This window comes from Megalobrama amblycephala, linkage group LG6 (assembly GCF_018812025.1).
Source record: "Megalobrama amblycephala isolate DHTTF-2021 linkage group LG6, ASM1881202v1, whole genome shotgun sequence".
Taxonomy (NCBI): domain Eukaryota; kingdom Metazoa; phylum Chordata; class Actinopteri; order Cypriniformes; family Xenocyprididae; genus Megalobrama; species Megalobrama amblycephala.
Genome location: NC_063049.1, coordinates 23,851,680 through 24,286,956, shown reverse-complemented (window position 1 = coordinate 24,286,956; position 435,277 = coordinate 23,851,680). Strand labels below are relative to the sequence as shown.

At 36.8% G+C, this 435,277-nt stretch overlaps 1 protein-coding gene across 7 annotated transcripts; it reads right to left on the bottom strand.

Annotated features, from left to right (window-relative positions):
* Positions 1-73,726: 73,726 nt before the first annotated feature.
* lrp1bb (low density lipoprotein receptor-related protein 1Bb) lies at positions 73,727-425,230 on the bottom strand. Of its 7 annotated transcripts, XM_048193502.1 has the most exons (93): positions 424,038-425,226; positions 323,120-323,242; positions 284,471-284,608; positions 271,722-271,841; positions 268,367-268,495; positions 265,717-265,974; positions 261,925-262,087; positions 249,910-250,132; positions 246,345-246,531; positions 245,761-245,904; positions 242,772-243,008; positions 242,426-242,606; positions 235,191-235,410; positions 233,808-233,997; positions 231,045-231,167; positions 230,581-230,721; positions 226,889-227,014; positions 224,451-224,567; positions 207,981-208,061; positions 206,106-206,276; positions 201,870-202,049; positions 198,132-198,332; positions 195,682-195,927; positions 191,292-191,489; positions 188,906-189,110; positions 186,433-186,597; positions 185,817-186,061; positions 180,417-180,548; positions 180,078-180,305; positions 179,303-179,477; positions 178,975-179,069; positions 177,669-177,818; positions 164,791-164,931; positions 161,319-161,444; positions 161,014-161,145; positions 157,424-157,558; positions 155,918-156,047; positions 154,638-154,764; positions 154,374-154,525; positions 153,937-154,061; positions 153,434-153,805; positions 147,383-147,572; positions 146,089-146,293; positions 142,771-142,963; positions 141,100-141,225; positions 139,048-139,176; positions 138,662-138,781; positions 138,202-138,315; positions 136,849-136,998; positions 136,144-136,266; positions 134,180-134,299; positions 133,031-133,159; positions 132,577-132,699; positions 131,340-131,480; positions 130,724-130,911; positions 128,835-129,018; positions 128,647-128,732; positions 123,879-124,001; positions 119,980-120,161; positions 119,580-119,779; positions 119,147-119,335; positions 118,809-118,957; positions 118,618-118,711; positions 117,140-117,256; positions 116,504-116,623; positions 114,276-114,395; positions 111,103-111,219; positions 109,674-109,780; positions 109,270-109,402; positions 108,270-108,376; positions 105,584-105,716; positions 104,975-105,097; positions 104,515-104,637; positions 104,316-104,369; positions 104,061-104,201; positions 103,642-103,776; positions 102,372-102,491; positions 101,766-102,007; positions 101,035-101,258; positions 99,008-99,114; positions 98,019-98,135; positions 97,711-97,884; positions 95,278-95,403; positions 94,942-95,106; positions 89,354-89,515; positions 88,454-88,628; positions 86,771-86,875; positions 81,309-81,422; positions 77,647-77,723; positions 77,253-77,343; positions 76,980-77,130; positions 75,615-75,689; positions 73,727-75,083 (listed from the first exon to the last, which is right to left on the bottom strand). In XM_048193502.1, the coding sequence occupies exons 1-93, from the start codon at positions 424,129-424,131 to the stop codon at positions 74,943-74,945; spliced, it is 13,980 nt and encodes a 4,659-aa protein (XP_048049459.1). In that variant the 5' UTR covers positions 424,132-425,226; the 3' UTR covers positions 73,727-74,942. The 7 variants fall into 7 exon arrangements, 5 of the variants coding, with proteins under 5 accessions (XP_048049459.1, XP_048049462.1, XP_048049460.1 ...); XM_048193505.1 differs by lacking the exon at positions 81,309-81,422; XM_048193503.1 differs by lacking the exon at positions 104,316-104,369.
* Between the last annotated feature and the right edge of the window lie 10,047 nt (positions 425,231-435,277).

Here is a 435,277-nt window from a genome sequence, read left to right as displayed (position 1 = left end):
CAAATCTTAGTGTGGTACCTTGTAAACCCGATTAATAAAAGCTTGCCCTTTTTGACCCCAGAAATTCCATATCGGCCAGGCAATCTGATTGCCACTTGCAAAAGTGCTTTACTGTTATATGTGTAATGTGCATAAGATAGTCAGTGAATAGACTATGTGCAGAAGCTTTTTATCCAATGAGACTTACAGTATATCAGTCATGACAACATATAGGTGAAATGTTTAAATGTCTGGGGCCATCTGATTTATAGCATTCAGGGACAGTGTTGACCTCTTCTGTAGTGGACAGCGGTCACATAGCCATCAGCTGCCTTTTATTAATTTTCTCAGTAGGTCTTGGATGCAGTTGTTTATGGGGTTTTGCCTATACAAAGAACATAAATCATTCTCAATATAATTTGATTTCAATCGTCTCTTGCTTGTTTAGGTTTAGTATTTTGAATTAAAAGAGCTAGCAATCAAACGAAGTATGCTGGCTTTGAAACAAATAATGAATTCAGTGGTCAGACAGGGTAGGTGGATGTTTTTCTGAGTGCATGCGAGTTTGTTAAAGGCTAAGCTTGTTCACAGTCCTCTGTTCTATTAAGGATTTATGCTTCCCACCATGTTTGCAAACTCTTTAGACTGCTGCAGTGGCTGTACTGAGAGCACTTTAAGAGATGTGCTTGAAAACATGGCTTTTTTTAAAGGGCCTGGACAGTTCTTTGTGTCTCATTGGGCTGCAGGGCTTTTCATCGGCTGCTTCTTAGCTAATTCATGTCCCTCCTACTTTATTGTGCGTCAGCCAAGTGTTTGGTGCATAAACCATAGTGTGATATAGCCTAGAGCGCGGATTCATCTGCAAAGATCTGCTCATTGTCTGGCACAGGTAGGCGAGTTGTTTCATGAAAGGAGTTCCATTTTATAAAGTGCAGTAAGCACAAAATGCATGTCTGTTGTTGAGTGTTTTGTGAGCTATTTTTAAGTTAATAATATTATTAAATTATTAATAATTTACTATTATTAAACTATGTTAATTTATAATTAATTATAATAAAAATATATTATAATGCAATAAATATGTTTTTTTAAACCGTATTTAAAGGGCTTATAGGACTTTATACAAATATATATATTCACTTTAATTAAAAGAATAATTAGAAAAATTTCTGTCACTGTGTCAGAAGTGACTTTACTTTTCATAGGAGCCAAGTTCAAGTTGGCAAGTTCCACTCTCATGAAACATTCATAATTTGTTATTTTATGCTTGACAAGATTCATCAGGCATAACATATCCACCTGTTACATAAAACTGTGTTTATTTACTTATTTTATTAAAAGCCGTTGATAACATGGGGAGCAGTTTGAAATATTCCACTCATTTGAATTTTCACAGTTTCATATCCCACAGTTCATATCCCAATATATATATATATATATATATATATATATTGAGATGACACAGTCTTTGTCTGATAGAATGTTTGCATGTAAAATCACCATTTTCAAAATGTAATAAATGTCTTTCAATAATTTGCAACAGTAAACCATATTGAATATATCTGAAAATGGATGTGAGAATCTCATATTACAGTTGTCAATTGCAGAGCAGTTGCTCACTAATCTCTATTACTGCAGCACTGAAACATTGATAAGTCATTTTTACATTGCAGGTTGCTTTGAATGTAATGAAATCTTAATGTACACATTTCTCTGAAGTGTTCTATCTCCATCATATTTGTTCTTGCCTTGTAGTTTTAGTGGTTTCAGGCACACAAAAATATATAACTGCCATTGTGCTAATCGTCCATTAGCTAAATGTCCCTTGTTCAAAGTCTTAAACATCAATCTTTTTTTTATTTTTTTATCTGCAAGTCAGTTTAATTGAATTCCAAGAGGGGTGAGCTTTGCCAGAAGAAGACAATGGCTTGATGGCTTTACACATAGAAACAACAAATGGCTCAAGGCAGATTTGCTCTGAAGCCAAAAGTGATAATTTATGGCCAAACATCACTGATCAATCACCCAAACTGATTTTAATGTCATGTGACTGAACAGTGTGTGTGGCATGAAAAGCTTTGAGATAATTTGGCAATAGTTTCTGTGAGGTCATCTATGGGTTCAACAATTTTTATAATAATGAACAATTTGCATTGCAAAATAAGTAAGCTTCATAAGCTTCCAAAAGGGAAGGGCATATTCTGGTGCAAATTTACCTGTCACTGTAATATGGCTAATAAAATTCAGAATTTATCCCATAGCAGTATGTGCTCCATGTGTTACTGTAGGATGGTTAATAATTTTGTCTACTTGTATTATTGGGCCTGTACAGCTCATGGTAATATTGTAATATAATGGTCATATAATTTGTTTCAGCGTTTGTTTTCAAACAAGAAAGACTTTTTTGTGCAATATTGGTACTAATGTTGATGTCCAATGTAAAATCTGGGTCCTGAAACAAAGCCAGATGGAGAAATGCTGGAAAGCGATGGAAAAGGTAAAATTGCTATACTGGGAATTCTTGTTTTGGCATTAGCCTCCACCAAACACTTTCATTAGGCTCTGTGGACCTGTGTGCTGCCTGTGTCACTAGGATTGATAGATACTTGTTTGCAGTCCACTGCGCTCATAAATTAAATGACACGTCAGCATACTACAGTTTGGGTGTTTGTAATACTGTAAATGACATGGACTACAATAATGTGTTTGGGTCTGAATGTTGAATGTATATGTGTGTGTTTTATATATATATATATATATATATATATATATATATATATATATATATAAAATGTGTGTGTGTGTGTGTGTGTGTGTGTGTGTATTTACAATATCTTTACAATACTTATTGTAAAACGTAAAAGCCAAGTTTTGTGGCTTTAGACATTCTAATCTAATGTTTAGAAATGCCATTCTTCATAATATTCTCTAATAGTCAGTATAATCTGTTTAATAATCGATATGGCTGAAATACAGTCAAGATGATGGATAGTTTTAATGCAAATATCAACTATGCCAAGTGCACTATGAAGAAACAATGCCTCTCTGATCTGGGCACGATGCCAGACAGTATAAAATAACTAAAACTGAGTCATCAGCAAATCATTTATGGAAGCAGGCTACTGTATTCCCATTAAAGTCTGTTGTAAAATTTAGTTGGAAACTTGCAACTTATCATCATAAAACACCAGCCTGTGTAAGCTGCCAACATCCTATTACAGGAATGACACTGATTTACCCCATTGAAGAAAGATAGACATTTACAATAGTGACCCAAATCCATGTCATTGATTAAACCCCGAGAGGTTTCATCTGATAGAGTTTTACTGGACTGATGATTGACAGGAAACAAATATTATTATCTGGGTCACATGATACTGAAGCCGCTGTTCTAATATGCTTGAACTGCTTAGGCAGGTTTATTTATATTGCTCATCTGACCTCTTGGTAATATTGACTTTCCGCCTTGGTCTGTCGAAATGACATTTATTTGACAAGTAGACACACAATACTACTTACAACACTTTATTTAATCAGTGCTGACCTATTTATTTAATAAACCTTTTAGGATATTTGTTATTAATACAACCATGTTTCTTTTAAAAGATAAGAAAATGACTTTCTGTTTCACTGGGGAACATGAGTGTTTTCCTGTTGCCCTGTCTCTCGGCTCTGCTTGTGAAATCAATATAAACAGAACAGTATGAAAGTGTAGATAACATTGATCAGATTCAGATCAGATTATTTTAGTGTATAGAGTGACATGAGATTCAGTTCAGCCCAAACTCATTCTCTTTATAACTATGCTTAGAAGAAGAGAATGCTTGTAAATAATATATTTCCTGGGGCAAAGAGAACCCAAAGGACTTATGTATGCCTCAAGTAATTCTCTATCTAACTTGTTTTTGGTAAGTTTACAACTGGATTTTCTTTTGCTTTACAGGAATAGTTCACTGGAAAATTCTGTCATCATTTAATCACCCTCATGCATTGCAAATCCACTTTTTTTTTTTCATCCATGGAACACAAACGTTGAATATTTGAAGAACATCCTGGCCACTCTTTTCATTACAATCGAAGTGAATGAATTTTGAGGCAGTCAAGCTCCAAAATGACAAAAAAGTTAATGTGACTCACACACAAAATTTCAAGTTATATGATAGCTTTGTGTAAAATACAGACCAAAGTGTTTAGTGTTTAGTCAGTGATAATCTTACTCTCCTGCACTTTCATGAGACGTTCGATATGTGAACAAATATTTTTTTTTGTTTTGAGTTTGATCTTTTCAATGAATCGTCTAATGTAGTTCACAAGTCCGGTCTGAATAATTTGGTATTTAAATTCAACTGGCTTTAGTTGCAATGCAGTTTTAGGGTGAAATAATCCTTTAAACAAATAATAAATAAATATCCTTCTATTGTAATCAGGAGTTTAGTTCTCTTTCACTGAGCCACTTGAGCTTTTGCTGACATCCATTAGAGAATATCTTAAGTGTTGCATTTCCCTTTTCATATATTTCTGACCTTTTCTCACTTTGACTGTAAATATGTTATCAGGCTTTTATACGGGTTTTGACATTTAGCAGATGCTTTTTATGCAAAATGACTCGCAGTTCACTTAGTAAAGGGCCGGTCCTCCAGGAGCAGCCTGAGGTTAAGTAGCTTGCTCAAGGGAACAGTGGTGACAGTTTATGAATCGGCCTTTCTGGGACCCAGAGCTTTGATCACTAGGCAACTATCATCATAAAAGGCATTTGGCTCTCTGTTTTTTATTTTTATTTCTTTTCTCAAAATCATTGTCAAAGAGACACTGTCCATTGGCTGTATGGCCAAGGACAGAGCTAATATCCATTTGAGCGTACAATGATTTGAAAATCAGTGAAATGTAAAAAGCAGTGATAAATTAAAGGTAGGATAGGTAATTTTTTTAATAAACACTTTTTGTTATACTGGTTTAAACTCTCTTCATGTCTTGATAGCAATCAATAGTAGAAGTGGTCTAAATATTAAAATGTACATATATCTTCTGTGGAAGTCTCAGGACCAAAAATATTTGTCCAAACATTGCATTTGGTCATAGAAGCACCACATGCTGCGTTCACACCATGTCATAACCGTAATTATAACATGGTAACCTGTGACTTCCTACCCAGAGCTGTTCACATCCTCAGACTCGGATTTATGTGTTTCTATGTCAACACTATTAAAGGTGCCCTAGATTCAAAAATTGAATTTACCTCGGCATAGTTAAATAACAAGAGTTCAGTACATGGACAAGACATACAGTGAGTCTCAAACTCCATTGTTTCCTCCTTCTTATATAAATCTCATTTGTTTAAAAGACCTCCGAAGAACAGGCGAATCTCAACATAACACCGACTGTTACGTAACAGTCAGAGTGTACGCCCCCAATATTTGCATATGCCAGCCCATGTTCCCAACATTATGAAAGGCATTAGACAAGGGCAGGATGGATCTGTGCACAGCTGAATCATCAGACTAGGTAAGCAAGGAAGGACAACAGCGAAAAATGGCCGATGGAGCAATAATAACTGACATGATTCATGATAACGTGATATTTTTAGTGATATTTGTAAATTGTCTTTCTAAATGTTTCTTTAGCATGTTGCTAATGTACTGTTCACGGAGACATTATACAGACTTGCAGTCTGTATAATGCATAAACACAACTTCATTCTTTATAAATCTCTAAATCTATAAAAATCAATGTAAACATCAAAATAAACACTGTACGTACGCGATTAGACATGCTGCATGACGAACACTTTGTAAAGATCCATTTTGAGGGTTATATTAGCTGTTTGAACTTTTTTTATGTTGTTTAAGGCAAGCGCAAGCTCTTGGGGTGTGGAGCACAAGATTTAAAGGGCCACACACCCTGAATCGGCGCATTTCTAATTATGCCCCAAAATAGGCAGTTAAAAAAATTAATAAAAAAAAATCTATGGGGTATTTTGAGCTGAAACTTCACAGAGACATTCAGGGGACACCTTAGACTTATATTACATCTTTTAAAAAAAATTCTAGGGCACCTTTAATGGCAAAATGAATCTGCAGCTGTCAGGTGGTACAAGTAAGAACTTTGTAAGTTGTTTACGTTCATTGTTATTGTAATGTTATGTGCTTTGAACATGAGGTAATTTTAACGCTGTCTCTCGTCTCGTGATGCTTTACAGACTCTGCTGTGTGGATTCATGCGTTTTGAAGGGGGTGTGGCTTTAGACACACTCTGAAGGGAGGGTGGGATCTCATGCTTTCAAAGCTAGCATGCTATTGCTAGCCTCTCCAAAATCGCCTACCCTACCTTTAAGTGCCCTTTTCAATACCTGTACAGATCTCTGACAAAATTGTGACAATAGTAATTCGAGTCAAATTTAAAAAATCGTTTATTTCAAATTTAACAATTTAAGTTGAATTCTATTACGCTTTTCTCAAACCACTGATCATTTATTTTGCATTTGCTTTTATAATTAGTAATCCATTTAATGCTATTGCTATATTTAGTAATACTTGCACATTACAGTATGAACAATTACATTAGTTAATAAACAACATTGTAGTCACTTTGCTGTTTTTCAGTCACTAATTGCACACTTCTATTGTCACTGATATTTTAATAAATTAGATGCATAAGTAAATAACACAATAGAAACTATGAAGTGTTATTTCACCTAAAAGTGAAAGATGTTTGAGCAGAACTGGACTTTTATCCTGTAAATTCCGCTGTTTGTTTCTCGGGGGTGAAGATTTACATGGAGAAAAAGATTTGCATAGAAGGGACACTGGAGCAGAGAATATGGGCTGAAGAAGGCCTTGATATGGAATGGCAGTCTTTCTGATTGAAACCATTCCAAGTTCATGATGGTTTATCAAAGCATGAGGCCTGAGCCAGCCAAGCATTCTGTGGAATGAACCACCATTGTGAAATCTGCTGGCGGGTAATAAGAGATTTAACAATTTAATTCAAGGACACATTACAAAAATGAAGTTTATTGGCACTTGTGGACCATTAGAAGAGTCTAACATTATACAGGTTATCTAGATATGATTATAAAAAAGTCCATTTTTTTTATTTAAAATATGCAAAAATGTCAAGGTATCAGGGGAATGACAGGTTGTCAGGTTGGCCACATGGTCTCGAGAACTCTTTACCAGTCAAGTGAGGGCAGCATGTTTACTCTTCTAAAAGGTCAAGTCTGAATCTCACTTGGGTAAAAGTAAGTGGTTCTGTGACCCAGTGGAGGACAGACATCAGGAAGAATGTAACGGAAGAAGAGTTTGTCAGTTGTATTTCACTGTACGCCACATGGGAATCCAGTGTTATTTCAGGTGGTGCAAAGGAAGTCTTACTATGAGGTGATTAGTGATGCAATGAATGTGGAAGTTTCAAATTTCAATATTTTATTCAGAATACAACATAGATGGCATATCAAATGTTTAAACTGACAAAATGTATAATTTTAAGGGAAAAATAAGTTGATTTTAAATTTCATGGCATCAACACATCTCAAAAAAGTTGGGACAAGGCCATGTTTACCACTGTGTGGCATCCCCTCTTCTTTTTATAACAGTCTGCAAACGTCTGGGGACTGAGGAGACAAGTTGCTCAAGTTTAGGAATTGGAATGTTGTCCCATTCTTGTCTAATACAGGCTTCTAGTTGCTCAACTGTCTTAGGTCTTCTTTGTCGCATCTTCCTCTTTACGATGCGGCAAATGTTTTCTATGGGTGAAAGATCTGGACTGCAGGCTGGCCATTTCAGTACCCGGATCCTTCTTCTACGCAGCCATGACGTTGTAATTGATGCAGTATGTGGTCTGGCATTGTCATGTTGGCAAATGCAAGGTCTTCCCTGAAAGAGACAACATCTGGATGGGAGCATATGTTGTTCTAGAACTTGTATATACCTTTCAGCATTGATGGTGCCTTTCCAGATGTGTAAGCTGCCCATGCCACACACACTCATGCAACCCCATACCATCAGAGATGCAGGCTTCAGAACTGAGCGCTGATAACAACTTGGGTTGTCCTTGTCCTCTTTAGTCCGGATGACATGGCGTCCCAGTTTTCCAAAAAGAACTTCAAATTTTGATTCGTCTGACCACAGAACAGTTTTGCACTTTGCCACAGTCCATTTTAAATGAGCCTTGGCCCTTCTTTTTTGACCTATAGAGTTTTAGCCAGCAACGGCGAATGGCACGGTGGATTGTGTTCACCGACAATGTTTTCTGGAAGTATTCCTGAGCCCATGTTGTGATTTCCATTACAGTAGCATTCCTGTATGTGATGCAGTGCCGTCTAAGGGCCCGAAGATCACGGGCATCCAGTATGGTTTTCCGGCCTTGACCCTTATGCACAGAGATTGTTCCAGATTCTCTGAATCTTTGGATGATATTATGCACTGTAGATGATGATAACTTCAAACTCTTTGCTCTTTTCTGAAGCCTGCACTATTTTTCGCCGCAGCACTGGGGGAATTGGTGATCCTCTGCCCATCTTGACTTCTGAGAGACACTGCCACTCTGAGAGGCTCTTTTTATACCCAATCATGTTGCCAGTTGACCTAATAAGTTGCAAATTGGTCCTCCAGCTGTTCCTTATATGTACATTTAACTTTTCCAGCCTCTTATTGCTACCTGTCCCAACTTTTTTGGAATGTGTAGCTCTCATGAAATCCAAAATGAGCCAATATTTGGCATGACATTTCAAAATGTCTCACTTTCAACATTTGATATGTTATCTATATTCTATTTGAATAAAATTAAAAGTTTATGAGATTTGTAAATTATTGCATTCCTTTTTTAATTTGTACAGTGTCCCAACTTTTTTGGAATCGGGTTTGTATAAATTTATTATAAATAAATATATAAATGTAATTTAATCCTCTTATGGCTGAATTTTGATTTGGTGATTTGGTGCTCAAGAAATATTTATTATTATTATCAATATTGAGAATAGTTGTGCTGCTTAATATTTTTGTGGAAACCAAGATCCATTTCTTCAGAATTTTTTGACAACAGCATTGATTGTATTTGTTTTTTATTTTTGTAACAATGTAAAAGTCTTTGCTGTCACTTTTGATCAATTTAATGCATCCTTGCTGAATGCAAGTATTCATTTCTTCATTTCTTCAACTATAGTTTAGAAATATAGTAAACTGGTACTGTAATTTGGTAAATATGTAATTATGTAAAGTAAACTGATATAGCTTCATGTTAATTTTGAATCTATTGTTCCACTGCTTGATTGCACAACAAATTTGACTGAATTTGTGAGGTTTTCAACCCTTGCTCAGATGAGTCCTGCAGTTGAGCTGTGAAGCTGTCGAGATGATGTTGTTGAGAGAAGGACGGCTACGAAGAGTTATAAAAAGATTGGCAAGTCTTTGAACCTTCCTAGCAACATGAAACAAAATCGAAAATTCGTGACACAACCCAAGATCAGACCTTCCGGCCAAATTGAGTAACAGGACAAGGAGGGCAATTGTCAGAAAAGGGTCCAAGAGGCCAGCTATACAATACAACAATGAAATGAAAACTATCCAGACGTCAACAATCTCTTTGGAACCTTATAGATTGAGGCCCTTTGAGAGATTGGCTGGAAAAGAGCTATATTAAGTTGTGCCTAGAGTTTACTAAAGCCATCTTGAAGAAATATTGTTGTCTGATGAGACTAAAGTAGAGTTGTTTAGCTTAAAGGGTTAGTTCACCCAAAAATGAAAGTTTTGTTTTGTCTTCACAATTGGGCAGCCATTCACAACCATTGTAAACCTTGGAGGACTAAGGATATTTTTAAATATATCACAGATTTTATTCTTCTGAAAGAAGATAGTCATATACACCTAGGATGGCTTGAGGGTGAGTAAATCATGGAACAATACACATAATACTATGCTAAGCATAGTTTATAATTTGATATTAGGACAAATTAGCTCAACAGAGCTTAATACAGTTATTACAATTACAATATGATGTAAATATATATTGAAGAAACAAAATGTAGGGGGAGTAAATATTTTCTAAGGGCAGTTTTGGAGCAATGCAGAATGTTGTAACAAAGGGTATTCATCAACAAAGACTTTTAACAAGTCTCCTTATGTGCCATCTGCCTCATTAACCTTGCTATGCTCCTCGGTTGCAAAAATTGGCCAGCCTTAAAAAATCAATATGCTGGACTGAACGATAAAGAAAGTGGAATTTTTGAGAGCTTTGCTGCCGAACTGACAGCTACCATTTAGGAAATAGAGTAACTGCTCGACCCTTTGTCCTGAACTTCTTAATTACAGTAATCATGTGTAATTAGACAATGGTGTCTTAAATATTCATGCAGCATTTAACTTTGACATCATCCTGATATCTTGATGCTTTTAATCACTGGCATACATTCAAAAGATGCTGAGTAATTTGTTATATTTTAATTTGTGAGCAGTGTTCCTTTCTTTGAGCCTCCATTTCAAGATGCAGAAAATGCTGTAATTAAATAGATAATTTCATATTATAAGACTCTGCACTGATGCCCTAATTTTTAAGCCAACCTGGATGGATAATTCATAATGGGTTGTCTCTGGAATTTGTAATGAGTTTTTAGAGTAGTGGTTTATACTACATACAAGTTTGGGGTCAGTTTTAGGTCAGTATTTTTTTTTTAATTATCCAAATTCCAAAACAGCATATTAGAATGATTTCTGAAGGATCATGTGACACTGAAGACTGGAGTAATGATGCTGAAAATTCAGCTTTGCATGCGATGAAAGGGCCCTCACACCCGGGCTCACTGCCACTCATTGGCCTTAGGAAAACAGTGAACAATGGCCGACATGCGTGTAAGCGAGTGAATATAGGAGAATTCATTTCAAAATGCCACACTTCCTGATGCCAACAGGTGGCGCTTTGACTGTAACTGAATTTTGCCATGTAGATGTCTTCAGGCCAGGACTCTAATAAAACATGTGAAGTTTGAGGCAGATCAGACATTGTATGCCCGAGTTACAACAACTTCCTGTTTCCTGGCGAAACATCAAACTTCGTCAGGCCACCATGGACACGCCCTTCAGCGAAAACTCAAGATCTTCACGATTTAATGTTGCAAAGGTCTTTAGATTAGACTGACCAAATATGATGTTGATGTGATTAAAGCTGTAGGAGGAGTTTGTCAAAGTACAACGTCTGGAAATGGCAAAAACTGCAAAAAATGTGCAGAGAAAATTCAAAATATCTCACTTCCTGTTGGGTTTACAGATTTTGCACCCATGGACTTTTTTGTAGGTATAAGGCTGTTACATGTGTCTACCCAATTTCATACCTGTACGCGAAACGTAGCGCGAAGGACGCGTATTTGAACTTTTGTAGGTGGCGCTATCGAGCCATTTTGCCACACCTAATTCTGGAACCCATATCAGACATAAATTTTCACCACTTCTGACCACTTCATGAGTTTTTGAGCATGTTTAGGCCCTCAAAAATACGATTCATTTCGGAGAAGAAGAAGAATTGACTGAACAATTCCAATAGGGTCCTCACACCATCTGTGCTTGGGTCCTAATTATATTCAAATAGAAAAGTTACTTTAAATTGTAATGATCTTTCACAATATAATTTTTTATTATTAATATAATATAAAATATTATATTTTTAAACAAAAAAAATGCAGCCTTAGTGAGCATACAGTAAGAAACTTTCAGAGACTTCTTTCAAAAACAATACAAATATGCAAAAAAAACAAACAAACAAATAAAATTCCAGAAAAAAACTATGGCAAGAAAATGCAAATTCTCTTCTGTATTTTAGGACAACTCACTGAACAACTCTGTTGAAATAGTGCATTTATTTGAGAGGATGATGCAGTTTCAATTTCAGTAACAACAGGATTCGGGTCTGTTGTTGTTGACCAGACCTGCTGACTTCATTGAGCGAATTCATCTCTTTGATCACTGATCTGTGTGACCAGATGCTCAGGTTACGGGAGCGAGAACGGAACCCTTGAGAGATCAAAGACAGACAATTCCTACCTCATCTGAAGCTGTAAGCACAGAATTAAGCGACTGGATTAACTCATCTTCAGTTGAACGCTAGCCAGTCCCACAGCGAGTGATGTTTGACTGTCAGGGTCAATGTTTTACTACGCATATTGGAAGCAACAAAGAATTCTACTTTGAAAAGTAAATTTAGGCTTTGTTGTCTGACAGTATCCCTTGTATTTTCTTGGAATGAACTACATTGATGATATTGATAGTATTTATTAAATGATATTCCCCCAGTTGCACAGACAAGGCTTAAAAATAGTCACAGACTAAAATGTTTTAACTAAAAGCAATTTGACAAAACATTTTTTACAGCATACATTTATATCTCTTTTATCACTCTGCCAACTGTGAAATTGAATCTGAACCAAGAAACTAATAAGAGACACAAAGAGCTGCATGAAAACTTAAAATAGAGGAAGATGTATCATTACAGCTAATTATGTGAGCTAACTAGCACATAGAAAAAAAACTTGGATTGCAGATGATCTAAAATATAGAAATGAATGTAATATTGTTGCAGTATTTGATATTTGAGTATTTTTTCTTGGCAGAAGCTTTAAACTACAAGCTTAAATCCTTATTTCGTGTCCGCTTACTAATTTATTTGGTAGGCAGCTATGGATTAAGTAAGATAATATATAGTCAGTCAGCCATTGTCACAAAATAACCCCCTTCGGAGCGATACAATGACGATAATGACCTATAAGGACCGTACATTATCCTTTACGTTAAGCATTAGCCCAGTAAGAAACAGCTAACAAGATCTTTGCATAACCACACACTCTTTTTTATGAAACTGTTCCAGCTTTACAGGGGAAATTAGCGAACATATGCTCTTCCTCTCTGCTGACTTAGCGGGGTGACCCATGAGATCTGCGCTTTAGTTTTGTGTGCGTTGTATTATCTTAGCAAGGAGAACATATTTGTTGTCACCCAGCATTTGCAGGTCCAGGGTGGCATCTACGCTATTATGACATCTTGATAACTGTGACTTGTCTGGGCAATTCTCAACTTCATGGCTCACTAGTTTGATAGCAGGAACAGTTATGTGTCTGAGAGCCAAACAGTTTGATATGGTAAACCTGAGAGATTTGATGCCAATGTGTCAGACATTGAGTTTCTTTCTCTTTGCAAGCCTCATTGAGCTGAGGATCATGTGCCATGTCCTGGCATTCCTACACAGCTCTTAACTTATGCCCAGTCCGAGAGGAATTTGTTAATGGCGCTACCCCCTGATTGTGAAGCCATCTGTTCTGAAATAAGTTGTCAAGGGGAAAAAGTGAATTTGTAAATGCTGTAATTTTACATGCTTCTTTCAATCACTTCTGAGTTTGTACCAATCCAAAGTGATTTTAGCAGTTACATACAGCTCACAGTATGGTTTGGACTTCACACTGTGGAAAATGTAAGTGAACTTATGATTCACAACAGGTCGTTTTTATGAGACGTAGATGACCACATCATCCAAAAGACAATCTTGACGACAATGTTGTTTGCCTTTCCCCACTCAGCATCTGTTGTCCCTGGCTTTTATTTACCTCGCTTCTCCCTTGATGATAAAATAATGGGGCAATTTTCCACATCAGAGCATGACTTCCATGCCCAATTGTCATGTCTCAGGCGTCTACAGATCAGACATACAGGCAGAGCCACAAAAGACCCCTTATAGTTTCTCACTCAGCACTGCTTTAAAATGACACAAAATAAAATAGTTCACCCAAAAAATTCTGTCATCATTTACTATGAAAGTCATGGGATCTAATGTTGTTGGCCTGTCACGATTACTTATCAATCTTCCGACTGTGGTGATTGTATCTAATCACAATTATTTCAGATAACTGCGACAAATGTGCAGTTTCGGTTTTATTTCATTCACATTTTGTCATACAAATTAAAATAGTCAAAGGTCTTCCTTCATTCAAAATACAGGCCTGTGTGTTATATTATATTATATTATATTATATTATATTATATATATATTATATTATATTATATTATATATATATATTATATATATATATATATTATATTATATTATATTATATTATATTATATTATATTATATTATATTATATTATATTATATTATGTGACAGGCCTATTTTGGACCCTGCTGACATTATTGTATGTACAAAATAATATGAATAATCATTCCTTTTTTTTCATATTTTGCTGAACAATCCCTTTAAAATTTCATACCTTAATTGCCTACCCACATTACAAATGATTGTACATTTTTTGCTTATTGTTTTCTTTTTCTGTGCTGTGACATGAATGACAGCAAAATACATTTTCAGGGCTTAATGTGAAAGCATAATAAATGATTAAGAGCAAAATGTCTTCCCTGTTACTTTGACAGCGCAGGCCTCGCAGTATGCGGTCTGTCTCCTGTAGTGCAGTGGGGTTGGAGGCATCTTTTGGATTTTTCAAAGATATTTCTGGAATCATGAAAGCACAGTTCACCAGAGGGCAAGACTTGGCTGTCAGTGGTTATTATTCACCAGGGCTAAGCTTGCACTTTATGACTACACTGCAGCAGTATGCACACAGAACAGATGTTCGTCACAGCATCTAAAAGGCACATGGGAAAACCAATAAAGACTTTCAAAGGAGCCACTCTGCAGGGGTCCATGAACAGACAGCCTGGTGTTTGAATGAACGAAGGAGTGAGGAAAATTGCCAGCTGATCATAGTTAACTAGATTGTTACTGTTATCAGTGTGCTGTATCAAAATGAGATCAAACTACACCTTATTGCGGTGAATCACATCATAAAATCTGACTTTGTGTGACCTTGGAAGGAAAGTGGTGGAGCAGTTTTAATGAGATGGATTTCAACCAAGTACACCGATTTCATTTGAATTGATTAGTGACAAAATCTTTTCTGAAACTTCTCCATCAGTGTGAATGAGATCGTTTTAAAACCTTTAGCACATTATTTGGTGATTATTTGAAGTTTATGTTCTTGGAATAAAATGAAAGCACAAACACAGTTTAGTCTTAGCCTCAGATGGCCCACCCACAGACCACAGATGCACAAAGCCTGTTCACTGAGCATCTAATGCATATTGATTTGACACATTTTTACATTAAATTTAAACAACTTCCATGAGACACAAAGGGTTTTGTTTCAGTTCAAAAACAATTTATTCATATCATTTCTTGATGCATGCTGTCCAGCCATACTGTAGCCTATTAATTATCATTCTGAGTAATTTTATAGAATTATGATCGTTGAGATACTTTTATAGTTTTTATTAATATTTTGAATTAGATTTTAAGTTTATATTTTCAGTTTTCATTTCAATTGCAGTTTTCTAAGTAATTAATTATATATATATTGTATATTTTATTTTATTTCAGTTAAAGCTGCAGTCTGTAACTTTTTTTTTGGTTAAAATTGATCCAAAATCAACTTTTGAGCAAGTACATAATCAGCCAGTGTTCAAAACTACTTCCTTACCTTAGCCCGATTCAAGACGGTAAGCTTGTAATAATGTTTTCTAATTCGGGTGGTACAGGTGGGTTTCGGGAAATTCGAGCATGCAGCCGTTCGTCTTTGCGTCATTACGTCACGTCTGTTTACATGAAGAACGAGTCCCAGCTAGTAGGCTATATGGCATGTGGAGGATGAATTTGAATTTGAGAAAAAGTATTAACAATAACAATAATTTGCATGGTTTGACGTGATCCGAGCTAAGCGATCATTAGATTTAAAGTTACAATTTGTAAGATATTCGCAGTAAAATATTCAAAAACCACTAGGCTAGTGTTATATATTTTGTCCAGCTGATTACTAACAATATCTCTAATGTTTTCAACTACTTGTAAATCATGAGAAAATTCCCATTCTAAGTGCAGTCGCCTGTCAATGACGTCAGTTACCCTTTGTTACTGCCTTTACTGACGTAGAAACCACATGACAACAGTGTCGTGGACAAATGCGGAAGTAGTGTCTAGCGTCCAGCAAACCACTAGCTTGCTTCAAGCAGTTCCTTATTTACTTTTTGCACGTTTTATGGTAGATTGTGTTACTTATTTATGGAACATAATTACTGTTTACCATCTGCCGCTGGTTCTGTCGACAAGGACAGCTCCCGTAAACGTAAGCGTACGGGCCAACCAAACGACCCAAGAAGAGTTTGGGACAAAAGGAGAGAAATCGGTGTTGCAATATCGGTGTTGCATTTTCTAGATGGAGAGAGCTTCGCGACAAACTTCAGCCTAGAAAGAGATGCCGATCTTGCTTGTGTTTTACTCGACAGGTGAGTTGTTTTGATTCGTATCTTTACAGAAAACGTATGCCATTATAAAGATCAACACGATTAGTATTATGGGGCATACACGCCAAACGCGGGGCATCGCGTCTCTAGACCCGCGCGAGGACGCGTCTGATCCATAGTTTATACATTTACCTCATCCGTTAAATCCATGATTTATCTTTCCGTCTGATTGATGGCCGTCAGCGGTTGGGTAGAAGACAACAAATCCCATCATTCCACGCACTTCTTAGCGTCATCAAACCACGCGATTGTTATTGTTTTGGTAGTGCGCCCTCTAGTGGCAGGTCCTACAAATTGTACCTTTAATCACCATTGGCAGCAAGATTTATTATAATGCTTTTTTCTCAGTTGGTCAGAACAAAAGTGGAAGACATGTTACTTATTTGTTCACATGACATTTTCCAGTGAAAATTCTCATTTTGGTCATACTTCCAAGACTACAATCTGTGATTTCGATGTACAGTATCCACACTGATGTGGTGACTGAAAGCAACCATTAGATTCATCCGCACTGCGGAGCCGTGCCGATCCACAACCCACGTAAAGATGATAATTCCACAAATAACTGCAACTGCAGGTTTCAAAACTAAAGGACTGCAGTTTTACTGTGTATTTTATTTCAAGTAATGAAAAAGTTTTTCATGGTTTAAGTTTTAGTTTATAATAATAACCCTGATTCTACCGAATTCAATTATATGTTGTAAACAAATCAAATATTCAATTATTATTTGAATATAATAGGTATCCAAACAATATGCAAATAATAGCTACAATTCTTATTATCTTAATATACATTGTGGATGAAATTATTTGTGGATTGGTTAAAGTTTGCCAGGTTAGTACCATCAGATCTTTGGAAGATATTCAGTGTTTTGCTTGCCTCACTAACTATTTAACTAGATACTTTATGGTCACTTTACATGTCAGTCAGATGGTCCAGAAATTGCAGTGGTGTCTAGACCAAGGTCTGGCTATGCAAGGCTGATTCACAACCCTATTAAAATTAATTCAATCAAACACATTTGAACTTATCTGCTCAAAACACTATATTGTCAAATATTAATTTGTAAGACCATTTTTTCTGATATTTTTAAGAGTCTTTTCACAATTACATGCACTGAAGTGGTCACTGTTGCTACTTAAATTATTCTTTCTCATTTTTCTTCCATATTTTATGACATTAACCCAATTATTGGGCCTACTTTCCATGTGAAGCCTCAGGCTCTCTATTGGTTTAAATCTGAGCATAATAATAAGACCTGGATGGTAATTTATTGCAGTAAGGAATTCATTCTCATCACTTCTCAGCAGAGCAGATGTCACCTGCATTTAGTGGTAATATTTTAACTCATGCAGCTGGGTTTGGGCCAAGATGTTTTTCTATAAATCCTCCGCCTGGAAAGTGCAACATATTATTATACAGTTAATTTTAATGATATCAAGCAGCTTTCTGGAATACTTTTAACTGGTCAGTCGCACTATTCTATGATCGTAATACTGTTGTCTTGTTTGTCTTGTTGGGTTGATTGTTTTAGATTGTAATATGTTTTTTTTTTTTTTCTTAGCAAATCTTTTGGTTAATACAGTAAAATATAAAATCAATATCAAATATTGTATGTCCACATATTTATTAATTTGATGAGTACTTCTATTTATTTCATAAAATATTAATGCATAATCATATCTAATAGGTAAAAAAAAACATCTTATAATATTGGTTGGAATTCTCTTTAGTTAAATGCAAATAAAAATGGGCCTTTATTTATAACTTTTCCCCCAGCAAACACGAATGGTTTATGAAACTGTCTGACCTGATTTCTTATGTGAAATGGAATATGATGACAGGAATAGCACCCCAAATGGCCTTAAACTTCACCATGATAAAGTGTGTCTGCCTTCAAATCTACCCCAGTTGAGTCTCTCCCCATTTGCCCTTTAATAGCACAGGAAAATAAGGAACTGTGGGTATGAATTAGACCCCATAACCAAGATGAATGAATGAACTGCCATTTACCATTGCCAAGGCGTGAAGTTCTCATATTCCACATCAATTAAGCACAGTGGGGTGAAGAAGCAGGAAAAGAGTGGAAAGCGTTGCTACAGAGAAAGGCTAATTTTTTAATTTATTATTCATTAATCAGCTGACTCTGATAAATCAATTGGATAACAATACATTTTATCAGACAAAAAGATTCAAAAGCAGTGATACTGTACCAATAAATTTTGTTCTGTTACGGATGGTGTTATACAAACATCCTGTACATCTTCCTCTCAGACCGCAGTGAGAATAAAAGCCCTTGTACAGTATGTGATCAGTATGGCAGTGGACACTTTGGAGGAGCAAGGGGTAATGAGTGAGATCACAGGTGACCCGTAGAGCTGCTAATTCAATAGGGCTGCTGAATAATCAGCTGCTGATGCTCTTCGATAATGGAAACGCATTTTCTTGCGCCCTTGGCACCAACTAAAGCCCTGAGCAGAATACCACACCAGAAAATGGGCTTGATCCTATTTTTTAGCTGAATCACAGTGTAAGTCTTGCAATGAAATGCATCCTCCATGGCTTTTGTGGTCAGTGCCTGAGGTTAAAGCTGAGTCACTACCTGAAAGTCATTTGTTCTACACATATTTTCCTTGTTTTGTGCAGAAAGGCATTTCAATTCCCCCCATAATACTTGCTTGTAATGCGGGGCAATGAATACACTGACCAGTAATGCACTGGCATTAATGCAGCAGACTTGTGCATTTACAGTGTTGACATAATATTCCTCAAGCAGTACCATGAGGCGGCATTAAGTGGGTTTTATGTATTTGGGTCATGTTTGAGTTCCCCTAATTCCTAATAAATTACTATGACTCTCTCTCACTAGATCACATGATAAATGCCCTCTGCGGCATATACCTACAGGGATAAAGGCATGCTAGAGCAGTAGTTAACAGAATACATGGTGTAACATCTCAGTTTGTTTAGTAAGGCAACAATGCGGCTTAGTGGTTAAAGATTAGGACTGGCACAGATGAAGGTTTAAATAGACTAAACTACTACCATTTTGCCCTTGGGATGCCAGATTACTCTATGGTGACTCTGTTTGACATCATTATAGGGGTGGTTGATTACTTTTTACTTGTGTAATGTTGCTGTTAGAGCATAAACAATGTCTGCAAAGTTAAAACGCTCAAAGTTCAATGCAAAGGGAGATATTTTCTTTTAAAGAATTCTCTGTTTAAGGACTAGTAGGGACTACAACAAGCTTCTTCCCGAGTTATTGACATCACTAACCCTAAAATTTACATAAACCCTGCCCCTGAGAACATGCAACAAAGGGGGCGAAGCCGAGTTGTTGTAGTAGAGTGTTGTTATCATGCCGTCATTTTATGCCGGACTGCTTCATAAACGAGGGTCAATTCAACGCTGGATTTGCACAAAAGATTAACATGACGGCACATGCTAGTCAATGAGTTGAATCAACTCCACAACAACTACATAAATTTATCCACTAACCATTCAGAAAACTCCAGTTGCATTCTAAAAGTTGTAACTTCTTCCATCAGTGTCCGACTCCGGTTTGAACAATGTAAGGCTGAACACCGTTTCTGACAATCATCATTTTGGCTGCGTGAGATTCTCCAGCTTTGTTGTTGTTGAGCAACCAAAGCGCGAGCTGTTAAAGCTCCGCCCTCTTCTGGAAAGCGGGCTGGGAGCAGCAGCTCATTTGCATTTAAAGGGACACACACAAAACAGTGTGTTTTTGCTCACACCCAAATAGGGGCAAATTTGACAAGTTATAGTAAATGATCTGTGGGGTATTTTGAGCTGAAACTTCGTACAACACATTCTGGGGACACCAGAGACTTTAAAAAAAGGCATTAATGTAAGACATTAACAATGTCACAACCAGTTTGGAGTACACCACTGCCTTGTATTGTTTGAAATTGTGAATTGTTTATATCCAACGTGTCTGATAAATGTAGAAAGGAGAAAAAAAGGAATAGCTAAAACATTTGATCATCAATAAACCATGAACCTAAAATTGTAGTGCTTTCAAATATAAATCAATGACAAATTCAGATCAGACAGGTGTTTAAGATAATTCGTGTTGAACGGGGGTGGCATGCTTGAGAACTGACCTGCCGAATGCATGTCCTCCAAAGGCAGAATGAAATTATTACATCCCTAATGGTACAGCTTGAAACAGCATAAATGTGCCTGTGAGAAATCCCATCAGGAATATTGTTACATTTTTAGGAGCGACAACAGAGTTCTTAAGGAAGAGGAGGTAATGACAGTTGCTGCAGCTCTCAGTGGATTCATATTCCCTTGGAAACTAATTTGATTGTGTGCACATTTAAATGTGTCCCTAATGAAATCATCATGTTTGCCATTCGGTAGCAACCTTGGTGTGGCTTTTAGATTTTTCCCTTTATTGCTAGAGGGGACTCTATCCTCCTCAATTTTAGTAATTTCAAAAGTAAATTCAGACTTTCAATCAGGATCCCCCCCCCCCCCCCCCCCAAAACAAATCACCTAAATAGGCAGTATTATTTCTAGTAATGCATATCTTTTTATATTCTCTAGAAGTTAGATGATCTTTTGTCTTTATGACAGCAGTGACAAGGTGCTATTAACTTCATGTGTGCCTCGTCAATAGGGAGTTACACTTTAACTCTATGGCAACTCTGTTTGACATCACTGGTGATGTCACGACTGGTTTGATGTACACCACTGCCCCTTAATTTTTGAAACTGCGAGTTGCTTTATTCAACGTGTCTAATAAATGAAGAAAGGAGGAAAAAAGGAATAGCTAAACCATTTGATCATCTATAAACCATGAACCTAGTATTGTAGTGCTTTCAAATATAAATCAATGAAAAAAGATAAACTACTAAACTTCATGTGCGCCTTGTTGAAACACCATACCAGCATTTCCATGGAGAAGTATCATTAGGTTTAAAGTTGAACTTCATTCATTTCTTTAACAGTGTTGTGCTGTGATAATGACTAAATATGTGTTTATTATGAAGAATAAATCATTAGGCTGTTATTTTGGAGAACTAATCAACTCACTATGCAAAATGCAATTGTGCTATTGTCATTTATGCATCCGCAAATTACCTCCTAAACAGATGAACTGTAATTTCTGTAACCTCGTCTGCATGTTGAACAGCCTAGGATGTTTGCTACTGTCTTACATCATACACATTAAACATTTACCACAGGAAAAAAAAAAAACCCTTAAACCCTATGGAAACATGGAATAAACTAAGATCCACAATAAATTAGTGGTGAGAGGTAGAATAGTGAGAAACAAAAGGTTTTTCTAAAGAGACACGTTGATTTATTGTTGGCTTTAGAATGCAGCCCCTTGAGTTAAACTGTAGCAGAGGGGAGTATAAATCACAACACACCTGAAATATAACAGTCCATTTGGCCTCAAAAGTCACAAATGCAAGCCTTGGTCCTCACGCTACACTAAATCACTCTGGTCCTCAGCTGGCCAAGGAATTGTCGGTCATACGTTGGTCGAATGAACTTTGTGCTCTGTTGAAATGGACTCTACTTTGATGCAGTCCATCAAGCTGTGTATCCTTATGTTGCTCCATCACAGATAGATTCACTGAATATTGTTCAGTATACCACCTCACTTTGATAACTCACAACTGTTATGCCACAGTGAAATGAATTTACACCTTAAACTCGCTTATTAGCCAGATGTTAGCATGACTTTGAAGTTCAGTTTCTAATTGGTGTTTCCATTTGAAGTAACTGTCAGATGCAGATAGAATTGATGAAATAAAATGCTCACCTTGTATAAGCGAGGGTATATTTAATCTTCACAGTACCAGCTGTTTATCTAATCACTGCATAACTTCTAAAAGGCTCTTTTTAAATGTTTTTCCATGAAACTTTTACCCTCAGTCGCTAATCATGGCAACAAATAGCACAACAATTTGATACATTTTTCCAATCTGCCTCCTAATTAAAACATGTAAATCTTAGCTAGGCTAGCTAAAGATATCACATTTTATATCTCCTGCTGTTCCAGTGTGAAACACCGTGACCCAGTGTTGCCAAGTCCGTCGTTTTCCCACAGAATTGGGCTACTTTAACACTATAACACTACAGGTTGTTTTCATGTCCGTGGGTTGAAGCGACCCCAAATAACATGATATTTAGCCCCTGGAATGTGAATTTTACCAGGGGAACCCTGCCAAAAACGCTAATTTTTACCAGGTGACCCCCCTTAAAACGCAGTTGTGCTAGTTTTGAGTTGCAATTAGGCTGTTTTTTTTTTTTTTTTTTTTTATGAAAACCTGGCAACCCTGATGTGACCTGTGTTGAATAAGCTACATTGAAACTGTACACTGTAAAAAAAAAAAAAAAAAAAAAAAAAAAAAAAACCTGTTAAATTTACAGTACAGATGTGGTTGCCAGAAAATCACTGTAAAAATACTGTGACAATGTTTTAAGTTTTACAGAAAGCTTGTATATTTGACAACTTATAACACCATCAGGGTAACACACATGACACAATGCAATAAACATTAAATAAATAACATAAAACAAAACACACTAATATACAGTACATAACTGATAACAAAAATATAAAACCATTGATTGAGCCATTTACTTTTTTCACCATATATGGTAAGTTAACTCACTGTTAACCAATTAACATGTTTTATTGTAGCATTTTTACAGTATTTTCTGTAAAAATTACAAACATTTCTTTTACAGTGTAGCTACTAGAAGATGCTATAATTTAAAGTAGTTCAAGCAAACAGTCAACATTTTCAGATAATATTATTCAGTTAAAATGAGCTTTATTATCTGGCACAAAACCAATAAGGATACCAATTAAAATTCACAATGCTATTTGAGAGAGAGAACATGTCATCATTGTGTTCAGTTCATTTTGATCTTATTTAAATGGACGTTTGGACAATTTCTTTTTCTCATTTTCAAATATAGGGATTTTCTGTGCTTGTTCTGCTACAGAATAAGATGGAAAATATAGTATATAAAAATACTGTATAGACACACACTATACTGTATACAGTGCATATACAGTTGCCCATGCACCAGCAGAGGTGACCCTGCTTAAACCCGACTTCTGATCAATACTAATACAACTTAAAATTCTGAATATGATATTTTTAGTAAGAAGTATGGCTGCTTTTTCTTCAAGTCTTCCAGTAGGCTGCAAGAAGTAGAGCCCAACATAGAAGCTAGTTAGTTAGTGAGTTATCAGACAAGGGCAATTGTTTCTGGTCCACCTTCTCTAATTGGCGAGATGAGGTTGGAGCCGCTAGTGTGAGGGAGTGCAGGAGGTCTGTCAGCCTGGAGCAACGGAGTGAAAACAAAAGAAATTGGGGTGGTTTGTGGTAGTGGCCTTGTTTATTATTTCCTCTAGCTCTCTTTAATAAGTTTTTTTCTCTTTATTGCCTTGCTTATACAAATTACTAGAAAAAGAAAAGGTATTTAGCTTGATTGGTATTCTACATTAAACTGTATGCAATTAATTTCAATGGAGATGATGCAATCATCGAGGATTTGTCTATTAATGCATTAAAAGCAAACCTCCCTAGTTAAGGTGTTCAGTTCCAACATCATATTCCCAACACAATATGCAGCACCCTCTTAAAAAATGGACCTGTACTATTTTGACATCTCCAAAATCCCTTGCAGTGTCACAGCGAGTGCCAACATTAACTGTATTCTGGTGATGGGACATCCTATCAGGATTGTTTGAGGGCCCGAGGCTTCCCCATTGAGGATGATAAATTGAAGCGTGGCAGCTGCGGTCGAGCACAGCTACTGAATCTCCTGAGTGGTGGGGTGGTGGGAAGCTGATATGTCACCCTTCCAATCCTTCCTGCTCCTGCGGGAATGAGGAGGAGGGTGAGACCGGGCTTCAGGGAGGGAATTAGTGCCCACCGCAGAAGCTCTGATGGAAATGCACTCTTCTGTTCCACCAATGGGACTGAATATTAATTTCTATGTGGTTGGTTTCAAGTCATGGATCATCCAAACATATGGGAAGGCTGTGCATGAGTATATTTCACTTCAAGGCCTTTTTCAACTTTTTCCATTAATACAAACAACATCTTTGCCAAAATGCATTTTCTTTTTTTGTTCCTGTTCATGGGTTCTCAGGAGAGAAAAAAAAGAAGTATTTTTTTGGTTAATCTTGCAGTCAGAGCGAGTGCACACATATGCATTAATTCTCTTGGTATTCAGATGGTTGGAATTGTTGTACAAATTAAATAATACATTATTTTATATTGCTAAGCACAAACATATTTGGTCTCAGGGTATCTTGAATTAAACTTGTCTGAATAGGAATAACATTCTGCAAAATGAATCGTGTTCATACATACTGAGAGAAAAATCTAACATTTCTAACATCTAATCATCAATCTAACACTTGCAAGCATGATTCTACAAGATCTAATATAACAGCACACATCCAAAGCAATTTAACGGTAAACAGTAAAACACTATTTTCACAGTAACAACAATGTATATGCTACTGTTGCCAGTTGCTTTCAGTTGGAAATAGGGATGTGCACAAATAGTCGAATATTCGTTCTGTAATTAATATTCGAAAAATAAAAATACTATTCGAATTTTACTATTTTGCTTTGCTGGCCGTAAATGCAGTGAATCCATGATAAATCCTAAGCACTAAAACTCGCAGTTATAACTAAATGCACCGGGTGGGGCTGTGGAGCGTGTTTAACAAGTTTATTTTATTTGATCGGCACATAATGTTGTCGTCTGCCTCGCAAAGTTTGGAATTACTTAGATGAAAATTATCTTACAAAATGGAATTACTTTTGATCAAATTAATGAATGAAACCGAGTTATCATAATATCAACACCATAATGAGAAAGCACATGAAATCTAAATACCCATCGAGTGAGGAAAGACAGCTGTCCATCACTGCATTCACGACAGGTAAGCGCAACTGAAAGTTATCCCCGAGTGAGCCAAGATGATAACTTATCTGATAGCAAAATGATTTTGAGACATATGCTTCCTTTAAGTTTCGTCGAGGGAGATATATTTACGAACAGAAAATAAAGTGCTACTGTTAGAAACCTAGCTCAGCACACAGTTATGTATTATTATCTTTGTGTCTCTGCAACGTCTGTCAGCACGGCTCGTTTTCTCACCCGAGCATGTGGATATTATTGTTTTTCTCAACATGAACATATGAAACAATATAAACACGATAACCATGTACGTTTTGTACAATAACTGGCGCTGTCTGCTTTATTAGTATTTTTCCCGCTCGCGCTGCTTGATATTAAATGCTTTTGTTCTTAATATTTTCTGTTTACACATATTGTTTAATGCTTTGAACTAAAAGAAAACCTTAAGATATAATGCAAGCTTGTTGTGTATATTGCCTAATCGTAAGCTTGTTCAGAAATGGTTACAAAATATTGATGAATATAAAACAACAACGTCTTTCTCGTTTAACCTCATTTAAATAAACGAATATTCGAATATTCATTTTTTAAGAGCCCAAATATTCGAATACAATATTTTGGAAAAATGCCCATCCCTAGTTGGAAATGGCTAATAGCAACAAAATCGCTAAACTCGCAGCACTGGTACACGCATGATATTACTTTTATTCAGCAGTTCACCGGACTGTCACAAAAGACACTCTTGTGTTCTTGTGTGTGGAACTATTTTCTTACACCACAGATTCAAGATGTACCACTGCTTGACGGTTGTAAATGACAATAAAGACAGTCCCTTGTTTAGTTTCTAAATGAAATGGCTGTTTTGAACAAATCGTTTTAATAAGTGTTTCAGTAACGCACTTCCTGAATGAATCAGCATCACTTCACTGCCATTCACAAATCCTCCTCTGTGGCATAATGGAACAATAAAATCTTCAAAATCTCAACGGAAATAGTAGTTCAAGTTCAAGTTCGGTTTATTTATATAGCACTTATTAAAACGGCCACATGACTGACCAAAGTGCTGTTCAGAGGTTCAGAAGGAAAAGATGCACAATCAACACAATTAAAACACAATTAAAACAGGGTCTGACCCCAATTAATACAAAACTAAATTATTATGTTGTAAGGAACCCCCCACTGGCCCAAAAATGGAATCCGACGGCCTGGCCGAAGGTTAGCTTGTGTATGCCTTTTCAGCGCCTCTGTGAAGTTCGCTTAATTTCACTCATTTAATCTGACTCCAATTTCAAATAATTATTAGTCTTAGGTTGTGTTTCCAATTAGAAATTAATCATTGGTTATGTATTACTTTAGATATTTGATGATTCTGGGTATCCCATATTTCAATTATTCAATTATTCCTTCATCAGGGACCCGATGCCGCACAGAGATACTCGCCCCGGGATTTTGCGGTAAACTCAAGGACATAAACTCGCCAGTCTGATCTTTGTCAGAGGGTGTAATAAGTTGGCTAGTACCTTTAGTCGGTTGCCTACTGCTCACTCGAACAAAAGTGTATTTTAATTTAGCCACTTCCATACACCTTGCTAAAGGTCTTCAGATGAAGTGCCTTCTGCTCCTTCATTCATGCGCCTTCAGTTTGTTCTACCCTGGACACAGATTTACGGTAACATTAGCCTCCCATAATTTACAATTAGGCGTTGTCCTTTGCTATTTCTTTGAGATCTTCTTCTCCAGATGAGTTTTATTGCTTTATTGCAGGATGCTTGATCTCTGTTTTTGTCTAGCAGGAAAATCAAGTCTTACAATGTTAAAAACAAAGAAAACAAGGTATAGACACTTACATAAACATAAAAGCACGACAAGAACCATAAAAGAAAATTCATTATAAGCCATGGAAGACAAGTACGTTTTTAGTAGAGACTTAAAAGTAGTCAGGGAAGATGCTAACCTAATTTCTAAAGGCAAATTATTCCAACCACAGAAAACGCTCGATCCTCTCTACGTTTGAGTCTGGAATGTGGGACTAAGAGAAGGTTGTGGTCACTGGATCTCAAACTTCTGGAAGTAGTATATGGTTTTAACAATTCAGATAAATAGATGGGGGCTAGATCACATAGAGATTTATAGACAAATAAAAGGATTTTGAAGTCAATTCTGAATTTAATAATAATTTAAAAGTATTTCAACAAATCATTTGAATAAGTCAAATTACCCAGTTGATGTAACAAAGTAACATTTGTTTTATATCTTGAGAAAAACATTTAGTACGTACTACTGTATGTAACATGTCTGTTAAAGGGCACATCATCTGGAAAACGTTGTGTTCTAATTATTGTAAGCAACCACTAATTAACATTGTAAAAGAGCTGACTTAATCACAGATGCCAAGATTTACAGCTATAATTTGTTCCTGAAAATCCAAAGTGAACTTATACAGAATAGCATATTTTGCCACTATTAACGTGAACTGTGATATTTCCAGAATGTTCTTATTTTGTTTCATTCTTATTTCCTGCATGCATTTATTATGATAGCAATCCTGGTTGAAAGAAATGCAATTAGAAAATGAAGAATGTTGCCCAGAAGGTGCCATCTTATGCAGCAGTACTATTAGGGTAGGCTGACAATAATGAGAATACAAAATTATTGTGTTATTTAGATATACCAGAGACCTGAAGCCTGTCTAATGACCTAATTTTCTGTTAATAATAACACTAATATGTTTTCCCTACAAAAAAATAAATGTACCAAAATTTATTTGAAATATATTTATTTTATGCTAAGCATACTACAAATACATTTACATATTTATGTACTTAATATAAACACTTGCAACTGTACTTTTGGTGTACTAAATTGATATACTTAAAGGGTTAGTTCACCCAAAAATGAAAACTCTGTTATTAATTACTCACCCTCATGTCGTTCCACACCCGTAAGACCTTCATCAGTTCTACGTCAGACTATTTTAATGATGTCATATACCTCTCAGATTTCATCAAAAATATCTTAATTTGTGTTTTGAAGATGAATGAGGGTCTAAGGGTGTGGAGTGACATATGGGTGAGTAATTAATGACAGAATTTTTATTTTTTGGGTGAACTAACCCTTTAAAGTCTTAATACATGTTAGTTATCCAGAAGTAGTACTGAGGTCCAAATAAAGATATACTTAAAGGTGCCCTAGAATCAGAATTTGAATTTACCTCGGCATAGTTGAATAACAAGAGTTCAGTACATGGAAAAGACATACATTGAGTTTCAAACCCCATTGTTTCCTCCTTCTTATGTAAATCTCATTTGTTTAAAAGACTTCCGGAAAACACTCGGATCTCAACATAACACCGACTGTTACGTAACAGTCAGGATCATTAATATGTATGACCCCAATATTTGCATAATGCCAGCCCATTCGACGCATTAGACAAGGAAAGGCAGTATTAACGTCTGGATCTGTGCACAGACAGGGTAAGCAAGCAAGAACAACAGCGAAAAATGGCAGATGGAGCAATAATAACTGACATGATCCATGATATCATGATATTTTTAGTGATATTTGTAAATTGTCTTTCTAAATGTTTCATTAGCATGTTGCTAATATACTGTTAAATGTGGTTAAGTTACCATCGTTTCTTACTGTATTCACGGAGACGAGAGTCGTTGCTATTTTCATTTTTAAACACGTGCAGTCTGTATAATTCATAAACACAACTTCATTCTTTATAAATCTCTCCAACAGTGTGTAATGTTAGCTTTAGCCACAGAGCATAGCCTCAAACTCACACAGAATCAAATGTAACCATCTAAATAAATACTTTACTCACATAATTCGAAGCATGCATACAGCATGCATGACGAACATCTTGTAAAGATCCATTTGAGGGTTATATTAGCTGTGTGAACTTTGTAAATGCACTGTATTATAGTTGAGAGCTCGTGGGGCAGAGGGAGCGCATCTCTTAAAGGGGCCGTGCTGAAAAAAATCAGTGCATAGTTAATGATGCCCCAAAATAGGCAGTTAAAAAAATTATTTAAAAAAATCTATGGGGTATTTTGAGCTGAAACTTCACAGACACATTCAGGGGACACCTAGGACTTATATTACATCTTGTAAAAAAACAATCTAGGGCACCTTTAAGTATATTTGATTGTACTAAAATGAAACTATTGCAAGTATACTTTAGGTACACTTTAAAAAACTTGAATTTAAAGACTGATATTATAGTGAATGATCATAATATCCTTACTAATATTAATATTATAACACATTTTAGTAAAGAAGTGCTCCAAATAAAGTTTAATTGTAATATTTATATCAGTAAGTCTCATGTGATATGTCAGTAAATATGTTAATGGAATTGCACTATAATTAGTATGAAATAAATTTATTTTAAATACATTTTGATATAGTTTTGTTGTTGTTGTTGCCACTATAGGGCTGTCATAGATGATAATCAACAATTGAACAATAATACCACACATATTCAATCACACTTCTCTTTTTTATTTTGACTGAACAGCAATTTAACAGTCAATAGTGACCACTGTGAGGATGCATTACCAAATTCAGTTCATTTGATTTTGTGTTCATTGTTTTAGTGCAGTGAATGTTCAAGCAAGCTGTAGCTCAAAGACAGAGAAAAAAAAACACATTCAGAAATTCGATCCAAACACCCAGCTTGCCACAAGAAATTAGAAGAGCCATCCTTCTGAAGATCATGTCACCAAAGATTAATTGGATCTCTGCTCCTCTGAGTATTAGTGATTGGTTTTCAGAAAACACAGGTTTTATCGCACTGGCTCAGGCAGTGCTCCAGACGTTTCAAAGACTGCGGATTTACAATTATTCTCAACTCTGACTTATCTCAGAGTGGCCGAACAAAAAGGTTTGTCTTCCCATCCAGCACGTTCTATTCATAATGGGCACATACAACAGTTCAATAAACAAAACATTGTCATTCTAATTCTGAGAAACTTGCATTTTTTACACAATATCATCAGTTACTTTGGCTATTTTTGCTCTACTTTAAAAACAACTGAATTGATCATATACATAAGCTTAATTTCTGAATCAGTATTTTTGAATGAATCAATTGAATGAATGAATCAAATGACTCATAAAGGCTCGTAAAGACGATGGCTGAATCCCAAATGGCACCCTAAACCCTCACAGTCTTCTGCCCTGTCCAAATACCCACACTTGTGGTCTTTGCACTTGACCACTTGTCTACTTACATGCCGTATTCCTGTATTTGGCTTAAGTATTCAAGTAGGCATGAAGACTGCAAGTGTGTTTAGAACTTTTGATTACCCGATGGGACACACTTATAGTCTTGCAAAAAATGCAAGCATTTACAGAGCTTTTTTTATTATTATTATTTTCAATACTTTGCATTTTAAAATACACTTCTAAATGTCTGTTCAGTGGTCGCCAACTAACAGAAGACACAATTTTAAAATTGTGGTGCTTCTTTAAGTGATAAAAAAGCAGTTGCAAAAATACACATAGCCTACTCATCTTTGCATCAATAAAATGTACAACACTTTATATTATTTACCACCAAATTATATGTATTTTAACTTACAGTCATATGTTTTCCTTGACATCTCACGATTTCGGGGCATTGTGAGTTCCCAAACATAATGCATGATGGGATACTCTTAGCCTCGAATACTGCTCTGAAGCAGTATTCAAGATAGTGTGGGTTTAGTGTGCATTAAGGGCACTGCACTTGGGAATTTAAGACATGGGACAGTCGATGTAATCTGAAGAAAGCTCATATAGTGACCATCATCACTGGAAAAGTTTTCAAATATAACAATTTCATTCAATTGTGAAGAAAAAAAACAAAAATACAGTTTAAACAATTATTGATTATTATAGACAAATGTGATTAGTCCTGTTTTCCAGTGTTCTTAAAGATTTTCTTTTGTTAATAATAGTGGATGAATATCGTGTTATATACATTAAACAACTGTAGTTCTGTTATATGAAAGACATAGTAGCTTATTATAACTTCTCATTGTTCGCGTATATGTACAGGTGATCTGTGAGTTGTTTTTTCTTATTCTTTTCTCTTTTTCTTCTGAAACACATCGACCCATTTTTCATTTTTTTCTTTATTGTGGCATTTGTATTGCCCTTTTTCTATGTACATAATTTTTCCTTTATTACTGAAGCGGCAGGCGGTTGGGTGCCATTTTCTTTTTTGTATATATCTTTTCCTCTGTGTTTGGTACAGCTAGCCCTGTAAAACCCAAACATAGAAAAAAATGAACACATTTTTTTTTGACCTCTCAGATATTGTTTTAGGAGGCCTCTGATGTAGAAATTAAAGATTTTTCAAAATTTTTACATTTTAGTAAGTTTTTAGGGAAATGTTGTAATATTCATAGGTGTGATTGGCAAAGGACAAAAAAGCAGGAAACTATACGGTGCACTTACCATGATGCGGCGACAGCCCTGCATGATGATTTGGCCTGCATGATGTTGGCCATCATACTAAATGAATTTCGCGAATGGACAGCGACTCTTAAGTAGCACGTAGAATGCGTTCATGTCAAGTATATTTTTTCGGAAAAGCGCGTGGAATTGCGGCGAGCGTTTGTAACCTTGCATGTAGAGAGTGCTCTTTAGAGCTAAGATACATCGTTATCGGGAAACTCGACCCAGATCAGTTTTAAGCATTCATTAAAGTGAATCGGTTCAAAGGAGTCATTAGTTCGCAAATCGAACGTGTCATTATTGGACAGATATGCTCATATGCTCGGCACATATAACGTTACTCCCAAATATATTTTTAGGTCGCACAGATTAAATTTTTAGGAGCATACGCAACAAAAATGTTGGCAATTTCGAGCCTTGTAGAAGCTGCTAAGCTTTCTAGCTAGAAGTAAGCAATAATTCAATTCAATTCAATTCAAATTTATTTGTATAGCGCTTTTCACAATACATATCATTTCAAAGCAGCTTTACAGAAAATGGATGTCAACATTACAATTTAAAGAATGTAGTTAGCAAATAATATACTTTAGGTAATTAATTACAATCACTGTTAGCAGTTTAACCCTCTGGAGTCTGAGGCTGATTTGGGGCCTGGAGAAGTTTTGACATGCCCTGACATTTGTGCTTTTTTCAGTTGTTCATAAACATATTAATGACACAAGTGTCATTACACTGTATTCAGCACAAACTAGGCTACCATAATATGTGAGGAACATGTGTGTACATGTTTGTGTTTTTGAAGGAATAACGTGTATGCGTGGTTACTGAAAAAACAAAAAACTTAAGTCACTGATATAAGGCCAATAAAAGTATATTAAATCTGTGTTCACAAGACTTTTGGGTATTGAAGGTTGTAGACTAGAGTTTTTGCTTCAAAATTATGTAAAAATTATGCTGACTACTCTTTAATTTATAACAATATACTGATTTAGTTTTTGTAAGACACTTTTTGCCAAGAAACACGGTATGCGAGGAGGCGTGAATCTCCATGAATAATGGCTCATTCTCACCTGTGAAGACAAAAGAATTGAATAGTAATGACCTGAAAAGACTTGCATATTAATGAGGCATTTCAGTCAGGTAGGCTGTGAAAAAAAACTTCTGTGATGTCTCAAGCTCATCATGGTATATGAAACATACAGAAAAATGTTATTACAATATAAAATAATGGTTTTATATTATACTTTAAAATATAATGTATTTCTGTGATGCAAAGAGTCTGAATATAGGCTTTTAGTTTAAAAGCATGCACATTTGGAGAAATATAGGATTCTCATATGTTTATGTCAATTTTCTATACAGAGGAGTTATTTTTTATTTAATATTCATTGTTATCTCTATGAGCGCTGGTGTTTGCAATTCATACTGCAGCCGGAGGGCGCTCTGTGCATTTTAGTCCACAAATTCACCTAAGAAGAAGACGATATTCCATGAATGGTGTTTACCAATTCATACTACAGCCGGAGGGCGCTAAAGAAACAAAAACTCACCTAAAACTTATCAATAGAAGAAAACAAACAGGAATTTACTGCATGTCTTCCAGAGATCGCTAACCATGGCTTTTTCATCCAGATAAACAATTTTCAAGGCAATAAATACACGATTGAGATGATGAATGCATGTGTTGTCTCTGAATTTGCCTGTGAATAGCGCTGGCTCCGTGGGCGTGGCCGCATTAGTGGATAATGAGCTGAATCACGGACTTCTGACATGGCTCTCTTTTCATACAGATTACATAAACACAGAATGTTTGTTTTCGATTTGACTTGCACGATTTAAAACCTGACATTTCAACGTTTTGTTAGACATAAGTATGAATTTTTTGTGATTAGTATTCACTAAGTTACACTTCATTTTCTGAGAACTATCAGATTGGACTTCGTTCAGAGGGAGATGAGAGATCACGCATCATGTTAGTTTTCTTTATTTTACAAAAAGCACAACATTTTGTTTTTACTCTGAGTGTATACAAATAAAAGGAGATATTCTATAGTTTCAATTGATGTATTACTTATGTCTCTATGACAAAAAATGACAGAGTATTTTAAGTCTGTTTTGCTGCAATGTGAAAAAAAACCTGCAAAACGCGCCGGCGCGTTTTTAGACCTCAGAGTGTTAACTGAAGGTAGAAGCAAAGAGCTCCTGGAAAATGAATTACATTAACAATAAATTAGGATATAGAGATTGTGCAATGTGAATGTTGATCCAGATGATTGCGTCTTCTGAAGTCCTTGCAGGAGCTGGCGCCGTCTCTTCACAGGTGATGGTTGTCTGAGGTCTTCTTAAGAGGCTGGATCCAAAGTGAAGCTGAAGTCCTCTCTAGTCACCTCAGGGCGGGTGTCCCGAGGCAAAACAGAAAAGCAAAAGGAGAATAATTAGCGTAGCTGCTGTTCATAACTTTAAGCAAAGATAGTCATGTGCAGTTGATCTGGTATGTGATGCATTATGTGAATGCTTGGCTAAAGAGATGTGTCTTTAATCTAGATTTAAACTGGGTGAGCGAGTCTGAGCTCCTAACATTATCAGGAAGGCTATTCCAGAGTTTAGGAGCCAAATGTGAAAAAGCTCTCCCTCCTTTACTGGACTTAGCTATCCTAGGTACAACCAGAAGTCCAGAGTTTTGTGACCTTAGAGAGCGTGAAGGATTGTAGGGCGATAGAAGATCGGTTAAGTACACAGGAGCTAAACCATTTAGAGCCTTATAGGTCATTAGCAATACTTTATAATCAATACGGAACTTAATAGGTAACCAGTGTAGAGATGATAAAATTGGTGTTATATGATCATATTTTCTTGACCTGGTAAGAACTCTAGCAGCTGCATTTTGTACTAATTGTAGCTTGTTTATTGATGAAGCAGAACAACCAGCTAATAATGCATTACAGTAATCTAGTCGAGATGTCATGAAAGCATGAACTAACTTTTCTGCATCAGAAATAGATAACATATTCCGTATTTTAGCAATGTTTCTGAGGTGGAAGAAGGCCGTTTTTGTAACATATGAAATATGATTTTCAAAGGACAAGTTGCTGTCTAATATAACACCCAGGTCTTTAACTGTCGAGGATGGAGTAACAGTACATCCTTCTAAATGCAGATTGTAGTCTGAGAGATTCTGTGTACAGGTTTTTGGTCCAATAAGTAATACTTCAGTCTTATCTGAATTTAATAGAAGAAAATTACTAGTCATCCAATGTTTTACTTCTTTAACACACTCTGTCAGTTTGGATAATTTAGAGATTTCATCTGGTCGTGTTGAAATATATAACTGAGTATCATCGGCATAGCAGTGAAAACTAATACCATATTTTCTTATAATATTGCCGAGTGGCAGCATGTATATTGAAAATAGCAGAGGGCCTAACACTGATCCTTGCGGCACTCCATAGTTTACTATCGTGATCTTAGATTTTTCCCCGTTTATATAAACAAAATTGTGACGGTCTGATAGGTACGACTTAAACCACCGTAATGCCTGTCCTTGAATACCAGTGTAATATTGTAGTCGAACTAGGAGTATTTTATGATCTATAGTGTTGAACGCAGCACTGAGATCAAGTAACACTAGTATTGAGACACAGCCTTGGTCAGAAGCTAGAAGCAAGTCGTTTGTAATTTTAACGAGCGCAGTTTCTGTGCTATGATGAGACCTGAATCCTGACTGGAATTTTTCATAGATAGAGTTTTTTTGCAAGAAGGAGCACAATTGGACCGACACCACTTTTTCTAGTATTTTAGACATAAATGGAAGATTTGCTAATACGTTTGGATCTAATTGTGGTTTCTTAATGAGAGGCTTAATAACTGCTAGCTTGAACGGTCGTGGGACGTGACCTAGAGATAAAGACGAGTTGATAATATTGAGAAGAGGTTCTTCTGCTACAGGTAACAATTCTTTCAGTAGTTTAGTGGGTATTGGATCTAATAAACATGTTGTTGGTTTAGACGCAGTAATAAGACTATTTAGCTCTTCCTGTCCTATAGTTGTAAAGCACTGCAACTGTTCTTGAGGGGCGATAATTAAACTCTGTCAAAGGTTGTACATTTACAATTTTATTTCTGATACTTTCGATTTTTTCATTAAAGAAATTCATAAAGTCATCACTACTAAACTGTAATGAAACATTTTGTTCTGGTGAAGTCTGTTTATTTGTTAATCTAGCTACTGTACTAAATAAGAACCGTGGATTGCAATAACCAACATGCCGTTACTTTGCTAAATTAGCCCAGAATCGTTTAACATTAATGTTATGGAATCATGACAAAAATGATCAATAGATTGGTTAAATTTTACTAGACCTGGATATAAAAATGAAAGACAATATATTGGATTCAGGGCTTGACAGTAACTTTTTTGCTCACCAGCCACTGTCGCTAGTGGTTTTCTAAAGTTACTAGCCACTCAACATTTTCACTGGCCACAATTTTGCTGTTGGGAAAATTACATTTTATATGATTAAAGTTGACATTGGCATGCTTAAATTACTTGATTTTGAGTCATTTTACTTGATTTACAAGATTTAAAACCCTTTTAAACTTTCAAATAAAGATTGACCACCAAAATCAAGATAGTAGGCTATATCAACTGGTATGTAGAGTTATTTTTCTTTGGCTATATAAAAAGAACAAAGCAAATTACAAATAGTAATTTAAAAAATCTTTTTTCAGATACATAGGTTTATTTAACATGTATACATTTAATCACAAAAGATGTTAAATAACATTAATGACAGACAGGTATTTATTTGGGGGCTGCTGAATGCATGTACGTAATATACTGACACATACTCAGTTTTTTACCCACCTGTTTACGTCCACTTAAGTCATAACCGACTATATCCACGCAAGATACTCCACACGATGGGCATTTTGACATCTGTGTGTGCAGATATTTGACTATCCGGTTGTTAAGTCTGACGTCACGCGGCAGCGCTTCCGGGTCCAAACGCTCTATCTCATACCAGGGCCGGGTCTAGGGGGGGGCTAGGGGGGGCATTGCCCCCCCAGAATTTCCTTGTGCCCCCCAAAAATGAATAAGCCTACATAAACATTAAAAACGTCTTATCTATTGAATAAGGATCGGCCACTTTAATCACAGAAAAAAAAGTGAATATTATGCTTATAATGATATTTAATCTCACAAAAATGGACTTAAAATCCAAAAACATGCAAACTGGGAAGTAACGAACATTAATCAGAAAACACGTCGAAAACAAGTGTACACCTAATCTTCAAGCAAGTAGCCTAAAAAAAATATCACAATGAGGATCACATCTGCATCAGCCGAACATATTTTCTGCATGCTGAGATAGCTGTCAGCGAACATTTCCTCAGTAATTTCGTTAACAATGAATAGTTTGAACATTATATCCAGGGGCGGCGCTAGGGGTGGGCTAAGGGGGCTGGAACCCCAAATGTTTTTCCAAAAGCCCTGAATCTTTCAGGTTTGAGGTTTCTGTGCTGCGTGTTTTAAAGAGAAGTGTGCATCCGAAAATACAATGTAGACTGAGACTCTATATCACAACTAAAAAGATGTTTGAGCCCTCTTTCATGACCAGGTACAAGTCAATGCTGTTTCTTTGTTCCATTTGCACTCTGTACATGGGTTGAAGCTCTCAGTTTTGAGCTTCCAAAGTGCACCAGACTGATGCATTTAACCTTAAAATACACAAAAATTTCTTACCGGGGGGGCATGCCCCGGACCCCCCTAGATGATGATATATAATGTACATTTTATGAACTTTAACCAAGAATACTACAAAAAACGCTCCTTTCATGTCAGTAAATTAAAATGTCATTGGACAAATATAGATTTCGGTTAAGCCCTGAATGTTTACAATGTCTGGCTCCGCCCCTTATTATGTCCATAAATAATTCACATGGCCTACATAGCCAGTACAAATAAGGCTATAGCCTATAATTTGTTAGCCACAAGACGATTCTTGATGAATCAAAAAAACAAAAAGTTAGCTATGAATATTAGCCTAGAAAATGCTGCCCTACCAAAATTTGTGATTGCCCCCCCAGTCCAGCAAGCCTAGTACCGGGCCTGTCTCATACCACAAGAAAACAACAAATGGTGCTAATATACACACACGATGTGGTGTAATAGTACAAAAAATATATAATTATAACCTTTATCTCCATACCAAAATCCCAGATGGCCAGACAATGATTAATATTTTATAAATCGTTAAAATATTAATGTCTGTGACGCTGTGAGCACGGAGACTGTTGTGGAGACTGTAAGTATTTAAAATGTTTAACTTTTTAAAATGTTTGATGTTTATTATGAATAAATAGCACTCATAAACGGCCTCGATGGCATTCTCAAGTGAAACAAGTGCGCGCGACAGAGCGCTTCTGTTGCGTCATTCAGCGCAATTCCGCCTATCCGCCTTCACTGCAAGTTAATCGATAGAGAATTGTGATTGAATTGTAATTTTGTGATACGAAGAGCTTGGCTACCTTTCATTTGTCTGTAGGCTGAAATTATATTCAACCCGCCAAAGTGGCTAGTGGGAGTGGCTGTCTTACCCGCCACAGCTGAAATCTACCTGCATTTGGCGGGTTGACGGGTGTTAATGTCAAGCCCTGATTGTATTTGCTTACCTGAATCATCCGTGTTCACTGTCTTCGTCAGTCAACTGAAGCTGTTCACGTGAGTAGATGGTTGGGCGCGGTTGGGTGTGTGCGCATTCATAATGGTGCGCGTAGCTACGCTTTGAACTTCATTCGTGACAAATGATTGGACTACTTGCGGAGTGACATGACGACATGAATCAGAGACACAAAAAACGTTGACAGCGGTGAGCGGTCATTATGTTTACCAATACTCGACCCATAGCAACCGCCGCAACCCCGACACCCCACCCTTTTTTTTTTTTTTTTTTCATGATTTACAAGAGCATCATTTTCAGGTCGGAAATACCGGATTTCCGGATTTTTCCGGAAGAATCACACCCCTGAATATTGCAACGTTGGGCCTAGTTAGGAGCAGTGCCCAAGGAAATCGACCGGAAGTTGAAGTCGGCCGCGTGCCGCCATCTTGTAGCAGAACTTCACTTGCGTTAGCATCCCATTGACTCCCATTCATTTTGGCGTCACTTTGACAGTGAATAACTTTACATCTGAGGCGTTTAAAGACTCCATTTGTCCATTATTTATTTCTAAAGATACACGACAATGTATAAAGGGCTCCATAACCTTCAATGTTACATTATGGCCCCGTAGAAACAGTTTTTGTAAAAATAGGCTAACGATTGCGTCATAACCACTCGACTCTCTGTCGCACAGTAGAGAAATTACCGTACAGACAGGAGGAGAAGCTCGCAGGCAATAGTATGCATTAACTTAATATGGCGTACTGGCGTTACATTTTAAAATACTATACAAAATAATTAATCAGAATACTTACTCCTGCTCACTCACGCCAAAGAACTCCCCGCTCAAGCTCGCCGTCTCTGCAAGATTAACGATGGCAGTTTGCACGCACAGCTACTAGAAGATTTACATCTGTCAGACAGGTTGTTGACGTCATCAAGCTTAGTTTGAGTCTGCGCGTCAGAAACGGAAGTGCTAAAAATCGCTAAAAATGGGCTTCACTTGTCTCAATTGAGTTCCAATGGGGTCGCTGTGTCCATTTCTTTTACTGTCTATGGTTAGGAGCAGAATTTTGTCTGAACAGATATACAGAGCATTTAAAGGTGCTAAAGAGGATCTTTTCTTCGACTGAGAAACCAAAGACTGTTAGTGAGTTTTTGAAATGAGCGCATGCGTAAGAACAACCCCCCTCCTTCACAGCTCATTTCAAGGGAACGCCTCCCAAAAAATGTGCACGAGTATTGGAACACGAGTGTTTATCACCGGCATTAGCTGTGTCGTGTTAGTGGATTCATGATGTCGGACTCACCGCAGGTAACTCATAATCTGCAGTTGTTACTCCTGTCTCCTGACAAAAACATTGCATGCAGCGCCTGTGGAGTGTGGAAAGTTACTGGAGCGCGCAGCCGCGCTAATCTCTCACAATGAACGTCATGGCATTGATTGACAAGCCAGAGGGCCAATCGTTTACGCGATGATCGTGTAAACGATTGGCTGATGTTTTTAAGGCCCTACCTTGTGCACAGATGATGTATATTAATATTATTCCTTTCAGTGCACCTAATAAATAGTCTTTTATCAGTTAGTAAAGACAGTTTCAAGTAATATTGCAAAAATGTATAAAACAAAACATCCTCTTTAGCACCTTTAAGCATTAATTTGCAGAGTTGATTGCTTACTTAGCCCCATAACAGTACATATCATGAGTAGTAATCACACAACAATCATATTTTTTTATGAATAAGCATTTATTAATAAAAATATTGGAAAAAATTGTATTTATAACTTTTTCTTCTATCACTTTCAATGTGGTTTAAATGAAGTCTGTGTTTTGCAGTGATAGTCCCCAAGACAGTTCTTTTCATCTGAGAAGCACAGGCGAACATTGCACTTGCTACACAGTGTATTTGTGTATCCATTATTGCAGTGTCTGCAGCATCCATAAGTGAATAATACATATGGGTCTTATATTGTAGTAGATAAACTGAAAGAATAGACAGGGTGGTAGACCATGTGTCAAGCGTAGATCTATATTAATTAAAGTATTATATTTTTTAATGCAAATGCTAATCAAAATTCCACTACTATATTCAAACAATACTGTATGGCTGGCCTATTTTGTATGCCCCCCCCCCCCTCAGGATCATATAGAAGTTAAAAAACAAACAAAAAACTACAAAGATACAGGGAGTTTCAGATACTGCTCTAAATGAGGGAGTTTAAAATTCCACATACAATTTATTCCTGTGTTTAATTATGGTCTAAGCTAAACTAAGTACAAATTTAACAGAAAAGCACATTTAGAACTTAGTTACAATGAATCATCTAACAGTTTAAATTTCAATTTGTGACCATGTGAGAAGTGCAGTGTCCTTATGTAATGTGTAAGGAGCGCAGGCTATTTTGACTACCACTCTGGCCCAACGTTGTAGAATTACAGCATGGATTTAACAATCTCTAAATCAAATTTGATTAAGATTTTCCAAAATAACTAAATATGTATGTGTTCTAGACATTGGGTAACACTTTACTTGAAGGGGTGTGCATAAGACTGACATGACAAATAATTTTATAACAGCGTCATGACTATTTTTCATTTCATGTTTTTTTTGTTTTCGTTTTTTTGTTTTTTTAAGTTTCCTCCAACAGAAGGTCAGATAATAGACAATTTCAAATTTCGTAAAAAAGATGACACTGTTATAAAATAATGGTAACACTTTATTTTAGGGTCTTTTAACCAGTTGCTTATTACTATTAGCATTCATATGGCTAAAATATTGGCTGTTTATTAGTACTTATTAAGCACATATTAATGCCTTATTCTGCACGACCTTATTCTACATTCTTAATCCTACCCAATACCTAAACCTAACAATTAACTATAATAAGCAGAAAATTGAGTTTATTGAGGGAAAAGTCATAGTTAATCGTTTATATATGTGTTCCCTATACTGAAGTGTTACCAAAATAATGTAATGTAATGTTAACCCATAAAGCTAAGTAGTTTTTTAAGTTTGATAATTAAACTGCTATGTCATGTTTATGACAGGTTAAGATGTTTTGCTAATGTCAAGTTGTCATGACAAAGACACTGACAGGTTATGATGTGTTGGTTTATGTCAAGTTGTCGTAACAAAGACATCTCAAACAATGTCATCTTTGCATTAAAAATGACATAATTGAGCGAATGACACTTAATGACAGTTGTCATAAACATGCATGAAACCTCCTTCATATTCATGACACGTGTCATGTCAAGATTATGAAGGTGTCATGTCAGTCTTATGCACACCCCTTCAAGTAAAGTGTTACCAGACATTGTAATAAACACACAAAAAAATATGTAAGGAATTTTACTTACTTGAATCTTGACAAATCCAGTCATGTAAAAAAGGAGATGAGCTCAACGCGAAGTTTACAGGTAGAGGGAGTTCATGGCCAGATGACCGGACCTATAAACACTTCTTCTATCCAATAGCATTTTGAGGACAAACAATAGAACCCATTAACTATGTAAATGTGGTCTTGAGAAGAAAAATAGCCTTTTTTAAAAATTGTTGAAACTGATGTTGTAATTCTGCAACAGTGGGCTTTACAGGGTTAGGGAGTTAGGTAAGACCACTGTATTTTCTTTTCTTTTTTATAGGGTTTATTTAGTTGTAATTGGGTTTAGTAAGTGGCTGTTTTTGTTTATTGTTTTGGCCTAGCCCAACCCTGAAGACTTTGCTTCATTTTGTTTTTGGTGAAAATGAAAGAAAAACAAAAAATAAATAAAAATAAAGAACATTTTATTTTATGCTACCTCCCTGACCCTAGACGTAATAAAACAAATACCTTTTTAATTTTATGTCATATAAAAATGTGCATCCCAATCTCATACTAATGATTTGAAGGTAAAAGAACTGAGTAACAAAACTAACCCAAAACTCATTATCCTCAAGAGAATATTTTAAAAATTTCAAAAATATTTCACAAAGGTGAAGGTTTTCTTTTCACAAAGCCATCATGGTTGTTTACAAAACTACATGACAGAAGTTCAGATGTTTTACAGTAACTTTTGCAGTAACAAGCTTTTCTTTCTTTTTTCAACAAGCAGCTCAATTAATTTTTGGTGAATCGGTTTGTTTTGATTCTTGCAAATAATTTTGTACTGTAGTGTATCTACTGTAGCTAAACTTTCAGTAGAGCAGCTTCTGCACTTTAATACTTTAAATTATCAGTAGCTTGTACTTTAGGTTCGAAATCTACTTTGAAGCTGTAGCTTTCCTGGCTCTGGTATAAAAAAAATGCAGATGACACACAGATGTATTGCACATGACTGAAGATGTTCTTCTCAGATGTTAGAATAAGCATGTTTTGTGACATATATAGCTATGAAGCATGCATTACCACACTGTAACATGTGCATCAGATGTTTGTACAGAAACATGACACCTAAAATGAAATGCTTTACATATAATGTGCTATTTATACATACTCACTGAAGTACCTAAGCAACAGATTTAAAAATATGATAAATGAGGTAGCAACCATGTAAATGAGGTTATGTCACCAATCCACAGCCTAGATGTAACTCCAGTATTACCTCTAAAGCACAGCTATTGCTGTCATTACTACAGATGGAGAGCTTTCACAATGTTCCCCATGACTATAATGTCACTGTAATGAGACAACAATAAATCAAATTGTGCACATGCACTTCAGGAATGGAAGTCACTGTAATGTCAAACAGGGCACCAGGGCAATACATTTCAGTACCTTGTCCAACATTATTACTTGTTGCAATAGCGACTGGACAGAAGAATTATATTTTAGTAGTTTTTTTTTAATAGTTTTATTTCTACAATACCATAGATAACACTAATATTAAAGGGTTAGTTGACCCAAAAATGAAAATTATGCCATAATTTACTCACCATCAAGCCATCCATGTATGTGACTTTCTTTCTTCTTTCGGTCAAACACAATCAGAATTAGGTATATTAAAAAATATTCTTGCAGTTTTATAATGGGAGTGAATAGTAACCGAAAATTTGAAACCCAAAAAAACAAAACACATCCATCGCCTTCTGAAGCAAAGAGATCTATTTTTGTAAGAAAAATTTTTTATAACTTCAATCACTGACTTCTGTACTCGAGTCGATTCCGGCGGAAGAGGGAACTTTGACCTGTTGACGTATTGACGAACGCAGAAGCGGAGAGGATAGAGCAAAGGTGCGTTCACGCGGCCTCGTAATTCCTGTAGTTAGGAGATTCTAGCTTGTAAGAAGCGTTCACGTCCTCGTAGAGCTCGTAATTACAGCTTGTAAGCTGGGAGTTTTCTGAAAGCTCCCAAATGTACCACGTGGCCGCTGTAGATTCATTTAGGCGTTGATAGTGGTGCCATGGAAACGCATAATTCCCAGTCCAAGGACCAAAAGGACGTGAACAGCATCAGTCACCTAGCCGTAACGAGTACTTGTCATAAAAGTCGGTTTTAATAAAATAGAGAGGCATATTTAATCTTTAGTTTATAAAATAACATAAGCTAAAACTATATTAGAAATCATGTAAACTCACGTCTCAATTTTCACAGCTAACTAGTGACATCGCTAGCTAGTTTAGTCTGACTGACTCCGGTGACCAACTACTATCAATTATATAATGACCAAATACAACCAGAGTTTATTATAATGTCTATGCTTCTACTGGTCTTCACATGATGCGAATTCGCAGGTCAGAGTTCACCAAACTTGAACTTTGGAACGCAGCGAAATACACAAGCTTTTGTTTCCGGTCTGACGCATTCGCATGCGTTTGAATGGAAGTCAATGGAACGAGAGAGAGTACCTTAGACATAATTTCTATTAAATGGAATATGATACATAATCCTTTTTTACAGTGATGTACCAGAATAAGGTGTGATATGAGACAATAAATCCTGCAGGAATAGTTATTGATTCAAAGCACAATTTCAGTTAGACGTAGACTTTACATGTAATACTGTGACAGCAGACTGTGAGAGACAGTTCTTTTGTTAATGGACTTCTCTGAAGTGAATTGAATACATTCCTCTATTTGCCATTACACATAATAAAACTGTCAATAAGAATTTCAGAACAAAATAATAATAAAAAAAACCCCACTGTAATGCCCACATGCTTTTTGAAAGATATTGAAGTACAGTCAGTTAAAATGTGGACAGTTCAGAGAAATAGTTTGTGAACCATAAGCAATTTTATATCAAGACTACGTTAGTAAGGATGAATCATTTTTTGGACAGTTTTTTGAATTTATTGCCTTGAAAGCACAAATTACACAACATACTGACATGACATAAATTCAAATAGAGAGAGAGAGATGAAGTATGTCTCCTTTGAAAACTGTCCACCTTTTTTGCTACAACAAGGAATTGAGCACATGACTTCTTGCCAATGGCCAAAGAAAAGATGATGATACTTAGGTCAAGATTGGGTCTGCTGTCTTAAAACACATTCCAGATCTTACAGTACATAATTCATTTAGTGCATCATATTATTCCAAAGATATATCACTCCTATTATAATCTATGAAACTGCCACCACCACATACTTTTCCATATCTCTAAAATTAAAAGATTACATTTTAATTTCTTTTCATTATTTATCATGTTTGTATTTTTTTTGTTTACTATGGATTTTGTTTGTAAATTTCATTTAAATAACTTCTAACCATTAAAATTAGTGTTATTTTAGTATCATTTTATTTATATTTTGATTTATATTTATATATTTGTTTTTTTTTTTATATTTTCAGTTTTCATTTTCATTTTAGTTGTAATAATTTTGTCATTTTTTAAATTAATTTATTTTAGTTATAGTTATTTTAGTACATTAAGTTAAACTAAATTAAAATAGAACTGATTAAAAGAGAATTGTTGTATATATATATATATATATATATGCTCTGTTTTTCAACAAATTGCTTGAGTCAACGATTCAGTGATTAATTTATATAGACAGTCACTTGTTTCATTATAAGCAACATTTTTTTTACTAATTGAATGATATAAAAATCGACTGATGAATAATCTGTCTGATATTAACCAATCAGATTTGAACAACGTGTATAATAATATAGTCCAAATAATATTGATGAAGCAGGATTAGGGACAGGCAAAGGTTACAGCAAACGACTGCATGTAAAAGAGTAGAAAACACAAAAAAGACTGCTTACATAATGACTGAAGAAGGTTATGAAAAAGACAAAAGGTCAGAAAAGGTACCACTTGTACTAGAGCACAGAAACCTTTCTGAATGCATGTAACACTCTCAGTGAGCAAATGTAATGACGATTACTGCTACATGTTAAAGTACTCTTAGAGCTGAACAGGAGGAAAAAACCTTGGGATGAGAAAGTGTCCATGAGGCGTGCCAGCATTCAGAATCTGACACTTTTGCCAAAACGCTCTTGTGCATTTTTATCCCCACTGAAGAATGATTCATAGATGAAAGACTGTGTAAAATAGTTCATTTTATATAATACACATTATACATGTGGAATATTACATGTATTTTTTTTTTAGTTTTGATAAATGTTCCTGTGTGAAAAGACGGAGGTGTGAATTGGCAGAAGGCATAATTGCAGTCCTGACAGTAACAGGGGATACAGAATGTAATGAGGGGAATTTAAGCTTTCAAGAAATCAGGCTCATCCAAAATGTACTATTCAGAGTCTATACCTTATACATTGCATGTCATTAGGTATATTTCCCAAGACATGATTAATAGTTGCTTTTAAGGAAATCAAGCACAGAAATTCTTTAGTTTAATGCATTCCTTCACTTTCAATGCCTTTATTCTGATGGTGTAGTACTATTATGTGGCAATTTGAAGTCAAAAATAATCCATCTCCATTCAAATTGATTCTTTTGCCTCTCTCACTCACTCATAAAACACACTCAACCAATCCAGTTGAGGGAAACAATGCAGAAACTAAAAGAAAAGGATCTGACTTGTGTTGTTCTTTTTCTTTGTAATCTAATGAGTATTAGACATGAAAAAGTAGGTCTTGCCCCTAATGTGCAGGAGACAACCAGAGCTTTGTGCTGATGCACTAATTCTTCAATCTAATTACTTTAATTCACTCAAAAGACACCGCTATTGATTGTGGGATTCAGCTCAATAAGTGTTAGAGCTGTTATTTCACTTTTGGAAAAGTGATTTCCATATCTTGGATAAAACATTTTTATCTTAATTTAATTGACTGTTTTCTAACATATCAGATTTGCTGTAAACATCCGAATCGATTTAAACTTTACATCAATATAGTGTCCTGGAAGCCAACTTAAAAATCTATATGATTTAATTAATGTAGGATTTGCCACATCGCAGATTTAAAATGCAATTTGCACTGTGTATTTATATATACACGTGGTGTACAGTATATTTTGATAAATTGGAGTCTTGTTCATTTCAGACCAAACAAAAGAACAGGAAAATTGATTCTTGTTATGTGGCATAATTATGTATATGATTAGACATGCCGTTGCTTTTCAACATTGAGTACAGAGCTGGAATTACGGCCCAGAAAATGAAGGTAATCATACTGTGGAAGCAGCAACTAAACTCAATAATTGTAGAATATGAGTGCACAACCAACCCTGCTATGTGCTGATAATTTTACCCTATAAAACTGAATCAGAATCTCTGTTGTCTGAAAAAAAGCACCTGTACTGACATAAACACTTCCCATGCCATTAACACCCATTAGCATTTTGAAGGCATAACATATGCAAATTCTCAACTCTTTGTTTTCAAATAAATAAATATAAAAGTTTGGTCAGTGCAGTAGATTCATTTCAAAACCTTTGTGTTTTTACCGGTCTTCGTTTTGTTCTGTGTACTGTATACTATTAAATAAACAACAAACATGTTATATTAGTTGACAGCTTGACAAGTGCTTGTTGGAACTGAAGTTTTTGTTATCTTTTTTTATGTTTTGTGGCTTGAAGAATGATATTATGACACTGCAAAAATGCCACACAGATTGTAAACTTAAGTGACTGACAATTGAGACATTTTTCTTATGTTGTGTATGTATATATATATATATATATATATATATATATATATATATATATATATATATATATAGTTCAGTCATGAAACTCTAGATGACACAGGCTGATGGGTCCTTAACTAAGCTAATGATAATTACAGCATTAAAGGTGCTAAAGAGGATCTTTTCGTCGACTGAGAAACCAAAGACTTGTTACTGCGTTTTTGAAATGAGTGCATGCGTAAGAACAACCCCCCTCCTTCACAGCTCATTTCAAAGGAACGCCTCCCAAAACTCGTGCACGAGTATTGGAACATGAGTGTTTACTACCGGCATTCGCTGTGTTGTGTTCGTGGATTCATTATGTCGGACTCACCGCAGGTAACTCATAATCTGCAGTTGTTACTCCTGTCTCCTGACAAAAACATTGCATGCGGCGCCTGTGGAGTGTGGAAAGGTACTGGAGCGCGCAGCCGCGCACAAGGAACGTCATGGCAGTGATTGACAAGCCAGAGGGCCAATCCGCGCACGTCTTTCACAAGGAACGTAATGGCAGTGATTGACAAGCCAAAGGGCCAATTTTTACGCGATGATCGCGTAAACGATTGGCTGATGTTTTTAAGGCACTACCTCGTGCACAGATGATGTATATTATTATTCCTTTCAGTGCACCTAATAAATAGTCTTTTATCAGTTAGTAAAGACAGTTTCAAGTAATATTGCAAAAATGTATAAAACAAAACATCCTCTTTAGCACCTTTAACTACTTGGTACAAGCTGATTGGTCCATGTTACTTCTGCAGCCAATGAGCTTGCTGCTCACACATTTAAATGGATGGTTACATTCACTATAGCGGTTTGCAGCGTGCTTCAGAGTTCCTCTAAAACCCTCCACCTTCCCCAGCTACACCTGTAGAGATCTGCTATGGATTATGCTATTTGCACAGCAGCGTATCGGCCTATGTATTGGCAGTAGTTCCTGTACTTGCTCCACAGTAGCAGCGTAGCAAATCTATTCCACCAAAACCAAATACATTAACATTCTCATGTTCATTACAATGCTAAAAATCTTCAGAGAGTTGTCATGATTGTATATATTCTCACAAGAAAAGCATTCTAGGAGAAATAACGAAATAGCACAAGTGCTTTCTTATAAAAGCTCATTAATTTGCATTTTCATACACATAAACTTGATTTAGAACATGACTGTATGTCTGGCACATTTCTGATTTAAAATGTTTGAGGAAAATAAATTAAAATGACATTATTTCATGGCCAAGGATATTGTGTAAGGCCTATAGAAAGCATAACCACTTGGGAAGACTAGATCTGAAAACTTTGGTACTCTTGTTGTTGTTCTTTGTTTGTTCCCTTGTTGTTCCCTTCCAAAGATTGTGTATGTTTTTATTTAGTTATCATCACCAGACATATGTTTATGTTTCTAAGTGGCATAAACAAACTGTTCCAAGGACAAAAGCTCTGATTGTAGGTCATTTCCTCTAATGAGGATTGATGATTTTTGTCTGAAAATATACACTGAAGACCACTAAAATGTCCTATAGATAACAACACAAGAGATAACAGCCCACATATCGTTGGAGATAAGAGTGTCTGATTGCCCTGGAAGATAATTACTGTGCTTTCACCCTGCATTTCAAGTCGTACTCTCAGCTATGCATAAATATTAGCTCCTTGATGCAGTGAACATGAGAGGGTCTAGGATGTAAAACATTTCCTCAAAAACAGACAAATGAAGGATAAAAAGCACATAAAACTAGCTTTAGAAGGTTAGAAGAAGACCACTTCACTGTTTATAATAGAGGCACAATATGAAAGGCATAAATAATGTGCTGACATTGAAACCTAAAACATGGAGGACAAAAGTTTGCATTTGATACTGATTTAAAAGTGCATTGAAAGCTGGGTTGAATTTGGTTGGTACTTTGTAAATAGATTTATATTTTATCCCTGAGATTAACATTAGTGGATGTTGCTTGACATACAATCAATTTCAAAGTCAGTTCTGGGGTTGTAGCTTCAAAACCCAATAAGCAACATTATATATAATCCGAGACTGGATTTAATTAGTAAGTAAACCTTTATTTATATAGCACCTTTTAAAAACAGTCTTTACAAAGTGCTTTATAGAAAAGAAATTCACAGAAAAAAAGAAACATACAGAGAAATAAGATAAAATATGCATGTGCGCATTCACAGAAAAGAAAACATACGCCTTATTTAACTAATAACTAAAATAGAATGCATGGAAGAGTTTGAGAGCCTCGGTTTGTGCTTTACGCTACTAGCAAACCCTGGCCTGTCTTTCCACCCCTAATGGAGTGAAGCAGCCCATACACGCTGTTTGCCTCTGATGGATTCCAGTGTCTTTCCACCCCTAATGGAGTGAAGTAACCAAAAATACACATCTCCAGCGTCTTTTCACCCCTACTAGAGTGAAGGAGCTATACACTTATTCTTGCTCTGGTGTATTTTACACCAGTCCACCGCAGCGACCATGTTGTCTTTTCACACATCTGAGTGCACATCCTTATCATCACTCCCCTATTCTCTCAAACTCTTCCACCAGACAGCCCTAACTAAACACACATAATACTAAATTTTGGGACACCCCTATCTGCATGGAAGAGTTTGAGAGCCTCACTTAGGGATTTACACTAGCAGCAATCCCTGGCTTCCTAGTGTCTTTTCACCCCTAATGGAGTGAAGTAACCAATAATACACCAACTCCGATGTCTTTTCACCCCTACTTGAGCGAAGTAGCTATATTTTCTGAGTGTGCATCCTCGTCATCCTTCCCCTATTCTCTCAAACTCTTCCACCAGATAGCCCTGACTGGAGTTCTTGAACAGAACCATACCGCCAATCCGAACTGTATGCTAATTGTCAATCATCTTTGAGTATAGTGGTCCTGACAGAAATTGGGGCAGTACTATGAAGACATTTAAAAACTAATAAGAGGATCTTCAATTCTGAATGACACAGACAGCCAGTGAAGGGTGTTGGAAGAGCGTTGGAGTAATGTGATTTCTCATTTTAGAGCGAGTTAGTGCTGCTGCATTCTGGACTCTTAAGTGTTTAATAGAGCTCTTTGGTAACCCAGCAAAAACGCTATTGCAATAGTCAAGTCTAGATGTAACAAATGCATAAGTTTCTCATTGTCAGAAGGGGAGAGAATATCACATACTTCGGAAATGTTTCGGAGGTGTTTTTTAACAGCATATCATCACCTTATGTTTTTAAAAACTCACATTTTTCAAAACTCAATAATGCTGAGATCAACATGGTCCTGGGTCAAAATGTTTGTTGATCCTGGAACAACATTCAAATCAACCAATCAGATTTGAGGGACAAGTTTACAGATTATGTCAAGTTTAGGCTTAAAATCATGAATTGGTGCTTCTACATCAGTGTTATTCATCTATCATTTCCCTCTGATTTTTGGGATAAATTATGGGTAGGGTTAGGTTTAGGGGTAGAAATAGGGTTAAGACTAAATTTTCAGACAAAATATGTTGACCCAGGAATGCATCTAACTCAGCAATATCAGGACGTGCATGATTCCTGACCTGAACCAGTCTAAGAGAGGACCTGATAGATCGACCCAGTTCTGTAGTCGGTCGAGTAGAATCTCATGATGAACTGTGCCAAAAGCAGCACTTACATTATCAAGTTACCAGAGTCCAGAATAATTTGCAGATCATTTAAAACCTTCATCAAGTCTGTTTCTGTGCTGTGGTTTGCCTGGAAGCCAGACTGTAATGTTGCCTTATGTTTATTGGTGTTGAGATAGTTATTGAGCTGTAAGGATACTATTTTTTCAAAAATGAAATGGAAGATTAGATATTGGTTTTTAATTACTGATCACAGAAGAATCAAGATTACTTTTCTTCAGCAAGGGTCTAACAATTGCAGTTTTGAATTTTTTGGGGGGAAAATCTCCTGCCATAGGGACCGATTAACAATATTCATGATGTCTGGAAATAAACAGTTCATAATTGTTTTGAGATAGTGGGTGATGGATTGAGAGAGCAGCTAGAGGGATTCAGATGTGATATGACCTGTGTAAGTGGGCTGACAGCTGAGAAGGAGGACAGATTACATTGCAAAGGACTAGATGGGTAGTTGGAGACCTTACATTTCTAAAACCTTTTATTTTCTAAAAAAATTTTAATTTATATACTTTTTAACCACAAATGCTCGTGGTAAACAATTGCTCAGTACTTCCGCCTGCGTCACGTGTCACCTTGCGTGGCTCATAGCAGAGCTAGTGCAAGATAAATTTAAAATTTTTTTTTTTAGAAAATGACCGATTGTTTCGCAAGACAAGACCATTATTTCTTGTCTAGAGCCATTTGAAGCTGTTGAAACTGCAGTTTGGACCTATTGTACCCCAGTGAAGTCCACTATATGGAATGTTTTCCTCAAAAACCTTAAATTCTTTTCGACTGAAAAAAGAAAGACATAAACATCTTGGATGACATGGGGGTGAGTAAATTATCAGAATATTTTAATTCTGAAGTGAACTAAACCTTTAAAGGTGCAATATGTAAGAATTTTGCAGTAAAATATCCAAAAACCACTAGGCCAGTGTTATATATTTTATTCACTTGAGTACTTACAATATCCCAAATGTTTCCAACTATTTGTAAATCGTGAGAAAATTGCAATTTTAACCAAGGCTCCAGGACTTGTGAAGACTCGCCCGTCAATGTCGTCATACCCGTGTTACCCTCGGTTTCCAGTTTTATTTTGTAGAAACCATGGAAACACCAAAGATGCTTTAATATTTACATGTTTTAATAGATAAGGGAACAACTGTTTTGATATATTTATAGACAGAAAACTAATTATTGTTATATAGCTCAACACGTTTAGTCTTTTTTGAAACTTTGATTGTGTTTATAGTGTGCAATATAACGTGTTCATGTTTCGCGTGTAAAAAAACACAGTATTTTTCACATAATTTACTTATCTGTATACCGCTGTTTCCACTGTCATAAAAACGGGCTGATGACTTCCTTGTTCTATGAAGAAATACGTAACGAGTTCTGATTGTGCCAGCAGTTCCTGTGTTGTGATTCGACAGCAGTTTAGCGCATCTTGCCCGGAAAGGTCACGCCTCTTACCATAACGTGGAGATGCACGCGCTCAGTGTTACTGTAAACATGTCTTTAATTTTACCCTAACAATTTGAGCTGGAATCAGACCCGGTGATTGGACTGCGGGATGAAAATAACAGCGTTTCGACGACATGGCGACAAACACACTCTACAAACGCAACTCTTGTGTATTCCTGTGGGCGGAGGTTAGTCAAAAAACTGTTTTGGTGACGTCATTAAAGAAGGAAGCAGAGGGATGTAGTCCAAACTGGCCGTTCGATGTAGGCGACTTCTGTTAAATAAAATATCTCGCTTGGCATTGAACTTTGAGCTTTAAAATTTTACAGATTTTATTTATACTCTAACAACAACATTACACACTAACTACAGTTTGAAACATGGGATCACGAAGAACGGGACCTTTAATATATTCTAAAATTGATCTATCTTACTGCAGTTTGCAACAGTGTCTCACAGCAGCCGCCGAGCAAACGCACAGAGTCGCAATCGCTCCAGCGGCCTCGTTCAGCTCCCACAACACTCGGTCCTGCTCTGCTTCATACTACAGTAACGTTAATAATCTCATCCATGAACATGATTTCTTCCCGAGTCCTGTCCCAAATCTTTTCCACCGGCCATTGAGGTGAAGACCACATGTCCCAAGATTCCATGCTCAAACTTGGCATCATCAAGCTACGCCTTTGTTTTGAATAGGCCTCTAGCGACCTCTAGCGGACAGAAAATCTTACATAGTGCACCTTTAAGAGGTTGTGCTGTGACATGATTCTTTGTACGATGCACTCTGATTAGATTACTTCTATTTAAGAACCTCTTTTGTTTTTTTTTATGACCATGCCACCAAGTATTGCAAATGACTGGAATATTCTGAAAAGTAGCATGGTTACCTACATGTCAGACACACTTACTGTCAGGGACCCCTGTAAGCGTGATGGGAGAGGGAGAAGATCCTGGGGTACACTAATTGCTGAGCTTGTTTAGAAGCCCATGCATATCATTAATTTCTTCAGCCATATTTCTTAGTGTAGGCGGAGGGGTGACTGTGACAGTGGGGTCAGCTGCTTAATGTTGGTGGTGCAGATCATCCTGTAGCTGCTGCTGTTGTTGCTGTTGGTGTTGTTGATGAAAGCTGTCAAAGGTGGATGAGAGATGCTGCAGAGAAGGTTGGAAATGAACATTCAAGTCCCAGAGATGTTTGGATAAAACCTGTTCACAGTGAAAAGAGATCTTCGCTCCCAAAGCAAGTTGAAGATGTCCGTGAAGTTCATGCCTCGAGCATAGGTTGTGGAAGCTAGCCAAGTGTTTAGTCCCAACAGCCTACTGAAGCTACAGCATCCCCATCCGATTGTTGGAATGGGGCCTGATATATGCACGTTAATTGATGTGGTTGAAACAGTCCAGAAGGTCATGTCAATTTAGCAAACAGAATTGAAGACCATCTTGACCAAATAGCTGATTGAAACCAACATACAAAAATTACAATAGAGAAAATAGTTTCTTATAGATATAGTCCTTGCGTCAACTATAGCCCTGATGTCCCCTGCATTACTTCTAAATCAATATTGAATTTTCCCCCACATTTTTCTTGTGGGAATGTTCTACTTGCCAACTAAAGTGCTGGCTGTAAAAGACAGCAAACATGGGCTATTAATCCATGTGTGCAATCTTGCTATCACTTACAACCAACACCTTTGGCAGTGACAGTAAATCAAAGACCGCAACACTTCACTGCTGAATAGTACACAAACAGTAAGATGGATACAGTGTGTCCGCTGGGGGAACCTCAGCATTCGGCCAGCTTGTTATTGCTGATGAGCAGAGTCTGAGCCTGCTGTGTTTTGATTAAAGAAGTTCAATTGTCAACAGCCAAATGGGCAAGGTAATTATGGATGTTAGCTGATTTTCTCGCTCAGGCTCTTGACAGAAATGTTTCTCCCAGAGCACCAGGCCTGATTGTGACACAGATAATAGGTACATGTGCTGGGAGCTCAGACTCGAATCTCTCTACATGTATAAAATAGATGGATGTACTGAGTACTGCAGTGCTCAGATGTGCAGCCTTGGAGATTAGCAGCGCTTATTGAAATACTTTGTGTATTTTACATTCTGTGTAATTGCATTCCTATCTGCCTCAGAGCCAAATGTCATATCTTGGTGAAAATGTAATGATCAGAGTAAATACCTAAAATAGAGAACCTGATATACATTAACATGTGGTGGCAATAATGTCTGCTTAATGTGACATCTTGCCATGATTAGATTAAACCAGCTTTTGCTATTTGCAGTAAAACCACAAAACTATGTTCAACAAAACATATTTAAATGATTTATATCCACTTACACTCTCCAAAGATGAAATCGACCCTCTCGAATCCATATTAAATCATGTGGCCTTCCGAAGCAAAGCAATGCATTTGTGTAAGAAAAATATCCATATTTATAAAATAAAATATCTAGCTTCCGCCAGACTTCCGCCTTCTGTATTTAACTTACGAAGAAAGTGTAACACCTCCTGCAATTCAAAATGCTTACGCTAACCTACGCGACATCAGTTATGCTTTTTCTGTAAGTTAAAGGGGCTCTATGTAGGAACGACACCCAGTGTTCAAAATAGGTACTGCAGTCCAAATTCAAAATATATACCCAATAATGTTACACACAACATGGGTTCACTTTCTTAGCTATTTAACGATTCAAAACTGACTGTGTTTATCTGAATACTCGCAAAGATTGCCTGTGCCGCTGGTTTTGACAAACTTTTGTACGTATTTACAGTTTAAGCGCAGGAAGGTGCTTATTTTAGTACTTGTGACTCTGTTTGACTTCTGTCTCTGTTTGAGACTGAGCGTGGCTTGTACGCTTCACTTATATAGAACAGTAGTGTGCACGCTTTTGGTGTGACCACGAAACATGCGGGAATGACTAAAATTATGCGCAATACAAGCACTACTTAACCGGAGCGAATGAGACGAGAGAGAGGAGGCGCCTGCGCGGGTGTGTGTCACTTCACCGTGACAGAGAAGAGAGTGGGAACGTGCAGCTAACGTTATTGCCTGATTCTCTGACCCAGTTTGTTGTTGCTTTCCATGGCTACAATACACTGTGTTTTCCGCCAACTGGCAACCTGTGATGTCGAAATACTATTGGATAAACTGGCAGCACGAGGTTTCGCACAGACCAAAAAACAGACATTCCGACACGGAACGCACATTTTCAAAGTAGAATATCTGGCTGTAACATTGTTTTTCTGAGAAACAAGTAGGTGAACTTAGCATATTTCCTAAATATCTGCAAACATATCGGGGTATTTTTATGCTTTATTAAAGTAAAAATCTTACATAGAGCCCCTTTAAATACGGAAGGTGGTCTGGCGGAACCTAGATATTTTACTTTATAACGTGTTAAATATGGATATTTTTCTTACACAAATGCATCGCTTCACTTCTGAAGGCCTTTATTTACCCCCCTGGAGGTGTATAGTACATTTATGATGGATGGATGCACTTTCTTGAGCTTCATACTCGTTGATCCCGTTCACTGCTATTATAAAGCTTGGATGCTTCAGGATATTTATTAATGTAACTCTGATTGTGTTCATCAGAAAGAAGAACGTCAAATACACCTAGGATGGCTTGAGGGTGAGTAAATCTTGGGATAATTTTCATTTTAAAGTGAACTGATCCTTTAAAGGGATACTCCACCGTTTTTTCATATTAAACTATGTTATTCCCTTAACTAAGACGAGTTGATACATACCTCTCTCGTCTCAGTGCGTGCACTAAATCGCTCTGTCTTGCGGCGAAACTTTGTTAGCACTTAGCTTAGCCCAGTTCATTCAATAGGGGCCAAGCAGAGAAGCTACCAAACACCTCCACGTTTTCCCTATTTAAATACAGTTACTCGAGTAGTGTAACTCAACCTAGGACGGTGACACAAAACAAAACGTTGCGCTTTTCTAAGCGTGTAAAATGGATAACTATATTGTATGGCGGAATACCATAGCAATTGCTCGGGAGCACTTTGACTTGGCGCAGTAATATCTTCACTCGTGAAAAGTCCTCTCACCGGCCCCCGCTCCCTCTCCTCCTCCCTCTCATTTCCGTCAATAGAACCAACGTGACTTTTACCACCTGTGCTATTAGCAAACTGCAAGAGATCATTTGCAATGGCGGACTTTGTAGATGATTATGACTTGTTTGTAGCAGACCCAGAGCCATATCTGTTTGAACCCGAGTACACGGAGGAGGAATTAGCTCTTATGGACCGTGAGAGGGAAAAAAGATACGAACCAGAACAGACCGGAGCCGGCGAAAGAACACGGGCAAACAGCAATTGGTGGTGCAAGTGTGACTGTTGCGAACAGCAACGGTGTTTTTGGATTCTTGTTCAAAGCAGCTAACCAAGCTCTCCGCTGTATGTGGTGAGTTGGAATTCTGTGAAACATGACGGCACTATATACCTTCTCCTTGTTATCACAACCCTTTAAGATGCACGTTATAACCATGATTGTCCACAAACTATCTTCCTACAACCTGATACTTCATCAACTCTGCTCAAACTATTACTACTGGTGCAGGTTACGTTGGTTTTATTGACGGAAATGAGAGGGAGCGGGGGCCGGTGAGAAGACTTTTCACGAGTGAAGATATTACTGCGCCAAGTCAAAGTGCTCCCGAGCACTTGCTATGGTATTCCGCCATACAATATAGTTATCCATTTTACACGCTTAGAAAAGCGCAACGTTTTGTTTTGTGTCACCGTCCTAGGTCGAGTTACACTACTCGAGTAACTGTATTTAAATAGGGAAAACGTGGAGGTGTTTGGTAGCTTCTCTGCTTGGCCCCTATTGAATGAACTGGGCTAAGCTAAGTGCTAACAAAGTTTCGCCGCAAGACAGAGCGATTTAGTGCACGCACTGAGACGAGAGAGGTATGTATCAACTCGTCTTAGTTAAGGGAATAACATAGTTTAATATGAAAAAACGGTGGAGTATCCCTTTAAGAACTGTTTGCTGAAAGGTTCTTTTGGGAAGCCAAAATTATTGTTCTATGTCATCACTATGGCCCCATTTACACTGCACGGTTCAAGTGACCCAATTCCGATTTTTTCCTCCCATGTGGCACAGATCGGATATGAGTCACGACCGTGTAAGCAGGAAAAAAGCGCATGGATTCCGATTTTCACAGATCGGTTTCAGGCCTCATTCATATGTGGTTATAAATCAGAATCGGATACGTGCGTTTGCGCCTGCAGTGTAAGCGGACAGATCGGATATTCCCCTGTAAATGCGACTCCTGCGTCATTGAAAAGTGAGGGTTTTTTAACATTTCGCGGTACAGACATACTTATAACAAACGGAGCATCTCTAGTTGACTGGTAGATTATTAATTTCATTTGTTTGTGTTAAATAAAAGGCGATCTGACGTTGAAATGTGTTGCTCTTGAAATCACACTGAAGGCTTGTTGCCGCTGTTGTCAGTGACGACGGCTCGTGCACAGACGCGCGCTTCAGTCCCGTTGTGGAGACTCGAACTATTCGTTCCATTAAAACCACAAAATAAAAAGCACACAAACTTGCAACTGCCCTTGATATACAATCACTGATGAACGCGTTGGTTTTAATGACAAAAAAAAAAAACTAGTAAAGGATGGCGGATTCGAGCCCATGAAGCTGTGAATATCTACCCGTAAAGTTACCCGAGTATTATTCAACTCGCACGCTTCCAGCGGAGCTGCAAATGTCGTGAATAATTTGTATTATTTTTATATATGGAAGTAACTATTGCATTAAAAGGGTTTCTGTATGAATTCATGTCAATAAATTAAGCTCAATGTACCATTGAAATTGATTTGTAATGTCATATAGGCTATTTTTGGTACGTTTCACCAAGTGCAGTATAAAAAGGAGACATCCGATACAGGTCGCTTTTAAAAGAAATGTAAGCACGTCGTCCAAAAAAATCGGATATGGTCAAAAGATCGGATCTGTGCATTAAGACTTGCAGTGTAAATGCGGCCTATGAAAACCTCTGTGATGAGCGGGGTGGGGCCAGTGGAGTGATGGCTAATGATTGACACCTGTGAGTCACACCGGTCTCGAGCATAGACAGTAAAAGAAATGGACACAGCGACCCCATTGGAACTCAATTGAGACATGTGAAGCCCATTTTTAGCGATTTTTAGCACTTCCGTTTCTGACGCGCAGACTCAAACTAAGCTTGATGACGTCAGCAACCTGTCTGACAGATGTAAATCTTCTAGTAGCTGTGCGTGCAAACTGCCATCGTTAATCTTGCAGAGACGGCGAGCTTGAGCGGGGAGTTCTTTGGCGTGAGTGAGCAGGAGTAATTATTCTGATTAATTATTTTGAATAGTATTTTAAAATGTAACGGCAGTACGCCATATTAAGTTAATGCATACTATTGCCTGCGAGCTTCTCCTCTGTCTGTACGGTAATTTCTCTACTGTGCGACAGAGAGTCGAGTGGTTATGACGCAATCGTTAGCCTATTTTTACAAAAACTGTTTCTACGGGGCCATAATGTAACATAGAAGGTAATGGAGCCCTTTATACATTGTCGTGTATCTTTAGAAATAAATAATGGACAAATTGAGTCTTTAAACGCCTCAGATGTAAAGTTATTTGCTGTCAAAGTGACGCCAAAATGAATGGGAGTCAATGGGATGGCTAACGCAAGTGAAGTTCTGCTACAAGATGGCGGCACGCGGCCGACTTCAACTTCCGGTCGACTTCCTTGGGCACTGGTCTCGAGTCCCACTGAGGAGCTCTGGAAGGATATAAGGAGGAAGAATGACAGTGGAAGACGAGAGAGGACCAGGCACATTTAAATTATTGTTTCCTTTACGTTTATGTGGCAGTCGGTCGTGCTCATTCTATCTTATTTTGCAGCATATTATTTGCATTTTTGCAAGTTTCCTTAAACCTGCCTGAAAAATGTGTAATGGCTCATTTCCACCGAGCGGTACGGTTCAATACAGTACAGTACGGTATTCAATTTTTGCGGTTTAAATTGTCAGAAGTTCTGAATGGTACCCTAATTCTGAACTGTACCATACCACTTTTTTGGGACCCTTCAGTTGGGGTACCTTGCACAATAGTACCAGTATTACCGGTACCAAAAGGGTGGAGCTATACTGCAGAACGTTGATTGGTTGACAGAGAATCGTCACTTCCGTGTGCTACAAGGAGAATGACAACACAATACCAGCCTGCAGTCTTTGCTCAAACAAAGCTGCTGTATGTCCTCCATCGTTGTTTACTATCACTTTCTTCTTCACGCGCGAATGACGTTGATCGCTACTTTCCGGCATACACCACGCCTATCAAGTAAGGGTACTGTTGGCGGAGGAAATGCAAGCCGGATCAGGGTTTACTGTCCCGAATCGTACTGTACTGAACTGAACCGTACTGCTCGGTGGAAATGAGCCATTATATCCAGAATACAGCATACAGTGGTGACACATCTTACCCCACTCACTTCCTAATGTAATTCCTACAATGCGAATACATTTTCCACAAATGACTGTGTTAACCCCCCCCATAAGCCTTCTTTGTATAAATAATTAAAAAAATCCTTCTTCAAAGAACCTGTCATTAAAACATTAATCCTGTTAATTCATCCATGTTTGTACGGCATGAATACTCTGCAGCTGGTTTGTGCTGAACAGGGAAAGAAAGGGTGAGAAAGTGTACTGTCCAACATCATCAAACGCTGATGTACTTTGACAGTACAGCGTACAAATCAGACATGTAAAGAAACGGGCATGTTTACACACAGCTATCATCACCAGTCAAAATATGTGTAGCTGTTTACGGCACCTTTATGAACCTGTGAAAAAAATCCTCTTGGAAGCGATGTGATCAGTAACAGATGGTCTGAGTCCATAGCATCTCTCAGATTGTAGAGCAGAGCTCACAGTACGGTATTATTTGTAACAGGTGAGGAAACAAATGACATGAAGTGCTGATTACACAAGCATATTATTTGCATGTTGTTGTGAGTCAGGCCGCTGGAGTGTGAAGAGATGATGCCCCTCCAGCTGCAGTCTGTCAGATGGAAGCGATCTGTTAACTGAGTGTGAATCCCATACTAGCTGCTGTTGAATAAACATGGTATCACCCAAGACACAACTGGTCACATGTGTAAATCGTGTAAAACTGCTTGGCTTTTACTGTTACGTTAAGGTTGTCATCCAATATGAGGCACAAAAATATAAAATCTTATGTAAATGGCAATGTGCCAATGCACATTTCCTTAAATTAAAAGTAAAATTATAATAAAAATAAATAAATATATAATTATATAATTTAATATATGATTTTGTAAATATATAAATAATATGTGTGTATATATAAATAATATGTGTGTATATATATATATATATATATATATATATATATATATATATATATATATATATATATATATATATATATATATATATATATATATATATATATACAGTACAGTCCAAAAGTTTGGAACCACTAAGATTTTTAATGTTTTTAAAAGAAGTTTCGTCTGCTCACCAAAGCTACATTTATTTAATTAAAAATACAGTAAAAACAGTAATATTGTGAAATATTATTACAATTTAAAATAACTGTTTTCTATTTGAATATATTTCACAAAGTAATTTATTCCTGTGATGCAAAGCTGAATTTTCCAGTCTTCAGTGTCACATGATCCTTCAGAAATCATTCTAATATGCTGATCTGCTGCTCAAGAAACATTTAATGTGTACAATTGTACAAAATATTTGTGTACAATATTTTTTTTCAGGATTATTTGATGAATAGAAAGTTCAAAAGAACAGTGTTTATCTGAAATCTAATCTTTTGTAACATTATAAATGTCTTTAGTGCCACTTTTGATTGATTTAATGCATCCTTGCTGAATAAAAGTATTCATTTCTTTAATTTCTTTTCAAAAAAATAAAAATAAAAATTCTTACTGACCCCAAACTTTTGAACGGTAGTGTATAATGCTACAGAAGCTTTGTATTTCAGATAAATGCTGTTCTTTTGAACTTTCTATTCATCAAGGAATCCTGAAAAAAAAAGTACACAACTGTTTTCAACATTGAAAATAATCATAAATGTTTATTGAGCAGCAAATCAGCATATTAGAATGATTTCTGAAGGATCATGTGACACTGAAGACTGGAGTAACGATGCTGAAAATTCAGCTTTGCATCACAGGAATAAATTACTTTGTCAAATATATTTAAATAGTACACAGTTATTTTAAATTGTAATAATATTTCACAATATTACTGTTTTTACTGTATTTTTAATTAAATAAATGTAGCCTTGGTGAGCAGAAGAAACTTCTTTTAAAAACATTAAAAATCTTAGTGGTTCCAAACTTTGGACTGTACTGTACTGTGTATATATATATATATATATATATATATATATATATATATATATATATATATATATATATATATATATATATATATATATATATATATATATGAAAACCATGTTTTGGAAAATAACAATAAAAGCTCACAGGATTCATTGACTACAACGTAATCAGTTATTAATATTTAAGTGGTTCTCTAATGTTTTTGCACGTGTTCATAATTTCTTTTTTATGACATGTCCGCACAATTTAGCATATTTCCTTGCATTAACACAAATAAAAAATTAACTACAAGCACAACCACTCAATATGCTTACGAAATCTTTAACGCATTTTTAATAAAAAATTGGAATAAATGGTGAAGATGTCAATTTTCCTAGGCCGGACATAACTTTTGGCCACTACTGTAAATGGTTCTATCAGTTTTGGGTAAGTTACTCTAAAAAAGTAATTAATTACTAGCTACTAATTACATCTTCAAAAATGCAAAGCGATTTCTGTGCTAATTACTCTGTCTAAAAAGTATTGCATTACTTATTACTAATTACTTTCTAATTCCCAAATCAACCTCAACCACTTCAATAATACAAGGACAGACACATATTTAAAGAGAGACGGTTACATTAAAAACATACATTTTATCATTAGACATTAAATTTTGATGTTAAATCCACTACGGTTTTATATAGAATTGTTCAATAGTCATTATTTAAAGCTGCTGTCCGCGATTTTTGGCCCTCTAGCGGTTAATAAACAGAACTGCACGCGTCTTGCGGAAGAATATTGTAGCCGGAGCTACTTTTCTCCGTTGTGTCTATGGCGAGTCATGCAGTTACTGTGATACTCTGTGGCGAGTCCTACAGTCTGGTCTGAAATAGTCAGAATATAAACACTTATTATAAGTGTACCATAATGATTCAGGATAAGACAAAAACACGGTTTGGAAAATGGATTCATGTTGCATATTCTCATTATATCATTTTTGTACATTTTTAACACAAAAAAAAGTTGCGGACTGCAGCTTTAAAGGGTTAGTTTATCCAAAAATGAAATTTCTGTCATGAATTACTCACCCTCTTATCGTTCCAAACCCGCAAGACCTTTGTTCATCTTCGTAACACAAATTAAGATATTTTTGATGAAATTTTTGATGAGTTTTTTTTTTTTTATCTCCCATAGAAAACAATGAAATGACCACATTCAAGGTCCAGATAAGTAGTAAAGACATTGTTAAAATATGTAGTCAGCATGACTACAGTGGTTCAACCTTAATGTTGAAGAGACGAGAATACTTTTCGTGCGCAAAAACAAAACAAAAAGAATGACTTTATTCAATTTTTATATGACAAATTTTTTATAACAATATTTTTACTACTTATCTGGACCTTGAATGTGGTAATTTTGTTGCTTTCTATGCGAGATAAAAAACTATCGGATTTTATCAAAAATATCTGTGTTCTGAAGATGAACGAAGGTCTTACGGGTGCATGTGGAACGACATGAGGGTGAGTAATGATAGAAATTTCATTTTTGGGTGAACTAACCCTTTAATGCAATTAAATCAAAAGTATACTGTAATTAAATTATAGTAAAATGATTACTTAGCAATGCATTACACCCAACACTATGCATACATATACATTTTTATAATATAATGTTATTGTAGCTGGTTTAAACAAAAAGTGTCATATTTTTCTTTGGTCTAATCAAAACAGCAGCTTCGGTGTTCACCCCGTTTGTTTGATCATCTTAACAGGGTCTAATTGCTCTCTTCTAAACCCACGTTGGTGTCCCATTAGCTTGACGAAGAACATTCGCTCATTGTCAGAGGAGAATAGCAGTCTGAGCCCCCTCCAGGCTTTTCTTTCTGTCTTTCTTTTATTTTTTCACCTGGAAACAGCCATTTCACCTTGACAAGGATGAGTTGAGTCAGTTGAGCAGGGAAAGCTGCTGTTCTACACGGTTAGCATTTTCCTTCAGTGTGCTCAGGTCTCTGCTGATGGGAGCTCAAATCACTCATCCTCAGCTTGAACTTGGAAACCAGCAGGATTCCTTTGAATCTACCTCCCTTTCATGTTTTCTTCCTCCTTTTCTCTTTTTCTGTGAGCTGGATAATGACAGCTTTTCTGTTTGCTGGCAAGCTGTAATTTGTCATTAGTGAAGGTTTTTGCTTGTAATTCAAGATATTCGTGAATTGCTCTACAATTATTCATGTGGCTGTTTGGGTTCATTGTCATCTTTCATGAATAAATTATGAATTTTTCTGCATGTTTTGCTGGAAATAATTCATTTTCAGATGTGTCTTCTGTCCTTTGAGCAAATAGTGATTGTTTGAAACTGTTCTGAAGATTCAAGTGAATGATATTTGCTAATTGTCATATTGGCAAATAAATCACACATTTGTGAAATATAATTACTGAATTTATGCCGTGCTAGCTTCGACTTTGCAACGCAATGCAAATATGAACAGGTTTATTTTAATGAGGCTTCTAGATAATTTTTCGCTCCATTTCCTTTTTCTAGGAGTAATATAGACATTTCGGTCAGAACGCCCATCTCTTCAAGTGTTCAAAGTAAAGGCCTCGGTCTGCTTTTAAAGATTTCTTTGAAAGAAGACTACCGTTGTGTCTAAGGTGACTGTTTCCACCTCTCCCATCTGGGCCTCACGCTGACTACCTGCTCCACCGGACTGCTGGGGGAGAGGAAAATCCATCAAATTCAGTGGGAGGTGAAGCCACAGACAGGAAAAAGACAGATGAGTGTGCTAATCAGTGACATAGGCACATACAGTGTGTCCACTATTCCATAAGATTAATGATGGTTCCCCTTAAAGTCACTGCTGTCTTAATGTACAAGTGAAAGAAAGAAATGGCCAATAAAACTCAATTTTAAATCCAATTTAACTCAGAAAGGGAGGATTGTAATTCTGATATCCAAGCATGCAATGTTATATTGGAAGACTCAAATGGGTGTTAGATTAGGGTTGTCAGTAATGGATGCCATAGCGATATTACAACAGTTTTCAATAAGCAACTAAAGCACTCTTTTACTGAATGAGTAAAGTTTAATATTAATGTAAATATTAATAAACTAAATTAAAACAATGGCACATTAAAATATTTATCAATTAAGTAAGCTGTGTTTTACAAGCAATTATTCCAGTAAGCTGTCAGCATTGAAGAACAAACAAATTTTTTTTTTTTTCTCTTGCCAGTAATGTAGTTTGATATTAATGACATTATGGAAAGTGGCAGGTCAATTAAGCTTCAGCTATCAATGTTTAAGAATAGGATTTTATTAACCCATTATTTAATTTGTACCGTATATATGACAAGAAAATTAAATTATTGTTCTGAACAGTAATAATAATAATAATAATAAAGTTTTCATTGTTTTTTTTTTTTCCATTGCTGGAAATAGTTATTTAGAAAAGGCTATTTTTGAAGGATACAACAAACCTTATCTTTGTTCTGATCACACTGTTGATGGAGAGATGATATCTTTTGGATGTGTGTGTATGGAGTTTAGTGGAAACCTCCTTCGGAAATTGAAGAGGAAATTACTGTCAGTTGTGAAAAGGTCTTGTTATATTTATTGATACAAAGGAAGGTGAAATGTTTCATTCTATTCTGTCTGCAGGCATCAGTGGCAGAGAAAATAACCTGTGCATCAATTTCCAGGGAGTGTTACAAAGATCTGTTTTAGAATGAAGTGTGGTTCAGTAGTTTTACACTATTTGAAATAAATCTCCTAAAGGTTCTTGAAGACAACAGCTTATTTTGAGAAATGCTAGCATAACCTTTTTTTTTTTTTTTGGCAATGCCTTCCCCAAATCAAAACCACACATATTAAAAGGAATGACAATTATGAAATTATGAATAAACTGATGTAATTCTTGGATGGACTAAAAAAAATGTGTTAATTTGGAAAATGTGAAAAACCATTTTTTCTATGTAAACTCTGAAAATATATCTATCCAAAATGAATGTTTAAAGTCCCCCTGTGGTGAAAATTAAGTTTGTCTGTGTGGTGTTTTTAATATGCTTTAAGACAAACCATGTGCAAATTCATAAGTCAACACCATTGCTGAGTATTTCCTATTTAAAACTGTAGTGATTTAAAGACGGTCTGAAAAACTCGGTTTGAAATCGCTGGTGTTTCTGATGTCACAGACTACCTTGTAAACAATCACATCAGTGTGCCGGCGGGCTTTAGCATATCATTAACTATAATCACTCTGAAGCAGGGGAGTCTCGAGAGAAGCCAGGTTATCCCGGTATTTTTTAGTTGATATGAAAGATGGGGTAGATTTAGCAATATAGCAGGTGTATGATGTATATTACAATTTTATGATGAACTATGCTTTTCTCCACTGACGTTCTGAGGTGTTTAAAGCGTTTTGAAGGATATTGATTTTTAGAAGGCTGACTCAGAGACGGCGAAGAGGAAAATGGTTTGTGTAACATTAGCAACACATTAGTAGCTGTTTATTAACATAGTCAAGCAAAAGGGTAATCATATTAATTACCGTTATGTGTCTGATGCAGCGTTTACCTCAGTAAGTTGACCGAGTGGATGTCTGAACTAGCGTGAGTGACTGGAGGCGGGGCTAATTATCATATTCATAGAGATCCGCAGATACTAAATGAAGCAAGCTATTTTAAGGCATGAAGAAATTTTTGTTCACAGGGAAAAAAAATGTAATTTTATGTAATTTTAGTGATCAAAGATGAGTTTTAAGGGATACAATTAGGGGGACTTTAAAGGATTAGACTTTAAAGGATTAGTTCACTTTCAAATAAAATTTACTCACCTCCATGTCATCCAAGATGTTCATGTCTTTCTTTCTTCAGTCGAAAAGAAATGAAGGTTTTTGATGAAAACATTCCAGGATTATTCTCAAAATTACAGTTTCAGTGCAGCTCCAAAGGGCTTTAAACGATACCTTTCTCCTCCATTGACATCCATTCAAAAAACAAAACAAAAAAACATAACAAAACAAAACGGCCTCGTCTCCCCTGCTCACCGCAGCGTTAGCAGGCATTATGCTTTTTTCGGCTAAGGTTGCAGGTTCTGGCCACTTGTCTCTGATATGACTGTTTGTTTACGGGGCGGGATCATTTTCAGATCTCACTCTGTTCTTCATATAAAGATATTGCACGGCTTCAGAACTTGAAATGCATCACGAGTTGTGTTTTTGATCAGTTTTTTTGTAATAATAAATCTGTGACTGCACTTTGCCTGTAATGTGTATTATATTGTTGAGAAGTGGTGGGATTAGGTGCTTCAAAATATCTAAAGTATAAATATTTATAAAACCATTTCTACTTTTACAAATGCAAATAATTAAATGTTTCTTGATCTGATGCATGAGGCCAAAAAAGTGAAAACAATGGAGTAACCTGCATGTCGAAAAATGAAGTTAAAGGGCCTGTTTTGCAACATTATGTGTTAAAAAAAAAAGACTGAGCATAAGTAAAGCACGATTTAGTAAATAACATTTAAATTGGCAGTCTAGACTTGTGGCTTGTTTAATGACTTCAGTCTTTTCTTCAGAGAAGGCTATTGTATGTAGGTTTTGAATGACACAAGGGTTAGTATAAGATGACGGAATTTTCACTTGAACCACTGAGCTGCTGACAGCACCAGAGTGAGATTTTGGCTTAAAAGACCTCAAAAAAGATCCTTAAAAATGTCACAAAAACATTGAGGTTTCATGTAAAGCTGGTCCTGAATTTTAAGTCACATCAGTCTTTGAAGTGCTGATGTTCAGAATAAAGACGTTTGACTGTGTCTTGCCTATCATCTCCCCTGCTGTTTTATCTTACAGCCTGGAGAGAGGGAGATGACACAGCTCTTTACAGGAAGTCCCTTTCACACTTGCACACTATGTGGCATAGAATCATCACAACACTTCCCACCACTGCCAATAAGCTATGGTTCTGTCATATGTGTCTCATGCTGTGTTAAAAAGAATAATTTGCAGATCCAAATAATGTTTACAGCAATGAAAGCTAAATACATTTAAATCTGATGTGTGCATTAACAGCCATATATATATATTTTTAAATGCTAGAGTGGTTTGGCCAGTAAGTGCTATTGATGTTTGATTGTAGGGTTGGTGTTAGCATGGTGTTGGGCTACATTTAGCTTATGGCAAACTGCACATTTCAGTTCCTTTCAGACATGGGGCCACCTTATAACCCGTCTCCCACAGAGACACAATCTATGAAACACTGAAGAGGTGGCTGTTGTTTGCACACTTTCATTTCAGCCAAAGTGTTTTGACAACATGAAAGTCAGCTCTTTAGTCTCCACGAGCAAAGGTTTGACCCGATCAGCGGTGACCTTGTTGTGCGACCAAAGGTGGCTTTAAAATGAACTAAAATAGGTAGTGATAGTAGTTGCTCAACTGTCTGCAGTAAAATGGCCTTGAAGACTTGTATGAAAGGAATATTATACTGTACGTAGCAGTGGCGAGGCTACAGAAGGGCCAGGGCGGCACTGGCCCACCCAGATTGATGGCTGGCCCACCCAATCAAAGGTGCCTGAATATTTCGTTTTATTTCCAGACACTTCTTTGGTCTGGAAATAATCATATCTGTTGTAATATGTTTTTATTTCGCACCGATAAACTCAGCTTTCCAGAGTCGCGACAGCAGCTGTTTCCAGGGGCGTAAATTTCATCTGACAGTAGGGGGAGACAATAAACATTTCTTGAGAGCAATTTTTTGAAGGGCACACAAATAATACAGCTAAAATTTTACTTTACTTGAAGAATATGTAACACAGAAGAAAACCTTACTACTATTATGGAGACTGTGCCATTATGCTCATTGTTTCTCTTTGGCTCGATGAAAAAACTGACTAAATTGACCAAAATATTCTTCTTCAAAATTATTTATTTATTGGAATATTTTTGAAGTTGTTTCCAACCTTGTCACCAAAATACGATGAATACTCATTGAGCGAAACCCAACACACAACAGTAAATCTATTAGCCTTATTACAATTTACATATTCTTATCACAATGTTAATTGTTGTTGAATCAGCTCCCTAGTTCAGTAATCAGGGAATCGACCACATTCATTTACATGATATACTGATTCACGACCTAGGGAGCTAGGGAGCTGTTTGAGACGCAGGGATAGTATCCAACAAGCTATTGTAAACAAGCTAGCAAACAATCTAGGTAACATTATAATCGCTAAAATAGCGGACTCACAGAAAAAAATCATCAGTTATCATCTTTTTTTGTTGTTGTTATAACTAATTACTCGGCATCGTCAGTATTAAATAAAAAATAATCACTTAATCCAATGTTTTTGAATAAAATAGCATTGACAGCCTACTTACTGGAACTCCTCTCAACTACTGTCTGTAGAACTGCTCTCTCCCGTCGGCGCCTTCGGACTTCTACCAAAGACTATAGAATAACAAGAAGCGACAGTCAATGGAACGTTCCACTGAAACACCGGCGCCCAGCAGTAGCCCTGCGTTTCCGCCATTTTGTGGTTAAAGTGACACGGCGGTCCACTAGTTTCTATGGCAATATCAGCTGCTTTGTTAAAAAAAAAAAAAAAAGTAGGCCTACATTAAAGCTGAAATCCAACCTGAATGATGACAACACATAGGCTAATAAAATACTATAAAGTGATCATCAAATCTTTTTAAGAGTTTATTTTACACACTTTGTGTTTAAATCTTCCACTTTTTTCACAAAACCTTTGCTCTCTAGAAACCCAGTCAGTTTGGGTTAAAATTCTTTAAAAGGCTTATAAACACTGAATTAATACCAACATATGAATTTAAATTAAGGACATGCATCAGAAAAATTGTGAATGTTGGACGATAAATATATGAATATAACAGCTTGATTTTGCAGTGTTGTCTAATGTCATTTGTATACATTTATAATGTTACAAAATACATTCTAAAGGCCCCGCTCCGTCACATCAGTTCATTCTTCGATTTCGTTTGAAGTAAATCGAACAAACTGATGTGACGTCATTTCGAACAAAATCAGGCCAAAACGAAGTTTCTGTGTTCGTTTTGGGAGTTCGAAACGGCTTGCCAAAGCAAACTCTCAAGGCTCCGGTATACTTCAAACGAAATCGAAGAATGAACTGATGTGACGTCATTTCGAACAAAATCAGGCCAAAAAGAAGTTCGTTATGTGTTCTTTTTGGAAGTTCGAAACGGCTTGCCAAAGCGAACTTTCAGGAAAAGTTCGCTTCAGCTGCAAAACACCTTCGTACTACCGCTGAGGCTCCGCCTTCACTCGCGTGGGTCGCGTCTTTGAGTCATTTCGTGTGTTGAATTCATTGAGGTAAGAGCTCCGCGGGTGAAAACATGAAAACACTGGATAGCCGCTTTATAGTACAAAATGAAGTTGTGCTTGTAAAAAATGAGGCACTAACACTGTTTTTTTCATGTTTGATACTGTAAAGCTTCTTGATTTTAAGCAGTCTATTGAATAAAGTGCCATATGAAGTGACGTGACTGGAGTGCTACTTTGCAGAGCTCGTGCTAACATTCCCATGCTGTTATGATCAGACGTTTTTCTTATGCTTTCCATAATAAATGCTTGCTGTTTTCTCATTTTTGTTGTGTTTATTTTGTTACTGAGAAGAAAGTGCAGGGCACATATTTACATATTCATCTAACTGTCGCTCTCTGCGGTGTGGGCAGCGTCAGATGTTCGATTACAGTATATCGCTGGTCACGCATTTCGAACTTTGTTTTACCCCTAAACGAAGAACGAAAAAGAACTTCGTTTGAAGTATACCGGGGCCTTCAGGAAAAGTTCGCTCCAGCTGCAAAACACCTTCATACTACCATTGGTCAGTGACGATAACGTAATAGGAGGTGCGCTGAGGCTCCGCCTTCTTTCACATGGAAGTCTTCTCTGACTCATTTCATTACTCGAGTTCAGTGAGGTATGATCTCAGCAGGTGAAAACATGAGCACACTGGATAGCCGCTTTATAGTACAAAATGAAGTTGTGCTTGTGATGAAATAAGGCACTGAAACTGTTTTTCATGTTTGAGACTGTAAAGCTGCTTGCTTTTAAGCAATCTATTTAATAAAGTGCTATATAAATAAACGTAGCATGAGTGCCAGAGCTCGTGCATGTTATGATCAGACGCTTTTCTTATGCTTTCTGTAAAAAAAGCATGCTGTTTTCTCATTTTTGTTGTGTTTATTTTGTTGCTGAGAAGAAAGTGCACAGCACATATTTACATATTCATCTATCGTCGCTCTCAGCAGTGTGGGCGGTGTCAGATGTTCGATTACAGTATATCGCAGCTCACGTATTTTGAACTTCGTTTTACCCCTAAATCGAGGCTCATGAATCATGAAAAAAAAAAAAAAAAAAGTTTCACCGTTCTCAAATATAATATTTAGCAGCAGTTTTCAGTTGATAATAATAAGAATTGTTTCTTGAGCACCAAATCAGCATATTAGAATGATTTCTGAAGGATCATTTGACACTGAAGACTGTAATGGCTGCTAAAAATTCAGCTATATTAAATTGTAATAATATTTCACAATATTGACATTTTTACAATATTTTTGATTAAATAAATGCAGCCTTGGTGAGCATTAGAGACTTCTTTCAAAAACAATAAAAAGCTCAAACTTTTGAACATTAGTGCATACATTTACCTCATAATGCTAGACATTTTTCATTGTTTTTGAGGAAACTTTACATTTATTCAGACTCATATTCATGACTTCTAATGAAATATTCTCTTTGGCATAGGTTCCTGCTGTCAAAAACTTATGAAAAGGACATGAAAACCTTAAAACTTTGAAGTACCTGTCCTGTACAGTGAAATGTATGTAAGGCTTGGAAGTAGAAGTCAAATCTTTCTTCTGAAGTATGTCTTGCTGTCCTTAAAACTCTGTATATCTGTCATTTGTATCAGTGTGAAATAAAGAACGCAAGATAAAACTGAATAATACGGCAGACACATGCTCTTATTATGAATGTTCCTGATCCTTCTCTTCATTTCCCAAGATAACGTTCAGACGTTAACTGAATAATACATGCAAAAGCGTGCATGTCACAAAGATATTAACTAGTGCCTCTAAACAAAAGACATCACATTTCAGTCACCATCTCTAAAACATTTTCATCACACTTGCAATGCAAGTCAATCTTGTCTTCCGTATTGTTTAACTCAAGAATAACAATCCATGAAGTTGTCATGTGATTTACCTATTTCATTGTCTAGGACAATGAAAACGGAAATATCTATTTCCACTTCGCCTCTATCCAGATGAATTGCGTCTTAGTTATTTCAGATAAGCGCAACTGATGGATCCACCTGAATATAGCAGAGTTGTTAAATGAGAAACATAAATCTGTGTGCCAGCGTGCAGAATGCTGTTCATTGTTACCATGTCTTTTCCTCCCATTATTGATTGCTATAATGAATACTTGGATTCCGGCTTACTTTTATTACACTGATGCTGAATTTTGTCCAATGAATAAAACCAGCCAGCTCCATTAAGAAATCGATGGCAGGCTTCATTTGATATCGTCATTAGCAAGCTTTTATCATAACAGCGAGGAGATAAAAGTATGACACCATAGTTCTCTTTCATCAAGTTTAACAACATAAGAAACATTTCGTAGAAAATCAAGAAATTAATCATTTTATCATGAAACTAAATACCATGTGAGATGTGTTATACAAAGATGACATAGCATACACATCAGAGATATGATAAAGATGCTTTTTCAAATCTTCACTATATATCTCTAGCAACAGTTTGGACAGGACATTTTCGGCTTCAGCATATCAATCAATATCCATAAAGATTTACTGAGTCAAACCTGACTGGCCTTCACAAACACCAGACCTGAACACCTTTGGGATGAATTAGAACAGCCAGACCCCATAGGCCAACATTAGCGTCTGACTTCACTATGTGCATTTCAATGAGAGCAAATTTCTACAGCCATGTTCCAATATTTAGCGGGAAACCAGCTCTTAGGAAGGGCTGACTCACCATTTATGTCCTTGATTTAGATTAAATGTAGAAGAAGCAACAATATAATTGTCTATACTGGAAAGGGTGACCAAGACATTTTGAAAACTGAACTGATTTAATTTCATGTATAGTCCTTTATGTAATATGCAATAATAGAGTACATAGTCAGTAGAGCAATCAATACTGCCATTTTTAAAATTTCATATCTTCCTCTTTCTGAGTTACAGAAACTATAACCACCAAAATATGTATTCAAGGGAAGTACATTAAACCCATGGAAATAATCAGGAATGATCTCTGTTAATTCCAGAAATGCACACATGGGAAATAGGAAATGTGGGAGATTTGCGCTCAGCATGGAATCGTGCCTTCATTTGGAATTGGCTTTGTTACTTCATTAAAAGGATTTAAAGGATTTTACCCCGATAATGTCACCCTAGTTTAAGACTTATTGTCTTAAAGCACAATCCCATACAAAAAGATTTAGGAATTATTTACAGCAGCAATGCCACATGCTTGTGGGAATAAATTAGGCATGGAAAGGTTTTGTAATGGCCACCCAGAACTGCACTGGTACATGTATTCACTATATTCTTTGCATTCAGTTTTAAAATAGTTTTTTTTTCTTCTTCACAGTAGCAAAAGTGAATTTTATCCTTGCTGACTTCACTGCTACCGACAATGTGACTTGAACCCCCTCATTTCACATCTGAGACTTTCCAGCTTCTGACACTCCTGTCCAAGGACAAAGCACAATATGTCACTCAAACCAAAAGCTAGATTTTAATAAAGAAGTGAAGTACAGAGTGAAACAAAATACTGTTTGAAATGGAAATAAAATGTCTTTATTTTATATTGATTTGCTTTTTATATAAAAAGTACTTACATTTAATACATTTTTCTCCAAAATACAAGCAGCCAAACAACATATAAATCAAATACAAAATTATAAAATCTGTTGTATCTTAGTAGCTTCCCTTCTGAAAGTAACCGGTCACGTGATTTAATTCACAATCTCTAAAATTCCCATGTAACAGTAACTTTGATTCTCTCCGGCGTCCATGACATGTCAAGAACGATCCGTGACCTATACGTGATATCTTGTCCTAGGTCTTTTGTCTAACAGTGATGAAGTCAGCATTAATTTGCTTGATGAAGCCGGTGTACTGTAGCTGTATTGCTGAGCTCAAATATAGCTTTAAGCAGGCAAAGTAGCAGAAAAGTAGCATGTCTTACACACAACTACTAGATTGTAGTTTAATGACCATCAAACAGATATCAGTTTCGCAGAGATGTTTTCAAACCGTAGAGAGGACGGCACTTGGTCAATATTTCCATTCAGTGCTGAGCTATCCCAGCATGCCACATGGTTGGGTTTCATACACATGGTTCATAATTGCAGCATTTTTCTGGGTGGTGGAAATGAAAAAAACAAGACTGGAGAGATATAAACTCATTTCTTCAATAAGAACTGACTCAAGTCAAGTGGTTGACTTATGTAGCCCTATGTTGTGAAAGAAAGCGGTAGGAGGGAAATAAAGAATAAAATCTTACATGAATATAACAAAAACCCTTTAGATGGCACAAATATGGCATTTCTAGCATAATTAAATACGATAAATGAGGTTAATACTATACGGAAATGAAAACTTTCACAGTGTAATGTGAAGTAAACGCTAGAAAGAAAAAAGGCAAAAGCTGTCATGATGCCCCAAGGCAACATACTTCAAATTTAGGAAGAAATAAAACCAATTAAAAGAAAAAGATTTTGCTGTTGTAATTTCGGTAACTGTCCACAATGTGCAAATGAGCAGCTGTGTGTCACATGTGCAGTACAACAAAACAGTTTAAAAAATAGATGGACAAGTATGACTCCAAATATCGCAACAGACATAAAGGCGCAATGCTGATGTTGTCAAGAAACCAAATATAAACAAGATATCTGAACCTGATAGGAAATAGAAAATTTTTTTTGTTTTCCTTGTGTTTTATACATTTTGTACATTTAAGTAAAAAAAGAGTACAAAGTGTAGTCAGGCTATGCGGCGGTTTCTCGAATCGTCCCCTCAAGTTTCTTTGGGAGTAGCTCTCTCCTTTCGTCAATGTTGAGGACTGGCTTGCGACAGTTCTGACCATCGAGGTACATCTTCGCGTACATCGGATTGGAGTAGTTCACTGGCTGGTTGGAGAGATAATTGAAGAAAATTGACATTCAGTTGACATTCACACTCCCAGAACTCATTTTAAAGAAAAACGTATATGAATAATAATAATAATAAAAAAAATGAATGATAATTCATTAAATGACACATGTTAAACATACTACAAAAATGAAATAAATTTAAAACAAGTTGTGCAGGACTAAAGTTGGTTCAAGGAGTTGCTTCCACTGCAGCCGGAGTAAAAAGTGGATTCAGTAGCATCATTTGGTTTCGGTGCTTTGAAAGCATATTCAATCATGCTTATGGTGACATGCTGATGTCAGCAAAGGATGATAAATATATTATAAGCATCACTCACAACCCCATCAACCTCACCTCCCGCATAAATGAACCACTAAAAACGAGAAACATGAAAAACACAGCAGAAGTTGAGCCATAAAGCCATGCACTTACTATCACACGTCACACCACCACATGCATGCAAAAATGTCATTTAGAATGACTGTGATTCGCTACATAATTGAGACAAAGGAGCCCAAGGCGTTCACCTGTCCAGGTATTATTTCCTTAGGGACAGAATGAATATTCAGCGTGCAAGGGTCACTGGATTTTACACACCAGCCCTGGAACACACACAGTTGCCCCAGCATGCAGTCGACATTTAGAACGTCATTGTCACTAAACAACATCAATGTAACGCTGCTATTTAGACAGAAACATTTTCATAATACGCAAGAAAAACCGAGCGCGTATTGTTACTGCCATTTTTGCATTGCTTTTAAAAGGCATGAGTTTTTAGAAACAGATGTCAGAGTTATTTCTTTTCAAAGGGAAAAAATATAATGTTTGCAGCTTTAATGAGGCAAACTTGCGAGGTAGTGAAATCAGTGAATATTTTTCACTGGTATCTTGGGTGAGAGGATGCAGGCAAAAGATAACAGCCCTGGTGTAAAGCAACCGTTAAAGGGTTAGTTCATCCAAAAATGAAAATAATGTCATTAATTACTCACTCTCATGTCGTTCCACAACCGTAAGACCTTCGTTCATCTTCGGAACACAAATTAAGATATTTTTGATCAAATCCCATGGCTCAGTGAGGTTTGCATCGAGAGCAAGTTAATTTACACTTTCAAATGCTCGGAAAGCTACTAAAGACATATTTAATACAGTTCATGTGACGACCTTAATGTTATGAAGTGACGAGAAACACACAAAAAATAACTTTATTCAACAAAATCTAGTGATGGGCGATTTCAAAACACTGCTTCATGAAGCTTCGAAGCTTACAAATATTTTGTTTCGAATCGGTGGTTTGGTGCGTGTATCAAACTGCCAAAGTCACGTGAACCACTGAAATTTCGAAACTCTTATGACGTAACGAAGCCTCGTTTACTGAAATCATGTGACTTTGGCAGTTTGAGATTGTTTGATTGTTCAAATGTGAGCCACTGATTCGAAACAAAAGATTCCTAAAGCTTCGAAGCTTCATGAAGCAGTGTTTTGAAATCACCCTTTATGGTTCAACATTATGGTTGAACCACTGTAGTCACATGAACTGTTTTAATATATCTTTAGTACCTTTCTGGGCATGTGAAAGTGTAAATTAACTTGCTGTCAAGGCAGGCCTCACTGAGGATTTTATCAAAAATATATTAATTTGTGTTTTGAAGATGAACGGAGGTCTTATGGGTGTGGAACGACATGAGGGTGAGTAAGTAATGACTGAATTTTCATTTTTGGGAGAACTAACCATTTAATATTACTTATTTACACTTGCCAATTATTCAACAGATATTTTACAGGAGAGAACAGAAACATGTTCTTTCTTGATCTACCACATTGTTATTTATGGACATACATCATCAGCTTCTGAGATTTCTTGTGTTAGGAGTGTAAAATATTCCAACACAAACCTTGTGGGGATCGAGTGTGAAATTTGGTTTGAGAAGGCTTCCAGCATCTGCGTGGTTGTCATGGTCCACCTCATACATGTTGTAGGACGGATTGCCTATCTCCACATTAATGCCTCCATTAGTTATGGGCTGCCGTTGTACACGTTTCCCCCTGTGACAGAGTAGCACTTGAAATAGCTGCAGATGGCTGAAGGCTACATTGTTTATATGTACTGTGTATTTTTGAACATGTAGTCAAAAAGACAAAGTGAGGGCTGTCAAATCAAAAAGTACCTTTGTCGTCTTCTGCAGATGAAGACACCTGTAACCACTGTAGTAATCAGAACGACCAGCAGGACCAACGGCACAATGATAGCTATACTTCCTGTTTCACACAAGAAAAAAAGCCAGAAGCAAAAAGCCACTATTAAGCCTATTTCCCCAGGTGTCTATGCAGGTGGAACAGGAAATTATTAGATACTCCATCACAGCAAAATTAAATAAACACTACTGCAGCTGAAAAGATATTGAACCAATATTTAACAAGAAGCTCAGATGTATATTCAGATGTGTCATTTGACTGATGAAATAACAGTTCTTTTCATTTTAATAATTCAAGGACTGAATCCTTATTGAATTAGGAGAGGAGAGCTCTTTATAAAGCGTGAAAGCTCTCTGCATCGCTCACCTCCAGCTGTGTTATCGGAGCGGCTGCTCTTGGGGGCCGGCCTCTCGCACTGCGTCCCTGACCAATTAGCTGAGCATCTGATTTAAAACAACAGAGTCAAAACAAACAGAAGGCAAGTCAGAAAAGAGAAGAAACGGCTGACAGTTTTAAAATAAAACTCGGGCACTGCAGAGTGAATTTAAACAGACAATGGCCTAAAACATACTTAAAGGAATAGTTCACCCAAACTCACAGAAAGCCTGAATGGGATAGTTCACCCAAAAATGAAAATTTGATGTTTATCTGCTTACCCCCAGGGCATTCAAGATGTAGCTGTCTTTGTTTCTTCAGTAAAACACAAATGATGATTTTTAACTGCAACCGTTGCCGTCTGTCAGTCTTATAATGTGAGTCAATGGGAACTTCTTTTATAAGAGTAAATAAAACTTGCATAGACAAATCCAAATTAAACCCTGCGGCTCGTGACAACACATTGATGTCCTAAGACATGAAACGATCGGTTTGTGCGAGAAACCGAACAGTATTTATATCATTTTTTACCTCTAAAACACCACTATGTCCAACTGCCTCACGCTTCGGTTGGTATGATCTGAAAACGCTTTCTGATGAGGTAAAAAAGGTAAAAAAATTATATAAATACTGTTCGGTTTCTCGCACAAACCGATTATTTCATGTCTTAGGACATCAATGTGTCGTCAGCAGGGTTTAATTTGGATTTGCCTGTGCATGTTTTTTTGACTCTTATATATTGTGTTCCCATTGACATGCATTATTTGACTGACAGACGGCAACGGTTGGAGTTAAAAATCATCATTTGTGTTCTACTGAAGAAACAAAGTCACCTACATCTTGGATGCGCTGGGGGTAAGCAGATAAACATCAAATTTTCATTTTTGGGTGAACTATCCCTTTAAAGCTGCTGTAGGTAACTTTTGTAAAAAAATATTTTTTACATATTTGTTAAACCTGACATTATGTCCTGACAGTAGAATATGAGACAGATAATCTGTGAAAAAATCAAGCTCCTCTGGCTCCTCCCAGTGGTCCTATTGCCATTTGCAGAAATACACCGCTCCCGGTAAGAAACAACCAATCAGAGCCAGGAGGAGTGTCTTAGCAGTGTCAATCAATCAAGCTCGCGTGCGCGCTGATCACACTCCTCTCATGCACAGTGTACAGGCGTCAAATTCAAGATTACCGGTGTGCCGCAGCTTTGCTTATGGCGAAATAAAACGATGTTATATGCAAAGGACCACCCTGAAATCTACAAGAAACCATGCCATACATAATTTGTCAGTCCTGTTTTGAAATTATCTTAGTTGTGTAGTTCTTAAAAAATTAAACAAATCAAGCAGGGATACTTACTTGTCAAGCAGAAATGTGGCTGACTCTGCATCGGTTTTTAATCCGTTCAGGATACATAGCTCCCTCCACCTCGGAAAAGCCGCTCCGATATTTACCCTCGTTTTATTTCGGGCTCTATCTAATTCTTTCTTTTTGGCTTTTTTATCATCGTCATCTGTCTTTTTCCGTTTACCCGTCTTTATTTTATGAGCAGGTGCCACTCGAGGAATTGGCAGTTTGGATTGTTTTTCCGCCATAAGCAAAGCTGCACACCGGTAATCTTGAAGCCTGTATGCGCTGGCGCTGTGCATGGGAGGGGTGAGATCAGCGCGCACGCGAGCTTGATTGATTGACACTGCTAAGACACTCCTCCTGGCTCTGATTGGTTGTTTCTTACCGGGAGCGGTGTATTTCTGCAAATGGAAATAGGACCACTGGGAGGAGCTAGAGGAGCTTGATTTTTTCACAGATTATCTGTCTCATATTCTACTGTCAGGACATAATGTCAGGTTTAACAAATATGTAAAAAAAATTTTTTTACAAAAGTTACCTACAGCAGCTTTAAAACTAAACTAAACCAATAAACATTATACATACTCTACTGGTCAAAAGTTTGTTTTTGAAATAAGTCTCTTATGCTCACCAAAGGCTGCGTTTATTTAATGAAGATTACAGTAAAAAACAGTAATACTTGAAATATCATTACAATATAAAATAACTGTTTTCTATTTGAATAGATTTAAAAATGTAATTTATTCTTGTGATGGCAAAGCTGAATTTTCAGCAGCCATTACTTCAGTGTCACATGATCCTTCAGAAGCCATTCTTATAAGCTGATTTGGTGCTCAATTATTATTCATGCTCAATTATTAATATTGGTTATTATTATTATTAGTGTTAAAAATCGTTTTACTGTTTAATATTTTTGTGGAAACCACAGAACATTTTTTTTCAGGATTCTTTGATGAATAGAAAAGTATTTATTTGAAATAGAAATTCTGTAACATTATAAGTGTTTTACTGTCACTTTTGATTAATTTAATGCATTCTTGCTAAATAAAAGTATTAATTTCCTTTTTTTTTAAACCATACTTACCCCAAACCTTTGAATGTTGGTAGTCATGGTTTCCACAAAAAATATGAAGCATTTTCAACATTGATAATAATACAAAATTGTCCTTGAACACCAAATCAGCATATTAGAATGATTTCAGGTCTTTTAAATTGTAATAACATTTCACAATATTACACCGTGTCCTAACCAGACATGATGCGATAAGATCCCAGCGACGAGCAATTTGACAAAAACCACAGCCAATCAGAAGAGAGTGTGGGAAGGATCTCTCGGCAAGAGCACAGCAGATACAATGAAATAGGCAAGTACTTAGTACAATTCATAAATACACAATTTAAACATTATTTAAAGTACATATGGAGTGACTGAACCAATCTTTTGTCATAGAATACACTTGTCTGTTCGCATTGAGTTGACATTTTGAACGTTCTTGTGCCCATTTATTTATTTTCAAGATCTGAGGTGAATTAGCAAGTGTTGTTTTCATTACAGCTAAAGAGCTGGGAACACAGAACGATATTCAAACTCACGTTAGACGCTTTTAACGTTAAATAAACAGTACCTGAGATTATCATTGCCATACTTTGTGTTGCTGTTCCAGCCGCGACGTCGCGGAGTAATAGAAACCGTTTGTAAAATAAAATATTCGCTTATCGCCATAACGGCTGGTTAGGACACAGTGTTACTGTTTTTACTGTATTTTTTTATTAAATAAATGCAGCCTTGGTGAGCATAAGAGTCTCTTTATATGCTGTCATTTTCAGGACTATCATTTTAATAGTAGGCAAATGTGCAGTGCAACCAAACTAAAAACACTCATTAAATGGGGAGCAGTAAAGCGGAAAGAAAATCATGAATCATCTTATTTGTAAATGTAAGCAGTCCAGTGGGGGTCATGTTTATGATTAAACAGATGTTTGATGTTTGTTTATCAGAGGATGAAATGAGGGTGAAGACTGGATCTTGCACATTACAACTGTACACTGTATAACAAACTGAGTGTGGTCACATTTTAATTGTCTGACTATATTAATTCTTCCCTAAGCAGACACTGTACAGGATGATTGAAAAATAAAATAGGCAAAAAGCACACAGAGAGAATCCTGAAGGTAGAGAGCTGCACAGAATGGGATGTGTGTTCTGGAGGATGGTAGGATCATGGGAAGTGGTTAGGGTAAATCAACTGGATGGATGGAAGCTGGTGGAGATGAAATGTCTATATCAGGTGAACAGTTGGACCTACTTGCATCGAGGTTTGTTAAGGGCAGTTATTGTGCATATCCCTTCATTCTGACAGTAGTAATCGCAGGGATTGGCCAGCTCATCACAACGCTGGTTCTTGAACCCTGCCGTGCAACTGCAAGACATCGCAGTGAGGTGAGGACAGTAAGATGTGAACTAAGTGTGCAGAACTAAAAAAAGTGCATGATCTGTACAGTAGCAGTAAGTGTCTGGTCATGTCTTTCTTATAGTTTCAGGATCCTTCATGTTTTATATGCATTTCACTGCTGGGCTTCTAGAATTCAGCGTTCCTAGAATTTTCACCCATGAATTTCCATGACTTTTCAATGATTTTTCCTTTTGTTTACTGTAAAAGGTTAGTTTTTCTTAGAAATCATTTTACAGAAATGTTCTATAAAGATGCTTTGAAACTATACAAATAAACTTAAATTGAACTGAACTGAATTGAATTTAGGAGTTTCGAACCATGAGGCTTGCATTTTTTCTTTTTTTTTTTAAACAATCCAAACTGTATTTCAGAGTGTGTACAGTATATCACATTCAGTGATATACTGTGATATATTTGTGATTTCACTGGAACGGTGAATGATGAGCAATAGAGAGGTAAAGCCTGTGCCTGTGCCTGAGCCAGTCTCAGGTTGACAGATGAGTTAATCGCAGATATCTAGGGGGGACAGCGATGAAATTGTAAATGTGTTGTGAATTTCCAAGTTGGCAGCTACAATACCTTGTAAAAGAAAGAAATAAAGTCAAAATAGTCTCTCCAAGACTGCTGCTTTGTCCAGCATGTATATATATATATATATATATATATATATATATATATATATATATATATATATATTATACAAACCCGATTCCAAAAAAGTTGGGACACTGTACAAATTGTGAATAAAAAAGGAATGCAATAATATACTAAACTTATATAATTTATATATATAATAAACTTATATTTTATTCACAATAGAATATAGATAACATTGACATTTTGAAATGTCATGCTAAATATTGGCTCATTTTGGATTTCATGAGAGCTGCACATTCCAAAAAAGTTGGGAAAGGTAGCAATAAGAGGCCGGAAAAGTTAAATGTACATATAAGGAACAGCTGGAGGACCAATTTGCAACTTATTAGGTCAACTGGCAACATGATTGGGTATAAAAAGAGCCTCTCAGAGTGGCAGTGTCTCTCAGAAGTCAAGATGGGCAGAGGATCACCAATTCCCCTAATGCTGCGGCGAAAAATAGAGGAGCAATATCAGAAAGGAGTTTCTCAGAGAAAAATTGCAAAGAGTTTGAAGTTATCATCATCTACAGTGCATAAAATCATCCAAAGATTCGGAGAATCTGGAACAATCTCTGTGCGTAAGGGTTAAGGCCGGAAAACCATACTGGATGCCCGTGATCTTCGGGCCCTTAGACGGCACTGCATCACATACAGGAATGCTACTGTAATGGAAATCACAACATGGGCTCAGGAATACTTCCAGAAAACATTGTTGGTGAACACAATCCACCGTGCCATTCGCCTTTGCCGGCTAAAACTCTATAAGTCAAAAAAGAAGCCATATCTAAACAAGATCCAGAAGCGCAGGCGTTTTCTCTGGGAAAACTGGGACGCCATGTCATCTGGACTAAAGAGGACAAGGACAACCCAAGTTGTTATCAGCGCTCAGTTCAGAAGCCTGCATCTCTGATGGTATGGGGTTGAATGAGTGTGTGTGGCATGGGCAGCTTACACATCTGGAAAGGCACCATCAATGCTGAAAGGTATATCCAAGTTCTAGAACAACATATGCTCCCATCCTAACGTCGTCTCTTTTGGGAAGACCTTGCATTTTCCAACATGACAATACCAGACCACATACTGCATCAATTACAACATCATGGCTGCGTAGAAGAAGGATCCGGGTACTGAAATGGCCAGCCTGAAGTCCAGATCTTTCACCCATAGAAAACATTTGGCGCATCATAAAGAGGAAGATGCGACAAAGAAGACCTAAGACAGTTGAGCAACTAGAAGCCTGTATTAGACAAGAATGGGACAACATTCCTATTCCTAAACTTGAGCAACTTGTCTCCTCAGTCCCCATTTGCCCATATAATCTTTAGGGTATTAGGTTAGCTAATTTGGCTTGCTGTCCACTGAGGAGGGGCTCGATGAAGCAGCTTCAACTCGAGCTCTGATATACCCAAATTGAATAAAGTAATCAAATACAAAATAACACTTCATATAAACTTATTTGAATAATTAAAGTTTAAATATTATTGAAGTTACAATTTCATTGAAGTTACATTATTGAAGTTACATATTCAGTCAAGAGTGAATTCTTCGTCTTTTGTTGTTTGATTAACATTAAAACACATAGAGCAGGAATATTAGACTGCTGTTCCTTTAAGACATAATTCAAAGATCCAGTACACTGATACTGATACATGTGTTGTCGGTCTCGTTTTTCTCTTAGGACATAACCTGCTATATTTGTTAGGATACTTGCTAAGATGGGCATGTTGACATAATTTTTGTGTGAATTTAGGTACAAGACTTGCGTGAGAGTATTGCGCGTTCGATTTTTTTACATCCCACCCCTAATTTATATATTAGGGGTGGGATATATATATATCCCACCCCATATATATATATATATGGAATATATATATTCCATATATATATATATATATATGGAATAAAAAATTGGAAAAATGCTTTATGTTTCCTTCTTGTCAGGTTGTCTGAGCATCATGAGAGTAAACAACTTTGAAGTAAAACTCTTTGCCTTCCCAAATATATGACTCCTAGGCTTTGATAATGAATTCATTTAAATTATATTCATTTCAGGTCAACTATCATGACTTCTTGGCAGATCCATCGTTCCATACATTTCCTGTGACTCAGAGCCAGTGAATGAAATACATTATCGTGACCTCACAATAAAAAAAGAGAGAGATCATTTGCATAGAAATTGATTCCATTCTCTCGATTATGCCAGTCATTGCCACAAAAGCCATATAAACTGCACAGAGCATTTGACGATTTTCAAAACAACCATTTACAACCTGTTTAAGTTTGAGGACTGAATAAAACTGGTGATAATTTAATGCTTGCTAACCACCATGCTTCAAAGAGCATCCGTTATACATGCCTTCTGTCGCAATCTGTGTTTGCAGTTAATAAAATCTGATGGGAACAAAAAGAATGATAACTGTATATTCCTTGCATAGGAAAGGATGGGCAGGAGGTGCAAATAGTATGGGAAATAATTAACAAACATTTAGGTCTTTACACATACACACAATAGAATTATAACAAATGAAGACAATAGGACCTCATGATCAGCTGTGAGATTCTTCAAAGCAGGACTTTAGCATTTGTAATTAAAAGTGAAAGTGACGTGACGTGTAGCGCATATACACCCGCTGTGAACACACACCTGGAGCAGCCATTTTTGCTGTGGCACCCGGGGAGTGATTGAGGGTTAGGTGCCTTGCTCAAGGGCACCTCAGTTGTGGGTAATTAGAGTGGAAGACAGCGCTGTTCATTCACTCCCTCCACCTACATTTCCAGCCGGAACTGAGACTCGACCCCGTGACCTTCGGGTTACAAGTCCGACTCTCTAACCATTAGGCCACAACTGCCCAAATTAGGCCACAACTCCCCAATTAAAAAGTATTGTGGAAAATTATGAGTGCATATGTGCATGACATTGGACACTCAATTTGCATAAAGTTTTGCATTGAGCTGCACTGTTTCCAGTGTATATTTAGTGTAACCATATACACTAGATGCAAACACTGATTAACACTGAATTGTCGCATTTCTAAAATTTATTTGATTATTTATATAAATTAAAGTTATCAGATTGTTAGAATAGATTTTCTAAATTCAGCTTTTACCTTGTGATTATAGTCTAAATAAATAAATAAAATGTACTTAAAATGTTACTTACAAAATTTCAAATAATTTAATTGATTTAAATAATTTAATTTAATTTAAAATAAATAAAATAAAAAAATGTACATGTGGAGCCCTGCAAATAAAGGTGTTGAAACACTTTTCATTCCGTGAATACTTGCAGCACAAAAGTGAAATTCTTCAAATAAAAGTGTGAGGGACAAATATTTTTCACAGCTGAAAGCTTTGTGGCCTTTACTACCTCTGTTTTCAACATCCTAAACACATGGTGCTCTGCAAGCAGCCACTGCCTTCAACAGCTCCTGATCTCGCAATAGAAAAGCGAATTTATTCTCGACAAAACAAATTGTCAGGCTTTCTAAATGTATCCATTCCTGCCCGCCGAACCAAACAGAGCAGCACTCCAGCTGTTCTCAGGATGCCGTCCCAATATACACAAGTCCACAGGGTAGACATCCTGTCAGCAGCTCCTGCATTGTGTGAGCCTAACCTCATCTTTATCAACACAAAGCAACCCCCTCCCTCCAAAAAAAAACATCATGCCCAGTGATGACAGCTTAAAAGCCATGATTTTACAATACATTTTTAATAATTAAACAGTACTGTTTAATAAAAAGTGAGATTTCCCATACACAGAGGACCTTTCACATGATTTGTGCGAATGTTCCCTCTCTCTTTGTGCTGAAGCTCTGATACGAATCAAGTCAAAGGGACTTTATGCATTCAACAGTTTCAGCTATATATCTAATAGTCCAGATAATTTAATAAAAAAAAATTATACATATATCAAAAGTTTGGGCCAAGTAAGATTAAAAAAAAAAAATAAATTATTACTTTTGTTTAGAAAGGATTAAATTGATCAAAAGTGGCATTTATAATGTTTCATTTATGACTTTTATTTTACATTAATGCTGTTCTTTTATATACATCAAAGAATACTGAAAAAATTTATCAGTTTCCACAAAAATACTAGGCAGCACAACTGTTTTCAATGCTAACAATAATATGAAATGTTTTTTGAGCACCAAATTAGCATATTAGAATGATTTCTGAAGGATCATGTGACATTGACGACTATCACAGGAATAAATTACATTTGAAAATGCATTAAATATATTATTCAATTGCAATAATATATCATAATATTTCTGTTACTGATCAAATTAATGCAGCCTTGGTGAGCATAGGAGACCTACTATCAAAAATATTAAAACTTCTTACCGACCCCAAACTTTTGAATAGTACTATATTTGGTAGTTCTGATTATTCTTTCTCATGCTGGCTGTAATATGATTTTTAACCAAATTTAGGCTTTTAGGCATATAAGAGCTTGGCCTAATTATTCCTTTGTGCTTTTTAAGTCTGTCAAACTAAGTGTCAGTGTAGAGCCCCCCACCAAGGTAATTTTGGGCACTATTGTTGGGAAACTTAGTCTTTCAGATCTGTAGAAATTTTCTAAATTAATGGTAAGGCTTTCAAGGCTAAGCGCTGTGTGGGTCTAATAGCTGGGAATTGGAATGTGGACAAAAGGAGGCACTTAGTCATTCTTACTGGCAGAAGGGTAGGCTGGTGTCGGGGTCCAGATGACAGGTGCCTCCGTTATAGCAGTAGCCATCACACAACTGGCAGCTGGAGGCGATTCGACCGCTGGTACAGCTGGCAGAACGAGAACAATTTGAGCTAAAAATGTGATTGTTACATAGACCGAAGAATCATTTCAGTGGAAACTTACAGGTGTCCAATCCTGTGTCCTGCAGAGTTTAGCTCCAACCCCAATTAAACACACCTAAACAGCTAATCAAGGGCTGTGTCCGAAATCGCCCTCTATACCCTTAAATAGGGCACTATTTGTGGGGGCAGCCATTTGTAGTGGTGTCCGAAACCATAGTGGACGTTATAAAGTGCACTCATTCAATTCCACAATGCACCACAATAACGAGTGTACAACCATGTGTTCCATTCGACCGTAAGTAGACTTCACAGGGTATTCCGCCATCTTAAGTGAGATTACAATCCAAAGGGAGTGAACATGTTCAGTTCAAAAGGCACTGCGAATGGCATAGGGAATAAGGGAACATTGATACATCACTTCACAGGAAGTAGAGAGGGAAAATCACCCAACTTTCATTGCGAACCACGTCACCAGTCAGAACTAACGATGAAACGGAGCCATTGAAAGAGTTTTTAAATTTTTATGTTATATCATAATCTGCGTGACCCTGTCGTTGACTTTCTTTGATGTTTGCAGGCCGTTCCAAATAAGCAATTATTGTCAGCGAAGTCCAATTCAACTGATATGCCATTCTCAGGGAATAGGGAGCAGTGAACACTGTGTTGGGACCCTGTCGAATGGAACGTAGCTCCGATGTACGCTCAACATCTAGACAATACCCATAATGCACTGTGAGAGTCGCGCACTGAATGAATTCCTACATCTGAGCAGAAGATGGCGCCCGCAGCTGAATCATCCATCTATCCATTTTCCAAACCACTGGTCCAATGTGGGTACAGTGTAATATCATACAGGTATGAATTCCTTTTTAACTGGATATTAATTTTTTTAATTAAGGTTTATAGATAGTTTCCATGACAGAGCTCAAGATAAATCTTTTCATCTTACTACTGGAGCTGTCAGTTTGCTGAGTTTCAAATGATTTTTAAACAGCAAAAACAAACTATGCAAAAGCAGGCCTTCCAGCACACTTATCTGAATTCGCTCATTCATTTTCATTAACTTCCCTCAAATTAACTATATTTTTGGACTAATGTAGGGAATAGTGCATGAGGGCAATTTCGGACACAGCCAAGGCCTTACTAGGCAGAATAAAAACTTCCAGGAAGGTGTGTTGAGGCAAGTTGGAGCTAAACTCTGCAGGACATTGGCCCTCCAGGACTGAGTTTGGACACCCCTGGGCTAACCTATAAATAAATGACATAAATTAGGCTTTGTACTATTATGAGCTACATGAATGTTCACCACTGTTGGTGAAATGTACTATCATGGATACAATTATATTTTGCAGAATGAAAAGAATTAAAGGCACAACATCAATTCTGCACTTAATTTGCAAGATGAATATTGATTTTTAAAGATATAACAAGCAATTTCCTTGCCAATACTGTCAAAAAAATGACAGGTTTGAAATCTCCCTTTTGATACGTCTACAAGTAATCTTGCCTAAAAACACATTCAATATAATAGCAATATAAAAAAAAAAAAAACGGCCAACTAACTTGCAAGACACATCTCCTGTATCTCCATTAATGATACATGGGGCTCCGTGGCAACGCAGGCACTTGTCGACATCACACTTGATCCCTTCATAGCGAGCCGGGCACACACATTCAACGTGCCCTGATCCGGACAGCGTACATGCCTTGGAATTGACACAGTGGTGATGACAGATATCTGACATGGAAAAGAAACAGAAAAAACACAAGATATGCCCCTAATTAAGATACAAGTGCACATTTCTTTCATATTATGCTCAAGTTTAATTAGAATTTTACAAAGCTTTAATGAGACTTAATTATCCGCATCAAATGTCTACTGGTACTAAGATGAAAATGCATCACCCCTTGGGTGCAGTGCACTAAAAATGCATTACGGGTGCACAGATTAAATTGTTTTGCAACAAATTATAATAACAAAGACTTTATAACAGCAAATATTTTATCAGCAAAACACAGAAACACCTCAAGGTTGTTACAGCAGCATTTAGAAAACCTCTTTGGGCACAGATTGTTCAAATGCTGGCAAATGCCCTTTTGAGTCAAATACAATATTTACTTTTTTGGGGGAATTTTTTGTTGCTGTTGCTAGTTGTGGAGAGAAAATGTAACAATTGTTCCATTAACCACAATTTAGTGACTGGTCTTCTATGTTAAAATACAACAACTCAAGAGAAAATTCCACTCTGGATATCATATCATTTTCTCCACAGTTCTTTCATTCTGTTTCACTTGGTACTTGAATGATTTAAACAAGCAATATGGATTATGATGATGTTGAATTTAAAGGGCACAACTGTGGGTGTAATTAGCTGCCATGAGAATCAGTGACCTATTGAACTGAAATGTAGTTGCTGAACATTTCTGCTAGGTCCAGTACAAGCAATCTCTTACAATACTTACGATACAGACAGCGGTCACCCGTGTACTCCGCCAAGCAGCGGCACACTGGCTGGTTTCCAGGGCTTACATCACATGTTCCTCCATTCAGGCAGTAATGATCACAGACCCGCCTCTCACAGTTAGGACCGGTGAAGCCTGCCATGCAGCGGCAAGTAGGTTTCCCTATGAAACAATCAGTAGAAAGATGTGTCCACATTAAGAAGAAAAGGCCATAAAGTATTAATACAAGTAGCAGACGTGATCATTTTATTCTCAAGTTTTACCACCAAAACTTGCAGAGAATGTGAGCTGTTTGCTGGAGGCAATTTCAGCAGAGAGGCCATGAGAAAGGTTTTTTTTTTCAATAGGCAATTTATACTTAAAACTGTACTACAGTCCACAAGAACCATACACTGACTCCTGATGTGAAGCTGACTAAAAACAGCCTTAACAGCAACCAAATGAACCAAGCTCTGCCATGAAAATAACTTGCATCAAAAGATTTAGTGTAAAAATAAAAGAAAATGAAAAGTTATTAAGTTAATGGGGTCATATTAGGGGACATGATATACATGTGATCATGATCACATGTATATCATGTTTGGTATCTATGAGTTTTAATTTTGATTTTGGAATGATAATTTATATGTAGATACCTATGCAGCATATTAGTATTTTAAGAATTGTTAATAGTTTCAAAACACCATGCTCGAAGACAAAGAATCATAAACTTCCCCTCCAAAAGTTAAGATTACCATTGGCTCACTTACCCCCCTCCTTATGGTTTAAAAGATCACAAGATAATGCTGATTTTGAGAAATTCTGACATGAAGATGTTGAGCTAGAAGCCTTCTAAGGACCCCTAAGTTTGTGCCAAGCTGTGGCCTTGTCTTTCCATTCATCAAAGATCCTCTGACTCACACTGGCTCTCTCTCATCAAGACAGCTTCAGCAAAGATCAACTGGAGCTTTAACAAATTGCATCAGGGCACTTTTATTCAAATGGAGGAGACGTGCAAAAATCAAACTTAGTCTCATTATTTGATACATTAAGTATCCCCTACCCCTTTTAAAGGAGAGTGTGTTCCCAAGTATAAGGTGACGTTCTCAGGACCTTGTGCAACATTCCCTATAAGTTCTCTAAAGGTGATGAAGATTCCGAAAATTTACAGAACATTCGGGACATTCCTAAAACGTCCTCTTTTGGTAATGAAAGCGCTGCAGTTTAAGGTTCCTTATATGACTTTAGGGGGACGTTCCATTTTGGTTATTTTATGGTCAAAAAAGAATGTTACAAAGAGGACATTTGAGACATTAACAGAATGTTCCCACATGGTCCTCTGTTACTAGGATGACAGGTTATTATTATAAATTATTATTATTATTATATTAGAAATTTTACGTTCCCAGAACATTCTCAGAACGTCTCCACTGGTGTTAAGGACAGTGTCTAGTAACGTTCCCAGTACATTCAGAGATGGTCACGATGTGGAGTTCTTTTAAGGTTTGGAGGGCGTTATTTGGTGGACCTTCAGGGAACATTCAGGACGTTCTGGGAATGTTTAGGGGACTATTACTATAGGACGTTCTTATAACCTCCCAAATATCCACTTTGTAACATTCTCGCGCGACCATAAAATAACCCAAATAGAACGTCCCCCTAAACTCATATCGGGAACGTTATTAAATGACCAACAGAGGACCATGTGGGAACGTTCAGTTAATGTCCTAAATATCCTCTTTGTAACATTCTTATGTGACCATAAAATTAAGCAAAATGGAATGTCCCCCTAAAGTCATATAAGGAACCTTAAACTGCAGCACTTTCATTACCAAAAGAGGAAGTTTTAGAAACGTCCTGAATGTTCTGTAAAGGTTCAGAATTTTTGTCACCTTTAGAGAACTTATACAGGTTATTATACAGGTAATTTATACTTATACTGTAGGTAAAGTTGCGCAAGGTCATGAGAACGTCACCTTCTGCGTGGGTGTTTTATAAAAAATAATAAAGTTTGAAGTCACAGTTATGGAGGTTCTCTGGCTGCTTTAATTGTGTTTCCAAAACACGGATGTTATAGCAAAAAATGCAAGAAAAAGTCTGATCAGATGAATTCAGTTATTTAGTGATTGTGATTCACTGATCCTCTCCAGAGACTAAACTCTGAGTGTATTAACTGTTAGTTTTTTTTTCTTTTTTAAAGGTTTTATTTATTTTTAATTCATTATACAGAGAAGTGACTCACACAGACATCATGAATCAGCGTATGAACCTCAACAATGGTGACAATAAACAAAAATCTTTTCTGACTTTTAGTAGCTTGTTTTTATGAATTATCATAGAACTACAACAAAATGAAAGAAACACAACATTCAGAGATCAGTGAATAAGGCCACTGTACGATGATAAAATAATCAACGAGCAACCAAATCCATTTCATCAGATTTTTTTCTCACACTTTTTTTTTTGTAACAAATGTGCTTAAAAACACAGTTACAACAATTGGAGGAAAAGTAAAGTAAAAATGTCAAGGGTCAGGAGCCCAACTAAAGCAAGCGCTTACCTCCGTAACAGTGACATTTATACATTTTGATAAAACATCAACACCTCATTAAGATGATTTGTATGAAAGAAATAAAGTCAGAGTGGTTTGTTATAAGTGAAGATGCAGAGATCTAGAGAGATCTGTTAGTGTTTAATGTTTCTGTTATCTGAGTTTTGTGAGGTTACCATTGTGCTGGAGAGTAGAGCCTGTGCTTCAGTCAGTGATGAACCAGAAACACTGATGTTCTGCTGCATGTTGCTTTATTTAAAGACAATAACTGTGTAGTTGCTGATGCAGTGATACAGCAGTTACATGCATGTTGTCAGCTAATGACTTACTGCAAGAGATTTGCATTTTAAAGAAAAGGTTTCATAATATAAATCCAGAAATTACCTGTAAAGAACTTTTTTTTTGTAAGACATTTAAGAAAAAATAGTTTTTGTTTGAACAGCCACTTTTGTAGTCAATTTAGCTCTAATTTTCAATTCAATTTTTGATAAGGGCAGCAGAGACGTTCTGAGAACATTTCCAAATAAAATATGGTTCCCTAAACGTTCAGAGAACGTCATGAATATTCTGTGAAGGTCCACCAAATAATGTCCCCCAAACCTTAAAAGAACTCCACATCGTGACCATCTCTGAATGTACTAGGAATGTAAAATTTCTAGCAGGGTTAGAACTAAGAAACTGATGGTTTGCTCAAGGCTGTTGATCTGCTGAATTTCAAACTTTTTGCTTTCCTGTATTTTGCTTCTGCTCTCTTTCCATTGGTAAACTGTATGCATGTACTGTATCGTGTATGTTAGATAAGTCTTTAGTGTTTAGTCTAGTTAATTAAGTTATTTGTGGTTCATGCTCATGTACTGGAGTCCCTAATTATGCAGATTTTGGCTACAAGCTCTTAGTAGTATTGTATAGTAAGAAAGTTATTTCCTATACCCCAGAAATGAACATTTCACTGGATGAACAGGATAGTAGATTGTGTTATCTGCTACATAATTCTTACAGCTGATCTAAATTTATAATTAATTATAACTAGTTATAACTGAATAAGAAATCGTCTCCAGAAATGGAGATGATTAATACAGTAACATTCTATTCTATTCTTTTTTATATTATACTTCAGGGCTGTTGAATGCTCGAATCTGACTGAATTAATCAGTAAAACAGTTTAGTAACTTAAGATACATAACTCACCAGCGAGGTTATAACTGTGCAGTTCTTGAGATAAACTTATAGTTTCGCTATTAGTAGAGACGCTGCTGCCGTGAGAGACGCAGACTCAGGTAGGCTAATTCACATATGCTGCTTATTCTCTCTCTCTCTCTCTCTCTCTCTCTCTCTAACTGTGTTAATAACTGTATCAATGGTATTAGTCCGCTACCAATGGCTCAAGCCTTTGTTACTAGTTCTGAAATGATGTTTTGGAATTAGCAACGGAGGCTTGGGATGAGATGCATAAGAAATTAGTCCCACACACAAGAGTGTTTTAAGGACAAAAACCTGACAAATGTCTTGAAATCCAACATCGAAACAGTGTCTTGAGGTGTGGTAACCGTAGTATAAGCAGAATAATTGACTCCAGGCCATTGAATTCTTAGAAAATAATGCACACTCCGCTTTGCGTCGTGGCTGCGTTACCACCTCGGGTGTGAATTATTTTCTAAGAATTCAACGGCCCGTCTTCAATTATTCCTTACTTAAACATGTTCCTTCCTGGTCACTATATATAAAATACAATACTTTTAAATATATATAAAATTCTTGTTATGTGGCTGTGTAGTTTTATTTTAAAGACCCATAGGTGGCGTTGAGGTTCTGGATTGGTGAGAATAGCCAGGCAGGCGTTCTTTGTTTCTTTGGCTGTTTTTCCCTACCTGTTTGCTGTTAATTCTTTTGTTAATATTTTGTCTAACTTTGTTTGTAACATTATTTACAAATGGTTTATTTTTCTTTGTATTACAATTAAACGAGGGCGATTTATTGTCCTGAAAATTAACTACCGGTGTCTGTGGCTCTTGTATGTGTACGGTCCATGCCCTTATTGGAGTTATTTTATTTAACGAGCTGTTAACTCGGACAAGGGCCGTAACAAATCTAAAAAATGATTTAGTCCATTTTTCCCCTTTAAAACAAATGATGTGAGCTGCAGGTTTGATGTCAGGTCCTGTATATTTTTTTATCCATCTATCCTGTGACAGGCTCAAAAAACAATCTGTACTAAAATGTGTCTACACTGTTAAGATCAGACTAAACTGTCCACAGGCACCTGGTTAAAAATAAACTGTGTTGAGATCCTTCAGAAGGACATGCAGAGTGACAATTCCCAACCATGGTAGTGCATGTGCTGTAATGTTTTCACAATAGGTCAGAAAGCTGAGGTGGAATGAGCCGTTTTTCTGTTTAGATTCAATGAATGGTGTTGAGTTTTGAATTTACATGACCTCAACAAAATAAATATTTGTATTTATAGTTAGGCTATGAGCAAAGCAGTCAGTAACTATATTCTTTTTAATGATAATAACTGCATCTCACTTGGCCATTAACAATCACCAGAGAAAATTATGAAATGTATCAAATTTCAGAAGATTCTGATGTTGAGAATAATTGCTTTCTTGCATGCTTCATCAGTCATTTGATTGATTATGATAGAAGAAGCTGTAATATGACACTCTTGACTAATTTTAATTGAGGTTCAGACACAAACACTGCTGATTTTGTCATCAGCAATCTTTTAAAGTTTCTACTTTTAGGACCAAAGCGCTTGATTTTTAAAAAAATGAATACGTTATTAATACGTTATTAGCATACAAACCATAATGATGTCTTGAATAATTTTAGATAATAACCATTATTGCTAGCTCATACACTGCCACACATTTTTGGTGACCGATGTCTTCCTTAAAAATAATAAATAATTTAGAAAAACTCTCAATGAAATTGCTGGGTATGTATGAATAAAAGTAATGATAAGGCCATTTAAATACTTCATATCTCAAACTGAGGCAAATAATTCCGTCATGTATTGAAATGTACACAAAGCTACAAAGGTAAGAGAGTTTCTTACCGAGAGGTGAGCCAGTGCACGTGCCTCCGTTTAAGCAATAATCTGTACAGTGGTTGACTTCGCAGCGTTCCCCAGAGAAACTGGGCCAGCAGTAACAGCGCCAATCTCCTTTTTCATTGGCCATACAACGTCCTCCATTCTCACAGGCAGGTCGGCACAGCTCACCTTTATCACATTGAAATAAATTATATATATATATATATCTCTTTTTTTTCATTCAATTTTCATGTTCTTTTGGACTCCCAAAATGAAAAAACAAACAAACAAAAAAAAACCCAGCAGGCTTAGCGAAGAACAAAGCAGTGAACAGCCCTACAGTAAAGTGAGGCTTCAGACCTGAGACAATGGGGTCAATACAAGAGCCATTGACCAGGGTCTTCCCCTCTGGACAGGTGCAGCTGGCCCCGGTTGGATTGAGCAAGCACATAAATTCGCAGGTCATCCGTAGACAGGGATTGGCCACTGAATACAAAAAAGATAAAGCCTACATTTAGCTTGGAAGGTACAATAACATTTAGATAAATCATTGCTGAACTTCAGTTTAAAATCATTATAATTAAATAATTAAAAATAATTACTCCAAAAATAATTAGTTGCGTCACACATATTGCACTCAACCCTGTTACCACATCAATTTATCTATTACAATAATAATTAAAAAAAAAATAGTATTCCTATTACAAACCAACATATATATATATATATATATATATATATATATATATATATATATATATATATATATATAACCTAAAACCCCAAGAAATGTAAATATTTTAATATTTACTTATAATAATATTGAGGTTGATGATCAACATATTCTGAAGGCTAACCCTTACTTCACTGACTAATTACTGAAAAAACAAAACAAAACAAAACAAAACAAAAAAACATTTCAGGTCCTATTTTGTACTCTATTTGTAGAAAGTGTCATCTAAATTTTTTTCAGTTTATTTAATTTCTCAAAGCATCTCATCAAACTGGCAACTCAAAAGTCGCAGATTTGAAAGCCATTGCTCAAAGATGTCGGCAGTATAAGGGAACATCTGTATCAATCTTTAGTGTTTTGCTGAGGACATCAAACCTATACTTTTAGCTTTTGCTGCCAGTGCAGAAGTCTCTCCAGCAGGCTAGATCTCTGACTTTAATGAGTCAGTGGGGACTGGCTCAGCTGCCCCTCACTACAAACCCACCAGAACAGAAAGATCTTTTTGAGGTTGTGAGGTCATTAACACAACCAGATAACAAAGAGCAACCAAGACCGACAGCAGAGGCGGCCCGCTTCTGAGAAGACAGCATATTAGAAAGCTGACACATGTGGCGGTTACAAATGCAATGCATAGGGGAGACAAATTAAATGGGTGTTACATTACAGTAGTGAGCTGTACTAATTTTTGAAGAGTGTTATTTGTCTCAATGAGGTGCACAGAACACTAATGAGGAAATCATGAGCCAGATTTTCTAAACGGGGCAAATTAGCGTGAGAGCGCATTCCGCAAATGCGCCGATGGGACTGGCAAGTTTTGCGCATGATCTACTGCTGACATGCAAATTAAAGAACACAGACGCAGTCGAATCATTTTCATAATGATACATAATAATTTACATAATTAACATAAAGATCATCAGGTGCGGGTCGACACAGGCGCAAGTTGTTACATGTAATATACGGAAAACGTCTTACTGTGTGGCATTCCAAAGGACGTGCTCTCTGTTCTCTGCGGTTTCTCTTCCTAGCAGCAACAATTGCAGCCATGTCGCAAAATGGGTTAAGACATGCTTTTTTGGGTGTTAAATAACGGCACAAATACCAGTAAATTGACTAGCGCAAACATTAGTAAATCGCGTTGCGCGATTAATTTAAATACACTCCTCCCATAAATTTTGCGTCTGAAAGGGAAACTCCTACAAATGCATATGCAATTAGGTCAGCTCCTGTCATGATCATGAGTTGGAGTGCCCCGTTTAGCCACCAGAGGGCACTCCAACATGGACTATTGTTCACCTTAAACTTCATTTCCCATAACCCACTTCCCGGACTCATTATCACTTCATTGCACCCAGTTGTCTTGTATTATGTTATTAGTGTTCTGTCTATTTATACTGAGTTTGTTTCTGCTTTTGTTATGGAAGTTTCATTGTTTGTCACTGGATTCTCTGTTTGTTTTATTTATTTTGTATGGACTGTTTCTCTGGAGTTTGACCATTGCCTGTTTGGATTACGTTTTGGATTACCCTTTAATAAACAAAGCTGCACATGGATCTTACTCTCTTGTCTCTGTGCAATCCGTGACAGCTCCAAAAACAACTCAGTCCACGCCTTTTCAGTGCTAATTTTGCACTGTGTCTTTTGTAAATCCCGACAGTTATTTTTTTAACGCCAAAAGAGGGTTTGTGCTGGCGCAAGCTGTTAGTAAATCTGACCCCATGTGTTTGCCTCAGGTAAAAAAAAAAAAAAAGAAATCATGCATTTCTTTGTTTCAAAAAATTGTAGCTGTATAAACAAAAACTCTGGCAATTTACAGGACACTATAACAGTCTCAAAATACTATGCATGCAACTATTGAAGGATATCACTCTGACCTTCAAAACACTGCAAAAGAATTATCTTTCAAAAACCTGATAAAAGCGGCAAGTCTGAATCTATAAAAAATTCTTTTAGGATCCACAAAAATAACTCTTAAAACAGAACAATTTCATCACTCTCCAAGGTAATAAAAAGGAAAAAGCACTAAATAGAAAACATTTAAAGAAAATATGTTCTCTTACCATCCTGCTGCTTGAAACGATGAGAGATCAGGACATTTGTTGTTTTTTCAATACCCAGATTGAGAGGTTCAATGTTCTTTTTCCCATATTTGTGTATTCTGAAAACTTCATTTTTCAGTCCTGTTCCATAAATGTAATCCTCAAAAATATCTATTCTGTACGGTTGTGAAATTCCTGTGCAAGCATGAAGTGAAGCAAGGAGATTAGACAAATCAAATCTTTTAAAACCATTCAATGCTACAATTTCAGGGATATAAGATACATGAACAAAGCAAAATACTATCAGATTCCCTTTCAACTGTTCTTACCTTGCTTGCCATCGATTACCACCAATGGGTCTGAGCCATCGAAGCGGACACTGCCAATGACAGAGAGCTCGGCATCGGCCCAGTACACGCGCTGGCTGAAGTAATCAATCGCCAACCCTACAGATAAATGACGGGAAGAGTTATGGTACAGAATGTTAAGAAACTTTACATACTTAAACATGGACACATTACAAAAGCAACAGCTCACCAAAAAAAAAAAAAAAAAAAAAATCCAGTAAAAGAGAAGAGGTTACTACTGACCAATAAATAAATAAATAAATATCGACATATAAGAAGAGTTTCATTCATCTAGGTCATGAGACCGTAGAAAGACTTTTTTTTAAATAGCTTCAAATTATATATTGGTGTAAACAGAACCCCGCTGTTTAGGTCAATATGGTGCTAAATTGATCTTTTTATGTAATTAAATAACCTTTAAGAAATCCTTGCTTCATTGTGGACATATCCAGCACAAAAGCTTCAGATCTGTGTCCTTCTGCTCTTCCTGAAATAAACTCAGCAAAAGTTTGTCCCATATTTCTCTGAGTTTGCATTGCTTGACTCATTATATTTCCTCTTTTGATTAAAGACTCGGATGTTGCATTTTTGTTCCTTTTCTAGAGATGATGGATTCCTAAAGCTGCACTGGAGGCGTAATATTGGCCCCTATAAAGGAGGCCATGGTTAAATGTAGCGGTACTTAGTGTTTCCCTGAGGAACACGCCTGCAGGTTTACCAAGAGGCATTGCATCTAAAACATTCCCTCAAACTCGGAAATGAAGAAAGTGCTGTGATGTACCGAAACAGGATGTGAGACCAACACGCTTCTACACAAATGCATTCAGACCTTGACCTCGTCCCTTTAGAAAGAACCAAAACAACAACCTCTCATTTATCACACTCACACAAAAACAGCTGAGGACTCAAAGGAAGGAGTTAGTGTTGAAATACAGTACATGCTCGTCACATTGAGAATTACGGAAACATACCCGTGGGTCTCCGAAGATTCTTGTCCAAAAGTACTCTACGCATGGAGCCATCCATCGCACTCTCCTCTATATGTGAGTGGTCACCTATTACTGACCAATACATCATCCTGAAACAGGTCAAATCTTTATTTAATAAATATTTTAAAAATATATATTTTTATTTATTATTTTATGTTTTATAAAAAATATTTAAAAATATGCATTAGTATTATAAAAATGTACTACTTCAATATACAACAATATTAATATCCTTGTTTCATACAACTAAGCAATTGTAGAAGGTAATTTTACTTCTCATACATTATTTTTAAGCTTACAGGTTTTTTTTCCCTCAGTATTTCAGTTTATATACAGCAAGTCAGTGTAACAAATTTGCTTATTTGATAAGTGACCTAGAAGTAATTCAGGGGCATATTACAGAAAGATTCTAACGTTAGAACCCAATCTTATCTTTTTGGTGACCATGGTAATTTCAGTTAGAACCTCATTTAGGACAAAAGCTATTACAGAATGACATTTCTTAAATTGCTGGGGTCAAATTGACAGGGTATTACAGAAGCATCCTTACTCGACAAAAAATCCTAAAAACTTAAAAGTCCACCTGTGGTGAAAATCAAGTTTTTAATGATGTTTACATTACATCAAACCATGTGCAAATTCATAAGTTAATACCACTGTATTTACTCCTTTAAAATGTAGTGAACCAAAGACAGTCTCAAAAACGTGTTTTAAAATTGCTGGTGATTCTGACGTCACAAACTACCTTGTAACCAATCATGTCAATGTGTGATTGGTCAGCGAGTGGATCTCTGAACTGGTGTGAGTGAGTGGAGGTGGGGCTAATTTTAAATATTCAATGATCCGCGTATACTAAATGAGGTGAGGGTGTAGAGTTACATTCATACTATTTTAATGCATGAAGAATTTATTTATTTATTTTTATGTCATTTTGGTGATCAAAGATACAGGGGGACTTTAACTTTAAAGTCAACTTTAGGACAACCCCACTGGTGTCCTAACTTCAAAATTATTTGAAAGCCAACTGTAAAAATTGCATAACAATAGCCAACTGAGAATGGCGTCACGTTTGTTAAAGGTGATACAGAGGATCTTTTCGTCGACTGAGAAACCAAAGACTGTTAGTGAGTTTTTGAAATGAGCGCATGCGTAAGAACAACCCCTCTCCTTCACAGCTCATTTCGAGGGAACGCCTCCCAAAACTCGTGCACGAGTATTGGAACACGAGTGTTTACCACCAGCATTCGCTGTGTCGTGTTAGTGGATTCATTATGTCGGACTCACCGCAGGTAACTCATAATCTGCATTTGTTACTCCTGTCTCCTGACAAAAACATTGCATGCAGCGCCTGTGGAGTGTGGAAAGTTACTTCTCTCACAAGGAACGTCATGGCAGTGATTGACAAGCCAGAGGGCCAATCGTTTACGCGATGATCGTGTAAACGATTGGCTGATGTTTTTAAGGCCCTACCTCGTGCGCAGATGATGTATATTAATATTATTCCTTTCAGTGCACCTTATAAATAGTCTTTTATCAGTTAGTAAAGACAGTTTCAAGTAATATTGCAAAAATGTATAAAACAAAACATCCTCTTTAGCACCTTTAATTAAAAGCACACCTATTTTGTTTCTCCATTTTAATCTCTAGTGTTTACTTCACAGCAGCTGCTTGCGTGTCGTTAGTTACTTGGTATCAACACAGTGGTTTAAGATAAGATGAGATTTTGTAAGAATCCTGAATTAAGTTAAGATTTGCTTCTGTAATACAAATTTGTGCAAAATCCTAAATTAACTTGCCAGATCTTATCTCATGACTTAAGACACACATTTTCTATAATAGGTACCTGAATCCTAAATATTTTTTAAATGATAACATTTATTTGTTTTCAAATTATTAAACATCTTTAAACCTTTATTTCCACTGGGCCTTTTGAAACCCACTGCATATATTTAAAAAAATTAATAAACTGCAGAAAATGGAGCCCAAATAGTATTGAAACATGCTCCTACCCTTTGACTGGATTGACAGTAATGGCATAAGGCTCTCCTGCAATGTCAGTTATCAGACGGGTGCAGTTGGGTCCCTTGAGTTGCCCCACATTAATAGAGTATCTAAGCTTGGTCCAGTGAGCTGTGTAATAACTGAACCAGTGCATCCTAGAGTGGTCTGTCCAGTAGATATTTCCAGTCACCCAGTCAGCTGACACATCTCTGGGTCTGCGGAAGTCTGGGCACTGCAAAAGTCACCCAGATAAGAAGGTGATTCCCATGTGGGCCAAGACATCACAGAATATTTAAGATTATGAGTATGATAAGGTATGTTTAGGAAAAAGTTATTCATAAATAAACATGGTCAAAATTTCAGAATCTGCTTTTGATATTGGACAAAGTCATACTAGGTTTGGACGAAAATAAAATATGATTTTGTTTTGATATTTCATATAACCAAACTTACTAATCACAGGGAAGATCAAAATATAATATATGTCTTGTCTGAAATCTCTGTATTTATAAAACAGTGGTAAAATACATGTATTATGTAGTAGAACTGACTATTTCATTGAAATGAACATATACCAACATAGAAGCAGACTGTTTGCTGTTTGTCTGCAGTCATTATATTAAGGAGATGTGGAATTACTGTATTAATTAGAAGAAGAAAATTAAATTAATAACTAGATGGAAACGAGATTTCCTGAGAAAATATGATGTATGCTTCACACAAGACTCATGATACTTACTATGATGCCAACATTTGTTTTAGTTTGACTCCTGTTTAGGATATCTTTGTAAAAAAGTCCACCGGGATTAAACTGAGTAGCCCAGATAAACTTTTGTTGGTGATACAGAGCATCCATCCCAATGATGCGGGCATTTTCCTCGATGCGAGCATGTACTTTGTGTCCATGGCTCTGGTTAAATGGATACACAAAACTTCGGATTTCAGTGTCATTAGCTATGTAGAGCACTCGATCTTCTGGTCCTGCCCGTTGAGTTATTAATATGCAAAAAAAATGAAAAGTGGCTAAATTCCATTTAGGGTTTAAGACAACAGTTTGACAATTACAGATGCAGATAAATCATTCAACACAGCAATATGCATTTTAATCAATCAATAATCAGTAATTCATACTCAATACTTTACAGCAACAAGACAATATATAGTTGTATATATGGTACAAATGTACCACAGAAATAATACTTATGCTTTGAATGTTTTAAAATGTATATCTAGGCCCTGCATACTGAGCTAATGTTTGAAAAGATTTTATAAGTGTAAAAATAAGTCTAAATATAATGTCTCAGTGAAAGCAAAGGTCAAGTCAATAGAAAATATAGATCCTTACCTTTTGCTATGCAGCTACCATTCATATCCTTATAATTTTTGTCACATGCACATTTGTATGATCCTTTTGTGTTTGTGCAATAGTGAGAGCAAGCGCCAAAGTTAAGGCACTCATTGATTTCTGCAAAAAAAAAAAAGAGAAAGAACAAAAATCAGTTATCGAGGAACAGCGCTTTATGGAAGACTTCTTAGGCTGTGCAAACTGTGTGATGTTCACCATAAGGATTTTTTATTTAATTTTCCTTCCACATGCTGAGTGCTTGGAAATAAGACGTCAGATGTGGTCTGCTCACTACATCTCATTGATCTTTATTCCCAGCAAAAACACTATATGTGAGTGCACAATCCTTTTACTGGAAATGTTCTTTTAAATGCAAAACATTTTCCGTAGGTTAAGCATTTTCTGGAGCTTAAGCTTAACTTTAGCCTCTGGTTTAGTTTTACCACACAGAGAGGAAAACACGGATCATTGACAAATTATAGATCCCTGAAAAATGTTGAATCTCAAAATGTGTGAGAAAACCTCTAAATGATAAAGGGATTGACAGGACAGGATTCAAAGCTAAACCTTGGAACGTAAAAGTGTGCAATTTATGTACCACTAGCCAACAAAACTGCCACAGTAATGATTTCAAACAAATGTTTTCAAACAAACATTTCCCATCTGCCATGTTTGGACTAACAGGTACAAACTATGGGCATTGGTTTTAAACCAGTGTCAGATATTTGTTATATCTGCCCCCTGGATTGATTTTTATTAGGCATATTTACATGTTTTTCTGCAGTGACAGTGAGTAATATTTATATGTGAAATACATTAATCAATTAAATTAATTGATACATTTAAATAAAATATTGAATTATTAAAATAAATCCTCAGTCTAATTAATTACATAGACTGTTACCAATAAATTTAAACATCATATCATATTTTATGTGATAAAGTGCTTAAGTAGGTCTAACACAAAATACTGGGAAATATATCACGTTGATATATCAGATATATCAAAAATAGAGGAATTCATCATTACAGGGATTTTCCAGTTTTATTTTCTGGGGCATTTTGAACCCATTAATTTCTGACCCTGGTTCAGCTAATGTTGTTAAGCACAGAATCACTCAAACAAACAGATTGCAATTCTGTTTGGTGCTGCTGATGTCACAGAAACTGCATACTACACCTTTACAATAAATCCACATCCCCCCTCAGATAAAGCAGTGAATCATTTTTCTGAACGCTAACAGAATCAGGGAAGATAGTCTGACAGTACCTTCACACTTTCTGCTTCTGAGATTTCTCTGAAAGCCAGGTTTGCAGTGGCAAATTGCATTTGTGTTTGTATGATTGCACACTGCATCCTCTCCACAAGGATTCATCCTCTTTCCACATATGTCTCCATTTGAAGCTGGAATGAGAGACAACTTTGAAGTGACATACTTTATACTTGCACCCCACCATCCCAGTGCATGATGGGATTTTTTTGTGTTTTGATGCTTGGTCATTGGCAACAAATAAAATATGCACAAGAAAAAAAAAACTCATTTGGAAGATAAGCCTGAATGATTTTCAAATGACAATTCCAGATGTACAGCATGTGTCCATGTAATCCACCAAGACTGCCTTAAATCTGACAATATTGCTTGTTTTCCGACAGAGATTTGGTACAAGCCTTGCATATACAACACATACAAGCCTTGCAGTCCTGTTCATCTGATCCTCCATCTCCACAGTCATCAAACAGGTCGCACTGTAGCTGTGCAGGTATACATTTACGATTACTGCAGGTAAACTCTGCCTTCCCGCATGGCTTGGGCCTAGTTGATACAGTCTCTGGTTTGGGCCCCATAGGAAAGAAGGAAAAAAAACACATCCATTTCAAACCAAACTTCAGCTGACACATCTTATTCAGCACCACCCAAAGAGACTTCCATCAAATTTACTTACTAAGATCATTTGAGTGATTAATGAGTACTGTGTGTATCTGAAAGTCCTCAGAAACTGCCAGCAAAACAAAAAAAAAATCACTAAATTCTAGACTAGGCCATTTATTTGTTAATTAAAAAAAATGTATGACTCAAAAGATGGATTTCCTATTGTTCTGGTGAGGATAAAGGCATCATCAGAGACTTGTGAATAAGCCTACCGCATTCATCTTCATCTGAGTTGTCCCCACAGTTATCCACATTGTTACAGATTTGATCAAGCCGTAGACACACTCTGTCATTTCTGCAGCGATATGGCCTTGCTGGAGGACAAGGTAGTTTGGCTATAGAAATGAGAACAAAATGTTACAGTATGTGCCAATTTTCTGCATTGTAATGCTACTGACTATTTTTTACCGACTAGGATTTATATTAACATTATATTAACAAATTAAATTAGCAACTTTGGATGGAAACATAGCTACTGACCCATATGTTGCAACCTGGAATCAATAGTATCAATGATATACTTTTGCTCATGTAGTGTATTTAATTGGTAATGCAGTCAGTGACCCCTACATACAGACAGAGTTTAACATCAGAAAACTCAAATGAAAGTTCAGCAAGTGAGAAGCACTGCTGTAGGTCATATAATTCCACTGCGAGAGTTGAATATCCTACCACACATCTCGGGGTCTTCATCAGAATTGTCTCCGCAGTCATCCTCACCATCGCACACCCACACATGCAGCTTACACAGGGTGTTGTTGCAGATGAACTCATCGGGGCGACAGAAGAAAGCATCTGAATAAACAACATTAAACTGGTTTTTAAACAAGTGGATATTTTGCAGAAAAACAACCTGAACAAGCACATACATAAACACTTTGGTCATGTCCAAAACAATTAAATTATTTAATTTCTCAGAAAAGATGATATTTTAATTAAAAAAAAAAAAAAAATTATATGTTTGTAAATGTATTATAAATATGGTAACATTTTAGCTTGAGGTCCAATTCTCACTATTAACTAGATGCTTATTAGCTTATATATTACTAGCATATTGACTGTTTATTAGTACTTATAAAGCACATATTAATGCCTTATTCTGCATGACCATATTCTACATCCTTTGATCCTACCCCATACCTACACTTAACCACTACAACAACTACCTTACTAACTATTATAAGCAGTAAATTAGGAGTTTAATGAGGCCACAGTCATCGTTAATAGTGAATATGTGTCGCCCAAGCTAAAGTGTGACCATAAATATGTACATATTCATACCATGACCACAGTTTTCCTCATCGCTGTGGTCCACGCAATCAAACACGTCATCGCAGCGCCATCGTTTGGGGATGCAGTGAGCATGGTTTTTGCACAGAAACTCATCTTCTTTGCACTCCTTGACACAGTCCATCTGGTGTGAGCAGAACAACGAAAGCCTAAAATACTCACTTTCAAGAGGAAGAGTTTGCTGTACTTGTGAAAGTGCAGAAAGTCTCTGTTTCCATGGAGTCGAACATGAGTCAAATATACAAGATGATCAAAAAAATATATGTTTCCAATATGATGCACAATCTGCACATTTTTATCTTACAGTTAATTAAAACAATATGCCTTCATGTTATTAATTGCTTGTATGATACAAAAGGTCATCAAATATGAGCTTCTGAACTAATGTATTTTAATATTATATTAATGTACTAGTGTTCTATATATGTCTTTGGTTTTGAACCTTTGATTACTGATGTATCTGATTAACCTAATTAATAGTTTCACTGTGGAGTGTCACGTCAATTACACTGTCAATGTTTCATCTGTTCTTGATGAAAAATCCAGCTGAAATCAGCTTTAGTTGTAGCTAGTTTAGGTGATTTATTAAATGGAAGGGCTGAGGTCTGCTTGTGAGACCATCACTGTCAACCAGGTTAAAGCTGGTAGGTAGGGAACCAATGAAATCAAAATTTATTCTATTTACTTTCTTAAAGGGGTCATATGATGCTTTTTTAATGTTTTCCTCTTCCTTTAATGTATCTGTTTGTGCATGTATACAATCTGCAAAGTTACAAAGCTCATAGTCTCATCTGAAAGTGATTTTTTCTATCTAACAGAGAACACTGATCTAGACCTGCCTAAAACACCTTGTCGAAGTCTAGATATTACTTTCTCAAAGGTCCATGTGACAGTTTGAAATATTAGCATAATGCTCACCCAAAGTCATACGCAAAAAAAGGCGGCGAGGTTTTGGTGAATTGAAATGTTGTCGTCATGTTGCAGGAGACGCTGCGTTTGGAATGCGGAAGCAAAACTGCTTTTGCTTTCAAAGGTTAAACAGAGGTTAAGATTTATTTTTAAAGCTGTTCCTGAGCAGTACAACCCAAAGGTTTGCCTGTGTACAGTCATTTTACAGAGGACAGCTTCCTAAACCTTGAAGTACAATGCAGGCTATATACAAAGACTACTTTCCACTGTGAAATGTTCTGCTCAAGTCGTGCTAGCAAAGTTGGTTTCGATTGATCGGTTTGACCAGCCACATTTTCATAATCTGATTTGGGCTCGACCCGATCGGATAAAAGTGATGTCATTATAATTAACTGTGTGTTTACAAATGCTTTAGAAGCCTTGGAAGCTGAAGCTTCACTGTAAAAAATGACCGTGATTTTAACAGTAAAAGACTGTAAAAATGCTGCGGTGAAAAACTGTTGATTGGTTTACAGAAAGTTTCCGTACTATATACGGTGAATAACTGTAATAGATCTAATGGTACATTTAATGTAATTTTACGGTAAAATACCTTTAAATTCACAGTTTTTGGAAGTGAAAAATAACAATTCATTGTAAAATTTACAGTGAAAAACCGTATATTGACATTCCCACAATTCCCTGCGTAATACTTCACATTTGATATATTTTCGTTGAAATAACTCTGTTTCTTCTTAGTTTTTCTCATTTTTTTCTAATCAGTTATGTACATTAGGGTTTTATGTTACATCTAATGTTGTTAAATTAATGTTTATTGCATTTTTAAAATTTCATGCATGTTACCAATGATGGTGTTTAGTGTGTGTGTGAATGACACTGTGTGCACCTTCTATATATTAGTATTGTGCTTCTCAGCTTGTGGAAAATCTGCTTGTGATGAACTTTGATTCATCATGTGACTCTCATCACCACTGTGTTTGGTGACTGTCAGTGTATTATAAAGGTACAAAACAGATATTAGTACTTCATTAGGTTAGTAAATTAACATTATATCAGTTAATGAAATACGTTATTTTACCGTAAATTTAACAGATTTAAAATGTAAAATTCACATGTAACTCCATAAGTATGTTTACGGTTTGATGTCATTTTTACAGTATTGTTCTGGTAACCACAGCTGCCGGTATTTTTCCGTAGAAACAACGGGATTTTTTTTTTTTTTTACAGTGTTGTGATTATGTTAAGGGATGTTACATTTTTGACACATGCTATTTGGCCAATCACAATGCACTGGATCAGCGGACCAATCAGAGCAGAGAGGTTTTCAGAAGGAGTGGCTTTGTAGAAATCAGTGTTTCAGATAGATTGGGAATAAAGCCAATTATGCCAAAACAAAGAATCTGTCATATTCCTTCTTTAATAACTTGCCTTGCTTCTGAATGTACTTTCCTATTTAGCTGAATCCCTCTTGTTTTTCAACCATGATTCACTCAGAGATTTAGAAAGTAGAATGGATTTTAAAAGTTGTGTGTGTATATATATTTAGCTTGAACTGATTGACCTGCTTGTCCACTTTAACCTGCTGTGATCTGTTTGTTTTTTTCCACCAGAGAGTTTTTTATAGGGGATAGTAGTATCTTCCTCAAAGGTGTATCCAAAATATCTACTTGTATGTCCCTCTGTTTTTGCTTCACTATTGCACTTGTGCACAGTTTCTGAGAGAGGAGCGTTTAATGTAGAGGTGAGAGGGTCTTGCTAGAGGACTGACCTCATCAGAACTGTCCAGACAGTTGTCATGTCCATCACACCTCAGACTGGCAGACACACAACCTCCACTTGCGCATACATACTCATTTAGAGAGCAGGAGGGAAGCACTGCAAAACAGATTATGGGTAAAAAAAAAAAAAAAATAGAAAAAATAGATACATTCACAACTGACATGTACAGGAAGAGTGGGGTAAGATGTGACAGTGGGTAAACTGTCTCCCATTGATCCACTTAATCTACCACACTGTGCATAGTTTTTGTCATGTGACCATATAAAGTTGTTTTTACTAAAATCAGTTGCATGGCTTTAGTGAGCTTTACCTCAAAAATAGAAATACTATTATAAAATGTTGCATTTTTTTTTTTTAATTCAAATATTCTGATTAATGTGCAGAAAAATAAGATTTTGGAACTGGAATGGGATACTTCATAGTTTAATCCATTTCAAGTTTATTTGTATAGCACTTTCAAAGCAGCTTTACAGAAAATATGCACATAATAAAATATTGAGGCTTCTTATTAAGTTCTTAGGTTAAATTAAAATTTAACCAAGGAGTAAACACACTACAGAGCTAAGTCACTTGTGTTTATTATCCACAAACTTTTGAAAGACAAAAGTGAGCTACAGCATCAGAGCTTATCAGACAATGTAATCATAAAACATTTAAATCTGAAATGTTTAATGTTCTCAGTGTTTACATACTGCCTCCCATCCCATGTTAATGTGCAGAGACAACTATAAGCAAATAATATGTAGGTTTATTCAGACGAAAAGCAGACTTAAAAGTATGCTCTGTACAGCTACAGTATATGACAATATTGCTCTGTCTGTTTGAGCATCTCAAGCATTGGCTTAACCAATGGTGTGAGTTTGGGGTGGGACTATGTGTTTGACAGGGGAATATTTAGTGAAAGAATTGTGTTTGCAACTGTTGGTGATGCTAGTGGTGCAGAAACGATACATCTCAGCTGTTCAGACCCCAAAATGTGATAAAGTTACCTGTTCCGAGGCAATTTCTCTCGTCTTCCCCTGTCTTACAGTCTTCCTGGCCATCGCACAACCATTTACGTGAGATGCAGAGATTGTTGTGGCATTGAAACTGATCCTCTGCACAATGAGTCTCACAATCCTTCTGAAAAAGTACAAAGCAAGGATGCATTCAGTTCAGTGTCATCTCACACTTCTTTTTATTATTTTTGGGCTGTTTATTGATAATAATAAGGGAGAGAGAGTCTTTTGTAAATCAAATTTTAAAAATATGATGAAAAGCCATAAGAGTATGAGGACAAATGCTGCATGAAAATCGAGATTAAACAGCTTTGAAATGAATGGCTAGAAGGGAATGTTTGGGAATATAAGACAACTGCTGTGCAGTCCTTGAATGACATCTAGCATTCACTGACCTCATCTGAATTATCAGCGCAGTCATAGTCACCATCGCAACGGAAGCGTGCTGAGATACAGTCCCCATTGGCACAGGCAAAATCCTTATGATTACAGGTCACCGGCTCTGCAGAGATGAAGTCACAATAAGACAGCTAAAGATGTACAGCTACCCTGACTGTGCCCTCATCACCCACACCGAAAACTGAAGTACAACTTAGCAGAAGACAGCAGAGAGGCAACAAGAGCAAATCAAAACCGCCAAAGTGGCCTTGCACTTAGACATGAATTGGCATTGTACCATCTGTTTTCCAAGTTTGCCAAGAACCTAAAAGGAGCTATTTGCAGACTAATCAGCAATTAGAACGTATAAAAAGGCTGTTCTCGAAGAGAGTTCACAGGCTGTAATGGCTAGAAAAACATGTTGGGTGGTTAGAAAAACCTGTTAATATAAACTGTTTGAAATTGGTTGTTGATTTAACAACATAAAGTACGAAAAAGGGCCATCAAAGCGAAGGCGTCTTAGACATGACATTATACGTGCTCATTATTTATTCAAACACATGTTGTTAACCCCATATGCATGTATTTCTTAACAGTTATTTCAAAAGTAAGAAAAAAAAAATGCATCTACAAATTTTGGTAACACCTTATGTATGTATAATGCCTTATTCACAATGTACATTATAATGCATTATATCTTTTCATATATAATTGTAACCAAAGTAAAAATGCAGATTGCAGATTCCTTGTTACATTTGAAATTGCTTGTTTGTCATGTTTTTTTTTTTTTTAATGCATTAAAATTGTGTTCAATAAATGGATAAGTATTCATGAGACCATACAATGCATAATTAATGTATTAAAAATACTTTTATAATGCATTATATATAAAGGCTTTAAGTAAAGTGTTACCATCATTTTAAACTTCTAACTTTAAAAAAAAGTAAGTATTCTCCAGATAATATTTTAATAATTTGGTTCAGCAAATTTTGACGATAAAAACAGCCATTTCATTTTGGAAGCAAAAAAGTTATATGCATTTTTAGAGCACATTCACACTGTACATCTCATCCACACAACAGTTTCTAGTTACCATGTGCTGTCAAGTTGCATAGGCTGTTTTTGTCCTTTTTGAAGTTTGACAGCCCATGATAACAATAAACAGTAGTTGTATGGAAAGAACATATGGGGTTGAAACATAAGTAAACAAAATAACATGGCATAAAACACTTAAATAGCTGATCTTTCTTTGTGGCGATATGGGCAAGATCAGAACCAAACAGACAAATGGTAAACAAACAGACAGAAAGCAAGAAATCTTCAAATAGTCTGTGAAACTGGCCTCTGAAGATCCCACACAACGTTTTTTTGACAGTTAAAACAATTTAGTACAAACACAAGTGTGGAAAAAGCTTTATTGTGCTCAGAGAGATGAGAGCGACTCACTGCAATGCTCCTCATCGGAGTTGTCTCCACAGTCATTCTGGCTGTCACATCTCCAGTGGTCCGGGATGCAGTTGTTATTCTCACAGCGAAATTCATGAGGTCCGCAGGTCTTTTCATCTTTTTCATCAGACACAAACAAACACACAGATGAAAATGGCTTCAAAAGTGCATGAATATTAATGCAGTGTTACCACATTTCGACATGTAATCATAATTTCCTCAGGGTTCTTGGGCCCGGATCTGACACTAAGTTCAAAACATGCCCACACTCAAGAGGCTAACGTACCATAAGATGAGATACCTGACTGTGGTGCCGATACCTTCCATCCCTGAACAACCTGAACACTTGACACATAACATCAAACAGTTTGTCACCTGTGCATAATCTGCGATGAACATTTCTGAAAAAGCTCATTCCACCTTTTTCAGAGTATGTGTAGTGTTTATGTTATATAACCTAAGAACTTTTTTGAGGTGCTAGAGCCAAGAAGAACTGTTAAAGTCAGCATAACAGATTCTGCGATAGTCTTTTCTTCCCTACTGTGAAGTATATCCGAGTGAATGGCTTCTCAAACAAGAAAAAATGTAGGGTGGGACTTGATTGTGTCCATTAGGAATGGATTGTTGGACATATATATATATATATATATATATATACAGGGCTTGACATTAACTTTTTTGCTCACCAACCACTGTGGCTAGTGGTTTTCCAAAGTTACTAGCCACTGAGCATTTTCACTGGCCACAATTTTGAAGTTGGTAAATTACATTTTATATGATTAAAGTTGACTTTGTTATGCTTAAATTACTTTATTTTGAGTCATTTTACTTGATTTAGAAGATTTAAAACCCTTTCAAACTTTTAAATGCAGATTTGTCCCAAGAGGTGGACAATATGAGCATGGGCTAATATGAGAAATTGTATAAGTTATTTGTGTTAGGCTATATAAAAGAACAAAGAAGCAAATTACAAAAACAATAGTAAATTAAAAATAATCTTTTTTCAGATTATTTAACATCTTTTGTTGTTTGATTAACATTAATGACAGACAGGTATTTAATTGGGCTGCTGAATGCATGGACGTAGCTGACGCATATCCAGTTATTACCCACCTGTTTACGTCCACTTAAGCCATAACCGACTGTATTCACGTGAGATACTCCACACGGTGGACATTTAGACATCTGTGTGCACTGTTTAACTATTCAGGCGCGAGGAGAACTGATCGCGCGCGCGACAGAGCGCTTCTGTTGTGTGTCATTCAGCGCAATTCCGCCTATCCCTCATTCACTAACTGCACGTAGCCTAAATAACGAATTGTGTGATTGGATTGTAATTTTGTGCTACGACGATCTTCGACGATCATTTGGCTGTAAACTGAAATTATATTCAACCCGCCAAAGTGGCTAGTGGGAGTGGCTGTCTTACCCGCCACAGCCGAAATCTACCTGCATTTGGTGGCGGGTTGGCGGGTGTTAATGTCAAGCCCTGTATATATATATGTGTGTGTGTGTGTGTGTGTGTGAACAATAAATAATTTATAATAAATATCACAATAAAAATAATAACTGTGAATTTTGATTTGATGGTGACTTTAATGAACACACCGGAGGATCACATCATCAGATCAAAACTTTGGTTAAAGTAGATCGAGCTACATGTTTTTTTTTTCCAAGAACACAGGCAAAGAGAAGCCAAATGCAATACTTGCCGGTTTTCATTACTGTGAAATAATAAAGAAGAATCCTAGAATATCTCTCTTGACAGATTCTTCTGTTTAAATATTCTCTAATGTGGCACAGGCATGTTGCTTTTTATTATAACAATAGAAAGCTTCTAAAGGAATGCTAATTGTTTGACAGTATAGGAGATGTTTCTTAGTTACAACAACAGAATAATAATTGTCTTTCACAAACACTGATGAATGTCATACTGTAGAAGCCACTGCATATTCATGTAAAGGCAGAATTTACTCATTGATCTTTTAAATCTACATGCATTTCCACTTATTTCTGTAAGTTTGTTATTCCCACAGTTACAAAAAGTGAGCTGCTAAGTATCAATAAAGCTACCCTGTTATGTTAATGGTACCATTTGACATCAATTGCCAAGATTAAGATCTATAATTACTTGCAGTCCGATGTAGATAAAGTGTGTCACGTCTGGAAAATCAATGGAGACACCAGAGGAGCCGTCACACCTCAATTACAAAGTGACCCCTCCACTGTTCCACTGGTGTGTCACTCATTTGGGGGATTTTTCTCTGAGTTACAGATAATCCATAACAACATCAGATTCTTCAGCCAATGCAATAAAACCAATTTTCTCAATCAAATTCTGACAATGCAATTTTTCCCCCTGCAACAGCCAAGATATTGATTTATTTTCTTTTGTTGGCCAGTATGGGAAAGCCATGTTCACATCATCCCTGCTGGAAAGTGTCACAGTGTTATATATATACACCATAAATTAAGCAATTAATTACTTATAAAACATCTACTTAGAGGTCATATTCACAATGTAAAAAAAAATATTATCTACAATGATCTTGGAGTTTGATAGTTAGGCTTCTGATGAATCATTAATGAGGTCATTAATGAAGTCGCTGCAGCCTATGTAGAGTGTTCCAAATCTGTCATTTATGAGGTTACAATTCAATAAGGATTCTGTCATAGAAGGCAGTTGCCTATAGAGACATCTAGGTGAACCTCTGAAGTATATCTCAATATTTTCAGTATAGATCAAATGAGTGGTACTAAAACAATGAGGTACACAGCTCGCTTGTTCAATATAGAATATAGGAAATTATTCTGAGCAAATTACGTCCAGCGAACCCTCAGAAATTGTTTTGCTGGTGCATTGGCACTTTAAATGTCTGGAACGCATAGCCGAGGAAGAATGCAATATGTGAGGCCACCGCTGATGTGCCACTGTCAAACTAAATCAGGCATTCAGGCATTCAGGCAACAAAACAGGCCCAGGGGAATTGTTACAAGCCACAGCTAATAAAAGCAGAGTGGCTCATGATTAAAGTTGGCCTCACTTCATCAGAGAGAGAGAAGACTGCGGGAGCACACAGAATTGACATTAGCCCCAATCAGACTTTCAGACGGGTCTGTGCGTGTAGCTGACCGCGGCTCTGATTTGTGAATAATAACTGTGGCTCACTCACCACAATTGGCCTCGTCAGAGCCGTCAGCACAGTCCGGGTCCTCGTCGCACACCCAGAGCTTTGAGATGCAATGCATGGTGGCCTTGCACTGGAACTGGTCTGGAGAACATGTGCTCTCAGCTGGAACATTAAGACAGAGAAAAATATAGCAGGATATTTACAAGGCCAGTGAAAAGCTATTGTAAGAGTTTGAGGGGGAAAAAACATACAAAACTTTTTGTACTTGTAAAGGTCATTTATACATATGACTGTGATTCAATAAAAAGGAATAATGTAAGTGACATCTTCACTTTCTTTATGTATGACAAGGTCTTCTGCTATTACTGCCCAAGAATGGAGGAAATGACAGCCTAGAAATGTTAGTTAAGGCTGGGAGAAGAAAGGTCAATTGTGGAGTGATATATAGTATTTCTTCAAATGCATGTAATCTTATGTTGCAGAGGTTATTTTTTTTTTTACTATGACTAAAAGATTTTTTTTTTCTGTATGATGGTCAAATTAAAATCATTGTAAAATTAAAATCATTGTTTATCATGCATGCCATCATCATAGATTTTTGCTACTTTTCAAATGTCTTTAAAGGTGCCATCGAACATTTTTTTTACAAGATGTAATATAAGTCTAAGGTGTCCCCTGAATGTGTCTGTGAAGTTTCAGCTCAAAATACCCCATAGATTTTATTTAATAAATTTTTTTAACTGCCTATTTTGGGGCATAATTAGAAATGCGCCAATTCAGGCTGCAGCCCCTTTAAATCTCATGCTCTCCGCCCCCTCCGGAACTCTTGACTCTATCATTGCATAAACAAAGTTCACACAGCTAATATAACCCTCAAAATGGATCTTTACAAAGTGTTCGTCATGCATGCTGCATGCATACATCGGATTATGTGAGTATTGTATTTATTTGGATGTTTACATTTGATTCTGAATGAGTTTGAGGCTGTGCTCTGTGGCTAAAGCTAACATCACACACTGTTGGAGAGATTTATAAAGAATGAAGTTGTGTTTATGAATTATACAGACAACAAGTGTTTAATAATGAAAATAACGACGGCTCTTGTCTCTGTGAATACAGTAAGAAACGATGGTAACTTTAACCACATTTAACAGTACATTAGCAACATGCTAACAAAACATTTAGAAAGACAGTTTACAAATATCACTAAAAATATCATGTTATCATGGATCATGTCAGTTATTATTGCTCCATCTGCCATTTTTCGCTATTGTCCTTGCTTGCTTACCTTCAGCTGTGCACAGATCCAGACGTTAATACTGGCTGCCCTTGTGTAATGCCTTGAACATGAGCTGGCATATGCAAATATTGGGGGCGTACATATTAATGATCCCGACTGTTACGTAACAGTCGGTGTTATGTTGAGATTCACCTGTTCTTCAGAGGTCTTTTAAACAAATGAGATTTATATAAGAAGGAGGAAACAATGGAGTTTGAGACTCACTGTATGTCATTTCCATGTACTGAACTCTTGTTATTTAACTATGCCAAGGTAAATTCAATTTTTAATTCTAGGGCACCTTTAATAGACTTTTATTGTCATAGATGTTGGGCCGGATATCAATAGACTACAAAAAAAAAAAAAAAAATCTTACACATAAACCATTTCAATATTTATTATGTTAAAATGGTTATGGCTTAAATCAATTTTTACACAAATTACCTCTGTTCCCTTAGACTTTGACAAACAATTTTTACACTAATGGAACAACAAATTTGCTACTACTTTTTATCAAAAATGAGTGTATTTGGTTATCAAGCTGCCAAAAGTACACATATAAAGTTTAAAACTTTATTTCCACCACAGTAATTGCCAAATAAGATGTGGTGGAAATACCCTTGACTGTTCAGAAAGAAAATGACAAAATTTTGAGTTGAAAAAGCACTAAAGAAATTGATTTTCTAAAAGTTAATGCACATTTCCACCCCAGGTGACTTTCTCGCTGACTCGCTTGATACCTTTCCCAGGAAAGGGCCTTTTCTCTCCATATACCTAATAGCCTGGCTATCCTTTTAGCTCCCAAACAGCCAACTCATGTGGTGGGATAAAAGCCACATTTGAGATTTGTCAGTCTGGATCATTAAAGTCACAGGGGAAACGCCAAATTTGGCAGACAATTCTGTCACAACACCCTTTAGTTTATGAGAATGAGGCCCATTATTGTTAAATGTTTAATGAAGGGAGCAGAAAGTGTCATGGCGTTTCTTACGGCAGTCTGTCTCATCCTCGCCATCCCCACAGTCATCCTGTCCATTGCAACGAAGATTTAATGGTATACACTTCTGCTTTCTGGTGCACTTGAACTGTCCTGACAGACAGATGTATGTATCTGCAAATGGGGGAGACATTAAAGTGAGGAAAACTGTTAGATACATCATCATGCTGGATCAATGCAGCACAATCATCCATATTCTGGACAAATTTGGTTGCTTCAAAATGCAATAAGAATACAACTGCGATGAAAGAGGAACAATATAATTTGTATTAAATGCACTAAACGTCTTGAATCTTAAATCAATGTTGGTCCAATACATCCCGATTACCATCGTAAAATGACAAAACACCCTGTACTCTTTTCTAATACTTCTAAAGTGGATATTGATCGTTTGATTGCAGCAAGAGTCTGTATAATTGAACATTCAGAGACAGCTGTGCTAAAGAAGATTTGCTGCTGATGAAAATTCCAGGCAGATTTTTCTTGCTCGTGCATGCCACATACTTCACAGGAACCGAATTCTACAAGGGAGTCCCGATAGTCTCACACAGAGAGAAAAAGCAATGGATCTGTCGATAAGAACATGGCATTTAAGAACAGCTTTCGTACATTATGTATTATTCTGCTCACCACAGTTGGCCTCATCTGAGTTGTCCCCGCAGTCATTCTCTCCATCGCAGATGAAGGGAGGTAAGGCACAAAGGCCAGTGCCACACTGAAAACGCCCAGGCTGGCATTTGAATTCCGCTGCAAAAATGATGATTAACAGTGAACTCCGGAGGATTCAAAGCAATTTGAGCATAGGTGTGTGTTTTAAACCTGAGGTGCGTGAGGTTGCCTGAAATGGGTGAGTCAACCCACATTCCATTATTTCTCTAAAAGCACTTCTACGATATTTAATGCCCCCTGCCCTTTATCGAACAACAGAGGTTCCACCTATTAACAACAGCCATCGGCAGCCTGTCATTTTCTGTTTGTGTTGCTCAAGTAATTCACCAAGCCACAAAGTGAATCTAAAAACAAGCTCACTGAGAAACAAAAATTTAAGAACAAGTGTTCATCCTTTCGCACAACTTAAAGGTCAGGCGAGCGTGAAGCTGTGAAATACTTCATACTGTATAAAACAGCACTGGTGTGTGGTACACTCAGAGGCCATTATAACTGGTGGGGGTGCCAACATTTCTTCACTTGTTTTGGAAAATAACCATTGCATTTTGTTTTGTGATAGTGTCATCAACTGCCTAAAATAATGACTTTATAGTTGCAATGTAACGGAAGCGGCAACAAACATATGTGTGAAACAGACTATCGGAAAGAAAAAGTAGGGCAGGGACTTGGTTCTATCCATCGGTTGTTGATTAGATGGAAGTAGACCTGAATGTGAGAAAGGGGCGGGGTTTATGCTGACAAAATGATTAACCATTAAGAAGTCTGTTGTTTCACCAAAAGACTGAGGTATGACATTTTGACTAAAAATCACCGGGTCAAAAAAAAAGTAAATTAATAAACGTATGCATGGATGAATCGTTCACAATAAGATCAATAGCATGCATTTAGAAAACAGATAAGGTGAATATTACTATTTCATGCTGACTTTAAGACTAAGCTGAAGTCTCTGCCAAGAAGTTGTTTTGAATAAACATTCAAGCGATAAACTGTAATCCAACATGTCTTGAGCTCATCTTCCAGCTTTTGCCTTTCAGCAAATCACAAGATCACATAATGTAATAATTAATATTCATGACCCAAGTTAGAGCGCTGAGCAGCTTACAGGAAGTCATCTACCATGAACAACAGAAAAAAACAAAAAAAACAAAGTTGTGTGACAAAAACCTGTATTTTTATAATCATAGTTGTCACAAGTAGGTTTCTGTATGACAAAAACACAATAATGCTGACGTTTCTGGAAAGATTTGTTTTTAAGCTGGTCTCATATGAGTGTAACCGTGGCAACCGTGGAGACATACTTGAAAAGAGAGGCTGATGAGATTTATAATATGCCCCACGCACTTTTTGGATTGTTCTTAAACCCCTGGTTACGCCACCACATGAATATTACAGACTGTTCAAAACAAAAGGCTGGGTAACATTGGAAGCTAAACACTCACGACAATCCGCAGGCTCATCAGACCCATCACCGCAGTCGTCTACTGTATCGCATTTCCACCAGAATGGGATGCACTCATCCGTTCCACAGCGGAACTGCAAAAAACACAGTGAAAAAGGTTAATCAGTTATGGGTTGAACAATCCTTGCAGTTCCCACTAATGACATGGAATCATCATTTTGGCATACAGACCTGGCTGGCTGTGCAGTTGGACAGGCATGTCTTATTATCGGCGGCCAAGTAGAAGTTAGTTGGGCAGGCACACTTGTGACCTCCTCCAGGAGAGAGTAAACACAAGTGACTACAACCTCCATTGGCCACTTGACATTGGTGTTTGGGGACTATAAAAAGGGAATAGAAATATAATATAATAATATAATATAATATATTATAATAAGAAAGCTGAGGAATTGTAATGGTTGTAAATGGCAAGAACTGTGTAAGAGTGAGTAAATAATGATGAAAGGATTTTAATGTTTGGGAAAACCAAGTTTAAAATTAATATAATATTTATTTGAAACAGTCTCTACCTTCAGGCTGGCGCAGTGGGTGGTAGACAATGACAGACTTAATGGCTTGCCATGAATTTAGGAGCTCAACAGCATTAGCACCGGTGGTCTTATGAGCTCGGCGGAGAGATTTGGACTTCCCGTCGGTCCAATAAATGAAGTCCTCGAACAGTGTGAGCCCCATCACACCCTGGATGTGGTCATGAGGAACTGAGGTAGAGAGCATCATACCATGCACTATCATTAAAGATGCATTAAAGCATATATATATATGATTGAATTAAAATCGTTATCTAACAACTATCCAATTCGCGGTTCTCAAGTGAAATATACTTATATATACACAGGAGATTGTGGCCTTGCATTATTGAAGTTTCTTTTATTCAATTCTTCCTTGTTATTATCTAGTAATCCAACACATGAAAAATGAACAAAATTACAACTCAATTTGTACCCCGGTGCCTCTGAGAACCGTCCATGTTGGCAAAAAGGATGTGATTATCATCAGCCCAGTAGATTCTCTTGTTTGTGTAGTCAATGGTTAGAGCTGAGGGGCCGTAGATCTCTTTGTTCACAATAACGCTTTGGCCTTGGCCGTCCATGCCAACTCGACCGATGTGAGAGTTTTCACAGCAGTCAATCCAGAACACATACCTGAGGGACAGAGAGTGACCCTCATTCATGAACTTCATATAACACGAGACTCAATCTAATCACAGTTGTTTTAAACAGAGAATAGCTATTCCCGTTGTTCTGGGGGACTATGCATTCATTCTTTTTCTTGTGACAAAATCAAGTCTCCCTGGACTGATGGTGAAAAGTAGAAATGATTTTTGAAAAGGAAGCATTTGTACCCGGTTTGAGCATCCAGAGCCAGGTCTGTGGGGTTCTTCAGGCCAGAGCTCACTAAGATGGTGGGGTATAAACCGTTGGATTTGGACACTTCCAGCGTCTTTCTCTCCACGTCACACCAGTACAAATTCTTTCCAATCCAGTCGACAGCCAGTGCGCTTGGCACAGCTGTTCGGTGAACAATCTAATAAAGCAAGCAAGTGGTGTTCAGATCAGTCACTATAATCTTATCACATAATATCTCTGTAATGAGCAAGCAGTATTATGGGAGTGTTGGTGTTAAGAAAACAAGAAAAAAGGTCTTTAGAGTTAAATAAAATGATGTCATTATTTACTCAATCTAATGTTGTTTCCAACCTGTATGACTTTCTTTTGTTGGTGAAACACAAAAGTAGAAATTTTGAGTAATTGAGAACTGATTTTTCTTTTTCATGCAGTTACAATGAAGAGGGACTTTCATGATTTCAAACTTCAAAACAGAATGCAAATCACCATAAAAGTAGTCCATTCGATGCACTATATTTTAAGTCCTCTGAAGTCAGCTTTGTGTAAGTAAGAGATTGAAATGTATCAGTGAACTGAACTTGAGAACCAAATCAATCTGATTCATGAATGAATAATTATGACCAATCTAAACTGGACAATGATTCAAAGATGCCAATTAAAAGAATGATTTGTTCCAGATGGATGACTTGTATTGAACCTTTGTATCATTTATGGAATGTTTCGTTCTTAAATCATAATGATCTGGTTCCCAAAAGCCTCAGTCTTCATTCACTGTAATTGCATAGAAAAGAGCAGACAAGAACATTCTTCAAAATCCTCCTTTTGTGTTCCACAGAAGAAAGCAAGTTATTTGGGTTTAGAGTATTTGGGTTTGGTATAGCACATGATGCTATTATTCCATTGCATACTTATTAAACACAAACTTTGCTGTTAAAATGGAGAAGCTTGCAATCTGCCACTGGCAAGAAATGACATGCTTTGAGATCTTCTCTATCATCGTCATCTGACAGGGCATATGCAGTCATGCCAATTGACAAGACCGCCCCTTCAGCAGTAATTTCAGCAAAGCTGAGCTTGAAAAATTCTCTGAAATGTCAATGATTGAGGAACATTTCCCCAATCAGGAAAGTGCCTCCAGATGAGAGGATGAGAGGATGAGAGGAAACATTAATATTCCGAGTGGGAAAGAAAGAGCTTCTGGTATTCTAGTGATCTGGCCCAGCACTGATTTGAGAGATCGTCCTGTGTGGAAATGAAGGCTAACTTACTTAAAATGTCAACATTTGAATATATCAACATCGAATGCACAAAATGCCTTGATGAAAGATTCTCAGAATAGCTGCAATATATATAAGTCAAGTCAACTCAAGCTTTATTGTCATTCCGCTATATGTGTGGACATACAGTGGAACGAAATATCGTGCCTCGCAGGACCACGGTGCTACATAATTAAACATAAATATAAACATACAACAATGGAAGTAAGACATAATATTGAACCTATACATAGCTAACCTAACTGAGAGTGGGTAATCTAACTATAGATATACTATAAATATTTGACAATATATACATAATCTCAGACAAACTATACAAGTACTTTACATAAACACTGTTCATGATATTGTGCAAAAGAGGTATTTCAGGGCAAGCAGCAGAGAGTGCAAGATGATTTGTACTGCATGTGCAAGTAAACGTGTTATCTTATTGAGTTCTTTGTAGCAGTGAGCTCTGACAATGACAGTGATGATGGTAAAAAGTATCTGCTCAAACTGAACTCTTCCAAGTTCCAAAAGGTATCGGAATATGCTTTATTTTATGCTTTTGTAATTGTTATTAAAATATCAGCACAGTTTTATACTAGTTAGAGATCCTTCTGTGTTAGATATAGATCTGGGTCGCTAAAGAACCAAATATGCAAATGACTGGCAAAGCATTCATGCATTTAAGGGATATATATATGTGTGTGTGTGTGTGTGTGTGTGTATGCATGATAGCTAAAATCAAATTTTAGCCATTATTGAAGGGTTTTAGTTATGGCTTGTGTTCTAATTGGTGACTACCAACTTAGATATAGTATTCACATACACAGAGCCAAATGGATCACCTAAATAATTTAATGTTGCTTGTAGTGGTTCAGCATGCTAACAAATGAGGCCACATACAATATCATATCAACTTTGGCCCATTACATACAGTATTAATAGACAAATTCCCTTATTGAATTACACCAAAGGCACTGCCTGAAGCATTATGCCAAACGTGCTCCAGTGCAAGAGTTAATCATTGTGTTACAGTGGTCAAACCCATGATGCATTGTTCCTAGATTCAAAAAAAATTGCTAGCAGCTGTCTTATAACTTGCTCCTCACTTTCGTTTATCAATTTTGCAAAATAATGCATCCAAAGTCTGAAAAAAAAAAAAGATGATTATGTGGTAATAAATATGCATTAAGAGATAAAGATAAAGAGATAAATAACAATCTATAAATTTATATTGCAACATAATAGCAACATAAATGCAGGATGCATGTAAAAGTGTATACAGTGTACATAAATGTATATAATATGTTCAATTATTAAAGGGTTAGTTCACCCAAAAATGAAAATTATGTCATTATTTACTCACCCTCATGTCGTTCCAAACCCGCAAGACCTTCGTACTTCTTTGGAACACAAACTAAGATATTTTTGATGAAATCCGAGGGGTATCTGACTCCTCCACAGACAGCAATTTAACCACAACTTTCGAGGTTCAGAAAGGTACTGAAGACATTGTTAAAATGGTCGATGTAACTGCAGTTGTTCAAAAATATCTCAATTTGTGTTCCGAAGATGAACAAAGGTCTTACAGGTGTGGAACGACAGTAATTAAAGACAGAACTGTAATTTTTGGGTGAACTAACTCTTTAAATAGAAAGAGTACTCAAATGCAGCAAAAACATAGGAGGAATTCTCAAGGTAGAATGGTAAAAAGTGAAAAAAAAACAAAAAAAAAAAACAAGTGTTAATGGTAAGCGATCTGAGATGAGATATGACTAATTAGGATAATGAGTGTGCAGTGTGAATGAATCATAAATTTATGTGTCAGAAGTAACAGTGTCAATAAGCAGTCTTATGACATTGGAGTAGATGATGTTCTTCAATCTTGATGTGCATGTGCTGAAGAATCTGATTCGCTTTATGGATAGGTGAAAAATGATTGTGTGACTAGAGTCCTTCATAATGTTTCCAATTTCCCTGAGACTTTTCACTTTTATATTTTATAAGTCAAACTCAGTTTATTATCATGTGTCTCCAACATAGTGGGAGAAGAAAATAATACCGTGTCTCCATGTCATTAATTAATGTATTAATAAAATCATCAATTACATTGTTCTTTCGCAAAGGAGCTGCATCATTATATCCCCTGCAGCGAATGATGGGTAAAGGTCTCCTACACAATCTAAACACATTGTACCAGCGTGCATTGTCTCTATTTCCAAAATTCTGAAAATTACACCCACAAATGCTAATGAATTTCAAATGGCTTTAGCTTGTGCTGAGCAGGGGTGATAAATCAGGAGGGGGCAACACTGTGTAATGAAGCCAAATGAGGCTCTTGGCCCCTGCAATGAAGCTAATGAGATGGGGAAAAGTGTTGCTCAGCAGGTACACGGCAGAGATGTGCATCTAAGCACTAACCATGTGACCTTAATGAGTCCCTCAAATAATGCTAAAATGAGCATTTATATTTATGGCTGAATGACTACAGATGTCTAATATTCAGATGTTGACTTTAGACCTCTTCATCGCATCCCTGTTGCTAACATGCCATATAACAGCTTGTCCAGACCTATTAGCATTATTTCCAGTCCTAGGTGTCCCACCATAATTAAATGAGAAATCAGACATACCTTGAGGTCACTGCCGTTAAGGCGAATTCTGTTTATCCTCCGGCCGCTGGGTCTGCTGGAGTCAATCCAGTATATGAACTCCTTCTTGTAGTCAAAATCTAAGCTGATAATGTTGTTAAGGCCCTACAGAAGTCAGAAGGAAACACAACATAGAGGTAACAGAGGTGAATTAAGTAATGACACGAGATGGACTGCACAACAAATGTGACTGTTAGTGCAGTCAGCATGATCTATTAGCTGGGTAAAGGCCGCAGTCAGCAGGCGTAGATCAACTATGCGGAACAAAAAAAGAATGAGATGTTACGCATTTGTTCTGCTATTTAATTAGCTGGAGGGCTTAATTAGCCACTTCCACGTACGCTTATCTCGACAGGATCTGGCAAGAATATACTACAGACATGAAACATACAGAGAATACATTTCTTTTGATGTCTCTTCATCTTATTGATTTTGGAAGAGGACGCAGTGTGCGCTGGATGCACGTGAATGTTGTCTTCAGAATCCAGGGAAGCAGTTCAGAGAGCCCTCAGAGGGAATGCTGAGGGTACATTCGTTACTGTCATGTTCACATCAAGCTGCTGTCACTCAGTCTACCGCTCACTAGCCCCTCCTCCCTTTGCCCACTTCATCACGGCTGTTAAGATCGGGTGACGGGCATGATGGCAGATGAAGAAAAGCTCTGACTGCCCCATCAGATCATCAGCACTGTGAGACCCACAAAGACCTTTAGCCTTATCTTGTGGCCAAAACCTCCAGCGTTATCTTAAATCCACAACAAGATATGTTTTTATGTGACATCAGTGAAAACACAAATAAGAGATCCATACAGGTCAAATAGGTCTGGTTTATAGCAAGGCAGTAAGTCATAAAGGAAACACTATCTATAATTATGAATATTATATCAGACACAGGGTAATGCTCGCTCAGGCAATCTCTCTCTCTCTCTCTGTCTAATACTGTACAAAATTCAATGAGTTTCAATGGAGGGACTCAACATTCGTTCGTTACTAGTTCTAAAGTGACGTTTTAGATTTAGTAACGGAGGCTTGGTCAAACTGTCAACTTGAGATTTGAATCCGTGGAAGGAAGTAGTTCTGTAAAAAATAGGGGTTTAAAGACACTTCATCGCTGTTTGTATTTATTTACACACTCGTGCCGTAGAACTGTTGCATAAAAGGAATATCACACTCATAGCCGTGAAATATAGCTGTATATCAGCACGCTGTGATTACCTGTGCGGATATACAGCCAATATCGCACGGCTACTCGTGTGATATTGCTTATATATATTGCCTATATAAATATACTGTATATATTTTTTCAGTCTCTTATGCTCAGCAAGGCTGCATTTATCTGATTACAAATACAGGAAAAACAGTAAAGTTGTAAATTATTAGTACAACTTAAAATATCTGTTATTATTTAAAATGTAATTTATTCCTATCATGCCAAAGCTGAAATTCAGCAGCCATTACTCCAGTCTTCAGTATCACATGATCCTTTAGAAATCATTCTAATATGCTGATTCAGTGATAAAGAAACTATTATTTTCAATCTTGAAAACAGGTGTGCTAATTCTTTGATACAAATACAAAAGAACAGCATTTATTTGAAATAAAAATCTACTGTTACAAGTACGCAAAAGTCTTTATTATCACTTTTGATCAATTTAATGCATCCTTGCTGGATAAAAGTGTTCATTTATTTAAAAAAAATAATAATAAAGGAGCTGTAAAAGTGGAAAATATGTTAAATTATCACAAAATGTATCAGTTAACTAGTCCATTTAAAGTAATATGAACTGCAGATTATCAATATTCATGTTGTAATAAATATTGATAATTTATAAATGAATATCACAATATTGTTGCCAGTGTTTGTCTTGTTGCCAGGAGAGTTGCTTTCTATGATGTAATAACTATTTTTTCCTTAGTAGAAGTAAGATGATAAATAAGCAGGATGTATAGTCAGCCAGTCATTATTGCAAAATCAACCCATTCAGGGTGATAAAAGTGGGCTTCTAAAGACCAGGGGTCTCATTTATAAAGCGTGCGTACGCATAAAACGGGGCTGGAAACGTGTGTATGCCAGTTCCCACGCAAAGGTTGTGATCTATAAAAACAAACTTGACGGAAGAATGTGCGCACCTTTAAGCAAACTTTGAGCCGTGCGTACGCACATTCTGGAGACAAAAGTGATATGAATTGAGATAGTAGATGTGCTACTTTCGATCACTTTTCCAGTGACACGCTGTTTTAATGACAGCGAGGAGCGCTGGAAGCACAATAATTCCTCTTTAAACTAAACTGCAGATGTTATGACAAAATATTTTTTCCAGAATGACGATCAGTGATGCACACTTCGATATTATGGAAGACACTGCTGGATTTGGTGGTCGAACGGTTCGTTGTCCAGTTTGAATAGGTCCAATAATATCTTACTGTACAACCACAGCTGCAGGAGGTGTTGATGTCGTGTGAAGGATCTTCAAACAATTACCATTTGAAGGATATCATTTGAGGAAAACGGTAAGATTTGCATGTTTTCTTTTTAAAATACTTTGTCAGTGACGCGCCGAGTCAGACAATTGTATTTACACTGCAATAAATAAGTAGTCCGATCTGTTTCCACTAAAAATAGCCTATAAACATCCTAAAAGATATGTTCACCTTATCAGCAAAACTGCATAAATTTGATTTGAATTGTTTAAAACTATTAAAATACTATCTGGCCAGTGGAAATGAATGAATCAACTCTATTCTAAAACCTTTATCTGAAGTATTTTATACAATTTTGTTTTTATGGATATTTTGATATATTTATTCTAAAACATAAAGAGGATATTGGATGATCTTTATCAATATAATGTGTGGCACAAATTGCATTTATAGTCCATATCTAATATTTTCCAATGTCTTGTACCTTTGACGGTGTTAACCGTGGTGTCACGTGGATGGGTGACCATGGATGTACGGAAATGATATGCAGATGAGGTTATGCATAGTAAAACTAGGCATCGTAAAGCTCCATATATGGTGATTTCGGGGAGGAGACAGGGTGGAGATGCACGTACGCACAATTTTCCGCTGAGTGGGATTTATAAAGGGATTTGTGCACAGGTTCTGGCGTACGCATGGTTTTATAAATCTGATTTTTTTGTGCGTACGCAGAATCTAGCTTTTGCGCGTACGTACAATTTTAGTAGGGATCCTACGCACAGTTTTATAAATGAGACCCCAGGTGACTGTATATTATCTCTTACTTACTGCACAGGACATGCCTCAAACTGAAGGATACTTTAAATATGGATACTATATATCAGCTCGATAAATAGCTAACTAGCATTCCACAGAGCAAACGTGATCATGCATAATGCTAGTATGAGGTCAACAAAGGAAGGGAAGAGGCCACAGGGTCCACTCATATTCCACTCATATTTAAGTGCAAAAGCTTTCCTCCCTTCACTCTTATTAAACAAAATGGAATAAATGATTGCAGATGAGACTACTCCATAAAGGGGAGAGTTTTCTGAGAGCCCTATAGACATTCCCCTGGATGACAGCCTCAATTGGTATGAATAATGTAACGAGCGCAGAATTGAGGAAACTCACATTTCACTAAGAATCATCGTTTTGATGGTAATGACTATAGGCCTCTAATGACACCAGCTGTGGATAATAGCACAGGGAAACTCAACTTGCTACACCAGGCCAATCAGAAGTTACATATAAAGTCAAAATGACATTTCATAGAGCCATTCAATAATGTGTGCATTCAAATTACTGCCTGTGATGTAGAACCTCAAAGAAAAGGCTACAATATTTAATGGAGTTTGTTTGACAGGATTTCCACATTTTTATAGGCAATGATCAGGCTGATGATCAATATAATGCAGATGTACTGTATAAAAAATACTATTTAGTGAAAGCAAAATACATTGTGAAATCTGCTCAAATAAAAATATCACTTATTTTGAATTATTACAGAATTATGTTTGCGTTTTCTTTTTGATTATTTGTAACATGGATTTGAACTTTCTTTTCCTCATTTTGAATCCTATATTGGATATGAGGGATTTTTCATTATTAACAGCTGTAAGTACTCAAACTATTCTTAATGAGCTGTTACTTTTGCATGTGTTGTAAGCCTGAGGAAGGTCGACTGACCAAATAAAATTTTGTAATGATGCAAGTTTGAGTAATATACACGATTTATACATTTTTGAGTTTATATAATATTTAATCAAAACTCATTAACATTTTTGAAAACAGAAACTGTTTATTATCCATTGACTTGTCTGTAAGTGTTTTTATAAAATGTAATATTACAATCTCAAAATGGCAAATTATCAATCAGTTGGCCTGACTGATATAACAACTGATATTAAAAGTAAAAGTACTTTTAAGACTTTCAAGACTCAGTTTGAAGAGCAGCAATGGAGTGTTTTTCATTCTTTTATGTGATGTTCCACCAAGCCAAGGGACTAGTTAATGACTTCAATTAGTGTTTTCAAAGGGCATAGGAGACAATAGACACTGTGTTGTATTCACAGTTGTGTCACCACAGCTTAATTGGTCCTTCATTAGGCTTTTACAAACACAGCAGTTCTAGCTTATGATCTGGTCTCTGAAGTCCAGTAACAATTTCATGTAGCAATACAGCAGTCTCGGCTGGGCAGATTACATGGGCAACCTTTCAAGGTGTGATATAAAAATAAACAATAAATGGGAGTCATGTAATTACAAAAACAGTTGACGTAGAGCTTTACCTGTTTCAGGAGAGTGTAATTGGATCCATCAACACTTAATTTTCTGATTTCATGAAGATCAGCAAGTATAAGAAAGGGTTCTTCAGCTGTGAGAAATATAAAGGTGACTTGATGCAATGGAGCTGGACAATTGCCAAGTTAATTTCAGTTAAAACACATTCTGGGGGAATTCACCAAATGATACATACTTGAAAGAGACTTGCAGCTGTTGGGGTCTTTTCTGGACGCTTCATAGCCATCTACACACAAGCACTTAAAGGAACCGTAAGTGTTGGTGCAGTTCTGACTGCAGGGTAGGGTCGTGGAGCATTCGTCAATGTCAACGCATGTTCTCCCATCATTCTTCAGGTGAAATCCTGGCCAGCACTTACACTAGACACATTGGTAAAAAAAAAAAAAAAATTGAGAGGTTTTGATTCTAAAACTGCCATTAATAAAAAAGAAAGAAAGAAAAAAAAGAAACCTCTCGGCTGAGACCACCTCGGCAAAATTCCACTTTGTTTCAGTTCCATACTCATTTTACAAATTAATAGGTGTATAACCCTCAAAAATGAAAATTGTGCCATATTTGAGGTCATTTGCTTGTCGTTCCAAATCATTTGATTTAAAAAGTTGTAACAGAAAAACAACAAACTGCTGGCATTTTACTGATAAATATGATTCACAATGATTTCATGTTAAGCGTTTTCAAATTTTCCAAATCACTGTAGCTGGATTTAATTATTGATGCTTTTTGCTCAGTATGTAAACTCAATGGTTTCCTTATGATCCTTTCAGTTGTACCACAATGAATGAGGTCAGACTCTTTACCTACAGGATTTGACTCAATTCCAGTACCTACAGTATTTGTAATGTCTTTATCGATTTGGAGGGTGACTGGTTGGAAATGTGCCAGGAAATGACACTGCCTCCAAACACCTCTGATGATCACAGGTCATGTGAACATGGCACTCCTGACACCTAGTTTGCCCATCAGTAACACAGCAGAAGTGTCTGTATCTAGAGAGAATTAGCTCATAAATCGTGCTCCTTAAGGCATGCCTCCAGACAGCTCCCGAAGGTACAAGTCTTTGTTTAAACTTGATCTGAGTATGCCAATTAAGTACCAATGAAACAAAACTGGGACAAATCGTTGCTATAGCTTTTTCTTTGGTCTTTGAATGTTTGCCCAAGTAATTCAGTGAAAAGATGTTGCTTCTGCAAATCAATTCATCATAGTTACATTTGTGCAAAACTTGAAGTCACATAAAATAAGCCAAAAATGAAAAGAATTGCCAGATCTTTGAAACAGAAAAAGAGTAGTCTAGCAACTAGCTATTATTAGCAATATGTCAACTCTTTCTCACAAAGAAAAATAGTCAAATATTTTAAATCTCTTTTTTGTCCTTTCCATATAACATATATATGCACAAGAAAGATAGATGTGTATTTCTTCAGAACACTTAATAATACTGTATACAATCAATACAGTGTACATAACAAGGAATACACACATATATATTTCTTCAGAACACAATACTGCGCAAATATATAATGATACTCTACAAATATAATTGTTTTACGTATACATAAATATACTTTTAATAGAATAAACATATACAAACAAACAAATAAATAACTGAAATACTATAATTGATGCTGTTATCTGAACAATTAGATTTTGAGGAAATGCATAACTGCAATTCAATTATATGGAATTGTCAATGAAAAACTGAAAATTTAGAAGCTGAAGTTATAAATGTTGTTATATTCTGAAAGACATTAACTGAATGTTTCATAATAAGGTAGACAAGCTTTGGTTGGATAATTTTTTGAAAGTCCAGTGAAAACACATAAAGCTTAAATATGTAGTGGCATGCTTAAAATAAGATTTAATACAATACCCAAAAGTATATCAATTTATATGAAATGTATTCTAATTCAAATCACTCATATCTCTGTTAAAACATTCAAATGTATTATAAAGCGTATAGATAATATACAAATTATTTTAAATTGTCTTTAAAATTAACCCAACTAAAGTAATCAGTTAAAATGACAACCTTAAGTACAATATATATAGATATTATTGACCAACCTTGTATCCCACCGGTAAGTCTTGGCAATCCTGCGTACATCCGCTGACACGACGGTTCAGACATTCATTGACATTGCAGTTTTTCTCATCTGAACGATCTCCACAGTCATCTTTCAGGTCACATAAACTCTTCTCGGATATACAGCGGCCATTTGAGCACATGAAAAAGGAACTGTTGCATAAGCTCTCTAGAAATAAAGGGGGAAAGTAAAAACAAAGGAAACAAATTAAGGAAAAAGTACAAAGCAATACAAACAATACAGACTTGTTGTGTCGAAAACCAAACCGAAAATGTAAAAAGGCTTTTGGAAAAAACATGAATGATTGGATGGCTTAAGCTCTGCAAAGCTTGAGGGCATCAAAGTTGCAATCCAACAAAAGCCAAATGATATTTCTAGCTTCCTGCAACTGCCAGTAAGTGCAAGGCCTTTTTTTCTCTTTAAATGCTTGGTACGCTCAGCTGAAAACATGCCATCCCCGCAGGTCAAAGTTATCCACTTCAGCCCCCTGCTTTTATCCATGATGTTCCTTGGCCACTTGTATTCCCTCAGATGTTCAGTAAGCCCTACATCCATCAGTCAAACATATTTCAGGCACAGCTCTGTTGGGCCATTACCAGCAGCCAGGCATTTGAGGTTGAGGGGCAGCTCATCAGAGTGGTCAGGGCAGTCTGGGTAACCATCACACTCCCACTGGGCGCTGAGCAGGCATCGGCCATCAGCACAGCGGAACTCATCTGGCCCACATGAGCGGTACACTGCGGAAAGAGTGACGACTGTCAGCACAATGGCACACTCTGCTACCAAACGGAGATCTTAAAGGGACAGCTCACACAAAAATGAAAATTCTCTCAGCATTCATTTCAAATGTGATTAATTTTTCTTCTATGGAACATAAATGTAGATATTTAGTGGAATGTCAAAGCTGCTCTTTTTACAATGAAAGTGTTCAGCAATTCATATACATATAAGTACCACAAGAGTTGTTCACTTGACTCAAGAACATCTAAATGACTATGTGATCTTTACAGTCTTAAATATGATTCACTTTCATGGATACTGAGTTTTTCAATGGAAATAAAAATTATAGTATATATACACCATTATTTAAAAAAACAGCAAAAGCTATTAAACAACTTAAGGGTTAGTAAATGATGACTGATTTTTAATTTGGGGTGAACTTTGCAAGATGGATATTAAACAAAAAGTATGAAACAAAGTATGAGATGTTACTTTTTAGTAAAATAATCTGCATATTTCTTGTTTCTAGAAACTAATGAGATCTCTTTGAATCTCTTTTGTTATTAATAATATCCCAGACTTTCTATTTCATATTTTAACCTCAGTGCAATAAGTTCTAGTATAATAAATTATGAGGGCGTATGCACATGGATGATGTCCTGTGGAGAGGCTGTCCTTTCATGTTGTGAAGACCAGGGACCAAGTTCTCCATCAAAAAGCCCACAGATGTTTCAGTTTTAAGCACAAAAAAAGTTTTAAAACATTTTTTTTAAACACCTCAATAATTGAAGTACAATACTAACTATTCTTGAAATTGTTCTTCTTAATTAAGAATGTATAGTACAAATAATACGAGCACAGAGCAGCCTAAGGCTCACCGTAGAGCTTTAATTAACTGAGAAATGCCTGACTTTTTACATTAAAATACTGCACTTTACTATTTCAATGATATTCAGTTTACTGTATAAATAAAATTAGCTTTCACAAATTTCTTGAGGGAAAAGTAGTTAACTATAGTGACCAAAGACACAGATGTGGGAAAAAAAAGGGAAAAAAAAAAAAAAAAAAACCTCTGCTTATCAGACAGATTTGTTAATTCAGACAGATGCTTACCACATTCAACCGATTCATCCGAACCATCTCCACAGTCGTTGTCATGGTCACAAACAAAGCGTTTTGGAATGCAGCCTTTGTTAAGGCATCTGAAGGAATTCTCATCACATGTGTTATTCGGAGCTGCAGGGTAAACATCAGAACCTTGAGCTTAATTAATTCTCACTAAGACTTTTATTCACCTTGGGGTACTAGTCATATCAGTCAAACCCATTTATACCACAGTCTGGACTCTAACATGTTACAAAATGCATCACTAATGAAGTGCCTGTGGTTAAGAATATCTTATTCAATGGATGTCATTGAGTTTTTAAATCCTGACCTGAGCACGTATCAAGTAACCAATTATAATGAATGGCCAACATCGCTGCTAGAACAACACCTGAAGGGAGCTTTCATCGATAACACATCGACATGCAGAAGACATTTTAAACAGATCAATGGGAATATTTACCACAGCCAGCCGCAGAGAGCTCATCGCTGCCATCAGGACAGTCTCTCTCCCCGTCACATAACCAGCGCTTGGGGACACATGCGTACGAGCCTGGACAACTGAATAACCCCGGGGCACAGGTCACCGAGCCTGGACAATATTTCGTTAGTAATGCACCATTAATTGTTGTTCAGATCTAGAAATTATAAATGATGAATATCCAGAGGAATCACACAGTAACACTAGAAAGCTTTTTAGCAAATGCATATGTAACGGAGGCAAGCAGGTAAGAGCTGTGCATGTAAACCTCACTCCTCTGGCCTCAAGAGGTGCGCTAGCGACTGCGGCCTTTAGCGTCCTTCTTAGTGTGCCCGCCTCCCATGCCTGAGACGCCGGTTCGAATCCCACTCGGAGCGGGTCTAGCGAGACCGTAACATTTGGTGCCGTGACCCGGACGGGAGTGTGGTTTGGGGGGGGTTAGGTGTAACAGAGCTAAGCCAGTAAGAGCTGGGTGTGTAAGCCTCACTCCTCTGGCCCCAAGAGGTGTGCTAGCGACTGACGCTAGAAACTGTGGTCTTTAGCGCCCTTGTTAGTATGTCCTCCTCCTACGCCAGAGACACTGGTTCGAATCCCGCTGGAGCGGGTCAAGCGAGACTGTCACATTTGGTGCCGTGACCCGGATGGGAGCGAGGTATAGGTGGGTGATTGATATGGAGCTAAGCCAGTAAGAGCTGTGCATGTAAACCTCGCTCGTCTGGCCTCAAGAGGCATGCTAGAGACTTGCAGGCCTCCCATGCCCATCCCATGAATCTCGCTTTGAGTGGGTCAAGTAGGACCGGTTACACATAGCACACATTTAGAAGTTCAGTTTTGCTTATCAAGTTCTGAAAAGTATGTATTGTGTTTAATTGCATTTGCCATTATTAGGAATAGGGCAACATCATTAATATTTCACTGACATTTCATTACAATCCAATTAAACGATTGTTTACCACAAATATGTAGTAATATATTAAAACATGATTGCATTTTTATAATTGGCCAATTTATAATAGTTGCATCACATTTAGCCAGTGTATAAACTCAAATAATTCAAAACGCTGCCTTTGAGGCACAGAAAAAAGGAACATTTACAGTCACACAAAATGGAAGGAGAGGTCATATGCGTACCGCAGAGATCCACGCTCTCGTCCACCCCATCCCCACAGTCATCTTCGCCATCACAGAGCCACTGCTTCGCTATGCACTTGTTCTTTGAACAAGCAAACTGGTTCCACAGACAGGAGGAGTCTATCAACAAAATAGTTTATGAGTCACAAACAACAGTGCTTAGAAAAATGGCATCCACGATTTAGGACTCATCTCTAACTGAATACTTTTAGAGAAGGTTTCTTTATTTCTAAATTCAGCAGACTTTGTGGTAGACCTCTGGATTACACTTATATTACTTGTGCTCTCAAAACACAGCAATGATAAAACACCAGAAATACATCGGTCTTTCTCAAAGTGGCTTTTACATGAAAATGCAATAAAGCAGAATAATAGTGTTTTCTGCATTTTTGTTGTGTAATCACACTTTTATCCTGACATCCATCACAAACATATAGTACTTGCAGACACATCTATCTGTATGTTCTTTGTGTTGAGCAGCAGTTTTACCTTAGGAAACTTAAAATTGGAACATTATGGCTTTTAGTCCTTGTCTGTCTGTTTCAAGGATGTCTATTTGGTAGTGCAATTCTAAAAGATGACAACATAATATTTCAACTGATCTATGGATTTAAAATGTACAAAACTTCTTTTGTGACAAAACTGACCAAGTGAAAAGCAAAATAAAAGCTTGTGTACGGAAACAATTCCTATTTATTGTTCTTGTCAAGTCAGCCGATAACCACAGTTCTTTATGTGTTTGTATACTCTATTATTCAAAAGTTTGGGATTAGTACGTTTTTCTTAAAAGATATTTAATTTATGCAACGATGCATTAAATTCAAAAGTGACAGTAAAGACATTTGTTACAAAAGATTTCAAATAAATGCTGTTCTTTTAATCTTTCTATTCATCAAATATTCATGAAAAAAGTGTATTATGACTCCCACAAAAATATTAAGCAGCACAACTGTTTTCAACATTGAGCACCAAATCAGCATATAAGAATGATTTCTGAAGAATTATGTGAGATTGAAGACTAGAGTAAAGGCTGCTGAAAATTCAGCTTTGCCATCACAGGAATAAATTACAAAAAAAAAAAAAAAAAAAAAAAAGTTATTTTAAACTGTAATAATATTTCACTATATTACTGTTTATTCTGTATTCCTGATCATATAAATGCTTTGGGTAGCATATGAGAATTCTGAACGATAGACATGCCTAAAAAACTTCTGAACGATAGACATGCCTAAAAGAGACATTTTCATATCCTTTCATTATTAAAATATCTCACAGATCTGCAGGGATGTGAGTGTCAAAAAAATTATACACTACAACATGTCTATGCATGTGCAAATTGCGATACAAAATGCCAGTTTACATCTAAGCCAAGTATTTTTTCCCCCACCTTTCAGTTCTATTCTAGGCAGACTTTGCCTGCCAAAAGAGTTAGTTTGGTCCACTCCTGTGGTTAGACCATGGAGAATGAAATTAAGGGGCACAGCAGGATAGACTGGTCTCAAATTCCCATGATTCTCCTTGACTGCTTGATGGTCTCTTGCTATCTCCATTCAAAGTGCTGAGCTAAGATGTTATGTCATTTTATGGAGAAAAATATCCTTTGAAATCCAAGAAAAGGAGCATGTGCAAGTTAGATAATGTGCATAGGTGTTTGCTCGTTCGTTCCTTCCTTCATCGATATTCATATCTATCTATCTATCTATCTGAATTTCATACAACCTTTTTGTGAACTAAAAATGCTTTCAGGGATCCAGTTATATACATACACGCAAGCCTCCGAGGGCACAAGTACACACGAAGATTGGTTTTTATCACCTGAAAATGCTTCTCTTGACCTCAGTATTAGCAGCCGAATTGGTTTCTGCATTCAAAGCCCATCTCAAGAGGTGGGCCGTAATCTCTCGCTCCACATGAGAAATCAAGCCGAGTAAAAGCAATGGGAGGCTAATACCAGTCATGCTTACCACACTGGAACTCATCTGCACCATCTTCACAATCCTTCTGGCCATCACAAAGCCACACACTGGAGATGCAGTTCCCGCTGGGGCAGGCGAAGTGGCCTTCTGCACATTTCTGCCCATGGGAGACTGCGGCGGTCAGAGAAAATACGTGTTTGATTATGAAGAGCACAAATAAATCCAAGATTTGCTTAGTGTAGTGAGAATTTGGTTCAGTGGTTGTTTGGGTCATTATTTGCTCTCTAAAATCGCTTACAGGCAGATGAAATCTTTATGTGATGCAATTCTCTATGGAACTATAAGGGTGTAAAAGTGCTCTTGCCTCATTAAAAGTACATCTCTATTCAAACAGGTCTATTCCGATAAATTTCACATTTGCTTTCTATTTGAAAGCACTGACATGCTAATGAGTAATAAACCGAAACCTGCCAAGATTAATTTTCAAGCCACCTTTTCATCAGCGGTTTTGAAGGGATGAGATGCGCAAGTGTTTAAATGTCTGCTCTTCGCAAGTGTGACAATCACCAATAATTATTCATCAGCCTTCTGTACCTTTTGAGGCTCTTCAAGCAAGGAGAAAAAGACAGGGGCTTGTCTCTGCTTCATTACCTCTTTCATAAATAGTGTTGAGACAAAATTAATTCGATTTTAATGGAACCTGGCTTTATCAAGCTGCAAAGCTAACAAACGGAGAGTTATACTGAGTGTTACCCTGACAGTTCCTCTCGTCGGCGTAATCTCCGCAGTCGTTGGCTCCATCGCACAGCCAGGAATGGTGAACGCAGAGTGAGGTGGTGTTGCAGCTGATGAAGACCTTTTCTGCCACTCCCATCCTGTAAAAGTCTGCACAATCTGTGTGATCTGGGGGGAAAAAAAAGGAAGACCTTGTTATTTAGGTCACATGAGACGGCATAACAGGTCGATGCAAATGATTCCAACCCATATGATCATCCATGCAGACACACAATCCATAATCAAAATTAAAATGACAGTTCACTCCAAAATAAAAATTACTCTCATTATTGACACAATCACACATCGTTCTGCTCACATGACTCTCTTTCATGGAACACAAAAGATGATTTTCTTAATAATATCTAGGCTGCTCTTTGAAATATAATGAAAGTAAATGAAGCTGGGTCTCCAAAATGACAAAAAAATAAAAAAAATCACCATTAAAGCATTAAAGTGTCATTAAAATATAACTACACTACCATTCACAAGTTTGGGTTAGTACTTTTTTTGAGAAATTAATACTTTTATTTAGCAAGGATACATTAAATTTATCAAAAGTGACAACAAGGACATTTATAATGTTTCAAAAGATTTCTATTTCAAATAAATGTTGTTCCTTTGAACTTTCTATTCATCAAATAAATCATGAAAAAGAAAAATATATCATATATCATTATTAAGTTGATAATAAAATCAGCATATTAGAATGTGACGCTGAAAATTCTATATAATGAAACAGAGAACCATTATTTTACATTGCAATAATATTTCACAATATTTACTGTTTTTGATCAAATAAATGCCGCCTTGGTAAGCATAAGAGACTTCTTTCAAAAACATTTCAAAAAACCATACTGACCCCGAACGTTTGAATGGCAGTCAATGCTGTCATTTTGGATTTTAAAGCTACAGCAGAGAAGAATTTCAGTGAATAATGACTTAATTTTGTTCTTTGTAATTTTGCTATATGAAGCTACTGTATCATATGACATCAGAAGACCCACAGACTGCTTCTAGACTATAATACCTCTATGCTGCTTTTTGTCATTTTGTCCCCTTTCACTTTCATTATACGAGAAAGAGCCGGACAGGACAATCTTTAAAAATGTGCCTTGTCTCTTCCACTGAGGAAAAAAAATTCATACAGGTTTTGAACGACATGAGGGCAACTAAATGATGGCTGAATTTAGTTTATTGATTTATCTTCAGTTCAATCTAGGAGTGCATTACATTTGTAGTCTTTAATAATCTGATACGTCAAGGCAATGATTATTGTGGTAGGATAACGGGAACGTGGACTGCTTTGCAACATGGGCAACGCTGCCTTACTGCAGTTCTTTTCATCCGAGGCATCGGCGCAGTCGATGACCTGGTTGCACCAGGAGGATATTGGTATGCAAGTTCCATCTTGACAGGATGACTCAGATGCAGCACATGTGACATCTGGAACAGAGACACTTCATTTACACTGAGAGCAGAGAGACTAAAGCACCTGGACATACGCTTAAATGAATGAAATATTGTGTGCAGATATTTGTATGATATGCACTGCAATTCATTGATGATAACAGGGTCTTCCACACAGCTTCAAAGAAAATGACTTGTGAAATGCTTTCACAGCTTGAAAATTGGGTGTCATTTTTGTGGTCTAACATGGTGCGAAAATAAACCTAAATATATTTTTTTGCTGCCTATTTTCTTTTATAGACTGCAAAAAATAAATGATTTCCTTAAGTAGAATTTATATGCAAAATGTAAAAATAGTAACATTCACACACAGGATACCCACTGTTACAAAATGCCTCATCTGAGTTGTCCCCACAGTCATCGATTCCATCGCAAAAGCGGCTGTTAGCCACACAACGCCTGTTGTAGCAAGGACGGTGACCCTTTCGGCAGCTCCTGTTGTCTAGCGATACGGAGAGCAAAGGCACAGCAAATCTTTCACATCAGGGTAAAAAAGCTTCACATGCTCTCTCTTATTTACTCTTTCTGTTGCTCTGAGCTTATTCCCATTTGCCCCTCTGGTTGAAAGCAGTAAGGAGAAGCGGCTCATTTTATTAGGTTGAAGCTTCAGGGAATGGAACTGCCACCATAAACCAATTCTGCGTTCTTACTGCTTTCATGATGTGAGAGTGGAGAGTACATGGCAAAGTGTTGTGATCCGCTACTTACCACAATATTGCATTTTCTCATCTGACTTGTCTTTGCAGTGGGCAATTCCATCACATGTTAGCTGGTAGTCTATACATTCCCCATTTCCACACTCAAACTCAGCGTGGATGTTGCAAGAGGACGTTTTGGCTATGAAGGAGAACAAAAAGATATTAACCAATCTAGCAAGCAAAACTAACTGAATCTAAACAAAATTAATTGTGTGGCTGATAAACAATTTCTTTCTTTCTTTTTTTTTGTGGGTGTTATTTTTGTAAATTGCATCATCATTTGGTGAAATTACACACTTACTGTACTAGATTTTCTGAAGAAATATGAGTGGTGCAAAAGTTGCTGTCACAATTCAATAATGTTGTGGGTAAGATGTTCTGAGTGGTATTCAGCATGTTGCTATGCAGCTACAAGAACTCACCCCAAAATATCTGTGCTACTACTGTCGATTATTCAATGTAAGTATACGGTTTTTTTTTTTTTTATCTTTTGTTTTTTTTCATCCACTACAGGGTGAAAATCATAAGGCTGGAAAAATATTTCAAAAGGAAGAAAAACAAAAAGCAAAGCAAAGCAAAATAATCTAGTACAACATTTATACGTTTTTAGAAATGTACTCTTTGTATTCTTGTTGGTTTCATATTGTTTTAAAAATGTTTAAACCATTTTCAGTTTGATGACTCGTGGTGTATTCGTCAAGTAAAAAGTATTAACATACTGTATTCTCTGTACAACTGGAGTGTTCACATATTAATCATTATGTTTAAATACTGTATGTTTAAAAAAGTATCTAGACAATTATCATTTATTTGTTAAATTATATATATATATATATATATATATATATATATATATATATATATATATATATATATATATATATTTGTCTGTGTGTGTTAAATTTTATATATATATATATATATATATATATATATATATATATATATATATATATATATATATATATATATATATATATATATATATATTTATATATATATATATATACACACACACACAACGATCAGGCATAACATTATGACCACCTTCCTAATATTGTGGTGTTCTCCCCTTTTGCTGCCAAAATGACTGGATTGAGATCTGGGGAATTTGGAGGTCAAGTCAACACCTCAAACTCATTGTTGTGCTCCTCAAACCATTCCTGAACCATTTTTGCTTTGTGGCAGGGTGCATTATCCTACTGAAAGAGGCCACAGCCACCAGGGAATACCGTGTCCATGAAAGGGTGTACGTGGTCTGCAACAATGCTTAGGTAGGTGCTACGTGTCAAAGTAACATTCACATGGATGGCAGGACCCAAGGTTTCCCAGCAGAACACTGCCTAAAGCATCACACTTCCTCCGCTGGCTTGCCTAGTTCCCATAGTGCATCCTGGTGCCATGTGTTCCCCAGGTAAGTGACGCGCACGCACCAGGCCATCCATGTGATGTTAAAGAAAACGTGATTCATCAGACCAGGCCACCTTCTTCCATTGCTCTGTGGTCCAGTTCTGATGCTCACATGTCCACTGTTGGCACTTTCGGCAGTGGTGCAAATACATTACAGTAACTTGACATTATTATTGAAGACCAGCAATAATAATTTTCATTTTGATTACATAATAATGGCAATATATACATGTCAAAGTCAGACATGCCCCTTTTCCAGCTGTGATGCCTGGTTACTGGTTTAAACTTGGCCCAGGTTTGTAAAAGATTATCGATTGTGATTAATCGATTTGATAGCACTAATATAGAAATTATACATTCATTGTATTTTTTGTTCATTTTAATTAACTTTTGATACGACAAAAATGAGCATCATGTCACTGACCCATTAGCACACCTCCACTCAACAAGCCACGAGATTTGAGGTATCATTCATGTCTGTAGTAAAAATGGTATGGGAAAAGTTCAAATCCCTAATTCTAGATAAGAAATAGATGGAATATGCTGGAATAACTAAAGCAAAGTAATTTCACATCTTTTTGAGATAGAGCGACTCGTATATCCTGAGAGTCTGAGGGAAGCATGGCCCTGTGGATGTGAAGATGAAACTTACACACACATCTGTTGTCATCGAGCAGGATCCGCTCTCCTCGGCAGCTGCAGTTGACTGTGCCATCTGGAGTAAGGAGACACAGGTCACCACAACCACCATTCAGAACCCTGCATGGAGATAGCTCACCTGAAACAGAGGGACAAGGGGACATCACGTACCATCACAACAGAGTAAAAAAAAAAGCCTAAATAACAATATTAAACAACAAACAAACAAGAACACAGAGAAAAGTCATTCCAAAGTCTTTGAAGTGAGCAATCCATAAAACTTTGAGCTAAAAACAGGTTTGCTTTCTTAAAAAGAGCTGACTATTAAAGTACACTGACAAATACATTAGGGGCTTCTTCACTGAATACCCTGGAGATAAGACGAAAAGTGCAATTTCTAAGCAAAAGAAAAAAGTTAAATGTTAAAACATAAGTGTAATCTCATAAATGGAAAAAGAAAGCACTTGTGTTTTAATTTGTTGGACTTTTGGATTCAAAAGTGTGGTGTCCAAAAGTCTGAACACATTGGAAATGAGGGATTTAAAGTCATATTAAACATGACAATAAAAAAACAATTTAAAACAAAGAACATTTAAAATGAAAAAACAAAACAAAACAAAAACAAAAACAAAACAACAACATTAAATTGATTAGAACTATTTCAGAATCTGCTCTATTTAAATAAGCGCTAATTTCTGCACTATAATTAAATAAGCAAATTTTTGACATTGATCATATGACTCCTTTGTACAGACATTGAATGTTCTTGCTTTCATTAAAACAAGAAGCTCTTTGGATCCTTCTCAAATCGTGCTGAAGAACAGCTGTTCAGTTCATGAAGTTTGAGTGCTGCTGTCATTAAAGCAAGAGGACAAACAAAAAAGACATTCTGACAATTTTTACTCAAATTATTATGCAAATAGTACATTTTGTTTAATGAAAAAACTAAATGGAAGCATTTTTACAAGTAGTCCATTCAATCAGATTGATCAAAGTAGTTTTAAATGAATGTGCAGACTGTCAGAAAATGGTATGAATCCAGAACTTTGCACCTCTGGGAGCTGAATGAAGCACCCGTACTTATGAAGAGCCTTCAGCATCTCTAATTCATTGTGCTGTGACTTAGCATGAATATGGAAATGAGCCTCAAAAATCAAAGGTTGTGTGTTAACCTGGCATAGTGTCAGATGAAAGTACAGGATAGTAAGATCACATTGTTGATCACAACAGCACTTATCCTCAAATCTGTCTTCGCATGAGCACACATCTCTCTGGAGGTGCTGACTGGTAACATTCACTAGGTAAAAATGGTTAGGGGCAGACAGCTGCAATCATATGGTATGATCAAACAAATGAGAGGAGAAAACCCCTCACAGCAGGCTCACAAACAGAAACCGTCGGGAGTCTCTTAAACCCATTTCTTAACGTCCTACTTTTCACATTTGCGACAGTTCAGAGAATTCTCTTTGACTCGATGATACTTTTTAAAATTAATTACGTCTCCAATTTAGTTTCCTTGGTTACTAAATAAGTCCAGTCTAATTTATCATTCCTACTATTCCTTAGAAATAAAAAAAAAGCCACCACCAGCAAAAGCTCAGATGTAAATCCAAAGCACAAAACCTATATATGAAAAGTTTCAGAGGCACTTTCATTGCCCAATCTTTTATTTTGCAATACTTACAGCTATTAGTGTCTTTGGCAACTGCTATAATTCCCATTGGCTGGTGGGGAATATCAGCCCTAAGAACTTTAGTGTCTCCTCCAGTGAACTTGTTGGTTCGTAGCACAGCCCGCCGAGTCCAATCAGACCAAAAAATGTAGTTTCCATGGATAGCAAGCCCAAAAAATGTGCCAGGTCCCGATCTTACAATCACCTAACAACAAATACAGAGGGTCACATATAGAGAAAATGCTTATAAATGCTTACATTAAAACATTTCAACATTTTTCTAAACAAATTAAAAATAAAACACTGAAAAATTTAAGTTAAATGTTTCAAATGCTAAAAGTGAATTTAGGGGTCATTATGTACATTATGAAAAATGAATATTTATTTTGAGACTTTGAGACTAAGTGTAAACCAGGGAAAACGAACATGCATGATTATATCTCAAAAATGGACAAACAAAATAAATAAAAAGAAATCTCTAATATGGTATAGTGCTGCTATATCATCATCCTACTGTCAAAATATTCACTATTATTACTGGCAATTGAAAAAAATACTCAACCGATAATTTTTAGCCACCAGTTCTATAAAGAAATGCATCTTACACAAGACTCAAGACAATGTCTTATAATTAAAAACAAGAGACAAAAACAGACTATGACGACCACTGGAAAGTCTCCGAGAGGACTAAAACTAATGTGTAGGCAGAGGACACCTGCTTTAAATAATCCCCCAGCAGCCAGTTTAGCCCAGATCCTGAGAGTGTTAATGCAGGTGTCATGGTGACGGACACGGATATACATCACACGACTCCTTCTGGGAGTTTCCGGGCTGTGGGGTGGGAGGATGTCCTACAGCTCTGGAGACCCAACCATTAACAGGAACACGCTTGTAGCCGTGATCACATTAGCCCTGCCACCATGGTGGGAAAAATAGGACAGGTGTTGATTAAGAGAGCCCAGCTTGAGCAAACAACAACTGGAGATCCAAGAGAGGGGGGAAAGATGAGGAGCCTGCCAGATGGTTTTTGATGGAGCATATTGATTCAGAATTAAATTTAGGGGTGCAAGCATTCTGCTCCAGCACTAATTATCTCTGTTTATCTGATCAAATAGATGTCAAATAGAGTTTTCGACTAACAACTATAGCCATATACATTTGCTTGTTGTTCTGATGGGCATTTAAATAAAATTAACATATATAATAATAGTCCTCTCTGTGTGGATATGATGTAAATGATGGCACCGCACAGTGTGACAGATTGTGTTTCATCAGAGAAAGTCTAACCACGCGTACCGTCAAGCTTTGACTCAGTTTCACCACACAATCCCCCACACTAAAACCAGTTGGGAGATTCCAACTGCAAGGCAGTTTGCCAAAAGCCATGTTGATTTAGTTTTGCTTAATTCTTCACAGTTTAATTGGCTGGTTGAGAGGACGGCCCAGCAGGAGTCTCAAAGTAAGCTTTCATTACCATCAGTGCGCTTAGTTTGGGAGGTTGAGGAACTCTAATGAACTCTTTGTCATGTTTCTTTAAAGTGAATAATTCATTACAATTAAAGCGATCTTGTAAAGGGTCAACAGACCCTGCATCAGTGGACACTAATAACTCCAGAGGGTTGTCTGGGCTTTGAGTGGTCATCAAGTCATTATCGTGTAGATTTAGTGACTGGACGCAATACCCAATTAAGGTTTATGTTTTCGAAAATGAGTAGGAATTGCTTCAACTGGTGGTTGTTAATTATTTCCACTAACCAAAAGCAATTCATTAAAAAACAACTATGAAAATAAAGAAGAAAATTAATGAACTGGAAACAATCTAGGATTAATTTAAAATGATTCATTATTTCAAAAGTAATAAAAGAATGACATCTTTGAATTATCGTCATTTGTTTTTTTTAAAGTCTCTGGTGTTCCTAGAATGTGTCTGCAAAGTTTTAGCTCAAAATACCCCGCAGATCATTTATTATAGCTTGTCATATTTGCCCCATTTGGGTGTGAGCAAAAACACGCCATTTTTGTGTGTCCCTTTAAATGCAAATGAGCTGCTGCTCCCAGCCACTTTCCAAAAGAGGGCGGAGCTTTAACAGCTCGCACTTTGGTTGCTCAACAACAACAAAGCTGGAGAATCTCACACAGCCACAACTACGATTGTTAGTAACAATGTCGGACAATGATGGAGAGACTCAAGAAGAAGTTACAACTTTTAGAGTGCATCTGGACATCTCTGAATGGTTAGTGGATAAATTTATGTAGTTGCTGTGGAGTTGATTCAACTCATCGACTAGCATGTGCCGTCATGTTAATCTTTTGTGCAAATCCTGCATTGAACTGACATTTTGTGAACTGAAATTGTCGTTTGTGAAGCAGCCCGGTAACAACACTCTACTACAACAACTCTTCCTCTTCTCTAAAGCAGCCCAACATGATGATGTCACAAACCCGGGAAGAAGGTAGTTGTAGTCCCTACCAGCTGTTTGTTGTAGTCCTTAAACAGTGAATTCTTTAAAAGAAATATCTCCCTTTGCTTTGAACTTTGAGTGTTGTAACTTTGCAGATGTTGTTTATGCTCTAAAAGCAACATTACACACTAACTAAAGTTAAAAAAGTGAAATCATAATCAACCACCCCTTTAGAGTTTTTGGTAACACTTGACAGTAAGGTTCAATGGTAACACTTTACAATAAGGTTTCATTAGACTACTTTAACAAGAACTAAGAATGAACTGCACTTCTACAGAATTTATTAATCTTAGTTAATGCTAATTTCAACATTTAATACGTTATTAAAATCAAAAGTTGTATTTGTTAACATTAGTTAATGCACTGTGAACTAACATGAACAAACAATTAACATTAACAAAGATTAATAAATACTGTAACAAATGTATTGCTCACTGTTAGTGTTATTATAGTGTTAATACATTAACTAATGTTAACAAATGAGACCTTATTGTAAAGTGTTACCGGTTCAGTTTGTTATCATTAGGTGCACAACAAATTTTACAGCATTAATTAATTTAGGTTATTGTTAATTTATATATATAAGTATATATATAAAAAATACTATAGTTCAAAAATATGTATACAAATATTATAAATGTAAAATTATATTTTAGAAATCAACATAAATCTAGATTACTAAATGCTGCAGATATTGTTTATTGTTAGTATATGATTCCTAATACATTAGTAAATGTTAATGAATTGAACCTTATTGTGAAGTGCTACAAAAATTATGCATCTTGTCAGGAACTCTTAAAAAAAATAATATTTTCCTTGAAAATGTGTTCTCCGAAAAATCATGAAACAGAGAAAGAGTCATACTTACATGTCTGTGGGTGCCGTCATATTCACAGCGCTCAATTTTGCCCAGGCTGCCGTCAGAGAAATACAGCTTTTCTGCTTTATGGTCAATCGTGAGTCCGTTTGGAGTGAATACATCTGTGCTAATGATGACTTTCATGTTATTCCCTGCAAGAGTGGAGCGCATGATACTGGGGCGCTGCTCGTTCCAATTGGTCCAAAACATGAGGCTATAAAATACATAGGACAGAAAATGAGAGGAATAGATACGATTTTTCAGACAGCACTAGCGAGACAAAATGATTCAATACTGTCGCCTGTCGGTATTTTTAAACCCGCTCTATGGGACTGAGAAATATCACCGACTTACAAATAGTAGTGGACAGAAAGGCCTCAGGGCCTGTTTGACGTTTCCTCTTAAAAATTCCTTTCACAGTCTAATTCCACCGACTAATTGAAAATTAGTGATACATGCTGACATTCTATGCCAATTAATCATTTCAGGTTAGATTCTAATTAACAGCAGTCTGTAGTACATTTGAAAATGTGCCAGATAACCAAGTAAGCATATTCTCTCCAAGTTTGAGGGTTTAATGTAGTCAGTGAACTCAGGGTCGGCACATCTTTCTGAATATCAATGCTGTTCATCAGTCTGAAATGGTTCTTTTAGAGGGGATATTTAAGTGGATATACAATCCACTATGTCTGGAGAGTTGCTACTTTGGTCAGGAATAAAAATGTTTCATCCACAACAAATTTCACACAGTGCTTGGCTCACCGGTAGAGGTCAAACTAATTAAAATGTTTCCCTTCTTTACTGATTGACATTCCATATATGTCAGTTTTCCTGAGTGTGACGAATCAATTTGCTCTCAATTTTAAAAGTCAATATGCTTCCTCCTGACATAAAAATCTATTTTGTTTCACATGTCGTGTTGACAAAGGTTTCTCTGTCAAGTGAACGTATCCATGTTGTTTAGTCTATAGTGAATGGAATCTTTCCCTCTGCCAGAGCAGAAAAAAAAATAATAATAATAATTTATACCCTGCACACCAATCTTCATTGGTTCTCGCATGTCACATGACCGATGATGGTGCATTTTGGATGTTTTTTAGAGCAAATAACAGTTCAATCACATGGCAACAAACTCAAACTCTCATGTGAAATAACATTATATTCCATTGTTATAATATATATAACATTTCCGAAAACACTCTCAATGTCATTTTTGTAATTTGACACTGACAGTATTTCTTACAGACCGACAATATCAAATACCCAAGTGAGCTAAAAAAAAAAGAAGAAGAAAAAACCTTACTTTTGACATTCATCCAGGGCCAAAACGTGGGGATGGTCATCCTCAGACATGGTGACAACAGCTTGCCTGGTGAAGGCTCCTTGTCGGCTCTGATCTACTGTATATCTGCTGATGCTTGAGGTGGTGGAGCTAGTCCAGTAAATCGTATCCCATGCACGGTGATAAGCCAAGCCCTCAACCGAACCCACATCTGGAGAAGAAAACAAAATACAGGTTGACCATGCTTCTTTCCCATTGGCTGATGACATAGTTAAACCAGTCAAATGGAAAGATGATATAATATACTTTTATAATTAATTAATAAGTAAGTAATACTTTTATGTTAAAATTTGGAAATTAACACACCACTGTTTGTGCGCTTAAAAAATAAGTTTAAAAAAAATAATTAATATTTTTTTTCAGCAAGGAAACATTAAAGTGACCAAAAGTGAAAGTAAAGGCAGTTATAATGTTACCAAAGATTTCTACAAAAGTATATTTTCCCACAAAAAATATTGTGCAACACAAGTGTTTTAAACTAGCCTGACTACGTCAGACTTCCTACTTCCGCTCAATTTCATTTCGCTTCTGTACTCAGTCTGATACAGCGTCAGAGCTTTCTGTTTGCCACCGGTCTGGAAACAGCCGGGCCAATCAACGAACAGAGGGCGGGCTGAGAGCCGTGACGTAGATGCTAAGCGCCGAGTTTTACATTGTAGGTTAGAGAAATCGAAAACCGAAACGACCGCGGAAATGGGAAACGAGACACGGGATGCAATTCGCTCTGTTATGGAGAACATTCAACTCTTTTTCAAACTGAAGCCAGAACAAGAAGAGTGTTTGATAAACATTTTAAATGGAGGTGATGTTGTGGCCCTACTCCCGACTGGTTTAATCTAATCCTAAGTTTGAGAGTTGGCTACAAACATTTTCTTGTTTCACTCTGTCAAAAATAAGTTTAGAGGCCGTGATTGTACCGTGTATGCGTAGATTAACTTCGCATAATCTGCAAAAGTGGTTTACAGCCATGTTCACTCCGGTATTTCGCTCGCATCATCATGTGTTTACAACAGGTTTACAGTGGAAGTTCAATCATAGATTTGAGTTCGATGCATGATGTCTGTGCTTCGATGCGGCTGTACAGGCGCATAACATACGTCATAACTAAACGTATCTGATTGGCTTACGGGTAACCAATGATTTTAAACTTCAGACAAGCGCCCCCTAGCGAGAGAGAAAACACTTCTCTATTATGCCATTCCAGACTCTGTCTACGAAGCAAAGTGAAGTAGCAGAGTCTGGTATTACCAGGCTAGTTTTAAACAGTGATAATAATAAGAAATGTTTCTTGAGCACCACCAGCAAATTATAATTCTTGGTAACACTTTACAATAAGGTTCATTAGTTAATATTAGTTAACTACATTAGTTAACATGAACTAATAATGAACTGCACTTCTACAGCATTTATTAATATTTGTTGATGTTAATTTTAACATTTACTAATACATTATTAAAATCAAAAGTTGTATTTGTTAACATTAATGCACTTTGAACTAACATGAACAAACAACGAACTGCTGTATTTTTATTAAATAACGTTAACAAAGATTAACAAAAACAGTAACAAATATGTCTTGCTCATGGTTAGTTCATGTTCGTTAATACTAGGGATGCACCGATACCATTTTTTAAGAACGGAGTATGAGTAGATACCGCGATACTCGCGATACCGATGCCTATACATTTATTAATTTCTCTCTCTCGCTCTCTCTCTCTCTCTCTTTTTTTTTTTTTTGGTGATGTTGCAGTTTTCTAAGCACAAAACAGTGAGATTAATGAATGTAGGAAAGCTTCATTATTATTACTCTAATGAAAAAAGTAATAATTTTTATGTGCTTGTCACAAACTTAAAGAACAAAAATTTCAGCGTCCAATAACCTTCAAAGAGCATAATTACCAATAAATATATATATATATATATATATATATATATATATATATATATATATATATATATATGATGTTGTTATATAAAAAGAAAATTACAAACAATTTAAAAAAAAAAAAATCCAACAAATACTATAGAGATAAAAATTAAATAAACTTGTTTTTCAGATACAGTAGGTTTATTTACCATATATACATTTATTTAACATATTTTGTTGTTTTATTAACATTAAAGGTACTCTAAGCGATGTCACGCGTTTTTAGGCCAAAACATTTTTTGTCACATACAGCAAACATCTCCTCACTATCCGCTAGCTGCCTGTCCCCTGAACACACTGTAAAAAAATGCGGTCTCTGTAGTCGCCACAAGCTCCAAAAACAGCATCAAAAACAAACGGGTGCAGCCTGGACCACGAATCATAATAAACGCTCTAGCCAATAAACGACGAGAATGATTTTAAATGCGCGTTCATGACTGTTTCAGGAAGCACGGAGGGGAGGGGAGGAGGAGGAAGAGGGAGGGTCTAGCTAGCCTCTAGTTGCGTCCCAAATGACGCACTATACACTATGCACTTATACACTATGTACTTGTGCACTATGCACTCATCCATGTAGTGCGTGAATTGTATAAGGTTATTTTGTCATTTAACAACGGAGTCCGATCCTCCCTTCCCCTCCGCTACGTAATTAAAGCTGCGACAGTTGAGTGCACGAAGTGTCCAACATTCCACACTTCATTTTTTCCGTTAATTTAGTGCATCATCTGGGTATTTAAAGTGCACTTTTTCTTTTTGGAATTTTCAGTGTGAACTATTTGTACTTAAAAACGTAATAGAATAGTGCACAAGTACGCGAATTGGGACGCACCTTCTGTTTTGTTTGACAACACTTCGAACGTCAACAGGAAGTTACTCCGCTCTGGAACGCTTAGAGAACATTTAATGACACATATAGGCTACGGTCCCTTTAAGACCGAATCCATGGATACTGACACATATCCTGTTTTCACCCAAATGTTTATGTCCACTTAAGCCATAACCGACTGTATTTACGTGAGATACTCCACACGATGGACATTTTGGCAACTATGTGTGCATTTGACCATTCAGGCGTGAGGAGAACTGATCGCGCGCTGTCTGATAGAACTGGGATCGTGTGCGCGAGAGAGAGCACTTCTGGTCTGTGTCATTCAGCGCGATTCCGCCTATCCTGCCTTCACTAATCTATAACGAATTGTGATTGAAAGCATGCAGTTCGCAATGTGTGGGTTGTCATCATTAATTGTGAAGTATTTCCACATCCCGGAGGCTGACATTGTTTCTGCTGCTGCCGTCGGTGTCTCTGTGCATGGAAAATTCTGCCAGTTACGTCACGTGAGGTATCGGTCTTTGGTATCAGGGGTATTTTTACGAGTACGAGTACAAGTACATGAGCTTGGTATCAGGCTGATACCGATACTAGTATCGGTATTGGTGCATCCCTAGTTAATACATTAACTAATGTTAACTAATGAACTTTATTTTAATGTATTACCGAATTCTTCAAACTTTCAAAAACAAACAAACAAACGAATCGACTCCAAAATTTTAAAACGGTAATGTGTAGTACCAGTGTATTACACACACACACACACACACACACACACACACACACACACACACACACACACACACAAAAAAAAAAAAAAAACATGTAATACATTGGTACTGTTGGTTTTCTTTTTGATACTGAAATCACACAGTGAGTGTGTTCAGAAAACCATAATCAATCAAAGCGACATCTCACTAAGCATTATAAAACTTAGGCTTTGTCTGCTGTCATGTCTAAAATGTCATCAGTTAAACAGCAATTGTGTTTAACTTAGCAGAGGCTAAAGAAGCTACTCTTTGAAAAATCTTAGAGAATACTTTATTAACGGTCTGCAGAAATCCATCACTAATTAATCATTCAAAATAAAAAGTGCCTGACAGCTTGCCTTTGCAGAAACTGTTAGAGAGGCCAGGGAGTAATTAACAGGGGATGTATGACTTAATTAGGGAAATACGGATTATTAACGTCCTCACCCTCTCCCGGTGACAGAGCGCAGAGTGTGCATGAGTGTTTGTATGTGTTTCTGAGTGTGCATGTAGCCGAGGTGTCTGGGATTGGCTTTCATCTCTGGAAAAGTGAGTGAGCTCAAGTGTGGAGACGCCATCAAAAGAGCAGGCTCATTTCAACCTGTAGTCAACAATACATCACTCTCTCACTCTCTCTGGCTGCGGTACTTATCCTCAAATGGATAGAGGTGGAGGATATCTATGTGAACATTACAGTGTGGAAGCAGTATGAAAAGTTCACGTGATCTCGTTCAAAAACATCTCCACAATCTACATATTAATCAACATATCTAATCTGTGCATTAGGCTTTGAAAGAAAAAAACTGTATAGCTAATTTTAATTACAGACCTACTTCTAAGTCAAATCAGTATTAATGTATTGTGCATTTTATGCTGAAGCAACCACTTGAAAAATGTGAATGCCATTGTTTTAATTTAATTAGTTAATATTTGATATTAATAATGCAGTTCATATTTAACTTAAAGTATAGTGTATTCAACAGCAATTTAGTTTTAGCTGTAATACTGAAATTCCTATTAAAAATTGTCACATTTCACAGGTTCAAAGAACATCACATACTGCAGTTAATGTCTTAACACTACACTTGAAAGAAACAAAGCAGTGATTCTATTTGTTGTAAATGATATTTTGTCACATATACTAAACAAAGGCAAGAGTGAATTAGAACAAAACCATTTTTATGATCACCAAGAGGATAGAAATGGCAAATTAAGTAAAAATGAAATATGAAAAGGTCTAATACCTAAGGAGCAATGAGGTTAGTTAAAAGAGAATTCAGAGAGTACTGTAAGTGGATAGAAGCACTAATCATGCAGCACAGAGGCTTTCTAAGTATATCTGCATCCCATTAACCTCAGCAGAGTGAAATGAGCTGGGTTACTAAGTACCGAAAAGGCATTCAGGACTTTTTTTTTCTCTCTGTTTACATGGGACAAAAAGAAATTGCATTTAGATAGTTCGTGTTCTTGTTTTGTTCTAAGACTTTTCTATGACTGTACGAAGCTTTTAAGGTTAAAAAAGAAGCATACTAAATAGGTACTATAATTAAATATGACAATTTTAATTTTTGTGTCAATTATTTTTTAAGAACATCCCCTGAATTTCTGCTATCAATCATGAAGAATTTCATTCAAGAATTTCTGGTGTACATTTATGTTATTGCAGTATTCCTATTATTTGCCATTTGAACTTAAGGTAATTTATGTCTGCATAAGCTCTGTGTCGGAAATTACTAAGTGAATGAGCTATAATAAGTAGTACATGAGGTTTTTGATGTAAAAAAAAAAAAAAAAAAAACCTGCCAAGATTGTCTCATTACATTGTAAATGGATAATACACAGTCATTAGGCATATTAGGTTTTCATTGTGGGACACCATCAGACGTGGATATCGATCGCAGCTGAAATGTCTGCAGTATATAGCGTACATGAGGAAATCAATAACCATATTCTGAACTTTCCAACAACAGTGACAGGCAGGATCTTGAAAAATATCACCCCGCTTCCCTTCATATTTCTGTTACAGTTTGAGGACGGTGGAAATGAGACAAGCGATTTTAATCCATCAAGAATCCATCATAGAAAAAGATGCAGTGTTTTAAACATCTTTTCTGACAGTTAAATTGGTCCCACTTAGTTGTAGAAAAATGGAGGTAGCTATTACAACTCTTTTATTAAATGTTGGATGCATGGAGGCCTTGCTGTACATCACAGGCAGTGCCACTTATGCTTTCCAACAAATGGCCTTTCACAAATGGCTGCTAAGAGGCTGGAATGGTTCTGGCGGCAGAACATTAAACAACATGTAGGTCACTGCAATGAGTCTGCATCAGGACGACGACAGGACCAAAAACAAATGCCCAAATCTGTGGAAGCAGCATCTTTGGACATCTTTCAAGGCTAGCTCAAAATCCAAACCAAGAAGCAATTAGCAGGACTTTCCAAACACCCCTTTTTTCAAACCATTTTTGCAAGAAAGCATGTACAATAAAACCAACTAGACTTACTGTCAACTATGACTTGTCTTCCTGACCAGTCGTCATTGATCATCTGTATATTCCCAAAATGGATGTCGCTGAAGAAAATGCGGTTGTGGTGTGAGCTCTGTTGCCGATAATCAAACGCCAGAGCGATGACGTTCTTGAAGTAGTCTGGATTCTCAAAAGGTTGGAGAGGGGAGTTAAGATCACTCTCGTCAGATAGGTGGATGCTCTTCAAGATGGTCCTTTCAGAGTACAGAAGATAGCCCTCATATCTTTGGCAAGCAAAGCCATCTTCGGCTAAGTACCCATGAGCACAGGAACAGGTCCTTCTTCCACTGCCCAGGTGAAAACACAGCTGTTGACAACCTCCATTGCTCCTCGCACATGGGTTTGTGCCTGCAGGCAAAAGCATTGAATAACATCACTAGATGTACACTGCGATATCCAGAATAAATCTTGTTTCGTTTTTTTTGTTTTTTAAACATATGTGGCATAATAAAATAAACAAATTAAGTTGAAACCTCAACCTTTCTCCCGGCCTCTGTTAAACACTTTCACGTCCTTCAGGTTGACACCAAGACCACTTCTCATCGTGATGGCATCGGTGGCATCACTCTTGAATCCACGCCGGATTGATCCGTTGGCATGGGCCCTGCCATAGACGGCACAGAGATCGAGTCTGACATCAGCGTAATGGTGGCAGTTTTCTAATTAAAAGCAGCAAGACTCATTAAAACACACAGAAAATCTGCTTTAGCGGCAAAGCCGAGAAAACGTCACCTTGCCGGTAACTTACGGTACACCCCATTTACATAAGGCCAACGGAGCCTGCCTGGGAGATGACAGAAACATACTGCAGGCCTCATAATAACCTTGCTCGGAAGGGGTTAATCCGTTGAGACTGGAGCATCTGGCTCCATGGGCCACTTTGGAGAGTGTAGCACTTAGTAAAATAATAAATTACCTGTCAGACCAGTAGATGTAAGCCCCGAACACAGCCACGGAGAACAGGTCCACATTGGAGGCTGACAGTACAATCTCACGGCCCTCCCCGGTCTCAAGGTTGATCCTTTCTATCTTGTCGGTCCGGGCGTCGCACCAGTATAATCTATTTTCCTAGAAAGCAATTTGAAAATGAGCGCCTCTCCCTTTGAGCAGCTCCATTTTATCAGCATCAGAAGAAGAGAGAGTGAGCGGAGCATCAGGAAGTAGAATCACGTCACCCTACCTCGTAATCAATGGTGATTCCATTCGGCCAGGCGATGCCAGAGCTGACCAGAGTCACTTGGTCAGAACCGTCCAGTCGTGCACGACCTATGCAAGGATTTTTCCCCCACTCGGTCCAGAATAAGTAACTGTTAATTGGAAAAATCAGATCCAGATTACCGTTTTACTGATTCTATATATTTTATAGTGACCTTAAAGGAATAGTTCAGCCAAAAATTAAAATTATGTTATCATTTATTCACCTTAATGCCATTCCAAACATATACTTTTCTAAAAAAAAAAATCTGAAGACTTCAAAAAGGATACAAAAGTGTCATAAAGTGGTCCATATACAACTCATGAACAATATGCCAAGTCTTCAGAAAGCTTTTTGTAAGAAACAATTGTTTATCACTGAATATATCTTGACATCAGCCCTAGAACACCTTGGCATGTTCATTAGAGAAGAATGAATCATTGTGAAGAACTAATTATTTTGAATTAAATCAGTAGAAACTTGAAATCTTCCTCATTCACTATAAGACTGCAAGGAAAAAAGGAACCAGTACAGAATTTTTACTTTTGTGCTCGAAAGTAAGCAAGCCGTATGGGTTTGGAACGACATGATGGTGAGTAAAAGATGTCAGAATTTTCATTTTTGGGTGAACTACTCCTTTAAAGCGTAAAACTGTTGTTACACCACCAAGGAAATGTCATTCAAAGTTTGACTCAACTGGAAACGAAATAGACTTTTATAGCCTTAGGCTTGAATGGGTGTCTCTTTTTTGGATGTCTGGGATTTAGAAGATCCCACTCCTGATGCTATCTGCTGTCAGCAGATAGATGGTAGATCGGTTAAAGCACTCATGTCAAAAATTTGTCTTCTCAGTTTGTGATTCTGATTGTAGGGAGTAACATCAAATTCAAGGCAAATGCAGACAAAACTAAAAAGAGATCATAAAGTTCGACTTGACCCTAATTACTGGAACAATACTGTATTTGATTACAAAATTGGTGTGAGACTAAATGGAGATGCATATCTTCTGGTTTTGAATTCATGGATCATTAGAGAAGGCCAAGACAAACTCACAGTCTCACAGATCGCAAAATGTATTTGACCTTCAAAGGTCAAAAAACCTTTGCATTTTCATTTCTCAAGAGCTCATTGTATTTTCTGATCTAATGCACTTGTATAGTTCCCTAAATTTGTAGCCTGATTTGCAAAGTCCTTCTAAAGATTTATATTAGTGAACAGCAGACATGGCTGAATCTGATCCGTTGTCTCAAAGGCAGCTGACGTACCCTCTCTGTGGATGCACTGCAATGGCTCTTGGCTGATCCAGCCCATCTGATATTACAACTGACCGGTAGAGACCATTTAGACGAGCAATTTCAATGAGGTTGAGGCCATGGTCTGTCCAGTAAAGGTTACCTAGGGAAAAAAAAATAATATATATATATATATATTTTTATTTTAAATTGCAATAATATGTCACACTATTATGTTTTTATTGTATTCAAATTGTATTGTATTTTTATTTTTATTAAATCAAATAAACGTAGCCTTGGTGAGTACAAGAGACTTTATCCCAAAAATGCAAACAACTGTACTGAACCCAAATTTTGAATGGTAGTGGCCTTAACTAAAAAAATAAAATGAAAATGAAAATAAAAAAATACCTGCATGTAATTACATCTGTAATTAATTCCTGTTGACCCATCCATTTCAACTTAAAGGGATAGTTCACCCAAAAATGAAAATTTGATGTTTATCTGCTTACCCCCAGGGCATCCAAGATGTAGATGACTTTTTTTCTTCAGTCGAACGCAAATTATGATTTTTAACTGCAACCGCTGCCGTCTGTCAGTCAAATAATAGCAGTGATTGGGAACTTGAACAATAAGAGTCGAAAAAACTTCCATAGACAAGTCCAAATTAAACCCTGCGGCTCATGGCGGCACATTAATGTCCTAAGACACGAAACGATCGGTTTGTGCGAGAAACCGAACAGTATTTATATAATTTTTTACCTCTAATACACCACTATGTCCAAGTTCGTTCAGCTTCCGGTTAGTGAGGTCTGATCGCGCTCTGACAACGGAAGTGATGTCTCGCGCTCATTGAAGTATATGGGCGAGACATCACTTCCGTCTTCAGAACGCGTTTTTTGAAGCTGAACGAAGTTGGACATAGTGGTGTATTAGAGGTAAAAATTATATAAATAATGTTCGGTTTCTCGCACAAACCGATCGTTTCGTGTCTTAGGACATTAATGTGTCGTCACGAGCCGCAGGTTTTAATTTTGATTTGTCTAAGCAAGTTTTATTTACTGTTATAGTTGAAGTTCCCATCCACTGCTATTATTTGACTGACAGACGGCAGCGGTTGCAGTTAAAAATCATAATTTGCGTTCGACTGAAGAAAAAAAGTCACCTACATCTTGGATGCACTGGGGGTAAGCAGATAAACATCAAATTTTCATTTTTGGGTGAACTATCCCTTTAACCCACCCTTAAACCTACCCATACCACCAAACCTGACCCTAACCTTACCTGTATCACACCTCAATAACAGCCAAAGTGTTTTGCAATACAATATGAATACAATGGGTACATTGTACTTATTTTTTGATTTAAGTACATACTGTAGTAGTTAAGGCCACCTAATATAACGTAGGACCAAGATATTAACTGGAGAAGTGCTGACATTCTGTGCTGCGCAATACCATTTATTGAAAAACTATACACAGACAGATAGTGATAAAAAAATGGCAGTATTCCATTTTTAAAATGATGTTTGTGTCTAACCAGCAATCCAATCGACTGCGATGCCCTCCACTCTGTTAATCCCAGTGGTGATAATGTCTTCCCTCCATGTCTGATCCCTCTTGGCTCTGGAGATGCGGTTTAAACCCATGTCTGTCCAGTAAATTGTATCATTGCCTGTATGAAAGGGGATATTTTTATTCACATTAAGAGCAAAGCTTGTAATATAAATAGTTTATGAGAATGCATCTCAGAAGCTTTACATCAAAAAAAAAAAAAAAAAAAAAAAAAAAAAAAATAATAATATATATATATATATATATATATATATATATATATATTGTATATATATATATAAATATATATACATATATATATATATTGTATATATATATATAAAAAAATAAAAAATGAAGCACACAACAGAGATATCCTGGAAACTTCTTATACTGCTTGTAAGAGATTCCTATATTAATTTCTAATGCTTTTTGTTCATTAAAAATAACTACAGTTACCAACAAGCTTTGTGTATGGGGGCATTCAAAGTGACATACAAAAATTGTGTAGCAAACAAATCAAACATGATTAGCAATGACTAAAGGATTGTTTTGACAGAAGCAAGCTCTAAATGTAAATGGTATTTTTGCCCTACAACTGAATGCGGCAAGAGTAGTTATTTATTTGCACCCTACTGTTATTACTGAATTCACACTCGGCTAACGGATCTCTTGCATGTGACAACAGCCAGCTGGAAGGCCCTCATCTGTTTTATGCTCCAACAAGCTGCCTCTTAATAAAATGCAAATGGTATGCATGTGTAATCAGCTGTCATAGGCTGAGCCGGACTGGGGTTTTCTTCACCTGAGATAAGCTGATTCTGGTGGTAGGCGAGAGCATTTGCATAAAAACTCTCTGACCATCTGCCTCTATTGCCCTGCTGCTGTGGTCAGCAATTCTGTCATGTTTCCCAACCCATGCATGTGTTGACCTGTCCATCCAATGAATTAAGGTGAATGAATATTTGTTTGAATACATATAAACATCCATTCAGTTTAGAGCAGATCCAAAGGATGAAGTACGCTATACTCCAAGGTAATGATTTTCTTGTTAAATTGATAATGTTATAAATGAATAAAAATGGCTGATTATGATTTCACTTTTTTAACTTTAGTTAGTGTGTAATGTTGCTGTTTGAGCACAAACAACATCTGCAAAGTTATGACTGCCAAATTTCAATGCAAAGGGAGATATTTTCTTTTAAAGAATTCTCAGTTTAAGGACTACAACAAATGGCTGGTAGGGACTACATCAAGCTTCTTCCCGGGTTAGTGACATCAATAACCCTAAAATGTACATAAACCCTGCCCCCAAGAACATGAAACAAAGGGGTGAGGCAATACAGTACATAACAAAAATGCAATAGCATGTCATAAAAGCAAGATGACAACATAAGTTATAACCATAATTAAACTGTACTTGGTTTACTTAGTAAACCAAAGGCAGTCTAAAACCCACGGTTTGAAATCGTGGGTGTTTGTGACATCACAGATTACCTTGTAACCAAGCACAACAACGTGCTGGCAGGCTTTTATCATTAACTATGACTGCTCTGAAGGGAAGTCTCGAGAGAAGCCAGGTTATCCCGGTATATTTTCTGATGATATGAAAAATTGTGTAGATTTAGCAATATAGCGAGTCTATTACGATGTTATGATGAACTATATGTAGTCAAGCAAAAGGCTATTTATATGAATTCATATTAATTAATGACAGAACCGTCGCAATGGCTGTGCCAAGTGTGCGAGCGCATAGGAGCTCGCGCCAAAGTAAAGTGACAGCTGACTTGAAGTAAAGCCAATAAATTTCATGTTTTTGTCCTTCGAAATTTAATACTATAAAACATAGCTAAAACAATATTGCTCTGAGCATGTGCATGTGACCGTGATTCATGTGCATATGTCAGTCAGTGTGGAATCGCACGTCAAGTTCTGAGAGAGCTATTCAGTCCATTATAAATTCTGATTTTGGCCGCCTCTGGAATGAACCAAACCATAGATATTAGCCTACCTGACAAGTTCAAGTAAATACCCTGGAAATCCACGCTCATTCAAGGATGTGCATTTATTTCATGTACGGAGAAGGCACGGGCGCCTGCAAGATTTCATCTGAATGTTTTTTTAAATCTAAAATTGTCAAACATCCATTTAGCGCATGTTCACAGAGGAACACGGCTGCTCGTTCTCTCGATACTGTCTGTTTTACTGAGAAATCGCTTCAGGTGATTCAGTGAGAGAGCAGTCCAAACTAATGCAAGTGGATTCAGACCATTTTGCAAAGGCGTTTTACCAATTCATAGTTTAAAAAACAATTTAAGCACCAGAAAATATGTGAGCAATTCAGTTGCACAGCTGTTAAAGTGAATATACGAAGCGAAGCAAGCTTTTTTCTTAAATATCCACAACACAAACAACAAGTTGCTCGTCACTATAGCAACACTAGACTCTCCGAGCTGGCGTGAGCGAGTGGAGGGGGGGCTAATTTGCATATTCATTGATCCGTGTATATTAAATGAGGCAAGGGTGTAGAGTTACATTCAAGCTATTTAAAGGTATGAAGAAAATTTTTCCACTTGATTTTTTTTTTTAAAAATATGTCATTTTGGTGATCAAAGATGAGTTTTAAGGGATAAATAATTGACTACAGGGGGACTTTAAATAATTTAACTAAATAAATTAAATAGTTTTTAATAACAACAACAATAATAAGTAAATAAATAAATAATAATAATAATTATTAAATAAAATGCATTACATCTCACTATCAAACAAACAAACAAATACATAAATGTATTCACTAGCAACCTCACACTGTCTGTATAGCGTACTTATCCTTTGCATCAGCTCTAACCTGAATAGAATGCTATATAGACTGTATTTTCAGCACAGTGTTTGTCAGTTGTTTGTTTATGTTAGAAGGAAAGGTCAGGTCACATTTGAATGGCTACAGTAAGTAGTCTGTGCTAATGCATGAGTATGTGTTTGCATGTCTATGGAAATGTCTCATATTATTGACTGTTAGAATGATAATTTGGTACCATCACATGTGGACTGCCCCCTTGACGCTCACTTCATTTATGCCACTTGTCACCACAAAATGCTCCCCCGAAACAGGCTGAATAATCTTGCATCAGACCGCTGTCAAATTAACCTCATTCAGAGAATGAATAATGCATAGTATGAAAACAACCCCTCAACACCATCAGCTTGGCGATGTCAGCTCTACTTTCATTTGCTAGATTATCTACTGTACGGCTTTCTGTCTCTTATGGTTCTAGCTATATGAGATACGAATATTTATCTGAGTTACTGTTTGCACCAACTTGTTTAACCCATTTATCTCTTCAACATGTGATATGGAGTCTTGTAGTCCCTTCTGATCTAGTAAGAGACTGTGTAGCTAATACAAAACTGTAGATCTGGCAGCAAACAACATTTTAAAAAAGTAATGCAGAGAAGGCAATACATGCCTTATCTTTGTTGTGCACACACAGAGGATTCAGAGAGCAGTTCTATACACTACTGAACAGAGTGAAAGATAGCAGGACTGAGTCACAGAAAGTGCAGTGTTTGTACCTGCATGAAAGTCCAAGCCAACGGCAAACAAGGTGCCACTGATGGGCATCAGGGTCTCGGCATGGTCACTGGGATCCAAAGCCATTCCACGTATCCCCTCATGAAAAGAGTACATCAGAAAAGAACTCAAGCCTGTGATAGACAACAGCAAGCGAGAGATGTTAGATTGAGGTCAAATGACCGTCACACAGTTTTCTTTGGACACCTTCCACATAAAAGTAGGACGTGAATTGTTGTTTAAAGTGAAGAAAACATGCGTGACATCCCCGCTAACCAAACTGACAGGGAGCACGACAACAGCCTACCTTCACAGGAGAGACGGTCACTTCGCAGGTTGTAGCCGATGGTGCAGGCGCATGTGCGTGTGTTTTCAGACGTGGGCAGACAGAGCTGCGAGCAACCACCATTATTTAACTGACAGGCATTCCTACCTGAGAGAGACCGCAATAAAAGACAACATGGTAATGAATGAAATATTATCTTGAAAAAAAGTCTTTGTGGAGACAACTGTGGACTGTAGTTGTTTGGCTTCTCCATCTCTAACACTTGTACATTATTGCAAGGTAATTATTCCATACCATTCAAAACACTTATATTTCTTAAATATAGGAATGTGATAGGTGACGTTTGTATTCAGATCTACTTGTGCAGCCAGATGAAACTGCAAAAATAATGACTGTTTCATACATTTCCTTAAACTCTCTTATCTTCCATTGCTTATACAAACAAATCTTATGACATTGTATGATCCATTTATACTGTGTGAGAAAAGATTTTAAATATTGTCATTATGCTAAAGCCAAAGCAAAAAAAAAAAAAAAAAAAAAAAAAAAAAGATATCTGGAAAATATTCTGTCTGTATTAAGCTGTGTTACATGTTCACTAGTTTTGAGTTTCTTGATTTGATATTTTGAAGTGTTTAACTGTTTCCATTGTTTACTTCCTGTTTTACTTTCTTCCCATAGTTACCCTTGTTAGTTTCTATAGTTACCCTATATCAGTCTCACCTGTTGCTTGTTAGCCTCTTGTTTGCCTGTGAATATATACCCCTGTGTTTCAGTCTTTGTTGTTGTCTTTACTTCCCATGATAAAGATGTTACGTTTCCTGTCTAACAGTTGGATAATTACTGTCTTCCTGATGTTTGTTTGGATTATTGCCTGCTGCTTTTCAGTTTGGATTATCTTTGTTTGTTTGATTGTGTAAAGACTGCTAGCAATAAGATCCTCACCTCTCCTCAAACACTGCTAACCATAATAAATTGACAGTAGCTTATTTTATACTTATTTTTATTGATAATGTGTACATTGCCATACAAAAGTTTGGAGTTGGTAAGAGCATAAGACTCTTATGAATTTTAAGCAGCTATTACTCCAGTGTCACATGATCCTTCAGAAACCATTCTAATATGCTGAACTGGTGCTCAAGAACTGTTTATAACCACTGAATTTTTTTGTGGTAACTGATTTATTATTATTATTATTATTATTATTATTATTTTCTATTCATCAGATTCTCTGAAAGAAATCTTTTGTAACATTATAACTTTATTTATTGTCACTTTTGTTCAGTTTAATGCGCCCTTGCTAAATGAAAGTAATATCATTTTAATGATATTAAACATGATTATTATATTCTATTGACAGCTCTAGTTTTTAACAGTAGGAAATGGGGTTTGTATGATAATATTCTCTGTAAAATTGCTTTTGGGATGATAACAGAACAGCAGTATACTGTATATTGTCAATTGGCATTCAAATGAAAATGTTTCTCTTCAGGTTTACTGTACCATTCAAAAGTTTATTTATTTATTTTGTTGTTGTTGTTGTTTTAGAGAAATTAATACTTTGGTCCCACTTTATATTAGGTGGCCTTAACTACTATGTACTTACATTTAAATTAATGATTTAATACAATGCACATATTGTGTGCATAAATGTTTTTACATTGTACTTAAATTTTAAAAAATACCAGCATGTAATTACATCTGTAATTAATTTATGTAATTACACTTATAATTACACTGTTGACCCATCCCTTACAACTTAACCCACCCTTAAACCTTGCCATGCCACCTGTCCCTAACCTTACCCGTATCCCACCTCAATAGCAGCCAAAGTGTTTTGCAGTACAAAATGAACACAATAAGTACATTGTACTTATTTTTTGATGTAAGTACATAGTAGTTAAGGCCACCTAATATAAAGTGGGACCAAAGTATTAATTTCTCTAAAACAACAACAACAACAACAACAAAATAAATAAATAAACTTTTGAATGGTACAGTAAACCTGAAGATAAACATTTTCATTTGAATGCCAATTGACAATATACAGTATACTGCTGTTCTGTTATCATCCCAAAAGCAATTTTACAGAGAATATTATCATACAAACCCCATTTCCTACTGTTAAAAACTAGAGCTGTCAATAGAATATAATAATCATGTTTAATATCATTAAAATGAAGCCATCATATCAAAGTTAATATGTTAACATATTCAAAGAATATCTTAAGTTCAAAAAATAATTTGTAAAACCTTTTTCTTTTTGCTCGAGGAAATGAGGGTTTAGAAATAACCCTGTGCAACGTCACCTCTCTTTAGTTCTCTTTAATTTATTTTACTATGTGAAATTAATTATCCATTCCACAAAATTCCCTGTTCCAAAAGATTTCCCCCCAAAATTAGCAGATAAAATTCAAAAAAAGTTTGCAGATTCTATATTGGCCTGCTTATGAGCCATATAGGCAAAGCTAAAGCAGAAGAATAATTTGAGACAGTCTCTGAGGCATGTCATTTACCCTTTTATATGAAAGCAATTCATTAACAAGTTCGCTCACAAAGGTCTGGTCGTAAATTCAGGATATCTCTCCTCATTTGATGAAAGGTTTTAGTGTTTGTGTCAAGTTAAGATGACTTTCCATTCTTTCCATTCTTTCCAGAAGTCTTAATTGTATAACTGAAAGTGAAGAGGAGGGAAACAGTACCACTGTGTATTAGCGCAAGCTCTCATGGAAAGCTCAGCTAATTGCTGTCGGAGAAATTTGGTGGCTGGATAGATTTACATTTGAGCCCGTTTAATGGTCATTCCTTATTCAAGTCGACAGTTTAGTGGGATTCACAGCAATACCGTTAATGGATCTGCCATTAGTATGAATTATTTGCAGAATAACTCACAAAATGGAAAACCAATATCCGAATATATCTCTGCTTAGGCACAGGGAAGATAAGGTTGTGATATCATCTTAAAAAAAGGAAGGTAGAAAACAAAAAATAGTTGACTCATTTAAAACTAGCAATTTACAAGTAAATTAAACAACATGGTGTAATGATCAAAATGTATGGTCTTGTTTATTTCAGCACATTTCTTTTTATAAGCTACTTAAAGACTCCATAAAGTAACAAAGAGAGTTTTGTCCATGCCTGTTTTGAGGCTAATCACTGCTTGTGTAGCTCACAGACTTAATTTACAGATATATGCATTTAAATGAGTAATTCTTCTCTCCCAGGAAAACTGAGTGACTTTTTTTAAACTACAAAGATTTTTGCCCAATCAAATGCTCTCTAGAATGAGGATGTACTATCAAGTAGCGAAATCATAGTACGTGTTTGTGACTCAACTAAAGCCTACTGGCTAAAAGCGACAAACTCTTCGACATATCCTGCCCGAACTTACTGTCTACATGCGAAACACATCAACATGGGAAATAATTGTGAAATCCCTTCAGATAGTCAGTTGTTTAATTTTTGCGGCAACCTTGACTGTATCAGGACACACCTTTCTGACCATCTCTGTCGTACACCTTCATGTGTACCACTCCGCTGGTCTTATTGCGCAGCACCACCGGGTTACGTCCATCCCGTTTGGCTACCGTCCCCAGCTGAGCCAGATCCTCATCGGCCCACCACAGCCTGCCACCTGGAAAAACAGATGAATTATTCATTTCCCAAAGTCACAGAACCAACAGGCCTGACTGCCAATAGAGGCACATGCCATTATCATTTGTTTGTCTCTTTTATACCACATGCATATAATCCGGTGGTGTACTGTGCTCTTTTTGGTGCCAAAATGATGCTACGCTACAGTGTACGGGTGGGCGAGCGAGGTGGTTGGAGAGAGAGAGTGAGCGAGAAAAGTAAAGAGATAGGACTTGAGCATTATGCATGTTCCCTTCCCAGTGTGAGTCAATGAGGCAGAGCTCAGGGCAGCCTGGCTACGTGCCCTGGCTGAAGACAAGGGCTCTTCATTCACAAAGCCATCAGAGTGCATCTATTCTCACAGTGCCGCTGCAGCTAGCAAGCCCCTCGTGTTGTTTCCGCTCTGTAAGGCTGAGTGTGCCACAAAGGGCCTCAGAGATTGTCCTTGGCTCCGAGCCTAGACCATATCTGTCTGCTGCAGGAATACAGGAGAGCTGGAGACAGTCGTGGCTGTGCAACCGTAAAATGAAACACATATTTGTATTTGTTAAAGTAAAGACGGATTGAATGAACCGAATGACACTGAATGAAAAGGCTGAAAAATTAATCAACAAAATGTTAATCTCAGTTCACTTCAAGAGACCATATTCCACTAGTATGTAATTCTTACAATAAAACTGACTTTGGATCAGCAATATGTCTTTACATAAAATTACAAAGATTTTTACAGTTTGGAGGACATTTCAATTAATATTCTGAGATTTTACATTAATACAAATTATTGTACTAACTATTATGCCCCTTTTTACAAGATGTAATATAAGTCTCAGGTATACCCAGAATGTATCTGTGAAGTTTCAGCTCAAAATACCACACAGATCATGTTGTAAATGCCCATTTTTGAGTGGAAGTAGCTTCAAATGCAAATGAGCTGCTGCTTTCCAGAAGAGGGCGGAGCCTTTACAGCTCTTGCCTCAGAACAACAGTCTGACAAAAACTAGAACATCTGTTTGGTTTTGATTATCATCTCTATCGCGGTCACACTCATGTGACATTGCAGTTCTTCATCATCATGAAAATTTATTATCTGTGTGCGTTTTAAAGCCAATTAAAGCAAATTAAACTTCTGATATATGGTTTTCTGATAACACACATCCGAAGCACACACAAAGAGAGCTGGATGTCAGACGCCACGTGTTATGTTTACATCAATATGCTAGTATAACCCTTATGGTAACACTTTAGTATAGGGAACACATATAAACTATTAACTATGACTTGTCCCTCAATAAACTCCTAATTTACTGCTTATTAATAGTTAGTAAGTTAGTTGTTAAGTTTAGGTATTGGGTAGGTTAAGAATGTACAAACCCGATTCCAAAAAAGTTGGGACACTGTACAAGTTGTGAATAAAAAAGGAATGCAATAATTTACAAATCTCATAAACTTATATTTTGTTCACAATAGAATATAGATAACATATCAAATGTTGAAAGTGAGACATTTTGGATTTCATGAGAGCTACACATTCCAAAAAAGTTGGGACAGGTAGCAATAAGAGGCCGGAAAAGTTAAATGTACATATAAGGAACAGCTGGAGGACAAATTTGCAACTTATTAGGTCAATTGTGTCTCAGAAGTCAAGATGGGCAGAGGATCACCAATTCCCCCAATGCTGCGGCGAAAAATAGAGGAGCAATATCAGAAATGAGTTTCTCAGAGAAAAATTGCAAAGAGTTTGAATTTATCATCATCTACAGTGCATAATATCATCCAAAGATTCAGAGAATCTGGAACAATCTCTGTGCGTAAGGGTAAAGGCCGGAAAACCATACTGGATGCCCGTGATCTTCGGGCCCTTAGACAGCACTGCATCACATACAGAAATGCTACTGTAATGGAAATCACAACATGGGCTCAGGAATACTTCCAGAAAACATTGTCGGTGAACACAATCCACCATGCCATTCGCCGTTGCCGGCTAAAACTCTATAGGTCAAAAAAGAAGCCATATCTAAACATGATCTAGAAGCGCAGGTGTTTTCTCTGTGCCAAGGCTCATTTAAAATGGACTGTGGCAAAGTGGATAACTGTTCTGTGGTCAGACGAATCAAAATTTGAAGTTGGGACGCCATGTAATCCGGACTAAAGAGGACAAGGACAATCCAAGTTGTTATCAGCGCTCAGTTCAGAAGCCTGCATCTCTGATGGTATGAGGTTGCATGAGTGCATGTGGCATGGGCAGCTTACACATCTGGAAAGGCACCATCAATGCTGAAAGGTATATCCAAGTTCTAGAACAACATATGCTCCCATTCAGACGTCGTCTCTTTCAGGGAAGACCTTGCATTTTCCAACATGACAATGCCAGTCCACAACCTGCATCAATTACAACATCATGGCTGCGTAGAAGAAGGATCCGGGTACTGAAATGGCCAGCCTGCAGTCCAGATCTTTCACCCATAGAAAAAATTTGGCGCATCATAAAGAGGAAGATGTGACAAAGAAGACCTAAGACAGCTGAGCAACTAGAAGCCTGTATTAGACAAGAATGGGACAAAATTCCTATTCCTAAACTTGAGCAACTTGTCTCCTCAGTCCCCAGACGTTTGCAAACTGTTATAAAAAGAAGAGGGGATGCCACACAGTGGTAAACATGGCCTTGTCCCAACTTTCTTGAGATGTGTTGATGCCATGAAATTTAAAATCAACTTATTTTTCCCTTAAAATGATACATTTTCGTTTAAACATTTGATATGTCATCTATGTTGTATTCTGAATAAAATATTGAAATTTGAAACTTCCACATCATTGCATCCTGTTTTTATTCACAATTTGTACAGTGTCCCAACTTTTTTGGAATCGGGTTTGTAGAATAAGGTCATACAGAATACTAAATATTAGGGGTGTGACGAGACGGGTATCTCACGAGACGAGACGAGACTCGAGATTGAGTTCACGAGACGAGACGAGACAAGATTTTTACACACTATTTTTAAGAAATCCTCAATGGCGAAATACATGACTAGAAAAAAATATTCTGCAGGTGTATTTGAAATGTTTTAACTAATCATCTTGTAATGAATGTCATTTCAGTTCTACTTTCTTACTATTAATTATCATATGCAGTAAAAGACAACAATACTCAAGCACTGTAAAAGGTTTTGCCACTAACTTAACTGACTGACTTCTCTTCTGTATGATTTCAATCTCTTCAGACATTACTGTACATGATTAATGAGCTTCTACAACCTTTGACCTCCTAACTGAACTCCTTTCCACAAACTGATCATAGAAATAAAAACAGTATAAATAAAAATGGTAACACTTTACAATAAGGTCTCATTTATTAACATTAACACATTAACCAACATCAACTAACAAGGAGCAATATATTTGCTACAGTATTTATTAATCTTTGTTTACCGGTATGTTAGTTAATAAAAATAGTCATTCATTGTTAGTTGATGACAGTTCACAGTGCATTAACTAATGTTAACAAATGAAACCTTATTGTTTGTGCTTAATAAGATTAAGAGAAAACTGTTATTCATTTTTATGGTAACACTTTACAAGTTGAAACCATAATCACACTCTCTCAATATTCAAAGTGCAAATAAGACCAACTTTTTCTTTGATACAGAGCTAAGAGATGGTTACAGCTACACTGCCCAGCCTAAAATAGCTTTCATATTGAGAGATATTTGCATTAATCAAGGAGCCGCTTTCAAAATGCGGGTATTGAAATCGCGTTTGAATGCGCGCGCGCGTTTACTTTCACTTTCAGCGATCGCGTGTAACTCTTTAAATATGGAGCGGCGGCGACCGTTATCCAACTGAATTAAATGTTTTTTATTTAAACACAAAGCAAAAGGACAGTGGAGGCGTAATGTAAACGTAGCGGTGGCATATTCTTTCCTAATCATCCTAACACTCTGTCATGGCAACATCACGAGACTACTTTTCGCCTCAACGAGAAATCTCGTCACACTTTAGTCTCGCGAGATCTCGTGACACGAGATCTCGTCACACCCCTACTAAATATACTAAAATATACTAAATATACTATAAATACTAAATACTAATAAATAGCCAATATTCTAGTAATATGCATGCTAATAAGCAACTAGTTAAAAGGCCTTAAAAAAAAGTGTTACCACTTATTATATCTACTTGGTAACACTTTATTTTAGGGTCTTTTAAGTTGTTATTAGCATGCATATTACTAGAATATTGGCTATTTATTAGTACTTATTAAGCACATATTAATGCCTTATTCTGCATGACCTTATTCTACATTTTTAATTGAATGAATTAACTTTAGAAGCTTTAATAAGAATACATTTCTTACTTGAATGCTGCTGTTAAATGGTCAGGCGAGGAGATATACATGGCAGACTGTGAGGGCTTACTAAGGGTGGGGTCTATGCAAATAGGGCAGAGTTCATCAGCAGTCATGGGCGGGGCCTAGGCATTTTGTGAGATAGTCATCACTGCAGAACACGAGATCCAGGGGGCGAGGCTGGATACAGATCCAACTCCTCCCACTTGACATATCCCTTTACCTACCCGTCTCTGCCCGCTGGATCTAAACCATCTCCACGCCCAGGATCTGGATCCAACTCCTGCCACTTTACATATCCCTAAACCTACCCGTCTCTGCGACCTGGATCTTGTGTTCTGCAGTGAGGGGTTACTGCATTTTGTGATGTCACAAAAGGTAGAATCTGCAAATGGCTTGTTCTGACACATTGCTTATGATTTATGGGGATTAAAAAAGAGGAGATGGTGGATTTTTACCATTATAGGGTGGTTGTGTACACACACTGCCGACACACATTCATGTAAAAGTGAATTTTGCATCCAATTACCCCTTTAATGGAACCAATGTGAATTTCAGTAAGGGATCCTAAAACTAAGAAAAAAAAAAAAGGGGGGAAAAGAAAGGTTACAATAAAAAAAAAATTGAGTTGGTATTCTATTCCCTATTCATCAAGGATACATTAAATAGATCAAAACTGAGAGAAAATAAATTTATAATGTTTAATTTCAAAGATTTCTATTTCAAATGCTGTTCTTTTGACATTTAAATTAATCAAAGAATAAAAGCAGCACAACTGTTTTTGACATTAACATAAGAAACGTTTCTAGAAAACCAAATCAGCAAAGATTTCTGAAGGATCGTGCGACACTGAAGACTGGAGTAATGGCTGCGGAAAATTCAACTCTGTCATCACAGGAATAAAATGCATTTGAAAATATATTAAAATAGAAAACAGTTATTTTAAATTGTAATAATATTTCACAATATTACAGTTTTTACTGTATTTTTTAGCATTAGAGTCTTCTTTCAAAAATATTTTTAAAAATCTTACCGACCCCAAACTTGTGAACGGTAGTGTATATAAAAAATGCATTTGTACACCTATTACTTTTGCCCTAAAATGCTGTCTCTGTAGGCAGCTCACTTGGATTTAGAACAGAGCAATTGCCTACTGCATGCTTAAACTCTTTCATACCTGTATGTATGCAGTGAGTACAAGCACAAATATTTTTCTCCTCCATAAACCAGAAACAAATACTAGTGTCATTTAGGCCACAGAGAGTCTCCAAGAAGATATTTGCTTTTTGTAGTGAGGCCAACTGTGCATAAACGACATCCCTGAGCAGCCAGTAGCGTATTTGACATTCAGGATTGCTTGCATAGGTCATCACTGCAGTCAATATTAATCTTTACCTGTCCAGAGTGAGAGACGTCAGAGATTGCTTCTGGGTGTAATGTCCATTTAAACTGTTTGATCACAGACAAGCACAGGTCTTAAGGTGACACACAGCCCACTAAACAGCAGCTTGCACTTCCCTGAGTGGTCACATCCCATTAAAGATTCTACCAGGAGGAGGTGGCGAGACTGGATCCTGTCAGCAAAATTGCTTTCATTTCTTCAGTCATCATGCTCTTCAATTACCGTTTCACGGTCTAATAACAGATGTGACTTTGATGCAAGGCGGCCATTGAATTTTTTTTTTTTTTTTTTTTAATAACGATGCTGCATCTTTCAAACAGTCGCCGCTCATATCGATCTTCTGATCATCTGTCTCCGCCGAGTATATTTCCCTGCACACCTTCCTGTAATGATAAGGTCTGTCCCTCAACACATGCTACAGGGTGGTTGATTTTACCGTGCCAGGTGGTTGAAATCGTAAACCATTTCCCTTACAGCAATACCAAAGTAAATTTACGGGGACATCAACTGATAGCATGTTATAAAGGTTAACCTTGGCAAATCCCCTAATTTATGTTGCTTTTTCTGGGAGGGAGATAGAGCCGATAGAGACTGAAGATCTTATGGAGGCTATATGAAACATCGACCCGCTATGTACCCCAGCATCACACGAAAATCATATAGCCTAATGGAAAAGTTTGTTTCATTCATGTTCAAAACTAAACAGTCTACCTGTAATTTTGAGGACATGAGCAAATCATAAGCCACCCTTTTATATATATATATATATATATATATATATATATATATATATATATATATATATATATATATATATAATATATAAGGGTGGCTTTAAACTAGTTTTATTTAATTTCTTTTGGTCATTGCATAATTATTTGCACCATTTCATAGTTTTGATGACTTATTATTATTTTAAATTGTGGAAAACAATAGTAATAAAGAATAAGAAAGTGTACCTTAACTTTTGACTTGTAGTGCATATGAGCTGAAGGGGCAGTAATGTATTCGGTATTTTTTCCCTCTTTATGCTGAATCTGACTCTTTGTTCTCTGATGACATTCTCATGCTGCATATTAATATATACCATTCTTTTAGATCTCTGTGGGTAACCTGCATGGCAATGTGCCATATGCATTATAAAAACACAGACTGCCGATATTTGAAAGAAAAGCAGCGTTTTGTGGGCTTGGAAGGGATAGCTGTCTTATCATAAGGAGTATACGTGCAGAACCTGGTCTGCTTTACTTATCACAAACATAACATCAATCACACGGAGACTCTTTCATCTCCTCGCCTTGTTTCCTTTCATATTCACATTGAGGATGTGATTACTTTATATTTTATACTTTATAATGAACATGGCAAGGTAAATATGCTGTACATCTGCAAGGCATTTTAAGAGAAGGAAATTGTCTAAAGCCATTGTTTGACTGGTTCATATTCAGCATGGAAGAGGAAAACATGGAATTCTAAGTGAAATTCCACCCACTTATCCACTCAAGAGTCTGTGAGATCATCCACCCACCTGCAAGCATATGTAATCGGCCCCTGGCCATTCAGGTTCTAAGATGGTCTTTCCTTTATAGAGGTGTGATACAACTTGAAAAATTTTAGAATTGATCCATAATACCGGTGGCATGTGGTGTATATACATGAGTATTTAAGATTGGGGTCAGTAAGATTTATTTTTTGATAGAAATAAATTTTATTCACCAAAGATGCATTAAATTGATCAAAAGAAAGACTTTTGCATTGTTCCAAAAATCTATTTCAAATAAATCCTGTTCTTTTCATATTCATCAGAGCATAATAAAAAGACAGTTTCCACACTGATAATAATAATAATAATAATAATAATAATAATAAATATAGCTGCAAGCAGCAATTACGGGGCCAAGCACAAAAACGGCACAAGAAGCCAGCCAACATGGCTGGGAGCATCAGACCAACAGCAGCAGTGAGCAATTAGAAAAAAAAGTTATTAGCATTTTTGTCAATTTTGTTATAACTTTTGACCACAAGGTGGCGCTGGTCTGGAACCTCTCAGGCTCCTTCAGGGCATTGTCCTGATGACCCATATCAAATTTATGAATTTTGGTCAAACCCTTCAGAAGTTATAAGCAAAAAAAGCCATTTTTCATATCTCCACTCCAGTAGGTGGCGCTGCGCCGAAACACTGTATGGTGCCTCAGGTCATGATTGTGATTACACGTACCAAGTTTGGTCTGAATATGATAAAGCATTGCAGAGATACAGCTTCAAGAGTCGTTTTTGCATCATGCCTCAAATTCGTTGCGCTGGTATACGAAAACGGTTTGACTTATCGACTTGAAATCCATAACTTTTTTGTTGACATGGTCTGAAGATGATACGGTTCGATTTTGGTGAAAATTGGAGCAACGGTCTAGGAGGAGTTCGAAAAAGTAGGTTTTTAAAGAAAAACAATACAGCGGACAGGAAGTTCAGCTAACTATGTCAAACTTGATATCTATTTTCTCAGCATGACCCACAGAAGGCTGACTGAGACCAGATTCATTCCAATCGGTTAACATAGTCAAAAGTTATTAGCATTTTTGTAAATTTTGTTATAACTTTTGACCACAAGGTGGCGCTGGTCCGAAACTTCTCAGGCTCCTTCAGGGCATTGTGCTGATGACCCATACCAAGTTTCGTAACGATACGCTAATGCGTTCGTAAAATACAGCATTTTAGCACAAAATTCAAAATGGCCGACGGCCAAAATGTCCGATATGGGAAAATTGGTTAGCATTCGACTCAGCATGATGCCCCAATCCAACGAGACCAAATTTATGATTTTTGGCCAAACCCATCAGAAGTTATAAGCAAAAACATAAATTTTTCATATCTCCGCACCAGTAGGTGGCGCTGCGCCGAAACGCTGCATGTTGCCTCAGGTCATGCTTGTGATGACAGGTACCAAGTTTGGTCTGAATACGATAAAGCGTTGCGGAGATACAGTCTTATGTCTATTTTCACAAGCACTACGTACAATTTGTTCGCGTGTTTTTCGAAAACGGTTTGAGGAATCAACTTGAATTCCGTAACTTTTTGTCGGCATGGTCTGAAGATGATCTGGTTCAATTTTCGTGAAAATCGGAGTAACGGCCTAGGAGGAGTTCGAAAAAGTACGTTTTTCAGAAAATTCAAAATGGCGGAAAAATTTTCATGACGGAAAATGACGTCATATGGTGCAATCGATTCGTCGTGACCTAAGGAATCAGAGGAAAAAAGAATTTTGTTTCTAGCACTTACGGTTCAAAAGTTATTAGCATAAACATAAGTGCAACTTTGGACAGCTGGTGGCGCTAAAGGGATTGAGATAGAGACTCCAAATTTGCTATGGACATAGCTCAGACTGTCCTCTAACTGTGTGCCAAATTTCATAACTTTCCCGCAAGCGGTTCTATGGGCTGTCATAGACTTCAAGAGCGGAAGAAGAAGAAGAAGAAGAAGAATAATAAAAAAAAAAAAAAAAAAAAGAACGCCAACAATAACAATAGGTGCCTCCGCACCTTCGGTGCTTGGCCCCTAATAAAATGCTTCTTGAGCATGAAATCAACATATAAGAATGATTTCTGAAGGACCATGTGACTGGAGTAATGGCTGTCACAGAAAAAAAAAAAAAAAACATGTTAAAAATGATTAAATCACATTTTAAATTAAATAATATTTCACACCATTTTTACAGACCCCAAACTTTTGAATATGTGCATACACACTAGATGGGCAGTATGGAGCAATTCAGCATGTTAAAGAAAATCTTATAAGAAATGTGATGTAGTAGAAAACTTTCTACTAAAATAATCAACCATCTACTGCATTTTTGTACTGATTTATTGCACTTGGGAGCAGTGTTGGGTGTAACGAGTTACTAAGTAACGCATTACTGTAATTAAATTACTTATCCACTGAAAAAGTAAAGTAAGGGATTACTGTTCATTTTTAGGTAATTTAATTACAGTTACTTATAATGTACTTGCGTTACATACTGTAAATTAGTTCAACAGTTCTGTTTAAATCAATATTGAATTTAAAAGGTAAAAGTGAACGCTGCCTCTTTAAAGTCGTTAGCTGTAGTGCAGTTGCGCGTGAGTTCACAGCTTCGCACCAGTTGGCTGCGTAGTCGCTGTCTGAAGATGTCAGCAGAAGTGAGTGGCTATTTTGCAGAATGGAAATATTCCAATGACTTCACTTTTTTGACACAGGTAGGCAAGAACATTACGGTAAATGTAAGCTATGTCCTAGGAAGAAAAAACTGTGCACACTCTCTGAGAGACGGTCTTCAGTCAGTGCGCTCTTGACCAAAGCGCACACACATAGCTGCTTCTCGCGAGTGTCAGATTTCCGGGGTTTATTACACATAAACGTTCAAAAATGCCCGTCTTGGCGTATATTCGTGTTGGTTATGTGAATGTGAACAGCATGTGTGACAGCAACCTTTAAAACATGCTACTGTCTACTATTGGCTGTCTGTATTATAAATGATAATCAAACAACAAAAGAAAAGCTTTAATAAGGACTAATCTATAATTAATTTATACAGTTATCACTATGCAGAGTTATTTCATATTTGATTGTTCAATTTCTGTGGTATTTTTACTTACTACTATTAGCTGAAAAAAAAAAAAAAAAGCATTGTTTTATTTGTATTTTTATATTTTCACCGTAGTATAGACTTTGGTATCGAGTATTGTGCACCTTTGGTGGTATCGGTACCGACTACTAGATTTTTGGTAAAGTGACATCCCTATTTGTTACTAAAAAGTAAATAAAAGTATTAAAGTATTATAGTAGTATTAAAGTTATATAAAGTATTATATTATATGTTTAAAAAAAGTTAAAATGTTTTAAAAAGCTATAAAAGTCTAAACTATTCCATGTTTGATTAAATTATTAAAAGAGTTTCCTTTCTATTGTCTATTCGGTCAAGGTTTATAGGGAAGTAATTAGTAAGTTACTTATCGAGTAATTAAATTACTTTTCAGACAGAGTAATTAGTAAAGTATTTTAAATACAACATTGATGATGTAATTAGTAATTAATTACTTTTTTGAAGTAACTTACCCAACACTGCTTGGGAGTATTTAAAATCATATTCTATTGTAGTCTTCCAAGAAAGGGCATAGCAAGCATGTTCAGTCTAAACGCAAAAACATGCATACCAAAAACACATCTCTGGCAGTTTGTCATACTATAAATGAGAAACATAACTGTCCACCAAACAGACTCATAGGTTTTTGCAGAAGTAATGGAAAGCATTTCCTCTATGGAACAAAGGCCTATTAATTGTGATAGATAGCACCTACTGAATGCATCATTTTGCTGTTTTGCTGTACCGTGCTACTTCTTTGAAAGTAACCCATTAGTCTTTGTGGCAGCCTGCATTCTGCTCCCAATTTAATAATGACTCAAACTTTGTTTAATTAAAAGAGTCTGTCACCACTTCTTACAAATTGCATTTGTTTTTCAGCTCATCATAGCTGCTCTAAAATAGAACGTGACTATAGAGGTTTTCCAAAGATTAATACCTATGCAGCATGCAGACAGTGTAATCAGTTAAAATTGGGGTTTAGGGAAATAAATACATGCTAATGAATAATTTGCGAGCATACATTTCCACCCACGAAGACAGACAGAGAGTAATGTGAGAAAGCATGTCAGATGCCATCGAAAACAAGAGAGTGTAATACATTTATGGCAAAGAGAAAGAGAAATCGTCTAATACAAAAAAAAGAGAAAGCGCACAAATAAAAGCTTTGCTGCATTTACTGCTTGCATTTGCAAGTTATGCAACTCTCTCCCCATCTGATGCTGCCAGCATGACTGAATTTTCTATAATCCCTAGAATTACAGCTTCTGTCCAATGTTTAAAGTAATTTGAGTCATACAGTAGGCCTAAAAAGTGTGATTAAAAATTGCATTGAATCAAATGGATATCTTCCAAGACAGCCTTTATTAGCTTGGTCTATATAAAGCTAAATCAATCAAACTTCTCCACTTCTCTAACAATGAGTTGTATGTTTACATTCCTCAGGGAACCAAAATTGGGTCTTTATTCTCATTCCATGATGGGTTTCCTGGGGCTAAACGGAAATTGTTAAATCTATTTTGACAAAATGTCTTTATTTTGTCGGTTTATCAATCTGAAGCAATGTAGCTGTAGACTCACGGTGCCAGACTTGACTATCGACATAAAATCGAATATATATCATAACTAACTCTGATCATGTACTGACAATTTTTACAGAAAAAGACCATCTGACCAATATGTAACATGACCAACCACAGTTTGTTCTTTTACCCAGACATATAGGGATGGTAAATCATAACTCATTTAAATGCTGGCCCAACAATCTCTGTGAACAGAACACAAATGACTGGAAATGTAAGTAGACTTATTTATGTATAAAATAAGTCCAGATAAAAATAAACATGAGAAAAGGGGAATATACAGTTCTGATTATGGTTATCTAGTCCAATTGCTACTAAATGCCTTTAAAAAAAGAAAACAGAACCTTTCCAAGATTTAATGGCAAAATCTTTGCAAACTTTGACAAAATCCAGCAACCAGTTCTTCTTCGGAAAATCTCATTGTTGCAACCGGGTGCCTTTTAAAAATAATTTTGTTTCTGATAAAAGTGATAAATGGCAGCCAGCTGATAACCAACCAGATGGTCTGAGGGCATGCAATGTGAGACTAATTTACACATTCCTTTACCACTTTTGACTTTCACTTATTTTTTTCTTAAAAATATGCTCCTCATGGTATACGTTACCAAAGCACCAAAGTCCAGTAATTTAATGAAGAATTCTCAAACTCAAACATTAATTAGAAAAACAAATGCAGATAAAACATCAGCCATATGCCTTCAAATCAACACGTAAGCGGCCATTTTCTTACGGTTAATGGTGGTTAACCTTTGACCTAAGCCTGACTAATGAAGAGGGAATTAGAGGCTCTATCACTTACCCATGACTGCTAGAGCCGTGGCTTTAGTTAAGTCCCTCTTCATGCTTTCAATGACCTCAAAGCCACTACCATCCAGATTGCACCTGTTGATAGTACCATTAGCAGAACTGATCCAATACATCTTCCCGGCTGGAAAGTCAATCGAAAGTCCTGAGGGAAAACAAGAAGTCAGCTAGAAACTGTTTGGAATACGTTATGATCATTACTTCAAAATATACCTCCCATGTCCTATATATTTATCTGAGTGTGAGATGTTTTTTTTTTACAGCTTGACATATAGTTGTGACCTCTTTGTGGCACTCTAAATCACTTCACTAAAATTCATCTCTGTCTAAAACATGTTTCAAAAGAGGAAATGGTGAGGGTTTGACAGAGTGGGAAAATTGATTGTGACAAGTGAAGGATATTTCAATTGAGTGTCAGGACAGCTTTGATTGAGAGGGGCTAGTGCATGATATACTCCCAACAACAACAGACAAGACTTTTAACTCTCTTTTCTAAGACTGCTTTTTAAACAAAAGGAGCATGTGCTTTGCAATGAATGTCCAGGCACACTATATTTAAGCTGGAGGAAGGGAACTATGTAAAAGTTTTACTCAGAAAAACAAACCAAAAAAACCCAAAAAACCTTAGCTTCAGAAATAGATTGATGAAACCAAGAGGCCAGGGAGTTTTTCCCATAAAGTAACTTTGATGCACAGTCTTTGTAAAGCAACCTGTTAAATCGCAATTGTCTAGGGGTCCTGACTTTGTAATATATATGAAACTTATATTCTGAAGCCTTTAAATTCAGCAGCAGTTTATAGAGACAGCTGACCGACATTGCAAGCTCAAGTTTGCAATGGCTATATTTAAAATGAATTAACAACTGCAATTGCTTTACTGTAGGTCAAGACTACGTTGGGGTGACTAATCAAAGGTCTGTTCACAAGAACCATTTACATTTTAGACTGAAATGGATTTCACTGCCCATTTTAAATAAGTTATGTAAGTTGTGTTTTTTTATATTTCTTATCTTTTTGTGGAAATAAGATATGATGACTTGCAAAATGTGTACTTTGTACTTTGAAGGTTTAAAGAAAATTGTAAGGAACAAAAAGTATGATTTCCTCGGAAATATAATTAAGTAAGAGTACAAATATTTCATTTCAAAATTTTGAAAAATAAGACTTAAGTATAGTAATGAAGTACAATTACTCATGTACTTTAAACCCCTGTGAATGTAAGAATGGCAAGGCAATCAGAGAGAGAAATTTAACATACAGTAATAGTGACACTTTCTCTGATAGAATGAAATGAGACATACCAACTGGTTCTCTCTGGTTCTGATGAAGAACCTTCCTGTTACTTCCATCCATATTGGCTACGTTTATTGTATTTCCATCAGTCCAGTAAATTTTTCTAGACCATGGAACACAAAATAAAAAGTGAGGCATGAGTTAAAATAATTCTTATGTTTGTTTTTAAGGTTGACATGACAAATAAATAAATAAATTAGTGTGAATACATTGATTTATTCACACTAATTAATAAGAAATTTCTAAATGACAGAATAAATAAATTAATTAGAGCAATAAGAACAAACAAAAATCTTATTTAATCATACTTGCAATCTGTCCATGTGGGCTGCTTACCCTTTGGCTGGGTGAACAGTCAGACACTTTGGTTTGTCAATCCCATGGATGACTGAGGTTTTTAGAGATCCGTCTAGTCGGGCAACATTGATCTGCGTCTCCTCATTCTCAGAGCTCAGCCAATACATGTTCCTTGAGAGCCAATCTATTGCCAGCCCACGGCAGTTTTGAATATCTGCATGTACCAGAGATAGCCATTAACAGAGAGGAGCACATTACAACAAGCCTCATGGGTGACTGCAATACTTCTGCGCATGCTGTAATAAAATGTTGTTGAGCAAATCACTTGCAAAGGCACATGGTTGGCATACTGATCAGTTTGAGAAGGTTGAGAAGCACATATACTGTGCTTTATAACAGAGCACTTACAATGTACAACAGTCTTCATCTCGCACTACTTTTGCTTTTCTTAATGCTTTTCGGAGAAGCTATCCCCGGGGAACTTCACAAACAAGCTCTCCTATCGCATAATATGTTATTTATGTTCTGCCGCACACTCCTTCAACCATCATTTTTTTTAATGCAAGCCGCCTGTGAACACAGTCTTCTCATAATTGAAAAAAAAAACAATTTAACACTGAGTGTCAGCCAAATAAAACGGTATTTCAGCTCAAGCCTACAATGTGGCAGCAGAGAAAAAAAGAAATAAATTATTAATAGCACAGAAATAAAATACCTCACTTAGGTGGTGTTTATTGACAAAAATCTTACATCAACCACACAGAACATGAAAAAGGAAAGAAGAGAAAACACTTGACTTCCTGTTTTGACTCACCTCCGGAAATGACAGTTTGAAGGCCTGTTCCGTTGATGAATGCGCGTTTTATTGTTTGAGTCTTAACGTCCGCCCAGTATATCCTTTCCTCAAGAGCGTCGTAATCCACCACAGTGACATCATCGATGTCAGGAACCGTCAAAGCAGTCATGACATTCATGTACGGATTATCAATGTCCACTCCACGGATCTCAGAGCGCCTCACATACAGCAGGAACTTCTTCAGGGCTGATGTGCGTGCCAAAACAAAAAATATATAAGTCAATACTCGCTACAGAAAGCTCAAACTGATCTATACTTTTGTATGTATGTTCTGTTTATTGAGAGCTACATACTCACCCACACAAGAGAGGTTGTTGAGGGAGAGCTTCATGAGATGAGGACACAAACAAGATGCTGTGCGGTTATAATCAATGAGACAAAGGTGGGAGCAAGGACCTCTTCCACTGTTTTCTTCGCACGGGTTTGAGGCTGAAAAACCCAGGGTGGAATGCATTTAAACCAGGGAAAGGAAACACAAGAAGGAGAAAAATCATTATCACATCATATGAATTAAGAAGAACAGCTCTCCTAAAAGGTGCCAGGAACAACATCTGCTGAATTACAGCAGGAAAAAAAAAAAAAAAAACGGTTATTTTACAGTGAAAATGACAGAATTCGTTTACTCGATGAGGAGGGATGGCCTTTGGTTTGAGATGTGACAGTTCAGATATCTGTATTTAAAAAGTGGAACATAAAAATGGGTGCAAAACAAAAGACTGAGGTTGAATGAACAGTGCTGACAGCTCATGTCTTCTGCATGATATTCTTGACACTACAATATACATTTTGTACAACTCTTTGCAGAGGGGCTACTTCAATGGAAGTTGAGCAGACATAATGGCCTGAAGGGTACTGGTATAAATAGTCATTTAACCATCAGATCTTTCTCAGATTGCTCTAACGGTAACGATTTTCCTTGAAAAGCCCTACTCAAAATGAGCGAAATTTCTGTCATCATATTGTATCATCATATTATTTATTATTAGTAACATTAAACATTAAAATATAAATTATCATTTATATTTTAAGGCTGGTTCACACTGCCCCCAACAAACAACATTTTAGTCAATCAATTTAAAATGTTGGAAATGTTCACAGTTTAAAACATGTATATAAAAAAATGTTAAACTAAATGAAAATGAGAAGTGCTTCCTTGGCAATTATAGCTGAAATAAAACAAGCTTGATGTTCAAGACGCAGATCAATGAATATGCAAATTAGCCCCCACCTCAACTCGATCACGCCAGCTCAGAGATGAACTCGGTCAACTTACTAAGGTACAACATCGGTCACATAACGGTAATTAATATGTTACCCTTTTTCTTGACTGTTAATCAAACAGCTAGTAATGTGTTGCTAATGTTACACAAACCATGTTCACTTTCTCCATGTCAGAGTCAGACAGCTGCCTTCTAACAATCAGCATCCTTAAAAACACTTTGAACAACTCAGAACGTCAGTGGAGAAAGGCCTATAGCTCATCATAACATCGTAATATACATCACGCACCCGCCCTATTTGTCATGTCAATAAGCCCGCCGGCACATTGACATGATTGGTTACAAGGTAGTTTGTGACGTCATAGACACCAGCGATTTCAAACCACGGGTTTTTCACTGCAGTTTTAAAGAGAAAATACTTAGCAATGGAGTTGACATATGAATTTGCACATGGTTTGTCTTAAAGCATATTAAAAACACCACATAGACATATAAACAACATTAAAAACTTGATTTTCACCACAGGGGGTCTTTAAGTATATATAAAAAACATACATACTACTGTTCAAAAGTTTGTGGTTGGTAATATTTTTAAAAATGTTTTTGAGAGAAGTCTATTATGCTCACAAAGGCTGCATTTATTTGATCAAAAATACAGTAAAACAGTAACATTGTGAAATTTTATTACAAATTAAAATAAATGTTTTCAATTGTAACATATTTAAAATGTATTTTATTCCTGTGATGGGAAAGCTGAATTTTTCACAGCCATTACTCCACTCTTCAGTGTCACATGATCATTCAGAAATCATTCTGATTTGCTGCTCAAGTAACATTTATTATTATTAACACCATCAATGTTGAAAACGGTTGTGCTGCTTAATATTTTAGTGGAAACCATGATTTTCAGGATTCTTTGAACAGTATTTATTTGAGATAGAATTTTTTTTTTTGGTAGGAAATAATTCATTCAAACAATTAAAAAAAATCTTTCAGACCCTAAACGTGAACAGTAGTGTACATATATTTCAGTACTGTACATATATTTGTTGCCAGAACATGTTTACTTTTATAGTTGCCACTTTCTTCTGCCATTACACAAGACTACTGCCTGTTGTCAAGAGACTTTAACCTTTCCACGAACCCAGATCAACTACATGCAATTAACTTCACAAGCAGTTGCATCTTATAAATAATTGATCCAGTGGGAGTTTGAATATAGGCCTATTATTTTTTTTCAATGTTGAACCCATTTTACTTATGTAGCAAGCATATTTTTGCAAGTGAGCATAACAAATAATTTCAAGTGTGTAAATTATAGGCTAGAATCCCATAGAATTAATTATACATTCAGCTGGTCTGCGGGGGGAAAATGGCTGGTTGAATAAATACTGTATAAACAGTGTGAGTGCACTTGACTCATGATAGAGACACTTGATTTGGATGTACTGATTTGTTCGTAGTCATAAATCAGCCACATATTTCATAAAACTCCACATCAATCTGACTTCACCTTAACATTGCTATATGTAAAGAGGGTGCAGAGAATAATTTGTATTTTCACTGCTTCAGCTTTGTCCAAATAGGGAAAGATACACCCTGTCTATGTCTGCAAACTCCAATAGTAATTCTGAAGTGATTTGCCTGTCAGCAATGTGCTGGAAAAGTGCTTACAATACTGCAGGCCACACAGGCACTAAAAATGGGAGCCCTCCAAACTGGTGTCGATCTCTTGAAACTCAATCCTCAGTTCTTTCACCACACATAATGCATTAACCACGTGCCGGCTAACAGCTGTAGCCTTAGCCCATTAGGCTAGTTAGCGTAGCCCTTTTTCACTCCCTACGGACCCTCCGAGGTCCGCCACTACCCTGCCAGAACTGTAGAGGCCAAACATAAACACAATTGCCATGGACTGTAAGGGGCCAGAGCACAGATTTTGGACACCTTTAATAGCCAGACCCCCCCATGAGCTCTTTAAAATTAGATTAGCCATACTTATTGGCTTCTGTGGCAATGTAGCACAATTTGTTGACACTTATCAGTGTAAAACAGTCACCCGGCTGCCGGTGCTGTGGCAGGAGACATAAGGCGTTTTGGCAGGGCTCCCTACAGTTTTGGGCTGGTTGAAATGATGCAAATCAGATTATTTCCGCTGATGAACACTCGCATGTGGCTACATTTTTGGACATCTGGACACCTAAGCACACTTGGCAATCACAATAACTTCTGTTAACATGTTTTAGAAATAACAAAATGCAATTTTGATATAATGAAGCGGCTGAGCAAATCCGCCCTATATTTTTTACAAATACTACACTTGTTGTACCATGAACTGTAGTTTTAAGTTTTTTTAGGCGAGAATGTAGTTGTTTAGACCTGAAATGTGTGACTCATATTTAATCATAGCGTCTATTTTACAATTTGTTTAGAGGTTTTCGAAGAGATGCGGCCGTCAACGGCCGTTCAGTGCTTGTGTACCCGCTGAGAATAGTTTCATCGCGGCCAGTGCTTTAGGGATTTGTCGCTGCCTCTTATAGTGGTTAAACATGAGATGTCATTCATTTTGGGTACATAAAACGGACAATCTTTTGTATTATTAATCTATTACTTGCTCCTGAGCAAATCGAATTGGCTATATTATTAAGACTATATTTAACTTACATCCTGTAGAGCACTGTATGTATGACTGTACGTATGACTGAATTGTAGAATTGTGTTTACTTCCTGTGTCATTTATAATGGCTATTGTTGTTAATTTAAACATTGTTGTTGAATAAATATTATTTTATATAAATATGTATGGTATTGTGGTCCATTAGTGCGTAATATGGATTGAGTGAAAGTTACATTAATACGCCATTAGATGGCGGCATACTTGAGTGAAATGACTTTTAAATTGAAAGGGACTTGTAAACAAAGGACGTTGTTTTAGCGGTATGGAAAATTCCCTTCACTGTAAAAAGGACAAATACAAAGATCGCTTCCCTCAGCGGACATTCTAACGGATTTTTATAATGGATATAATATTATGGACATCGGCCTGAAGAATGATGTTATATCAAGCACAGGTAATGCTTGCTCAGGCGATCTCTCTCTCTCTCTCTCTCTCTCTCTCTCTCTAATACTATACAAAATAAAATGAGTTTCAATGGAGGGCCTCAGCATTCCTTAGTTACTAGTCAACCTGTCAACTTTGAATTTGAATCTGTTACAGAAGGAAGTAGTGCTGCACAAAAGAGGGTTTTAAAGACACTCCGTTATTTCTTATTTATTTACACACTCATGACATCGAACTGTTGTATAATCGCAATATCACACTCGTAGCCATGTGATATGGCTGTATATCAGCACAGCTGTGATTCGGCATAAGGTGTTGATATACAGCCATATCACATGGCTACTTGTGTTATTATATTACATTATATTGTATTTTTTTATCATAATCTGTCTATTAAAAAGAAAATGTAATCTTTGAATGGTATTTTTTCCAATTTTCCTTCAATGATCCAAGCGGCCACTGTCTGTTTAACAGAAGATAATCTGCTGCCCTTGCTGACTACAAAGCCCTGTGTGACACTGTACCATGAAACAATTAAAATTAATTTGGGTTGAGGAAAGAGCCCATCTTGAGTCCACGTCAGGCCTGCTTACGCTCTGCATGACCCCCTTTTTCAATTATTCTGCTGCTCTCAAACAGAGCCGTTTGGGCTTCCAGATTGGCAGAATAAATGAACGATCAGCGGGATTCGGCTCAAATGAATCCTCATCCCACAGAGCATGCAGGAAAATTTCTCTGTGTCTCCCGAACATAGGCGGATCATATTTTTTTTTACAATAACGTGCAGCTAAGCATGTTAGGTCAACGTGAAAACTGCAAGGCTTGCTGTGATGTGGTTTGCATGCCGAATGAGCTCATGGGGTACAAACGCTAACAGGAAAAAAGGAGTGTCAAATAAGAGTTTAAACACTCTGACAGAACATTTGAATGATCAGCCTCAGTAAGGGTGAGATTTTTCAGTATTGATTTTCTCTTCGGATTTCATGCCTAGACACCTCCAGCAATTTTCAAGAAAACTGTGATGCCTTTTATAAGTATAATAAACAGAAGTTGTCCCTATGGCAACAAGGTTTTCTTAGTCTAGTTAGTTCAAGCAAAATACTCAGCATGATGCTAGTGTGTATAGCACTGTAATTATTCTTTGATTTTATCATTATTTTCTTTATTATTATTCATTATTCTCTGTTTTTTGTTTCTGCATTTCAACAAATTAATTACACGTTTGCATGTTCACTGATGTCAGATAACAGTTACATGACATGCAGGTAAACATAGAAATATTAAATAATTTCTTTGGATAATATTAAACAAATTAAAATGAATAAAATTTCATTTTGATGCTATTAAATTAATAAAATAGTTTAATATCATTATGTTCAATCATATGGAAATAAATGTAAATAATTAAAGTCCCACCTTGAGGTTGTCGGCTAGGATGGTATATCTCCAGATCAAATGGCTGGGCGCTTGTCTTTTGAATCACAGTTACATTGCGGCCTGTCCATTTATTCGCTCTGGCTAAAGTGTTGGTCCTCCAGTCTGTCCAGTACACACCACCTCCAAAGAGAGACACAGCGAACGGGTGTGACAGGTACTCGTGCCCCCGGAGGATCTCTATGACCCCTGTGCCATCGTACAGGGCAGAATATATTGCATCTGAGCTGAAGGGAAAGAGAAACATGAGGTGAGACCAGCACTCTATGCCCATATCAACAAGATGTTACAATGATGACAACTTCCTGAGGGAAATTCTGAAGGTATAACCACATCTCTTTTTTTGTTTGTTTGTTTGATTTTTTTCTCCATTTTGAAAATCTGCTTTTGTCGTGCAATTATTGCATACAATTCACATGAATCACATGTAAATCCATCATTTCATTCATTACTTTAGATTTAAATTTAATGTTTAAGTTGTTTTATAGAATAGAGTTTTTACAAAAAAAAAAAAAAACAACAACTCTATTTTGTGCTTTTTGTAATGTGCACCAAAATATTGCAATTCTTCATTTGCAATTTTGTTATTTGTCCCTACCGAGCATCTGTCCACACTATTCTCCTTTCCTGATGGTCTAGGGTGAGTCCATTAGGCCAGGCTCCTATCTCCATGTCCTTGTACACAACATGTCTTCCACTCCCACTCATTGACGTTGCCTCAATCCGAGGAAAAGTGGCATCCCAGTCGGTCCAGAAAAGAATGCTACAAAGAGAATAAAAATGTTAATGATTATAATAGGGTTTGAAATTCATTTTTTCACTCACCAGCCAATTTGGTACTACATTTTTTAGGTTACCGGCCATTCAGAACGTCTACTAGCCAAAACAAAATGATCAGAAACAAACCAGATTATCAATGTCACAGTTTAGATTTAAATATATTTATTATTAAATCTGATTTTGACTCATTGTATTGCTTTCAGCTTTACGACAGTCAATCACTGTCTGCGGATACCATTCAAAAAAAATTGTCCATCAGTGTATTCTAAAAGTCAAAATAATATTCTTCTTAATAAAATACCAATGTATCTAAAACACAGCTTAAAATATTTTTTTTACTGTCATTTTCACTGTTTACTCATGATGACACTATTAAGTTGTCATGAGTAATTTAACTAATAGAAAACTTTTGTATCCCATGCTGCCCTAAAACAGTGCTTCTTTACATCTATAAAAATTAAAAATCTAAATGTAAAATTGTAGATTAATTTCAAATGATTATTTTTATACGGATACTTTAAGGAAACTGTCTGTCAAACATGAGGGTTCATTTAATCTGGTGTCACAGTTCTCTGGGGTGGCATGAAAGCAAAGGGCACATTCTAATGGGGGTATTATGGGGATTATAAAATGTTAAATACTTGCATCAAGCTCATATGCTAATGAAATGTGTGATCATGTTCCTGTGTCAGACATCAAAAACAATTAAACTGTCAGCCAAATGTTTAAGGAGCATGGAAGGTAAGCACAAAAAGGCTTCACATGAACATTGCTACAAGGATGTAGCCTCCTTCTTTTTAGAAGTCCAATTAATTGACCAGGAGTTGCTAATTACAAAGACAGCTAATCCCTTCAGAACAACATTTTCAACACACCTCTCAATGACACAGCTGTGAGGGGCATTTTTAGAGTAACTATAATGAATTTGGTTCATTTTAATATGTGCCACGCTGCTGAGTGTGAAATCAGTCTTTGAATACTTTTCATAATTGTTCTTTTCAGCTTTCAGTGAAATAATTTCCAGTATTCCATCCAACTGAGCGCCAAATATGAGCTCTAGCTGGACTGTGGAGATATCATATTTCTCCTCTATTGCTCACAGAGTTTGTAAAAAATGTTTCCGCTGTATAACAATATGAATACATAACAAAATGATAAAAACTGATAAAGACTGATACTGAAAATGACTTAACGAGCTATAATTTGTGCCTGTGTGCCGTTTTATGAAAAAAATCTGCCGTCAAAAGCATCACTGTATCATTAAAAACATATTTAAAAAGAGGCCACACAAAAAGCTGGATTCTACAAAGAATCCAGGCTGGATATATGATTCTTCTTCATATTAAACGTACCAGGCTACTCTGTCATGTGCTCTGACAAGATTGTGAGGATGAGGTGATTTTCTCCAACATTTACCTTTTGCTGTTATGCTTTTAAATGTTAATGTTGTTTATTTATATTTTGCTAAAAAGTCTGTCATAACAGCAAGTTACCGTTAAACTTCGAAAAAAAAAAAAAATAGAACATGTAACCGTACATAATTTTGAATAAAATGATTTTTTTTTAATAAAATTATAAAAAAATATATGTTTTTTTATATCCTTCAATTGGCAAGATGTGAAACAAAGTGTTTCTTTATTAATTTTTAAATATTAAATTAATTTAAAACATTTAAGAATTAATTATCAATTAAAAAAAATGCTTAGTTTATTATTATAGCCTTCAACTGGCAAGATGCCGATAAACATGTTTATTCAATAAATATTTTGGCATATTGTGAAGTTTTTGATTATTAAAATATTTGCGTTCCTAGCTGCATTTTGTTTCTTGTCAGTGAGCATTATTCAAGGTCTTCAAATGCTACTGGGATCATTGTGTGACTTTTCCAAGCTTATGCTGTCATATTTGAGACTTTTTCCCCCCCCAGCATGCCTCCATGAGAAATGTAGAGCTGAGCAAGAGAAGAGCACAGCTGAGAGTAAGGAGACAAAAAAAGAAACAGAACACAACAAATAAACAGCAAGATGCAGCGCGTTATTCTAGAACTATCATTAGTAATAGATGACAAACAAGTCCCCTGAAATATGATTGCTCTGTTATGTACCCAAGATAGTCTCTATGAGGACAAATTACGACAAAAAAAGGAATGAAACTTTTTTTCACTGTTTGCTCTCGCTGCTGTGAGCGTTGCTGAAGGGACTGTGAAAAAGAAAAGCAGAGTAATTTTTCAAAGGAAAAGAAAAGGAAAGGAAATTAGGATGTGGTAAATTTTGTTCGAGACTAATACACACCCCTGTCCTGGATCTACAGCCAGCGCTCGTGGGTGCTCCATGCCACCTGCAATCAAAGTCGTTCTCATTTCCCCATTCAGCTTGGCCACTTCAATCTGATCCAAGTTGCTGTCTATCCAGTAAAGGTTTCCTGCAATCCAATCCACTGCAAGTCCCTCTGGGGTGGCCAAACCGTGCTGAATCACAACCTCGACCCCGGTCACACCTACAAAACAAACAACTCACGCTAGTTCATAGGGTGGACGGGGTTTCAAATTCAGCACAGCAAAGCATTCTGGTCGTTTTGAACTTTCTTTTGAAGTATTGAGCTCTTCAAAATGATACTCCTTGCTGAAAAGACCAGTTCGGACCAGAATGCATTTCTATGCTGATTTATGCTGCTAAACTTAATGACTACCCAGGTGAAAAAAAAGTACACTTCTATAATATACTTAAAGTGCTCTATTTTCATGCACTAATTTTGTACTTAATATACTAAAAATTAAAAATTCTTAAGATAATCTTACGAACATCTAAGTGTACTCAACTGTGCTATTTTGAGACACCATGAAATATGAACTAAAATGTGCTTTTAATATACTATCTTTGTATTTAAAAAAATATATATTTAGTTACCACTTGTAGTACACTATGGGTTCAAATGTACTATAAGTAGTATCTAAATAAATTTTTTAAATACAGAGATAGTATTTTAAAAGCACATTTTAGTTCATATTTCATGGTGTCTCAAAATAGCACAGTTGAGTACACTTAGATGTTCGTAAGATTATCTTAAGAATTTTTAATTTTTAGTATATTAAGTACAAAATTAGTGCATGAAAATAGAGCACTTTAAGTATATTATAGAAGTGTACTTTTTTTCACCTGGGTAAAACTTAAACTAAAAACTGGGGGAATTCCAGAAAGCAGGTTATGCGACTTACCTGGATAAGTTTACTCAGAGTAAGCGGGTAACCTCAACTTTCATTTCCAAAACTTGGTGTAACTTTCAGGGTAAGTAGCCATAGCAATTTATTCTCTGAACATAACCAGCTAGGGAGCAAGTTATGTTCCAGGGTTAGTTTACTTCAGAGGTATTCAGCGAATACGTGCCCTCATTTCATTCATCTTGAATCTGCACTCAATAAGTTTTTTTTTTTTTTTTTTTTGGCAATGGGGTGTTTTCTATATAAGGTATTTCTATAATAAAATACATATGTGATGCATCTCACCTTACAGGAAATGTGGAAGCAAAATGGCTAAACATAAAATATAAACTTACTCAGCCATATTATCTTTGCAAGTACAGACTGTTTTTTTTTTTAGTTCAATCAGTCTCTCTTTTTTAAATATATAATTACCATCAAACAAACAATTCTTGTTCACAGTGATAAAAAACTCATTAAAGATTAATGTGTAAGATAAGATTAAAATATGACTGCACATCATTAAACAAAAACGTCATTAAACAAAAGAAGAAGAAAGTATGGCACGCTTCTTATACTGTCTGTTTTCATGATGACTCCTGGGTTCTGCACTTGGTTGAGAATGTCTTTGTGTTTACCGTTAACTGAGTTTCATACTACAGGTTGTCTGAACTTACTCCAGACTGCGGTTTTGGAACCTGCATACCTCGAATAAGCACGCTTTGGGTTAATCAACTGATTGTTTAGGGTATGTGTGATGGTAAGTTAACCTTGCTTTCTGGAAAACCCCCCGAAAAGTTCATTCAAAATAGTACTAAAATAATACTGGTTCCAAACAAGTATGACTTTTTATTTTCTATGAAACAAAAGATGTGTATAAAAAAAATTAAAAAAAAAAGTTTTGTCCATGCTTAATACTTTCTTCAAAACTATTTTTATTTTTGGATGAACTATTCCTTTAAGAAGCCTGGTATGGACACCAGCATACCAACATCCCAAGCAGGCAATCAGCATCCACAACACAACTTTTGCTGGTCTTTTTGACAGGGTTTCTGAAAATAAAATAACTGAACACTGATGTTAAAGAAAAGGAAGTTTTCCCTCTGCAGTAAACAAGATTTTTTTTCAGCAATCTATAATCCAGCTGTTTACAATTATTCTCAGCTATAGAGGGCTTTATGAAATTCTAACAAAAGGAGAGAGCAATAGCTGCACTGGGGGCCTGCTCCTCTGAGAAAGAGACTCAGATGTGTGCTTAATGCAGCTTCAAAATAGTCTTCAAAACAATACAAGGGTATTCAGCAGCTCCTTGAGAGGTTTTCCGAGTCATTCAAAGAGTCACTGTACGCACAACGCATACTGTATTGTGTATTCTGGGGACCTGCGTACTAGGAATTGGGAAACAGAATATCTACTCAAACTAAAGCTTAGGTTAAAAAAAGGCCGAGTGGGAATGGAACATGAATTTGGGTGTTCATTACCTCCAGTCTCTGTGAGCTTTCCCCGATAGATCTTATCCTCCACCACGTCGGTCCAGTAAAGCAAACTGCGGTTGAAGTGGAAGTCGAGAGCGATGGTGTTCCGTAGGCCGGGCACGAGCAGGCTGTAGTCACGTTTATGAAGGTCGATTCGTCTGATCTCATGCCGGATAGAGAAGATAACAAAAGCCTCAAAGGGATCTTGGAGAAGAAACAAATTGATTATTAACACCCCACACCTGTGCATTAGAGGTTGAAGTGTCAGCCATGCACATTTTTCTATGCACAATCACTAATTAGTCTTTTAGCTGACGTTTTTATTTACAGGAACAGTTCTCCTTGAAAAACCCGAGGATAATGTTGTTTTACACTTGAGTAGTCTTAAGTAAGTAAGTAAATAAATAAATAAATAAACTGAAACCCCATTTAAGTGGATCAAAATGTGCAGCAGGTGAAATATGACTTAAAAGATTCAGGTATTATGAGGTCAAAAATAAATAAATAAATAAATATGCCACCGCTATGTTTACATTATGCCTCCACTGTTGTTCTGCTTTTTATTTAAATAAAAATCATTTAATTCAGTTGGATAACGTTCGCCGCCGCTCAATATTCACAGAGTACACGCAATCGCGAAAGTGAAAGTAAACACGATTTCAATACCCAGCATTTTGAAAGCGGCTCCCTGATGAATGCAAATATCTGTCAATAGGTTTCATTTGTTAACATTAGTTAATGCACTGTGAACTATAATGAACTAACAATGAATGACTATTTTATTAACTAACATTAATAAAGATTAATAAATACTGTAGCAAAGATATTGCTCATTGTTAGTTGATGTTGGTTAATACATTAAGTAATGTTAATAAAGAGACCTTATTGTAAAGAGGAGAAGCCAGTTAGTTGAGTTTGTGGCAAAACCTTTTACAGTACTTGAGTAAAAATCTTGTCTCGTCTCGTCTCGTCTCGTTCTTGTGAACTCAATCTTGACCTGTCTTGTCACACCCCTAATAAATATATAGGGTAAATATGAGCAAAGGCGGCTGTGAAAATAAATCTGCATTGTTTATCTTTTTGATCTTTCATTCACAAAATTCAGAAAATTGTAACCTTTCATTGAAGGAAAAGAATTGAAAATGGGTGGAAAAGCTCATTATGAAATAAATGTTTTTCTCTAGTTCTTGTTGGCCACAATTATTGGCACCCAATTATTGCAATGTCCTTTTCCCAAGATAACAGCTTCTTCTATAACGCCTGATGAGTTTGGAGAACACCTGAGGAGAGATCAAAAACCATTCCTCCATACAGAATCTCTCCAGATCCTTCAGATTCTCAGCTCCATGTTGGTGCTTCTTCTCTTCAGTTCACTCCACTCATTTTCTTTAGGTTTCAGGTCAGGGGACTGAGATGGCCATGGCAGAAGCTTCATTTTGTGCTCAGTGACACATTTTTGTGTTGGTTTTGATGTTTGTTTTGGATCATTGTCCTGATGGACGATCCAACCACAGCCCATTATTGGATTTCTAGCAGAAGTGGTCAGGTTTTGATTTTTTATCTGTTAGTATTTGATAGAATCCATGATGCCATATATCTGAACAAGATGTCCAGGACCTCCAGCAGAAAAATAGGCTCACAGCATTAAAGATCCAGCAGCATATCCATTATCCATGTGTGCACCAAACCCATCTGGTGGGTTTGCTGCCAAAAAGCTCTTTTTTTAGTTTCATCTGACCATAGAAGCTGGTCCTGTTTGAAGTTCCAGTCTTGTCTGACAACTGAATATGCTGGAGTTTGTTTTTGGATGTGCAAAGAGGGATTTTTCTTGAAACCCTCCCAAACAACTTGTGGTGATGTAGGTGCTGTTTGATAATTTTTTTAGGCTTTCTGAGACTCAAGACTCAATTTCTGCAATTCTCCAGCTGTGATCCTTGAAGAGTCTTTGGCCACTCAAACTTTCCTCCTCACCGCACATTAGGACGATTTAGACACACGTCCTCTTCCAGGCAGATTTGTAACATCTTTAGTTGATTGAAACTTCTTAATTATTTCCCTGATGGTAGAAATGGGGATTTTCAATGCGTTAGCTTTTTTCTTATACCCATTTTCTGTTTTGTGAAGCTCAACGATCTTTTGCTGCACATCAGAACTATATTATTTGTTTTTTTCTCATTGTGATGAATGATTAAGGGGATTTTGCCTTTGTGTTTACACATATTTGTACTCCTGTGGAACAGGAAGTCATGGCTGCACAATTTCATGCTCCTAGTCACCCTGGTGTGCTAAAAAATGTAAATGTGAATGGGAATGTACTTCAGAGATATTTTACTCAGAAGAATTTCTAGGGATGCCAATAATTGTGGCCAACATGTATTGGAGAAAAACATTTATTTCATAATGAGCTTTTTCCCCCATTTTCAATTCTTTTCCTTCAATGAAAGGTTAGATTTTTGTGCATTTTTTGAATGAAAGATCAAAAAGATAAACAATGCAGATTTTTTTTTTCACAGCCACCTTTACTCATATTTACTAAGGGTGCCAATATTTGTGGAGGGCACTGTATATATATATATATATATATATATATATATATATATATATATATATATATATATATAATTTCTATTAAAGTTTCCAGTCCATCTTTTTATCTACTAGGCAACATCACCCCTACAACCAAAGAAAAAAAAAAATCTTTTCTACTGGAGATGCCTGCTGAGAGCTATAAATGTGGCTGTCTATAACAAGAACTTACTCTCAAGAGCTATACATGACACTAAATCCATAAAATACCACACAGATGCTTGTTGTCATATTCTGACTAATGACCTAAATTCAGATTCCCTGAGACAATTTAAAAGCATTTGGCAGGCATGCTGCTGTAAAGACATTAGCTTCTCAATGGGAAGCTCCTGTCTGCGTATCCCACTGTCATTGTATTACTGTTGCTCTTATTGCTGAGTAACATGGACAGATCCACTATGGGTGGACAGAAATGCACAGTGAAGTTATTTCACTGAGAATCATAATTAGTCTATTTGAATACTGCTATTTTCTTGTGCTACAGTTATTTCAGTTTGTTCCTCACACAACACTTTTGGTATATACATATACACACACACACACACACACATATATATATATTAGGGCTGTCAAAATAACGCGTTAATTTCGATTAATTAATCTGAGAAAAAATAACGCGTCAAAAAAATTAACGCAGATTAATCCATTCCGTATTGACCCTTGAACCTGGAGCCGTTCTCGTGCGCGCGAGCTCTTTCAAAGTAAGCACCGTCATTGCACTCTCTCTACCTCACACATAATAATCTAAATCAACTGACACAATGCTAAAAGTTCGTAAGACCGAATCCATGTTTCACGAGGCGTGAATAGTGCTCAAAAGAACGTCACCTCATCTTCTCTGACAGGCGCCCTGCACGTGCAGCTGACATAAACCACACTTTCAGTAAACAAAAAGAAAATCCTATCCAGTGGTGAAGTGTTTTCTTTATTGACAAATCTTTTGCGATGTCCTAATAACAGTCGCGATTCGCACGCAACGCGTCAACGTCCGCTAATGTCCGATTCGTGACCTAATGACTCATTTGAACAGATTCATTTTAATGAATCATGACAACAACTGATCGGTCCACATGGTCTATAATGAATCATTTACTCGAACAACTCTGAAATGAGAACATAAGTGTGCTTACCCCATTTAGCAAGAGTGGTTAGTAAAATTAGCCTTAATAATCCACAATATTTTCAGGTTATTTAAATGACAGTGGGTAGTAAGTTAGGCCTACCTATAAAATCAGTTAGTTTAGACTGGAGTGAGGTGAAACCAGAACAAAGCAAGTTGTTAGCTAGGTGCATTCAATTGTATATGGTAGAAAATTATATTATTAGTTAATATAACTTCTAAATGCTACTTTTTAATACTTTTCAGGTTTAGCAAAAAAGCATCTTCTCTTACAAAGCTATAAAATCACTTTTTTTTTTTCTTTTTTTTACAATGAGAGTGACGGGTACTTTATTGTCAGTATTGGGCTCGCAGATCACGTGGGTAGGGCACTTTTTACTGTTTGTGTGGATGACCATGTCTGTCACCACCGAAGACCATTTTTGACCCAGGAAAAACCCTGCATTGATTCATTTGAATTGAAATATTTAATACTTTCACAGCAAAAATTATGTATGCGATTAATTTAGATTAATTAATCACAGAGTATGTAATTAATTAGATTAAAATTTTGAATCGACTGACAGCCCTAATATATATATATATACACCAAAAGCGTTGTGTGAGGAACAAACTGAAATACTTTTTGTATTTGGGGGACTGGTGAATCCCTTATTACATTTCTATGGTAACCTGTAGAAATTTAAATACCTGTGCTGTGGCAGCTCTCTCCATCTGGATCAAGGCTCCAGCCGGGATAACACGAGCACTTGACAGTGGTCTTATGCTGTTCGCATATCTGACTACACTTCAGGTGAGCAGAGCAATAGTCCACTGTCTCGCATGTTCGGTTGTCAGAGCCTAGATGGAGTCCGGTGGGACATGAACACACCACCCCTTTGCTGGGGATCACTGCACACTGGTGACTGCAGCCTCCATTACCTTGCAAACATTTCTCTGGAACAGACAAGAACAGCATGAGTGAGGACAAAAACAGATTCAGTTTGAAAAGCTGGTGATATGAAGCCATGTTTGCTGGCATATGAGATTGAAGTTGTGAACTGAAACAGAGAAGGTTTGGTTTGGAATTGAACATTTGCACAAGACTAGAAGCTTATCGCTCTTCACCTCAAAAGTTTTGGTGTGTCTTTCTTGACTAGGCCATTATGCCATTACATTGACCTAATCAACATCACCAGCCAAGTGTCAAAAAAAGAAGTTATGCAAGTAATTACATTATTCATATAGAAGATACAATGAGAATCCACAGATCTGAATTACGACCGACTCCAGATGCTATGCAGGCCAAACAAAGTCATTCAAGCTGGAAAATGGCTTTTTCTTCAGTTTAAAAGAAATGAAAACTGGGTCTCTGATACATCATCTCTTTTCAGAATGGATCAGACAAGCGCCAGTACTCTTAGTCTCTCATCTCTAATGGATAAGCTTTTTCCTTTCATTGAAGCACCTGGTCTTTTTAGGAGAGAAAGACAAAGGGGAGGGAAAACACAGCTTGTTGAAAATGACACTTTCCAAGGTCTCTTTGCCTCTACTGATTATGATGATCCCCTCTGTGGCCGTAAGAGAGAATTGAATTTTCTTCACAGGGGACCCTGAAGTCTATATGGAGGTGAAGAATAGCTGCTTCCCAAAGGTTACAAATGGCATTGAGCCCTGCTGCGCTGGTCTGAGTCAGTCAGCCCTCTCAAGGTCCATTGGCACCATCTAATTGGCAATGAGAGGCCCAAGCCAAAAGCAGGTCTAGTCAGACAGATAATACACCTCGTCCTCAAAACATGAACGGTGGGCTCCCATGGGTGAGTGCTGGCAATGCACTGAAAGTCACTGAAATGTTTGTCTAGTCGCATTCTGAGAGAATTATACATCGGTGACTCTCAGGAGACACTTTCCCCAGTGAGGGCTTCACAGGCAAACAGATCCACATGTTTAGCTCTGATTCAGAAGGGCCTTATTTTTTCCCTGTGTCTGTAGCTTAGAGAGCATGTGTTAGCTTTCCATTACACTTGCTCAAAGATGCAACTTAAAGAGATTCAAGTAGCCTTGAGAGACATGCCGTGTATGCACAAACACAGTATCCTAAAATCTTTTCACCCATGGAGAGATAAACAATACATATTGATTTGCTCAAGTGTATGAATTCAAATTTATACCGCTCAGGTATTATATTCTCATTGGTTAGTTGCCTTTTTTCATGGTTTGGCTTCCTGTGTATTGACAGACCTACTCCGCATGACTAATTCTAATTCAATCTATCCAAATTTCTTGCAGAATGCACTAGACCTCATGCAATACCACAGCAGTTTAATTAGCTTTAGTCACAGGGTGTACAGTGAATAAAGGCTGTGAACACAAGCATTATGGACCGAGTGATAAATACTGTATGCACTGCAACACTTGCATTGATTAAAGGCCGAATGAATTAAAAAAAAAAAAGAAGACTTTTAGACCATGTCTGTTAGCTCTGCAGACAAAATTCCCTTTAGCAGACATTCACATTTAAAACGTCCAGTCTTTCTTTTCCAGGAATGCATCCACAATATTATTAATGACTCATTGTATACTGTATCCAGCGGCGTATACAAACTTTGTCCAAATACAGTGTCACACCACAAGAAGCCAGGCCTATTAAAAATATTTTTTGGTAACTGAAAAACAAAAAACAAAAACAAATCCAAAATATTAATAATAAAGTGTAAATAATACAATTAAACACTGCTTTACAGTGATTTTATCATGACCTTAACTGTAAACACATAAAAAACATTGTAAAGCTCAGTTTCAAGTGTTTTTTGTTTTGTTTTGTTTTTGCTAATGTGACAAAAACAATTATGCTCAACAAATATCAAGCAATACATAATAATAAATTGGTATTTTAATACAAATAATAATAATTGGAATTAATAATTCTTCTGCAAAGAAAAATAGAGTACATTATCCTAATTGTAATCTATTTACAGTTGCCAAGCAACACAGGCACATCAATGTAGAATTTGCAGTCACAGGTGTGCATTTATTCAGAATGGCTTCAAACATGCCTCATCCAATCCAAATTTAGAGTTGAAATTATCATTTTTTTTTTTAATCAAATCTTGGAACAGTACAGCAGATGAGGCCTTAATCAAAGCCTCTCATGCACTCACCACAGAAAGGGCCCTCATCCGAATGGTCAGCGCAGTCATTTCGCCCGTCACAGATCTTGCTGGGAGGCAAGCAGGTGCTGGAGTCATTAGCACAGGACTGAGTAGGGGGCTTACAGATGGAGGACTCACACGAGTCTTCATCCGAGCGGTCTTCACAGTCGTTGTCGCCGTCACACACCCAGCTCTTGCTAATACACTTCCCTTGGGACACAACATTCAGTCAGACCTCTAAATAAATCAAGCTGTCAGCCTTAACTTGTTTTTTTGTAGGTGAGCATAAAGATAAATCTGGGTACATTTTAAAATGTGGTGGAACGTCAAGCTGGGGTGACGTCAGATGCAAACAGAAGCTTTTAGCAAGTGTCAGCTCATTTAACCCTCAGAGACTATTTCTTATCAAAACTGCAACACTTATTTAAACATTACTGTTAAATAGTTTGGGGTTGGTAAGATTTTTTAATGTTTTTGAAAAAAAAAAAAAAAAAATCTCACCAAGACTGCATTTATTTAATCAAAAATACAGTAAAAACAGTAATATTATTAAATATTATTACAATTTAAAATAACTGTTTTCTATTTTAATATATTTGTCAAATATAATTTTTAATTTAACCTGTTAACCTGCACCCCTGCTTTTGGAAAATCCCAAGAAATGACATACCCAAACTAAAACAGATACAGTTCATGAACCCTTTGCACTAAAAGCATAAGTAAGGTCTCATTTGAAAGCAGACAGTTTGCAGTTTATTGTAAAGTCATAATTAATTATTGTCACAATGAAGAAAATAGTTAAATAGCTTAAAAGTTTTGAAAAGTTATTAGAAATGTATTTTTATGAAATATCTTTATGGAAATAAAAGTGAAGTTGGCCTTTTAGCAATCTAGAAATGCACTGCAGCTAAAGCCACATGTCTGGCCATGTTACATTTCAAATCTGAAGATGATAAGTTTAAAACTCTGAGTTTTATTAAATGTTTTTCAAGACCATGTCATGTGATTTTATTTAGAAAAGACTCTAAAATGTTAACTGATGTTTATTGTCATCTATTCAAGTGTATTGTCTATATTGTTTTGTGGTGCTAACTGCCCCATTCAGTTTCAGTCTCCCCTGAACACATTCACACCTCTCCGGCCTGCTTATGGCTCTAATTATTCTTTTCTTTTGTCTATATTATAATTACTGATGTTCTATTCAAGATGATTTAATCCCTCATTTCTTTCACAAAACTTCTCACTTCACCTTCTTTGAAACTGTATTTAATGCCCTTCTTGAAAAAAAGAAAAAAAAAAAAAAATCAGTGAGCTGTACAATTCAAAATTATTTATTTGCATTAGCTCAGAACAGGTGCATCTTTGGGCTCGTTAGCATGTTAGCTTAGCACACCAACAAAACACGACAATTTATAAGATTAAAACCACGTTTTTGCTACAAACATACAAGTCGAGTGTTTTAAATAACCTTCTGTGATGTGATTTGGCTTCGGATCAAAAATACAGATAAAAAACATATCGTCACAATCGTGTATTTATTACTTTCAAGTGTCGATTTGCTCGTAATATCCATGATTATAGCATAGGATTATATAGCATAGCATAGCGATGTTAGTTCCTGGAAGGTCACATGATGCCTCTCCTTTCATCATGTGTAATTTGTGGACTAAGTGTGCACAAAGCGCCCTCCGGCTGCAGGTATGAGTTGAAAACACAGTAGATCAGTGTATACAGCGTTAATATGATGACAGCAGTGCGTTTCAGGTAAAAATCGAATAAATATTACTAGGGCTGGGGGATATATCGCATGTGATTGTCATGCGCATTTTGTCAGTAAAGCCGGTTCCCTGATTACCGCTAAATCGGCATCACCTGCTTTCAAATGGAGCGGCATTTAATAGACAGAGCCGTAGATCACTGACAAGCTACGCAATATCGCGTTCATTATCGAAGGCGATTCATAGAGCAAATAATAAAAATATTGTCTACCATCAAGGGGCATTGAAGTAAAAGAGTCCTGTACTCACATCGTGAAGGAAACCACCAAAATAACAGCAGAGAATCATTGTGTGTCATTAATCGCTGTTTGTAATCTTCCTATGAAGAGACTGTCGGATCAACGCTCTGCTACATTTGTCTCAGATAAGTTAAATGCTTAACACAATCGGCATCACTGTGATTGTGCATTGTTATTTTGGAGTGACGGTCGTGCGAGAGACGGGTAGATCAGATAGAGTTTGAAAGCTGCTTGCCGTCGCTTCTCTATCGTCATCGTGTTATACCCGCCAATAGCGAGCAAGGTGGATAAGCCAGTCTGTGATTGGTTCCCGCAAAAGTGTAACAGCGCAGCAGAAATGAATGCACAGGTTTCCAGACTGAGTTGCCGAGCGAAATCAAATTGCCGGCAGATCAGGCTGGGTTTACCCAGACTAGCTGACGCTCATATTTCAATGAAAAGGTAACGTCTCCGTTTTTCATATTCATAACTCCCGACGCATATTAACAAATAACGGTCACTATATGATATTGAGAGTAAAATAAAGATTAAAAATTGAAGCTCAAGTCTCAGATCTTTTTAATGATGTATAGTTTGTCAAGGTAATTACATTACATTTAACAGTAAATTTGAGCTAATTTAAACCAATAAGCTTCGGTGCGTCGGTACTGGTGACGGTTTTACTAATAATTACTGACACCAAACCTTTAAACAACATTGGAAACCCAGGATTTAACCCTTGTGTTCAGTCTACCTTCATGATCAAATAAACAGGTGAACACACTTTAGTCTGTTTCTGAGCCTGTCAAAATGATATGGGATTTGGCATTTGGTCTGCAGTGCAGTGGTCCGGAAAAGGTGTATGTTGCTTTTTTAGCACATTTTTGACATCAAAAGGGATGGGAACAAAACAATGAACAATTCTTGGGCTATTTTATGGCTTAGCTAGCTTTTCAAGGCAATCATTTACAATTAGGGCAACTGCAACATCAAAAAGCCCCATGTTGATTGATTTCACTATAGTCTGAGTGGAGAAAAAAATTGTGATAGATACAAATTACTGCAAAATATGTTCAAAAGAAACACTGCATGTAATCCTTTATGTGTAGAGGTAAACTACAATATTCATAGGTTTATCTTTTGAAAAGTGTAAGCACTGTCTCTGTAGTGTTATGAGAACTTTATTCTGTTTGTTCCAGCATCCAGTTCAACACTGGCTCAACCAAAGGTGTGACTTAGGGGACTGTCTGTTTTACCAACCAATAGCAGACCAAGGATTGTTTGGAAAATCCTTGAGATGTCTTAATTTTCCATTCGGCGAAGCTAGTGGCAAAAAAAAATAACATCTCACCTTTTTAGTTTTACATAATAGCTAACTCTGAACGTGGAATAATGGCGTTGCTACCAAAATAAACATCACTGTGAAGTACAAATCATTCAAGCTCACAAGTTACACCATTCATCTCAGCTGTTCTGGATAGATACGAATTCTAGCATTGCAAAGGATTGCACCATGTAACGAAAAACAGGCTGGATTTATCATCTGACTAAATTTGCAGGAGGCAAAGATAACTGAAAGCTCAAGGATGACATCATGGTATAAAATATCACCCACTGCTTCATAGAATTTAACAATTTTGATACATGTGATATTGAAAAAAAAGGGGGAAATATAGCAGTAGGTCAGTGTACAAAATAAATGTGAGGTCAGAGCAGACTTACCAGTACTGAGAAACACCTACTAGGCTTACCTGAGCTTTTGCAGGTAAACTTTGCCTGGGGATCACACATTCTCTTAACGCCCTTGCAGTTGGTTTCGTCACTGCCATCTTCACAGTCTTTATCCCCATCGCAGCGCCAGCGCTCAGGGATGCAGGTCCCATCAGCACGACAGTGAAACTCCTCTCCACTGCATTCAACAGGAGGCAATGCTGGACATGACAAAATAAAAAAAATAAAAAATTGATCCTGAGGTGTTCCAATTCCTCAATGACTCTAATGAGTTGGTACTTTTTAGCGAATCAAACACATACAGTGTGACCAGTGTAGTCCAATTCCTAAAACAATGACTCTAATGAGTCAGTTCTTTTTAGGGAATCAAACACATACAGCGTGAGCAGTGTAGTCCAATTCCTGAAACAATGACGCTAATGAGTTGGTTCTTTTTAGTGAATCAAACACATACAGCATGACCAGTGTAGTCCACTTCCGAACAAATGACTTTAAAGGGGTGGTTCAGTGTTTTTTTCTAGGCATGATTGTGTTTTTGGGGCACAGTTTAACATGTCTTAATGCTTCGTTTTTAAAAAAAAAAAATGCCGTATTTTTCATATATTTTACCTTTATTCTACACCTCTGTTTCCGCTGTCATTCGAACAGCTCGTTTGACTTCCTGCTTCTATGAAGCCGCTCCCTTCTAAATACTATAATGCACTATAATACAGCTAACTGGTTAACGAAGCAAAAACGCGTTGGTCTTTGTTTATGTCCTTGATGCAGCCAAAAAATAGCAAAAGGTTTAAAAGACATGTACAAACAATAAAATGTACTTACAGTTTGGGGTGATAAACAGCAGGTTCTGCTTTTAAAGTGGGAACTGCTTCTTTCAGTAATAGCATTTGTGCATTCAGTAATAGCCATCCAGCATTAAACTCGTGTAGATTCTGGAAGCTGTATTTAGCGCCACATCCAGTGTAGAAAATAAGACAGATTATAATGGGTTCTATTATCTTTTGACGAGTCGTGTCGCGCCGCTCGCGCCCGGTGTACACAACTCTTCTGATCCATATGCAGCGCGACATGGCCTCGCCCACTTTGTTGCGTGTTCCCGGGGGTGTGTTCTGCAGGGTTTATGATGTCACCAACCCGGCAAGGAGCTTGTTGTAGTCCAAACCGGTCGTTTTTGTAGGCATTAAAATGCCATAACTTTAAAAGACAATATCTCCGTTTGCATTGAACTTTCAGCGCTGTAACTTTGCAGATACTGTTTATGCTCAAGCAGCAACATTACACACTAACTAAAGTTAAAAAAGTGAAATCGCATTGAACCACCCCTTTAATGAGTCGGTTCTTTTTAGGAAATCAAACACATACAGCGTGACCAGTGTAGTCCAGTTCCGAACAAATTCCTTTAATGAGTCGGTTCTTTTTATTGAATCAAACACCACCAAGACCAGTGTAGTCCAATTCCAACTGTAGGAAACTAAGAGGCAAAGACCAGGACATTCAGATATATCTTTAGCTGGATTCTTTATTGAGAACATGCTATTTGAATAATGATTGTATGTATTCTATCAATATGGAGAACAGGAATGGGCCGAAAGTATATCTGAGTGAAACATCCTGTTGAATGGGAAAAAAAAAAAAAAGATTTTGTCCAATGGGAATTGATTGGATAATTGGATCTTTGTTTGCTATTGCTGTGATCTCATGTAAGTAACAGCTTGTCCTGCCTTTGTACTGAAAAATAGCATCAGAGAGGAGAAGTCTTTGCAATTGGGAGAAGTTATTTTAATGAAACTTTATGAGGGCACATTTTTTAAACAAGCATTATGATGTGCATGAATAAATCATTTATAATAAATACTGCAATATTCCATTAAAAAAACCCAAACAAACAAAAACAAAAAAACAAAAACAAGAATTGCCAAATTTCAATTCATGGGGACTTAAACAAAAAAAATTTAGTTGGTTGTTATTGTTACTTGACTAAAACTTTCTTAAATTTGTAATCCTACACAGCACAAATGAGTCGGTTCTTTTAAGTGAATAAAACATTTAAAGCAAAACAAGTGTAGTCCAAGTCCTGAACAAATGACTCTGAATCTGTTCTTTTTAGTGAATCAAACACATACATAGCCAACAGTGTTGTCCAATTCCTAAACAAACTCTTCTAATGAGTTGGTTAATAGTGATTCTAACGCATACAGCTTACAGCTAAGACGTAAAAATTAAATCAACTATTGAATTTATGCTGCTTCTAATAAAAACAAAATTATCTCACCAACTGGGAATAGAAGAAACACTTTTCTAACAATATTTAATACTTAAAATGAATAAAAGATTCATTAAATGGACCCCTTAAGAACATATTAGAAATAGAAAGGTTAAAAAGCAGAAGAAGGTTGTCACAGTTCCCTTCATTATTGGACTCCATTTCCCATCATCTTCCTTGTTTCATCACCTGCACTCACTTCCTTGTCATCTCCCCATCATCACGGATTACCTGCACCTGTTCCTGATCATCTGCACTCCCTTTATAATGGACTCACTCCCTTCGCTCCTTGTCTGTTCTTATTGTTAGTTAACGTGTGTATGGTTGTTCTGTCTGTTTGTTGAAGTCCGTGAACGCCTCGTCTCTACCGCAACCTCACCTTGTAACAAAGGTTTCATAATCGTTTTTTAAAACTCACAGATGCTTTCAGTTCAAACTACTTCAGCTAAACTGGCTGAGATGTATCAAGTATACTTCAAGATTTCCTCTTGTCACATTAATAAATATTTAAATATTCTCCCTGACCCTCGCAAATACTTAAAGTGTCCGTGCGCTTTCAACGCAAAGGACAAGGGTGAGAATTTCTTCAAAAGTAAGACAAGCACAAAAGAAAAGCCTTCCTTATGTAGCCTGCCTCAATTATCAATTTCTGCTTCATTTGAACCCTTGAACCCTGACTATTGACAGGAGTTAAATGCATACTCCAAAAACATTTTTATACATCAAACCTACCTTAATCCTCAGCCTACCATCAAACAAAACAAAAAAAGACAGCTGCTAACATTACCAACCTTTAAAGACTAAAAGGTCCCCTGCTTTGCTTAAGGCTAATGCTCAGAGTTACCATTGTCTCCTCCACTTTACACATACAGAGCATGTGTTATACAGTTATCTGAGCCCTGCGCTGGAAGGATATGAGCCGGACAAACCCTCAGAGACGGACAGGAGCCGAGAACCTCTATCAGGAGCCCGTTTGATGAATGGCTCCAACATTTCTGTGACAAGCTGGTGAGCTGAAAGCATTGGAGGACTTGGCCTCAGCTTTCAGAGGTAATTACAGCAGATTAAAAGATTCAAATCTGTAAGGTGGTTCCCTAGCGAGCTCAGATAAGATTAGATCTGTCAAGTATATAAAAAGAGAGAAAGTTTTAAACTTGTGTTCCCCAAATTAGGGACATTGCACCAAGGCAATTACAAGCAACACTGACTTGATCGCTATCGTTCGGCTCTTTGTTAGTCTGCTAATTAGTCACGTTAAACAGATTCTCCGGAAACCACTCGGTAGGTTGGTTAAGTTGTTCATGTACAGAAACGAACACAAATGCGTTTTTAATTAACTTAACAGGGAAATTCGACCTCTCTAAACACTCTTTGATTACTCTGATGTGTTTATATGGCGTACACTGCAACTAGGGATGTCCACAAGTACCAGAGTACTCAGAAATGACAGCAATGATAGATGTAAAGACAACTTTTCTGAATTTTCAAATTCAAAACTTTTTTTTCATTGTTAAATTTTGCCAATATATCTCCATCTTGTGGTCCTGATTAAAGTTTGGACAGCGATGGTACACAGACACAATGGTACAAAATGATTTTCAGTCTGTGGCAGTAATGTCAGTCAGATCATTTGCTGAACAATATAATGCCATTTACGCATCATTTGCAGTTTATTTATATGCTTTATTGCTATTTGCACTTCTGATTAGATGCAACTATATTTTACTGGCTCTGTATTTTGCACAATGACAAAGTTGAATCTAATATAATCAAATCTAGACGCCGTGCAGATGATTGAATGGAATAGAATGCAGGGGCCTTTATAAAGGTTTTAGAACGTAAAAATATATCAGTCTGACCCATGCATATCTTAACCAACCATTTAAAAAAAGACAGAGCTACATTTTATCGGAATCATCCCGCAAGCACTTAGTCAAAATGACCTAAATGCATGTCCCATAAGGTGGGTAAAGAGAGAAAAGTGATGTCCTACCAGGGGCAACACCAGCACAAGTCACATTTTCATCACTGAAGTCCCCACAGTCATTGTCCCCATCGCAGGCCCAGTGGTCTGGGATACATCTGCCGCTGGTGCACTTATACTGGCCATTAGCACAGGAGTGAATGCAGCCTGCTTCATCACTGTTGTCTCCACAGTCATCATCTATAATCACATATACAGGAAAGTTATGCATAATTAGTATCAGAATAACTCATTGCAACAGAGAACTTTTGACAGTATGGTGTCCACATACTAAACCATTCAGTTTAAGTGTTGGTAAGATTTTTATTATTATTGTTGTTGTTGTTGTTGTTTATATTGTTATATTGTTTCTTATGCTCACCAAGACTGCATTTGTTTTTGTTTTTTTTTAATCAAAAATACAACAAAAATGCAATATTTTGAAATATCTGACCCTTCAGAGAAATCATTCTAATTTGCTGATTTGCTGCTCAAGAAACATTGATTTTTAATATAAGTGTAGAAAACAGTTAATATTTTTGTGGAAACCATGATTTTTTTCTTCTATGAATGGAAAGTTCAAAAGAACATCACATGTTTGAAATAGAAATCTTTGGTAACTTTAAATGCTTCCGTGCTGAATAAAAGTAGGGCCATTCCGTGTTAACTCAACCAGAGGTTCTAAAAGGATCCAAAAGGATATTAAGATATCTTTAATACTTCTTGAGTTACAGGCATGCAAACTTGAGTCAAAAAACACAAGGTTTTTGCAGTTTTTGAACTGTCACTGTTGGCATATAATGAAACAAAGATTACTAAAGTCAACAGTCTTTACTAATAGACCTACAACTCTATGTGTAAAAATAAAATAATGATGCTGCCATCTTCATAAAGTCATTCTAATGTGGCTCCAAATCTCAGGTGAAAACTGTCATTTTGACCCCCCTCTACAAAATAGTGGATTACTCAGTAAATATACATCTGTGACATTTAATATTTTGGCTTCCATCACTATTTATGTTTGTCTTTCTACAGAAAGAAATATTAACAAAATCAAACATTTGAGCCAGGGAAGTTTGTGTGATTTGACACGGAATCACCCAGTATTAATAACATTTGAACAACAGTGTATGAGGTTGGGCTTTTCTTTTTTTTTTTTATCATATATTGTCACACAAATTGTGTTGCTCCATCAAAATACAATAAAAAATAAATAGATTTTATGATTGTCATACACTTTGGTACCAGAAAATGGCACATTTTCCTTTAGGGGGTCTTTAACCCTGTTGTGCCTCATGGTTTGTTGCACAATACTAGGAACTGAAATGACAAAAACAGAGGACAGCACCACAGGAGTTTTTCAAACAAGAGTCTTCAGGGCATCAAATTACGCCAAGCCTCATTTTGTACTGAAAAATCAGCAAGGTATCGTGAAGGCCCTGACCCTGGATAAGAAATAACGCCTCCATATGCTGACCTTGGTTGAATGATCTCATTTGAGAAACAAAAGGGAAAAAAGCGGGAGAGAGAAAGAAATAAGAAAAACAGATATAAAAAGAGCAGGTTTTATTGTTGTTGATGATTGAGTGTTGCACTCAGGCAATAATATATTGCAGACCTTGAGGGCCGGCAATACATTATAGAGGTCTGTATTTTACACCCTCCTTGATCTGAAATGGAGATATTTCAGATAAAATAATCTGTGAATATTTAATGGTTATTAATGCGATGCACTTCTTGTGCAACAAAAAAGACTGGACAGTAGGATCAATGGACTTAATTGAATTAAAGTGCCGGGCTTTCTTTTATCAGCTCCAAAGAATATAGGCTAATATATCATCATGCTAAATGGAAGATCAAGTAAAGCAAATGGTAAAGTATTTTCTTACTTCTGGATACGCTCACCTGAGTCACAATGCCACTTCATGCTAATGCACCTTCCATTAGCGCAGCTGAACTGGCTGAGAGCTTCGCAGGTTGGGAACGCTGTGAGCAGAGAGAAAGAGTGTGAGAAACGTTCGCCACAAAAACCCTGACGCTTGAACCCCATCCAATACATCATTGTCTCTTTGATACACTGGAGAAGAAAACCCATTTTTCATTTAGCTTTTAGCTTTGAAAAATTGCAAAAGAAGTTTGTCCTGGCACAGATTGCTCTGTCATGCTAATAGATTAAATTTGGAGGCTCTTTTGTCCTCAGGAAATTTCATAGTTTCTTGCAAGTTTTTGAACCTGTAACTATTCTCCTGCAGCACTTTTTTTTCATACCACGGGGGTTTAGTGCTAGTACTGCGGAAAAAAAAAAAAGACACCCTGAAGGTCATGCAAAATGTCACAGTGAATTATTGCTATTTTCTAGCTAAGGTTAATGAAAAGAAATCACAAACAAAAGGAAAACGAGACCTCACAGATGCAGTGGAAAACAGTCAGAGGCAATAAGAGCTCACCAGGAAGCAATAACGCACCAGCGATGCGATAGCATGGTTTGTGCGCTTTACTGTAGCGTTGATTTAAAGATATCAAAAGGTTATTGTTTCAACATTATGAATTACTGCAGGTTTTGCTATTAACCTGTGGATCACGATGCCTTTGGTGAAAATGGATTTTTCTTTTTTAAAGATAAAGATTAGTTTACGGAAAAAAGCACCAGCACATTTACAAGTTATTTTGATGAATGCAATCTGCAAGCTTATGAACATAAGTATCTTGTCTCGTACCTCGTTATACCTTTTCGAGAATACATCACAGCTCATCTGCATGCAGGAACAGTGACATGACATGCAGTGGAGAAACAACATCTGTTTCTCTTTAAAGCGTCTCTCAGCTCAGTCAAGAAACCCCCACACATACAGTATTCAACCAGGTATGTGCATATGCACAGATGAAACAATTTTCAACTTATGAAAAGTAATTATGGCTGTGTAACGATGCATATGTTATTAGTGTACTATGTTCTTTGATGTTTTCTAGCATGAAACTAATTTCTAAACAGGCAAAGTATTATTATGAGTAATCATACAAGTAGCCCACACAACCAATAATTTTGTTTCAACAACATTACCATGAACATGGACAGTTCCCTTAGAGAATCCCAGGCTTAAGTGCTGTACTAATGGGCACAATGGTAATAACTTATGATTAATGGCTTGAAGTGACTGAATGAACAAGCTTCTTATTATAGAATAGATTGCAATTCATACATTTACATATAAGAAGAAAGTATTTAAATCAAGATGATGCTCTACCTGAATCACTCATTTATATTTATACCATGACAGGGCTCCAGACTAACATTTGAGAGCAGTTCTACAAAAGGTGGTGCTGTTTTTTTTTTTTTTTAAGGTAATTTAAAGGAGAATTTGAAGGTATTTTAATCATATTACTATTGTTTTGCATTAATAAGTGCAGTTACTAATAATATTATGTGGTTATTCATTGGAAAAAAGCAGAGCTTGAATTGAGATGCAGATAAAGTTAACTTATTAACAGTAACATGCAAAAACATTTTTGTAGGGGAAAAAGTAAATATACTACTCTTATTAAATGTACCATACTGAACTGACCAACAGCTTCAGTGATTATAAAAGGAGCGCTCTTTCTGTGTAATTCGGTCACAATTTGAAGAAGTTTTTGTTTTTTATTAGACTTTTCCATATATTATAAATTCAATAAGCACTTCTGTGTTGGTAATTTAATGTGTTTTTTAAAGTTTTGTTTTCCTAGAAGTGTTAGTTTTCCTTCAACTTTAAACTTTTAGATTTACAAATCATCACATTAAAAATAATAATAAAATTGGAGCTTTTAAGTGCTGGAAGTGCTGGAAAAAGTGTGAAGCACTTTAAAAAGTCCTTGAAAAGTGCTTGAATTGAACCCTTTCTCACTCGATCACCCAGCAGTGTGTACTGTGTAGTAAACTTTCTCACGTGATCGAGATCAGCGCGCGCTGAGCTTGCGCTGCACTATTATTGCTTAGTTCTGATAAATTGTCTGTGCTGCACAGCTCAAACGAGTAGCACCGTTTTGTTTCACTTTAATTTTGTTTGCCATTTGATGTTTCTCATATGCAGCCCTGCATGGTCTGTCTGAATACTCCATTCTGATTGGCTGGAAGGTGTGCATTAAAACAGTTTAATGCACAGGTAGTTCCAGTCAGTTTAATCACATTCTATATTAATGCGCTGCTTTCATTGAAGCGAGCACACACACCACTCGCACAGAATGCACTGTAATACAGAAGCATTCAGGAGCACATAAACTTGTTATTAATGCTGCCCCACGACTTTTATTAATAAAATAGATTTGCTACTGAATTGCTACATTCTATTTCTCACCAACAATGGGCTAAGATCATCTCTATCGCAATAATTATTTCAAATAAATGCTATAATACATTAATTCAAATAAATGTAATCTTACTGCATTATCTATGTGTCTGATTAAGGCAGGCAGAATGCTAGATCTAACGAGCTGTAACTGACGAAAATAACTGTCATTTTTTCCTTTCTGGTTAAATATTGTGCTGCAAACATCAATAATGTGTGTGTGTGTGTGTGTGTGTGTGTGTGTGTGTGTGTGTGTGTGTGTGTGTGTGTGTTTGTACGTGGTATTCCCTACCTTATGAGGACCAAATGTCCAAAATTTTTGGTCCCAATGAGGAAAACAGCTTATAAATCATACTAAACTAAGTGTTATGAAAATGTAAAAATTCAGAACGTTTTCTGTGATGGGTAGGGTTAGTGTAGGGGGATAGATTATCAGTTTGTACAGTATAAAAATCATTACATCTATGGCATGTCCCCATATAACATTGAAACTAGTGTGTGTGTGTGTGTGTGTGTGTGTGTGTGTGTGTGTGTGTGTGTGTGTGTGTGTGTATATGTGTGTGTTTAAGCAGAGAGTTCGTCTAACAACATAATGCATGAAAATGCGTGCCTAGGACACTTTGAAATTAAGCATATTTATGTTGTTTCATTACAGAACAATTAAACAGTCATCATACAATGGCCATAAAATAGTAATTGGGTTAGAACCCATGAAAATGAATACTAAATTTAGCAAAAATTGCTAGAATATGTGTGTCGGCATCATTCACAATTTTTAGATGCAATTCTGCTCCACTGAGTGACATGTCTAAAACACAAACAGCAGTAAATGGAGCGCGTGAGATTTCAGAAATAACAGATCCCAAGGGCTTCCCAGAGAAAATTACTTTTAGGGAATTGTTTTTTCCTTCACAAATAAAACCTTTGCCGGCACAAATAAGAAGTCTTAGAAGTCAGTGGAAGGCACATCATTCGAAGTGTTGCTAATCTAGGAGACTGTTACAAGTCAAGATTACAGTTGAGTCAACAAATAAACGAAAACTAAAAAAAAAAAAAAGAAAAAAAAAGAAGTTGTATTTGAACATTTATTCCCAGAACATGTTGCTGTTATTGTTGACAGCAGTAAATCCCACTTCTAAATTTCACAACAGAGTGTTTCAGTCCCCTGACTTTGGGAATTACTACTTTCAACAACCAGTTTTCACAATAGATCTGGTTCAGCAACAGGAAGTAATAACTCTGCCCAGTGAAATCTGATTTGACGGGGGGAAAAAAACATGTATACGAATCTGTGCAATAGGCAGGGGCAGTTCTAGTTCACATCTCTTCTTAGATTATAATACAAACCTATCTTCAAGATAGGACTTCAACAAGCCAGTATTGTTGTCTATTAAAAAAAAAAGAAAAAAAAAAAAGAAGCAAAAATTTCTACAATAAATTAAAACCACATGCAATTTTACATTCATAGTACCATGAAATTGAAATTGAGAAAAAGGGCTTCAAAAATATTATTAAATATTAAAATGTATTTTAATGATATTTAAATATGATACACATATAAATACCATTATATATATGCATTACATAAATATATTAATAATACAATTTAATCATCATCATCATCATCATCAATTTTATTTATATTATATTTTGAATACTTTGATAATTTGGATGAACCATTACTTTTCTATGGCAGTGATGGCTAATACCAAAATGCCACAGCTACACTGGCATACCAATATTGTAAGAAGGCAAAACATATTTTAAAAGCTTCAAAATGCTTCGAGAATGGTAATTAGCACACAGCAAGCTAAGCGTCACCATGTTAGGTGTGTTGTGCGCAGTGCAGTGTGGGAGCCAGTGAAGCTCCACGTCTTTTGGCCCAGCTTGATTACGATTAAATGAAGTCAGGCATGCACTCTAATTACTGCTTACACTGGGAGTGTTTGTGCAAGAGTGTACTGATCCAGCCTAAGACACAGCAGAGGTAACCAAGACAATGCCACTTTGAGCAATTTGCAGCATTTGGTGACAGAAACCCAGAAAGTTACACTGTTACTGCACAGCATGATAGAAAAAAAAAGAGTCAGAATTTAAATTTTGTTCTCGAGGGAGTAAAAATGACAGGAAGGAAAAGTGTTATATGATGAAACCATCATATAACACTTATATGAATACCGTGAAAAGATGAATTTACACAGACCTTTTAAATGTACATATAAATGTAAAGGGACTCTAGGGAAACAATGCATCACATGCTTGAATGTTGATTTTTGTGCATAGTCAACAGAAAACCAATTGTGCACCAATTGTCATGACAGAGAGCTAGAGACGGTATAAGGCTGACATGTAAAAATAAATAGTTATACACGAGTATAATTAAGTTGTTGCATTTATTTAAAATATAAGGGGAAACAAAAACAAAAAAACAAAACAGACTATGTGCCTTCTTTTTTAATACGGACCAACTGCAAAGAAATGTTTTTTGACTGAGATTGCTTGTGTAAGGAGAGACTCTTCAAAGTGTTACCTGTCTTACCCAGCATTTCCAGAATTTACGTTCTGTTCTGAATAGTCATTTCAATGTGGGAGTTCACAGTGGTAACTTTCCTGGGTCATTTCCTCTCAAAGCCCTGTGTCATTTCTTTTCGTCTGCTTTCAAGGTCTGGGATTTAGTTATGGTGAGCTTTTAACATCAGAGAATTTCTGATTGGTATTACTGCCACACTCTTAAAAGCTCTTGCATCTAAGTTTAATCCCCATTTCCTATCTGCTTCTAAAAGCACAGACCCTGGGGCTGGAAGAATGTACATGGTTAACATTGTACTTGGGTCTGAACATTGACATGTAGCTATTGGTGGAGGAATAAGAGTGGGCTGCAAAGACATACCTTTAGAGTAGGGCTGTCAATTTAACATGTTAATTTAATGAATTAGTTATGGGGAAAAATAATGCATTAAAATAATTAACGCATTTAACACACCTGCCCCGCCCCAGACCTGCGTAGGTCATCTGACATTTCATACAGTTGAATGATGATGAACCTGGTGGAATGGCCCTAAAATGTAAGATATCAGGGCAAAAATGTCCCTGTATGAGTTTTTGTCTCATATTCATATAATACAATATAGTTAAGCAATATCAATGAGCGCAATATCAAACGAATGTTGTTTTTGTTCCAAATAGCACGAGTGCAAATGTGATATTGATTTTACACAACAGTTCAATAAATAAGGGTGTTTTCACACTTGGTCCTTTTCAGGGGTCTGAGCGTGGTTCGTGTTATTTTTGGCCCATATGTGAACACTCCAAATGATCTCAGACCCCTCAAAAACGAACCAAACCGAGGAGAGGTGGTCGATTTCATCTCATGGTACGGTTCGCTAAAAACACGTAATCTAAACACAAACCACTCTGGGCTCACTTGATTTTTACGTTCGCGAATTCCATTGTAGTTTGGTCATTGGATGCCTCCATACAAATCAGCTTTTCATCATGGCTGCTGTTTCTCTCAGATCTCTACAAATTTTCATTCGCAACGTACACTTGTTGATTGTGATTTTAACTGCTTCCAAACTGTGTAAGAGAGACGCGCCTGCATGCCTTGCCAGTGTAATTTTTTATATATGGTTTATGAGCGCACACACCTAGCGCATGCACAGAAAACCAGCCATCACAGCGTGTGTACTAAACTGAATCATCTATAGCGTCTTACTGCATTTAAAGTGTCAAAACACTCTAGTTTCACGTAAACAGGCTTTGTCTTAAGTGAATGTATCTGGGAAAGAAATCGTTTATGTTTATCAGTATATTCGATCCATGTCAGCTTTTCATTGCAGCTCTTAAAGTGACAGCCTAATAAAACAATCAGTGGAATCAGTATACGTTTCATTCATACAGTTAAGAATACGCAGTTTTATTTTTTCATTTGATTATTCAGTTTCTTACTTGAATGCTGCTATACCTATTTTACCTGAAAATTTAAAGCAGTTTCATTTGCATCTTTCAATTATTGTATTTGTCCATGTTTTTTTTTATGCTAATGTAATCATTGCCTTCTGCAATAATAATAATAATAATAATAATAATAAAACATGATTCAAGGAAAACAATTCAAAATAAATGTTCCCTTTCATGGGAACATCGACGCTGCGTAGTCGCTTTGGGAACGCCTCTGCGTGTTTTGTCTTGAAGCACTCGTGAAATCGAACCAATAGTGTGACGGGACGTCAGTGCGGGTGACGTCACGGACCAGGAAGCTATAAAGCACTCCTGAGAACAAAGAACGCCAGCTTCTGTGTCTTCAGCAGCGCTCTGTGTTATCGTGTGTCTTATTTGGTGTTGTCTGTCATTTACATATACAGAAACGATCTCTTTTGTTTGAGAACAAGAGTATCAGTATTACACCACATATATATGTATATAAAAGACACTATAATGGCGAGCAAACAGCATCAGACCGTGTGTTTTTCCCTACTTTCATTACTTCACGGGTGGGGATACACACAAGCTCTGTGTTGTTTGTCTGGGAGCGGAGCATGCCCAGGCGGCCCTCGAGGGGGTTGTTTGCGAGCATTGTAATATAAAACCTCTCCACTCCCGCCGGGCGCTCTTTGAGGAAGGTGCCGCGGCTCGCGTTCTTCGTGGTCAGGTCCCGCGCATCTGCCGAGGCAGAGCGGCGGCTCAGATCATGGAGTTCGCAGATGAATTTGGCAGAGGGGTTAGAGACGGGCGCTGCCCTTTCTCTGCCCTTACCTGCCAGTTTCAGTGCCGTCTCCCAGGTGGAAGCACGTTCTGCGGTTTCTTCCCCCGGGTTGAGGCACCGGTACTTCACATGTCCAGCTCTGAGGAGGTGGATATTGTGATATTGATTTGAGGACTCGCCACCTCACACACATATCGTGTTTCAAAATCACACGTTTATTCTAACATCAAAAACAAATCAGTTGTGTTTGAAATAGGGATGTCCAGATCCGATCACGCGATCGGAAATCGGGCCCGATCACGTGGTTTCAGACTCGATCGGAATCGGACGTTACCTCCCGATCAGGACTCGGATATATATGTATTGGGGTGCAACGGTTCTCTGTAAAAAATCGAACCGTACGGTTCTCCACTTACGGTTCGGTACGCACTTGCACCGTGGTCCATCTCGAATGAGGACGCATCTATTGGTTAATATGGTTTGTTTAAAATAGCAACGTGGGAAACAGACAGACAGAGTTCAGATAATGTATGTTTCAGTCGATGGATGCGCAAAACGTTACAACAACAATAATCAGAAAGTGTGGACAAAACAGTTACTCTTTGTAAACTGTTAACTGCGAGTGCCGTCTGCTCTAATGTCCAGTCATTTACGCCGTCATCACCCGGGTGTTGATACAGGTGAGACCTGAACAGCACATGTTGCTGTCTGTGTTTAAACTAACTCATTTAAGCCTTGCTGATTTAAACCTTCAAGAACAAGACGCGAAAGAGAACTCGCGCGCTGTGAGAAGATTTGTGTGCGCTCATCCGAAGCGCGCACACGCTTATTTCAGTCAGCGCGCAAATACTGAGTTCTCTTTCAAGTCTTGCGCTTCAGCGGACAAATTCATACAAAAATTATGTCAACATGCCCGTCTTAGCGAGTATCCTAGCAAACATAGTCGGTTATGTCTTAAGTGAACGTATATTAGTCGAGAAAGAAAGGCACATGTGTAACAGTATATGTAGGCCTACTGGATCGTGCATGTCTTATAGGGAAAAAAACTATTCCTGCTGCCTGTTTTTAATGTTAAATCAAACAACAAATAACAAAGAAATCACTCACTGCTCTTGACTGAATAGTTTTTGTAACTTCAATAATGATTAATCTTTATTTATTTTATACAGTAAAGATAATATGCAGTGATATTTTATATTTGATTACTTTATCCATTTTCTGTACGTGAAAACTACGTGAAATACTTGTCTGATTATTTTCTCGATTTAACTGAGAAGTTAAATATCTTTCTGAATTTGTCAACTTACAAATATTGAAGATATATTTGTATATATAAAGAAAGTGAACAGCAGTTTGAGTTGCGTTCCTTCCAGTGCTATACTACAAAGCGGGTAGGGATGCACACGATGTTTTGTTTGCTGAGAGTGGAGCATGCACGTCAGTTCACAGCTGACAGTGTTCATTCATAAAAATGTCCCGAAGTGTAAAGAGAAGTATGCACTAGCGAGAGTTTTTAGCTCCACTCCTGTTGGCTTTATTCTCGAGGGAATAAAAGTCTAACGCAAGGCTCGAATCTCGCGTTTGCCGCGGCAGCGCGTAGATTAAGCCTGCAATAAAGAACATATAGCTCGGATCTCGCGTTTGCCAAGGCAGCGCGCAGATTAAGTCCGCAATAAAGAATATATGGCTCGGATCTCGCGTTTGCCGAGGCTGCGCATAGATATCGTGCCCGTAATATATTTTATATATATGTTTATATATATATACATGTTTATATATATTTGGAGGGAACTGAGTAGACGGGAGTTCCCTTTCTCTCTTTCCCTATAATATTGCAAACTATTACGAGCTATAATTCTTTTTGTATTCTAATATATTCAGCCTGTCATTTTTGACTGTTTGTTTTTGGCTGCATTTAATTTGAGAATTAAATGAAATATTGAATACATTAAATTCTGAGGAATTTAAAAAGAAAAGAGGCCGGTCTCCCAACCCTGCCACCTCGTGTGCTTCAGGGCGCAGCGGTTTCCAGTGATCCTCCAAGGAGAGGAGGGTCATAGAGTGGTCAGTTCAGTTGTTCCCTGCCGGTTCGCCGTTTCAGGGCACTGGTCTGACCATTCATTCAAAAAAAAAAAAAAAAAAAGTGTCGCCACCCATGCTCCCCCGCAGAAAGCTTGGGGACCGGGACAGGCAACACAGCTGAGGTCTTTGTGGAATCTGCGGACTGTTATTATCACCAAGAAGGCTTCGAAAAGGTCCTGACGCCAGTGGCATGGGACAATCGAGGGTAGCCCCCTTCCGAAGAGGGTTCTTTACCACACTATATGGTATCCGCCCCTCCTCGGTGCCCTCAGGGGGCCGTTCTGCCAACCCTGCCACCTCGTGTGCTTCAGGGCGCAGCGGTCTCCACTGACCCTCTGAGGAGGGCCGGTCAACATTTGATTCGGTTGTTCCCTGCCGGTTCACCGCTTCAGGGCGCTGAGTCAAATGCTCAAAAAAAAAAAAAAAACTCCAGAGGCCAGTCTTGAGAGACTGGTTCCCTTAGTAGATTTCTGGTAGATGGAAACTTCCAAGTATTTCTCAGTGGGTACTGCTCACAATAGAAAAGGGTTACAGAATTCGGGTCTTGCCCGCCCCAATTTAACAGGGTCTTCCCTATAGTGGTGGACCCCTTGCAGTCTCTGGTATTGGAACACATAGTTCTGACGCTCTCGCAAAAAGGAGCTATAGAAGGGGTTTCTCCTCCCAGCTAGCTGTCAGGGTTTTACAGTCTGTACTTTGTTCCAAAGAGGGTTGGAGGGTACTTTCATGTATCCATCCATCCTCAGCACAGGAGGTTCCTCAGATTTGCTTTCGGGGGCGAAGCTTATCAATACAGGGTTCTTCCTTTCTGCCTAGCTCTTTCACCCCACACCTTCACAAAATGCGTGGATGCAGCTCTGGCTCCTCTGAGACTCCAGGGCATTCGCGTGTTGAATTATATCAACAATTGGTTGAATTTAGCTCAGTTTGAGCATATAGCAGTTCAACATCGAGATGTTGTTCTGTCTCACATCAGAAGGCTAGGGCTGGAATAATTGCCAAGAAGAGTGTGCTTCTTCCAGCTTAAACTACCAACTATCTAGGGGTAGTCTGGGATTCCATCACAATGCAGGCACGTCTGTCTACTGCTCTGATGCGTTCCATTCTCTCGGCCGTGAATGGGATGAAATTAGGCCAGTCACACACTGCAAAACAGTTTCAGAGACTGTTGGGTCTTACGGCAGCTGCGTCCAACGTGATACCTTTTGGCCTGCTGCACATGAGACCCTTACAGTGGTGGCTCAGGACCAAGGGGTTTTCTCAGAGAAGAAATCCTTTTCGCATGATTAAGGTCACACGGCGATGCCTTCGTGCCTTAGTCATGTGGAAGAAGCCTTGGTTCCTGTCCCAGGGACCTGTGTTGGGGGCTCCTTGTCGTCGTGTAATGCTAACGACAGATGCTTCCCTCACAGGCTGGGGGGCGATCATGAGTGGTCGCTTGGCTCAGGGTCTTTGGGAGGACCATCTACTTTCCTGGCACATAAATCATCTGGAAATGATGGCGGTATTTGAGTACTCAATACTTCCTCCCAGACCCAAGGGTCGCCACTATGTGTTGGTTCGCACAGACAACATGTCAGTGGTCTCTCATATCAACCATCAGGGGGTCTGAGGCCTCGCCAGTTGTGCAGATTAGCCCATCAGATCCTCTTGTTGGCCCTGGGGAAGCTCCTCTCCCTGAGAGCAGCACTTATCCCGGGGCATCAAAATGTGGGGGCAGACATCCTGTTGAGGCAGGGGCCGAGGCCCAGGGAATGGAGTCTCCACCCTGAGGTGGTGGAGCTCATTTGAGAACTTTGGTCGTGCAGAAATTGACCTATTTGCTTCGAAAGAACATCTCTTTGCCCACTGTGGTGCTCTCTGACTAATCCACCCCTCTGGGGTTGGATGCCATGGTGCAGACGTGGCAGAGGTTATGTCTGTACACACTATTTCCCTGATCGCTCTGTTCCCAGGAGTTCTGGAGAGGGTTTGCCTAGAGACGGTCTATCTCATACTGATAGCCCCGTTCCGGCCAACCCGAGTTTGATTTGTAGACCTAGTGTCTCTTCTACACTGCTCCCCCATGGAGATCCCTATCAGACAGAACTTTCTGTCTCAAGCGGGCGGCATGATAATTTACCCCCGCCTGGAGTTGTGGAAACTCTGAGCCTAGCCTCTGAGGGGGCTAAGCTCATAGAATCCGGTCTCCCAACTGAGGTTGTCGAGACTATACTCCACTCCAGAGCTCCTTCCACGAGAAAGCTATACAGACAAATAAATTGAAGTTGTTTTCTACTTGCTGTAGACAACGTCAGCTGGACCTGTTCCACTCTTCTATCAGTCTTGTGCTGCAATTTCACCAAGTATAAAACTTGGATGGTTTATCTCCTTCTACCTTGAAGGTTTATATAGTGGCTATTTCCACTTATCATGCTTTGTTGGGGGACTCTTCTGTGGAAGAAACTCCCCATTTATACGCTTTCTCTGTGGTACCCAGAGGCTGAGGCCTTCTGTGCGTACAAAACTCCGGTCTGGGACTGGGCTATTGTGTTGGAAGGGTTAGCTGAGGCTCCCTTTGAACCATTAGAGGAGGTGTCTGGAAGATTCCTCTCTCTTAAAACTGTCCACCTGTTGGCAATATCATCTCTCAAAAGAATTGGAGATCTTCAAGCACTTTCGGTTGCTCCCTCATGTTTGGAATTTGCGCCTGGTATGCTCAGGGCTTTCCTTCATCTTAGACCTGGTTATAAATCCAAGGTCCCCACTTAGTCCCAGGACCGATTGTACTGCAGGCCTTTTGTCCTCCTCCTTTGATTAATCCGGATCAGGAAGAATGAGCAAGTGGGTGGTCGAGGCCATCTCTCTTGCCCATGAGTCATACGGGCAGCTTTCACCTTTGGCTGTCCGGGCACACTCTACTAGGGGTATGGCTGCCTCAAAGGCTTTGATCTCGGGGGTTCCCATTAACGAGATATGTTATGCGGCTGGGTGGTCATCTCAGCATACCTTCATTAGGTTGTATAACCTTGATTTGGGCTCCACTCCAGGGTCCTCGGTGCTCTCGTCGTAAGATAACAGACAGGCACTTGGTCTTATGGCCTAGTTGGGATAGCGTTCCCAAAGCGACTACGCAGCGTCGATGTTCCCATGAAAGGGAACGTCTCGGGTTACGTCTGTAACCCTGGTTCCCTGAATAAGGGAACGAGACGCTGCGTAGCTTAGCCATACTCCCTGCACGCCTGTGAGCGTCTGCTTCATCCATATCAGAAGCTGGCGTTCTTTGTTCTCAGGAGTGCTTTATAGCTTCCTGGTCCGTGACGTCACCCGCACTGACGTCCCGTCACACTATTGGTTCGATTTCACGAGTGCTTCAAGACAAAACACGCAGAGGCGTTCCCAAAGCGACTACGCAGTGTCTCGTTCCCTTATTCAGGGAACCAGGGTTACAGACGTAACCCGAGACGTTTTTTACAAAGATGGATGTGCGATATAGTGCAAGAATACATTGTAAATAATGTTGTAATATTGCAACAAAATTTATGTTTTTGTTCAAAAGATAAACCAGGGGTTAGTTGACCCAAAAATGAAATTTCTGTCATTAATTACTCACCTTTATGTGATTCCGTAAGACTTTCTTTCATCTTCGGAACACAAATTAAGATTTTTTTATGAAATATGAGGGTTTTTTTATCCTCCATTGAAAGCAACAAAATTACCACATTCAATGTCCAGAAAAGTAGTAAAAACATCGCTAAAATAGTCCTTGTGACTTCAGTGGTTCAACCTTAATGATACGAAGTGACGAGATTACTTTGTGCACAAAAACAAAAATAACGACTTTATCCAACAAATTCGTCTCTCCCCTGTCATTCTGCTATGCTATTTACGTTGCAGCGCTTCCACCAGGTTCTACATCAGAACACCGGCTCAGTATAAAAAATAAAAAAAAACTCTCAGATTTCATCAAAATATCTTAATTTGTGTACCGAAGATGAATGAAGGTCTTACCGGTGTGGACAAGAGGGTGACTATACCTTTAAGCTCATCCGTTTAAGCTCATTCAAGAGCATTTGTAGCAATATCGTTTTACAAAATAATAGTTAATAATTATATATGGAGTCCCGCACATTACATGCAGGAAAAAAAAAGTAAATCGTGCACACAATTTAGTCTACGATTTTTTTCCTGCATGTCATGTGAGGGGCTCTGTAATAATAATTTTTACAAACAAATTTCTTGTTTAGTGAGGCACATACAATGTAAGTGAATGGGATCAAATTTTGAAGGCCATAGGTCAAGCCATCAAACACTGAACTGAACAAGATCCAGAAAGCACCAGTATGAACACAAAGTGGTCTGAGACCACATTCCTCCATAAGTGGACCAAAAAAGGATCTGAGTCCTCTTTCAGGGACAGGGACAGTGTGAACGTAAAGAGAACTGGGTCCTTTTTTACTGGGTTCACCTCTTGGTCCACTTAAAGGGGTCTGAGTTTGGTTCTTTTAAAGCGGACCCAAGTGTGAAACACCCTTGAAGTTCATAATGCATTTAATTTTAGACACAATATTGTCTTGTTATTGTCAATTTTGAAAAATTTAAAAATTACCTATAAAGCCAGAGCAGAACTGTTGTGTGTCTTTGATGAACACAGTTTCCGTTTCTGAATAAATCTGCGTTATGATCAAATCAGTCAGGTGAATCAATAATTCAATGGCCATTCATAAAGAGAGCAATATACTTAATTCCTGAATGAATCAGCTGTTTGAACAATCGAATGAATGAATGACTCAAAGACTTACTTATTAAGATATTTACCGCCACTTTTACTGGCAGTTTTAGTTTCTTATTTAGAGTATCATTTCATAAAAAGAAAAAAAAATCATTTTCCATATTAATAAAAAGCATTAAATGTATAGTCCCTCATTTGATCATTTACACACCCTCAAGGCCGTTGAAGCCTAAAAGTTTATGTGTAATAAATTCTATGTTGAATAAAAAAAATATATATATATATATATATTTATAAAAAAAAAAAAAAAAAAAAAAAAAAATATATATATATATATATATATATATATATAATTTTTCCTAAAGCTACTTTTTGTACTTTCTGTTTCATGCTTTTCTCATTTAACACAATAACGACTTTAAATTATCACATGGGGGTAATTTCTCAGCCAAGTTTAATGTGTGATTAATTAAAGGGGTGGTTCAATGCGATTTCACTTTTTTAATAAACATTCAGATTTTAGTTTTTCAAAGAAAATGTATGTTTGTTTATTTATCCATGTCTTTTTAGATAACTGGTATCAATCTCAGACAAAATAATTTGCCAGATCTATGGAAACCCTACTCAGAGGTCGTTCCACATTATTAAGCAAGTCACAGTTCTCATGCAATATGGGGAGGAAGAAAGATCTTTCTGAAGATGAAAAGCATGAAATGGTGCAATGTTGTGCAAAAGGCATGAAAACAACTAATATTGTGTGAAACTGAATGGAGATTATCGAATTATCATAAGATTTGTGAGTGATTTAGAGCACAGCAGAACAGTCAGATAAAGGCTTATTAATGAATGTTTCATAAATAAACAAACAAACATTTTCTTAGAAAAACTAAAATCTGAATGTTTATTGTACTGAAATCTTACTGATATGTCACTTGCATAATGATTTGGAACGCAGTGTAGTTAGGGTGTAATGTTGCTGCTTGAGCATAAACAGTATCTGCAAAGTTACAGCACTGAAAGTTCAATGAAAACGGAGATATTGTCTTTTAAAGTTATGGCACTTTATTGTCTACAAAAACGACTGGTTTGGACTACAACAAGCTTCTTCCCAGGTTGGTGACATCATAAACCCTGCAAAACATGCCCCCGGGAACACGCAACAAAGTGGGCGAGGCCATGTGGCGCAGCATATGGAAGCAGAAGAGTTGTGTAAACCGGATGCGAGCGGCGCGACGCGACTCGTCAAAAGATAATAGAACCCATTTTAATCTGTGATATTTTCTACACTGGATGCGGCACTGAAGACAGCTTCCAGAATCTACACGAGTTCAATGCTGGATTTGCACAAAGGCTATTACTGAAAGATGAAGCAGTTCCCACTTTAAAAGCAGAAGCTGCTTTTTATTGGCTTCAAATTGTAAGTACATTTTATTGTTTGTACATGTCTTTTAAACGTATAGTTCTGTTGCTATTTTTGGTTGCATCAAGGACATAACATTATACAGAGACCAACATGTTTTTGCTTCGCTAGCCAGTTAGCTAAATTCTACAAACACCACCAAACTTCTATGTTCATAGACAAACAGTTGTTCATGCTATAAATTAAACGCTACCTTTACAAAAATCTGACTACTCAGTCATGTATTCAGCTACAGTAAAGCTTTAATCAGGATAAAACTGTATACTGAAAGCTAACAAACAGCAGTGACAGCATATCTAAACACTTTGACACAAATACAATATGAAATACCATTCATAAACGTCCTTTAAAAGCCGTGATTGCAGAGGTTCTGCGTGACCCTCTTCATCTGGGTCTGATTCGGGTTCAAATTGATACAGCGATCTAGACGCCATTATTTACATTTCCACCAAAGCCCACGTAACCGCTAAGAACTAATGGTAAGGGGCGTGGCGTTTACGTATGCTTCAGTGAATCACGGTGGCTCTGGATACACTGGGCCAGCTAACCAATCTGAGCGCATTGCGTATTTTGGAGGGAGCGGCTTCATAGAAGCAGGAAGTCAAACGAGCTGTTTACATGACAATGGAAACAGAGCTGTAGAATAAAGGTAAAATATATGAAAAATACGTCTTTTTTTTTAAAAAAAAAACAAAGCATTAAGACATGTTAAACTGTGCCCCCAAAACACAGTCAAGCCTAGAAAAAAAAAAAAAAAAAACACTGAACCACCCCTTTAAATTAATCGCTTGACAGCCATATTCTAGAGGCAATGCTCTCTCAGATCTGGCAAGTGTTACCAGTGATTTGAGAGCCAAACTGACTATGCTGTAGCATAACCTGGCCAAGCATGGCACATTAAGGTCTTTGTCATTGCCTTATTCCTTGTTTTTTGGTTTGTTTTCAATTTGTTTGGTTGCAGAGAAGCATTTAATGAGGTCAGATTTGACACAAGCATTGGCACTGTGTTGGTGGAAAGGGGAAAAGAGAAACTTGTCCTAAGTAAGGCTGGTTGATGATGACAGTGCTGACAGATTCACCAGTTATACCACATTAAATTTTGCCAAGCCAATTAGCTAGTAGGACAGTGACTCACCACAGGATGTGGACTCATCTGACATGTCTCCGCAATCATCATCTTGATCGCAGCGCCACGCTTCTGGTACACAGCGACCATTACCACAGGTGAATTGACCAGCCCGACATGGCTGGGCTAAAGACAAAACGATAAAGGGAACAAGAACATTATTCATGACATTTAGAGTTTTTAGCAGTGGCCATATGGGATGCGAATCTCAAAGAATATAACAATTTTATTCCAATTCCACCTAATGATTTTATTTAACATTATTTTAGCAATTTTGAGCAAAAGAAAAAAAAAAAAAGTTTAGACAATATTTAGCAGATTGTTTCAATAGAACAATTATGATAAATACAATTCTTGGGGGGGGGGGGGGGGGGGCTGGTTATATTAAAGTGAACGAATCAATCAATCAATCAATCAATCAATCAATCTTGCACCAATTCTTGATTTCTAACCCCAAGGTCCAGAGTTTAAACACACTCATAAGAGGAAATCAATTTAAGGGTAGTTTCTTTAAGCTGGTTTAGTCTGATGTGTGACTCCAGGAATTAGTCCCACCAAAAGGCAATCTTTTAATTCAGAGCTTACTGATCAAAATTTCATTGATACACCAGAGACTACTTTACAGCCAATTCAAGCAATTCTCTGCTTCAGATCATCTTGAATCATGAAATATTAAATCGCTTTAACATCTGCTGTCAATTTCAGCTCCTCACTGATTCAGTATAATCACTTGTGTTCCACATCGCTTTGCTCTAACGGCTTCTGCCAAGTCAACAAAGGCCTGAGACTTCTCCGGCTTTATCAGAGGGATGTCAGACTGTTGACAGCATTTATCACATCTGTTCTTCCCTTCCATTGATCTTACAGCACTTAAAGTAGTGAAAAAGTGTTAACTTCTGGAAACAGGCCAGGTGTTACTCTAGTTAGAATAAAGGAGGTTGGGGAAAAGTGATTCTTACAATCCGTAGCGAGAAAGTTCACTTCGTTGCACATATATGCTTAGCGATTATCATGCTCCCATAAGAAAGTCAATGCTCCATGCCCTAGTATTATAGTACCTGAGAAGGTAGCTCGAAATGACAATCAGTAAATAAATAACAAAGCCAACATTTCAAAAATGGTAAATCACTAAACAATTGCAGAGGCTGATGCAGTCACTCACTTTTCAATGGCAAACGGAAACTGAAATGCTCATAATTCCTACTGAAAACCATGTTTTAAGACATTTTTAACTGTAACCTGAAATAGTATGTATGCTGTTAGAATTAAAATTTGCATAGCTATTTTAATTTTGAAAGCCTCCTAAAACATGCAAATATGCATGTCACTAACAAGATAAATTTCCACTTGAACGTAGTTTTCTTAAAAGTAGGAAAAACTATTTTTTATTTAATTTTTTTATATAGCATCTTTGTCTGACACATTTAGATAAGGACCAAATCAAATTAATAAGAAGTAAGTATTTAATAATTTTCACAAAAAATACTGTCACTATTATCATTATTATTATTATTTACCATTTACTATTACTCAGTACTTTTTTAATGAGAGAAAAAAATATATCCTTTAGGCTAAAGGTCGTGGTGAGGGAAAAGCCAATGGCAAAAACAAAAAGTTCAATATCAGAAATTTGTATTTGGGTTATGCCATTATCATATATCAGGGATGGGCAACTTCAGTCCTGGAGGGCCACTGCCCAGCAGAGTTTAGCTCCAACCCTAATCAAACACACCTGAACCAGCTAAACAAGGTCTTTAGGATTAGTAGAAAGTTTTAGGCAAGTGAGTTTTTATCAGGGATGATAGGAGGAGATAAACTCTGCAGGACACTGGCCCTCCAGGACTGGAGTTGCCCATCCCTGTCATATATCATATGGCAGTTAGGCCATTTATCATATGATGTTAATTGAAAAATAATAAAAATAACAATAAAAGTGATATTAAGATAATGTTTGTGGTAACACTTTAGTATAGAACACATAAACTATTAACTATGCCTTTTCCCTTAATAAACTCCTAATTTACTGCTTATTAATAGTTAGTGATTTAGTTGTTAAGTTTAAATATTGGGTAGGATTAAGAATATACAATAAGGTCATGCAGAATAAGGAATTAACATGTGCTTAATAAGTACTAACAAACAGACAATATTCTATTAATATGCATACTAATAAGCAATAGTTAAAAGACCCTAAAATAAAGTGTTACCACGTTTGTTTTTAGTTTCTACAGTTATTTAGCATGACCCTGAAATGAGAAATAATATTAAAATAATTCATAGAGCACGTAAGTTTAAAGTATGATTGATGCGTTTCATTTCTGAAATATAATATAATATAAAAATATAAATATAAAAAACACACAGCAATTGTAGAATGACTTAGTGGTATGATTGGTAGATATTGGTGGATGAATCTGTTTAATATGTATGAGGGAGTAGAGTTCTACCTGAGCATGTTTTATTAGACTCATCTTCATTATCTCCACAGTCATTGGTTCCATCACAAAGCCACCTCTTGGGTATGCAGCGGTTATTGGGACACTTGAACTGGTCAATCGGACAACTGTGGTTAGCTGGAAGGCACAAAGGAAGCAAAAAATGTCACCACATGTCAAACAGGAAATATTTTGCTCAAAAAAGTACATATTGTATCTAAGAACATAAACCATTTGCACGTTTGACATTTTTTGTTATTGTTTTTGTTTTTTTTGGCAGGTGTGTGTGTGTGTGGGGGGGGGGGGTGTTGTTGACATGTTTTGTTATACTGCTGACAGCCCACTCTACATATAAGTGACTTCATATGCATAATACTCTACTTTTGTTTTGACACAGCACTTTTCATTGTGCTATTCATCTATTCTCCTGAGCTAGCTTCACATTTATCTCAAAAATATGCATTTGCCCTCAGGCATTTGAGTTTATTTAAAGTACTGCCTGTGTTTTCCTCTACTATTTGCTCTATTTAATAACAGAGCCTTCCATTACTCACAACCCTGGATACTCAACGCATACCCAACAGACAATGAGTAACAGATGAAATGGAAAACCGGATTCAAGTGGGATCAGGCAATAAAGTTTCAGGCGTATTAAACTATAGGACATCCCAGCAGAGCAGAAAATTGATTTTGCAATTCTGATAATTCTGGCAGAACATCACGGTAAAGTATTTCTCATAGTGAAAAATGACTCAGCCCCCAACATTTTAACATGGTGCTTATCTTATCGATTAGCTCATGAGCTGATTGTGCAGTGGGATGCAGTACGTGGGAGAACATTTTGATACTGCCGTTGATATTGCAGTCGTTTTCCCCTGAGATGTCAATTAGCAACTTGTTAATTTTCAACAAATTACATGCAAACAAACTGTTTGTTCATATTTAGATGTTTTTATCCATTGCAATTCAAGCTAGAGTATATATTTTATTAGTGTATACATATAATTATTATATAGCTCTAAATTTGGGGCATTGTGAATTTTAATATTTTTGCATAACAACCACTAAACTGTATATTGGAACAATGTATACACTATACCTTATATACTTTCATGTATACCTTGTATACCTTTGCTAATTTCATGTTTTTCTCATCACTTTGTTTTTCTTGTCACTTCTATTTATATGTGACCCTGGACCACAAAACCCAGTCATAAGGGTCAATTTTCTGAAATTGAGATTTACACATATACAATAAATAAGCGGTAACACTTTACAATAAGGTTCATTAGTTAACATGAACTAATAATGAAGTGCACATATACAGCATTTATTAATCTTTGTTGATGTTAATTTCAACATTTACTAATACATTATTAAAATCTTGTTAACATTAGTTAATGCACTGTGAACTAACATGAACTAACATGAACAATCAATGAACAACTGTATTTTCATTTAACAAAGATTAGTAAATACAGTAACAAATGTATTGCTCATGATTAGCAGACCTGCCAACCTTGGAAAATTTTTTCGAGTACCAGTGTGATGGGACAGGACACGGGGGGTTTTTTTTGGGGGGGGGGTCATATATTTTTTTACATTTTTGAGAATACAATACACAAAGCACAAACACACACCCATCTTCGTTAATCTAATTTTGACTGTTATTTTATATTTTCACTACACCTGCTCAAAAGCATTTTTTTATTCATGATTAATATTGCATTGCATAATGTGTGCTTATACAAACTGACAACCACAAGTGAATCACATTCACATATTTAATATGGACTAAAAAATTGTGTTTGCAATTTCAAGTAGGTTATATTTACATACAACTAACCTGACAGTTGAGTCTTTTACGCAGGTTTTGTAATGAAAACTAGTCTAAAATTAAGAAACCCTTAGAAAAGAGTAAACATTGAGTTTATATGTGATTCATTTAAAATACTTAATTTATTATTCCAATATCCAAATATGCTAAAATATTTGGATACTGGAATAATATTGGATATACTAAATCCCACAGAAAAAAAGGTATCTATTTGTAACATGTTTGTATTGGCTAACCTTTAATCAGCGAATGTTTGTCTTGTTCAAATACAGCATATTTATAGAAAACAGTTAACAGTGAATAGACAGTACCCGTAAGTGCAAAACGAATCGAGTATTCAAGAATATCAAGAAGTTAGTTATATAACGAGGGGTTGTGTTAACTAAAGAGTCCGTCATTTACCGAAACTTAAAAACACGGGTGGATAATTAAAAATGTTTTCTGACAAAAAAATAACACAAGCAAGAACAAATTTTAAACCAAGCACGTCAATTTTCATTTTACAATGATCTTCCCTCTCTGTGCTCGCGCGCGTTTGTGTGTATGAGAGAGAGCTCGCGCAGCACTGAGACAACGGTGCTTTTAAATGCATAAGTAACTAATGTGCTAGTTTTCTTACAAAATAAGTAGGCTATGTAACATAATTAGGTACTTTAGTTAGTATTAACACAATAACGCAACACATGTAGGCTATACGTATCAAGAGAATAAATAAATAAACGCCTGTTTCTCCAGACTCGCGCTTGTCAGTCAGTCACACATCACAGCACTTTCATAATCACTAAGCCATATAGCGATTTCAATTTTATTTAGATTTGTTGTTCAACATTACTTGAGCATGTTATACCCGTTTACCTCAAGGAGTCAGAAGTACCGTGACTGCTGTACTGTCCTCGCTTGAGAATTCAGTCACTGAGACTGCAGGAGTGGAAGGAGGATCGCGCGGGATTTTGTGTTGCTGTCGATTTGCAGTCTCTTTTTATTGATAGGTCAATCATCCCCGCTTGCTATTTGGGGAAATGAACCCAGCGATATGATTGGTCAAACTCTTTCTTTTGCTGGATTTGAGCACTACGCGTGCACAGAGGACTCACCGGGTTTTTGCGTAGTATAGAGTGACAAATCGTACCAGCGTACTTTGAGGTCAAAATGCGTACCTGGTACGCAAAATGCGTACATGTTGGCAGGTCTGGATTAGTTCATGTTAGTTAATACATTAACTAATGTTTAACTAATGAACTTTATTGTAAAGTGTTACCAAATAAGCTTTCCATTGATGTATGGTTTGTTACGATATGACAATATTTGGCTGAGATACAACTATTTGAAAAATCTGGAATCTGAGGATGCAAAAAAAAAAAAAAAAAATCAAAATATTGAGAAAATCATCTTTAAAGATGTCCTTAGCAATGCATATCCACTCACAAAAATAAATATTTGATATATTTACGGTAGAAAATTTAAAAAAATATCTTCGTGGAACATGATCTTTACCTAATATCCTAATGATTTTTGGCATAAAAGAAAATCGATAATTTTGACCCAGACAATGTATTGTATTACAGTATTTCTGATCAAATAAACGCAGCCTTGGTGAGCATAAGAAACATTTTAAAACAAATGTATACAGTAAATTAATATTGTGATACTGTTGCAGTGTTTATCTTGTTACTAGGTTGGTATGAAATGGATGATACCTATACAGAATGAAAATTTTTGTATTTTAGTGAAACATCATATATCATATATGACACTGTGTGCATGCTAAATGACACAGCTTGAGGCCACAGTGGTTTGATGGCTCAGTATAACAGGCACAACAGGTATTATACGTCCCAGTCAGGGAGGAAGAAAACAAGGTACATACAGCATATGTGGGCCTCCTCATCACTGCCATCTAAACAGTCATCATCTCCATCACAAATCCAATTGGCTCGAATGCAACGCCAGTTCCTGCACTGAAACTCATCATTTCTGCACTGCTGGGGCTCCTCTTGGCCTGCAGAGTCTTCAGGAGAAAAAAACAAAACAAAAGCAAAACTGATTTGTAGGGGAAGAACTTCAAGGAAAATATAGTCAAACACTGCATTGGGTTGATGTGGTGTCTGAGGGTGAGATTACGAGTAAAGTAACAGATTGTTTTTTTTGTTTTGTTTTGTTTTTTTTAATTTACACCATTATACTTGTGTTACTTTTTCAAATAAGTCAAGCGTGTTACTTTTCTCTTTATTACAGCACTGCAACATGACAAATAGAAGATTTTTAGTCTCTCCTAGTCTTCCATGTATTTATTTCTATGGGAATAATATTTTTTTTTTTTAAAAAGCCTACCAGAGCATGTGACATTGTTCTTGTCCAGGTGCTGTTTGTCAGCACATGCGCACACTCTGCCTCCTGGGACGGCCAAACAGAGGGTACCACAACCACCATAATTCACCCGGCAGGCATTGTCACCTAAAAAACAAACATAGGACTAAACAACAGATATCTACAAATCTTCTTTCCCACTGGCAGGACAGCTGTTTATGTGTTCATTTCTTTATGGCTTTTAGCAATGTCTCTCCTTGAAATAGAGAACATAAAGTTCTTCTTCACTGCCCACTCAGAACCAATTTCCTGCTCTTCTGGGATGCAGGTGGTACACGGGGCATTATTTTTAATCACACGTCAAGTAAATTATGGGAAACATTGGAGAAGAGAGCCATTTGACACTCTTTTTCCTTTCACAGACATAATTCGTTGTGTGGGCAATGACACCTACGAAAGGGGAGGAGAGGAGAAAAACACAGTTTTGTGAGAAAACTGTCACTTATTAAGTTGAGGCATGGGGACAATAATAGGGTTTCATTTAGAGAGGGGTTGAAAGGCATTGCCTGAGCCAATGAGATAAAAACTGCTTTGTAATGGCCAATCTGTGGTACTCCAAAGAGTGGAAATACAATTAATCTTTTTCCTGGCAAGCGTTTTGAAGAAATTTCTCTTCTGCTGAGAACGTAGACTGTCAAAAAGCCCATATTTCGGGGGTAGGAAATGCATACATGACATAACGGGACTCCCCCACCCTCACCCGTCACAAATCTCGGTGTTAAGAGTGTTGTAAGCTGGATGTCAAGATGAGAATATTTAAAACACGATATGAGCCTACTGGTCCCAGCTGCCTTCGTCATCTTTCTCAAAAGAGTGAGTCTTTCTGACATGCGGCGCACTGTCTGCTCTCCTAAAAACGCACCGCCCTCAGGTAAGTAAGAGATGAAACATGTGGGAGCCAAACACACTCCCGTGTTCTCTTGTGCTGCTTGTCTGCTTGCGCGAGGGCCCCGCTGCGTAGCGTCCCTCCCTCTGCGTGTTGTGACTGGCACTTATGAGGGAGGATGACAGTAATCAACCCTCCTTGCCTCAGACATCCACAGAGTTAAACATTCTAAACAGAGCTTTAGCCCCCACTTCACCAGATTAAACCCACCCACTCAACAGTACGGCTCCTGCTCTGCAGTTGGGTCTATGCTAATCAAAGTTAAAGCCATGAAAATCTGTAATAGCTTTGCTGTGTGTAAAAAAATGTAACTTATTATGAATTTTCTGAAAGAATGCACTAGTCCATGTAATATGTGATTCATTTTTCCTCCAGATTCTTTTGTGTATTCAATTCATGCATATAACAATTTGATAATATTAAACCATTATACACCAAAGTTGTGTAACATTCAGGAATAAATTGAACAATATCTGGAACGCTTGGGGTCAATAAGATTTTTTAATATTCTTGATTTTTTTATATACTCTTCTGATTACTAAGGCCTCATTTATTTCATTAAACACACACACACACACACACACACACACACACACACACACACACACACACACACACACACACACACACACACACACACACACACACACAGTGCATTCAGTCTTAAAGTGACAGCAGCCTACATACCTTGCTTAATTACTTTTGTAACTTTAATAAGAATAAATGTATATTGAATTTACACAGTGAAGACTATGCAGTGTTTTTTGTACATTTAATTACTTTATACAATTTTTGTAGACTAGTATTTATTTATTTTCAGGTAGGTCTATTTTATTTCTGTATTTGTTCAATTGTAGTTTTGTTATATTGCTTGCAATTACAATTTTTTTGTGATATTGAAATTGGTGATGAGAATTATGAAATTTTAGTAATATAAATTTTTTTGATATCATAAGAAACCTTATTTAAATCAAAAATAACTATCATGATGCATATCATGAAATAAAATTATTATTATTATTATTATTTATTTTTTTTGGTGATCTATCGCCCACCCCTAATATATATATATATATATATATATATATATATATATATATATATATATATACACACACACTCAATAAGTTTTACGGTAACACTTTAGTATAGGGAACATGTATTCACTATTAACTACAACTCTTCCATCAATAAACTCCTAATTTACTGCTTATTAATAGTTAGTAAATTAGTTGTTACGTTTAGGTATTGTCTAGGATTAAGAATGTAGAATAAGGTCATGCAGAATAAGGCATTAATATGTGCTTAATAATTACTAATAAACAGCTAAAATTCTAGTAATATGCATGCTAATAAGCAACTAGTTAAAAGACCCTAAAATAAAGTGTTACCAGTTTTACTCAACTCAGTTTTAATTTAACATAAATAAATAAATAAAAATATCTTACTGAGCCCAAACTTTTGAACAGTAATGTACATAGTGGAAAAAAACAATTCATTTCCTAGAATGCTGTAATATACTCTGAATCCTTCAAAATGGAACCATCATGAATCAGGCTTACAAGATGGAGACCTTACATTTGAAGATACCTGCTCTGCCAACAAACAAAATTAGATGAATTTCTTGGAATTTCAATACAGTAAATTTATCTTCCTGTCATTGCAAATCAAATTCCTCTTTGTTGTAGCCAGTTCAATTTAAATTCCAACTTACCTGTATGAATTAAAAAGAAAAAAGGAAAAATTCTGATGATTACTCTTTAAAATACTATTTAAAAGAAGATGAAAAATGTGTCATTTTGTAATCTTTAACTTTTCTTTTAGAGTTAAAGTGCCTTTACCCAGCTGGCTTTGTGCATCAAATACTCGGAGCCCAAACAGAGGAGGTCTTTCACTTCTCAGCAGAGTGACTTCACCAGAGACCAGATCCAGCTGGAAGATGGAGGCGTTCATATATTCTGTCCAAAAGATGGAATTTTGGTACTGTGCAATCCCAAATGGGTGATTGAGTTCCCTGCCACTGTACACAACCTACAGTGAATAGCAAGAAAATATATATTACCATGTAATGTTGTGACAACTGTGGTAGAGGATAAACCTTTTTTTTCTCTTTAATATCAAACGGTTTGATAGATGAACTTGAATGGATGAAAAGTTTAAAGAGAGATCTCAACAATGTTTCAAGGCTTCAAAGATAAAGTATGCAAGCAAACTCTCAACCTGCACTTTCATTTCACATTAAATTCATTCTTGTAAGACCAAATTATCCAAGCTATGCATTCATACATTTTATAGCTTGTTTATTCTGTCAAAGTTTGTCTTAATAATAGAGCTGTTCAGTCATGACGTCAATTCGTGGGCCTATCCAGAAGAGTAATTTGCCATGGGTTCCCTCAGGAATTTCTAATAGGTTTTTATAAAGTGGTTTTCGATCTAAGTGAAATAAATTCTGTGTTCAACATTACTTGAAGAGACTTTCCCATTCTGTGCAGAAACATTAACAATGCACAGTCAGACCTCAAATGTAGATTTTGAAATCACTGTGTGCTTTAAAAATGTGAGTTTACATGATTGATTAATTGATGAGTTGTAGTCCTTATTAGCAAACATGAGCATTGAAGTTGTAGTCCTTATTAGCATCTTATTAGAAAAAGAATTCACATTTGAGGTATGACTGTGGATAATATATTTTGTAGAACAAAACAGGAAAGACTTTTCAATTAAATTAGGAGGGAACCTAAGCTAAATGCTAATTCTTTTCAAGGCTTTAGGAAGGTCTAATTTGTTAACTGGTTTTTAAAAGGATTAGTTCACTTCAGAATTCAAATTTCCTGATAATTTACTCACCCCCATTTCATCCAAGATGTTCATGTCTTTCTTTCTTCAGTCAAAAAGAAATTAAGGTTTTTGAGGAAAACATTCCAGGATTTTTCTCCATATAGTGGACTTCACTGGGGTACAATGGGTTGAAGGTCCAAATTGCAGTTTCAGTACAGCTTCAAATAGCTCTACCCGATCCCAATCGAGAAAAATCCTGGAATGTTTTCCTCAAAACCCTTGATTTATTTATGACATGGGGTGAGTAAATTATCAGGAAATTTTAATTGTGAAGTGAACTAATCCTTTAACATTAAATTACAAGACATTTTACGAGAGATGGCTGAAAAAGTCAGTGAAAATTAACTAAATAAATTCAAGCTATGAAAAAGCAACATTTCACTCACCATTCTCCCAGTGCCATTGAGGTAGATTCTCTCAATGTGATCATAATAGGCATCACACCAGTACATGGTACTGGTTCCATGGTCCAGGGTGAGTCCATTGGGCCACAGCATGTTAGATGTGACAAATATGTCCCTGTTGGATCCGTCCATCCAGGCTTTCTCTATTCTCCCAATGCTGTCGTTCACCTCATCCTCTTCCCAATCTGTCCAGTACATCCAACTGCAACCAAAACCAAAAAACAGTCAGTGTATGCCATGAAAAATAGCTCTTGTTTTCACTTTTGAAGCAAGCATGAATATCAATCACAACTTACTCGCTAAGACAGGAAGTGCACAGCTTAAGCAGATTGAAACAAATTGCCTCAGAGTCAAAAAATGTACACTAAACATAAACAAAATATGCTTAAGGAAAGTCAGCAAACCACACCTAAGGGAAATCATTTTGATCTGAAGATAAATCTGTTAACCAACAAGTTAAAGTGATACCAAGGACAAACAGAGTCTAGAAAACAAGACCACCATCCATATTACGACATCCCTCTGGTTGGTCCTCTCATTTACATTTCCTTTTCATAGTTGTGGATATACTTAAAGGTCCTGTGCCAACATGAACTGTTACTCTCAATGGGTTAGTGATATTTGAAAAGTGATTGGGTCAACGTTTCGACATGATCCTTTCTCTAGTAAGTGTGCTTAAGGGATTTGTTGCCTCTGAGTACTACTCAGCGGTCAACGCAAGCTTTTCTGTCTCATCAATGATAGAAGCCTTGCTTCATGTGCACCACATAAAACAGAATTGGATAGAGGGCGAATCAAGCGCTCTCTGTCCCAGTGTGTTGGCTACGTGACCCCATGAATTATTCAGAAGGCAAACAGCATGCTCCAAGTCTCATCCTGCACTGTTCCGAATGTAACAACATGCAGGGTCTAACCGAAATGAGCAAAGATTACATGGCATTTTCCATGAGTAGAGTACAAAACAGGGCCTGAGGCTCTTAAAAAATAGTTTTGTTTTTTGTTTTTTTTTCAACTAATGGTCAGTGAAAGAGGTCTTTAACCTTCACAAAATGTTATATGTGATATTTATAATGTAATATAGCACGATTTTTAGGAAGTCAATTCAAATATAACACGACCAGTTTATTTTCTATTATTTTCGATGAGGATTTTGTAAACTCTAAAATGATGATTTGCTGCTCAAGAACTATTATTATTATCACAGTTGAAAACGGTTTTGCTGCTCAATATTTTCATGGAAACCATGAAAAAAATTTTTTTTAAGGATTTTTCAGAATTCATTTAAGAATAGAGAGTACAAATATATATTGTAACAATGTAAAAATCTTTACATTCACTTTTGATCCTTGCTGAAAAAAGTATCAATTTCTTTAAAAAATAAATAAATAAAAATCTGACTGACCCAAAAATTTTGAATTATAGCGTATGTGGAATAGCTAACGGCCAGAGAGTGAGAGGAAGAAAGACAAAAAAACAAAAACAAAAAAAAAACACATTTAGGGGAGGAAGTGAGAGATCGAGAGACAGAGAAATAGATAGAGACACTGAAGGCTTCATTAATCCTTTAAACTGGAGCATCAAGCTAGGACTATAAGGACTTCATTACACTGTGGAGTTTATGCACTATGAACTGGTAGGAGTTTACAAAATCAGTTTTGACCTGCTAAAAATACCACAGTTTAGAAAGTCTGCTTCCGGGAATATAGGACAGCAATGAAGTGAGCATTAAAAAAATAAAAAAATAAATAAACAAATGGAGAGACGGAGACGTAAATCGTGAAAGTCCAAATGACAGAACCTGAGATACTAAAAGAAATAAAAGAGTTACTGAGGTGGGCAAGTTCATTCTTATCATGTTATCACAGGCTGCTTGTGGCATCAACAGAGATGTATACTGTATGGGGGTGAGAGATAAAGAAATCAGGACAGGTGGGTGTTATTTCAGGGGGGAAAACCCATCCAGCAGACCAGACAAAGATCAACATGCCACCTGCTCACCTGATAGATGGCCAACCCCTAATGATGGGCCCTAACCCCATTACTATAAATAAGCCCATACAGGTGGGTCAAAACAACACGGTCAAAACGGCACTATTGAAATAATGGCAAAATGGGTTTGAAGGAATGATTCTATTCAGTCCTAATTAAGATATTTAAGTGAAACACTTGGTCATACTTTAGTTTAGGGTCCAATTCTCACTGTTAACAAACTATTAAATACGACTTTTGCCTCAATAATCTCCTAATTACTGTTTATTAATAGTTAATAAGGTAGTTGTTAAGCTTAGGTATTGGGTATAGGATTAAGGGATGTAGAATATGGTCATGCAAAATAAGGCATTGATATGTTCTTTATAAGTACTAATAAACAGCCAGTATCCTAGTAATATTCATGCTAATAAGCAACTAGTTAATAGTGAGAACTGGACCCTAAATTAAAGTGTTACCAAATATTTTTACCAAAAATATCTTTAAACCAAATTGTCCATGTAAGTAGAAGCATGCATATTTTATATATATATATATATATATATATATATATATATATATATATATATATATATATATATATTACATTAATAAATTACATAATCATATTTTGAATTAAACTTAATTTAAAACTTAATTTAAATTTGAAATTTGATTCACTCAAATCACTGTTATCTATTAACTTATAAATTGATCACTCTGCTCTCAAAAAGTTAAATTTTTTTATGTTTTTGAAAGAAATCTCATTGTCACAATCATCAGCGGGAGTGCCCTCGATAGCCACCAGAGGGCACTCCACATCAGACTATTATCATTCCCTCATGAACTACATTTCCCATAACACACATTGCATTCAGCTGTTGCCCATCAGCCTTGATAACTCTGCCTATATAAACCTGATTAACTCAATCACTCATTGCGAAGTCTTGTATGTGTCATAACTGCATTTCTGAGTGCTCCTTAGATTATCTGTTTCATGGTTTTGACCCCTGCCTGTTTTCTGGATTTGCTTGTTTGCCTGTCACTTGATTACCCTGTTTACCCGAGTTTCCTGCCTGGTGTTTGTTCCATGTGTTTTGACCTCTTGCCTGTTTTGGATTACATCTTTGGATTACCCTTTAACCACAGCATTTGGATCCTCAACCTTTGCATCTCTGAGCAGTTCATGACACTCATGCTCACTAGGGCTGGGACAATACATCAATTCTTGATTTGCGATACAAAGAATCTGGAGCATTTCTGATATTTTCCGCTGTATCGCGATTCTCTCTCGAATCGATTCTGAACTTAGTTTTTAACAGTAGATGGCACTATGTGCTTTAGAAACACCTGTACTCTGCTTGCTTCCAGTTCCTTTACACACCACTTGCATTTGTTTGATCGAAAATTGTATTAGAGATCATTAAAATAAGGGCTAAATAAATTTTGAAATAAAGCATTTTGATTTTGTTCAGTCATAATTAAGATATTTAAAGTAATACACTTAGTGTAATTAGTTAACACAAATCCGAACTTGACATTTACAATGAAGAATGCATATTTGAATGATCAAATTAAATTAAGAAAAAAATATATATATTTTTAAATAATATTATTCTAATCATTTTGTATAGTGATGTAAAAACTATTAAATTGTTAAAATATTAAATGATCAGATTTTAAGTCTCACTCTGTTATCTCTTAACTTAAAAATTTGATAAGTTATCTCACTCACTGCAAAAAAAAAAAAAAAAAAACAGCCACAAAAATATCTTTGCTTTGAAGTATGATGTACTGTACAAGTATCACTCTATTTTGGCCAGTGTTCAAAGTTCATGTGCTCTATCCTCTGATGCCCTGTTGGAGAGGTCAAAAATTTACATCTCTTCTAAATTTCCATCATCCACCATCGTCTTTTTCCTCTGAATCTTTTTTTTTTTTTTTTTTTTTACTGCCTGTCAAAACAGGACACATCAATGGCACCTCAGAAGAGGCGCGCTTCTCATTTCCTGTCTGAGCGCTAGATCCAGAAAGCTTTAACTTTCCACTCTCAATGCAGTCATGCAGTCTGCATGACATCCTCTGAGCTGGCAGTTCAGCAGACGATGCTTTTAATGCAGATTTTAATCGCTTCCACACCACTGAAGTTATCCCATCGGGAACGACACGCGGTGGTGGTGACTAGGAGATAAGTAGGCGTTTTTACATGTTACTTGTGCAAATGTACCCTATTTGTGAGTATCTGTTGACAAACTCACAAAGGAACAGTTTCTAGCTTCCTGTCATTGCCCACTGCTTATTTTATTGTTAGCACTGCCATTCAAGATACATTAGCTTCATTAAATGCGAGAGAGAGTCGCATAAATTGTACAAGCGTGAGGTCTGAGCAATGAATATAATTATGGCTCTGAGCTAATGAACCCATTGTGTCTGGAAATAATGAAACTATTCTGCATTTGCTTTCCCTCTCTTCAGATAATTCAGCAATCAACACCTCTTGGGTTCACTAAGGATGGCAAAAATCTATTCCAACATGTATTAATTACTTAATGATAAGTGCACATTTTTAAATAAGCCGTTTATTTACAGAAATTTAAAAATAAATTATTTAAAAGTACTCAAAGCACCCTTAAGATACCACGTGGTTTAGCCCAAACTATCTGATGACCATCAACCAATCAGTATTTCGGTACTTGAGTACTTTTTAATCAGATAAAAAGAGAGTGATCAGGTTGTGTGATTGGATGTGAGAGGGCCGAGAGTGGTTGTTTCCTCGTTGCAGTATCTCGCTTCTTCAGCCTTGGCTGGCTGCACCTCCTCAGGATTCATGAGTTACTCTCACACTCAGGGAGGGCGATAATGAGATTGGCTCTGGGCCATCAAACTCACCTTTTTTACTGACCGTGCCATGTCAGCTTACTGGTACACATGCACGCACACACAAACCAGTACAGATGGAGGAATGCGTGGATGGGCTAACACATGCTTCACTACTCTATGTACAATTGCAATCGCCATGCAGTGTAAACAAATGTTAGTACATAAACTGGAATGAGGACTGTTCCTTCAGGGCAGGTGGGAAGTGAGTAAAGCATTTCATCACAGATTGCTAATGCTGTATTATTCATGTTTTTAATCCATTTCCAAACATATTTCAACCAGATTTTTTTTTAGTTAATACAAGGCATATGATCATAACAACAAAGAACGTGCTTATGGATGCCTGATATTTTGGAAACATATCGGTCAAGAATCAATATTGCTTCTTTTTATTCATCAGTATCAGTGTGTGTCTGAATCATGTCCGAATATAAGAAAAGTGGAAATGACACTTAGGGACAGCTAGACAACCATCTAAATATAATAGCCCCATGATATTGAGTAACCAACAAACTAATAAACATGATTTGGGCAGATCTTGCTTTACCTAGTAACATGAGGGTTTGACATATGAAGAACCAATCATATTGTAGAATGCTTTGTCATGCTCCTATCCTATATAAACTGCTGTATTCTTCTTGCTGGTGGGATTCTCTTTGATTGATGCGAGGTCCTCCTGCCGTGAATAAAGCATATTCTAAGGCATAGTCTGGAGTCTATCTGGTTATTGCTGCGCAGCAAGTTAGGGAGCACTAGGTTTAAAAGTGTCAAGACGTTGACCGAAATATTATTGGGTGTCGATTAGGAGACGCCCCGGAAGATCAGGATTATTGAGTGTTGCCAGTAGACGCTCGGGTGTCGATTAGGAGACACCCAAGGTAAACGGGTAAATTTAAGTCAGGTGCGTAGGGGAAAATCCATCACATGTCTTTCAATGTTCTGATTTTCATTGTTTTAATTGTACACTATTCAATATATGTTTGGGGTCAGTAAGATCTTTTAATGTTTCTGAAAATCTCGTATGCTCACTAAGGTTGCATTTGTTTGATCATAAATACATGTAAAAAGGTAATATTGTGAAATATAATTACAATTTAAAATAACTATGTTCTGTTTTAGTATATTTTAAAATGTAATTTTAACTTTCAGCAGCCATTACTCCAGTCTTCAATGAGCACGTTTACATGCACATCAGTAAGCTGATAACTATCAAATATCTGCTTATTAAAATAACTAGTTTTCCCCGTTTAAACCAATTAACTGACAACGCAAGTAAACCGTGCTTACATTACTTTATTAATAAACTGTTTTATTTCCCTGTAGTGACGTCAAAAATAATCATTTTCGTATTACATATGTTATGTCAGTTTTGATGTTAAATAAAGCTTGCAACATGTCAGCGAGAAACTTGCAGCTCATATATTATTCTCTCGTTCAGTTACAGATCCAGCGTTTTGACTGAACCACTTTTACTTCTGCCGCACGAGAGATGAGAACACATTTTTATAATTTTCTGGGTCTTGAGTCTGCATTTGCGATAGATTTCCTTCTTCCTTTCCTGCAAAACACTCTGTCTGGATGCATTTAAATCTGCACTAAGGATGTGTTTCTGTCACATATCACACATGCGCACTTCAATAAGCTGACAGAAAGCAGGTTAATGCGTTTTCGTGCCTCGCAAAATCAGGGTAAGAGCTAAAAAACTACCTGTTCCGACCGGTTTATGCTTAAGCCATTTATGACCTTACTCCGATAAAAGAAAACGGGTTACTGCGTTTACATGACCACTGAGTGCATGTAAAGGCACTCCCGTGTCACATTATCCTTCACAAATCATTCTAATTTGTTGATTTGGTGCTTAAGAAACATTTTTATTAATATTTTTCATCAATGTTGTAAACAGTTGAGCTGCTTAATATTGATATCCTTGGATGGAAATTTTCAGCATTATTTGAAATATAAATATTTTATAGTTTAAAATAGTTGCTGTCACTTTTTATCAATTGAATGCGTCCTTGCTGAATAAAAGTGTTCATTTCTTAAAAAATAAATAAATAAACAAACCATTTACTGACCTCAAACTTACTTAAACAGTAGTGAATATTTTAGAATATGGGGCATTTATTGGTTACCAGCAATAACATGTAAATTATTATCAGGTTTCATCCAGAATTTAAATATCAATGCATCCTTATACATGCTAGTTTCATAAAATGAAAGTCAACATAAACAGTCACTTAACAAATGCTTCTATACAAATCATATGTCACTGTGTATGAATGTTGAATGTTTCAAAGTTTCAAATCACTGTATGATACATCCGTATTTAGGTGTGTGTTTGAGTGTTATGGTTCTTCTTTCTACTGTACCTATTGAGAGGATCCACCACTATGGCTCTAGGGTGAGACATGTCTCCTTCCAGAAGAGTCTTCCTGGTTTCAGATGCCAGTTCTAGCCTGGCCACGCTGATTATTTTTCTGTAGCCATCGTTGGTCCAGTACAGGTTATTCCCAATCCAATCCACTGAAATACCCTCCACATTATCAAGATCTGTAAAAGCACACACAATTCTTTAAATGATTTGTTCATTACATGAATTTAAGTAATTCCATGTGTAAACCGGGTCTTCGTGTAAGAAAATGTAGCAACTTTACAAACTGAAAACGCCACTAGTATGTAGAAAAAGAGTAAGAGCAAGATGATCACAACAGTTACCATCTTTGAGAATTGTTTCCCGACTGCTTCCATCAACTTTCTGCCGTCCTATCAAAAAACTTGTAGTGTCAGCAAAGTAAATGTTTCCAGTTTCAGCATGATAGTCTAAAGCTCTTGGATTCACCAAGTCCTCAATAGGAACTATGTGCTCATTGCTTGACTTCACATTCATGTCCAGACCACGGATTATCCCGGGTCGTCCCTTTCCATAGAAGATGAAAAGATCATTCTTGGGTTCTGCAAAGACACATATAGAAAGAGTATTAAGTCCTTTTATGCCATACCTTTCAAAAGATTGGAATATTTAAGACTTTTGAAAGCTTTTGTCACATGATCCTATAGAAATCATTCTAATATGCTGATTTGCTTCTCGGATATTATAAATTATTATTGGTACTTAAATATTAATAATGGTTCTTATTAGTATCAATGTTGAGAACAGTTCTTGCTGCTTAAAATGTTCTGGAAGCCATGATACATTCTTTGACGAATAACATTTATTTGAAATGGAAGTCTTCTTTACTGCCACTTTTGATAAATGTAATACATCCTTGCTTAATAAAAGTATTAATTTTCTTCCATTTTTTACCTACCCTACCCTTTTGAATGGTAGTGTTTCGTGGTTTCCTCAAAATATTTAGCAGCACAAATGTTTTCAACATCGATAATAAGAAATAAGAAAGATTATTAATATTTAAGTACCATGATAATAATTGAGCAGCAAATCAGTATATTAGAATGATTTCTGAAGGATCATGTGACACTGAAGACTGGAGTAATAACTGCTGAAAATTCAACTTTGCAATCACAGGAATAAATTATATTTTAAAATATATCAAAATAGAAATTGTAATAATATTTTACAATACTGCTGTATTTACTGCATTTTTTGGGAAGAGACATCTTGCAAAAAAATTCAAATAAATAAATAAATAAATATTCCAAATGTTTGACCAGTAGTGTATAATTGTTAAGTCTGAGCCCAAAAAAAAAACATCAGTTGTGTGAAGATCTACAAATCCCAATACTAACACAGGCAGATGTGTTAAGTTACAGAAATGAATGGAGCAATCAGCCCCACTTAACATCCCCAGGCAAAAATTATCTTGATTGAGAGGATTCATTTGACAAGCTCCAGCAATGATATTTTTGTTCATTGGGACTCTGTTTAAACAATAAATCTCCCGTTGTCAGATTAACACAGGCGCACGACAGAAGCTGAGGTTATCCATGGGCTTGTAACAAGCTTAAATGAATTAACCTCTAGTCACAGTGGGCATAACACAAAGGGCGGCCCAGTCTATCTCTTAAGCGGTAGGCCAATGGGAAAGGAAGAAGATTCTGGGAAAAGAGAGGGACATCAACCTCCTTCCTCATAGGACCAAACCAGCGTGGGTGAGACCACACAAATATCACTTCAATTTATCATTCTGAATGCAAGAGCTACACTACCTTAAAGACAATTAAGCACTTTGAGACCTATATATCAAACAATACGGGGACTATTGGATGAAGACAGTCATTTAGCATAGCTTCTCCTCTGATGGAAAGTGAGAGGAAGTAGAACATCCAGGGTGGCGGTATAAATCAGAAACGTCTTAGGATGCAAAGTATTGTTCATTATTGCAGTCACTTCATGCTTAACTCAGGATGGCCATTAATTGACCCATAGCTTTCATTGTCAACTAAGTAAAACGTCCATTGATCAGGAGGATCTGTGTATGGGGGAACAGAGTGGAAATGGCAGTAATGGCGGTAATGAATCATTCTATAGGCAGTCAATAAAATAGCATCACAACCATGTGGGCCAATCTTCTTAAAAGTTCATCTCCATCTCTGTCAATCTGAGTCAGTGCCAAGACTGGCGCAAATGCAGAACCGCTCAATCTTCCCACTTAATAGTGTAACACCACACACATTTCAATTTCCAGCTCTAGATACCTGATGAGAATCAAATAAAACAAACATTCCATCACCAATTCATCAGGGATGATGTGACATTAGGCGTCATAAAATCATTCAGTACATTTTTTTTTTCACTTTGTTGGCAAAGAACAATTTTTTTTTTTTTTTTTTTTGAGCTGTCAATCAATAAAAAAATAGTAATTACATGAAAAGGAATTACAGAATTGATATGAAATGAATGAGGCATTTATATAGCACATTACTATGTACTACTGTACAACCAAAGCACTTTACAATCATATTTACTCTCCTCATCCACCACCAGTGTGCAGCATTCACTTGGGTGATGTGACGGCATTAATTTTTGATTTAATAACTGATTGTATTAACCTATAAATTCCACTGTATCATATTTGATATGCAAATTTCTAAGGCTTCTGAATTATTTAAATGATCAAAACTCTGCTGTAGACATGATCTACTACATGGCTTCTGTTGTCTAATAGATATATTATACATTTTACATTCAAGTAAAAGGTATTTTAGAGTCCATCTAAAAAAGTCCACTTTTTTAGGTTGAGGTTCATGTGTCTTTTTGCTGTAAAATCTTTACTGAGTTTTATAAAGTAAATGTAAAAAAAAAAAAAAAGGTATATAATTAGTAATATTTCAAGAAGAACACTTACTGGTTTACTTGAAGAACAACATAGGTTTACTTGATTATCCATAAATAATTTATTGAAAAAATGTGTTAAAACGTGAGCATCAAATATGATGCATTAGGCTTTTGATGAACGTTTATTTGTCAACCTCTCAATAAACATTGTATTGCATGTTTTGCACCCCACAGTGGAAACTACAAAGCTTCAAACATAAACCTTTTTTAGATTTTGTTTAAAGGTTCAATAATTTTAATTAAATCAAAATAATAATAATAATAATAAAAGATTTTTCACACAACTATATCATATATCAGGCCTTACAGGGTTAAATGTCACAGCCCTAATTATTATCATTAATCTTATTATTTCAGAAAAACAGCAACAATGAACAAAAGAAAGGCAGTAAGCTATGGTGGACTGACTTTTGCAGGACTGCCCATCACTTCCCAGGCTGAATCCGGTACGACAGCGGCAGCTCCGGGATTTGTAGCTCCCGCTGAGAAGGCAGATGTGCGAGCATCCTCCTGGTTTACCATAAGGGTCAACTTCACACGCATGACCCTTGACTGAGGAGAGGACACTGGTGTCACATTCGCAATTAGCATATTCATATCTACATATACATGTTACATATAATGTTGAAGAATGTATTGTTGAAGAATGTATTATTAATGTTGAAGAATGTTAAAAATACAATACATTCGTAATCATTTATTAAAATAACAATATTATAAATATTGGAATATGTTTTCAACATTGCAAAAAGTAACCATATTGATAAAATTAATATTTAAATTGAACATTAAATAAAAAAAAAAAAAAAAATATATATATATATATATATATATATATATATATATATATATATATATATATATATATATATATATATATATATATATAGTACTAATAAACAGCCAATATCCTAGTATTATGCAAGCTAATAGGCATCTAGTTAAAAGTGAGAACTGAACACTAAAATAAAGTGTTACCACTCATACTTTACCTTTTGGTTGACTGAGCTTGTGGTAAACCCGTATCGTTTTTGCATTTCCTATGCTGGTTAGCGTCTCCGGGTCTGTGACATTAAAGCGATTTATCCGTAAGATGTCTACCACTGCTCCACTAGAGGGTTCAGAGCGAGTTGCATACAAGTAGTCCTCAAAGACAGCTAATCCATGCAGGTGGGCCACCTAGAAAAAAGGACATTGACTATTTCAGGTTGACTTAAAGGCTGAGGAGTTATTTAGCTAGGTAAATATTCTCAACAAGCTCAACGAAAAGCAGAACAGCACAGATACAGTCCTTGATATTTCCCTTTGATTCAGCAATCAAATTAGCCATTAGCTAAAGCTGTTATTAGACTTCATTTGACCTGGTAACACCAACAATCTTTACTACTGAATAAAGGGTGCAGATTTCCAGATAAGCTGAAGGTGAACTGAATGGTGTTGATATGCATTCAGGCAGTTCAGGAAGTTCAGGCAGGGTCAACCAGAGTGCATGTGTTTCTCTGGGGACACCTCTATTCTGTGCAGTGATTCTAGCCTACATGCTACCTGCAAGCAACATCTATGTGACAGGAGCAGACTGGGACCACTGAATCCTGCCCACAAATACACAAACATTAAAATGTGCATTGTGCTTCACCTAAACCCAGGGAGATCATTCATCCTCGCTTTCTTTTACTGCAGAAGGTAAAATATAATGCTATTCTCGTTTATAGTCAGGTATACAACCATTACTACAGGGCAAGTTTGGAAACTCCAGTGTTCCCCACATCCCCTCACATAAAAAAAAAGTAAAAAAAAAAAAGTAAAAGGACACTTAAAGCACACTTGAAATTATTGCAATTACTTTTAATTAACTGCTCTTTTTAACCAATTTGAGATCAATTTTAGTGGATGTATGTATGTCACATAGATGTCCATCGCATTAAATATGAAAATTTCATAATAATATTATCTAAGAGTATGTATCCACACAAATAGAAAAAAAAAAAAATTAAGATCAAGATCAAGTTTAAGAAAGTCACATTGTTAGATATATAGACATACTGTAACATAATACGTCATATTGTATTTGACCTTAAGATTGAGTCATGATTGAGAAAAGTAAAGTTACAACTATGAAAAATAAAGTCAATTATTTGAAAGTTTGGGGTCGGTACAATGAAAAAAGTCTCTTTTGCTCACCAAGGCTGCATTTATTTGATCAAATATAAAGTAAAAACATAAATACCTTTTTTTTTTTTTTTTATTGTAATATGTTTTAAAATTTCTGTGCTGGCAAAGCTGGATTTTCAGCAGCCATTACTGTCTTACAGTCTTCAGTGTCACATGATCCTTCAGAAATCATTCTATTATGATAATTAATTTGGTGCTCAGGAAACATTTCTTATTATTATCATTGTTGAAAACAGTTGCACTGCCTAATATTTTTTAGGAAACCATGAAACACTTTTCTTTGATGAATAGAAAGTTCAAAAGAAGGGCATTTATTTAAAATAGATAACTTTTGTAACATTATAAATGCCTTTCCTGTCACTTTTGATCAACATAATGTGTTAATTTCTTCCAAACAATCAAACAAAACATCCAAATTTATGTATGTGAAATCAAAATTGTAAGTGGAAAAAAATATAATTAAAAGAAATAGTCACAATTAAACTTTTTTGAAACTTTAAAGTCACAAAAAACTTTTTTCATTTTTTAACTCAGAGGTGAAAACAGGCTACCTATTTTTAAATAATTTAAAACTAAATTCTTGAGCAACATTTTGCTAGATGTTTGCTAGAGCTATCTTTCTTTAAAATAAATGGCACACCACTGAATACGATTGAGCGCAGTGGAGTGTGAGTAACCTATGAACGAGCCATGCTTTAAATAAAAATAAGGGGGTTACCTGAAAGGGTGACTAAATAAAAAGGTGTCATCACACAATAAAGAACCCCTCAAAAAAAAACAATGACATTAATAATGGAAGATACAGTTTCCAGGCCCTGCAGAATCTCACCTTAATTTGCGATTGAAATTAAATGTGTTAGCAACCTCTCATCAATACGTCGTGGATCGCATTTAAAAGCACCATTAAACCAAATGCACCCACACCTGCCTGCATACGATAAACTGCTGCTCTTTGTACATGGCCTTCTACACTTTCCGACAGCGAGAAGATCTTTGGGTTGTTTAGCTGAGGTCCACTTTTGAATAATAATGATCCCTAATTACTGTCCTCGTAAGTGCACTTCAGGTAAAATATTCAAATGGTGAATCTGCTTCTGTAGCCCATGTGTTCACTTAGACTAATTAATGCAAGAACTAGCTCGAGAAAATAAAACGCAGATCAAGCCACACAGATACAGTAGCTGCTAGGTATAAATGCCATAACCAATTATTACGTGAAATCAATCTGTGTACAACTGTGTTGGTTTCTGTCTTTTCCTCTAGCAGGCATGATTAAAGTCTTGCATCCGACAGACAAACAATATTTTACTTCCCTTCACATCACCACTGGTGAGTATGCATATGACAAGTAACTGTCTGAGTCACATTTCAATATTAAGAGCTGAGCTACCTAAACAAAATATTCTATTTTCAAAATCTAGTATTAAAGTGCGGTCATCATTAGCGGAATTTCTGCAAGATTTTGTGAGCAAAAAAGGTTCAATATCCATTGCCAATAGTGCAGTGATGCAGCTCACACAGGAGTAACATGAAACATGAAAATGATGGAAATCTGTGTGGAGAACTTTTTCGCTCTCAGGCGAAACTCCCAATCACACATACTTCTATTGAAATGACTGAATTTTGCCTACAAAATTTTGCAGAGCAACGGTAAATGTGACCAATAACATTTGTGTTAATTGGCTGCTTAGCTACTACATATTTTTATTCCACCAACATACACTAGTGTTCAAAAGTTTGGGGTCAGTATTAATTTTTTTACTTTTTCAAGAATTTATTAATTCAAATGGCATTTATTAAAATGTAATTTTTTAAATGCAATTTTAATTAATTTCACATACATAATTTGGAGTCAGTAAGCTTTTTTTTTTTTTTTTGGAAGAAATTAATACTTCTATACAGCACAGACACATTAAATTGATCAAAAGTGAAAGTGAAGGCACTTGTAATGTTACAAAAGATTTATATTTCAAATAAATGCTGTTCTTTTAAACTTTCTATTAATTAAAGAATCCTGAAAAAAAAAAAAAACTGATAACATTGGTAATAGTAAGAAATGTTGTTTAACACCAAATCAGCACATTAGAATGATTTCTGAAGGATCATGTGACACTGAAGACTGGAGTAATGGCTGCTGAAAATTTGCCATCACAGGAATAGATTACATTTTAATATATATTAAAACAGAAAAGACTTATTTTAAATTGTAATAACATTTTTACAATAGTACTGTTTTTACTATGATCAAATAAATGTCACCTTGAAGAGCATTAGAGACTTCTTTCAAAAACTTTTAAAAGTCTTACTGACCCCAAACTTTTGAACAGTTGTATAAGGCTGTAAAAGAAATCACAAAGTCAAAAAAATGTATCAAAAAGAACTCACTTGATATCCCTGGATGATAGTGTGTCTGTTTTTGCCGTTGTAATCCACCATCTCAATGTAATCCAGATATGCATCTGCCCAGTACACCAACTTCTTCACCAGGTCCAAAGCCACTGCAGTCGGCCGCTCAACCTTATAATCCACAAGTCGTGTTCTGTTAGTGCCATCCATGTTGCAGCGCTCCAGTTTGGCTATATTCCCGTAATCAGTGAAAAAGAGCATCCTGCAAGACATCAAGAAAGAAAAGTGCAATTTTCTTTAAAGAGAACCTATTATGCCCTTTTACAAAGTCTTGATTTTGTTTTTGGGGTCTACTAGAATAGGTTTTCATGCTTGAATGTTCAAAAAACACACATATTTTTTTCACATATTTTACATATTGTTAACATATATACACATTACATGTTGCATCACCTCTCTTCCCAGTCTGTCAGTAATGTTTGTTTAGTTCATGTCTCTATACTTTGCCTTTGTAGACTGCTCAAATGCTCAAACAGGAACAGTACTAGGGCTGTCCCCTAATAGTCGACGTCAACGTTAGTCATCGAGAAGATCCTTAGTCGACCAAAATTTTATTAGTCGTTAGTCACAGGGGGAAAAAAAATCCACAGGAAGTGGCAAAGTCCATGAGCTCATTAATGGCGGGTCCTTGTGGTAATTACAATACGTCGGGCAGGAAATTCAAACGCTCACCTAACATCCATCGACCTCAAATATGGCTTATCATTTAAAACATGTAAGAAGTAACTTTACATGGCTACTCGCTCTAGTGTCAACATTAACCTAGATAAATGCACGTTATTATTAGGCGCATATCTAAGTGTTTGTGCGGAGTGTGAAAGATAAAGTATTAGCATGCTTCCTGCATGACATGGAGGCGCCGACACGATCACTTGCGCTGTTTCCTGATAACAGCAGAAATAACTTAAAATACTACGTCATTTTAAACATACAGATAAGAGTAATACATTATTTGAAACTGTCTACTTTTATTTATGTAAACTCACAAAACAACAAATTGTTGTGCTTATGTAAAATAAAGAAAACAAACAGGATGCGCTTTCTGCCGTCTCAGTCTCCATGAACTGGAGCGCGTCAAAAAAATGAAATGAAACTCAGCATATAGGCTACTTGCCTCACAGAGATGGCTTCAAATGTCAGCCGACACTGACTCAGAAAACACTAGTTTATTAATAAACAGTTGTCTCCTTGCTAATGTCTCTATCGACTAATGGCTTAAATGAATGACTACTAGTCAACTAGAAAAATCTTTAGTCAGGGGCGGCCCTAAACATTACACACTAAAGAAAGTTGAAAATGTAAAAAAAGAGCTCACCCAAAAATGAAACTTCTATCATTATATACTCACCCTCATGTTATTCCAAACTCATAAGACTTCTCCATATGTATGAGCTCAAGCATACAGTACAGGTTTGCGACGTCATGAGGTTAAGTAAATAATGACAGAAATTTTATTTTTGGGTGAATTTCTTTCCTATTCATTCAAAAAGTACCCATAACTATGACACATAATACAACAAGATTTCATGAGCAGCGTTTTTCCATCACTGGTTGTTCCTATAAAACTTTCTTTTTGTTTCAACCCAGAAAACATGTTGCCAATTAAAGCAAGATCTCATTAGTGACATGCATAAATGCATTTACCAAATGACACCGTCTTCCTTTGAAGTATTTCAATTACAGTAGCCCTGCTCAAAAAAGGTTCCTTTTTTGCCCTTTGTGTATGCAAATTAATTAAGGTAGATGACCAAGCTACAAAAAGCTACAAAAAGTCTACCACTGAATGCAAAGTGTGCTAGACTGAGTGTTCTAGCTTTAACAACATCAGATACCTAGTGGCTGATACTGCAAACACATAATTTAATTAGGAATCTAACAAGGAAAGAGTTCAGATGCAGCCAGAAGTCCCCAAGTGCTTAATTGCTCCAGAGAAGCAAACATAAAACATAAAGGAAATTAAAAACTTCACCGTAAGGAGCTTTTTATCATGGCAGATCCATCTCGTAGTCTGTTGTTATCCAGAATTCTTTGCAGCGCAATATCAACCTTTCCTTGTAAGTCATTTCATTTGTCCCTTAGGGACTGAAGTCACAGAACTCATTAAATGTTTCAAAGTCAGACTTTTAGCTGATTAGAATATTAGTAAAAGATGCAAAAAAAAAACAAAAAAAAAAAAAAACATGTCTTTCTAAGGCTTCTGATTCTTGACCCTCTTCAAATCTTTTGTTTTTTGAATGCTAGAAATAATTGAACCTTGTAACAGTGATGCTTTCCTGACTGCCAACAATAAAAAATAATTGGCTCCTGTAACACATACAGTACAAAGGTCCAGTACACGGTGGTGTGTTTTGCTTGTTCTGTGTTCCTCAGCTAGATTTTTTTTCTCCTTCAGATTTGGATCAGTTCAGACCTCAATACAGAAATCAATTCTACATTGTTCCATAAAAAAAAGACAATTCATACCATGAAAAAAACATTAACAGCATTGTTCTGTTAAAAGCTGTTCTTGGATTAAAAACCATCCTCAGTCTGCCTACAGTCCGTTCACTGACACACTGAAGCACATTTTCAATTTGGCAAGCTCCAGTGTTTAAATCACACATCCTGCAACAGTTAAGTAACAAGCATTTTAAAATGACAAAATAAATAAATTACATAATATAAATAATACATAATATAAACTATCGTTCAAAAGCCTGGGGTCAGTGTGATTTTTGTTTAAGAAAATAATACTTTTATTTAGCAAGTATGCATTAAATTGATCAAAAGTGACAGTAAAAAATGTGTAATGTTAAAAAAGATTTCTATTTAACTTCACTATTTCTACGTTCTATTCATCAAAGAATCCTCAAAAAATGTATCACAGTATAATATAATATAATATAATATAATATGCCTGAGGCAGATCAGACACACAGTTATTTGTTATATTTAAAACAAATAATCCACAATACCCCTCACCCAACAAGCAAACCATGAGATAAAGTTCTAACCGCAGCTAACACCCAGATGCAGAACCAGGCCTCTGGTTACCATAGTAGCAAAGGCACATCAGCAAGATAAGACTGTTTTACAAAGGAATATAAAGAGAGAGCTTTACTCTCACTTCATTCACTTTACACTTAACACACAAATAAACCCTTTTAATCCTATATATTCTATATATTACCACTTGTGAAATGTATAAACACGTATCCAATTTTTCTATCTCATGATTTTCCTTTTATATCATTTTGGAAGGAATGATTCAGAGTTGCACACTGTAGTTAAACAAGATCACATGTATAGCATGTTTGGTATCTATGAGCTGCAACCTTAAATTTTCTGTGTTCATTTACATTATATTTTTCTACTGTGGCATGTATTAATATTATAAAAATCTTGAAATTTCTTATCTTAGCACCCTAATTTCATCATCTAATTTCATAGGAAAAAACACCCTGCTAGAAGACAAAATATCATGAACTTTCCCTCCAAATGTACAACTCCTTATTGGCTCACTCACTTCTCGAGAGTGTGACATCCTCACACACTAAAAGATCACGATCACAAGATCACACTGATTTTGAGAAATTCTGACATGAAGATGATGCAGAGCAAGAAGTCTTCTAAGGACCCCGAAGTTTGTGCCAGGCTGCAGCCTCAAAACTGACTCAAACTGGCTCTCTCTCCTCAAAACAACATCAGCAAAGATCAACTGGAGCCTCAACAAATTGAGGACACTTTTATTCAAATGGAGAAGACATGCAAGTGTCAAACTTAGTCTCATTATTTGATACATTAAGTATCCCCTACCCCTTTTAAAGCAGGGTGCGTTAGAACTAAGAAACTGATGGTTTGCTCAAGGCTGTTGATCTGCTGAATTTCAAACTTCTTGCTTTCCTGTATTCTGCTTTAGCTCTCTTTCCATTGCTAAACTGCACTCAAAAAAATGAATTGTTGGATTTACTTAAAAAATAAGTGTCAAGTGGTTCCACACAACAATATTGAGTAATTTTAACAAAAAACTATTTAGTTGAATGAACAAAAGAAATTTAAGTAAGGCTGACAAAATTTCTTTGAGTAAATACAAATCATTTGAATGTCACTGTTACATAATATTTATATGTGCAGTTTACTTAATAATGTTATGTTGATTACGTAAGGTGAACACATTTTTTTTTTTTTTTTTTTTTGAATAATCATTTAAATAAAAAGGATACAACATATCAGAATGCAGCCCCTCACCCCAAAATGCATTCAAAAAAATAACTAATTGAACAAACTCAATTGAATTGAGAGCAGGAATTTCATCCTATAAACATGCGTATATGAGTGCGCACAGCCTAAACACAGGCGACACTCTTCTGCATGATGGTAACCACAAAATTCAAAAACATTACAGAAACTACTCTAAATGTCGAACATAACTGAACATTAAACACTAACATAAACTAACAACATCTTTCCCTTTACTGAAAAACACATAAAATAACACTTTAATCCCTAAATTTACTCTCCTAATGCAGTCCCTTGCAAAGCATGCTGGGAACTACGGATCCAGTGCACAGTTAGTTATGTCAACAATAATGTGTGCGTTTCACACAGCAATGTTAAGTTGACTGAACAAACACTTACTAAGTAAAGCTGACAATACTCAATTTTAGTAGAAACAACACAGTTAAATTACGTTCATGTAGTTACATGAGTTTTTTAAGTAATGTGAACAAGGGTGGTTTGAGTGAAACTAACAACAGTGAAAGTTCATTTTTTTGAGTGTGTATGTATGTGTGTGTATGTTAAATTAGTCTAAGTGTTTAGTAGTTAATAAAATCTAGTCCGTGCCACACGTAAAGTTTTTTGTGGTTCATGCTCATGAACTGGAGTCCCTAATCATGCAGATACCACAGAAATGAACATTTCTTAGAATTAATAAACAATCAACACTGAGTGATCGCTGTTAGGTGATTATGTATTAGTTGTTAGTTATGGTTGATTGTGGTATTAATTCTGCTACATCAAGTTAATTCAATCTAACTCTAAAAATGTATAATTATTTATAAATAGATATATATAGTTAATAATTCATATTTCCGTTTGGGTTAATGTAATATACAGTATAAGACTATATAACTCCTCCAAATTAGCATATGCATTATCTGTGTAATGGCCTTTTAACTTCTGCTAAGGTCAGACTATAGAGAACATGCTTGCTGTGAGCAGGAGGATCAGTCTCTTTCTGAACGTGCCACTGCCACATATCAGATTCAAGCACTGCTGAATCAGATTTGTAATGTCAAATATAACACCAAAATAAATGACAAAGAAGAATAAAGCTGATAAGGTATCAAGTACAGTATCTTCCTTCTGCTGCATTATAATAAAGAAAAGCACTCACACAGCAATTCATGATATTATCCACTGATGCCCATTTAATCTGTGGGATGGTTGGGTCAAAACATCTTATGCTTAATAGACGCATAAGGTTCATTCATCTGCATAGTATACATTTAACATGTTAAAGGTGCCCTTGATTAAAAAATTGAATTTACCTTGGCATAGTTAAATAACAAGAGTTCAGTACATGGAAAAGACATACAGTGAGTCTCAAACCCCATTGTTTCCTCCTTCTTATATAAATCTCATTTGTTTAAACGACCTCCAAAGAACAGTCGATTCTCAACATAACACCGACTGTTACGTAACAGTCGGGGTGTACGCCCCAATATTTGCATAATGCCAGCCCATGATGTTCCCAACATTAAAAGGCATTAGACAAGGGCAGCCAGTTAACGTCTGGAGCTGCACACAGCCGAATCATCAGACTAGGTAAGCAAGAACAACAGCGAAAAATGGCAGATGGAGCAATAATAACTGACATAATCCATGATAGCATGATATTTTTACTGATATTTGTAAATTGTCTTTCTAAAAGTTTCGTTAGCATGTTGCTAATATACTGTTAAATGAGGTTAAAGTTACCATCGTTTCTTACTGTATTCACGGAGACAAGAGCCGTCGCTATTTTCATTTTTTAAACACTTGCAGTCTGTATAATGCATAAACACAACTTCATTCTTTATAAATCTCTCCAACAGTGGTAGCAATAGCCGTTAGCCACGGAGGACAGCCTCAAATTCAGTCAGAATAAAACTTTAACATCCAAATAAATACTTTACTCACATAATTTGAAGCATGCATGCAGCATGCATGACAAACATCTTGTAAAGATCCATTTGAGGGTTATATTAGCTGTGTGAACTTTGTAAATGCGCTGTAATATAGTCGACAGCTGGTGTGGCAGGGAGCACGCGATTTAAGGGGGCGGCGCCGAGTGTAAATCAGTGCATTGTTGATGATGCCCCAAAATAGGCAGTTAAAAAAATTAATAAAAAAAAATCTATGGGGTATTTTGAGCTGAAACTTCACAGACACATTCAGGAGACACCTTAGACTTATATTACATCTTGTGAAAGAACGTTCTTGGGCACCTTTAACTTGTGTTAACTTGTGTTCAGCAAATTAATAAGCCAAGAGAGGTCATGCATCATAGTTCATACAAAATAAATATTCTCCCACTAAGTAGTATAGCTCATTAGGATAATTTCAACTTGCTGCATTTATAAAATATATAATCCTCATCCAACCAGAATCTATAATTAGAATTAATATAATAATAATAAAAAAATACATTTAATAATTAAGACTGAAATTCAACAGGTCTAAAATGTCTCCCACAAACAAAACTGTATAAACATTACAGTAATGAGAGGACCACCATGAAGCTTAATTTAAAATAAATACATAATTTGTGCATTTGCTGTAAATTGCTCTGTGCTCTAGGACTGAGTTTGTATATTCGAGGCAAGCAAACATTTTCCCCCATTGTTCACTGTACTGTGTATTTACTTCCTACATCTGATTCTAATAATACAAACAGATGAGACATGGATGCAGAAAATATTCTTCCAGTGAATGGAATAGTTGCATTCTAATACTACATAACAATGACCAGAGAATGATAAATCTACAATACTTTATTTATTTGTTTGGTGGTTTTGATAACAAACTCAATAAGCCCAGACAAACCACAGAACACAATGGGAACCAATCTGACCCAGTCATACATCTCATCTGCTGTTTAAGACCTTTAGACCCCGACTTTAAGTAATCACTGCAAGGTGACACAATGGTCCAACCCAAACACCGAACCGCAGGGGAATTTCATTACTGTAGAGAATAGTGAACAGAAAATGCCTCCCTTTTCTTTCACCAAGACAGATTACCAAACAAGAGGGCTGAAATAGTGGATGTATTAAGATTAGCACTCAGCTCTGTTTTCATTTTCATCTGAATCAAATTCAAGTTTCACTCTCTCCACTGACTATGGTGGAAAACAAATCTTTCACCCTGCTTTTTCAAAATGATTTGGGGAATTTAAGTTAGACTTTGAAAAGCGAGGTTAAACCAAGTTCAGCCTTATTCCCTCTCTGGGATTTTTGTTTCAAATTAGAAAGCTAAATTTTACATAAAGCCTCTCCAGATGCGTAGAAGAGGACGGAGGCTCCTTCTGGAAAGCAGCGAGAAATTGAAAAAAAAAAAAGAGAAAAAAAAAGAACAAAAATAGGAACGGAAAAGAAAAATATATCAAAACCACAAACTAGGCACTTAGTGTTTCGTGAACTCTTTCCATAACGACTACGCCTCATGCTGAGCCACTATCACAAACCGCCCCAATTTCTTTTGTTTTCACTCCACCGCTCCAGGCTGACAGACCTCCCGTGTTTCCGCAGTCTCCCTCACACACAAGCAGCTCCAACCTCATCTCGCCAATTACAGGAGGAGGACCAAAAAAGCAGAACAGATATGTAATGTAGTAAACCGTACTTTGCTGAAGCCTGGAGGTTTAACCGCTGTGCTTCTCTCCCACAATCCCGGGAGGAAACTAGCTGGATGCACTGAAGGGCATGTACAAATGTGAGAGAGCCATTCCCCGTGGGTTATGTTCATGTAAACGCACCAAGAGTGTGTTTATAAAAAAAAAAAAAAAAAAAAAAAAAAAGCATTTATGTTGCTACAATTACATGCTCATCATGGACCATAAAAGGACACAAAAAGGCACATTCACAGTCAATGGAGGAGGAACAGTGTTGAGCTTGTTTGATAAGGGTAAAAAGGGCCAACTTCAAGATTTTTCCTAAACCGGATTTTCTGCTTAAGGTCGGCAATGCGAGGTGAATAAGGGGATCTTTCAAAAACATATGGGAACCCAAGAGAAAAGCTCAAAACCAGAAGCATATGTTTCTAAAGCTGTATCCTACAGCATATGTACTGCACACAGAGAGCTTTACAAAGTTGAAAAAAGCTACAAAAACAAGTCAATGCTGTATCTTGCCAAGCGTTTATATTTTTTGAATGTTTCAAATGTTAAGAAATGAATACCTTTAATCGGGAAGGATAATATTTTATAATATTACAAAAGATTCAAACAAATGTGACCTATTAGTTAGTTAGTTTATTCGGTCATCCATCCAAAAAAAAAAAAAAAAAAAAAAAAAAAAAAAACATTTTAAATTAAATTATACAATCCTTCAACATATCACAGACAAGGACAAAGACCGAAAGGGTCTAGGCTAAAGTCTAAACTTATTATGCCTAGCCCTCTTACCATAAAACAATATATCAAGAAGAAAACAAAGTCATACATAATATACTTTACATGACCAAAAACAGAAGTTAAAACAGAATTAAATAAGGTTAATCATCTTCCCATTAGTTCACACATTTGTAATAATAATAATCCTATTAACTAATCATTTATTTATTTTTTATAATACTAATCCTTTATATTTTTCAATGACATTAGATTTGTACATTTTTTTAAATAGTTTTACTGTATAACACCCTTTTAATTTCTCATCTAGGCAAATTTACCCCTCTAACGGTAATACATTTACTTTTTTTATTTGTTCTCACATAGTTTTTTTGAAAAATGCCTATTCCTCTGAGGTTATACCGACTCTCTCTGAGCTTGAACATCTCCTGGAGACTGTGAGGGAGCTGATGGTTGTATGCATTGTAGATCACAACGGCCGTATTTAGGTCAACAAGGTCATATATTTTCAAGGTATTTAGTTTTATAAATAAAGGATTTGTTGATGCAAAATATTTTTCCTGATTTACGATTCTAATAGCCTTCTTTTGGACTAAATAGATTGGATTAATATGTGATTTGTAATTATTCCCCCAAATTTCTACACAATAACTAAGGTATGGCAGAATGAGAGAATCGTACAATAAAAATAATGACTGATGATTTACAAATTTTTTCATTTTACACATTTTAGCAATAGTTTTAGCAATTTTCATCTTTATAAAATGTATATGCATTTTCCAATTCAAATCTCTGTCTGTCAAATGTCTTGTTTTTTCATTCTCTATTAAAATTCATCCAAAATGATGATTGATTTGTTGGAATTCGACGAAAAATGACTGAGCTACACCTATTTGAATTCGATAGAGTCGGCAAAGTCAATTTTGAGAAGAAGTTTCTGAAGGTTCCAAAACAAAATCACCTAGCAACCAAACCTTAAAATCCCTGGTAATACCACCAAGACCACCACTTAAGACATAACAGATAATGTTTGTGTGAATGCTTGCCAAGACGCCCAGATTTTTTTAAATAGTCAACTGTAATTCTGTGTATATCGGGATCGTGGCGTCTTTGTGCACGAGCTTCAGATCTGTCAGTCAGTGCCAGTAAGATTGTTTTGCTTACATCAGCATGAGTTTGAAAATCACATTTTATTTGTTCAGACGCATATCATCGAGAAATCGCTATGAATATTCACAAAGTTGGAATGCTGTGCTTTACAACAATACCAAACTTGTGCTGAGGGAAAGCGCCAGTCATCCAGAAGCGAGCAGAGAAAAACAAAATTTTTCATGGACAAAGGAAAGTTACTCCTCTCAGAAACATACAAATAAAGATACTTTTAGATGTTTAATTGCTATTTAGCACACTGAGATCGCTAGACGAGGGCTTAATAAACTCATTTTTGTGAAACCTCAATTTCAACCAAAATTGCCATTTTTCACTTGTTTTGCCTGTCGCTCGAACTTAGCATGTGCGCATTCCGACTCATTTTGCCAACACGGGTCACAAATGTTGTTCTTTTGTTCATTTGCCCTGTGGCCCATCAGGTGAAACACGAACAAGGTCTGCACATCATGGAGATACAGATAGGGTTAACACGATGGGACCACGTAACAAACAAAGACATTAGGAAATGGCTGGGCGTCAAAGACTGTTCACTCGGCAGCCACATTTGCAATGCCTCCTGGCAGCTATTTCGGGGATACAAGACCAATGCTGCATCAAAATCGAATACTTCCCTAACTATATAGTATGTGAAAAACAGTTTGCCAAAAGAGTAATATGTCTGGAAAACAGTAGGCGAAAAGTAACCCGATGACCTACTACTTCTGCCGAGATTCTGAAGTGCGCATTCGATGGACACTTTACTATCCCATGAGGCCACTGGAGGGGATTTACATGGAAGTGAAACACAACTGACACTGGTAGGTCACGTTATAGTAACAACATGTACCATGTCCAAATTTCATACATATAATTAAACAAAGATGCTAAAGTCAACAGATTTTTTCTAACCAATCTCTCTGTAAAAATAAAAATAATGATGATGCTATCTTTCTGAAGTTATTTTTACACCCTTGTTAATTGGCTCCAAATCTCAGGTGAAAATTGTCATTTTGACCCCCCTCTACAAAGTGTATTACTCAGTAAATATACATCTGTGACATTTAATATTTTGGCTTTCATCACTATTTATGTTTGTCTTTCTACAGAAAAAATATTAACAAAATCAAAAATGTGATCCAGGGAAATTTTCGAAATTTGGATGATTTGAGATGGAATGACCCTGTTGCACCACAAAATGGCCAAAACATAAAAAAATAAAAAAAATAAAAAGTTTTAAAGTGAACAAACAAGATTCTGGCTCTTTTAGTTAGGGTACAATCGATTTTTATTCCTACAGATCTCCTCTGCTTTATACAGTCTGCACTAAAACACACTTTAGCACAAAAATGCCAAACCCCAAAGTGGCGCAACTCTAGAAAATTCGTCCCTCTGTGCATTCCATTCAAACTCTCTGGAAAGTTTTTGAAAGACCTCAAAGGGTGTTGTTGATCACAGAAAAAGAACACAGCATTTAGGCTCCGAGAGATAAACGGCTGTCATTTCTTTAAAATAAGCCTTCATTCAGGGTAGTCAGGATTTCATTTTTGTCAGAGTCACAGCACGAAAACAAAAGGATGACAACCACACAGTGAAGAACGGAACAGAAATTGATGGCCTAGGCTCTCCTTGCAGTCTTCAGTCTTACTGAACACAGGCGCTACAATTTAGGTTCACTGGGCACAAGGCGTCTCATTAAAAAACCCGGAACAGAATGCTCTGCCTGTCCTTGCACTCTCATGAATAAATGGGACAAACTCTCTCCTGAATTCCTATTCTAAGCTTGCCGGGAATATTACCACGGCGCTCCTTTTAGCAGCTAATAACTAGAATAATCATGCTGCCCTTTTCTCCTTTGAGGACTCTTTGTGTTCCTTTACTCATTTCTCCCGAAACATTTCCACAATCACCACGCTGACTTGAGGGATCCACCACCCCTTGTTTCAAATATGGCTTTGTGGTGTCAAAGCAAAGCAAAATTTGTGTAAAGCAGATTTCTGCAAGGGTGTTCGAGACTGTGGGATGCTGGATAAATCGTGGAATACTAATGACACTCCTGACTGCGGGAGTCGTAGCACAATCATGCAGATCCAGACGTTGTCGAAAAGAAGAGTAAATATTTAGCTCTGGGAACAATGCAGCCAAGAAACATTCAGAGAATTGATTTCCTAAAATATTGTGATGCACGTGAGAGGATTTAGATCATCAAAGGCCTTGTCAAAGATCAAATCTCGCTTCGTGCATTTTCAACTCACCCCATTAGAGGATCCAGAGCCATTGCTTTAGGGTTCAACAGGTCGAGGTCTATCACTGTAACACAGGTATCTCCATACTGGTTGCAAACAAATATCCTGTCGCTTGCTTGATCCACAAAGTAAAGGTTTCCTGTGAGCCAGTCAAAGGCTAACTGATCAACATCTGGAACAAAGGAAAACGTGTCATTTTTTTGTCAATTCACACAAAGCAAGCTAAAGTATAAATGCGACATATTAATGGCATGTCCTTCACTAGTCAATGAGAATTCTTGGCATGAATAGCTAATTATTCATATTCATGAAAAACCTTATTCATGAAAGCACATTATGAGTCTACATAGCATAATTTCTACTTTTCAATGGTTTCAGTAGATATATTCAATGATATGTTCAATGTTGTTAGTGCCAGTTTGCATAGTGTGAAACAAATTCTGATCTGCATATTTTTGTATAATATATAATACCTACTGTATATATTATATAAAATATGTAATCCCAATATTATTAATTTTAGATATAATTTAAAAATTGCTTATTTTCATATTAATTAAGCATATTAACTAGCATAATAAACAAAACAGAAGGAAAAAGTAAAACAAACATTATGCATTATGCAATTTTTATTATTATTATTATTTTTAATAAAATTAATAAATGCCTGCCATATGCCATTTGTGTGTTTGCAAACAATGATAATGTGTTTTATGGGCGGAGCCTACCTGGTGGCAGAAAATTACAGTTCTGCAGAAGTCTATGGAAGCCACGAATAAAAGAGTAAAAATGGCAATTTCAAGTTTATATCTCACAATTCTGACTTTTTTTCCTCGCAATTCCAAGTGTATATCTCACAATCCTGAAGAGAAAAATCAGAATTTGATATATAACTTGATATTCTGCCTTTTTTCCTCAGATTTGCAAGGCCAAAATTGGGAGACATGCAATTGTGAGAAAAAAGTCAATTGTGAATAAAAAATGTTATAGATTTAAATGTTATCTATGTAAAATGTTATAGGTTTAAATAGTATTTCATGCTGTAATACATTTTGCAACATATGTGAATATGTAAATCTATTGTTTACATAAAATTCATGCTTTAATTGTAGGGGAATCATCGCAGGCTTCATCAGACCAGTCTGTCTGTTTAATGGCTTGCAATCATAAACGTCTGCGCTTAGCTTCAAAATGGCGTCTTAGACCATGCTATTCTGTATTTATGAAGATCATTCTTTTCTGCATTCCGATTCTGACATCCAAAAATACTACAAGACATTTTTTTTCTATTATTCTGTGGATTTCGCATGTTTTCCTCCACTTGTTACCACTGTTTTTCTGCCACCACAATGTGCGCGCTGCTGCAGTAATGTAACTGTAATGTAACTGTGACGTCTATGGCGTTTAAATAGTCTCAAATCTCGCGCACACAGTATCCATCCTCGCGAGGGAGCATTTCTGCACCGCAAGCTCACAGAACAGTATCTGCGTGCTCTCGCAACAACGGTGATATTAAATATCAAAAATATGAAAGGTGTCCATCATAGCTGACATGTGGATGAACAATTTACAGTTGGTTTTATGACTGTAAATTATTCCCTTCAAATGTTATTGAGCTTTACATTATGACATATTTATGTATGAGCCCATATACAGTAGTGAAAAATAGCTATTTTTACATATGATATGACAGTATATTTTAATAAAATATCAACAATATAAAAGGTGTGCATCATAGCTGACACCTAGATGAACACTTTACAGTTGGTTTTATGACTATAAAGTGTTCTCTTCAAATGTTATTGAAGTTAGAAACGTGCATTCCAATGTCGGATGTAACTTTAGAGACAGTCCCTAAATTTACGAATATCGAACGTCCAACGTCAAACCAACTTTATGCCAGTAACTGACTAAAGATTCTAATACGATGACACAGTTACTGTGAGCTGTAATACTACCGAAAAAATAATGAACCCAAAACTTATTATCCATACGTAATTCTCAGATAGCCAGACAGCAATCTTTTATGAAAATCATTTAGCAATCATTTATTGATGTCTGACACCGTGAGGACGGATAGTGTACGCCGTGATGTTTATAAAAGATAGGCTTAAATGTGTGACATGAATAAATAATGGTCAAAAACGGATTAATAGTATTCTAAATTGATTCACAATTCACGCGTGGATACTGTTCTGTGCGCTCATATCATGTGCGCGCGTCTTGTTTTATGTGCTCGAGATTTGAGACTATTTAAACACCATAGACGACTGGGTCACCATAATTTTGCCAAGACATGTTCCTGGATCAACACATTTTGTTGATACTGGAACAACATTCCTGTACAAAATTCCTGTTATTCCTAAAATCAGAGGGTAATTATAGGTAAATAACACTGATGTAGAAGCACCTAACCCTGGTTGTAAGCCTAAACATGACATAAACTGTAAACTTGTCCCTCAAATCTGATTGGTTGTTTGGAAAGTTGTTCAAGGATCAACAAAGATGTTGATCCTGGAACATTTTGTACTCTGATCACCATGACGTCTTTTTCCTAAATGGTCTACTGAACATTCAACAAAACAAAACGTTTTTATGCCCCATAAAGTAAGTTATATTAGTACAAGTTGTTTATTTTTTTCAAGATCATAAACTTGGGGTCCATTAAAGGCTTTTAATGCACTGCACTAGACTTGAAATATGGTATAACCGAAATGCTTTGCTTATTTCAGTTCATGAAGAAATTAAGTCACGAATAAATTCTTGGTTTAAAGGCTATTATTTGGATCAATATCCCAAAATGAGAACATGTTATTATTTTCTGATTCAAGACCAACAACGAACAGACTAATAGACTTAACAGACAGACTTAAATGAGTAATAAATCATTTTCAATTTGAATCTTTTAATGAATCTTAATGGATACATACTGCAGAATGTACTACACAAATGTGCATAAAGCACTTCATGCAGTGATAAATAAATGATAAGCTCTGTTAGCATCCATAAAGCTTGGATAAGCACTATGCAGTCAAGCAGAACTCAGTATTACACTAAAAGTTTTGTTTAAAATGAGAATGAGGTCTCGTGAGAAAAGGACAATTTATTGAACTTTTATATTTCTTACTTCACATTAGTACTTTATATAAAACTCAGTGTACCAGGACTGGGTAAAATTCAGAATTAGCTCTCTTACAGGTCATGAATTTGTACTGAATTGGAATGATTTGACATTTCAAACAGCAAATATATTTTATTAATAAATTAATTTGGATGTCTTAGACATATTTCTCCAAAATAAGTTCAATATTGTCAAAACATTCCTTTATTCTTTTCACATTATTTTGGGATAAATTAGAGCATTCAAGGAAATTTCTCAAAAAATTAAAGTGAATGTATTAAATATAATGAAATACATACCATACAAATTAAATCTATATTTCTATAGGTAGCATTTTTAAATAATGATTATTAATGCAATTTATATTTTCTCGATATACCTCATATATTGTGTGTATATTAATGTACGTATGAGTAATTCCTTCTGAAAAATAAAATTCCTGCATTGCATTTCTTTGAATTTCATTACATTTTAATTCTCTGTCATTAAATTGGAATTCAAATTCTGCATCCTGTCTGTATTGAATTGGAATTTAAAAGGCAAAATAAATTCTGAAACGTGTACAATCATAAATTTTATCATCTCTCTTGGTCTTATCACCCATCAAAATGAATGCATCAGTTTTGTTGCACCATGATCTCAATGTAGCCGGAGTGTATAACATACACTCTGAACCATACCGTGGAGATTCTGGATAGTCTTTACTTCCTGTTCTTTAGTGAAGCCACTTGCTTTCCTCATCCTGGCACACCGGAGTTGTCCGGAGGACTCTGAGGATGTGACCCAGCATACTGATTCTTCTTTGTGGTTAAAATCCAAGCCATGAGTCCCATTTGAGTCCAGTTGTTTGAGGGTTTGCAGGCGGGATCCATTTAGGGCTGTGATTATAATATTATCCGAGCCTCCAATCAACAGCGCTGCAGGGTTTTCGCCGGGCTCTGGAATAGATGGATGGGAAAATAGTGACAAGACAGCTTGAGGCCAAGGCATTTCCTGGGCATTCCATGCTTTCAATGGGATAGGATAATAAAGGCTTCTGCAGAGGGCACGGGTAATTGAGAAGCATGTCTCTTAGGAGAGAAAACCATTTTCAAAATGCAGCAGTCAGTTGGACATTTATGTTACTATTCAGTTTTGCAATGTATTTCGAAAGTGAGTATGGATATTATATATACACTGTATAATACAATATATGCTGAATGTGTGTGTGTATATATATATATATATATATATATATATATATATATATATATATATATATATATATGTGTGTGTGTGTGTGTGTGTGTGTGTATAAAAAAAGTGTGTATAAAAAAATAAATATAAATGAAATGTAACATAAAATATGCACAATAAACCACCAAAACTTCTTTCTTTTAAATTCTTTTGCGGTGTATTCATTTTTTGGAGTCTTATTCAACATTCACCTTTCTAATGGCTAAGTCATCCTCCGTTGGCACCCGTCAGACGGCCGGGGGAAAGTTGATTCATTGAAATATATATGCATGAGCTTTTACTTACATCTAATGAAAACCTCATAGTTATCCCAGTGCAACAACCTCTTTCTGCTAAATTAATATTAATGTGGGTGAGCACTGAGTTCAGTTAAGTTTATGGGTAATGATATTCAGTTTATTCCTCATAGGAAAGCAGTCACATTGATTAAACGCGGGACAGATTCTGCATCCAGCAGCAAGGTGCGCAGCTGCCTGCTAGCTATTTCCCACTGAGCGTACAGTGGCGTAATCTCCATTTAATTTAAAACGTGCAAACCGGTTTCAGTGCACTGCACCAATACAAGGACGCATCAACTTTTTAGGTCACAAAATGCTTTGCACGAGGCATCCTTTGAGGCCCTCACACCTAGCACATGCTGCAACACAATTTATTCATGAATTGTGTGTAATCAACCTAATTCATTTATGCAGGGGTGGGTTTACAGCACCAAAATGCATTAGACTGCAAATGACACAATGGGTCCTGAGAATTTTCTAAAATTAGCACATATCATTTCCAAGATAGTCCCAGTAAGTTATAACAACACTTTTAAGTCAGTAAGATTCAAATATATGCAGCACATTTTCTCGTTTTATAATAATTCTCAAAGCTGTATTAAAAAAAAAAAAAAAAAAAAAAAAACACCTAGCTATTGAACGTTTGGGACTGAATCACACTTTTTATTAAAACGACTACAATTACCTGAGCCCAAACAAATGGCCAATCTACAAAAGGGATTAGAATCCATTTAGAATTTTAGTGAGTGTTTTCCCTACAAAACCCCCTTATTACAAAAGCAGCCGATTTAATGATAAACTTGATTGGATTTGTGGCTGGTGGGGAGACACTCTCACAGGCAGGTGCCATTAGGCGAGTAATCATTGGCATGGCCTGATAAAGACAGAGAATAGCTGTCCTTCAGGCCCTGCTCTTCATAAAACTCAGCCTCCACTTAATCCTCAATGTCTGGCTTATCTTCCACCAATAGCTCCATTATTTCTGTCCCTTGGCACAGCAACACTGATATAAGGACTGTAGCGGATTCTCCAAAGCAAACTGCCTCAATTTCCAGGTTCTTATGGGAATGAGAGGCTGAACTGTGTGGTTTAGTCTGGATTCATGTGTGAATCTTGAAAGCTTTTTTTTTTTTTTTTTATAACAATCTAATGAAATGAATGGATTGGTGAGGAATGAGAATTTCTTTACTAAAATAAAAATAAATAAATAAATAAATAAAAAAATCATGAAACTGCAAAAAATTAAAATAAATAAAAAATAAATAAACATAGTTTTGGTCAACAAATATTATACAATTATAGGTTGTCTAAAATATTTTGAAATTTTAGTTTGGATAAATTTGAGGAAAAATTTGGAAATTAAAAAAAAAAAAAAGATTAACTGAAAAGGGCTGTTGAGCCAGCTTTCTGAAATTAACATACAAAACCCCTGATTGTGTAATTGAATTATTGACTCAATCTTATAGGTTTTGAAACATAGCCCTTTTGACAATTTCCTTGTGTGCCAACTCTATTTGCATGGCTATCACTGAGCAGAACTGCATTAAGTTGTTTCAGATACACGCAACATCTAATCATCATTGGATATTTCTGAAGCACACATTAGAACATGTTTTCCAAGGTCAGAAAATTACCAGCTCCAAAGATGGCTTAAAGCAGAGCTGTGCTGCTGTAAGTTAATTTTATTCCTATCACACAGAGTAATAATCCACCTTGTTTCAACTCAGTGCACTCTTGTGAAAGAACAATATCAGGACGTGACAACATTTCAGGCGGCTTATGCAGATCCCCGGTCATTAATTCATCATGCTCTTACCGTGTTTGGCTATGCAGGAGCGTCTGTTCGGCTGCAGGCTGTACCCATCTGTACAGCTACAGCGATATGACCCATAGGTGTTCATGCAGGTCTGGCTGCATGTCCCATACATGGAGCATTCATCATGATCTGTACACAGAGGAAGAGTCATTTATGACAAATTAGGTGTGCTCAAACATGACCCAAATACATAAAATCCACTTAATGTGGCCTCTCGGTGGCTTCTCCCTATGCCACCTAGCATCTCCGGGCAAGTCCTGCCTTACACCAGTCTCCAGAGCTTTGCCTGTTCCAATGGTGATTAACTGATTTGTCTTGGTTGAACATCCAGAGAAACCTTTTTACGAACAGGGTACAAAATATGGCCTGATAGTAGTAGTTTAACTTTCAGAATATTGTTCATTTTCTATTAGGCTTTCAATTCAGACAGACAGACAGAACGACAGACAGATAGACCGAATAGATAGACAAAAAGACAGAACGATAGACAGACAGACAGAACGATAGATAGAACAACAGACAGACAGAATGATAGATAGAACGACAGACAGACAGACAGACAGATAGATAGATAGATAGATAGACAGACAGACAGATAGATAGATAGAACGACAGAACAATAGACAGACGAACGAACGAACGATAGATAAACAGACAGAACGACTGACAGACAGACAGACAGATAAACCAAATAATAGATAGATAGATAGATAGATAGATAGATAGATAGATAGATAGATAGATAGATAGATAGACAGAATGACAGACAGACAGACAGACAGACAGACGGAATGAACGATAGATAGATAGATAGATAGATAGATAGATAGAACGACAGAACAATAGACAGACGAACGAACGAACAATAGATAAACAGACAGAACGATAGACAGACAGACAGATAAACCAAATAATAGATAGATAGATAGATAGATAGATAGATAGATAGATAGATAGACAGAATGACAGACAGACAGACAGACGGAATGAACGATAGATAGATAGATAGATAGATAGATAGAACGGCAGACAGACAGACAGAGAGATAGATAGATAGATAGATAGATAGATAGATAGATAGATAGATAGATAGACAGACAGACAGACAGACAGACAGACAGATAGATAGATAGATAGATAGATAGATAGATAGATAGATAGATAGATAGATAGATAGAACGACAGAACAATAGACAGACAAACAAAGGAACGAATGAAGGAACAAATGAAGGAACGAACAGACGAATGAACGATACATAGACAAACAGACAGAATGATAGACAGACAGAACGACAGACAGACAGATAGACGGAATGAACGATAGATAGATAGATAGATAGATAGATAGATAGACAGAATGACAGACAGACAGACAGACGGAATGAACGACAGATAGATAGATAGATAGAACAGCAGACAGACAGACAGAGAGATAGATAGATAGATAGATAGATAGATAGATAGATAGATAGATAGATAGATAGATAGAACGACAGAACAATAGACAGACAAACAAAGGAACGAATGAAGGAACAAATGAAGGAACGAACAGACGAATGAACGATACATAGACAAACAGACAGAATGATAGACAGACAGAACGACAGACAGACAGATAGACGGAATGAACGATAGATAGATAGATAGATAGATAGATAGATAGATAGATAGATAGATAGACAGAATGACAGACAGACAGACAGACGGAATGAACGATAGATGATAGATAGATAGATAGATAGATAGATAGATAGAACGGCAGACAGACAGACAGAGAGATAGATAGATAGATAGATAGATAGATAGATAGATAGACAGACAGACAGACAGACAGACAGACAGACAGATAGATAGATAGATAGATAGATAGAACGACAGAACAATAGACAGACAAACAAAGGAACGAATGAAGGAACAAATGAAGGAACGAACAGACGAATGAACGATACATAGACAAACAGACAGAATGATAGACAGACAGAACGACAGACAGACAGATAGACGGAATGAACGATAGATAGATAGATAGATAGATAGAACGACAGACAGAGAGATAGATAGATAGATAGATAGATAGAACGACAGACAGACAGATGATAGATAGACAGACAGACAGACAGACAGACAGACAGACAGATAGATAGATAGATAGATAGATAGATAGATAGACAGAACAATAGACAGACAAACAAAGGAACGAATGAAGGAACAAATGAAGGAACGAACAGACGAATGAACGATACATAGACAAACAGACAGAATGATAGACAGACAGAATGACAGACAGACAGATAGACGGAATGAACGATAGATAGATAGATAGATAGATAGATAGATAGAATGACAGACAGATAGACAGATAGATAGATAGATAGATAGATAGATAGAACGGCAGACAGACAGACAGACAGAGAGATAGATAGATAGATAGATAGATAGATAGATAGATAGATAGATAGATAGATAGACAGACAGACAGATAGATAGATAGAACGACAGAACAATAGACAGACAAACAAAGGAACGAATGAAGGAACGAACAGACGAATGAACGATACATAGACAAACAGACAGAATGATAGACAGACAGAACGACAGACAGACAGATAGACGGAATGAACGATAGATAGATAGATAGATAGATAGATAGATAGAACGACAGACAGAGAGACAGATAGATAGATAGATAGATAGATAGACAGATAGATAGATAGAACGACAGACAGAGAGATAGATAGATAGATAGATAGATAGATAGAACGACAGACAGATAGATAGATAGATAGATAGATAGATAGATAGATAGATAGATAGATAGATAGATAGATAGATAGATTAATTTTATGATAGATACTGTATTATGTGAGTTATAGTTTCACAACATTACACAACATTTCACAACATTAGCTATGTTAGATAAACCCTCACAACAGAAAATAAAGGATTTGTACTTTTTTTGCCCTTTTAATGCTTAAAAAAAGTCAAGAGACCTCAAATTGTATTCATCAAATGGAGCAAATTTATCAATGTAAAGAGACAAATCTATTTTCTATTAACAACTTCCTGTTTGAGTTTGTTTCTACAGAGACAATTAGTTATAAAGTGGCTATGGCTGAGCTATATATCACCATCATATACAAAAACCAGCCTCAATATGATACTCAGAGGGTCTCATTTAGGCCAAACCAGGCCGAGAAGTCACTTTGACCTCTCTGGAGTCAATGCCACACGTCAAATAAAGCAGGACGGAGGTGTGAAAAGAGACCCTGGGGATGGACGACCTCCCCTCTCCCCCCTCATTGCCCAAAGCTGATCATTCGTTTGAGATGTCTGCCATGACCCTGAGAGCGCCTACCTCTGCAGCTACGCCCATCCTCTCCCACCTCAAATCCATCCGCACAGAAGCAGAATGTGCCATTTCTGGTCATGATGCATCCGTAACGGCAATGCAGCTCGTGACAGGCTGACAGGAGTTCTGTGGGAGGAGAGCGAGAGAGAGAAAGAGTTTGAGAGCAAGGGAAAAACATGTAAATTGCTTTTTGATTTCACTCCCTCTAAAAGCCCTTCCTTGCCATCAGCACAAGGATGTGCCAGTGCGTACTGACAGTTGTGAGCCAGAGGCGGGGATCAATAGCACTCTGTGAGGGTGGAATCAGAGAGGTGCTCCACACAGGGAAAAAGAGATGAAATTAGAAGAAATGCCTAACCTTCTGTTGAAAATTCTATGAGGAAAGAAAAAGGTTTTGTGTGGAGACCTGCAGAAGCTTTTAGCAATTCTACCTGATCTTCGGTCCTCAGAATTCAATCAACCTGCCACAAAAGAGTTGTGCACAACCTGGCTATTAGGTTTTCCATTAATAGTTTCCACAGTGGACATTCACTGAACACCAAATTGTTTATATATGGCAAGCGTAAAATGGAAGTGAATGTTAGGGTCCTAGTTGTTCGGCATTCTTCATGAAACATTCTGGATGGTATCCATTTTTTTTTTTTCTTGTAATTGAATAGGAATCTGACGTTTTTTGGAATCTGCCAATTAAGGAACAGACACAGAAATTACATAATGGTTTGGCTGCATAACGTACCACATGCAGAAAAGTACTACTAAACTACATCTCTTGGGGATGGAAAAATCTTTCCAATTTTTTTTTTTTTTTTTTACCCTTAAAGACCCAAGCACTGATATTGATTTGTTTTTCCTCCTTAATTGTAATGATATTTTTGCATACTGTGTTTAAGGGTGAATTTTACAAGTTTTGCAATAAAAAAGGTTTATAAGTTTGCTACATTTTACAGATTCCTTCTCCAGAAGCCAGGAGAATGAGATTTGGATATGTTCACCTCAGGGCATTTGCATGACCCATGAATATTCCTACACTTCCCTGAACCCATGTGAAGTATCTGAAAATGCATATTTACAGACCTGCAGTCCAGTTGCAGTCTCTATAAAGCCTTCCATATAAGCTATAAAAGGCGGAACAGAATGCCACCTCTCATTCTCTATAAAGCTTTAATTAGACAATTAAAAAAAAAAAAAAATGGAGTAGTTTATGGTATCAGCAGCCAATGAGCTTGTTGCTCAACATTCAAAAACTTGGCATTGTTTGCTGTTAGCAGTCTGCAGCGTGCTTCAGAAACCCTCCACCTCCCCCAGCTCCACCTGTGCAGATCTGCTATGGGGGTTATTTCATGTATAATATATGTGAATGTCTGTGAATGTATTGGCAGTAGCAAGTCTCTGTACTTGCTCTGCAGCAGCAGCATAGGAGATCTATTCCGCCAAGACCAAATACATTAACATTGCCATCTCCATTACCATACCACTCTCTCCGACGGCTGTCACACTGTAAAAAATGATCGTGATTTTAACAGTAAAAGACTGTAAAAATGCTGCGGTGAAAAACTGTCAATTGGTTTACAGAAAGTTTCTGTACTATATACGGTGAATAACTGTAATAGATCTAACGGTACATTTAATGTAATTTTACGGTAAAATACCGTTAAATTCACAGTTTTTGGAAGTGAAAAATAACAATTCATTGTAAAATTTACAGTGAAAAACCGTAAATTGACATTCCCACAATTCCCTGCGTGACACTTCACATTTGATATATTTTCGTTGAAATAACTCTGTTTCTTCTTAGTTTTTCTCATTTTTTTCTAATCAGTTATGTACATTAGGGTTTTATGTTACATCTAATGTTGTTTAATGTTTATTGCATTTTTAAAATTTCATGCATGTTACCAATGATGGTGTTTAGTGTGTGTGTAGATGACACTGTGTGCACCTTCTATATGTTAGTGCTGTCCTTCTCAGCTTGTGGAAAAGCTGCTTGTGATGAACTTTGATTCATCATGTGACTCTTATCACCACTGTGTTTGGTGACTGTCAGTGTATTATAAAGGTACAAAACAGATATTAGTACTTCATTAGGTTGGTAAATTAACATTATATCAGTTAATGAAATACGTTATTTTACCGTAAATTTTACAGATTTTTTTTTTACGTTGCTACTGTATTTTTTACGGTAAAGTTCTGGCAACCACAGCTGCCGTTTTTTTACCGTAAATTTTACTGGGATTTTTTTTACAGTGCACGACAGAACTATGATTTACTGCATGGGCTCTGTTGTGCAAATTTTGTTGACCAATGAGACCCACTGCACATTTTTGCAACCTTTAGAAATAATTATTTGTGAAGTTTTATTTTTTAAATGTTGTCATTTTTTATCATGAATTTTGTATTATTTAATTGGCTTCAACATTTGCAATTATTGCATCTCTGAGAGCCAAGTGACTGTCTTCATAAGATGAATAAAAGACTAACTATATAAGAATAAAAGAATAACTGTAAAGAAAAACATGTAGTCATGTTTCAAAAATGTCACTATGTTTTCATCCAAAGCTGCAAATTTAAGGAATATCGCATAAAACATCTGTGAATAAAGCGTTTCCATCCCATGTTCAAGAGAAAAAAACTGGTTACTTCCTGGGATAGTGGTGCAAAATATCTGTAATAAAAAAATGGAAGTTGTTTTTTTAATGCACATTTTTATAATTGATGCGCATCTTGCTGTTTCCATCCAGTGTTTTTTTTTGTTTTTTGTTTTTTTTTTCTCTTTTAATAGGTGGTTGGAAACAGCTACTGTATTAAAAAACTAAATATAACAAAACATTTTTTTTTACAATTTGGAGTCATATTAGAGAGACAAAATCACTTTGGGTGTTTTGTTGTTTAAGTGTACATTATTTTTCATTGTACAGATTATTTCACTGATTTGAGCTCTGATATTAGACACAATGCATGCTGTAAGGCAAACAGCAAAAACATATTGTACTTTGTGTGTGGAATATCTGACAAAATGAACATAACATGATCATTTTCTACTAAGACGAACCTAAAATTCACTTTCGAGTTGTTTTTTGTCTGCCTTCCTTGCTGTGCCGCCTGTCATTCTCTCTGTATGGTCTCAGAGGAATACTAGAGCAACAACCTAAAATTATTTTCATACAGTGCAAGCAACAAAGGCCACATCAGCACGTCTCTGAATCCCTCTGTCAGCCTGTCACATATTAAATCATATGGCAGTTCCTGAGAAAGGCAGCAGACCCAACCAGCTATTGTTCACTGCACTTTTCAGACATCTGTGGGTGTGGATTCAACAGCACAATTACAATTAGTACAAAGACAACCAATTTACCAGCCTCACAAAAAATATGTGTGAACAAGACACTATTTGAAATGATGAGCTCTCAAAAAGAGCTTTTCTTTAGCTATTTCAAGACATGTGACTGCTAAACATTCATTACTGTCAAAGGAATGTATGCAAATCTGTTCTTTGATTTCTTACATTTCGTGCCTGATTACCATCATTAACTGAGCACCAATTCATAGAATTAAGCCATGTATCTGGTTATATATTCTTCATAATTTCAAACTCTCTACTCTGTGCAACCTATTATATTGTTTTTAGGATACTACTACTACTACTACTACTACCACTACTTATAAATAATAATAAAAATAAAATAAAATAGTGCTAGATAAAAAAGTGCTTTCCAGTGTGCAATATGAATCAGGCGGTCAGTGAACAAACTGCAGATGGTCTGTGAGAATGCCATCTGAGCCTGAGACTACTAGCTGGCAAGCTGAAGCAGGTATGAAGGAGTAATGGATTCATCACAAGTTTCATGACATGTCTTAGCAGCAACACCACTGATGCACTTAGATAAAGCTGCTTTTATAAAGGCAAATGAAAAATACAGGTTGAATCAAGAGCATCAATGAGTGTTTAGGGTGTATATTAAAAACGTAAAAAGAAGATAAATACCATTTTCATAATGAAAGCTTTACAAGTAACATTTCATCAACCAAAACCGAGGAAAATTTCTCAGCAGCAAGAAAAGACTGGTAATTGCACTGCATCCTGTCAGAAATTAACTGAATGTTTACCTGTGGCTAAATATGTAATTGCCATTTAGCACATTATTTCTTTTCAATGGTTAATCAACGGAATTCATTGAAAATGTTAGCATGCAACATGTTAACAAGGCAAAGCAGGAATTTTAAAAGAGCTATATATATTTTTAAATAGCAAGCATAAAATGTCCCTACTAGCTGACATATCAATGAGAAATCACACCTGTAGCTGTGACAGTCCCTGGCTCTATAAACAACACAAAATTGTTGGGAGAGAGAACGATGCATTTTCAGCAAAACAGAAATGCTCTCTGTCTGTGAATTGTGGATGTTTGGGTTATTGACATCAGGTTGGAAGTCAGGGATTGTAGAAAGAGTGTGCGGTTGAACTGAAATCACCTACAGAACCCTTAGGACCGGTTGTGTTTTGATAGTCCTGAAAAGGTTTAAGCGCTAATTATGTCATTCATAGCACGTAACTGAGCAGTTGCATTCATGAACTTTTTATTGGATGCATCATGCTTTGTGGAGACAAAAGGTCAGACAAAGCAATGAGACGGTAGTCCGACAGATATCCAGGACTAATCCTTATATCTGCTTTCAAACATCGGTGTGCTCTCATGACCCAACACATAGCCAGACAGATGGATATTCACAAAAATCTTCTGCTGGTGCTGAAAAATGGCATGGCTTGCTAGGCAAAGTTACACATTTTTTTTTGTTTGTTTGTTTGTTTGTTTGTTTGTTAAAACAAGATCATGTGACATGTACATCACATCTTTATAGAGATCATCAACCCATTTTTGGGTGGGCAATTATTCCTTTAAAAGCAGAAGTAAACACCAGAGGCTGGATTCACAAAAAAATAAGTTTGTAAATATCATCCCTGCAATTCTTCAAAATTTCTTGAGAACTTCAGATTTTTTTTTTTTTTAAGAACATCTTACTTTTTAAGAAGAAAATTAAAGGCTGTGGTTGTGAACTGATTTTATGGCAGTTTTTAATGAAGACCTGCTTATCAAATCGATGAAAAATATCTCAAGGGTTGTCTTTTTGCATTGCCTGCAGATTACTATAACAATCATAATAAGCATGCGCACTATTTTCATCGCAACTGGCTGCACAGTGCTGTTATATGCGATAATGCCGGCGAAAATTATAAATGCTAAATTATTAAATTAAAAACTAGGTCCATGTTAGAGTAATTTTTGTACAGTCATCACTGAATTTTGAATTCAGCAAAAAGTTGCATCGTGCATAATTATGATCGATCATTGTTTATATTATCAATCAATGGTGCCACTTCTCGAGTAATATGTATTATATGTGTTAGTGTTATATTGTAAAGTTTTGTCTTCAGAACAATCTTAAGAAATGTTTTTGGGAATACAAAATAACCTTAACTTTATAAATAGTAGATAATAAGAATGTTTCGTGTATTTTATGCCAGAAGCATAAAGTTCTTTTTTTTGTTTTTTGGCAAAGCACTTATGTTTCTTGTGACAGGTTGTCCGTTTCCCCTCCAAACGTTGTCGTTCGGCCCACATGAAGGCTCACCACAGGAGTGGCGTGATAACGTAATGCTGCTGGCAGCGTGTGGCGAGGCGCACTTGACGCTTATTGTGCCCTGTCACCGCTGCCATAAATCCAGCATCAAGTCTCTCCTGTGCTGATCCAGCCTCCCCCTGTGCATTACAAACTGTCCTCGAGGTCAAGGTATGCTGCCACATGACAGGACACCAGAAAGCCTTTGACTCCCTGGCCTAGCCATGCGGGAACGTTCTCCTTTTATGGTATCCTTCTTTTAAAATTCCTACAGAAAAATGTCAAGGACAGATACTAACTTTAGAGGCCTTAAACATAACAAAATATCAGTGGGAGTCCTGGCACACGTGTTGCCCTAGGCGACAACTTTCTGTGACTTCTGTGAAATAGAAAAAAAAACACAATAAATTATCAAATAAAAACCAAACAATTGTCTTAAAGGGAAAATTCAGCCATTTACTCACTCTCGTGTCATTCCAAACCAAACCAGCAAGACTTAATTTCTTCTGTGGAACATAAAAGATGGTATTTTGAAGAATGTTTTAACTGTTTTTGCACATACAGTAAGAGTCAAAGGGTTTTTTGCACATACAGTAAGAGTCAAAGGGGTCCAAAACAACATTGGACATCACTGAATATCACTGTATATGGACAAAAACATTGAAGTGTGTGAGTGTGTGTGTGTGTGCGAGTGCGTGCGTGCGTGTTTTTGTGACATATGAAGATATTACCCCATGTCCCCGTTTTTCAAAAGGCTTATAAATCATACAGAATGAGTTTTTTTTTTTTTTTTTTTTTTGAGAAAGTAAAAATGTGCAGTTTTCTGTGATGGGTAGGTTTAGGGGTAGGGGTAGTGTAGGGGGATAGAAAATATGGTTTGTACAGTATAAAAACCATTACGCCTATGGAATGTCCCCACTATTCACAAAAACAAACCTGTGTGTGTGTGTGTGTGTGTGTATGTGTTTAAAATCTTTCATTACTCACAGTAAAAAGTCATATAGGTTTGGAATGACGTATGTGTGTAAATGAACAAATTTGGGGGTACATTTAGTTAAATTTAACTCACACAATAATGTTTGTGTAATCTTTTCTGCATTTCACCTCTCTTCTAACTTGTTTCCTAATCTAGCTTCCTAATAAAAGAAAGAAAGTAGTTTCAATGTAGCTAGCTACTTTTTGATAGTAACTTGTAGTCTACTAACTACTCTTTCAGAAGGGTAGCTTTAAATGTAACTAAACTACTTTAACTTACAAGTAGCTTATAGCTTGTCAAGCTACAGTTTCAGAGTAGCTTCCCCAACACTGGTCCTGGACACAGTTTTAAGTGTGACTTAAATAAAATTGTCCAACTGGCAAATTTTTCGGATAGAGAGAGGAAAGAGGGATGAACCCACATTAACGGCCCAACATACTGATTCAGGGCTTATGCATTGCCCACTAGATCACATTTCCAGCTAATTCATTTCAATGGTAGGATTAACAGAACATGGAGTGAATTAAACCAGTGCTGAATGAATAATAGTGTGGAACTATGTGTGGGCACAAAATACATAAAATTGTTATTCTAATCAATAACTTACAAAATTCTTCTACTGAAGTAATACACACATATGGCCCCAAACTACTTATTACTCCACCCACACAAACATGAATATGAGTGAAAAGAAAGAGCAGAAGAAGTTGGTAATTTTACTTCCCCATATGGATTAATTACAAGCCAGCTCTGGAGACTTTCATGGCCTTTGCTTCTTCAAGGTCTGTCTCAATCCAATCCTTTGCCTGGTTTTCAGGGCCCCCTAATTAATCTGGGACCAAATTAAGATGCTGATCTTTGCACAAGCCATGGTCATTGGAGAAGCAATAGTGTTTAATAAGTATGCCACAGGTCTGCCTCTCTAAGAGGAATTCGATTTGATAAAAACGGTACTCTCTTGACAAATTAAAGTTCATACAGCATGTATCTAAATCCATATATTTCTGATGTTGAAGTAAATGCGGTATTTATCAAGAGCCTTTTGTTTATGGAAAGTGTACAAATCTTGCACATAATTTCATTACCCATTACTACAAATGTGATATAGGCCAAACAAAATAAAGATGGAAGAAAAAATTGGTTTCTTTTTTTAAAAGACATTTTACAGTAACATTACAATATTTATTCACAAAAGCTGCATTATTTTGATCAAAAATATAGCATTTTGAAATATTACAATTTTTAACAATATTTTAAATAGCTTATTGATTGATTGATTGATTGATTTTATTGATTTATTTATTGGAAGAATGACTATTCTCACAGTGAATACTTTCACAGTCAATATCAAGCTGTGAATATTCTCAGTTACGTAAATCTTAATCCAAAGTGCAATAAGCATTGTGAATTATACTCTGTATTCAATCATGTAATGGAAATTCCCATAAATATGCAAGCCAAAAGCATCAGTGTAAATCATTTACCATCTCAATACATTTTTAAACCTCCCTTCCTGCAAAGAAAAAATAACGCTGTAATTGGATTTGATATCACCAGATTGTAATGGGTTCTTTCAAAACATTACAAGAGGTAATTATTTGACAGAAGATTCAGACGATACAGTATAAACAGAAGCACAGCAAAAACTGATGCAAAAAGACTGCCATTTTTAAAAGTCAAAAAGGAAAGTGGGCAAAGATAGAAGAAGCAAATCAGTCAGTCAGAGTCAAGTTTAACTTGTCAAATGTTTGCTGTGGACTGGATCATTATGGGATATCTATGAGAACACACAACCTTCAGTTTAAAACACCACAAAAGTCATGCATAAAAACCATAAGCATATTAAACAACTCATGCCATGATTATCACCAAACAAGACTGTTCCTACTCCTCCAGATAATCCTATTAGTGAAAATAATCTATGAGACTAAACATGAAGCAAAGGATCCTGGATTAGAAAGCATTGGTTTCAGGGTTAATCCTCCAGAGTTAGCCTTTGCCTTTATGAGCTCAGACGGGTCAAAAAAAAGTCAACAGTGATTGCTTGTTATTGCACAAATTTAACCCTGCATTATGGTTTAGGACTATCCCCAAAGGAAGCATAGTCAACCGCACATTAAGCGCTACACAGCCATTATACTATTCAAATGAGGTACTTGACTTTCACATTTATGGTACCATGATAATGAAAGGTGCGTGACCCACTGAGACTAACAATATGAGCCATCCTTAAACAACAGTGAACGGTCACAAACTGTACAGCATCACTGAACATCATCAGTTTCTTTCGGAAAATGACCAGCAGAGAGGGGAAGCTTAATGCGTTCTGGATGATATTTCATATCATTACACAAAACAAATTCAATAAATATGTTAATAGCTTATGTGTAGGTGAATGCACTCCACTTTTCTTTAAACCGAAGAGAAAACAGGAAATTACTTGCACTGGATATTTATATTTGTACCATTGTTACCTCTGTCGTCCTGACCCTGGGGTATACTGTTTGTTTGTTTATATGAATTGTTGAAAATTAAAAGTTAATCAAGTGAAATAATTGAATGCTGTTGAGAGGCAAAGTGAGGGAGGGAAGGTACATCTGTGACATGGTTTTTCATTACTTCGCAAAAGCAGAGATATCTATTAACAATGTCGTTCCCCAAATCTGTACAACAATGGGAATGACTGTTAATGCCTGCCGATGTACACATTTATGCATTTACTTTCCACAAGGTTTTTATTAAGTAATAGATGTTGGGTAACATGGATACTTGTATAACCATAAATAGAATTAAACATACACTTCCATTCAAATGTTGGGGGTCAGCAAGATAAAAAACAAAAATTCTTTTATTTAGCAATGATGCATTAAATTAATTGAAAAGCGACAGTTGTTTTTATAATGTTATAATGTTACAAACGTTTTCTATTTTAAGTGAATGCTTCTTAACTTTCTATTCATCAAATAATCCTGAAATAAATGTATATATATGGCTTTTAAAATATTGATGATAATAATAATAAGAAATGTTACTTGAGCACCAAATCAGCATATTAGAATGATTTCTGAAGGATCATGTGACACTGAAGACTGGAGTAATGATGCTGAAAATTAAGCCTCACAGGAAAAAAAATTACATTTTACAATGAAAATTACAATTTTACAAAATATTACCGTTTTTACTTTATTTTTTATTAAATAAATGCAGTCTCGGTGAGCATAAGAGACTTCTTTCTAAAACATCAAAAAAATCTCAAAAGATCTCAATGGATCAAATGGTAGATCAAAACTTCAATAGTTAGCAGGCAGTTTTAATGTACAACACATGGAGAATTATTCTTGTAATCACATTTCAGGGCTGTGAAGAGACTTCTTCTGTACTGCAAGAGACTTTGCCTAAGCTTTCTTCTTCTTCTTCTTTTATTTTCTACTTCTGTAATTACTTTAATTGGTATGTAATTGCTTTTGAGAAAAGGAATCATGAGCTGCTTTTTTAATGACTGAACATAATACAAGCACGTAACTATAGCACAATCAATGAAATTACCTAAGGGTGTTCATTTGTCACTGCATTTCAGCATAAAGGCAATGCAAATGAAATTCGTTCTGATATTAGCTTGCTTTCAAAACTAACCTGTTTGAAATCATTCACTAGCTGGGGGGAGGGGACCTCATTGTCATTCCTATGAAAATAATAACAAAATATCGGTATCTTGTGCTGTTAATCAAATCTGAAGAAGAAAAAAATAATACACAATTATACCTCTTGACTAGCCCTTATAAATCTATAAACAACCCATAAATATGTTTTCATATTGATTTCAGGCTATAATTTGCTGGTTCTGGGTTAATAATAATGTCAAGCTGCACAGTAAGCATTTTGATAGACAAAAAAAAGTATTAGACAGTCCATTTGTGAGACTACGCACATAACCACACGTCACTATGACCAAATGGTGTTGCCACAGAGAGTTTTTCTTGTCACAGCTTGTGAGGATCTTCTGAAAATTCCTAAGAGCTCCTAAATTCAAATGTGCCTCTCATATCTTTACCTGTCAAGTATCAGTGCTGGCTGAGAGAAGCGAGATTTTGCACATTGAAAAAGAGGCAGCCAGGTGGTGGAGAAAAAAAAAAAAAGAAAAGAAAAAGAAAAAGAAAGGTTTTCATGCCATCTCTGAAAATCTCCACTTCACTGAAGGACAATCATTAAAATAAAGAATTGCCGAAGTGTGTGAAGGTGAAATAGAATGCTGTCTTTGTCTTCCATATGGGCACAGTTTTGTGTAATGCCCTCCTGGGATTCATTATGTATATTCATTACTAGAGGGGGAGGGAAAGTTTCAGCAGAGACCCAGCTGCCATGCTCCAACTTCTCCGAGGTGACCTCATTTCGTCCCATCTGCAGGTGTATGGGTGGAAACACATGCCGAATGTCCTGGCCCGAACTCCTCAGTGGCCAGTGCTTACTCATTCAATTAGCCCCTTTGATGAAGTATACCACGTTGCTTACTTCAGCAGACGGTTAAATAACTAACAAAAACACGTCTGCTTGTGTCTAGACTTTCCACTTCTGTCTACCTGTAAATCTGTCTTGCGTATCATTACAAACAGCTGTATGCGGTTTAAAAGCTAATGTAACTTTCCGTGCATACAAGCTGCGAAAACATCAATTTAAAGGTGAAAAACTAACAGAAGAATGAAGACATTTGAAAAAAGGGAGCATTTGCAGTATGACTACAGCGAAGTAAATGGCAACAAAGAAGTCTGCAAACTGAGCAAGAGTGGAACGGAAAAAGGATTTATTGCCCCAGGCACTCGTTGCTTAATTAGCTGTATCTAAAAACAAACAAATGGAGGAGGAGAACAATGAACATAATGTCTCTTAATGCTTCCTAACACCCAAGGATAACTTTCTGTGATACATCACTTCAGGCTCTGAGCAGCTCTCTCTTTATCTGCAATACGTCAAGTCAAAACCTTAATCTTTCTGCCCAATGAACTAGACCAATCTCTTTCCTTGTGCTCGAAGGTGATTGGTTCTTCTGTCGGGGAAAGTTGTTTTGAGGTTAGCCCTTCCTTAAGGGCAGATAAACCTGAAAAGTGAGGTCTGGCTCATAAGTGAAGTGCTAATATGGTCAAGAAGGGTAATACTACTACAAACACAAAAGTAAATATCGTTTTACATACCAATGTAGACAATACAAAAAACAGACTCCTTTTCACTGTTTCTATGATAATAAATATAACGTAAAGTGAATTTACAGTGAGATGCAAAAGTATAATTCCTAGTGGAAAATGCTTCTTTTTTTATCGAATTTACAAAATCTAGAAATAAGGAATCTTAAATATTTGCTTCTTTTACAATTCATTTTCAGTTTATTTCAAGAAATAATACAAGCAAAACAAAAAACAAAACAATATACTGGTCTTTTGAGATTATTTATTATAAATAAATAAGTACATTAAAAAAATTATGTAATAAAATGGTAAAAATATGCAAGTATGCAAGTGAGTAAACAAACAAACCAACCTTTGGATCTCACTGTGTAATGAAACCTAACAACATGTTCAGTCACATGTCTCCAGCAATAAAAAAGTATTTATTTTTCTTCCACCGGTCTCTCTAGACTAAATAACATGTTGCTTCTCTGCAGGAAACCCCTGCAACCCAACTGACATTATAATCTTGTGTGGTTTATATGGGTCAATGGCCTGTTTTCAGTCAGGCTCTGGATCAAAGGGCAGGATCAGCTGCTCCTGGCACTGCCCAGCTGGGGGCCACACTCTTCCAGTTCACCAAAGGTCGCACTCTTGGCCAGCCTGAGGTGCATCGCCTCTACTAACGGGCATCCACCCAATGCCAACTGCTGTGTCGGTATTGTTATATCACAGAGTCCAGGTGGCTCCACCTGCTTGTTATTGTGGCTTGGATGATTGTGAACAAGAGTAGACTGTGTCCAACATTACACCTGCTGCGTCATTCACCTGTTCTCCTTCCACTAGCATAAAGCCAATTTATGTAAAGATATGCAGCATTAGGCTGTCAATATTAATGCTGATGGTGTCCAAACTGTAGGTTTATTGATATTGACAGATCACAGTACACTACCTGCATAGCTAATATCTAGCACAGACATCATAATGGGCTACTTTAGGGTACTCACCTCTACAGTGGACTCCTTCATCAAAACCGTCGTCACAGTCTTTCGCCCCATTACAGAGCTTGTTGAAGTGAATACACTTTCTCGTCCCGATACACTGTATGTGGTTTAGGGGACATCTGACTATCACCTCCACCGTACCTAAAGAACAGGAGAGAATGAAGGTTTACATACACGTCTGGTGTAATTCTGGAAAAGCATATCATCTGCACAATTTCACTGTATTGTCAGTAATTACTTTACTGACTACTAAGACAGTTTCATGCAAATCTACGGAGTTCAGACAAATGTCACTTGTTTCAATTTGCTAAGCTTTGAGGGATGCAAATGAAAATGGGAAACAATCCAGTTGATTGAATTTAGCTTAAAATGCACTGCTAACCTCAGAGTGATTTAATTTTGTGGCAAAAAAAATTCCTTCAGCACCATTTCCTGTCTGTTGTTCTTTAAGAAAGGCTAACAGAATGGGTACAGGTTTCTCATTTACAATTCGTCCTTTCTCTTACCTATCCTAATGAATGTTAATTTAATTAGCAGGATAAAGCCAATACATCTCATACTGTAAAAGTAAAGTTCTGCAATGCAATGAGGTTGCAGAACCAGTTTAATCAAACAGGCAGTTGTTTCAAATGAGAAATTTCCAAATAAATAAATAAAGTGTCAGTATGTTTTTTTAAAGAAATTATACACTTTATATATATTTCTAGAAATTATCAATTATTACTTTTATTCTTCAAGAACACATTCAAGTTGATTAAACGTGAAAGTAAAGACATGTGTAATGCTACAAAAGAATTATTTTTCAAATAAATGTTTTTTTTTTTTTAATACATTTCTAAATGGAATGGATTTCTTTTCATCAACAAATCCTGAAAAATGTATCACAGTTATCAAAAAACATTAAGCAACACAGACGCTCACAACACTGCTGATAACAATATGAAATGTTCAGCTTTGTCACTACAGGAATAAATTACATTTTCAAATTTATTAAAGCAGAAAACAGGCATTTTAAATGGTAAAATTATTCAAAGTTTATTACTGTTTTGATCAAATAAATGCAGCTCAAACATACACACACGCACAGACACAGATTTGTTTTACTATCTTAGTGAGGACATTCCATAGGCGTAATGGTTTTTATACTGTACAAACTATACATTCTATCCCCCTGCACTACCCCTACCCCTAAACCTACCCATCACAGAAAACATTCTGCATTTTTGCATTTTTAATAAAACATTGTTTAGTATGTTTTTAAAGCTATTTTAAATATGAGGACTCATGAAACATCCTTATTACGTCGTAATGCCAGTGTAATATCCATGTCATTATACAAATTTGTGTCCTCATAAATCATGAAAACAAGCAACAATCGCTAGGACTTATTTCACAATACTTAGGTCATTTTTTCAAAACTGTTCACACAGTTCTCCTAACCAACTTTCATCTTTGCACAGCAGTTAATTTCACATTCAAAATGCACTAAATCTACCAAAACACTGCATGCATGCCTCAAATCGACTCATTCTCCAGAACTCTAGCAACGTTTTTCTCCCAGCAAACACACTTTGTCAGTCATAGAAAACTGACCTAAAAAAACACTAACATCAGGTAGCATTATACGTTTGCTTTTGTAAAATTCCTTAACAAAACAATAAAACACTCTATATTGTTTATAATTCACTACAGTTTGTTACCTAACACTACAAAATTATTCCAAAGCTTTCCCCTTTGAATGGATGATAATGAAATTGAAAGATTAAAGGGTCATAAAACCCCAGAACACATTTTTTGACCTGTGAACAGGTATGTATATAGGCTGCACATCATTGAAAATACTAAAGGAACTCATTAATTTTATTTTAAAAAATTAAAATTTGTTATTTTTGCATTTTTCAGAGCGATTTCTATCTTCCGGTTTGAAAAGCAAAGTCGGAGCAATGTCACAAAATCTGACGTCACCGTGTACTACTGGCAGGATTCGGAGTGCTGGTTGGCTCCAAGTATGGGCTGGTCGAACATGCTGACGTCAACAATTTCTACATTTATTGACTTAAAGCTCATTCAGTCCAATCACTATGCTGTATTATGTATACGATTATAATTGCGGTATTATGCATGAGGAAGTATCACTTCTCTCGCCTCGGTATCTTGTCATTCAGAGACATATCGTTGGTTTTCGTTTCCTCAGTTCTACAACACAATGCGTTTTCCTGCGACGCGACCAGAGCAGATGTTTGTGTGCATGTGGATTGTTTTGCTGTAATCTACCAGCACAAATGGAAAATATGTTCGCATGAGATCGCATTACAGCAGATAATTCAAATGTCACAAAAGTGCTGTTCATCACCTCTGCGTTCGGACACGCGAGCCGTGTGTATGTTTCCCTCAGCACAGCAAGCACAAATGAGTGTTGTTTGTATTTTGCCCACGATGCGGTCAGAACTGGAGTTTGAATACGAACACATGAAAAATACGATTGTTATGATATAGACGCGGAGCGCGCATATGATCGGTTTCAGCGCGGAGCTCCTGCCACGTGGATCATATATCATACACAGAATAAAGTATCTGTGTTTAAAGTTTTTATTTCACACATTCTCCTGCACCAAACATTAACCAGCACGGTGTAGTTATGCACACATATTTCATCAAGTCTTCTTCAAATGAATTATATGTGCAAACTGGACACTGATACAGTGGTGTAGCCACTGAACGCGACGACACGATTATTCTAATAGACAAAAGACTGATTTTGAGACTGCAGTGCTCGTAAACGTAATCAAAGTAGCCTATTATTAGCCCTATTAAATATTCTTTTGCATTTCTCCCCTGTGCTTGGGAGTTTGTTGTCATTTTCTCTGTGCTCATATATTACAGTTTTTTTCAATTGCTAACATACTTTTGTCCATTCTGAAGTCACATTTTCAAAACTCTAAACACATTTAGCAGAACATTTGTCTGTTGTGGCCATACCATTAACACAATTCATGTCGTTTTCACACAAAATGCAGTCAATTAACACATTTCTTAAATGCTTAAATTTTATTTTCATGTAAGCTTACCTCATACCAAAATTATGGATCTTTCTCATCTTATTTGCAAATGCTTAAACACAGCAAGTTGGAAATGAAGACCCAATGTTCCAATCATTAAATATAGGATAAAACCTATACTTTTGCAACAACAGCAGCTCAAAAGTATTGAAAAATATATATAAAACAAATACTGAAACAATTGATAAGCATTTTTAATTAGCAGATCACTGAAATATTGAGAAATAGCAGATTCCAATCTCAGTTGGAGGCATAGTCAGGTGTTCAATTTCTTTCCATTACATGGACATACACAGTAAAATAGGACTCTTTGAATCGGATTTGTTCAGTGGATGAAGAACAACACAGAGGAGCAGAGAGAAAATAATATCTGGGTGAGGGAGAGGAACAGATGAAGGAGAAGAGGAGAAGTTGGATCAGGACAAGGGAGAAGAAGAGGTAGAGGAGAGGAGGAAGAATGTGTGCTGGACTGCATCTCTGTTTTTTTCACTTACATGTGGAACCTATGAAAGCTTATTTCTGCCATGAATAGAAAATAAAAAAGGTAATTATGTCTTTTTATCTCACAATTCTGACTTTTTAAACTCAATTCCTAAAGTTTATATATCACAATTCTGAGGAAAAAAAGTCAGAATTGTGAGATGTAAACTCACAATTACAAAATAAATAAATAATAAATAAATAAATAAATAGAATTGTGAGATAAAAAGTCACAATTACGTTTTATACTTTTTTTTTATTCTGTGGCGGAAAAAAAGCTTCAACAGTAACCAAAGACCGTGTATGTTGGATTTGTTGTTGATCAATGGCAGCAATTTCATGTTTTCATTTCAGTAAAAGCTTTGTGTAAAGCTTTTACTACAACGATTCCACTACCATTGTTCCATATGTGCAGAATATGTGGTCTGCGTAGGGCACTAGCTACCAAGGGGACACCATCCCACCCTCTATGGGGGCAACATCAACACCACACACCCAACCCCAGAAAGAGATTTCAACCAAGGGGGACACTGAAGTTCTGCATAGGGGACTTATCTGACCAGTAGCTGCCCTGAGCAATTCTGTTACTTTCTTCTTCTCTTTTTCTACTGCACATTTTATAAAATAATGACTCACTTTTGTTGCCAAGAATGCACACATTCAACACTCAACTAAACATATAGAATGGCTTACATGCATTACTCTATTTCTGCAGTAAAAGGAAACTGAATTATAAAAACGATGGATTTCATATTTTCTCCAGTTAGAACCGAAACATGACAAGTAATGCAGTTTTCATAATGCCATCAACTGTTAGTATTTTGACAGTCATTGCACTTTGATTGACTATATGTTCATGTTGGATAGAAAACTAGTGTTAGTGTTTGATAGAACGACTCGATTTTGAATCAGGTTTACTGTGTTTTGATAGAGTTAGCTTGTGTTGAAAAAGGTTTTTAGCATTTTGAAATGTAGAGTTTGTGTTTATATAACAAAATATGGTTTTGGGCAGAAAATTAACTATTTGGCTAATTGTGTGATGTAGGTGTGTTGCTGTGTTAAGAGTTTAGAAAAAGTGCTTTAAGTATTGCTAAACGCTTGTTAGCAATTGAAAAAAAAACTGTAATATTCATCATTCTGTATAATGAGTGTGTTGTATGTCTGTGATTCATTGGTTGTTCTCTCCCCTCTTCCCCCCCTCTACACTCCCACTTTTCCAGAGCTTTACACGCCCATTTTAACAGACTTTTTTGAGCTTTGAGGTGTGAACGACCAGGGTAAAACAGGGGGGTTTCATGACCCTTTAAAGCTTGTGTAGGTGTTCAGCTTCATCTAATTGCTTTGATAGTATTTGATTTTTTAGATTCGGAATATATTTAATTACAATATTACTGTAGAAATGCATATTTCTGTATTTTTGTATTTGAACTTAAGTTTAACAAGTTTTGAAAACAGTATGTAAGCATGTGCAAATTATCCTGTAGGTACACTGAGTTTTGGCGTTTGTTGTGTCGAGGTGAGAAAAGAATTAATGTAATTTGAAAGATGTAGTCATTGAATGTATTTTGTAATGGTAAATGATCCACAGTTTATCGGGCATAGATTTCTGTTGTGCTCACAGTGTGAAGAGTTTTGAAAAAGTGACCCAAGTATTGTGAAATGGGTCCTATAGCGATTGTAGAAAACTGAATATGCAGCCATAAGCATGCAAAAACACTGCAGAAACAACATTATTCAGGAATTTACAAAGATAGAACTCCAGATAAACAATGAAGTTCACTAAAACATGTTGCATACAGTAAATAATAACATTGCTTTAAATAGCCTTTTTCTCCAACAGTCTGTAAATGCAACCACAAATGCAAATGTGCATACTTGAAGGCATTACTCTGTACTGTAAACAGACGCTTGCATGTAGGCTACGCTGCTAAGCTATTCTGAATCACTGTGAGAGAGAGAGTGTGTGTGTGTGTGTGTGTGTGTGTGTGTGTGTGTGTGTGTGTGTGTAGGTGTGTGTGTGTGTGTTTGTATGTGAGCACGTGAGTGAGTGAGAGAGAGAGAGAGAGAGAGAGAGAGAGAAAGAGAGATGGAGAGAGACAGAGAGACAGAGATGAAGCCAAAGCCTCAGAGATGTCTATTGACACGGTTGCACCAAGCAGCTGTTTAAAGATTCATGAGGCACATAGGTGACCCTCATCTGCTTGAGCAGCCACAAGAACACATAAAACACGTCTAAGTGAAACATCGACTTCCATCTCGCACACTGTGAATATGTCACATTGCACCTTAACTACATTGGTATCAATTACCATAACTGCAACACAGCCACTTAGCGTGAGATTTATAGCTCGTGTGACAGGACCTCTTACAAATCTCCGGAGTCCCAGTTTCCTCCGAGCTCTGATCCTACACCACTGAAAACATCCTCCGGAAGAGTCTGGGCTATTCATCGGCTTTCATTTAGACTTCATAAGATAAAATGACGCCATAATTAAGGGGGTCGTTTAATGGGGGACTGTCATCCTTTAACATATAATAAGCGTATGATTTATTCGCCAATGCACACTTCTGCTTTCCAATAACAATAATTCTCCCCACAAAAGCATCTCATTGTTCCCACAGACGTTTTCTTTTTTCTCAGTCATGGAAATGTGCCGAAACATTTTTTTTTTTTTTTTTTAGACCACCTCTTTCTGAGCCCCAAGGATATTCTAAATTAAGGAAAGTCAAATGTAAGTGACCTCAACTTTGCACACTCATATTTCAAACGTGAGTACAAAAGGCAGGCTAATCAACCTCACAACCTCGTGGCTTTTCTTCAGAGAGCTGGAGGAGAAGATACAAGACAGGCTTTTCAATTAAAACGTCATTTGTGTCAATCCACGGCCTCTCTACATGCATACACGACTCAGCAGATTTAACAGTGTCAGAGGGATTTTTGGTCCCAAATATGTTGATTAATATCCGTGCTAATTTTCAATTAAAATTGTACAGATATACTGGCAAACATCTCTCTAATCATGCATTCATGAGGAGCTTTTCCATTATTCATAAGCAAATACAGCAGCAAAACAACTGAGGAAGCCCATGTCACATGCATTGCTCTGTTAACGCAGTTGAGTGAGGGGCTGTGACAAACTGTGATTATCCTAATAAAACTGCATTGTCAAATACAGAATCATTCCACTCACAAACTGATTGGGGACTAATCTAATCAGATGAGAGGGAGAGATGAATATTCAGGAGTTTCAGATGCACCATGCCGGATAACACAGATGGTGTCTGTGCAGTTGAAGGATGATAGGAAATTATTTCTCTTCACCCTGTACTGAATTAGAAGCCAGATAGCACTCGTGGCGAAACATCCTCCATCATGAGAAAACTCATGAAAGTGGAGGCGGAAAACACATGCTTATGATACTCGCATGTAGGAGAACTGTTAAAAAAAAAAAAAAAAAAAATATTGGAGATGAGTAAGGAAGGAATAATTGACGACAGGCCGTTGAATTATTAGAAAAGAATGCTTTATTTTTCGATTCAACGGACCAGAGTCAATTATTCCATTTATACTATGGTTACCACACCTTAAAGGCCTGTTCACACCTGGACGAATATCGCGCGCGATTTTCGCCGACGTTTAACGCCTCGTGACTAAACAACGGGCGCCAATGTGAGTGTGCACACCGACGCGAAAAACGCGAGGCGTAAAAGCGTCATTTTTAAAAAAACGCCTCGGGTTCGTTTTTTTGGTTTGACGCGCCGCGTTAAAAACTGGCCGACCAATGAGATTGGCGCTTTTGTTCACGTGCCTGGAGCTGCTGAAGTTACAGTAAAACACGACTTGGTGGCGCTCAAGCACAAAACGGTCTTGCCGAGCACACAAGACGACAAAGATAAAGTAAGTAGACGAGGAAGACCCCTACAAACTATCCCTGCATCTCAAACAGCTCCCTAGCTTCCTAGGTCGTGTATCAGTATACCATGTAAATGAATGTGGCCGACTCCCTGATCAGTGCCCTGACTAGTGAAGTAGAGAGCTGATTGAGACGCACACTATGGGTGCTCTGCCACAGATGTGTATTATTTCTTTTACATTCAAGAAATATAGTTGAGAATGTCTGTTTCATAAATATGTTTATTTACACTACCGTTTACTTGCACTACTGTCATTGTGACTTATTTGCACTACCGTTTCTGACTCTCTCTCTCTCTATATATATATATATAATGTAGGCCTATGCCATTTTATATATGCATTTTTTTTATCTTCTTTAACTTTATTAATATCATATGTTTATTTGCACTACCGTTAAGCACAAGCGCCACATACTGTCAGGGAGTGAATTTGCACTTTCACTCGGCGCATCGCCGGTGAAAATCGCTTGGGTGTGAACACAAAAAACGTCTCGAAAAACGCTGACGATAAACGCGTGCGATATTCGTCCCGGTGTGTACGGGCCTTAAAACATTGTTCAGATGTTGTATTTCGAGATGTTTGTCAGGTTTTTGTTCTTAAAAAATGGTCTTGTGTGCATGACAATTTCTTGCGCATATCATCCTACGCCTCCGTTGCTAATTCCAAAATGTAATTTTAGAGCTAGTAACGGAGGCTTGAGCCATTGATAGCAGACTAATGCAGTTATTAATGCAGTTATTAGAAAGAGAGACAGAGATTAAGCATGTGGTAATTAAAGAGTCTGTGCGTCTCTCAACAGTGTTCGGCAGCAGTGTCACTACTAATAGCGAAACAGTAAGTTTACCTGCTTCAAGAACAGTACTGTTTTTACCTCACTAGTGAGAAATGTCAAGTAGCTTTTAAGTTGCTAAACTATTTTACTTTTAAAATCATCAGAGCAGCGCTGACAACACTGTGTGTGTGTGTGTGTTTGAGTGGGAAAGAGAGCAGGAGAAAGAGTATGTGCTTTTTGTACATAATAAAATGTAAGGTTGTGGCAAAATAACATGGAATAATTTGTTGTTTTTATCCTATTGTTTACTATATTTATTTGCTTGGTCAGTGCCGTTGTGAGTTTTGGTTCTTTTGCTGTTGTAGGCTGCAGGAACCTTTGAAATTACTAAAATGATTTGGCGAAGTAATATGGACATGGTAATGTGGTCAAGACTTGACTGGAACTACTTTTGCCATTCATTTCCCTGAAAATAACTGCACACCTTAGAATGTTAGAACACCAATCAGATTCAAGCATTCAACAGCACCATAGTATAACAGTCTATATTAAATATGTTGTTTACATTTATGCATTTGGTAGATGCTTTTTGTCCAAAACTTACATTGCATTAAAACTGTTCATCTTATCAGTTCATGCATTCCCTCAGAATCAAACCATGACCTTGGTCGTTACTTGACCCATAGTCTCAGACATCAATTGGCTGAACGTCTAATGCCTAAAGCACACACAATTGGAAACACTTTGGGAGTTTTGAAGTCGTCATCTGGTTGAATTCTACAGTATTTCCAAGAGACGTTTGTCGTGTTCTTTAACGGTCTGACTGCAAACAAAGTAGTCATGACTCATGACAGCAAACCCCCTCATGGAAGAAGAAAGCCATTGTGTTTACAATTGTGAGCGCCTATTAGGATCAACTTGACATGTCAACTAAATGCTATGTTTAATATGTGAAGCTAATGGCATAGACTCTTTAAAATATGTCCAAGAGTTTTACATGCCGGTCTGTAATTGTATGGACATCAACTTTACATTATCACACTCCTAAACATGACAATGAACTGTGATTATATAAAGCTCTAAATGGTTTAGCTCCCCAGTATCTAAGCGAGCTCTTGGTGCATTATAGTCCTTCACGTCTATTGCGATATCAGAATTCAGGCCAGTTGATAATACCCAGAATATCAAAATCAACTGAAGGCGGCAGATCCTTTTCCTATTTAGCACCTAAACTCTGGAACAATCTTCCTAGCATTGTTCGGGAAGCAGACACACTCTGTCAGTTTAAATCTAGACTAAAAACACATCTCTTTGCTCTTGCATACACATAACACATTATCAATACATTAACATTTTTCAAATCCGTTAAAGGATTGTTACGCTGCAATAATTAGGTCGGCCGGAACCGAGAACATTTCCTATAACACTAGATATACCTGTACATCAGAATAAGAATGGCATCTACGCTAATATCAGTCTCTCTGCTTATCCTGAGGTTTGCAGGGTGCTGGATCCAGGCCGTATCCAGATCAGATGGAGAACCTGTGTCTGGACCTGACTACAACGTAGCCCAGGAGACAATGGGCCTACAGATCCAGTTCTGGCTGCATCTATAATTCAGATTTTTAATCTCCGTATCCGCTTGCATATATCTATATATAATCTATTTTTAATTTCTAAAATAAAAATGTATGATTCAGATTTTGATCTCCATATCCATTTACATATATTATATATATCTTCCAAGGGGTTTTTTCCCTCCTAGGACTTTTTTCCCAGTGTTAGCATGCTGGCTTTTTCTCCTAGGGGGTTTTTTCCACCCCTGGGAGTCAGCCGACATTGGCTTAATGTAGCACCATCTTGTATATGTTACATATTACCACGCTTGCTTGTACAGCTTATTTTTAACCACTTCTCTTTTTTCTGTGCTTCTAATATGTAAAGCTGCTTTGAAACAATTACCAATTGTAAAAAGCGCTATATAAATAAATTTGACTTGACTTGACTTGATTGGCTGCTTTACATGTCAGTCTGACAGACTCTTGGGCGGCCCTTGGCCAATTAAAGCTGCTAAGGAGTCTCTGCTATGGAAGATCTGGCTACACAAGACTAAAGCCCCATGACTAAATCAAACAGATCATATTATCATCTGGAGATTTTTTTTTTTTTTTTTTTTTTTTTTTTTTTTTTTAAATTGGCCATCAGATGTTGCAGGTTGCCCTCTGGGAAAAAGAAAACAAATGAAAAATTCAATTTCAGTCCTTACTGAATAATGCATTATAGAGTAAGGCTGAAGGAGGCTGAAGTGCTAAATTGCTTTTCAACCTCTGGTGGTAAAAGAAGAACAAGTCTAAAGTTTGTGTAATTGCATTGATACCTTTTTCCTATAGCAGTTTAAGTCCTCTTACAAATTCACGCATTATCTCACTCAAATTCATTACAGTTCAAGGTCTTCTGCCATGCCAGCTGTCTGGCTCTGGTGTCAAAAGGCCTTCAGGATGAAATGTAAATACGAGCCTCAATTAGTTGCCTAAAGAAACCAGGAGTCTCAGGAAATCAAATGATTTGGACTGAACAATAAGCATACAGATGGAGTCTGCACTCTTGCTCCATACAAAGTAGGGCCCCAACAACTGAACAATTTGGATCATTTTGGCCTTTTCATTAACTTGCTGGAATGGCTGCAATGTCACTTTAAAGATAGTCCACTGCCAAAATAAACCCTTCCTGCAGTCCCTTTCCCTGTCCCTCACATATTGCTTTTAATTAAAAAACCATGGTGATATTTACCCACTTTTCTCAATGTGAAAGAGGAGAGATCAGCTGGGAGTTGCTAATCCATCTACTTAATGTGTAACGAAAGGCTTTCGTATGAAATCATCCATTCTGTCTCTTTAATCAGGGAATCTAAAATAATGAATTCTTTGAGGAAAATGATTAAAAAAATTGTCATGGAAAGTACAAGGGTTGACAAAATGCCAATTTCAGTAGTCAATACCAATACCTGTGAAATGTCATTCTCAATACCAATGTTGATACCACAGCAAAAATGTAAATATATATATATATTTTTTTCATTTAATTTCTTCATTCTTAAACAAAAGATTGAAAGGGTCTTGGAACCCACAACCAAATTTTCTGAGATTTAAACAGAGTTAAGCATCAAAGCAGTGTTGAGCATCAAAGAAGACAATACTACCATCTGTTAGTTTCGATTGTACGAGAAAACTACTTAATTTGAATCTTTATTGTGCTATTTTCAACTTACGGGTTTAAATTCATCTTTGTGTCAACGTCACAGGATGAGTTGATTTGTTATAACAGTGGGATTGCATACAATAAGTGAGAGATGCATTAATGGATTAAAAATGAGTGTTTGTTTTTCATGACCCTTTAATTTAAGAGCAATCGGTTTTCTTATTTTCCGGATATGTTGTACTTTAAAGTTTCATAGATCCTTCATATCTATGAAACAAGTATTCATCGCCGAATTCCCGGGAACAAACAAACATACATGCACAACTCCGTTGCTGCCTCGGAAAAACAAACTTCATCCTCTGTTCCCTTAACGCTGGGTTCTTTCCCTCACAACCAAAAACACACTCTTTTGGTGACAGGAGCTGCATCTCATTTCGGAGGCTACGTCCTCCAGAGGTCGCATTTGAAGGCTGCATACGTCATCAAGTATGTCTTATTTAAGAAAAGTAACCGTAATAAAATTGACTGATATTCATTGTGAGGTGTAAAATACTGTAATTTCTTTCTTACGTTGCAATCTAACGGTTATTTTTCTTAAATGTGAGTGCCTTGATGATGTATGCAGCCTTCAAAGGGTGCAGCCCCTGAATTGGAACACAGCCATTGTTGAAAAATCTCTCGGCTTCCGTATCCCTAACAAAACATGTTGATGGGAGTGCTCTTGCTCTTGCTCTGGGTGATGTGTGTGTGCACGCTTATCAGGGAGAAGTACCTATACGAGGAATTCGTATAGGCTCTCTTTTGACATCATACAGGACACACTCGGAAAAAAACTCTCAGAATCCTGTACCGAAACCGGAAGTAGTGGATTTGGCACAGAAATACTCCAACTTGTGTTTTGAAACTTTGGCCATGTTTAGCATGAGAATGCAACTCTTTAACAGTGTACATAAGTCAGAATGCATGAAATAGCATTACCCAAAATAAAACAAAACAAAACAAAACAAACACGCCCCTATCCAAAAGGATCACACCCTTATCTTGACAGCTCCTCCCAAATTCAAACACACCATACACCTTTAAGACAAAACAGAAATGTATGTTGTTTTTGAAAACATCAGCCTTTTCTCTCCCACCAACCGAAATCACGTATCATGTCGAGTAATATATTGACTAAATGTGGAATAGAGTGATTTTATTTTTTTATTTTTATTTTTTTTAAATGAGGGGAAAAAATATATTTGCTGAAGCACAACCCCATTCCAAATATGCCTTTTGTAATATTTTTAATAATATTATTTTCTGTATTTAGAGGCAAAGTTCATTAATTTGCCATATTTTATCTGTCAAATCTGATTTTGCCTGATTTATTTTATTTCATTATTTTATTATTTTATTTTATTTGCTTTGACCTGCAATAAGAGTTTTAGAATAAAAAACATGAATCACTTTTCTCATGTACTGTATCTCTCAATAACAGGCAGCTTTATATGACGGTCTTTCTAAGGTCACATAATTAAAATGATGCACAGATTTATAGATTTAAAATGACATATCTTACCATCTTACCCTACTCTCCCCTAATGGTACTGTAAGTAAACCTTTAATTTTCACATGATTATGTGTATGGCTCTACCAATGTATGTTTGTATAACATCACTGACATTGTAAATCAAACTTCCACATTAAACACTCCTAAAGTCATTTCTTGTTTACAGTAAGAATGTTTTCCTCTATCCTCCTTTCTGCAATCTCTATTTTCTCTCCTACACAGAGACACTCAGACACAGTATTTATTTTCCCTCCCTTGCTTTAGGTCAGTGACATTTGAAATGTTCAGTGCACTGGCATTCGAGAAAGAAAAGCCAGTTTAAAACTGACCTTGAACAGAAAAGCAAACTATCCACAATACATTAGGTCCCTGGGCATGTCTTTTGAGCTCCACTTTTACCAATATTTCTAAGAACCAAAGAAAAGCCTTAGGTCCAATACCCCAGTTGGACCTCAAAGACAACCCTATAGCTCTATCCATGGTATATGTGCTGTCTCTTTTTCAGAGGGGATAATCATATGGGTCTCCATATGGGGTTTTCAGAATTTGAGGTCTCAATCTGGTTATTTAATACATCATACAGCACAAGAGTACAGGCCCCTAGATGCAACGTTCATATATATGCAAATAAGACTAATATTTGTGTTGCAACACTTTAAAGTGATTTGAAAGTACACCTCTTCATAAAAGCTTGGAAGAAAATGAGAAAATCTTGCTGCTCACCTTCTTAACAGTTAGGAAAAGAAAAAGAAAAAAACATTTCTTTCTTGCCTTTCTTCACATTTTTAGCTGACTTTAGTGTATACATCACATATATTCAGCCGTTTACAGCTGACCCTCAACTCTTTTTCACTGTTTATTTTAGCCACACTTCATGTAGTACTCGTGTACTGTAGGTGGTGTGCAATGACTATTGAGCAAATTTCCCTCTCTATTTCCTGTGTACTAATATATACAGATGTTGTTTGCAGTGCCTTCCAATGCTAAGAACATTTTTTCTACGATTCCCATTAAGTTATGAAAACATTATGTTTCTGAAAGTTCAAAGCATCCATTCTGAAACAAGCAGTAACATTTAAATAACGTTAAATGAACGTCCAACTAAAACGTTTCAGGAAAAAAGTTCCATGAGCAAGGTATAAATAATGTTTTTATGCCAAAGTTTGAAAACGTTATTAAAGACCAGATAACTTTGAATGAACATTAACATTACTGGAAGAATGTTTGTTCATAACCTTTTTCCCAGAATGTTAGCCAAAGTTCTGACAACTTCCCTGGGATTCAGACTGAAAATATATACTCTGCGATCTGGAATCACACTTAAAGAGTTATTTCACCCAAAAATAAAAATCCTGTCATTAATTACTCACTCTCATGTCGTTCCACACCCGTAAGACCTTCGTTCATCTTCGGAATACAATTTAAGATATTTTTGATAAAATCCAATGGCTCGTGAGGCCTGCATTGAGAGCAAGTTAACTTAGACTTTCAAAAGCCCAGAAAGGTTCTAGAAACATATTTAAAACAGTTCATGTGACTACAGTGGTTCAACCTTAATGTTATGAAGCGACGAGAATACATTTTGTGAACCAAAAAAACAAAATAACGACTTTATTCAACAATATCTAGCACTCGTTACTGAACTAAACACTGCTTCATGAAGCTTCTAAGCTTTACGAATCTTTTGTTTCGAATCAGTGGTTTGGAGCATGTATTAAATGATCTCAAACTGCCAAAGTCACATGATTTCAGTAAACAAGGCTTTGTTGCATCCTAAGTGTTTCGATATTTCAATGGTTCACGGGACTTTGGCAGTGCTCCGAACCACTGATTCGAAACAAGATTTGTAAAGCTTTGAAGCTTCATGAAGCAGTGTTTAGTTCAGTGACGAGTGCTAGATATTGTTGAATAAAGTCGTTATTTTGTTTTTTTGGCTCACAAAAAATATACTCCTCGCTTCATAACATTAACTCCCTGAGGTCTGAAAACGCGCCGACGCGTTTTGCAGGGTTTTTTTTCACATTGCAGCAAAACAGACTTAAAATACTCCGTCATTTCTTATCATAGAGACATAAGTAATATATCAATTGAAACTATAGAATATCTTCTTTTATTTGTGTACACTCAGAGTAAAAACACAATGTTGTGCTTTTTGTAAAATAAAGAAAACTAACATGATGCATGATCTCTCCTCTCCCTCTGAACGAAGTCCAATCTGATAGTTCTCAGAAAATGAACTGTAACTTATGAATACTAATGACAAAAAAAATGACACTTACGTCTAAAGAAATGTTGAAATGTCAGGTTTTAAATCGTGCAAGTCAAATCGAAAACAAACATTCTGTGTTTATGTAATCTGTATGAAAAGAGAGCCATGTCAGAAGTCTGTGATTCAGCTCATTATCCGCTAATGCGGCCACGCCCACGGAGCCAGCGCTATTCAGACGCAAATTCAGTCAATACATGCATTCATCGTCTCAATCGTGTATTTATTGTCTTGAAAAGTGTTTATTTGGATGTTAAAGCAATGGTTAGCGATCTCTAGAAGACATGCCATTAGTTCCTAGTTCCTTTTCTTCTTTATATTATGAATTTGTGGACTAAAGGTGTAAAGAGCGCCCTCCGGCTGCAAGTATGAATTAAAAACACAGTATCCAGCACTCATAGTGATGACAATAAATATTATTTCTCAGTATAGAAAATTGACATAAATATATAAGAATCCATCAATATTTCTCCAAATGTGCATGCTTTTAAGCTAAAAGCCTATATGAAATGCCATAGAGGTAACATAATTGTTCAGACACTTTGCACCACAGAAATACATTATATTTTAAAGAATATAATAGAATACCATTATTTTAAATTGTAATAATATTTCACAGTATTGCTGTTTATGATGAGCTGAGACAATATTACAGAGGGTTTTTTTTTCACAGCCTACCTGACTGATAGGCCTCATTAATATGCAAGTAATTTCAGACCATTACTATGTGATTCCTTTCTCTTCTCAGGTGTAAATGGCCCATTATTCATGCAGATTCACGCCCCCACGCATACTGTGTTTCTTGACAAAAAGTGTCTTACAAAAACTAAATCAATATATTGTTTTATATGAAGGAGTAGGCAGCATAATTTTTACATAATTCTGAAGCAAAAACTCTAGTCTACAACCTCCAATACCCAAAAGTAGATTTAATATACTTTTTTTGGCCTTATTTCAGTGACTTAAGTTTTTTGTTTTTTCAATAACCACGCATAAACATTATTCCTTCAAAAATACAAACATGTACATACATGTTCCTCACATATTATTGTAGCCTAGTTTGTGCTGAATACAGTGTAATGACACTTTTGTCATGTATATGTTTATGAACAACTGAAAAAAGCACAAATGTCAGGGCATGTCAAAACTTCTCCAAGCCCAAAATCAGCCTCAGACTCCAGAGGGTTAAGGTTGAACCACTGTAGTCACATGAAATGTTTTTAGAACCTTTCTGGGCTTTTGAAAGTCTAAATTAACTTGCTCTCAATGCAGGCCTCACGAGCCATCGGATTTCATCAAAAATATCTTAATTTGTGTTCCGAAGAAGAACGAAGGTCTTACGGGTGTGGAACGACATGAGGGTGAGTAAATAAAGACTGAATTTTCATTTTTGGGTGAACTAACCCTTTAAAGCGATAGTTCAGTCAAAATTGCAAATTCTGTCATCATTTACTCACCTTCATGTCATTCCTAACTTGTATTATTTTCTTTCTTCTGCAGATTTTTTTAAAAATAAGAATCTCAAAGGCATTTCGCAAAATAACACATGGGATGTGCTTAGTGTTGTGACCAATGGCTTTCATTTAAATTGAACCAAAGCTGAAAAGCTAAAACTTACAGAAAACCACAACAATATTCTTTTTTTCCCCTCTGACTTGTAAACATTGGTTATTTCCTTCAGGATACACAAATCTAGTTTAAATTCACTCATACAAACAAGGATTGAAATACTCTGAAAATGTAACACCTTTGACTGAGCAGCCACAACCCTTGTGGTTATATACAAACATGTCACTTGATTTCCTTGTTTCTTGCTGTTTATTAGCTGTTTTCGCTATCAGCCTCTTGTTGATGCTCTTGGCAACAGTACAGCAATCTGTCAAGTGTAGTGGCATTGTGTATTTTTCACTATCCTAAGAGAGAAGCATTGTAATTTCCCTCCTTTTACTCTAAGAAACTGCATATACCATTTACATGGGGTGCAGAGTTTGTGTTTTTAAAATTGGTTCCGAGAGGCAGCAGCATTCATTCCAAATTCCACCTGGGTTTATCTTCAAATGTCAAAGAGATTAGCTTCAGGCCACACTGTCCGCATTTGTTATCTCTACATTAGGACATTTTTCAACATGCCTTTCCTCCCACGTCCTACTAGTATGTGGCGCACTAATGAAAACACTTCGATTTATTGGATTTTAAAGACTAGGCGGTAATTTCAGATGAGGATGCGTTTGATTTTCAATGGCACAGCTGACAGCCTTATTAAGGTCTATGGATGACGATGATGATTTTGTGGCTTTGCCCAATTAAACACTCACATTTCAGATATTTGCCCATGTTTTTCTCTTTACTCATGTGCCATTCTAGATGACTAAACAAACAATGTGCTACTGTTTGATTGATATTCACTTATATTAATTCCTTAATACATCAATTACAGTGATATTCATCAGTATAATAAAAAAATACACAAACAAACAAACACATATTCATTTCTGTTGAAATATTTTTGAAAGAAGCCCCTTGGGCTCACCAAGGCTGCATTCATTTAAATAAAAATACAATAAAAACAGTAATATTGTGCAATATTATAACAATGTAAAATAATTGTTTTCTATTTTAACATATTTTAAAATTAAATGTATTCCTCTGATGGCAAAGCTGACATTTTACCAGCCATTACTCCAGATTTTACTGGCACATGATTCTTCAGAAATCATTCTAATATACTGATATGTTGTTCAGGAAACATTTCTTATCATTATCACAGTTGACCGGGAGGGGACGGTGACCGGGAGGGGACATGTTTGGTTCACTTAAATGTGCCCTAGATTATGTTTTTAAAAGATGTAATATAAGTCTAAGGTGTCCCCTGAATGTGTCTGTGAAGTTTCAGCTCAAAATACCCCATAGATTTTTTTTAATTAATTTTTTTAACTGCCTATTTTGGGGCATCATTATAAACGCGCCGATTTATGCTGCGGCCCCTTTAAATCCCGTGCTCTCCGCCCACAGAGCTCGCGCTTGCCTTAAACAGTGCCTTAACAAAGTTTACACAGCTAATATAACCCTCAAAATGGATCTTTACAAAGTGTTCATCATGCATGCGTCGGATTATGTGAGTATTGTATACTGTTATATTGTTTACTTCTGATTTTGAATGAGTTTGATAGTGCTCCGTGGCTAACGGGTAATGCTACACTGTTGGAGAAATGTATAAAGAATTAAGTTGTGTTTATGCATTATACAGACTGCAAGTGTTTAAAAATGAAAATAGTGACGGCTCTCTTGTCTCCGTGAATACAGTAATAACCGATGGTAACTTTAACCACATGTAACAGTACATTAGCAACATGCTAACGAAACATTTAGAAAGACAATTCACAAATATCACTAAAAATATCATGTTATCATGGATCATGTCAGTTATTATTGCTCCATCTGCCATTTTTCGCTATTGTTCTTGCTTGCTTACCTAGTCTGATGATTTGGTTGTGCACATCCAGACGTTAATACTGGCTGCCCTTGTCTAATGCCTTTTATAATGTTGGAAATGTGGGCTGGCATATGCAAATATTGGGGGCCTTCCCCCCGACTGTTACGTAACAGTCGGTGTTATGTTGAGATTCGACTGTTCTTCGGAGGTCTTTTAAACAAATGAGATTTATATAAGAAGGAGGAAACAATGGAGTTTGAGACTCACTGTATGTCATTTCCATGTACTGAACTCTTGTTATTCATCTATGCCAGATTGGACACTAGGTGGCGCTATAACTTGAAAAAAAAACAGCTGTAACTATGCAACCGTTAGTCCGATTGACTTGAAATTTGGCATGCAGTGTCTTGGTCCAAGGGGGCATGACAGTCTATGAGGAAATTGGTGTATCTCAAAAAACATGGCCGCATTCGGCCAATGAAGTTTGAGCACCTATTAGACAAGGTTAACGGAGGCCGATCAGAACGAAACTCCACCGAGTGTTCGACTCGTGGTCCTAGAGGTCTGTAAGAATTTTGAAAGAAATCAACTACTAGTTGGTGCTAACAAGTTTTTCCTCAAGAATTTTGTGAAGAACTTTTGTGAAGATCGGACCATAGGTGGTGCTATAAATGTTAAAAAGCTTTAAAAACATTTTTTAATGGTTTTAGCTGAAAATGTATATAACTTTGGGTGTGGTCGACTTATTTTCACAGGAGTCACGTCCTTAGTCTCATGAAATCTTGCTGAGTCCAACGATACCAGACTTGCCAGGTTTCAGCTTATGGTTTGTGCAATGTTGTGATTTAGCGCTTGAACTTTTGCGAATATCTTCAAAACCGTTAGTCCGATCGAGACAAAACCAGTGTAGGAAACACAGAACCTACGTTTGTTAATTAAATATCACTGCCCAAATGTCAAAATTTTGATAGGAAGTGGCAAGTCTCATTGGTCATTTTTTATGCTCTCATTTATACAAGTATCTATAACTTTAAAACGAAATGAGATATTTTCACCAAAATTAACGCATATGTATGGGCACACTCTGAGGACACCCCCCTAAAAAGTGGTGGAGATCAGGCAATAGGTGGCGCTATAACTGTCAAAAAACCTCTAAAAAACATATTCTTCCTTACTAAATTGCCTGTATTGGCTGTAAATGGTCTTTTCCATCTATGATCTAAGTCAGGGATGGGCAACTGGCGGCCCGCAATGTCTTTAAATACGGTCCGCTGTATCACTCGGATGAATAATTTTTAAACATTTGAAAAGCAAGTAATGTAAAGATTGGGTTCAGATTATAATGTTAATACTAAATCAATCCAGGAGAGGTCGCTATTTCCAGCCGATCCCCGTATTAATAACAGCGTAGCATGTGCACGCTAATGAGAAAAAATTACCAAAAATAAATGAAAAATTGTCAATAAAAATCATGTTTTTACCATCCAATCAGGATGGTTAACGGATTATATTTTCACCAAGTTCAAGGGGTCACCCATATGTTTGTTTGGAAACGAAATCTGTAATGAAAGATTTTATTGTAAATTGCCATTACACCACTGCACTGCTCACAAAATCCACTTTTCACCGTTGAGTCGAACGGAATGGTAAGGAATGGTCCCAGTTCCTGGTACAGCACAACACGATTACAAACCGTTCTCCACCCGGAATTAGCCAATCATGCCGAACCGTGCTGCTAGAATGTGAGTAGTGACGTTGTCACTCAGGATCAGTCACTTGTCTGTTGCCTGCCTGCCAGTTTCTCCATAGCTTACTAACATGCTATTTGAGCAACGTGCACAAATTAATCATACAATTAAAAGAAATAACTGATTGTCCTCCATAACGCAGTCACTATTTTCATCGCATATCTTGTGTAAACTCTTGCGTTACTAAGGAAACGGCTGAAGAGCTCTGTTATCAGCCCCACAACCTTATCTGTACCGGCCGGGTCAGCACGGAATGGAACGGTAAAGCAAAGAGAACGGTTTGACGGTCAAAAAACATCGACCCCACAGTGAAAAAGCAGCTAACGAGAAGTATGAATGATACACATACACATGTGATGCAAGAGTTGCAGTTTTCTTAGATTTCAAAGATAAAAAGCATAGTCAACAAAACCTTTTTGCCAAATGAATGACAGAAATGTATGCACTTATGTTCCTATCCCTTTTTTTTTTTTTTTTTTTAAATAGCATTTTTCATGGTAATATGTGGATGTGGATTATGGTAATGCCACATGGAACAACTATTTTTTTTAAATAAGCTCTTTTTAACGAGGCTGAGTTGAAAAATGTTCTCTAGGCTTGTAATCAAATATAGGACATCTGTACATTTGTTTGTTGCAAAATTATAGACAATGCAATTTAGATGTTTACATTTGCTTGTTGGAGTAATATTGCTTGTCAACTGAAAACAAAGTTTCCCATTTGTATTAGCAAAATTGCACAAGTTTTACAGTTCATAAAATCTTTAAAATCAAATTACATTAATTATACATTGATTTCCCTTAATAAAAAGTAAATTGAGTAAAACTGTGTAAAAGGTGCGAGTGTGGATTAGTAATCTGGGGCCGTATTCACAAAACATCTTAAGGCTAAAAGTAGTACCTAACTTGCCGATTTAGGAGAAACTCTTAAAAATAATGGGCGTGCCGGTCCTAATTTTAGGAGTCCTAAATTTTTGCTCTAAGAGTATTTCACAAAGCATTTTAGCGTTAAACTAGCTCCTAAGTCTGTGAAACGTTAGGAGTAGTCAAGAGGACTCCTAAGTCACTAAGACCAAATCACAAACAGTCCTAATCCACCCAAAGACACTGTACACCATTGAGGTAATGGCAATAGAGCCTTGGGTGCTGAACCTTTTCTTCATAAATGCAATACAATTTGATCTGAATCTACGATGAGATGCCAAAAAAAAAAAAACTTTAACAAATAAATAAATATTGCCTGATTACCTGTGGCAATGGTTTTCATGAGTTCACACTTACAAATGATTGAATAGACTAATATATATATATATATATATATATATATATATATATATATATATATATAAGCGTATTTGGTGTGCTGTCCAAGGGGATCGAGGGCTCCGAGCTTGGAATTTAGCCCAAAGTTCTAACTGTATCCCCAGTCGAGAGTGAGGAGTAGGGTGGATGAGGGATGCAGAAAACTGTCGAAGTAACTATAGGCGAGTCGGCTCTCGTCTGTGTATATATTCCTCCTCTCGAGCTGATTAGAAAGACCGTTTGAATGTGTTCCTCCCAAACTTTGTTTATAAAACATAATTTGTCGCTTGAATTTTGCATTCTGTTGAGATGCAGACATCCAAGAGGTGGACAATTAACTGTATATACTAGTTTAATTAGTGACACTACATTTTAAAACCTTTATGGCAACAATATGGTAACATTTTATTTTGACTATGGCAACATTTTTATTAAAAAAAATATTTATTTGAATAGGGCAACATTTGTATTTTAAAACCTTTATTTTAATATGGAAACATGACACCTCATTCTACAATATGATTCTACAATACAATTCTATGATTAAATCGCTGACTCCTCCCCCATCAGCCAATCACTGTGTGTATACTCCATAGCAACGAGGTCAACCCTGCCCTTACTCTTAACTTAAGACTTTTCTCTATTCCTTAGTAAAAGTTGGTTTTACTAAGGTTGGCTAAGAAAACTCTTAGCTAAGAACTTTTACTGCTATTTAGGAGAACTCTTAGTGGTAAGATAAAATGTTTTGTGAATACGGCCCCTGGTCCCCTGGTATAAAGAAGAAAAAATGTTGGCCCTCGTCACTATCGAAGTTGCCCATCCCTGATCTAAGTGTTTACATGCTTGCTAAATAAAATATAATACCTTTTATGTGCTTAAAGGCTTTAAATGCTTGAACCCTGATAAATGCTGCTTGCAGCCACTGTCCTGTAGAGTTTAGCTTCAACCCTGATAAAAACCCACCTGCCTGTATCTTTCCAGTAATTCTGAAGACATTGATTAGCTTGTTCAGGTGTGTTTGATTAGGGTTGGAGCAACTCTGCAGGATAGTGGCTGTCCAGGACCAAAGGTGTCCATCCCTAGGGCTGGGCGATATATCGCATGCGATTGTCAAGCGCATTTCGTCAGTAAAGCCGGTTCCCTGATTGCCGCTAAATCGGCATCACCTACTTTCAAATGGAGCGGCATTTAATAAACCGAGCCGTAGTTCACTGATAAGATACGCAATATCGCGTTCATTATCGAAGGCGATTCATCTGCGATAATGAACGTGATATTGCGTAGCTTATCAGTGATCTACGGCTCTGTCTATTAAATGCCGCTCCATTTAAAAGCAGGTGATGGCGATTTAGCGGTAATCAGGGAACCGGCTTTACTGACGAAATGCGCGTGACAATTGCATGCGATATATCGCCCAGCCCTACCCATCCCCCACAAAACAGCAGGTAAGGTATAAGGTAAAGGCTCCGAGTGTGTGATCAAACCTGCAACCTTCCAGTTACCAGCACCTGAACCTTAACTATTACACCACAGAATCCCTCCCCTCCTTATTAAGAACAGAAATTTCAATAAGAAAGTCCATGGGGCAGTAACATGCTCAGAGCCCATTGTTTCTCACCATGTATTGGCATCTATCCACTGTAAATCATTGGCAGGATTTAATTAAACTAATTCATCATCACAGAGTAATGTAATCAACATCCTATGAAATGGAGCCATCACTTCCTCCACCAGGCTATGCCTTCCAAAGGACCGCATGTTAATACATCACATTCAAAACCACTCACTGCTCAATAAAGTGTCCATACATCACACCAAAGCCCCTGCAGGAGAATCGGCACATTCACACTTCCATGCATTTTTAAACACTGCTATTCAGTCCCCTTCAAAAACCCCAATGCATTCAGAAGGCTTTGTGTTTGGATCCATAGTAAAGCCGATAGAATTTATATACCCCAATCTTTTGATGTCTGTTGTTATGTAGATCGCCCGTGCGGGCTCCATTCCAAGGAAAAACACCTCAGTATTAATGTCATTCACATAAATAATGCATAGATTCTTTTGAGAAACTGAGCCAAAAAAACAACTTCTCTGCAAACAATTATTTGTAAAGGACATATTTTACTGCATTGTTTTCGAGTCTGCCAGTCCATTACTCTGGGAATAAATGTACAGTACTCATGAACACAGAATAACCTTTGGATTGGTCCCAACTAAATAAAATCACAGGAGAACGCAGTTTTGAGCTCCACACGGAGTAAAGAGATGCACAGATACACTAGAGAGGATCCACATACAGGAAATTATTTTTGTGGTATTAATAATTGTAAAGATACAATTCGTATCCTGTCCTTCAGAAAATAGGCTACTGTTTGTGCTTTCCAGCATGCCGTTATTCCGACTTGCCTTCAGGGGATGTTGGTAACCCAAACCGCTGAATGGATGATGAAATGCATGTTCTTTGGTGACTTTCATTGAATACAATATGACTGTTGTCCAATTTAATTGTCTACCACTTCCTGCCATCTTTAAGATGTTGTTTGTACTTTTTTCAATGTTAAAATGTCCATACAAAGAAAGTCAGTGGGGTCCAATTTTATCTGGACCACACCATTCTTCAAAATATAATCTGTTCCATAAAAAAAGTAAATTCATGTTTGGCGTGAAGTAAATGATGACAGAATTTAAATTTGGGGTGAACTATCCTTTTAACATGAAGGCACAACTATAAATATAGCTGCAAGCAGCAGTTAAGGGGTTTTTAAGCACTTTAAGAACTTTATTGGCAGACGGCGGCTGTGTTTTCCGAGATATGCAAATGCAATCATCAACAATCGTGGCACCCTGGACAAAGACAATTGTAGCACCTTGGACAAAAACAATCGTAGCACCTTGGACAAAGACACTCTATGCCAGTTTTCAAGTCAATTGGACTTGCCTGACTGCCTGAAAGCTATAGCAGTTTTCATGTGATTTTTTATTTTATTTTATTTTTTTCATTTTACAGCGCCTTTTTCACACTACCACAGACTGAGCCCATACAGTGTACCAGGTTTGGTGAAATTATCTCATTCCGTTCAAGAGGGACAGCCGTTTTAGTAAAAGTGGCCACGCCCACTTAAAACATTTTGGTGTCCCATCGTGGATGTGAATCGAAAATTTGACTTTCCGTAATTATTGACAATTGGGGGGGGGGGGTAGGGTTAGGTAGGAAAACTTCAACACCCACAATGCACTGGGCATGTTGCCATCCAAGGCCACTCCCACCAGTCTGCTATGGATACGATTACCTGAGTCAAATACCACCTTGCTTTAATAGGAAATACTTCTTAGCAAACTTTTAGTAGACTTGTATTGTTCGTGGGTGCAAGAATTCAAAGAGTAAATGCTTAATGGGAGTGAGTTACTTTTGGTAACTCACTGTAATCTGAAAAAACTCTGTGTTTGTAGTTAACATTTCAAACTGGATGACCATGAACACAATGTTTGAGGCCAACGTAGACATAGTACGATACAATTTTCAGTTATAAACCTACCCTTGCAATAAATGTTCTGTTAATAACCCTCAGTCGATACGGCTGTCTGTAGGTGGGGATAGTCGGTCCAGGTAACATGGAGAATGAGTAAACACTGGACACTACCAACACTGTAACAATACAAAGCATGTTGAAAATCGACAAAGTTACACTTTAACATACTAAACTAGAGACCTATCTGAAATGCACAAACAGTAGCTCTAGCAAAAGCTGTTGAGAAGGAAATGTACTAGTCATAATAGATGATCGGTTGAAACATGTCTAGAACGATCTTATAATGCGCCTATACTTAGTTTTCTATTTGTCTAACTGAGGATTTATTTGAAAGGGTTTTATACTGCTGCCACATAGCATACAGACACAAATTATTCACAAAGACGAGGTGTTAGTTTCATCATTATTGCGGAAGGTGAAGGTCTCTACGCTATTGTGCCTCACAGTAGACAATTTCCCCACTGAATGAAAACCATCTGTTTGCTCTCCTGTCTCTAAGCTTAGCTTATACCAACAGAGTTCTCTTCGATAACAGCAGGGGGCTAATGTAGGCTTTAGTAGTTTGATGTCATCCAGAGGTATCGTGACAGCAAAGCTGTCAAGGTGTTGAAATATGCTCTTTTCACAAGGCTGCTGGTGACAAGCTAGTGATTTTGTCCCTAACAAAAGAAGCGGAGGAGTGAAAGAGAGAAGACGGCAGTGAAAGTCAAAGATCTGTCAAGAAAAAAAAAAAAGAGATTCTCTAACTATGGAAGCACAATACCTGCCAAGAAACACTGCATTCCAAAACATAGTATGACAAAATCTTTACAAACTCAATATAACCAGACCTGATGTAGAATTTAAAATTATAGAGATGAGTGAATAAACAAAAAGAACAGCCAGTATCATTATTTATAATAGGAATCAAATTCATTCCTGTTAAGCAGTAACCTTTGAAGATAGATAGAAAAAGCAAATAGAACCCATTATAAGCACTGACGCTGTCCTGGACACAGTTTACAGGTGCCCGTTCCTTTTACTCCATGCGCTTGAGTCTGCTGAAAAGAGGACAAATGGAAGAGTAAATAGAAGCATAAAGGAACGTTCACTTTGACGTGTCCTGTTTAAATAACTCGTTTGTGCCTCTGTATCTTCAGAAGGATACCAGATTCAGGAAAAAGTGGATGGTTAATTTTTAATGGCATCTTGGATTGCGTTGCTGGATTATATGTTTGTTCAGAGAATTTGACCGCAGATTGTTTTGTAAACGAGGCACAGTGTAATGGAGAGTATTGGATCTGACAGCCGCTGCATCACAAACCGTAAGTAAATGATTTCATAATGCTTTGTCTGTAAATTATGGTTTTATATGGATGTTTTCAAAACACTTACTCGCACGCAATAGCAAGTGGGCGTTGATACTGACATTAGCCAATCATAACAGTGGCCATTTACCAACAAGCCTTAAAGGAGCCTTCAGACAGAGGGTCACAATGAAGGTTGAAAATAATTGTTTTTCAACATATATATTTGTTTTTGTTTTGTTTGTTTGTTTGTTTGTTTATTAACATTACAAATTAACCTCAAGAAAAAAAAAAGGAAAAAAAAAAATATATATATATACACATGGGCAACATTTGACTCTCGAGTTAGGGGGGGCAAGAAAAAAAAACTTTTTTTTTTTTTAAAGCAAATTCAGCAAATTATTCACAGAAATTTTAAGCAAACAAGTTTAAGTTTGCTTGTTGTTTATTTACTCATTTAATAATTCACTTAATTTTATTATCACGGGAAATGACGCGGACGACGATATGTGAATGCCCTTGCATTATTCAGCCTGAGGGTGGCACTCTAATGATGATTAACAGACTTTAGTACACATAACGCATATGATACGCCGGTTTCACACCGCAAGCATTAGCGGTGCGTGAGCGTGAACTGCAGTGCGAGTATTCACACTGGAAGCGTTTGTATGGCAGCGGCTCCAAGCTGCATATAAAGTGAGCATTTCTTTACAAAGACAACTATAAATGTGTTTTTATAAGTTCGTCATTTATAAATAGTCTTGAAAGTTTGTTAACATGCAAGGTGTACAACACTCATGTATGAATGTAAAATAAATAAAAATAAATAAATAAAAGCCTTGTGTTAACCATTGCTGCACACGAATGAGGTAAGCTTTGTGTTTTATATCATCTGACGTGTGCACGTTTACAAGACAGCAAACTCGGTGAAAAAAGCCAGCAAACTCGGGTTTAATTTGGGTATGCTAGATCCTATAGCTATCTGTGTAATAACTAAAATAATGTTTATTTATCATATTTTCTGGCTAGTTTAGTTTTTTATAATACACCATACTTTAACAAACTGAATAATTAAAAACAAGTTTAAATGAGTAAATCTTTTATAAATAGGCGTGTTGGTTATGTGGTGATGCGCTATGATATTGCGGGGCATGGGGCAAATGAATTGCAATGTTAATGGAATAATAAAAGGAGCATAATAATAATCAAAGTGATTACCTGTTTTATCCTAATTAAATCCACATGTATGGACCGTTCAATGTTCAGTAGGCTACTGCAATGTCCGAGTCTCTCCTGTCCCATGATGTTTCTCATGTGTTTTCAGTTGGCGCAGGCAAGAAACATTTACTAGACTGTGTGGACTAGCTTTGACTCTCTGAACAGTGGCCGCGTTTTTTGTGACCACGGACGGTGCACGTGTGCATAGGGCCATGGGCCGAACGCGTCTTTCCACGCTCACAGGCAAACTAGTATCTTTAAAAGGCTCGCTCAACTGTGCACAAGAAATGAAGTATACCTGGGCCTTAACCGCTACAAAATGAAGTGGACTAGTCTGGAGCTGACGGCTTACATCAGGAAAAATATGGGGGGCATCTGCATATATTGGCATCTATATATATATATATGAGCAATATCACACGAGTAGCCATGCGATATGGCTGTATATCAGCACGCTGTGATTCGTCCGTTTATACAACAGTTCGACGGCACGAGTGTGTAAATAAATAAGAACAACAACGGAGTGTCTTTAAAACCCTGTTTTGTGCAGCACTACTTCCTTCCGCCACAGATTCAAATCTCAGGTTGTCAGTTGGACCAAGCCTCCGTTACTAACTCTAAAACGTCACTTTAGAACTAGTAACGAAGGAACGTTGAGTCGCTTCATTGAAACACATTGAATTTTGTACAGTATTAGAGAGAGAGAGAGAGAGAGAGAGAGAGAGAGAGAGAGAGAGAGAGAGAGAGAGAAGGCTATTACCTGTGTCTGATATACTGCATTACATTCATTCTTCAAGTCGATGTCCATAATATTATATCCTTTATACAAATCCGTTTGAATGTCCGCTGAGGAAAGCGATCTTTGTCTTTTTTACAGCTTTGGGAATTTTCCATAGCATCCATTACACCACAGCGCTAAAACAACTTCCTTTTGCAAAAGTTCCTTTCAATTTAAAAGTTTCTTGTGCTTCACTGACTCATTCTCCTGTAAAGTGTTGCCGCCATCTAATGGCGTATTAATGTAATGTTCACTCAATCCATATTACTTAATGGACATATTTATATAAAATAATATTTATTGAACAACAAATAAGCACAATTATACAGTTCAGTCAAACATAAAGCACTAACGTTAGTTATTAAAAAAAAAATAGGTCACCATTTACGCTGGTATGTGGGTTTTACAAATATTTAACGAATGAAAAGGATTTTAAAGAGCTTGTGACAAAACCTCCTAACTCCATTGGATCCTCAAACTGTCAATCAAACCTCATTAATCTGCCTCACCTCCTGAATGAAATGCGCACGCAGTTTGGACATCTCCTCTGAGCAATGCAAAGGTAAATAAAGACCTGATGTTTGAAAAAAAAATTGTAAAGCGTTTTCTTTACTCAAAAAACCATATGTTTATAAAGTTTAATGTTTTACGTATTTAAAGAGCGGAGAAGAGTCTGATATGTCCCGTCTAGTTGTAGCCAATATGCTATATAAGGATGTAACGTAACGTTTATTATTATCAAATTTAATATAGCACAATTCGACTTGCTCTGGAACAAATAATAGATTAATAAGACCAAAGATTGCCCGTTTTATGTACTCAAATTGAATTATGTCTCCTGTTTAACCACTATAAGAGCCAGCGGCAAATCCCCGAGGCACTGGCCGAGATGAAGCTGTTCTCGGCGGTTACAGAAGCACTGAACGGCCGCTGACGAACTCGAGATCGCATCTCCGAAAACGTCAAAACAAATTGTAAAATAGGCGCTGTTATTAAATATGTGTCACATATTTTAGGTCTAAACAACTACATTCTCGCCTAAAAAACTATTAAAACTACAGTTCGTGGTACAAGTAGTATTTGTAAAAATTACGGTTGATTTGATCGGCCGCCATGACGGTCACTTCAAGCGGAGTGATACAAACGATGAAAAGGCAGTAGGAGTGCTGTTATCACTGAAATATCGCATGGCTATCAGCCAATCAGATTCGAGAACCAGACAGCACTGTTGTATAAATATATATATATATATATATATATATATATATATATATATATATATATATACACACACATACGCATACATGTATGAAATGACCCAGCTATGATCTTATGAGCTAAGATACATACGCACTGGGTAAAACCTTCACATCTGACTACCTCTCAATTTAGAAAATAAAATCAAGTCTCAACCTTATTTAAGCTGCTCCCAACTCTGCATGCTTCACACACAGACAGTGAAGAAAGCTTTGCCTTTGTTTGGTCTGTCTGTTTGTTTGCTGCCCCCAAGCAGATGGCATCATCCACAGGAAGTGAATCAGCTTGGCTCTCACAGCACAGAGGCTCCCACTAAATTAAAAGGATCATCTCCAAAGCTCCCTGCGTACATGCCAAACCCCCTGGATGTCTGGAGTTATGATATATATGCTATACACACTCACACGCATATATTCAATACATTTTGATAGCCACAATAAGGTGTTGAAAACACATTTTACTCTTTAAACATATACCACTTCATGCTTTTGGAGTTCTGTTGCCTGTGGGCAATTTGTCATGATTTTAAAGGCACAGATTTGGTTTTGAAATTGGTAGAGACATTTTAAAATCAGCCTGTACAGACACATATAAACAACAATTGAGCCATTTTATGTCTATATATGTGGGCTGTAACTGTATCTAACAACTGAGAAAACGAAATGAGAATGTACCAGCATAATGAAATTCCTTGATTTTTTTTATTTTTTTAACTATGTCTTTCTAATAAGCTGCTTTGATTTAGTGCTTGTCTTGATGTTGTGAGGCAAAACAAAAATCATAAGAAAAAAAAATCTGCTGCTTGCGTTCTGAATTTAAACATTCTGCTCATTTCCAGATGAAAAATTGTCCTAAACAATTGCACAATACTCTCTCCTAAAAACAGTCCATGGCTGATGTATTGTTGTCATTTAGATAAGGGATCTAATGCATTTATCTAATGCAATGCTAGTGCTACCCAGTGTATTTTCTCTTCCAAAATGTACTGTACATGCCCTCATAAAACACAGCTCAAAAGATGTTAATCAAGTTAAATGTCACCTGATGATCTCATAAATGTCCCCCGCACAGTCTATTTTGCTAGCATTTCACTCTGTGCTCAGAGGCAGGCGTTGAGGTAAATATTGCATAATACAGAATGCCTGTCTCTCAGCTCAATAACAAGATGCTATGCTACATTACCTCTCAAACCTCCTTTCTGCAGGTGTCAGTTCTCTAGGGGAATAGGCACATTTACTCTCCATTTATTTCAGTATGAGGGGCCATAAGAAACTGCCCTGAGAGGAGTGCTCATAAAATCCATACGCATTTCTATGCATCTTAGATTGAAAGCGACAACAAGCTATTTTTGCAAGACCACCCCTTAATTCTATGCAACCCACATCCAATTTTGTTATATTGTGAAATATGCTCTTTAGCTTTGGGGTCAATTGTGTTTAAGCCTAGGACCCTCAGTGAACAGAAAGACAACGGTCCCCCTTTACATGTTGTATAAAACTGAATGTTGCATTTTAATCACAGCCTAAAATAACATGCATTGTGCAATGTTAATTAATGTACATTGTTCAATATTAATTAATGTATATTACATTTTAATTTTACTGAATAGATGTTAATGTGAAAAGGACAATGAAACACCTAATTTTTTACTTCTTTCTTAAAGGCAGGGTAGGCAAAAAAATGTATAAAAAACTTTTTTTCAAAATTTGTTTAAACTTTATTTATATATCAATACATAATTAAAATGTAAGTACTCTGAAAAAGAAAGTATAAAAATCGAGTGTCTGTAGACCTCTCACGACTGTTTTAAAGACAGCTCATTATTTCCATTCACTCCACCCCCTCCCTTCTGGGCTCCTTCCAAAGCCACGCCCCCAAAACGCATGAACGTGTGACTCCGACCACTGAGCTGGAAGACGCATTATTTACCTGAGACGAGCGGAGAGGAAGGAGCACAGTGCATGTAGTGACATCATGTCAGAATCACATGTAATAAAAATAACTTTAAAATTATGAAGATAAACAAACAAGATGTATTTTAGTACTCACTATCAAGCTAGCATATTGATATTGGTAAAGTTTAAAATATATATTTTTTGATTCGCTAACGAGCTAGTTATCTATAAGGCAAAGCTAAAAACAGGTTGCATGATACACGTTTTTCCATTACCATCATTTACACTGTGATGAAGATGAATTTCGTGTAAGATTCATAACATATACGTTGTTCTACAGATCAACAGAGTAACATACACTCAAATATCAACTCACAACTGCATTGCAGACACAAAATAATAACACACACATACAACAAAGTGTGTACGACACACACAGATACAAGATAAAGACATCAGTAAACATAGGTAGAGAATATAAAAACAAAACAAAGGCGAAAAAAACGTGCAGGTAAACTTGCAGGTGAACATGGTAAAAGACTTAGACAGAGGGTAAAATTATGCACAATTCAACACTATAGCTATCATTATTTATCGTCTCTACTACGGCTCGCTAAGTAATGTTATGTTAGCTATATTACGCAGCTACGTGTGCTAATGACACATGCTTCATGAAAAAATAAACAAAAAAATATGTATGATCAAAATACAAAAAGAAAGATTTACCTGTCCAGCAGAAATAAAGCCATCAAGGAGTCACTTTTCAGCCCCTTGAGTTCCCTCAGTTCTCGCCATCGCTGGAAAGCCACGCCGATATTAACTCGCGTTTTATTTCTTTGTTTATCCAAAGACTTTTTGTTCATTGCCTTTTCTTGTACTGTTACTGTCTTCCTTTTTTTGCCTGGTTTGCCTTCACTAACTGCATAGGCCGATACTGTGAATTTAGCTTGCTGTTTCTCTGCCATTGTTTTGGTATTCCTAGGATCCGTACCTCTTGGATTCCCCAAATCAAACGTGCGCGCGCAAGTGGGCAGGTCATGTGTGGCAAAAGGGTGGTTGCCATGGTTGCGAGAGAGTGACAGCCGCCTAAGCCAATCCTATGTTTCGTCCCGGATGGAAATAATGAGCTGTGTTTAATACAGATTAAACGGTCTAGAGTCACTCGATTTTTATACTCTTTTTACCAGAGTTCTTACATTTTAATTATGCATGTATATATATAGAAAGTTTAAACAAATTTGGAACAAAATTTCTTACCTACCCTGCCTTTAATGTTTCTTTTTTTGTGTGTCTTCTTATGTCTTCTTATTTTTCATATATTTTTGCAGCACTTCTCTTCCCAGTCTGTCAGTAACGATTTTAGTTCTGGTCTCTATGCCCCTCCTGACAAAAAGTGTGATGTGCTCCGAATGGTCGACTGAAACGATGTGTTGTGATTGGTCAACCGCTTCGAGAATGTTTCGGAATTGCCACGCCCCTTACCATAACCACGAGTTTTAACATACTACTAACTCAACTAAGCATTTAGTTCTGGTCTCTTTGATGCCCCTCCTTCTGAAAAGTGTGATGTGCTCTGATTGGTCGACTGGACCAATGTGTTGTGTTTGGTCAACTGCTTCGAGCATGTTATACCCCTTATCATAACCACGAGTTTTAACATACTAAATCAACCAATTATTTAAATGAGGGATACTGTGACGTGTATGTTCCCGGAAGAAAACTCAAGACTAAAATCAAGGCATTTCAGGGAGTTCAGAAACAGTGATTACTGATATAGAGAAAAACTCCCTTGGGATTGGAGTTTGGGGTGGTTGAAACTGCCGACTGGGGGATGGGGATTAAAAAAAAAAAAAAGAACGAAAAAAAACCCTGCCATTTTCTTATGTCCTGAGTAAAAAAAAAATTCATGTAGGCCTAGAGCTTGTAAAAGTTTAACCCAGGTGCTATGAAGTATAGTTGATCAAAGAAGGGTTTAAGGGCCAGTAATGTACAATTAACTTGACAGATGTCTAAAGAAAACAGCTGTCATCTCTTCAAAAGCAAGAACATCATGTGCTCGCCTTGTGGCTCACAGCCTGCATTGCCTTCCGAGTGTTGTGAGTTAATGCTTTGCCCAGAACAAAAATGAGAACAAAACAAAAATCAATCTCTCTCTCTCTCTCTGTTCAATTCAAACTTCAAGGGAAAAAAAAGAGAGAGTAGAGCAATTTGTCACTGAAGCATGTCTTTGTATTTCCTAATAAAGAACTGCACTCAAGACAAAAGGCGAGAGCAAGCACGTGCACTGAAATGACCCATATCTTTTTGTTAAAATCCTAAAAATCTGTTCTTCAGTGAGCTTTCAATCTTTACGCAATTCCAGCGATACAGAGATTATTTTGGCTGTATGGTCATTCTACTCATAACTCATGTCAAAACATTCACTTTACATTCTCCATTGACCAAAGTAGCAGCACGATGTGCCTGGAAAGCTCCAAGACTGTCATCGCAATATGTTTTTTCTTCATTACAGGGAAGTGGGCTGTCTCCCAGCTCCCCTGATAACCCAAGATGTCGAGCTGGTCCCATAGGGAAGCTGGATGGCCAGCCTATCCAGGTTCCCGCTGGCCATGTGGCACTGAAAATGTGCAGCTGCCCTTCCCTGGAGGCCCTGGGAATGTGGTGATTACATTTCTCTGCGGTGGCAGAACTTGGGCATGCCAAAACTAGAAATACGCACAGTCCAGAAACTGGAACAGCAAAAACATTAACTATACGATGAAAACTAAGGACTTAATATCAGGTAACAGCTATAAGCTCAGATATTGAAAACACCCCAGGTGAATCTTATTATAAAACTAAGAGGATTAAGAATTGAACATAATAATATGAAGCAACTGGAGACATGTATACGCGTGGAGAGGCGAACACTTCTATAGTATGACTTTATCAATAGATTCAGTTTCATGAGAACAAGTAGACAGTCATTTAAGGTGTTGTAAAGCAAGTCTTACTTGAGGAATATTAGAAGCGACATAGTATAATACAAACAGTCCCACTGTGAGGGATACATTAGTTAGAGCTGTACTTGACAATTAAAATAGTTTTCATCAATTTTGAAGCAATAAGATGCTTGGAAATTTCAATTAATTTGTAGATTAGTCTGAGTATTAACCAATGAAGAAGAATGCCAGCTCTGTCTCAGAACGATGACTTTAAAGGGAACCCCTGGTATTAAGACTTGTATGGCTTAATATAACGAAAATGATGTCTCTTACTGAAATACGTAGTTGAAAACCCATGAAAGATTTATGTTATTTAAAAAATCCATGACATATTTGGATAACAGGGGGCGCCATTTTGTTTAGGCGCACAGTGCGTTCTACATCAATGACATCAATTGGTTGCACTTGGTGAGCTACTGACACTACCCCGTTGCTACTTTTACCGCAACACAACTCGGAATATAATATACGATGCCATGCTGTGCAGCTTTTGGTCTTTGTTCTCTTCACTTTAGCCCTGATGCCTTTGAGGCTTTTAGTAGACCACAGCTGAAAGAGCTTACAGTTGCTGATGGATATAAGTGTATGCTTTAACCGCCACGCCTGTCGTGGAGCCTGATGAGGGCAGCCTATAACACAATTGTCTCGATTGAGACAGACTGCCTCAAAGCTTGTGTGTGCCGTGATGCAAGGGATATCTGTGATCACATAACAGTAGCATGTTTAACTGTGTTTAACTGTGTTTAACTGTGAGTAATGCATTCAGGAGACATATCACACGATTTTTACATGTCAAACATACAACAGCAGTTCGAACAGCCACAGAGACGTTTTTCATTTTGTGCTCTGGCTCAAATTGAAAAGGCTGACCGTGTTTTAAAAGGAACCCCATGGATATTAAGACTTGTACCGGTGCACCAAAACATACAGATGAAAAGTATCAAAGGCATCAGGGCTTAAATGGAGAGAACAAAAACACAGTTAGGAAGTTTTATTCATCTACATTCTTCACAACTTCCCATTCTTTTCTCCTCTTATCGATAGTAAAGCAGTAAAGACTTACATCGCTTCTCTTGTGGCTCATCGACTGAAAATTACAACCAAAAGCTGCACAATGTGGCATCGTAGTTGTGTTGCAGTAAAAATAACAATAGAACGCACTGTGCGCCTAAACAAAATGGCGCCCCCCACTGTCCAAATATGTCATGGATTTTTTTAAATAACATAAATCTTTAATGGGTTTTCTACTACATATTTCAGTAAGAGACATCATTTACGTTATATTAAGCCATACAAGTCTTAAAGGTGCCCTCGAATGAAAAATTGAATTTATCTTGCCACAGTTAAATAACAAGAGTTCAGTACATGGAAATGACATACAGTGAGTCTCAAACTCCATTGTTTCCTCCTTCTTATATAAATCTCATTTGTTTAAAAGACCTCCGAAGAACAGGCGAATCTCAACATAACACCGACTGTTACGTAACAGTCGGGGTGTACGCCCCCAATATTTGCATATGCCAGCCCATGTTCCCAACATTATGAAAGGCATTAGACAAGGGCAGCCAGTTTTAACGTCTGGAGCAGCACAGCCGAATCATCAGACATATCCATGATATCATGATATTTTTAGTGATATTTGTAAACTGTCTTTCTAAATGTTTCGTTAGCATGTTGCTAATGTACTGTTAAATGAGGTTAAAGTTACCATCGTTTATTACTGTATTCACGGAGACAAGAGCCGTCGCTATTTTCATTTCTAAACACTTGCAGTCTGTATAATTCATAAACTTCATTCTTTATAAATCTCTCCAACAGTGTAGCATTAGCCGTTAGCCACGGAGCACAGCCTCAAATTCATTCAGAATCAAATGTAAACAGTAACAGTATACAATACTCACATAATCCGACGCATGCATGCCGCATGCATGGCGAACACTTTGTAAAGATCCATTTGAGGGTTATATTAGCTGTGTAAACTTTGTTTATGCACTGTTTAAGGCAAGCGCGAGCTCCGTGGGCGGGGAGCGTCAGCATTTAAAGGGGCCGCAGCATAAATCGGCTCATATTTAATGATGCCCCAAAATAGGCAGTTAAAAAAATTTATTTAAAAAAATCTATGGGGTATTTTGAGCTGAAACTTCACAGACACATTCAGGGGACACCTTAGACTTATATTACATCTTGTAAAAAAAACGTTCGATGGCACCTTTAATACCAGGGGTTCCCTTTAAATAAATGTAGTCCTTTCTATGAAGAGTCAAAACTAATGAAGTGTCCTGGCCTAAAAAGGTGAGCAAAAATTAAAGCAGCCAAAACAGAAAGTGAGGAAAGCTGTGCCACTTTTTTTCCTTCTTCTTCTTCTTTTTTTTACTTAAGTTAACCTCTGGTCAAGGAGAAAAAAGATAGAGGTGAAATTAATGCATGAAATTATGTTTCAGGATATCCACTATCAAATCAGGAAAAAAAGTTTCCAGAACAGAGGACCATATTAATTAATACAAATTCCAGTGAAAGCTATGTCGGTAAGTTGAATCATTGTGGAATATGTGAGCAATTACACTTCAAATAAAACCCATGTTACAATGAGTTAAATAATTAAAATAATAAATAAAATGAAAATAATATAAAAAAGTATACAAAAGATCCATTATTAGACTAAACAAACTGAGATTGTATTATATCACATTCCAACCACCATGGCTGCAGGGAAATATGATGTGAATATGAAATATCAACTACTATCTCCTAGTAGTTGCTCAGACTTTGTGTGGCTGAGGTAGCTTCTTCAGTGCATAAATTATTTGTGAGAACCAAATTTTTTATTGTTTTCTTTGAAAGGTGGATTTTTCTTTGCCAGCACTCTCTCAGATTTTTGGAAAAGAAATTGGCTAGCACTTCAAAAAGACCAGTGTATTTCCAAAGTATTTACTGTATTTAGATGCAAAGCTTATTATAAACATTAGTTGAGTCACTGGCACTGCTTACCCTGGAGCAGACAGCACACTTTACCCCACAGCTAACATTTTGGGAAAATGTTTTGTGTAATCATTAATGGATAATCTTTACCCAAGCAATTTACAGGGTTTAACGTTGGAAATTCGCCAACAAGTCTAAAACATATATATTTTAGACCTGGATTTTGATTTGACATTTTGACATTGACTTTTTCTTATGTGTATCTTCCAATCCTTGGCAGCTGTATATGATTGGCCCTTTCTAAATACATAGATAAATACATAAATAAATTACATGATAAAAATTGTGCACAGCTTTCTAGATTAAGAGGGCTGCACAGCTTACTCACTGATCGTACCCCACTATCGTAAGCAAAATGGTAACCTCAGGGTGCCCAATATGCACAAACACATGAATAAAATTACCCATGCCAGTGGAGTGCTGTTAGTACACTCATGCGATAGTAGTCTGTGATGGCTTCCATAACACATTAAATTCCACTGCACATTTTGTTGTGAAAAGCTGATTGAAATGCATTTCCTATCGATACATAATCTATGATAATGAGCTCCTCAAAATCCCCATGATAAATATGCCTGGAATCCATTCTAAAGCATTATAAATAAAACAGAGTGAACATGATTAATCTAAATGATAATAGAATACCAGTGGTGAGAATAGTTGACCCACTGTGCCTAGAATCTGTAATAAATTAAGCTCTTCTGGAAATGTCTAGCATCTACAGGAAGCAATTGGGCGCACGGCTTTAGCATAAACTGATCAATCTTTTCATGAATACAATTAAATATTAAAATCAGGACAATTTCATTTCTCTAAAACGCCCAGCTTTCATTCCTCACACTTTGCATGTGATGTGCAACCTGGAATTAAACAAGGCAAGGATGTGCAGGATGTGCAGGGTGATGCTGATTTTTGGCGCATGGAGATATGGGAATGTAGAGAAGTTTCAGGAATAATGATCTGTTCTGTGGCACTGTGGATTGGTGTAATGGTTACTTACATTTGTCCAGAACCTCATCAGAACCATCTGGGCAGTCTGGTTCCCCATCACAAAGCCAGTTCTCGGACACACAGGTCAGCTGGTCTCCACACAAAAACTCTCCAACGTCACACAAAATGGGCTCTAATGAGAAAAGGGGGTGGGGGGGTGGAGTGGAGACAGAGATGGAGTATGGAATGAGGTGCAATACAGTCATCAAGTGTCTAAATTACGTGATTGTCTAATAAATATAATGATTAGTAAGCACATGTGAAATGCATGAATTCATACAATGATTCATTATAGTGACATGAATGTAATGACAATTCATTTTACTGAACAGCCAGGCAGGAATAATCTGTAATTAAGTTCAATTTCAGTTTTGGAAACAACTTCTGTCCCTTTTTTCTCCATAATCTGTTGTTATGAGTACAACAGCCTTGCAGTGATGTCCGACAATATTTACAAGAAAAATAAGACAAAAAATATTTGTCAGACTATCGAGCGTCAGGTATCACTCAAATGGGCCACTCATTCCACTTCTAAATTCCTGAATTTCCAAACTGCATCATTTATAAACATGTCAAAATGATTATCATCCAAAATGCTCCAATTCCAATTACAGTTCCAAAATGTTGAGGCAGGAATGCAAGTAATAATTCTATGCACCACCGCTCTCTCTGTCCTTGCTATGGCCCACCACCACAACACACACACACACACAATCCCCGGCAAGCAAATTCAGTATCAAGGGACAGAATTATAAATGTCAAACGGTTTCATCTTGCTCCCGGTTTCTCCCTCTCTGTCTTTCTCAATCTCTCTCCATCTCTTTCAAGCTGCAAGCCTCAAAATTAGGCCACAAACTACTGTATAGAGACAGATTTTATCACTACACCTCTATGTTTAGCGCTGATAGTGGTCCAGTTTGGAAATTGATTTTCCTCAGTATTTTTGTCTTGGTTTCCTTTACAAATATATTAACATTCTTGAACCTTGATACATTAACTTGAGAAGCAAAATGACTTAAGATATTAAGTATTATTTCTGAAAAAAAAAAAAAAAATGCATCAAAATTAAGTGACTTCATGCTTAATAAGAAAAAAAAGTGGGGTAAAAAAATATTTATTTAAAGGGAAAACAAGTTTATTTTGCTTATCTGTTTGGCAGACTTTTTTTCTTGTTTTAAGCATAAAGTCACTTAATTTTTATATATTTTTTCAGAACTCTTATTTTGACATTTTGATTCTCAAGTAAAACAAGACAAAAAAATACTGAGAAATAAAAACATTTTTTGAGTGCAGGGTTGTTTTTAGTTGTACGTCGCACTAAATCTACAGTACAATAAATCTACAGTGCAGTATTTCACTTTTAAAGAAACCGAAAAATCGATGCATGAAGTGAATGTCATTTACTCACCTTCATGTTGTTCCAAACCTGTATGAATTTCTTCTGTGAAACACAAAAGATTATTTTAAAAATGGCTTAGTGCTGTGTTTGTTCATACAATAAAAATCAAAGGGGTTCAATGGTGTTTGTACCCCAATATTCTTCAAAACATCTTTGTGTTTCGCAGTCATACAGGTTTGAAATGACATGGGTGAGTAAATGATGACAGAATTTTCATTTTTTGGTTGAACTATGTCACAAAAAGGAACTGAACAAAGCACTATTACACATGGCATATGTGTTTAGTTATGTTAGAAATATACAGACACACATCTTAAGATGCAGCAACATGGGAATTCAGCACAACTGATTTCACAAGTTCATCACGCATAATTTGAAAATCCCCAAAATGTTATCGCACATCTTACAATAAGAGGCACTGCTGCATTTCTCTCCAGCTCGACTGAAGATTAGTTCTATGGGGAAGAATGGATCTGGCAAATTGTTCAAGAGGTGGGTTCTTCTACAACTGATTCAGTTTCTTTAGAGTCACAGTGGCTCTGAAACTCGGCTGGTAATCTGGCCCGATTCAATTCAATGGCAGCTGCACATCAGTCAAAAAGCAATTACAGGGAATATGATGATGGCTGCCCTCTGTCCTTCGTTTGCAGCAAAATGTTGACTGACAGTTAAAAAAAAAACTTCACCTGAATCAAATTCAACTGGGAGGAAAAATAACCAAGGAGAGGAAATGTTTGGCTACACAGTCAGGTCTCCTGATAGAAGATTTCCCAAGTTCAGTCTGAAGGTATCTTTGCAGCTGAATTGGTTAACATTTTTTAGAAGCATTCCATTTACCTGAGGATAGTGTCTTTTGCAAACAGCAGAAACCCCCAAAAAAGAGACAAATTCAGAACCCCAGAGTGGCCTCTTTCCACTTAATTGAACCTACTTTCATGGGATGTCCTTTAAAGCATAGCCCAATTTGAATTATTGGAATGACCGGTGATGCCCCTTTACCTTCCCTTTTACCTCAAGAGGCCTTCACTTCTTGACTTGAGTGTTTGATGCTTCCACAGCTCTCTGTTTCAATAGATTCTCCACAGACAGTTCAAAACGCGCAGAAAGAAAAACTGCATGAAAACACTTCAAACCTGTCAAGGAAAAAGATCTTGCATCATTTGTTTTCGGAGGCAAAAACAGAATTTACATCTGAAAGGAGCAAATGCTATACCGAACTGCTAAATGTTGTGGTCATTCGGAGATAATTTCAAACAGAAATGAAGAAGGGAGATAAAAATAACAACGGAGCAAAATGGCCCCAACTCTTTGATGAGGTAGCGGTAACCCATTACCATAACAGTAGGAAATGTTCAGTGGAGCCTGGACTGGCATGCTATTATGAGCTTCATTTCTGACACAAGCTGCCACCTCGACGAGAAGAGAGCTTTGGCTCATTAAAGCTCCTCAGCCTTTGTGATTCCGCCAGCTTTCGATACGTAAAACCGTGACAGGGTGCTGGTGAATAGAAGAGATGGCCTTCAGAACTCTGGATGGAGGCTCTGCCAATCTTGTTTGATTAGGAGAACAGTTGTCTGATGCTAGGCGCCTACGCCACCGAGTAAGCTGAAATAATAATCATTTCCATGATGTTGTTCAGTGCAAAAATATACAGAAAAATATATATTCATGGTAGTGTTCAAGTCGAAATATATTGCACAACGTACTTCAAGGGGTGAAAAAAATAAATTTCTAATCTAATTTGGGAAAATGCAAAGTGTATAAAAATATATTATAATTGTCCATTTAAATTTATTTCTCAGGCTATTATATTTATATTGCCAATAATCAACTGTTTTAATATACTTAGGACAGTAAGCAGACAGGAAGCAAAGTGGGAGAGAGAGAGGGGGGCAGTTCGGGAAAGGTCCGAGAGTCGGGACTCAAGCTCGGACCGCCCGTAGCGCAATGACGCAATAGTGTGCTGCCCACGAGGCTATCGGCGCTAACATCTTAACTTATATTTTTAGTAGTGAAAATTTAGTTAGCTATAACTAGCTAATTCAACAAATGCTAATTGGTAAAACAATGCTTTGATAAGATTAGCATAGCAATTGCTGAAAGAGTATAGCATTATAGAACATCTATAAAATACTAAAATTGGGATAGCAAAGCATTAAACACTACTAAATCCCCCTTTTAACATTAATCTTGAAACAACAACAACAACAACAACAACAACAAAACATATACCACTTAATTTTAATATTTATTCCGTCTTTCGAGTGTTATGGCAAAGCATGCTGGGAAATAGAAATCTCAGCCCAGTTTCAGGTAAATTTAAGTTTTTTTCATAAAACTCAAAATAATGAAACCATTCAGATTACTTCAAATTTGTCAGTTTCGGAAACTCAAAAGAAAAAGACAATTCTAAATACTCATAAAAGTTAATTTGATTGAACCAATTAGTTTAAAGTGAGTTTGCCTACTCAAACCAATTAATTATTTTGAGCGTTAGGGTTTTCATTGTACAATTGTGAGGACCATTAATGAGCCTGAATCAATGAAGCTCCAGTATAACCTTCAAAAATGAATTACTTTGCATTTAATTCAAGCCTTAACCGGATGCTCAACAGCTGTTCAAGCCGCTTCAGTCTCATTATCTTTCTAACTGTTCTCTGTCACGCAATGGGTCCAAGACCGTTTTCTTACCTTGATTTCTGAACGCAGCTACAATAAAAAAAAGTCAACCGCCCAGTTTCCAGAAACTCCAGAAAGTCTGCTGAGCCACGGAGATCATTAGTGTCAATTAAAGCCGAGCTGACAGAGAAGAATTGTGTCAACAGCATGGAACTATCCACTTAACTTGCATCAAAAAGTTATTAGGTCGTGTAATTAAAGTTGCTTTTTCATGCCAAGGTCAATGTACATAATATGTGACATTCTCCTAGTTGGATTTCACAGGAAATCTCGATAAAAGTCACTCTAAGGCTGTGAAAATCCTTTGAGATTAGATATGATCCATATAATGCCTCTCTGACACTTGTGAACGGATAAAAATTCTGCATCATAAACCTTGCGTCTAACACAAACACATTCAACCATCATCCGCTTCTGTTTTTGAGCTATACAATCCAAGATGGCCAGTGAGCTGTTTAATTCTCACCTTGACATATACTACATGGTATTTTGATCTAAATGTCAGCTGCCTCAGTTTTGATCAGAAAACCGTGATCAACATTAATATCACCGGACACCTATTACATAAATGTCTTGAGAATGTCATTCGGCAGCAAGATTCACCCATATAACACCAGTGAATGTCAGTGCGAGAGCCGAACTATTTGTTCTGCTTCACTTTTCATTCATATTGATCTGCGTATCCACTGAAAAATCACATCAAATGGGGTTCACAGATACCATGCTTAAGGCTCCAGTTAGTGTCGATGTGCGGCTGGCCAGCTGAATTCAAGGGGGGAGGGGATAATGATGCTCGAAGGTACCGCACATTTACAAATTCCACAAGGCACTCCATCCAGGAAACACATCCTCTGCCAAAAGACCTTTACCATGGCAACTCTGAGCCAGTCGGACTGTGTGTAGCCAGGCTAGCAGAGAAATCAATGGGAAAGGACAACAGGGCCTTCATTAAGCTCTGCCTGACCTTCACTTTTCCAGTGAGGTCATTTTTATTTTCGAAACAACAGCGGGGGCATGTCAACAAATTATCAAAGGGAACACAGTCAGATTTTTAACAGCCATCGCCAGAGTAGCCGACTGCTTGGTATAATCTACCTTGTAAACAATGAATTATTCATGAGTGTGAGTTTAAATGTACAGTCTTCACAAGATATTCTTCCTTTCATGATGTAGCTTGATGCAAGACAAATAAAAGGCACAATCTGATCCTCCGTACTCATCAGATGGATTTAAACTCACAATACATCATAGGCAACTACGCGCTTGTATGCGGTTTCAGAGTTATGTATACAGTGCAAATACAAAAGCAGATGTGTCAAAAGCTATACTGCAAGGGCTCTCAAACTTTTAAACACGTCTGAAACATTTTGTGACTTAACACTGCACCTGTCTAGAAGAATTAAGCAACACACTTCTAAGCGGCGGCATTCTTTAGAAAACCAACCCATTTTACTATTTAGCTATTTAATTATTACTGACTGAAAAAAATGCTAAAAATAAGTGTGAAAAATAGATACAGACAGTACTAGCAATTTAAGGGCACTCAGTCAGTCACACTCATTTTAAGGACCAAATATAGACTCCCATTAAAAAGTTTGGGACCAATGAGATTTTTTTAACAGGTTACTACTTTTATTCAACAAGGATGCATTAAATTGATCAAAAATTACAGCTAATACATTTACACTGTAACCAACAATCTATCTATTTAAATTTATTTAAAATAAATAGTATTCTTTTGAACTTTCTATTTTTTTTTTTTTTTAAATGTAATCGACAAAAAATATTACATAACAGAACTGTTTTCAACATAGATAATAAAAATAATTGTTTTTGAGCACCAAATCAGCATATTACAATGATTTTTTTAGGATCATATAATAAATTTCATTTAATACTATATCAAAATGGAATAAATTATTAAAATAATATTTTGCAATATTATTGTTTTTACAGTATTTTTTTTATTTATTAAATAAATAAATGCATATATACAGCCTTTGTGAGCATAAAATACATTTCAAAAACATTAAAAAAGCTCACTGACTCCAAGTGATAATGTAGGCCTAACCTACAGCTATAAAAATAGTTCTAAAAAGAAAAATTACACTGTAAAAAATGACCGTGATTTTAATGGTAAAAGACTTTAAAAATGCTACGGTGAAAAAACAGTTCAATGGTTTACAGAAAGTTTCCGTACTATTTACAGTGAATAACTGTAATAGATCTAACGGTACATTTAATGCAATTTTACGGTAAAATACGTAAATTAACATTCCCACAATTCCTTGCATGACACTTCACATTTTATGTATTTTCATTGAAATAACTCTGTTTCTTAGTTGTTGTTTTTTTCTAATCAGTTATGTACATAAGGGTTTTATGTTACATCTAACGTTGTTAAATTAATGTTTATTGCATTTATTAAATTTCATGTGTGTTACCATGATGGTCTTTAGCGTTTGTGAATGAATGACACTGTGTGCACCTTCTATATATTAGTGTTGTCCTTCTCAGCTTGTGGAATAGCTGCTTGTGATGAGCTTTGATTCATCATGTGACTCATCACCACTGTGTTTGGTGGTTGTCATTGTATTACAAAGGTACAAAACAGATATTAGTACTTCAATAGGTTGGTAAATTAACATTATATCAGTTAATGAAATATGTTTTTTTTTTTTATCATAAATTTAGTGGAATATTTTTACAATGTGTAAAATAAACAGTTATGAACCGTAATTATTACAATATAAACCTTTAAATTATATGGTTTTGAACTGTAAACTAACTGTAAACTGCTACTGCATTTTTTTACGGTAGAGTTCTGGCAACCACAGCTGCTGTTTTTTTTTTTTTTTTTACCATACATTTTATGGGGATTTCTTTTACAGTCTACATAAAAAAATAATACAATTACAGAAAACAGATATGTCTCACAGAAAGCTTGTACACCACTCAATTCATCTTAGTTTATTTGTCCATTGCAAACGTTGGAGTATGTCTTCACAAGAGACATATTCAAGCTATGAACAGAGATAAATCCAAAGCGAAGTTTGAAGAACAAAAAATAAATAACTAAAAATTTAAATGAGCTTTTATTTTATAGTTGTAAAAATTAAGCTATAAATAAGACACAGTTCATATACATCTCCCATGACCCCATTTGCATCTCTGGTGACATCTGTATTTATCAAACATCAGAATTGTGCAAAATTTCTTTCCTCCACTCAAGGTCACAATGACTGCTGACATTCTTAACAATGCTGAGCCTCATTTATATGTTTATATCCCTTCTCATGCCATGATTATCAATCAGGGGAGATAATGGGCACTGAAGCAGACAGTATGTCACTCCATGAGGTGAACCACCAGTCAAGGTTCCCTAAACAATATGTCTTCCCGAGGAAGCCGTGAAGGGTTCTATTTTCTCAAGATCATTGTTTCATTACAGCCAAGAAAGATTGCCTCTAAAGCACTGATAACAGAAAAGAGCACTCAAACAATACACTTCAATGTTTTAATTCACACAATTAAAATATGTTTTTTTTTTTTTTTCCCTTGAAATCCTTATTACCCATTTTTAAGAAAGAGATAAGAGCCTTTTACTCAAATAAGCACTTGACAAAGACTTTTTTCATCCACTTTGGGCTGTTATTTCCAGTAGGAGTCTCCCGCTGTGTGGGAAGCAGCAGAGGGGGGCTGTGATTAAGATGCCCAAACTCTTCTGATATTGCAGCTTTGCAGTTTATCTGCCGATGAAATCAGCAGGTTCACGCAGCAGGAAATCTCCTCCAGAAGATCTGATTAGTCTCATTCCACTAAAATTGGAGAAGCGCATGTCAGATCTAAATGCAAAGTTAGCGTTACAATATCAAGTTGTAGCCTAAAGCTGCTAATGATTCTGAATCTGAGGTCAAAAATAATGGGTTATAACTGATGTTTTGGGTGAAGTTAATATGTATGTAATCATTACCATGCATGTGGGTGGTAATAAGTACGGATGAATGGGCTAATCTTATAAAGTGTTTTGCCTGTATGCTGAGATCATTTGAAATGCTGCAGTATAATGTGGGCGGTTGTGAATCCTGAATTAAACCGCTGTTCACGCTCTCAGGTGTTCTGTACAGTAAGGGTTTATCCCCAGAGGCAGTACAGGAGGTTAAAACTCGGACTATTTCGTTTGTCTATTTGCATCTTTCCATATGTATGTCATTATTTGGATTCACAGTCCTAATGGAAAAAAAGTCACTTAGCTAATTTGCATAAACCCAGGATACAGCAATTATCAACAGACCCTGCCGTTCTCCAGGGACTTTAGAGCTGTCCGCTCTTACCGCGGGGACAATTAACATAACTGCTTCATCTATTGGAATGCATTTAATCTAAGGCTTTTCCCCACCTTTTACAAGACCATACAAAAACTAGAGCAAATTCAGTCACTATTAAATCCATAAATGATTAGCTAAACTACAAAAAAGCATGTCACTTTTGAATTATGAAGCCCTTGATTTCCAAGCAAGGGCTGGGCTGGTACAGTCATTGCCGCAGGTCTAGAAGCTCAATGAGATAAGGAAATGATGAACGAACTAAAGAATCATTACATAGGGCTGAGTGTGAGAACTTTTCTTCCCATGGGCCTAAAGCTTGCCTTCTATTTGTAATTACTTATAGTACATTTTAGGATCTCATTGACATGCTAAGAGCAAAAGAAAAGGACAATGTGAAAAGCAAAGCTTTTGTTCTGAAGAAAAAGTTTGTTCTGAAGTCTAAAAAGGGAAAAATCCACATAACCTCCAGAAACAGATACTTGTAAATGTGACCTGGGGGAAAAATAGCTTCAAAAGCTTATTGACAGAGGTTTTAAGTGCAGTATTATCTGTATAAGATATGATAACAGCTTAGATCTTTTGATTAAAACTATTTAAAGAGCTCTTAAAAGAGATGTTTTTGAAGCCTGGTGTCAGATTTGGAATGAAAGTATGCTATCAGGAAGTCCAAACTGTTTTGACAACCATTAATAGTAACAATGAGCCAATGAGTGTTTTTTGACTAAATCAATATTAGCTTTACTGTTATATGGGTCCAGTTAGACTCCAATAAACAAGTGGAAGAGCAAAACGAGGCCTGAATGCTTCATTTAAATCCATCATGTGAATCGATCACTGCTTTTTAAAAGCCTTATAAATTGTGAGAAAGGAGAGAGGGTATGCTGGAAATGATTCAATCAATTAGCTACTGCATATCTGCTTCTCCAGGTAGAAGAATGGAGAATATAAAAGTATCTGCTGTGAAAGACCTCAAGAGAGCAGTAAAGTTTGACCTGGCATCAACTATAGAGGAAATAAAGTGATATGGGAGGCTGCATTAAGATAAGATGGTCCTATGCACAAGCATGATACGTCGAAACGATGTACGTACGTGAGGGTTAAGGGTCATAAAGCCTCTGTCATGCTGAATGGCAATTGGCTGAATTGATTTCACACAATCTTGAACCTCGGGGCTCAGTATTGATCCTGCTAACTTTTGATTTTCACACACCATGAACACTCACACAACAGCCCATTTCAAATTATCCATCTTCAACAGCCTGAGGTAAGACAAAAGCAACTGAACTCCAATATCTCAGGATATCTCCAACTGAAGTTTTCTGAAAATTCAAATGCATGCAAACACAGGCTCTGTCAGTCTAGAAAACTAGAAAATTAATAAAAAAAAAAAATTATACAAACAATGATGGGCTATAAATTGGAAAATGGCTATTTGCAATAAGCAGAAATGGTATCTAATTACAGTGGTCAGACTCATTACTTGACATGTGACCTTATACAGCCAGTTAACAATATTGTTAGCAGCACTGTGCATTGTGCTGATCAAATGGATAATATCCAGACATGCCGATTCATCATCATTACAGCATGTAATAGCAGGTATAGCATCTAATATAAATACAGCAACAGCAGATGCATATGAAGAAATCTAGCTCCATTGTAATGGAGGTAGAGCATCACTGAAAGATGATTCATAACTGACTGACATAAAGAGCTTTGAAATTTAATTAATTCATTATGTCGGCAAATAAATCTGTTAATCATAATGCATTCACACCACGGAAGATTACAATAATACTTGGGGAATACAACACAGTCAGAGACAAAGCATTGATGTTTTTGAATTATGAGTGAATGATGAAATGCCATGAATCAGGATAAATAAATTAGAGGTGCAAGATATATTGCTGGCTGATTTGTTTGGTATAACTATATAGTTATACCAAATAAATCAGCCAGCAATATATCTTGCACCTCTAATTTATTCATTGTGAGGTTTGTATACATATATTACAAACCTCACAATTCATATCATTCAGTTCCTGTAACGTGTCTTTTTGTGACTCCGAATGCATCTGTATTCAAACTGTGCATGAAGTGGTGACAGCCCGGGTGCTACAGTGATGGTGTACTCATTAAAGGCCATGGAAAGGGTTTTGAAATCTCCTGGGAAACCCTTAGATGTGTGGATAAAGCTGTACACAGGAAAGGAAATATATGTCCTTTTCAACTAGTGTCAGTAGCCAACTTGTCTTTTCATTCAACACACATTTGCTTCACCAATGTTTTCCATTTTGTTCCCATTGTGCCAGTTTTGCTTGATTTCCACCCTCGGCATCTCATTCTGAGCATATTTACTTTCTAAGTTTACATGTATTATTTACGAATGTGACATTTGGGATTGCTTCCAAATTTTCATTTTTAATATTTTAAAACAACAGTTGCTGAGAAATATTCCTTTTGTTGTATCTGGACTGACATATAGTCCATTTCTAACATTCATTTTTTAACTCTGAAATGCCCAAAGAACAAAAATACCAAACGTCTTGGATCTCTGAAAAAAGAGAGAAAGAAAATGTTACGAAATTGCTACAGTAGGTCGTCATGGGAATATCATTAAAAAGACACAGAATTGTTTGGTACTTTAAGAACAACTTTCCTTGATGCTTTTTTATCTAATGCACTTTGTTGTATAAACCCAATTTTCACCAAGCATTTCATATCAACCTAAATTTCTGATCCCCGCTGACATATTTATACTAATCAGATCTTGCAGGTAATGTCCTCTAACCCCATGCTCTTTATTAAATGTCTACTGCTACACATTCACAACATAAATTTGGTGCTGCATTTCCTAGTAATTGTTTTATGGGATAATTTAAAAAGGTTAGTACATTTCTATGAAGGTTAGAAAGTATTTTGACTGCACATCCTCAGAGATGCTCGCTAACCTCAACATTCCAACACTAAATTTAATAAAACCATTATCAAGCTCATTTCAGCCTATTCATTTGAGGCATATTCATTTTGCTTATAGTGAAATAGGGGGGTTGCTGGGATGTACTGCACAAATGCTTCTAGCTTCCAAAGTGGATCTAAAATAGCAGCCAAAAAGACCCGTGACGAAGCCTGTCACCGAAAAAGAGTCATGTCACTTCAGCTATTCCAGACACAAATAATGCTGTTCACTTTTTCCACCCTAAAAGGCTCAGAGAGCCTTCATTTTTTTTCTCTCTGACAGGTAAAACCAGAATTATACCCCCTCAACCTCTGTGAACAGCAGAAACAGACATTCAATGGCTGTGTGATATGAGGGTCTGTTTGAGTGGGTTTGTGAGGGCAAGCTTAATAATGGTCACTCTTGTGGGAGAAAAAGCAATGTCATGGGGTCAAAGCAGTGACTAAAATGGTGGCCTAAGGAAAGTGTTCAAGAGAACAATAGTGGTTGATTGTCAGGCTGAGATATGTGCTAGAGCTAATGATGCCATTTAACTCTACCTCTCCCAGCCTTTTCTTTGTTACATGTCACCAAACTCCTTTAGAGGAGTAAGATTTACACTAATTACTAGTATAAATCAAAAACATCACTCAATGATGCCAGATTTGTGCAATTTCTGAACTAATTTGCAAAGTTAACTTAATTATAATCACTGTAACTATATTAGAAACTGAATATCGCTGAGATAGAACCCTGGTGTTACAATGTGAAACTGGAATGCCTAATACTGCAGCTCTACTAAAATAATTTCTGCCTTCCAAATAAAATAGTCAATCATCAATCGACAAAATCACTGCATTTGTTTTTTTACGTGAAAATTGCACTCAGCCTTGGTTCTACACTGCACCTGGACATTAGCTGGACCAACCTGATTTTTGTGTGTGTGTGTGTGTGTGTTATTTGAGAGTAATAAACAACATTTATGATATGACTCATGTCAGATTTCATTGAAACAGAATTAAAATATGCTACTGAAGTGTGAGCTTGGCACATAGTTTTTTGAGATCGAACTTGTACTTGCATGACTGAAAACAGCAGTCTGAGTGTATTCACAAGACAGCCTCAAAATGGAACTTTGACTGTATCTGGCATATGTTCAATGTAAAAATCCTCTAAATGAGTATGAGGGACATTCGTAAATCTTGGTCTTATCTGAAGGCAAATGACTACAAATGGACAACAAACTATAACTACTTTAAAAAAAAAAAAAAACCAAAAGACTACTATAATTCAAAAGAATTATGCCTGTAGGGTTCATGAATTGCAACCATTTCACCTTTATTTATGTAGAGCTTTATACAAAATTGTTTCAAATACAAATTGTTTCAAAGCAGCTTTACAGGGATAAACAGAAAAATAATGATTCAGTGATGTAAACAAAGTTCAATTCTGCTGTAAAGCTGTTCTAAAAAGAAAGTAGTGTCATTGTTCAGCTGAAGTCAGTTCAGTGTTGATTCAGTTCCGTTCAATAAATGTGTAAAGTTAATTAATTATGGAATGAGTTCAATTCAGCTATAAGCAGCTTTGGAGAAAACAGTGATGTCATCATCCAGCTCAGTTCTCATTAAATAGCCTCAGTACAGTCAATACATTCATATACATTTCAGTTTATATATGTCAGGAACATTGTCAGGGGAAGGTGAAGGTTGAGTTACATGGTTTTGACAGTGATGTCTTCATACTCACTCTGAGTACCCATTCAATGTCCACTTGATCAGCAATAAAACCGATGAGCTGAAATTTCTCCTCACAAAAGAAACTGGATGTCTCCCTTACTTATGCATTCTATTTCATAAAAGCCTGGTAGAATGTCTCCATACTTGACACAAGTATGGAGACGGTTGATTCTTTTTTCAGTTCAATTCAAGACAGGCATTGTACAGAGACATCTCTAAACACTCCTGTAAACCAACAGAAATTGTTGGCTTGGCAAAATGAGCTACAGATAGATGCCATGAATAAACCTTATACAGTGCCCTCCACAATAAATATGAGCAAAGGCGGCTGTGAAAAAAAAAATCTGCATTGTTTATCTTTTTGATCTTTCATTCAAAAAATTCACAAAATTCTAACCTTTCATTGAAGGAAAAGAATTGAAAATGGGGGAAAAATCTCATTATGAAATAAATGTTTTTCTCCAATACATGTTTGCCACAATTATTGGCATCCCTAGAAATTCTTCTGAGTAAAATATCTCTGAAGTATATTCCCATTCACATTTACATTTTTTAGCACACCAGGGTGACTAGGAGCATGAAATTGTGGAGCCATGACTTCCTGTTCCACAGGAGTACAAATATGTGTAAACACAAAGGCCAAATCCCCTTAATCATTCATCGCAATGAGAAAAAACAAATAATATAGTTCTGATGTGCAGCAAAAGAACGTTGAGCTTCACAAAATAGAAAAAGCTAACGCATTGAAAATCCCTATTTCCACCATCAGGGAAATAATTAAGAAGTTTCAATCAACTAAAGATGTTACAAATGTGCCTGGAAGAGGATGTGTGTCTAAATCGTCCTAATGTGCGGTGAGGAGGAAAGTTTGAGTGGCCAAAGACTCTTCAAGTATCACAGCTGGAGAATTGCAGAAATTAGTTGAGTCTTGAGTCTCAGAAAGCCTAAAAAAAAATTACCAAACAGCACCTTCATCCCCACAAGATGTTCGGGAGGGTTTCAAGAAAAATCCTTCTTTGCTCATCCAAAAACAAACTCCAGCATATACAGTTGTCAGACAAGACTGGAACTTCAAATGGGACCGGCTTCTGTGGTAAGATGAAACTAAAAATAGCTTTTTGGCAGCAAACCCACCAGATGGGTTTGGTGCACGCATGGATAAAAAGTACCCCATGTCCACGATTAAATATGCTGCTGGATCTTTAATGCTGTGAGCCTATTTTTCTGCTGGAGGTCCTGGACATCTTGTTCAGATACATGGCATCATGGATTCTATCAAATACTAACAGATAAAAATAAAAAAATCTGAAATTTTTGAAAATTAAAAAATAAAAAATCTGTTAGAAATCCAATAATGGGCAGTGGTTGGATCGTCCATCAGGACAATGTGTCACTGAGCACAAAATGAAGCTTCTGCCATGCCCAGTTCCCTGACCTGAAACCTAAAGAAAATGAGTGGAGTGAACTGAAGAGAAGAAGCACCAACATGGAGCTGGGAATCTGAAGGATCTGGAGAGATTCTGTATGGAGGAATGGTCTCTGATCTCTCCTCAGGTGTTCTCCAAACTCATCAGGCATTATAGAAGAAGACTCAGAGCTGTTATCTTGGGAAAAGGACATTGCAATAATTGGGTGCCAATAATTGTGGCCAACATGAACTAGAGAAAAACATTTATTTCATAATGAGCTTTTCCACCCATTTTCTATTCTTTTCCTTCAATGAAAGGTTAGAATTTTGTGAATTTTTTGAATGAAAGATCAAAAAGATAAACAATGCAGATTTATTTTCACAGCCGCCTTTGCTCATATTTACTAAGGGTGCCAATATTTGTGGAGGACACTGTATATTTGCAAAATTATCGGGACAAGGCTAAATATATATGATAGTAGAAACAGTATTATTATGAGAAAGAGGGTAACACTTTAGTATAGGGAACACATATGCACTGTTAACTTTGACTTTTCCCTCCATAAACTCCTAATTTACTAATTAGTAAGTTTGTTGTTAAGTTTAGGTATTGGGTAGGATTAAGAATGTAGAATAAGTTCATGCAGAATAAGGCATTAATATGTGCTTAAAATCCCCCTGAAATCTAAACTTGGTATGAATATGTTAGCCTTGATGTTATGAATAAGCTGGTGTGTTCCAAAACAATGACAAAATTCGCATTTAGGACATATAAGCATTCAAAACTTACAGTCTCTCACTTCCGCTAAAATGGATCACTGATTTTCATGGCATCACATCGCACTTCAGCTTCTCATCAAATCTTCTGTCCAATCAAATACTCTCTAGAATCTGAAGTCCCGCCCCTCCTACACTATCAACAGACATGCTATGGCTGAAATCGGTCATTTGTTCACACATTTACTAGTTTCTACATGGTGAATGGCACATAGTGCACTATATAAAGAATAGGGAATGATTCAGACAGTATGCTTTCCATTCATGCGAAGTCCATTTTTGCGTTAGTATAGCGTAAACCACCGCAGCGCAAGCACTGTCTGCTCTGGCCCAGGGACACGAGAGCACAGAGCAGATCATATCAGCTAGTCGGCTCAGACCACGAAAGGTATCGGACCTATTTAAATTCTGCACAGAATGCTATTATTTAAAGTGATATAGAGGAGATTAGGAGGAGAAACAGTTAGATTTTAAAAGGAAACAGAGGTTTTACTGAGTTTAACGGCTCTGGCCGAGCTGTGATATAAACAAAACGCTATTAGCTATTTTAAAAAAAGGGGCGGGGCTGTTCGATATATCGCCCTGTCTTCCTGTTTCAATTGAAATCACATCAACACATTGAAAAATTCTTCGCATTCCAAGACACTTCAGCGGGCCTTTAATAAGTAATAATAAACAGCCAATATTCTAGTAATATGCATGCTCATAAGCAACTACTTAAAAGACTCCCTCCAGAAAGGGAGTATATGATTACCTGTGTCTGGTATAGCTTTCATTCTCTAGGTCAAATCATAAATTTGTAAAAATAAAAAATTGGTTTGCCATGTCTGTGTGCACCGATGAAAGTAATATCTTTGTTGTAGCATCCTTTCAAGGGTTAAGGGAATTTCACATGAAAGGCATTAGGTCAATGCATTGATCTTTATGAAGTGCAGCGTCACCCTGGCGCTACGTTGCCTGTCAGCTGAAGGTGGTGTGCAAAGTCCAAATCTCCTTGTTTAAAACCTTGTTTCATTCCTTAATGAAACTGCATTTTTTAATTGCCTAAATGGTCTACTAACTCACTCATAAAGACAGTTCCTTGCCGCCACGCCACCTAATGTATAACACTGTACCCTGCATTGAAGCCGCTGAAAAATCCACATCACACAGAACGTTGCTCAATCCCAGGTATTTACATAAAATATCTTTTTTTGTTGAATGATAATATTTAATGAACAATAGCCATTATACAAGTATAAGAAGTGTGTACAATAGGAAATAGACAAGCAAACAAGTCAGTAAAAAAATAAGGTACAAAGGCAGCGCTCTAGTACAGCATTAACCTTAAAAGAAAAAAGTTATTATTTATTTTATAATAAAGTTATAAAATTTAACTTTAACCTCTGTCAAAACTATTTGCCCAGGAACAAATATTAGATTCATGAGACCAAATATTGCCTGTTAGATATACCCAAAACTAGGGATGTCCCGATCAGGTTTTTTTGCCCTTGAGTCCGAGTCCGAGTCATTTGATTCTGAGTATCTGCCGATACCGAGTCCCGATCCGATACTTCTATAATACATCAAAAAAAGAATAAAGAAGAGCGAAAAAAACAGATCCAGGACGTTCCTTATTTTTTATTTAATTACAAACAGAGCACTTCTGTGAGGTAGCTTGAACAATCAAGTAATAAATAACATAAATTGTTCACTTCACTTCACTTTAGTGCAACAGTAAATATAAAAAAGGCTAATATAAAAACAAATATATTTGGTTTGATTTGGGTATGCTGCAGTCTGTGTAATAACTAAAATAATGTTTATATATATATCATATTTTCTGGCTAGTTTACTTTAGTTTTTTATAATACACCATACTTTAACCCAAACTGAATAATAAAAAACAAGTTTAAATGGGTAAATCTTCTATTATTATTTTTGATTCTTAATTTTCTTTTCTGTCATACTCAAATTCTTGTTAAAACACATTAGACATGCGTATTGTGTGCATTTTGAACACTTTTTGTGTGAAATTATATTTATTTTGTCCATCAAAAGTGCGCTTTCACTTTAATTACGCGTCAGCAGTGCAGCGTGTGTCTCAATCAGCTCCCTAGTTCAGTAGTCAGGGCACTGATCAGGGTATCAGCCACATTCACTTTCATTATATACTGATTCACGACCTAGGGAGCTAGGGAGCTGATTGAGACACAGGGATAGACTCGGTGACGAGACGATCGCGGCACTGCTGCTTACGCGACGCTCCTGCCTGACGCTTTACGAGCTGCTCCTGCTGCCTGTGTGAATGCATCCGTTGGTTGACATGCACGCTGAAAAAAATACGCGCTACTCACGCGCCGCTTACGCTTGCAGTGTGAAACAGGCCTAACTCTGTGCCACCGCATCAGTATAGATGTGTTAAAAATAATGAGAATATATATACATATATATCCGAGTCCTGATCGGGAGGTAACGTCCGATTCCGATCGAGTCTGAAACCACATGATCGGGCCCGATTTCCGATCACGTGATCGGATCTGGACATCCCTACCCCAAACAAATTATGTCTCAAGTTTAACCACTACAGAGACATCAAAGCCAGCAGAAAATGTCAAAAGGACTTGCCAAGATCATGCTGTTCTTGGCAGGGTGCATGAGTGCTGACTGCCCGGTGACTACTGGACATCACAACTCCGAAAACGTAAAAGCGATTTTTCAAATAGGCGCTATCTTTATAAATAAACTGCATATTCAGGGTTTAAACAACTACATTCAAACCTGAAAAACTCTTAAAACTACACTCTGTGACACAAAAACAGTACTATTTAAAAAATTATTGTGGGTTTTATTGCCTTTCGCTGCAATACTATATTCCTGCAATAACGGAGGCTGCAGTTTCAGGACAACGCTGCCTGTCTAGAACATGCAGCAACAAGCGGAGTGATACAAACGGTGAACAGGCCCCGTGCTGGAGGAATATTGCATGGTGCTGATTGCTTCTCAACTAAATGCTGTATATGCGTTTTTTTTTATCTTTTCCCAAATGCACAAACCTTCACTATTGTGGGTAAATGTAACAGGACGTGAAACACGTATTTGCTATTACAGTTGCACTTTATTTTACAGTACATGCACTTGTGCATACTTACCTAAGCAAGTACTGGTAACATAAGGTAAGTACATGGATTAAGGTTAGGTTTAGGGGGTAGGTTCATGGTTATTACCCAGTTATTGCAATTACTATAATAAGTACAGCAAATCAAAACAAAAGGGGGGGAAAAAATGTTTTAAGGCCTCCTGGACAGCTATTTTCTGTGTGGGCAACAGGCCTACAAGTACAGTTCCTAGCTACTGGAATGGAGAAACACTGAAATCTCCATAACTGCTTGTTAAATTCAAAACATGTTTCATATCAGCAGTAAGACCTGACAGCAGTAATATAACAGCTTCTTTAAATCATGCTCAAAAACTGTATGTTTTAGGCTGATCCAGTTCATTTCACATGTCCTGTCTTGAGTAAACAAACTCTGATTAACCAAAAGGCATGATTTCCATTCCTTCAGCAGCCATAATGAGTGTTATAATTTCTCCCATTTATTTGCCTATGAGTGGCCCGTCCCCTCCCCTGATAAACGTTCTGCATTAATCACACTTTACTATATTAATGTTTTTTTTTTTTTATAGCTTTAACAAAGCAAAACCGAAATCTTTCCAAGTGCCCATATGGAACCCCCTGGAGTACACGTACCCCTGGTTGGGAATCACTCACTCTAGAGGATTAAAACCGGCACACAAGCATAGGAACTACATGCAAAACATCATAATTCACCCCACTTTGAAATCTGGATTATGCAATGGTCTTCTTAATTCTTTTAGTTATTTAAAATCACATTAGAGTTCAGATAGAGACGAGTGTTCCACATGGTGGAGTTTTTTTCCCCCTCGTGTTGACACCCCAGGCGCTAGTGCTAGGACATTTATTTGTCAGATTTTACTCTTGATTTTTTCACTTCCACTTTATTCCAGCCCTAAGCTGTGTAATGCTCAGGAGAGGTATCTAAACATGTTAGCTCTCTTAGAAACAGAGATACCCCCTAACTCACTCAAATCCATTTAACATTAAAAACCTTTTTAAAGTCTCTTTCTTGCCATGGAAAGAGCCTGTTCAATGAAATTCCCCTTAGCTATGTTTCTAATGAGTTTATTCAATTAGCTAATGATGACCAGACTATCTACTAGTATTAGTACATAAAGTGCATCTGCTCTGTCTAGACATAACATTTCATGTCCTTGAATTTCAATGAAAGAGTTGGTTTCTCTGCTATCTAACATATCTTTCAAAGTCAAGATAAATCTGCGCATCTTCTAAGTGCTTGGATAAGTTGGAAAAATTAGACACAAGAAAAACCCATAACCATACATATTCTGTTCCAAAACTAAAATCCAGTAGATATAAGCTGCCTGCAGAGGCATTACAGGTGCACTCTTGATGCAAAAGTTGTTCAAAAAAGTACACATTCTAATTGTTTTCTCCTAAACAAATCTCTCAAAATCTACTGCAATAAATAAATAAATAAATAACAATCCAAAACTATAGGAAAGAGGTGAGAGAATTGTTCCATCAAAAGCAAATGTACTTCATTTAATAATAAAAACACGATAAGCCGCTGTTAGATACCTCAAAAACTTCAAGCACTCTTTACACTTTGTTCTATTGCTTGTAATCGGTTTCTTTGTTCTTGGTTTTAGAACTGTTTACTCCAAATTATTCGAAATTATTCTAAGTTAGGAAAGGCCAAAAAAGGTCTGAATGTGCATGTGTCTGTAAAACTTCAGGGTAAGGAAATACACAGCTAACATCGCCTGAGCCCCTCATGCTAGGTCATCATCTTGTCAATGTAGTTCATAATGCACTCTGCTCCACTGAAACCAAAACATAATCATTTAAACAATTCCTCCATATCCACTACAGCTGTCCTTTCAGACAAACACATCTCATGGGTTTCCTTTTTGAAAACCTCATGATGCTGCAGCTCAGCTCATCAACTGCACAGCTGCTGTTTCATTTATGTCTTTTATGGTATTTATTTCATATGCATAATGTAGCCTACTGATGGTGAATTAATCCAGTTCAGTATTGAAGCATTTAAAAAGTAAACTTTCCTCCCAAGGTTGGAGAGAAAACAGAAAAAAGCAAAAGAAGCACAAGCTTGTGTATTTATTTACACATGAGAACAAAGCAAAAAAGAAAGACCTTCTCATTTGTACAAAGTACATGGGTACTTGATAACATGTCTATGAGCTTTTGAATCATCATACAAATGAATAAGGGAAGGTATCTATTGTAGGTAACTGGCCACTTTTTTTATTCACAATTTTTAATTACCTTCACATCTTCACTTTAAAAAAAAAAAAAATGGCCCTGTGGTGTAACAAACAAAATACATGTCCATTCTGCTTTTCTAAGAACTCACATGTATTTGTTCTGGTCGATCAAATTTGACAAAAGTTGATCAAAATGCTTTTGTGTGTGCTGGAAAGTGTGATCTTAATGATTTTAAGCTGTCTCTTAATTTTTTATAACTTATTTAGATGTTCCAATTTCATATGACCAGAAACCATTTTTATTTTTATTTATTTTATTTTTTTTTCTTCCAATGGTTACTATTGAAACTTGCTATTTTTAACTCAAAAAAAGTGATAATTTCAGCTGAGTATTTTAACCATGGAAAATCTAGTATGGTCTTTCATATTCAGTCAAACAATTTAACTGTTGAATTACAGCAACTTGCCCTCCTCAAACTAATGCTTGATTATGTCAGTAGACATGTGAAACTATCCAGTGACAGTTTCTACTCTGAATAATAATAAAGAAGAAGAAGAAGAAGAAGAAGAATGTCCATAACCTAACTAATTATTTTAAGGATGCATTGCAATAATTTGAAGAAAAACCAAAACTGTAAGTACTGATCATAAGGTCATAAATAAATAAACTTTTTTATATATATATATATAGGGTTGTTTTGAAATGCGATGTTTCTGAGGACTAAGGACTATCCACCAAAAACAGGGACATCCAGTTACCCTTTTCCATTTTTGTGTGCGTGTTCTTTGGTTTTTATGTCTTTGTGTCAAAGCCAATTCTATGTATCTAGCATCAGTTCTTCATTCTAGTGAGCCAAATACCAGGTTGGATTTATCATCCCCAGCACACGACCACAGGCAGAAACATGCTTTAGTAATCTCACACCAAGCGTCTCAGCTGCTATGGCACTTTGTCAGTGCCGCGAGGCCAGCGAGATTTACTGTGGAGTGAATCTGGGCTCCTAGTGGCCAAAGCTGTCCCATTTTCCCTGGCCTGACTGCACTGACCTCATATGATGAATGTGCTCTTCGGGGCAAAGAAGAACAAAGCTCGCCGTTATTGATGCTCTCAATTAATAATCTCAGACCTGCTGCTGGATTCATGCATAGAGTGTCCACCGCTGCCCCCAGCTGCTCCATGATATAGTATGGACCATACAGATAAGACACGGTGAACAATTAGAAGCCTAATTAAAAAGATAACTGACAGTACTTCTGACATACTGTTGAAATATCATGTGTAAAAAATGTTTAGAGGTACACCGGCAAAGGTGGCATGTGAGTGTTACTGATTAATGTGCAAGGAGTAATTCACTTGTGAGGCTCATTGCCATGTTGAGACATTGAGTCTGTCTCCTACATGTCAAAAGCCTGCTGAGAAAAAGAAAAGAAACAAAACACATGACTGCCTACCTACATCCAAGGTGACCATATATATATAGTTACAGAAGGACTGAGGAAATTCATAACTTCTACATGGAGTTTTTATAGTCAAGCATTTCTAATTGTCTCAACTGTGTCACTATAGAGGTTGTTTCTTTAAAGGTAAAGTACCAAAAAGCTGTTCTGAATTAATTAGACAGACAGACAGATGGATAGATAGATACGGTATATTGTTAGTAATATTTCAAGATGAACACTTAATGGACTGAAACAGCTTTACTTATTTATCCATACATCATTTTTTAGATGTATTAAATATGATACATCAGGCTTTTGAGGAATGCAATAAACCATCAGTTTATTGCATTGCATTATATGTTTTGCCCCCACAACAAGAACTACAGAGCTTTGGACATAAACCTAAGCATATAAATATCATCTTACTAAGACATTTTATTAGGAGATATAGGACCAGATTTACTAAACGGGGCAAATTAGTGTGAGAGCGCAATTCCACAAATGTATCGATGGGAGTGGCAAGTTTTGCACGTGATCTACGGCTGAGGTGCAAATTAAAGAACACAGACGCAGTCAAATCATTTACATAATGACCAACACAATCTACCAAGAGCAGTGCAAATTAGCGTTGGGTCGCAAATAAGCAGAGCTGATGCTCATCAGGTGCGGGTCAACTTGTTACATGTAATCTGACAAACAAATATGTATATATATATATATATATATATATATATACTGTGTATATATATATATATATATATATATATATATATATATATATATATATATATATATATGAAGAGTTTGGTTCCAAAACGCGATAAACACCATTTTCAAAAAACTGAGTTTCTGCCAAAATCAGTATTGTATCTGGTCGGTATTGAAAAGTCATTCATTAATTTTGCGCAAAATGCGAAATCCATCGTGTTATTCTGTCATGTTTTCTCCCTTTCTTCCCAAAACGCGACAAACGCCAGTCTCCTTTTTCTGCAGAACGCGATATATCCACTCTAAACCAATCACAGCGCTCCATTCCACGCACTGTAAACATTGAAGTCTTTTTTAAAAGCCGTTTTTAATACCAATATACTCGGCAAATGTGTTTATTTAACCGTGCGGTGGCGCAAGATACTCTTTAATCGGTAATGACAAATAATTCCTTACATTAACAAGATGACCATTTTGGGAGCGACAGCTGAATGTATTTTTAGTAAAATGCCTGAATATAAGATAAAATTTGCATAGTTTAGACTCTGTCATATATGTGAATCAACTTTGTTGTGTATTTTCAATTTGAAAAATAACTTTTATATTGATGGATTAATTGCATTTTCAAAAAAAAAAAAAGTGTCATGGATTTATTGCATTTTGGGGAAAAAATAATAAACTTAAACTTTAAAATCAAAATGTAGATTTGAATTTTTAATGTTTTTATATCCAAAAGATGCTATGTGAAAGTTTGAAACAGAAAATAGGGGTTTTCATCTTGCCACTTTCTTGGTAAAGAAAACACCTTTTTACTCAAAATAATCAAAACGGAGTTATTGCTTTTTGAAACCAAACTCTTCACACATATATATACATATATATATATATATATATATATATATATATATATATATATATATATATATATATATGTATATATATATATATATATATATATATATATATATATATATATATATATATGCCAACATGGCTTGGCAAATGATATGTTCGGATATATGTTCGGATAACATCTTCTTCTGGCATTCCGAAGAAATTAATACAAGTGGAAAAAATGTTCTCCCTTCTACCACACGTTCTCTGCTCTCTGCAGTGTCTCCTCTGAGCAGCAACAACTGCAGTCATGTCACAAAATGGGTTAAGACATGCTTTTTTGGGTGTTAAATAATAGTGCAAATACCAGTAAATTGTCCAACGCAAAAATTAGTAAATCGCATTAAGTGTTTTCAGTCAGGACCACTTAAGTCAAAAATTACAAGAGACAAACATTTTAGTCAATTTTTAATGGCATATTTTGCTAAAGTTACATTTGGCGGTATGGCTCTGTTCCCTTTCAAAGGCTACACTCCAAGCTGCGCTTTATCAGCGCTATGGGAATGTCTTAAGTCGTGACCAGCTTTGAATATGTGTGTAAAAAAAAACGTCAATGAAATTGACATATATTTATAGCCTTGCGTGACGTCATTGGAATCAGGGTTCTGAATTAACTTTTTTGATCACCAGCCAATGTGGCTGGTAACTTTCTAAAGTTACCAGCCAATCAGAATTTCCACTATCCAAATTTTTTTCCGGTGAAAATAAGAGAAATTATGAGCGCCACTGAATGCATTTGATCATTTTATTAACATTGTTGGCATGAAAAACACATATAAAGTACAATGCATACAACAAAATATGCACAGAAAGTGCAAACATTTCATCTATCTATCATTTGAATCACATCACGGTCCTTTATGCCTCAACTTTAAAATTATTAGTTCCCACCACGAAATTGCTCATTTTGTTTTTCTCTTTCGCGTACATGCGGCAATCCTGACAAAACATGACGACATTTTCGTGATCAAACACAAGCCATTCACGACCCATCAGCCATTTGGCATTATATTTTCTTTTCTTCGTTTCTCTGTCGATATCCTCATCCGGTGCCTCGCTCCTCTTCTCGCCCCCAGAAATCTGTCCCAACCACCGCCGCATTTAGTTTAATCTTAACTTTTTCCTTTCCTAGCTAACTCCCTCCTCTTTCAGTCTATGCTCCCTGCTCTGGCTCCATCCGTTCTTCTTCTTCCTTGTGTTTTCTGATGGATGCTCCGTTCGTTTCCATGGTTTCTCGTGCTGGTTGCACTGCAAACTGCGCGCAGCCAATGGGCGTATGAAACGTCATCGCGTAGCATTACGGCACAGTGTTCATGGGAAATGTAGGAAGTGCTGCCAGGGGGATAAATGACCGAGAACAGAGCCTCATGCGTCACCGGCCAAACTGGCTAGTAAGTTTTTATTAACACCCGCCAAAATGAATTTTGTGTTAATTTAGAACCCTGATTGGAATGCGTCGTAAGCAAGGCTATAATTAGATGTGCCACAGGTGCATCAGCAGGTCTTTTGTCTTCAGAGACCATACTGTGAAGTGTGTGTGTGAAGCAGCTCTGCTCAAACTCTTTCCTTCCTTCATTACTTTGTTAAAAGTTAGATTTGACAGGCAGTGCGCAGAACTTTCTCTCCCTTTGTTCCTTTTTCAACTCTGTCTGACATGTGAAAAGTGATCACACATATATTATATATTATACATTTGAGAGAAAGTCATGGCTGAACAAAGCAAACAGTGTGTGTCTCCGTGTTCACGTTCTATCTCCAAATCGGACACACACCAGTATTGTTGTGTTTGTTTGGGGAAGAGCACGCTGCCCTTGCATTGTAACAGGGCGAGTGCGAGCATTGTGAATGTTCACAGTTTAAGTGCTTCGCGTTCGCTTTGCTTATTTCAAAAGGGTAGCACCCACAATGTGATCGTGCGTTCTGAGGATGTTTTATTTATTCATATCTGAGTGTTCCTTCATCACATGATTTAGTTAAGACGTGTGTGGAAATTGCTGCTTTGCGACTGAGGACGTTTAAATTGTCCAAATAAATCCTATTTAATTCTGAGAAATTTAATCAGTGAAATTGCCTTATAATAAGATATTGCTTCTCAATATCTTCACATAAATCCTCCTTCCCCGCCACCTCGGGTGCTTCGGGGGGCAGCGGTTTTCAGTGAAATTTTAGGTGTTCCGTTGATTCCTGTAACACATCAGGACACGGAACATCTAACATCCCCTCAAAGGGAAGTATCAAAATTAGTGCCCATTTCAGAGAACTTGGCAGCGTGATAACTACTGCCAGGGATTTCTGAGTGGGTTCTAGAGACAGTAGAAAAAGGATACAGAATCCAATTTATTCATCGTTCTCCGCATTTCAATGGCGTGGTCTCCACTACCGTGAAGCCGAGGCAAGCGACTTTACTGTCACAAGAGCTGCAATCTCTTCTAAAGAAAGGGGCCATTGAGCATGTTTCCCCCTCTAGAGAGAGAGTCAGGTTACTATAGCAGATACTACTTAGTTCCTAAAAGGACAAGGGGCTGCGTCCAATCTTAGATCTTCGAGGCTTAAACCATTTAGTCAAAGCTCTCAAGTTCAAGGTGTTAAGCGTAAAGATGATCGTGTCACAATCCAACATCACGACTGGTTTGTCATGATCGATCTCAAGGACGCATATTTTTACATAGAAATATTGCCACAACACAGGAGGTTCCTGAGGTTTGCTTTCGGGGGAGAAGTTTACCAATATCAAGTTCTTCCATTCGGCCTAGCCTTATTACCCCGCACATACACAAAATGCATGGATGCAGCACTGGGTCCATGGTGACTCCAGGGCATTCACATTTTGAATTACATAAACGACTGGCTAATACTAGCACAGTGACGAGATGCCGTTACAACACAGATGTCGTAGCTCATCTATTTTCTTTAGGGTTGAGACTAAACGAGAAGAAAGTGTTCTCTGTCCTACCCAGAGAACGACATATTTAGGGGTCATATGGGATTCGACCATGATGCGGGCACAATTGTCTCCCGCTCGAGTTGAGACCGTTCTAACCACCCTGAACAATGTCAGGCTAGGCCAAGATTGCACTGTTCTGCAGTATCAAGAAATGTTAGGTCTCATGGCATCAGCGTCCTCGGTGATTCCTATGGGCCTCTTGCATATGAGACCATTTCAGTTGTGGCTCAGAGCCGAGAGGTTTTGTCCAAGCAATTCCCCACGGCAAATAAAGGCAAGAGCACGCGCTGAGTGCTTCGTGCCCTTTCTAATATCCATGTTTATGGTAAGTCACGCGCTAATGCTTTGTGCACTTTCAAAAATCCATGTTTATAGTAAGGGTTATGCACTGCGGCTTCGTTCCCTTTCTATGTGGCTCAGACCCCGGTTCTTCACCTTGGGTCCCTCTCTATATATGCTGATGTTGCAAGATGCTAACAACAGACACTTCCCATACAGGCTGGAGAGCGGCCTTTGGTGGCTGTCCAGTCCAAAGGGATATGGTGAGGTCATCATCTCAATTGGCACATCAATTGCCTCGAATTTATGGTTGATTTCTGGCCCTGAAGTACTTCCTCCACTAGTTAAGGGGTTACCATATCCTAGTGCAGGTGGACATTACTGCGGGAACTTCTAATACAAATCGCCGGGGTGGACTGTGTTTGCGACATCTAGACAGGCTAGTGCAGCACATTCTGCTCTGGGCTCAGGATAAGTTCCTGTCCCTCATGGCGATTTATATCCCCAGATATTTGTCCAGACAGAGCATACCGACAGGGGAGTAGAAACTCCACCGGAGGTAGTCAAACAAATCTGGTCAAGATTTTATGCAATAGATGGACCTCTTCGCCCCCCAAAAGGCAGCTCAATGTCCATTCTATTTCTTTCTGAGTCACCCAGCTTCCCCTGGGTCTGGATGTGATGCGCATATATGGCCCAGAATGCGCCTGTATGCGTTTCCTTCGGTTTCTGTGCTCCCAGGAGTTCTAGCTAAATTTCGCCAACAAGGGACTTGCCTCTTTCTGATAGTGCCGTGTTGGCTGAATGGAATATGGTTCTCGGAGACAATATCTCTCCTCGACGGCTCGCCATTGGCGATACCGAAGAGGAGAGACATTTTGTCTCAGGTGCAGGGGACAATATTTCATCCCCTGATGGAGATGTGGAAACCTTCATGTTTGGCCCCTGAGGGGAACCAGCTGAGGGACACAGGGCTTTCACCTGATGTTATTGAGACCATATTGCTACAGTTCTGGAGGCCAGATTGCTACAGTTCTGAATTTTCTGCAGGGAAAATTATCAACAGGCACATGCCCCACCACTGTCAGGGTTTATGTGGCCACTCTTTCAGCTTGCCACGCTCTGATTGACGGGGTGCCTTTGGGCAAGCATGTCCTGCTCTCTCACTTCGTTCGAGGAGCTAGGCGGCTTAGGCCTCCTTCTAGAACCAGTTTCCCTTCATGGGACCTAGCAATAGTCCTGACCCCCTTTGAACCGTTAGTCAGTTTCTGACAAGCTGTTAACTCTAAAAATGTTTTTTCTCATGGCTATAACTTCTCTTAATTGGGGATTTGCAGACTCTGTCCTTTGTGCCATCCTGCTTAGACTTTGCCTCAGAAATGGTGAAAGCTATTTTGGATCCTCATCCTGAGTATCTATCGAATGTACCTTTCTCGACCTTGCATCCAGTTACTCCAAGCCTTCTGCCCTCCGCCGTTCACAATGCCAGATCAGGAGAGACTTCACAGACTGTGTCCAGTCCATGCTCTTCAGACCTACGTCCACCGCACTAGCCAGTGGCGTAAGTCAGAGCAACTGTTTGTCTGTCATGCCGGTCATAACAGAGATGTGGCCGCCACTAAACAGACTGTCGCATTGGGTAAGAGATGCTATTGCCCTCGCGTGGTCACTCTTTGCCAAACAGGCATCAGGGCTCATTCCACAAGGGGGGTTGCCTCTTCTAGAGCTTTGGCGGGGGCGCCCCCTTACAAATGTTTGTGATGTGGCAAGCTGGTCCTCTCTGCACACATTTATAAAGTTTTATAGTTTGGATGTTCATGTTATTCCGGGCTCTCACATCCTTGAGTCAACATCGCAAGCTAGTGTCTGAGACTCTCTGTGCTTTGTGACACACTTCACAGCCTGGGGGTCCGGACACACAGTGCGGCGGCATGGGTATTCTCGTTCCCATAGCGCTGATAAAGCACAGCTTGGAGTGTAGCCTTTGAAAGGGAACGCCCCAGGTTACTTCACTGTAACCCTGTTCCCTAAGAAGGCGGGAACAAGAAGCTGCGCTTCATTGCCACACTGAGATGTCCCAGGGCTGCTCTTCAGACAAAATATCTGCTGATGCACCTGTGGCACATCTAATTATAGCCTCGGTTACGACGCATTTCGATGACGTCACGCAAGGCTATAAATATAGGTCAATTTCAGTGATGTTGAATTACACATATATTCACAACTGGTCACGACTAAAGACGTTCCCATAGCGTTGATAAAGCGCAGATGCTCGTTCCCGCCTTCTCAGAGAACAGGGTTACAGTGAAGTAACCTGGGGCGTTCTAAATTCCCCGTCCTTTTCATGAGCTCCATGAAAGATAAGACCGGTAACTGCAGCAGCTGGGACAACCTCCCATTTTTTAACTGGGAGAGCAGCACAAAATCCCCCTATTGAAAACAGAGCATCCATCAGTGGCAACAGAATGACACTGATTAAGTTAAACAAAAGTTTAAGGAGGAGCTAGGGAGGAGGTGGGTTGCAAGCAGCGTGCAGTGGAAGCAGCCAATCAAGCAGAGAGACGGAAGCTGTGTTTAAGTAATACGCATTATTTTAGAGTTGCCAATAGAGTCCATAGGAATCGGATCAGCTGATATGGGTGGGGTTGGAATTTGCGAATCAGATGATAGCTGAAAGAGGGTTCTAATATTCATAAGCATTTTATGAAAGTAGTCTGCTAAACTGCTATAAAGTTTTAATTGATTACAAGCTATCAGAACTTCATCTCAATTGTTGGCCATTTAAATATCAGCAACTGCAACAAATTGCATATTTTTGTTCAATTAGGGCCTCTAAATAACATTGAGGTGTTTTTTGTGTTTGTGTTTATTTTCTTTTTCTCTTCAACCTACAAACTTTCTTTTTCTGACTATTGTTGCACATGTCAGGCTTTACAGTGTAATGAATGGAAATGTTTCCATATCTTCAAAGACGAATCAAAAAGCGAATGGATAGCTTATATTTGTCTCTGCACTTTAAACTAATGGAAACCTCAGTTTTTGCCTTAATGTGACTGCATAATGTAAAACTGACTAGAAAGGACAGAGAAAAGATGACCCGAACCTGACACCAATTTGTGTCACCCATGCGTAAATGGCATCGCCCAACATGTCAAAGCACCACAATGTGCACCACCAAGCAATGTTTCCAACCGACTTAAATAAAAAAAACAGCACATTCACCTTTAAGGGGGTAGATGTTGATTTTGAACCTAACATAATGTGTTGCTCATGCTAGATATGATTGTTGTTTTCTATACAGCATCACACCTCTTTAGCTCTGTTATGCAGGTCAGGTAGTGCTTTCACAATTCACTCTGAATGCAGACTAATGGAAGAAATGAGAAAAAAAAGCCTTGAACCCTTTGGAGGAGAAACACGGCTCACGGCGCCAAATGGCTTTCGGCATTCTCTCAGGGCGAGTTTGAGTCTCACAATGGAAGTGGTGCATTATTTTCCTGCATAAAAATGCCCCATCAACTCCAAATTATACACCAAATTGCAAGCAAATGCTTTAAGGACATGGGGTGCTGGAAAAGTCCGCTGTAGAATTTATATGACAAGTATTGTGTAAAGGGCCACTTCTGTGATATATATGACTCAGCAGACGGTTTTGTGGATCATAAGCAAGGAGTTTTTGGTAAGCGGAGGTTTGAAGACGTAAGCTGAAGCTGAAATGGAGCATTAAGAAAATGACACAGTCCATTTCAGCTCCCAAATCCTCCTACGGTCGTCTCGCTGAGACATGATTAATGGGCGTAATCAAGTGATGTCCCTCCGTCTGCCTGTGCCCTTCATGGCCCCAGCTAATTACACTGTGCACAACAAACAAGCCCAAATCGCAACTGATGCTTTATGAAGTGGGGGCACTCATTCATGAGCTCTGTTGTGTGTTGAGCGTATGTCATGCTAAAGCCATAAAGGAATGGGCAAGACATTAAGTGAATTTCTAAAGACTGTCAATGTAACATACTGTATAGAGAAGTAGAGCTGTCATATAACTTTGAATTACACTACCCAAGAAATGAAATGCATGGTAAGCTCCGTTGAGAGTTAGCAATAAGCCAATTATTCATTTATTTATTTTTTCTCCATGTTTCGGCCAATACTACACTGCCATTCAAAAGTTTAGAGTCAGAAAGATTTCGAAAGTAGTCTCTTATGCTCAACAAAGTTGCATTTATTAGATCAAAAATACTGTAAAAACAGTAGTATTGTGAAATATTTAGTTTCCTATTTTAATGTAGTTTCAAATGTAATTTAATCCTGTGGTGGCAAAGCAGAATTTTTACATGATACATCAGAAAATGCGCTGATTTGGTATGTAAAATGTTTGCTTCCTAATATTTTGTGGAAACAGTGATATACTTTTTTTTCAGAATTCTATGATGAATAGAAATTCAAAAGAACAGTATTATTTAAATAGAAATCTTTTGTAACAATTTTAAAGTCTTAACTGTTTTTTTTTTATTAATTTACTGCATCTTTGCTGAATAAAATTATACCCTTAAAACCCAAAACTTTTTAACTGAATTTTAAATGTATGTATTCTGTATAGAAATTAAAATAAACATTTATAATAAAATCACTGAAAGCTATAAATTAGTTGTTTTAAAAGCTACAATTTAATTTAGGCATCACAACATTATAATGTACAGTCAGAGAGATTACATTAAACAGGGTTATTAAATAGTGTTTTTAAAGATTAATTAATTTTAATTGAACATTTAATGATGAGGGAATCTATATGTAAAAACAGGGTAATTGGGAATTCACAATTAAAAATAAACATTTTGCTTGGTTTATTAAAAAAATTATTTAAACCTGGGTCCAACAGTGCTCAGCATAAATGAGTACACCTCCTTTGGAAAGTAACATTTTAGACAATATCTCAATGAACACAAAAACAAATTCCAAAATGTTGACAAGACTAAGTTTAATATAACATCTGTTTAACTTATAACATGAAAGTAAGGTAAATAAAATAACTTGCACATTTTTCAGCTTTACTCAAATTAGGGTGATGCAAAAATGAGTACACCCCACAACAAAAACTACTACATCTAGTACTTTGTATGGCCTCCATGATTTTTAATGACAGCACCAAGTCTTCTAGGCATGGAATGAACAAGTTGGCGACATTTTGCAACATCTAATTTTTTCCATCCTTCAAGAATGGCTTCTTTTAATGACTGGATGCTGGATGGAGAGTGATGCTCATCTTGTCTCTTCCACATAGGTGTTTGATTGGGTTCAGATCAGGAGCCACTGAATCACTTTCACCCTGTTCTTCTTCAGAAATCCAAGTGGCCTTAGATGTGTGTTTAGGATCATTGTCATGTTGGAAAAGTGCATGACGACCAAGGGCATGGAGTGATGGTAGCATCTTCTCTTTCAGTATAGAGCAGTACATCTGTGAATTCATGATGCCATCAATGAAATGCAGCTCCCCGACACCAGCAGCACTCATGCAGCCCCACATAAGGACACTGCCAACACCATGTTTCACTGTAGGCACCATGCATTTTTCTTTGTATTCCTCAACTTTGCGATACCATACAGTTTTGAAGCCATCTGTTCTAAAAACATTTATCTTGGTTTCATCACTCCAGAGTATAGAGTCCCAGTAGTCTTCATCTTTTTCAGCATAGGCCCTGGAAAACTCTAGGTGGGTTTTGTGCTTGGCCTTTAGTAGAGGCTTCTTTTGTGGATGGCACCCATGCATGCCTTTCCTCTGCAGTGTACGCTGTATTGTGTCACGGGAAATAGTCACCCCAGTTTGGCTTTCTACTACTTTAGAAAACTGCAATGAACTTGCATGCCGATTTTCTTCAACCCTTCTCATCAGAAGACACTCCTGTCAAGGTGTTAACTTGGACGTCTCTGTGAGATGGTTGCAGTTCCATCTTTTTTAAATGTTTGTACCACTTTTGTTACAGTATTCTGACTGATAAGTAAAGCTTTGCTGATCTTCTTGTAGCCTTCACCTTTCTGGTGTAAAGAAATTATTTTCTTTCTCAGGTCTTGTGACATTTCTCTTCAATGTGGTGCCATTGCTGACAGCATGAAATGGGAAGGGGTTTTAACACCCTTTTATAGTCAACTGTCTGCTGGACACCTGTGTAATGAATAATTAGACTCACCTGTGGTTGAATTCTTGTTAAATTAGACATTTGTAGTCTAAAATTTAGCTTTGCTTCAGAGACTTTCAGTGGGGTGTACTCATTTTTGCATCACCTTAATTTGAGTAAAACTGAAAATTGTGTTCTCTAAGTTATATTATTAACCTTACTTTCATGTTATAAGTTAAACAGATGTTACATAAAACTTAGTCTTGTCAACATTTTGGAAATTGTTTTTGTGTTCATTGAGATATTGTTTAAAATGTTACGTTTCAAAATAGGTGTACTCATTTACGCTGAGCACTGTATATGCTAAACAAAAACTATACTATGACCTTATCCCACCTTACACTTAGAATGACTAAGTAGTTAATTAAGTGTTTTTTTTTTCTTCTTCATGTCTTCTCATCTAGAGGATATGAAGTGTGCCAAGCTGTCACTGGCGCCCACTCCAGCCACTGATGATGGAAGAAAAATAAATCAACTAACAAAAAACTGTTAGTTTTATGTTGAGCACCATTACAACTGTCTTTGTGTGAGTTTCAATTGGTCTTTTTAACAGCATTTAATTGAGGAGTCCTGTAAAACTTTACCACATGCTAAATTCCTGCCTTGTCCACTAAATGCAATTTTGTACATAAGAATAATGTCATTCAAGTTCACCTTGCTTTAATTGAAATATTTCAACAGAAACATCAAATTAGCAGAAATAAAATGCTTGGTTTCAAGGGCTCTAAAGAACAGAGGCTTTTTCATAAATGTCTGGTGTTCAGAAGAGCACTTGAACACTTTTGGTGGACTATACTTACAACATATTCTGAAAAATTACACAAACAGTATTCGGCTGCTCTATTATTATAATTTTCATCCAAACTAAATCCCAGATTTGGTCAAAATAATTTGTATAAAAACTGTCAAAGGAACAATTTCGAAAAGTTCTATTGGAAATAAATGTTGTGTCAAATTACAGTCATTTACCAAGACGACCTGCCAATACTGACTTGAAGTATTGACCTTACGGTATCTCAAATTATTGATTCCATTCCAGACATCTCATCACACAACACTTCTTTACTGCATCCCTAGGCCTCGCATTGCTTTTCTGTGTCTGAAGATAAAGACCATATTAATCAATTTACCAAACTTCTAGGGCAATTTCCCAGAAACTTTGAAATATTAATCTCTGCCTGTGACACATTGGGCTGGTCACTCTTCCCTCCTTAGAAATATCACTGATGTTCACTCATACATTTTAAACTCCACATCGCTCCCTCATACTTCTTCCAGGCAACTAATTACTGAGTTCAGTGATGGAAGGGCACATATTTAAACTGCAGTCCATTAATCAAACCTCGGTTGAAATATTAATAATACATGTTAATTTAGCAATTACGACCCTTAATTGCAAGGGCCCCCAATGAAAGCCCAGTGATTCGCAACTGATTCGACGGCCAGTGTAAGACATGTAATATTCTGGTAAGTAGGATATCAATTCAAATGTTAAAAATACTCTGGAGATTCAGATTAGATTGAAATGGTATTTATCTTAAAGGTTAAGGCCTGTGAGACTCGTTTCAAAATGTGTTTATTCAGTAACATAACTTAAGTTAGTTAAACCACACCATAATCACATTAATGACTATTTGCTTTACCTTTTATTGCCAGTATCAGATAGGAGTGGGTGATGTGACCAAATTCATAACAGTATGACTAATTTTATACCATGGTAACAGGGAAGAAAAGTTATTTTATAGAATGATAATTAAGACTATTCAGTATATTATAGTTGCTGAATATTAAAACTTAAATTAAAACAAAATGCTGGCTTGTTTCAACATGTTTGGGTCAAACATGGACAAACCTAAATGTTGGGTTAAAAAATTTATTTAAAAATTGAAACCAAAGGCTGGGTTTGTCCATATTTGACCCAAATATGGGCATTTTTTGTACTTTTTGTATTATAAAGTATATAATTCACTGGATTATCCAAAAATTATAAACCATTATGACATTGAATTTCCAGAAAATTTTTATGATAAAAAAAAAAATTTAATTACTATTTTTTTCATTGAGTATTTTTATTTTTATGCTGTACCATCATGTCACTTGGCCCTAGCCTCAGATATTAAAAATAATTATAGTAGTGTTACACATACACATGCATTATGACTTATGGCATAACTATATAACTCGTCTCCCTTCAACACTGCAAGAAAAAATAATTGTAGAAAAATTGATAATGTCCTTCGAAAAAATGACCAGTGCCTTTTCCATTACGTTTACGGATATGTCCTTCGACCTTAAAACACAACACAGTGCAAAGCCTAACTCAAATAACTGGGTAAAACACCTGTGAAAAATCAATAGAAATTCTTTCATATTAAGATGGTACACATTTTCTTACAAGGCTTTTCTTAGAGTAAAGTGAATTCTGAGTATTCTCTCTCCTTCACCTGCACTATTATAACACCCATCCGTTCCCCACCACTTAAGTCCACCATCTGCTGGGCCCACCCCTCTTTCTCTCCATCTGGATAAATGAAACTCCGTCTGCCAAGCTTGGATAGAAAGACTGAAATACTTTATTGACCCTCAAGGGGATATTCAGCTGGAAAACAGGGCTGTGCGATATGTACAAAAAAAACTGATCACAATTTCTTTTATCAATATTGCGATTCTGTTGGAATTGGGATTTCGCTTTACAATCAAAAATGCACTCAGTGTGAATTTGAAGCATATTTCCAAAGGAGTCTCTAGAACAGACATATGGCAAAACAAATATTAATGTGGGTAATCAAACCATAACAATAAAAAAAAAAAAAAAAAAACACAGACTAAAGTTCAAATAACTAAACTTAGAACACTAAACACACGTCAGTTTAATTCAAACTGGAAGCTAGAGGGCGACCTCGAGCAGAAACTCCACATTTACCTCAGAGACATAATATAATAAATCCCCAATGTGAAGGTAGCGCTTTAGCTGAAACAAAAGATAGAATGCTTTGACTGATTAAACATGAAGACAATAAACACACGACTCCATCAATCTATGGTGTATTTGACTTCTTCAAGCCTTCTCGGGTATTTTCATAATAATAAAGTATATTTGCAATGCTAATCGACATGGCCTTCATCACTGTATAGAATACATAAAATAATATATTGTCTGCCTTATTCTGTGATAAGAAGCCACATCAGATCAAAAAAGGAAATTTTGCTTTTTTTTTTTTTGCCCTTATAGTTCACTGCCAAGGTTTGAACTGTACATATGCTTGACTACTAAAGATGGGATATTTTTTCCTAATTATAGGAGTTATTTCATCTATGGTTCCTAACATTTCTTACAGATTTCTGCTTATTGTAAATCAGGTACAGATAAATTAACACAGTACCAGTACATTTATTTGAATGCGTTGAAAGCAACTGCGTGTCTGCGTTTAATGTGAAGCTGTGGGTTGTAAGCAGTTACTTCAAAAGTAGAAATATATTTGCTATAACTTTTGAGTTTCTAAGCTGCTTTAGTGATAAATCACAGGACAGCATTGACAACGAATTTCTGGGCTGCTCTCTGTGCGCGCGATACTCACGTGATGTGCAGCTACTGTCTGTATGAGTGTTTGTGTGCCACAATGCATCAAAGCAGTACCTCAATATAATAATACACAGCCGATGCTCTAAAATCACTTAAATGTCCAAACTGGCAAGCCTCAAAAACATACAACTGACAAAGTATAGTGAAGACGCAAGTGAAAGTGATCTCACTTCAGGGCTCGCGGCTCGCATGCTGTCTGTGTGTGTTGACTCAGCATTTGAGTATGTTTTAAAGGGAAAGTATTAACAGGATTAAAAAAACTAAATAACCGAAATGGGAAAATGACAACAGTTAGAGAGGGTGGTTAGAGGTTCTGAATTTCAGTTTCAATTACTTTTCGATTAATCGTCCAGCCCTAGTTAAAAGTATTAAACTACAGTCAAGATACCTTACAAAAAAAGTAGTTAGCTAGATAGAGACAGACAGACAGACAGACAGACAGACAGATAGACAGATAGATAGATAGATAGATAGATAGATAGATAGATAGATAGATAGATAGATAGATAGATAGATAGATAGATAGATAGATAGATAGATGAAAAAGGTAGTAGCATCATTACTTTTAGAAAGAAGATGGTAATTATGACTTTTATAAGATCTCTCAGAGTTGTTCTGTTCAAATTCATTTCACTGATGTTTGTCAGATACTCAAGAGGACATTATGTTATTACAAATCTTCACAAAAATGGAGTTTCTGAAATTAGACGTCTTCCTCTGGATAGTGTATCATGCCATTTCCAGGCCTCGTAATAAAATGAGTTCTTTGGGAGAAGCTCTAAAAGAGCGACTACAGGAGGCCAGATCTGAAAAGTTGAAGAACTGAGAGATTATACAAGCACTCGAAAGCACACACAAGCCCACACACGCACACACTTCACTGCACACTCAGGAACTTTAACATTTTGTCTCATTCAAAGTCAAACCAATTAGCACATGCTGCTCTGATTTCCTTGAGGAAATTACTTTTGATTTAAATACGTCCTCTAAAAATATTTACATTGCTAATGGGAACCACAGACTGTGCGTCCCTATTGTAAATAAATGTGTCAGGCTTTGTTTCCTATTAGCCATCCGACTGAAATTATCAACCCGTGAGCAATCGTTAGCGTCTGTACTTTGACGGCTTAGGCGGTATTTACGCACGTGGAGGCAACAGTGTAATTAAACTATCCGAGGCGCGATTTGTACGAAGGTGACAAACGCTACCGAGAGTAACTTTACAGCGGCCAACCAATGCAAATAGATGTGTTTGCGTGAAGACGACGCCTGCTAATGATAATGAAAACAACTCGCTAATGTGATCCTGTTTGTGCTCATGTTGTCTTATTGATGTATAACAGCTAATTTCCTCCGCAAGCATCTGCAGATGATAGAATGTCCGCGGGATGCCACCGCTTTTCTACCTCAGGCTATCTGCGTGGTGTAGCACAACAGGTGTGCACCATGTAGCAACCTTGTGCTGCCCAACCCAAACATCCCATCTTGCACATCAGATTTATAGCCGTTGCCTCCTTTCTTTGGCATAAACAACTCATTTGGACAGCCAGCATGTTGTAAACAATGCAGGCCTGGAGGCAATATATCAGTGCAGTCCAGAGATTTATATGTGTGAAGTTGAGGCAGAAATCTCAGCAGACAAGTGTTCCTGATCTCATTGGCGTCCTCCTTGTTCACTAATCCTGCCGTTCCCAATGCTCTTATCACTGCTAAATCATGCAGCTGACCCCGGCGTGTTTACTAAGGTCTGCCAGGTCTATTCCCAACATCCCTACCAAATCCGTCATGAGCCAATAAAGAAAATGCCAATGCTGAGCTTGAGGCAGCCGTTAGTTCCATGTAGAGGTGCGGAGGACACGAACAGTGGGTCTCCTTTCTTTTTCTCCTATCTCCTCCACACACTCCTACCCGTGCGGCCCAGAGCATAAGCCCTATATATTACACAAACACACATGCAGCATCCACAAATAGAGCTTCAGCAACATGTCTGTCATGAGAACGCTGCTCAAAGAAATGGTGAAAGACAGATAAAGAGAAAGAGAGACAGAGTGAGCCATGCCAGTCATAACTCTGGAAGGGTGGCAGAATGACCATATAATGACCATATAATTGCACACGTGTGCATTGATTAGATATATTTTTGTGCTGAAAATGTCAAAAACAGATGAAATTGTTTCAAAATAGAGTTTGAAACTTAAAAAAAAAAAAAAAAAAAAATTGTCAACAAACGGTCATTGAAAAGAGGTTCTTAACTTAGGAGGTCAAAAATAAATCTGTGTATATACTGTACCGCAAGTATATAATATGATGTTACACATCAGATATTCTTCCCCAACAGTTAACAAAGCATTCACTTAAAATATAACAGATAATGTTTGCATGAATACTCGCCAAGAAAGGTTTTTTGAAATATTGTAATTCTGTGTATATGTATACCAGGATCGTTGTGCGTGCACTTCAGATCTGTCAGTCAGCGCGAGTAAGATTGTTTTGCTTACATCAGCATGAGTTTGAAAATCACATTTCATTGGTTCCAATGTCACTGAGAATTCGCTATGAATATTCACAAAGTTAGAATGATGCACTTTAACAATACCAAACTTGTGCTGAGGGGATGCGGCAGTCATCCAGAAGCGAGCATGGCATTTTTCATGGTCAAAGCAGGAAAGGTACTCCTCTCGGAAAATGCACAAATAAAGATACGTTTAGATGTTTAATTGTTATTTGGAGCATTGGGAGGGCTTAATGAACTCATTTTTGTGAAACCCTCAATTTACACCAAAATTGACATTTTGCCTGTAAAACAAGTGATAAGTTTGTGCATTCAGACTCATTTTGACTCATTTCTTAAACCTCTTGAATCTTGAATATTGAATAGATTTTTGTAATTTGACAAGTCTTGAAAGCCATCATGGAGTATAAATGCACTTGCAAGAATCTTAATGGCAGTATAAAATTTCATGTAACAATCATCCACACATATTCAAAGCTTCCTGACACTCTTAATAGACCTCTTAATGTAAGTCTCTCAGTGGATGTCTTGTTTGGCGCCATCGGTGTAAGATGCAGACACCTACGTTTAATCTGATATGAGGGATAATCATAAAGCAGAATGATTTTAAGATCGGCTTGCATGACTTTCAACTGAGAACAAATGGCTCAGCGAGTAAAAAGCTAATGGATGAAGTCTGACTTGTCAGTAACTGAACACTTCACTTTTCAGAAATGTGACACCCCTTAAAGAGAAATTCTGAATGTTTTTATGCAATGATATTACTCACAGCTTCATGATGGGAAAAAAAACTCAATATACACAATGTAATCCATATTTATAATAGAAGCTTTATAAAACAATAACTCAACCACCTAATCCTATGAAAAAAGTTGCCATATAGATGAAAGAGTCCATCATTACAATGCAATCGAATCAAAAGCTATATGAATATGGTATTCAGTCCTTGCTGAGTGACTTGAAATGTAATAAACTATTAAATTTTAATGCATTTTTATGTCAAAAATAGGCAATGAGGTCAAGTCAAGCAATAGCTTTTCAATCAATCACTGTGCATTTATACAGTGGGTACGGAAAGTATTCAGACCCCCTTAAATTTTTCACTCTTTGTTATATTGCAGCCATTTGCTAAAATCATTTAAGTTCAATTGTTTTTTTCCTCATTAATGTACACACAGCACCCCATATTGACATAAAAACACAGAATTGTTGACATTTTTGCAGATTTATTAAAAAAGAAAAACTGAAATATCACATGGTCCTAAGTATTCAGACCCTTTGCTCAGTATTTAGTAGAAGCACCCTTTTGATCTAATACAGCCATGAGTCTTTTTGGGAAAGATGCAACAAGTTTTTCACACCTGGATTTGGGGATCCTCTGCCATTCCTCCTTGCAGATCCTCTTCAGTTCTGTCAAGTTGGATGGTAAACGTTGGTGGACAGCCATTTTTAGGTCTCTCCAGAGATGCTCAATTGGGTTTAAGTCAGGGCTCTGGCTGGGCCATTCAAGAACAGTCACGGAGTTGTTGTGAAGCCACTGCTTCGTTATTTTAGCTGTGTGCTTAGGGTCATTGTCTTGTTGGAAGCTAAACCATCGGCCCAGTCTGAGGTCCTGAGCACTCTGGAGAAGGTTTTCGTCCAGGATATCCCTGTACTTGGCCGCATTCACCTTTCCCTCGATTGCAACCAGTCGTCCTGTCCCTGCAGCTGAAAAACACCCCCACAGCATGATGCTGCCACCACCATGCTTCACTGTTGGGACTGTATTGGACAGGTGATGAGCAGTGCCTGGTTTTCTCCACACATACCGCTTAGAATTAAGGCCAAAAAGTTCTATCTTGGTCTCATCAGACCAGAGAATCTTATTTCTCACCATCTTGGAGTCCTTCAGGTGTTTTTTAGCAAACTCCATGCAGGCTTTCATGTGTCTTGCACTGGAGGCTTCTGTCGGGCCACTCTGCCATAAAGCCCCGACTGGTGGAGGGCTGCAGTGATGGTTGACTTTCTACAACTTTCTCCCATCTCCCGACTGCATCTCTGGAGCTCAGCCACAGTGATCTTTGGATTCTACTTTACCTCTCTCATCAAGGCTCTTCTCCCCTGATAGCTCAGTTTGGCCGGACGGCCAGCTCTAGGAAGGGTTCTGGTCGTCCCAAACGTCTTCCTAAGGATTATGGAGGCCACTGTTGTAACGGTGGCCGCCCCGATTTAACTTAAAGCATTAAAGTTTCAATTGTTCGGGCGCCAGACAAGTCAAAACTTGTCAAGAAAAAATAATAATAATTTTAGTTTCCCGGTACAGCTCATAAATCACCGATACAAAAAAAAAGAACGCCATTCAAAATGGCTTAAATGACAGTCACAGAATGAAGGCTTTCAGTTCAAGATAATGTTATTTAAAGAAAAAATGAAAACCACAAGTCAGTTACACAATTCATTTTTCAACAGAATTTGTATGTATTTTTTCCAGTGACAAACAAAATACCAAAAAACATTTTGATTCACATTTCATAATTCACAATCGACTCTTTCCTTTTAACCAGTTTTCATAGAAAATTACTACATTTCAAACAACCACAATATAAAACAAAAAAAACAAAAACAGACCAGCGATCATCTCGCTCAGTGTATTTGTAGTGAGGAAGCGAGCGTGTTTGCGTGCGTGTGTGTGTGTGTTGCTATGGTTGCTGGCTGCGTAACGGCCACAATACTGGACGGAGAGCCCTGGAAATAGTTTGGGGATTTCAATGCGAATACCTGGGCAGGCGAGACAAACTTGGGTTACGTTGCACCCGGCAGATGAACCATTCCGGAGATCAATTCCGCCGTCACTCTGCGATCGCGTCCGGTTGCGATCGTGTCCGGTTGCCAAGGAACAGGTTAGGCAATTTCCCGTGAGGTTAGAAGATGTCGGAGTCAACCAATGCGAATACCTGTAGTAGGCGAGTCAAACTGGGAGGTAGCTGGAGGTATGTTGCACCAGGAAGGCAAACAGTGCAGAGCTCAGTTCCTGACGTCACTTTAGGATTGCACCCGGTCAGCGCACAGAAAATCCAGCAACAACAATGGCAGGCCTTCGGTTCAGGTAGCATGTGTCCTACTTCAGTAACCAACACGTTTCTTTCTCTCTCTTTTTTTTTTTCTCTTTTACCTGTCTTCCTTCCGTTTCCCCTTCCTTTTATACCATTTCCTCTTTACTTCCTGATTGATCATTTCCGCCCATTTTGGAAAAGTAATTTGTATGCATTTTTTTTCCTGTTTTCTTTTCAGTTTGCCACACTGTGCTCTTAGGAACCTTAAGTGCAGCAGAATTTTTTTTGTAACCTTGGCCAGATCTGTGCCTTGCCACAATTCTGTCTCTGAGCTCTTCAGGCAGTTCCTTTGACCTCATGATTCTCATTTGCTCTGACATGCACTGTGAGCTGTAAGGTCTTATATAGACAGGTGTGTGGCTTTCCTAATCAAGTCCAATCAGTATAATCAAACACTGCTGGACTCAAATGAAGGTGTAGAACCATCTCAAGGATGATCAGAAGAAATGGACAGCACCAGAGTTAAATATATGAGTGTCACAGCAAAGGGTCTGAATACTAAGGACCATGTGATATTTCAGTTTTTCTTTTTTAATAAATCTGCAAAAATGTCAAAAATTCTGTGTTTTTCTGTCAATATGGGGTGCTGTGTGTACATTAATGAGAAAAAAAAAAGGACTTAAATGATTTTAGCAAATGGCCACAATATAACAAAGAGTGAAAAATTTAAGGGGGTCTGAATACTTTCCGTAGCCACTGTATGTATAACAACAAGTTATAAATGCATGATATCTGTATGAAGCATAACATTTCTATTAAAAGCACCAAAATATTAATATAAACACATTTTTTCTAAATGTCAGTTCTGAAGAACATTAAATTGATAAAGGAGGCTGAAACAAACAGGTTTTTCCACCCCTTCCTCTGATCTTATCAGGATGCTGAGAAATAGAAGTAAAATGCTGCTGTTATGAATGATTCTCTCTCATTTCAATTATAGTACACAGAGCCTGGCAGTGATGTGTTTACCAATCATAGATTAGACTTTTCCTTCTATTAACTTTAATGATACCATTAATGTGTAATTTTCCTCTTTTCCACAGTCTAAAAAAGGGCTTTTTTTGGTGAACAACAGCATAGTAAAGCTTAAAGACAGCAAGAAACACTGTTCGCAATCCACTTCTCCACCATATGATGAAATATTTCAGAATGAAACATGATATTCAACTAGACAAAAAAAAAAAAAAAAAAAATAGGGCAAAACCATGATTTTATTCCTTGGTATTGATTGGATCGCAAAAAGTGGCATTACATTTAAAAATGGGAAAATACCAACAAGAACTTAATAGCAGGGATGGGTAAAAATACATCAAAATATATTTTAAAATAAAATACCTTAATTTTAAGTGTAACAAAATAAACTACTAAATACAGCAGCCACACCATGTATCAAAATAAACTACTGTATTTTTGTATTTTAAAAATACTGAAAAATATGTTTGATAGCAACTGCCTGAGTCATGCAATAAATCTGACATACGCAACTAGTAAACGGCACAATATGTACAGTAGGATTTGGATTAAAATATCAAAAAAAAAAAACACACACACTAGAACAATGTTATATATTTTGTTGACTTGTGTATTTACATTATCCCAAATGTTTCCAAGAATGTTTAAATCCAGAGAAATAAGCAATTTTAACCAGGACACAATTGATAGGCGATGCACTGTGCCTGTGTGTCGCCTATCAATGACATCATACCCGTATTACCCTCAGGTTCTGGTTTTATTTTGCAGAAACCATGGATACACCAAAGACGCATTATATTCCTCATCTGTCTAATAAAACAAATTATATGTTTTATTAGACAGATGAGGAACTGTTTGGATTCATTCATTGACAGAAAACTAATCATGTTATATAGCTCCATGTTTTACCATGCCTAATATCGATCTAGCTTACTGCAGTGTGCAACAAGTGTCTCATAGCAGCTGCCAAGTGAACGCAGAGTAGCATTATAACAACTTTCAACACACAAATGTATCTAATATGATAAACAGCGCTGCGTTACTCCACATACTAGACTGAAAAAAGCGGAAGCGGCGACTGTGGCATATTAAAAGTTGAAGACAACACATCCCATGATTACACAAAATCAAGGATAAGCGACCTCGAGCTGTGAAAATGTACATATTGTGGCTTTAACAGATAAAATATTCACATATCCCTGTGATCTCCCAGATGAAGGTTAGTTTTAAAGTAACCAACAGTTGTTAACAGTTTGCGAATGACTCATAGTTGTATCCTAGTTCAGTTACTTGGTGTTTGGTAATGAAGGGCCTACTTTGCATCAGCAATACTAACTCATTCATAAGAAGACAACTGATGGCACCTGTATTCATAGCAACTAGTCTCTAACTAATTAATCAGTTGATTGTAAATCATAAATATAGGGGGCTGCTGCTCAGAATAATAGTTTTCAAGAGCATTATGTAAATTGATAACTATTCCAAAACTTAACATCTGTTCTGAACTCAACAAGTCTGGGCAAACTACGGAGTAAGCACCAATCAGAGGCTGCATTTTTGTAATGTCATCAAGTAGACTTCTTACAAAGTATTTTACTGTATTTTAAAACTACAAAAATACAAAACACTAAAGTATTTTGATACAAAATACAAAGCCCTTTTCATGAACCCTATCAAATACAAATTACAAAATGCTATTTTGTATTTGAAATACGTATTTGAAATACATGTATCATAAATACTGCCCATCCCTGCTTAATAGTGTGTAATGCTCAAAAAATTATAGCTAGAATGATTGATTGACAGGGCTCCTACACATTTTCCCTTTCAAAATGCCATACTTTTCCAGACTAAAATTTCCAAATCTCTCTGTAGACTTTTCAGCATTATTTACAGCATTATATTTAAAGTCATTTGTACATATATACATTTTCGTTGTTTTGTTTTTTCCATTGGATTTCTCAAAGTGATAACATGCACTTACACGATGAGAAGAAAATATGAACCTTGAATTCATTCAGTTGTGTTTGACAATTGCTAAAGGATCACTAAACTTTTGCAATAAAAACACTCTGCTTTTATTATTAATAGAAATCTGAATAGGGGCAATAGCATGGAAACAAAAACATTTTACAATACTACTTTTACAATATTTTACCATTTAGTTTTTCCCCCATACTTATTACAGACCTGGAAATTACTCAAATCAAAGTCCATATTTTTCCATACTTTTCCAAACTGCGTAGGAATCCTGGACTTAACTATAGATAAAACGATAGAATGAATGATCGATCGACTGACAAATAGATGGAAAGAACTATAAATCGACAGACAGGCAGAAAGAATGATCGATCGACAGATAGATAGACAAAGACCGATCGACAAAATGACAGAAAAAACATAGATAGAACGTTAGAATGGCAGAATGATAGATAGAATGACAGAATGATCTAGATAGAACAATAGGTAAAACAATATGATTGATAGAAAGAACGTTTGAACAACAGAAGTAACGACATTCAACAGAATGATAAAACAACAGAAGGAACGACAGCACGATCGATAGATAGATAGATAGATAGATAGATAGATAGATAGATAGATAGATAGATAGGTACATTAAAGTACATCTGATTACATCCATTCAAAGGTGGAAACCGAGCTGTCAGGAAAACGCCCAAGTTCAGAGGCGGACATCGAAATTGATGTTTCTCCCCTAAGGCGGCTGTACAGGCCCAGATGGCTGTACACTATGAGGACAGAGTTGTGATGGCACAGACACTAGAGGGTTTAACTGGGTTTGAGAGGGGAGAGGGGCAGTGCCAGGCCTGTCAGATGGCAGCTCATTGTGCCTCGCCAGAGGCTGGCAATGGCTACAGGTGGGACGGCTACCACGCCAGCTTGCTGGCATCTACTCTTTGGCGTTCTGGTCGAGTATGGAGGGAAACTGCACAAGGATTCATTATGATAATCAAAGGTCGAGTCTTGAAGGAGGTCATGAGGATGTACTGTACAAACCAGTCACTTGGTCACAATTCTGGAAAATGGTTAATTTTACGGAGAAAAAAATTAAATTAAATGCAATATGGACGGCACTAGACATCACTGGCATTTGAGGGCATTTTGACTGTCAGATAAGGTTGTTTAGTGGTAAATAATTTAATGTTTTCAGTAATTATTCTGGTACAATGTCATTCAAAGGTGAAACAATGAATCTGGTTATAAATCATAGCAAATGCAAATTTATATTGCATACATATACAGTAATTGACAAACGTTGGTCAGAAGCCAATTTTTGTGGGTCAAATAGATGCTTCAAATATAAATGATAAAATCAAATGAAATGAAAATCACAGTAAACAAACAACTGAAGCATTCTCATTAATGGCATTTTAACAGTTTGAGGACATACAACAATCATTCTCTTTGTGAAACATTCGCAATTGCTTTATCTGGGCAACATCAAATATCCTGTCCCTCTTCACATGCTGCAAGCGCATAAATCGTGAACCTTTCACAATTTATGCGTGGAGGAATGTTAATGATGCATTAGCGGGAGGCTGGGTCATTTTTCGTATGGATAGTAAGTGCTATGCGATGCAGTTGGCATTAGCAAGGCACTCCGTGCACTGAAAAAGCACACAGAGAGCTTTATGGACCCTGGGTGAAGTGATTTACTACACAACCAGGCTACTGGTTTTAATCCTGTGGGTTTAGAAGGAGGTCGTTATCACTTCTGTTACCAAGGTCAATGGGGGCTAAGGACACAGGGTGCAGTACAGTTTGGAGGAATGCGATAAAACCTAGGGTACACTTTTACCCTGAGAGCATGGACTGAAGTAACTGAGCTTAAAATTACCATTTCCTATCTGCATGGGAAAATGGTGAGCTCTTGGTGGAATATTTTAACATACAAACGGTGATCTTTACATATTTATGCACATTCCAGAGCACAATTTTAAAGCCTGATATGACAAGGTATTCTAGTAGGTATAACATTTTCAATAAAGGAAAATACCAATGGGATCTAATTAAAAAATAAAATGTAATATGCCATAATGACCCTTTTATGTTGATTGATATAATGAAATGATTGAGTCTCAGTTTTAAAGAACCTTTATGGCAAAAAGGTTCTAGATGATGTCTTAAATGATTGCGTATCACTTTCATTTAACAGGTTATTTCAATTTTTCCTATTGATAAAGTATGTTTGCACACTGCTTAATTCATAAAATTGTATAAGAATAAAAATGAATCAAAACAAAATTCATTAAAACTAAACCCATAAAAATTATCCCATGGTGGGAACCCCTAAAAGTTTATATGAAGCGTCTGAATGGAACCCTTTAAAGGTGCCCTAGATTATGTTTTTAAAAGATGTAATATAAGTCTAAGGTGTCCCCTGATTGTGTCTGTGAAGTTTCAGCTCAAAATACCCCATAGATTTTTTTTTATTAATTTTTTTAACTGCCTATTTTGGGGCATCATTATAAACGCGCCGATTTATGCTGTGGCCCTTTTAAATCTCTGCCCACAGAGCTCGCGCTTGCCTTAAACAGTGCCTTAAAGTTTACACAGCTAATATAACCCTCAAAATGGATCTTTACAAAGTGTTCGTCATGCATGCGGCATGCATGCGTCGGATTATGTGAGTATTGTATACTGTTATATTGTTTACATTGATTATGAATGAGTTTGAGTCTATGCTGCGTGGCTAAAGCAAACATTACACACTGTTGGAGAGATTTATAAAGAATGAAGTTGTGTTTATGCATTATACAGACTGCAAGTGTTTAAAAATGAAAATAGCGATGGCTCTCTTGTCTCCGTGAATACAGTAATAACCGATGGTAACTTTAACCACATTCAACAGTACATTAGCAACATGCTAACGAAACATTTAGAAAGACAATTTACAAATATCACTAAAAATATCATGATATCATGGATCATGTCAGTTATCTCCATGTCAGCTCCATCTGCCATTTTCGCTGTTGTTCTTGCTTGCTTACCTAGTCTGTTGATTCAGACGTTGATCCAGACGGTTTGCCCTTGTCTAATGCCTTACATAATGATAATGTTGGGACCGTGGGCTGGCATATGCAAATATTGGGGGCATACACCCCGACTGTTACGTAACAGTCGGTGTTATGTTGAGATTCGCCTGTTCTTCGGAGGTCTTTTAAACAAATGAGATTTATATAAGAAGGAGGAAACAATGGAGTTTGAGACTCACTGTATGTCATTTCCATGTACTGAACTCTTGTTATTTAACTATGGCAAGATAAATTCAATTTTTCATTCGAGGGCACCTTTAAGGTCCTATATAAAGCCTTTTCTTCTTATTTGTATATAGTGATAATTGAAATAACTGGTTAAAAAAAAAAAAAAACAATACACTCAGGAATATCCAACTACACATAACTCAAACACACACGTGTGAAAAAATACCATTGAGAACTTAAGTGTTTACTCCTCAAAACACTGAAATTATATCATACCTGGTCATATACTGCAAATAAATAAATAAAAACATACCTGAGGGTGCACAAAAATGGTTGAGGTTGAGTGACACCCCCTTCTGGAGGGGTTTTTTACCTCCACCATGAGTGTGGGGTAATGCTGTTCCTCTTTTTTTAATTTACCTTCTTCAATATAACATCTGCACAGTGAGTCTATGTCCACTGCAAGCCCAACAAATTAAAAAGTGCTGCATAATTTAAAAAGTAATTTGGCAGTGGAATCAAATGCAGTGTGATCTGAACTCAGGTGTGGGTATTTTCATCTAGCATACGGCTCTTTTTTTCCAGATTCTCACATTTCCTGTTCATACATCATCCTTCATTTCCTTCATTATTGCTTAAATATAAGAAGAGATCTATCGCACAATAAGGCCAACTGGAATGATATTACGTTTAAAGAAATGTTAAATTTAAAACCTGACACTTATCTGGGGATTGAGCCAATTAAAAATCCCACAATTAATGGCAGGGTCTTGCAAATCCTTACATCCCAGTGGTGGTGCAGCACAAAGACAAGATATGGCTCCGCAAATGAATGCAACCTCACTAGAAAACCTACCCCTGACTATTAAAATATGTGGCCGGGGGTAATATTACATTACCGAGCACCAGGAGATTCTCTTTCATTCTGTTTCTATTCTTGGTGTGCTAAAGGCAGGTGAAACATCTATTCTCCTCATCCCTTATGAAATGGCTCTCAGTTCCTTCAATTAAAAGACACGGCTGAAGGTACGCTGACCGCACAGGAAGGCTGCCATCATGACATACTGGCATGAGGTTTAAAATGTGTTCTGAATAAAGAGAATCAAATGGAGAAATTATGTATCCAACAGTCATGAGGCTCCTATATGCATATATTTTTTTTCTTCAACTATGAGCACTTTTATTTCCAAGGGGTTGATTTAAACTTTTTTGTAATATAAAGAATAAATTAAAATGTCCTTGGAAATATGGGAAATAACATACATACATATTGTACAAGCAGCTCTTGAGTTTTTAGACATCTTAAGATGGTATGACTGAAGTCTATATATATATATATATATATACACGCACACACATACACACGGTTCAGTCATACCATCTGAAGATGTCTAAAAACTCAAGAGCTGCAGTTTCACTGACTTATACTGACAGGGCATTTCATTAAGATCTAAAATGGAGCTCTTTGTAACAAGTAACTAGAACATCAGCCTGTCGATACATTATGCTTCTCTCATTTAAAAGTTTGTCATATTAACTTAGCTCTAATTACCGATGGAGGCACCCACTCTGGAAATCTGAATCACATGACCACATGTCTGAGCTGACCAGTGGCATCAGTAGTCGCTCCAGATCCAATCTACAAGAGATAGAGGCACCGATTCGTCTCCATCACTCTCAGGGACTCGAGATAGCACTTTCTCTCATCTCTTCAACCACGATTAGTGAGATGAATTCCAAGCTAAGTGCTTGGAATTTGTCCTCTCCAGGATAGGATCTCTAGGGACAAAGCTTTTTCTACTGGGCAGTCACTCAGCCGTGGTCTCTCGTTTTGATAAGTCATCATTAACCGGCAGTGTTCTCCATCAAAAAGGTCTGCTTGTCCGCCCCTGTGCCTGGCTTTTGCACGCCTCATTCCACCTATCTCTGATGACCATCAGCTCCCCTCCCTGCCTTCTCCAGTGCCACAAAAGGAGTGATGTCTCAATAATACAGAAGCTAGAACTAACCTTGTTGTTAGGGATAGGTCACAACAGTGATGAACGTCATGAAAAAATTTCTAGTTAAAGATAAGTTATAGATTTTTCTGAGGATTTTATTCACACTGTTTTTTAAGAGTCAAGTTGCTAATAATTTTTATAAACTCATTGTGTTTATTTGTAATTCTATGTTACAGACAACTTCTGCCAACTCCTACTTGGAAATTACCGCTGGAACAACACTCGAATATCCAACTTGTGAAGTCGAGGTGGACCAAAGAACCCCAACTTCATATTTACTTATTTTCACGAGGAGCTAGCAATAAAAGAAAATTCAAGGTAATTGTCATTAAATAGCTTTTTTGTATTTCCAAGTTCAAATAATGCAAAAAAAAGAAGATAAAAAGAAAAGTGTGTATTTATACACATCTCAAACAATAAATAGCGCCAATTATGCTAAGCAATTTCTAATGAATTTTTCACCCGCCTACCACTGCAAGTATATTTCAAACCTGTGAGAAGCACTGCATAAAATGCTATGAAACTGGTCATAGCAAAACAAGGATCTGTTGTTTAATTCCCCAAAAAATGTTAAAAAAGTCATGATGAAAAAGGAAGAAGTGACAGATCATTTATTCTGTATTGTGACAAACATCAGAGTGTAAAGTATTAGCGAAAAAGAAAAAAGAAAGGCGGGGACTTCTATGCATTGGTTGTTGATTGGATTTTGAGATGTGAGTGTTGCACTCAATTGAAGGCAGATGAACGTGAGCTTACTGGGACGAGATTTAAGCAGGCTGGATGAATAATTCACAATAAGATCTATATCATGCCTTTGGAAAATAGATGAAAATAGATGATTTACATTGACTTTTTTTTTTTTATTGAAACTGCATTTGTCGATGATGGTTCAGGAAAAACAAAACAAAACTGACAATTCATGCATACAGTATATTCACTGTTTAACATTGCTATTCCCACATCCGACTTTGTCTGCAGCATTAAGAGCATTATGATTAATCGACTAGTCCTTCAGGTATCCAAAGTGTATTTTGATATTGTCTTTTTGAACATCCCTACTTGTCATATTTCATATTCAGTTCCAGACATGCAAATGCATCTGCTGACATACATTTAGCAAGATCTGATTCTTTTTCCTTCTCGTGCATAAAAAAAGTACGTCCTTCAAAACTAAATTCATTCATTCAAAGAGTACTCTATCCCAGTAATGAATTCAGGCAATTTAGACAGATTTAAAAAGTGCAATCTCAGACCTAACAATGTCAAGAATTTCTTCATGTAATTCTTCCAATGCTTCGCATTCATCAAGCACTTGATAATGGTACCATATTAATCCACTTTTCAAAACACGAGTACTCAAATCAAGGCTAAAGTTGTCTTCATAAAAGGCTAATTCAAAATAAAGAATGATTCAGACTTTAACGATTATTTCCCTTATTTCCTTTCGGCTCCAAGCCAAATGATATGCCGTGTGGGACGCCATTTCCCACACAGTTCAGAGGGAAAGTGAATACTAATTTTTAATGCCAAGAAAGACCACAGAAGTGTAAACATGAACTTCTGCTCTATTCGCCAAACACCTTTTTTGCACATATTCTATCATTTGTTTAACAAGCTCATTAGCGAAGAGAATTGAAAGTGTCCAGTGATGCCAAAGTGCATCACTCTTTGCTCCGGTAAAGATTCTTATTTAGCTCACTTTGTTTCCAGAGACCTGCAGACACCTCATACACAGAGGTTTATGTGGCGAGATAATGGAGAGCAATAGAATGATGTGGGAGTTTCCATGAAGACTTCTCTTACCTCCAAGAGTGTGAAGACAATCACCCACTGTGTAATTGAACTGACCTGCTGACCATTTGCTTTCTTTGACCCCACCACACAAGCTGATTCCCATTTCACAACAGGGGGACGGGGAAAAATGGCCATTGAGCACCACACTCTACAGTTTTCAGTGTGAGTATATGAGGAGCATATCTGAAATGCGGAGGTGGAATAGCAGCGTGAAGCATCTGTACAAAGATTCATCAGGTTGGAGTGGCACCTCTCAGAGTTTCAGTCTTCAGAGGAGGCTATTTTTGATGAGAACAGCTTTGAGAATTCATGCAGTATAGAGGTATTATTTTTTGCAGAAGGGAGGGGGATGACTACTACACCACTGAGACTATTTGACTGGAAATGGCTCAAAAGTACTCTGACAAATAGCATTGTGTCTTCACACTCTGTCAGCAGCATGCTCACTTTGTAGCTCCAGTAAGAAAAGGTCACATCAGTAAGAAAGGCTACATTATTGAGTCGGTCCTGTTATGGACATAATTAACGAACAAAGGAAGAAGCTGAGTCTAAGTTGGTGTTAACCTTGTCAATGGAAAGTTCTTTGTATCAATCATAAAGTCGGTGAGATATAATAAAAAAAATAAATAAAATAAAATTACTGAAGCAAACTAAAATGAAATTGAAAACTGAAAGCTAATTCAAAATAGTAAAAAAAATAATATAAGTGTTTAAATTAGGACTGCTAATCGATAAAATTGATAATAATCCACAATAAAAATTGTCAACAAGGAATTCCATTATCGATTAGTCGTGTTTTCTCACTGTGTGCGAAAAACGCGTCAAATTACAGTACTGAATAACGCATTTCTATGAACAAAATGTATCTAAAAATTGTGAAGGAAACAGAGTGAGCTGCTGCAGGAAAGGTACGTGATCAAAGCTGCCCAAAACATGAGAACTCTTTATTTTAAGCTTCAAGCTAGCATTAGCACAATGTTTAACATGGCTTGCCCTGTCAGGTGCTTTGACAGATGAGTGTGCTGTTTAATGTGTGATATGTTTGCTTCAACGCAAAACTTTAAATTTACGGGTACTGTATATCCTTATCTGTAACTGATGCAAATTCACGTGAGTATTTTCTATTTCGCATGAAGGCTCATCCTGACAGTCTGCGTTAAACTTTAACTGAAACAGACAAACAGACTGGATGCATTAGAGGGAGACAATTACAATTCAGAGCAAAAATATTCATTTTGCTGAAATGTCTGTTTTGGACATTAAATTGAGGTTTAAAAGTCAACATGTAATGTTGTAACGTGTCCAGAGTGAATGTGTGTGTTTCTGCAGAACATTCCTCTTATCTGTTAACAATGAGTTTGTGTTTTTATTTTTCTTTATTATTAAACTGTCTTTTTGCTTTATAGCTCTTTTGCATATAGTATAGATATATCTATATTTTCACTATATATGTTTTCATAGCATTCAGTTGGCACGTTTGTTTGAAGGACAGCATTGGGCAGGATGATGTGTTTTGTGAATAAAATAAAGTAAAAAAGAAAATTGGTCTTTTTATCGGATTAATCGAAGAAATAACTGGCCAACTAATGTATTATCAATATAATTGTTTGTTGCAGCCCTAGTTTAAATAATAGTAAAATAACACTGTTCAAATTGCAAACTTCTGTGGCGGCCTTCACAAGCCAAGCCATTGCTACTGAGATAAATGAGAATGCTAACAGATAGCTTTCTTCATGTATTATAGACCATCTTGGTTAGAACCGCCTCAGTTCTCTGCCAGTGACCACCTTGAGACCGCAGACGTTCTCTGCGGTATTTAATTCCACATCCACTAGACTCAGCTGGAATCAAAGAACAAAGTGCTGAACATAGTGGATAAATGATATTAAGGAAACCCACAGTAATTGAAACAGGTATCCAACACCAACTGCAAAATATTTGTACGTGTTTGAAGTTCATGTTACCTTCCTATATTTTGCCATTGGAGCATAATGACCAGTGGCTTGGCAAAAAAAATGTCCTCAGAAAGTCATCACTTATACTGTATAAATACTTTTTATGCCATGCATAAAAAATGAGACCACAAATGGAAATGGCTCCTCAGCTCTGTGGAATTGTGAGCAAAGCTATAATGGAATGTATGTCTATCTATCTGCCTCTGCTTTTATTCATGTTCCTCTCAGGGTCAAAACCCATCGTGCTTCGAATCAGGCTAAAGATGTTTGACAGAATGACAAGGCGTCGTTCCCGAGATTCGTCATATAGAAACAGTGGCATGTATTGATCAACGGCTCTAAACGCTGTTTGACTGATGCATAATTTATCAGTTTGCACAATAGGAAATGCAGAACAATCTCATTTCTTGACGACAATCCAGTAAAATTGGAGCTGCTCTCAGTGGAGATTACAGTGGTGAAACAAAGAAAAGAAAAACAAGCCACTCTGAGGCACAGCAAGCGCTTCCCTTTTCACAAGTAAAGGAAATGACACTGCAGGTGGACATGGGTTTAATTACCCTGAAAATCACACAGCACTCCCTGCACTGAAGCTTATGTCCTGTGACAATGATGCGAGAGCTCCGAATCTGGGAGCCAAGGCCAACAGCGGAAAGAAAAAGCATATTCATCTCTTTGCGGGGTTAAAGGAGGAAACCCTGCTGCAAATATCTTCCCCCCATCGGGATTCAATACCTGAGCAAAGTCACTCCAAGGTGATATCTGGCTGAATTGGACATTGGGTGTCTCTTGACTGTTCATTATTAATTCAGTCTCTGGCTCATGGGTGCCACAGTATCATTTCAAAGGCCGAGATGAGAAATGGAAGAGCAAGGGGAGTAATACTGCAGCTTTGCTTTCTAACCTGCCTCCTGCCTGTCAATGGCCACTCAAATGATGAGGGTCACCACCAAGCCCTTCCTGCGCTCTGACAGCAAATGCCTTTGGGTACAGAAACCTTGGTGGCTTACAGAGAAATCTGGAACAAAGTTAATAAGTAGCTAATGTCCATTTAAATTCTACCTGCACAATAGTTTCAAATCTTATGTGACAGAGATGACTGGCAATGTATTGAAATTCCAGGGCAAAGAGTCAAGAGAAGTTTGTTCTGTATCAAAAAAAATATATATATATGCTTAACCTTAACACGGGATGCCAAAGAGGTAAAGAAGTCTCTTGAAGGGAGTCTCTTATGCCCACCAAGGCTGATCAAAAAATACAGAAAAACAGTAATATTGTGAATATTTGGTAAATGTATTCCAAGCTTGGTCATTCCATGTCAAATCAATCAAATTTCAGAAACTTCCTCAGATCAAATTTTTGATTTTGTTAATATTTTTTTATGAAGACAGAAACATAAATAGAGATGAAAGCCAAAAAATATCAAATGTCACAGACGTATATTTACTGAGTAATCCACTATTTTGTAGAGGGGGGTCAAAATGACAATTTTCACCTGAGATTTGAAGCCAAATTAGAGGGGTGTAAAAATGACTTAATAAAGATGGCAGCATCATTATTTTATTTTTACACAGAGGTTGGTAGGTCTATTAGTAAAATCTGTTGACTTTAGCAATCTTTGTTTCATTTTCCCCCGGTTTTACAGACAAAGCTTAAGCTAGTCCTAGACTAAAATGCATGTTTAAGCTGTCTTAACTGAAAGTAACTTGCACTGACATATCTTAAAATCTTAAAATCTCAAGATGCACACCAGTAATGTTTTTTTTTTTTTTTCGGCTTAATCAAAGCCCTCTCTGTGAAACCGGGCCTATATGCCAACAGTGACGGTTCAAAAATGGCAAAAAGCACTTCTTGTGTTTTGAGGCTCCATGAGTAAATTGGTAAATTGTACACATTTTCAGTGGTCAAAACCCAAATGTGGACTTTGCATAAAGCTGATACTTTCTTTTTTCTTTTCTTTTTTTTTAAAGAGGAATATCGGAAGAACAAATAATGTTGAAACTAGAAATGTATCTTGTGTCTTTCTATCAACTTAATTGCATAGAACAGACCTGTCTGAGTGCCATAAATATTCCTTTTACAAAGTTTTCATGCCTGCAACTCTAAAAGTATTCACGATATCTTAATATCCTTCTAGATTGTTATTCTTAACACACTTTCCTATTGAAATCTTCATTTTCAAGGCCCTATATAGTTCAGTCACATACGGGATCTCAAAGCAGCTTTGTGTTACCCATTTTCAGTGATCGAAAACCAAATGTGGTTTACTTTGCACACAGCTGATTGCAGGGTTTTTCCTACATTGAAATTTTTTTGGCGGCCGCCAAAACAAATTTTTGTTCCGCCAAAGCCTTATTTGATCCGTTATCGAGAGTTGTTTATTAGTGATGCAGATGACTGCTGCACTGACGGACAGAACAAGCAGAGAGCTCCTCCCTCGTGTGCGCAAACTCTCTCTGTCTTCAAAGTAAGCACTGTCTTTGCTCTCTCTCTACGTCGCACATAATAATCTAAATCAACTGACACAATGCTAAAAGTTCGGAAGACCGAATCCATGTTTCACGTGGCACATTCGGAGAATGTTTTTCCTGAATAACCGCTGGGTGTGAACAGTGCTTAAAAGAACATCACCTCATATTCTCTGACATGCAGCTGACATTAACCACACTTTCAGTAAACAAAAAGAAAATCCTATTCAGTGATGAAGTGTTTTCTGTGTTGACAAATCTTTTGCGATGTCCAAATAACAGTCGCGATTCGCTCGCAACGCGTCAACATCCGCAAATGTCCGATTCGCAACCTAATGTCTAATTTGAACAGATTTATTTTAATGAATCATGAAAACTGATCTGTCCACACAGTCTATAACGAATCATTTACTCAAACAACTCTGAAATGAGAGTGCACAAGTGTGCTTACCCTATTTAGCAAGAGTGGTTATTAAAATTAGCCTTAATAATCAACAGTATTTTCAGGTTTAAATGACAATGTGTAGTAAATTAGGCCTACCTACAAAATCAGTTAGTTTACTGGAGTGAGGTGAAACCAGAACAAAGCAAGTTGTTGTTAGCTAGGTGCATTCAATTGTATATGGTAGAAAATTATATTATTAGTTAATGTAACTTTTTAAAGGGTTATGAAACCCTAAACCAAAATTTCTGAGATTTTAACAGAGGTATGTGTGTTGAACACCATTGAAGACAATGTTAGCATCTGTTAGATTTAATAGTAGGGGGGAAATGGTTAAATTTTAGTACGCTATTTTCGTCTTCCGGGTTTAAAATCTTCATCCTGTCCACGTCACAGGCTGTGACGTGGCAGAGCACGATAGTACTTTGTTGACTCATCGGTGTTTCATAATTATTAACGAGACTGAGTTTTTTATCCAATGAGAAGACACTCTCTTAATTATTCATGACACCACGTGGATCTTTCCAATGACGAGGACGGTTAACGGCACTAAACAGCGAGAGAGACTGACTGACTGACGGTGCGTGTCCGTTGGCGCGGAGCGAGCGGGTAAGCGCGAGTGTCTTCGGTTCATGGAAGTTGAGCCGCGCGTAAGTTAAATGTGACGCTCAACTTCCATAGGAATGAATCTAAAAATGCTCTGGTCGCTTGCTCTGCTCCAGTTGACACGCAGCCTGACTGACTGAGCGTGTTGCAGGTTCGGCGAGTAGATCTATGTTATGTACGCAAGGTTTTTTTTTAAGCGTTATTTTTTTTCCAAATATATGCATGTATAGTGTGTATATAAACAACTATATATTTTATAATGACTGTAATTACACATGTACATTAATATGTTTTAAATAGAATTACGATTACTGTAGGATATATGTAGCAGGGCATTCAGTAACTCTTGAAAAGACAAAAATAAAGTGTCAGTGTATTTCATTAGATTTGAACTTTTCCAGTTTTTTAAAAAATTGTAGTATTTCCTCACGTTTTACCACTGATTTTTAGTGACAGTCGATATGCATGGGCTACTGGAGATGAGAGTTTCCCCCCTCTCCTCTCCTCTCCTCTCCTCTCCTCTCCTCTCCTCTCCTCTCCTCTCCTCTCACAGCCACCACGCCCATTTAAGTTGCATTTTTCAAAAAGATTGTGAGCTAGACTTGAGCTGAAAGAGGGGGGTTTCATGACCCTTTAATGGTACTTTTTAATACTGATTATTAATTATTATTATTATACATACCAAAATAATTTTCAGGTCTAGCAAAGAAGCATCTTCTCTTACAAAGCTATGAAATCACAGATTTTTTTGCAAAGAGGGCAGGAAAGAATTACAGTGAGAGTGACGGGTACTTTATTGTCAGTATTGGGCTCGCAGATCACATGGGTAGGGTACTTTTTACTGTTTGTGTGGACGACCATGTCGGTCACCACCGAAGACCATTTTTGACCCAGGAAAAACCCTGTGATTGCCTTTAAAGAGGAATGTCTGAAGAATAAATAATGTTTATTATTTTAATGTTTTGTATCTTGTTTCCCTCTATCAAAAGAACTGCATAAAATATCTTTATAAAAATATTAACAAAATCAAAAATTTGAGCTGACACGGACCCAGCTGAATTTTCAGCAGTCATTACTCCAGTCTTCAGTGTAACATGATCCTTCAGAAATCATTCTAATAATGCTGATTTGGTGCTCAAGAAACATTTCTTATTATAACCAATGTTGATATTCTTTGAAACAGAGTGGATGATTTAGCTTAAAATGAATTACATTAAAAGCCTTTAAAACGAGATACTTTTCATTCCATGTTGGGTAATAGTTACATGGGTTTGGTACCTTTATTGCTTTAAATGAATGAATAAATAAATAAATAAATAAGGGGACACCAATTTAATTATATTAATAGAAAATGTCTCTTGAGGAAATTTCTGGACAGTAAAAAAAAATAAAACCTATTTCTGTGAGCTTTGAAGAACTTCTCAGGAAAACAGAAAATAGGCCTAATAGACTTTGACGTGGAGTTTAAAGACTTCCAGCATTATCTTTGAAATTATAATAGAAAAAAAAAAACTGAAAACCTTTGTGTTTACAGAAGCGAAACAAATTTGACCACAAGTGTCAGTGAAGGACAAGTTCAAATATGTGTCACTCTCTTGATGTCTCAGCAAAGCAATTAAATCTGAAACTAAACATAATAAAATGTTTACAGAAGGATTACTTGATTGTATCACTTAAAACTACAGCAGACGAGCAGCAGTAAAATCACAGCTTGTTGTGATCTATTCTGAGCCATGAGTCTCTTTTTTGTTTATTAAGGGCTGACAATATGTTGTGTGCTCTGAGACATGGCCTCAAATGCAGCCCTTTTATCTACATCATTTTTAAGGGATGCCAAGGTGGTTGGCACCACAGAGAGCTGTAAGGGGGCCGCTGCAACAGCTGTCCCCACAAAAATAAATGTTCCAAGCAGAGGCACATCTTTGACATTGGGACAAACAACATTCTCCTAGATGCGATCGCTCCGCAATTCATCATGAAAACACATCACCAAGAATCACAGCAGTGTTTGTGGAAAGCCTCGGGCTATAATGCCTACTGAACAGAGAGAAAAGCATTAATTTAGTATTGCCTCACAGTGATGATAGGATGAGAGTAGGGCGATATTGTTCATCAACGGATCCATAAACTCCAGCCACACACCTGCCCATCACTAGATCCATAAAGTCTTATTAAAGGCTATGGTACAGCGAGGCTGATAAAAGGCCAGGGTCACTGCTGTAATATCAGTCTGCGCTGCTTTAGGCTTTCACTGTGATGCACGCTCACTGTCAAAAGGCACACAGACAACAAAGTAAAACGTAAAAGGATTGGTTCACAGAAAGAAAACAAAAACATTCTGTGTCATAATTTACTCACTGTCAAGTTGTTTCAAACCTGTATTACGTACTTTTTTCCATGGATGACAAAATAAGAGTCCATTATATATTCATGTATAAACACTACTTCAAAATTTTGGGGTCTTTTATCAACGCTCCATTTATTTAATCAAAAATAGAGTAAAACTGTAATATTGTGAAAAATTATTACAACTTTAAATGACTGTTTTCAAGTTTAATATATATATTTTTTAAAAACTCAATTAATTACTGTGATGACATAGTTTTCAGGAGTTTTCATTAATTTTCAGGAGTCATTACTCGAATGACATGATCCTTCAGAAATTATTCTAATATGCTGATTTGGTGATCAAGAAACATTTTTCAGGTTATTTAATGAACAGAAAGTTCAAAAGAACTGCATTTCTTTGAAATAGAAATCTTTTATAACATAACATAATGTATTTACTATAACCTTTGATCAATTTAATCCATCCTTGCTGAATAAAAGTATTAATTTTTCAAAAAAACATTTGAATGGTAGTTTATACAGAGTATATACACACATCTTCTGAAGCAATGTAAAAGATTTATGTGATAGACTGTTATTCACATAAAAATAAAAAAAAAGTGATTATTTATGAGAGAAGCAGTAATGTCTGATTTATGAATGAATCATTCTTCTGAGTCAGACTTTTTTTAATTAATCTGGTTTATCTGGTTCACCAAACATGTTATGTTCTTCAGTTGAATTCTGGTTGCATTGGTTAACAGCTCAACTGGAGAGGAAGATTATGACTAAATAAAAACTTAAATTTCAGTCAGTTTGGCACAAAATGCTATTGTGTAACTAATATAAAACACAAGCCATACAGTTCTTCATGGTTGCCTTTTTGAAGTTTGAAAGTATTAGTCTCTGTTAATTTTGATTTCACAAAGAAAAAAAAAAAAAACCTATCAGGACTATCTATCCCCTAAACTATCCCTTTAACAGCACTCCACCATGAAGATCAAACATTTGAATTTGCACTTCATTTATCATATTAATTATTTACTATGCAACGAGGGATGATGAAGAACAGCTACAGAGTAACCAATCACAATTGAATTACAATATATGAAAAGTGTTACAAATTCTGAAAACGATCAGGGCTGCTTCATGAGTCACTGAAATAAACGTCAATGAGTCATACTTAGCCAAAGGCAATTTGCATGCAAATTGACTCTTGGTTTGATATAATCAAAAAAAAAAAAAAAAAAAAAAAAACCACAATGTCACACGTACAACATGAATGGCTTTCAACAAAAAACAAACTCCTGAGGCAGTGATCCTTCAGGTAGAGCTGATTAAATTACAGCCACCTCATGGCTGAGCAAAGTGACTCACAACTAGGTCGAGCGACCCATCAGAAACACATAAAACAGTGTGACACAGCTACATTGTGACTTGGAAGGGTACTCCATCACTCCATGTCGTAAGATTAATGGTGGAGAATGTCACAGGGAATAAGGTCATGCACTGAGAGACCTGGCGTTAGGGAGGCCACCGCCATGTCTGCAGTCTGCCTTCTACCCAATCAGAGGTCCAACAGCGCCCTACTGGTAGGGACATGTCCATACCTAAATCTACATGATTAAATCGTTCAACTAATGGCTTGTCAGGACCACATGACATGTACAAGAAAGTGTTAATGGGTATAGTGATTTTTTTTCCAGAGTTTAAGCCCTTGTGTTTATACATTGCTCAAAGCCCAAAAAGAATAAGTTTGGTCACAAGAGGGGGGACAATATGTTACCTTGAGCGCAACCTTACGCTGCATGTAGAGCACGGCATCTGAACCTCATTAAGAGGCTTAGTGGTCCCATCAAAAAGCAATATGCCATTAGACTCACTACACTGAGCTTCCATTTGCGGACACTGTGAAGATCTACAACAATGGACTCAAACATGCTCATTACAGCCACCCTCAATTATTTGTCTGTTCCACATAATGAATTTGTCTTTCAAAAGTGCAGGAACGGATTTTCTTTTAATATAATCATTGGAGAATGTGTGTGTGGGAGTGATTTTTTGGCAGTGAAGAAGAGACGGCTGTGATTAGCTGAATCTCTCAGGCCCATAAAACCTAGCAAACACACCCATCTCAGGTCACAGAATAAGAGAGACAGGTATAGATTTGTGTTTAAGCCCCAGTTTTCTATCCAGATATCTACATTACACTTTTTAAATGACTTTAAACATTTTAAAATAAATAAATGCAGTGAATATAAAATGAAATCAATCACTATCTAATGACGTTACATATAGTACAACAATTTCGTAATAAATATACACTACTGTTAAAAGGTTTGGGATTATATAGAATTTTACTTATTAAAATATATTTGTAAGTATGACTGTATATATGACCATAAAAAGGATGATACTAGTACATGTTGGATACCTAAATAATATAATTTTACCATAGAGGACCTGCAGTGATTGATGGGAGCTTGTTAGGTTTGTGCTGTTGTGTTAATGTTGAGTGGCAGAGAGTTTCATGTCAAGACTGGAGCAGTCTGCTGATTCCCACGATTCCAATGAGCCAGACCCAAGTGACTGATGATCCCAGAGATGCATACTGCTTATGCTGCAAAACAGCACCATAAACAAATGAGTAAAGACTAGAAAAATCACCTGTGATTCATCCCATACAACACTGGTGCTTAATGTATATAGATATTTAATATCATGCTCAGCATAAAAACTTAAATTAGATTTGTGTCATATATCACTTCCTTTAAAACAGCACCAACCTCAACAACGGTTTTGTTCCTCACTCTGCTTTCTTTCTAGATAATAAATATATACGTAGTGAGAAAGTCAGAGAGACCTCAGTGAAAATCTTGGATTCTAAAAACAAAATGAACAGAAATTTTAAAGGACTTTGAAACATTGACTTAAAATGAATGAACGGTCCTGCACTATTTCTATGCCACTATTCAAATAAACAAATTTGTGACACGGATCATGTGAACTACTTTATGGTCAGATGTTCTTGCTTCCACTGAAACACAAGCTGTTCTTTGCATCATTCTCGAATCATGCTGGGGAATATCATCAGATTTTGCACACACTTGTGGAGTTCGTGCAGCTTGAGTGCTGCTGTTATTAAAGTTGCGATAAAATGGAAGTAGCGACAGATGTTTTGATGTACATCTGAGTGAAACCGATTATCGAAAAATAAAAAAAAGCAGGGTCGGTTCTTGGTTCGATTCATTGGATGTTGATTGGATGGAGGCAGATCTGAATGTGAGCTTGATGTAGATTTTAAGTAAGCGCCGGGGTTTAAGCAGACAAAATGACTGTAGAAGTCTGGCATGCATCAACAGAGAGAAGTCTCGATTGATTTTGATCAATAATTGCAAGGTCCAAAAAAAATAAAAAAATTAAATGCATACATGGATGAATTGTTCTCAATAACATCAATAACATGCATTTAGAAAATAGAAAGGGTAAATTTCTATTTCATGCTGAAAGCAAAAGGAGGATTAAACAAAACATTTTGAAGTTCTTGTTTTGTTTTTCACTCAAATTATATAAATATAATGTGCAATGAAACCATTTGTAATAAATTATAAAAAATATTTTCAACCCTATTACATATACACATAGTGCAGCACAAGAGCTTTTACATTTTTACAGCTGAACTGTTGAGAGTGTAATTACATATAACATTGACTTTACCACATTTATATAGCTAATGGATTTGTCAATAGCAATACCATGACTATTATTTACACAAATAACAAAGCTTCGGAACTAATTTTTGTAAACCATTCAAAGCGCTTGATGTTTGTCTCAAGGAGGTCCTAAGCCTTGCATAAGTCTAATACTAAAACTGTGGGATGTGCAAAAATACATATATATAAAAAAAAAAAAAAACTACTAGTCAGAGGGTCGCTCGAGTGCCATATTGAAAAACAACACTTAAGGTGTGTGTCCACTGGTGCAGAACGAGCGGAACAGAGCTGGCGATTTCAGTTTATTCTTATGGAAGTTGAGCTTCATCCTTGCGCAATGCAATATGGGATTGACAGCGGACCGGAGAAAGCGCTGAGAGTGACCAAAGGCATCAAAAGGTTGATCAGTTCTCGACTTTATGCAAATATCAAGCAAAAACGGCGAAATTGGCCAAACGCTGTGTGGTTCAGGTAGTAACGTATGCAGTGGCGGAGCCAGGATTTTTCATAGGGGTGGCCAGGCAGGGGCCAGCAACCAGTCCGGGGTGGCACCGAAATATTCATAATTTCAACATAAAAATGAGTCTGACTATAATGTACTGGACTGTGATTACAACACAACTGAATACAGTTAATTTGTACTTAATTGTAATTAAGATAGTGAATTAGATCATGGAATGCTGAGTGAATTTGACCTTTTTTTTTGTTTGTTTTGTTGTAATCATTCCTCACTTGCAGGCATATTAATAAAGGGGCTCATACTATAGCTTCAACTTGTTCAGTCAGTTCTGGTTCTCAAAACCCCCAATAGCTTGTTCTCCATTGTTGCATCTCCATGGATGAGACATGCAGATAACTACATACTGTAGTTCAAAGATTATTCAACCTTCATTTAATTTTATGTATAATCAATGAACCTCAACAATTCTGAGTTTGTCTGTTTCAAAAAGTAACCAAAAAAGTAAACACTAAATGTTTAACTTTCTATATTGTCAAAATAAATAATTGCAACAGTTCTATCATACCTAAATTAAACTCAGTACAAAGAGAAAAAAAAAAATGGTTCTCTTTTGAATTCCCATTTGCTGACAAGGAAGCAGAAATCAACAGCACATAAATGCCAGAATGTAAAATTAATTATGCATTTAAATGTGATATTTTTGTTTGTACTTTATAAATTAACAAAATTAGCATCTTCTATTACAAATGCACAGTTCTCACATTTATTTATGCATTAAAAAATTACAAATCGGCTTGTGCCTTATATTGTGATCTCACATAGGCAGAATATTTTAGTCCAGAGACATGTGACGCATATATATCTCAAATAGGCCTACATACATGCACAGTTTTTAATAGATGACAGAACTACGACGTTGCATGCTCGTAGTTTCTTTTGCGCTTTATTTATAGTGATAATATACAGCGCATCATATTTGTGCGTGATTGAAAAGTGCGCCGTCTTGCAACCCACCAGTTGAGAAATATTTACGTAAGCTATAATGTTATTGTTCGCCGTTCACTGCTGTTCTGCTGAAGCTCATTCCGCACCTGTATCATTTCCGCACGTGTTTGACTTGCGCCTGGCGCTGAGGCGAAGTTGGAGTGCGCGTCTGAAAAGTCTCCCGTTTTTTTGTGGTCTTAAAGAGACGGTTCTGCGTTTAAATAAACGCAATTCTTGTCATCAAAAAAAGTAGACAGAAACAGCAGTTGTGAGCGGGGTGGCCAAAGGGGTGGCCAAGCTTAGGCCAAGGGTGGCCACGGCCACCCCTGGCCACCCCCTGGCTCCGCCCCTGAACGTATGTCTGTCTTGAGCGTTTAAAAATATTCAAGTTGTGCCAGAGTTCATGCTGGATTTAGAGCGTAAATCATATTGTTTACACATTGGACATTTTGCAGTTGTTTATATATATGTTAAATATTGCAGTTTGGATGCTTTCATTGGCTGGGTTTATAAAAGTTTATAAAATTGACAGGATATCTTTACTTGGGGCATTTGGAAACAAAGCTTGCCTATTTCCAAATGTAATCGCGTGCATCTCTGATGATTATATTGTTCATGTTTTGAAAAAGCATGGATTAAACACACTTGCTACAGACACACCCCAAAGCAGAGGCGTTTTAGTGTTTTAGCGTTGTCACTGAGCAGAGTTTTGCTACTGTAGTGGACAAGCACCATATCACCGTCTCGAGTGCAGGCAAGAAAGGACAGAGTTCCGAAGCGATTTCACTGTTTTATATGATTTGACTGTAACCACATACATGGATATAATAAAATGATGTGTGAAAAAGAAACTGTCAGCAGGTCTTAGTATTTTTGATTCATAGTAAGTCAAATTAAAATCATATCTTAGTTTTAGCAGCAATACAGTATATATCATTTGTGATTGCATTTTCTAAAGATATCACAAGACGTGCAGTCTACCGATAACATTAAGGCGATGCCCACAAGCATCTTCACGGTACAGAAACTAGCGACATACAGCGACAAAGTCACTAGCGGTGTGAACGGGGCTTTATACGGAAGACAAATCAAAATCAACCCTTCTGCAATCTACATGTATATGGCTGTAGCATTGGTGCTTCAAAAAGGAATGAATTTAAGACCCAATATCTCCAAGAGGGTTTTTCTGTGCCAGCTGTCTAACAGCTAAAGCACACCATGCTGTCGGCACACCAATTAAAACTAAAAAAGAAAAAAATCCCTCAACCTCACTGTTCAAACCATGTGAAGCAGTATACTCAGGAGAGAAGCATACATTAAATACTGTATACATGCCAATAATCTAGAACTCGTCATTTCACAACACAATACCTATTTGACATACCTGACCTGCAACAAGCTGACATGAGCATGCATCGACTGAACAATTCCGTGGTGATTTTCATATCTAAAAAAATGCCTTTGACAACTGCTGTACTGTTTAGCCATTGATAACCACCACACTAAAGCAGTAAACTGGCATTGTGCAATTGCAAACATCCTGTTTCACACCCCGTGAATTGGCTCGGTGCGTTGGCATGTATTGTTGAGCCCAGAGCTGCTCTCTCATTAGAAGAGTTTGGGCTACATTACCCAAGTATCTGAAAATCTGATCACAGAGGAGAATCTGCAGCCAAACAAGCCTGCCACAGTGGCCGGCATCCTGAAAAACACATCCTGATGCCAAAGTATGATTTTATTGAATTAGTGAGAAAGGAGGCAATATGTTGTCTTGTATCAGTGTTAAAAGAATAGTTCACCCAAAAATGAAAATGTATTATTTACTCACCCTCATGTCATGCTAAATCAGCATGCTGTGATTTTTTTTCATTGGAACACAAAATAGTCTTGGAACAGTTCATAGTGACCATGGATTTCAAAGCCCCCCAAAGGACCAAAAACAACATAAAAATAACCCTGAAAGTAGTCTATATGACTTGTGTGCTGGATTATAAGTCTTATAAAGTCATATGATAGCTTGGTGTGATGAACAGATTGAAATTTAGGTTATTTACTGATAATTTTCCCCTTGCTTTAGTTCTCAAATCTCATTCTTCATGCCACATGCACTCTTAAAAACAAAGGTTCCAAAAAAAAAGGGGGGGGGGGGTGTAGTTCGCAGGGATGCCATTGAAGAACAATTTTTGGATCCCCAAAGAACCTTTTAGTGAAAAGCTCTTAAAGGTGGACTCAGTATTATTTCAAATACACTGTTTGAAAGTTAGTCAGGCAGATACAAACAACAAACATGTAACCATTAACCAATCAGCATCTGCACTTTATTTTTCAAAGCATTTTGTTGCGCGTCAGCTCTGATAAACAGACATCCACTCTTGCACTGCATGTTTAACAGTGGCCAGATAGTGAGAGTTTTGCAGTTAAACTACTGCACAGTGATGCCAGCTAGAGAATGAGGTGTTTAGCGTCATTGGTAGTGCATTCGCCTCGCATGCCAGCAGCAATCGGGCCGGGGTTCGAGACTGACTTGGAGCAGGGTGGTTAGTATTGGAGGGTGAGTTTTGGAGGTGGAGCAATGAAGAGAGGGGTGGGTTTGTTTGGGTTGATTTCAAATATCAACAGTGTTCTACAACGAATTTGAGAAATCGCATACATGAAGAACCATTTTTTAAAACCATTTTAAAAATCTAAAGAACCTTTTTCAACTATAAAGAACCTTTTGTGAAATGAAAAAGGTTCTTCATGGAACAGATGGCAATGCAGAAGCTTTATTTTTGAGAGCGTCACTAAAAAGATACATTTTGGTCTGTTTTGGTCACAAATTTCAAGATTCAATTCAATTATCAAGATTCAAAGATTTAATTTTAATGTTTCACAATATATATAAAAATTTTTACATTTTTTGGTAAACTAATTCTTTAAATTATATGTGAATACAGTTTCGGGATTTTTTCATGACTAATATAGAAAATAATACTAATATAATATCTCAATAAATCTTTTTTTTTTTTTTTTTAAAGACTAAGCTGAAGTCATCTTGTATAGTTGCCAAGGCTGCATTTCTTTGAACCAAAAAAAAAGGTAAAAACAGTAATACTGTGAAATATTACAATTTAAAGTGCAATTTAACCGTATAATGGCAAAGCTAACTATTAAAGGGATAGTTCTCCCAAAAAAGTTCTGTCACAAAAAAAGTTCTGTCATTAATTAGTCATCTTCAGAACACAAATGAAGATCTTTTTGATTAAATCAGCTTTCTCCAAAGACAGCTATGCAACTATCACTTTGATGCTTCAAAAAGTTCAAAAAGAGATTGTAAAAATAATCCATTTGAATTGAGTGGTTTAGCCAAGTTTTCTGAAGAGACACGATCATTTTATGAACAGATTTAATTTAGGCTTTATTAATTTACGAACCTCATTGGTTCTCGCACATGTCAAGCAAACATGCTTGAGCTTCCATTTACCACTACTGATGTGTGAGTTGATTAATGTTTATATGTGAATAAACACCCGCCCAATTCGGGTTTCAGTGGTACTATTAGCCAAACCTTTGCCGAGGGGCGCTCACACAAAGTAGAGATCATAAATCAAATGTCAGCTTGAGAACATCATTATAACAGGTTAAAGGTTTTCCAGTGGCTTTCTCCAATAGTAAAATGGTATGGAGAGGTACAAAGTCCCTCCCTGGAAACATCTATACCTGGGTTTTATGGGTCTGCTCCGAGGGCTGCCTTCAGGCAATGTCCGCTCTGGTCTGGGGCCTGTCAGGAAGCCTTTAAAGTCAAAGCAGTGCATGTTCTGTAATTTCATTGTTCAGTGCTTTAACTGAAATACACATCTATCACAGGCTCTTGCAACAAGTGGCGAGAGAGAATCAAAAGGAAAAAAAAAAAAACTTGGACAAGTATGAATGCTGTAAAATAAGCACTCATGCTGAATGAGAGATGAACATTGAGAAAGCATGGGGAAAGATCACAGACTCATCATTTCCATTTGAGGCACTTGCAGCATACACAAAATGACATCAGTTACATGAAATGTCTGAACCTGTGCCCATGAAAAAAAATATAGTCGGAATGGCAATGTTTCTTCCTGTTGTTGTTTTCTGTCTCGTTTCTATCGCTTTCGGCCATATTGAGCAGAACTAACGATCCCACCCATGGAAGACGTCTCCCCTGCTGTTTCCTTCTGATTGAAATGTGCCACTAAGCTCAGCGCTTCTGTCTTCAGGGAGATTTTTTGCTTCTAGTTAAAGCTAGCCAACAGTAATTTCCCAAACGTAAACCAGTAAAACCAGCAGCCTAGGTCTGCATTAGGGCTGCACGATGGGGACATAATTGTGATTTTTCTGATAAATAACTGTGATTGCTATTAAAATAAAATGAAATAATAATTATTATTATTACAAAACAAATGTATTAAACAAAATAAGAAGTATTATTATTGTAATATGTCACTGTAAAATAAAATAAAACGATTATAAGAAAATTCATATAATAATAATAATAATATAATTTTACAGAGCAGGAATTACTGTGATTTGAAGGGCTCCAAGGCTGGAAACTCCGGATCATGATCTGCTTACGTGTAAAAAACACAGTGCCACACTTCACTCTGAAAGGCACATCGCATTTTTTCATTCGATTAAAACACAGCCTTTTTGGTTTTATTACGATTAATCATGCGGCCTCAGTCTGTGTTCACAGGATAATGATGTCATGACTCATGACAATGCTAATTGGCCAATGGCACCACATACAATACTAAGCCCTTCACCAACAACTGTCTGTGATGACAAAAGCAGCAGACAGGGAGAAGTACACGTCATGGTATAAAATGGATAGTTCTTGCAAAGATTCTATCATCACTTACCGTATAAATTTCTTTCTTTTGTGGAGAACTTTTTTTTTCTCTTCTTCTTTTTTTGGACCACATTAACTTTATTGTATGGATAATAACAGCCTTATCTTCTATTGTGTTTTGCAGAAGAAAAAAAGCCATGAAGGTGAGTTAACTAAATTTTTTCTTTTTTTTCTATCCCTTTAAGGGCCTGCCAAAAAGGAATCAGGCACTGGTAAAACATATACTATAACATAATGAATTTGCATTTTAAAAACGAATCTCAAGATCCTGTTGCATTCCATTCCGGTGCGCTACGTCTGATGCAAGAAATCATCTTACTTAAAAAGCTGCCTATAGGAAACTGACCTTCTTAAGAACAATTAACCAAACAGTCATTCAGGCAGCCCACTGACTAGCTGATTTCAAAGATGTGCAGTTTTGCACATCCCTATGACAAACATGTTAAGCACAATCTGCTCTGCCTCACAGAATCACATTAACAAAGCCCACATATTATGCATCGTCTCGCTTGCTGTGTCAGAGCATACAAATGCACAATTCAATTCTCCTGTCTCAAATCCTGTGCTTTTATGAAGTCACTCTGTAACATTTTGTTCTTTTGCTGAATGGACAATGAACAATTATGAATTATTCTAGTATGGACTAATTGCTGCTTGGAAGTAAAAAAAATCATTAGGCCAGTGCTTACCAAACAGCGCAAGTTTAGTTGCCTTCGAAATATTACGAGAAAACACTGAACCTTGCTGATGCCAGAAATATTTTAGGAGACTATTAAGGGTATTAAGGTATTAAATCATTAACTGGGCAGATACATTCATAAAGCAAGGGCTGTCTAGAAACCATCACACTTGCAAATTCCCCAATTGTGTTGTTTTACTGTGCTTTTAATCCTGTCACAGTGCCTGCAATGACAAAACTTTGAATTCAATGCACCACAATAGAAAGGCACGTAAAAATCTATAAAAGGGCCTCGTAATATTCTTATTGAGAGCCCTTGTAGGTTATGTACAAGAATGCCAGGCACAGAAATAAAATCTTTGATTTAATATCTTATAAACTGCAGTTCAGTTCATGCCTCTCTGCTCAAATGACTATTGCAGAATTTGATGCAAATGGAATAAATCAGTAGATCAGAGTAGAGGAGAAATTTCAATTAGGTGACAACTGCAAAGGATCTTTAAAAGTTACGTGTGCTACAGAAAGCAAAATCAAATTAATCCAGAGTGGCATATAAAGGAACCTTCTCTTTTTCTAATCATACTAGATAAAGCTGGGCTAATATAAAAAGGTGAAAATTCAATTTTCTCACTGGGAGAAATGATCAGTGTCTGTGATCAGGTAGCAAAAGAGAGGGCGGCTGAAGCACCGTCTCCGAATAAAATGGTCTGTAAAATGAAATCTGAGCTGCTGCATTTCCCGAAGGGCTTTGGTTTATTATAACTCAGATTCCTCGTTTAATTAAAGGTGCTTGAGTGCTGTGATTGGCAGGCAATTTTAATGTCACCTATACATTTCTAAATTGCTTTCCTCTATGTGTTGGTGGTCAGAGGTGGATTACCTGTATTACAGCCTTTCCTCATAATTCAAATCAGTGACAGCGGTCAGTCTCCTCACCAGTTCTTTAAGGTCCACTGTTCTACTTAAGCACACATTGTACTTTACTGTACAGCCTATGCATAATAAAAGCATACTTGGTATTCAGTATAAATTGGCCATGTTCCAGGTCTCCAATCGCATCAGGTGAACCCTATATATCATTGAGCGGACTTATGTACATTTTCGAAACAGGACTGCTTTGAAAATATCTCATTTCCTCAAGAAAATTACCTCCAACAGAATAATTGCTTTGAACTTATGTTATCAAGAGTTGTAAAGGAAGGACACTGCATAAATCAGATGACTGTCTATTATTGCTATACCTTTTAGCTAATTATAAACCATTTATCTCATTCCACAGAAATGACTGAACAGGAACATCTAGTGCTTGATGGCGACGCACCAATCCGCCTGAGGAGCATTGTGAAAAGCTGTCAATGAATATGAAAGCATCAGTTTTAAAGGTGCCCAAGAATGCTTTTTCACAAGATGTAATATAAGTCTAAGGTGTCCCCTGAATGTGTCTGTGAAGTTTCAGCTGAAAATACCCCATAGATTTTTTTAAATTAATTTTTTTAACTGCCTATTTTGGGGCATCATTAACTATGCACTGATTTTTTCAGCGTGCCGCCCCTTTAATTCGCGTGCTCCCTGCCACACGAGCTCTCGATTATATTACAGCACATTTACAAAGTTCACACAGCTAATATAACCATCAAATGGATCTTTACAAGATGTTCGTCATGCATGCTGTATGCATGCTTCGAATTATGTGAGTAAAGTATTTATTTTGATGTTTATATTTGATTCTCTATGAGTTTGAGGCTCTGCTCCGTGGCTAACGGCTAATGCTACACTGTTGGAGAGATTTATAAAGAATGAAGTTGTGTTTATGAATTATACAGACTGCAAGTGTTTAAAATTTTAAAATTCTCCGTGAATTCAGTAAGAAACAATGGTAACTTTAACCTCATTTAACAGTACATTAGCCACATGCTAACGAAACATTTAGATAGACAATTTACAAATATCACTAAAAATATCATGCTATCATGGATCATGTCAGTTATTATTGCTCCATAGCTTGCTTACGTAGTCTGATGATTCAGCTGTGCACAGATCCATCCTGCCCTTGTCTAATGCCTTTCACAGGGTACCCCCAGGATCCTCCAAATGAAATTCAAGGCTTTTTAAGACCTTTTTAATACCATTTTAAATGAAATGAAAATGCCAACTTCGTACCCATTCTGACAGAAGTATGAGGGAAAAATAAATATTTTATTTACCATAGGCCTACTAAATGTAAACAGCAGTGTCTCTCTCATTGTTACAGAGTGTAATATAATTATATAGGCTAATACTATGATGTAATTGATGTAATACTACTAATGTAATTGATGTAATACTACTAATATACTAATATAATACTACTAATATAATACTATTAATTGCAATAGTCTGGTGCAACTTCTCACATCCAACAAGGTGCATGGAATAAAAAAAAATTAGTAATTTAGGAACAAAACCAGCAACACTCATAGATGCCATGGAGGGGTCAGAAATAAACAAAAAACTGAAGCTATATATATCAACTTTATTTTGCGCGGCTCATGGTTGCATAGCAACGACAGACGCCACGGGAGCGAAAGCACATTGAAAAGAAGGAGAATGCCGGCGCGGCCGCGTATGTGACGCGTACTAGAGAATAATAATTATAATAATAATAATAATTTAGCGGGCCGGATTATGTTTTATTTTTGAGATCAGTTGCGGGCCGTAAATGGCCCGCGGGCCGGCAGTTTGAGACCACTGGACTAGACTATCACAGAACGCTGACACAATCAGCTACCCAATGATGATTTTCATTCAATCCGAGCACAGATATTGACTCGTATTACTCGTATAATACTCGTACTCGGCAGAAGTGCTTTATCCGTACCGGATACTCGTTTCAGCCGAGTATCCGGCTCATCTCTAGTAATTTACCTCACTTGCCTAGTAACCATAGTAACGGGTGCGCGAGCTTTCGCGCTTACTGCTATGACGTGGAGCGCGAGGTGCACTCAACATTACGCTGCATGAATTTTTAATTAGCCTACACTAGTAACAGTTCATTTTGTTACGGTATGAACTTAATCCTAGGAAAAGTTAAAAAATAAAAATAAGACCTTTGTAACGAAATCCAAGACTTTGTATACCAAATTCAAGGCTATTAAGGCCTTAATTTTAGATTATCAAATTTAAGACTTTTTCAATGCTTTTAAGACCCCGCGGGTACCCTGCTTTCATAATGTTGGGAACATGGGCTGGCATATGCAAATATTGGGGCGTACACCCCGACTGTTACGTAACAGTCGGTGTTATGTTGAGATCTGCGTGTTTTCCGGAAGTCTTTTAAACAAATGAGATTTACATAAGAAAGAGAAAGCAGTGGAGTTTGAAACTCCATGTATGTCTTTTCCATGTACTGAACTCTTGTTATTCAACTATGCCAAGGTAAATTCAAATTTTGAATCTAGGGCACCTTTAAAATGTACAGCGTATGATCCCTTAAGCCTTTCCTCCATCCAAAAATGTTACTAGTCCAAAAACATGGATTTTCAACTGTCTTTGTCAGTTAATAGTAATGGGTTGGTGTTCAGGAGTGGTGTCTTTGGCTAGTTAAAGGATTAGTTTACTTTCAAATTAAAATTTCCTGATAATTTACTCACCCTCATGTCATCCAAGATGTTCATGTCTTTCTTTCTTCAGTCGAGAAGAAATGAAGGTTTTTGAGGAAAACATTCCAGGATTTTTCTCCATATAGTGGACTTTACTGGCCTCCAAATGGTTGAAAGTCAAAATTACAGTTTCATTGCAGCTTCAAAGCGCTCTACACGATCCCAGATGAGAAATAAGGGTCTTATCTAGAGAAACAATCACTCATTTTCTAAAAAAAATAAATAAATGAATTGTATACATTTTAACCATAAATGCTCATCTTGAACTAGCTCTCTTCTGCTTTATTAGAATTCCGGCAGTGTAGACACTACTAAGTGTAATACTGCCCTCCTCAGGTCAAAGTTTGAACTAAATTGTTATATACAATATGTTAGTGCAAGTATATAACAATTAGTTCAAACTTTGACCTGAGGAGGGCAGTATTACACTTAGTAGTGTCTACACTGCCGGAATTCTAATAGAGAAGAAGAAGAAGAGAGCTAGTTCAAGATGAGCATTTATGGTTAAAATGTATATAATTTAAAGGTGCCCTAGAACGTCTTTTTAAAATATGTAATATAAGTCTAAGGTGTCCCCTGAATGTGTCTGTGAAGTTTCAGCTCAAAATACCCCAAAGATTTTTTTTTAATTCATTTTTTTAACTGCCTATTTTGGGGCATCATTAACTATGCACCGATATATTGGTTGCGGCCCCTTTAATTCTCATGCTTCCCCGCCCCCGGAGCTGGCGCTTGCCTTGAACAGCATAAACACAGTTCACACAGCTAATATAACCCTCAAAATGGATCTTTACAAAGTGTTCGTCATGCAGCATGTCTAATCGCAGTAAAGTATTGTATTTATTTGGATGTTTACATTTGATTCTGAATGAGTTTGATGGTGCTCCGTGGCTAACGGCTAATGCTACACTGTTGGAGAGATTTATAAAGAATGAAGTTGTGTTTATGACTGCAAGTGTTTAATAATGAAAATAGCGACGCTCTTGTCTCCATGAATACAGTAAGAAACGATGGTAACTTTAACCACATTTAACAGTACATTAGCAACATGCTAACGAAACATTTAGAAAGACAATTTACAAATATCACTAAAAATATCATGATATCATGGATCATGTCAGTTATTATCGCTCCATCTGCCATTTTTTGCTATTGTTCTTGCTTGCTTACCTAGTCTGATGATTCAGCTGTGCACGGATCAAGACGTCCTGCCCTTGTCTAATGGCTTGAACATGAGCTGGCATATGCAAATATTGGGGCGTACACCCCGACTGTTACGTAACAGTCAGTGTTATGTTGAGATTCGCCTGTTCTTCGGAGGTCTTTTAAACAAATGAGATTTATATAAGAAGGAGGAAACAATGGAGTTTGAAACTCAGTGTATGTCTTTTCCATGTACTGAACTCTTGTTATTCAACTATGCCAAGGTAAATTCAATATTTAATTCTAGGCCACCTTTAATTTTTTTTTTTTTTTAGAAAATGAGTGATGGTTTCTCTAGATAATACCCTTATTTCTCGTCTGGGATCGCGTAGAATGCTTTGAAGCTGCAATGAAACTGTAATTTTGACCTTCAACCATTTGGAGGCCATTGAAGTCCACTATATGGAGAATAATCCTGCAATGTTTTCATCAAAAACCTTAATTTCTTTTCGACTGAAGAGAGAAGGACATGGACATCTTGGGTGACATGGGGGTGAGTAAATTATCAGGAAATTTTAATTTGAAAGTGAACTAATCGTTTAAGCAATAACAGGACTACACAAATAATCAGAAATATAATATAGACTACAAAAATTATATTACAAATTGCAATATATTGCATTATAATACTGTCTAATGCAGATGAAATAGATTTAACAAATAAAGAGTAAAAGCTCAGTTTTGAATAACTATACTCTAAAAAAAGAACTGCAATAATATTGTTGCTTGAACCCTATATCAATATAGGCTTTTATAAACATACACTACAAAAAAAACATTACTGATGTGCATCTTGAGACAAAACAATGGCAGCTCAAAAATGCACTTTAGTCTAAGACTAGCTTAAGCCTTGCCTGTGAAACCGGGGGATTAAATAGTATTGCCAGGTCCCTGTAGATTCTCATCCCTTGGTAACCAATCATCAATTGTAAATCAGAGGAATTTATTTATTCTATAAGCCTATCAGTGAAGACAACTGCTCCAAATAAGCAAGTTGTGTTTTGTGTTTCACTTCTGTTTGGGGTGACCCATACAAATTAATGCTGGAGAAGCATCACCTGATGCTCAAAAAGAAGCCATTGAACCAAAATGGACTGCAACAGCGTTAATTTGCATTGTTTACATACAGTCTACACTGGAAGTAAGCAATGCAACAAAACTAGAATGCTAACATTATAATAAAAAAGAACACAAGGTTAACAATAGATTATTGTGCAATAAAGACTTTGTTGGGAACATTTTAGCTCTTTGTTGGGAGCATTTGAGCTCTTGCAGGCCTCAAATGGTCACATGAAATTAGGTAAACTATGTTTCCATCCACCTATTTATGTGCAAATTTTGGGATACTCCATAAAAAAAAAAAAAATGTTGGATGGAAATGCCAAGATGACTATAAATTCTAAAAATGTGCATAAAAAACTTGTGCGCTCAATTTGAGGTGGATATTTTTTTTCCGATAAGACATGCATAAACTACGATGGAAACATATTTACCAAATAAATACCCTGATGCGCAACAAAAAAATCTTTTGTGACTTTGCCTCAACAGAGGATGTGACTGGATAAATGGACTAACCAGCAAATTGCACAGCATCTCAAAATGTGGTTTGATCATTCTGAAATGCATGAGCCTAAGAAATGTCTCAACACTAGAGTTGTCAAAAGTCCCAACCGCGATACCAAGTCGGTACTGAAATTTTTAAAATGTGATGCTTTGAGCACTATTGAGGATTCGTAAACACCTCTGATTAGCAACTGTGTTCACGTGCTCATCAGATATGTCTGTGATTGGCTACAATGTTCAACGCTTCAAGAACATGTTGTAAATAAACAGTAATGATGCTATTCAATGACTGCGCTTGCACGGATAAATATGGGAGAGTTTGAAAGCAGGCGTCTATCAGCGGACCGTTCCCGTTCCCGCTTTCAAAATGCGTTTAGATTCAAACACTTCTGAGGTGCTCAATCAGAGGTGTTTACGGAGGTGTTTAATGTTTTTAAAATTTCAATACCGACCTGGTATCGCAGTCGGTACTTTTAACAACACTACAACACAATTGCGTTCCCAAACACCAGGCATCCAAACACAAGATAACATGACAGTGTTTATTGTGTTTCGCCTCAAGTTAAATTTGCTATGTTTCCATCAAAGGTTGCTAGTGACAACTTAATTAATTAAAATGGTTATTGTCATGTTTCTCCTTTCCTGAGAATAATTTATTTAAAATTTGAATAGCATTTTTGTTTTTAACTCCCTGAGGTCTGAAAACGCGCCGGTGCGTTTTGCAGGATTTTTTTCACATTGCAGCAAAACTTGTCATAGAGACATAAGTAATATATCAATTGAAACTATAGAATGTCTTCTTTTATTTGTGTACACTCAGAGTAAAAACACAATGTTGTGCTTTTTGTAAAATAAAGAAAACTAACATGATGCGTGATCTCTCCTCTCCCTCTGAACGAAGTCCAATCTGATAGTTCTCAGAAAATGAACTGTATCTTATAAATACTAATGACAAAAAAAATGACACTTACGTCTAAAGAAACGTTGAAATGTCAGGTTTTAAATCGTGCAAGTCAAATCGAAAACAAACATTCTGTGTTTATGTAATCTGTATGTAAAGAGAGCCATGTCAGAAGTCCGTGATTCAGATCATTACCCGCTAATGCGGCCACGGCCACTGAGCCAGCGCTATTCAGAGGCAAATTCAGAGGCAATACATGCATTCATCGTCTCAATCGTGTATTTATTGTCTTGAAAAGTGTTTATTTGGATGTTAAAGCAATGGTTAGCGATCTCTAGAAGACATGCAGTTAGTTCCTAGTTCCTTTTCTTCTTTATATGAATTTGTGGCCTAAAGGTGTACAGAGAGCGCCCTCCGGCTGCAAGTATGAATTAAAAACACCATTCCTGAAATGTCCTCTTCTTCTTTAGAATAATTTGTGGACTAAAGGTGTACAGAGAGCGCCCTCCGGCTGCAAGTATGAATTGAAAAAACAGTATCCAGCACTCATAGTGATGACAATAAATATTACTTCTCAGTATAGAAAATTGACATAAATATATAAGAATAATTTTTAAAAAATAAAAAAATAAAAATTTCTCCAAATGTGCATGCTTTTAAGCTAAAAGCCTATATGAAATGCCATAGAGGTAACATAATTGTTCAGACACTTTGCATCACAGAAATACATTATATTTTAAAGAATATAATAGAATACCATTATTTTAAATTGTAATAATATTTCACAGTATTGCTGTTTATGATGAGCTGAGACATTATTACAGAGGGTTTTTTTTCACAGCCTACCTGACTGAAAGGCCTCATTAATATGCAAGTCATTTCAGGTCATTATTATGTGATTCTTTTATCTTCTCAGGTGTAAATGGCCCATTATTCATGCAGATTCACGCCTCCACGCATACTGTGTTTCTTGACAAAAAGTGTCTTACAAAAACTAAATCAATATATTGTTTTATATGAAGGAGTAGGAATGATAATTTTTACATAATTCTGAAGCAAAAACTCTAGTCTACAACCTCCAATACCCAAAAGTCTTGTGAACACAGATTTAATATACTTTTTTTGGCCTTATTTCAGTGACTTAAGTTTTTTTGTTTTTTCAATAACCATGCATAAACATTGTTCCTTCAAAAATACAAACATGTACATACATGTTCCTCACATATTATTGTAGCCTAGTTTGTGCTGAATACAGTGTAATGACACTTTTGTCATTTATATGTTTATGAACAACTGAAAAAAGCACAAATGTCAGGGCATGTCAAAACTTCTCCAAGCCCCAAGTCAGCCTCAGACTCCAGAGGGTTAAGAGGCTATAAGCTTACTTTTATTTTTGCTTTAACAACACTATTGTCTTCGGTAGAGCTGCTTATAGCTGAACTCATTTCATAACAGTTATTGAACACAACTGAATCAACACTGAACTGAATAATGCTGTATAATGACACTGTCTTTTTTAGAGCTGCTTTACAGCAGAATTGAATATTGTTTGCATCGTTGATCATTATTTTCCTATTTATCACTGTAAAGCTGCTTTGAAATAATCAGCACTGTATAAATCGAATTGCTTTACTGATGTATATAAAGTAATCAAGGAACAGTTCTCAGCTTGTTTTGGATGTGTAGCTTGCAAAAAAAAAAAAAAAAAAAGATTGCAGCATGCAGTTTGCCTACACAAAATAGCATTAATTATAATATACATTTTATTATTCAGAATAAACAATCATTATCAAGGGAAATAATAAAAAAATGATGGGGTTTTTGTCATCGTTGTGCAGCCGTAACATTTATCCATTTAACGTAATACATTTAAATCAACCCAAGGGAACTATTGCATGTCGTCTTGGTAATTTCACCCTCCACAGTGCCAGAGAGATTTAGTGGTCCCTAGATGAAACCCTTCCATCCTCAACACATATGACATCAGCCAATCAATGACAATGAGGATATCATCTCAGTTTCACGGCACCTACAGTACAATCACCACACGTGCTGTTGTTTTAACAGTCAGTTAATGTGATTTCCCATTCTTTTGTGCTCTTAATGAGCACTAGAAATGTCTCAATTCAGGCCGTATCAATCACAGCTACTACGAGGACATTTTTTGGCTTGTCAGCAGGTTAGCACGCATGGCTTAGCAAGGGTATTACAGTTGTGAATACATTCACTGAACCATGTTGTAATGGTTATATAGAGCGAGGGTAACTTGTTCATATCACATTCCAGATTTCAATTATTCTTCCCTTTCCACAATGTCTCAAAAATTACCTCCCCACCCGCCCCAACCCGCTCTACGCTGTTGCAAATCATTTGTAGCAACAATATGACAGGGCTTTATAAATGGCTCTCCGTTCTGGCATTCACACTCAACAAGCATTGAACAAATAGCAACCTCAATATGTTATTCACTTTGATAAATGATTCAAATAATACTAATGATACAGTGACATTCTATCACAATTTTTTTCTTATGAGAGAATATTTGACTGGGAGCACACTTAATACATATTAATGCATCCTCATGTTGAACATCACTTCTGCTACTCTAATGTTTATTAGCAATCTGCCTATATCAATTTTAACATCCATTTCTATTCTACGCTGGTTCAGACACTAAAACCAGTAAGGATTACATGTTCTTTTCATTTTCTTAAGCCCCTGTGAAAAACAGAGGTCTAATCAATGAGGAACATTGCAAATGGTAGTCAGATGCTGTTTGCCGGCCAAAATAAATGTAATAGTCGTGGGCTGTGAAAGTCTGCTGAAAGGGAGAAATAAGGATGAGCTTTAATCCCTCACTGAATCTTCAGAAAAGTCATTAGGTCAAAATACTGTGGAGGATGGTGAGAGAGGACCTTTTTTTTATAATGAAGCGCCTGGGCTCCTGGGGGAAACAATGCCGGGGGCCGCCGCTTGCGTTCGGCAGATCTGAAAATTAATGTTTTGCGGCGCTATCTGCAAAGGGTCCCCCAGGGCACCCGCTGGCTGGCGTATCTAGGAGCAAAGAGGTGCCCAAATCGTACAAAGGCATTTTGATTACAGCCACACTGTCAGGCGGAATCTATGCATCAGGTTCTCTATTAGATATAATGGACCTGACAGGCAGGATGTGCTAAATCATTCAGTCAGATTTTGGCACCTAGTGACAGGATATTGTGACAAGACCTGTTTAGGGTGATCCGGTGGGAAAGGAGAGAGCCTGGCTTTGAATGTCACATGAGCCACTTGAAAGATTGTTTAAGTGGAACAAGTCAGAGAGGGAGAAGTTCTTGTCCTCGAAAAGTTAACTTGTACTGTTACTGCTTGACAAACTGCATCCCAAATAAAGAGAGGATTGTTTCTTGGCCCTTAGCTTGTAATATCTTAGACAATCCACAGTGAGACTGTGCTTTGACAGTTACTGCAAATTATCCACTTCAGTACACTTCTCCGAGACACAGACACTTACCATGGACAACAGCATTTTCAAAGAGAGAAAAAAATATTTTTTTTCCCTGCACGGCAAGATACTTTACGAACAGGAAAACATCTCTGCAGGATGCATTAGGCGCCTTGGCAGTAGACAAAAACAAGAAGACCTTCAGAAAAATGATGGTACCCTAATGCTGCATTCAATTACAAGCAATCAAAATGTCCAATTCAGACATGTTTAGGATTCAGAGGTTTTATGTAAAGAAACCAGGTAGAAATGCTAATGCACAACACTCTGCAACAACGTCTCATCATTTCATTTCTTTTGAATTGTTGAATTACTCTATGTTGCATGTATTCTTATTAAAAGACCTTGATGTTTAATTAATAATTTACTCAACCTCATGTCATTCCAAACACAAAAACACATACAATGGGGCCCAAAACAATTTACTTTCATTGTATGGACAAAATAAATAAATATCCTAGGCTCAGATTTTGGGACTGACAACTGCATTTACTTACTTAAATGTCCTGTTCACACAGCAATTTACAGTAGCGTCTCGAATATTCTGTATGAACGTGCAACGAGAGTCAAGCCCATATTCTCTTATTAATAACCATAGTGACAGTAACCAAAGTGATATCAAAGAGGCAGACATCCATTAAACTTCTTAAAGGTGCCCTAGAATCAGAATTTGAATTTACCTCGGCATAGTTGAATAACAAGAATTCAGTACATGGAAAAGACATACATTGAGTTTCAAACCCCATTGTTTCCTCCTTCTTATGTAAATCTCATTTGTTTAAAAGACTTCCGGAAAACACTCGGATCTCAACATAACACCGACTGTTACGTAACAGTCGGGATCATTAATATGTATGACCCAAATATTTGCATAATGCCAGCCCATTCAACGCATTAGACAAGGAAAGGCAGTATTAACGGCTGGATCTGTGCACAGACAAGGTAAGCAAGCAAGAACAACAGCGAAAAATGGCAGATGGAGCAATAATAACTGACACGATCCATGATATCATGATATTTTTAGTGATATTTGTAAATTGTCTTTCTAAATGTTTCATTAGCATGTTGCTAATATACTGTTAAATGTGGTTAAAGTTACCATCGTTTCTTACTGTATTCACGGAGACAAGAGAGTCATCGCTATTTTCATTATTAAACATGTGCAGTCTGTATAATGCATAAACACAACTTCATTCTTTATAAATCTCTCCAACAGTGTGTAATGTTAGCTTTAGCCACAGAGCATAGCCTCAAACTCACACAGAATCAAACTTAACCATCTAAATAAATACATTACTTACATAATTTGAAGCATGCATACATGCTGCATGACGAACATCTTGTAAAGATCCATTTGAGGGTTATATTAGCTGTGTGAACTTTGTTTATGCGATGTATATATAGTCTAGAGCTCATGGGGCAGAGGGAGGCATCTCTTAAAGGGGCCATGCTGAAAAAATCAGTGCATAGTTAATGATGCCCCAAAATAGGCAGTTAAAAAAAATGTATTAAAAAGAATCTATGGGGTATTTTGAGCTGAAACTTCACAGACACATTCAGGGGACACCTAGGACTTATATTACATCTTGTAAAAAAACAATCTAGGGCACCTTTAAGTCTTAAAGTGTTCAATTCAGCCACGAGTTCATCCATCAAATCTTCATTAATGTAAACATATAAACAATGTAAACATGTGCTACAACTGGACGGCTTCAACGATTGCCCTCGTGTCTCACGTCCTTTGCAGCATCTCGCACATGACACGGCATTTGAGTCGAGCATAGAACACAAAACTGATGGGAGCGGCTCCGGTGGAGAATAGTGACTGGATCTAAAACCTTCAGATGATGCACAGCTCATATCTCCCTTGCTGTAAGTTATAGAAAATGAAACCACACATGAAACCCCTTAGCAGAGAGGCTCTCTCACACTGTATGACGTGACAGACAACTAGTTGTCCAGTCCAGTTCCGTTCACACAGTGCAAATTTTCAGAGAATGCAGATGTGAGTCCTGAAAATGTATGGGTGTGAGTTCGGTTATAGAATGCGGTTGTCACTCACGTAAATAACCGTACCATGTGTGAACGTAACTGTATTAAGGACTCAAATACAGGACTGACAACCATATTCTGCTGCTGTGTGAACATGGCCCTAGAGGATTATGTTCTTTTAATTTTCTTAAGCCCCTACGAAAAACAGAGGTCTAATCAATGAGTAACATTGCAAATGGTGGTGAGATGCTGTTCGCCTGCCAAGATAAATGTAATAGTCGTGGGCTGTGAAAGTCTGCTGAAAGGGAGAAATAATAAATAATGAATATTCTACCATAATTTACTCACCCTCATGTTGTTCAAAACACAAAAACAAATTAAAGAACTGTTTTTGACAATACAAGTCAATGGGGTCCAAAACAACTTTGCTTGAGAAGCCATTTCACTCTGATATACATGTCCGTTTCATGCAAACTTTAATAAAAACAGCAGTGCAACAGAGCATCCACAGAAAACTCACACATCACTCAACATTTCCTCTTTCAGCATGGATGGAATAATCTGGAATCTCACTATGTGGCCTGTTAAGGACACGGTCTTAAAATCATTTGTTTTTCACAGACATCTCTGTCCAGATACACCAGCTAACACTTTATTAACCAGCTAAAATAAGGGCTCAAGTTTTGGATGCAGATCACGTAGTGAGGAAAAGTCAAAGCCTGACCTCTCCACCCGGTGTCAGACAAGTCAGCATGACAGCTGAGCAATCAAAAACAGCAGTCGACCCATGACTTCAACACCGCACAGACTCCAGCCACTGCGGCACACTTCATTTGATGAAGTTCAGGTCCCTCCTGTCCTGTCAATCAGCAGGGAGCATGACAGCATTATCCATGTTCTTCCATCCAAGGCAAATAATTTCTGAAACTGCCACGTTGAGATGTCTGCTTAGCTCTCAAATTCTGATTCTGCTACTCCCTCTAGACATTTAGACAGTATTGAGAAAAAGGGACAAATAACTATAATGCTTAAATCTGACATTTTTGTTCTAAACGCTATTTAATAAAGTACTTCACAAAGCAGTTGTTTTAAAACACATACAAACTCCAGAAATGACTTGCTAAATGATCAAACACTAAACTGTAACGTAATCTGTATGCTGCGCCCATAAAAGCCCATTTTGAAAGAGTTGAACTACAAAGTGTTTTTTCAAAGCCATGTGATGTCAGCGAATGACCCACCAGACATTATTTCCAGGCCAATCTGTTGTTTCCAAAAGATTGCATTTACTAATCAACCTCAACATTAAATCCAGGCATTACAATTGATTTTAATGGCTACTTGATCATAATTAATCCCCTGCTGAAGAGTTTTTGTTTCCTTAGAAACAAAGTGCAATCACAAGCTGCCTTGCTGAGGCATTTTTGCTAAGCTGGTTTTCTTCACCTGTGTTGGCTTGTTACGCTAGGGGGCTTTGACTTCTTTGTTTCAAAGAAATTAATTGCCTTTAGGAGAGATAAATAGCAAGTGACAAGCACCGATGCCAAAAGCAGGGATCCCAGTGGAATGAAAAAGCAACATAAAGAAAGGCCATTTTCACATTGTGGCAGAGCTGCCGAGGCTCAGCGTGAAACGACGTGCTGAATGTTTTAAACTCTCTTAGCCTCTTGTTTTTCTGTTCCCTAATTATAGTGGGGGAACATAACAGGTGACTTATGATGCATCAACAGGCCTACAGAAAATTGTCAGAATCAAATCAGCTGAAATGCTGCAATTGCCTTTCACAACCATCTGGATGTTTTCATTGGTTTTACCAAAACAGACCAGGCAAACAACTTAACTCATAAACTATAAGGTGAGAATACAGAGTCTAGGCTGAATGTTACAGTCCATGTGCCTAAACTGAAAAACACCCATGTACAGACTGAGAGATGGTCCGAGACTACTCGGAAAAATGCTTCTTTGATTTTTTTGGTAAATTAAAACCATCAGCTAACAATTTGAATAAAATGTACATAAATACAACATGAATTTCATGATGTAGAAACAGAATCTTAAATATTTGTTGATTTGTTGTGTCAGTATATTTTACATCTTAGTGATATAATGTTAACATACCAATCTATTTGAACGATCATGCTTTTTTCCTTAAAAAGTACTACCACACGATGAATCAGAGTTCATCATAAGTGGCCTGTCTAAATATTAACATAACCTTAATAACAGAAAATGTAACAAAAATCACCCTAAACAATGAGAAGAAACTATTTGCATATAATTACAATTCTCAACCATATATGGTATAGGCCAGTAAATTAACCAATTAACATGTTTTCACTGTAGCATTTTAATATTTTTTTCTGTAAAAACTATACATAACAGACATGATATAAGAAAGGTAGAAAGAAAGATGGTATATTTACCATATCAATAAAATGGTACTTCAAAAAAATAGCATTTATTTATTTATTTATAAATGTAAATCTTAAGACGATTCTGTGCGCTTCTGGACACAATTTGGTCGTCCGAGACACATTTTGAGAATTCTAAAAGATTCCTATAATCCTAGGCTACAACCTGTAGTCTTTGATCGCTAGTTTGACATGTTCACCCACAGCCGATTAATGGCCGATCAAATTTACCTCGCATTAAATTCTGGCAGTGTCAGAAGGTTTGGCACACAGTCCTGCAGTGTGACTTCTCCTACGACAAACGTCAAATTGTCTTCATTTTTCAAGACAAGCCGTGATCAAAATTACCGCTAGAGATCTCCTTGTTAGGTACCATTTGAGTCCCGCGTGTAATGCAGCTCACAGTCACCGAACATTTATGGGTTGATGATGTCTGACATTAATGACAGCTGAGATCCCAGTGTTCCCACTATTAAAAATCACACAGTGTGCACCCGGCTTAATATAAGCCCTTAGGTCTAAATCTAACATTACCTACATCACTTAAAATGTGTAGTTCAAAATCAAGGTACCACATGACCTTTGAAGACCCTTAGTCAATTGGTTACACAATTGCAAGAGTTTAAAAATCAGCAGGACTAAATCTAAAACTGTGTTCCAAATATACTCTGTCATGTTCACTTACTTAAAACTACTAAACAGAAATTGTTGAAGGTGGGTGCTTTTCATCTTCTCTTTTAGCCTCCCTTCCATTCTGTTTTGTAGATTATGAGCCTGAGTACAGAATAACATTTGAGATGACTGTTATTTATCCAGCAGCGAGCACTGGAAGTGAAAGACAGTCAGAGATTGGAAGGCTGAGTGCTTTATCTCCTGTGCTTTCACAGAGCGCTGAGGCGCATCAGAGATGCAGAGAGGGTGAATGCACTTCTCCAGCACAGAAAGAAGAGAAACAAAAACAAGCAGGCATGTATCTAATTAGAACAAAAAGAGTCAGAAACAGAAAGAAGTCAGCTGTGACAGACCACAGCAGGTGGTGAACCTAAACAATCAGAAAGGAGATGCACAGTGCAATATGCGGTTCCTGAAAGGACTTTAAATTGAAACGAGAAATAAAGTTAACTGCATGCATTAAATTGCATACTATTAACCCATAATGCATTTAAAATAAGGGATGGGTCACAATAGTTAACTGACTAAACAACTAGTGAGGTCAAATAGACTATATAGTTGTTGTTTTTTTCCTGATATTTGTGTATTTGTATAGTTTTATTAGCAATGCTGTGGTTATGTGTTGCACTAAACACACATTTGGGAAGGTTGGGATCTGTAAGAGTACACATTTTTTAACTAGGCAAAAAAAATAATATTAATAATTTAAAAAAAAATAAGTGCAACAGTGCATGCCCACTTTTCCAGCAGCCTTGGTTTCTGACATATTTTTCCCATTCATTTTTCCCATAAGGATTTTTATTTATTTTTTTTCCAAAAAAGCATTTGAAAATTGGACAAAAAACAAAGGTACAAGACTGTGTAACATCTTTAATAAGGGAAAGAACTACAATCCCATGAAGCACTGCGAATCCATTCTTGAAAGGTTGTTAATTGAGGTTATGAAGCCATCAGTCCACATTATTTCCATAAACATGTTTAACTGTGGAATTGTAGGTTAAAAACTACATAACCCATATTTTGCAATAAACATTTACTGGACTGTTGGACTTATAACCTCAATTAACAACCTCAGGTAACACTTTACTTGAAGGGGTGTGCATAAGACTGACATGACACCTTCATAATCTTGACATGACACGTGTCATGAATATGAAGGAGGTTTTATGCATGTTTATGACAACTGTCATTAAGTGTCATTCGCTCAATTATGTCATTTTTAATGCAAAGATGACATTGTTTGAGATGTCTTTGTTACGACAACTTGACATAAACCAACACATCATAACCTGTCAGTGTCTTTGTCATGACAACTTGACATTAGCAAAACATCATAACCTGTCATAAACATGACATAGCAGATTAATTATCAAACTTAAAAAACTACTTAGCTTTATGGGTTAACATTACATTACATTATTTTGGTAACACTTCGGTATAGGGAACACATATATAAACGATTAACTATGACTTTTCCCTCAATAAACTCTTAATTTACTGCTTATTATAGTTAATTGTTAGGTTTAGGTATTGGGTAGGATTAAGAATGTAGAATATGGTCATGCAGAATAAGGCATTAATATGTGCTTTATAAGTACTAATAAATAGCCAATATTTTAGCCATATGAATGCTAATAGTAATAAGCAACTAGTTAAAAGACCCTAAAATAAAGTGTTACCATTATTTTATAACAGTGTCATCTTTTTTACGAAATTTGAAATTGTCTATTATCTGACCTTCTGTTGGAGGAAACTTTAAAAAAAAACAAAAAAACAAAACAAATGAAAAATAGTCATGACGCCGTTATAAAATTATTTGTCAGAGTTTTGTCACTTAATGACATTTTAATGACAAGTTTAATTTGTACCACTGTACTTGAGCTCAAGTTACATATTTATGACACTATTATAATGGCCTCATGACAGCCAATGTCAAAACCAACCACATGACAGTTTAATGCAATGTTAACCCATAAAGCTAAATGATGTCAAGTTGTCATGACAAAGACACTGACAGGTTATGATGTATTGGTTTATGTCAAGTTGTCATAACTCGGACATCTCAAACAATGTCATCTTTGCATTAAAAATGACATAATTGAGCGAATGACACTTAATGACAGTTGTCATAAACATTCATAAAACCTCCTTCATATTCATGACACGTGTCATGTCATGATTATGAAGGTGTCATGTCAGTCTAATGCACACCCCTTCAAGTAAAGTGTTACGCAACCTCATAGCTCACAACAGGTCTCCATTTAAAGGTTTATAAGTTATTGTTAAAAATCAATATCCCTATGGAGAAAATGACTAAGATTTCTGCTTCCGGAACCCAACTGTTCTTGCACCCTATAGGCTAAAATAAGCGTTTTTAAGGTACAGATTGTTGTAGATTTCAGATTGTAGATTTTAAATTAATACTTGATTAACAAAATAATGTTGCTGGTTCTCAGATTGGTTTCCAATGAGAAATCAGATGAGAAATTGAAAAATACAAAAGGAATGCAAGCTGCATGAAACTGCATGTACTGTAGGTCACAGTGTGAGTACTGCCGAGTGGGGTTACAAACCAAAGCTGGTGGTAATTAACCAAATCAAATAATTCATTCTATCAAAGTATATCAAAATAAAAGCAAGTCAACCTTAAAACCTTTTGAACGCCTTTCCCCTGAATGACGGATAGATGATGTATCAGGCTCTTCTATGGGTTCTTAAAGCATTCCAGCATCAGGCTCTCAGCCCTATATCTGTGTGCCAGGTGGCAGCTGGGACAGTTCCCTTTTAATCTGGTTTGGTGGTCCTAAATCACTGCCACAACTGCAGGCATTAATGTAGAGGAGTTTGGAAGAGACATTCTCTAAAACACTCATCTGGCCATGGATTGGGATCTCTTTCTCTCTTTCTCTCCCCAGGTGTGTGGACTTGTTTGCCATATGTCAAGTGAGTGTACCACTAATATCCACAGGGCACCTAGAGAAGCCTGTCCAAAACAAGTTTTTTATTAATGTGGTATGACACTGAAAACCAGTCTATCTTTAAAGGCTGAAAGAACCTTTGTTTGTACTCACACTTCAGTCACATGAGTGTTATGATGCTTTTTAAAGATTCAACAGTGTACCAAAGCTACATGCTAACTATAGGGCTATGAGACGCCTCATGAGGGTGCCCCAACTACTTGTTCTGGGCTCAAGCTGTCAGACTGATAGGAATACTTTAGCCGCAAGATAAAACTGTCTCACAGACTGTTGAATCTCTGCAGCTCTGGTCCACTGTCTGCATGCATTGCTCTGAGTCTAGCATTAGTTTTTAACCCATCTAAACCCGTATGACATTTCTGAGGGTGCCGAGTCCTCTTTAATTGAATGAAACTCAAGATAAAAAGTGAATGGGGTGAAAAAGTACCCTGTTCTTTTAATATTCGCACTGTCTCAGGTCTCTTTTTACATTAACATTTATGCATTTACAAGACACTTTTATCCAAAAGCAACTTACAATAGAGGATTCACTTAGACCACTTTAGCTGTGATGAGATCTCAGTTAATTTTCTATTACACTGGTTTTTTGTTTTTGTTTTGTTTGTTTGTTTGTTTGTTTCAAAAAGTTCAAAAGTTTGGGTTTGGTAAGATTTGGTAATACTTTTGAAGGAGCTTTTGTGTAATATTGTGAAAACTAACTACAATTTAAAATAACTTGGTAAAACTTTATTTTAAGGTGACATAGTTACATGTTACTACAACAATTATTATAACAATAACAGTAAATTATGCATAATTACAAGTAACTAACCCTAAACCAAATCCTAATCTGTAACTCCATAGTAAGTACATGTAGTTAATTAAAATTACTACTAGAATAAGTACAAACCCGATTCCAAAAAAGTTGGGACACTGTACAAATTGTGAATAAAAAAGGAATGCAATAATTTACAAATCTCATAAACTTATATTTTATTTACAATAGAATATAACATATCAAATGTTGAAAGTGTCTTGCCAAATATTGGCTTATTTTGGATTTCATGAGAGCTACACAATCCAAAAAAGTTGGGACAGGTAGCAATAAGAGGCCGGAAAAGTTAAATGTACATAAGGAACAGCTGGAGGACCAAGTTGCAACTTATTAGGTCAATTGGCAACATGATTGGGTATAAAAAGAGGCTCTCTGAGTGGCAGTGTCTCTCAGAAGTCAAGATGAGCAGAGGATCACCAATTCCCCCAATGCAGTGGCGAAAAATAGCGGAGCAATATCAGAAAGGAGTTTCTCAGAGAAAAATTGCAAAGAGTTTGAAGTTATCATCATCTACAGTGCATAATATCATCCAAAGATTCAGAGAATCTGGAACAATCTCTGTGCGTAAGGGTCAAGGCCGGAAAACCATACTGGATGCCCGTGATCTTCGGGCCCTTAGACGGCACTGCATCACATACAGGAATGCTACTTTAATGGAAATCACAACATGGGCTCAGGAATACTTCCAGAAAACACTGTCGGTGAACACAATCCACCGTGCCATTCGCCGTTGCCGGCATTATTAAAATATAAAAGTTATTGTTTACACTTTATTTTAAGGTGACGTATAGTTACATTGTACAAACCCGATTCCAAAAAAGTTGGGACACTGTACAAATTGTGAATAAAAACAGAATGCAATGATGTGGAAGTTTCAAATTTCAATATTTCATTCAGAATACAACATAGATGACATATCAAATGTTTAAACTGGAAAAATAAGTTGATTTTAAATTTCATGGCATCAACACATCTCAAAAAAGTTGGGACAAGGCCATGTTTACCACTGTGTGGCATCCCCTTTTCTTTTTATAACAGTCTGCAAACATCTGAGGAGACAAGTTGCTCAAGTTTAGGATAGGAATTTTGTCCCATTCTTGTCTAATACAGGCTTCTAGTTGCTCAGCTGTCTTAGGTCTTCTTTGTCGCATCTTCCTCTTTATGATGCACCAAATGTTTTCTATGGGTGAAAGATCTGGACTGCAGGCTGGCCATTTCAGTACCCGGATCCTTCTTCTACGCAGCCATGATGTTGTAATTGATGCAGTATGTGGTCTGGCATTGTCATGTTGGCAAATGCAAGGTCTTCCCTGAAAGAGACAACATCTGGATGGGAGCATATGTTGCTCTAGAACTTGTATATACCTTTCAGCATTGATGGTGCCTTTCCAGATGTGTAAGCTGCCCATGCCACACGCACTCATGCAACCCCATACCATCAGAGATGCAGGCTTCTGAACGGAGCACTGATAACAACTTGGGTTGTCCTTGTCCTCTTTAGTCCGGATGACATGGCGTCCCAGTTTCCAAAAAGAACTTCAAATTTTGATTCGTCTGACCACAGAACAGTTTTCCACTTTGCCACAGTCCATCTTAAATGAGCCTTGGCCAGAGAAAACGCCTGTGCTTCTGGATCATGTTTAGATATGGCTTCTTTTTTGACCTATAGAGTTTTAGCCGGCAACGGTGGATTGTGTTCACAAACAATGTTTTCTGGAAGTATTCCTGAGCCCATGTTGTGATTTACATTACAGTAGCATTCCTGTATGTGATGCAGTGCCGTCTAAGGGCCCGAAGATCACGGGCATCCAGTATGGTTTTCCGTCCTTGACCCTTATGCACAGAGATTGTTCCAGATTCTCTGAATCTTTGGATGATTTTATGCACTGTAGATGATGTTAACTTCAAACTCTTTGCAATTTTTCTCTGAGAAACTCCTTTTTGATATTGCTCCACTATTTTTCGCCACAGCATTGGGGGAATTGGTGATCCTCTGCCCATCTTGACTTCTGAGAGACACTGCCACTCTGAGAGGCTCTTTTTATACCCAATCATGTTGCTAATTGACCTAATAAGTTGCAAATTGGTCCTCCAGCTGTTCCTTATATGTACATTTAACTTTTCCGGCCTCTTATTGCTACCTGTCCCAACTTTTTTGAACTGTGTAGCTCTCATGAAATCCAAAATGAGCCAATATTTGGCAAGACATTTCAAATGTCTCACTTTCAACATTTGATATGTTATCTATATTCTATTGTGAATAAAATATAAGTTTATGATATTTGTAAATTATTGCATTCCTTTTTTTATTCACAATTTGTACAGTGTCCCAACTTTTTTGGAATCGGGTTTGTATAATATGCTCTTCATTTTGTCATCTCCACAGAAATAAAGTAAGCGGCTCATCTCCTCCTCTGTGTGTCATCATTACCCCTATATGGTTCACAATGTTATAAATGAACCGCACAGCAGTCCTAAAGCCACTCAGACCAGAACTCCGACAAAACCATTTGGATTATTTACATACTGCATGTCAATTTATGCAAACCACTTGAAGTCATAAAAAAAAAAACACAACTGAATTATTATCTTACTTCTTTTTTCCCTTTCAATACCTGTTGCCGTGTCATTTATTTTTACATAAATATGTATAATTCTAAAGATGCAAAGTAGCAAATATCTGGTTTTGAAAACTGTTTCTTATTGAAGGCACTCATCTATGTATTTGCTGAGATAAATTATTAATTTCCTCTGCCACAAAGCACATTGTTTTGCTCATTAAGAATATTTGCTAATCTTTCATTTCAGTTTTCAGTAAAATAAATTATAATTATAATTATAAATAAATTATTTCATACCCACAATTCATTGTGTCTTTTTGTAAAGTTCTAATTGAATCCTTTCCATGTATTCTAGTAATATTTTATAAAGACTGGTACCTCTCCACGAAGGACAAAATATGAAAAGAGAAAAAGAGAGAGCGAGAAGATCCACTGCTTCATTAATCACATTACTTAAGTTATGCTTCACATTTCACAAAAAGCTTAAACTTAACCCTCTGAATAATTAATTAAACAGTGAGAAAGCAAAGCACAAACACACACACTTATTTGAACATGGGTCTCCACCCCAGCCCAAAAGAAATTCACCAAGCACTCGCCTACGGTAACAGGCCACCATGTGTTCTACCAGATCTAACAGCTGACAGACTGTTTTCTGAAAATGGTGCAATGTTGTCCAGATCCAATTAAAATGGGTGCATAAATCCACAAACTATAACAACATATGCACTCTCATGGCTGTGCTATTAAAAGCATTCAAAATTCTTTGCTCAAGCAGTGGACATTGTGACGTGAATCCATTTCAATTACTCATTGATTTTTTTTTTTTTTTTCACGTTTCTGATTTCTAAGACACAGGCTCCAAAATTAACACCCAGAGAGCTCAAAGTGAGAACAAATTAGATTTGGCGGGTAAATAAAAGTGTTAGTTGCCAATGGATTGAAGTGATGAAAATTCTAATTCTGCCATCATTTACTCAACATTTTGTTAGCATAATTAACATGTCGTTCCAAAACTGTATGATTTTCTTCTGTGGAGCATAAGAAAAAAAAAATGTCTTGAGAATTAAGGTTTTTGAGGAAAGCATTCCAGGATCCAGGAAGGGCTCTATGCGATCCCAGATGAGGAATAAGGATCTTGTCTAGCGAAACGATAGGTCATTTTCTAAAAAAAAACAAAAAAAAGTAAAAAATGTATATACTTTTTAACCACAAATGCTCATCTTGTACTAGCTCTGCGATCCACACGCATGACGTAATCACGTTACAAAAGTCATGCATGACGTAGGCAGAAATACCGATCCAGTGTCTACAAAGCGAACGTGCAAAGATTAAGCCAAACGCCCTTTACAAAATATAGGTAAAACAATGATATCGGACGATTTTGAGAAAATTAGATGAAGTTTTTCACCCTACCGAGGTACTTCCGCCTACATCACGCGTGACCTTTCAGTGTAATGTGTGGTGCATCACAGATCAGTGCAAGACAAGCATTTGTGGTTGAAAAGTATATAAATTCTTTTTTTAGTATAAAATTTTTTTTTAGATTAGACCCTTATTCCTCATCTGGGATCGCATAGAGACCTTTGAAGCTGCGCTGAAACTGCAATTTGGGCCTTCAACCCAGTGAAGTCCACTATATGGAGAAAAATCCTGGAAAGTTTTCCTCAAAAACCTTAATTTCTTTTCGACTGAAGAAAGAAAGACATGAACATCTTGGATGACATGGGAGTGAGCAAACTACCAGGAAATTTTCATTCAGAAATGAACTAATCCTTTAACAAAGATGTATATATACAGTAGCAAATGTATTGCTTGTTAAAGGGATAGTTCACCCAAAAATGAAAATTTAATGTTTATCTGCTTACCCCCACCGCATCCAAGATGTAGGTGACTTTGTTTCTTCAGTAGAACACAAATGATGATTTTTAACTCCAACCATTGCAGTCTGTCAGCTAAATAATGGGAATGAATGGGAACACAATCAATAAAAATGTCGAGTCGAAAAAACTTGCATAGACAAATCCAAATTAAACCCTGCGGCTCGTGACGACACATTGATGTCCTAAGACACGAAGTATTTATATCATTTTTTACCTCTAATACACCACTATGTCCAACTGCGTTCAGCACTCGGTTAGTGAGGTCTGATCACGCTCTGACAACGGCAGTGATGTCTAGCACTCATAGCATTCATTGTATAAGCGCGAGTTGTGTAAGCAGATAAACATCAAATTTTCATTTTTGGGTGAACTATCCCTTTAAAGTTAGTTTATGTAAAATGTTACCACTGATGTATATGATGCTTTAACTGACACAATGATTTGCAATATTTGTAATAATATGCAGACAAATAGACAGATAAATAATTCCATTGTCATAGAAACAAAAATATCTCCATTCATCCATCCATTCTCCAAAGCCTTTAGGCCTACGTTGGGTCACAAGGATGCTGAAGGATCCCAGCATCACAGGCCGTAGCAAACACCCTGGACGGGTGGCCGGACCATTACAGGACTGGCAAAAATATTTATTTTAATTAAAAATAATGCAAAACACACTTTAATGCAAAAAATATTTATGGCCAGAAAATTCAAATTGGCAAGTCAGGCGAAAAAAAGTTAATTTTGGACCTTGCAGACTGGATGGAAAACCATGTAGTCCAATAAAACATCTTGACCTTCTCCATTAGCTCTCACGGATCAGGTTCCAACATGTCAACATAGAATACAGATGCACATGATGTCATAGGCCAGCAGATTACCTGTACATTGCGGTATAAGCTTCAACTGCAAAGCTCAGCCACAACCACTCGATCTGTCAAAGGTCAGAGCACTTAATGACTCAGCTGAATGTGTGGCCAACTTCAACTGAACTTCATTCGGAACAAATGGGGCGTGCAATAGAACGCCAACAAAAACAATGAAGCCTGCCACACAGGTGCTAGATGAATCACTTCCAGAAGCAAGGCTGCTGCCCTTACCAACCCAAGAGCTTTGCTTTGTCATCTCCCTTGTCATTCTAAACCCCTTTTCAGCAAGTACTTTGGCTCTGGATTAGCATGCCTTATTGCTTCCCGTTTTATAGAGTGTTACATGGATAATTGCAAGGTCATCCACCAAGCTGTGGCAGTTCTAATTTTCTTTGGAGACTGAGACCACTGGACCAATTACCTGGTTGGTAGGGAGGAAACACCTGAAGCTGAGACATGGGTTTTCATGACTAACTATAAACAGCCTGCAAATGAGTTCCACATGGCAGATATATTTAAAGAAAACAAACATTTTTCAAACAAGTAAAACTTTTCAAACATTGACGTAAACCACCTATGAAAATAAATGTAGACTAACCTGAGAAGGTCAGTCTTTAAGGTGGGGCGAAAGTGCTGTGTAACCACAACACTGTTCCAAAACCTCACTATTGCCCATATAGCAGCTGCCCTCTAAAGGCAAATTCACACTGCACCGACAGATGCCGACCGAATCACTTGATTGTACAACACTTTCCGCAACCTGACAAACACTGAATAAACATGTTCAATCGGATAAAACAAGAGCCGACAATGACAACAGACGGCGACAGGGATAACACACTGGTCCGATAAAACCCGACGAACGTGTCTTTTGCCGTTGGTCGGTGTCTGTCGGTGCAGTGTGAATTAGCCTTAAGGAAGCATCATAACTAGGGCTGCACAATTAATCGAAATCGAATCATAATCGCGATTTGGCTCAGTGTGATTATGACATTGCAAAGGCTGCAGTTTTTTCAGATTTTTAATTATATAAATATGTACACAGCGTGTTAGTGAAGAGCTGCTCTGTGATCAGTAGTAAATGACGCTCCATCTGAGAGCACTGCATTTGAAAAAGCAACACACGTCAAACATACAAACTTTCCAAACATGAGAAGCCTTTATGAACCCCTTGTCCAACAAAAGGCAACATTTAATAACGTGTTTTTACCCTAAATTCACTTCATAACATCAGTTGAGTGTTTGAAATAGCATTTTGATTAGCACTGCATTATAAATATACTTTATTATTACGAAAATACCTGAGAAGGCTTAAAGAACACATAAACTATGTATTGTCATAGTCCTCTGTTTATTATATTAATGTTTAATCAAAGCGTGTCTTTCTTCTTTTTATTCAGTCACAGCAATAGTATGATTTCCATAGGGGATTTTCTGGAATGACTTGCATTACATTGCGTATATTTGGGGTATTTGGAGTATCTGCTCAAGAGCGCCCTCTGGCGTCCAGTATGAAACAGGCGTGTTTCAGACAAGTAAAGCTCACACAATCCTATTCAGGGTAAAAATAGTAAAAATAATTTCTCTGTAAAGAACTTTGAGGGGAACATATAATCAATATGTTTTTCTCCAGTGTACAGAAGTGTACAGGGTTTTTCTTTTTTGTTTTGTTTTTTTCACAGTGGATGCAAAGAGGCACATAGTTTATATTAAAAATGCATGGACTTCCGTTCCTCCTGACAAAAATAAAGAAATTATTGTGACAGATTTTTATAATAATAATATAATATTTAATAATAAATCCTTAGACCTTTCTAATGATTTATATTCATAGGCTGCTTGCATGTTAACAGGTAACCCCATATTTGGTCATAAAAGTTTTCTGTAAAATAAAAATATTGTTATTTTCTAATTATTATAGTTATATTTATCATTACATACTCAATTTTTTTAATAATGAAAGGTATTACAATAGTAATATTTCTAATTTGGCTTAATATTTTTATTTAGCAATAATGATAATAATAATAATAATAATAATTAGCCAAAATAATATATTAGCACAACATTTTGGGCCCAATCGCAATTTTAAACTGATTTTTTCTCCAAATCATGCAACCCTAATTCTAACTATCATGGAATCTGAAAAATGACCTATTTGGAACATTCGACTATGCATGGGTCAGCTGATTTCAATCGTTTTTACATTTGCATATTGCCAAGCTAACTGCCCAATAATAATAAACATAAGAACACATGACACACAGAAATCCTAGCTATGACAATATAACAATAATTAAAAAAAAAAAATAAAAAAAAATACTAATAACTAGTATTGATTAAACCAAAATTTGAAATCAATATTTTTTCAGTAATTTTTAAGTTTATTTTAATTTAAAATTTTTCTCACAACATCCTCCATCTTGGATTTATTTTTTACTTTGCTCGTCTCAGTACACCATGGGATTAGTATCTTAAAAAATTGGTAAAACTAGTCATCTTGGAAGCCGCTTGCTTAACATTTAAAACAGCCTTCACATCGGGAGTGCTACGATCATGCCCTACAATACTGCCTCTGTATGCAGTTCCCTAGATTTTGTAACAGAGCAATGATATCTGCCCTTTCCTTGAGATTCACAAAAGCATTTTCCCCTATGCAGTGTGTAGCAGATCAGCATTGCCTTTGCATGACTGAGGTCATTTATACAATCACTGTTTGTGCCTTTATTGACTTTCCTCCAATACCAGGTAAAAATCACAGTTGGACAATAAGCCAGCACAGCATGCCTAGATATAATCTCATTTAATTAGGCTCTGGGGGCGTCCTCCCGATTTCATTACGAAAGGATAGTGCTTAACCTGCTTTTTGGGGCACGCCAAGCTCTCTTAAAGGGGGAAACATTTCCAGCAACCTTGAACTGTTTGTAATAGCCGATAAATATCTGAAGCGAGAGTCACCGGTAAGATAAAAGAGGGTTTGATATAATGAAGTGTGGTTTGAGTAAACTACTTTTCAATGATGCCTTTCCATCTGCCTGCACCAGTGCTGTAAACTCTTGGCTGCGATACACTAGATTAGATGGCAAACAATGATTAAAGGTTCACTAAACAGACTGTGGAACCAGTTTTATCAAGCATCCTAAGAGACCTACAGTCACAACCGCACTGATGACTCCACTGTGATTGTCGTTATTTATTTTATTTATAATAAGTGAATGAGCAGTGTTGAGAATTAGGACATCATATGCATCATACGGTACAATGGATTTAAAATGCTGGAATTTAGCAGGAGAACACAAGCCTCACTACTACTATTCAGAAAATATCTTTGCAGGGAACTGTGACATTTATATTCATCTGATATGATGAATATGCAGCTTTTGAAAATGGCACTTTCTCTCCTTGAACACACCTGGATGAATACACACAAAGATCCAGTGCACATGTGTGCCTTTGACTTAACTCTTTGAACATTAAATCACAAAGAAAAAATCTTTCAGAAAAAAAAAAAGATGAACATTGAGATGGACATCCATTATATTTTAAAAAGCCGTGGATATTCAAAGGGGTACTAGATGCTTCAAAGACTTGCAGCCATGTTAAATTTATGTTGTCATAAATAAACACAATGACAGAGGGTGGTCATATAGAATTATGTTTAAGGGTCAAAGGTAAATTATTTATGATGGTTTAGATGTAACAAAACACTATAAATGGTTAGAAATGGCTTTTAAAGAATGTCAATTGTGGTGGATGCACTGAAAGGTCAAGTAACATGGATGTTTAATGTATAATTCATAATTTTTCAAATTATGATATAATATGTTTTTCCCTTTGGTTTTTAATAAACCAAATCATGTTGTCTTGGAACATACAGTAGCTGCAAAACTGGCCAATAATCACTACACAACATTTATAAACACTCTTTGTTTTTGTTGTTTTTGGTTACAAAAGACAAGCTTGCAATAACTGCCTAGTTGTATATACTGTGCCTGAATTCAGATATGATACTTGAAACCAGAATCTCTTTTTCATCTCTCGTCTAATATTGAGAGCACAAGGGGAAAACAATCTTGACAGATTTGTCTGTGCAACAAGCTGACAATCTTTGCTTTATCTCAATCCGTCGGTGAACAGGGATTTGCTGCAAGTGAACAAAACCCCTGCAACTAGTTCAAGACTCATTGATTCGCAACATCAAGATTCATTAAATATCTGCCCTTTATTGATTTAGATTACTCTGACAGTGTCACTTATAATCACAAAAGCTTATGTTATGCTACGCAAGCCATATAAGACATCGTGAAATTCTGAAAAGTTGAAACCTTTACAATCGGAAGATAGTGGTTTGGGGTTGCAAAAACTTTATAATAAAATATAACACTGACAATGTTACAAACATTACAGGATGACTAACTGAACTATTAAAATATGTTACTGTATATACTGAATTTAACAAAGATGGCCCAATAGAAGGTCACATGATGACTTCATCTGAGCTCTCAAAATTGGCCTTTTCAGCAACTATATGACCAATAACCCATACAAACACAAAACACCATCAGGGTAAGACAGGACACTAAAGTAATGCAATAAACTCTTCTAAAACAACATAATGCAACATAAATCACTCACTCCAACTGATAATAAGAGCAAAATAACTTATTAAATAAAGCAAGGAATACAGGGAATGTCTGTCAAAACAAATTATAAGGCGACTGATACTAATAAACAAAAATTTAATCAATATTTCACCGTTTAAACATGTGTTGCACTATTAAACATATTTCTCAATAAATAAGCTAATTCGCACGTGTCAATTCTTACAAAGAAATATGTATAAAAAGTTGTTTTACCGAACATTGTTTTTACATTTCTTTTTTCATTTTGACATCCTGAAACTATATTATCCTCCAACATACAGTCTTAAAATTCACACTATGCCATGAGTATGAGGGCTTGAGCTCTTACACCATGCAGCCTATTCAGACTCTTTTTGGTTCTATCCAAGCACACTACTAGTAGTACACTAAACCAGTAGACACTAATATAGGGAACTGAATTACACCATCGACTCCCACAACACGCGAGTAAAACATTCCAACCTTCAACCTGTCTATTCAATCCAATGCAACATTTCGTTAGAAATACTCGTATCGCATCTAAAATGTTTAGACATCAAGCGCGTGGCGAGATGCCCTGACAGATGATAGGATGCTCCGCGAGCGCAAGTTTCATTGTAGAGCTGCTGCGTCTGTCTTACCTTGCTCTGAATCAGCGTCCCTCAGTGTCTGAACATTTGAGAATATATCCCCGAATCCCAGTATGACGAGTAAGGTGAGGATATATTCGGACATCGTTGCTGAGTGAGGGCGAAGGCCACCGCACTTCTTTTGCTGAAGTCCGATTCCAGCCCCTCCGGTAGAGCGCCGTTATTCAGGAATGACAAGTAAAATTTGTCTGCAGAGCGCACCGAACCTCCTTCACTCCTCGCATTCAGATGGATTTCTAGGCGCGCGCACACATGAGCTTGCAGGCGACAGTGTGAGCGGAGAGAGAGAGAGAGAGAGAGAGAGAGACGGAGAGTGTGCGGATAGATGTGGACAATAACGCACTGTGAGCTTGACTATGAACGGCTTCCAGGCACCTGACGTAGCGCAGGGCATCATAATATGGGGAACGGGCTAATTACGCGAAAAAAACTTAGAATTCATTTAGTTTTCGCAACAAAACAGAGGTAGCTAGAGTAACATAATAGAGTTGAGCACGTGCAAATTGTTGAATAACATAAAGTGAGTCTTCTTTTAAAAGGTTTTTTTTTTTTTTTTTTTTTTTTTTTGAGATTCGTCTCGCGCAAGGCGTTTGGCGCCTAGCGCAAAAAAGCAAACCGTCAACTATCTTAAAGATGTTTTAAACAAAACACGTTTTTTTTCTGCCATATATATTCCAAAATAACCTGATAAATATATTATTTGAGCACAGTATTTGTGTTTTGTGTTTAATGATCAATATGCTAAGAGCTTACTGTTGTTATGGTTAGCCTAACGTACCTGCGCGATAAGAAAAACCCGCCATTTCAGTTCGCGAGCGTCTATCGTCTAGGTGAAATACGCTCTGAACTTAGTTGTAAAATAATATGTATAGGCTACTTTTGAACACTGACTAACCTTTTGGTTTGACTTCCTTTCTTTTTATGTTTTAGGCCACAACAATTCTTTTATAAATCGCTCCCTGCTGATAAGGAGTGTTAAGGCCCGTTCCCGACAAGGAGGATAACTAATGTTATAGCTTTCTAATATATCAGATAACGATAAAGATATAGTTCTAAAATCGTTCAATATTAAAGAATAGCAGAGTTTACACCACAGCTATAACGATTATGGCGCAGAGAAACTATATCGCTGGAATCAGACCGATTTTATCCAGCTGACGACCGATAAAAACATTGATAGCCAATCAGAATCCGTCCTGCTGTAACGAGCTCGAGCATTTAAAGTGACAGACAAGCACGCTCTTAGAATAAACAACGATATCCGCTGGTGTGGAGTGGACACTAATATAGCTATCTTTATTTATCGTTCTGGTTGTGAACGGGCCTTTACCGTGATCAGACTGCTTGAAAAGTGGTTAAGAAGCGACATTTACATGAATTACAGTAGACATGTTATGATACAATACATTGAGAAACATGAAATGATGAATTAAAAATATTAAGTACAATTATAAAGCTGGTTATTGAACTGATATTCATTTCACAAAAGGTGTGATTGACCAGAAAAACCAATAAACAATGTTTCAGGTCACTGAAACTGCATATTAATGGGTTGACCTTTAACACTTCTGAAGTATTTACACAAGCTCTCTCATGTAGGCCTATACCAAACAACAATAGCCAAAGGCAATCGTTTTCACACTGGAGCCCTACTATGTGGATGGATAGAAATAGACCTACAGATCAAATATAGTCCAAAAAGTGAGCCAATTATGGTTAGCTCTGAAGACAAACCTTCCCACTAAACAAGAGGGAGTAGTTACTTGCTGCCCTTGTCTCTATCTATGGAACAATTTGAATCAGGCATTACTTAAGCCGGGCACACACTTAACGATTGTAAAAGGCCGATTATGAATGTAAATTGATACTTATGACTGATCGCGCTCAAACGCGTCCAGTCAGAGCCAGTTGCGTTTAGTCTGCGATTACAGTTGGTGTTCAAATTCCATGTGTAAGTATTTAAATCGGCTTCAATCGCAGGAAACAATTGCGTGTATGTTGAGCACAGTCTTAGAATGTTTTAGCTAGTCGTTAAATGTGTGCCCGGCTTTAGTCTTTTATAGGCTACATACATATTCAATATTCACAATAAGGTCAGATAATATGATATGAGATTATCTGCAATTTGCAATAAGGGTATAACAGTTACAGATTTATTTAAGAGGATAGTTCAACCAAAAATGAAAATGTCCATAGCAGGCCTTTTTTTTTTTTTTTTTCCCTCCATACTATGGAAGTCAATGGGGCCTGTCAACTGTTTGGTTACCCATATTCTTCAAAATATCTTCTTTTCATCAGAAGAGAGAAATTCATACAGGTTTGGAACAACCTGAGGGAGTAGATGAGGACAGAATTTTCATTTTTTGGGTGAACTATCCCTTTAAGGGATAATGTACAGTGACTCAGTCTTTATCAAAAAATAAACCCTGACAGGATAATCAGGATATCGTATTGTAATAATGACCACTGTTTATATCTCTGGCTTGTTGTTTTGTGGACTGATTACCTGGATTTTGACCTCTTGCCTGCCTTGGATTACGTTTCTGGACTCCCCAATAAATACTTATGCTGCACTTGGATCTGTTACATCTTGTTCTTGTGCACCCGTGACAGAACGAACCACCACTATGCAAGGATCCAGCAGCAGGAGACTCCGGTCATCAGTGGGGGCTGAGGAGGCTCAGGCCCTTTTGGCGACTCTCCGCCAGAGGAGAATGGGAGTGCGGGCATTCGTCCAGAAGTTCTGGTCACGGGCGGAGGGGTATGGTCTCTCTGATACGGTCCTCAAAGACACTATTAATAACTGTCTGGATAGACCTTGCCGCAGTGGGAGATGGAGCTGGTAAGGGGGTTATTATTTCTCCAATTACCTGCATCTGCGTGGGAATGGGCCGCTTCGACTACCTCCAGCACCCGCTCCAGCCCGTGTGCCCGCTCCACCAAGGCCTCTTCCATCCATTCCGCTTCAGAGGCCTCAGAGGAGGTTGGCACTTCTCCGCTTCCCAAAGGAGGAAGAGGAGGAGGAAGGCTCCATTCCCCAAAACCCGGAGGCCTAGAGCCCGCTGCCAGTAATATTCCACTCCAGCCAGTGAGTCCACTGCCAGTGAGTCCACTCCAGCTAGAGGTCGCTAGACTCCAGGCCTAGTGAGTTCACTCCAAGCCCGCTCCACAAAGGCGTAGCTTCCACTCCAGAGCCCGCTGAGTGAGTCCAGTCCAGCTAAGTTTGAGCGCGGAATCCAGAGCCCGCTCCAGCCAGTGGTCCACTCCAGAGCCCGCTCCAGCCAGTGAGTCCACTCCAGGTCCAGCCAGTGAGTCACATCAGCCAGTGAGTCCACTCCAGAGCCCGCTCCAGCCAGTGAGTCCACGGCCAGTGGGCTGTCTTGCGTGCCTGGAAAAGAATTAGGGATTGGAGAAATCATGTTCATGGATGCGATTATTAACTTTACTGTAGTATGAAGCAGAGCAGGACCGAGTGTTGTGGGAGCTGAACGAGGCCGCTGGAGTGATTGCACAACACACGCCTCACAAGCTCAGTGGCTGCTGTGAGACACTGTTGCACAATGCAGTAAGCTAGATCGATTTTAGAATATCATATTAAATGCTGGATGGCGTGTGTTGATAAATGGCATGCAATTAATTTTAAAACGTATTGTATGATGGAGAAAATGCTATATTACTTTTACTAAAAATAAAGCTGCATCTGATTATGCTATGTTTTGCTACTTGACAAAATAGTGTTTTGGTAAAGTATGGTACTCACAAAAAAATCAAGAAAATTAGATTTAAACAATAAGACTAAACGTGTTGAGCTATATAACAATAATTAGTTTTCTGTCTATAAATATATCAAAACAGTTGCTCCCTTATCTATGAAAACATGTAAATATTAAAGAGTCTTTGGTGTTTCAATGGTTTCTACAAATTCACGTCCCGGAGCCTTGGTTAAAATTGCAATTTTCTCACGATTTACAAATAGTTGCAAACATTTGGGATATTGTAAGTACTCAAGTGAACAAAATATATAACACTGGCCTAGTGGTTTTTGGATATTTTACTGCAAAATTCTTACATATTGCACCTTTAACAAATTAATAAATTTAAGGGCATGAAATATTAAGAAATGTATAAGCCTTTTTACAGAGACGAGAGAGGGAGAGAAAAAAATCATGCATTGCCAAGAAATCATGGCTTGCTTTGAACACATCCAATCATGCTGTGAATTTCTGAATGATAAATCAGTGTTTAGTGTATCTGTCTGTTTGTGCTCCAGTAGTCAGGGCCACATGAGAAGATGCTGCAGACACCTATTGAAGACTGTTTTCAGACACAGAATGCAAGGTCTGCCATAGACTGCCCACACATTCACAGCCCATAGCTCGCTTCAGGGAAAGCACTTGTTCCTGTGCAGCAATGACCCCCTCCAAAGCACAAACAGGTCGGAGGCTTTCAGGATGGAACTTCCTTTATGTGCAGCACTCATTTTTCTTGAGCATATAGTCACAGCTGTGTTTGGCAAAAACCTTTCATATCCACTTACATTGAATTCAGTTCCTTCTCTGCTGCTAACTTCTTTACCGTGCAACTGTGTGAAGATAAATAACTGCGATAGCTAGTAAACATGTAATATTCTGAATATTTGCTTCTCACACTGTTGCCAGATGTGTAAAAATTAAGACATTCTCATACTGTAGAATTTTTTTAATAGAATTCTTTTTTTGAAGAATCTATTTTGAAAAATTAAAACAGGATTTTCAAATGTGTTGACTGAACTCACTGTAAAATGTCAAATCACAATAAATTAAAATGTGCCATCATTTTAACAATTGAAATCTAATGAGCTTTTTAAGCAGCTAAGCAAATTGTTCCCTTTATTTTTTTAACTGTTCATTATTACATATTGCTTGTCATGTTTTCTATGAATCTCATGCCCATCATAGAGAACAAAGAGCTTGTTGTGAACACATCATATGAACAGTCATGAAATACTTTTAGACAATCTGATTGATTTATGTAGAAGAAAACAGCACAACACAACTAAATGGGCTAGCAAAATAAACATCAACATTAGCAAACTGTCGAACAAAGGAAACATTTAATTATTCATGGCCCAGTGTATGCTGGGATGAGGGCAAATGGATTTGAACCACAAAACCATGAATCCAAATTGCCTGCTACACCTGTTGTTCAAAAAAAAAAAAAAATTTTATTATTTACTGGATGTCTCACATAAGTTGCTGTTGTTATCTGTGGAGTTTTCAGTGGTGTGCCTTTTGTTTTCTGTAGCCATAATGAAGTGCTGAGGTCCAGTGTGGAGTAATTGAGCTTCTTCTAACAAATGGTCGGCCCTTCCTTAAAGGTCAGCAATTAAAAGGATTGCAGGCTCTCTAAGTTAAACAAGGCCCAGTGTCAAGCAGCTATATTGTTAAGACTCCAGGGGGAGAAGGTATCAAAATCATGCAATCAGTAATTAAATAATTGCATGCCAGTGATGCAAACCTCATTAGAAATGTTCCTCTGGCTTCATTATGAAGGTTGCCATACCTTTGACACACACATGGAAAATGCACTAATTGGCATGGCATACTACCACTGAACTAAACATTTTAGCTGTAGCTGGTATAAAGGGTAGACCAAATCTGTGCAGTGCAATTTGAGTCATCAGTATTTTTGCTCTTTATGTTTGGGTTATTTTGTACAGTGTCATTGAAAAGTTTGGGGTCAAGTAGTTTTCATTCATCAAGGATGCATTAATTAAAAAAGTAAAAAAAAAAAAAAAAGTCACAACATTTATAATGTTACAGAAGATTTTATTTAAAATAAATGCTGTTCTTATGAACTTACTATTCATCAAATAATCCTGCAAAGAAAAAAAAAAAAATTTACCAAAGCTTCCACAAAACATTAAGCATGACGTCTGTTTTCAACACTGATAATAATAAAAAATGTTTCTTGATCACCAAATCAACATACACCGATCAGGCATAACATTATGACCACCTTCCTATTATTGTGTTCCTTTTGCTGCCAAAACAGCCCTGACCCGTTGAGGCATGGACTCCACTAGACCCCTGAAGGTGTGCTGTGGTATCTGCACCAAGATTTTAGCAGCAGATCCTTTAAGTCCTGTAAGTTGCGAGGTGGGGCCTCCATGGATCGGACTTGTTTGTTCAGCACATCCCAAAGATGCTCGATTGGATTGAGATCTGTTGAATTTGGAGGCCAAGTTAACACCTCAAACTCGTTGTTGTGCTCCTCAAACCATTCCTGAAACATTTTTGCTTTGTGGCAGGGTGCATTATCCTGCTGAAAGAGGCCACAGCCACCAGGGAATACTGGTTCCATGAAAGGATGTACATGGTCTGCAACAATGCTTAGGTAGGTGGTACGTGTCAAAGCAACATCCACGTGGATGGCAGGACCCAAGGTTTCCCAGCAGAACATTGCCCAAAGCATCACACTGCCTCCGCCGGCTTTCCTTCTTCCCATAGTGCATCCTGGTGTTCCCCAGGTAAGTGATGCACAAGCACCCAGCCATCCACGTGATGTAAAAGAAAACGTGATTCATCAGATCAGTTTTAGAGATGCTCTGACCCAGTCATCAAGCCATCACAATTTGGCCCCTGTCAAACAGACCGCAGGCCCAAATCCGATTTTTTTTCTCTTCTGTTTTTTTCATAACACTGCAAACCACATGGAATCTGAAATTTTCAGTTCTGATTTGGGCCACTTCCATATGTGGTCCTAAACCAGTTACAGGTCTGATGTTTTGCAGTGTGACCTCAGTCTGAACAGTCATATTGGAGTTCATGCAACTTTCACGTCACTCTAAATCAACATTCACCACAATTTAGCACTGATAGGAGTCACTCCAAAGATTTTACATACTGGCAGTTCTTTGGTCACTTAGCAAATATGGATGATGGCAGCGAAGTTAGTCAGTGGAGGGACAGTGAGTTGTTATACTGTAAATTATTGACCGTGATATACCAAGATTTAAAGACATCATCTGCACTCTCCATTCCATGATGCTTGGAAAACTGACGCCACTGCTTGGCATCTAAGAATATTCTGTCAGGTTGGGATTTGTATCACTATTCTATGCACTCTCTCAGTCTATCTTCTCACCTTTAGCCTTAATTAGCAAGACAGGAACACAGAGAGAATGGAGAATGCAAAAATGCAAAGCCGTTGTACTAATAATTATTCTAGCGATGTCGTGGAGGGCTTTGGCCCTGTCAATAGCAGTGATGCTCACAGCGAACCTCCTGGACCTGCTGAAGTTCCACAGGCTCACTGGCACACGTGTGAACATGACACCTTGGTGCCCCGCTGACATCACGCCCATGTTTAATCAGGACCCTCTGTGAATTTTGGCACACACACACTTTTGCGGGGGTAGTTTGCAATAATTCAATACAAACACTCACACAGAATGCATCTTTTTTTATGATCTAAGGTTATGTTTACACGATAACAATGTACTAAAAATGGAGAAGTTTTTCCTTTGCGTTTTTTCATGTACAGATAACAACGATGTGAAAATGATCCCTGTTCACATGGATCCATGAAAACAACAAATAATTCTGTATTATGCATGCCAGGCCAGTAGTTGGCGATATCATTTTGTAAAGAAACACTACGTGCATATAGACTGAACACATAATACGCATGCACATGATGTCACCGTTTTCACAAATTTGCATTTTTGTACTTTACACGGAGACGATAAATGTATCGTTTTGAAAAACTTCCACTTTGAATCACGTTTTCAAGAGTTTGCATTTATATGCCCCAAAACGCTGTTGTTGTGTAAGTGAATGGATAAAACGCATTAAAAATTTTTTTTAGTTTTTAGTTGTATATAAATATAAATGTTAAATAAATATAAATATACTAAAATAAAAAAATTAAATTTATAATTTTAAATTGTAATAATATGACAAAAAATGGAGAATGATTTTAACATTTTTAACATTCAAGTGGTGAAAAAGTTTCAAAAAATATAGGGAACCCGTTAACTTAATGCAAATGACAGGCAAAAAACATCCTGGCGGCAGCCAATCACTGTGAGGTGAAGGCAACATTGTGACATCTGTCGTAAGCACTTCAAAGTCGGCCGACAGACAGTGCTGGAGCTCCTTAAATTAAGGTCTTGTTTTGAGTTATAATGAAATGGAAAGAAGCTAAAAAGCAGAATTAGAATGAATAGGAAGCTTTTGTGGGATTTCTTACAGTGGAATGGCTTATGGTCTTGGAGGGATTGTTAATCACAGGTGGAGATGACAGCAGATGGTTAAATTAATTGCTTTAGTCTAAAAAACGAATAAACAATTGATTTAACCTGTAAGACTTGTAATAGCGGTGCATCCTGGGATTACACAGCATGTCCATGCAAAAATCTGCCATGTGCATTCACACTTGGGATAAACTAAAAAAGATTTAATAGCTCAAATTTAATAACAGCCATTTATGAAATTAAAATATGACATTTGCCACCTCTTCACACCAGGAGGGCTATCTGTCATATTTATAAGATGGCTCTTGAGACATAAAAATGCTGGACTTAAAATTCAGCAAGCATAGTTAGAGAGCCTTTTTGTCATCCTGTCACTAGTAGCCTACGTGATTATCTCTTTAAACATCTGTATCAAAGGGTTTGGAGTTGCAATACAATTCAAGCTATTATGAAAACAAATGAGGAAAATTACATAAAACAGAGATTTTACGTAACTTTTACTCAAAACACAATGTTTTGTTTAAAAGATCTGACAAGCCATGGCAATCAAACTGTTTGTTTACGGTTCGAGTTAAAAAATGTCCCTTGCTGTGTGGACACACAAACACACATTCATGCGTGAATTTGTCTCTGAGGTTACTCTCTATCCACACATACAGTCACACACACTTCTAGGCAGACAGTGCACAATGCACTGAGAAATGTTTGACTTAATACTGCCATCTACAGAAAGCGATGGATCTAAGTCATAAAATCTCCCCACAATTCTTCACATTTATTACTTCGGAACTGAATGAGGAAAGTAATGTGCATTACTTCATGGCCTTGAAACGATGAGAAGACAAATATGGATGAAGAAATAAAGACTATATTTCAACTGTACGCCATGGTTACGCTATGAGGCAGAAGCAATCTATGGCAGCAGTATTTCTGTATCACTGTAAGACATTATTTGCTGCATTCTAATATCAGAGGTGAAAGTATTGCGGTAACACTTTAGTATGGGGAACAATTCTCACTTTTAATTAGTTGCTTATTAGCTTGCTATTGGCTGTTTATTAGCATTTATAAAGCACAAATGAATGCCTTATTCTGCATGACCATATTCCTCATCTCTTAATCCTACTCTGTTCCTAAACTTAACCACTACAACAACTACCTTACTAACTATTAATAAGCAATAAATAAGGATTTTACTGCACTGTAAAACTGAACAGTGAAATTAATGAAATGAAATGAGTTTGTTTCACTCAAATAATAATGAATGTTCATTGTACTTATTAGAAAAAAAACTCAAAATTTGATGAACTTAAAGCTGAACTTAATATGATTGAGTTGGGTTGCAGCAGATTTCTAATTTCCAGCATGCTTTGCCTCAGACTGTATAAATAAATGTTGAAATTAAGTGTTATTTTTTTGTGTTTTTGCACAAGATTATAGGGAGACATAAGTTAGTGTTTAATGTTGTGTTATTATGTTTAAAGGGGGTTCTGTTATGTTAGTTTTGTAGGGTTACAATTGTGGTGAAGAGTAGAGCCTGTGGTTAGGTTGAGGATGGGCTGTAAACTTTTATGACCATATATACTGTATGTTGTTTGATTATATACGCGCAAGTATATAATAACAGTCTCTTTGATAGTTATAATAGCATGTGTTATTTGTTATCTAACATTTAACCAAGATATGAATGTGATGTTTATGTAAAAGAACTGTATGTAATTAACATTATGATGAGTTGGGCGAGGCTGAGAACTGTGGGGACGAAGGGATGCTGGTGACATGATTGTTAATGAGAGACACCTGTGCACCACACTGGCCTTGCTCCTCTTCCACGGCTCTCGGCCCCACCCCACTTGTCACAAAAAATTTAAGTTCTGCTAACTTAAAATTTTTTTTTTAAGTTTACTTAAATGTTTTGTGGTAGTAGGTTTCCTCAAATGTTTTGAGTATTCTGAACTTATTGAGTTTTAGAGTGTGAAGCAAAAGTCATAGTAAATAGTGAATATGTTTTCCCATAAGAAAGTGATATATATGTTGATATAAAACAGTTGAATATTATACGTCTTTTAGCACTTGGTTCCACTTGCCATATTCCACTTACTATACATTTTATTATTGGTGCTCAATTACTAATAATTAATGGTGCTTGCCAAAGGCAAAGCTCCATTCTTATTCTTCTGCATACTTATTATTATTATTATTATTATTAATGGTGCTTGCCAAAGGCAAAGCTCCATTCTTATTATTGCTCATACTTATTATTCTTCTTCTTCTTCTTCTGGACAAAATTTCTGCGCGCTACTCCTCCCGCAGTTTTTGTCTTAGACCCATGAATGAGGTGTCAAATCGACCGGCTCATTGAGGAGAGGTGTGCTATGACTTTTATAAGCGATCGGACCAACGATGTTCGCACAGCGGACGAAAAAGCGGCCAAAAAAGTCCCATTGACTTACATTGAAAAATTCAAATTCACGAACATTCCGTCTCTCTCAACTGTCACTTTCTCACACACACTCACACACGCAGGCCCTTAGAACCCTTTCTCTCTCAGACACAGACACTCATTTTCTTCCACTTTTATTTCTGCGCGCTACTCCTCCGCTTTGTCCTACTCCCGCAATGAGGTGTCGTCGACCGGCTTGTCCTAGAGAGGTGTGCTATGACCATGAATGAGGTGTCAAATCGACCGGCTCATTGAGGTGAGGTGTGCTATGATTTTTGTAAGCGATCGGACCAACGATGTTCGCACAGGGCGAAAAAGCGGCCAAAAAAGTCCCATTGACTTACATTGAAAAATTTAAATTCACGAACATTCCGTCTCTCTCAACTGTCACTTTCACACTCACACACACATGCAGGCCCTTAGAAGCCTTTCTCTCACACTCACACACACTCATTTGACTTCTGATCAAGCAGCCAATAGGTAATGACCTCAAATCTTCATCATAGCCACACCCTAGCAACCACTTAGAGCACACTAGCAACCACTCCATGG

Coding starts and splice junctions, on each gene's coding strand:
- lrp1bb (XM_048193502.1), bottom strand. CDS start 424,131: ATGTCCGAATATATCCTCACCTTACTCGTCATACTGGGATTCGGGGAT. Junction 141,226..142,770: donor TGCCAAAGACACTAATAGCT/GTAAGTATTGCA, acceptor CCTCTGTTTCAG/GTGAGCTATCTCCATGCAGG. Junction 119,780..119,979: donor GCTCTGGATGCTCAAACCGG/GTACAAATGCTT, acceptor TCTGTCCCTCAG/GTATGTGTTCTGGATTGACT.